This window comes from Trichogramma pretiosum, unplaced genomic scaffold, assembly GCF_000599845.2.
Source record: "Trichogramma pretiosum strain Unisexual culture from Peru unplaced genomic scaffold, Tpre_2.0 scaffold64, whole genome shotgun sequence".
Taxonomy (NCBI): domain Eukaryota; kingdom Metazoa; phylum Arthropoda; class Insecta; order Hymenoptera; family Trichogrammatidae; genus Trichogramma; species Trichogramma pretiosum.
This window is the reverse complement of record NW_019641692.1, coordinates 294,002-811,303: the sequence shown is the minus strand read 5'-3', so window position 1 is coordinate 811,303 and position 517,302 is coordinate 294,002. Positions and strand designations below refer to the sequence as shown.

At 41.2% G+C, this 517,302-nt stretch overlaps 8 protein-coding genes across 17 annotated transcripts; 4 read left to right on the top strand and 4 right to left on the bottom strand.

The window, feature by feature from the left end:
• Nucleotides 1-42,550: 42,550 nt before the first annotated feature.
• LOC106656141 lies at nt 42,551-44,214 on the top strand. The gene is made up of 2 exons (XM_014376831.2): nt 42,551-43,734; nt 43,857-44,214. Exon 1 carries the CDS (start codon nt 42,982-42,984, stop codon nt 43,723-43,725), a length of 744 nt encoding a protein of 247 aa, XP_014232317.1. The 5' UTR covers nt 42,551-42,981; the 3' UTR covers nt 43,726-43,734; nt 43,857-44,214.
• Nucleotides 44,215-90,423: 46,209 nt separating this feature from the next.
• On the bottom strand, nt 90,424-92,659 carry LOC106656137. The gene is made up of 3 exons (XM_014376826.2): nt 91,924-92,659; nt 91,275-91,865; nt 90,424-91,212 (listed from the first exon to the last, which is right to left on the bottom strand). The coding sequence occupies exons 1-3, from the start codon at nt 92,496-92,498 to the stop codon at nt 90,774-90,776; spliced, it is 1,605 nt and encodes a 534-aa protein (XP_014232312.1). The 5' UTR covers nt 92,499-92,659; the 3' UTR covers nt 90,424-90,773.
• Nucleotides 92,660-139,242: 46,583 nt separating this feature from the next.
• On the top strand, nt 139,243-142,881 carry LOC106655943 (ankyrin-1-like). Its single transcript, XM_014376552.2, has one exon. It carries the CDS (start codon nt 139,243-139,245, stop codon nt 142,879-142,881), a length of 3,639 nt encoding a protein of 1,212 aa, XP_014232038.2.
• Nucleotides 142,882-147,521: 4,640 nt separating this feature from the next.
• On the bottom strand, nt 147,522-148,910 carry LOC106655942. The gene is made up of 2 exons (XM_014376551.2): nt 148,148-148,910; nt 147,522-148,074 (listed from the first exon to the last, which is right to left on the bottom strand). The coding sequence occupies exons 1-2, from the start codon at nt 148,165-148,167 to the stop codon at nt 147,522-147,524; spliced, it is 573 nt and encodes a 190-aa protein (XP_014232037.1). The 5' UTR covers nt 148,168-148,910.
• Nucleotides 148,911-158,867: 9,957 nt separating this feature from the next.
• LOC106656217 (myb-like protein AA) lies at nt 158,868-431,044 on the top strand. 8 transcript variants are annotated; one of them, XM_023461899.1, is made up of 9 exons: nt 158,868-158,951; nt 212,754-213,537; nt 214,159-214,446; nt 409,105-409,275; nt 410,391-410,471; nt 411,832-412,017; nt 423,592-423,729; nt 425,327-425,368; nt 425,769-431,044. In XM_023461899.1, exons 3-9 carry the CDS (start codon nt 214,261-214,263, stop codon nt 427,170-427,172), a joined length of 2,208 nt encoding a protein of 735 aa, XP_023317667.1. In that variant the 5' UTR covers nt 158,868-158,951; nt 212,754-213,537; nt 214,159-214,260; the 3' UTR covers nt 427,173-431,044. The 8 variants fall into 8 exon arrangements, with proteins under 8 accessions (XP_023317667.1, XP_023317669.1, XP_023317668.1 ...); XM_023461900.1 differs by lacking the exon at nt 158,868-158,951 and adding an exon at nt 170,959-172,685 and having other exon boundaries at nt 423,592-423,711; XM_023461898.1 differs by lacking the exon at nt 158,868-158,951 and adding an exon at nt 170,959-172,685.
• Nucleotides 431,045-442,435: 11,391 nt separating this feature from the next.
• Nucleotides 442,436-447,935, bottom strand: LOC106656100 (uncharacterized protein KIAA0513). Of its 3 annotated transcripts, none has more exons than XM_014376769.2 (10): nt 447,836-447,935; nt 446,999-447,298; nt 446,642-446,925; nt 446,417-446,458; nt 443,880-443,978; nt 443,648-443,808; nt 443,386-443,572; nt 442,986-443,208; nt 442,806-442,900; nt 442,436-442,742 (listed from the first exon to the last, which is right to left on the bottom strand). In XM_014376769.2, exons 2-10 carry the CDS (start codon nt 447,289-447,291, stop codon nt 442,678-442,680), a joined length of 1,449 nt encoding a protein of 482 aa, XP_014232255.1. In that variant the 5' UTR covers nt 447,292-447,298; nt 447,836-447,935; the 3' UTR covers nt 442,436-442,677. The 3 variants fall into 3 exon arrangements, with proteins under 3 accessions (XP_014232255.1, XP_014232256.1, XP_014232257.1); XM_014376770.2 differs by having other exon boundaries at nt 443,886-443,978; XM_014376771.2 differs by lacking the exon at nt 446,417-446,458.
• A 14,248-nt stretch (nt 447,936-462,183) lies between these two features.
• LOC106656174 lies at nt 462,184-462,660 on the bottom strand. The gene is made up of 3 exons (XM_014376877.2): nt 462,602-462,660; nt 462,395-462,538; nt 462,184-462,288 (listed from the first exon to the last, which is right to left on the bottom strand). Exons 1-3 carry the CDS (start codon nt 462,636-462,638, stop codon nt 462,251-462,253), a joined length of 219 nt encoding a protein of 72 aa, XP_014232363.1. The 5' UTR covers nt 462,639-462,660; the 3' UTR covers nt 462,184-462,250.
• An 11,605-nt stretch (nt 462,661-474,265) lies between these two features.
• Nucleotides 474,266-500,800, top strand: LOC106655941 (sex peptide receptor). Its single transcript, XM_014376549.2, has 2 exons — nt 474,266-475,642; nt 500,254-500,800. The coding sequence occupies exons 1-2, from the start codon at nt 474,625-474,627 to the stop codon at nt 500,457-500,459; spliced, it is 1,224 nt and encodes a 407-aa protein (XP_014232035.1). The 5' UTR covers nt 474,266-474,624; the 3' UTR covers nt 500,460-500,800.
• Nucleotides 500,801-517,302: the final 16,502 nt, after the last annotated feature.

Below are 517,302 nucleotides of genomic sequence, written 5' to 3'. Positions count from 1 at the left end.
GTGAGCGCGCGCCGCGCGAGAATCCTAATTGAGACGAAGTTTCTGGGCGGAAAATTGCGCGCGCGCGCGCGCGTTTGTGTGTTTGTGCAGCCAGCAGTCGAGTCGAGAGCGCGCGCAGCGCGGGAGAGAAAAGAGCATGGGTATATGTATACGCTTACGCACACGCACGACAATAAGGGAAATTTAGTGGTGGAACGCCACTTTAGCTTATACATAAATTATGCGTGCACGCGGGAGAGCGCAAAGAGAGAGATAGGGAGAGAGACAGAGAAAGCTGGCAACGATTACCTAAGGGGAGGTACGCACGCGGAGTCTCGAGTCGTCGCGACTGCAGGCCTCGCGCCCAAGTTTCTTCGGTTTTGCGCGCCTTACGTTATAAACCCTTCCGCGCTTGCATCCGTGTGCCACGACTGCGCGTGTGTGTGTACTCAACCGAATTCAAGTGTGTGCACGCGTGGGATGTATACGCACACTCACGTATACTGTCATCTTTGTGAGATGCGGTGCGCGCGTCTGCAAATGCGGCTCGTTTTTAAGTGCATTTACACAAGCTTATAGCGCGCGCGCTTATGTGTACGCTCGCTCTGTGTACGAGCAGCGATGGAGTGCGTGAGCCACTGCCTTGTTTGTCTGTAAACACACACTCGCGGGCCACAATGACGCCAAAATTACATTAGCTCGTGCCTCTTTGTAGCTTTAATCTTTGTTACTTTTATATTTTATCAAAAAACGCGTCAAAAGCACGATGCAACATCGTCGGCTGGCAAGAGCTAAAATCTCTGTAAACAATTATTTTCGTGTCAAACATTTCGTTGCGGGTGGCTGATGAATTTTTTCAGTTTTAATTTTCCAAATTTTTTATGAAAATAAAGTTCGGTTGAATTATTTACTTTGCTTGCAACGTATGGCTTCACCACTAGATGGCGCGTACTTTATTTTGTACACCTGCAAATGGCAAAGTAAGAAAATTTGTATAAGTCAAAGACCGGTTTTGAAATTTAAATGGAAATGATGAAAGTTGGGTGACTGAAATTTGATATAAGAAAATATTAAAATATGTAAAAAAAGCCAAAATATCTTGGGAGATTCTGATATCACCCACAACATAGATAGATTTTTCTATCACCGGTTACGTCCTCATCTCTTGCTCTAAAGATGATCTAATTATTATTGATAATTACAAAAAAGATACATACCCGGACTGTTAACTCTTAAAGTATATCGCTATCCAATAAATCGCTATATGATACGATTCGATACAATTGAATATTTAATTCATAAAAAAATATTTGTAACTTTTCAACTATATCAAAATTGATCCATCGCTTTAATTTTCATCGCACTCGCTAATGAGCTTTGAAAATGACGATATTTTCCTCTCCCTTTGGCGCGCGACGGTGGGCACGTGTAAGTAAGTCGTGTACGCGTCGTAACTTATCGTAATTTCGCGAATTGTGTAATGTTGCTATGTCACACAGAAAGTTATAAGCTGCGCAGCTTTTCATGGGCTTAACTTGACTTTACTTAGCTCATTACACGCCACTACTGCTGCTACTACTGGCTGTGTGTACTGCATTGCGCTCGGCGGCCATTACCGCGCGCGCGTCGAGGCGCGCACAGCACGCGGAAATACTGCTCGTCTCTCTCTCTCTCTAGCGTCCGTATAAGATTTTCGTGATGCAGCTTTTAGCCCTCTTAATTCGAGAGAGAGAGAGAGGAAGAGAGTGAGGCAGCAAACGTGTAAAAAAAAGGCAAGGAAGAAAGCTGCGTACTTTCTATGAGCTATGTTATGTCCTCCATAAACACGATAAGCACCGAGGATGTCGCAAGAGTTTGCGCGTCTATGCGTGTGGGTGTATCCCACCTTTGTAGATACATCTATAGCATGTAACCGAGGTGCGTGGCTTTAAGGCAGGCAGGCACAACACACAGTCTATATCTCTCTGTATACGTGTGTACGCACCGCAAAGCAGACTGGAAAAGCTCTCGACACCCTTGATTAGGTCCTTTTACGACTCTCCTTCGTCTCTATTTTTCGTCTTGTTTCCCGTCTTTTATGCGCCTCGCTCTCTCTCTCTCTCTCTTTCTTTCTCTCCGCTCATGTATATATTCGTCTTTCATACGCCGTGAGTGCGGTAAAATGTATTATATACGAATATAGCAGCCCAGGCAGGCAGTAATGTTAGACCTTTCTAACATCGTAATTTTTCGTTTGCTTTGTGGAGATGTACTTGCGAACGTTTCTCCGAGTGCACTAATTTGCTTTATATACGAATACATGAGTATCATAGAAATATTATACGTATTCGTCGGGTTTTTTCATTTATATTTTTGCTTTTTCGCGTAGCTTTTTTTTATTAATAACATCATGCTCGAATTTGAAAATATTCTTGGTTAAAGTTTCTCAAGAAAAACCGTAAAACAAGTTGAACAAAAAGAAGAAAACAAATGTCAAGATTTCATCAACGAAAACTTTCAAGTTAACAAGATGGACATATTCATTATGGCAATCCAAAAATAATTTAAAAATCGAGTACAGCACGCAAACATAATATTTTAATCCATTAACACTCGATTCAGAAACGTACGCGCAAGATTTCTCGTTCCGATAGTCAGGCCTGCTGCTGCTGCTGCAATTCTGGCACATTGCAAGGGAGCCGCAGCGAACTCATAGCTCGCAGAGATCAGCTATGAGCTCCGCATTGCACACGGCGGCGGGATGTACACGCCGGGTAATGATTCGAAACTTCAAATATATCCCAGCGCGCGGAGCGGAGTATATATAGCGGGCAGACAAACGAGGCGCGCGGCATATATTCGCTATTTTCAGTAGTACACGCCAAGTCTAATGAAACTCAAGTCTCGGCGCGCCGAGCTTCGGCTGAGTTTATATCCAACTGCTGCTGGCTGGTTCTAGCTTGGCGCACATCGTATATATAGCAGTGTACTACTGCATACTTCGTACATATATGTCTGTATGTGTGTATCAGCGCATCTTGACTCGAGCTCCTCGCGAGCGCGAGCGTGGAGGCATAAAGGCGTCGATCGAGGGTACGCTTTGTTCCTCTCTCTCTCTCTCTCTCTTCTCCCTTTCTATAGTTGAAGTTGCGTGCACCTTGAAAACTGAGAAGTTTCGTATAGTTGTGGAGTTATCTCCATACCATCTTGGTATGTGTGTGTGTGCGTGTGTGTGTATGCGTGTGTTATAGGCTAGCTGCTATATAGGCGCGTCGCACGAGACAGAGAGAGAGAGAGAGGCAAAATGGCTCAGACACACTATTATACGCCGCCCCCGCCTCCGCCTCACCGCTGCGCCGCGCAGCGGTTTGCTATAATGACGAGGTAAGATAACTAATTAGTCATACTTCACCCTTAAGTCTGACAAATTGTTCCAACTTTGCTGATGAAAGACGCGAGGAGAGAGAGACTGCGAGGCGTGTTTAATATGGACCATACGCGCTCTCGAGCTCTTCCGACTACCATATACAGAGCAAGTAGTACAGCATAGGCAGCTTACGACACTGCGGCGCGATATATTACTCGACCCGTGCCCGTATATAAACGAGAGAGATATTATATTGCTCCGAATTGGGCGCCGTGTGCTCACGCACGCGATGGCCTTCGACGCACGGCGGCAACTCGGTCGACGCTGCTCGCTGCGTATAGTTATCTCGAAGCAGCTGCACCACGAGAGAGGAACGTCTTCCTTCGTTCGCGTACTGAGCGCTATCGAGTCGCGTGAACGGATTTTTACCAGTTGTGCGTATATTCGCACTAATGTACAGCTCTGTGTACCTGTGTCCTTGACGTCGTGTCTCGCCGACGATGATATCTTTCGTTGTAAAAAATTAGGGATTTTCCTGAGCTAATCCAATTATAGTTGAACGCTCGAACCCACGTATTTCTGATTTATGCGTTTTATTTATTTTATTTTATTTCTTTTATTTCGCTAAAGTGAAGCTTCATTAAAACTTCATCCTACCTTTTTTTACGATTTTATTATGTTCTTCTTGACTGCTGTAGTCTGCATTGAATTGCGTTCATTTAAAAGGCGACGAAAAAGTTATACGTTAAGTCAAGGAATGCAGACAGTAAATAAATATCGATACTAGTTTTATGTTTATTCATGTACGTAGTTGGCGCGCTTGACGCTTGAGATATAAATAGCTTCAAAAAACTATGATTTTAATGAGTTACAATTATCATACGAATTTTCGAACGATTCAGTCACTGTTAAAATTTGATGAGAATGATATTCTGACCGCTAGATGGTGAGTACCTTTATTGGTAAACCTGCAAGTGGCAAAGTGAAAATAATTATATACTAGTGGCAACTCCAGTTGCAGAATGCTGAGCGATACGTTTGTTGATACATTTATGCTGTTGTTTTTTTTGTTGTTTTTTTGTTGTTTTGTTGTTGTTGATAATGTTTACAAAAATAACACAAACAAACGATTAATTTATGTGTAACTAAATTTTATTTATACATACATTTATTTATTTATACATTTTAATAATGTACTATTTATAAAAGTTGCCTCCTTAGTTGATGTATTACAGTATTGGTTTGGATGTACGCCTCCACTTCTCCACTCTGTACGTTGAAACGTTTGGAGAAAGAAATTATTTCCAATTGCATTCCCACCTGAAACAATTAATAAGTTAACGATTAGAGAAATTGTATATAAAATAATAAATATAAAATAATAAATAATAAAATAAATAAATGATGAGTTTTTTAAAAATGTACATTAATTATTTACACAATTTTTTATTTTCCTACTTTTTTTTTCTAAAAAAGTCTATTCGATATCTAATTGAAGCTCTTATACTCATGGAAACAATTGGCTGATAAAGCTCCTGCACATTTATGGATGTACTTTATTGCGCATAGTTCGCGGGAGAAATGTCGCTGTCGTTAATTGAAACGAATCGGTTAAAACGGGAGCGCAATGCTCATATCTGCACTAATGATTAATTTTAACGAGGTGAAATATGATAGATTTGTTACTGCCACTGCCGCGCGAATGTATATAATATATCGTTTGTGCTGCTGCTGCTGCATCGTATTACCGCAGTGATCTTATTATTATTCTCAAGAGATAAGAATCAAAACAGCTCGCGCGCAAAGCTCACACACGAGTTCGTTGCGGGCGGGGAATGGCACCCAAACACACACACACACACACACACACACACACACATACACGAACTTTCGTATCCCCAAGCATACATCTATCGTCATGTTAGCGCAAAACTGCTCACCCGATTCGCATACGTACATATGTTATATACATAAACTTGTAACTTTCGCCGGCAATAGCCTCGAGGCTGCGTCATAGTAGTCCTCCTCGCTTGGTCCATTCACGGTATATCCCTGATCCGAATGCGTAAGAGTATGCATGCGTGTATGTGTGTGGGCGCTATCTTTCGTTGTTCTCCTCGTCCTCCTTCGACTCTATCGTTCCGTTAGCTCCGGTCGTGTCTCTTTATTGCGCCACTGCTGTTGCTGCTGCTGCGGCGGCTGCCGGTGAGCTAGCTGGCCTCTGAATTCAATTCAATGCATAGGAAATGGATGCCATTGCCGTGAGCAGCAGCAGCGGTACTGTGCTGGATCGCATTTTCGAAGGGTCGAATAAAAGTGCACAGATAAAAGTTGTAGGCAATGTAAAGAAAAGAGGAGACGCGTGGAACGATCCGACGAAGGGAGCTGCTGCTGCTGCGAGCTGGAAGTCGTTGGGGCAACCAAGAGAGGAGCGAGCATACCGTGGAAGCGCTTTAAAAATGCAACCAATATGTTGTCGGAACTCCCGGGCTGATCGTGCTTTGGCCATTGCTCGTGCGCTACTATAAGCTTACAGCTTTTTAGCTTTTTTGCGACACACAAACTGGCAGGCCGCGCGCTGCGACTTTTTTATTTTTTGATACACGATCTTGACTTTACACGTCCTGGATGTGAAGAACAAATCTTTGACGCGCTCGTTCTTAACGCAGTGGTCAACTGCAGTAAGCTCGATACCGCATTATTCAATTTTCTGGGCTGTTTATTGTTCGAGGCCTCTTTTTTTTTATCACCTCAAAACTGAAGTCTGAGAATAAATTATTCAAAAGCTTTGCGACATTTCGGTGTTTGTTCGCATATTGAAAATTATTCACTGTAACGCGAGCTATCGTTTCTATAAAGATATGACGACACAAACAGAAAAAAAAAATTGAAGCAACAAGAATCGACAGTTGAATTTCTCGAGCGTATATACATGCATATGTAAGTATTAGCGCGTGCATGGGGTGCGCTAGGGTGTGCGCACACCTATAGCTCGTAATGTCATACACTCACACGGTCGTCTTTGCACACCGGCACAGAGCCACCCTGTACAACCCCCGTTATATTACCGGGGCTCCTCCACGTTCGAGTCATCGGTCGCTTTAAAGGCTGTATATGTGTGTGCTTGTGTGTGTGTGAGACTCGGCACAACTCCAGGACTTTGGCTCGACTGCTGCGAAGACGGCGTGGTAGCGACTGTACGAGACGTGAATTCTTATAAACGTTTCGCTCGTGAACTACGAAATGTTTACGTATTCGCTTCTTCGCGTTCCGATCGTGCCGCGTACGCCGCGTCGACGCGACGAGTCGATGTATAACGTGTATGCGTGAGTGTGTGTGTGTGTGTGTGCATACGCGCGAACGGACGCCGGTGACAAAAAAATGAAAATAAAAAATTCCGAATTTTCGAGTCAATCGACATGTACACGCCCGAACGTAAGGTTATATACTGTCAGGGTGGGCGCTTCTCTTTCTCACCTTCGGAGCTCGTCCGGATCACGCATTCGAATCGCGACTAGCAACTATAAAATATATTTTTTTCATTGAATATTTCTGAGGAAAGTTTCCAAACGTATAAAAATGGATTGATTAAAAGTGCCCTTTGAATTTTTTCAAGTAGTATTTAATTATTATCCCCTAAAAACTATTACTTAATTTGTGAAAAGCCCAGATCCGCGTTAGTGCGGGTTGCTCCTTCAAACGATACACGCATATTATGTATACATACGCAAATCTTTACATATTTATATTTATAATACGTATTAATACGTGTACTAAAAGTATATTTCACTGCATGAACTTTTCAAAATATTATGTACATGAAATTTTGTTGAAGTTTCACAGCTACTCATAACTACTTATTTATTCTGAAACTGAGACATATTTTTATACGAAAATGTTAGATTTAATATTCCATAATCCATTCTGTATTGTAAAAAGATATATTGTAATCGAAGGTTTTTATATTTAACGATTACGAGCTTATCGATTCCATCGACAGATGGAACATTGTAAATCCGCAAGTGGCAAACGAATTCTCGAAAATAAATACTTGGTCGACGTTTCGCTGAACAACTATCGGTCGTCCTCGGTGTCGCATACGCACAAATTCAATTCTATAACCTGCCCACGAAATTTGTGTCTGTATGTAGCGTTAACAGTTCCCCTCGAACATCTTCCACTGTATAGCGGGCAAAAAAAATCCTCATTAGCTCAGCTCGCATACGCACCGAAGATGTATCATCCGCGTAGCCAAAATATCTCCCGAGAATACGACTGCGAATCGAGCAGCAGCTCCGCACGGATATAAGAAGAATAAAGTTAGCTCGTACGTATTATACCGAGCGTGGAGGGAGGTCAGATGGTAGTCTCGGGTATATACATCACACAACGACGGAATATCTCAGTTGGCTGACCGTAGCCGTAGCCCGAGTCTCTCGAGCTTGCACGCGTTTCCACACAAATATATATGTACATATAATATAATGCCCGAGCCAAGATAATATACACGTCATACTTGCGTAAACGCGAATCGCTGTTAGGGGAAGACAGGGAACGCGCTGATTCGAGCTTTCTTTGCGTTTGCGAGTATATATAAGACGTAACGAGCCACACCGTGACAACTATATGTACGCGGTGCGGCCTCTGCGATTTGGATTTACGCACGTATCCTGCGCACCCACAAACACACGCACACACTCGCAAACGCCGCAGCCGCACGCAGCTAACATAGTAGCTCTGACGGCAAAATTACTTGCTATATCACAATCACCGGCTTGTATGCACATACTTATATAATATATGTATATACTTGGCAGAGTCGGATTTCGCCGCCGAGGATCCATTTACCACCCCTCGCGCGTCGTGAAAGCTCGAGCGGCGCTCGCGAATGACCTATAACTCGATGCCTTATCCCCTAAATTAGTCCTTGCTCACGTATACGTTTTCTTCAGCTATACTCTCTCTCTCTCTTACTCTCTCTTTCTTGCGAGCTCTTTTAGAGATACTTTGCTAGTTAACTATCTTGCGAGCTTGCAGAGAGAATGAAGATAAAGCTTCGGAAAAGTTAAAAATGTCCAAGTTGTACTCAAGCGCGCGCCCGGCGTAAAAGTGTTTATTTATTTAGGCAGCTTTAGGTGCGACAAACTACTGGATTCCTACTTTTATTTGAAATGTTGATCGAAATGAATATTTATGGAATTAGTGCTATAGTTGTTGATACAGATATTAAGTTTGAATTGTACCAACAGCTACACGGATAAAAATACCCGTTTTTGGAAAAAAACGGCATTCTTATCAGTGTACATTATTCAATTAAAAATCTTAAATTTCACGCAAATTCGATTTAGTGAAGTCTAATACTAAAATAAAAGTACCAACATTGAATTTTACTTAGAATACTTGTACATTAAATCTTCGTTGAAAGTTGATGTACAAGTACTGATTTATTCTTTCAAATAAATTACAAAAATGCAGGAATTTAATTTTAATATTTTTAATCATAAAATAAAATACAATTTCATTCTATATTTGCAAATTTGAATATTTTGTTTACTTTTCGTCAGTTAACTATAGAAAAAATTAAATCAATATCAAAGCCAACCTTCACCACTACAGGTCGAATATCTTCATTGATAAATCTGCATGTGGTAAAGTAAAAATGATTGTGTAAGACAAAGGGGAAGCATAGTTTTATAACAATTCCGGAGAAAATTCGAAAATTTTTATATGAAATTATATCCAGCCGGCAGCTGACGACTAGATAACGAGCATCTTTAACAGTAAATCTGCAAGTGTTAAAGTAAAAATGATGGTATAAGACAAAGCATAGTTTCCATCGTAATCCACATTTATTTCCTTTACATTTTATAAGTCGAAAATTCAAAGTAACTACTTGAAAATTAATTCAAGAGTTGAAAAATTTTTTTTTATAATGCATATGAATCCACTTTTGAATTTGATAAATTTTCTAGGGGATTTAACGTGTGTTCAAGTTTAATAATTCGTGATAAAATATTTTCAACTCAATTCAAATGATAATAAATTAGAAGAATATTTATATAGAGCATGAAAATATTTAAACAATAACCGAGCTTGAAGAAACAGAAAGCTTTTCGCAATAAGGGAAAAAGAAAGGCAAAAGCAAAAATCTATACAGCTCAAGGGTGAAATAAAAGTGAATATAAGTAGTAAAAAAAAAGATACAAAGACTCTCTCGGCAGAGAGCAAAACGAGTAAATAAGAGAAAAGAAAGTATTGAGCGCGTTATGTGTGCGCGGGGGGTGGCTGCCTGAACAGTACCCGAGATGGACCAGGGCGTATCGTCGCTGTGTATATATAGTAGCTTAGCGCGAGTGCGCGAAAGCAACACTGCGGCTTTATTCGCGCCTTAGCGTATACTTCTATCTGCCAGTATACATGTGAGTATAGCCGCTGTTGCTGCACACAGACTCTGTCGCTCTCTCGCACACTTGCTCTTTCTCTTATTTCGCGCTGTACAGAAGGGGATCTTATGTGTACACTCAATGTCACTTTTGTCGTGGCATACGTAGATATATATGGGTCAAAATAATACTTTTTTACAAAACCGTGCGCACGTATGTCACCGATCTTGACGCGCTTTTGGTATGTTATAGTACATGGTAAAAAGGTCCCAAAAAAAAATTTTTAGACCCCCTCCCCCCTCCTACCCCCCACTTCCGGTATAAACGTCCATTTTCGATCTATATTTTTTCTGAGGACATGAAGCAAGTAAAAAATCTGAAAAAATTCATAAAAATACTTTTCCACAATCCAAACAACCTTGAATTTTTTCAGATTTTTTGAGTGCTTCAGGCCTTCAGATAAAATCATTGAAAATTTCAAAAATCGAGATACGGCGGTATGAGCCGATGTAGTACTCGGAAATTTTTTCAGTTATTTTTCGCATTAAAAAACATAACCTCAATTTTTTTCAGATTTTTTCAGATTACCTAACGCACCTTTTGAAGCCAAAAACCGATTTTTTTGACGAAAATAATTTTTTTAGGACAGTACGGAGCCTCGAAAAATCTGAAAAAAATTTTTTCTTGTTTTTTTCATCAAAATACGTAATCTCAAATTTTTTCAGATTTTTTAATTGAAGGCGATAGCTTCTAGGGCCGAAAAATGCTATTTTTAACAAAAAATGGTTCCTAGAACCCGATGGTTCCGGTGAAAAAATTTGAAAATATTTTTTTTGAATTCCTTGTCAAATTTTAATAAATTTTGACCGTTTCAAAAGTTCGATTGAAGCTTCCTAGCTCATTTTAGAGCAGGACAAAGATTAGTGCAAAATATCTGAAGACGTTTCTGAAGACATTAAGGAATGATAAAACTCGTTTGATGCTCTAAAATGAGCTAGGAAGCTTCAATCGAACTTTTGAAACGGTCAAAATTTATTAAAATTTGACAAGGAATTCAAAAAAAATATTTTCAAATTTTTTCACCGGAACCATCGGGTTCTAGGAACCATTTTTTGTTAAAAATAGCATTTTTCGGCCCTAGAAGCTATCGCCTTCAATTAAAAAATCTGAAAAAATTTGAGATTACGTATTTTGATGAAAAAAACAAGAAAAAATTTTTTTCAGATTTTTCGAGGCTCCGTACTGTCCTAAAAAAATTATTTTCGTCAAAAAAATCGGTTTTTGGCTTCAAAAGGTGCGTTAGGTAATCTGAAAAAATCTGAAAAAAATTGAGGTTATGTTTTTTAATGCGAAAAATAACTGAAAAAATTTCCGAGTACTACATCGGCTCATACCGCCGTATCTCGATTTTTGAAATTTTCAATAATTTTTTCTGAAGGCCTGAAGCACTCAAAAAATCTGAAAAAATTCAAGGTTGTTTGGATTGTGGAAAAGTATTTTTATGAATTTTTTCAGATTTTTTACTTGCTTCATGTCCTCAGAAAAAATATAGATCGAAAATGGACGTTTATACCGGAAGTGGGGGGTAGGAGGGGGGAGGGGGTCTAAAAATTTTTTTTTGGGACCTTTTTTCCATGTACTATAACATACCAAAAGCGCGTCAAGATCGGTGACATACGTGCGCACGGTTTTGTAAAAAAGTATTATTTTGACCCATATACGTTTACACGTGATCCGCCGGTATGTATATACACGTATACGTCGTACTTTTATATCACTTTGTTTGACCCTGCGCCTTCTCTTCCTTTTCTTTTTTGTCGTCCTTATTACTCGAGGTCGAGCTCGCCACCCTCGGCACAACGTCACGCACGCCGTGATATATATAATAAGTTAGTAAGTGCAAAAAAAAAAAAAAATGAAATTTCTGCGTTACATGTGACCGTATTATAGCTTGCAAGCTCATAATAAGCGCAAACAAGTATTGCGATATCCGGCATTAGTTTCGATGCGTGGTTTATTATTATACGCCCAACGTAGTTTCAAACGCTGTACGATGTTAACTTACGCGAATCGATATTGTTTCACGATCCTTGAGACCGAAGCTTGGCGAGTAAAATGTTGAAATTAAAAAAAAAAGGTAAGAAATATACGTACCGAGTGACAAGAAAGTATTAGGTTTTGTGAAAAAATGAGATGCTTCAAAGAAAAGGAAATGCATCATTAGAAAAAGTTGGCGTACGTTCAAGTAATAACAACCGTGAATTTAGATATACGTGCATTTTTTTCTTTTTTTTTTTGAATATTAGAGGTGAACAATCTTTTTTTTTGACACGAACCTCACGATGACACATCCAATTCTAGTATTGGGGGGAAGCATCAAGATGACATTCTTTTATATTAAATGCCGGGCCACACATAGATCGGTATAATACAGATGAAAAGTTTTCATTTCAATAAATCGTTCCATTTCTTCTCCATGCACGCGTGTACGATAAACGATAGAAGAAACGGAAAATAAGTATGATGTATACCACATCTACTCCATGGTTAGATCGCGTACGGGGAAAGAGATATTAATATTGACCCGAATAATGTACAGAAAAGAATGATCGTGAAAGCCAGTCTGGAGCGGATAAATTTTCGTCAAAACCGATTACCGGAAGCAAAGCAAACTTTAATAACAATCCAAGTCATAAAACTCGGCTATACTCTCTCTCTCTCTTTTTCTGCAAACATACCGTACGTTTGCGTCTGAGCATGTGTGCATGTGAGCTTTGGTACACCCACACACACAAAGTGCGCCAATCCATCTCTCCGTACGAGCTCGGCTTCTTGAATGGTGTATGTGCAAACAGCAGCAGTAGCAGCAGTGCACGTAAATGCCGCACGTTCACATGAGTGTCATCAGAGAGCTGGAGCTCTCGCATCTTCTGCGCTATTGATCTTCCCCCTTTGAAGCCAACTATGACTTCCTCTTTATCTCTCTCGGTTTCTCTCTCTCTCTCTTTTTCTTCTTATCTGAAACCAGACAATATAAAGCTAACTTACGGTTAGCGTTATTTTACGCGTAAGAGCATCGTGGGAAGGGGGGGGGGGGTGGAGTTGAAAAAGCGCCGCGACCCGCCGGCATCGGTATTTTCTATAAAAGCTTCGTTTTAAAGCGATATATTTACTCTTGCTGAGCGCGCCAGCGTGGTATCGCCTGGGCCCTCTTCTTATTTACACAATATAATCTTCGCAACGCGCGAGGACGTCCGGTAAGATATATCCAGAGAGAGAGAGAGAGAGAGAGAGAGAGAGAGACGAAAAGCCGAGGTCATTACGCTTTTATGCGTTGCGCGCGCCCGCCCCATCATGATGTTCCTCTCTGTGCAAGAGCTTAAATAAAAGCCACCCTTTTCCGCGTGCCCGCGCGAAACGGCTAACGGCGCGCGTATGGCGTACACGGCAGCACGGGATATTTTTAAGATTTTTAACGAGCAGTTGTTGCTTGACTGCGCAATGCTACTGCTGCTGCTCGCCGTGCACGTGCTTGTTACCTCCCTACGTACATACACACATACCCACACAGGAGCAGCAAGGCGAGGTACAAGTGTAATATCGCTATCCCGGGCTAATAATGCGACACTTTTCAACGATGCTCGAGTACACGGAATGCGGAATGAAGATATGCTCTTTAGCACCTCCGGTTTAATGCGCACCTCGTGTACGCGCGCTATTATGTGGGCCGAATTATTAGATTCGCTCCCGTCCCTCTCTTACCCCATGCAGCCTGAATGATTATCACTTCCGAAAACGAACTTCTCGACGGTTTTTACGGCTTTTTATTGCTGGAAGAATTTGAATTCGGGTGTCAAAGCGGCAATTTGTAAAGGGTGCCAGATGTAAATGATTCGAGTTCCAAACTCCGCGCCGCACGTCGGTGACTCGAAAATACCGCAGTGGCTCGGGCATGTAACGGCTATTATAAAAAGCTTCTCTGAAAAACTGGGTCATCCGATATTCGCTAAATATGTTTGAATCGTTTTTCACAGCGAGTATGAAAAAAAAAAATTCGCGATAATGGCCGGCTAAGGACTTCGAAATATGTATGCATAACGCATTCGTGCATGCGATATAACGTTAAATTTACGGTGGCGTTTGTACTTTGTCTCCATTTTGACTACATCGAAGTAGCCATAAAAAAACTGATTAGATCGAACGTACATATGAGCAATTATATAAAAAAAATCCTTAAAATTTAAAACTGAACCATAAACAATTTAATAAGTATTTTTGCCATTCATTGGTATTTTCGAGTTCCTTAAGACGAAGTCGCGCTTTTCCATAAATACGATCATTCACTTTTTTGTTTGTTTTGAAACTGTTTACTATAAGTCAACCCCAGGTGGCGTCGGCTTTAAGGAGTCGTACTCGAAGGTACAAAAATTAGTCTCCACCCATATATTACAACGTTTATGACTCTTGAGCGAGCGTGTAAGTAGTAAAGGATTGTAAATGCAGTTAATACTGCGTAACATCCAGGTTGAAATTACAGCTTTCATAAATTTTGACTTGCTTCCTTACCTTTTCTATTAAACAGCCAAAAGCGAGATTTAGCATACCACTTAACACTCTTCCAGGAGACAATCTCAAAGGTCCAAGATAAGAATCTGCAGTTTTATTGTCGTTCTCTATTTGATATAAATAATTATTTTTTATAATTAAACTATTTGGAAATTGTATATAATAGGCATCGGAGCATAAAACGCTCTAAGTATCTCGATCAATGAATTTTAACATTAAAATACAAATTTTGAATAGAAAAAAAAAAAAAGTTGTTTACCCATTTAACAGAAAAAAGAAAATAACTTGTTAGAGAAAGAGAGTTGTGTAGAAAGTCTGTAATTTGTAAGTAATATCTATTGTAATTATCGTGTAAGTCATATTCATATATGGCTTATTTCACGTCAAGAGTAATGTGTCAAAAAAATGACTCAGAAGAATTTATAAAGAGTAGAATACTGAAGAACCATGAGTGATGAAAAAAAACACTTTCACTCTTAAGCAATTAACCGGAACCATACGATGTTGACCGTCGTGGTTTGTCTTAACTTTCCAAAAATCCTCAACAATTAATTAAAAGCATCAGCAAAGCATGAAAACACTTGTAGGACCTTTAAAAAAACACTTTCACTTTTAGGCCTTTAGCTGGAAACATACGTTGTTAACTGCTCAGCTTGGTCTTGAATTTCCAAAAGGCCTCGACCATGAGCTGCAAGCATCAGCAAGGCATATAGACACTCGTCGTACCTGTAAAAAAACACTTTCACTTTTAAGTACTTAGCCCGAAGCATACGTTGTTGACCGTCGTGGTTTGTCTTCATTTTCCAGTGGTCCTCGACCATGAGCTGCAGGCCTGAGCAATTTTGAAATTACGTGTGCAACCTGCAAAAAAAAACCTTCACTTTTAAGCACTTAGCCGGAACCATACGATGTTGACGGTCGTTGTTTATCTACATTTTCCAGAAGGCCTCGACGATGAGTTGCAGGCATAAGCAATTTTGAAATCGCGTGTGAGACCTGCAAAAAAACACTTTCACTTCAAAACACTGAGCCGAAACCATACGATCTTGACCGTCATGGTTTGTCTTAACTTTCCAAAAGTCCTTAACGAAAAGCTGCCAGCAATAGCAAGGCATAAAGACACTCGTAGGACCCATCAAAAAACACTTTCACTTTTAAGCACTTGGCCGAAACCTTACGATTTCGACCGTCACAGTTTGACTTCATTTTTGAAAAGGCCTTAACGAGCAGCTGCCAGCATTAGCACAGCATTGAGTCTCTTTTAAGACTCGTTAAAAAACACTTTCACTTTTGAGCCCTTAGCCGGAAGCATACGTTGTTGACCGTCGTGGTTTGTCTACATTTTCCAAAAGGCTATGACGATGAGCTCCAGGCATTAGCAATTTTTAAATCACGTGTGCAACCTGCAAAAAAAAACTTTCACTTTAAAGCACTGAACCGAAACCATACGATCTTGACCGTCACGGTTTGACTTCATTTTCCGGAAGGCCTTAATAATGAGCTGCCAGCAGTAGCGTAAGGCGTAAACAAACAAGTAAGACCCTTAAAAAAACACTATAACTTTTAAGCACTGAGCCGAAACCATACGATGTTGACCGTCGTGGTTTTTTTTCACTTTCGAGAAGGCCTCGACGATGAGCAGCAGGCATTAGCAATTATGAAATAACGTGTGAAACCTGCAAAAAACACTTTTACTTTTGAGCACTCAGCCGAAACCGTACGATCTTGACTGTCACGGTTTGACTTCATTTTTGAGAAGGCCTTAACGATGAGCTGCAAGCATCAGCCAGCAATGAGTCTCTTTTGAGACTCGTTAAAAAACACTTTCACTTTTGAGCACTCAGCCGGAACCATACGATGTTGACCGTCGTTGTTTGTCTTTATTTTTCAGACAGCCTTAACGATAAGCTGCCAGCATTAGCAAGGCAGTAAGACACTAGTAAGATACGTTAAAAAACACTATCACTTTTAAGCACTGAGCCGGAACCATACGATGTTGACCGTCGTTGTTTGTCTTCATTTTTCAGACAGCCTTAACGATAAGCGGCCAGCGGTAGCGCAAGGCATAAAGACATTAGTAAGACCCTTTAAAAAACACTATAACTTTTGAGCACTGAGCCGGAACTATACGATGCTGACCGTCGTGGTTTGTTTTCTCTTTCGAGGAGGCCTTAACGATGAGCAGCAGGCATGAGCAATTATAAAATCACGTGTGCGACCTGCAAAAAACACTTTCACTTTCGAGCACTCAGCTGGAACTACCCGATCTTGACCTTTACGGTTTGTCTTCATTTTTCAAAAGGCCTTAACGAGCAGCTGCCAGCATTAGCAGAGCAATGAGTCTCTTTTGAGACTCGTAAAAAAACACTTTCACTTTTGAGCACTCAGCCGGAACCGTACGATCTTGACCGTTGCGGTTTGTTTCCATTTTTCAGAAGGCCTCGAGGATAAGCTGCCAGCATTAGCAAGGCATTAAGACACTAGTAGGACCTGGAAAAAAGCACTATAACTTTTAAGCACTGAGCCGGAACCATACGATGTTGACCGTCGCGGTTCGTTTTCACTTTCGAGAAGGCCTCGACGATGAGCAGCCGGCATTAGCAATTATGAAATCACGTGTGCGACCTATAAAAAACACTTTCACTTTCGAGCACTCAGCTGGAACTACCCGATCTTGACCTTCACGGTTTGTCTTCATTTTTCAGAAGGCCTTAACGAGCAGCTGCCAGCATTAGCAGAGCAATGAGTCTCTTTTGAGACTCGTAAAAAAACACTTTCACTTTTAAGCACTGAGCTGGAACCATACGATGTTGACCGTCGTGGTTTGTTTTCACTTTCGAGAAGGCCTCGACGATGAGCAGCAAGCATCAGCCAGCAATGAGTCTCTTTTGAGACTCGTAAAAAAACACTATAACTTTTAAGCACTTAGCCGGAAGCATACGTTGTTGACCGTCGTGGTTTGTCTCCATTTTCCAGAAGGCCTTAATGATGAGCTGCCAGCAGTAGCGTAAGGCGTAAACACACTAGTAAGACCCTTTAAAAAACACTATAACTTTCAAGCACTGAGCCGGAACCATATGATGTTGACCGTCGTGGTTTGTTTTCACTTTCGAGAAGGCCTCGACGATGAGCAGCAGGCATTAGCAATTATGAAATCACGTGTGCGACCTGCAAAAAACACTTTCACTTTTGAGCACTCGGCCGAAACCGCACGATCTTGAAGCCGACGGTTTGACTTCATTTTTCAGCAGGGCTCGACGATTAGCTGCCTGCAACAGCACAGCATTGGGTCTCTTTCGAGACTCGTAAAAAAACACTTTCACTTTCAAGCACTGAGCTAAAACCATACGATGTTGACCGTCGTGGTTTGTTTTCACTTTCGAGAAGGCCTCGACGATGAGCAGCATGCATTAGCCAGCAATGAGTCTCTTTTGAGACTCGTTAAAAAACTTTTTCACTTTTGAGCACTCAGCCGGAACCGTACGATCTTGACCGTCGCGGTTTGTCTCCATTTTTCAGAAGGCCTCGAGGATAAGCTGCCAGCATTAGCAAGTCATTAAGACACTAGTAGGACCTGGAAAAAATCACTATAACTTTTAAGCACTGAGCCGGAACCATACGATGTTGACCGTCGTGGTTTGTTTTCACTTTCGAGAAGGCCTCGACGATGAGCAGCAGGCATTAGCAATTATGAAATCACGTGTGCGACCTGCAAAAAACACTTTCACTTTCGAGCACTCAGCTGGAACTACCCGATCTTGACCTTCACGGTTTGTCTTCATTTTTCAGAAGGCCTTAACGAGCAGCTGCCAGCATTAGCAGAGCAATGAGTCTCTTTTGAGACTCGTAAAAAAACACTTTCACTTTTAAGCACTGAGCTGGAACCATACGATGTTGACCGTCGCGGTTTGTTTTCACTTTCGAGAAGGCCTCGACGATGAGCAGCATGCATTAGCCAGCAATGAGTCTCTTTTGAGACTCGTTAAAAAACTTTTTCACTTTTGAGCACTCAGCCGGAACCGTACGATCTTGACCGTCGCGGTTTGTCTCCATTTTTCAGAAGGCCTCGAGGATAAGCTGCCAGCATTAGCAAGTCATTAAGACACTCGTAGGACCTGGAAAAAATCACTTTAACTTTTAAGCACTGAGCCGGAACCATACGATGTTGACCGTCGTGGTTTATCTCCATTTTCCAGAAGGCCTTAATGATGAGCTGCCAGCAGTAGCGTAAGGCGTAAACACACTAGTAAGACCCTTTAAAAAACACTATAACTTTTAAGCACTGAGCCGGAACCATACGATGTTGACCGTCGTTGTTTGTCTTCATTTTTCAGACAGCCTTAACGATAAGCGGCCAGCGGTAGCGCAAGGCATAAAGACATTAGTAAGACCCTTTAAAAAACACTATAACTTTTAAGCACTGAGCCGGAACCATACGATGCTGACCGTCGTGGTTTGTTTTCTCTTTCGAGAAGGCCTCGACGATGAGCAGCAGGCATTAGCAATTATGAAATCACGTGTGCGACCTGCAAAAAACACTTTCACTTTCGAGCACTCGCTGGAACTACCCGATCTTGACCTTCACGGTTTGTCTTCATTTTTCAGAAGGCCTTAACGAGCAGCTGCCAGCATTAGCAGAGCAATGAGTCTCTTTTGAGACTCGTAAAAAGACACTTTCACTTTTAAGCACTGAGCTGGAACCATACGATGTTGACCGTCGTGGTTTGTTTTCACTTTCGAGAAGGCCTCGACGATGAGCAGCATGCATTAGCCAGCAATGAGTCTCTTTTGAGACTCGTTAAAAAACTTTTTCACTTTTGAGCACTCAGCCGGAACCGTACGATCTTGACCGTCGCGGTTTGTCTCCATTTTTCAGAAGGCCTCGAGGATAAGCTGCCAGCATTAGCAAGGCATTAAGACACTAGTAGGACCTGGAAAAAATCACTATAACTTTTAAGCACTGAGCCGGAACCATACGATGTTGACCGTCGTGGTTTGTTTTCACTTCCGAGAATGCCTCGACGATGAGCAGCAAGCATCAGCCAGCAATGAGTCTCTTTTGAGACTCGTAAAAAAACACTATAACTTTTAAGCACTTAGCCGGAAGCATACGTTGTTGACCGTCGTGGTTTGTCTCCATTTTCCAGAAGGCCTTAATGATGAGCTGCCAGCAGTAGCGTAAGGCGTAAACACACCAGTAAGACCCTTTTAAAAACACTATAACTTTTAAGCACTGAGCCGGAACCATACGATGTTGACCGTCGTTGTTTGTCTTCATTTTTCAGACAGCCTTAACGATAAGCGGCCAGCGGTAGCGCAAGGCATAAAGACATTAGTAAGACCCTTCAAAAAACACTATAACTTTTAAGCACTGAGCCGGAACCATACGATGCTGACCGTCGTGGTTTGTTTTCTCTTTCGAGAAGGCCTCGACGATGAGCAGCAGGCATTAGCAATTATGAAATCACGTGTGCGACCTGCAAAAAACACTTTCACTTTCGAGCACTCAGCTGGAACTACCCGATCTTGACCTTTACGGTTTGTCTTCATTTTTCAGAAGGCCTTAACGAGCAGCTGCCGGCATTAGCAGAGCAATGAGTCTCTTTTGAGACTGGTAAAAAAACACTTTCACTTTTTCAGTTCTTAGCCAGAACCATACGATGTTGACCGTCGTTGTTTGTCTTCATTTTTCAGACAGCCTTAACGATAAGCTGCCAGCAGTAGCGCAACGCATAAAGACACTAGTAAGACACGTTAAAAAACACTATCACTTTTAAGCACTGAGCCGGAACCATACGATGTTGACCGTCGTGGTTTGTTTTCACTTTCCAGAAGGCCTCGACGATGAGCAGCAGGCATTCGAAATTATAAAATCACGTGTGCGACCTGCAAAAAACACTTTTACTTTTGAGCACTTCGCCGGAACCGTACGATCTTGACTGTCACGGTTTGACTTCATTTTTGAGAAGGCCTTAACGATGAGCCTTAACGTGTCTCTTTTTGTAGCAGATTGCGACATTGTAGCTCAGTTGGAATTCTAAAATTGGGTTCAATAGTGGCTTGTAAGTGGGCCACATCTAATTTCTGTGAATTTGATAATAATTTGATGACGTGTCTGAGAATCTGCGATTACATGCTGCAGACGTTTTTGCTCGATACCCAGGAGATGTTGTGTAAGACACCACTGCACTTATCCGGCTTGACTTATGATGATTGAAAATTTTATGAGAAGAGGAGTGAATATAAATTTAACTCACTAAGAAGGAACTTTACCCCTGGACATCTTTTGTAAAATAGCAACTGATGTGCATTATATACAATCAATTTATTTAGAGTCTGTGACGACGTTTACACGCTTTACACGTCGATGTTCGAGATAAGTTCGAGCTGACACTCCTTTATTGGGCTTTGGTATTTAGCTTGCCACTTGTTGTCGATATACTCATGGATTATGGCGCCCATCTGCGGTACTTCATCATTTAATTTTCAATACATTACGACGAGCAATTGAAACCAAGGCTAGACTAAAACAGGAATAGCTTCAGGTTGAGACTAGTAAAAATGCTTTGGCCATGGTTAAAAGTCTTGATGGGAAAGAAATTGCAAGAACATGACAAACTGAATGTAAATAATATTTATAGAATTACATATATTTTGTCAACTATGTAGTCAATCTAAATTTTTTTTTATTTCTATAACTACAGTAAATAGTTTCTGGTACGATACTGAAATGATAATTTTACCCTCGCTGTGTTACGGCCCTACTCTACGCCGTACCAAAAAGTGTCCCCTATGTCACGAGTATCGTACAACATTTTATAGCACTGTGCTAAGTTCACATTTATGCCCCCTTATACGATGCATAAGTCCACTGTGAAGCCATCGAAAAGCGTGCCATAAATGTGAACTTATGCCACGCAGTGCTATAAAAAATTTTTCGGGCCATTCGACTTGACAGAGAATCGGCCATATATTGTTTTTGTTTCCACACCACCACAGGGGTAAAAAACTCGGCGCGTTTTTTTTTTAGTGGTATCCCCGCAATATTAATGTTATAATTAATATTACAGGCCTAATCCACTAATAGGGTATTTGCATAAAAAAAAGTAATGATATTTTTCAAATTAAGGTATATGAATTATCAATGAATATTTTTTTTTTTAATTTTTCATTGCATTTTTACTTAAAAATTTATCGTTTCAAAAAATAAAACTTTTCAAACGGCCGAAAACGCGCCGAAAGCGCCCGAAGCCGTGCGAGCGGACCGTGACGTCATACTTATCAGTAGACGCATATATATAGGTATAAAAATTACATACAGCAGCCCACTTAGGTTATAAGTATGACGTCACAGTTATGCGGACCAATCAAAATCGTTTGTGGAGTTCAAAATAATTTTCGAATTTTTTTGATTTTTATTCTCGTATTAAAAATTACCTGACTGTTCAAAATTGTTTATTTTTTTACTCCCACATTCTTTGATACGTATATTTTACTATAACGTAATTATTTCAATGATTTTTTTTTCATGCAAATACCCTATTGCAAAATTATCAACGCCTATTATACTCATTAAGTGACAGAAGTTTGTAATCGCGATTTCAGTCTCGAATTTTACGAATATTTTTTTTATAGAATTGCTCATATACGAATGTTATCGTCCTGAAACTTGGCCGGCCGCTGTACATTATTCACGTACAATCGAAACGTAAAATTGCAACTATATACAGCAACTTTTTGTAATTTTTACTATTATTGTAAATTTCTTCACGCTATACTTACGTACGATTACTCGAGTTCGCTCGCGATACGACGAAGCGAGACGTTTTGGCCTGATATATGTAGGGCAGTAGCAGTAGCACGCGCTCGATATTAAAAATATTTAGAACTCTAACGATCATCCTCCGCTAGCATGTTTGAAATTGCAATAGTTTCCTGCGGGTATGGGAGGGGGGGGGGGGCGAGAGAGCGAGGTGCAGAAAATTCTAATAAACGTATAGTAGTGGCGGCCGCCGACGCCGCCAAATGCTGTTGCTGCAAGCTCGCTCCGGTTCGCGAGGCGGCCGCCCTGAATTCCCGACGACAGCTTGCGGTGTGAAAAAATACGTATACGCTAATGCGCGTCGCAGAGTGTATAACGACGAGTTGATGCGCGTATACACTCTTACACATATACGTCAAAGGCGAAAAAGTTCGTCCCGGCCCATGTGGGCTCTCGATGGATCTTGGTGCTTGTGCATGTGTTCATACGTGCGAGTGCAAGAGTTTGCAGTCCAGCGCTTAACCGCACGATGGTGTGAGTACGAAAGTATCCGTGACAGCATCAAACGAGCTGCATACATGTACGTGTTATGCGAATCGTGTCGCGCGAGAAAAGTCATTGGCAAATTTAATGGCTCACCCGCAACTGCAATACTAATTTAGAACGCACACACGCACACCCAAACGCCTATAAAAGAGGATCCTCGTCGTTGGGCAAGTAATGTATGTATACGTTCGCTTCGAACGGCCGCGTTTTCCATGCGACGTCCAACGTCAAAACCACGATGATCCGTGTATGTGCGCGCTTACGAGCAAATTCCTTGCAACTACTTCCGTCCTCTCTCGTTTTGTCGTAACATTAACGTAACTTCCTTTCTCTTACTTTCGTCTCTCTCTCTCTCTCTCTCTACCCGACTCGAGCTCTGCCACTTTTCTTTTGGGAAGGGGCTCGTCTCTTGTCTCTTCTGCTGTGTTACACGCCAGTCTCTTTTTTTGCTCGTTTCGTGGGTAGGCCAGCTAGCCTTTCTTGTCCTACTTTATTTTCAGCTGTGACTCTTTGTCGCAATGAATATTTCTTTTTCTTCCTTTTTTTTATCTTCTAAAGAGCTATCCAATTTTTGGTGAGCAAAAAAAGATTTCACAGGCAATTTGGGTAATGATTATCTGGAAAAAGAAATGTATTAAATTTTTTCTCGGCGTATAAAAAGAAAATCAGTCGCTACTACTGACAAAAGAAATCCGCACCCTTTCTTAATCAGACCAAAGTTTAAACGCACACGGAGAGCGCGCACAAAAATGTACGGGATAGCTCGAGAGCTCGTAGGATCTAAATGAACCGCATAGTTTGTTCGCATTTGCATCAACTGCGATAATCACCGTCAGTACAGTAACAGCGTAGCGGTCCTCGTTTTAAGCATTTACCGTGTTCCAAGGTAAATTCCCTTATGCTATGTATATGGTAAGAGTCTGGCCAAAGTCTCGTATAGTTCTCAAGGAGCTGTGAGCTTGCTGTTTATCAAGGATGCTTATTCGAGATATAAACTTGTCCGTTGCACACACAGGTTGCTTGACTCGGCAGCTGCACTCTTGAAAAAATTTTAAATGCAGATTTAATGTAAAATTACACATGAAAATTAAAGTAACCCATGCTGAACTTTATTAAAGATACTTTTGCATGAAATCTTCGATAAAAATAAATAAACGAGGAAAAGGAAACAATAAAGGCTCAATTCTACTATTACCAAAAAAATTGAAGAAAATTCAATAATTATAAATTCCAACTTCCACCTCTATAGATAAGGAGTACCTTCATCAGTAAATCTATAAGTGGTAAACTTCAAATAATTGGTTAAGTCAAAGCAATTGAAATGTCAAGTTTCATTTATACTGGGTGACAGAGAGTCCGAGTCTTCCTAATTCCTATCGATTTTTAACAGTATATATCATACGAAATTTTTCAAAAAATAAAAAAGGAACTGAGAGAACTTATGACACATGCAATTAGACTTTTGGTTATGTCATTATCAAGCATATTAGTTTAGATTATTGAGTATTAAACGAATTCATTGTCAAGTTAAATTCTGCTTCAGTGAAATCATACTCGAATGATAATTTTTCGCATGTCTCGAACTACGGCTTCATAACTTTCATACTTAAAACAACTAGCATATCTTAAATCCAGACAAACATTAAGAAATTAAGAGGCATATTAGGGGCAGAAATATGAAAAATAGCGTCTTACAAGCATGAGACGCCGAGAAGAAAAAGTTTCGGCCCGAGTCAAAGATATGTACAGGCGTACCCGTACGCAGAAAACATGGTACGCAGGCACAGGCCCATTGCCTTGGTAGGAGAGGGATACTTACAGCAAGATATACACGGCATACTATGCACGAAGGTGAAACACAAGCGATGTATTTACGACACGAGCTCGCACGTATAATACGTAGGGAAATAAATTTGCCAAACCAGACTAAAGTTTGGTACTTACAGCAAAGACTTTATTGCGCGAAATACTATTTAGAAAAATAATGTCGCTAACTTTCACAGCCACTTCTGACGCTGGTGCTGCTGCTCGTACCAACCAGCTATCCGCCTGTCCGGCCGGGCGTGATTGCAGTAACTTTTTAGGGGATGCGAGAAAGAGAAAGGAGAGAGAGAGAGAGAGAGGCAAAACTCAGAAATAGGTGTCGATAATTTGTCATAACACCGGGATTTTACATCTGGCAATAAAAATCCAGGAAACATCGCAATTCCGTTTGAATGAACATTGTGGAAGTAATAACGATGTACAAATTCAAATTCTTTTTTTGGTGTTTTATACTCTTACGATAATTATGATATTTTTGTTTCAATCTTTCTGATAAGAAAAAATGAAAATGGGTTCATAAAAACAAAAATTAGATTTAATTCATGAATTGGTGTAAAATATTGTGTGGAATGTAATATCGATTCAAAAATTTTGATGGTTTTGCAGTGAATATTTTTAGGCGCGTTGACTATGAAAAGTTAACTAAAAACAAAAATTATAGGTAATATTGTCTATTCATGTTGACAGAGTTTTGCTGTGGCGCCTGCCATTTGGTGCTCATGCCTTCTGCAGCATCGTATACGTGGCATTTCACGAAAACTCTCCCAGTGCCGCGCGACGTGGCAGAATCAAGTCAAATCTCTGAATTTGTAAATCGCTGTAAAAGAACTAAAATGCACCTTAAGAAAAGAACAGATGCACGATTTCGATAGGAAATCGCCTCAGCTTTACGATAAAGGAATCAGATTTTCCGAAATTTTCCGCTTTACCCGAAAAAATCGATGAGACAACTTTAAAATCGATTATCTCGAAAACTTCATTTTTAAGATTTTTTGAGATAGTCTAGATCGAAAGATTAGGAAATTTTCAATCGGTTTAAAAGTTTTCTAGACAAGCGTGATTAGATTTTGGCGAGATATAGCAGAAGAAGGAAGAAAAAACGTGGATAAAAGAACGCGTGTACGGCCGGACGCGAAAAAACCACGTTTTATCTTCTTTCACTTGCTATATCTAAAATCAGAAAATACTTGTCTAGAAAAAATCTATTTCGATGAAAAATTTCCTGATCTTTCGATCTTAAATATTTGAAAAAAACTTAAAAATCAAGTTTTTTGAGATAACGAACTTTAAAAATTTCCCATAAATTTTCTCGGATAAAGCGGAAAATTTCAAAAAACAGGACCTCACCAAAGGAAAGCTAAAGCAATTTTCCATCAGAATAATACATTCGTTTTTTTCTTTAGGTGCAATAAAGTACTTTTACAACGATTTACAAATTTCTCATTTACTACAAATACACTCTGCATTAATACATAAAATCCTTATGCTCTGAATTAAGCTTTTGAACTGCAATCATAATATTTAAAAACAGTCTTATGATTTCAAGATGATGATGTATTGTAAAATAAATTCATAAAAGTGGACAAACCATTTCGTCTTTGATATTTATCACAATTACTTTCATTATAATGTAACGAGAATAATTTTAGCACCATTCGTCTACGATAATTCTCAGAATTTGTTTAGCTCAAATCCAAGGATCATACCTCTGACAACTTTATAAAATTTTGGTCTCCTAGAATTATAAATATTCGAGAATAATTCTCGGGTTAATTCATAAATGTATAAAAGAATCATTGGTATCCTGCTTCGTATATCTCAACATAAAACTCTTAAAATCCATGCAATCGAAATGCTTACAATATGTATTTATGCTATAACAGCTAAACGAACTGAAAAATTACGGCAATGAGGCTTAAGAAAACCGCTGCCAATGTATTGGCAAGTAGCTTCCTCATACTTTTTTTTTAACTTAAAAATAATTTGAAAATATTAATATCATCTTTCTAATTACGAAAGCGAAACGAAAGCGCCTCTCAGCTTTATCGGGTATCTCAAACAAACAATGCAAAAAAATAAAAATTTTTTTCTTAAATAGAAAAAAAAACGTTACGTTTATCGATAAATGAATTTTTCTGGCTTCGTCCCTATGTCATAACGAAAGAAATAAGCCCTCCCCCGTCACGATACGTGCTACCGTTATCAAGGAATCACTCTACACAGCCATACAGCCGCATACACCCACATACATTCCAAAATGTGTCAAAAATTCGATCTAGTATATAGAAATATCATTAAATATATCCTACGATAATTATATACGAAAGCCTAAATGTATCCCATCACAAAACTTCCTATATGACGGAGCAAAAGAAAGAAAACGACAATTTCCCGCAAAAAAAATTTTTCCCGTAAAAAAAAATTTTTAAAAATCGAAAAAAAAATTTTTTTTCTTCGTTTATCGCTAAATACAATTTTCTGGCTTCATCCTTACATCATAACGAACAAAAAAAGCCCTCCCCCGTCACGATACGTGCTACCGTTATCGAGGAATCACTCTACACAGACATAAAAAAATTTCCAAAAATTTTTAAAAATCGAAAAAAAATTTTTTTTTCTTCCTTTATCGCTAAATACAATTTTCTGGCTTCATCCTTACATAATAACGAACAAAATAAGCCAAACCCCGTCACGATACGTGCTACCGTTATCGAGGAATCACTCTACACAGACATACAGCCACACACACACACACACACACACACACACACACACACACACACACATACATACCAACATGTGTCAGAAATTCGATCTAGTATATAGAAATATCATTAAATATACCCTACGATTACTCTATAAAAAAGCCGAAATGGAGCCCATCACAAAGCTTCCTCTATGAGGAAGCAATACAGTATATTTTGTTATGTATGTTTGACGAAATTTTCCTGAATAAAAAAGGATATTAATAAAAACATATATTTGCAAGTGTACCTGATTACGTTTCACTTTATTCTTAGTCCTCCAAAGAATGTCAACGATCATGATTTTCATTATAGGTGTACCTTTTTAAATTTAATTCTATTCGAACTCTAAAAAAAAAATCTAATGCACAGGCCTATGTTGCAAGAAAAGAAAGCCCCAGAGCACGTGTTTATCAGCTTCGGCTTCTCGTCGGTCACTAATTTCACGTACTCTGGGACTTTTTTGGTGTTGCGCGACGACTTTTTACTCTCACTCCAACAATCTTTGTGGCTCGTGCGCGCCGGGTAATGACATTCACTCTTAATTTTGCGTTATTACTGCAATGAAAATATTGAAAAATTGTCTTATGATTTACAGATTATAATTCATTGTAAAAAAATGTATGATAAAAGTACGAACCATTCGTCTACAATAATTGTCAGGTTAATTCCTGTAAGAAAAAAGTTATTAATAAAAAAATAGATTTGCTGCTTCTGTTAGGTTCGAGCGAACGTCTCGCTCACTAATTAGTTTGTCGAAGAAATTGTACTTCTAAACTCCCACTCTAACAATTTTTGTCGCTTGTGCGCGCCGTAAAATGATATTCACTAATTCAGCGTTATTACTCCTATGAAAATATTAAAAAATTGTCTTATGATTTACAGATGATAATTTATTGTAAAAAAATGTATGATAAAAGTACGAACCTCTGACTTTCATAAAAGACGTTACGATACCTTTGACAACTTTATAAACTTTTGGTCTCCTAAAATAATAAATGTTTGAAAATAATTCTCGGGTTAATTCATAAATGTATAAAAGAATCATTGGATTCCGGCTTTGCATAACTCTATTTTGATTTGATTCAAACAATCCCTTAAGAGAAAAGATATTAATAAAAAAATAGATTTGCTGTTTCTGTTAGGTTCGAGCGAACGTCTCTCTCACTGATTAGTTTGTCGAAGAAATTGTACTTCTAAACTCCCACTCTAACAATTTTTGTCGCTTGTGCGCGCCGTAAAATGATATTCACTAATTCAGCGTTATTACTCCTATGAAAATATTAAAAAATTGTCTTATGATTTACAGATGATAATTTATTGTAAAAAAATGTATGATAAAAGTACGAACCTCTGACCTTTATAAAAGACGTTACGATACCTCTGACAACTTTATAAACTTTTGGTCTCCTAAAATTATAAATATTTGAGAATAATTCTCGGGTTAATTCATAAATGTATAAATAATCATTGGATTCCGGCTTTGCATATCTCTATTTTGATTTGTTTCAAACGCTTCCTGTAAGAGAAAAGATATTAATAAAAACATATATTTGCAAGTGTACCTGATTACGTTTCACTTTATTCTAAGTCCTCCAAAGAATGTCAACCATCATGATTTTCATTAGAGGTGTACCTTTTTGAATTTGATTCTATTCGAACTCTTAAAAAAAAAATCTAATGCACAGGCCTATGCTGCGAGAAAAGAAAGCCCCAGAGCACGTGTTTATCAGCTTCGGCTTCTCGTCGGCCACTAATTACACGTACTCTGGGACTTTTCTGTTTTTCGCGGCCCGGGGCAGTAATATACTATTTCTTCTTTTTTGACTGTGTCGCCATTTCACATTTATTTCGCAGCAGAGTCCTTCAAAAAAGAAGTGAATCTCTTTACTTACGTTTGCTAAACATTATCTGCTTAGCTCTTGAGGTCACGCGGAAGGCAAGTTTGGAACTGATTCTAACAGAGACGTTTGCCTCTATTTATACTCGCAAACGTATGTCGCGCGATCACTTTTCATGCCCACTCCACTAATCTTACAGTCGCCCCGATTTATGCACAAAAAATGTATGATAAAAGTACGAACCATTCGTCTACAATAATTGTCAGGTTAATTCCTGTAAGACAAAAGTTATTAATAAAAAAATAGATTTGCTGTTTCTGTTAGGTTCGAGCGAACGTCTCGCTCACTGATTAGTTTGTCGAAAAAATTGTACTTCTAAACTCCCACTCTAACAATTTTTGTCGCTTGTGCGCGCCGTAAAATGATATTCACTAATTCAGCGTTATTACTCCTATGAAAATATTAAAAAATTGTCTTATGATTTACAGATGATAATTTATTGTAAAAAAATGTATGATAAAAGTACGAACCTCTGACCTTTATAAAAGACGTTACGATACCTCTGACAACTTTATAAACTTTTGGTCTCCTAAAATTATAAATATTTGAGAATAATTCTCGGGTTAATTCATAAATGTATAAATAATCATTGGATTCCGGCTTTGCATATCTCTATTTTGATTTGTTTCAAACGCTTCCTGTAAGAGAAAAGATATTAATAAAAACATATATTTGCAAGTGTACCTGATTACGTTTCACTTTATTCTAAGTCCTCCAAAGAATGTCAACCATCATGATTTTCATTAGAGGTGTACCTTTTTGAATTTGATTCTATTCGAACTCTTAAAAAAAAAATCTAATGCACAGGCCTATGCTGCGAGAAAAGAAAGCCCCAGAGCACGTGTTTATCAGCTTCGGCTTCTCGTCGGCCACTAATTACACGTACTCTGGGACTTTTCTGTTTTTCGCGGCCCGGGGCAGTAATATACTATTTCTTCTTTTCTGACTGTGTCGCCATTTCACATTTATCTCGCAGCAGAGTCCTTCAAAAAAGAAGTAAATCTCTTTACTTACGTTTGCTAAACATTATCTGCTTAGCTCTTGAGGTCGCGCGGAAGGCAAGATTGGGACTGACTCTAACAGAGACGTTTGCTTCTATTTATACTCGCAAACGTATGTCGCGCGATCACTTTTCATCCCCACTCCACTAATCTTACAGTCACGCCGAACTATGCACAATACTTACTAAAGCCCCGTCACAACTAAACACAAGCGTAATGTAATGGCATTGGGCACATAATATTCGAAAATTATCTCATGATTCGACTATGATAATATATTGTAAAAAAAAATTGCATGACAACAATACGCACCATTCGTCTACGATAATTCTTAGAATTTCTTTAGCTCAAATCCAAGGAGCATACCTCTGACAACTTTATAGACTTTTGGTGGTTATGGGTGAACGTCGAATTCGGATTAAGTTCGTTTGCCTACGAACGGTGGCCCTGAGAAGGCTTAAAACCGAAAGGAGTTTTAAGAGTTTACACTCTTGTTACTGCCAAGACGGTTTGAATTTAACTTTTGCAAAAGTTCGTCAGCTTTCGAACGGTAGCCTTGAAAAGGCTGGAAACTGAAAAGAATTGCAGAGTTCGCACTCTGCAATTGACAAGTCGGTTAGCCTCGATCTTTAGCAAAAGTTCGAGGTCTTTCGAAATCCTACGTGAGATGGTTCTGAAAAGGACCGGGGCCGAGTTGGCGTGTACAAGTTCCAAATTGTTTAGTTCGAATTGGCGCTGTCTTTTATACCGCTGGCCGCACGGCGCGCGAGCCGGCAGCGGCCAAGTGGTGGAGTGGGGATACGCACGCAGGAGTCTCGTGTCGTTGGCGTATATCATGGTCTCCTAAAATTATAAATATTTGATAATAATTCTCGGGTTAATTCATAAATGTATAAAGGAATCATTGGTTTCCTGCTTCGTATATCTCAGCATAAAACTCTTAACGTCCATCCAATCGAAATGCTTACAATATGTATTTATGCTATAACAGCTAAACGAACTGAAAAATTACGGCCATGAGGCTCAAAAGATACAGTATATTCTGTTTTGTATGTTTGACGAACTTTTCCTGAATAAGAAAGGATATTAATAAAAACGTATAGTTGCAAGCGTACCTGATTCCTTTTTACTTCATTCTTAGTCCATCAAAGGAAGGTCAACCATTATGATCATTATCGGAGTATTAAAGGACCCCGGAAGATTAACATGGGACCTTGGGTCCCAGTCAAATGCAATGAAAATTTTTACACTCATAGATTTTGACCTCCTGAACAATAATAATCATATAAGTTACCCTTGAAAATGAGCCGTTTACAAGAAAAAAATTATTTAAGTTTCATATTTTCATAGCCGCTTAACGTAACCTCTGTTTGCTTGCTATAGACATAAACAAGGGTAACGCGAGGAAGTGAATTACGAAATCCTTGGCAAAACCCTTTTCTGTGGCCGATACCGAACGGTTCCCATGTTTGTCGTTATTAAAAGTTTTGTCTCAGTCATGATCAGGTGAATATTGCAAATATTCGAAAAGCTTAGAATTACCGATAAACTAAGTCGATGAGTATTCATTTTGAAAAATTATGCAAGTGATAAAGAGCGAAAAAATTTTTATCTTTGACTTGCATTGATTCCGAGAACAATTATCTAATAATCAGACGCGTGCTTTGCCCCTATCTCATTGCAAAATCAACGTGAGTCAGTTATTGTAATATTTTAAACTTTCAATCCTCGCCATGGGCTCATTTTCTAAAAAACATAATAGCAGAATATATTGAGGATCTTATAAGGCCACAAAGGTCGGATATTCTTTATAATAAATTAACGCTTGAATATTTTGACTTATATTGGCTTTTTGTCATTTACACTTGACTTTTTTTTCAAAAAAACACAAAAGCAGGAAATATATAAGATCTTACGAGGCCATATTGGTCCAATATTCTTCATAGTAAACCTACGTGAGTATGTTTAGACTTCTTTCGGATTTTTATCACTCAAACTTGAGTTTTTTTTCGAAAAAACATGAAATAGAATACATTCAGGATCTCAGAAGGCCACAGAAGTTTGATATTCTTCGTAATAAATCAACGCTAGTATATTTTGACTTATTTTGGATTTTCATTATAACACTAGACTTTATTTTTTTTTATTTTGAACATGAAAGCAGAGCATATATTCATTGCGAAATGATAAGTTTATCAATGTATATATCTAGAAAATCGACGCGAGCTAATCATTAAATTATATATTTTTGCATCGCCACAAAAATCTTTTCATCGTGAAAAACATGAAAGCAGAACATTTTCAGGTCGTTAGAATGCAAACTTGCAATGACTTTCGTTTTGTACTAATTATCTTGTCTACCTGTCATATTTTTGAGCGGAGGTATAACATCGATTTTTTCGACTTTTTTGCCAATAAAATAGTCTTTTCATAATGTTATACATAAAAGTAGACCCTATTTGAATCTTGAAAATGCAAAATGGTCTCTGATTTATCAATACAAATACTCATCAACTTAGTTTACCGGTAATTCTAAGCTTTTCGAATATTTGCAATATTCACCCAATCATGACTAGGACTAAACTTTTAATAACGACAAACATGGAAACAGTTCATTATCGGCCACAAAAAAGGGTTTTGCCAAGGATTTCATAATTCACTTCCTCGCGTTAGCCTTGTTTCTGTCTATAGCAAGCAAACAGAGGTTACGTTGAGCGGCTATAAAAATATGCAACTTAAATAATTTTTTTCCTGTAAACGGCTCATTTTCAAGGGTAACTTATATGTTTATTATTGTTCAGGAGGTCAGAATCTATGAGTGAAAAAATTTTCATTGCTTTTGACTGGGACCCAAGGTCCCATGTTAATCTTCCGGGGTCCTTTGCCAAACAAACTTGAACCTTAACCCGTAACTGCATATTCAAAAGAGTAAGAGAGGGAGAGAGGGGGAAATTTAAAATGAATAATAAATTATAGAACAAACCGTATCCGTAGACTTTAAAAAAATATACAAAAATTTGGTGAAAAAAATCGAATTTCAAAATTTTTTTAATACAAAAATAATGATACCAAATCATGTAATTTTTTACCCCTAAGGTTTATTAAACATTAAATAGAATGTGTAAGTGTAAATATATTTCATCATTTCTTATAAATATTTTACATTAAATTTCTGTACGTCCCTCAGGTTATAATATCTTTTTGCCATGGTACTTCTCCTTCAGGACTATTGAAATATGTTTTTAGGGTATCTCTCATTATATATGCGCTTTCAATATGTGAATCTTCCGAAGGAGGAAGAAAATTCCGGTCAACACTAGCTTCTTGCCTCCATTGCCCTTCCACAATACGTCCATTTATACTTGTATAGTTGTATCGACAATATTATCTGGACAGTATGTTTGCCTGGCACTTTTTTGAGTGCATGCCGTTAAAAAATTGTGTAGACGAACACAGGCCGTTGCGATATTCGAATGGTCATCTAGGCTAAAAGGTAGTGGTTTACTTCCAAACATATGGAACCAACCATCACCTAGCTTTTAAAATCCCAAAAGAATTTTCAATGCACCTACGAGCTCTTGACAATCGGTTATTGAAAATCTTTTTGTCCTCTTCGAGATGCCTTCCAGGAAACGTGCGCATGATGTTATTATTGAGCCCAAAAGCTGCATTTTCAACGATGTAATATGACGATTTCATCGTGTTATTGGGAAAATTATTGAGCTCTTTTTGAATATTTAATTGTTTTTCAGCTAATGCTTTTCCCAGAAGACTACGATTCAAAATGTCACCATCACTTTCTGAGCCACAAGATCAATATGTGAACTCGTAACGATGATTGCATGTAGCTAATAGCACGATGCTGTTGAATTTCTTATGATTAAAAAAAGAAGAGCCACTATTAGCAGGAGCGACTACCGGTATATGAGGCGTTTCAGCCCCAGTGTCCTAGCCCGGCGGCTGCACGGCAGTATTAGACGAAATTACTTAATTTCTATCTCGCTGTAAGACCCCCTAAACGCACTTAAAAAAATATGTGACTTTGATTTCGATTGGAATTTTCTTCAGCTTTCCTTTTCCATTTTCAACGGAAAATTTTAAAAATAAACTTTTAGCATTAAGGGCTTTCTATACACACTCAGTCGGTAACGCCAGGCTACCATCCTATTTATGCTTAATTTGCAAAATTGGAAATGTTATTCGCAAATAATCGAGTTGACGCACATTTCTAATACACTCATTAACATTGTGGTTGAGTTTTATCCAATTCCATGGATTATTCAAGGAGAAAAACGAAAACTACGAATAATCATTACCTATTAAATAACATTGATCACAATTATTCGTAGTTTTCGTTTTTCTCCTTGAATAATGCATATGGATATGGATAAAACTCGACCACAATGATAATGAGCGTATTAGAAATGTGCGTCAACTCGATTATTTGCGAATAACATTTTCAATTTTTCAGACTGAACATAAATATAACTAGGTAGCTGGTGTTACCGACTGAGAATTTCGCATCGTGTAAAGAGGTCTCTTAAATATCTTTGTAACGTCCTACGACGAATAGCCTACGCCAAAGCAACCCGCCAATTCCGTGCTCCGACTTAACTCGCCTGCACACAACGATCCGGCCTGCAAGACGCATCGTTGAAATATTCAGACTAAAAAATATTTTAAAAATTTTCGATCTTCTTCTATATGTATTTTAATGAATAATATTTTAAGCTACACTGCCTAAACAAATTACCACACGATATTGTTATATGAACTATCACATTCTAATTGCTAAAACGAGTAAATCGGTACCAAACTCGACCCGATTCCTCAACAAGACTCACTGTAACAGCCGACTATAAGTCGCTGACTTATTACATTATAACTTTTGTTTAACTTTAGTTAACCACCATAACGTTAAAAGTAACACAATCACCGCTAAACATTAATGACGCATGAGCGTCGAAATAAATAAATAATGAAAACGTTATTTGTTACATCTCTGTCGCCGGTCGACAGAGCTACTCATTATTATCAATTAAACATTATATTAATTGATGTTAAACGAATTCGAACCACAGTTGTTCAATACATCAAATTTATATTCAACTTTACAATTGTACACTGTTGCATACGTATATTTAGTGTGACTAGAGTTAATTCTAAAATATAAATTGCTAACGATTAATATCAACTCATACCTTAATTATACAATTAATTATTGCTTGCATGATTAAGTATACGTGCGCAACAATTATATAAAATGTTAATGTCAATAATTGTCAACATAGCTAAGTATTTTCTCAAGCAACATTGTTACGAAGTATAGGAAAATTATTATTAACAATTATTTTGTATTTAACTATGTATCATGAGGTATCGTTGGAAAGGAAAATTTCCCTACAATCCTAATTTCCAACTCCCTTATTTTTACTAACTATAGTTTTCCAGCTTCTCCTACTTTCTCCATCCCACTCCAGCCAGGCCCGCCAATCGTATGAATACGGGGGTCCTGGAGAGTATCGACAGCTTTCATTCCCCAGCAGTATGCGCTCACCGAGCTCTCGCTCACTCGCTTGTCAGGCCTCGAACAGGTAACATATTTGTTCGGCCTGTAAGCAAACACATACATATTCGTAGCTATCGCTCTTGCTTAGAGCTACCTACTCTCTCACGTTCTATATACTTACCTGCTACCTACCTACCTACCTACAAACCAACGAACTCATAATTTTATTTATTAAAATAAAACTACCAAACTCAAATAATTAATAAATTCAGATAATTAATTGTTACTGTTATACCTTTGATAAAGGAAGACAGGGAGTTTATTTATTAATTACACTCACTTATTTATTAAGCAACACCTTTATTTGAATTAAATAAACAATCGAGCTTGTCTATCAAGCTTATCGAACTTAGTAACAAAAATATGTTGTATTAAACTTTGGAATCAAAAAGAAAAAAATGGCAGCGCGTGCGTTGCGTCGGTCGTGCGAAAACGAACTGATAGAGAGACGAGAGAGATCGCCGGCGGCTCGATCACGCTCCCTCCCTCCCTACGCGCACAGCACGCGTTCGGTCGGTAAGAGAGGTGATTGTCACGCCGATCTCAACATTAATAAACCTTCCTACGTCAATCTACCTACTTGACCTTCTTTTCCGATAACTCTATTCAGCAGTTAGCAACGCTTGTCATTGCGGACATAGAATAATTATTTTCCTTACCGATAGTTGTACTTGGGTTCCATCAATAATCATCATATAAGTTGCCAGTACACATACGGATCACCTTAAAACGCATTACCATTACAACGATTCACTCAACCCTCACCTTATAACCAAGATAATTTGAAAGTGATCTAAGAGGCTAGTGGTAAGTGGGCATTCCCTAGGCCATTAGATAAAGGGGTCCAACGACGCTATTACAATCTTAAAAAACGCATTTTTAACACTGCGTGCGCGAAATACGGGCTTTCTAACCTTAAATCGTCAGAAAACCCTAGTTTCTCGCAAGCAGAGTTAAAAAATATCGTTTGCAACTATTCCGCGAGGAAGTTGACTCACCCAGGAGTCTTTGCACCCTCGCTACGCTCGGGTGAAAACAACTCCTGGGTGAGTCAACTGCTTCGCGCACTTGTTACAAAATATACTATTTTAAGATTCTTTAAAGTAGTCTCATTCGAAAGCTGAGAAAATTTTCCATCGAAATACATATTTTCCAGAGAGTACATTTTATTTTTACTAGCTGGAATACAGCGATGAACGTGTAAAAACGCGACTTTTCGGCCCACGCGGCAGCTGTTTCGGTGGGCAGTACGTCGCGCGGTGCCAAATCTCACGTTTTTACACGTTCATCGCTGTATTCCAGCTAGTAAAAATAAAATGTACTCTCTGGAAAATATGTATTTCGATGGAAAATTTTCTCAGCTTTCGATTGAGACTACTTTGAAAAATCTTAAAAATGCGTTTTTTGAAATATTTAATGTTAAAAGTTTATTTTTAAAATTTTCCGTGAAAAATGGAAAAGAATGGAAAAGGAATTCCAGTGATAATACGATTCGGTGAAACTTCTGCAGCAGCAGCTGTAGCCGTGGTATTGAAACTGATGAGTAGGTGCAGAAATATACAATGCTCCGTCTCTCTCTCTCTCTCTCAGTTTCTGGCTCTGTACTTACAAGGCGAGCGTTAATACGGTTCGGTGGAACTTTTGCAGCAGCAGCTGTAGCCGTGGTATTGAAACTGATGAGTAGGTGCAGAAATATACAATGCTCCTTCCCTCTCTCTCAGTTTCTTGCTCCGTACTTACAAGGCGAGCAAATATACGGTTCGGTGGAACTTCTGCAGCAACAGTTGTAGTCGTGGTACTGAAACTGGTGAGTAAGTGCAGAAATATACAATGTTCCGTCTCTCTCTCAGTTTCTTGCTACGTACTTCTATCGGAAAGCCGAGGAAATTTCCAATCGAAATCATATGTCACATATTTTTTTAAGTGCGTTTAGGGGGTTTTACAGCGAGAAAGAAATTAAGCAATTTCGCATAAAAGTGCCGTGCGGCCGCCGTGCTAGGACACTTGGGCTGAAACGCCTCATATGCATCCAATCAATACCGCTGATACAGTTTGGCATATTCCAAAATGCTTGAAAACCTTTGGCGATATTTTTCCAAACAACATTTTTTGGAGTTTTCAAATATGCCAATACTGACAAGGAGAGCTTTTCAGGTCCAGGTCATGGAATTGCTCCAAAATTTTTTTGCTGTCTCCTGGCACCCAAAAAAGTTTGGTAAAGTTCTGTGACCCGGACCTGAAAAGCTCTCCTTATGAGATTATAGCTCAGTAAGTAGTTTTAATTATAATTAAAACACTTGTTTCGCTTATTCAGTGCTTCACAGCAATAGAAAAAATTTCATCACCTGTATAGCTAAATAGCTAAATAATTAAAGCTTAATTAAAATAAAGCTGTAATAGCTGAAAAATTATTCGATACATAAAGATGTCAAAAAACACAATTTTTAATGATAATTTTTGTAGTATAAATTTAATTTTACCTTAAGAGGGGAAAGGTACCTAAAATTTCAAAAAAAAATTTTTTTTCATTGACTTTTTTGATAGAATTTTTCCTCAGCTTTCCAGTGCCGTGATCGGAATTTTAAAATTTTAACTGTACCGTGATGTTAGTACCAATACTTTTACGATTATTTAGAAAAAATGAATGAAACAACTCAAAGATATATCGCTGCCATTCTCTCATGAATCTCGAGACTTTCATAAGTCGGTAGCGCCATCTATTGATACTAGTTTTATTCTTTGGTTAGAGTACATCTAGCAGAAATTTGTTTGTTTACATGGCATGTAACGCCACCACTCGCAGCACGTGGGTTTCGGCATATCGTCTGTCTCTCTCTGTTTCGTGCGCGAGCCCAGATCAAATGTCAATAACAGTCTGCTGATTGCTTCTTGATTTTCTAATGGCTAAAAATTACATTTTTTTGAAAGTGAAAAAAGTACATGTACAATGAAGTTATATCTTTGCAACTTGACATAGTGTTTCTTAATAAAGCTATGAAGATGTTTCAATAGCTTTTCATGAAAATGTGACATTTTTAGCAGTTTAAATTCAAGAAATACTGCAGTACATATGTAAATTGACATATATACATCAGTGTATATGTATGTCACTGTATTTTATGTATGTGTATATGACTGTATTATGTATATTATTGTATGTTGCACGTGATAAACAAGATTAGTGATAATTGACCAATTTTGAGTGATTTTATTTCCAACTATAGATCTAATGATTAATGTTTTATGAATGTGAGTGAATAGGTAGAGGACTGAGTTCAAGTTCTAATGTAAAATTGTGTATATTTGTGTGAAAAGTTGATTTGGACATAATCAACTTAGTTACCAGTTTCCACATAAACCCCATATTAGCGTATACTAACATTTTAGTAGAACTTATAAAATGTAGGGATGAAATTATCACATTTGGCTTTGTGTGTCTCTCTGGGATAATTTAACATTGTCCTTGGGGATCTAATATGTTAAAAATTCAAGTTGAATTACTGTTTTTTATTGTCCAAAAAGTTAAAAGCAGCCTCAATGACATGAGAGTATCATTATGACATAAATTGGTGTATTTTTGTTTTTTTTAACTCTTGGGCAGTTAAGCTTCATCTCAAAATTGCTTTGTTGCCGTAACTTTCCATGTGAACCGTTTGAGCAAATGAGCTGAAATTTTCAGGGATTGTTCTACATGAGAATGGCTACAAGCAAGCACTTTCAAAGGTATTGGGACAAATGAGCACTTTTTTCAGGCTATATTGTAGCATAATCTGTCATTTTATCATATATATTAATGAATAAATGTGTATATGTGGCTGGCAAATTGTGTATAACTAATAAAAAAATCTGAAAGTGCTTGCGTTTGTAACCACACATCTAATGATCAAAATGAGACCCCAATGGCCATGATTGATGACCTTGCTTCATCGAGGAGGGTTCTGTTATATCCAAAAAATCGATTCTCGTCACGCTGTTTCTCGACCTCGAGTTTTTCGATATAACGTCATTAAAAGGGGTAATAAAAGAATGATGTAATTTATGGGTTATCATACCACGCGCTAGTCACGGGATAGCTTACGCGAATTCGGGTAATCTTCCAATATCGCCCCACTGTAATTCGGGGTTCAACAATTATTATATATAGCGTGCATCTTTGTAATCTCGGGCGGTCGGCTCTCAGCTCTCGCAGACAGACGCACTAACATCTTGCGGTCTTCACGCGCTAACACCTTATCCTAGTTTTTTATAATTGAACTACAGCTGAGCCAATCGCGTGGTACATTATAACTGAAAGTGTAACGAAAAATATAATATCCATTTTATATGTGCAAACTCTATAATAAAAGTCTTGTGTCAAACCTTAAATGTGTATCTCAGATTTTGGTGCAGTTAGATTAAAATAAATGTTCGGGTATTATTTAACAAATAGCCCAGCCATAACAGTTCTATGGTGACTGGGACCTTAATTTACATTTTCCTGAGTAAAAAACTTTGGAAAAAGAGTGAAAAAAACAGAGTTTTCTCTGTATATTCCAAAAAAAATTTTTTCTTCATTTTTAATAAATTTTTTACAAATGTAGGTTTAAGGTACCTTTCCCCCTTTAAAGTTAAAAACAACCGTTCTTTAGGCGAGACATTATTCTTTCTATTTCTTAAAGGTCTAATAACAACTTTAACCAATGAAAATAAATATTCAAAAATTAATTTTTTTCCATTCTGGTACTTTTGAAGAATAGCTTCTCGTTATTTTGAAGTTCTTTAAAAGAAACATTAAAAATCCTTTTGAGGATCTGCCTTCGTAAAAAGGACGTACCAGCCACTTTTAGTTTATCCATTTTTAACTTTTTTGAAAACTATATGCATTAGATAATTGAGCTATCGCATCTTTTAATTCTTCTAAGCTTTTCAATAACTGAATTCTACCCATAATTAATTTTACTAGAACGACAAATGTGTTTTACTAACAAGGAGCCGTCAGAACTAACGGAAAACTGTTATAATAATACAAAGCGACACATAGCGGCACATAGCGACGCGTAGGGACGGCGCTATGCATTTTGAGGACGTTGGGGACCTTTGGGTCGAGTTGGGCCACGAAGTTGAAACTTCGGAATTTGATAGTTGATAACACTCATAATGTTCTACCGAAATTTTAGCATCAATTGTCGAATGAATTTTTGCATAAGTTAATTCCAAAAGTACATTTTTTAACATGGGAATCCTAGGAAAGAGCAGATTTTTCACACAATTTTAAGTGTAACTTTATGTCAAAATGGGAGATCGTGACCAAATTTCGCATAATGAAAGATGAAATCCTTACTTTTTAAATAGTATCAGTTATATTGTATATTCACGAGCATATTTCAAAGTAATTTTGTAAAAATAAAAAAATGTCGTCTTTATTTTACATGCAATCTAACTCGAGAGGTTAACAGCAGACAAAAATACGCGTGATAGCATGCGTATTGGCTTTGAGCCTATGATACCACCGACCCACCTAGTCAAATCAAGTATCTACCTTCCGCTGTTTTTTGACAGTTGCTGATTTGAACTCGGTTGCGTCCCCAACGTCCTTAAGTGTGCAGGCCTTAGGTTTTCTAAACCTTTCAATCGCTCCGCGAGTGACTCTATATATAGCGAAAAGAAGTTCATCGTGTGCTTTACAGACGTTACATTGGATAACACAAGTGCGCCACCTCGAGGTCAACTCATATCCCTAAGCCCTAACTTATGTGTGTTCTTATTATATAGTATAGTAATTCAAAGAGGGTGGAGGTGAGATGTAAAGGAAAGGGGTGGATGGAGTTGGGAAATGAAGAGGCGCTCAACGGGACAGAATTGCGAAGCGTGCAGAGCGGAAGATAGCGCGACAAGAGTCGGAAATAGTACTGTAGCACGAGGCTCGCGAAGAGAGAGAGAGACATTTATTGCCACGCTGTACACAACGACGACGACGACACGAGACAGTACTGCCACCACCAATGCCACACCATATATATACGTATATAACTCGCGGGCTTGCGCGAGAGTAAGAGAAAGACCGCGAGAGAGAGAGAGAGAGAGAGAGAGAGACAGACAGAGGCGTACATACAACTCAAAGTCGAGATGGCAGAGAGAGAGAGAAAGAGAGAAAGCTTGCGAGCGAGTAATGAACAAGTTGCAAGCACTCGGGGAGCAAGAGAGCGAGCGCGGCAGAAGAGAGCCTGCCGCTTCTGATGCTGCCCGTTAATTGTGAATGCCATGCATTTTCATAGCCCACGCGCGCGCACGCCCGATGTTTATAAGAAGATTTGGCAGTCAAGTGCTAAGTCAGCCGGAAGCTTTACCGCTGCTGCTGCTGCTTCATGGCAAACTGGCGAACTGTAGAGCTAGCTTCGAATGCTTTGGCACTTTGCGAGAGTCTGTGTTTTGCGAGAGAAAGAGAGAGAGAGAGAGAGAGAGAGAGCGAGACATGGTATATATAAGACCGCTCCTCGCTCGCGCGTTGAAGGGCATGAATCAACAACTCGTGCCAGGTAAATCCGAGGCGCGCATATGCAGCGCAACGTCTTATATTATATATCGTTCAGCGAAGTAGTGAGCGCGCGCCGTAACGACTACTGCCTGCGGCACTCGCAAGTTTTATGTGCCGGTGCAGTTTAGGCGTCCAATCGGGTGCTATATATATATTGCAGTCCAAGAGGGCTTTATTTTGCAGCGTGCGAGCTCTATTCACACATGCAGCAATTGCAAAGGCTTCTGTGTAAGATCCAATTGTGTGGTCCTCTGAACTTTTTGGTCTGATCGGACCAACGACCATTAGAGCTGCATAGACTTGTATCACGGTGAGATGACGTCGAGCGCGCTAGAATTCGCGGATTAATTGCGCAGCGTATAATATAAGGTGTGTGTAGTTGACACGAGGTACACGGTGACTAAAAATTCTCTCCCTCTTTTGTCTGTACGTGCCTATCAACGAGTAAACGCGCGTTCGATCGTGCTGCGTATCTTCCGATTTCTGTGGCTCGTAGTTTTGAACCGAAAGTTTTCTTTTTTTTTCGTGTCGTAAGCGCGTGATCGGCATCCGTCTGCTCTGCACTCGTGTTAAAAAATTTAATCGTAATGACTTTGACTTCTTAATCTATCGAGATCTGTGCCACATTCGTGCGTGTTATGTATACTTTGGTCGTCGAAGTATATAGCTGCCGACTGCCTCGTGTATTTGTTTTGATTTGAGTTCAGTGTTTCACGCGAGTTTTGCTTTTGTTCTACACTGAGCTGTGTATAATTCTGCCGAGACTTCGGACACTTGAAAACTTTACGTTGAAATCGACGTTATTCGAGCATTTAAAAATCGTGCCTGACTATAACCGCCGGCAACATGACGTTAGGCAGCGACGAGATTATCCCCGTACCCACGGATGTCACCGCCGAGATCAAGGCTCAGCTCGACTCCATCGTGGCGCAGGTGCACGCCATAAATCTGCGGTGCAAAAAGATCGAGGACTTGATCGCGGACGCCAACAAGAAGAACGACGACACTCGGAACGAGCTGGCCGCTACCAGGGCCGAAGTCGGGCAGCTCAAGGAGTACTTGCTCATACAGCCGAGTACCGAGTTGCGCGTGAACGGCTTACCCCTGTCCTTGCCTCACGATACAACCGAGGCCCTGAGCAATATCTTCAAGTCCATCCTGAAAGTGCTCGGCGCAGACAGATGTCACCAAGACGTGCTGCGGTACAAGTTCTGCAAGGGGGGCCCGGCGTCGGCTCCGCAGACTGACCACGATAAGCCGCTTAAGTCAGCGCCATCCACCACCTTCTCGTTCGTCGCTATCTTCACGCAGAACGTGTCGCGAGCTCACGTCGTGAAGCGCAAGCGCATCCACGGACCTCTGAAACTTTCCGAGATTGCTCCGGATCATGCTGGGCCCGATGTCCAGGTCGATCTCTGCGAGAACATGACGCCGTACATCTACAAGCTGTTTCGCGCGGCGAAGGCCCGTGCCAAGCAGCAAGGCTGGATCACCGTGTATCAACAAGATGGGCAGTTGTACGCGCTCAAGACCCGAGACAGCCAACCGATCGGGATTTTTAGTGAAATCGACCTGGCTTCCATCGTATAATAATTACGGGTAACTTATTTTATAAATTTTTTTTATGAACCTCACGATGTCAAACCTGTGGATGCGATAAAAATGTTTTTTAATCAATATGCATGTTTATAAATCATAGATATTTGAAAAATTGTTCACAGCACCACCCGATGTTTTCCAATTTGACGCAGTGTGCAGCTGCAATTTGAAGCACCGACCCATTCAGCTGTGGCGCTCGCGAAATATTTATAGACGTCTAGACGAGCCATTATGGCAGGGAAAAAAATTCATCGGGGGAATCGAAGAACGGTAGAATAAATGGTTTTCTCTCTAATGAGCTTTAGAGGCCATTCTTAATTTTCTTGCGCGTATTTTTTTGGAAATACTTTTCCAAAAAAACTAATCCAAAAAAACCGTTAAATACTAATTAATTGTAGTTTATAAAAACTGATAATACATAATTATTTGTTCCTTTCTTCTTTAATTTTGAAATACAGCTCTTTTGACTCAAACAGTGTAGAACCCTTTTGGATTTATTTTCGTCTCCTAAGCTCTTATTTCTTTGAATGAACAATGTTGTCAATAGCATCATTTCATAAACAATTCATCTACAGTATGCATTGAAAACTCAAGACAATTATACAACGAAGTTTCATAGCTTTGAGCACAATAGCTTTTACGTCGCAGAGGCCAAACAAGAAAAAAGCTACAAAAATTTGCCCTCACGTTGTCGCATCGTACACCATTCGAACTGTGTACATAGTAGTCCTTTGTGAGTAAGCAACGCTGGGCTGCCAAAGGTATATACACCAGCTTCGGGAACGCGTAAGCCATGGCCACATAAGTTCGTTAGGTCGTCGGTTGCAATTTTCGCGCGTTACGAAAATTTACGAGGTTGGTAAAAGCTCACGGAGATTATCTCGCAGACTCGCACCTGTGAAGCCTCGTGTGTGGGTAACCCGCTCTATCAATAAAACTCGAATATTTTCGGATCGATTTTTCGAATTAGGAAAATTATTAATGATTTTCTTCCACATGGTAAAGAAAAAAACGTTTTCTTTTTACTTTTGCTTCTGTATATTCGAGTAAACAAATTGACTAAAGGTGAAGCACAAATCATGATGTACATTATAAAGAAGAGAAATAAGAAGGAACATTTTCATCCGAAGGTCAATTTTACCGACCATCAAGCAGTGCAACGGGTCACAGTATCAAGAATACATAGAAGGACGTGCATAGGGCGCGCAGAGTCCGGTAGGTTGGAGCTGTCCATTGAACGCGAGCGAATAGTGCGTTGCACACGGACGGGTTAAAAAGCGATAGAAATCGCCCGAGAGCGCTACATGCAGAGTGGCTGCTGCAGAGAGAGAGAGAGGAGCTTCGTAAGCTCCCACCCTCCTCGTGCACGAGAATCGAGCGAGAGAGAGAGAACGAAGCGATAACCGCGCGCCCCGTAATCCCGAACGGTGACGATATATCGGCCGCGCGGCGCGTTTCAGTCCCGGACATATAAAGCCTCGTTCCATAATGTCGAGAGCTGCGAGCGCGGCACACGTACACACGCGCGCACACACACACAGACTGTTCGGAGGATCCGGCAGTGCAGCGCGCGATCTGCCGTACGTATATAGATATACACAGAGTTTGGACTGCCCAACGGGGCTCTGGCGGACGGCTTTTGCCCCCTTGTCGTCTGACAAAATGTTGTCATTTGCAGCTTATCTGGCGCTACTACGTACGCGCGCTCGCTATATAGCAATGATTGCCGATCTTGCGTTTCGACCACATCGCTCTCTCTCTCTCTCTCTCTACTCCATACTCTCGACGCTAATCGCCTCGCGAGCTCCGAGTAACACGAGTGATTATGCCGTTTGTTGCTTTGACAAGTGCCCCACGTGTTACGGCGCTGCTCGTATATATATACCTACATACAGTACGTGAGTCGAGCTGCGAGCGAAAAAAATATAAATTATCTTATAGCCTTTGGAGGGGCTCGTTTTTTTCTCTGCCCGACTTGTTTTTACAGTAACAACTTTTTTCCCTCTGCTCTGCTTGTGTGTACGCGTATACGTGTGTGTGTGTGTGTGTGTGTGTGTGTAATCTGTTACGTCGAATATACTAGTTTCTTTCTAATTTTTTTCTGAACAATGGACACAATTGCATGCATCGCGAGTAATAATTCACTACGTAAAAAAATTCGAAAACAACTTTCGAAAGTATTGTTTTTGCAAAATTTTATCTCGAACATTTCAAACATTGTTTGCCAAGAGTAAATAATAACAGTAATTACAAAACTAAATTGCGAACGAACAGTATACCATTGAACGTAAAATAGCACGAAAGTCCTGTGTTGTTTGTTGGAGCAGAATGGAAAACAAATTTTCCACATTTTTCCCCTTTCTCTCTCTCGCACGGTGACTTAAATACCTCAAAAAAACCAAATAAATTAAGAAAATTGCATCCCCCAGCGCCTTTTCTTTTCCAAGTAAGTGGAGCCACCTCTAGCGCGACGCATGAATATTTATTCAAAATTTTCTGCTACGCACGCGAGAGTGAGAGAGAGGCTGATCTTCCTCTTTTGCACAGGCTACATGCATATTTAGCACCCTTACTTAGAGTAGATGTTACGAGCCAAACTACAGTTTCCCTCGCCTCGCGCAGATGACCCTTTTCTGGAATAATGAAGGAGTAAATCTCGGAAATGGATTGTCAAACGCGCCTCTGCATTTTTTCGCCTTTCTCTCTCTCTCTCTTTCTCTTTTCAGTCATTTTTCATTAATTATTATCTGAAGATGCTGGGACTAATTAAAAGTTAAAATTCATAAAAAAATTAACGAGTTGTCTTCGAATGGTCTTAAATATGCGCAAAGGACGCTCGCGAAATGACGATTGTATATGCGACGCACGATGACGTAAAAATATGCATTAGTATTATTCAAGGGAATTGCGGAAAGATAAGAGTATATTTAAAAGCTCACTCGGAAAATTATTATCGTGCTCGGATTTTAGAAATGATATTTTCGCTCGTCGTTGGATAACGACGACGTCATCCGCGCATTTTGCAAAATACCAATTTTCTATATTCAGGGCAAAACGAGATTTGGCTTGTTACGAGCGAAGTAGTGGCGCGGAGTAGCGTGTTTATTACGAAGCACACACGACTGCGGATAACTTCATTATTCCAGAAATAATATTTCAGCTCTGATAAAAAGGGGCAACTCATCACAAAAACAAAGGAGCGTGTCGTCGTCGTCGTCGGGTGAAGTTGCAGCAGCAGCAGCAGCGCACATACATACATATGCGAAAGCTGCGAGTAAAATACTGCTGCAGCGAGTTGCCCGTAGTAGTATAAAGTCCCCCAGCTTATACAGCAGTTATATACGATCAGCAGGAGGATTTCGAGACAAAGTTGCATTTTGCTTTTGAAAAGCACTCACGAAGCGCTACTTGGCTCCGTACCAAGTGACATCTGTTTGACTCTCTCTCTCTCTCTCTCTCTCGCTCTTTCCACTGGCTCGAGTTGGCTGGCTGGCTGGCTAGGTCAGCTCGTGCAAGATTCCGCGTGCCGCTCCCACTGCTGCTGCTGCTGCTGCCGTTGCCGCTGCTGCTCGTTTGTCTGACCGAAATTATATAATCTGCCTCTCTATGCTGGTATGAACTTTATCGGCGAGACGGTCAGCTAATAACATACAGGTCGAGGCTTTAGGGTGTGTTGAGATGGTCAGCGTACATAACCAGTAACCTGTGGATGCTGCTGCTGCTGCTGCGCGCGTTACACGTGGGATATATTGTATGCTGCGGAGAGATAGTTTCGGAATGCAGAGAGGGTTTTCGGCGCGCCAGGCTCGAGTGTAAGTTTCTTTCCGCGCGTCTTTACGGCCAGGATAATTACATTTTATTGCGGAATAAAAGCTTCGGGGTTGGAATTTGAATTAGGAGTGACAGCGAAGACAATCGTAAGAATTATTTTTAAGTTCTCGATGTTTTTATTTATTGGACTGAGAATACATTTTTATTAAAGTACTTGGAGGACATTAAGTATTGAAATGGTATATTAACTTGGTTGAAATGCTCAAGATTAATTGAGGTCTTAGAATTATAGAAATATTACCATTTAAAATGTTGTAAAATACATTAACATTTATTTGGTTTGTTTTCGGCAATTATTCTGATGAAATCGTCGCTCCAGCACAGGAAGACATCTTTTTAAGCTCAGAGACAAAAAGGTAACTATATGTCCTATGCTATAACATAGCAACTTAGACAATTTTGCACCCGACTTTAATAAAATACCTTCCTGCGCTGGGGCGACGAAATTATGTAAAGAACATTAAATCCATTTTAAATGTTCTGAAAAATTACAATTTCATTGTTTCAAAAAATTCATATTAGTTATTTCAACTACTTTAAATATGATACAACTACTTTCTACCATTAGATGGCGAGTACCTTTATTTCAGTAAATCTGCAAGTGTCAAAGACAAAATAGCTGTATAATACAAGTCAAGTCAAGACTCTGGATGGTGTAAATTAAACTTTTCGCTCGTTAAACTATTTTTGTTTCTTCAACATTTCATTTAATCGAAAAATTACCGAAACAAATATATGTATATTATTGCATTGAAAATTTATTTTTCGAATAAAAAAAGTGATGCATGACATCTTCCTTGAATGTTCATATAACACGAATGAAGCTCAGTATTCACCTCGCAGATAAACGAACAAAACAAAGTCACCGGGATCATCAATAGATTCCAGACTCGTGTATCTCGAGAATGCTGATGCAAAATTATATACGCAGCGCGAGAACGATAGAAAGAGGGACGCGGAGCGAGAGAAAGAGTGTGTCTGCGCGAACGTGAAGAGGAGCAAAGAAAACGAGAGAAATGAGGAAGGATTCCTGCTCTCGCGTTAGGCGCGGCGCGCGGGATATATAAAGCAGTCGACTGACATCAGCAGCAGCAGCAGCAGCGAAAGACAGCGGCGCGCGGGGGTGAGTCGCAGTATGCTAGGCGGCTCGTGGGTACGCGTGAGACGTCAAGCGCTTCGGCTAGAGCGAAAACTTAACCCGACATCACAACAGCTCGTAAATTGCGTTGCGTTTACACGATTGCGTTCTATCTCTCTCTCTCTTGCTCTCGCCTCCACTCCTCCTCCACCTCCTCCACCCCAAGGGTATTAATACAATATTGTGGAAGCGTAAAAGCTAGCCCAACGATCTCTCCTCTCTTTCTCTCTTACTCAGCCCCTATTCACGCATACATACACGCAGGCACGCGCACACAGACACTCTGTACGCACCGTGCACGCTCAACAAAATAAATTGGATAGGTGGATTTTTAGATTTTCTTGCGTCCCGCCAGCAGCAATCCCATACATTTTCTCGGGATATAAAAAATACATGCCTCGTGTCCTCGCGCGCGTACAGAGCGAACGCGCAAAAAACTTTATGCATTCTTTGCAGCTTTGCAGGCAGGCACTTTTATAGGTGTCAGCGCGCGTGTGTGTGCATGCGAGCTTTTTTCCTGCGCGAGTTAAGCTCTCTGCACCCATGACAAAGCTATTTTAAGCTTTCCAAAGCCACTCCCAGCTGGGAAGAACCGATCGTGTGTGTTGCGCGTTACACCTGATTTCTAACTGCAGTACGGGAAACTAGTTGACTTTTACTCTAACTAATTGATGTTTCCGAGAAAATGTATTCCTCACGACGCGACGCTTTATTAGATGTAACACACTGGCACGCCCCTCATCTAGCTAGCCCCTCAGGTAGCTTTACGGAAATTTTTCGTATGAAGTATCGCCAAGGCCAAAACATATTCGCGTGTTTACGTATTTATGTACTCGCATGGCCATGCTAGCACTCAATTTAGTCCGTTAAATACAGACGTACTACATGGCTCGCTGCGCTATATACACGCGTGAGGTACAGCCCGTTCGTTTTGCGGAGTTCCTTTTTTTTAACAAGTCGTAGTCGTACTATTACTTTTACGAGCTGGTGCAGGGAAATTGCGATCTCCCGAGATCTCTTTCATTTTTCAACAGGTCCATATTGAACTGCAGTATTCACGAGTATTAGATTAATTTTCGGCACGCAGACGTCAACTCTCTCTCTCTCCCTCTCTTTCTCTCTCTCTCGCTTTCGTCCCTCTCTCTCGGTAAAAAATATTTTGATTTTTTCCATACGTTCGTATATGATCGTCACTTTATCGCAAGTTTTTCTCTATAGCTTTCGATATTTTTCTTTGGATGTATATATCTTACCAGCAAAAGTCGTTCAGATTTTAGGATATAATTATAATGACTATTAAAGTTAAGGTTTCGGTAATAGCCACAATAGCTGAAATAATTTCTCTATTACTAAAATAATGAATAAAATAGTTTCAATACTTTCTTAAGATAAATAATCAGTATTTGAGCAAGTTCGTCAAAATCTAACACTGCTGCATGTTTGATAAATTCAGACTTACATATCGTTACGTAAGGTTTTTCAAAAATCCAGTAGCCAAGTAAATTCTCGCCCTATTCGCACCTGCAAAAAATGCGTGAAATAAATCTGGACTGACAGTTGAATAAAAAGCTAAAAAAAGAGTGGTCAAAAAATATTAGTGGTACGTGAAATATAGTTCAAAAATAAAACATCACAACCACAGCTAACAAAGGTTTATACTGCATAATGATATTTAATATGAAATAAGACTCAACCATTTTGGCACAATTTTTATTAAAATTTCAGAAAAACACATCTACAAATATCTATACTTTTTTATAATTGTTCTTTGTGAACATTTTGGTTTTTGAGCGAATCTTTGCAATTTTTGTGGACTGTTTTTTCGTGAACAAGCAGATTCGCTTTTCGTCCAAATTTACTTTTGCACTTGTCACATGCGTAATCTTTGCGATTCTCATGGACTGTTGCTATGTGCAAACGCAAACGCAAAGTCGATTTTTTTCCAAATTTCTTCTCGCATTTCTCGCACCCATGATCTTTGCGACCTTCATGTACTGTCTTTTGGTGCAAAAGCAAATCTGATTTTTGTCCAAATTTCTTGTCGCATTTGTCACATACGTAATCTTTTCGAACTTCGTGGACTATTTTTTGGTGTCTAATAAGATTTCTTCGATCTCCAAATTTTTTCTCGCACTTGTCACATCCATAATCTTTGCGGCTCTCATGGACTGTTGCTATGTGCAAACACAAAGTCGATTTTTGTCCAAATTTCTTCTCGCACCTGTCACATGCGAAATCTTGGCGACCTTCATGAACTGTCTTTTGGTGCAAAAGCAAATGTGGTTTTTGTCCGAATTTTTTCCCGCAATTGTCACATAGGTAATCTTTGCGACTCTCATGGACTGTCCTTTGGTGGATAAGCAAATACTCTTTATACCCAAACTTTTTTTCGCACTTGTCACATGCAAAATCTTTTCGAACTTCGTGGACTATTTTTTGGTGTCTAATAAGATTTCTTCGATCTCCAAATTTCTTTTCGCACTTGGCGCATGCAAAATCTTTTCGAACTTCGTGGACTATTTTTTGGTGTCTAATAAGATTTCTTCGATCTCCAAATTTCTTTTCGCACTTGTCACATCCATAATCTTTGCGGCTCTCATGAACTGTTGCTATGTGCAAACACAAAGTCGATTTTTGTCCAAATTTCTTCTCGCACCTGTCACATGCGAAATCTTGGCGACCTTCATGAACTGTCTTTTGGTGCAAAAGCAAATGTGGTTTTTGTCCGAATTTTTTCCCGCAATTGTCACATAGGTAATCTTTGCGACTCTCATGGACTGTCCTTTGGTGGATAAGCAAATACTGTTTATACCCAAACTTTTTTTCGCACTTGTCACATCCATAATCTTTGCGGTTCTCATGGACTGTTGCTATGTGCAAAAGCAAATCTGATTTTTGTCCAAATTTCTTGTTACACTTGTCGCATCCGAAATCTCTATGACCTTCATGGACTGTTGTTATGTGTACGAGCAAATTTCGTTCATTTCTAAATTTCTTCCCGCAATTGTCACATGCGTAATCTTTACGACCTTCGTGTATTGTCTTTTGATGAGAGAGCAAAATCCATTTACATACAAATTTTTCCTCACACTCGTCGCAGCCGTAATCTTTGCGACTTTCATGGACTGCCGTTTGGTGTTTTATCAATAACGATTTTACTCCAAATTTCTTTTCGCACTTGTCGCACGGATAATCTTTCTGAATTTCGTGGGCTACCTTTTCGTGTCTGATCAAATGCGATTTTAATCCAAAAGTTAGCTGGCACTTGTTGCATACGTAATCTTCGCGATCCTCATGGACTGTAGTTATGTGCAGGAGCAAACTCCGTTTGTTTCCAAATCTCTTCGCACACTTTTCACACAAATAATCTTTGAAAACTTCGTGGAATATCTTATTGTGCTTGATTAAAGTTGATTTATTTTCAAAGTTTCTCTCGCACTTGTTACATGAAAAATCTTTGTGATTTTTGTGTACTAATTTTTGGTGCGTAATCAAACTTGATTTTTTCACAAATTTTTTCTCACATCTGTCACAATCAAAATCTTTTCGGCCTTTGTGTTCTGATATTTGGTGTCTATTCAAATGACTTCGGAACTCAAATATCTTCTCGCACTTTTCACAGACAAAACCTTTATTTCGAATATGAATTGTGTCTTGGTGTGTTATCATGCTTGATTCTTGAGTAAATGCATCCTGACAAATATCACAAATGTACTTTTTGTCGTCCAAAACGACGATGACATGTTCACTTAAATTATTTTCCGAGATGACCTCCTCGGATTTTTTCTTACTTGTATCCATTTCGGGGCCAAAATTAAACGATGTATCTTTATATTTAGTGTTACAAAAATTGAAAGAGTAAAATTTAACTTACGGTGTTATGTCTTGTAACGCATCGACGTTTGAACTAATTTATTTTCACTATAAACCCGATCAGAGTATCGAGGGATTGTATAATAATTGTTTATGATCATAATGTTTACAATTAAAGTACCAATTTATCTGTTTATACATTATTCTTACTTGATAACGATTCTTCCAGGAATTTCATGGACTTCTTCTTCTAAGTACTTTTAAACGAACTAAGATAATATTGAATATATAAATCCTCATAAACATCTAATAAAAAAATCTAATATTCATTTCAAAATTTTCTTTTGCACGCCATGGCGAGATTGGCTTGCTCCATATAAGCCGCAGTTCAGAAATTGCCCAAACTTTTATAGATAATTATCTCATAAAATCTTAGTCCATCCTGCTTTTGCCTTAATATTTTTGTTTCTTTTAATCCAACTTTCTTATTAAATTCTTCATGTAAAGATTATTTACGCCCCATTTCTTAGCAATCGAGCTCATTGTAATCCTCGTATTATGGATCGTATCGTGCACACGGAAATTTAAACGATCTTTTTGTAGGGCAATGAAACAGGTACATTTAGAAAGGTATCAAGTGAGGGGTTTTCAAAAAAAGCCTTTTTGTTTATTCCACTTCCGCCATGTCTTTTTTTTTTCTCTCTCTCTCTCTCTCTCTCTCGAAAATACAAAGGGATAGCGTTTAATCACTGCGTCGAGCTGCGTTGTTTACGTTCCGCGTAACTCGGGCTTCGCCTTTCGGGTTTTATGCAGTTCTTCGCGAGGGCAATAGAACATACTTACCGGGAAAAATGAACCTTGCGCTATACAGCAGCAGCAGCACAGCCCTGAAACTTTACTGTCGCGCACTTTATGTACACGAGAGCAGGCAGGCAAGCAGGCAAGCAAACGCGTGCAACGCGGAGAAAAGACGAATAACGTATAAGCTTCGCTGAACCTCTTTGAGAGGAGAGCTAAGGCGGACGAGGAGGAGGTAATTTTGACTGCGCTTTGAAGCATTTTCCGTTCTCTATGTGCGCTCACGCCACGCTGACTTTTATCGAGTTTCCTTAACGAAATATTTATGTTGCAGGAATATATCAAGCACGGCTAATTAATTCATTGGATGTATAATACTACTGCGAGACATATATTTTTGTGTAACGTTTTCGGTGTACGCCAATTGCGCCAAACGATTCAACTTGTGTATATAAGATAGGATATGTGTAAAGGATGCGTCATGCTATTTATCTGCCAGTCCAAAGATCAATATTGCAATTCACGACGTTATAATTCTGCAACTGCGTCTAGTGACTTTATACTCGCTGCGGCGAGTCGAGCCAAAACACGCGCTGCAACGAGATAGCTGCGGCTTTTTCTCGAGCTTTAGCTGCGTGTCCGTATAACTGCCGCGTGACTCCGTCTCTCGGTCTTTCTCGCCCCTCGCGCGCGCGCGCGCGCACCGACAACATTCAACTGCCAGTAAATTTTTCACGATAAAAGCTCCAATAAGAATGCGCCCGCGCGCGCTCTTCATAAGTGGAAAGAGGAAGGGAAACGAAGAAGAGCGATATTACGAGTGTGCCGCTGCTGCCTTTTGTACAAAGAGGAGAGCGGTATAAAGACAGAGCACGAGCGGGCGCGATGGAGACGCTGAATAAATCTTCTCGGGCTCTATTACGCAATGCGTTCGGGGATGGCGCGGAGGAAAATACGAGCAAGCCAGCAAGCGCGGAACTCCGGCAACGAAAGAGGATAAGAGCTCGTGAAATTGCATTCGAAAATATCGGTACGGGTAATGATGATATTTGGAGTTTTGCTTTTGTGCTGCGTCACGTTGTGTGCGAGAAACTCCAACCTATCAAATTTTAGGCTGAAAACGAGTCGAATTTTTTATTTTATTTGACATTTGTAACAAAACCTAGTCATTGCTTTTGAAGAATATTAAAATAATATGAAATTTTTCTGTCACATAATAAAATGACTAACAATACAGAATATTCATTTTAATATATGTTACATAGAAATATACTAAATTAGGAAATGAAAAAATCATAAGCAATACTAGTTTGCATTTAGTATAGTTCAGGATGTTCCTTAATGTCCATAAATATTTCTACACCTATATTAAACATTCAGGACTGAATTACTTGGTCACTAAGATTATAAGCATAGAAATCTTTCAGTAAACTACAATCAATCAACCAAGATATAAAAAAAAACAGAAAATACGTCTTGCAAGGCCAATCTGCGTATCCAATGTAACATTTTTCGTTTCCATATCTAGTTACATGCAACGCCTCAAACCAATCGAAAACCGTCATTTGATAGCTATCTGCAGGCTAAACATACGAGACACAAAATAAAATAAATAATAGTCCCAACACAAAATATAAACAAATAAATCCGTATCTTAATTGTAAGCTATATAGACATAAACAACACTTACATCGTTCTTAACTGAAAATTTATACAACCAAACAAATTAGTATGACTGATAAGTCTTTAGTGAAAAACCAGACAGTTTCAAAAGATAAATTTTGTTAATTAATTTTCTGTGGCTCTAATTGGAAGAATCAATCGTGTTTCACTATTACACGAAAATGGATGATGGTAAGAAGAAATTTGAAGAAGTTGATTCGGAAAATAATTCAAATGAACATGACATTGTTGTTTCAAACGACAAAAAATACGATTGGGACAATTTTCAAGAAGCATTTACTCAAGAATCAAGCATGATAACACATCGAGACTCCATTCACAATGAACAAAAAAATTACGAATGCGACCAGTGCAAAAAGAAATTTGATTTCCGAAGTCATTTGAGTAGACACCAAATATCAGAACACAAAGGCCGAAAAGATTTTGATTGTGACAGATGTGAGAAGAAATTTTTGAAAAAATCGAGTTTGCTTACGCACAAAAAATTAGTACACAAAGATCGTAAAGATTTCTCATGCAATAAGTGCGAGAGGAAGTTTGAAAATAAATTAACTTTACTCAAGCACAAAAAAATATTTCACGAAGCTTTCAAAGACTACTTGTGTGAAAGGTGTGCGAAGAGATTTAGAAATAAACGTAGTTTGCTATTGCACATAAAGACAGTACATGACGATCACAAAATATATACGTGTAACAAGAGTAAGAAAAAATTTGAACTGAAATCGAATTTAATTGAGCATCAAAAGACAGTACACGAAGATTCACTAGATAACGCATGCGAAATGTGCGGAGAGAAATTTAGAAATAAACGAAATTTGCTCGTGCACATAACAACAGCCCATGAAGGTAGCAAAGATTACGCATGCGACCAGTGCGATAGTAAATTTGGAATGAAATCGTATTTGCTCAAACACCAAAAGACAGTTCACGAGGGTCGCAAAGATTACGTTTGTGACAAATGCGAGAAGAAATTTGGACGTAAGTGGATTCTAATTCAACACCACAAGACAGTGCATGAAGGTCGCAAAGATTATGCATGCGACCAGTGTGATAGTAAATTTGGATTGAAACGGTCTTTGCTTATACACCAAAAGACAGTCCACGAGGGTCGCAAAGATTACTCATGCGACAAGTGCGAGAGGAAATTTGGACAAAAATCGACTTTGCGTGTGCACATAGCCACAGTCCATGAGAGTCGCAAAGATTACCCATGCGACAAGTGCGAGAAAAAATTCGGACAAAAACCACATTTGCTTTGCCACCAAAAGACAGTACATGAAGGTCGTAAAGATTATGGGCGCGATAAATGCGAGAAAAAATTTGGAGATCGAAGCAATTTGAGAAAACACCAAAAGACAGTTCATGAAGGTCACCAAGATTTCGCATGTGACAGGTGCAAGAAGAAATTTGGAAAAAAATCGACTTTGCGTTTGCACATAACAACAGTCCATGAGAATCGCAAAGATTTTGCATGTGTCAAGTGCGAAAAAAGGTTTGGGTATAAACAGATTTTGCTTATCCACCAAAGGACAGTCCATGAGAACCGCAAAGATTATGGATGTGACAAGTGCGAGAAAAAATTCGGACAAAAACCAAATTTGCTTTTGCATCAAAAGATAGTACACAAAAGTCGCAAAGATTATGCATGTGACAAGTGCGAAAAAAAGTTTGGGTATAAACAGTATTTGCTTATCCACCAAAGGACAGTCCATGAGAGTCGCAAAGATTACCCATGCGACAATTGCGAGAAAAAATTCGGACAAAAACCACATTTGCTTTTCCACCAAAAGACAGTACACGAAGGTCGCAAAGATTATGCATGTGACAAGTGCAAAAAAAAATTTGGAGATCGAAGCAATTTGAGAAGACACCAAAAAACAGTCCACGAGGTTCGCAAAGATTACGTATGTGACAAGTGCGACAAGAAATTTGGACAAAAATCAGATTTGCTTTTGCACATAGCAATAGTCCATGAGAATCGCAAAGATTACGCGTGCGACAAGTGTGAAAAGAAATTTGGAAATCGAGGAAATCTTATTAGACACCAAAAAACAGTCCACGAAAGTCAAAAAGATTACGCATGCGACAAGTGCGAAAAGAAATTTGGACAAAAAGCGCATCTGGTCGGTCACGAAAAAACAGTCCATAAAAATCGCAATGATTACGCAAGCGACAAGTGCGAGAAAAAATTTGGTCAAAATACGCATTCGCTCAAACACCAAAAAGTTCACAAAGAACAATTGTAAATAAGTATAGATATTTGTAGATGTGTTTTTCTAAAATTTTAATGAAAATTGTGCCAAAATGGTTGAGTCTTATTTTATATCAAATATCATTATAAACCTTTGTTCGCTGTCGTTGTGATGTTTTAGTTTTGAACTAGATTTCACGTACCACTAATATTTTTTGACCAATCATTTTTTAGCTTTTTATTCAGCTGTCAGTCCAGATTTTTTAACGTATTATTTGCAGTAACTGCTTCGGAAAACCTCCAAAACCATCTTATGAAAATTTAAAACTGGACAAAAAAATGGCGAATCAACATCAATGAAAAGAAATCGGAGCATATCACCTTCACCCTCCGAAAGGAAAACTGACAAAATGTTTACCTGAACGGTACCCCCTTTCACGAGAGCAATGCGGTAAAATACCGTGGCATCCATCTGGATAGACGGCTGACATGGCGGACCGATATGGGTAAAAACGCGAGTAATGCCCCAGCGCCGCTCGCGGGCAGCGAAAACGGCCGGATTGCTCAGTTTCCAACTTGCTCGCAAAGGGTTAAATAAAATTCAGAAATGGGTTTGAAGGTAAAACACGTTGTAACTTCCAGAGTTCAACTCCGATTGACTTTGTGAGCAGCTAGATAGAAAGATCTCGCGATTTTACATAAGCAATGACTCTAAAAAAAAGGGACTTTTTCGATTTCCTCGAAAGGTGAAGACGGAAAAGGTCGGATGTTTTCGAGCGCCGTGGCCTGTTTTTTCGCTACACTTTACGTTTCTTTATCTTTCACACATTAGGCTTTCGCCATAAAAATAAACAAATACATGATTTTTGTGTATTTTTTCCTCATCTTTCCAATGGCCCAATTAGTTTTTGGAAAAGTTGCTTTGTTTTGCGAATAATACGAAAATAATGAAACTATTATTCAAAAAAGTTAATTTATTTGTTAAAAAAGTAAATTTTCCAAAAACTGCTGCTGGTGAAGGTGACGAGAATCTTAGTAAGAAAGAAGGTGACAGGGATCAGACCAGATCAGATCAGGGAAAAGAAAACCATGACGAAGTCTGCGTCGTTGGTGTCGTATATGCAGATCTCCTATACTAAGATCACTTTTTTGTATTTTGTAAAATACTTTTATGCAATAGTATGACGAAAAATGTCTTTTTTCGCACATTTTTTAGTGCGCAAAAAGCGTTTTTGGACACTTGTGTGCGGTAAAATGCCCCATTTTGGACACGGGTGTGCGGTAAAACGCCTCATTTAAATGAACGTATTTTTCGCCTACTATTGCATAAAATTTTGTATGCAACACGTGCCCAGCTTTTTGCGCACAGTGTGCGGAAAAAACACCCACTCGTGCCGGCATAGCCGGCACTCGTGTCTTTTTCCGCACACTCGTGCCCAAAAACGCCTTTTGGGCACTTGTTACATAAATAACTATTACACGCTACATGAAGTTATATGACGATAATGATAATGTTCGTCAATCTTAGCTCACACGCCCGAGAGCCAAGTTCAGTAGCAGATAAGAAAGGATTCGGACGTTTGCTCCTGTACGAGACGAACCGTCGGTTAGTCGGCTTGGAGGAATTTCGCGAAGACTTCGTGGTGGTCGTACTGGCAGGCCACGTGGAGATGCATTATTTTCAGTTAGTTAGTTTATCGTGTTTGTGCCAGTTCGGTGATTGAATCATTCAAAATTTTTCCCCAAATTTTAAATGACTATAATTATTTTCTTAGAGACTTGAGACCTCTAAGAATATTAACTAATGTTTATAACAAGCGTCGAATCCAAAAGAAAATCGGACCATTTTTTAGAAAAACATTCGGTAGTTAAATCCTGGGATTGCTCATACAAGCACAGTGCAAAAGGAACTGAAGTACACTTTTAGAATAAAGGATAGATTGTGAAAATGTTGTGTTTAACAGTACATCTCAACTTTCTAATGGAATACATAATAATTTTATTGTTACATTTATCAATCGGAGTAGTACATTGATCATAGACAGATATGAAATATATTACCGCAGACTCGAGCACACGCACGCAGAGGTACGATATTGCGGTGCGGTGCAAAAAAGGGCGTAATGGAAAAATAAAAAAGATAAGTGTTCTGGGATATTCGAGCGCGTGAGAGAGTGAGAGAGAGAGAGAGAGAAATAGGCGAGCGTGAAAAAAATGAACATGACGAATGACGCGTGTGCGCGTAGAATTTACAAATTCATTGCCGCGCGTACTACCTACCGCCTGTAAAAAATATGAAGAAGAGCTACGAGAGGGTCGCTGATATATACGAAGCAGCTCGGTACGTACGTACAGCTATCGCGCAGAGAGACGCATCGAGCGATATAGTGAAAATATATACACGTACGCGTATGTAAGTGCAGATCCTTGCGAGCAAAGTTAACCTGAAAAAAAAAAAACAAGAAGAGAAAGGCGGAAGAAGTAGCGCGGCGACGAGCTTGCGAGAAGCTATTATACACGATGTCACGCATATGCGACGCGCGATGACTGCCACGACGACGACGACGTCGTCGCTGTCGCGAGGGAAAATTCGTCTGAGCTAGAGGGAAAAGGGCGAAACAAAGAGGACGAGAGAGAAAGAGAGCGCAGTGCTAAATTTTCTGCAAAGCAATAGCGAGATTATTAATTATGCTGCGTGTTCTGCATGGCTGCTCGCCCCGTATACATACACATTCTGCGCGCGGGGGAGGTAAAGTCGAGCTTTTGCCCCTTGCCAAGTAGCTTATATAAAACATTAGACACGAGTGGCCCGAACGAGCGCAATATATATACGCACAGATACAGCATGTATTATAAGGCGTGTGCGTACGTACGTATATTAACATGTTTCACCGTCGTCGTCGTCTTCGTCGTCGAGTTCTGTTGCTTTCTGGCCTTGGCTCACAGTGTGAACGTAGATATACATAAGCGCGCTTGCATACGTATACACGCGTATACTCGTTATTACTTTGACGAGTATGTAACAGGTAGATAAACGGAAATTACGTTTAAAGAGCCTAAATGGCTGCTGTCGCTTGCAACGAGTCGGCAAGTAGTAACATTACTGCGGGGGGGGGGGGGGGGNGGGGGGGGGGGGGGGGGGGAGAGAGGAATTGATTATATTATCAGCTGGAGCTAGGCTGTTGCAATATACAGCTCTGCAGTTTATCTTCGTGGATAATGCCAGAATTTCTATATCGGAAAAATAACCGCTGCTGCTCGTTCTGGAAATAAAACGGTCGATCCCATTCGTGCTTTCAGCTCTTTCGCGTTCGATCGATGACTATAGATATTCATTTCTTCATAAATTTTAAATCATAATCCATCGTTCTATTCGATTATCGATTTATGATGATGAACTTAAATCATGCAAGTATAATTATCGTAATTTAATGTACTGATTAAAGCACCGTAATGGAATACATAAATTATCGCTGTATAATGCGTTGGTTGTTTTAATATTAAATTCACGTCAGTCATTTCACATTTATAAAATGTTCTCTTTTTAGCTAATTCTTGAGTAAAAATGTCATATACGCGTTCCATTTACGATACTCGCAGAACATTTCCATTTTCCAAGTAAGTGGGCGAGCTATCAAACCCGGACAATCATAAATAACCGAAGGAACGGAATAAAATTTTACGCTTAATATCCCGAAAATGGGTTTTTAGATCTTATCGTAGAGCAGTGATTCCTTCTTCTTTTTCTTCTTCTTCTTCTTCTACTTTTTTTTTTCATTCTCACAATGCTCGTGTTCGGCTCGTGTATACATATTACACTCGTGTAAAAGTCGGCGCGCGCAAAGAGCCAAGTAAATAATGACCAGCATGGCTCGGCTCGAGGTACACACACACACACCTTATTCGATACGGGTCGTGAATTTTATGGCTGCTTCCAACGGCCGTGCAGTCAGCGGGCGTTAGTGTATACTTGCGCGATGATGTTCACGAGCTTGCGCGAGCCCACTTTGCGGAGAGCTTGCAGCGCAACACGTCGTTGTCGTCGTAGGAAGAAAGCACCACCGGTAGGTACGACATACTGCGTGCAAAGTGCCTATGCTACGTGTGTATAAAAATACGTTACATCGATGACTCCCAGCAGCAAAAATGAAAATCGATTTACATACACACACACACACACACAGTTTGATAAGGACGATTGAAACGCAATGGTGAATTTTTTAGCTATATACGCGCGGAGAACTTAATCTGTTTTAACACCCACGAGCGCTTATACACATCTATCTAAAGAGTAGCCGTGTGATAAGAGGCTTGCGATACTTTCTTCGGGAGCTTTTTTTATTTTCGCACGAGCAACCTGCGCGATCGCGAGAAAAGAGGGGTCGACCGAATGTTTTTTAAGTGAAAGGATTACGATTTCGCCTTCCTCCTATTTACGCGACGCGCGCCGTAGGAATAATAGCCGCCTCCACGTCGTGCAAACGCTTTCGCAGATAAGCGCGCAAACGTGTGCATATTATGTTTTATTGTTCGCGCGCGGCCCGGCAACGCTGCTCATGCACATACATACAGCTGTTGCCGAGGTGCGCTCGCTATCATTGAAATATTTCCCGATAAAACTCGAGCTAAATACCTTGGCTGAACAAGAGCATGGCGGCGACGACGACGACGACGTATATTCAAAATAAGATCGGGTTGTACGATATTTTTCCCAAGGTGGAGAAAATTATGATGATGCGAAGTACCATTAAAACGTGCATACAATCGTAATATTTCCATCCATTAATTTCGTTTACTCTTTGTGCGAAAACGTAATTTTGAACTGCGAAAAATAGAGCATAATAGCAGTCCAGTCCAGGAGCGAGTGTAGCGCCCACGCACACTTAAAACTAAAACTACGGTACATTGTTTTGGAATAAATTACATGAAAAAGTTGCTAGCCAGCGCCATTGTTAACTTCCAAAAACGAGTACATATGGAAGCGAAAGCTCGTCGGGTGCGTATACAAGAGCGAAGCTCGGTGAGTTTCGGCAGTGAAGCTCAGTGGAAAAAAAAACTTGGCAAGCACCGTCCGAAATATCATATATTGGAAAGACTTCATATGATGCAACGAAGTATTGCTGGATATAAACTCGCATATATACGAAGATATGTGCTTGTGCACGATTGTATACATGTGTGCAATGCCACATATAGGTATACGCGTACATATGGGCGCTTTATCTGAAGAAGGGCAGAAGTAGGGATGGTGGATTTACGCGATATCATCTGGTGCGGTTCCGCTGGATGTGCTGCTGCTGCTGCTGTGCTTGCGACGCACAGCTCGTTCAGCGGCGCGGCGGTTGCCTTATACTACTACTAGCTACTCTCTGTCTCTCTCTCGCTCTCCAATACGCCGGAGCCAGCCGCTAGTCCGGTCGGTTGCACGAGCATGCGGCAGTCAGGCAGCGGTTCACTTCTAAGAGGATTACCTCTGCGGTCCGTGAAATCCCGCCAGTTTTCGGCATCAAAGCAAAGCTTTTCACTAAAATTGTGCTGGCTGCCTATGCGCTTACAAATTCAAGGCGCCTTTTCCGCACTCCTCCGCGTACGCTAGATGTATGTACCTGTTTTGCAGGCGCGTCCGCACACCCACACACATACCCACTAACACCGACACGTATCATAGCGTAAGTTCGTGCGTATTCACCATTAAACAGTTATGATCCGTCATTAAGTTGAATACCTGTTTGGGTATGCGTATTGATTAAATTATGAAATTAAATATTTCAAGTCTTGGAAACGTTCACGCCGCTGCAGACTACGTCACTTATCCCGAGAAAAACTTGTGTTTTTACTTAAATAACAAACTTCAACATTCTTCGGCGAACAAACATTTGCCCTCGCATACCCATATGGTTGATAACAGTTTGAACGTGAAAAATTTTCCAGGCATTAACTGGTAAAATTCCGAGAGGTAGCTCCGAGGAACAGAAAAGTTTCCTCGCGAGGACGATAAAAACTCACGGCTTTCATAAAAAAAAAGTTGACTCGACGAACGGGTCAGGAAAAATCTACCATAGTTTCTCGACTCTCCGGCTAGGAACAGCGTAAATTATGTATGATTGGCCAAGAAGTGCAACTAGCCCAATCTTCTTTGATGTGATGGGTCAATAAATGTATGCAAAAAGAAGAAAATTAAACTATATTGCTCGGAACGTATAAAAATTTTCCGCGTCGAACTTAAATCTATATTTTAAGGTCCTTTCCTTTTATGTTATACTGTAAAATCGAAAAGTATAAAGTAGTAGACGTAAAAGCAAGTACACGAAGACTTATACAAGGTGACGACTCTCAAAGGCTTGGGCTCGAGGTGAAATCGTCATATCCATACGTGCTCGAAGAAGTAAGTAAAAAAGAGAGGGAGCGAATAAGCAACACCTTATTTCGTTGGAGAAAATGCAAAATAAGTTTGCACCCGAAATGAAAATTATGTTGGTCTGTGTGAGTCGCGCTGGAGAGAAAGCAGGAGAATGAAAGGAGGTACAACTGACGTTATACATGGGGAATTTCACGTCAACTATAAATAAGTCAAAAAATCAAATTGAGTACTGAACGTCAACGAAGTTAGCAAAAACAACCGATTTTCGCAATCTTTTAGACACTGAGATTTACATACCTCACTCAACCCCACAAAAAAACGTCTTAACGGCAGACAATATCAAAATAACGGAAAAAAGGGCATTGTAACGTGAGTTCATCTTCATTGATTCGTTTGAATAAACTAGATGTTTCAAACACGCTCCGCGCTTGTCAATTTTTTCATTCGTGTTTTGAGGTTACTTAAGTACTGTCTGTTGACAGTTAGCAGCGCAGACGCTCGTATCGAGTCGGCTCGCGTCGGGTGTCGTCGTCAGTGTCAGCAAAACAGAGGTCGTTTTACGCGGCTTCACTTTTCATTTTTCACTAGATAAATTGGAATATGTTAAAGATGCTGTTTGTCATAGATAGACTATTTCCAATTAAAGCGTCATTTAGTTTTATTGTGATATTGAGTAGGGTGTGTGAATCTCAATGTTTATAAAGAATAAGGCTGAGAAAATCGTATGTGATTAATAGTGAATACGATTTTTGTGTAAACAGTTTCGTGTATTTGCCACACATGCATTCTTCCTCTTACGCTCGCACATGCATACCCTCTTTTGCGTCCTCGCATGCACTCCCTCTCTAAAAATAGAAAGACGGATATAAAGAGCAAAAGAGAGAGAGAACCATTGTATCTCAGAGAGAAGTATTGAATGAATAAGAGCGATTTATAATGAAGAATATAATCCAATAAATATACATTTTTCAGCCAGACCGTTCCAGTATTACCCTCTAATATTTTTAATAATGGTTTATAGGATGATGTAAGCTATTATTTACTAGATATTCCGGCGACAAAAGAGTCTCTTACTATTGGACATTATAATACTCCTAAACATCTAATATTTTCTAAACATGGCTATTATTGTGGCTATACTTCTATCATAACTGAAGAGAGCCGTGTTATAATGAGTTTAGCAACGGACAATACTGTTGAAAAAGAGCATGGCAAACAATCGAAGAAGAATTTAGTCGTAACCAATTTTCAACGACCCCGAAGCAGTTAAGACGATTTTTTTACAACCATAAGGAACGTTTATTGGAGGATATTAATAAATCAACAGATCTTTCTGGTAAGAATGACGTCACACATTATATTTTCAGCTGTCTCTCTCTTTTCACAAACTAAGTAGAAAGCAAATTAAAAGATAACTATTTTTTCCTTATTCGGAGGCCAATCATTAGACGCTATACATCCTCGATACTTCCGAAAAATGTTGATGCATTTGGACTCGAAGTATTTTGAAAATAAATCTATTTATTTATTAACTCGATAACTATCGACTTTATGAAAAAAAGTTGTTAAACAGAAAGTGCTAAGAAGTGATCGACGAGTTAAAATCGACATTGCAGGAAAAAGTTTCTCAGGACAGTGCGTGCAATGCGATATCACTACATCGGTAAGAAATTTTTCTTTGACTAACAGTAACTTGATAACTTGATTGGTGGGGCAAAAGTTCATCTACACGGAGAGAAGACCGAAACGTAGTGGGGTGCTGGACAAGAAACCATGATTCAATGAAAATCTAGGTTTATTTACAACGCAAATTTTTGTAACCGTCATCCTTTTTACTGTAGCGTGATCGTGGCGTCAATTCCTGTGCATTACACGGCTTTTTCTATTATTTTCTGGTAAAAATGCGCCAAGGATTGTCCGACGAATTTCTGGACGCGCTCTTTCAACTTTCAAATCGTCAACATACGCACCTTATTATTAAAGAAGTGAGAGAGAAGCTTTGATAACTTTTTTGATGAAAATGCGCCAAGGTCTGCCCGACGATTGTCTCAGCGTCATTTTTCAATTATCAAATCGTTAGAATGCGTCAAACATAATAAAAGAAGTCAGGGAGTCACTGATGAGAAGATTTGTTCCGAAAAATATTGGACTACGAGCCTTTACTCGAGAGCAGTACATCGAGAGTCACGTAACAGCTTTTGCCAATCATTTGTACAATCCAAGACCAGAAGATTCAGTGGCAATAAATTATATCGACAATACGTACTCATGAACGGTTGACTTATATGTCCTGAGAACTTTGCTTTTTCTCTTTCGATTTCTGATAATTTTCTCATACGCCATCTAGTGGTCACTCAGGTACCAATTGGTGTTTAGATCAGAAATACGAGGCTCGCCGGCGTTGCTAAGGTTACACATATAAAACAATGTTAATTTGAGAATTATGATTATGATTATAATTTTGAAGGAGATTGGTTAACTTTTTGACCGTCTATGATAATAAAATGCTCGTAGGTTCATAAGGAATCGACACAGAGGGTTCAAATTTTGAGTTTTTTTTTCAGCGAATCACAAATGACGTGGAGTATTCCCTATACAGGCAGGCACGAGGCTATGCTGCTGCACGTGAGTTGCCGAGGAAGATTGAGAAGTGGTGAATGTATACGTATAGAGGCCAGAGGAAAGAAGTCGATGCGCCACTGTGCTAGGAACTGCCGCAGCGCTATGGAAGACTGCTACGCTTCGAAGGGGGTGAAAGAGGGTAGAAAAGGTAAGTATTCGTCGCGCGTCTTCCTGAATTATCGTGCAAGTATTCTCGGGGAAATACTAGTAAATCAACCCTCCTCCGCACTAGCGACGGTATACCTCTATAGCGTACTCGAGTGTTTTTCTCTTTGCTCTAGCTTTACTCGCCTCTTTCTCTCCTTCTCCTGTCTCTGCTCGCTCTCTCTGTCTCTCTCTCTCTTTCTCTTCTTTACTTATTTCCCGCTTATTTGCACTTCTTATTTCGCTACTTTCCAACTTCCGTCTGTCGCTGCTGCTGCTGCTCCTTTCGGTGCGTCACTGTGTTTTTTATCCGCCTTACGTGGACCTTTTTCCGGCAGTGCGTACAGCACGGACTGCGCACATGTATGCTTTTTTTTTTATATTCAAGATTAACCGTGTCCAAGCAGTCGTGGGGACAGCTGGAACAGTAACCACGTAAATAAACACTCCGAGAGATTTTGTCGCAGGCTGTGTAGGTGTGCTCGCAGAGACAAAAAAGAGAAAGAAGAATTTATCTCTCTCGGAATTCGACACGGCTTTCGCGAGTTATAGTTTTTGCCGGATATTTGACATCTTACAGTCCGTTGGCTTCTCGTCGTCGATTTGCATTTTGCGACATTCATTAGGTATAGGCACGAGTCCTCCACTTCACACTGGCTGGCCCTCTCAGTTAGAGCAAACACAAAATTACGATGAAAATAAAATATTCCATCGAAGCCTTTGCATCTTACAAACTTAACGGCCGCCTTGCAGCGCACGGTCCTCGCTCGAGCTGTACGAGTGTGCACGCTCAGTCTCGTGAAAAAGTCATCCCAAACGTGTGTATATATATACGCGAGCTCTATAATAGCGAGCTTGCGCGTGCAGACAACGCGCGCAGTCATTTTTTCAATAATCGTTCTTTCTCGTTTCTCTGCTGCGGGCTCGCAGCTTTGCGGCGCTCTCGGAGGAAAAATCAGGAAAAGTCCAGAGGCTCGATATATATAGGAGTCCCCCCCCCCCGCTTCGTTATGCGCCGCAGCTAGAGAAGAACGAGCAAAAATATGCATATAGTAAGAACGAGAGCGAGCGTGGCACGCGCGTCTCGCCACTACTTCGCTTCCTCTGCACACCTTTTCTGCGCTCTTTCCCGCTTTCAGCGCGCGTTCCTTCGTATTTCATTTCGAAGCCTTCTCGCGCGCGCGCGCCTTGCTTCGTGCGCTTATCTCGCCCTATGCTCTCTCTCTCTTTCTCTGCTCGTGTTTAGCTATGTATATACGCATCCAACTTTCTTCTTTTTTGCTCTTTCTCTCTCTCGCTCTCTACGCCACGTCTTTCTTTCTCTCCTACGTGAGAAGGGCGGATGCAAATACGCGCGCGGCAGTAGTACGAGAGAGAGAGAGAGCGAGCGAGCGAGAACGAGAGGGGCAAGATGGCAGCAGGCGCGTACGGGAGTCGTTTTCTTGAAATATCGTTCCTAAATAAATAACGAACTGGTGTAATATGCGAAATTACGAGCGGACCGCTGGGGGTTCCCCCGGAGCTAGCACGAGCTCGGGCTTCGCTACCTACACCCGGAGCACGCAAAACTTAACTCTCTCGTTACTTCCTTTTTTTTACTTCCTACTTTTTTTCGCCGCTGCTGCTGCTGCTGCTTCTGATGCCGTAACGCTCGCTGAGTTTGCTACTTGCCATCGGCCACTTTTTTTTCCCGCTTTGGTCTTTTTCTCGACTAACGCTATCACTGGGTTTCGTTCGTGAAAAAGTTGTTAAAACGAGGAATATGTGTCCATGTATCGAGGATCTTGAGGAAGGAGTTCTGTACTGCGGGAAAAATTTTGAAAACCAACCTTGCTCGGGTTTTTCAAAATTCAATTATGGACATCGACTGATTCGTCATGCAGATACTTGTAGTTATAAAATATTTAAACTGTTATGATTTAAGCGCGTTGAACGTAATATACGAACTTGCAAGCTCCGTGTACTTTACAACTTCGTGAAAGCGCAGTCATTTCAAGATCACTTCAAAGAGTGACATAAGCATCGGGCAGCAACATCGCACGTAGCGTAAGCTCGATAAATATTCAGACTTTCCTACAATCGTTTTTCTCGCTTTGCCTCGACAGACTCGCTGCTCGCGAGCACGTCGTTAATACATCTCATCCGAGGCGCCAGGCCGCCATTCGAACACGCTGTAAATCAATGTAATAACGCGCCGCGCCTTTTAGCAAAAACGTAATGGCACCGACAGTGGTATATAGCGCGAGCCTAGCAATGGCAATAGCGAATGGTAGAAAAAAATATGAATAAACAGAAAAAAATGAGGAAAACTCGAGTCTCAATGGAAAGAGAGAGAGAGAGAAAGAGGGACGACGAAGATAATGTACGTAAAGTCGCTCACCGCAGCTCGCGGTGTTCTCGGTGGCCAGACACGCGCGTCATTTGCCAAGACCTTGATATTGAGAAATATCTCATTTCAATTTAATTTACGTCTCGTTCACGACTTTTTTTTCGATTTCCACGCGGCGGATCGCTATCTGCTTGCTCATTTGGTACTGCTTTAAAGACGTACACGTTTCTCTGTACGTCCTCGGGGTAACTGCCAGTGGCAGTGCACTTTATTATTAAGCTAGCTATTCAGATCTTGAGTGAGATTATCTGATCAAACAGGCAATGATTTTGCGATAACTGAATATCTTGAATTCGTGGCAAGCATTTTCTTTAAGCTAATGAAGGGAAAATCTTCTGATTTTCTGGGTTCAATTTAAATATTAATGTACAGAGTTCTTTTTTGTACTAAAAATATTGAAATTCTACAAAAGCTTTTCGGAAATTGCGTGACAAAATTTTCAATTTTCATTATTTTTAGAGCAACATAAAAACTAAGGATAAGTATGAAATGGTATTCTGTGTGACTTAACCATCAAAAAGTTCTATAAAATTGTATGCGTTAATAAACAATGCATGAATATGTACGTAAATGAGTAAATATGAGAATCAGTACGCGGATGCCGAAGTATAAGCGAGAAAAGTATAAGAATGGCTTAATCCAAATGCCATTAGAAAATAAGGAAGTACGAATGAGGCACTGCAGTGTGTGTCGCTAAAGTGCAGATAAAAGAGGAGAAAGGAAAATTAAAGAGCGGAAAAAAGTAAGTAGGTTGGGATAAAGTAAGAAGAGAAAGAAAAGTAAAGAAGACTCTGCGGAAATAAAAGTAGCTCGGTGTGAGAGAAAAAATCTTAGAAATCGTGATGGAGAATAATAATCTAGAAATAGGTAAAACGAATTGCGAAAATTTTCTCTTTCGCAAGATCTGATAATCGCGGGTCAGAATTGAAAAATTCATTGACTTTTCGGTCATTTAGGTATGTATCATCACTTATTGAAGAATTGAACTTGCTTTGTGCAATTGAAAATGCACCAAACGTGCCAAAAAGTTGAAATAAAAATAAAAAATGATAAATTAGAGTATTTATCTGTATAAATAATGTGAGCTCGATGAAAATTGTGAACAATATTTAATAATACTGTTATTGCTTCTTTGGTGTAGTTTCATTGATACATGAGTATCTGCTATGTATCACAGAATACGTAACTATGTATGGCCGGTCGACTGTAGAGGGGGAAAGTATCGTAATTTTGGGTATGCTTGGCTAGTATACGCAGTAATGCGTTCAGTCGCTAAGCAAGGAGCTGAATTTCTGTTGTGAGCAAGTGTTTACAAATTGGTATTATCAAGGCACAGTGCTGGCCCCTCGAGGTGTTTAACCTCGAATTTTTTTTTAGTGTTTATTGTGAAAATTCGCTGAGTTTACGTCAAATTAAGTGAGTAATGGAAAGAACAGAGGGCATAGAAAGGTACATTTTTTTTTATTTATTTCATTATGATATTTTTTGAAGCGATTGGTTCATCAAATTTTGATTCTTCAGGGTGAAGGAAGAACCGAACTATACTTGGCCAGATTCAGGCAACGTTCATATTTTTGGTTCGGTGGATTCTTGTAAAACCGAAATAGTTGAAACCTTTACGTTTTATGAATCATCAGTAATTTAAATCTAATAATTTTTTTTCTGTTGATATAAAAAGCTATCTTTTGGAGACGTCATACATTTTTGAAAAAGTAATGCGGTCGACGACTCATTGTGTATCACATGAATTGATTATAATTTTTTTGTATCGCATCAAAGTTTTGAATTACAAAAGTCCTATAGTGCCACAGAAACTTAAAAGTTATGCACGTAAATACGCGTGTAAAGTACAGGTCTTGCGTCACTCTTACTCAAATGAAAACCGTGAAGTCGCTTAAACTCAATTATTAGTTATCTTAAATTTTTTTGCATTTATGTTTAAAAAAATTGGATATAATTTTACCATTACAATGATAAGAGTCTGAATTACAAAAAGGGTTCAACAAAAACCCCAAGAACGACAAAAATTTGTGTCTAAATACCTTTAAGAATTTTTCAAAAGGACCCGAAGTTGAAATTAAAGTAATTATTTTTCTAAAGTGGTCACATTACGTAAAAATTCAATGAAAAATAATTTTTGAATGTAATCAATTCGAAATCCATTCATTTTATTTAAGTAGCCTTTCAGTAACTATGTTAGTCTCTATTTTCGTCTAAATGTTTGAAACAATTTACGAAGTCTTTGTCATAAATTAACGTAGATGTTACTTAGCAAATTGAAACCAGTATCTTTGAATCATAAATTCATTACATAAAATTCAATATCTAAAGACTGTAAGCACATATGCGGAGAGAAAATATAGTAAACAAATTGTAAGATTTAATGCGACAATTATTTAGAAACAAACATACTAAAATGATAAATAATATCTCTAATGTCCTTTGAAAGATGGCGAAAGATGCACACAAACTAATTTAATGAAGTACTTCTGATCTACTTGGCAAAACGCCACTTGTCCACACTCTGACGCACTAAGAACTTGACTGGAAACATTAATAGCAGTATTTATTTTGTATTTTTACATATTTGGGAAAAACTATTTAAAAAAGTGAGTGTTTCTTTTTCTTTTAAGAGTACTGTTTTTTTTTACTTATAGAAGTGAAAATGATCGACTCTAGAGAATTCAATAATTCCGTGACAAAAATAACGTATGACACTTATACGTAGAGCAATTTTCTACCTAATAAGTAAAATTGCAGAACTAGGTTGAATTATAGTTTACTGTTTTAACTTGAGAGCAACTGTAGTATTTGATATATTCCTTTTAATTTTAGTCTGACTCGTAGAGTCAGGCAAATGAATAAGTGCATTTGAACAAGATGATGAAACACGACAGTCGTACTTAGCGCGAATACAAAATAAATTCCGAGCTAAATGCAATAAACGAGCAACACAATATACTCGATGATTCGAAAAGAGTCTGAATCGCAGTAGGCTTGTACAATTTGTGGCAATTAATAATATTCTAGCGATAATAATTACAAATTATGCGAGTTGCTGCACAGTCGAGGCTTACTTTGCCGAAGAATCCACTCGAGACCGCGTGGGTGCGACGAGCGCCCGAAGAGTGCAGCCTGCCGCTGCTGCTGCTGCAGTAGTTCTTTATAACTGCGAAACGCCATGCAAATCATTTGCCTCATTTTCTATTCGAAGCTCGTTATCCGTCACCGCTGTAGACCACTCACCAAAAGTTCAAACTCGTAGAAGCAGCAGTAGCAGCACGCGACAACCACGACATATCTAATGAACTTCTCTGCCCGGAACTTTCTTGCTCGCGCGCTTGTGTTACGCTTTTTTGTCCTTCTCCTTCTGCTAAGAACAACTTCAGAATAGAATTTCTCCTCTGCCTTTCGCATAATGCATAAGTTTGGGAAAGGGTGAGCTGCGGATAGGTTAATATATAAACCTGTTAGAATTTGAATTTTCCATCGGCACGTATAGATACCTGCTATTCAGCAAATTCAGCCTAAATGAATCCGACATGCCGAGGAATAGTGTGCTTGATCTTATTTCATTTTAGAATGGGATTTTTATAGTACCACAATTATAAGTCCAAATTACAATGAAATTTTGACTCATAATCCAATCGTCGTAATTCCGAATTGCTTAAAATACAAGTAAAGGTGAAACAATTTTCGAATTCTGAATACAGAAGTTTTTAGAAGAAAGAAGAAGGCGTTATACTTACTACGTAACTATTCATTTATCTAATTGATTCCTAATAAAAATTTTTTCCAAAATTGTCTAAAATTTGATACAGTTGTTCACAGGAACGATACAAAATTCTTCATAGAATTATAATGCAATGATGCAACATAGTGCCAAGTGTGGTGACATATGATAACAATATAGAGATTTCAGAGAGTGAAAATGGGGAGCTTGCGAGCAGAACGACAAATCGACGGTATATACCCTGTCTATCTCTTTCGCAACATCGAAGCGACGCAGTATATCTGCGATACGTTGCATCGGACAATAAACCGAACCGGAGCCGGTATAAGTAAGGGAGGATTTCCGCGGCCGTGTTTGAGTTGGTAATGAAGAGAGTGCGAGTGCGGGAGGAGCAAGCTGTGAGCGCGCATATAGGTGTACGTGCCAACACCCCCTCCCAAGCAGTATGTGGAACTAGAGCGCGTTCGGGAATCGGTTCGTTCTCTAATCCGGTTAGACGAACAGGAAATGCCCTGGTACAGCCACGCGTGTATTGTACTGCATTAAGAGAGGGAGGAGAGCAGCTGTTCGTAAACTGTTACTCATTGTCAGAGCTAATGGTGCACACTTCACAGCGAAAAGGAGTGAGAGAGAGACCAAAATACTCATTTACATAGAAATTTTAATAGTACATAAAACTTATTTTGTTTACTTATAAAGATTATGTCTTACAATACTTATTCATTTTAGTTAGACGAACTACATGCTTTTTTTCGCGTTGTACATCGAATTTTCTATCTTACCAACTTCCAACCAAAAAAAATACATAAGAAGGAGCCCAGTAGTCTCTCGCTCAGTACTACAGTGGAGGTGGATTATCCGGAGAGACGAGTCATTTGCAACCAAGCTTACTTTCTTTTTATTCTTCTCTATTGCTCTTTCTTTATATTTTAACTTAGTCTTGAATAAAACGAACTCAAAACATGCGCCTTTCTATACGTATATAAGCACGCCAACGCCAATCAGCTGCATGCCTACTTATTTATATTTAAGCTCTCCAATATGCATTCGTACTGCAATATTATTCGCTATGAGGCTCAAAATTTGTGGCTCGATTACATCTAAAAAACTAATTTTTGTTACCCTGATGTCAAGTAGTTGCTTCTTAAAATTTTGCTGGATAAAAGATGATCGGCAGAAGTGATGTGCCGACAAAGAAAAAAGTAATAAGATTAAAGTACTGCGGTACCACGAAAGCACATAAGCTTTCTCCGTTGCTGGTGAAAAATATTCATTCATCATAAGTTTTACCCATGCTGTTGGCACTACGAGCCGTACTAGAGATATGTTTCTTCTTGAATCCTTTTTTTTTTAAATAACCAACTTTAGTAAATAGCCGTTGTGTTTTCATTTATTTTTTCCAACGCGTGAATATACATTACAAATATCTTGGAACGAAACAGCCGTAAAAGCCACATAAAAACACTCTTGAACCTTGTATCTCTTTTTTTTTATACGTTTATACACTCATCTTTTGCCTCCCATAAAGCTGATAAAGTTCAATTTCCGTGGGTAAAAGACGAAAGGAAGAATCTTGCGTGGACTCAACAGTGCGAGAAAAAAACTATACATGGGAGTGCCTAATGTAGCTTCGAGAAGCACGAGAATAAAGCGAAAAAAGAGCACAGAAGACAGACAAAAGAAAAACAGAAAGATTTTCACGTGAAAAATGTACAGTACCGGTTACTCGCACCGAGTAAAATTACGCGCTCCATAGAAACACTGAGAGCTTAAGAGCGAAATTTTAAGTCAGTAATAGTGAAAGTATATAAGCTACCTTCGCTGCAACTTTACACACCTCGATTGGCTCCAAGTGTAGAGAAAGGCAATAGCAGAGTAAACGAAGTGTGCGACTGCCACGGTGATTAGCAAGCGCAAACACATTGGATGACTCTAATTTTATAATACTAAAAGTCTAAATGAGAGCCAACATCATGGTTATGCAATGTTGTTTATAAAAAAAGTTTGCTTCGTTCCAAAATATCTTGTTTATTAAAATTATTTAAGGCAAAATTCAATAAAAACTATACAAAAATTCTTATTGAAAATTATTCAAACTTGAATAAAAACATTCAATAACATTTTTCTTTGAAGATTTATGTGAAACATATTTAAAGAGCTTTAAAAACATTTTTTTTTTTTCAATAAATTTATGAAAGACTGTTAATGATGTGGAAAAATACTTATAAAATCAGGTTAAGGAAGCATGATAATTTTCAAGTTATAAATAAAATATTATTTTACTTCATATAAGAAAAAAATTTTTCTTTCTCATTTAGCCGAGAAACTCATTGAAATGAATATGAAAATGCAACTAGGTGTAGCGGATATCAGATAAAATGAAATTAGCTCTTCTCTCGCGGTGAGCAAAAGTTGTACTGGAAGGACCTGCAGTTTTTCACGTTAGGACTTTTTGCTTCTTCATATAGTTTCAAGCGAGAAAAAGGAGAGGAAAAGAAAAGACAGTCAAAAGCTCTCCGAGGAAAAACTGTACTGACTCACAGATATGCAAGGTGGCATTCGCACGCCATTGGATTAGGACACTCAAATTGCTATCGTCACAAGCTTTACTTTCTTTCCTTTTTTTTCTTCTTGTTAACTCTTATCACTTTTACTCGACTAAATTTTGGAGCGCCGTATTTTTCTTGCTTCCGTGGCGCACGAGATCGTCTTTTCAAGGATTATTATACGACTTGCGAGCTTTCGTTATGCATGGTATTTTTCTTCGCGCCTCGAGGACTCCGAGTGCATTAACATATAAAGCTTCGCGTGCGCGGGTACATATTTTCATGAACATTTAATTTGAAGTGACTCAAGATATGCGCTGTTTATTCGGTAGCTAAAGTAGGCTCTCTGGTACAATGCAGAAAGCTGCCCAAAGTATGTATTTTCAGAAGAACATGTATTTGCATGAAACATTCCAAATACCATCGTCTAGCTCTCTCTGTGCATCCAGCTATTCACTCTCTCGAGCGAAATAAATCAATCGTCGTGGCGCAAATCATCTTAACTCCGTGTTAATTTTGTCGGAGTCAAGAGGAGGATGAGGCGGGAAAAACGAAATCGTGCAGTTTACAAAAGGTAAATAATACATCCGTCTGAGTGCGTTTTCTTATAGTTTGAATTGCGCTTGTACTTGTGTTCGTCTGTGCCATATATACTATATATATCAAATCGTAAACTTTTCATAAAGCTCATACGAGCGGAAAATGAAAATATAGAATGCTTCGGATTCTGCGCGTCTAGAAACGGCAACTGTGTCCATATACGCGCGTACACTTGTATAGAGGAAGCAGAGAAGAGGGCAAGAAATAGAAAGGGAGGTTACCCTCCCCGTGTATGTGTACATGCCGTGTATAGAGTCAGTCGCGCGCCGCTGTAATATTGCCTAGAATGCAGCAGACAGTGGCAGCAGCAACAGCAGCTCGGGCGCAAGTAGTAGCAGCAACGGCAGCAGCAGCAGCAGCCTGCGCGCTCAAACTCGCAGATTAATCCGACTACGCGTTCCGTCGAGAGGAGCTGCTAGCTGCGTATGTTGTAGCAGTAGTAGTAGAGCGTATACTGCTCTCTCCCTCTCTCGCTCTGCGTGTTGCGCGCGTGTTGTCCTAACTCCGAAACATCGTTTTGTTCCTTTCTAGACTTTATACATATACACTATTATTTTGCCTCGTCCCTCTGCCAAGCTCTAGTCTCTCTATATACGGTATAGATGCGCGCACGCTGCACATAATATACAAACACAAGCTCGCACGCAGACTGTTTCTCTTTTTCCTTCTCTGTTTATCTTTTTTTTTTTTTTTTGCCGCGTTTGACACGATCTCTTCGCATGTGCGTGCACCAATTTCCCACCGTCAATTTCCGCATTTTTTTTTTCGAAAATTTGTCGCCTCTCACTTCCCAACGGGAATTTTTTGATTTCACAATTAACGCTCGCTCTTGCTTCATAAACTTTTTTTTCGTTATTAGAGCCTCTTCATCTTGGTCGTTCTTTTTTTGCAAGCACTGACTCTTTTAATCGTTATCTTTCTTGAACTGACTAAGACTATTATCTTTTATTTTCTAGCGACGCCTTTGCTTTATCTTGTAACCAGTTCTCTTTTTCCATCTCGAGTTCTTTGTCTTGCTGCTCTTTTTTATTTTTTTTTTTCTTTCACAGTCTTTAATTATACTTCTCAGTGCAGGAGCGATTCAACACTGCCGTGAAAACTTTATTTGCGTGCAATATATTTTCACGTCTCCTTCAAACCTAGCGTGTATATCTCTAAAAATGATATATTTCGTTGAAACGAGAACTCGTGAATATGTTCCACTCAGAGCTTACATTATTATTTTAACGTCAAACTTGATCATTCACAAGTAGGCTGCTGCTACTTGAAGATGAGAAATAATTATTCATCATCATTAAATTATACTCCATAATAATTGTTTGCTTTTCTTAATTTGCATTTTTTCACTTTGCGTATCATAAATTACTACTACCATACAATTTTGAGCCAACTTTTTCCGTGTATAGTATCTTCTTATTTGAACTCGTACATCTTTTTCCTTGTTTTGCCATAAAAGTTCAACGAAAGTAAAGGAGCAGCGGCAGCAAAAAAAAGAAAGAAAGGAAGAGCAAGAGGGGTATGAAAGAGACAGAGAGAGGTAATTTGGATATAGGATGGTAACGCGCGTGTGCCTCTAGTGCTTTGTATGTAAATCGAAAACATTTAACGTTCCTCAACGGTTATTTAGAAGCAAATACCCCGGCCGCTGAACCTCCTCTTCTTTCCACGGTCCTCTTGCCAGTTGGCTGCTTCTTTCTCGTTTTACGCCACCGTGTACCCGCACCCGCCCTTCTTTCTTTCTGCCGCTGCTGCTAACATCGTGCACGCAGCCGAGACGTTGGCGTGCTCGCACATACTAGGTCTGCAACAACAACAAAAAAAAAGAAAGAAAAAGAAAAACAAACTTCTAATTCGACCCAAGACCTAAAGCCCTTTCGTTTTCCAGCAAGCCCCGCGTGCGCCTGTATATAGTATGCACGAGCACTTTTATTCGGGCATGCACACACGTATACGTGTGCATGTAGTACGAGCGTGTGGAGTACGGAATACATTCAGAAACGCGCTCACGCGACGTGGCTCTGGTATGAAAACGAAAAATTTATTACATTTTTGGCGAACATTTTTATTTGCTCGCTGCAGTGTGCGTTGCGTGCGCGGCTATTTCCACTATATATAAGGTGTACACGTGCCGTAAACTAGATCCAGGCCTACGCGAGGGTGTCATTTTCGTTTTACTCTCGCGTTTTTATTCTTTTTGCTACTTTTACAGCATTAAACTTGCAATTATTTCAAAAATAAGAATAGCGAGCGAGCTCGCGCGTACGTTTCGGCTTATGAAAAAAAAAGGCTTGTTTGATTTCGTTACACTTTATGTACTTTAATTCTGGTTCGCCGTCACGCGAGTTGGCTATTATAAATATAAAGCTTGTTTTTCTTACGATAAAAGCAACAATATCAATCGTAATTACAATAATTAGGCATGCAAATTTTCGTGCGTCGTGCTTTTTTGCAGAAAATGTAAAAAAAATTACATGATTCTGATTTATGCATAATTTTCAAATTATAGTATTTTCTTAGGTACTAATACATGGTTTTTATACATTCAATAATTTCATAACTACCTTGCTACTGGAACTATGATCTTATTGAATAAACAAATACAAAAAAATGTTTTGAGAACCGGTTCAATTCTGAAATTTAATAAATCTAATTAAGTCTTACAATACAAATCCGCTACTGTCCGAGAAAAAGAAGAGTTGAGTCGTGCCAGCATTTGTTCATGCATTTAAATCAACTGTGAGTGTAAAATGATAATTTTAGAGTAAAATCGAAACTATAGTAATGTATACTTTTATGCTAAGCGTCCTTAGACGTAATTAGACAGTCAGATTGCTTACGTAAACGAAAGTTGTTTATTTTATCCAATTGATATTAATTTTTTTTAAATGATGCTTATCTTCGAAGTTATAAACTTTTTAAGCACATAATTGCAAACTTTTCGAATTCTTAAATTTATTCTGGAAATTAAAATTTGAAATTTCTAATAAAAATTATTTTATTATTCTACTCCAAACTATGGTATTCCTTACGATGCGATACGCTGCCGGCTGTCTTGCATGGGGGTTAAAGTGTATGTAAGGGGCAAAGCACTACTGCTTCTTTACTATTTTTTTACCCCAAGTTTTGAGCTAAATTTTCTCTGACTCGCTAATTGTTGATTCAGATGAGTGAATTACTTTTAACAAATATATAACTTGAATACGCGTCTACGACTTTGTCGCAAGTACAAAATTAAATTTTCTACTTGGATATGATACAATGTCATTTCTTCAACAAATTAATAAAGATAATCAAATCAAAAGAAAAGAAAACCTGCGCAAGTTGAATAAAATAGGAAAAAAGAATTGTGGCACCATGATTAGTAGAGAAGAGATCGTCTGAACCGTTCAGCGCAAGAAGAGAGAAGAAGGACTATAGTATGAAGTGAACAGCTGCTTTGAGTGGATTAAACCGAGGTAATCAACGCAAATTGATAATCCCACTCAGGTCTACGAACGTGCGTGGCTGTGAGCTTTTCTTACACCGTGAGGTTGCTCTTACCTCCGTAATGTTTCTTCCGGAATTCTGTATTCTGTATAGTGATAAAAAAAAGAAAAAGAGCAAAAAATGTCTTGAGAAAAGTCTATTACCAAATTATTTATATTAAGAAGTACTTGTTCAACTTGAAACCTATATAATTAGTTTTTGATTAGTATGTTAACATTATATTAATAACGTTTATCCATGAGATACTTATTTTGACGGTAGCAAATGCAGCTAAAAGTAACATACAACTCATACTAATTATGTAAGTATGAAAATACTTTGAAAGGAACCAAAAAGCCAAAATTTTCCTTCAAGAAATTCAAGAAATTCATTGTACTAGTTTGTATCTAGGTAACAGGGTTGCATTTAATTGATTAAAAATTTAATCAAATTGGCTGAAATTAAATAATTAAATCTAATGTTTAATTTTAACTAAACACTATTAATAATTCAAATTAATTTTAATTTAAAAACTTTCAAAATTATGAAACAATTTAAATTATTAACCCCCCGCGTAAAAATTGAAACAATGGGAGTTACATGGGCAATGACTGGGAGGATTTGATTGTCATTACATGGAAAAGATATTGGAAAAAACTTTTCCCATGTTTTACCCATAGTCCTACAAATGCGTATAATCTAATATTTTCCCCATTCATAATAAAAAAATTTTTATTGGATCATTTCGGCAATACTTGGGAGATATATTCAAAAAATAATTTTCCAATTTGTTGCCAATATAGTTCCCATATGTGTGCCACATACTGCTGCATTATACGTTAAAAAATAAAATGACAATTTTTCAATTTATTAAACTTTTATATTTTATTCGAATTCCACATTATTAACCCGCTCACAAATATAATAATTCTCTTCATCAAACTTCATTCTTACGCAAACATCTTTCAAATACTTTAGCTAGATAAGAGTAATATCGTTACATACTTCTACAGACTTATGCATATATTTTAATTCAACCCCAGAAATATTCACAGAAAAAGGTGTAACAGTGGTAATTTTTTTAACGCAGGCATAATTTTTTCCTCGTCACTCACAAAGTTTTTGGCACATACAATTAGTTACTCTAATGTAATGATCTACAAGTCCAATGCTTACAGTTTGACTTCGAGCAATTACAGATATTTTGAACAAAAATATCAAGAAGTTTGGTTATTTTTGCACAGCATATTCTATTGATGAAATGATGGTCAAGTACTATGGTAAATGTGTTCTAAAACAATTTATAAGGGGGAAACCAATTCGTTTTGGTATCAAGCTCTGGGCTCTATGTGGTAGTTCTGGTTAAAATATATAAATATATAAAATAAATATATAAAAAATAAAATATAATAAATTATAATAATATTATAATAATGATATTTTATTAATAAAAATAATTCATTAATAAATTTACTTCAATAAAAGTTGTGTTACTTCAATAAACAATTGTGGCGTAAATTATGTTTGTGAATGAGTTTCAAATTATCGATAGTACATTTATAAAATTTAAGGTAAGTACAGGGACTGGGATTCCTACTTTATTAATTACCAGTGGTCTAATGACTGGTCAATATGTAACTATTATTACGCGTTAGAACTAATACTGTCTTTGAATAATAGAGAGAGACCTCAGTCGATTACAGAAAGTCGGGCAGTGCGCGTGAATTAATCCAAATTTGCACAATGGAGCGAGGAACTCATTTCGCTGACCGAATTGTCTACAGGTAAGAAATTAATGATCTTAAAATACAATACGTGATAAATATGTGGCATTTTACACTAAAATTCCTATCGTTTCATTTCATTATTAAAATTTTCAGCAGTAGTTTAGATCGAAAAAAAAGATGATTTCGTAGAATCTATAATAACATTTCATAATACAGTACATTCGCATATCAGATCTAGTTGAAGGAAGCGATAACGATTTCACAGATACGCATTCTTGAAGCGTATTATAGCATATTAGCAGAGTAAACAACCTGCAGTGCCTCAAAATGAATAATCACTCTATTTTCCAGGTGTTTTAGAAGATTCCGAGGGAAGGTGGTATGTATATCACCCTTGCAAGAAGTATTTGAAGATCAAGCTCGAATTCGAGTGTTTTTTTTTTTATGTCATCAATGCCTCAGGACTTCAAATTCACCGTATTACTAACGCTTTGGACAAACTATTACTTAATGGTTAAACTTTACTTTTTCTCTTATAGTTTCCGAAAATTTGGCCATATGCCATCTAGTGGCAATCTATGAACTATTGCGTGCCTGTAAGAAATCATGAATTTTCAACACGCTTGCTTTAGCATAATATACGTTACTTTTAATAACCATATTGTATGATTATGTTTTATTAATGTACCAGCTCTTATAAGATAAAATGCTGTATTTTGTACTGTTCAATCAGTTACTTAGTTACCGTCGTTGTTTTGTTATTTTTTGTTATTGCTCCTTTTGCCAGCGCTAGACTATCACTTCAGCTAGAGCAGTTTCGATCCACCCATCAATAAACCTTTAAAAAATGCTAAAAATTTTATTCACAAAATGTACGGGACAACTTCCTGGAAGGAGAATCCCGCAACATGTACGACCCTTATTCTTTACACATATGATTATGCGCTTTGAACGCTGATGTGTGAATGAAATCTATAGTGTACATATATGCTTTTGAAAACATTGGAAAGGGGGGGAGGAATCTGCTTCACTTTTCTTCTCTCTCCAAGCATTTGATACTGGATGCAAAATAATTGTTTTTTTTTCTATGAATTAATTTTAACTCTTGTTTATCAAAGTAAATTAGTAGAACACGATAATACAAGTAAAAAATGATATTCTGGGATTGAAACAATCTACAAATTTTAGTTCATCTCTAACTTTACAGAACGGATAATTATCGAAAAATGAACGCATCACAAGGATATTTGTCAGGTAAATCGAGAAGTTGAAAATGTTAATCAACGCGCATAATCCCAACGCGCACTCGATGCCTCCCCGGAGAATCGGCCGCACTACGGTGGTGGTCGTTGGGCAGTCAGACAGGCAGGCAGGCAAATCGTATTAAAAAAGCTGCCCATATGAAAAAGCTGTTACGTATTCGCGTGGGAGCTTTACCGGTTCGGCGAGTCCTCTACCGTCTACGCGCACACACACACACACAAACACACACGCTCACACTTAGGATTTATAATTCGCGCACGTGTGCGGTTAAGAAGTAAATGAAGCATATGCACTTGAGAGTTATAAGAGATTATGCGCGCAAACGTATCCGCGCGTATCATCGCGCACATGATCACTAGTAGGGCTTGCAGTGGTATACTGCAGGACTCGAATTATTAAAAATTAACGCGCAGCTCGAGCGCGAAGTAAATTTATGCACTCGCAGTCCTGCAGTCGTGCGGAGAACGTAAAAACGCGCCACGAGTCCGGGCTAACGATTCGTTACAACGACCGAACTCGAGTCCATCGAATCCATCGTTAATACGGATCGTACTACGGTATAAAGTACGTATACGGATACAGTTTACAGTCTGTCGATAGTACAAGAGTAATATCAATAACGCGCGGAGCATTATATTTCACATCCGATTGGTTCACTGCTTTGGCACATGCGCTCGTTATATATAGTTTTAGCTTGCTCGTATACACTCGTTAACATGATTCGTTTTCTCTTTCTCTCTTTTACTCACTCTCGAGTCGAGCTGGACGACTGTCAATACATTTTGATTTAAAAATTCAGTAGTATAGGGTGGTGGCGGTGGTGGTGCAGGGCAGTAATCGTGGCGGTGGCCCGTTGCGTCGATTCGGTATGCGCGCCCCGAAGCAAAACCGTTGGGAGCTATATGGCGCAGTGTACGGGTACAGAGCTGGCCTGCAACGGCTCGTACATATATCGTACGATGGGCGAGAGAGGAAGAGAGAGCCGCTCCGCTAATTTCATTTTCACCTCGGTGTTTACGACGATGCTGCGCTAGCCGGCGAGGTCAGTCTGCACGCACATAGATGCATGTATGTATTAGTATATCTATATAGGTACGTGTATAATGCACGCACAGAGACAGTAGTGCCAGGGCTAGTTCGTCGAATATTCAGAATTTTATGAGCGCAGCCGAGTTCGAGCTTGACGCCCGAGCTTTGTGTCCGTGCTTGTGCGTGGTGTGCGCCTCCATCCCTTTGTTTCTCTCTTGCTTTCGCTCTCTGTCTCTGTCTCTCTTTTAACGCGTAGCCTATACACTATATACGTTACTGCGGTGGATGCAATGTGTGCGTCGATAATAGCTCGCACGTCGCTACAAGGTATATCGAGTTTGTGCATCGGCATGCCAGAAAATCATCTCTTTTCGCCCCCCCTCTCTCTCTCTCTCTCTCGCAATGCGACCAAAATTTATTGACACAACTTTCTGCTTTAGCTCCGAATGCGGCGCTCCTGTATATTATTCACAGTTTTGACTTGCATCGCGCTTGGAAATTCAAAGTTTTTATTTGCCGTTTTTTTCCCTCCCCGCGTATTCGAATTTTCGACGCTTCGAGGGACGAAAAAGCCTCGTCGCTGCCCGCAACATCATAAACGCCCGGGCAGAGGAAAATTGGAAAAAATTTTATAAAACCTGCGCGACCATAAATTGATTAAATACGTATCGGACAGCAGCAGCAGCAGCCGAGCCGCGTCGACGGCGTACAAAAATTACTCGCGTACGAGAGAAAGAGTGAGAGGGATCGAGCTTGTTTTCTTTGTTACAAAATGCATAATAAGCATCGTCGTGCGTTGTGCAAATCACTGCCATTGAAAATTGATTATTGTCACTTTATTATTACTTTTAGCTGGGAGCTCGCTTGGCCATGTGCGCCGCGCAGTCCCTAATGAACCTGTCGCTCAATTTCGAACGGTCTGCACGCGCACGAGGTTTCAATGAAAAAATAATTATTGCCCGTGTGAAAATCAAAAAGCCGTAAATTGTAACGTGTGTGCTGAGCGTGTTACATATAGCGAGCTCAAAGTCACACAAACGCGTGAAATTAATTTTGAGCGTATACAAAAAAAAATACGTTTTTTTCTTCATTTGCTAGTTCTAAATAATAAGATTTGAGCGACGAGAAAATGAGAAGTTCTTTCGCATGCCCACATGTGGTCTACGGCTCACGTATGGCTCTTGCGTTTATAGCCGCATTTAACCGCCTCTAGCTGACTTAACGTCTAAACGCGAGCGCATTAAATTCACTCCCGCGGGCTTTTTGTGATTGCAATAAGAATTAAATACCAGCGGACGATTCGGCTCAATTATGTTTGTACGCTCAGTTTCCGCAATTGGCATTAAAAATATATATCTATATACGAATTACCGTGCGATTGTAGAGAAAGAGCGAGAAAGCGCAATTTCGAATGGAAAATCGAATAAAATTGGAAATCAAACTTAATAAAAGGTACATCCAGATAAATGACAATGCAACGGCTTCATTTATAAATAAAATACGGTCATTATTGAGTGCCATCGAAATGTATAATTCAACTTTATTCGTCGAGCTGCGTGTGTGCGACTGTAGGATACGTGCGTTTCTGTATACGGCCGAAGCTCAACGAAACACATTCAAGCTCGAGCTTGCGAACAAAATAGCCGGTGCGTGTGCGTTGCGCAGCTGCCCCGACGACAGAATATATCTGCTTTATAAATTGAGCACACGTCGGTGTTATATGAACGCTAGCCCGAACATCGGAGCTTACTGCACAGGTCCGAGTGTGCGTGCGTGCGCGCGCGAATTCGTGCGAGCTTGCAGCGTGTTTGCGCACGTATGTGTCGTCATCGATCGAGAGCAACAACGGAGCGTGTACGCGTGTGTGTGTACTTGTAAAGAGACTGGCGCTCTGGGTCAGTTTGGATATTCCGGCTAATTAAAGCCAGCCATTTACGATTGCTCGCATTTCGCAATAAAGTCGAATAGTCGATCTTTCGGAATCTTACGGGCAGATCGATGTGTGAAGCTCGGTTTTTTTCTGCTAGTTACATACCAATATACCATGCGTAGGAAGTTTTTTGACTTCCTTTTTCGCATTAGAATTTCCAACAAAAGCGTATATATACAGAGCAGTCATCGTCGTCATCGTCCGGCAAACAATGGAAAGCGAGTAAATTAAATTGCGTGTACCAGGCAAAAGGTTCTGGGGACGCATAAATAGATAATTCGACGCGCCAAGTACAACGTATTGTGCGTGTACGCGCGGTACGAGCGAGTAATCGTGTACAAATATTATATATAGCTATATACAATATTCGTACGCACTCGGGTATAATATAAGAGACTGTAAGGGCAACCGCATGCACTTGATTAAACAAATATTGGTTGTAGAGTACTGCTATATAGCAAGCAGCAGCAGCCAAGAGAATCGAGCTTACGCGCGCGTATTATACACGCAGCAACATCGTAGCGCGCGATCGGAGAGAGAAAGCTTTAGGGTAAGGAGTTCGGGCTGCTATAACCCGTGCCTCGCGCTAGGCAGCCTATATACACCGCTACATAGCGTGTAGACAATATGTATATATATACGTATATAAGGGTATATAGCCAACGTGCCACTGACGCCGGTGCCGCCGTTAACTTATGCGGGGATTGAGTAGTTTCGCAAGCCAACCACGTGCATTTGATACTATTCCCGCAGCATCAATCACCCTTGAAATTACGTCAAATTCTCACTGTCTCGGCAGACTTATATACATAACACGCAGACATACACACACATACACGAGCTGTATACATGTAGGCTATATGTATGTATGCTATGCAGGTAAAGCTATCAGGCATCTTGACTTTGCCACGAGGCTGCTTCGTTCGCAGTAGCAGCAACGGTAGCAGCAGCAGCAGCCAACCACCACCGCATCGATCAATATGCATGTATTATCCTCGCGGCTGTGTATAATGCTTGTCTTATCGGGCTACATTGCCAGCTATATAGAGCGCGCGCCCCCCTCGTCCATCTAATTTACATCCCACGTCGATTGGGATGCGACGGGGCGCTTATACGCAAACTTTGCGTAATATAAGACTCGACCGGAGCGGCTCCTTATTTTCGTCGCGCGTATGTACGCGAACGTAACGAATCGTTTTGATTGTAATTACGATGATTCGAAACGGCACTTTGATGCCGAGGCCATCGAGCGTTATTGTTGGGATTTTTTGAAATTTTTCAACGAAAAATGTGCAATCATCGAGCGAAATTGCGTCACGACGAAAACACTCGAAATTTTCCTGCTACATACATCTCTACGTTGCGAGAGAGGGAGAGAGAGTCACGCACGATTTTTTTGAAGCCATCGATTTAAAACGAGGGCGCATACTTCACTTTTCAACAGCAACAAAGTGCCGGTCGAAAGTCCGCGCGTCATTATTTCTTTTTTTGTTTTGTTATTTTGTTGGGTTGCTGCTGCTGCCTTTGCCATCGTCCAAAACAAGCGCGAACCTGCTGCTGCCGTACATACGCGAGGCAGCCGAGTAGTAACTCGTTATTTTTCAACATTTCCTGCCACCCTCGCAACTGGCCTCTCTCTCTCTCTCTCTTTCGCGTCGCGCATCCATCATGACCCTCACTTACTCTCTGCGAGCGCTAGAGCAGCAGCAGCAGCAGCCTATATTTACAATTACCATTTGCCAACGCGCGCTGCGCCGTATATACGCGGCGGATAGTAAATAAATGAGTGTACCCCCGATTCGGGCGCGCGACACGAGAGCGCGGCTACGTGTGTGCGGCTTTGGCTGCCGGGCAGCCCCGCGCCGTTAAGTGCGTATGTGCATCGTGACAAAAAAAATGGATATACATCGTTCAACTAACCGGCGCATTCCGCTGTGTGTATGTATGTATGTATGCGTAAGTATGCTTTCACGCTCGGGTTCTCGCGTGAACGATGAAAAAATGATTAACGAAGTGGATGAAAAAATCTATATATTACGCGTTGAATGAGTCTCGCGCTAAAAGTTCTGGCCTCCCCAAAAAATCTGGAAAACCGATGACTAAAAAAAAAAATAAATTTATTATATATTTACAAGCTATATATATAATAAATACCTTGTATTTACAAGGTATGTACATTGTACAAGGTATATTCATTATATATATATCTGGTACAAGCCTTGTAAATACAAGGTATATGGGTAAGGCTCAGAATTTTTTAAATAAACCTGCGCTCGTATGTCACCGATCTTGACGCGCTTTTGGTATGTTATAGTACATGGTAAGAAAGACCCAAAACCAAAATTTTAGACCCCCTCCCCCCTCCTACCCCCCACTTCCGGTATAAACGTCCATTTTCTATCTATATTTTTTCTGAAGGCCTGAAGCAATTAAAAAATCTGAAAAATTCACAAAAATACTTTTTAACAATCCAAACAACCTTGAATTTTTTCAGATTTTTTGAGTGCTTCAGGCCTTCAGAAAAAATTATTGAAAATTTTGAAAATTCATATACGGCGCTACGATGCAATACAAAGCCCGATCTTTTTTTCCACTTATTTTTGACATCAAAATACATAACCTCAAATTTTTTCAGATTTTTTCAGCCAGAACGGGTTTTGAGCCGTAAAACGCCCTTTTTTTACGAAAATAATTTTTTTAGGGCGATATGAAGCTTTAAAAAATCTGGAAAAATTTTTTTCTTGTTTTTCAGATCAAAATACATAACCTTGATTTTTTTCAAATTTTTTAATTGAAGGCGATAGCATCTATGGCTAAAAAACGCTATTTTTATGAAAAACGGTTCCTGGAACCCAGAGGTTCCGGTAAAAAAATTTGAAAAAATTTTTTTCGAATTCCTTGTCAAATTTTAATAAATTTTGACCGTCGCAAAACTTCGATTGGAGCTTCCTAGCTCATTCTAGAGCATAACAAAGATTCGAGCGAAATTCTGAAGACGTTCATGACAATTACATTATTTTTCAAATTTCTTCAATGAAATTAATTCATGGATTGTATTTAAGTAAATTTTCGTTGAATCAATGAATTTTTTTTCTCAGTGTGGCATTATAAAACGTTAAATCATTTGAATAATATTACTAATATATACTACAAAATTTTTTAAATAAATTTTAAAAATTCAGAATGATGCACCTTCAGCACCCAAACAAATTTTTTTTCTTTATTTTGAACTCAGATATTTTTACATTTTTACAATCATTAAAATTTATAGTATCAATACATAACGAAAAATGAAAATTCATTGATTGTATAAAAACATTACTATTGAAATGTAAGTCACTTTTTGTAAGAGGAATTATTTATACCCAATACTCGATGAACTGATCTTTAAAATCTATAAAACAACTATATATAATTTAATTTAGTGCGACAATAATAATCAGTTTCGAAATAATGCAAAGAATAAAAGAAAATGAACATCATCGAAGCAAACATCTTCTCAAATATGCTGATCAGAGTAGACATGCAGTTATGAAAGTGCGTCACAGGTGGATTAGCGATGTTGCGGAATGAGAAGTTATGCTCGGTTGGTGTCTGAGAAAAATCAGACACATACATTTATGAACGATTCTATACGAAATGAGTTTCATAGATAATGTATGAAGAAATGTGTAAAATAAAGATAAAAAATCCAAGTCACAAATTTTCGAGTTTTTCAAACATGAAATGTTGAACATGTTGCAATTAAATGATAGCGAGAACTATGCAAAGACACAAGTTAATACATAAATTGAGAAATCGTTACCGTATAGCGATTTTTACGTAGTGTTGCTGCTCTTTGCACTTGTGCCATTTTACCTACACTGCGCCCATCGACGTTTATTCGCTGCCTTAGTTGCTGCTATATCGTGTGTCTGAATGGTCATGGCTGACTTGTACTTTTCTGTCTTTGGCATTGGGGCAACAATATATACCACTCCGCCACCGTCACCATCACAAGTCCAGAATGTCGTGTCATTACCGATTTCCGACAGGGACCTCATATAAGATGGAGACGAGAGTAAAAGTTCACAGATTTTTACAAGAATAAGTATAAATCGATCATGCTTACGAAGAATATCACTGTTCCAGTAAAGGACCTCATATTATAAGTCTATCATATAGCAATACAGTAGAAAATCCACAAAAAAACTGTTATTGATCAAAAACGCCTGCTGCATCGCGTGCTTTTCATCATTGGTTTTGTTATTATAAAATTAAGCGGATTTTCGTTTATAGCGAAGGGACATTGCGGCGCATTTCTTGCCAGTTTTCACGAACATAAATCGGTTCAAATCGGTTTGACGTCGCTATATGAGCCATGATTCGGATGAGATGGAAATTGAAGCACACAGTTCCTGCTTTCGAACATTCAAATTCACATTTATTTACATAAACAGTTATGTTATTCGATTGTGAGCTCTCTTATGAAAGTTTCCAGTATGACTAATTGACTGAGGACGAGTCGTCTATTACGTTTGTTTTTATTTGTTTATCTCCCGAAAATACCGATGTAGATCGACGAAACCGTCGAAAACATTTTAATTTTAATTCAAATACATACAAAAGTACGAAGAACAATGTGAAATTTCGAATGCACGAAAGTCAAGGCTCGATGTTCACACATGGCAACGACGAGCGAAAATTATACACGAGGCTCGGGAGTGGTCTATCTATTACATCTTGCCGTTGAATGCACATGACTATCGGTTCGTTGTAGGCCTCAATCATTGTGTGTGTTGTACATCTTGTAAATGTATATTGTCACTTGCAAAAGTCAATCGATCATATTAAGCGTTTATTACTACAAGTATCCTATCGTGGAGGCGGCACGGCAATTTTAGGCGAAATTGCTTAATTTCTAATTCGCCGAAAAACCCCCTGAACTCACTTAAAAAAATTATGTGACATATGGCTTCAATTGGAAATTTTCTCAGCTTTTCAATAGTGGAGTGAAATTTTCGAAAATTTTCCATTTTCTCCGGAATATAAGTGAACTTCAAATATTAAATATCTCAAAAAATGTATTTTTAAGATTTTGTGATATAGTTCGAAAGCTGAGAAGATTTCTAATCGAAATACATATTTTTCAGAGAGTACATGTTATTTCTATAATAATTAAAATACGTCGATAAACGTCTTAAAACATCCGATTTTGAACAACACAGGGTACTGCACGACGAAACAGCTATTACGCGGGTCGAAATGTCACCGAAATTTCGAAAATCTGACTTCTTGGAAAGCTGAGGAAATTATTGTCTGTTTGTTCGTGGGTGCAGTTGTCATGTCTACGCGTGTACATGTGTACCTTTCGTGAATGACGTAGCCATAATTGTAAATGAAACTTTATGACATTTTATTATATTTTTAATGATGATTCAGTGCAAATAGTTTACATAAATGGCGCAAAAATGTGGCATTAAGCGGTGCGTTAAACAACAAGGCATATTAATTCTTTTTATTGTACAAATTTATATTTTTTTTATCAATTTTCATAGAGCAATTGCAAATTGACGCATTTATTTAGAGTATTCACTTGAATGATTATTTCGATAATCATTCCCCGCTGAGGCCTCCAATTGAATGTAAAAAAAATATTTACCTTCAAGTGGTCGGAGTGTCACCTTTTGGGGTTGCTATAAGTTTATCACTAATCTTTTGAGATAAAAACCCCGACTTCCTGGAGTATAATTATCATAAAATGATTTATTGCATGCATAAATTAACGAGAATGTATTCAATTCAATTCTGCTGAAGCAAATTTCACTGCATTTTTAAAGGCTTCTTGTGATAAACCTGTACATAAAGAGGCACCAGCGGCTTCGATTTCTTCGTCCGTAAAAGCTCTTACATCTTCTTCCGATGAGAGTTCCTCTTGCTCCATTTCTTCCGATAGAGGAAAAAATGTAACATATATCTTATCACTATAGACTTCAATAATTTGTGCTGGCCAGAAATACGATTTGAACCTTTTCGCCAACACCACCTCATTGGGAGAGTAACGGGAAAGAAATCCCTGGTTTACCGGTATTAATACTCCTGAAGGAGAGTCAACATGTTCCAATGGCATATCTGAGATAGGTGGAAGGGTTTCCTCGTCGTCGGTGATCACATTTATTGGATGATCTTCGATTGCAGCCATCGGTTGATCAGCTTCAATAGCTTCATTACCTCTACTAAAAATTAAATAAAATTTTTAAGTACATAATTGTATATTATTTTTAACACATTTACGTACATCAATTGAATCGACGCATTTTTTATATATTCGATCTCTTCAGAATCAATATCGATATCTTGTAAATATAATCGAATCGTTTCCACATTTCTATTTCGATACTGAAAAAAAGTTCTAACCGATTTAGCTAAGGCTCCATTGACTTTATTTTCTTTAGGAATACCACAGAGTTTTTTATATAATGCGGTGGCCTTAGAGCGATCGCCGCCATAAATCTTTCTATACTCTTCATAATCTTGTCCAGGAAAAAGAACATATTCAACGCATACGACAATTAATATCCCACGATTTATTCGATAAAGATTAGTTACCGTTAAGTATTCGATTGTAAAATTTAGAATCGTTTTTTTAAACACTTCTAATTCTAATTTTGTAGGTGGATAGGTGACAAATTTTTTCATTCCCTCGCGCAGTATATCTATTAAATTTTTTTCGTTATCTAAATCTTCTTCTTTCACTTCTTTTTTCTCCAAATAATTTACCAAATTAATGAGAACTTCTGCGTTTCCTTTTTTTTGAAAATATTTTTGATTCATAATATATCTTGGCAATGGAACAGTGTGAATAGTTTTAAAAGTTTTCTTATTATTACTGGAAATTAAATTAAATTTTAATAATTGTAGCAGGCATTTTCAATAAATTGACTTACATAAATTGAATCGACGCATTCATTATGTAGTGCTTTTCTTCTGCATTAATGTCAACCGTTTTCAAATAATCTCTTATCGTCTCCAAGAATGTTTTTTTTTTCCAAAACAAGGTGCTCCTAAAAAAAGATCTAATTGATGTAACTATAATAGGATCGAGCTCATCTTCTGTTGTGAAACCACAATGTTCACCCAGTTTTTTATACACCTTCTTTGCCGTAAATTTGTCGCAATTATATATTTGTTTATATTTTTTATGATCTTTGTCAGGGTACAGGATATGTTCAACACAAGCAACGGCCAATATACCACGATTTATTCGGTATAGATTAGTTTTCTTCAATTCATCAATGTTAAAAAAGCGAAGAGTTTCTTTAAACGCATTAATATCTTTTGGCGGAAGGCGTTGTCTTACAGATTTACCCATTCCCTTACGTATTATATCATCCAAAATATCTTGATTATCTAAATGTTCTTGTGTAATTTTATTCTTATTCAAATAATCTACTAAAAGTATAATATGAACAGCAGCGGTTTTTTTACGAAAATATTCTATAGTCATTAATGTTGGTGGCATTTTTTTTGTCAAATGCTCTTATACTGAAGAAACTTAATTTTAAAACTATTGGACGTTGAATGGTTATTATAAATATTTAATTTTGAATAGATTAATTAATATTACAATCTGATGTGTAAGACGTTCGAGAATAATCGCTTTTCTGTTAATACTAACAGTCACATACATTTACGCTTTGCTCCAGATCAATATTGTGTTTTCTAGCTCACATTGGATATTAAACGGTAGAAGAATAAATATACCAAAACATAATTTTCACGTTCTTCTTTTCATATAAATAATTTTTATATATTAAGCAATTCCATTTATAACAACACTAGCAATTTTTCAGTAGGGTTTTTAAGAAAGTTACTATTTTGACCGTAGGTGTCACTTTATTGCATTTCGTCTCGAGGCATAAGTAACTCGACCAATCACAGGTTGAATAGATTGGCTTCACTTTCAGGTCCATCATTATTTTATGTGAGGATTTTTGATTAGCTGTATCGCACCTTTGTAATTCACAGTCAAAACACAGCGGACTGCCGATGCAAAAACCACATCATCCATCGGACCCAATGATACTAATTACATACCCGGTCTTAGACTTCTAACAGCGTTCAGGTGATCCGCGTAGTCAACATCTGAATAACATTATTATTTGCACTCACGCTGTACTCATGCTTAAAAACGATTATTGATCTGTATCGTGAACACTGCTCAGAGCTTTTTCGAATGCATTCGAAGAAACAAAACAAAACTCCAACCTTTTGTTAGAGAGCTAACCTTCAACACAACTTATTTTCTTTACAGGTTATTAAACAATTTTAATTTTTTTATTTTTTATTTATTTTTTTTTTTTTTTAATAACAAGAAAGAATTGAAATAAGTTACGTTGTGTAACATACTTCGGTCTTTAGCAGCGAAATGAATTTCATATGAATGTAAGCAGTTAAATCAATTAACATAACATAAACATATGAAGCTTCTAAGGTTGTTACAACAGGTAATACGCAAAGTCGTGCAAAATTGCGTTTATAAATTGCATTTGTTGTATTGACAGTCGCTTCAGGTGCAATCTCATGACTCCCAGGCAATATCTTAGTAATTACGCCGAGTAGGTATCGAGTACAACTGTTGACATCGTCGATAAGAATAACAACAGAATCTATTGTTAATTCTGCTGTTGACTCATGCCATTTTTGTCAAAAATCTTGTTTTGCTTTTGTAATAAAAGTGTAAGTGGATAGACGGTTATCTGAAACGGAAATAGAGGGTTTTTCTGGTAAGGTATTTAAATTTCGTTTGTTTAATAAACGGGATGAAGTGATCACGAGAGGATCATTTGTATGAGAGGTTTGGGCATATAGTGGCCGAGAATTGAGTACAGCTTCAATTTCAATTAAAAAAGTTTCCATTCGTTCATACGTGAGGGTGGGACCTTTTAAAACTCGTTTCAAATGGTTTTTAAATCTTTTTACGGGTGCCTTCCAAAGACCGCCAAAGTGTGGTGAAAGAGGCGGATTTAAATGCCAAACTATTTGTTTTGTCACAGCATAATTTCCTATGAATTGTCGAAATTCAGGAGAATTATGTAATTCGTAAATTTTTCGTAATTCCTTATCAGCTCCGACGAAATTGGTACCATTATCTGAGTACATATGCTCTGGTACACCTTAACGATTAGTAAATCTTTTCAAAGCTGATAAAAAACCTTCATCAGATAGGTCAATCGCTAACTCAACATGAACTGACCGAAAAAATCTACACCTATATGAGTGAAACCTGGCGGCTCGATAACACGTATCGAAGATAAATCGGGCATTTGAGAATAACTTTTGATTGGTTTTTGTCGAATACATTCAATGCAGTGCCGAATAGCAAGTGGCATCCCATCTACTGTAATTAAATTAAATGTAACCTCTGAAAGCGCCTACATACAGGCAGCCCACTGTACATACAGCGAGACACAAACTACTCGGGACTTCCCGAACGGCTCGCAGCGAAGACCAGAGAAATCTAACACCTTTTTACGACCGCCATGAAAATCGACGGTTACTTATTTTCTCTTTCGAAAGATGCCACATTCTACCGAATCGGTCGCAGATTAAGACCAACACAATCCGACTTCCACGGCATCACTTTTCCTTCATAAACGCCTCCCCTCGTTTCTCCAAATAAACGATAAGCTAATGAACAACCAAAGTTGCAATAAGCAGCCAATGTTAGTGTGAAGTATGGCAGGATAACCGAACAAGCAACGAACTGCTAGAAGGCGATTGAGACTTTGAACGAGTTTGACTTGAACTTTTTTGTACCTTTCTGTCCAACTCCAATTTCTTCAAGACAATCTTTGGATTATAATTGATAATGTCTTTGTCTGATTGCACATTACCAGTTGAACCAAATTCTTCTACTGAATCCATTAGCTTTCTTTTTTTGTAACTTGACGTAATCATAAGGTTGTTCATTCTTTGAGCAGATTTCAATAGTTTCGTTGATTTTTAAATAAATTAAATATGATTTATTTATGACAGAAAAATAATATATGGGTCAAAATAATACTTTTTTACAAAACCGTGCGCACGTATGTCACCGATCTTGACGCGCTTTTGGTATGTTATAGTACATGGTAAAAAGGTCCCAAAAAAAAATTTTTAGACCCCCTCCCCCCTCCTACCCCCCACTTCCGGTATAAACGTCCATTTTCGATCTATATTTTTTCTGAGGACATGAAGCAAGTAAAAAATCTGAAAAAATTCATAAAAATACTTTTCCACAATCCAAACAACCTTGAATTTTTTCAGATTTTTTGAGTGCTTCAGGCCTTCAGATAAAATCATTGAAAATTTCAAAAATCGAGATACGGCGGTATGAGCCGATGTAGTACTCGGAAATTTTTTCAGTTATTTTTCGCATTAAAAAACATAACCTCAATTTTTTTCAGATTTTTTCAGATTACCTAACGCACCTTTTGAAGCCAAAAACCGATTTTTTTGACGAAAATAATTTTTTTAGGACAGTACGGAGCCTCGAAAAATCTGAAAAAAATTTTTTCTTGTTTTTTTCATCAAAATACGTAATCTCAAATTTTTTCAGATTTTTTAATTGAAGGCGATAGCTTCTAGGGCCGAAAAATGCTATTTTTAACAAAAAATGGTTCCTAGAACCCGATGGTTCCGGTGAAAAAATTTGAAAATATTTTTTTTGAATTCCTTGTCAAATTTTAATAAATTTTGACCGTTTCAAAAGTTCGATTGAAGCTTCCTAGCTCATTTTAGAGCATCAAACGAGTTTTATCATTCCTTAATGTCTTCAGAAACGTCTTCAGATATTTTGCACTAATCTTTGTCCTGCTCTAAAATGAGCTAGGAAGCTTCAATCGAACTTTTGAAACGGTCAAAATTTATTAAAATTTGACAAGGAATTCAAAAAAAATATTTTCAAATTTTTTCACCGGAACCATCGGGTTCTAGGAACCATTTTTTGTTAAAAATAGCATTTTTCGGCCCTAGAAGCTATCGCCTTCAATTAAAAAATCTGAAAAAATTTGAGATTACGTATTTTGATGAAAAAAACAAGAAAAAATTTTTTTCAGATTTTTCGAGGCTCCGTACTGTCCTAAAAAAATTATTTTCGTCAAAAAAATCGGTTTTTGGCTTCAAAAGGTGCGTTAGGTAATCTGAAAAAATCTGAAAAAAATTGAGGTTATGTTTTTTAATGCGAAAAATAACTGAAAAAATTTCCGAGTACTACATCGGCTCATACCGCCGTATCTCGATTTTTGAAATTTTCAATGATTTTATCTGAAGGCCTGAAGCACTCAAAAAATCTGAAAAAATTCAAGGTTGTTTGGATTGTGGAAAAGTATTTTTATGAATTTTTTCAGATTTTTTACTTGCTTCATGTCCTCAGAAAAAATATAGATCGAAAATGGACGTTTATACCGGAAGTGGGGGGTAGGAGGGGGGAGGGGGTCTAAAAATTTTTTTTTGGGACCTTTTTACCATGTACTATAACATACCAAAAGCGCGTCAAGATCGGTGACATACGTGCGCACGGTTTTGTAAAAAAGTATTATTTTGACCCATATATATTTACTGAAATATTTTGGGTAACGAATATTATATATTATATCTTAATAAATTTCATTTTTCGGTTGCTAATATGTGTAGACAGTTGAGTTTTTTTGTGATAGTTAATGCATTAATACTAATAATAGAAATGAAATTAGGTTGAACCATGTTTGAAGCTTACTTCACAATAAAATAATTTTTTAACTGTACAAAGAAAATTTTTTTTGAAGTGGATTTACACATAATTTTTATTTAGTAAATTATTTTTATTATTAGATTATCAATTCATCAGTATCAATATCAATTTCAATTAATTTTTAAAGGTCTATTTTTCATGTATATTACGAAATATCTTATATCAATATTGATTGTTTAATGACTTGTTTAAAATTTTACATTTTTTCTTTTTGAAATGAAGTTATTGTTAGTCATTTTCCAAGTAATTTGTGCATTAGATCATTTTATATTTTAACTTTTCCCACTTCTGCACATCTATATATTACGCGTTGAATGAGTCTCGCGCTAAAAGTTCTGGCCTCCCCAACCAATCTGGAAAATCGATGACTAAAAAAAAAAAAATAAATTTATTATATATTTACAAGGTATATATATAATAAATACCTTGTATTTACAAGGTATCTATATCTGTGGTGGAAAGAACAAGATAACTCCATTTTTTTCGAAATCGAGTTTATGACCTGAATTACCTATATGTTATGTCTACTTTAAGGTACAAGTGTCACAAAAGCTGAAAAGAGCACCTATTGTTAAATATAACACCGTGCCTAACGAGATAAGTCCATTTCGCTGCAAACGATTCCCGGACAAACGAGATAAGTCCACCTTTTCGAGCTCCAAAATGCGATTAAGAGTCTAGATTGATTTGAAAATGGAAGAAAATGATATTCCAACATACAAATGGCTCTCACACTCTTCGAATTTTGTGAATTTCACTATACGGTTGGTACATTTGATACGCGAGGGACCATTTTCGCGATTTTCAGTGTGGCCTTTTTTCGTTGCAAGATTTGAGATCTGACACCAGTATAACGCTAAATGAACAATTTTATCAATGTGAATTCGTTAAATGAGGTTATGATGACAAACTGCGCGAAATTATCGATATTGAAAAAAGTGTGACCGCTAAAAGTGGACTTATCTGCTAAGCAGAGAAAGGGCTAACGAGATAAGTCCATATTTTTTGCTCCGTATCATCACTATGATGCGCCTTTCAATTTCACAAGTACATAGTTCAAAAGATACCTCATAATAGGTAAAAATATCATAGGTACAGATCTTTAGTCGTCCGCGTCTAGCTGGGCCTTCGTGCGCAACTTAAAACGCGTTTTTCTCGAAAACACGAAAAATGGAGTTATCTCGTTAGGCCTTTCCATCACAGATATAATAAATACCTTGTATTTACAAGGTATATATATAATAAATACCTTGTATTTACAAGGAATATATATAATAAATACCTTGTATTTACAAGGTATGTACATTCTATTTACGTGGTATATACCTTGTGGAAACCTATTTTATATTTCTTGCTTTCTCAAAAATGCTTACAAAACCCTGACTATACCGAGCGAGCGGGAGCGAGCGAGGTAATTCGCTAGTACATACATAACCGGCCGCAAGCTATATGGTAAAATTTTGACTCTCGCGAGCCATCGTGAGCGTGTGGTGCATGTATGTATAAGCGAAAATCTCGATGCAAGAAGATATAATACAAGCCGACGGTATTATAAAATTGAGACCTCAACGTATTTATACGCGAAACGCGATACCGGAGCGCATTAGAAATTCATTACGTTTCAAATCGTCCGAGTTAATGCGAATCTGGTCAGTCGTATTCTTACGCATTGCATACTTATAAGCGTATACATATGCCTTTTGTCGATTTGACTCTACATACGAGAAGTCCTTCGCTTCACGTGGTTGCGTGTTCACCTGCTGTGTTGCTCTACACACATACACACAACGACTGACTTTGCACTAGGGGGCGAGTAGAGGCAGCGGCAGCAATAGCTAGAAGACTCATCCATTCAGCTCAATGAATTTCTACAACAGAGAGAATAGTTTTGAATTTAAAGTGCCTCTTGCGGTGTCGAGTCGTGTGTCTGTTGACCTCTAGGCCTGCACCTCGTTTGCCGCGCGGCTCTCTTCGATTGTTCACTTTTTCTTGTCCCTATTCTTCCTTATAATATCTATATAATACTATAGTCGATCCGCTGCTCGGGCATCTCGTCTCTGTTTCTCTCTCGGCCTCTCTCTCTACGCATGACCGTGCAAATATCTGTTCAATACGATAATGCCTCGTGTAATCTTATACCGAACGCTGCATGAGCTTTTCCCCTTTCCAAGCGCTTATACACGCATACATAGGGCTTACTCGGACGGAAATAAGATGTGCGTTGTGTGTGTGTATGTGTGTATGTATTATGCGACGTGCTGCAGTCGAGTGTCGTGTATCTCGCTGAATAGATAGAATGACTTTTAATACACACGCAGACCTTGGGCGAATATGCAAATTGAGGCGTCACTTACAATGCAATAGATATATAGAAACGTTACTTTTGCGGCAGCGCAGCAAAACAAAAAATAAACAAGAAAAATTCGCAGATGTTTCAACTCTCTCGCAGCACGTAACAACGTCGCATCTCTGCGGCTCCATTCTCTGAAGAAAAAAGAAAATTTTTATTTCGATGAGTTCTTACAATAATGACGGACCAACGTATTCTCTCGCGTAATAATACTGTCGCGCGAGTTCGCAAACATCGTATAAGCAAACGCAATAACTCGGCTTTAAAAACAAAAAAGGTTCTTGCTAGCCAGATAGGATAATATAAGCGCTTGCGGCTCGGCGACATAGGGGGAAGGGGGGGGGGCCAAGGGGATGGTTAAGAGAGAAGCAGGAGAGCCGGCAAGAGACTCGAAATGTGGAATACGAGCGAGTAAAAAAAGCAGTTGACGTGGTCGAAAAAACTTCACGCTCTAATGTCTGTCTCTTGAGATGAAGTAACAGTACGTGAGTCGTCGTCGTCGTCGTCGTCACCGTCGACAACGTAATGCCGAGAAAAAGAAGAAGAAAATAAGAAAAATATATGTATAGAGCGAGAGGAAGAGACGAGTATGAGACGATTTTATGTACCTTGACATATATAAAAAAGACAATTGTCACGCGTTATGCGCGTTCGGCAAACAGTAGTTTTCGGAGTCGAGTGACCGACTTGACGAGAGAGAGAGAGCCCACACACATGGGAAATTTACAGCGCGCCACCGACGAGGCAGCAGAAGCCAACAAGAATTTATTTTCGCCTTGATGGCCTGCAATTTTTATGATCAGAATTTGGCAGCTTGTCCGAGCACCCTGTTTACGGATATACAATACAAATGTTTCGCTGCAGTTCTGTATTTTTTTTATTTTTATTTTCTCCAATTTATCACCGATATAGGCCAACTACTGAGGTATAGATCGATTCACGAAAATTGTTCCCATAAAGACGCATCGCGTGTAAAATAAGACGCAAATGAAATATTCAAAAGGTTACGTCTCTATATTCCTATTCGTTTACAATTTATTTCTTAATTTACTCGTTTCTGCCTGGGTGTCGAGCAAGTTGAGACAAAAAGAATTTTAATAAAACTTTACTTGCTTGAAATATTGGCCAACGCTTTGAAAAAAGATATGAGTTCATTGAAGAAATTTTCGAGGCAAAATCAGTGAAGATTCGGCAATAATTAATATGACTCTACGGTTAAGAGTATACCTAAAGGCAATACTCAAGTCCAATATAAAAAACAAAAAATTCAACTATCTGGTAAGATATTGAGAACAAACTTCGAAACTTTTTTGAACAAAAGTTCAATTCTGACCTCAAACTCCCGCCATGTTGGCGAAGCGCCCTCACAAAACGGCACAATACAGAATGAGTCGTTTCTATCTATACTTATACGTACGCTGTAATAATTATTCGTGAATTACAAGTATTTATAATAGACGTTTTTACCAGAATATTTAAGTAGGCATACATTAACGACCTCTTACATTATATTTGTAACAGTTACTCTTGAAAACCGGTGATGTTTATGTGGAAAATAAAGTAATGAATACTAAAAATAATTAAATGGTCCTAATATTAAAATAACTTAAATGTAGTTGCTACAATTTAAGCACATTTACTTAAACAACATGTGAATTTTGAAGTAAAGACTCGAAATAACTGCTCAACGAAAATTACAATAAATTACAATAGTGGAATTAAAAGTATTTCATTATGCTGGAAAATGACAAATATTAATGTATTGAAAACTAAGACAAGCTTGTTGAAAATTTCACGTATGTTGACTATTCTTTTCTCGTACGCAGTAGTCGTGTATCTTGCTGAACTCTCGGACTCTGACCAGAGCACACCGAGTGGTCACTCTCCAGCTCCAGTCGTCTCTCGGACTTCGAGTCGAACAAATTCCCGAGAGTGATGCCTTGGGAAATATTACGATTTCAATTGTGAACTAAGTCGAACGAAGCAACTAGACTTATCATTTTTTCACATTATCCATTTCTACTTCCGAAGCATCAAATCCTACCGCCAGGTGGCGCATCAACGGAAAAAAGTCGTACCCGTTAGAGAGACACATTTCTTCAGAATAAATTAAAAAGAATATCGAAGAAATTTGAGTAAGTCTGGAATATTAGCCATTAGAATTGTTAAAACATGACTTTTAATGTAAAATTTGATGAGGAACTCAAATTGTTATCCAAAATCATATTCATAAGCTTCTGCTCCATTAAAAGAAGAAAGTAGCGCAATAGTCCAAAAATAAACATGTTCGTATGCATCGATTAGGCCAATATTATAGTATGTTATTTGACTTATCCAAAAGTAGCTTTACCTAAATTTCGGTCATCGGCAAACAACAAGACTTCATTATTGAGCATGATATGAGTCAATAAACATGGTTTTTCTCTGAATTTTCTTTGATTCTTGACTCATATCATGCTCAATAATGAAGTCTGTTTGTCTGCCTATGACCAACATTTATCTATTTTTCATTTATTTATTTTTCACGTGATGATTTTCAACAGGATTGAAGTAGTTACTAGTACTGTAATACAACATCTAATAATCCAGCGCTCTCACGAGCAAAAAATCATGCACTCCTATTGATATTTAAAAAGAAAAGCTGCACACACTTCGCAAGCTGAAATTCGCGTGGGTGGCACAAGAGATTTCCACGCTAAATAAACGCGCGCTCCGCGGAAAAAATGTATCCAATTTCGCGGTCGCTGGTGATAGCTTATACAGCGCGATCGTGCGCGCACCTACCCCTATATATAATGCTCTCGTCGCGACGAGTATAGCGTGGCATATATAAAGATCGCATCCGATGAATTATTCATGTATAAAACTTGCACACGCGAGCAAGTAGACTGAGAGAGAGAGAGAGAGAGAGAGAGAGCCACTACTGTACGATGTATAAAGATTGCTCGGCGCAGCAGCTTGAACAAGCTAGCTGCCGAGAGACTTTCGAAGCCTATTTAGCGACTCTCGAGTGTATAGGTTTGTGTGTTTATACATGCAACACTCTTAATGCGCGAAGAGCCATATAATACGGGAGTTCGGGGGAAGGCGCAAGCTTCGTCAGGAGCTTTTGGGTTTGTGTAACTTACACACGCGACACTGCATGGCACACGATCGCCGCGGCCGATAGGACGTCAGGCATACCCGCGTGCCTGGCGCACACTCCTCTATACACACATACTCTATTTAAGCTCTCTCTCTCTCTCTCTTTCTCTACGATTGACTTTTCCAACGCTGTATATACGATATCCCGCGCTAGAATCTATAACGAGATCGCATTCGGAGGGTACGTGTCGATCAATCGCTCGAGTGCATTACGTCGTGCCGACAGAGAGAAAATAAAATATAATACACGCGATTTTACAAGGTCCAGTGGAAAGCTCCTTGGATCACGAGCTTGCGCGTGAAGCAAAGTATATATTGTATAGTACATGTGTGTGTGTGTGTGTGTGTGTGTGTGTGTGTGTGTGTGTGTGTGTGTGTGTGTGTTTGTAAGTTAGTGCGAGGGCGGCTCGAGTTTTTGTATTATATATAAACGGTATAATTCGGCGGAACAGGGCAAACAGACCGTCACCCCTTATGAGTCCTCGGGGGCCGGCAGCTCGTGTGGCGCAGCGAGCAGCTCTCTCTCTTCGTAACTTTCGTACTACTAATGATATAAATAAAAGATAGCGCAAGCGGGCGGGCGCGACGCCGTTTGAGGCTAACGATGTATCCAGTGCAACACACACGAGGCGGCCGCAGCGCACGATATATTTAACGTCCAACGTCGCAAGCTTCGGCGCAAGGAAGCGGCAACGAGTACACCTACTTCTCTTACGTCGACTGCTGTATGTATAGGTGTGGGTGTGTGCTATATACATGTATCTCAGCCCAACGGAAACTCATAGCCAAGCTCTGAAGTTTGACTATTTCTCCCGTCGCTTCGGTGCTGCGGCGTACTATTCTCTCTCTCTCTCTCGTTTTCGCTTACGCTCTCTATATATACGAGTCTTCAAAGGCACACGCGCGCACACACTCACATTCAGCCAAACATATATCCACTCACGTTTTGCCACTGTTCTAACTTTACGTGCACGCACATTCAAAGTTGCGTGACTCGGCTGCGACCCCATAGCACCTACTACACTCTTCTATCGCGCGGCAGTGTACTAGCTCTCTGACGTAACTCATTTATCCTTTGTCTGAAAAAGTAAATCTATTGTGTCAAGGAGGGAAAGAGAAAAAGAGAGAGAGATAGAGAGAGAGAGCGAGGGAGAAGGGAAGTCGAGAAAACGAATTTTCCAAGTGAAATAACAACTTTTGGTCAATGATTTAAAGGGAAAAAAGATCATAGCTCTTAAAGGTATCGCTAGATCCAGGACTGACTTTGAAAATAATAATAAAAAAGCAATCGTGCATATTATGCCGACTGCGTGTCTTGGATAATAAATCAGCGGTAAACTAAACTCGACGAAAGCCGAGAGTGTCGTTATAGCGATTCATCGTGTCCTTTATTATATACCATGTGGAAGTGCAAGTGCAAAGTGTATCCGAATCTCGCGAAAGGATTAAGCATTACGTGCATCGTGCACTGCAGTGGTAGCAGCTACCGTAAGGGCACGTAAAAAAATAAGAAAGAGAGAGGGTCCTACGGGGAAATCCGTAAAGAACTTGAGTCTTTCTCTCTCTCTTTCTCCAGAATCTATACATGTAGTCCCTACGTGTCCTTTTTATACATACGCTCGAGATGTGCATCTATTTCTCTCGCCCAACCTTCATTTTCCTCTCTCTCTCTCTCTCTCTCTCTCGCCGCGTACACACGGAATACGAAATTGCTGCGAAAATCAACGCCTCGGAGCTGCATGTATATAACGCGAGCACGCGCGTAAACCTGTACCAGACTTTTTCTTTTCTCTTTTTTTTTTTTTTGTTGCGAAGATTTTCTTTCTACGCGCGCCCGTCAGAGCTTTATATGTGTACACGGGGCGCGCGCGCACGGCACACCACGCCTTATGTTTTGGCTCCGACAATCATGATTGCTGAGACTGCTGCGCTGCCTGCTGCTGCTGCTGCTGCCTGACGTGCCAGTGCCCCGCCGCACCGTGACTCTCTTTCTCAGTCTCTCTGCCAACGAACGCGCCGCGCGTGTATCGCGTGCAAAATTTATTTACCCAACTTCAAAAATCCAAAATTTGCATTAATTTCAAACTTGTGTAATACAAAGGCCCTCGTAAATCTCGTAAGGAATATTGTAATAAATTCCATTTGAATAATAATGGGAAAATCGGATGAATTTCACAGGTATTTTGTAAATGCATTGTTGCTCCGTCTTTTACTACTCCACAGCAACAGAAAAAAACGGTTTCTTTTTGTGTTTCTAAATCAAGTTAATCGCTTCGTGTTTGTTTATGATTCCGCACTAAGAATTAAACTGGCCTACCTGCAGCACTTTAAAAAGAGCCTACCCATTATTATAACCCAATTTTTCATAATTGCATCAACTTCGAGAAAAAAAAAATTGCTGCCAGTCACGTACTATCGATCTTTATCTAACGGGTGTAGCAAAAAAAGAAAAAAAGAGAGAAGTAAATGCGGCGTCACAAATCATATACGCTAATGGCTAGGCTTGTTGGCTATCGAAACTTTTGCGTCTCTCTCTCTCTTGCTCTCTGCAATTCTCGCATTACTTTATGAGCCGCCGCGTTCATGTCGAAGCATATTAAGAGCATGGCAGCGCAGAGCGATTTTTATATCTATAGGTATAGGAGGAAAGAAATGAATACGAGGGGCTTAGAAACGCGAACGTCTCGGAATACAGTTTTTCGTGCCTCGTCGTATATATGTATAAGCTTGTATGTATTTCTACTTACGCATGCGCGTCTTGCACCTATAAATAAGTCCTTGATTTACGATGTCCTTCCACGTCGCCTAGACTTTCATGCACGGCCATTGCGCGGAAATGGGAAAATAAAGGCTACATAAGCAATACAAATCGAATATCGGGTTCTAACGTAATCTCGCGCACCGTCGATTTATCTTTTGCCAGAAAAATCCCTCGTCCGTGCGTACGTATGTATTTACGCGAGATTCGTGTGCACACGCTAATATTGCGAAAAGTTTTCTTTTTACCGAAATCACTAAATGAAATAAACCACAATTTGGAAAAAAATAACTAACATGTATTTAAAATATATTTATGATCTTTTTTCCCTGGTAAAAATACTCAACATGTTGTGACTAGTTTTTGTCCAACTAAAAAGTTATATGGATCTAAAAGGTCTATTAGAACCAAGCGAAAATGAATTAAAAGTGTAACACTTTCAACATCGTATGGACATATAATGTTACTACTTGTTAATGCTCATTTTCTGTCTGTATAAAATTTGTGCAAATCAGCTTTTAAACATACTTTCTATTTTAACGTCATAACATTTTCCGTACTTGGAAATAAGAATCACAAATTTTTCGTACTCAGACGAAAACAAGTAATGAGTAATTTGCCGTTGAAACCAGTATACGAACCCTTGACCATAGTACAAAAGGGTAAGTTATGTCCTAAATATTTTATTCAAAATTCATATTTTTTATCGTTTCTGGTGACCGCCGATTGTTCATACGAGACTTACAACCATTCCTTACCAGTCACTACTACTGGAAACTCAAAGTATCAATGTATTGATTGAGATAAAAAAACTTTTCAGGAAAATGGTGACATAATTAAAACAGAAGAATCGCAAAAACCTGATCGATTGTAATGTATTTAAAAACATTTTAAATTATCATTTTTTGGTCATTAGGCATTAATCATAGAGAATTTCTATCAGGGTAATTGCTCTTATTTTTGAGACAAACAAAAGAATGAAAAAAAAAATTTTTTAATAAAACAATCATTATTATAAAAAAATATTATTATTATTTACATTGATTCAAAATCTTCAATTTTTACATATGTTGGATATCCTACTATAGTTAGTTCAAAAATGGTGACCAACACCAAGACAAAAGGTATCAATTGACCTGGTTGAGGCGATTTTTCTAAAAATTGTTTAAAAAATATTAAGTGCACTTTAAATGACCTTAAAATGGCAATTTAATTGTTTCAAAAAATTCAGACCAGTTTTCAACTACGCTACTACTGACACTGTACTTTGAATATAATACTTACACTTTTTACCACTAGATGGCGAGTCTCTTTACATGTAAATCTACAAGTGGCAAAGTAAAAATAGTGATATAAGTGGTTGTATATATTATATACTGCTTTAGACAGAACCATTTTTTGCTATTCAGGTTAATATAAATGCATGAAATCTCGTGTAGTTAAAAAATATATTCTCGAAAACTCACTAAAGGTTCAAGAATAGCTAATTCAAACAATTTCTTTGACCTTTTTTCTCGATTTAGCTCATCATTTGCCGGCGTTAATTTATGCCGCATAATTGGAATAGCCACGCGCTCTTACGCGGAATCGAATGTCAATCATACGAATAATTTCCACAGCAGCACGCGTACGAGTAAAATTCATAATGAATTTAGGGAAGCTGCAGTTTGACCAGCTATACGAATATTATTATTTTCCATTCGTTGCGCGGGTTGGTCTACACGGCATCGACACAAACACACACACACTCGCGTAACCCACGGGTAATTAGAATATTAATCTATACGCGCGCCGCAACGAGAGCATTTAAATAATGTATTCACATTACGTGGTACGCGCGTGCCACGCGTGGCCAGGTATCAAAATTTCCCGAATATTACCCCGTATCGCGTCGGTGTCGAAGATATATATTATAAAATATGCAAGGTGCAAAAGCTTTTTACGCGTGCTAAATGGCTGAATAAATCATGGCGCACGAGTGAAGTTTCCGACTCGCGATATACCTACTGCTCGTTGTTAATTCAACCGAGTGCGCGCGCGCGCGCTCCTAAAACAAAACTGCACAGCGCCGAAGATTCGAAGGTGCTGCTGCACACGTAGTAACAGTGCGCACGAGAGCCGTAAGTATATATACAGGGCGCGACAATTAATGATGTAAGTCTGCGAGAGAGCCTCGAGTTGGCGCAAACGCCGAGGTGCATCGCTGCACAGCAGCAGCAGTAGCACGAGCTTCAAATATTTACGTTGAGATGCGCCCCTCGCTCGAACTTGGTGCGCGCAAGTTGAAGTTTTACGGTATCCTCGAGGACGTCGTTATATCTTCGCGTGCGTACGCACACACACATACAGTATTCAACTGCCTTTCTCTCGTGAGCATTATATAATTGGTTTATGCAGACTCGACCCGGCTATGATCGCCGCGCCGTATATATCCCTTTTATTACTGTAAACATCAATGCGAAAACATATAATGTACAAAAGCGAGCGAGCGAATTGCTATATTCTGGGGGGAGGTGGAAAATTTCATTCGCAAAATAAATATGGGTTGCCAAGTTTTCGCGTTAACCTTATTTATTCATCGAGTTTTCGGGATTACGTTAACAGCTCACTTTTAGCTTGCTGCCCTGCTGCTCTTGCTATACGTATATAGCGGATTAACGTCTTATAAATTAAACAACTCCAATACACTTACTCCTGTGTATCACATTCAATTGACGTGCATAATTTAACCCCGTGAATTGTTCTCATAAATGGCCTCGAAAATTCACTAAAAGGCGCGCAGCGAGAGCGAAACCAAATACAAGAAGTGCAAGAAGTGGAGGAGATGCCAAAATTACAGAGGATTGAATCCTTCTTTGCTCTCTCGCGCGCGCTTTTGTATCTCAACTGGCTGCTTTCATCGCGAGCTCGCAATGCTCTTAATTAATGTTATACCGAAACTCGGCGAGCTGCTGCGCGCTTTTACATTTTTACAACTGTGAATTGAGAACGCGGCACACATTTTATTTCCACGTTGAAATTTATATCTCCTGCCTGTGGTTTTGTTTTGCGGAAAATATCGTAAGCTACTTATGTAATAAATTTCCAAATGCTTTCATGTCGATATGATAAAGCTTCAAAGGACCAGTTATAAAAAATGATTTAAAAATAAAACACTTTTGTAAAATATCTCGAGTATTATTGATATAATACTCGATAACTAACAATCTGAATCACGATCACGAAATGCTAGAAAAAAGGTACAGTATTTCAGATATCCAATCGAGCACGACTTTGTGTGAATAAGCCACGTATTTTAATGAGTAGAGCGAAATTTTGGCAAAACGTTTAATCCGCATTGCGGTTCGACGTTCGTAATGCACACGCACATCGCTCTCCAGGCTACAGCATAAGATATAAATCGATGCCTAATGAATAGAAAAATGGTCTGATGAATTTTTCCATTGTATTAAATTTATCGGGTATTACGATAAGCTCGATCCACGCGCGCGTATGCAATCGCACGGATTCGCAGGGGAGGGAAAAAGTTTATTCGAGCGAATTTTCGACTCGGGATTAAGAGCTTGGATACGTATACACGATCCATATAAGAGCAGCTTCGAGCGCGACGTGTCTTTTTTTTTGCTGCCTATGTATACACGTACACACTCGAAAAAGTGCAGATATTATAAATGTGCGCGGAGCGATTGAATTTAAAGGTCGCGCATTTCCGTCGTTGGGGCCGCGTGTATTACGACGCGAAGATCGGCACGCGGCACTCTCGCGGTGTAATCCACCGATCGCGAAACTCATTCTCTCCTTCCACCCCTCTCCTCCAACAAAAAAAAGTAAGAAATAAATAAAGAAGACGGGAAGATATGATCCTCGGGCTGTGCGTGAGTATGTATATACTGCACGCTCATCTGACGAAGATAAAGTTCCACCTGACTTGGTTCGTTTTTTTTCTTCTTCTTTCTCTATCTCTCTCTCGCGCCGCGACGACTCCTATAGCCACCCCCCGCAGCGTAGATTCGAGAGAGCGCGTCTCTCTACTTCTCGCGTTTGGCTCACGTACAAGATATTATCGCGAGAGAGAGAGAGAGAGAGAGAGAGAGAGAAAGAGAGAAAGATGTAGTACGTAAGGCGGCGAAAAAAGCTCAACCTTGGCGCTCCTCGCGCTGCTGTATGAACTATAGGCATCGGCGCTCGAGTTTATATAATATAACACAGAAAAGATATGGCTCGAGCAAGCGGCGCATTACACCCGAAGCTCTCTCGTCTCACTTTGTCAAATGTAATGTACGTATACATATTCGCGTGGCTCCATGCAGTGTATGTGTGTGTATGAGCGGCTTGGCCCGAGTAAATAGCTGCTTATAACTGCTTACGCGCGCGCGCGCGGCACAGCTGGTGAGTTCGAGGCTGCTGGCATTACACTCTCTCGTTGGCGCTTCTCTCGCGCGTTAGCGATTTTTCTCTCTCTCTCTTCTCTTGGGCATATACTCCGACACCTATATATACAAGTACACACGGGGTGCTCGTGCTACATATTTCTCTCTAATGGAGAAAGCGAATTCGCGGCGGGGGATTATATCGTTTTGCTCGACGCGCTCGCGAACGTATATATAGTACAGCGTATACCCGGAACGTAGGTATAGGCGCGCTCGCGAGAGAGCGAGAGAGAGAGAGAACTGCTCGACACCGAACAGGAAAGTGAACAAAAATAAAACCAAAAAAAGAGAGAGAGAGAGAAGAGAGTGAAGGAACGAATGGAGCACGGAAACTTTGTTACGGAGCTCTGGGCAGTTTGCTCAACTGCTGCGGGAAACTGCTGCTGCGCTATCGCGCGTCGGGGCTACTATGCTACGTATAAGCGCGTGTACCTCTTCCCCGTACCTATTATATATACGAGCTGCGAGTAAGCGCGCGAGAGCAGCACTGCACCACCATCGCCACCACCGCATGCTGCAGCTCTCTATGTCTATATGTGTACAAGCTCGGAGCTCGAGCTGCAACTCGTGCCCGCTTCCAAAAAGTATAGCGAGAGAGAGAGAGAGAGAGAGAGAGAGAGAGAGAGAGAGAAAGATGAAAAGTCCCGAAAAGCTCTATAATCTTCGGACATTGAACTTTCGTTCTTTTTCTTTCTTTTCTTTTCCTTTTTTTTTTATTATCATCGACCCAGCGTAGCAGCACTTGGAACTTTCTTTTGTTTGGATGGAAATGCATCAAAATATATAAAAGTAACGTCGGACCGAGGTATAAGTCTTGCTACTACTACTGCAAGCTGCACCGCCGGCCATGTGTCACTGCGCGCGAGAAAGCTGCATCCGAGCCGCGCTTCGGAAATCGCAATCACGTATATAATCTAAAAATTTGCTACGGTCGAATCTCGACCTCGTTCGGTTCCCACATTCCATACCCTTGAGATTATTCCAAGCTTCAATTTTTCCTTCGTTAACGAGACTTTAGCCGCGCGCGCGTTAAGAGCAATTGAATATCGCCTCGATAAATAGGATGAATGACCAATAGACGATTATAGTCCCGGCCGTGGCCCTATACGCGTAACAATGCACAAACCTGTTTCCGCACCGGACTTTCGCCTATATGATGAATGTATAACATAAATCTACTCTAACCAATTAGACCTCCTAACACTTTGGGAACTTCGCGCGCGCGCGGGCACAAGCATGGCCAAGCCGGACGACCCCCTCTAACATTTAATTGCGTAATGTCCGAATTAAGGCGAAAGGCAATATAATATACGCGTATATACGCCGGCTCCAATGGGCTTTCGGCTTTAGGATTGTTGTTTCTTGTTACTTATTCATCAGTAATGAACAATGTCAAAGGAGCGAGGCTGCGTGCCGAGGCTCGTACGGTATACGCGCTTAACTTATTGGACTGTGCGAGCTGCTGCTGCGGCACAGTGTCTAGGAGAAACACCGCTTGACCGTTTCCTAAGCGCGGAGTCTAATTTTGTTTTCCAAGTCTTGGCGCTTAGCTCTCTCTCTCTCTCTCAAGAACGTTCTTGCCGCCGCAGTTTGTGCGCGAAGCACACGTAAAACCGATAAAATAATTTGACCAGGTTGTGCCGCGATGAGCCTTTACTGCGCCGCTGACGAGTTTTACGAGCTACGCCGAGCAAAGTATATAAGTCATTAGAAAATACAGCGATTTATATTTAAAGACTTCGGCGCTGTAGGTCGAAAGTAGGATACAGTGTACATACGCGATACACGGGCTGGAAGTACGAAAAAAAGAAAAAAAGCTAAAAAATTCAGTAGATGTACGCTGTCGGCTATACGTACATGGACACTATGCAGCAGCGGCGGCGGCGCGGTGGCAGGTAGGTAATTCCGAAATTCGGTAAAGCTCGGTGAGCTCATCAAGTTTTAACGACTCGACGCTGCTCTAATTGAGATTATGTTCTAGTTAACGCAAAATTGAAGTTTATGACTGGACATTTGGCTTTCGGGCTTTAATGACTCACCCACATGAACCAATTTCGTTCGGCAGCAGAGAAAAAAAAAAGTAAAAGGAAGAGCAGCTCGATTACTTTTTTATTAATGATTCGCGCGATCTCGCTGGCGACCAATGGCGCGCGCACACACACACACACGTATAATTTATCCGCGTAAATTTACGTCACGTATTTTCAGTATATATACGCGGGGTCGCACATCTAATCAGGCTAAGTTGAGGGCGATAAAGCAACGATGCGGTGGGTGTAAAAAGATTTAACGCTCGCTTTGGTTTTCCAAATTGCGTCTCGTGCGCTTCTACCCTCCCCTTCCCACCAAAAAAGAAAAAACAGAACGTCCGCTCAACCAATGAGACTCTGTCCTCGTTGAGCTTGCGTTTATTGAATAAATCGAGGCGCGAGTATTAGGTATACTTTCTCAATTCAGAAAGATGCAACTAAATAACTGTATAAAGTTAAAAGGATCAATCTGCGCGAGAAGAATTTCGCAAGATCACTCTGTTATTTTATATCTCGTACAAGTAATTAGCTTCGGCAGTTATAAGGACTTTAAGCGTCGCTTATATTACCAGCGAACAAATTGGCCTCGTATCATTCCGGCCATGCCCGCGCCGTAATATCTAATTTCGCCTAGCGCGCTGCGTCGTATTATATACCTATATAGCCCCTGCACCGAAGCTCGCATGCACACGTATAGATAGATAATGTATATAAAAGCTATATGCTGCAACGCACGCATGGAGAGCTTGGGTATCTCATCGCGCGCCGCGCGCGCATATATATAAGACGAATCGATATTTCAGAGCTAGCTCCGCGCGCAGAACGAAAATTGAAGTATATGTATATATACACGTAGGGGGTGGCTGTGTACGAGTGCAAACTGCGAGTATATAGATATAATAATAACGGAGCCTCGATCTCGAAACTCGTACAGCGCGAGCGAGCAAAGTGTGTGTACATAAGCATATTGCCTGTGAGCGCGCGCGCGCGACACGCTGCGACAGTTTTCGCGTCTATAAATCCCAACACACACGCTCATTATCTCGCGAGCTCTGCCTAAGTATATGTGCGCGCGAGGGCAAGTATGCGCATACGTATACGTCCATGTATGTGTGCACGTGTGTTCGTGTACGGGCGGGGGTGCCAGGAAATGAGGTAGATTCCTTCCTGCTCATGATTAATTCTCGAGAGCACGCCGCGCGCTGCCTCTCGCGTACATCTGGCACGTGTGTGTGTATATGTTATGTATGTATGTGAGCGTTGGCATACATATATCTATGTATCGCCCCGCTGGTGCGCGCTCATCTATGCTCGCCTATGTATGAGTTATGCAAGTGTATATAAAGGTACGTCGAGTCGACGACGACGAATCGTCGAGTCTGGAGCGCCACGGCGCCGTTCGCAGTAGCAGCAGCAGCAAAGAGCCTCCCAAAGGCCTCTCGCATACGCGTGCATAACGAGCTGCGAGCAGCAGCAGCAGCAGCATATAATACAGGTATATGTGTGTACGTGTATTCACCTTGCCTCACATGCACACACGCACACAGGTATATTGGCCGCTTCCGAGCTCTCGTGCACTCCGCTGCACATGCCACGGGCTGCACAACCATGTGTCTGCCTGCGAACGAACGCACACATTTACGTAACGAGGCTCCTTCATCGACACACATATGTAGGTATATGGGTGTGTGTGTGTGTAGAGCGCCGAGCCTCTTGGAGTAGTACGAGTTCGACCCCGTTTCTCTCTCTCTCTCTCTACGACTGTGCTCCTAGTGATATATAAGAATAATAGTACAGTGTGTCTGAGTGGGGTCTATATGAGAGCACTCCTCGAGCTCGTACACACATATATGTGCACACATACTGACATGCACGTGTACGAAAACACGCACACGCATATAGGCAGACTCGCGCAGCTAATATTATAGCCGTAAGGGGTTCGAGTGCTCAAAGGGTGACCGGAACTATCGCCGATGCTGTGTGGCGTCGTCGCCGCTGCTGCAGAGATCCTGGCTGCAGGAAAATGACCGGTTCTTTTGGGCCACGCGGTGCCGATACAACAACGCATACAGAGCGATGCTGCAGCGAGGCCATTGTCCTCGTCCTTTTTCTTCTTCTTCTTCTTGTTCTCTCTCTCTCTCTTTCTCGCATTCGCTACACACAACTCCCAATATGTTATTTTCCTTCTTGTTAGCTTAGAAAACGAAAAAGGGCTCAGGGTCACAGCGAGCTAAGCGTGAGAGACAAGACCTTTTACTTTTTTTTCCATGCGTACTGTGTACGTACGTACTCTATTTATTGCACGATCACCGGGGACAATGATTACCCCCAGCGGTCAGTTCATTCTTTTGCCTCCCTCTCGATTCTTCGCGTGTATACTAATCCGTACACGCTGCTTCTCTGCCTATACATGCTTATGAGCGAACTTAGCCCAACAAATGCTCGTACATTTTTGTATTTTCACGACTGCGTTTACAATTTTTTTTTTTTCGAAGTCACCCCCGAATACAAGATACTACTACGCGTACGTGTCCGCTCGGTGCAATTTTTCAGTTTCCTCTTTCCAGCGCTCGACTTCCATTCGCGTGTGTGCGTGCGGTTCCTTCTTTCTGCATGGCGGACGAGCGAATGGACGGCGCCAAACTCCCTGGACACTACTGTCTCGTTCGCTCGAGCGATATAGCTCGCTGCTGCCCGCTCCGGTACACGTCGCGTCGCAGGTATATACACGGCAGTAACGAGAGTAGCCTTTTTTCCTTTTTTTCATTCTCCTCCCATTTTTTCGCTTTTTTTTCGCCAACGTGTTCGCAGAGAGAGAGAGAGAGAGAGAGAGAAAGAGTTTTGTGCGTTTTCGGTATGAGTATTAAAGGGTAGATCAGGCGAGCGATGCCTGTGACAGAGCAGCAGCAGTATTATAGCGATGACAATGGCGAAAAGTTGCATTGTTTCAGACATTTTTTGCCCGTACAGCCTCCGCCGTGCTCTACGACGCGCTGTGTACGGTCCTCTAGTCGACACTGCGAAGGAAGATGAGGAGCAGCAGCTCTGGGTGGCTTTATTATTCGCCCTCCTAAACAATGCTTCGCCTTTCGACCCCACCTTATCCTCGACGCTCAAACCCTTATTTTCCTATTAAAAATGCGAATAAAGAGCGACGTATTATCTTGATGAGACCGCAGTGGCGAGGCAATGACGCGTGAATAATCATGCTAATTGATGCCCGAAACTTTAATTATGAATCGACACACGCTCGAGCCGCATTGAGTGAATTATTACCGCACGGTCGAGAGAGAGAGAGATAAGATTTTTGGGTTTTTAGACGTGGAAGTTTTGATTCTGAGGCAACGAAGCGTATTCCGCATTACATCGTTGATTAACCAACAGTCAAAGACCCTGCAAATGACCAATAGTTGCGACTATAATGAATTAGATTAGTCAAGTCTCTACAGAACACAGCTTGTGTCCAAGTTGACTTACTTTTTCTACATTTACGATGACTGCAGTGCGAAATACAAAAAATATTTTTTTCTGACTCTAACCTAAAATCAGCAACTTTTCCGCTAATTTTAAATTATCGTAGAGAAAAAATAGTATTATCGACGTTGAAAATTATACTAATTGTATGAGTGGCTTTCTTTAACAGTTAAGAATTATAGTATGAAAATTGACATCGTTTCAAGTGTTTTCATGACGGCCGAAATAGTTGTCATTTTTTAATTTATAAATGTATATCTAGATGGCGAAGTTACTAAAAACTGTAAACGCGAACGTAAGTTGTTTCTGAAATAGTTTAAGAATAAGTAGCAAATGAGTATGAGACGTTTTTTTATCTAACTTTTTAATGCTAGATGATAGATAAATCTTGCTGGAAGATGGTCCTTTTTTTCTTGAAATTGAGCACATTTTGTCCAATCGCCGGTGGTTATTGTTTTTCTTCTTATAAAATTTTCATAAGCATTCATTCTGCCCCTTATATATTCTGCAAATTTACAAGAATCTGAAGGTTTTTTCTACCTATTCTTGATGATTGAAATGCCATGTAACGTGCCATAAATTTTATAGTACCAGCGAGTTCGTGGTATTGGCGGATTTTAGCTTTACTTTTACTTTTCACCATTGTGGTTTGTGCTATGTTTTTAGATAATTCCACCATTGTGCCTCGAACTAAGGTATATGAAACTAAATTGATTGTTTCAATAGGTATAACACACAATCACTGCACAATAGGTGCACTTATCAAAAAGACAAATCAAAACTTTTCTCGAAATAGTAAGTGTCGAGAAATAGTATTATATCAAGTATAGTGTTTAACATTTTTTTATTCGAATTTTTCTATTAAATCGTTGTATATTGTGCATCGAATTTTCAAACCATCATTATTGTTGACGATAAATTTCCATACAGTAAAAGGTTTTTGTGTTTCTTTGTTGACGAAAGTTTCTACTGAAAGTAACAACAGGATCCTTTTTAATCAAATTGAAAATTATACCAAAAATACAAATGTGAAACAACAAGAATTGTATCTTTTCTAAGACATCATGGATTCAACTTCATCGCCTAAATAGAGTTTCCCGGAACCTTCCACAACTAAGTCTGGAACTACATCACCCTGTGTTGAAAAAGTCAGCTGATCCATGCTTCTCCATTTTAATGTACCCACTGTTTGTTGTCTTCCTTTCTTTTCGATGATGTCAGCAAATTTCATGGCCATATTACAGTAGAGAGTTACAATATTACTAATGCTCCTATTGGTTATGAACGAATTTGTTCCTCCACCAATTATCTGAAAGAAACTTGGCTTAAAATGACGAGTTTGTTGACCACTAAACGTCGGTATGCTGCAATTCTGAGATGATACGAAGTACGTGTCGGACAGCACTACCACTCGGTCTCAAACCTTGCATATTGTAAAGGTCGACGTGGTTATTATCATCCGAATCCGGAGACATTTTTCTACAATCTAATAAATGCGATCATGCAGCCGATTGCAGTTGTGGACGGGTATCATTGAAGCGAGTGATGCAAGTGTAAATAGTTTGAAAAAGCGCGAGAAAGGAAAAATAGCCACTTAATCTATTTCAGAAACAGTTTACATTTGGATTTTGAATATTACGCAAGTTCGCCATCTAGATGTTTGTTTATGAATTAAAAAATACAAAAAAGGGCTGCTGTCATGACAACGCTTCAATCTATATAGATCGTAGCAATATATATCAGAGCGCACAACGATCGCGTACCGTCGCTGGATACATACTTATACGTACACTTGTGTGCCTGTGTGAGTGTAAATGTGCGATGAGGGTAATTAAATATTTGTACTACGCGCGCGCGCGAGACACTATATGATACGTACGCGTGTGCGCGCAGTACAGTCTATAAAGAGCCAGAGCTTGTGTGTCGCGCGTCCTCGTATGTGCTCGTCGTCGCACATGGTGTACGCACACGCAGATATAGCTCAAGAGAGTATAGAGAACTGATGCTGCTCACCACGACGGGGCTTCGTGTTAATTAAAGCGGCAATTACGTTAATCGCGTTAAAAGCGCGTTCGTTAGACGCTCGCGGGCGCGCGAGCTCTCTGCCTATGTATAGCTGCTATGTACCCATCCGACGTACCTATTTATAATACCTCGACTGCGGATTCCGTCGCACCTCCCACGCGAGGTGTGCTCTTCCTTTTCTGCCTCTTCAAACGATCGCGCACGTACGCATGTCAAATTGAATGAAATCCCGATTCGCGAGGACGATGAATCTGTCTCTGATAGTTTTCTCGTTTGTTGCTCCTTTTTTTTCAACGCGAGCTGTCTGCCGAGTTGTGAGATAGTGATTTTTGCAAAAATAGACATCAAAATCCAAAGATCAATATTTTAGCTTTCAGTTATTTCGTTGTTACATCGTTCAAAAAGTTTTTTGGATATAAAGAGACCACTAGAGTTATCGATTCTTAGTACTTTTTCTATCATTTTTTTTCGTAGACTTTATTATACAGGTATTGAAATATATGACTTATACAATTATTTTGACTTTTTCATTTACAGAGTTACAGATCAAGGGGTAATCGCCATCTAGTGGAGGAAGCTTAAAGTGATATTATCGTATTGAAAGCTGTTGAAAATCAGTTCAAATTTTATGAAAATGTATTAAAATGCGATCAATATTCATAACATACTTTTAAAACAAAAAAATCATCAAAAAATTGACAATTAATACACTGCACTTCAAACATTTGAAATTGACGCTTTTTGTTCATTAAGCCATTAATATCGAGAACTTCTTGCAGGAATATCGCAATACGTTGCAAGCTCGCAAATATCGGTAACATAGGATAACTGGCACAACGCAGTAATCAATACTTCTTTGTCCCAGCTCACAGCGTGCAGACCCATCGTTTTTGTTATTTCGAGAGTGCGAAAATTCACGAAATAAATCGCTCGTTCAAAAAGGATCGCCCGAAACGTCTAATGGATTGACAAAAAGCAATATACGTAACAAAGAGAGAGAGAGAGAGTTGGTTTCGCTCAGCAATGCGGCGCAAACTTCTTCATACTCGAGTATAAATTCATAGTGAAAATCCTTGTATATGTGCCAACATTTCAGTGTATATATATAACAGACGCGCGCAGCACGCCAAAGTATATTTATATTCTGCATTATACGTGTACGGCTCTAATATAGGGCTTAGTTTCCACGTAACGAGCACAAACGGAAAGGAGCCAGGGCAGGTGGATCATGGATTAGTGCGAATACACACATACACGTATGCTATGTATATGGCGAAATCCAAGACTTGACATTTTTCACAAAAAAAAATTATTTTTTATTTTCTAGTAAAAGAACCTTTAAAGTTTTTTACATTAGCTGCACAAAAATGAATAAAAATTTAATAACATAATTTTAATAAAAAAATTCAAAAAATGGTTTAATTATATACTTAAATTTGAACGTTTTGATTGGAAATTAGTGTTTTAATATTGACTCGTCTTTAGCGTTAATTGCTCAAAAAATGTAAAAAAAATTCAATTATAATTGGTACCAGTCTTCGCCACTAGATGGCAAGTACCTTTATTTGTAAATCTGCAAGTGTCGAATTGAAAATAATTGTATAAATCAAATCATGAAAGACCATTATAACCATAATAGTCAGAAGACAATGAATAATAAGTCATCATGTCTGCGATGACATGATAACCAAGTTCAAGATATATACATGTAAATATTATAAATTTAAATAACAACAATTTTTTTATATTTGGGAAAAAGCTCGGAGGTACAAAACCCCCAAAATTTAATTTAATTAAAAATTAATGATTTTACATATGAATATAACATAATAAACGAATAGTAAATTGAAGTTAATTTATGTAGAAAACTCGTGGAAAAACAAATACTCAAAAAAATTCTCGGTTTGTAGAGAATCTACAACTCACTATAAAAGCGAGGACAAATCGTGGATCTGCCGATCGATTAGTATTTTTTATTATTTTTTATTTTTTACAAATATTATTTTTCAAGACCTTTTTTCTGAATAAAAATTTGATTCTAGGTTAAACAATTAAGAAAATAATAACGCAGCGAAATCAAAAATTACGTCTTACTCTGACGAGTTCGTAAAGATCAATGTCGATATCGGTTTTTCGCTACTTTATTTTTCTTTTAAAATACCTGAAGTTAGTCGTAGTTCGTATCGATTCAAACATACAGTTACCTCATTAAATATCGTATAGGAACCACCACCATCGTGCTAATTTTTCAACGGTTTGTATTCCTTGAATGAACATTAGCCTTCGTTCTTAGAACAAATACTCGCATTTCATTCTTGTTTATGATTAATTGTTTAAAGCTAAATAATCGCCTTTATCGGAAATTTTCGCAGTTATTTCAAAGTTTTTTACTCTTTCAAAGTTTCCTGGATTTTGTCATATATAACACGTTAAGTATAATATGCACTTTCGTGACCGTCCAGCAGCAACAGTAGGCACGCGCGTACAAAGGGGCAGCTACCTACTCGGTGTTAAAGGTTTCGCGTGATATAGCCAAAGAGTAAAAGATTAGCATCTGACCTGCTCGTTCAACTTTCTCTCTCTCTCTCTCTCTTTCCCATTATGCACTCTCTTTCCTCGACGAACCTTCGAGAGCTCTACCCTCGAGTGCTTGCGTGTGCGCGCGCGTGCGTCCGAACTTAAACGCGACTTTCGATGAAATGTAACGGGGAAAAAATCGTATCGTCGAAGAAAAACAGACAAAAGAATTTCGAGAAAGTTTACGATAAGCGGAAATGCAAAGTAAGGGACGATGTGTAAAACTCATTTATCCAGGAGTACGCGGGCCCTGAGTAAGCTCGAAAATCAAATGAAAGTGTCCGAATCGAGCGTCGAGCTTTTTTCTGTAGTGGTTTTTCTTACTTCTGTGACGTACAAGTAGAAATCAATGTAACAAGAAATGGGGCAATAAATCAAAACAAAGATACCAAAGAATGTAAATAAGAACTTATTCTTCATGATTATTCATACAATTTTTATTTTGCCGATAAAGCAATGAAAATCGTTCATCTGACCATTAATTAGAGTCGCTTGTCAACGCATAGTCACGAACGTACAGATGTTTGTAAAAAAATGTATTGTCTAGCCCAAAATCAAAAATATACAGGTCACTGATCCTACTACAAGAAAATTAGGGTAAACAACAGACACATCTGGGTGATTTTCCTTTATCGATTGATATGCATGCTATAACAAAACTTCTGTTTGAGTACAAATTTCATTTATACTAAGACTCTAAAATTGTAGTTATACCAAAAATTAAAAGGAAATGTTATTCAAGGAACATAATTTATTTCTTTCTCAATTATCATTTTCATATTTTCTTCAAAATTAATCACTATTCTTTCCATAATTATTAAATTTCAGTTTTCGTTCAACTTCAAACTGAACTCAGTGTATATAAACATTCTGTAAATAGTTTAAAAGTATCTTTAATTATTTTGTTAACCATCTGTTATAATAATATTATGAATAATATTATGAATAAATATTATGAATGAATAAGTATTGATTTATTTTAGTACCTAAACTGCACACAAATGCATAAAAAAGCAATAACATCAATTGATTTTAAGGCAAAAATAAAATAAGGATTAAATTCTATACTCAAACTTAAATATTTTGATTTAAATAATATTAAATAAACGTTTTAATAAGTTTTATTTCAAACACAATTAAAGTCAGCCTATACCGCTAGATGGCGAGTAACTTCATATGTAAATCTGCAAGTGGAAAAGTGAAAATAATTGTATATACAGGAGAAACTCGCTTACACAGTCACTTTTTTGTTATTATCATTTTCCCGTGACGCATTATACACGAATAGCAAGGTTCTCTTGTAACTTAAATTCCCGTCTGTAAAAATATGTTCCATCAATTAATATTTGACTTTAGCTTACCTCGTAGAACCCAAGACATTTTAGAACCTCGAAGCAGTCGTTTGAAAATAAATACCTATGTTGGTAATACATTATTGTTATTGATCGACTCACATTAAAATTATAAACAAAACAAACGATCAATTTTATGTAGCTTTCGAAAGAAAAAACAAAACAAACGATTACAGTCGCTGCACTTTTCTGTAACTGCGAACAATAGTTTTGAGAATATAACCATTGTAATTTTGAGAAAAATATTCAAATTTTCCATAAAAACGGGAAGAAAGAGAAAGAATTCTGTAAACTGAGAGTGGCATACCTTTTGTTTCTGCGTATATAGAGGAGGCCGCGTAAGCTAGTCTATATCCCTCTCTCTTTCACTCTTACTTGAAAAACAGCCATCGTCATCTTCTTCTTTCTCCAGTGCATTTACTAATTAAAGCCATTGAGGCGGAAGCTCGACGATGGTCAATCCCGGAGTTGTCGCAACAAGAGAAAGAAAGCAGGCAGGCAGGAACAGCAGCGGCAGCAGCAGCAGCAAGCAGACAGGCAAGCAGTAACATTGTACTCTATATCCAGCTCTATATCCAGTAGCATCCAGCGAATGCGAAGCTGCTGCTGCCACACGTACATAAAAAAACACCCAAGGCTTTCGGACTTGAGTAGCGCAAGCACATTCTCGTTTAAGCCCTTCTCAATTTCTAGTAAAGCTCTCACGAGTATACAGTACTGCCAGTCTGCCTGTGCGCAGAAGCTCGCACGCTCGAGCTCGGACTCTGTACGTACAAGTTGGAGCTTTACTCTGGCTGAAGTCATCTTTTCGATAGTATGTGTTTGTGTGTACATACACTGTAAATATCGCCTAGAAAACGTAATTTTCGAGCTTTTTCGAATGCTAGAGACGAAATGCACGTGCGCGCTGCGGCGGGGGTAGTGTGTATAGTAGTTCCAGTCCATCGATCTTCCAGATTGTCCGATGTCACCGGCAAGACATTCCTTAGCCCTTTTTTTTTCTCTCTCTCTCTCTCTTGCACTGCAAGCTCGGGAATATATACCACTCGAATAGAGATTTATAATGCCGCACTGGGTAGAAGGTCGTATATATACATATTGCTGCTGCTCGCTGCGGGCGATATGTTTAAAAAAAAAAAAGCACACACATACGAGGAGGTTTTAACCCACTTGGCACCTTTCGACTGCGCGCGCTCGATTGTCGCGTCGAGGAAAAAAAAGCTCGAGCTTTAAGTCTTCTCTCTCGCACCCGACGCGTATGACGAAAATCCATTTATTGCTCGAGTTTTGAAGACATTTTGAGCGCGATGTATATCTGTATGTGCGCTACATTTGTGCCCGAGAATACGGCGTGTACATAAACGAGCGTAGATCCGTGTAATCCTGCGGCTCGAGTCAAGCGAGCGAAAGTATCTTACTTGGTATATAATTAGTAGGCTCCATAATATCCTTTTAATCTAGCGTCATATATATATATATATATATAGAATGTATAGGTACACGCACACGACAACGTCTTAGAAGTTGTAGGCGTTCGCGATTTCCATTACCGAGCTTTCAAGGGTAACGCCAGCGGTCGATTGCGCTTCGTTACGTCACGTATATATATAAGAGCGTCGCAACTACTACTACGACGCTTACGTATATTATACATATATATATATATCTGTACGCGTGTGTACGCGATTATACCACCGGTATCGTCGTCGACGACGATGTGCTGCTGGTGCTGGTGGCATCTCGTGACTTTGGTAAACTGCTGTTCTCTGCAGGCTCTCTCGCACACTCGGCTCGTGAATACATAATACCAACTTCCCTTTCGCAGATCTCTCGCCGCGCGACTCCCTCTCGCTCTCTCCCTCGCGCGAGGAGATCGTGTCGCAGTTGCGTATATGTGTATATATTATAATGCGTATTTTCGCGTGGCCATGTTGCTTCACCTGCGTCATCGTCGTCGTCGTCGACGTCGTCGTCTACTGCTTATAATATACGTGTATATCTGTTGCGTGTGTATATACATACACCCGGCACGGCAGAAGGCCATAATAGCGTGGCGCACGCGGCGGCGGCGATAAGCAAGTTATAATGAGACTGGCTTATTCCGGCCGTCTTTATACGTGAGTGTCGAGCACCGACTATATATATACCATCTCTCTCGATTCGGACACACACTCTCTTTTTGTATATAATAATGGCCCTACGCAAGCTGAAAGCCATGCCATATGCGGCTATATGTACGTAAGGGTTGCGCGCGACAGAGAGAGGCGATAATCATGAGATAATTGACAGTACGGCTAGTGTGTTTTCTACGCGCGAGCAAGCGGCATATTAAAACGATATCGCGTATACGTACATAATATTGGACCCTCTGCATGCTTACATCGGGGGGTCATTATTTTCATGTGACTCGGATACGTACTCGGCGTTTTTCAACCTGAAACTGTAATATGTACCTACCACATATATTACGCGCCTAATCAAAATATCGAAGTATTTTGACATTCTGCTCGTATCCACGAGTATACGTATGCTCCTTCTGCCAAAAAATAACAGTAGCACGCGATATTTTTTGCGCGATATTGGCTTTGGCTGCGCACGTACAAACGCGTGTATACGGACCGAAGGACCAAAACCTGGGTTCGCGCGCGCGTAAACTCACGTGTGCGCGGCCCTATACGTAAAGGAGACTACGTAGCACGGTACGAGCTTATATAGCTCGCAGCTGATGCACGAATAAAAAGAAATATTGAAAAACAGATTACCCTTACGGGGGGAAGAAGGAGCCAGGAGCGTTTCCTTGCGCCGGAGCTTACGTAATATATACCATGTATACCGGTATCAGCATTGGATTTTAAAATCCAGCTCGTCGCAAAACGCAGATAAGACGTGTGCGCCGCTGCAGCACGCTCGGTACACGACGCGCACAATATTGAAAACAATAAAACGCGCAGCGTCAGGCATAAAATAAATATGAATACAGAATTAGAGGAGTGCGCGCGCGCGCGCGGAGTGCAGTCGACTGGCAAAAAGCTTCGATTCTTACGATCTTTGCGTGTAAGGGATATTTCAACGACACGAGTTTATATACAATATACATCGTATAACTTTGGATACGTCTTTGAATGGAAATGATTGGTGAAGTAAGAAAATTTCCACTCAGTCTTGATATAGTTGAAACTTCAAACGGTTAATATTTTTAATTTTGCAGATGAAAATTGCCTCTTTCGCGATGAACGATCGGTTCGCACAGTACAATAACTTCTCGCTTACACGCTTTTGCGCGAAATCTCGAATTAATTACACGCGAAAAATCCGAGAAGTATTCTAAATACCTTAAATGAGTAATTTCGAATCTAATCTGCGCAGGAGTCAAATTTCCATCATTGGAGTCGAGTTTCCTCCAAGAAATACCTACCGCTCTGTATAGAATTTCTTCCCCCTTTGGAACATAAATTATGCACATTCCGCGAGGCCGTTTCTCGAGAGAGAGAGAGAGAGAGAAAGAAATACGTATAGAACGCGCGATCTGCGGGAAAAGCTATTTTACATCCAAATCGACGCATTAGTTTCTTCTATTCTTACTTTTTTTTATAACCACGTCTATTGTGTGTATACGTCTCTTGCAATGGACCGATACAAATTAGAAATGTGTTCGATCGTAAAAAAAATTTCGAAGGGGTTGTACAACTCCCACGAAAATATAAGGCACAAGAAAAAAGAAAGAAAAAAAGGAAGAAATCTGCGCGCGGATTTTGCCGTCCGATTAAATTTCAGCCGAACGTCGCCTTTAAGCAGCAGCTTTTATTATCGTGAGACGCCTTACATGTGCTGCTCGCGAGAAAATAATTTATGCAGCTGCAGGTATACGGGTACACACACGCAAGTCTACTTGGGGGCTCGTGGATGTATGCTTCGTACATGGCCCTGTCGTTTACGTGACGTACATCGGTCCACTCATAAGTTAATAGCGCAAACAAGTTTTTTTTTCCTCGTCTTTCCGAGACTCGCCGAGATGGGAGTCGTGGTTGAAAACTAGTTACTCGCTCGGACGATATTCCAAGACGCTACCACTATTACTTTTCGCACAATAGTACAAGTGCTTTCGGTGCCGCTTATAATACACAAGTGCGCGCGATACAAGCGAAAATATATAATGTGCCAGCGCCAGCGCAATTTGAACGGAGGGGGAGAATATATAAACATATCTCTAGACGTTCTGCGGCGCAGGAGTCGCGAGGGAATGCCACAGCCTGTGTGTGCGTCTGCTTTTTTCGCTTGTGTATGTGTGTGCGTGCGATGGCCGCGGCTCGACCTTTGCCCTATTCGTTTTTTGCTTAGTCCTGCACAGCTCCGCGTACGTACCGCGTGCGTCTACGTATATTATACGGCACCGCACACAGCGTAGTACATGTATGTATAGCCGCAAAGGTGCGTAAGTATACATATCGCGTACCCTCGTACACACAGACACTTATACATAGAAACGATTCTCTTGCGAGTTGCGAAAGAGAGAGAGAGAGACTCATTCTATTAGCGGTCTTTTTTGCCGGCCCAGCAGGTTCTTCGACCGTAGCCCTTTTTTTCTTCCTTTCTCGCTATCCCCCGCGAGACCCCGACGCGTACACGCAGTCGACCAAGTGTGTGCGTGTGTGGGTTACCTGCGCGTGAGCGTATCCTAAATACAAGCGAGTACATATTAAAGCGTGTGTACGTACGTATAATACGTATATATATGTCATTCAGTCGTGCGGCTCTCTCTTATATTTCATTACCTAGACGGGCGTGCGCGCGAGACGCATAAGTTGCGAAAATTAGAAATATATTTACGTAAACGCGCGCGCACACGAGCTCTGTACTATATAGCTAGCTGTACAGTATCTCGGCCCGAGTAAGAGAGAAAAATGGCTGCTCTTGCCGTTTTTATCAGGCGCCGCAGAACTATGTTGATTTTTTCAACCCTCTGGGGTATTTGATTATAATTGTCAGAGAGGGGAAAAGGGGCGGCCGCGCGACGAAGCCGACTCTAAAGCAGGGATGAGGCCTATACGTTTCACAATGTTTGACATGCTTTTTCAGCCGGTGTATTACGTGTACACAAGCACACATACGCTGTGCGTATCTTAAGAGCTCGCGCGCGCGCTCGCGGTGAAGAAGGGTGCAAATTTTTTTTAATTTGCGACCAAAGTTTGTCGGGTAAACAAGGTGTGGTACACCACCCAAGTACCACACATGCTCACACACAAACTTACACACTCTCAAAACCGAGGTATATATTTCGGTAAATGATATATCAGCTGAGTGAAACGAAATGCCGTTTCCTTCTCTCTCTCTCTCTCTCTTTCTTTCTCCATCTTATGGTCAGTGTCTTCATGGATTATATGAAAAATTACCTTTTTCGTTTAAAAACCATGTGTTCGGTTCGTTTTTGTTGGCACGTCAAATTTTAGCAGAAAAAAATGACTCTAATTATCAGACTTCAAATTTAACGTAGACTCAATGCAAAATTAGACGATAACAAGTAACCCGATCCGATACTGAATTTTATTTAAAATATATTTTTACTTCAAGACTTCGTTATAAATTAATGTATCTGTACTAATTCAATTTTTTACATAACTGCAAAAAAAGTAATGAAATGTCATCTAACACAGTGTTTTTAATGCTATAGGCCTGGTGGCGACTTCTTTTTACTTCCTCTTTTCAATTTTTCATCATATGAACGGCCATGTAGTTCAGTGGCTAATGCTAACAATTTTATCCCCTGTTTCCATAAGTAAACGTGTTAGAATTAAAGATGCAAGCTTCAATTCTCATGTACCTGACCTATAATAATGAACCAAAATAATATAATTTTATACTAAAATTTAAACATTTTGATTGAAAATTAACTTATCAATGCTGATTTATTTATTGCGTTAATTGCTTAAAAATGTATGAAAATGTAATCAAAATTAATGTGAGTCTCTATCGCTAGATGGCGAGTACCTCTATCTAGAAACCTGCAAGTGACAAAGTAAAAATAATTGTATAAGTCAAAGTAAAAAGCTTACCTTTCATGTCGATGGTACTTATTTTAGGGTTATTTTTTTTCTATTATGGAGATAACATACAAAAGTTTGTGAAACATTCAGTTACAAGTAAGGTTGATGTCTTTAAAATAATTCTCAAAATATCCTTGGTAGAGTTTACATGAGGAGAGGAATTTGAGGTGTTCGATTAATAGTTACAATTTCAGAGTTAATTACTAAGTGCTTACATCAGTGAGTGCGGTAGCTACAAATGGTGTTGATTTTGGTACAATAGTCAAGAGCATAAGTTTCGTACATATCAATTACAAAAGAACATAAAAGTACAAAAATTATTTAGATGTTGAAAAGTCTACGTCGATTATGATGAATAGTTGATTCCCCTAGATAGCTCCGGATCGATGAGGTTGATGTTAAGGTTGAAGTAACGAAGATTTAAAACTGGATTGGTAACGATTTTCATGGTTGCTTTGTTTCTGGAGTTTTAATTTTTGAAATTGCTATGTCTTGTAGTGTCACATACTCCTTTTAGTTTTTATAGTTGATACGTAGGATATGTTTGTCGGTTCTCTGCAGTCATAAAATAGTTGATTTTCGTCGTCTGTTTCATAATTTGAGGTCGATAGTATGGTTCTGTGTGGTCCAAAGAGTATTTTACGTTATTATTCGCGCTCGCGTGTCCGAAAATCGATCATTTCTTTGAGATTGGCATCTTGTCCGCGCGTGCTTCCTTCCTGAGAAAGTTACAGCTGTCAAAAGGGAAAGATTCCTCTTTCGGTTATCTCTAACATAGTACAGGATGTTAAAAATGATCAATGTCCGTGTTCAAAGCATGAGTTAGCTCTGAACGTATTTTGTAAGAAAGTTATACGTTAAATTAGCAAGACGAGATTAAGACTTTTGTTATAGAAGAAAATTTATTTTTATTTAGCTTCCACATTTCCATTTGTTTTTACAATTTTTGGAATTTTGGACATTTGTATCACTTCATTACATATTTTACAAATATTACGATCGTCAATCATTTCTATATCGTGTGAACATTTTTTTATTTGTGAAATCTGTTTCCTTTCATTTCTTTTTCTCGCGTTTTCTCTCTGTGCATCCCTGCGGGCTGCTTCTTGTATTGATAGTTGAGATCTTTTTAATTTCGCGGCCGCTTCTTTGCGACGTTGGCAAATCAATTTATTTCTTTCGTGTGGCTGGAGAAGCGGAAGTCCACGAGATTTGTCAGCCTCAATTGCTGCGAGTTTCTTTTTAATTCGTGCTTCTCGCGATAGTTGCTTTTTCTTTTTACATTGGAATTCGTTAGCCCTGTACAGATATGAATATATGTTATTAACATAGTCACACGTAAGTGAATATAGCAGTATGTGTTCATGTTTTCTCTTTGTTGTGTCTCTCTTTACCGGGGCTTCTATTCGCGCCGAGTCCAGTCGGTATGTAAGTTATGTGCGTAAGTGTAAAATATTAAGGCGCGGTCGGTAAAACTTGGTTACGCCCGTGGGTATAACAGCGGGCACAGTCGGTAAGTTTAGCCACACCCACAAGTACGTTCGTGTATGCAGTCGGTAACATCGGCCACGCCCACGAGTGCGAGCGTGTGCGTGTCGCTACTAACGAGCGGAGAGAAAGCCGTTACTCGGGTGAGTATTGAATCCGTGAAAAATGTCTTCATGTCTTTTAAAATAGCGTCTCTTTCTTTAACGAAAATGGCACTAGTACGATTTGTAACAAAGAGAATTCGACTACTTGTAACTTTTCGTGAGAGAAATTTGTATTTTTGGGACCCGTTCTCGCGGACATATGATTTTAAAAAGTATATGCATTGGACTTATCTGATTTTTTTCGTTTTTTTTTTATTCTAATTCCGCGACTACTATACTCTTGAATTTTTAGCAAGGGCCACGACGTGAGCTTTGGTAGCTCGTATCTACTTTTTGTCTGTAGCTATCGTATATTGAAAAAAGTATAAAGGAAGAGAAAAGAGTGAAATTTTTAGCGTTAATTTTTAAGCTCCTGTGTGACAAGTCGACTTGCATGTGGCCATTGCGATTCAGCTTTAGGCTATCGAAAATCCTAGTAGCAAGATCGCCAGTTTTGTAATGTCCTGAAGGGACTTAGAGTTGCGAACAGACGGTTCGCGTGGCCTTGGATAACGATTCTAGCCTTTTCTCGTGCTACATCCACAAGGAGACGTAACACCGGAGGTCGGCTGAGGATCGGCGACTTGCGAACGACGTGTGTGTGTGAAGGAGGGTCACTTTTAGCCGGGCAGAACGGTTGCCCGTTCGGTGCCCGACGAGCAGCGATTACATTAGGATAATTAGTGTTTCGTATGGTATTGCATGTTTATAGGTGAATAGTAAGTAATTTAGAGTTTGAATTTATAGTACAGAAGAGAATTTATTTATGACATATTGTATTTAAACTTACATTGTTGTATCTTAGTGTGCAGCTGCGAACTGGTTTACCGGTGTGGAAACAGGAGGAGGACAGAGAGTACTGTACTTTTTCTTACTCTCGGAGCACGATTTAAAAGTGACTGCACTGGTGGACTGCTGTAGTACGAATAGGCAGAGTAGACTGAGTTTTTAGGTGACTCTGTCTCGCGCCGGCTTTCGGTGGCTGTGATTTTTATTGCTCTTTGAGAGCTGGAATTGGTCTAATTGTCTAACTACGGCGTAGTGCCGAGATTTTGTCTCTCTGTCCTTTTTCAATTTCGCAAACGACGTCCAAAGGTTCTCGAACATTGTACTTACATTAATGATTTTAATAAATTGTTGCAAATGATAGTTATTAATTGATTTGTTCATAGTTTTATTACATTATTGTTGTAAATGTTATACTTAGCTGTTGGTTGCTGGTTCGGATATCCTGTTGTATTTCACAGTAACATTGGATGTTTATTGTAACTTTAGTTGTTTATTAGCTTATTGTTTATTGGGAGAGGCGAAAGAAAGTGTTTTTGAAGGAAAAGAGATGCCGTAGAGGTCGACTTGTGTTGGTCTTAATCCGAGACCGATTTGGTTGAACATTAACTTATTAGTTTATTGGGAGCATTTCATATATTGGTTATGTTAAATAAACGTATTTGCCATGTGTTCTGCGTTCTCGAATGTTCGTTCGGTAGATCGTTCAATGTGGCATCTTTCGAGAGAGAAAATTAGTAACTGTTGATTTTTTATGGCGGTCGTAAAAAAAGGTGTTAGATTTCTCTGACTACGCTTCGAGTCGGCTGAGACGTCCCGAGTATCTCGCGGCTCGCTGTATGTATAGCAGACTGCCTGAGTGTGGGCGTTTTAGGCGGTCTTAAAAGTTTGAAATTTTGTAGCCTATCTGTAGGCGACATTACAATTGCCTACTGTGCTCTTAGGGTAAAATCTATACAGAAAAAAACGTTTTCTCACGTAATCTTGTGTGAAGAATCGAATTTCGTAGTTAATTTTGACCTAGGAATACGATAACATTGCAAAAAAATACGCTTTTTCGATATTTTTTTTATAAATTTCGCAAAGTTAAGTTTCGAGGGCGCGGCAATTGACCAGAAAAAATCTATAACATTTTTTTATACTGCCAAAATCTAGAATTTTTTCTGACAAATCCAATGGTATATATTATTATATACTTTAAAACTATTTTCATACCAAAAAATTCTGAAAAAAATCAGACGCGTTCTTTGATCAATTCTAAACCCTTTTTGTTCTATAATTTTTTCTCGTAATGTTGATGGTTATCGAGTTAAAAATTCTTCGGTTTCATTTTTGATGTTTGATTTTGGCTGAGAACGTTTTTGGAACGATTTTTGGATTTTTGAAAAAATGGTGTTATCCAGAAATCCAAAAATCGCTCCGAAAATTCTGAAAAAATTCAGGCATGTTCTTTGATCAATTCTAAATACTTTTTATTCCACAACTTTTTCTTGTAAAGTTGATGGTTATCGAGTTAAAAATTGTCGAAATCATTTTATGACATACAGGTTTTCGAGAGCCGAATTTATGATCGCCATTTTAAATTTCGTCATTATAACTACTTAAGGGCCTTCCATAAATTACGTAATGGTATTTTTTGATTTTTTCGATACACCCCCCTGCCATGTAATGGATAGTAAGATTCTACATACCCCCCCTCCCCCTCTCTGTAGTAATCGTAATGACCCCTTCCTGAAAAAAAAAACTGAAAAAACTGATGCATCAAAAAAAAAATCACAAAAACTGACGAGCAATATATTTTTTATAATTCAAACATTGAATTCTTTTTTTATTATTTATTTGTGTTCTAATTTCTAGATTTAACAATTTTTGGATCAATATTTGGTCTCTTGATTAATAAATTTTTGAACAAAAATAATTCTTACATTATAAAAATAATAATTTTTAATATAATTTTAAATTATTTTTAAGTAATTAATGTTTTAAGCGTCTTCAGTCCAATCACACTGAAGCCATTCTTGTATGGACTTTATGATGGGTAAATCATCTTCTGGTACAGGTTGCTCATTGGGAATTAATACATCCCTCGCAATAAGCTCCTCGATATCCCACCATTCAACGTCTTCTAAATCATTGTTTTTAACAATACATAAAGCTTCATTTTCGCGGCGCTTAATGACTTCAACAGAAATTTTTTTTTTTACTTTCTTAATTTTAGGATGAATAGCTTTTCTATGCGCTTCAACATTTTTCATACTCGCAAAATATATATCACAGTAGCGGCAAACTCTATCCATCAAATTATCGTGCATACTCTGGCAGTGGTAATCATAAGGCAAATCGCAAAAAGTATCATCCTCACAATGTATCTGTAAAGATAATCTCTGAAACAGTGGGGGAAAAAAGCCATCTTTGTTGTCCGATAATGGATCCGCCAAAGTAATACGCCCATTTTTCTGCCTTTTCAACAGCAAGGGTGGTGGAAAAAATCGGTCCTTCAGTAATAACTTTATATCGCTTCTAAAATCTGAGCAGCAATTTGGATCATCACATTTTACAATCTGCAATAGTACAAGTGAGTTGTTATCGAATTGGAAAACAAAGAAAATACAAATTCGTTTCATTTATTGATGTGTTTATTAAATAAACTTACTTGTAAAAAATACTGAGACTCCCTAATATGTTTTCTGTGCCAGTCCCAATCTGTTGCATTTACAGGGTGCAATATTTCGTCGTGTGGTATGTATTTTGCTGTAACGGGGTTATTATCGAACACCAATTGGGACCAAATCTCTTCCAGCACTTCTCCGGCTTTAGAAAAATTTTTTATTTCCAGTTCTAAATCTTTAGTTTCTTTTCTAGAATTTAAATGATCTCCATAAAAATTGTATGGCAGAATTACACCACTTAAAGCTTTACTCAATGGAGCCATACGCCTCTCCACCCTATTAAACGCCGAGCGTCCAGGTGCATTAGTCATTACAAATACTGCGTCCAGCGCAAATTCTTTGAAGTGTTTCGTAGCATAAGCTATTGTCTTATGATACCTTGACAAATAAAAATACACAATAAATATTTTATAAATTTTATGAATAATCAAAAATAATATTTATATTTTATAATACCTAGGATTCTCGTCTGGTCCTCCATCAACAGATATCACTAGTACTGGCTTAATTTGATTATCGTGGTCGTACATAATTGGTTTAAAACTTTCTAGTTCATACAACTTGCGAACATCATTTGAGTGACTTGCTGCTGTTGAACTTGAATGTTTACCACTTCTTATGGCTACATAAGTCGGGCCACTGTATGTCACGTTTTCTGGAGAGCCAGAAGAATTTTCCTTTATCTGGATCCCAGCATATACCGAAGGGATTAATGTGTGCTTACTTGCTATCACCCAGTCGTGATCAGGTAATTTCACTCGATAGTCCAAATGCATCAGTCTAGATGATTGCTTGTTTGCTGCGGTGAGTCCGATTTTGACCCGAGCCTTATCATCTTGAGATATGTAAGAAACTTGATTAGGTCCTAAAATTGAGGCCAACGTTTCTACATTTCTTATTGTTGCAGTACAAAACTTTCCGTCTGGGTGAATTTTATGAAGATCATTCTGTGGTTTACAGAGCTTAACCGGTACTGTTTTCACATGCCGCATACCCTCGAGTGTATTGCATCTTTTCGGAAGTAATCGGGTGTATACTGCACTTTGCGAGATTTTAAATCCTTTTTCATTTAATTTTTTGGTTAAGTCTTGCAAAATTGTGCACGTTCTGATTTCTTCGGTCTGACGACGTTCATCAGCTGCGCTATTAAAAATAGCTATCTCACAAATTGTTTTCAGAAGATCGGGGTATTCGACTTCTTTCCTTGGACGCCCCACCGGTAATAAATTTTCAACATCAGAGCTCACACACTCTTCAAGGGTCCCATTTTTGTTTGAAATCTTCTTTATTTTTTCTCTCCTACGAAATCTTTTTTGACTCTCGGCATTTTTCATTTTATTTTTCAATTCTGTTTCCTTTTTTGTCAGCTCAATTTTTGCTTTTTTCATTTCTAGGTTTATATTGCTTCCTCCAAGATTCGTATCTCGAATTAGTGAGAGAGAAGTCAATTGACTTTTTAAAGCCTGTATTTTTAATTTTGAATCATCTTGCGAGGGTGTTGGATATTTCCTCTTAAGATTTTGTTTTTCTATTTTTTCAACTATTGGTTGATCTACGGCCTGTTCAGCATCAACGCTCTCTTGAACAACACTTTCGCGATCGACACTCTTTTGATTTAGAGTTGATGTAGAGGGAACTGGCTGACTACCCGCAGAAAGTGTCGTATTTGTATTATTCGAATTCTGTAAATATTGAAATACATAGTCTAACCTCAAATTGATCTTATATAATAGTAAATAATATGATATAACCTCGATTGAATATATGTTTAAAATACCTTTCCAAAAAAGCCAAGCAATGATTTTTGCGTGTTCTTAGGAGTTTTTAAATTCAGCTCGTTGATTTTAGTTTTTATAAAGTTGATAAATTCCTCGGGATTCTTATAATCCTCTTTCGCCCTATTCCACGAAGTATAGGTGTTCTTTTGATTTTCTCCACGAGAATTTTGAGGGTAAGCTCTCAAATGAGCTTTGTAATACTCTTGATACAAATCTCCTTTTACAGATTTCATTGTAAACTCTATAACGAAAGCACTCAATAAGGAAGGTAACATGCGTCCAATCTGTTGTATCTTGATTACTGATGTACTAACCTACATTCGTTTAGCATTGAACGTTATAGTAATGGTAAGGCAGAAATGCAATTTGTCGACGGTTAACTGAACCATGTAACTCTAAAGCGATGATTGTGGACGGTAACGGCATCTATACTCACTAGTATTTTAAGGCGCAACAGCACTCGACTTTTCTGCTCTTACTCGATTCATTTAAAAATATTTATAATATATAGTAAAAAATGTGTGCTCACGCAGCGTGTGCACTAAAACATAGTTCTGATTCATAATACTATTGATGCGTATAATTTTATAAAAAAAATTTAATACGAATGTAATATTCGAATTACGTAATATTTTTGAAATACCCCCCTACCCCCCTACATAATTATTAGTAAGGAAATTCGCCAACCACCCCCCTCCCAAAGGTCATTACGTAATTAATGGAAGGCCCCTTTACAATAAAGTATACATGCCATTGACCAAATTTATATGCGTGAGACCCACGAGCGAACCTTCTTTCCGTGTTGAAATTTGAGTTGAACGAGATTTTTTTCTCGAAATTTCATGTTTTTTTTTTACAAAACTGTTTATAACTTTTTATTGAATGATTTTTTTTTAATTCTGACCCCGGATTCGAAAAGTACATTGAATTTTACGCGAGAAATCATGTCTGAAAAATTTTTTAAACAATTTTTAGTCGGTGTAATTCATCGCTATAAATGTTGTCCAAAAATGGTCACTTCGGGCGTTAAAGGGTTAAAAAGCCTTTATCCACCATGATAGCATCTACTCCTGTCTTCTATCTATCCATTAAATTTGACTTGTTGAAAATCATCTTATCTGACAGTCGACCACCATAAAATTTATTGACAAATGAGATCATCCTAGATAGTTCACACCTAACATGACATTCACCATGTGGCATAATTTTTAGTTGGAATACGTTTCAATTCTATACTTCAGACACTTACAAGGAGACTACATGAGATTCGGGTACCAAATGTCCTGAAATTTTTTTTCTGGTCTCTTGGTACCTAATAATTATGAAGCCTCCTATTCTTAGTTTGATTCAATGGGCCTTAGGGCCCATTTTAAAAATCATTTTCTAATTTATTGAAAAATCTTTGTGATTTTCTAACTCGTAACAGGACATCTTAAACGAAAAATTGCATAATGTACAGGTCTTGAAAATAGTCAAAAAATACATTTGAATTTTTTTAGAATTTTCGAGACCTGCTATCACCTATTTTCAAAGGTCTCTGAAATTCTGAAGAAAAACGTAAAAACGCGTCAAATTTGGGCCTTTGAAAATAGGTGTTAGCAGGTGTTTCGGTTTGAATTGTTATGTTAATGTTTCATGTTTTTTATTATAATAAATTTTAATTTTTAATCTAGGTTTGCCAATTTTTTCATTCTGCTAAATTTTCTCACCGTTAATAAATTAATCTTCGAGCCTCTTCGAACTACTTATGCCGTGCCCTGCCGGGAAGTCATCATTATTCGTTTTGGTGCATTAGTGCAAGGGCGAGTATGTTGTCGCTTATTAAACTATAGAAGTTTTAAGTGAAAGCTCGCCGCCGCGCTTTGACATTTGCACAATTTGGATGTCTTCGAAAGGGATTAATGTTCGCAAACTTCTGCGAAGGTAGAGCGTACGCATTATTTTAGCTTGGCCAACTCGGCAAGTAAAATAATGCAGCCATATGCATGAAAATAAGTCTAAAAGGGGCATATGGTACGCAGTTGCATCAGGGATAATTTCGGTCAATGATGCGACAAAGAGAGCTCGAAGATTGAATATTTAAATATGTTATGTTCGAATTAATGCAAAAGAAAAGAAGAATCGAGCGACGAAAATCTCCATGGCAACGAGAGGCGAGAGCGGTGCTGGTGACTAGGCCGGGCCAGACTTGATCGGTTGGAGCTTCACGAAAGACGCTTGAATAATTAAATAAAAAATCTCTTCACGAAACTATTGAGTTTTTAGTTTCATTTGATACAGCAGGTCTCGAAAATTCTGAAAAAATCCAAATGTATTCTTTGACTAATTTTGAGAATTGTATATTACGCAATTTTTCGTTTAAGATGTCCTGTTACGAGTTAGAAAATCCCAAAGATTTTTCAATAAATTAAAAAATGATTTTTTAAATGGGCCCTAAGACCCGTTGGATCAAACTAAGAATTGGGGGCTTCATTATTAGGTACCGAGAGACCAGAAAAAAAATTTCACGACATTTGTTACCCGAATCTCATATAGTCTCCTTGTTAGTTCTCTTTGTTACTATTTCAAAGCAATCCAATATAACTCTTGTGTCCGTATAATTTTCAAAAAATTGTGGCATACTTTGCAAAATTTCTTCTCTTCCAGGCCACTGCACTAATGTTATAAATACAGCATGTAATTCATGCTGTTCAGAAATTGCTTATTCCAAATAAAACACTTAGTGCTGAAAGTTATATTTTGTTTTATTTGAATGAACACTAGAACTATATTGTCTTTTATGGAAATACGTGTGTTGTTTTTGTAACTTTCTTTCAATTTCTTATAACAAGTTTCCAATGTTGTAAGAAAACTGTGAAATTTCAAATTAATGAATGTTATTAAATGTTCATCTGTTTTCAAAAGATATTCCAAAAGAAAACTTGATTGCACTTGCACACATTTATCCATTTTTATAACACGATTAGCCACTTTACTTTTATCACTACAATTATTAAAATACTCAATATTTTTCATATTATACCGAGTAGTGTTAGCTAGTGGTGGACGAGTTTCTGAGTTGTTAATGAAAACATTATTTTCCAAATTATCATCATTTGTTGCTGCTAAATTATTTAATAAATTTGACTGAACGTCTTGGTGCACCTCATTATTTTCATCATGTAATACACACTAGCGTCATTCCTCGCTCACTAACGTTCGCTCGGTTTTAGATTGTTTCAAAGAAATTATAAGAAATGTTGGAGGAATAAGAATATTATAAGGCATATTTATGAAATATTTAAATTTTAATTATAATTATTGTAAGGAATAGTATCATTATAATAATTATTATTGTCGCACGTAGAATCTCCTTTTTTAGAAGCCGAAATACAAATATTGGAAAATTTTGACATTTATCTCGAAATATATATTATAATATATGATGATATGTCTTATAATTAGGATGCAGGAAGAGCTAAGAAATACTGAAATTTTTGTGAAGCATTTATAAATAATTTATAAATACTGTTGTAAGTATTGTAGTGAGCCGTGTAGCCGCTAGGTGGCACAGAGTGAAAGTGAGGTTTAAGCGAATGAGTTTGTCGAGTCTGGGCGTTAAATAGACCCAAGAAAAGCTTGTAATTTCGAATTTCGGTGAAAGAGAGGTGAATAAATAAACTGAGTTCTTTGAAAAGGGGTCCTCGACTAATTCTTTCACCTCCCTCTCATTCACCATCCCCTCCCAGACGGGACCCCGGCGATTTGCAGCAGCGAAAGACGGGCTGACGACTCAGCAGCGATCCAGCGAGCAAGGAGCAATGAGAGTCGACCCGAGCGCTTCACCTACAGCAATACATATATAATTCAAAATATATTACAGGATTTTACACAGGATTAATTTATGAATCAATTACAGGATTATTTTATGAATCGATTTCTAGTTTACTCCCTGCATTTACACTAATCGAAATATTCCCTTGATAAAAAATAACGGAGCCATCAATGATTTTAATTTTATCGTTGTTGTCAAATTTTCGGATTTGGAAGTCCCAGAGTGTAGCAGTAATCTGAAAAAAAGAAAGTTTTCATAAGAAAATTATCGAAAAAAGTAGTGGGAGAATTATTCTTTATTTACCGTATCTCCGTTACCATCTTCGGCAAGGTATTTTTTGAATGAATTATGATTCGACACTTTTCCATCCTCTTACATTGAAATAATGCGACCTCTAAAGTCTGGAAAAATAATTTATAAATATACAATTTATATAAGTACTTAAGTAATGGAAATATCAATTGTAAAATAATATACATACTGCACGGCTTTTTATTCTCAATTGTCTTGATTTCCGCTATGGCATAGTATTTCAATTGAATAGCCGCAAAATCTGGGTTTGTTGAAGTGACATCTTCAACTGTTGTGTCATCAGTGAAGCCTAATTATGAATAATTATAAATATAAATAATTATAAATAATTATGAGCACTATTTCAATTTTTTGCATCGCGTAGTGTAATTAATTGGATTGTTAGTTTATATCCAACTCATAATGCTCGAAGGCGTATCTTTGAACCTTAAAAGTCCGAGCATATTATACAAAACTCACCAGAAGTTCAACGTCAAATATTTTTTCGTTTTATTTGGTTTATTTTATTTATTTATTATTTTAATTTTTTACCTTTGAATGTGACTTTAGTTATACATCTTGCAGTGCTTCTTTTTTTTTATTGTAAATTGATTTACTTGAATTTTTTAAATCGAATTACTCGAATTTTGTTTTGATTTAATTACTCGAATTATAGATAGAATTACTTGAATTGTTTAATGTTAAATTCTATTTTTAATATTCATAAAGACGTTAAACATCTTACAGCTGTTCTTATACAGCTGATTTTGTTTCCTATGTAATTTTAATCGATTTTAATAAAACTGATTTTTCGATTTATTCTGTAGTCAATACCTTCCGATTAATTGTGATTTCGTTTTTTTTTACATTTTTTTACTTTTTCCATGTAACTTTAATGAGCTTGAATTCATAGGGACTTCATCTCTCTAATTATAGGTAAACAAATGTAATAAAAAGTAAAAAAGTGTAGAAAAACGTATCACATGTCCGAAATCGTTAGTAATCTTACATTTTTTTACACTTTTCTACTTTTTATTACAGTTCACAACATTATTATGGACTTTATTCAAAAAAAAATTTCCGTTGGAGTATATTTTTTCTCTGTGTAGTGAGCGATGCTCAGCGCCCACTTTCTAACTGCCTAACTTTCACTTTCATCTTGAGAAGGCATCAAGCTTCAATATCTAATAGCAGCTAAGCAGTTCAACTCCGCGTGTCTAGTCGTTCAGATCGTGTTACGAATACATACCGTAAAAGAGGTCTCATCGCCACGTGTTTTTTAAATTAGTAAAAAAAATTGAAATTTGTAATTTTTTTTTTGTTGTTTGTGAGTGCGTATAAACATGTCCAAAAGCGAATCCAGTGTGAGCTATAATAATAAAAAAAAATTAGAAGTGTACGGATACTTGTCGAAAAATGTGAAGTGGGAGATTCAAGAGGATCGACGTGAATTTCTTTATCTACTCGATACCGTCGTCAAAAATTGGAAAGGTCAACTTCCAAATCTTCCAGACTTCTTCCAAAAAGAAGTGATTTATTGGCTTTTGATAGAGTCCGTCACAGACACAGACGAAGACGACATCGAGACACCGGGGAAACGATTCATAGATTTTGTGGCTCGCAGCGGCTACAAAGACGACCCCTACGCAGATAAAGACGGCGAGCCACTGTTGCGTCGCACCACGCCGGTGCATCATGCGGCTAAGCAGGGTACCAATTACGCCATAATCTCTGATCTCTTTAAAATCTACGACAAACTCGACGTAAATTACATGGACGAAGATGGATTAACGCATTTTCAAGTAGCCTGCTTGTATGGTCTCGACACCGTCGTCGAAAAATTCCTCGAACTCGGGCAAGATCCCAACGGCCTCTCTCGAGACACGGCAGCGAGATACGCTCACCCGCCGCTTTACTTGGCTCTAGACAACGGCCATGGGACGGTAGCCGAATCGCTGCTGAGAAGAGGCGCCGATCTGTCGAGAGCCAGTGCGGAAGGATCGACTCCCGTGCACTTGGTTTGCAACAACAATTACGACGATGCCTTCCTCGAGCTATTTTTCGAGATCTGCGAGGAGAAACATCTGACGCTGCAGGTCAACACCGTACACCCCGATGGTTATTTACCGTTGGATTATGCTCTGATGTTCAGAAACAAGAAACTGATGGAATTGCTGTTGAGACACGGCGCGAATCCGAATTTGTGCAACAAATACGGACAAACTGCGGTGCACTTCGTATGCGACAACGACGACAAGTACGACGGCGAGTATAAGTTCTTTGAGAAATTTTTCGCCATCAACGACGAACTCGGTAACACGATCCAGGTCAATGTTAAAAACGTACAGGGCGACACACCATTGATCTTGGCTATGAAGAGTGGCATGATAAATGCAGTCGAACAGTTGCTGAGAAGGGGTGCCGACCCTAACTTGTCCGATCGTGACGGATTTACCCCTCTGCACTTCGTTTCTACGTATGACATGGCGGAGACATTCTTCAAAATCAACAAAGAGTTAGATCAGACGTTGCAGATCAACGTCCGGAACAATTGGATCGAAACACCGTTGCATCGGGTATTGTACAGAAAGCTCAATAAAAGTGTGGCCGAACTGCTGCTGAGGTGGGGCGCCGATCCTCATCTAGTCAACGACGACGGAGAGACTTGTTTGCATATTATTTGCAGGAGCGACTGGAACGAAGAAAACATGGCGAAGATGTTATTTGAGGTCTGCGACGAGAAACATCTGACGGTCCAGGTCGATGTTCGGGACAACGAGGGTCAGACTGCGCTGCACGCGGCAATACACAAAGGCAGCGTAAACTTGGTAGAAATGCTGCTAAGAAGAGGCGCCGATCCTAATATTGCTGACGAGAAAGGATCGACTCCTTTGCACTATGGTTGCATGAGAGACGTCGATGACGATAACTTGGTGAAACGATTTTTCGAGATCGGTGAACAATTCGATAAACCGGTCCAGGTCGACGCTCGGGACAAGGATGGTAAGGCACCGTTGCACGTGGCGATACACAAAGGCAACGCAAACTTGGTCGAATTTTTGCTAAGAAGAGGCGCTCATCCGAATTCAGCCGATAATAAGAAAGTTACTCCTTTGCACGCAATATGCGAGAGAAAAAACGGCGACGATGGCTTGGCGAGGAGATTTTTCGAGATCAACGACGAATTGAATCAGCCGGTGGAGGTCGACGCCAAGAACGACGAGGGATCGACGCCGCTACACTTGGCTCTGTCCCACGGATGCAAGAAACTGAACGAACTGCTGTTGAGAAGACAGGCCGATCCAAATTCGGCCGCCGAGAACGGATTCACTCCTCTGCACGTCATATGTCAGAGAGAAGACGACGACGTTGACTTGGTGCAGAGATTTTTCGACATCAACGACGAGCTCGATCGGACGGTGCAGCTAGATGCCCGAGACAGCGAGGAGAACACACCGTTGCACTTGGCTTTGGATTGCGGTCACGAGCAAATAGCCGAATGGCTGCTGAGAAGAGGAGCGAGTCCAAATTTAGCCAACGCGCAAGGATCGACACCGCTGCACTCGATCAGCGCGGGAAAGAAGGACTACGCCGACTTGTTGAGGACGTTTTTCGAGATCAGCGACGAGCAGAATCGAGCGGTCGAGGTCGACGCCAGAAACAAGCGGGGTGAAACGCCGCTGCACGGCGCTATAAGACACGGACACAAGAAGGTGTTTGAATTACTGCTCAGAAAAGACGCCGATCCGAATCTGGCCGATAAGCTTGGATGGACAGCTCTGCACACGATTTGCATGGCCGACGTCGATAACGGCTGGGCGAAGATGTTGTTTGAAATCAGCGAGGAAAATAATCGAGAGGTGCAGATCGATGTTCAGTGCAAGCACAACTTCACGCCACTACACCTTGCACTGATGAAAGGGCGGAAGCTCAGGGCGGTGGCGGAATTGCTGCTGAGAAAGGGCGCCGCTACGAATTTAGTCGATTGGAAGAGGTCGACTCCTCTGCACACTGTTTGCAAGTCCGCCGATGACGAGGACCTCGTGAGGATGTTGATCGAGATCGGCAACGAAGAAAATAATCCGGTCGACATCGACGCCCGGGATATCTCAGGCCGGACGCCGCTACACTTGGCCCTGGCCGAAAGACACTGTAGGGTGGTCGAGTATCTGCTGAAATTAGGCGCCGACCCCGACTTGCCAGACGAGGACGACTTCTCACCGTTGCACGTTATCAGCAAGGATCTTTACGACGACGCTGAATTGCTCGAGCTGTTTTTCGACGCCAGCAAAGAGGCCGATCGGACGGTGCAAATCGATGTCCAAGACAAGAAGGGACGAACGCCTTTACAATGGGCCGTGGCGGATTTTTCCCTGGATAAGGTCGATGTATTCCTGGATCGGGGCGCTGATCTGTCCAGCTTCGTTTTTCCCAGTAAGGGCCATCTCATCGAGAGATTTCGATGGGTACGTGCGATAGAATTATCGCTGGCGTCGAAAATTGTGGCCGTCGTTGAGCGTCTCGAGAAAAGAGGATACGAATTTGACCGCAGCGACGCCCTGAATATCATGAATTTGTTCGCCGAGAACGGATTGTTCGAGAAGTCAGTGGATCTCGACGAATATTGGTACGACGACGAAGAATTTGTGAGCAAATCGAAAGAGATAATGGTGATTCCTAGTCTGTCGCTTCACGACCTTATTCGATTGAGACCGGAAGAGGCGGCGAAACAACTGGAACACGAGAATTATATCGAGTTGGCGCGTTCGGACAAATTGTCGGACCTTTCCGAAGGCCACAGGGAGCTTTGCGTTCGGCATCTCTGCGAAAAACTGTCGAGAGGATTTTTCTGGCCATGGGCACTAGATGCGTTGTATGAACTGCAAAGCTGCCAGTTACCGGTTCTCTGCTGTGAAATAATCATTGCGGAGCTAAAGAACGAGGATTTATATAATATTTGCTTGGCATGCATACTTGCATAGGCGATAGCTCGCGGCGACTTTTTTGTTATCGTAACTATGTAGATAACGAAAAATTATAAACGGTATCGAAAAATTGTAAATAATTGTAAAATTGTAACGGATTTCTTGAAATCAAAACCTTACAATAACATCGATTCATAAGTTTAGAAACAATAACAGTAATTAAACTCGTATGGATCTCAAAGGTCTCTTTGTTGGACAGTGAATATTACAATTATCCATGTAAATAAAAAGCAAATTGTAATAATAGTTATAAGTTTTCTCAATTCCTCGTGTAATTTTTTGTACATTTTTAAGATCAATAAAATTTAATGAATGAATAAAAAAATGAATTATGATTTTTTCATTGATTAATTCACAATTCTCGAATTGAAATCTTACATCATATAGCTATTAAATAACAAATACAACTAGACGTTTAAAACACGCTCCGCGCGTGTATTTTCTTTGTCTCTGTGTAAAATATAAATGAAAAAGAACATATAGGAGAGATGCAGTATATAAAATTCATGATTATAAAAAGTTATGCACACTTACAAAATTAATTTTTTGGCATTTCTCCCTTCTAATCGGCTCTTGCGTTTAGTGGCCAAATTTGCATCTCTTTTTACTTCAGTCAGAAGTTTTTAGTTTTTTCGCCACGATTGCGCATTCGGATTGGGTTAAAACTGTGGATCTGGTGGCATACAGACCGATACTAAAAGTTAGCGGCGTTGGTTCATCCAGATTCATCAGCTACTAAAACAGCTGATTGTAGCCGAAAATGTAAAAAAGGGTTTTGGTATTTTTTTACTTGGTAAGAATGGACTCTACAAAAAAATGTTATAGAACAAAAAGTGCTTAGAATTGATCAAGAAACACGCATGACTTTTTTCAGATTTTTTCGGATGATTCGGGATTTTTTTGGATATGGCTATTTTATAAAAATGGTAATGGTTAAACAATTATGTAAACAATTATGTAAAAACATAATGCTATGAAATTTTTGTTCAAATTTCATTTTTTAGTTGGCAATATAATGTAAACATTGCACGTGTATATTTGCCTTTACGCCGGCAAAATATCGGAGAATCAATGGCCAATATATTGCAAGTATAAATGGCTAGTATATGGCACTTATATTGCAAATTGTTTTGATTTTTACGTGGGACTGTAGCAACTTGCAATTTTAATTGAAAACTCCAGAGTAAGTCGTATTTATAAATCCTGGTCATTTCCGTGACTCGATGAGGAATGACTCGAACTCTGCGCTGAACTCGTATGTGTGCAATGGTTGCGCGGTGCTATACACTCGCACAAAAACACACGCACACATAAAATAATGGGTCCTGGCCATGCTATACGAGCGTTGCGATTCCAATGCTATATATAAACAGTAGTAGTGATACATCAGTCGCAGCAAAGTATGCAAATGTAATGGCTTTTGTATTACATACGTATAGGAGCTGAACGAGAGAGAAAGATAGAAATAGTATACAGGCCGTAGCGTAACGAGCGCCGCGCCTATTACAACACGGTCTCCGCTGTAAAAACAAATTCGACAACAAAGCGCAAAGTGCGCAGCGAACATCCTCCTATATGCATACACGCGTGTACGCACATCATACGTACAATATCGCGTATTGTCTCGAGGGGTTGTTTCGCGCAAGGAGCCTACTTATATAAAGCGAGCAGAGCGATGGCTATATGGTATCGTACGCGTGTATGCGTGTGCAGCACGATGTCGCGGGTGGCCAACCCCCCGCAGGTTTTCTAAGGAACCGCGCGCTTGCTCGGCGCAGCACACAGCGGCTGATATTGCTCATCCCTCGGCGGTATACATTTTTTCACATGTATACGTAAGCGCGCCACGATTCGATGATTGCGAGCAGAGAGAAAGAGCAAAAGAAGGGGAAGAGAATAGACGGATTCGGGCTTAGTCACGCGGGTAAGTTTCGCGAAGAGAATCGCTTGCCTCGTGTGCTGCTGCTGCAGTGAGTCACTCGTCGTAATACATCGGCAAGCGAGCAGCAACAGCAACTCTCGTACGTATTATAGTTACTGCTATACCATATACCAGCGGAGCTCCGAAATTGCGATCGATCGCACGCGCGCGAGCTCCGAGTCACCCTTTGATTGGGGCAAAGACCGCACTGCGACGATGCGTGAGTCGTCGTAGTCGTCGTAGTCGAGGTTGCTGCTTTTTGTCGCTGTATACACCAGGCACGCAGGCACGAGACAGCAGCTCTCCTTCCCCGTGCGCCCAGAGTACACACACATACATATAACGGCGCATGTGTATTATCGCAGACGCGCGCGGTTTGTATAGAAACATTTACGAGCGATCGCGACTGGCGTATTACCGAACGTTCGACGACGAAGACGACGATCGACGGTATACGAGCTTCGAACTAGCAAGAAAGTCCCTTGTACACATGACGTAACCGAGTTATACCGATCGCCGTGCGCAGCAGCGCAAACCCGGAGTCGCGAGTTTACCCTCCTCCTATAGCATCGTTTTGAGGATGCACGGCAATTTTATATATACTTGATATTCCAGCCACGGGTACATGCTCTATCGAATAAACCACGGGTACCAAAACTGACCAGAGATGAAAACCTCCACATACGTGGTATCGGACCCAAGACGGTTACGAGACACAATTTTGTTTGTTTTCGGGGGGGGGGGGGGCGCCGAAAGTCAAGTCTCGATAGACGATTGCTAACGTCCAATTCGTATGCCGACGTATTACATAAGTTTTTTGCGTTGCGCAACGCGTGGATCCTACATCCCGTGACCTTTTTAGTCTGTTCGAAAAATTCCTTCACACCCCCACGCTTGTAACTTTCCCTTGCAGGGCGTTTAGGCGCATGACCCGCGCTGCAGTTAGTCGCGCTGCGGAACTCGCGGCGCAGGATTACATTATAATACTCCGTTCGAGAAAGGAATGTGTCAGGCAAAGGATAACGTTGGCGCACCGGTTGAGGCATTACACGCGCGAGATGCGTACGTCTGATACTCACTTTATGGCTTATCGTAAATTATTTGCTAATCTGCCTCGCGAGATCTCTCGTCGTACTCGACTGTATAGCTGCTGCGTGGCGAGGCGACCGTATGTAAGTACGTGTACGTATACGTACGGTACGGTATACGGTACGGCCATGCGTTAGCCTAGCCGAGGCACAAGATGTTATTACCCCGCGTGCCGTAATGTGGGCCATACGATCGCAGCAGTGCTATATAGCATAGCTCCTCGAGACTGCTGTGCAATACGCACTTACTTTGATACATTACGTACCTTGTACATGCAGGAGGCGCACGAGCCGGGCCTTGAGATTCTCGCTCTCTCTCTCTGCCCGACGAGATAAAACTCGCATTTAGCCCGATAAACTGACGTATTTATGGCGACGAATGATTTGTTTTTATGAAATCGAAACACATACACATTCGCTCGTTCCCTTTCAGCCGCGCGCGTATACCGACTTTGTGCGTACGTATTACGGCTTCGTATTCATATAACCGACAAAATCCGTGTGCACGTGTGTATATATGTATCGGTAAGAATCCTCGACCAATGGATTTTCGTATATAAAGTATAGTTATACACCGTAGCGTATATCGAAGGTTATTTATTGGATGAGTCCTGCGGAGCAAGGCCACTTTTTTTCATTTTGCGCTGCGCGTACATGCGGATCGCGCACGAGCTGCCGAGCTTAAAACTCCACTTGTACCGCGTATAGAGCCGTTTTTCGGAATCGCGTTACGCGAGCTTGCGACGCGGTGCGGCTTAAATACGGATCCGATACGCGTATATGTAACGACTGATTTTCAGTGAAATCGAACGGACAAGAAAATTTTTTCTCGGCTGCGATGAAAAATTTGTTTTTAATTTCACACGTGTCTCGGAATTTTAATATAATAATTGGAACCTGCGATAACCCATTTTCATTAAAAATGTCCATATTATATAAGAATATCAGCGGAAACGATGTATTATACAGCTGCTCAAGTTTATCAGAGCAATAGATTATTTTATAAAACAATTTATAGCTGTACTGTGTACAAAAAATCAAGTGTTATCGAATACGTGATAGTGTGTTCATAGTTTTTTTTTTTTAATTTACTATACTTTAAAGAGGTGGGTGAAGCATGTAATTATAATAATTATATCGTGGAAAGATTTAAATCAAACCACATTTCGATGCTTATTTAATACACCGTGATATCTTTAATAAATACTAATTGCAACAATTCAAGATAAACCTCGATCATTTTACTATTTAAATTTAATCGCAAACGTTGAAACTATCTAATTATTGTATCTTCTGAGATGAGTTTCGAGAAGGTTCAAAAATTAAGAAAAAATCAAGCAATAATCGTTCCTCTGTTCAAAAGTTCTCTCAATTATAAATTACATACAAAGTAATAAAAACGATAATAGCAGTTCTTTATCTAATTATTAATCGTTATATGTACCCAATACGATAAACGATTTTAAAGTTATTTCATCAAGTAGCTTTTAAAAAAAAGTATTAAAAAATAAATAGGTTAATAAAAGCCATAAATTCATTCTAATTTTCAACAAATTGTGCATGTCGAAAACCATCAAATAATTTATTCAACAACTTAATACTAAAATTAACAAAAACTTATCATACTATTATACGTTTATAATAATTGGAAGCTTATCAAATGCGCTTATAAAGTCTTGTGGATGCAACGAACCAATATAAGCATGTAAATGAGACAATATGTCCCAGAATTTCGCGTTATTCCACGCTATTGGCCACTTTATATTCTTTGCGAGACGAAATATCATATAGGCATAATCATGACCCCCCACGGAATGTTGACGTAATTTAGTCAAAATATCATCGGTGTACTCAAAAAAAAGAAGTTTCAAGCGAATCTCGTTATTTATTATTTCTTCTTCACTCAAATTTTCTCGTGGTATGTATTCGAACATATCTTTTGGTTCAACGACATCTTTTGAGAGCTTGTAGTAGAGAATAGGCTGCTTTTCCGGTTGGTCCTCGTACTTATCAATCAATTCTTTATACAAATCTGATATCGAATCTATCCCCTGTACAATCGGGTAATCCTCACTGTTTTTATCAGAGAGCGCCTTATTTCTCCAATCAACCATCCTGTCCCAAACAGGAAAATAGAAGTTGGAGTCTGAGGCGACTAGTACGCAGGTGGCAAGCAAGAGACTACGATGTGACAAAATGCATTATTAACTCGTGCGAGATTCGAAATTTCGTTGTAAATTAAAAAAGTACTTACAAAACGGCGAAACTCTTCATAGTCCTATTAGTTCTGTGTCTCGAAAAAGAATGACCGATAGATGATTCAGGAAAGAGGTTTATATAGACAAATCGAAATCAAAAATCTCATTAGTCACACTCCCGTAAGTACAACAGTACCCAACATCCGTTGTCAATATTGACCATGAATCTAGTTATAGGGCCTTTCCGTCGGATAAGATATTTCACTTCCGATACTTTCTTGCTTAAAATTACTAATAATGTCTATAACTACTAGTATGGATATAATTTACTAGTAATATCTGCGTTGCGAGATCAATGAAACACCTAAACTTACCGGTCTTTTAAAAAAGTTTGTTATCGCTACATGTCTTGATGTGCACAGTAATTAAGAAGATATGAATGTATCACATTGAAAAAGAATACGATTCAAAAAATTTAGAGTCGCGATACAGACAGTTATATAAAAAAAAGGTGCAGACAATATGATAAACTCATTGAAAAAAACGATGAGTTACGTGCAAGACTCGTCAAATCGAATAAAAACGCACGACACGAATCGTGCGTATAAACGCGCGTTCAAAGTGAATTTTATCCTGCAATCGAAAATTCATTAGCAGGGAGAGGAGATAAAGAGATAGAACCGGAGATAGCTTCGGCTGAGCAAATCTAACTTAAATTTTGTGCACACAGAGGACTAAGACGACGACGAGGAATCGCGCAACGCTTACTACTACCTATTGCTGGGGGGGTTGAAGGAAAATCAAAGACTAAATAAACCACGGGCGATTGATCAAAAGCAATCTCTAGCTCGACTACGACTTGTTTTGCCGTCGGATTAGCCGTTTATATATATTATATACAATCTGTATACACGTAAGAAAGAAAAAGACGTGCGCGAGGAACGGTACAGCGCACAGATCGGCATCGTGGCATGTGTGCGTACATATACCATTGTACCGTAGTACACACAGACGCATACGCTACAATGTGACGTACGTCTATATATTGCGGGGCACGTGTCTCGCGATTGTGTGTGTATATATATAGCTGCGCTGCTTCTGCTGTCTCCGCATCAAGCCAACCCCCTCGAGCGCTCGAACTTACATATACGGACTAGATATCCACACACAAAGACGCTCATCCTGGCATCATAGACGCGAGCATAGAAAAAGACAAAAAAAATGCCAGCAGTCGTCACACGCAGTATAGTTGTGCGCGGGTGACAAAAAGTATTATAGTCGTATCTGGTGTCGCTCTGCACAGAGCAGCAGTATGCGACGAACGATAAATAAAAGTGCGAGCCGATGACGGGACGACGCGCGATCCCGCGACGAAAAAAAAAGGAACTGTAGCGACGAGAGAAAGGAATTAAAAGAATAGGAAGAAGCCGTGACTGCAGCAGCACGCGAGCGAGAAAAGCTGTCGCGCGCCACAACTATACGTATAAAGAGCTCGCTCGGCCGTATAGCACACACACTTTCATTATTATTCATGCATGCATGCGCGGCGTATATACGCCACCGTATAGAGCGCGGACGTCGTGTTCGCGCGTGCGAGCTCGAGTATATAAGCGAGCCCCGGCCCTATTACCAGCGCTGCTTCGCGAGTTCGCGAACACGACGCGACTTAATCATCGGACGCACACACACGACACGCGGCTCGTTTGTATATACATACTTTACGAGTACTCTTCGCGACCGAATGTGCCGTTATTGCTCGTTACAATGCGTGAGTGTGTGTGTGTGTGTGTGTGTGTGTGTGTGTGTGTGTGTGTGTGCAAGTACCGCACGGGAATGTGCGTGTGCACATTCGATGCTATATGTGTGTAAGTCGCGCGGGGATGCAGTCCGACTGCAGTGGTACATATAGTACATATATACGCGTACGCTATATACATTTGTCGCCAAACGAGCGTACGTATAGAGAAAGATGGCTTATCCTGCACTCACCTACGCTACGTACGGTATATAAAAATGCCGCGCATTCGCGTCGAGGCTCGCGTGTTTCGCGTCTGCCTCTTTTTTTGCCTCTTTCCTCTTTATATATACTTCTTTTTTATAACTGTCCGTGCCTCCGTGCGCTGCGTGTCGACGCTTAATCAGTCCGTATATGCAGAATACCTCCGCGTGCTTTTGCAGCTGCGATTTTTAAGAGCTGCCTACTGCTGTTGCTGCAGTATTATATATCGCGACGTTTTTTCTCCGAGTGCGTATGCACCGCGGAGACGCCAAACTGCCGCTTTTGAATGATATTCTTTTTCATTTTATTCGCTTCGCGCTAATGCACTTTGAATGCTTTTTCAGCGGGAAATATGAAGTATACCGAGATTCAAGATAAAGCTCGAGAATTATGCTGCATATGCTAATCTGCGCGCACGCGAATCATATTTACGCGTACGACCATCAATAGACATTTCAGATCTTGAGTGGATAATGGTTAACTTATACAGCTGAGTAGTTATATTCGTCCACAAAAAAGCTTCACATTTTATTACAGTTTCAGTCGTTTTGACTCATTTAGGCCCCGTTTAAAACGCAAAAAAAAGTCGCCAAATTATATTAAAAAAGTCTATTTCCACTTAGCTTTCTTCAAGTGCAAGAGCTTTCACAAATTAGAGTTCGATAGGATTAACAAAGGCATTAAGAAGCTGTTAAGAGCACGAGCTTGACCGATTCAACAATTTGCAGCTAGAGCTTTCGAAATCTGCATTATGTTTAATTTAGAAGAAGGAGTCTGAGCGCCGTAAATAATAGGAGCCACGCGCACCACTGCCACCGCGCTGTTGCTTCAGCGAAGCCACGAGGGTGAGCTCGCACACGCGCGTGCGTGTGTGTCTGTATAAAGCTCTGGAGTCGTTTGCAGCGTACCAGGTATATATACGGTGTGCGTGGGTGCAAAAATCTAGCTTGATAAATTATCAAACGCAATAACGCCACTGTATATATCTCGGTAGCGCGCCGCGGCGGTGCCACCTCTAAACACGCAGCAGCAGTGGCCAACCCGGAGTTTACGAGTCTGGGTGTTGCGCGTTGTACACCTATATATATGCTGCTGCTGCTGCTCGTTGGTTATAAGGTGTATATACCGTGTGTGCGCTGAAGTGAGCTCGAGAGCTAGCCACGCCGCGTGCGTATACCGCACATCGAGCTCGGGCGCCCGAGTGTGCGGCGCGGTGGTCGCTTCGCTCGCTCGCTCGGCCGCGAACGAATAATTTTCCGTGGTGCCTCTCGGTATATATACAGCGACTGCAACGGACTGTACTGGCTCTCTCTCACTCTCTCTCTCTATCTATATCTCTGGCTTCGCTCGCGGTGGTCTTGAGAGCGAGCAAAGTAGAGAGAAGATAGAAAGAGAGAGAGAGGAAGATCTTGCGGAAAAGCTAGGATATACACACGTATATAACGTGTATACGAAATTCAGCCAGGATACCGCACGCGTATACACACAGGAGGAATATTGCGGTCCACTCGGTCGAGTAAGTATACTCGCTTTTGCCCTCGCCGCCTCCCCCTTCTGCTCCGACGGGGGTAACTATACACCTATATAGTCTGTGTGTATAGTACGCCTCTCTATATTGCAGTGCGAGCAACAGCGTGGCTTGTTATCTCGTTCTTCTCTGCGCGTACGTATGTATGTGTGTGTGTGCGTGTACATATATATCGCACCCCCTGCGCTCCGCTGCCGCATCCACTCCATATACAGTCTCTACAACGCACACTACACATACACATAAATACAAATACAGGAACTGCGAGAGAGAGAGAGAGAGAGAAAGCAGGTTTTGGGCGAAAATAGCTGTGGAGCATTGCTGCCGTGCCGAAGGCATCGTGCGTAGTTCACGAGGCTCCGAGCCTCGATTCATCGGCTCATCTCGTATAGCTGCTTTTCTGATGCTTCCCTCCCTCTTTTCCCTTCGGATCGCGGCGATTCTCCTTCGTTTTACAAAGGATTCGAGCGTACAGGTCATCCTCGTACTCCCTGACTCTTTGAGTACAAGTATATGCGGGGGGGAATATGTATAACCTGTTCAGCGATCGTCTCATCCCCTGCGAACATTTATCTACGCGTCTTACGATACGTAAGTTTCGCTATAAGATAAAATCTCGGCAAGATTTTTCCGTACTCTGTGTGTACACTGGGGAAAGTATTAATATTAAAATTTATTTAAAAATAAATTTAATTTTCAAAAACCCGCTTCGAAGTTAATAGAGCTTTTAGAGATGTCTAATAATATCGAAACAAAAAAAATTTCAATTTCACAAACACGGATTCACTAGCCTACCCAACGAGCCATAAGACGTTACATACATCAAAAAATCACGGAATTATTCAGGATACTTTGAAGAAAAAATTATATACAATTATATTCACATTGTCACTTGCAGAATTATAGAAAAAAGGTACTCGCCATCTAGCGGTAGCAGGTGGCCTCAATCATAGTTGAATTTTTGTAAATTTTTGTACCATCAACGCCAAAAAATAAATCAGTATTCAAACATTAATTTCCGATCAAAAATGCTTTCATTTGGATTTAGAATTAATTTAGTTGGTATTATGATTAAAAATAATGTATTTGATTGCACATTCATGCCTTTTTCGTGCAGTTTATATAAAAAAATTAACCAGTACCGACACACTATTGGTCAATTCATTTCACGAAAGAAAGGTTTTTTACTTTTAATGTTTGATAATTTTCATTAAATTTGCATTAAATTTTAGATTTTTTTTAATCGTGTATGTTATCCGATGTTGTCCTTTATCTTCAAATAGTATATTTTGTAACAAGTGCGCGAAGCAGTTGACTCATCCAGGAGTTGTTTTCACCCGAGCGTAGCGAGGGTGCAAAGACTCCTGGATGAGTCAACTTCCTCGCGGACTAGTTGCAAACGATATTTTTTAACTCTGCTTGCGAGAAACTAGGGTTTTCTGACGCTTTAAGGTTAGAAAACCCGTGTTTTGCGCACGCAGTGTTAAAAATATATAAATTGAACGTCTTTTTAAGACTTTTTCAGATTCGGTTTTTACATCTTTTATCTTCAAACTTACGTTGGGCTTACTTTAAAGAAAATTCTCATGGACCTCTTCAATCAATTTTTTGCAATTGAATCTTCTCACAGAAACACAATCAGCATTCGTAGCAAGCAGGCGATGGTGCAGCCACGACGAACGAGCTCTGACATAATGTGCCTCGATGCAGCCGAATAAAGAGCCGCACGCGAACCAGATACATCGAACCTCGCGCGCCGATACCGGTATATCCGCACTATAAGCGCTTGCATTGGTATTATTAAATGCAACGAGTAAAAAAAATCGAGGCAACTTGTTCGTGTTCGCAAGCGTGTCCAAGGAATATAATTCAATCCGGTAGTGCGTGATTGTGACTCGCTCGGATGAAGCTGCAGAGTGACTTATCGATGGTCTTTATAGATGTATCTATGAATGCGAAAAGCAACAGGGCTAGACGCACAGCTCGAGGTGCAGCGAGTGGAGACGAATAACAATACCTGCGTACATATAGTCGTCGAGCGACTTTCTGCAAACGACAGAGACAGAGAGACGAGCTTCCAAGGAGCCGTGCAAGAAGATTCGCTACGGCATCATCCCATAGTACACGGCGAATGTGTATTATATATCTGCGCAAGGGATGTTCTGCAGAATCATCTTCTTTATGCTAATAGGTATAGACTTACCGTAGAGCCGAGAAGCCCCCTACCGGCGCTCAGGGGGCTATGACCTCTATACACTACATAGCGAAAAAACGCCACTTATTACACTTCTTGTTTACGTCTGTAGCCTATAGCTGTGCGCGGCTGCGGCTACAGGTGTACTTCCTCGCTCTCGTGTTATGATGCTCAGGCCTTTGCCGTGTATACAATTGTCGAGAAGAGTCTATGGGCTCGAACCGCTGCCTCTTGAGAAGCTGTCAGTGAACAATAAAGGAATTCGAATGTATTGATTTTCGGGGCAGTCCCGAGAAATTGTGCGTGCAGCCACCATCTGCTTAGAGTTTGTATTTGTGTCGTAATTACTTTCTTGTACTAGCTTTTCATTTATTTTTAATTGGATGTTTTGAACGAAGTTGTAAAAAATAAGTTAATATGCTTCGTTTCTTCTTGTACTACTCTTAAAACTTTATTTCCTATATAAATTTTTAGAAATGTTCAAATATGAACGCAGTTTATGGTAAAATTATTTTTGAAAACAAGTTTAGCAAAGTCCTCTATACAAATCCATTGGTCTTTGTTATATCTTCACCCCTGGCTATTGCCTTTTTTCACGAAAAATGAAGCACCCAAATACCGCAGCGCATTACATTATCGCACTACGAATCACGAGGACAACGCGTAATCTACGCGCACTTCGAATGAGGTCTCGCACATATACAAAACGCATACGCACACGTAATACACACGTATATATGACGACGACGACGAGGACGACGACGATGCACACCACGATATATAGATTGAGAGTCGCGTAGCGGCGGTGTATCTCGGCGCGCGAGCGGGCATGATAATCCGTTAATTAAACGAGAGGGCACTTTTCGGGCTTGACTCACTGTTGGCCGCCGCCGCCATGCCGTCGCTGTTGCGCAGGATATGCGCTCGTAGCAGTATAGGCGAGTTTCACTATACGTATCGCACGCGCGCGTCGGAGCCGCTATATAGGGTGCCGCGTATATAGAAACGAAAGTGTGCGCAGAGTTGGCGGGTGGCGCGCGCGCGCGTGGACTCGAAGCTCCGGCTTCTACAGCTAGCTCGTCGTGTAATTTTAGCATTTGCAGCAATTTGCCGCGCGATTAATTAACGTCAACGCGTATCAAGCCGCGCGCTACTTCTAGCCAAGTGCAAGCTGTGTAGGTGTATTATATGTGTGTGTGTCTCAGCGTCTGTCTCCACTATATATACCGTAAAGCCCGAGCACGCGTCATTCACTTTGTACGCGTAGTGGAACATCGCAAGCTCGCACTACACACACTACACACACAGTCAGCTATTCACTCGTACAGCATTCGTACATGCATCTAGATTCGTGTGTAAGGTCGGCTCGTGCCGTTGTCTGCGTGATTTCTTTTTAGCACCGCTGCCGCCGTCGCCGTCGCGCTTCAGCCAGGCAGAGGGCTTCAGGGTACTTGTGGATTCCTCGGGCGCAACTGGTACACTCGAGGCTGCTGCTGCTGCTTCTGCTGCTCGAGCTTAGAGCTGGTTGTAGCAAGCAATTACTTTCGCACTCGAAAGTATAAATGCGGCGCCGCGCGACTCTGCAGTTCTGTCTCTCTCTTTCTCTTTCTCTCTCCATGCTTCAGCAGCAGCAGCAGCAGAAGCATTGAGAGCGCCCCATTACAACGGAGACACAGACGAATATAAAATAATTACGCGCGCGCTCGCCGACTCGACTCGATGACATTTGGCCGGCGTTTAATCGAATTTAAACGAAGGGATGAATAAAAGTAATGCGTTTTATATATATACCTGATTAATTATCGCCTGGTGCGAGAAGTGGTGCATGTACATTGCACATACATACTACAGTATACTTATTTCGACAAAGAAAATTGAGCACTATATATAGGGGGGAAGAGAATTCATCCGCATGCAGAGCGAGAGAGGCGCCTCATCCTCGTACTGTAACAATATAAGAGCTAGAAAGCGAGCGAGAAAAATCACAGCGAAAACAACTGCGAGCGTCCACCCACACCGCAGTGCTCTCTATCTCTCTGCGTTATAGCCTGCAGACAGAAAAAAGAAAAGGGCCAGATATGCTTCGGGGATGGTGGTGTGCAAGTGCGGGACACATGAAAAGAGAAAAAGAGAGAGAGCGAGAAAGCACATATATTATATAAGTGCACACTTGCGGCAGTTGGGCAGCTCTCAAACCCGTAAATGGCTTGCTTGCTGCTGCTGGCCACTTGCAAGAGCGCACTGATGAAGTGCAACGTTGACCCGAGGCACTAACAGTGTTCGTTCTCCGCTTCTTCTTCCACCCGCAATGCTCTCTCTTTCTCTCTCGGTAAAGTCCGAGGAGTCGAGCATCTTTGGTGCTCGAGCGTCAACTTTTACTCTCCCCGAAATGTGTTTTTTTTTTACTGCTATATACCTTTTTCTCGCCTTGATGGCACTGTATCTCCGTAGAAGTGTATGTAGCAGCTCGAAAAGAGAGTTAGCGTCTGAAAGAGAGAGAGAGAGAGAGAAAAGCAAGCCCCGTGCTTAAAAGTTCGGCTACTTTTTCGTCTCTATATATAGATACCAATAGCACACGAGCGAGCATGGACGCGTTCGCACGACGACAACGGACCTAAAAAGCGCGCAAGCTCTGCGCTCGCGAGGAAAAAAATCGAGGGAGGACGAGTGTGGCCCAAGTTTCGTACTCATATTATACATGTATTTTGCTACTGATACATTTGCATCAAACAGTGCTTCCATTCGATTTTAGTTTATCAAGTTTTATCGAGGGAAAGGGGGAGAGGAATCAACTTTTTATGCCGCGGGACGCGCGAGGACAGAGATCTTATGAAGTTTTGGCCGGGCTGTAGGCCGTGTCGCGCAACAGCAAAATCGCTACCAAATCGACGCATTTTCTCTCTATATACGTGCCGAGCGCTTTTTCCGCGGGCTCGAGCTTTCCCTGTGGCGAAATTCCACGGCGCTTTTATTCATGCGATGATAAACACTACTATATGCATAGCTCGACGGTCGTGGATGATCCGCAAAGTGCTTATGTAGACGGCACGTCGATATAGGGGATAAAATCGCATATAATACGTATGTATATTATGACGAAAAATCGAGACGCGTCGTTGAGCCGTGAAAATGCGCCTAGTCATCAAGGTTTTCCGTACCAGCGGGCATATGCATAAACCGCGCGCGGCTCTCCGACATATAAATTTCGATTGGCACGTGTGCTCGGCTCGATCGTACAAAGAAACATGCAAAAAAAGCTCTGCTTAATTGAATTAAAGTTGAACTCGACTCGTTTCACCAAATACGGCAGTTGATCGTCGCGTGTATCGTAATACGTATCGGAGATGTTCAACCGATTGAAAGTTCAATCGAAAACTCACGCACATATGGTAAAATTCGTTGTATCGTGTATACGCGTGTATCATCTGAAAATATTTGATAATACGTCGCGGCCAATGTTGTTTAAGTATCATAAGCTCGGGCATTAAAACTCGTTATATTTTCGCGAAATAATGCAAAGTCACAAAAGTTATGCCCTACTTGAGTCGTGTTGCTGTGGCTGCTGCTACTGCTGCTGCTCTGCGTGACGGCACACGCAAAGATGAAATAATAATTAATTCGGAAAAGTAGCTTGTGCCAGAGTATATGCGGTATATATACGCGTGCGAGTGTGCATGCGGAGAAAGATACCGACTCTGGTATTGCTCAAGTTTCGAGGCGGTGGGAGGCAAAGTAGTTCGCAAAGCTCAAAATCATATAAATGCGAACGCAGAGAGTGCAATAAAATTTGTGCGTGACGCGAATAAACATATCTCTCTCTCTCTCTTTCTGTGTCTCGGGCTTGAAACTAAAAAAACATCAAATTTCGAATTGCCGTCGGTGTGCGGTAGGGTACTAGCGTCGTCTTGGTACGTGTGTGTGTGTCTGTGTATGTGTACGTTGCGGCACATCTCGCGCGCGCAATGCGGAGCTTCGTCCTTAGGTATGTATGTATGTATGCAAGCGTGTACACGCCGTACACACGCGACTGACTCTCGCGCGCGTTAATCGTAAATAAGGTGGAGAGGACACTTTACGACTTTTGCCTTCGGTCCCTCGCCTCGCCTTGCCGCTGCCGCGCGCACAAGAGACACACAACTATACGACGACGATGGACGGGGCGGTATCGTCGTCGTCGTCGTCGTCGTCGTCGCAGTACGACGCTTCGCCCCGGAGTTTACTAGGTGGAGAACGAAACAGACGACGTACGTCTCTGGAAGGACTTGGCTCTGTATGTGTATGTATAAATACGACTCTGTGCGGTCCTGTATACTGCAGTAGTACTACTACTACTACTACGCAACTGTACTACTGCACAATCCACCCCCCTCGGTCGCCGCCTGCCGCCGCGCAACTACTTTTACTTCTCGCGCGTGGAAGCCATTACATTGCGACTCGGCAGTTTTTGTTAAAAATTTATTCGCCTCTACTTCTGAGTAAGAGTAATGGGGTCTCCCTCCCCACCTTTTTCGATACAACAGTTTGCGTGTACGTATACGCGCACACTAATTTCATTCTGCTCCCATAAATACCGAAGCGCGTAAACTGAATAGATGCGACGCATTTTTTTGTTGCTACGCAAGTTTGACGATCGAGCATCGAATTCATTGAAAGCATGACGTAGTTTTTTTATTATTTCAGTAATTAGAGTATATCTTTATTTCTTTATTTCAGTATTAAACAGCTCTCTTAAACTATAATTGTACTTTTCATGCATGAAAAGAAATTTAATTAATTATTACCGACAATGATGGATGATCAAAATTATAAAAAATCAAACTAATTTTGCAAAGCTTAACACTTTTTCTTTATAGATCTACTGTTATTTTTTTAGGAGAGTTTGAAATTGCTTTTAATATTTAGTAACAGAGAAATGATGTGGACATTACAACAATATAATTTAATTATTCGCGCATAAACTTTAAACAGCTGATTTATTTTGAAGGAGAGGAGTTTGATGGGATTAATTTACATTGATGAGAAATCAAATCATCCATCGGACCTCTAGTCGTTGCTGCGAACTCGATTGAAACAGTGTGTTTATATTTGTTGTGTTCAGTGTGTGTTATGTGTTGATTGAAAATCAGGGAAAGGAGCAAGGTTAGAGCTATATTTATTATTTTAATTTTAAAAAAGACGATTCGTGACAAATAAATTGTCATTGATGTAATATTTAACACACACTTATTTCATGCAATAAAACTTTCCCAAAAATGTATGCAAACCATCATTATATATTAAAACAAAAATTAAATAAAGCGGATACAGTTTACCTCACACTGTTCAGTGTAATTGAAATTTATCTCACAGAATTTTGAGCTTAGCACACCATGCAATGATAGTTGCAACTAATTATTTGTTGAACTAAGAATAATCTAATCTTCATCCGATCACTCAATATAAAAGTTGTTGCGCGGGATTAGTATAGCTTGGATGGGTCGCCTGAGAATTTCTCGTAACATTGAATTTCATCTATTTTGATAATTTTGTCACCAAATTCTAAATTATTCAATACTTATGAAACATTCCGTTTAAAGTAAAAAACAAAAATAATTGTACATGACAAAATTTAAATACGACTCTTCGCAATTTCGTCAATCAGTTTAACTAGTAAAATGTTGGCATTTATTGACTCGTATGCGTTGACAAGCATAAGTAAACACAAAAGAATTTAATGTAGATAATCATAAGAAAACACGAGCAGGATTGTATATAAGCACACTATAATATTCAACATTCTGCATAATTACTACTATAATTATCATACTTATGAATTTAAATAATAAATGAGTACTATATTTATTATACTTACAAATGATGAATGCAGTCGGGTAGGCAAAACAAAGACGTGCATTGTTTTCACGACTCATCGATTAGTATATTATATTTGCATCGCGTGTCGCGCAACGTTACATGGCTCGTTAACTTGGAAATTATTCGAATACTCGTGCTGTGTACTCGCGCAGCGGGCACAAAGTCAGAGTATATAGCCTAACGAAGTAATGAACACCCCGAGATTTCCCAACCAATCCCTTATTTTATATTAAATTCTTAATCAGGTGTGCGCCGCACGGAAAGTCAAAAGGACATTATTGCATTCGTATGTGTTGTATATAAAGAGAAGCCGAAAATGGCATGAGCGCATATTGGAGTTGGAGCATATTATATCCGGTATACACCGCATGACCTCTAGAAAGCATGAATCTCTCTCTCTCTTTCTGCAGTTCACTACTTCTTGTTAACGATCATTAATGCAGAGCTATGCTTTGCATGTTCAAGCCTTGTTGCGTACAGCTCTTATTTTTTTTTTTTTTCATTTCGCTTGATGTTTCGAGTTCTTCACAATCAGTGAGCGGGAGAGTAAGAGCGAGAGAGAGAGAGAAAGAACGAGGCAGAGACCGTTGTCCAGTGTGCACAGCAGTCGAATTTAATGACCTTCGTTATAGTCGCTGTAGAGCAAAAGCTATATTTTTATACACATGCGCGCACGCGCGTATTTGTGTGTGTGTATGTAGATGTATGCATATGTAAGCACGCGCGAGCGTGTGTAAATTTGTTTTTATTTTTATTTTTGCATACATAACGCTGACTCAGTACGTTGGCTTTCCCATTAATTAAGTTCGAATAATTGCCGAGTGGATCTTGTGAACGGCGAAATTCGCGATTAATCTCTTTCTCATTTTCTGCTCTTTATCCTCGATTAATATAAAAGCCCATCCGCATTAAATACATCGCGCGACCAGGAAATAGTAAACTTTCGCTCCATGTCGAATAGAAATTATGCGTGCGCTTCGTTTCTGCTGCTACTTCCTTCTCTTTCGAACACACAGATATCCACGAGCACACGTGTATAAGCTAAAGAGCTGCGCGCAAACTCGAATTTTTCTGGACGCACTTGAATTCGTCGGGTAAAGGAGTATATATAAAATAGCGCATAAGCCTGGGCCGATCTTCCACGCTTGAATGTTTCAATACATATTAATCTCGATTAAAATCCACTCGATGCTCGCTTGCGCGGCAGAAGATAGAGAGAGAGATTTAAATCTCCGGGCGCTCTATCGTTCGTACATAAAGAGTTGATCTTGGCATCGATATATATCTTGCATTATACGCTGTACACGGCTTCTCATGCGGGGGCCGTAATACCCGCCCCTTTCCGTATATAGTATATGTACAACGACGCTTCATTTAATTCTATTCCGCATCTATGTTCTACGTCGCATTCCGTGGATAGCCGCTACTTATGTTGCTCTTTTTTCTGTTTTTTTTTCTCCTCGGTTATACATCGAAGCAACATCTTAAGTTTTTTCGACTTTTGGCGGTGTGGGGCGAGATACACACTGGCTTCTTTGGTTGCATCAGTTTTTATTCCTTTTTATCGATACTCTTAGCACGATCATTATTCATTAGAGGAAATTCTCCGTATGTTTGTTTGTGGCTGAAAGGAAGCAATAGGGACTTTGCTCAGGGAAAAAACGCGATACAGCGCTTTCCATCGCGCAAATCGTCCAACGATAAAAATGTCCCGTTGAAATAATTGTAAAGATTATCATGAGAATTATCTTGTCCGATCCATACGTTGAGCTCTCTATAGATTACACTTGGTTTTCACGTGCAGTTTACGTGGGTTCCACGTGGAGACTGTATACGTATTTAAAAAATATAGTACAACAACAAGAAATGAATGATTATTTTAAAAAGTATTGAAGAAAGTCGGTGAAATTTGACCTTTTGTCATTTTACATTTAAAAATTTTAATATAATGTTTTTAAGAACACAAAAATCTTTGGAGAATCGTCAAGTGGTTCCTGATTTGATTTGGATGCAGGCGTTTACTCCGTCGTAGTGCTAGACTATAATTTTCTTTGTTTGCTCGCACACACTGGTGATTTATGGAGCACTCCAATCACGTCATGACGGAAAGGAGGGTCAGATTTTGAAATGAATCTTAACAATTTTTAAAATCTTTTTAATTAGTGGTGTATAAAGATCTATTTATTCGATGTTTTTTGTGTTAACTTGAGTTTTTTTTGGAGTACTTGGTTCTAGAAAACCATAAATTCCTCAAAGGAGCTAAGTAAGAATATTAAATTCTTTCAAATATTATAAGGATAATGTATAAACAGATAAATCAGTAGCTTAATTGTAAACAATGTGATAATAAACAATTTTGACATCGGCTCTTAAACACTGATCATGTTTAGGGTAAAAACCAATCAGTTTGAATGTTGTCCTTGCCTACGAAACAAGCCATAACACCAAACAGATACATTTTACTCATTTAATTTGCGTAGAACTAAAAAGAAGGATCAATCGCTTGATTTAGATACCAAAATGGATAATAGTGAGAAAAAGTCCGAGGAAGTTAACTCCGAAAATAATTCAAGTGAACAAGACATTGTTGTTTTTGACAACAAACAAAACGTTAATGATATTTGTCAAGAAAAATTTACACTAGAATCAAGCTTGATAACACACCATCAAGACACGATTCAAAATGATCAGAAAAATTACGCATGCGACAAGTGCGAAAAAAAATTTGAGTTCCGAAGTCATTTGAGTAGACACCAAATATCAGAACACAAAGGCCGAAAAGATTTTAATTGTGACAGATGTGAGAAGAAATTTTTGAAAAAATCAAGTTTGCTTACGCACCAAAAATTAGTACACAAAGATCGCGAAGATTTCACATGCAAAAAGTGTGAGAGGAAATTTGAAAATAAATCAACTTTACTCAAGCACAATAAGATATTCCACGAAGTATACAAAGACTACTTGTGTGAAAGGTGTGCGAAGAGATTTGGAAACAAACGGAGTTTGCTCCTGCACATAACTACAGTCCATGAGGGTTGCGAAGATTACGTATGCAACAAGTGCGAGCTAACGTTTGGATTCAAATCGCATTTGATCAGACACGAAAAAATAGTCCACGAAATTCGGAAAGATTATCCATGCGACAAGTGCGAAAAGAAATTTGGAGTAAAATCGTTATTGATCAGACACCAAACAGCAGTTCATGAAAGTCGCAAAGATTACGCCTGCGACGAGTGTGAGGAAAAATTTGTATATAAATGGATTTTGCTCTCTCATCAAAAGAAAATACACGAAGGTCGCAAAGATTACGCATGCGACAAATGCGAGCAGAAGTTTGGACAAAAATCGATTTTACTTAGACACCAAAAGACAACACACGAAGGTCGTAAAGATTACGTATGCGACAAATGCTATGAGAAATTTGGACATAAGTCATCTTTACTATCACACCTAAAGACAGTTCATGAAGGTCACAAAGATTTCGCATGTGACAAGTGCGAAAGTAAATTTGGACGTAAAGGAAATTTGCTTTCCCACCAAAAGACAGTTCACGAAGGTCTGAAAGATAGCGTATGTGACCAATGCGAAAAAAAATTTGGGCAGCAAAGTGCTATGATTAGACATCGAAAGATAGTCCACGATGGTCGTAAAGATTACGCGTGCAACATGTGCGACAAGAAATTTGGACAAAAACACCATTTGTTCTACCACCAAAATATAGTACACGAAGGTCACAAAGATTTTGCATGCGACAACTGTGAGTCGAAATTCGGAGTAAAATCGCTATTGGATAGACATAAAAGGATAGTACACGAAGGTCGTAAAGATTATGCATGTGACTATTGCGAGAAAAAATTTGGATTTAAACATCATTTACTCCAACACCAAAAAATAGTCCACGAAGTTCGAAAAGATTACGTATGTGACAAATGCGGCAAGAAATTCGGACAAAAACCACATTTGCTTGCCCACCAAAGGACAGTTCATGAAGGTCGCAAAGATATCGCATGCAACTATTGCGAGAAAAAATTTGGAATGAAACAGCAGTTACTTATCCACCAAAGGGTAGTACACGAGGGTCGCAAAGATTACGCATGCGACAAGTGTAAGAAGAAATTTGGGGATCGAAGCAATTTGATAAAACACCAAAAATTAGTCCACGAAGGTCGCAGAGATTACGAATGTGTAAAGTGTGAGAAGAAATTTGGACTGAAACAAAATTTGCTCAAACACCAAAAGACAGTTCATGAAGATCGTAAAGGTCAGACATGATACACTTTCGAGAAGAATGAACAATTGATATGTATTGATATTCATACATATGTTTTTTCTAAAATTTCAATAAAAATTTTGTCTAAATGATTTTATTTTACCGGAACCTAGGTCGCTCAACTATTACTACAGCTTTGTACACTATCGTTGAGGTGTTTCATTTTTGAACAAAATTTCACGTACTACTAATTTCTACTTTCTGTTCAGTTTTTGGATACTTGATTTCCAGCTGTACATGCAGCGATCTGTCCAGATTTTTTTATGTCTTGTTCGAAACTATAAATGATGATATAAAAGTACGAATTAATCAAACATGCTTTAGTGAACGATTTTGATACATTAGCTGAAAGACTGATCATTTCTAATAAGAAAGACGTGATCGATAATGACAATAAGTTTTTACCAAAAAAAAACCAAAAAGGAAACCATATAGTAACATAATTTGAACCAAAAAACGTTTTCTACATTTTTTTAAAATGAGCAAGAGCTCTGATAATTGTTTTTTCTTTTCTTAGAACTTTTATCAATCTAAAATCTTATATAAACGTTTCTCAAAATTTTAGGGGGTTTACGACACAGAATTTCACATTACAAGATTAGTTCAATAATCTTCATTCGTCCCAACCGAAGTAGAGGCAACTTTTCAAAACCATTATCATCAAATGATGAAAGGCCGGCGTGAAGTGATTTATGTTATTACAAACAAGTGCTGCTTGGAAAGCTTATCAAAATTAGAATGAGATGCTCCTAAGAGTGCACTACAAAGAAAGGTTAGATAAAAGGCGGAAATCCCTAAGAAAAACGTTAAATCTGGGTCTCTGGAAGTAGGCGATAAACGGTATTAAAAATTTAAAAAAATTCAGACAGATTCTTTTAAAAATGTCAAGCCTTTTTTGTTCTTTGAATTTTTCGTTCAAGTACTTTTATCTCGAAATAAATAATTGCACAATTTTTTTGATAATATAGAAAGTACTCTGAAAAATGGCCTCTTATGGGAACTTCGTTATTAGATACCAGTAGACCCAAAAACATTTTTGAAACAAATCCATGACCCGGAGTTCAGATGATCTCCTTGTTACAATTTCATTTTCATTTTTCGGACAATCACGCAGTTAACGTGATATAGCCCATATACATATAATGCGGCGGCGGCAACGGTGCAAAATAGTGACCCGCAGCGCTATAACTCAGCGAGATGTGGTGCCTGTCCACCCGTATGCTCGCTGCTATTTCTCTCTTTCGTCTTTCGGAGCGCTCGATCGCTGCAAAGTGTATGTGTGTGTGTGTGCGGCTTATATGTGCAGCCCTGACCTGCATGTGCAGCACGAGTAAAAACCCACTCTCGTATACACACATGCAGAAAGTGAGACAGAGAGAGAGAAATCACGAGTGCGGTAAAGACCAGAGCGTCGAGACATGCACACACACACACATACGTATTTATAGAGAGAGAGAGAGCCAAAGACAGAGCAAATATAATCAAGCAACGAGAGGCAAGAGAACTCGGCGTCACGTGTTATCTGACCGATAGGTATTTGCATATACGCGCGCGCGCTATGAGTACACACGCACGCACATACACGCTCAGACGCACACACACACACATAGGAGCCACAGAAAGGGGATATTCGGCGACGAGTTGCGCTAAGAATTCTCAAGTGCCTTACGTTGGACCAAACGTATGCGAGCCTGGTATATTCACGTACGTATGTATACGAGCATCCGCACTCGCGCTCGTCTTTCGCAGTGTGCTCGATTTTCTCCTCGTCCTCTTGCCTCTCTCTCTCTCTCTCTCTCTCTCTTCCAGCACGTCCGCGATTTTTATTCCTGCCGTACAGCCGTCGATATATTTCATCTAGAAATTTCGGGTCGATATTTATATTAAAATTGCGAGATGAGAACGCGCGTATAATACGCGAACGAGGGGACTTGACCGGGAGCTATGCTACGTGCAATTTTGAAACTTACCAAATTTCATCAGCTGCATGGTTTTACGATCTGACGTTCTAAGACAAATCGTACTTTTCTATAATGCGGGAATAATTTGAAATTAACACTTGGTTATTTTAGAATTCGTTGTTAAACGAGTTATAATATACAATTCTAACGAGATAATGATGAATTTCTTTACCGCAATTTTTTAATTTTCACCAGTGAATCCTTAATAAAATTCAGATGTCATATCGTGCACATCTTAACATTCAATTACGCGTATTTTTCGGAGGGTAATTGACTTAATCAATGCTGGAGTAAAACTCGGTAAATAGATATAAAAGCTTAGCTTGATTGTTGGCGCAGGAGAGTTGGTCACCCACGCACATGTTAAACAAGAATCGCCAGCTCGAGTCCTTGACTCTTTCTCCCTTTTTCATTTCGTCTCTGTCTCTCTCTTTCTTTCTCTCCTTCGAAATACGTCTACGTATGTGTATTTGCGCGTCGCGAGTGTGTGTGTGTGTGTGCAAAAGAAGCTGCGCAAAAACCGGCTTGCACGAGTAAAGCGAGCACGTATACGAGAAAGAGAAAAAGAGAGAGAGAAAGAGAGAAGCAGTAACTGAAGAAGGAACGAGAGTGTAGAGGACAGAACCCGAAAAGAGAGAAAGACGCCGTTGATTTAAGTTTGCAAGGAGTGTATTCGCGAATACGAAAGGGGCAAAAAGGAAAAAATCGAGACGCGACGCGGACGAAAAGACGTTCCTCTCGAGGAACAAGGGGGTTGGAGTACTCGAACGATGGATGCGTGCCCGTGAAAGAGGAAAAAAGGAGAGAAGCAGAAAGAGAGAGAGAAGAGAGAGAGAAGGAAGGAGCGCGAAGCAGTGCATAAAGAACGAAAAAACCGATGATGGGAATGGAAAGAGTGAAAAAGAAGCGAAAAAAGAATCAAGTATAAAAATGTAAAGGAAAAGAGAGAGAGAGAATAGCCAAAGCGTAGTGAGCAAAGATGGATAAAAGGCTAAAAAAGTATACGAGTATATAAGAATTGTTATGTGGGCAAAAGATTTACTTATGTGTATGTGTGTGTATATAAAAAAAGCTAAACTTGTGGGAGATGAGGAGAAGTGGGGGGAGAAGTAAGAGGTAAAAAAAAATAGAAGAAGAACTAGTATACCGAGCGAAGTAATTGTATATTCATAAAGTCTCGAAAGGAGCCGCGTGTATAGGTGTTCATGCGTGTCCGTGTTTGTGTCTATGTGTGTGTGCTTGTATACATTTAGCTCGTATAATATGCATGCACGTTTATACAATACGCACGCGAAATGAGATAGAGACAGAATGAGAAAGAGAAAGAGAGAGAGAGAAGGTAAGGGGTCGACTTGTCTATATAATAAACGAAGTTTGAGCAGTTGAACGTCTTTGCCGAGGCCGGGCTCGAATTCGGCTTATCATTTTCTTTAACGCAGTTGTTGCGCTGCAGTATTAGTGTATATACCAAGGATATAACCCCACGCGAACCGCACAAATATATTCGCATAAACGTGTCTCCTCTACTTATACATATACTGCGAATACGTATGCGTGTATTTGTAAGGCTGACATCTTGCTGCATATACAGACATATACACACACAAAGATGTAGAGTATATCGAGCTGCGATATATAGGTACACACGCCGAGCCGAGCCGAGGGAGAGACTTTACTTGGGAGTCGAGGCCTTTTGCCTAAGTGATATCGAACACGCGCGCGGCTCGGGCTCGGGCTCTCGTCTCGTCGTTCTCTTATATACACATATACGTCTGTATCCTGTGTGAGTATCTGTATGTGTGTATATTCTGCACTCGCAAATATATATTATGCGCGTATATAGCCGACTCCTACCTCTCTTGTCCTTCTTGTCCTTCTTATGCCAATATACACGCACACGTATATTTTATCCGTTTGACTCTCTCTCTTTCTCTCTCTCCCTCGCCTCTTTCATGCGCACCGGAGGCGGAGAACGCGACGTCGTTTTGCATACATACACACACCCTCGCTTCTAGCTCTAGCTCTCTCTCTCTCTCCGGTTTATCTATATTGCATTGACCATGTTTATTTCAACGCGTTTCCTTCCTGGGAAAATTAACGACCGAATTGGCACTGGTCGAGTCTCCGACACTTTGATTCAGATGTATGTATAATATAAGCGCCAAAAGGACGCATAATAATCTTATACGCGCATATAGATCCACGAGACACACACGAGGCTTGTCGCACAAACTTTGACACGGACGGGAAAGAGGATAATCCTAATTGTTCGACGTCTCGTGCACGAGAGCGTGAGCTCGAAAGTCACGCAAGAAATCTCGATGTGCAGGACAAGATCCACTAGCTCGTACCACTAGTTCCGTCAAATTTTCGGAGCGTGTGTGTTATAGTGAGCACGAGTATGGTATAGAGACCAAGCCGCGAGCGTTTTTTTTCTTGCTGCTGCTGCTGCTGCTGCTCATCGACTTGGTTCATCGCGAGCAGGTTTTCGCAGCGCAGATACATGTATTATATATAAAATATAAAAGGGATCGTGTGCAGCCACACGCTCCGTGTGTATGCGTGTGTGTGCACGAGCTGCGGGCAGAGTATAGTGTATAATTTAAAAAGTTGTAAATACTTCGGAAAAGGCTCATCTGGGAATTGGTGCGGTGTAGACGCGGCGGAGCTTCTGCCGCGATCTTCGCTCGGCGGTGCAAGTACTACTACTACTACAAGTCCCTGCGGAACTTTTTCTTGCTCGGGCTCGCCTTAACTTATTCCTCGAGAGTCCGTCGCTGCGTAGCGCAAAGACGCCGATGACTCGTGGACGACCAAGATGGACAATATTACTCACATGTGACACGTACGGAGCGAGTCTCTCTCTCTCTCTCTGTCTCCCGTGCATACATTAACTTTTGTGCCTCGAAGTAGGTAACAAAAAGCAACGAGGCGACAAACGACGCCTTTGGCGCCCGCCGCGCACACGAGTGTGCTCGAGATCGCTAATCGTGTAATATTAGTTGCGAGAGATCGATCGGTATAGCTATACACATCGCATCCCCCGAAGCATCGCGGATATATATATCTAATGCGCGAATCTAACAATGCGAATTTCGCATGCCGTATAGATCGCGGCAAGTGGCTTGAAATTGGATCGAACGTCTCTAGCCTCGAACCAAGCCTCTCTCTGTCTCTGTACTGCATGTATAACAAATATACAGTCGAGCTTGACCGCTGACTGCGAACTCGTGTGTGTGTGTGCTCTATAAAGTTCCAGCAAAGAGAGCTTATATATATGTGTAGGCGCGGCGATCGCAATTAGCTGCTACCACGCGAGAGAGAGAGAGAGTAAATAAAGCGTATACCGTATAATGAATCGTTAATTGGCGCGCGAACTCGGCGCGCGAAGCGGCGGCTGTTGACACTCGCGCGAGCACTGATTTTGTATACAACGCGCCCGGAGCATGGGACCTTTGTTTATGTTTATAACGCGTCGCCGGATTCTCTCTCTCTCTCTCTCTCATAGACTCCGAAAGAGATTGCGGTAACATCTAAAAATCGGTTGCTTATTTTATTGTCATGCTCGCATAATACAGTCTATCAAACGTATAAACTAACGCAAAAACAGTGCAATGCGCACGAGTACATGAATACCATTTACAAGCGGAAAACGCAAAGAGCGAGCCCAACAAAAAAACACACACCCAGTAAAAGGCGAGCGCATTAAATTACGACAGCCTGAGTCTGCTCCTCGCAACGTGTCTGACTGTCTGTCTGCCCGTCTTTCTCTCTCTCTACCCTCGTGTTCCAAGTCGCTCTGTGCGTCTTCTAGTTTTGCACATTGCATGCATAGCGGCGGCGAGCGCCACACTCGCGGGGGGGCAAGATGGGCACTACCTAAACCTGTATATATATCTCTATACATCTATCTAGGCGCGCAACGTGAATAGAGAGTATAGCGTATATACAACATTTTATATAGGGTGGCTCTTCTCCTTAGACGCCTATATTATATAGGTATATATACTAGGGATGTGCTGTTTCGCTGCGCACGCATTATACCGACTACCCCCCTGTAGATAGTAGTAGTAGCAATAGTAGTAGTAGTGGCGCTGGCGTCGGTATAATCGCACCCCTTCGCCGCACAAGTAGCAGAGCGTATAGCGGCAGCAGCAGACTGCACGGCTGAGACAGGCCTCTACGTGTGTGTGTGTGTGTACAACATAGAGGTAGGCAAAAAAAAAAACAAGTTCGCGTCGGCCGGTGCATTTTAATAATTTTACAATTATCCCCATCCTTCCCCCCGTCTGTATACGAGGCCGTCCGCGTCAACGAGCATCGCCGAGCGCATCGTCTGTGTTACATAAACGACGCGCGGAATACTGTGAAAACTCGGTGCGTATACGAGTGTATAAGTGTGTGCGTGTAAGTGTACGTGTATCTGTGTGTGCGCACACGCCTCTGTCTGTGCCGCCGCATAGACACAGCACACAGCAGCAGCACAGGTGCCTTTGTGTTAGTGTCAGTGAGAACGACGCTGCTGCGCACGCCCACGCATGTCTATATACAGCCACTGCAGACGGCAACGAGACACGTCGCTTTCTCTCTCTCTCTCTCTGTGTATATGAATGTATATACACACGCGACTCCGAAAGCGGAATGAATTTCTCCAAAATATCATCGGCGACTGTCGTGCGTGTGTTGTGACGTTTGACGTCGGCTGTCAGAAAAATCAAAACAAGTGAATACAGTTCAGTCTACGTAAGCCGGCCTATACCAGTGACTCGTACAACGAACGTTAGCCTTACAGTTTTACAGTTCGATCGATCGATTTCTCCAGATTCGTTGAACAATCGTGCATAAACATCGAATTTTGCAAAGAGAATATTGTCGAAGAAAAAATGTCAAGCAACAATCAAATCATCGAAGAATCGGCGTCGTCGTTTGTTTCGAGCATCTAACGCGTGCTATATTTGAAAACAGCTGCGCCAGTAAATAGCAGCAGCAGCAGCAGACGGCATCGATACACCCACACAGCTGCAGGCGGATTTGCTCCGTACATAGTGCATACGATCTATCCTCGCATGCATGTGGAATTCCGCAAAAGCTCGGCGGCAGGCCTGTGACATACACACACACATACGCTAATCTAACAATACACACATGCACACGAGATTATGCGACGACGAGCATGAATCGGAGTCATAGCAGAGTTTCGCCGCACCACTACCACTGCATCGTAATAATCGCGCCGACGAGAACTGCGCTCTGCCCCCGCCGCTCCGACTCCGGCAATTTTAGCGCAGCTGAGACGATGAGTCCGCAAGTCCGAGAGATGGCGCGCGACTCGCTATAATTCGTCGACGCTCGCAGCTCGTGCGTGTGTTCGTGTCAGTGTGTCTGTGTGTGTGTGTGTGCGATACATGCGCAACACGCACACAACTATAGCACAGCAGTGAACAGCGCGCCAGTCGCCAGCAGCAGCACCGACACAAGGACCCTCCTCGTGTGTGCGTGTGTGTATATTATACCGTCGTCCTCGTTACATCGACTGCGCCGCCGCCACCGCCTCACCAAGCCGCCGACATTGCCGCCGCCGCCGCCGCCGTCGTTGTCTGGCTATAGCAGTGACGCGAGAACTTCCCTACTCTCCTCGCGCATGAACAGCAGCAGCAGCAGCAACAGAACTGCCCGCCGCACACGCTTAGTCAGTCCGCTTTTGCAGCCCGTGAACTGCGTGTCTTAGACAGCGCGCAGAAGAAGCTAGTCTTTCTTCGCTACTCACAACATACACACATATATATAACAACAACAATAAAAGAAAAAAAGCAAAGCAGTCTTTATCAAAAACAAATATATATATACGTAACATCCAACCCATTATATATATACTCCCAGCGCTTTCAGACGATCAGCAACTTACGATTATATATCGCAATATAGTCCGTATTGCCGGTCTTTTTCTCTATCTCTGTCTTTCTCGCTAACTTATCTCCTTGTATCTATCTATCTGTCTATCTATCTGCAGTCTGTGCGTTTTTTCCCCCAAGTTGTGTGCGAAGTATATATCTCCATCGAATAGCCATCGAGTGGGTTTATGTTTTTTTGTTTGGTGACATATGAAAATTATCGAGCCGCTTGGTTGAAAAAAGATAAAATACAAAGCGCCCAGTGTTCTCGTGCAATACGAATCCACTCCGATTTGAGAAAAGAGTAAAAGAAAAAATTCCACGCGAGTGTTTTTGTTGATGCGAAATATATAAATAATCATAATTTATATATTTATCAGTGGTGGCAACAACTGTGAGTTCTATAACCGTGTTTGATCAAAAGTTTTACGATTTGTTTGTCGTAAGAGTCTCTGCAGCGTCAAAAAAGTTAAATAACAAAAAAAGGAGTCTCCGAATTCGCAACAATCGACTCGCATAACCTTCTTTTGACGATAACGCACTTGCAGAGCTATATTATATCGAGTGGTGTTTTCTGTGTGTGTGTTTTGTAACTTCGTCGCTCCAACGCAATCGTCGTCGTCGCTCCGTCTCTCGCTTCGTAAGAAGAAGAAGAAGAACGACGAGCGCGAGAAATAAAAAAGTGTGTATTTCACTTCAGTGCGTGTGCTCGTATTATAATATAACGAGAAGAGAAGAAAAAACTTACGACGGTTCGTCGTACAGTCGAGAGAGAAAAGCAAGAAACTCGCTGCTCACCGTGTTGAGCGCGACAGGAGCATCATTGTCTGCGACAAAACTGCAACGCATCCTGCGATATACTACTTCGAGCTGCGGCCCACGAGTATTCGCTACAAAGGTACAAACAGTACACAATTTTGCATTTAATTATCAAAAAAGACAAAAACAAATAAAAACAACAGTTATACAGCACGATTCCCCCTCTTCTAACGTACATGTCAATGTTGTTATTATTATTATTATAGTGTAAAAAAATATATACAGACTTTGCGTACATTACACAAGTTTTATTACAAGCATATCCTCTCGATAATTTCAAGTTGAACGCATGTGTGCGCGTTTTATAGCTGTTGTCCAGAGTCGTTAATGTTTAACCTATCTTTTTAAACATTGAATTTGAATGTTCCTTTTTTTTCAATTTTTTTTTTATTCAACCGAAAATTTCTTGCTCAACGCGTGTATAAGTTCTCGTTGCTCCAACTTTTGACACTGCTCTCTTCTTGCACGTTACAATAACAATCCGTGAATTTGACTATTTATAAACATGTTCTCGATGTTGGTGTTATTCTTGTAATGTCTTAATAACCGCCACACAGTTGTACTTATACCGACGTTTTTTTTTAAATATATAACTACGCGCGATCGGGCACATTTATCAATGGCCTCTTCTCTCTGTCCGTGCTCGATAGGCTCGAGAGAGATAAAATTGAACGAAGCGGATTCAAAATTTTGAACGGACGTTGCTCCAAAAAAAAAAAAAAAATTCTCACTTTTGAGATCTCATAGCGTGTGATGTCATAGCTCGCGATCTACGTGTCGCCTGTAGCTCATTTTTTCGAATCTTATACACACACATGACTTTTTGGAAAAAGTGAAAAGGAGTCTATCTTCCCGGCGTAATAACCTCAAAAAAAGAACGATGTAATTGAAACTAAACTCGGTATAGTTTCGACCGTGCACCGCCTCATGCGTGCGCGCGTGTTTTATGCCACATTGTGCAGCAGTCGTCGAGTATAGAAGTCGTTATCGCGAGGCAACCATCGTGCAGTGTCGCGCACACATAGCAGCGCCTCGCATGCATAGCAGGCCTTAATACGAGTATACGTGTGCGCGAGTGTGTTTGTCTCCGTGTACGTGTATGCGTGTGCACTTGCATATTCGCTGTGCGGCGTATTATTTTTCGCTGCCGTCGTGGTAGTCGTCGTCAACGACTGCGATATATAAGTACGCACGCATACACGGGCGGGCGGGCGTGTATATACATTGCATGTGTGCAGCAGCAGCAGCGGCACGACACGCTCGACTGATTTTGCATATACATATACGCGCCAGCTGCGTATTTCGCATGTTCCAATATAACTCGGCATAAGCGTAGGTGTTCCCGCGCTCGCGATGTATAGCGTAGTAGAGGCTCTCTCTCACTCTTTGCGTGCTATGCATATTGTATATCGGTTCAGAACCTAAAGAATACTCGATCGCGCAACGCAACGCACGACGCGTGATTGTGTCCGTGTTCGTGTCCGTGTGTGTATATGTTATATAGCGTAATGCGAACTCGCGCGATGACATAATCAGGCGAGCAGCGACACACGATAACGACGTTACATACGGCCATTATTATGCCCGGCATGTTCGAGTCCGTGCGCGCGCGCGAGTGCGTGTCTCGATCGAGTAGAGAAAAAAAAACGAGAGAGAGAGAGAGAGAGAAACACAAGCACACACAGACATTCACATTTTACGGAGTATACATCGTTTGTACATGTGCCGTGGAGTATCAGCTGCTTGGATGTATAAAGATCGAACCTCTCGCCGGGATTTCGGAGTTATTTTCGTATACGCGCGTTTAATACACATGCGCCGCGTGCGAGTTTATATTTTTTCTCCTTGTTGCTCTTATGCTCATAATTTGAGAAATCACAGTCAGAGACCGCACACGGGTGTTTTGGGGATCCAAGTTGGAGAAAATAGATACAGTAATGTATTCGAGAAAAAATGATGCGCTTCGGGACGTGTATTATAATAGGCGTGAAATTCAAATCCATACTAATGAAGCACAGTTTTATTTCATACTATTACGAAAGTACGGATTTTTTACTTTTTCTCTCGGTGTATAATGTGCGTGCCGAGTTTTAGTATAGACTGCGTAAAGCGCTCGAAAAAAACACGTGCAGTACCGTATTGTCAACATTTGCTGTCATCCCTACCCCTTGTGTGTATTAAACTGTCAGTGTCGTTGTTTGCATGGATGGAAAATTATAATAATCTTTGATATTTATGTCTTTGCGCCTCAACACTACTTTATGCGCAATTGAATTTCTGTGAAACGATCGTCTCGTTGTGTGTGTGTGTGTGTTGTATGCGTAGCCGTTGTTTGTGTTTCTTAAAATAAATTCTGTGTGTATGTAGCACTTGCTCAGCTGAGAATTAAAATGAACGTAATATATTACAGTAGTTTTTATGGCATTACCTTTGCCAACCTACACAAACGCACGTTATATCTTATTTCATTAATTGCACCCGCAGAAGATATATTCGGCGAAGCATACACGCGCGTCTTTTTTGCTCTTATATTTTTCCTATTTTCCGAGCCAACATTAAACGAGAAAAGTCGTCCGTTATTCTGTCAGATACATGCATTGCACACATCGAATAACAGCAGCAGCAGCCTTTCTCTCTGTTTAACGCTCACTTTTTTATATTCTCGCGCGATAACACGCGCGTACTGAAAAGCCCCCGTCAAACGGCGCGTATCTTATCAATTAGCTGATAAACGCATTTTTCAACGCCATGTATTTATTCCGCGACTCGTCTATACACACTTGGTATGTTTTATAAGCTGTGTGCCTCGTGCGCATGGAGCTCGGTGGGATATATATTATAATACACAATTTACAGACTTCGAATGCGGACGTCGCAGCGAATCATTGATCTCGTATATTATAATCTATCAATGATTCAATGCCAGGCGCACGATCGGAGTGTTCCTTCCGAGGAGATGCACTCGCGACTCAAAGTTTATATACGTACCTACTCCGTGGCACACGAAATTCGTCCTGAAATTTCGTCCTATCGTCTCGAAATTGGGTAATTTTAAATTCTAATTTCGGTCTTGCCGTGGCACTGCCGCTGCGCGCTGTGCTTCTAATGCGAAAGCAGTCGAAAATTTGCACAGGATCGTGTCTCTGCCTGCTATATGTGTGTCTTGCGCGCGCCCTTGTTTAAAATTCTTCGCGACGACTCACTGTCTCTCCTTCACGAAGACAGAGCGAGAGAGTTCATTAGACGAGTTTGATAGAAATGAAAAAGAACAAAAAAAAAGAAGAAAACCATAAAAAAAAACTTCGGTGTTGCTTCTTGTTGCTCAGTCCACGTGCCGAGCCTGGACTCGGAAAGACTCGACTCTTCTTCGGTGCTTGCGAAATATTCATGGAAGCATCGAAGAGGAAAAACCCGAAATTATCAAGTGTCTTTGAAATTCATTGGTTAGAACGTTGTGTGTTGCCTTCCGCATGCTAATTCGTTTGCCTCGGCTAAACTATATAAAATATAACACACAAAAGCAAATTTTTCGTAATTATTGTATGGAGATTAAATTTTTTCTCTCAAATTTTTTTCCTTCTAAAAATTCACGCTAAACGCATAATATAGTATACGACACAGAAGCGTCAAAAAAACACCTTGCTCTATCTATATTATCCATTATTTTTTCGCTCTCTCTCTCTCTCTCTCTCCTACATTTAATGTGTTAATTTTAATCTGCTCTCGCACGCGGGTTAAACATGCCACATTATTGCGCAGAAATGATTATATATTAGCCGGTGTAAGTACATCCTTTTAAATTACACATTAAAAAAGCCCGTACGACGCGCGTATAAAATTGAATAAAAAAAAGGCGAGCTCCGAGTGAAATGCTGCGGCGCGCACGCGGCTTTGTAATACGAATAATACACATAAAAAAGTCGGTAATTTCAAACACGCAATATTATATCTACAAAAAATATACGTACAAGAGTATGCGTGTGATGTAACGGAGCAGTGTGTATATATGGTATACTGTTTAGCCGCTTACGGACACGCTGCGTTCGTTTTTTCTTCTTCATTATCTTTCGAGCACAATATTGATAAAATAATAGAAAGACCCGAGTCATTTTGCGATGGTTACGGTGCAGCAGTAGCGGCGACCAGGCGTTGAAATTTAAATTGCACCATCCATTATGACGAAGCCGTTGCGAGTTCGGTACCCAGATATAGTTTGTGCAATTGCACCATAGAGCTGCTGTATCAGAAGCATCGATTGATACATTCAGCGAGCCCGCGCGTTCAGCTACATGGAAGCGAGAACGAACCGCTGTCGCCGCCGCCGCTGAGCGCAGAGAGCGAGAGAGTCGCGTGGAAAAATGTTGAAAAAAAAAAAAATAAAAAAGGAAGAAAGAAATGGCGCAAAGTGTACCGCTTGATGCAATGCCGAGCGTGCATATAATCCAGTCTCCCCCATCTGCAGCCAGCAGCAGCAGTCGTGCTATATTTGACAGAAATCAAATACAGAAAACTTTATCCCGTCGCTCACATGGTCGAACGCAGAATATTTTTTCGGCGCGTCGTATCGTCGTTCTCTTCGTTTTACACTCGCACAAGCGCACGTCGTGTGTGTGTGTGTGTGTGTGTGTGTGTGTGTCTGCGATGTTATACACACATTCGCAGCTGCGAGAGCTCGACTTCCTCCTCTCCACAGGTTTACTCATACGCATATATGACTATTGTAGGCGCGATAAAAAAGTTGAAACGTTTGGCGCGCGAGGCACCGACGACGACGTGTGTGCGTCTCTCTTGTGCACACAAACGTATCGGCAACGTAGTGGCGGCAGCAGTGGCACACACATACACACATCTACACACATACTCGTGCGGCCCTGTACACAACGCTCGTAGTTGTTCATTCTATCTCGCCTTATCGCGTTATCTCGCATAATCCGCCGCCGTCGACTCCACAGGCCCGAGTCAGCTAGAGAGCTCTAGATTCCAATTGTATAAATGCCAGAGAGCGCGCGAGAGAGTATATAAGTATATTACACTTCTAACGCTGCTTTCGCTGCGTACATGTATATATAAGTCGCCGAGAGCTCGCCCGCACCTACCTATATCTATACACAATATAATGCAACGTGAACTGCACCGTACCCAACGTACGACACACGTTGACGCGCGCAATGCGAACACGAGTGCGGCATTCGTCTACCGCTGCACTGCCTCTTGATTATTATCGACTCATTTCAATTTCCCGCCGTCACTGTAAGGTGCAGGCAGGCAGGCTGCCGCTGTACTGCAGTGCCAGTGTATATGTATAACGTATAACCGCGCCCTGATTAATTTTCCGTTAAATCGGCGCGCGATCAACTTTCCATATTATAAGTTCGAGGCTTTTTTGCGTTTCGTTGAGTGCATTGCTGCTGCTACTGCCACTGCTGCAGCAATTGTACATTTGCAATAATGCACTGCTCTCCTGCTGCATTACGCTCGAGGCGGGCGCATAGCTGAAATATATTGCGCGATAAGGCTGATTTTCGCGTCGAGAGTTGTGCGGAGCATTATTATATGGCTCGCGCGCGCTCCCGAGCAGCGGATATTTCGATTTGACTCTCTCGACATATCAAAACGCACACACATATACACAGATTTTCGTTGTATTTTCCGCAGTAGTAGCCGAGCTAGCTTAAAGTGTACGTACAGCTGTCGAAATAATTTTACGTAATGAACTTATGTGGGCTTTTCCAATAACAACACAACACCAGTGCGAGCTCTCGGCCTCTCTGACAAATAAAAAATCCGTGCCACTGCTGCTGCTACGTATAATCCTGCAGCAGTTGGAATAATGTGCAACGAGTCAACGAGATTGGAATTTTCTCGCGTTGAAAATGCTCTTGTGCTCTCGTACACACACACACACACACACACTCGCACACGTATATAAATTAATATTTGCTCGAAAGTCACGCTCTCTCTCTTCTCTGAAGCAGCGTGCGGCAATGCCACGAGCAAAGATAAAAATACGCCTGCCTGCGGAGCATTTATCGAATTTTAAACGCGCACGAAATTGCCCGTCCGCGCGGTCCTCCTCTCTCTCTCTATGCACAATAATTCGGACGCAGTTCGCGTATTGCTTTGGCGCATGCACGCGCACGCTGGATAAACGCTCTCTGCTGTGTAGCTGCAGCAGTGCCAGCCGTTATATTTACCGATTACTTTTTTTTTTTGTTTTTTTCTTTCCCCATCATTTCTCGCGCGCGCGCGCGTGCTGCAGCTAGGAAAATTTTCCAGCTTGCTGCAACGTGCGAGTACGTGTACACTGACCGTGTGAACTCGATGGCAATTATGCTTATCATCGTCGCGCGCTCATCTACTGTACACTTGTGCTGGTGCATTTCTCTCTCTCTCTTGCACACATGCGCATAACTGCAAAGTCAAAGTGCGATGCGCAACTGCATGCAGCAGCAGCAGCGGTGGTGACCAACGCCGATAAACGCCTGCGAGTTACATACATATATATTTATAGTACACGTGCGTGTGCATCGAGTATAAATGTGTATGCACACAAAGCTCTGTACGTTCCAGCAGCAGCAGCGCTTCGTTGTTTGCCTCCGCTCTCGCGCTATATAGCGTTTGCGAAGCGAGCGTCGAGCCCGGCACAAAAGCTCACGAACGAGTCTTTTGGTTTGATTTATGGAGCTTCTCGCTCCATGCTGCTGCAGTGCTGCACGTTGTATGTTATATATATAATGTACACCCCCGCGCGTACACTTACATGTACACGCTACGCTACGTACTGTACGTGTACGTGTGTAAGTGCGCGTTTCGCCCATAATATGGAATTTCGATACGTTTATGGCGCGTCGCCACGCGACGCAGTATAATCCTCTACGGAATAAATCCCCCGTAGTTATATACCGTATACGTAGTACTCTTTTTTTCGCTTCTTTCTGTTTTTTTTTATCAACTTTTGGACTAGCCGTGCGCGATATATACGCTCGCGTGATTGCTGCACATTGCACCAGGAGCTACTCGTACCATAGCCCTACGTAGGCTACGATAATATGCACCACGCGCGCCCGTAGTCGCGGTGGCGGCAGTCAGGCAGGCGGGCCTCTCTCGTTCAAAAGTGTATGTATATTATACGAAGGACGTGATGCCGCTGCTGCTGCCGCCAGCGCCGCCGTGCGCATATTTTAATTCCTGTATGACGTTGAGTTCTGTGCACTTTGGAGCGAGTAACGATACTTTAACAAAGTTTCGTTATAATTATGAAGCTCTCTTATAAGAGAGACGAGAGAGTGAGAGAGAGAGAGAGAAGAGAAAGAGAGAAAAGTGAGCGTAATGTTTGCAGAACGTCACATAGATTAAAGCGATAAAGTTTTACAACGGTAACGTGCACCGCCGTCGCCGAGGCAAAATTAAATTTGGCATGCAGTGCAGTGTTACTGCTGCTACTGCTACTGCTGCTGCTGCGTGTGTATGTGTGTGTGTGTGTTATGAGAGCGCAAATTTCTGCTATTCCGCTGCGCAGCTTCTGGCCATTCTAGCCGCACGCTATATATTGCATGTATAAATGTGAATAAACTCTCCGCGGCGCAAATTCACACTGTGGAATGTAGGTCTGTGTGTATTTATTCAGCTGATATAAAACTCACTTTCGGTATGTGCGAATGTATTAATGAATTCGCCAGCTATCTCTCTTTCTCTCTCTGGCGTGTGCTGCTGCTGGCTGTGGATTTATGCAGTTAAGTGCGCGCGTACAACAAGTGCACGCGGCTAGAAAGAAAAAGAAAGAGCAGCTCGATGCACATTAACGGATCTTGGATAAATAACACGGCGTAGTATTGGTGGTGGCGCGTCATGGCCTCTGGCGCAATTTTATTCGCGCGTAAAAACGATACAATATAAAAAAAAAACACGCACAGAGCGAAGAGCATTAAAAAAATGGGGAAAGTGTAAAAATAAACCAATGCGTATAGAGGAGAGAGAGAGAGAGAGTGTGTTGCGGAGCACGTGCGAGCTCCGGTTGGCTCTTGCGCTCTTTAAGCTATATGGAGCTTGGCTTTTGTGCTGTAGCAGCATCAGCTCACTGAGCTAACATCGACGCGCATCAGTGCAATAATTAGCTGCAGCGAGAGAAAGAGCTGCTGCTGCTGCAACGACTGGAGCCTTTTGAACGTGGGCTGGCTCGCCGCCGCCGGGGCACTGTTGTATGTGCGTGCATGCGAACTAAGCGCGCGCGCACAGCGACGCACACATGCACACACAGACGCACACTATGCAGTATACGCGCGTTTTGTGCAGAGTAGCTCTTCTTCGTGAATGGCTGCGTCGCCGCGTAGTCGTATAGTCGTCGTTATCGCTCGCCACTCGCGCGACCTACTTTCAGCTCGCAGCAGTCGGGGGCTCTGCACACACATCTACTACTGCACTCACGCACGTATACTCGGAGCTATGCGACATTTATACGCGTACATGTGTGTGTGGGCATGTGCGTGCAGTGCTGCACCTCTATACAATGATACACGTACGCGCGTGTACAGAAATACTACACACGTCCACGCGCTGCAGGCAAAGACTATGGAGACTACCTGCTATGCGGTACGATCGGTACTATAGACAATACCGGCGCAATGAATCGAGCTCGCGTTGCCCATTGATCCCCGCGCGAGCCGAGAGCACGACTCACGTCATGCACTGCACGCATCGCGGCCTGATTGGCTGTAGCCGCTGTGTCCATAATGCAGAGGAGTCGTTCGAGACACAAGGCCACGCGTCGTCGTCTTAGCGCACGCCGCACGTATTATGTATAATAATAATGATATAATATAATATGCATGCGCGATGTCGCGCCAACGCCTCTCTTCGTACACAGCTTTCCTTGTCTCTTGCGTGCGTTATAGCTATAACTGTACGAAGTTTTGTCGGCAACGGTGCATAATATACAGAATCTTGTTCGCCGCACTCGTGGCCGAGCACACGCGCAAGGCGTCACGAATCTTCAATCTTTGACTCGACGACGACGAGATGAAAGGGATCGTCTCGTCGCGATAAAGAATTGCGATCCTTATCGCGTACCGCTCCCACAGTGTCGAGCGTTTATTATATAAAAAGCGTCAATAATGTCATTTATTCGCGCCGAACAGTAACTGCAGCAGCAGATAGCTATTAATAATTCTCATCGATTAAACAATAGACTACAAATCGCAGGTTTTACAGGCAAATATTTACTCGTTGCATATTCGCAAATGAGAAAACATCAACGGTGCAGCCGCTGCAGAATCAGTAGCCATCGCTCTAATGCATGCTACACATGGAGGAGGCAAACAAGTCCTCGATTGGGCCAAGCCTACATGTATATAACAAGCACAGCAATCGGTATGCCGGTCGAGTAATGCGCCTGCGAATGCGTGTCTGGCCACCCATGAGTCAACGATCGAGCTCTCTCTCGTCGCAGCACATAACGAGATTCGTCGAGCACTCCAAGATCATGCGTGCTGCGGTATACACATGCAGTCGAAAATGCAAGTACGTACGCGCGGCGCGGGCGGGCGACCCGTTGTCTCTCTGCACTTGCTGCTGCTGCTACTACCAAGGCATGCCTTTGGCGATACGCCCTCTGATGTACAAATCGCACTCTCTGCATACGCTGCATTCTTATACGTCGACAAAACTATGCGCGCACGAGAGCTCCGAGAGAGAGTGAGTGAGACAAACAACAACGACGACGACGACGACCTTTTTTTCTGCTTCTCGCATACATCTTTCTTCGCGTTCTCCACAATGCGTGCGTATATAATGCACTACTACATAGTACAGAAACACGCGTGCATTTACGCATGCACACAGGCACGCAGTTGCAGTGTACACGCGCTGCGTGCCACATAACAGACATACGGAGTTGACTGCATCGTGCTCAACACTGAGCTATTTCTCGTGATTGACTGGCAACGAGACGCTCGTTGTCGAGTTATACACATTCGCTCTTGTGCTTCTTTCTCCTTTGCATACGAGTACGTTTCCTGACCGAGCGCTACTACTTACGGGAGCTTGTACGACTCGACTGCGCTACTGTTGCGTCGACTTAGCTGAGAGAGTAACAAGTAGCAATATAAAAGACGAGCAAAGAATTACCGAGCTATGTACTTATACGTACTCGCCCTGCGTGGGTGGAGGAAGACGCGCGTTTATAAGTTCAGAGTGCGTGGTTTCGGCTCTCTGAAAATTGGTGGTTCTGAGCAGTGAGCTGTTGCTTTCTTCAGATACGCCTGAGCGCAACGAGCTTTCGCGTGCTTTATGCACACGCGTATATAAATGCTGCATACGATATCGGTGAAAATTCAATTCCACGTAGAGATGCGCAAAAGATGCATCCGTTATATATCTATGTATATCGCGAGCGGTACATAAACCTCGTGCCATTTCCGGCGCGCGCAGCAAAAAAGAAGAAATAACGAAGAAAAAAATTATTCCTCCCTGAAAATGAGAAGGTACTTATCTCATTTAAGTGTACTGAACAAGCGGCAGCGGCGCTCGAACGAGGAGAAGTATAACACCGCTGCAGTAGTGGCCCGGTATAGCTTGTATAGCTCGTGTATACGCGGCTAGCTCGGATCGTCGTGATTTGCATACAATTGGCTTTTTCGAGTATAAAAATTACTGGGTCGAAAAAGATGATACGTTTTTCTTCCCTGTATATTCATGCATATTGCCGCCGCCTTGACTGTCTATAGTATAGTACATGAGTCTTTTTCAGGAGCGATTCATTCGCATAAATATACAGTCGCTGCGTGCAGTAGACGCCGACGTGCGTCTGATATAGCTCGAACTCTTCGTGCTTTTTACGTTTCGAGGTGGTATACGCACTGTATATATCGCACACTATAGCCTTTGGTCGCTCTCCACGTCTGACCGCGGTCATTCGTATATTCTCCCTTTTCTCTCTCAAGCAGAACACTGCATACTGCCGCTACCGCTGCTGCTGCAGCGTAGCGCTGCACTAAACTGTCAATTGTCTAAACGACGTTCTGCTTTTTAACAACTGCTGCTGCTCGGCGCGCGCGTTACTACGTTCGTAATATAACGACTGCGCGCGGCAGCAGCAGTTTATATGCCGTATACGACGACGAGCTGGTTTGTTAAAGCTCTTATCGCGCGCTCGAATCGAAAAAGTGGACGCGGCGACGAAAATAGCCACGGAGAGCTTCCACATTATTATTAGCTCGCCGCGAGAGAGAGATTCGTCGTCGGTGAATTCGCAGCTTCCTCTACGACTCGACGTGCGTGAGTGTGTGTGTCATATCTATTTGCACACATTCCAGCGATCCGATGCGTTTTTTTAATATAAAAATTGCCATTAATGGAGTAATGATGCTGCGTACGGCTAGGAGTACGTTCCATACGCTCGTGCGCTGCATCTTTGCCTCGTGCTCGGGAATGTGGATTGGTTAGATGACGTAAACGCGTGCTCCACTGCGTGCCGTCGTCGTCGTCGACGTCTAATGCCAAGCAACGAACATCATCATCATCATCTAATACGCAGTGAATTGATCGTCTGCCCGTGTGCGTATTCCTTTGTCCATCCTTTTTGTTTTTATATACTGCAGCAGCGGCGACGGTGCATTGTCGCATGGGTGTGTCAGCCGAGGCTAGCGATCATAGACCACGGCTACGGCTACGCAACTCGAGTGCTTTTAATTCGCTGAACGCAACAACGTTATTGTATATCAAACAACACGGACGTGTGCAACGTGCGAGTATACATACACGCGAAAGCGTCGTCTCAACGACGACGACGAAGCACGATGGCCGTGCGCCGTACCGGAATAATTCATCGATCTTGCATCAATATTTAAAGCCCGAGCTCGAGTTTTCCGTGAATATCAGCACGCTTCCAAGATTTGCGTGCAGCGTGAATTTTAACTGGAGCTTTAAAATTATTATTCTATTTCTATATTAATGTTTCGAAGAGCGAACTATCGACCTGCTTGAGATAATATTATCTACGGTGGTAAAATTGAGATATAACAGTTCATGCAAGGATTCACACGTATAAAGTTGAATTAAATACTAGGTTATATGAATTTTGCCTCGGAAATTACGCGCTGCCTGCAACTGCTCCACCTTGATTCTCCTCCACACAAGCGCGCACACACACATCGCAGCGAGCAAATGTCGGACGAAGGGAAAACTTTCACTTTTAAATTGCGGTGCTGCAGCGGCGCGCATATAATCCTCCTCGTCGCTGCCTACATGCATAACGCGTGTGTATACGCATATAATGTATAAATATTCGCACTTACACACGTAGGAGCGAGCGAGGCGCAATGAGTTTGCGATATAAGCCGCGTGCGCACATATGTACTTTACGTACGCGCTATATATATATAGTTTAAAACGCGGCAGAAACAGATACCACAGAGCTGCAGCAGCAGCACAGCCTCGAGCGAATCTGAGATTTCATCCGACGGAGATCGGAGGTACACGCGCACATACACACATGCGCCCATATATTTCTCGGTACCTTATACGCGTGTGTGTGTGTGTGTGTGTGTGTGCGTAAAAGCAGCTCGAGATAGCAGCTCGGGTGTAAAAAAATATACGCATGCATATCAGGTACGGCATATATATTTATATGCACGCTCGGCTCGGCTCAGAGAAACTGCAACAGCAACGGCACGCAAGAAGCCAGATGACTTCACGCCGACGCTGTGCTGTGCTGTGCTGTGTGCTGCGCCGCGCCGGTGGCCTTACGTAACCCCGCGTCGAGCTCGTGCACTATTCACGTTTGTGCTCATAATAGTGAGTGCGTGCGTGTGTGTGTGCGTCGCAAAGCAAAGACATGCGAGCGAGTAATATGACTGGCGTACGCGAGTGTGTGTGTGTGTGTGTGTGTGTGTGTGTAAATGTACGCGTCGAGAGTCGCGACACACACCGCCTGCTGCATAATGGAAAGAATCGCGCGTCGAGCGAGCGAAAGACTGCGACTGAGAGAGAACTGGCCCCACTGCACAACAGTACAATATACAACGATTCGACCTTTAACACCGCCGCCACCGCCGAGTATGTAGCGAGCTCGGCGCAGGCCTTATACTGCATACACGATCGTGTACTACTCTTGTACTCGCTATGCGCGCCGTTCATTATTACCGTATTATACATAGAGGAATATGCCCTCCGGGCAACGAGGCATATATACCTACACAAATTCAACGGCGTGCCGAGCACACGGCTTTTTTCGCGGCTCGTTGCTTATTAAAGCCTCGTTTGTCGACATCGCTCTCGTTATACGTATAGGAGCTTGATATTACGTATAGTTGCCGCTTCGTGTACGCGGCAACACCGCCGTCGTCGTCTTGCTCGCCTTCGCTCCGCTTCTGCGTCTATTTGTGCGTGATATAAACACAACGTGCAACATCTTCCTCCGCGGTATAGATCCTGCGGTTGTAATTGTGGTTTTTCGATGCGCTAGCTGCCTATGCTCCAAAGCCATATAATACGAGCGAGCTATATAGATCTCGAGCGCGCGCGCGCACTTTTGCTTTTTCTGGGTTCCCAAGCTATATATACTACTACGTCGTCGCGTTTGAGGATAAACTCAAGGTTTTCGCTGTAATTTTGCGAACCGACGATATTTACCCGAGAATATTGTAGCTATGGCGAATTAGCGCGTTGGACCAAATATATCGTAACTGTAGATTGTATAGACTCGGAGTTTGTTTGAGTGACTCTCCATCGTGTTATGATGCTCGAGACGTTACACAGCATCTACGACGTCAAAGTGTCTACGCGAGGAATATTTTTCTCTGCGAACGTTCGAATCATGAGATCATCTCTCAAATACGAGTTTGCATCGGTGTAACTGTTTCAAACTCCTATACTTTACGAGTAAAATCATTCGACTTAGCGACTGGGTGTTTGATCGTATAGCTCGATCGTCACGCACCATCACCTACAGCCCTACTAATTATGACGTCGCAACAACGATTCGTCCACTCCACGCGACATCTACTCATCATATGCCATTAGCATATTCGCCCGCAGTGAAGCAGCAACGGCAACAGCCTCGGGTATTTAGGACGTATACTGCCACAGTTGCCTAACCACAGCCGCCTAGTGCGAAATAAGAAAAAAGAGTCGAGCTAAGGTGTGTGTAATTTGCACGTCGTCGAGTATACTCTACCGATAGGTAAATAGTAAAATACATCGGCGCGAGCGTTACAAATACACCACGACGATACGCCAGTTAGTACATAGGCGCGTATATACAAGCGCGGGCGTTGCGCAATTGTCGAGTCTCGCCTCAGTTGCAAATGGAATCAAAGCTCCTCTTTCTGCTTCTCGCGCGTTAATGCATGTGTGATATATATATCGTACATCCGATGACGCTCGCTCGAGCGCGGGCCGATGTAAACAAGTTAGAGGAATATATATGCTATACAGCTCGGACTCGCTACTGCTTTATACGTGTGCAGTCTACATAAAAGCAATTGAAGTTGATAAGCGGAGTCTCGAGCTGTATGAATAAAATATGTGCACACGCTTGGCGGCGGCGGGGGAAAAAAGAAAGAGGGAAAGAGTCACTGCTGCTCACGAGAGAATCAAGAGTCAGAATTACACTCGAAAGAATTACTTTGAAGAGTCGTGTATAGGCACGTAGGCAGCAGAGGCGGTGGCACTGCTGCTGCTGGTATCAGTTCACTGGAGCACATGCACACAAAGGAGTTTTGCGCGCGCTGCCTATATATGTATGCTTGATGCGGAGCCTATGTTGCTGCTGCTGCTGCACTTGTAACCTCTGGTCGCGCTCAGTGGCCTCGGCTACTGTTCCTGCCTCTCTGTGCTTATACACATATACGTATATAGTGCTGTGTACTGCCTCGGAGCTTGAATGGTGAGAAGCAATTAGTGCCGCCACACGGGAGTGCGTTACAAATCCAGCGGAAAAGGCACGAAGGCCGGTCCCCGCGCTACTGCACGCTGCACGCTGTGCTGTGCGTATACACGTACTGCGCCGTAGCACTGCCACTATTGCACCGTGCGGCTACTGCTCTTCTGCTGTTCCCTTCGCGTATACGCACGCATTTGGAGCATACATATGTATATAGAGGAGTCTCGACAATGTACAATAATTTTGTTGCGCGGAACGTTGCGTTGCATTGCGTGCGTGCTCGCGCACGTGTTTGTGTATGAGCGAATTCTCGGAAAGGACAGTCGAAGCCTAAATTCCGTTTGGCGAATTAAGCCGCGCGCTTCCCTCCTTGTACTTCTTTTTCGCTCTCAACTACCGCCGAGAGTACGCCGAGTTGAGTGGCAACAAAAAAGTTCGTTGTTCATCGGTGCGCTGCTGCACGCATATAAACACACGAGAGTGTATTGCTCATCGAGGAAGACGAGCAGCTAGCTATTTATTACAATTACCCCTTAATTCGCGAGGAAGTCTCGGCGCGGCAGATATGCGGCCTCCTCCTTCGTATAAACTTATTAGCCGGCATAACTCATACGACTACGACGACGACGACAGGGGCATTGCGAATTCGAGGGGGTAATTATCCGGTGATTCAGTAAATTTGAATGTATAATGTACAGCGTTACATTAGCATGTTCGAGTATATTACGCTTGAATAACACTGCATCGCTTCGGCGACAGATCGAGACCCCTCCTCGCCCCACCCAACCCGCCGCGTGTGTGCAGCGCACTAAAAATCTATGATATATCGCTTTGAAAATGCGAATCTAGAATTGCGCATCTAGTCCGAGTCGACACGACTGCCGGCAAAATAAATAGGCATCCATGCGAGCGCGAGAGAAATTAAATTGTTCATTAAACTTGTCTGCCTATGTATGTTCACACAGCATAGATGCACTTGTTATCTAATTGACTCGTCCTTGCTTTTTTAGCTGATGCTCTCTCTCGTCGTCGTCGCGCGACACGTATTTTATGTAACTCTGATTATCAGTAAGTGCTTAATACTATATATTATCCAGTCGCATTGAAATGAATTAACGAGGAGCGGAGAAGGCGGTGAGAGAGAGAGATAGTCTCGCAGCTCAGCTCGAGTGGAGAGAAAAAAAAAATTGTCCGCTTCTATTATTTGTAATTACCAACATTTCCCCCCGCACTTGAATGCGTATATACGTACCAACAGCAGCTACAGTACTGGCAGCATCCGACAGACAGACGAAATAAATTCTAATTTGCGATGCGCCGCGCTGTTCTTCGCTCGGCGCGCATACACAAACGGCGCATATATAGATAAAAGGGAAGTGCAAAAAAAGGCTACAGTGTGTGTACGTAGCGTGTGTGTGCGAGCTGTTTGCCGCATGTACATACACTGCGCGCTGATAGCTCGTGGAGAGCCGCTGAGCGGGAAAGGCCAATCAGGCTAAGTGTTTTCAAAAAGTGAACTTTCGAAAATTCGCCCAGGCACGCATGCATGCAGCAACAGCAGCCACCGCGAGAGTTAGCTAGTATCGGAGTATAGTCTACACATCCATATTATCCTCGTGATGTGATGCTGCTCCGAGCTGGTGCTGCTAGTGCCGCGCTCACGTACATCAGTGACGTAATTCACGATGAATCATTCGCGCACAGCGTGCGATAAAAGCAGCGCGTCGTCGACGTTTCGTAGCAGCGTAGCAGCAGCAGTTACAACCAGCTCAGCAGCAGCAGTAGCAGTTCGGAGCACATATAACGTACGGAGAGAGAGAGAGAGAGAGGAGAAAAATATACTGCTCGTTTGCTTGGGCGCGCGAGAGCTGCGAGCTGCGTCGGGCTCGCGCGGGCGTGACTGATGGTTTTTTTGCGCGCTCTCGGCAGTATATTGTATTAGATGTGTGCGTGTGTGTACGTACGTACGCGAGCAAAGTAACGTAATAAAAGCCGAGCTGCAGCAGCAGCAGCCGATGTTCCTCCTTGCGCGTATATGCGCGACTCCGAGCAAGGCGAGCACACAAGTCGCGCAAGTATAATATAAAAAAAATAAAGGATAGCCGAGGACTCGTTTTCTCGCTGCGAGAAGAACGAAAGAACGAGAGAGAGAGAAGTGCGTTCATGTATATTGCGCTCGTTTTATCTGTATGTGTTTATATGCGCTCGCGCGCGAACCATGTATACGCACCGGATGTAGCTAAGGGGAACTGCGCCTTAAAACTTTCACGCACGTGCCAAACTAGATTGGCCCTATGTGACGCATGTGTGTCTGTATATACATACTAGTGTGTATGTATTAGTATACGAGGTGGTGGTGGTGGCGGCGGCGGCGGCCCGTATAATAACACATACGCAGCAACAGCAGCAGCAGCAGCAGCAACACGCAACTTTCGGAAAGTTCGCAACACGCCCCTGATTTACGATTCGCCAACAATCATAACTTTCCCGATTTCGGACTAGCTCTTGCGAGCTGCTGTATACGCGTTATACTCTTCTGTACCGTACTCGCTTCTATAGCTCGTGTGCCTCGGCGATGTATATAGACGCATAGCACGCGGCAGTAGACACACATAGAGAGAGAGGCCTTTTTGCCTCGATATTGCCTTGTCAACTTCTGCTGAAGGTCTCCCCCCTTTCTCAACAAGCCAAGATTTCCGTATTTACTCTCAGTCGGTCGCTCCACGTATAACCGCGTGCAGCGACCGATAACCCGAGTGTGGAATGTGTGTGCTTTTGCGTTGTGCACCGAATCTTTCGACGCAGTTTCACGATTGCTGCTGCAAGTATATAGCTGACTGTACACGTGCTGCTCACCCCGCAGCATTTCGATGTATATAGTATATCGTTAAATCGCCCTTTTGCCAAGTTGCAAAGATGCTCCCGGGGCAACGAAACGTCTCTCTTTTGGTATTGAATCACCGCCGCAGTGACATCATGCGTCCGGAAACCCTCGAAGAGTAGTTCCAGCTCCGAATTTTCTCATGTAGTTTTGTTGCTTCGTTCCGCCGCCACCAGCATAACCTTAGTTGCCTTCGTCGTCGACGTCGTGCAGCTAATTTTATCGATTGAACGTACTGTTGATACAGTGCCGTAATTGAATTGATTGTATATTAACGTGGCACACATCGTGTTAATTTGGCCTGGAGATGCGAGAAAGAGGAGAGAAGCGGGAGTTACAACTGCTGCTGTTGCTGCTTTTGCCATCCAGACCAGCGGGCATTTTCCTCTTTACATAATGAATCAATCGTAATGTATCGCATTTACAGTGCGCGCGCGGGGCCACATTGATATTGCTCCGGTTTAATTGCCGGCGAATATCACTGGGTCGTTATACAGATGCGATATCACCCGCGCACAGCCACAGATTGCATTTACATTAACGTGTGTGTGAGAGCAACATGGACTCTCTTTCATATTCAATTAATGAATCAATCGAGGAAAAGAGCTCGCCCCGCCGACAATTAAATCAGCTGCACCGCGTTTGGCGCGGAGGAGACTTTTTAAATGAAATTAAATTGGTTTATACAATTTTCATTAGGCAGCTTGGAAAACAGCTCTCGAATGCATTATATTGTAACTCGGCTCGGCGTAGAGTCGTCGTCGCCGCCGCCGCCACCGCCGCGGACGAGTTGATTTGCAAATTTATATATTAAGCATTCAGAATAATTTTCTGCGTTTACATTTACGTAGGTATACAGGATTTCGATGCATGAAAAAGCTTTACAGAGAGAACGAGAAGAAAAGAGAGCGAGAGAGGACATAATGGTGTGCTCGGACGGAGTTAACCTACATATTTAATAATTGCTTTGGAGAGCTGTTACTGCTGCTGTTGCTGCACCTAAGCTGCGCTCCATATAGCTATGTATGCACACACAGCTCGACAATCATCTTGATTATCGGCCACGATAACGGCGCGCGCGAGCTTTCCATGACGCGCGCGACACCTTTAAATATACACTACTATACATCATGCAGTTATAGATGCGAAAAAGTCATCATTAGGAATTGCGAGTGTCGCGACGACGACGACGACGTTGCAGCTGTGTATAAATAAGAACGACGAGTTTTTAACTCTGCGCAGACACGCACACACATAAAAGCACACCATCTGTATACGCATTCAACGGATCGTTACATAAGGACGAGCTGCGATCGGAAAAGGCGGTGGTGGTGGCCGCAAAGAGCCAGCTTCGACTGCACCCTCGTGTTAATGCCCGACTCTCTCTATATACGTATTTAATATACCTATATAGCCAGTGGAAAATCGTCGTCGTGACTCAGTGACAGGGCTGCGAACAGCAGTAACAGCGGCAGCGGCAACGACGACGACGACGACGACGACGGCGCGATATAGCTTTAACGCTCGGTGTGGATCGATAAGTCGAGCCCTGCCGCCGCTGCCGCTGCTGCTACTGCTACCGCTGCTTTTGCTGCTGGCGTTGGCTGCACTATTATACGTATATAACGCGCTACGAAGATATATATACGGCAGCAGGCGCTACATGCATTTGCAATGCGCTCCCCCGGACTCTAAACTGTATACGTATATATGTATGTAAGGCTGGGTCTTCGATTTTTCGTTTCCATCCTTCCGTTATGCATACCGGCGCATAATGTATATCTATACACACACACATATTTTGCCAGGCTACCCGCTGCCAGCTCACACATACAAACGCACACACACACGAAAGTTGTGCTGCTGAGCTGTTTCGGAACGAATATCGAGCGTAGGACACGCCGCACTGTTTTCTAACATCGATTCAAGTCGCTGCTGCTGCTGCTACTGTATATAATGCGAGAACTGCAACTTATATGTACGCGAGTGTGGTGCTGTATATAAAGGGCAGGCAGTCACGCCATCGCCGCCTCGCCCAACAGCTTATACTAGCCGCTGCTGCATGTAATACTGCAACCAAGAGCTGTGCTTTGCCTTTGCGTGTGTCTGTGAGTGTGTAAATGCGCAGTGCAAAACGTTGCGCGCGTGCGAGTTTATACAAGACGACTGATACACATGCACATGCCCCTAGGAATATACGTAGATGCATTGGCAAAAAGTTTTTGTGAGGTGTGTGTGTGTTTGTAACAAAAGCCGAAGGGAACTTGCAAGTACTGCATTACGTGTATTGCGATACAAAAACACGCATTATACACTTCACCGGCACACACGGGCGTATAACTTTAATATATCGATGCTTTAAAAAATCCAGAGAATGGCTCGATCGGTCTTGTTGCGCGCATACAGCAGTACGCGCAGTGCGTTTTCTGACTAATAGCGCTCAATAATTTTCGTATTGTTCAAGGGTGCCATATCCCCATAGGATAGCTCGCAAGGTGTGTTGAAAAAACGAACACGAGCCCGATGGAAACGTGTGAATTTTACGCCCGCGTTTGGAACGCGAATAACTCGGTTTTCCACACATGTATCGTACACCTGTACATGTAATGCATAGTTGCGCAATATTATATGCACGCAGCGGCAGAGGTGTGAAATCCCAAGCTCAATGGCTCGGTTATAAACAATAGGGATTCTCTCTCTCTCTCTCTTTTTCGAATCGATATATGTATTCGACAATTGCGCAACGTACACGATACGTTAAAATGCCCTAATAATGATAAACGCGCGTATCGTTACGCGAGCATTGATAACGTAATAAACGCGCGCGCGCGACACGCACTTTACAGCTACGCAAATGAAATCGTCATTAATTTATGCGTGCAACACATTATGATATATACACACGGAATGCTGCAAGCTTTTAAGTGATTACGCGCGCGCCACGACACGCGATACAACTTATATCGTTCGACCGAGCGAGATACTTCGATCGCCTGTCATTTTGAAATTTCTCTGCAGAAGCTAGCAGTTATAGTAGCAGCAGCAGCAGCAGCAGCAGCAGCAGCAACGACAACATAATGTGCACATAGGTGTATACGAGAGAGTTGCTGCGGTGGAAAAAAAAATTGGGCGCGGAGATTGAAAGTAAAAATGTAAAATGAAGGAGAGAAAAAGAGGGAGAGAGCAGCAGTGGCCAAATGATGGGTGGAAACACGAAATTGAGGGGCCGTCGCAATCGCTAGAGAACCAGCAGCAGCAGCTATATGCAATGCTGAGCTGTATAAGAGCGTATACGTGCAAATGCACGCTGCGGCATGGACGAAAGGCAACACACAAAAAAATGCGAGCGAAATGCAGAAGCTAAACTCGACTTTGCGTATTCGAATACGCTTGCATGTGTGTGTGCCTGCCTGCAGTGCATGTGCAGCGGTGGCCAACTCGCCAGCTCCGAATTGCCCGAGAGAGTAAAAAGCAGAATGAGCAAACGAGAGAACGAGAGAGAGCGAGAAACGAAGGTAGGGGCTAGCGAGCTGTATGTGTATGCTGCTGCTGCTGCGCTTAGCCCGACGACGACACGCAATGCTCGGAGATGTATAAGAGCGTATACCTATACGTACACTTATAAGTACGTGTGTATGTGTGTGTGTGTATGCATAAACGAGCATTGGGGTTAAGAAGCAGCGACGAGGACAACGACTGCACAACGACGACGTCGAGAGAGAGAGCATATTACACGCTGTATAGAAGAGAGGCCTCGTGTGCGTTATGCATGTATATACAGCTCGAGAGCTGTATAGAAACGGTCAACCATGCGTGCAAGGTTAAACGTTGAGAAATGCGCTGTTGCTGCTGCTGCTGCTGTAGCCGAGCTGATATACGTTTGCCAGTCGTCGCTCATGTCGTCGTCGTCGTCGTCGGCTCACCTCGCATTATGCATCGCACACTACTGCTGCTGCTGCTGCTGCTGCTGCTGCTGTCGCTGCAGGGGTCAGCGACCGCTTGATGCGAGCTGCAAAGCGCAAAGATGACGACCGAACGCACACGTTAAGAAATAGGTGTCTTTCTCTCTTTCTCTCTTGTTGCAGCATGCAAACTACAAGACTCTTACGTCTTAATATTACGCGTACTACGGATTATATTTTTCAAGCCTTAAATACTTGCTAAGCGCCATTGATGGGAGTGTGTTGCAATATCACCGTACGCGACTTTTTTCGTCATTGCGTCGTCGTCGTCGACGTCTAAATTATCGAGGCCAACCATCGGGTGGGCTGGTAGTTGGCTGGAAATCGATCGTGCCGTCGGGACGCGCGGCTCTATATAGAAACAAAAATTCTTGACAAAGTCTGCCAAAGTTTCGGCTCGAGGTTCTGTATCGTTCACTGGAGCATGAAGCCCAACTACTACCACTACTACCGATATAATACCCAAAGCTATCTTTGCTGCTCTTCGTCGACACACACACACACACACACTCGCGTTATACAACAGCCCTCGCGCGGCGCATTACGAATTTGTCTCAACACGATTACTTATATACATACACCGTTCGCGATCGCGAAACAAAGTTCGAGGCCTATAATGCCGAGAGTGCAATTAATAATCGACGCTTCCATTTTATAGCCTCGGTTCGTGTATTATATAACGCATCATAATAAGTTCGCCCATATAGCGTCGATGAAAGTCTTGGGGCGGGGAAAGTTGTTGACCCGACGTGTCGTACACGTCGTCGACGACGACGACGCAACGATATACCACACACGTAACCTAGAAACGCCGAGGCTGCGACGACGACGACGACGACGAGGCAAAGGGCAATACATCACGACGTTGATCCGCGACTACGTTGATACTACTCCAGTCGAGCTCTCTGTACACGTAATACACGTGAGTTACTACACAGAAGCACGAGAGAGTGAGTGAGCGAGAGAGAGAGCTTTTGTCGCGTCTTTTCCGTTTTCTTGTTCCTCGCTTCCTGCCGCGCTCGCGTTTCGCCGTCATCGTCGCGTCGAGCGCGGCGCGGAGTCGACTCGACGACGACGACGACGGCAAATTTCATCTCTCAGCCGTTTTCCATTTTTTACATTCTCTATGCTATCTCTCTCGCGAACTGCGGAGCTCGGCCTCTCGGATAAAAGCTCTCACTCCGGGTTATATACTATATACTATATATATAAAATTCGTACAATAGAGAGAGAGAGAGTGAGAGAGAAGAGCGAGGCACCTGCATGCATGCACGTTCTATATACGTGCCTGCAATAGGATAAGGCATTGTCTATGAGGTGAGCTTGACGGGCTCGCGTATACGCGCCAGGCGTTGAATATTCATACAAAAGAAGAGAGAGAGCGAGAGCGAGAGCGAGAGAGGCAGGCACACACTGCACACGATTGCGCGCTATTCATATTTTCGAGTGTTAGACGCCAGCTCGCTCGCGAGCTCCATACATATAGCTAATATTTTTCATCGGCTCTCTGTGTATATCCCAAAGACCTTTTTCGTCGGCTTTTCACGTTCGGTGTTTTCAGCGGGGCGGGAGAGCATCAGCGAGAAGTATTACAGCAGGATACAGTGCGCCGATACTCGCCGTATTATATATAACACATCGTGCACACAGTATTATATTTACCAGAGTAAGAGAGAGAGTACGGTATGGTCCGTGATTCATCACTCTGATGGATGCGCGAAATTCCGTTTCGCCTTCCAGCCGAGAGCTTGCTTGGCGGCTCCTCGTGCCTCGCTCTGACGTAGCAGCAGCAGCAGCTTGCGCCACGGTGCAACATCGCTAAAAATAGCCCGCGCTCTCTCTCTCTCTCTCTCTCTCTCTCTCTCTCTCTTATCCGAATAACCCATGGCGCGCGCACAGAGTCGAGGCTATATATATACAACGTGAACACGTTTCCAAAGCAGGATAGAAATTTCCCTGCCGCTGCCGCTTTGTTTTATCTATATCTTGCGCGATGCCAACGCGCGAGAATCGCAGCAAATATATGCGAGTTCGGGCATATATATATTTGTTTATTAAGTACACTGGCGCCTTTATCCGATTAAAACGAGCTTCGCTCGAGATAAAACGTCTTATCGCGTTATACGTACGCTTTTATAAATAGACGAACTCGGCTGCAGCTGGAATATAAAACGTATACATTATATAGCGCGCTGCAGTGCGCGTACCGAGTTTTACGATAAGTGTGTCAAAAATTGCAGCAGCTCTAGCTTGGCTGCGTTGAGCGCGTTAAAGTCGTGTACGGCAAACGATTCTTCAATTGCCATCGCGCTGCAGTTCTCCGCTTCGTTTATATCGTCTAAGCAGTGGCACGAACTGCGCGAAAGCTCCTGCAAGCTGCAAGTCATAATTTCAGAATAACGTGTTTGTATGTGTGGATGAATTGGCGGCTGAAAAAGTAAATTTCGCTGCAATTCTAAATCCGTACTCGATCCTACATACATGTCTGTTTTTCGATGTGTTTACACCCATATACATAGTTTGGAACATATGTGTGTGTGTCGTATACGTATCGTTACGTATCATCCTGCCAGCGAGGAACAAATCAATGTAAAAGCACTGCCACCCGCTGGAGCGCGAGAAAGGATATTTTTGTCCGCGAAATGCCACGTGCGAGCGAGCGAGCGCGCGCCCGATTCGCAGCCAGAACAATGGGCAAACCCAATATCGCAATTTAGCATTTAACCCAGAAAAAAAAGTCTCTCGCCAAGCACCGAGCGAGAGAGAGCTTGCGTATATAAAAGTATATATATATATATACCGCAGTGCTTTTTTCTCTCTCTTTCTCGTTTTTCCCGCTTTATTTTTTCTCTGCACGCTCGTATTTATCGGCTTAATTGAGCCGCGGTATAACGCCTGCGCCGTAAAATCTGTATCGATCTGCCTGTCTGGCTGGCTAATACGCGCCGAGCACGCGCTTCTCTATATATATCGCGCGCACATACACACGCACACACATGCGCGCAAACTCGAGACACATGCACACACACCCACATCGACGTTTGGACGCGTGGATAGAATAAAAAAGTCGCAGTGTTGCTATACGAGAAAACACACACATACACATGTGAGAGAGTCGACGTGGTATACAGTTTCAAAGGCCAAGAGAGGGTGTGTACTCGCGAGTCGACTCGGCAACGGCGACGGCGTTGCTGGTGGTGGTAGTAGTCGAGTCGGAGGGAGCTCTCCGAGGAAAGAAGAAAAAAGTCGTAGATTACAACGACGTTTCCGTCCGTACAGAGCTCGCTCGGAAAATTGTCCGCCTTCGCGCATCGCATGCAACACACGCGCCGCACACTACACTACCGCCTGTGTGTGCTTTTAAGCACGAGCACACACACACATAGTGCACCACGCGCCTGTATATTCCTTTCTTTCTCCCTCGTTGTTGCGAGCACGTGTGCATGTGTGTATGTGTGTGCGCGAAAAGACATTTGGCGCTCTGCACGCTCTCGTGCACGTATACACAATATATATCTATATGTGATTGTATATATAACGTATATTGCCGTGTGCGAGGGAGGAGAAGGAGGAGGAGGAGGAGGAGAGAGATGGCTGCGAACTGTACAGAAGTTTGCCGATTTCTGGCAGAGTCGAAGGAAATTGCACGTTTCGCGGCACAGTTTCGGCAGACGTGTACACACAGACACACACACTCATATAAGCCCGGACGAATTCGCAGACGCTCGAGAGATAGTAGCACACGCGGAGCGACTGCAGTATTAGTCCATCTGTGTGTGTGCGGGGGTGTGCAAGTGCGCATAGCGCAGCAGCAGCAGCGAACTACCGTATATATGCACACACACACAAACCCACACTCTCAGTGGCGCAGGTTTATAACGGGCTCTAGGTAGCTCGATTCGCAACTAGCGTTTGTATACGTATACACATATAGCAGTCGCAGTAAGTAGTATTGCTCGACTCGAGCAATGCTAGACTACTGCTAGGCTACGAGGCTATATACAGCTTTGCGCTCGGCGTGCACAACCCCCGCCCCCTCCGCCCTGCTCGTCCAGAGCAGATAACTGTTAATAGCTCTTTACGTGCGCGGAGTCGAGCTTGGTGAGCAAATAAACTACCGCCACAGACTCGTTGCCGCCGCTTCTGCTGCTGCTGCTGCTCGAACGAGAGAGGGTAGCTCTCTGCTATTGGGGTACACGTAGCGCAGTAGCGGCGGTGCAGCTCTGCTGCCGTTGCTTTTCAATGTACATTATAACCATTTGAGAGTGCGAGCTAGAGCTCGCTTTCAATATATGTGTGCGAGTGTCTGTGTACACACAAACTCGTTTACGCGCATATATAACTACTTATATATAAATGTATGAGCTGGCTGCGTGTATGTACCGCCTATAGGAAGTATACGCGCAACACATGCACGTGGCAGGATCATTTTCGCGTGCGCTCTTCTACGCGCGTATTTATGCCTCGCGTTCGAGTTTTCGCGGAACCTGCTGCACTCGTGTGCATTCGTCGCTTCTTTATTCGATTCATCGCAGCTTTTCGGAGGTTACGATGATTCGGCCATTTGTGCCCTCGTTTCGACGTTTATAAATAAATATTCAAAGTTCTTTATGTACAAAAGCAATCTCCCACGCACGCACGGAAAATGATTGCGATAAAATAAATTCTGATCGACCTAACGGGGGTGAACCGACCTTGCGGACAAATCTATATGTGGCACCTGTGCCTTTTTGAATCAGCAAAACTGGCGCACATGAACGCAAAAATCGATATCGGAGCGCAGAGAGTCGAGGCCCGGACCAATAAACAAAGCAATGAACATCAGGAGAAATATAATTCGTAGCCCAGATATGCCCTTCTCGTGCAATGCTGTACACACATATCGCACTCGCAGTTAGTGCACTAGTTTTAAGCGCGCGACGACGTTTATTTAGTTTCTCTGTCGCGTGTCGGCGCAACAAAATAATAGTTTAACTTCGCCGCCGCCGCCGCGCGTCGATTACCGCGCGAGTATATTTCAACGTTTAATACTATGTAGCAGCTACACATAGAGCTCGGCGCCCCCGCTGCCGCAAGACGATAATTGTTGCGCGCGCGCCGAAAACTCGTTTGTAAATTGTAATCGCGTTCGAGCACGATATATTCTTCGCTTTAAACGTACACACATATATATACCACTGCGCGAAGTTGCTGCATTAGCGGGTCAATAACAACAACCAACAGCCAACAACAACGAAAACAACGACACGAGAGATCGAGCACGTCGAATCGCAATATTCGCCGTTATAATCTGTAATAAATATCTGCTCTGGGCGGCCCGTCAGTCGAGAAAGAGAGAGAGAGAGATATCGGCATGATCGTGTATTTATACTGCGCCGCGCGGCATATATACCTGCGTGCTGCGAGCTTGTTTATCTGTATATGAATTATATTTACCATCGCGCAGCACACATACACACACATATACCGCACCGACTCCGCACTCTCTTTCTCTCTGCAGCAGCAGCAGCAGCAGCAATAGCGGCCGAACGAGCGAATATACGCGAGCGATTGGCATTATTTATCGCGCCATCTCGCATGCGACGCGCAATCTATATAGACGAACAACACCTGAATATATACTAGCCTATACGTACGTATTTATTTGCCCTGGGATATTTACGGGCGCAGGCGATCGGGAGCAGCAGCGGCTAGAGCTCCCAATCACTTGTCAAAACTACATTTTTACCACGCGCGCACTAATCGATCGGTCATATTTATTCGAACGTCTGTCGTTCGGCTAATCGAAAGCTCGAGTCAGATAGCTTATGTTCCGAGAGAGAGAATATGTATACAAGAGACGAGGCGGATTATTAAAATATTATAGATATTTCGTCGAAACGATTGCAACGGTGCACGCAGCTAACTGCCTTCACGTCTCTCGTTTAAACAATGCTGAATTATTAGATGGCCAGAACGCGCGTATCAAGACAATGGCTACTGGCACATTATTATTCTTTCTCCTTGACCCCGGATCGTATACATGTGTGTGTTTATTGTTGTCATGCGAGCGCCACAGAGCAGCTCGATCGGCCGACTCGATCTACTACCACTTCGGTATACACCTATATATTATAATCTATTCGTGTTATTCCCATTATTTTATTTGCATCGACATTATCAACAAATGTTTGCGCATACCATTTATCTATCTAAGCGCGGCACGATTATTATATGCACACACGTCTACCACGTTTTGCCTAAGCAAAAATGTGTGTATGTATATAATATTATCCTCGATACCGCCAGTCCGCGAACTATGCTCGGAATATAATGCGGTGTGTCGATTCGCGCTCAGCATGTTGTTTTTGTTGTATAATATATAAAGTTAGTGAGGCCGCGTTCGCGCAGCTGTTGCGCTCGGACTGCAATATGTGTGTGTGTGTGTATACACGGCTTGTCCGAGATACGAACTTGTGTGTGTGTATTGCTGTGTGTATGTTTGGCTCGATAAAACAACCAAACGAACGGATCATCGGCGAAGCGTGAAATTCCCATCGTCTGGGCCATAAACTATGAATTCATTTTACGCATGAATGGGCCGTATAAATGCAATGCGCGCAATTCATTCGAGAGTCCGGATCGATTGCAACTCACTCTTTTCTCGCTCTTTCTCTCTATGTTACAAGGCTCGAGTGTGTGTGTATACGTGTATCGTTAATGAGATATACACCACTGCTACTATTGCTGCTACTTCGATTGTACTGCAAACTGACACCCGTCGTTGTAATTGTTACACAGTTGTCGCTCGCTCGAGGATCGATTTGACGCGTGATCGAGACTATTATACGCATACGGAGAGCTGCTGTGAAAAGGATGTGGACGTTAGTTGCGAATATTTCACGAATCGTTCCTATAAAATCCAGGCGGAGCTTATAAAGTCGTGATTTGCCAAACTGCATCCGTGGAGCGCCTATATAATCGCCGGAATATAAACGATGCGTCGCGTCGTTTTATTGGGAAAATTTCGAGCGCAATTTTTCATTCTATAGTCCGCAGTCCGCGTGTATTACATGCGCGTTAAGCTCGATCGTGTTTACACGACGTTGCGTTGCAGACACTACTAGAGCCTCGTGGATGATTAATGGGCGCTTGCGAGAAAATCATTCGAGATTCTTAATGTTTAATATAAAATGTTCGGCCTCGGGTTCATGACCTCGACGTATGATTTTCAGGCATAGACATAAACATTTACACACATGCGAAAATCGTAGCGATAATCCGTACCTATCCCCCTTTCGGCGTTTTCACTTTCGCGCTCGCATTGTTTTTCAATATATAAAAGAGCTGCTGCTGCCGCGTGAACGGCCGATCGCGCGCCTCTTATAGTCTCGAGCGAGCCGTGCGCGAATTAATCGATAAAGTCTCTATCTTTCTCTCCCTCTTCTTCCCTCCCTCTGTCTCTCATTCATAAGTTTGAAACAGCAGCACTCCGTGTATATATACGTTCGATAATTTGCCGACTTTGAACAAAGTCGCCATCGTTTGTACGTCGGGAGATTAATCGCTTCATAATTCATGCAAATTGAAGCTTACATTATGCAGAGCGTACACATACACACACACACACACGCAAAAGCAACAGCTACTTCAAATGGATTGTTTAAGGTTCAGTCAATCCTATCGATCGACATCCAACATCGAAAACAGATATTCCGAGTGTACACATTGAATTAGCCGATTGTAGAATCACACGCAGTATTAATTAGAACATAATACAAGAGTTAGGGTGCCACGAAAAAGCGTCGTGTAAATTTATCGCGAGCTTTTATCGTGCGAGGCCGGACTTTTCATCCTGCAGCGCATCATAGTTCGTTACATATAACGCAACAGTATGTACTCTGCTAAAACTACGTCTCGGACTAATGGTAACAAATTCGCATTTGTCTCGTACATCCTGCGACCCTATGTGTGTAGCAACGCCGGCAAAAGAAAATGAGAAAGAGAGAGAGAGAGAGAGAGATAACGGCGCCCGACGTGCACCACCAGGACGTATACAATATACGGCATATACGCAAAGCGATACGCGCGGGCCAGTGAATATAGCGAAAAAATCCGTATAGTTATACCAAATTAATGGAGCAAGGACTCGCGCACGGGGCACGCGTTATTTCCATCTTTTTTTTAGTTGTTTTCCTTTTTCATTTTGTTTTTTGTTCTCGTTTCATTTGCTCATTCGCAAACAAGCGTGCCTGCGTACTACACACACACACACATGTACATACGAAAAAAGCTCGTTGACTATTATTGTGTTTATCACGCGCAAAACCAACGGCTCTCGGCGCCGACTCTCGGAGCTTTGGAAAAAATAAAAAAAAATAATAATAGAAAACAAGCATTGGATTTTGATGAGAGCGAGCTATAGAGAAAGGGAGGGAGGGAGGAAAACGAGGAGAGTCGAGTCGCTGGTGTGGATTCAACGTGTATAACGATGAGCCGCGGGAAATTGGATGGCATCCTTTTTTTTTTACCTACCCCCCGCGCGCCCGCTTTTGCCCTCTGGTATTGTGCATGTGCACAGCGTATATTTGTATGTATGTACGCGAACGCGTCCGCGTGCGAATATACACCGGATACACAAATATAGCCGAAGAGTTTATTTATGTAATTTTGCACTGCTGCTGCTGCTGCTGAAAAGTCACCGGTGGTGTCAATATAAAAGCGCCGCTCCTGCATTTTCCTACACACACGCGAGCACAGCTTCGGGATTTCATACTTTATAATCCCTCGCGCGAGCGTGCGAATTGTTTATTTCGATCTCTCCTCCTCTTTTTGCTGCCGCGCGCGCGCGCCGTTATATTCAGCCAACAATCGGCTTTAAACTCGGGTAAAACAAAAGCGCTTAAAACTATCGCGTCGAAAATTTACAATCTAATTAGGTGCTGCGTACAGTATACCTGTTTGCACAAAAGTGCGATTAGCAAAACGAAAAAAAAGAGGAAATATATAGCTCGTATGTACTTGTACCAACGAGATGGTGGTGGTGTGTGGACCCGCTGCGCTCCTACGTATTACTATTTACGTAACGTTTGCGAACGATTTTTCCATCGTCGTAACTTTTACACGCGGGTCGACCTTGTTTAATAATTGAGTCGATTGCACAGAAAAAGAAAACAAAACGAAACAAAACTAAGATCAAGTACACAATATCACCACGACGATGACGATGATAATATATCATTACTTACGTACTCGAAGTAAAAAAATTGAAGTCAACTTTATGAGTATATACGACTTTCGAGGCATATTCGCTTAGTTTTTCCTCGCGCGCCGAGTGCACACACACACAGCTCGCGCTCGGCAGCGCGCAGTCTATTTCAGAGTTACTGCCTGCCAGACTACAATTGCTATTCTAATTACGTATCTACCGTGAGCTGCATTTGCCGTTGGCACTGCAGTGCCTATATATCTCTCTGCACACACACACGTACGTACATACATATTCGTATATACGGGGCTCGCTCGTTCGTCTAATATGACGCCTTACGCCGGCGCTCTCTCGTGTAAGTTCGTAATGATCGTGAGAAGGTCTTTGTTCCAGACTTGGCGCATGATGTTGCCGCTGCCTCCTACTCCTCTCGCGTACAATATACATATATCTTATGTGCAGCAGCAGCGACTCTCAGTTTGCGCTATGGCAACGTGTAGATGTAATTTTCACGAAGCAGCAGGAGCAGCAGCAGCTCGAGCGTGTACCATATAGCCTGCGATAAGGAGATTGATTCGACCGAGGCATGCTTCCCACTTTCCAATAATGCTACTTTTACCCAAACTTTTTGAGAGTGTCGGAGAGCACCGCAGCAAAGAGGATAGGAGTGAGAGAATCTTTTCTTTCTTATAATAGATCGCGTAGTACACGTTAGTTTGTGCACACACGCACACACATACACGAATTTCTATATACGCAAGCACGAGCACAACTGCGACGCATGTACGAGGTGTAGATCACATGCGGGCCTCGAGGTATAGAGAGTAACCCGCACATATTACCCTACATGAGAGCCGCCGCCACAACTCGCTCGATTCTTGGCGCGCGTTCAACATTTTCCCAATTTCGCCTTTTGTCTGGAAGCGGAAAATTTGACGTCATTTTACGAAAATATTTGGAACAGCTCGAACGCGAGAGAGAAAGTTGGAAACATATCGAAGGGTTTATGTATTATATCCTTGAACGCATAAGATCTTTATTAACTTTATATTCTTTCGGGCGTGCACAGCACGGCTTGTGTCAACAAATATACCAAGCGATTGCTGGTCGACTATACTATATACTCCTCCTCGGTTATAAAGTAAACAATTTTGAAAGATATGAAACGATCTGTGCTCGCGGTCGCATCTTCTCTCTCTCACCGCGGCACGTAAACACTGGAAAGCTTTTCGGAGAAAAATTTATTATTATATATATATGACACGTATCACAATCGAGAACTCGCGCAGTAGCAGACACGCGAAGCAATTCATTTTCATTCGTTGCAGTGGCAGCAGCAGCAGCAGCTCGCACACGATCAGGCCGAAGATTTATCGAGCTCTCGCAACTTGAATTTCAATGCTCCCGCGAGCTGCTCTTTCGAATAAATGGCGCGTTTGCATTTACTCGTTCATAAAATTAGTATTTCTCGCGAATCTGTCTAGAGAGAGAGAGAGGTGGCGGTGGCTGGCAGTGGAAAAATATTACGTCGCAGGCGCGCGTGCATTATATTTTCCGCCTGGCGCGCGCGCCGATGTATCGATTTTGCGCCGCGTTCTTAATTGCGTAATCGTGTCGACGTGCCACGCGCATACACAAATCGAGAGTTGAATAATTTCAGAAATCTTCGCGCAAAAAGCGCACAACACAACACAGACTCGCACACATTTAATAATTGGAAAGCGGCCAATAATTTTAACTAGATGTACACGAAGCAGAAGAAGAAGCTGTGTGGCGAGTTCCCGGCGTCACGTATATCCGCATTTAGCTCGAACTTTTTTTCTGTCTTTTTTTTCTCGTTGCGAAGAGTCTCTCGAAGTCTTCGCATTCTCTCGATTGTTCAAAATTTGTGACGTTTTTCGACTTTTTTTTTATAAATAGACGCGCGTAGCTCTCGTCTCGTCGGAGTATAAAGATGAGTCGACTTTTTTCAACGTTTATCGACGCGCAGCCAGCAGCAAATATACACGACACGATATACACACATAACGAGCTTGCGAGGAACGCATATAACACGCATCGCGCCGTGACTATTTGCACACGTGCTCGTTTGGGAGGATATAGCTGCGCGCGTTTTAAAAATAGATGTATGCGTGTATACGGTATGCGGGACTCGCGGCGAGTGTGGGTGGCATATATAGTGTACGGGTATACGTATGGGAGAGCAGAGCAAAGCAGCAGTAGCAGCAACAGCAGTGGCAGCGTCGCCTCGCGAGTAAAAGCGAGCCAGGAATTTCAGTAGCGGCCAACGTAATACACGCGTCGAGTAGCAAGCGCATACACAGCCAACTTATAAATTGCACTTATTTCGTGCGAAAGTGAATTTCTTTGCGCAATTTATGGCCTCATTGTATGAAGTAAACATCATAATATGCTAATCAGTGCGTTAAGTCGTAGAATATATATAAGAGAAAAAAGGGAAAAAAACGAGTAGAGAATTTTTTGCCTATACACACCGGTGAAATTATGCGAGTTATTTTTCCCCTCCATTCCGCGCTGCACTTTAATTCGCATATTCGGATGAGGGAGGAAAACAGTATACACGCCGAGAACTATATCTCTACTCCGATATAATTCAAAACAGCTCGAGTAGTACAGTGGGTATACGTATTTCGGCGTCGGTGCCTCGCGCGCGCATAGTATGCAGACGAGACGAGGCGAGCGCGCGCGCGGAAGAACTCTTAGCTCTCGACTCCGACTATATCTAGCTCCGTATAACGCGCTGCACGCGCCGGATTTCGTAAACTCCATTACAAAGTTAAGGTGCGGCCTCGCCGCCGACGAGCTGCTGCTCTCCTTCGCTCGCGCACGCAATAATGTAATGCCGAAAATTGAAACGAATCGCGCCCTCGCAGACTCGAGTTACTACTACCACCACCACCAGCACTATCTCTATAGCTAGGAGTATACATACGGATGTGCGGTTTTGACGGAGACGTGCACTTTCTTCTCTGAGTTACGCATGTATATACACGGGCTGATTTATGCCAAAAGCCGACAATTGTATTTACGTAGTCTATAGTGTACGCGTATATATAGCGCAGAGGTGATCTGCAATTTCAAACGGAGTCGAGTCAAACGAGTCAATTGGACGTTGTTTGTTTTTGTGTTTTTTTTTTTTTTTTTCGTCGACGAGCATAGCTGGCAACAAAGTCGTATCGTTACGCTGCCACGAAGAGACGACGCGCACTACAAACACCGCTGCTCTCGTTCAAAAATGTCAGTGCGCGCGATGTATAAAAGTCACGTGCAATGACATTGTATACAGTGCGAGACAAGGTGTACAGTTGAGTTCTCAGCAGCAGCAGCAATAGCGTATCAGTGCAGGCACATAGAGCTAGCTCCATATCCATGCAACACGTCCGTCATATGCAATACTACCAGCAGAGAGGCGCTCGTCGAAAGCGCAACTAGACCGTAAAGTCTGGCTATTGCAACGAGCGATTGAATCTCGGGTTCCGGCCCGAGTGAGCTCTCGCTGTGTGTGCTATAGGCTACCGCCAATGGTTCTGCATAAAAATCCATACGTACTGCGCACATGCACAAACGTGCTATATCATAGGAGAGCGAAAGACGCGATAATCCAGCTGCGGCGTATATACATTATTATCTTTTCGACTTGCCGACGCCGCCGCCGCCGCCGCCGCCGACGCCATCGGTGCGCGCCCCACACTGCAGCAACGGCAGCAGCTGATTTCGCGTGTGCAAAACCTGTCTTGGAGCTCCTTGTATGTGTGTGTGTGCGTGTAAGTATACGTGCACGAGGAGAGCTCGTGAACTCGCTTTTCGATCGGTCGTCAATTCTAATCGACTTTTATTCAACTGTAACGAACGGGCGATTCTCTTATTATATGCCCACTTGAAATATGTCTGGCGTGCCCAGTGCCAATGACTGTATGCATTGCACACACGTACGTACCTATGTATGTGCACGTGTATGTGCATTGGCTTGATCGGAGCACCGCAGCACTGCAGCACTACAGCAGCACCGCGGGGACTGCACCTTATAATCACATTGCGATTTATTGCGCAAATCGCCTCTTTCACTCACTCTCTTTGCTGAATAAATATTTATGTAGATAAGTTATATGTACGTGCGTTATAGCATGTAGCAGCAGCAGCGAGAGATCCATTTGCTCGGCAAGGCCCATTACGGGCAATTATTTTAATCGTTAGAATAATGCCGGATAAACCGTGTCTTTTGTTGTCGTTTTTCCTTACGAGAGAGAGACGCAGAAAGAGAATACATAAACGGCGCAGCGAAATTACGCGCACCCGTGTGCGCCTCGGTGTGCGATGCTTATATACGTATTTAGTACTGCACACACCACGTGGCGTAATCACGCGGCGCGCGTAAAATTTTTTCGAGTGAAATCAGCAGCATAGGCAGCTACTCGAGGCGAGCGAGCCGCTAAATCTTTCTACGACTGCGTATCGTTCGATTATATACTAACGCGCGGATTTTTTTTTTCTTCTTCGAGAATTCGATAATTATATATAGCGACCTCGCGAATTTCCGATTTATATACGATTGGCTCTCGTGGCTTCTAATTAAGCGACTTTTGCAAAGTAGATTCCATTTGGATGAGAAGATCGCGAGACGCGTCGTGTGTTTTTTTTTCTCGTTATAGTTGCGACGTCATCTCGCACAAAGTTGCTTTACGTTTAATAAACTTCACTTGCGTTATGTGTATCATAATAAAATACGTTTACAAACAGTGGATCGCACTTGGAAAAAGAGAGGAGAGGACTCGCTGATGCGTACCGGACGACGATCATGTTCGTGACCGTAACCGTATGCAACTCTCTCTTCTTTCTTTTTTATAATGCATATAAACCTCTCTCTCGGTCTCCGACTAGAGAGGGAGCAAAATGATTTTTAACCTTTCCGATCGGCTGCCCTCGATTATGCACAGCTCGATGGACGATGCACAGAGAGCATTATATACATAACACAACAATGGCATCGACCGCTGTCGATCGTCGCTCTTTCGCTCCTCAAACACACCCAATGCTGGCGTCTATATAGCATGTATTATATGTAGAGCCGTGTGTCGTTCTGCAGTGATCTGAATATTGTAGCAACTTAGTACTGTGGCATTTGAGCGCGAATCTTGACCGACTCGTTGAACTAGGCGGACTACCGACGCGCGTCTTGAGTCATCGATATCGATTATTACACTCGAGCCATTTTTCCGCTGCTTATTACACGCAGGTCGGGTTTATTAAATTTTACTCGCACAAACGGCAGAAGCTGTCAATCAGCTCGAATAAATAGGCGTCGAGTATTTTCTTTTTCGTTCGCGACTATATTGAAAAAAATAACAAGAACATATTTAGAATATACAATAGTATAACACTGTACTTCGCAAACAAACAGCGGAAAAAAGTATCAATTTTGCCTCCGAAGCAAGTTGCAAAAAAAGACCAAAACAGAAAGATTTGATACCATTGTAAAACTCTTCGAGGCGTGTACTGCTGCTCCTGCTGTAACGGAAAAACTGATGTTTTTCTCCGGCAAAAAGTCGCTCGCTTGTACACAAGCTCTCTCTCTCTCACACGTACTATGTACATTCCATATGCATGAATAATGGAAAATTTCAAATTTTGCCCAGCGCGTGAAAAATGAAATGTAATATCCGTTTTGAGAAAAAAAATATAATTTTCTGGATCGACCTGGGAGTGCAGAAAATGTATATATGTTCCAGCATAAAAAGTATAAACCGAATAAAATGCATATTGCATATTGGCGTTGCGCACAGGGGGGTGCACACGAGTGCGCATGTTATATACATCGGCACACGAGCAACTTTCAAAGCTGCCATTGTCATAACACATACACACACAGACATAGACGAAGCTCACTGCTCGCGCGCAAGCCTCGGCGGAATAAAACAAACTGACCAAAGCGCCCCATCACCTGTAAAACCGGATGAATGAATTCCGATATGTCGAGTAAAGGCCAGAGAATATGTACACAGAAGCTAGTTTGAAATGAGCTATACCGTGAATCAATTCGCGCCCCCCGTGTGTATAGAGACCTTTGCTATTTCCTCTTTCTCTCTCGCTCTCGCTCTCGTCTCTGTCTCTCGCGCTCGGGCGACGAGCTTAATTCGCATCGTGTGCAGCTTATATATAGTATATGTGCTCGATCTGCACTGCAGCGCTGCACGACGAAGCAGAGAGAAAGAGAGAGAAAAAGTGTCGACTGTGCCAAAAGATATCGAGCGAGAGACGCGAAAGCTTTTAGCTCTCTTTTTACGTTCGAAAATTGGCACCTTTAATGGTGTATGTGTGTGTGTGAGTGTGGGGGGCATCGCGTGGAAAAAACTGTAAGACGTAAATTGAAGAATCAGTTTTGTTCTCCTTTCGGATCCCAAAGTAAGCTCGGCAGCGATAAATAATTTCTCACTCTATTTATGCGGATACATTATTTGTCTGTAGTTCCTAGAGAGCTCGGAATTAGACTCGGCTCGTATATTTACTTCTGTATACCTATCATGGCTGCCGACATACGTCCATGCGCGCGCGAGAATGGCAAGTTTATATAGCCATAGCGGAAAGCGCACACAAGGCGAGGCCACTTGAGAGATGCTCTTGACGGCGCGGCGTGGTCGTCTTGTCACATAAGCGGCTTAGGTCGAGCCTCGAAGCAAAATTGCAGTGTAGTTATTTTCTTCTCTGTTTTTTTTCACGTATCTATCTTTTTCTGAAAAATCTTTTTGACGTGGAGCACAGATCCTGTTCAGTTGAAATTTTGAGTAAAATACCAAAAGTTTCTCTAAACCAAGTCGATGCGTCTTATTTTTACCGAGCTGTGTTTGCCATTTCAATCATACCCATATCTCCGTAAATCTCGAATACTTCTCCATTAACTCGGCTTATAAGAACGCGTTTTAGCGCGCCTCGTGTGCAACCTAATTTTCCGCCTTCGCGCGAAAACGAAATTTAAAATATAAAAATAATAATTTGTTTGCTTTAGAAAGCAACAACCACAAAAAATACGAGGTTAAAAAAAGTTTTCTGTAAGCACGCGGTTGAAGAAGGCGGCGGCGTCGACGTACGGCTGTGTGTAGTGGCAGCCGCAGAGCGTCAGCCGAGAGTATACCAATCCGAGCACGCACGAGTATTTAATTTCTAGCTTTTAATTTGCACTCGGCTGCGCACTTGTTCCACGAAGCCGCCGCCTAAAGTACACGTACAGTGCCCGAGGTGTTTGATAAATACACTCGCTACAGCTCGCACATACACATACACGCACATTATATATATGAACGAGCACAGAGAGAGAGAGAGAGAGAGAGACGTGCACACACATACAGCCTACATCCGCACAAACTAACTCCTTTATATGCAGCATCGTGTCAAGTATATATATAGTAAAAAGCTTAAACGTGCGTATAGAGAGCGAGTCTTGCTATAGCTGAGCAAGTGAGAGAGAGAGAGAGCGAAAGAGTTGAGCTGGAACTCTGCACACGAGCTATACACAGCTCGTAGCTAGCTTGCTGCATGGGGGTCTTTGTATTGGCTCATTCGAGCTCTCTCTCTCTGCAACACTTGTCTGGATTTTCTCGCGATTTCTAGCAAAGCGTGTCGTAGCTTTTAATAGAAGGGTGCTCCGCTCTCCGCGTGCAGTGCTCTGCGCGCAAAGGCCGAGAGCTCAAAAGTCCGCGCGTATATAACCCCGCCGCGCGCCCGAGTTACAACGAGCTAAGCGAGTTTCCTCCGCGTCTAGTTCTGCTCGCTATCTCTCTCTCTCTCTCTTTTCTCCTTCTCTCTCTTTCGCGTCTATACGTATTTACCCGTAGTAGTACTACGTCCAACCCTTGCAGAGATCGGAGTACACAGCGCGCACGCATAGGCCAACACACGTACGATACACAGAGACGTAAACACACAGCTCCGATGCGGCTGGGCGTACCTATCTCTATCGGCGGAGCGCGTTTTATGCCGTCGGTGAGATGAGTCTCGAGAAGCAGCGCCGGTGCACCGCGCGCTGCACAAGGCTCACTCGCTGCGGAGCATCGGTCTAGGCACGTACCTCGTACGACACGATACGATATTATTAAGCCCGATGCCCGCAGAAGCATCACTTCTGCACAGCGAGCGAGACACGAGACTTTGACTCGAGAGAGTAAAAGTCACGCTTTATCCATATAGGTACGTAGGTGTGCAAATCTCTGTTACAAATCAATCAAACTCAATTGTTTATTTTTTTCTTTTCATTTTATCTATTATTTGTTTGTCTTCGTTCCTGAGCAGGTATAATAATCATATTAATTTATATAAGAAAAATTATCACTAAAGCGACGTGTGTAACTTCGCCGTTTACGAAACGAGAGCAATAAAGGGTAGGTGACTTAAGACATGTATTAGCTTGCATAGAGAACATAACAACAGAGAGCGAAATCCATCGATTGGATTTTGTTACATATATATATCGCATTATATATATTCTGAATGAGATTGTATATCTTTTATAAGACGGTTGGTATTTCTCGAATGATTTGCAATGATTATTTGTAATATTGCTTTTATATACGCCTGCTTTGTCGCTTGCTGCTTCATATTCTGTTGCTACGTTCACTTTTCTCAAAGTATCTTAATAGTTATTCAGGTTGTGGTATTTGTATAATAAAACAATACAATAATAACAATCATAAAAAGAAAACAGCAATATAATAAAATAGCTACCGATAAATTACAATCATGATAATGATAATAATAATAATATAACAGCAACCCACACACATAACCGATAGCGAAGCGTGTTAGTTTTGAGAAAAACTAATCACAATAGCCAAGTCTCTAGTAGATGAGCAGCCTGCGAGAATGCAAAACTCGATCATTACTCCATAAATAGTTACTCGAAATAGAACAACACCAACATGTACAATTCGCTTCAATAGTAAAAAATACCTTTGCGTTGTACACACTTGAAGATATGAAACAGAAAATTTTGGTTGAGCAAAAAAAAAAAAAAAAAAGAAATATCCTTACCTGGACTACTACTCTGCTTGTGCACAATCAGCCGTATGATTATCTAGTTCCCCAATTTCATCCTACTCTTTCTCACCACTGAACAAAACAACAACAACACCAACATCAACAAAAATAAAAAAAAGATAAAAATAAATAAAAACCTGCCTGTAATTGCACTCGCCAGTAATGCAACAATTTTGCTTTTTCTATGTTTTCAGAATTCACCGAGAACAAGCTACTGATCGCTCCGCATCAATCTGAAGACACACACAAGGAATAGAGAGCATTCGCGTAGAATCTCTATGCATAAATGACGTAAAGAAGCAAAACACTTGCCAGCGCATCTTTTTTCTCTTTATCTCTCCTCCTTCTCTGCTCTTCCAGTGAGCAAAGCACACCCCTTGCTTTGAGCGGCGCTCCCCCAACCCAGTCAAATACCCTCGATATCCTCAGCCCAGCTTCTCGATCTTCGGTTTATTTACCACCTTTTCGTCGCTTCTGTATACTCTCCGACGAAAAAGCCACGATAGAGACCGGTGTATATATATTTTTATATACCTGTATATCTCTTGCTCTCCTTTATACCTCCAGCTTCCACACTTTATCCGAGTACTTCCAGAGAAGTCGACGACTGTGTGTTTAATTCTCGCTTTGTCTGTGTCAGTCAATCTGTCTCGCACGACATATACGCGCGCTCGCCTACACACGCCATTCTCGACGCGCATCAATGAGAAGCAGCTCGAGCACCGGCCAACCCCAGATACCAGACTTAGCAGAGCTTCAACCTGAAGAAGCCGTAGCATCGGCCACTACCAGAGGCGTACTTAGCTTGAGCGCTTAGACATAATCCTCGCCTCTTTCTCATTCTATCTCTCGCTCTCTCTCTGCGTACTATATCACTCGCTGCTACTTCTCTCCTCTCTCTTCATATCTCTCTCTCTCTATCCCGTTCCAACACGACCCCGAGGAAGAGCCGATCCAGACGTACGCCTAATACTCAAGGTGAGCACAACGTTCGGTCAAACCGGATGAAATTTTACCTACTCCTCCCCCCAACCCCCGGATTGTATGGGACTGACTTCGGTGAGTGTGTGACGTGACGCGCGCGCGCGCGGGTTGGACGTTGGTCGCGGCGTATTAACTATTTTATGATTCGAAAATGTCAAAATTTTTTCGGAGTTTCGTTAATCCGAAAGGTCATCGCGCGGAGTCAAGTTTCGGCTGTTGAATAATCGACGAAAGAACGAGAGCGCGTATATATAAACTGAAAAGTGTACGAATTTCGCGTTGAAGATGCTTAATTGCTTTTTGCTTTGCTAGCCCCACACCGAAGTAGAGAGATGGTAAATAAACTACGAATACGCTTTCAACGAATTTCGTATTAGTTACGGGTGGCGGCAAGTATCTTTGGAATTTCGCTCGCTCTCGACGACTCGAAAGAACGCGCGGATAATGCGTTAAAGTCGTTTGGCTCGCAGTAACTTACAATTTAACGTCGTCGATTTTCTTTCGCAACTTTACGATCGAACGAATGAGTCTTTCGCTCTCTCACTCCCTAAAAACCTCTGCCTGCAAGCAGTATAGACTAAAAACCTAACGAATTATTTTCAACCCCAATACCAGAAAGAAGTTCGAGAATCTAGAAGGAAAACGAGGACATCTGTAGAAGCAGTCAATTGAAAGACGCAAGCTTCTCAACCCCTACGAAGTTTCGCCCCCAAGAGAATGGCAATGGTCAACATGAATAATCTAATCAACGGAAAGGACTCGCGATGGCTGCAACTGGAGGTCTGCCGAGAGTTCCAGAGACAAAAATGCACCCGACCAGACACCGAGTGCAAATTCGCGCATCCGCCCGCCAACGTCGAGGTTCAGAACGGCCGCGTGACCGCCTGCTACGACAGTATCAAGGTACGTCTCTCTTTCGAAATGCTGCCCTTTGGTCTGACAATAGCGACGACCAACTTATACATTTTACATATAATGAATACATATAGATAATATACATTATACTTTTATAATTACACTCACTTTGTTTTTCTGAGTGCTTCTCACATTATTATTGTTAGTGGTATATTATTATCCATTATTGTCATTATACTTTCCTGGTTGTTGCCTTTCTTTTTTTGTTTGTTTTATCAATTTTTCTACTATATAAGACCTGAAGCTTCTATGCTCGGCTTCTATGCTTATCGCCCCAAAAGCTGTAATTGTGGTTTTAGGTATTATAATCCATACATTTATAATATATATTTTTCTATAAATACACACATAACTGAGCGCTAAGCTTATTAAAATAGGCCAAAACTAAAAAAAAGATTAATGTGCAAGAGAAAGTTCGCAGCGCACTTCAAGTTGAATATTGCAAGTGGGAGCTTACACTCTTACCCTGCCTGCTGCTAGGCGTGTTGCCAAGCTAGTGCAAATGAAATAAAAAAAAAAAGAACTTCCATCGCAAAGACATGTAATGGAATTATTGTTTTAACGAGCAATTCGTGACGATTGCAAAGTTTATACTCGATGATGAAACTTTGAATTCCTGCAGTTCCGAAACTTTTGCGCGTTCTCTCTGTATATTACTCTTCTTTTGATGTTTCTTCAATTCCGCCGCGCCTGACTGCCTCGTGCCCTGTGCGTGCAGCAGGGAACGTAACGTTTTCAACGCGCCGCCGCCGCGCTTATTTAACGTTTTACTCGCGCACGTTATCGCAGATTTGATCAAACTTTGTGATCTCGTGATATATTTTGAAAAGTAAATTAGGTCGTACAATGGTCGTGTATGAATTATAAAGTTGCGGCAGCGAGAAAAAGGGAGCTTACAGCAAAAAAGAAATTGATAGTGAGCTGCAGTGCTATTACGTCTATTTTTAATTTAGGTACACGTTCCTTTCATTCTTTCTTTTTTTTTTTTTGCTTCTTTCACTCGCGGAAATCTCAATTACATTTTCGCAGTCGTGTATATATACGAATACGTATCGTGCGCTATACTTTGCATAATTATGCAGCCTCGAAAAAAATCTTAAACTAGTTTATATGTACGTAGTGCAGGAGAGAGAGAAGGATTTTTTTTTCCTTTCCTCGTCGTACCATTTCATTACAAAGCTCGAGGCTGCGTATGTATACACAAGAGATTTTACAAATCGATAGGAGAGCTTTTATAAAAATAAAAGCTCGCGCGAGCTGAGAGTCGCGAGTGAGATCTCGAGGTGCACGTGTGCACGAACGGAAAGTGCACACCAGCGGACTTGTAACGCGCCGAGTGAAGTGCATATAAGCCATATCAAGAAAAAGCAGCGCCTATTGCGGTCGCTCGATTATTTTAACATGTAATTTCTAATCATTCAATCCGCCGTGGTGTACGTATGTATACGAACGACAGGCACAGTCAAATGTCTGCGGGGTATGTACGTGTGTTTTTGTGCATGTGCGAGCGAGATTACACGTGGCAAAGTCGAGCACACTCGCACAAGTGCGCGCATACACACACACGCTCACCACTACTTGGGCGTTATAGTTCTAGGTCTTATAAGCCTGCTGCATCGCCAGTATACATACAGAAAGGTTCGCCTTTTTTTCTCTCTTTTTCACTCACTCGCGTGTTCCCTACATTAGTCGGCCTACATCGACATGTGCTGGCAGCTCGAGAGAGAGCCAAAAGAGCGAGAACCAGGCCTGGATATCGTAATCGATCGATATTCCAAAAAGAACTTTGCGTCGAGCTACGTACACGTATATATTGGGTAAAGCACTGAGAGAGAGAGAGAGAAAGAGGAGAAACGATTATTGTCTTCGGCTGTACAGCTTCGAAACAAAAAAAAAAGTACGAAAAAAAGCGAACCAGTCCAGAGCTTATCTTCCTTCTACCGGCGCGTTTATAAATCAGGATGAAAAGGCAATGCATATAAAGCATTGACAATATATGTGTAGTATGTGTGTGTGTGCGTGTCTATATAGCTACACACTGCGCCAGATATATATATGTAGCGAGATGGTTCTCGCTCTTTGCTGACTCGCGCTCGTTGCTCTTCTTTCATTCTATATCCTTTCGTTGCGCCAAGGCAGCTGTTCTTGTCGTTTATACGCCTCGCCGCATTATATAAGTGAAGATTTTTTTTTCACCGCCGCCGTCGCTCTTTTATATATCCTTCGATACTCAAATTGCATAAAGTTGCTCTCTCGCTGCTCTTTCTCCCTCTCTCTGGGGGCTCTCTGCGAGACGCGCATGAAACATTGTTATCGCCCGGCGCGGATTAGACGAAAATTAATCGATACAAGCTCTGCAATGTTAGCTGGATTTCTGTGATAAAAGGCCGAGGCAGAGGAGAGGGCTCTCTCGCTCCGCGCGCGCGTTCATTCTGGTTTTTGGAGGAGCCCAGAGCTCTCTGCAAACTGCCTCTCTCTCTCTGAAAAGAGTCTGCGTCGGAAGCGTATATACGAGTACGTGAGTGAGGTCGCATACACACACACACACACACGCACTCACACACATACTCGCGTATACAGATAGAAAGAAGAGGAGAGGAGAAAAGCCAAGAGAAGGAATTGGAGGGCAGGCAGGCAGGCAGACCAAAATGCTGCAAGGCTGCTGCTGCTGCCTGTTTGTCGGGGACTCTCTTTTTGAGCTGCAGATAAGCTGGCAACGCTGCTCCGAGTTTTAGCGCGCTTATAGTATACTATACGGCGCGACGGTGGCAGCGGCGGTGGCGGGACTCTCACTTTTATCGGTGTGCTAGCAGCAGCAGCAGCAGTTCGGCTGACTGGCTGGTGGTGGCTCGCAAACGAAAAACAACGAACGCAGCAGCATCAGCAGCACGAGGGAGTTCAAAGTGGTTCGCGCAGTGTATATATCTACACGTGGCTACCCACTCTCCCTGCATAAGCTGCTGCTACTGCTTCTACAACTATAACACTATTCCACTGTATATACCGGCAGGACCACTATTCGCTCTCTCTCTCGATGAACTATACGGTCGTCCGATTTTTGCGAGAGAAGGGAATGAAAAAAAAGGAGTCGAAAAAAAAAGAGAAGAAGTAAAGAACGACGAAGAGAGCCGAGAACGAATATCGTTAATCGGAGCCATAAATTTCGCAGTCGCGTCCGTATAAGCGAGAAAAAAGAAGGCGATTAGGGCTTCGAGATATACTCTCTGCTCTGTGTTTCTCCTTTTCGACTCGATTCGCTGCCTCTCTTTTTTTTTATTCTTTTTCTTTCTCTCTCTCGCTCTCTCGTTCTCTCTGGCTGTATAGCCGGCTTCGATCGTTCGATTTTTTTCTTGCACGTCGCTGCAGTCAGTCCGCAACGGAGCGAGAAGTTTCCAACGAACGAACGAACGAAGGCGAGTCGCGTAATATAGCTCGCGAGCTCGCGAGACAGTAATATCCTCGAGACTCGTTACGAGCGTATTTGTCGCGCGTAGTACTACTCCACTATCTTGCGCTCGACTCGCCATGTAGAAGAGCCTCTTTGAGCCTGGCTCGAAGAAGCTTCGACTTCTATAGTGGATATATACAGTGTGCGTGTGTGCGCGCGCGGACGCGCCTAGTTTTTTTTCTTCTTCTTTCTTGTTCTTCTTTTTCTCTTCGTTCTCCTTCTACAGCTGCTCCTGCTGCTGCTACGTTTCGGACTCTTAAAACTTTCTTTCCGACGAGTCCGGAGCCTCGCTACAGGCTAGCTCTTTATTCTTGTTAACTCGTTTGCCGAATATAACGCCGCGCGCACGTACCAAGCGGCGGATATCGACGACGACGAGCACTACACGTGCACACAGTCAATAAGCTGTAGTACAGCGAACAAAGATGTACAAATTTTGCGAGCAAACTTTTACGCAGCTACACGACTAAACCGCGATCAAAAATTTTCATTGCCGAACGACGAAAATATCGTAACAGTTTTACGAAGTTTGCGCGCGTACATACAGATTAAGCTCGCGGAAATGCTCGTGAAATTTGCATAATTATCCCGTAGATGGGCGCCACAGCTCTCAAGTACCAAGCCTCGGATCATCAATTTTCCGCAAACCAATTGTCGATCGTCAACTGACAATAATTTCGCGCTGAATCAATCATAAAAAAGGAGTGGAGAGCCTCGTATAACGTTTTATAAGCCCATACACACGCGCGACGAGTCGATGGCACAAGAGACAGAGAGGAAAAAAAGAATTGCCCATGCGCGGTGCGGTCGAGCGTCATCCCACGTATGAATATTTATCACGCAGTCGCGGGGCATTAATTCGTTCGCGTCTCTCGATCGCATATACATATAGAGAGAGGGACGTGTATGTAACCTTGAATTAATCATTCCGTAAGATGGAAATTCCCTGGAACGCCAAGCATATAACAAACACACGCATACTCACGTACACATTCGATATTTACGCTAACCTATATTACACGTACGTGCGCTGCAAATGTTGAAGCTATTTATTATTGACGTGTTCGCGATGTATTAATAAATGATGATGTTTCCCACCTGAGCTCTCGCTGGAGTCTCTGGTATGTCGCGAGAGTTGCATGCATGCATGTGTGTGCAGCCAATAATATTGCACCGCAATCACACACACACACATGATACACACGTCAGAAGGCACAGAGATAGTATGAATGGGAACGCGCGAGTGGATCGCGTGCGAGCGTGTCAACCTCGTGACTTTTACTCTCGTTTCAGCATATAAGAGCTCCGTAATCGCTTGATGTATACGGCGATGTACGAGTAGGATATCTATCCAATAGGGGCCCCTTATTAGCGAAACGGCAAACTCACATATAACGTGCTATCGTGATTCTATTTCACCGACGATTGGGCAAAGATCGAAACCGATCTGCACGACATCGAAGGACTAAAGTTCAAAAGTATGAAAAAAATATCGTAGAAAAAGAAGTAAAAGTAAGATTTCGTTGTGAATATTTCAACGTTCTAATAAAAGTACAAGTCAGTCGGCGCTCGTACAGTGGCCTTTACGTGAACACAGTGACGCGCCGCGAGCGCGCCTAAATTGAATTATATCTGCTTTTATGGCTGACTGCAGGCGACGCATGAAAGCCGCGCGTGCAGCCGAATCTCGGGTCACGTAGTAATGTGTACACACGCATACACACAAAGGCTTTCGTTGCTCGTACACACATTATCCTTTTTTCACGTCCGTGTGCGTGTGCATGTGCGACGCGAGTTCGTGAAAAAGTCCGGAGCCGTTCTAATGCAGCGGTAGAAGCAACTCTCGCTCTCTCTCTCTCTCTCTCTCTCTCTCCTACGCAACTACTAGACGCAAAGAACAAAAAAAAAGTGACACAAGCTGCGGAGGGTCACTTTTTTAACGAATTCGTTTTCTCTCTCTCGCGCAGACGAACACTTTCGTGTCCTACGTAGTACACACAACTACATGGAACGCGTACGAGACTTTTGGCATTTTTATACCTTGAAATATGGAGGAAAAAAAGTTTTTTTGCTCTCTCTCTCTCTCTCTCTTTTTACGCGAGAGACGCTCGCTCGCTAGTTGCTGCCGCTGTTTGCGCTTTGCTCAGTTTTGTTATATTGTTAGGCTTTGCGTCTTCTCTCTCTCTCTCTCTCTCTCTCTCCGTGTATATATAAGGAAAGGAAAAAAAGTCAGAGCGCGAGTCAACGACGACGACGACTGTGGCGTTGAAAAGTACAGCAGCAACTCTTGAAAAACAGCCATAACTCGTGCTTCGCCGCGCGCTATATGGTATATAGTAGCTATATATATATAGGTGCACTTGTGCGTGCCCGCCTGCGCGCATCTTTGGACAAGATGATAAATATGTACGTTTGCCGTAGCAGCAGTATCTTTATATATAAGACGTGTGCGTAAGGCGTGGGTGTGCGATGCACGCATAGACGTAGACGACGCGGCGTATACTACGGTCACTCGAACGCAAATAATAGGGTAAAGTAGACGTAGACGAAGAAAACGACGAAGCACGCATGTATGTACGTACATCGTAGACGCGACGACAAAATAAACATCGCTTGCCTCACGAGCAGCAGAAGCAGCAGCGGCAGCAGCCGAGGTTCTCGCTCGTAAGTGGAGTCGCGTCGTGACGGAATATGCATACGAACTCATATGCATACGTAAAAAATGTGTACGTATGCTGCGTATATAAAAAATATATAGATATACACAAAGTGCACGCCTATATAGACCAGGCGTAGAGCACGTAGTTGTAACGGTGTAGCAGCAGCGGGGTAACGACGATACGCAATAATGCGATTACTTCGTGTGTCGCGTCGCAGTCGCGAGAAACTGAAAGGAAGCCCGGGGTAGTCGAGGCGAGCTCGCGCGCGCACACAACACGCTGCTGCTGCACAGAGCTCGAGAAATAACGAGGTTATGCGCCTCTCTCTCTCTCACTTTTTCTCTTTTGCACACAGCGCACGGCAGTGACTTCGTTCACTTGCCAGTTGCCAAGCTCGAGCGTATACAGAGTACATGTGCAGAAAGAGAGAGAGAACGAAAAAGAACGACACATCGCCACCACCAGGGTTGGTGCTCGCTTCTTTCTTTCGCGCGGAGCACCTACGAATATAGGTACTGTACCGCGTCTGTGTGCCATAACACACACACACACACGACTCGCGAGCGATCTGTTATATCCCACACACACGTGTGTAGAGAGACGCATACTAGACGAAAGAGAGCTTGGAGTATTATACACCTGCGCTGCAGCCACGAGCACGTTATTATCGCTCCGAACTTGCTCAGCTAGTGCGCACGCAAAAAATACAGAAGAAAGTCAGCCCTTGGCTGTGTATTTTTGTTTTTTTTTCTGCCGCACAACGCCACTCGAAGCAGTATGGGAGCTCGCTCGGGCGCGAACAGCAACCGCTGCACACGTGCACCTATAAGTAAGCTACGTACTCATCCGACGTGTTTGCCCTACTGTACACAACTCGTACGGTGCGGTGACGATTGTTTCCTTCGCCATGCGCGAGTTTCTTACTTATATCCTACATAATAATAATATCGAATAACGAGCGCCCCATCACGTCGTCGGCTTTTCTCTGCATCACAGTCGGGCCTGTTTATTCATTTTTTTTTCATTCGCGATCCGATGCAGGATTTATGTCGGAAATAAATGGGCCACCGAGCAATGCTCTCTCGCTCTCTGGCGCGTGTCTGTCTATACACACGCGCGTACCTACTACAAGACGAATGGCTTTTTAACGTCGTCGAGGCCCCGGCAAGTACATTTACGCATACATGTGGTGTACGCACTAGTTATATACCCCCAAACAAATAGGGACGTTTATTCGTAATTGATTCGATACGCGTTCTTGTACGTAATGATTCGCGCTGCGCCGTGTATGTATGTGTAATACTTTTACATGCTGTATACAAGCGATAGCGATACTTACCGGCACATAAATCAGTCGCGATTGTTCGGCTATACGTATGTGTGTGCGTTTTTCGGACTTTTTGTCCGCGATATCTCTCTCTCTGCGCACATAACATACATACAGATATGATGAATAGCGCTGTGGCGAGCCAAGCTGCATCGCTGCACCGGCTTTTCTCGCGCAGTATCGTGACCTCGTTATTAACGCAGCGATCAAAACACATATACATCGGAGCTCTTCTACGCACCGCTTCGAACGAGTATACACGATGTATACATATTTTCACTCATAAAGTAGAGTCTCCCTCCTGCGATCGGTACGGGCCCGTACTTCGTGTATAAAAGCACACCGTATTATATGTAACCCGGGCTGCTGCATGTGGGGTATAACGTTTCAATCGAGAGAAACACGCGATACACACACACACACACGTATCGAATTAACCGCGACTAGCATCGACGTTTAATGCAATTTGAAATTATGAAGTTGCGCCAAGCACACGAGCGCGCGCGCCAGCCTGCATATAATATATAGAGGATAAAATAATTACAAGGCTCGAGATCGAGCGTCCCATAAGGAAGGCGTGCATTTTTTCCAGCTCCTTTCATGTATATTTTATATATACGACGCCGAGGCCTTTTATATACCACGCGCGGGCTCACGTGCGCGCCCGCTCATCGTCGTCGTACATATATATAAAACACGTTGCGAGCCGCCGAGATTCGAGCTCGCGAGCTGCAATCATCGTCCCGTGAGACGATTATGATTCGGGTCAAAAACATTAATTATCATATGCACAAAGAAGAAGGTTCAAGCTTGTGCGAGAGAGACTCGTGTGCCTCGTGTGCTGCGCCGCATATGCGCACGAAAGTGCAGCAGCAGCGGCAGCGGCACGTGTGCGAGCGAGCGAGAGAGCAGGACACGATTTTTTTCATGCATATATAATACGTACACGAGACTTTCGTTTTTTTTTTCTTGCCAACGGCTCACGTTGGCTTTTTGTCTGCAGCCTTAGGCGTACATCAACTCGCTCGTTCGTTATATTATCCGAAGAAAAACTCGGTTATAATTTCGCCTGCGACCTCATTACTAGGACTAGGCTTTGGACCTTCTTTTTTTTTTACTTTTTTCCTCTTTTTCGTGTAGACTCATCATAGTAGTAGCAGCAGCATCGGAGAATAGTGCAGCCGTCAAGTTGATTCGACTGCGCAGTGCATGCCATTCGTTGCAATTGTCCGAAATTATAATTAGCGAGAGCCGAGCGAGCGAATTAGGAAAGTTGATATTGTACGAGTTGGTCATCTCTGTTAATTGAGCCTTCGAGAGTCATGTCGACGTTGGTACGCGCGCCAATTCGAGTTTCTCGTGTTTGAGGCATTAACGAACTCTTCTTCTTATGCTGTAAAACTGCAGCGCACAGATACCTATATACGTAACGCACACGATATTTCTAACGATTGCCATAAAATGAACCTCGCGTTGTTTTTACAGCTTTTATGCCGTATGTATGTCTGTATGTGTGTGTAAGCTCTGCGCGCTCCGGTTCATTTCTATACACGAAATATATAGCCATTACGCCGGATGTTCGTAGCAGGCGCACTGCGCTGCATTATACACATGCACACACTGCAGTAATATACATGTATATTTTTCTATAAATATTTCTGCTAATGTACAGCGCGCTCAGCGCGCACAAAAAGCCATATAGTTACTTGCGGCTATATTATCCTACGCGCGCGAGCTCTGCTCTTCACTTTCACGCGCAAAAAGCCGTGGGAGCTCTGCTGCTGCTGCTGCTGCGTTGCGGCTATTCAATGCGAAAAGTTATTAATGTCGAGCTGTGCACGCGGAGTCGAATCGCAGGGTCGACGCGAAGAGAAGTTGCACGCCTGTGCGTATAAACGTGCGCGCATGAGTTTTCGCGCGTACTTTTCCCGCACAAAATATGTTAGCTGCGCAAAAGAACTCGAGGATCGCGTACGTTACGACTTGCGCGGTGTGTACGTGTGCGATTCGCCGAAGGGCTACTTTTTTTTCGTACCTTTTTCACCGAAAACTTTTAAGACCGAGATCGGGCCGAACGAAGAAAAATGTCGAGAATTTCAACTGTGTACGCGCCGTTTGCGAGAATGAAATTTCGCCATGATTAAGCGCCGGCGTCTATAAAAAGACATTCGGCAGCAGGCAGCAGTGTGTGTGCTGCTGCTCGATCGTCGGCGCGGCGGCCGTCATGTATCTTCCTAGAAGGGCTTCCTAGTATAAAGGGATAAGATAGCGAGGCAGCTTGGCCTACCTATAAATTCGTTCCGGCCCATTCGGCATAGAAGATTGAAGCAATCGAGCAACTATATATATCGGGAGCAGCGGCGAGCGTAACATCGATCCATCGTGCGCGCATCGCATCGCAGAGCTTGCGATCGGCTCGCTCTGTGCGAAAGCTCTGGTGCAGGCAGCTACAAAAAAGCTCCTCTAAAGCTCTTTCGCGCGTGCCTGGCAGTTCGTCGAATTATAATCTATATGCGGTGCGCTGGTTACACGTGTAAAATCACTCTTGGCACGTATATATAGTTGTGCGCGAGTATATAAACGAGAAGCAGAAGCTCGTTCGAGCTTTCTATAGCCAGCGCAAGTCTCGCATGCGAGAATACGTCGAGCTGTCGTTGCCGCTGCATATAGCTGCTACTCTACCTCACTACCGATATACTGGACGACATTAAAGGAGTTATCGAGCTTAATCAACGTCAAACACACAAGTTATGTTAGCAGCGGTAGCAGTGGCAGCCGCCCGTGCATATTTAGCCGGCGGCTATATTTAGCCTCGTCGGGAGCTTGCAAGGCGTCGTCGTCGTCGTCGTTCGCGCGTCCAGCGATATACACACGTATACGTATAGAACCCATACGGCCTCGCGCGTGCACTACTACTACTACAGCACTGGGACAACTGCGCGGCAAGGGCTTTAACTATACACAGACGCAGACGATATATGCTATAGGCGTAATTTAACTATAAAATTTACTGTACCCAAGGGACTGTAAATAGTCTTCGTGTAGTACGGTACATATAGGCGCGGTACAACACACGCGGAGAATGCAATAATAATCGAGCTTCGGTCCGGCACACATCTATATACGAGCAGGTCGCTAGTGGCCTGTTGTACATTTTGCCGCTGCATGCCTCGGCCTATACGTTATTCAGCATATATTGCACCACCGAGTGCCACTCGTCGTCGCGCGCGCGGCACAACGTCTTTTGTCCTTCTCTCTTGGTCTGCACCTTGTTGCTCGTAGCTTATATACGACTCGCTATGCGGCTACCGCGGAGAGTTACGATCGAGACTGTACAGTACGTCTCGATCCTCCGGCAATATATATGTACCGGAGCTTGCAGGCGCGCGGGGGCGACGATGAGCTCCTTCGGCTGTTAGGGTCAAGACATCCGAGCTTTCTCTCTCTCTCGAGTGCGCCCAGGTGTATGTATGTCTCGCTCAATATTTAATGCCGAATTGCTACCACCCGAGCCCGAGAGAATATTTTGCCGCTTTCGTGCGCGGAAGACTGTTCTCTGTTTGAGCTACAGCGTGTACATACCGAACTATGTATAACAAGCACACATCTAGTCGGGTGCAAGCACAGACCGCGTGCTAGTAATATAAACGGGCGCGCGTGATTCGAAGAAATCATCGCGTACATTCTCGCTCTGACGTAATATTTGTTTTCGCATCGATCTCCACCCGAAGCAGCGGCAGCGGCTTGTCTCACTCACGTGCTAAATTTACCGTGTGCATTCTGCAATTTTCCCCTTTTGTACTCGAGCTGCAGCAGCGGCAGCAGCAACAGCCCCTCGCGCGCATTCTACACGCAGCCAATACGCGCAGCAAGAGCAAGCGAGCTGCAGCTTTCGCGGATGCGAAATGTTTAGTCGTTACGGGAACGTGACTGCACGTCTCGGCTACGTTATATATTATATATCCGTGTGTGCTTGTATGTGCTCTAGCTTTACAATTGTACGTATGTGTTCGTGCAATGGCCGTCGCGTAAAACGTTAAGCTTTCGCGAGGCGGCGGCAGTTATATTAAAGCGGGCATTTCAACGCGTCGTCGCTTCGCGTCGCGCTAATATTACGATATTTTTGGATCCTCGCGAGACCTGCATGTACGTGTGTTTATAATACGTGTGTGCCTGCAGTGCGTCTGTATTCTGCAAAGATTTACATCGTGCGCAGCAGCTTTTCGTGTCTCGCGCGCCTGCAAAAGTTTATAATAACAATAATGTACGTGTCTCTGCTTATTTCGCTTGTGTAAACAGCTCGCGCATACGACGACGACGACGACGACGACGACGGCTGCCCTTTCGCTTTGTTATAAAAGGCAAAATCAATTGCGCGTGTCGCGTGCGCAGCCAGGGAGATATTATTATTAACAAAACGTGAAAGGGCCGCCTCTCTCGCGATCAGAGAGCGAAAGCGAAAAAAAGAACGGGGGAAAAAAAATCGAACTCGAGCGTGTAGAGCGTAGAGCATATAACCGACGAAAAAATTCGAACGAAATTGGTTGTCTCGTTAATCCTTGTGGTACTTTTTCATTAACCAAGCCTCGCCCCGCGCTGTACTGTACTGTGCATGCGTGCGCGTGCGGCGCGCGCTCGACACAATACTCCGAAGCAAAGCGAACGAGCTCCATATATATCTATACAGCACACAACGGATAGAGAGGAAGAGAGAAAGACAATCGAGTGTGTCGCGCGCTTTTGATTCTTTAAAAAATGCAAACGCGTATACGGCAAAGAGCGAGAGAGAGGGAGACGCACACAGAGAGAGATATTCCAATGAACGTGGTTTTGTCAGCGTAGAGCGAATGCACGGCTATACCTGTGTGTTGTATGTGTGTGCAGGCTGGGCTACAGGTGGTAAGCCGTGTACACACACAGACAGACACGCGCACATGGAAAATCGACATCGAAATTGCCTTTTTTCCGCTCGCATCATCCTCGATTCTTCCGTTTCGTCAACGATATGCTGCTGCGCACCGAGCACACCCACACAGAGAGAGAAAGAGAGTGAGAGACGGAGATGATATATACGTAACACGTCGATTGCGATTATACTCTCGCGTCCACTTGTGTGTCGCTGCAGCGCGCCCGGCGAGCATTTCGATTAATTTCCGACTGACAAAGCGAAACCTACCTAGCTGGTACGGACCGAGCCCGTGTTATACACACAGCGCAGGTGATCATAGACTTTTGATTTTTCTCTTTTGCGCTCGAGCTGATTCGTTTCGCCTTGCTCTCTCTCGAGCTGCGGAGATCGTTTCTCGTTGCGCCCTCGACTTTTATATTATTCGAAGCCGAGTTCGACGCGCCACTTTGTATTGTATTATGAGTCGTCGATGGACGAGTATATACGAAGCAGAAGACTGTGTATTATTCGATCTGCGCCGACACAATGCGCGTATTATACTATGTGCCCTCTTCGTAGACGTCTGTAATATAAGGCGTGTGTTCCGTGCACCTATAGATCGATCGATCACTTAGCGTCCATTACGCGCCCGGCTGAAAATGTATATTATGGGACCTTTTCGCGCTTCTTTATACTTACGCGTACGCGTGGTTACAAGGTATTAAATTCCTGTAAACAGGAAAAGCCCGGCGCTACCCAACAGCTAGCTACATATACAGGGTCCGTAAATGCTGGAAAACAAGCTCTAACCGCACCTGCGTCTGGTGAGCTAGCGCGTCCGGCCAGTGTAACGCCCTACACAGTGCCTAGATACGTGTATGCGTAGCATCTATAAACGCGTAACGCATACGCGCAACATCCCTATTTGTGGAGGGCGCATGAAAACTTTTAATACGACTAAGCAGCAACTGCTTGAGAATATTGGAACGCGCGCGACCTGCTTCATGATTTACGCTTCTCGTCTATACGGACTTTTCCAGAGCTTTTGAGCGTGCGCTCGACATCCGCGATTGCAAGTTCGATTTGTCGTAACACAGTCCGTCTGCATGTAATTGAGTTGTTTCTGTTGATTATTTTGTTACAATGATTTTACTAAATATCAGACGCCTTTCAAATAACCCAAGAATAACAATGTAATTGTTTGAACAAATTTACACGACTTTTCAACGACTTTAAATACGATGATACAACTTTTCATCACTAGATGGCGAGTATCATTATTTGTAAATCTGCAAGTGGTAAATGTAGTTTTATGAGTAAAAGGACGATTTTGAAATTTTGAAAATATGTTTTAAGTATCAATGGTTAATTACTTCTAACGTAGTTATTAATAATGTCATTTAATTCAAATTGAAAAATTTAATTTAATTTATGTTTTTAGTATGTATGTGTCCAGTTCTAATTGCCCTGTAATGTCGAAGAAATTTTTTCGTTGGCCAAAAGCTGGCTCTAAAACGTTGAGCACTTCTACCAGCTGAGTAGCTCTTGTCTAATTTAGAATTGCGATAGAAGAAATCGCGCGACAGAAAACGGCGACTGCTGCGTGGCTTCGATTTTGTTCATCGCAGCCGAAGCGCCACAGAGATATTGGCTTATAACTATATACGGTTTCCAGTTGTTCCAACGTTTTATCGGGTACGTCACGGCCGAGCGAAGATTTTTGCCATTGTCGCGCGCTTTTTCATTTCCATTCGGCGCGCAGCTACGCTGCTGCGTTTGTGTGTACCCAATCGTCGCGGCCAATGCAGTCGCCGACTGCCGCCACCGCCACCGCTGCTTTGTTCTTTGCAATGCCGAGGTATATGCTCGCGCGCGGCCGCTTGGCCGAGACACGATAACGCACGAAATAACCGCTGCTGTGCGGGGTCGACGTTTTTCCGCTGAGCCGTGCGCTTTTTTGCACACACACACACACACACACACACACACACACACACACACGCGCGCGCGAGCGCGCGCGCAGATTTTCCAAGCGCGAGCTTGGCGCAACGTTTTTTTTACACACAGGTAAAGCTGCGCGACCAGTGCGGCCCTGCGTTATATAATTCACATGCTAACGTGGTTCGCTGCTCTCTCAGCAACGTTCGCTGGCTACGTTACGGGGTGCTCCATTTGTACACCAAACCCTGCACCAACCTATTTTTCCTTTTTTTTTTTCGCTGCCCTTCCCGAGGGACAAATTGTGTGTTTGCGTGTGCCATGTTGCAACGAGTTCGTACAGCGCTGACGGAATACGTATGTGTGTGTGCAGTATGCGCGATCGAGACCAGCGGAGCGTGTAACAGCGAATCCGTCTAATTGTGGAGTATACAGGAGAGTCCGCGACCACCGCTGCACTCGTATTTTACCCGGGTTTCTCTCTCTCTCTCTCTCTCTCTTTTGCTATGTACGTGCTTCTAATCGGTCAGTTTTAAAAATACTCCTGTCTGAGCAAATATTATGCGAAACGATTCGTCATGCGGTAGCTTGCCGTGGGCTTCTATAACAACGACAGCATATATTTTATAAATGCTATACACAGGGGCACAAAGCTAGTGCGGCCGCCAAAGAAACGGATCGCTCCGGACTCGGCGTGATGGCCAAATTCACCTCGGACACTTCATCTATGCATTTATGCACACGGAACACACATGCACGCAACGCATAGAGATAGACACGACCACGCGGGTCGCTGATTCTCACTCTCGTTACCCATCTCCGTGTCGTGCATCTCTCTATTTTCGCGCTCGCGGCGGCAGCAGCAGCAGCAGCAACGAGCGAAGCTTCGCACCGATGCTTTTTTGTTTGCGCCTCGTTTTCCACACACACACACACACACACACGTACACACCCACACATGCAGTTATATGAACGAATGTGTTCGTGTCCCTTGGGATATCGCGCGCAGAAATTTTTCAAACGAGTGGAAATCATTTTCGGAGCATTCATTGTTCGGAGGAGCAAAAAAAAATGAAAAAAGCCCGGATTGCAAGCGTAAAAAACGAGGCGAGGGGGAGACACGCGAGAGCGTTAAATTTGCGCGCGAATGTTCATGAATACACGCGCTCCGATAATGTTTATCCATTAGTTTTTTTAACGTCGAAAAACTGTTGGTCGACTTTTTCATGCTGCGCGTTGTTTTTTTCTTTCTCTCTTTTTTTTCCAACGTTCCATGCTCTTCTCTTCCTCCTAGCCTCCCTGCACACTCGTCGACGAGCATTGCGCGGCTCGACATTGTTCGCGCAACTATATATATGTGGGACTCGGGATTTCGAGGGCGAGAAAAATTCGTTCGAGCGCGGCATCGTTTCGTTTTTTTTCTTTCTTTTTTTTTTATTTTCCAAACCATGTGTTGCCGAAAATACATTTTTCCTATTCTTTTCGCGATTCCGAGTTGGACAAGTGTGCGTTCGCACGTCTATGTGTCTGTATTTGTTGTTTAGAGTTCCGCCATCGCGTTGTCGGCCTCGCGCGCGCTCGCGTGCAATCGCGTATCGAAACAAATTCGTCGATCGCGAGCCAGCCGAGCTATTTTCTCGCGATACAAGCCAAATTCTCGGACACTTGCTATAAAGCTCGGAAAAAGCACTCGACGCGTGAGGAATTATCTGCTGCTGTTATACATCTATATACACAATAAAATGTGCAAACACGCACATGCACACGAGAGAGGGAGAACTGAAAAGCACATATATCGAGGTATATAGCGCGGCCAATGAACATAAATATTAAGACGTACATGAATCTTCAATTTTAGCGAGCGACATAAGAACGCCATTACGTCAAGGTGCGTGTCAAAGGCAACTTCTCACTTGTTTTATATATATATTACACGTATGTAGGTCTGTGTGCTCTACTACGTGAGTTACCGTACGCTATATAGACACCCCGTGCCCAAGCAGTCTTCTTTATACCTATATACATGTACTCGCGCGAGTATAGTAGCGATCGACGGCAGCGGTGCGGTATATAAAAGGAAGGGAAGCAGCAGCAGCAGCTCGCGCGACTTTATTTTTACCTTACGACTATTACGCGTGACTAGTCCATTCATTGCGAAGATTTACGATCCTGTATAGGTACGAATGCCTGCGTACAAAAACAGTATACACTTGCACTAGGTGTGTGTGTGTGTGGCCGTGTGTGTATATATAGGAGCGCACTTGTTCTCTTCTGCGCTCTTCTATACACATTGGAGCGAGCTGCCGCGATACGCGCGCGCCACACCTCTTCTCTCACTCGACGAAGGGGCTCAAATATCCTTTTGATGTGCAGACTGGCGTAATAATTCTCCATGCGCGCGAGGCACATCGTACATATATACGTTTGTGCTATGTGTGTGTACAATATGTGTGTATAGGTAGACATACGGTGTGCCGCAGACGTGTGCAGCCACACGAGCGCACGACGAGTCGAGGTATTTGTATCGAATGCATGAGACCAATTAGGCCGGGTTAGAATAAGAGGGAAAACGTCCGCGTTTGAAAAAAAAGGCTAAATGAAAAATACGGTGCTCGTTCATAGCCGTCGTCGTCGTAGTCGCATATACAGACAATTGGCATGAGCTAGACCGACTGCCTCGGCGATTAGAACGAGACGAGATATATACTATCGCGAACGACGACGACGACGACGATGGCTTCGTAACAGCTGCTGCAGTATCAACCACACAGCACCTGTCGCCTGTCCCTCAAACGTCCGCCACGACCGAAATACAGAATGTAGTAGCGATTCTCTCCTTCGTCTCTCTCTCTTTGCTGGACGATGGAACACGATGTGGAAATGGCGCGCAGCTAGCTAGGCTAGCCCAGCACTGCAGCCGAGATGACGGGCTGGGCTCGTCGTCGTCGTCGACCGACTACGACGATGAATCGTTTCTTCTCTTCCGCGATCAACAGGCTATTCTTGAACTCGAGAGTATACGTCTGCTAGCGCATCGTCCTATGTATATAGGTACACGTCGAACTAATAATTCATAAAAGCCAGAGAAAAGCTCGACGACGACGATGTCGCCGCTGAAATTGCAATTTGGAATAAAACGTTTTTCATTTGGAAGTTGCTGAATCTGAAGAGTGATATGTATCAATAGAAAATACTTTTGCCGCTCGCGAGTTTACAATACGCCATCTGTTGATATAAATAAAAAGCTCATAATCAAATACGACACCTTTGATGGAAAACTGAGTCAAGTTTAAGAGTTCATCAGAAGCAATCGATTATGGATTATTCCAGATCGAACTGCAAGTCTGAGGCACGTGAAAAATTAACGACACTCGCATGTGCAAGGCGCCAGAGGCCAGTCCATTTTAATCTCGAAATAGCCCAGCTGCCGAATCATAAATTCATACCCTGAGCGCAGTAGTCGGTCTAAATCAAGCGTAGCGCGCGTACGCTGCATTATATTATATATAGGTATACATCGATTTCGCGCTTACATCAATAGGAAAAGTAAATTAATCACTATCGCGACGCGGCCCCACCTCGAGTGCGCCGCACGCGAGAGTCGAACAGTTACAAGGACCGATTATAATTCGCGTAAATCTTCGATCGCTCATAGCGCAGGCGTCAGCTAGCCGCGGTCACGTATACGTGTAATGGTGCAGCTGTTTGGCTCGAGCTCCAATTTAGGCTTACGCGACCGAGCACGCGATCGTGTGAGACTTTCGCGCGCGCGCCCATAATATAATATAACGCATGGCCGCAGCTACACGCATAATGGACTGCGCTGTGCATCGACGTCACCCGCGCGAATATGCGCTGAGTCGAGTCTTATGTATGCGCAATAATCGTAACGAGACCAACGACGATACGATACGGACGATAGCTGAACCGGCCGCAGACGGTTTATACCGGTATATATAATGGAGTACATATTGGTAAGGGGGATGCGCGTGCATGCCTCAAGCTGACTCGAGATCGGAGACAGCCCGGCCGATAAGGCTTCGAGATACATGTTATGGAGTATATAGTAGAGTGTATTACGCGACGAGAAGGCAGCGCAGCACGCAGGAATCGACGTATATTATACGCAGGATGATATTCCTGCGGTCTATGTACACGCCGCGAACGTCGAGCTATGCGAAAGACGTCGCGATATCGATTATCTGGTCCTGCGTACGCCACATGCGGATATGCCGCGCGTCTCGAGACTCGCCGCACGAGTGTATTTTGTACAGTATATGTATAATAATAATAATAAAGTACAGGGCGTTGTGTACGCACTGGTCGCTATGCGATATTACATTGGCGCATGTGGCTCGAGTAATCTTTCATCATATGCAGTAGTGCATTACGTAGTAAAAGAGAGACAGAGCGAGAGATCAGACGGACGAGAGTTCGGATCTAAAAGCAAAACATCTGAGCACGAGTCCACGTCCGAGATTCGACTTTACATATATCTAAGAGCTGTTGCGTAGGCATGCGGCACACATATCAGACATAAACTCCGGGAGCAAATTAATCGCCGCGGTGCATATTAGAGACGCGTCACGGCCTGCTCGTTTTTCAGCCCGAGTGTATCGGATCTCGCGCGCGAATTCGAGTAGTTCGCGCGAAACCTTTCAAACATCTGCTACTTGGACTTTGCCTACATACGTGCGTTGCATAGATGTGTACGCGTAGGCCGATTTCCTCGTGTAACAGCGGTTGAGTGTGCGCTCGAGAACCAATGATAATAATCCAATCAAGACGGAGAATCGGAGCAAAGTAAACAGAAGAACGATATAGCAAAACGAAATTGCTGCCTCCATCCATTACTCTTACATCTATTCTCCAAAGAGGCCACGAACCATGGCTGCAGTCGGTAGAGAATTTCGATGAATTAACTCGTTCGGTAACTGTTACATCGCTGGTACGGAATTTACAAAGTGCAAAGTGCATCGTACACACACACACGCACACATGTATTACTGGGATGGATCCTCTAGAGGGATCGGCGGGCCCGAATATATATCCCGCAGGCGCTTGTATATAATACGCTGCACTCGTAAATCACTCGCTTCTGCTGCTGCTGCTGCTGCTGCTGCTGCTGTGATCCCGCGTGCCCCCGGAATACACACACATGTATAGGATCTCGGTGTAATGGCGATATTTTATCGGGACGAGATTATGCATGTGCGCTAGCTATAGCTAGGTAAATTCCGCGTTCGGCGAGAGCACGTATAGCATATATAGAGAGCAGCTCGTGGCCCGTCCATCACTCTCGCGTGCGCCCAGCCAGATGCGAGTCTATTATAATTATTCCCCCCTTCCTCCGCGAGTACCTCGTGCGTATTTATTCGAAAATGCACGAGAACCAAAAAAACAAGTATTGTACCGAGCGCAATGTTTTTGTTTGCACGAGTGACCTCTTCCAGAAATCGTGCATTGTCCCTCTCTCGACCGTCGAGCTCTGATACGACGATGATAATCGTGTAGTATAACGAAACGTTGTTGGACTCGCGTCGACGACGACATCAAAACTAAATCATTTGTTTGTCAAATCGAGAACGTGATTACCCTCGCAGAAATGCATATATTTCAAAGCATAAAGAAGTTGAGTTCAATTTGAGACATCATAAATTATTCCCTTCGCTTATACACTACCACTTCTTACACACTATCACTTATACAATTATTTTTACTTTGCCACTTGCGGATTTACATCTAAAAGTACCCGCCATCTAGTGATAAAGAATTGAAGTAGGATTATGGTATTTGAAGTGGTTGAAAACTAGCTTAAATTTGTTTGTTATTTGTAAAAATGTTACAATCAATGATTCTGTTTTTTAGAATATTTTAATTTTAAATGGTAATTTTCGTGTAATAAGGCCATTATTATTATTGAGCATTTTTACCAGAGTAACGCACGAGCGAGAAAAACTCGAAATAAATCGGATATATTATACACACCTTTGGCATGTAGCAGTAGAACCTTGTATAATATAACATTGTATCGGTGAGTGCCACCGCCACCGCTGCTGTTTCAACAGATCAACAGTTTTTAGCTTAGCCTCGAGGCAACTTTCCACCTCGCTCAGCTTCCGTATCTTTCTCTCTGTCTACAGTATATATACGCGTAGTGTACCGCCCTCGTACTCGATTAGCGTCAGCGAGATAAGACCTGACGTCTCGCGTGCACGCCCGGCTTGTCACGTAATATCTGCGCGCCGCGGCAAAACTATAAATAATACACAATCCGACAGTGATGATTTCCTATGAGACGACTGTGAGCTGCGATTCAATCGAATACATCGATATCGAGCATCTCTTCTTGTATACACCTACGTACGTGTCGCTCTCTGGACTGTACATATACGTATATAAATATCGTTCGCTCGTGCGCGCGCGATTCATATTTGCAGCAGTCCACACGCTAGAATAAAAATTCAATCGTCCGGAAATTTGAAAATTATTCTATGCAGTTTAGCGGACACATTATAACGCGAGCCGTGGTACGCGGCAGCGGCTTCGGCTTTGTAATTTATGCCACCGTTATAAAAATTCATGCATCGATCGTCGCACCTCGACACCGAGCTGCTACACGCTTATATACGCTGTCCGTGCATTATTTCTCGTGTATAATAATGCTCGTCCCAACGAGGAGAGCAGCAGCAGCAGCACTATAGATCTTGGCCCGCGCACATGGCGCGCTCGCTATATAAACCCGTATAGCAGCGGCCACTACTACAACGTTTCCGCAAAATTTAACTCTACTACATAGCCCGCACCGCCGCCGCCTCTTAAGCTCTATTTTTCTTAAGGGCCATTCCGGGATTTATGAGCCCCAAGTTACATATTTCGGAGCTGAAAATAGAGAATGCAGCTAGAGAGCCGTGCGCTCCGCTAGAGAAAGAGAGAGAAAGATGGACTACCTATATACCGCACCGCACGACGCAGCAATTAAACGTTTTCTTTTACCAAGCGCGATGTTCCATGAAAATTTGCGTATTACACGTAAGAATGCAAGTGGAAGCGCAAAAAAAATACACCCAACGATATTATGCGGTAGGCGGACAGCGAAACCGCAGTAATGCCAAAACTTTGCACCACTGCAGGATCGTGTGCATGCGCGCGCTCGAATACGCGCGTTTATATGTTCATTTTTTAGCGCGTGTAAGCTTTTTCACTTTTCAGCCGATATATTTATGGCAGATTAACGACGTACATTCATTACCCCTCGCTCTATACACATACGGGTTATATGCAGCAACCTGCTGGCACATATATAACGAGCATACAATACATCCGTACATACGTACGTGTAAAGGTACTCGTTGCGCGCCTACACCACACGAGTGCTGTGTTGGTATTCGTAGGCAGCGCAATGAACGCGCGAGCACGCCGTACTGCAGCAGTGAAGAAGGGGAAGCGCGAGGGGGAAGAGAGAGAGTAGTACTTGACGCGCGAACTTGGGTTCTCGAATTACGTCGAAGCAGATTACCCTCTGTTTATGTGTATGCGTGTGCGTATGCGCCCGGATATACATTCTATATACACAAGCGCACACTGGATGAAATTTAAAGCTCTGCGGTATTTTGCGATTTGCATCGGATGTGCATCGCGCGCACAGGTGTATGTGTGCACATATATAAACGAAAATTGTTGGCGCGTTGTTCGAAGCTCGAGCTCGAGCTCGAGTGTCGGGTGTTTATCCTGTTTTATGTACGTTTGTGGCGCTGGCGCGATGCTGCTATTGCTGCGGGAAGGTGAAAACGCAACGATGGAACGCAAGAGCCGTGAAAATAACAAACGCTGCATATCAACCTTTTGCGAACGGAGAGAAAGAAAGCTCGAATGCTCGAAAAAATAGTTAAAGATTTTCTCGAATGTGTGTGTGTGTGCTTCTACCACCGAGGAAAGGGTGAAAGCGAAAGCTTCAGCAGCTTCTGGTATAAATTATATCCGAGTGGCAAGTGTGCATATGTGCAGCGAAGCTGCAGTGCTAATTACTCACTGATCTACATATAATGCTCATTGTGATGCAGTTGCTAGCTTCGTGTACTTTAGACTTTCATTCGACTTCGCTCTGCTGGCTTATTTTTTCCCTCCCTCTCAATTGGTTATTTGTTTTTTCGTTCACTCATTGCGTACCTGTGCTTGTACGCATTCTGTTTTTCATCAATCGAATTACACAAGCAAGTCGCGTATATCCAAGCAAGCGATCGCGCAATTCGTAATATTATAAAACCCGTGTAGCGTATCGACGTTCGCCCGAGCGAATTGTAATTTTATCGAGAATCGGTTTAATGTATCCTGCAAAGATCCGCAATAAATTTGAGCTTGCACACGTACGCGCATGGAACAGCAGCAGCGGCAGCAGCATACACAGTATAGTTGGCAAGCATTACTCATGAGAATATCCTCATCGAACGCCTACATCTCTCTCCAGTATATTATCGCTGGAGCAGAGCACAATGGCCGCGGCGCAGCGTAGTAATAGTAGTTCTCGTCTGCACACCACCCCTTCAGCTGTACATATCGCACACACACATACATACGCATACTCGCGTTCAATCGGATTGATTAAATAAAACCTAATCAATCGTAACGTAGCTCTCGTATAGGATACGTATTGTATATGCTACATATGCTATTGAGAGAGAGAGAGAGCTGCGCTTAGCGTCAGCGCGTGGGGGGCGCGGCAACGGCAGCATCACTACCATCCCGCCATATATGTATACGTTTGCGCAAAAAGCCCTCGTTATTCTGGCGTGCATAATGTAAAGTGCAGCGATAATAATTACAACAACATACGTATAGGCAGCTCTGCCGAGGACCGTTGATTTAATTGAATCGCTAGGCTATTGTACATCCCTGCGTACACACACGTACGTATATTGTACTCGCGTCGGTGGCTGACTGAGCGATTTAAAAGCCCAGAGGTAGCATTGGTCGTCGGAGCGAATCCGCGCGTTTTACCCGAGTCTCTCGCTCCAGCTTTAGCTTTAACTGCAGTACGTGCGCAAGCTCGCTTGATCCAAAGAAGCAGCTTTAGTATAAGAGAGGGAGGAATATTGAGAAAGCAGCGCATGAATTGGCACTGCATTAGAATAGGCCAAGGATCGCGACACATTACATCGAGCTGCTGCTACATATCTACGCACACAGATACACACACACGTGAACGTGATTGTATATAGGAGAGCCGATCGAAAGGTCGTTTCACGGAAGAACGATTTAGCCCGAAAATCGACCACCGCAGTACGAGCTGTGGAGGACTGCTCCGCGGGCCATTTTAATTCAGTCGGAGAAAGAGAGAAAGGGATGGGAAGGATAGCGGTTTCCAGAGATCACGGAAACGAATCGCGACGTACAATCGTCGTCTATACGTTCCAGACAGTTTTCCGAAAGGTGCTGTACGTAAACGTCCACGTATATATATATCCTGCTACTATACGTGTAGATACGACGCGAAGAAAGAGCAGATATACACACGCACACACAGACACAAACGTACATATACCTGCTGAGCACGAAGCGAAACTTAATTATCTTTCGGAATTGTCGAACGCTACTACTGCACACTGGCGCGCTTCGCTTCAGGGATTATTCGCAAATGTATTGCCAGCGACATCAGCCAGATACGATAGTGTTATATAGAGCTTCTGCTGCTGCTGCTGCTGCTGCTCGGCCAGGCAGGGAGGCAGGCAGCAGCAGTAGCAGCCACCCACCGTTTCGTTATCGACGATTGATGTAAGCGCGCCGTAGCTGCTGCTGCGAGCTCCTTCGTAAAATGTAAAATAGATCGAGAGCAAAGCTCCAAAATTAGCTCGGCTATTCGCTGCTGCTGCTCTTCGAGCTCGTGCAAGCTCTCACTCACTCACTCACTCACTCTCTTCTCATACCAAACGTTATATACATACGCGCGCGCGCACCGCCTGCGGATTAGAGGCTTTATTCTCTTAGAATCTTTTTTGTGCCGAGCCACGAGCTTTCTTACCTTTTTGCCTGTCTTTTCTCTTTTCTCTTTGCTGCTGCTGCCGCGCCACTATACTTCGCCAACTCATACTTCGGAGCTATACGAAAGCGGGAAGAAAATTTATCGATTTTGCCGCTCGCTCGCCTGTGCGATGTGCGAGAAGCAGCAGCAGCAGCTCGACGAGCAACGAGAACGTGAGAGGCCTTCCAAGAGTCTGAATTTGTGGCGTCCGAACTCGCAGAGCCTCGAGCTCGCGCGTCTCTCTTTCTTTCTCTCCTGCTTTTGCCCATTACTTCCCATTGCGTTTATGAAAAAATTCTTGGCCTCACCAAGCTGCAGAAGCAGCAGCAGTAGAAGTCTTTTTCTCTGTGTGTGCCCGAAGAATCCTAGAAGCGATAATAAACGAGAGGGGACGATCCCATCGGCACGACCGAGGGAAAATTTATTTATCGCGTGTAGTATAGAGCTCGAGTCGAGCTTTCGTCATTTTCGACAAAGGCTGCGGTTATTAAGTCGATATGCGCGTCGTGATCGTCGCGCTACATTGAATAATTGGGCCATTGCGCGAATTACTGCATTCATGTATATTATATATAGAGAGAAGAGAGAGGCGCCTCGTGACAATGGCCATTCATTCGCGCTTACATCGTCGTCAGGAGAAAATCGTCGCGATGAGAAGAACTTTCGAGACATGCCTAAGCGTTTGAGCGTCTCGTCGAGCGAAATTATTGTGCTTTAAGAAAACGACTTTCGCGAGCTTTTTGCTATATAATAGTTATACAAGCTGTATATCGAGCGATGAATTCCACGTGTCGCGCGCTTAAGAGCTCCTGTACTGCAAAAGAAGAAAACTGCAATGGCAAATGCGACGAAGCCTGACTAGTAGTGGCTGTCTAAATATTTCCCCCCGTAATTTTCCAGTTCGATGGAATTTGTTAGCTCGTATAATAACGACGGCGCGGGCACTAAAGCTCGAGAGTGTAACATTTATGAAGTTAGCGGCGCAAGTTCTCGCGGGGCGCCCGTTCCCTATAGCTCTCGTTGAGTAGTTCAACTGTTGGACTTATATAACGTATATATAACGCTGTTTATGCGAATACTTCATGCATAATCTGCCTCGAGGGCCTGTGCTGCTGCTGCTACTGTGCTGAGCTTCGAGCGTCTAGAGCAATGACTGCACGAACAACGCGCCGTGCTATATAGCTGATCGGACCAGAAGCGATCGCTTTTGTTCAAGTTTGAGCGCGTAATGAAAAAAGGAAGGAGGAAAAAAGTTTTCCCATACCTGCCTCTTGCTCTAGAGCCGACTATACAGATATTCTCGGACCTCGCGCATACGTACATCTAGGCGAGTTATTCGGGATAAAATTAATAATTCGATTAAACAATTCCCGTTGGGTGTGACGCGCATATTTTGCCGAGGCTATATATATTTATTATTGCTCTGGCTGCGCATTATATTATCGTTTTGTCTTATCTGATAAAGTTTGCTCGCGCGCGCAGCTCAGAGCTATATAATGCAATGCTGCTGCTAACTCTCGCCTACGAGCGGCGGCGCGACGGCCACCTTATCGCCGACAGATCTCCACGCGCCAAACGCGAAAGCGCTCGATCTTTTCTCTCTCTCTCTCTCTCTCTGCAGCGAGCATTTTCTCGCTGAGCTTTATAATTGCACGTCGTAAATAAAATACACACAGATCCGCCGGAGCGTTAGCGCGGAGCTGAGGCTGTAAAATGGCAAACGCACTTTCTAACGAGGCAAAAGATAGAGAAACGGAGAAACAAAAAAAAAAATGTACCAACGAGAGAAAGAGAGAGAAGCTGAATCAAAACGTCGCGAAGCAAGAGAAGAATAAAACTTGGTTGCGGAGTTGCGACACGCACGCGAAGAAAAATTTTTTCTTCTCACTCGGCTAGATATAAAAAAGAAGTAAAAAAAAAAAAAAAAGAGAGAAGCGAAGAAAAGGGCCGTAGCTTGCGCGTTAGCACGTGCTGTGCACTGGGAAAAACAGCGGTAAGTACCATGTGCAAGCGCGTCAAAGAGCGTGTCGTGCGGCTTGTTCTCGCTGTCTTTCACATGCACATACACACGATATATGCGGACACACACACACACACACACACACACACACACACACACACAGCGAAAAGATGCTAGTCATATACTGCTACTCGGGCTCTATATAATATATATGTAAGTGTGCAAGGTGCAGCTTGAAGATGAGGAGAGATGTGCGAGGCCACGCGCGCGCGCTCGTCGATGTTCGTGATGATGCTCTTTTGTTTTATCCCCGCGCGCGCGCGCGAGAGCACAGAAGAGGCTTCGTTTGCGGCTGCGGCGCGAGAATTTTTTGTCGTCGAGAGCTGCTCTGCTGCATTTACCACGACGACGCGCGTACTATATATATAATGCTGCCAGTAGTGTAGAGCGGCAAGCGCTCGACTCCTCGACTACGCTAGCTGCTGCGAGTCTCGTGGCAGCTATACATCGTATGTGTGCCACCCAAGTTTTCCAAGAGAGCAGAAGGAAAGAAAGAAAGAAAGAAAGAAGGAAGGAAAAAAAAGAGGCGAACGAGAAAAATTGAACGACGAATTACCGCGAAAATTCCGCGCGTACTTTCCTTCTTTTTTTTTCTTACCCTCTTTCCCCCGGCTTCTGTAGCAGCAGCAGCTACCCCACTCGTATACTTATTTGTTGTTGTTTGGTTTTTGCGAGTCGTTAGAGTGAGAAATTTACGTTTTAAAACTTTTGCCGGGATAGCTGCTGCTGCTGCGCTGCTGTTCGAGCCAAACGCGTATATTCGTACACACGCTCGGTGCACCGAGCACACGAATTTACACACACGCGCGCGAGCACACACAAACGCGTTCGTATACACTGGCAAAAGGTAAATCTCGCGTGGTACGCGTGGATAAAACAATTTATGAGCCGAATAATCTTGAAGTTGGCGGGTTGCGCGCGCTGCGCTGTTCGAGTGCCGTAAATCTTCGCCGAGGCACACCAGCAGCTCCTTCGAGCAAATGAGAAGAAGAGCGAAATAAGCTTTTACGCAATCTTTCAACGTATTAATTCTGCGTGCGCGAGCCCTCGGCCTTTTTAGCTCCTTCCTTTTTTTTTTTTTTTTGCTTTTACCTTTTGCTTCAACGATCCAACGACTTATGTACTCGCGAAGAGCGAGGAAATAATTTTTAATTACATTCGTCAAGGAGTTCAACTTATTCCTGTGAAAGTAACGACACAACTTGGGAACGTAATTTTCATATTTTCGACCATTTCGTACTCGAACCAACGCGAAAATCACGTCTCGGCGTTGCGGTCAATGCAGAGAGAGAAAAATACTCGAATCCTAATATCGTCTCGCTCTCTCTCTCCGCACGATCAATCTTCCTTTTCGGGGTCAGGCCTTTCCCCGCAATATATAAATACGCTCGCACATTGTCGGATAATCATTTAGCGTCGAGGATTAAGAATTGAGTCGGTTGATTTACCCCGGAGTACGTGTTTTATATCTATATACTTACGCTGCTATGTATAGCGGCTACTACTACTGCTGCTGCGTAATATGCGCGCAAGCTTTAACGAACACAGGCTTCGCATCAGAGCTCAGCACATAGTCCCCCCCATAGGGCAGCAAAATAATGTCAGGGAGAGTAAATTGTGATGTCAGCGGGTATATACGCGTAATATTGGAATTTCTATCGCTTCTGTCAGATAGATTACAATGAACGATGTTTCGTCGTAATTACTATCTTTTTTATACATTTTTTCGTCATCGTAGTCTCGACTAATTTTCCAAAATTGTATTATACAAACTCGCTTGTAGACTTATCAGTTATTTTATTCCGTTTTACGATTAGGCGTTTGTACAAGCGTGATGTACCTCATAACGTTTGGGTGTACTGGATTTGACTGGCGTCGAACCTCAGCAGTACTAGGAGCAGCAGCAGCATCTCGAGAATCTCGGGGCACGCAATTTGTTAAGCTCTCGCGTTCTCTGTTCTCTCATTCGTGTGGCTCGCGTCCGCTTGAATTATTTCCTTGATTGCCTTTCGGGTGCGTTGTGATGCTCTTTCTGCTGTGCGCTACGATATATACTGTGCCGAGAGCATATAGACGTACAGCGTCGTGCAGCCGTTCGTCGTCGTCGTTTCGGGGCTCTCTACATACCAAGAAGGCATGGAAGTAGCGTGCAAGAGCGTTAGAAACCGAGAATGAGAGAGAGATAGATAGACGCAGAGATATAGCCGAGGGCCCCAAGAGCTCCGAATCTTGAATACTTTTTATTTTTTATTTTTTGTCCTCTCTCTCTCTCTCTCTCTCTCTCTCTCCCGAGATTTAGCTCTTAGCTCCTTTTTTTCTGAAGCTGTGTAAGCAGCTACGTACTATATACGTGGCACACAAGCGTTGCGATCGGTGCTGCTGGTGGCTTGTCTCTCTTTTTTTTTCTCAACTCTCGCTCGCTCGCGGAGCTTCTCATAAATCAGAGATATTTGAAAGAAAAATTTTGGTCATAAAGCGTTGCGCGCACGGGGAGAGCAGCCATCGCCAAGCACACTCACATATTATATCTATGTATTATATACCGACGCCATCAAGCGTTTGCGCAGAAAAACGAGAGAGAGAGAAAGATGTACTAATCAACGTAAAAAGCGTCGGCCGATTCCCTTTTGGCTGCGTGCAAAAAAAAACCCGCGCAATGGCATTACACGCAAAGGGTCCGGGGCAAAAAAAAGGAGGAGAAAGAGAGAACCAAAAACCACTTCGAATTGAAATTTTTCCTTTGGAAGCGATGCGTAAATGGGTATATTTCATCCTGTATTAAAAAAAAAAATCTGTGTTTTTACCTGTTTATGCCCAAATCAAGTAGCCGCGTGCGCGGTGAGTTTGTTTGCCTGGTTCATTTGTGCGTTATATACAGTACTGCAGCGTTGGAATACATACCTATACCAAAGAGAATATATACCACGAGAGGAGAAAAAGTTTCGCAAGCTTGTGTGTGTATGTGTGCTGCTGCTGCTGCAGAGAGCCCCCGAAGTACAAAAACCCGTTTCTCACTGATGGTCAAAATTAAAGATTCAGCGATAAGGCTTTGATAAATGCAATTTACAAAAAGAGCTGTTTCTCGCCTTCGTGCACGCGCATATTGCGAAACGGCCCCTCCCCTCCTCCTCTCTTTTCCTCGACTCGCAAAGCGAGGCTGCAACAATCATTATACATACAAAATAAAATATATTTACGATAGAATCTTATCTATGTGTATGCTCGACTTTTCTCTCTCTCTCTCACTGACTGCGCAGTTCTTCGATGCTATTTTATATCGTACACAAGCGGAAAACTCTTTTACATTTGGCCACGAGCTATAGGGTAACGCACGTATATCGCGCTTTCGCTCGAGCGCGCGGCGGCGGCAATATTATTTTATGATACAGGAATCGTTCGGGCTCGCGCGTAAAAACGATATAATAGCTGCCACGCGCGTTGCGATGTTAGTATATATAATTATCAAAGCGTTTGTGTATCCACTCGAAAAAATTATAACGTGATTAAACGTGGCCTGAATATAATACCACGCGCGCGCGCACGTATACATTATAGATTCGGATAAAGAAGCAAAAATGAGTGTGCTCTCGAGCTCGAACAGCTCTCCTTTTTCGCGCACACATGCACCGCGCGTGCACAGAGGGCAATTCCAACGCGGCGGGAACTTTGACTATCTTCCAATAATCCGGCCTCTACCTCTCTCTCGGAGGTGCACGTACAAATATTTCCGGAGAAAGGCGAAAAGCCTGCAGCAGCAGCAAAGGGAAAATGAAGCTCGCAAAGGAACGAGTGCGAGCAGCAGCGGCAGCTCGTGCTAGAAAACTAACACTCGCGTAATATACGCGACGCGTGTGCACCTATATACGTATAACTACTGTGCAGCTTATATATATCTATATGTGTGCTTTTGCTATACGCGCGTACGCGTGGCAAAGTCTAATGAAAACGGCGACGTCGAGGCGCGGTCATCGTCTACGAGAAGACAATTCGTTCTCGTTCTTTATCATTTCTCTCTTACTCTTTCTCGCTCGGCTTTTGCTCGCGCACTGGCATCGATGTCAAAGCACACACACACACACACACACACACACACACACACATAATACAGCCTCGCGACTGCACAACGACGCGCGGTCATTAGTCTCGGCCGCCTCCGCAGCTCGCGTGTGCGGAATATCTGTATCGTCTCTCTATTTGTATCGATCGCTCGAGCAGAGTGTATATCGTATAACGGCCGCCACCGCATCGCCTCGTAATTACCGAATAGCTGAGAGCCGACGATAAAAGGCAGTGGTGTCGCGCGTTATATGCGCACATAATGCACGAATCGCACCAGGCTACACAATATCTACTCTTGCACGCCGCGGTTTTTAACTTTTTTATTATATCGTTCGCTGCTCCTCGTGCATCATAGTCTATAGCGTGCGTGTGCGCGCCGCTCGATCTTTTATTTTTCCGCGCAAAGTAGGAGAATAAGCTCTCGAGAGCTCCCGCCGCGTGTAATATGCAGCGAGCATGCCAGAAGCAGCTCGGAGCGATCATCTCGTGCACACTGCAGCAGCAGCAGCAGCACACGCAAAGCCTCGAGCTTGAGACACAAAGGCGCGTTCCGCATAGCCTAGTTATGCATGCCAAAATGAGAATTGCCGAGCTCGAGCTACTGCTGCTGATGCTGCTGCTGCTGCCTACAATTTCCGCCTCTATCAATGGACGAACAAGAAGATGAAGAAGGAGAAGAAGAAGAAGAAGAAGATGAGCAAGCTGGATTCTCCGTTGAGCAACGCGATAATGGCTCCTCACGACATGGCTTTTAAAAACGCCTAACATAATACTTTTGGCCCCCGTGTGACGGCGCATAACGTCCGATATAATTAATCCCGCTCGTACTTCGAGTTATGCTACGTACGTATTAAATACGCGTCGCCCGGGTATTTATACGATATATTGTAAGAGGTGAGGATTGCTGCATACAACACACATGCTCGCTAATGCGCGCACGAGCGAATAGCACATGTAGTACGTATACACGCATTCGATTCAAAGAAATAATTGTGAGCGTAAACTAGGCGCGCAACGAGTACAAAGAGGACAAGCTGCGACGACGGTGGCGGCGTCGGCGGCGGCGCGGGCTCGACGTGTTATAATGTACGCGTGATAAATAGCAGCAACGGGGCAAATATAGGTAGCTCAGTGCGACGCGTCAAGAATAAAAGGCCCGGAGCAACACAGCAGCAGCTCTCTTATATGCTAGCATGCCAAATGAAAGAGAGATATACGCGCCTCGGCTCTCGAGCCCTTATATATTACGCGTACACGGCCGATTATGCGCTGTACCCGCACATTCAGTAGATGCGCGCGTGTGTATAAATATGCCAAAAGCATACACGAGGCGTAGGAAAGTAGACGCGTTTCTTGTTTTCTTCCTACTTCTTTTTTTTTTTTTTTTTTNCTTTTTTTTTTTTTTTTTTTTTTGCTGCTGTAGAGTTGCGGCTCCCGAGAAAGGTGCGAGCGAATGAGCGATATACACGTGTGCGAAAACAAAGGAGTCATAAACGAAAGGGTGTTGAAGAGAAGAGGGTGGAGGATAGGAAAAAAAAGGTGCGCGCGCGAGAAGATACGAGCGCCAAGTACGTCAGCCGACGACGAGTCGACGACTTTAGAGACTGTAATATAGGCTCGAAACGCGCCTCTATCCTGCGCGTGTTACAAGCGTACCGTATATAGCCGCGCTTATTATAATACGAGCAGCTTGCGACGGCGGCTGCGGAACACAGTGTAATCAGAGCATTGTTTCATCGCCAAAGTCACTGCGAGCTGCGTCGTGCTCTCTGCAACTCTCTCTCATTGTTGCTCCATATAACACACAGAGCTCATAACCTACACTGCATTTGTAGCATATCTGAATTCGTACTTTGTGCACGCGACAATACCGTGTTGTTATGTACGTGTACCGTATATGGTACGTGTCGCGCTCGCTATTACGAGTTTTTTTTCTCTCGCTCTATCTCTCGCGCTCGCGCGTTTACATAATGCACACATGTACACGCGGGTTCGTATCATTGCCTGTAACGCGTGCAACGCGCGACGAACAATTTAAGCCTCGTCGTTCTACACGGACGAACTTGAAAATTGCCGCGGCAAAGAAAATGTACAACCCGTGCTACGCGAGCGTTTACATCTTTTGAATTAGCATTTTTCGCGTCGCACATCTCGCGGATTTTGTCTCGATCTAGTTAAGGCGAAAACGGCATTATACGTACGTGTACGGCGCGCTATAATCATCTCACTGCCACTTAAATACGTGCGCGCCCCTAACGAAGTGCCATCGTCGCGGCGCGATCGTGATGTGCACTGTGCAGGGAAGAAGAAGCACTGGGAAGGGAACGGAAGGGAACGTCGTCGTTGAAATCGTCCAAGTGACGAGCGCGCGCCGCAAGCAATTAAAATTACATCGAGGGAACTTGACTCGGAGAGCTGCTGCTGCTGCTGCTGCTGCTCATGGCCCTATACTACGGGTTGAGCGCGTTATAAAACTGTTCCACTGTGACGAGGTAAGATGACGAGTCGTACGTGAGTTCACGAAATACAATGAGGGCCGAGGTACATTTATATAAGAGAGGAGGAGGAGGAGGAAAAAAGAGTCTCTTAAAGTGAGAGAATGAGTGAAGACGCTCGGCCGAGTAGTATATATAAACCTACGTCAAAATTGCAACTGGCGACGGCGGCGACGACTCGACCAGAGAGAGAGACTCGCGCAGCAGATGAGAAGAAGAAGAAGTAGAAGAAGACGAAGAATTAGACAAAAAAGCGCACGAGAAAATAACGAGGGCATTCTCGAATAAAGTGTTCCACTCGCAAGCAATGAAGCCCGGTGACGCTTGCTGCTGCTGCTGCTGCTGCTGCTGCTGCTGCTTTTATATACCCCAATGCAGTGGCCGCGGCGCGCGCCTCGCTCAAGAGCGCCAAGCAAGAAGAAGTGGAAGAAGTAAAAGAAGAAGAAGAAGAAGAAATAGAAACGGAGAATCGTATACGCGCGCGGCTTGTAGCGCATATAACTATGTGTGTAGGTGTATAAGCTCGAGCAGCAGAGTCGCGCAATTATCGGAGAAAGTGGAAACAGTATGAAGTATGTATACACATCACTCATCAGCGCGCGGTATATATATACTACGATATATATATACGGCGCAGTCGAGCAGTTCGATTCAATCATAAGCTCTCTGCCGAGGCAGTGTTGGGGCTCTGTCTATGTCTGTGTGTACGTTCTACGCTTGACTCGAGCTATAAGGTAAAAAGAGGTCACGAGGTACTTAAGAAAACTACTACTACCAGCACATAGCTTTTGGTTTATTAGCAGCGGATCGCTGCACTCTCTTATATATTATATATATAACTACGCGAGCTCGGCGCGATTATCAAAGATTCGGCCGCGTACTATACGTTTACCGCGTATATTAATACGCGCCCGATGTGCGTAAATTGACTTTTATTGCCGCGCATACATATGCATTAAATACGCATCGCGCGCAGTTATATATGCGGTAGATCGCTCGCTTTCCGAGGAGCTTTAGCGGCGCGCAGTGTGCAAATCGTCAAATCGGATTAACGTTCTGTATGTGTATTATAAGCGACTGCACGAAGTGCGTATGTGCCACTGTGTGTGCGTGCGTGTGTGTCTGTCTGCGCACATAAGATATCGACTCGCGTTCCTTGGGAGGAAGAAGGGAGTAGTAGCTGCGATAGCGCAGCGAGCTGCTGCGGCCGGGTTTGCTCATATTCGCGAGCGATTACGCAATAACTCTCCGGCATAAGCTTTCCAATTAGAGGGGGTCCCATACACACGCACACACACACAGACACACGACGTATTAAATTCCAATATATACGTATATATTACCTGCGCGTTTCGCGAGCTACTACCTATATATGCAGCACGATATTATGCCGCTGCAGCCATTGCTCGAATCTGAGCGCACGCAGCCGCACGTGCATTCGTGCATGCCTCCGTGCATCGATATACATGTATATTTTTTTTTTTTTTTTTTTTTTANTTTTTTTTTTTTTTTTTATATTAAAGTGTTTAGGCCTCATGCGAGACATTTACACTGACTTTATTGAGAAAAATTACATAAATTTACATGAATGGATTATATTAAAATTACCTGAAAAAACTGCACTGAGATTACATGAAAAAATTACATTGAGGTTACATGAATAATTATATTAAAATTACAAGGAAAAGTTACATTATTATTACATTATGAGTCTTGAGTTATTACGTCTTACGATCTCTATCTCTCTCACATACATGGCCTATACTCGCACGTCGCACATATTCAGATATTCGACGATAATCAAACAGGCTTCGATGTTGGGGCCTGCTATTACACTCTCAATATTGTACGGCGGAAACAGTCCTGCCTTTTTGAGGTTCTCTATCATGTCCCCTCTCTGAGCATTGTATCTGTCGCAGCTCCAGACGACGTGATTTATACATGTATATATCTGGCATGGTCTCGCACCAGCACACACACGCGCACACACACACACAGCACCAGCGTTGCGCTACACACAGACGCTACTTAGCGCAATGTTGCATTGTTACGCGATTATTATTATATACATCTACCGTGCACATTTGATATGCTTGCTTGAGTTCGCTCTTTCTCTCTATCTCGCGTGCACGCATATTATTACGATCAGTATGTGTGTGTGTGTACACTGTGCACTGCTGCAGCTCACGGAGGGAATTTTTCGATGCTTATCGGCATTATTAGTGCGTTTAGCTAAAGTGTATACACACATACACACATAAGATAGCCGAAGCTCGACGTACTATCGGCACGCCTATATAATTTCTCAACTCTCAATTTGGAGCAAAAAAAGCAGCGCCGAGCGGCGCAACACTTCCTCCATAAGCCGCGCAATAATAAAGTCTCTCTCCCTCGCGCGTCCGTTCGAACAAATCTATAGACTATTAAATATATGCACACATAAAGCACAGTCTAACACACACACAAACGATTACGATCCATCAATCATTAAGTGTGTGTATATAAAGTGCACATTATGAAAGTGCAGAAAAAGAATAATATGACGTCATCGAGGCAGCGTTGGTCGATAAACTCGGCCAGCCCGAGAGTCGCATGTATATTCATACGGGGTAAAATAGTGACTGCGTAGTGCAGCGAGCGAGCGGGCGAGCTTCGGAACGAGCAAAGAGGATGAGAAAATTATTAATTAGTAAGCTCTCGCACGAGATAGAAGTGAGAGAGAGAGAGAGAGAGAGTGAGGGAGTGTGGGGCGCGCCGTGCAATTTCGGCGATTAGTAATGAATCACGCGAGATTCGAGGCAGTTAATATACGTATATGTATAATTTATATAGGTAAAGCTCCGGGATGGAAAGTGAGTGAGACAAGTAGCGAACTGGATCGCATCTTTCAAGCCATATTATCGTGGCCTTGCCTTTCTCGTTCTCTACTATCTCTCTCGCTTACTCTTCCTCCAGTTTCTGCTGCGGCCCTGTCGAGCTTTGGAACGCGCCTAGCCTACAACTTTGTCATACGGATCATGCATACACATAGACGTACATACTTGCCGTACATATACAGAGAAGTAAGAGCCGAGTATAACGCGCGCGTGAGAGTTTCCCAACGAGCCCCCCAACTACATATAGGTGTTCATCGATAGGAAGTTTCCCGCATTGCCATATAGCTTCGCTCTCCCGCAGAAATGCCATCGGCGGCGGAGAGTATTACGTTTGTCGCTAGCAGCTTTCGACCTCTAATACGTGTGTGTGTGTGTGTGTGTGTGTGTGTGTGCGTGCTTGTATGCGAGATTGCGTTACTGCCCCCGCTGCAAATATCAAGCGATGTACCGTACCAGAATTTTCGATCAAGTATGTATGAGCATTGCAGTTTTGCTGTTTTTTCCTGACGTTCTAATTAATGAGGCAGTAGGTCCTAGCTTGCGATATCAGCCCCAGCAAGAAGCTTTTTCGAATCAACGTTTTGATTACAACTGCGATTAAATTTTTTTTTTAATTTCCATCGTCTTCAGCGATATTGTGGTAGATGAATTTCTTTTTTTAACAATTTACATAATCCATTATATTAAAAATATTTTTTTCTCTTTGTTGCAGGTGAGTGTTGTTAATGAATTCGAGCGTACTCTTTACAACGTCGACGCGTAAGTTTATTTCGTATCTATAATATTTCAATTAGAACTGACAAGAATATAAATGATGGCACACGCAGCGCGACATGATCATAACTCGTCAACGTCATGTATTAATAATGAACCTCCCCCGCGTGCATGGCATCGATGTGCCGTCGATATTGCAGGACGAGTTTATTTGTCTATGCGATCTCGAATAGTTCAATTGTATTCCCCCCCTCGTCGCCGCCGTATACGCCATGCGATTCCGAGTCGAGCTGATCCGAACTCCGGGAGAGCTTGCGGTGAATTCCAAATGAGCCTTGCGTATATATATATATATATATCGATCAACATTCATTATACTGCGCTTCAAAAATAGTATAGAAACCACACCGAGAGAGATCGAGTCGCATATATATAGTGCAGCGCAAGTCGTTAAAATCAAGACGTGCATTGCTAGCGTGACGCACAGTCCTGGCTCCATACCGTACACAGCATCTTATTACACCGAAGGCAGCAGCTATAGTTGTAGAAAAAAAAAAGGAATAACTTGAGCGCGAGCTACTCTTAAACGTTATACGTCGACGCAACGATAGGAAATGTATCACGTGCAGCCGAGCGATCAAAGAGCGCGTCTGAGCCGCCTATAGCTCTTGCGATTTTGCTTTAATCATCCTTTACACTCGAAAAGCGCGCGCCCATATACCGTCTCGTCATCGTGTGTGCATGCATCGAGCCCGGCGCACCACGTACGAGCTATTATATCGTCTACGCATCATCGCATCAAGTGTCTTCGGCATAAAGTTTGAAAACCCTTTAAACTCGACGTGCGGCTTTAGAATCATGAATTTCATATATACCGCTTGTCCTCGCGCGGGTATTATACATATAGGCACGTGTGTGCAAGTCTTGACAGCTATAGCACAACCCCGCGTGCACCGCACTGCTTGCCTATTCCAGAACTCTTATACATACACGTACACAATGCCTTGCGAGCCCTCGTGTGTGTGTGCGTGTGCGTGCGTGTGTGCTGTACGCTAAAAAATCCGTAATCGAGCGTACAGAGCCACTCTCGCGCGCCCTACTCGAGGTTAAATTAACTTTGAGGTGAGGGAGGGGCCCACCGTCGCCGCCCTGACGAATAAACGCGCGAAAGTGGAAAGCTCCTGAGCACACACACGCGCGCGCCATGCTATATACGTACGTACTACGTTGGAAAATAATTAATGCCATGACAAGGCGATATATTATACAGGCAGCGTTAGCAGCAACAGCGGCAGCCTCTTTTCGACCCTTTGTCGTTCAAAGAGATACGCGAACGCGCGCGCGCGCAATGGCATGTGCACTTCAGGAGCACGATGTATCGTGCGTGCGCGGTATACGTTAGAAAACACCCGAGCTTTTGGAAATTACAGCACACACCGTCGTCGTCGTTTTAATAGCGACGCAACGAGTAGGTACACACGCGCGCATTATATACGTACCAGCGTCGTGTGCGACGTGTAGGTACTTGTTTGTAAAGTATCCCTTTTGGGCTCGCGAATACACCTACGAGCTTTACGACGTAATGCTCCGATCTGACTTTGGTATTAGCGTATGTGTGCGAGCTGATCGCTAAAGCATGCGTGTGCGGACGTACTCGATTCGGTCTTAATGGACATGACTTTTATGATGCTCGAAAAATTGAATCGATGCACGAGACGACGACGGTGTACGCTATGTGGCTGTATTATCCAGGGGATATAAGCGACGAGGAGGCAAAAGAGCCGCGTGCGGATTTGCCGAAGTACGTCAAAAATTGCTGAGCGGAAATCTGTGTTCTGTCGAGTGGTTTCGTCGATCGGCTGCTGCATGAATACAGCCGGTGACTAGGCGCAAATCACACCGCACAACGTCGCTGTATATACTCTTTCTCTCTCTTTCTCTCTCTCTCTCTCTCTCGAGCCGTGGCAGCAGCAGCAGCCGAATGCAGATGGAAGCGGCGAGGAAACCGCATTTCCCGCGTTATATACTCTTATACAGCCGCTATTGGCCAGTTTTCTGCTGACGGAAATCTCCAATGGGAATGGGAATGGAATAAAACATGGTAAGACCCCCGCCGGCATTGAGCCGTGGCCGTCCTCTCTCGTTCTGTCTGGAGAGTGAGAGAGAGAGGCTTCGCAAAACTTGACTTTTTCTCTCTCTCTCTCGTTCTCGCTTTATACTCGCTTCACACTCTCTGTCCGACGTGCATATATATATATATACCTATACTCGATGCGTTGCGCTTCACGCTCCGCAACACTACAGACGACTCTCGCTTTGCTCTGAAGTACCCATTTATGGTTTATCCTCTTTTTTTCTCTCCTCTTTTTTTTTGTTCTCCAGACGCGCTTCATTAACGTACGGTTGTCTCGACGCATTTGGAGCAGCAGCGGCGGCGGCGGCGGTATCAGCGTTCGCCTGTTAAAAAACGCTTTTGCCTTGAAATTTCGAATAAAGTCGTCAAGTCACTCGTTTTAATCGTTTTAAATTTACACAATATAACGAGGGATCGTGCATACATATAGCTTCGTAGAGATGTATATGACTTGCGCGTGCGATGGCGTTTTCTCTTACAGTCGCGTTAAGCAAAACCACAGTTTTATATGAACGGGAGATGAAGAGAGCGCGCGAGTGAGATAGAGGATGCGACCGGTGAAATCGAAAGTTAGATGGTCTGTGATTAGTCGATCCCGCGATCCTCTACTGCAACTAGTGTGTTATGGCTTAGGAACTTTGTGTGCCGAGGTGGTGTACACTCCAATTATGGTTGCCAGTTCGCTTCTATCTCTCTCTCTCTCTCTCTTTCCCTTCCAATACACCAATTCCAATCAACTCGTGCCTGCCAGCTCTTTCTCTCTCTCTCGCTCGAGATATATGTATACGTGTATACAACGGCGGTCGCAAGCCCAAAGGGAAAGAGAGGCGAAGCAAGTTACCGTGTAAGTGCGATCAGCTACGTATAGATTTTTGGACCTTTGTGCACATCCTGCATTCGTTACTTCTAGTTCGCGTATTATATATAACGGTAGAAGATTTGCCCGCGAGAAGTATTATATACAGAGATTTGTGACTTATCGATGTGCTTCCATTTACTCAGCTTTGTTTCTATGTTTATATCGACGTAGTGCAAATTGAGCGAAATCGAAGATGCACTCGGCTAAATCCGAAAGGCCCGACGAGCGAGAGTACATAAGTATACGTACACGACTGCAGCTTCAATCGCGACGGGTTTTGATTTACACTTAATCTTACGATTACACCCGAGATCGACTCGTCGGAGAGTTTTTTCCATTGATTGCATTGACGCAAATGTTCTTTGAATTAGCCGAGCGCGCGCGCGCGCGTTTAATTGCCTACCAAACACTCGTAACCTGCTGCAGCATTATAAGAACTCGCGTAGCTACTGCTGCAATGAAATTTTCCCGTAATTGATTGTTAATCAGCAAAAGGAGAGAGATAGAGAGAGAGTTTCCAGTCAACGATCATTGGCGCGTTGCTTTTCCATTTCCGATGCAATCCTAAAGCAGCAGCTCGAGAGAACGAGAAACACAGATAGAGAATAAGTTCTCCGTTCTGATTAATCAGCTCCTACTAGCTCAGCTTGCGAATTATTCCCGCGAGTTCTTCTTTTATATTATTTTCTTTCCGTTTCAGGGACTGCTCTTCCTACGCACGGAAAAGTAACTGGTATTTGTTACATTTTGCTCGTTCTTTTCTCGGCATTCATAGAGCCGTACATGGCGGCATACATACGGTAGCGCAGCAGCAGCAGCATGTGCGAAGCTTCGTATGCAAATTTATGCGAATAGGATTTATGAATCACTGATCATATGGGCTCGAGAACGATTCGGGTCAATGTACACAAGCGGCGCAAGTGTGTGCCTGCCGCCGCTACGATAATACGTTATATTTGCCAAAGCGAAAAGAATCAATGATTCACGCTTGGATTTCGGAAACGTTTGCGGTGCTCGCTGCAGATCGGCTATTATGTGCTTTCTATGTATCTTTTACATAATATGCAAAAACCAGTAATCCGCGACGATATCATTTTTCGCTTCTTTTCTTTTCTGCCTTTTTTTTCCTTCGCCTGACCGTTCGAGAAATTTTTTCTCTTTTTTTTTTTTTGTATATTCAAACGACACAATCAGCGACTTCGATCAAATACATCATATTGCTATTGCAACTGTGGCTCGAATTGTGTTTCTGCTTGAGAAGTGTATCGTTGTCTTGCGCGCGAAGTGTAATTTATGCGATATTCTCATATGAATGAGACGCACGGTCGTGTTGCGCGTCGCAATCCGCGGTGGGTCAATGATATTTAGATTTATTCAGACGCAGACGTGCACGGAGCGACTCGACGCGGCTGTTATTTTCTCGACTTATCGGCGTAAATGTAAAAAATGGAAAAATAGAAAAAAAGTATACAAACGAAAGGAATAATATTCGAGCCTCTCCTGCGCGGATATAGTCGTCATCGTGAAATCCTGAACACGATACACGAGATGCATACAGCAGAATTCATTTATGTACCGGAAGCATGAGAGTTTCCAGCGAAAACAAATGATTACGAGAGAGCTCGAGAGTCTCGGCGTTGGAAACAGCTGCCGCTGCATCTGCAATCGAGTGGGTAAACTGAATCGAGAATCTAGCTTCTCGATACGGATGGTCCTCTTAAGTGTCGAGGCTGCAATTAAGATTATACCAGTTTTCTTTCGCCCGATTTTCTTCTTCTTTTATTTATTTTCAGCTTATGCATTTACGTCGTCCTTGTCATCGCGTACGGCTGGTGAAGTATACGAGTGCACGTATACGCCACTGTCGCGCAAGGAAGAGCTATTTCATACTTCTTTGCATATTTTCTCTGTCTCTGTCTCTCTCTCTCTTGCGCAAATGATGGATAATCCTGCGCTCGAGTAGCTTCGTACAGCATCAACGGGAGCTCTCTACCTCTCGGCAAAGCTCTACTCTCTTTTCTCTCTCTAATGGATTATTTACGATGTCCGTGTGCTGTGTGTGCAACAATCCTCCTGAACGCGCCGACGCTACTCTCCTCGCTGTCTTATCTCGGCTGCATGTGGCTCTACTCCCATATATATACAGCATCAACGCATCAGCAGCAACATGTCGCGCAGCAGCAGCTCGAGATTATATTGGGATGATATATCTGCAGTGGCGCGCGTTATTATATGCACTCTCTTTCGAGGCGTGTGCTGCGCACTACGTTAAAGCGCATAGTAGACGCTCTGAATTCACGTGTGTGTGCGTGATGCGCGCGAGCCTTTTTTTCACTCCCATACCGTATAATACGTCGTTCAATATTCATCAAGCCCGCAGCATTAGGTGTGCAGCACACGTGTGCACACATGCATGTGTAGCCACACGAGTGTACATCATTCACACACATACACACGCACACACTCGTGCGCAGTACACGGTTTGCGGTGATTGTGAAAGCTCACGCTTGTGTATATATGCATGCTGATTTGAAGAGTACCGCCACTCGCTATATCTCTCTTTTTGAAGTGCTAGCTTTGTGTTGTGTTCGTCTCTTTTGGTTGCTAAAAAAGAAGAAAGAAAGAACGAAAAAAAAGGGAGAGAGGGAGAAATCAATTGAATCATCATCTACGAGGCTGTTGAATATCCGTTAGTCGACTCGAAAATTTGTCGCTTTAACTCATCGCTCGGGTATAAAGACCTTACTATCTGCCGTCGCAGCGCCACTCTTTCTCTGTGTTAGCCAATGACGTGGTCGCGTATTATTCTTCTAGTTTTTTGCTGCCAGCACAGCACAGCACAGCGAGCGCATCGAGCGAATAATTTGTTTGGCTGAGAAATAAATTCTCGTCACGATTCGTCGTTTTTCCTGAATCGACGCTCTGCTACTGCTGCTAGAAAGCTTGGCTTCGCAGTACAAAGCTTACGAGGCGGGCCCGTCGTCGTCGTCGTCGATTCAATATATGAATCGTGCAAAAATAGCACAATTCGCCGCACACGAAAGACGTTTCATTTGCTATGCACATTGTCGGAAAGGCGGACTCTGGCAAAATAAAAAGATTCGAAAAAAAAGGCGAAATTGTCCCTTTGATTCGCATCGGCGCGTGTACACTGCCTGTCGCTATATACTGCGCTAGTCTCTCTCTCTCTATAGTCCCTCGCTACATCTCTCTATATATAGGACGCGTAGCAGCAGCTCGAACTCGCTTCGCTACTCGTTCGCGTACAGCTCGACGTTCTTATAATGTAACAGAATGACCCTTGCTCTCTTTCTCTCGTTTTTTTCCTCTCTCTCTCTCTCTCTCTCTCTCGCTGTGCCCCGCATTTCACGCAGCTACCGAAGCTCCGAGTCCTACATAGAGCGCGACGCAGATAGGCGAGGACTTTTCAATTTTCCCTCGATTTACCGTGTTTTCCAACTGTGCGCAGCCGTTGTTGTAATCCTGCTATTTTTGCTTTCCGATCTCTCTCTACTACTGCCGAAGGTAAACTCCAATCATTCGAGCCAAAGCGCATACACATAGAGAGAGAGAGAGATAGAGGTATATAGAGAAAGATGGAGGAAAAGCCGTGTAAACACAAAGCCGCTCGCCGAGTAAATGTATATGTATACGCCCCGCGTGCAGCATATAGCATAGAGACGACGGCGAGTCAAGCCAAACGCGCACGTTTTCCTTTGCGTCTCTCTCTCTCTCTCTCTCTCTCTTGGTCTTTGCATCGTTTTTTATACGATGCACATAGTGCGCCCTTTGCCTATATATTAGTTTATAAATAAAACCATCGATGCGAAAGGTATATGAAACAATTTTTTGGGCTTTTGATCAATTTATTTATTTATACGGCATAAATCCCATTTTCATAGTTCGATTTTGAATGGATTTTCATATTTTTCATATTGCAAATGCAATTTCGTCCATGTATTGCGTTACACAAAAATGCAGTTGTGCTTGATCTAGATCTTATTTTCGGAAGAAAAAATCGATATATAAATTGAAATATTTCACGAATCTATGTTATACGTCTCGCTCGTTTCGTTTTCAGTTAAATCGCATCAGTTAATTAAATATGCAGATTTATTTTCAAATGGCAGCAACAAAAAAGCGTTGTCTTCGTGCTTATAGCGCGTAAAGCTAAATTACGCTCATAAAGCATAGCGCAGAGCTTTCAAAATCAAGATGGATTGTTATTTTGCGCGCAGCGGCACCATCACCGTGGGGCATATACACACGCTCTCGCGCGCAGTTTTCGCACCTCTAAGCTCGCTCTCTCTCTCTTGCTCTGGTTATACAAACATGTTTTGCTATTAGAACGCACCAAAACCGCAAGAGCTTCCATATACACACGAACTTGCGTACGAGTCGTCGGAGGAAAGGATTTATCTCTAAGCGAGTTAGCTTTTCCGTAGCTCTCGCTGCTGCTGCTGCCACACGAGCGTGACATTTTTTCAAAAGCTCCCGCGCAAGCTCGATAAATAAGCCCCGTCCGTGACAGCTGTATTAATTTAGAATTTGTCAGTTAGCTCCGAGTATTTAGCGCGCAATCAAGTAATCTGCAACAGCTGCAACAGTTTTCTGCTTGCCAATAGAGTTGCAGTTGACTCGATGCGTAGCTTTCTCTCTTTCTCTGCATTTATACGTCAGTAAAGTGGGCGCGCAAGTCGAAGATATTCGTAGTTTGCACTCCACGCGCGGTTGATTCTATTTACAGACCTGTGCACAAGTTGGCCTGTGCTACAGCATAATATATTTCGCAGAAGCATACATTTCTTCTTCGCCTTTTCTTAGTTGAGTGGCGTGCTTACGAATGCGATGCAGCGTCGCAAGCTCACCTTATATCCTGCAGATTTCCGCGGCAGATTGTATAATGAGCGCAAACATTGTATTATGAAGCGAGCTGTACACAGCTCGGTAGAGACGCATGCGGAGCTTGCAAGCATCGAGCTTGTGTCACTGAAATAACAACTTGTGGCGTGCCTTGTGTACGTGTATGCGTACCAGCCATCGAGGCACTTTCCAAGCAACTTTCCAGCGAGAAATTTGTACATACGTTCTTGATGCTTGATTACTATTATCATTGTTAATCTCTTTACCGTACGATTCCTACGCAGAATATAACCACATGCCCTCGCATCTGTATATAAATATGCACCAGCTCGAGTGCGAGTACGTTAAATCCATTTGGCTTTTCGCGATGTTTTGGCGTTTACGCCTTGCGTGCATAAGCTTGCACTATACGAAGCAGAAGCAGCAGCAGCAGCAGTCACCGTTGCGTATACGCATTATAATATATAAATCGATGCATATAAACAAGCGAAACATGGTCTTGCGTAATCCGATGATCCGCGCGGCATAATGCGTGCAAGCACACATAGTCCACGCGTCGATACGACGTGGATGCAAAAAAGCAGAACACATTATCTTTTCTCTCTCTGATCTCCTTATTTCTGCATGGACTTCGTGATGCCAGAAAAAAAGCAGTAATTGTGTTACGTGCAGAATGTAGAGCAAGAAACGCCAAGTATCGAACGCGTGTACACAGCACGACAGCAACAACAAAAAAAGCAAAAATCAAAATTGCTCTTCTGGCGCGTCTTGTGCGACGTCACGCGCGCCTGCTCCTTGTAATCCAAAATATTGTCTTCTTTCTCTGCTGCTCCTGTGCGTTTGGTATAATGTCGTTGCCGTCGCGAAAAATTATTCGGTCCAGAATGTCGTCCGCGCGTTCCGTTGGCGTGCGCTACGCGAGCTTTTCGTGCGCAATTGTCGCTCGTAATTCCATCCTTTATTCCTCCTTGCCTGCTGCACGCTAGTCCTTATTTCTCTCTTTTTTTCTACAGCGTCTATACGGATGGCTACGGCTCTGTGACGTAGCTCTCTTTCTTTCTCTCTTCAGCTCTTGCTTTTCATCAGCTTTATACTTTTTTTCCTCTCTCTCAGAGAAATATCGGATTAAAACGTCGACTTATAAACGTTCCTCCACGCCCGAGTTTCTCGTTTCGCTTTACTTTTTTTTTTTTGCAGTCGCCGTATATAACGCAAACGACGACGACGACTGCGTGCAGAACGTTTGAGATTTGACAGCGAAGGCGCAGTTGAAAATTAAATAGCTAAAGCATCGCACGATCATTCGCGCATAAATATGATAAACAATATCGTTGAGTATTCATAAAGGAAATCTGATCGAGTTAATGAACGAGCTGCGCGACGACTGCGACGACTACGACGCGCGCTTTGTAATTCAATGCGCGACGATCATCATCATGAGAGCAAACATTGTATGCGTTGAAATTTGCATCCAATTGCGTGGCATTACGCATCGTTCTCGATGCTTTTTTTTCTTTTCGTCAAATCAAATATTTGCCGTTCTCTAGGCTCTTAACTTTGAAAAATGCACGACAGCGGGCTATACTATATAAAAATAAGTTGCGCACACTCAACACACATACACACACCTGCAGTAGACTTAATACTCTGGAATCACGCGAAAGCGTATAATGCATCACATGCCATATAAATGTGTGTCAGTGCAACGCGCACTAGCTCTTGTAATACACCGGTACATCAGTGCAAAATGCTAAAGTTTCGACCGCTTGAAATACGATCGACCGACTCACCGTGAACACGAGAAACCCTCCTTGTATGTCTCTGTGTGTGTATGTGTGTTGCTGCAATCTGTCCCATGCAAGTTCCATCTCTCTTACATTGCAGCGAGTGCCAAGTGGGAATGTACGACTTTGGTTATCGTGCATATGCGCAGGTGCATTCCCTGTATTCAGGCCGAGAGAATTCGTAAGAGAAATTATCCGTTACTATCGAAATTATTCGACTCAACAAAGAGAGAGTCGTTATACCTTTTTTTATTTATTTGGAAAATCTCCGCGTACACTTTTATGGTACATCGGTACGAGCTTTAATAGCTTTTTAGGGTGACTTTCTTTGATTTCGCGAGCATGCTTATTTCGCTCGCGCGATTATTATTATCCCACCAAATAACGACACCGTGAGAGCCACGAGCAACGATATTGCACTACGCGCGAGGGAGACATGAATTTTCTTTTCTTTTTTTTTAAGCTCGAGTGCGATATAAAGAGATACGTACGCACGCGCACACGCAGCGCAAAAGTATATAAATGATGGTTCGGGGTTGAAAAAGCTGCTGCTACTGCTGCTGCTCGAAGTTATTTTCGGGCCATTAATTTCGAGAATTCGAGATCGAGAGCGAATGAAAAGATTTAACGCGTTTGCGCGCGCGTTTATGCCGGTACTCGGCCATTATAAATTTTCTCTCGCACGAAAGGATACCTCGAGAGTTTCGACTTTTATTTGTCTTTATAGGGCGGAACGCGCGCGTGTATGTGTACAAACCGCATTCGTACGTGTAGGTGCTGCTCGCGTAGTAAAGGGCTTTGCACGTATAGATATAGATGCGTATTTATTTATGGCTAAGGACTTGCGGGTCCTTCGTAGCCCATATACGAAATTACATTTGAGCTTTACGCGAGCTGCGTGTGTCGCCCTGTACACATACTGTACATACGCGTCGGAATTGGATATGAGGATGAAGCGTGACGTTCGCTAATTGATACATTAACCATCATCGAATTGCACACGTAGTGGCTCGAACGTATTTTGCACTTACTTTATACATATTCAATGATTCGTGCACACGCACACGCACACACACCCGCAAGCACGTAACGGGGAATACGACACGTTTCGATTGAAAGATCTGCTCTTGGATCTGGCTCGTTTTCGCGATATACATTAGCGAGTATATGAGTCACTAGTCGAGTAAAAAGTATACGTAGGAAATTAGTAACACTTGCCGTGCATTATGAAGGCTAGATAGGAAAATTATGACGAAGGTCAAAGGGCTTGTTGCTGGTGCACATAGGCTAGGCGTGTACTAAAACTAGTTTGGCGCATTAAAAGCCCTTTTGCACTCTAGGTAAATTTCTCGCTCGAAGTAATGTGCTGTCGACGTAGCAACAAAAACAACAACAACAACAATAGCGGCGGCAACGAGTTGAGCTTTTATTTTTCATCAGCTGCCAGGTGCGGTTTTATCGCTGCGTCAAGTCTCGAGTGCTAGCTCCCGTATACAATTCGGCTCGTCTTGCAGCTTTTGCGCTAACATCACACGCATACACACACACACACGTACACACTGGGCGCTCCGCTGCACGTATACAGTTTCTCAAATAGCTTTTGTTACAGACGCTTTGCGTTTTATACACTATTTTGTGGTATTATTTCGCGGGAAAAGCGTCGTCGTCGTCGCTTCGCTCGCTCGCTCGAGCACGATCCGTGTGCAGCCGCTGGCGCATGAGAGAGTTTGTCCTCGCAGTCACCATGCAACAGCAGCAGTAGCAGCAGCTCATCGAAACGAAATAATTCACGCTTGCGCAGTGCACAGCAGCAGCAGCAACAGCAGGACGCTCTGAAATGCATCGCGTGCACAAAGTTTTGGTTCTCTGTTGTTACACATACATACACGAGCTCGAACCAACGCGGGAGTTATATACGTACAAGCATGTGTGTACGGCAAAGAAGAGAGAGAGAAAGCGAGTTTGCGTTATAACGAGTGCAGGATGTGCGAGTCGCGCGTGGCTGTGGAGATGCACGAGAGAGAGAGAAAGAGCATATAGGATACTCCACTTCTGGTCGTACAATTACAAATTCTACTATCCCCGTTGTCCACATTCCGCCATTCCATTTACATAGTTCGTATGAATTTTCAGCGCTATCCGAGAGCTTCTTGTGCTCTGATACATATACGCGCATACATACTACACGTATGTGTACGTACGAGAGAGTAGGTGTATGAAAACATATATAAATACACACGAGAACGCACCGTCGCGTGCATGGACTTTTCAGGGGGGGCCGGGTGCTCGCAAGCTCGCGCGTTAACGTTAACTTTTCACGCTGGCGCGACAATGATCATCTAATATTATCTTTTTGCTTCTCTCGTCGTGTATTATTATTATATACAGCAGCAGCAGCTCTGCTCCTCGCTAAAAACATGTTCGTGTACCAGCCCGCGTGCAGAGCATTATGCGCGCGCGCGAGCTCGCTCCTTTATTATAACGTGAACTCGCTCTCTGCTGCTGTTGCTGCGAAAATTTTCCTACTACATTCTGCGAATACTCGCGCATGGCGCATACCTGAGAGCTAGTAGAAATGGTATAGCTTTTGAGCTGCTGCTGCTGCTGCTACTACTGCTGCGCGTACGAGACTCTTTGATAACGCGCTATAAACGAGCATCGCATTATACGCTTATATACTCGCGGGGGTCGCGTTAAAACGATGATTGACCATTCGTTCCGCGAGAGTGTGTGTGTGTGTGTGTAGTCTAGGCTTGCACCTCTCTCGTGCTCGCTGACCAGAAAAGCGTGTAGAAATGAAATCCTCGTAATCCTCGTCATCGTCCGAGCGAGAGAGAGAGACAGAGAAAGCAGCTCGCGCACAACCGCGACGTTATAAATCTAGCCGCGCTGCTAGCAGGCAGTGTTATTAAGGGATTCGCGCATACCGTGGAGAGTGAGATAGAAAGTGACGGAGGTGAAAAGTTTTCGCAGAGAAAGCTCTCGAGCAGCTATAAGCTCGTCTTGTTTTTGAAAACCATAGTGCGATAGTAGTAGTAGCAGCAGCAGCAGCAGTAGTAGTGGTAGTACGAGGCGAAAACAAACGACGAGCGAATTTACGAAAGTGCGCGGATCGCGCGTACGCCGAGTCCCGCGAGCTTGTAGCTTATTATACGGACGCACATACGCCGTGTGCTTTTGCAGAGCTTTATTTTGATCGCAGCTCGCGCAACTTTATACATTCGTATGTAACTCGGATGTGGTGCACGCGCGGCTGCAATGAATCAATTTTGCTTACTTTAGCGCGCGAATGAGCCAACTCGTCGCCCCGCGAGCTCGCGCGCGAGAAAAATATCCATTTAATTACAAAAATATCAAGATGGATACGTTCGAGGTATATATCCGTGCCATGCACAAGCTGGCAACGGTAGTGCGGGGTGCGAGTATATACGTTATAGTTCACGAGGACAATTAATTATTATACGAGAAAGTCTCCAGATGAATATAGCTTATTAGGTTATTGTACGACTGCGTACGAGAGGGCATGGTAGGAGGTACGCGCGCGAACGTGTACGCGTATGTGTCGTATTACTGCGTAGTACGTACGTATTATATGTACGCGCGCGGGGTTTTAATTAAGTTATGGAGTACATTTCATGGGTACTAAATTTTGAAACTGAGCGCCGCCGCCGTTGCCGCTCGTACTTCATTATAATGAATCTCGTTCGCTAGTTAGTGCGTCGAGCGCGGTGAGGCCCTTTCGCGCCCGGACTATATAATACCCACGCGTCCTTTAAAAACTCAGGCGAAAAATTTGACTTCTGATGAAATATATAACCCGTAAATCATCGAAAGATTTAAGCATTCTGCTTTTTTTTTGTCAAGGCTATTTCACCCAATGCATATGCACGCACTGGTACGATACTAGCACGCGACTCGACCGACAGCAGTGCACGAGCGGAGTTCGCGAACTTTGCAAAATATAATTATAATGATAATAATTAATACCCGCGAGCCCGCGTGCATTTGAATTATTTGCCCGAGCTATTTTAGCAAAGTCAAAATAATACACGTTTGCCGTTAGCCCATCTTGCTCGACCGAGTTTGTGTGCTTGCAGCGGTAGTAAAAAAGTTAAAAATAAACGGCACTAGCTTTCATGCGCGGATCGCGTTTGCCGACCCGGCATGTATACTCATACGTGTGTGTGTGTATGATTTATATTTTGCAAAATAATGCGCTCGTATACTTTGATCTTGTACGTGCTCCTCCTTGCACTTTTCGCAGTGCAATAGTCGCGTTATCTGTAACCGTGTACCTCTCGTATTATGAGTATAGTCTTCCTTGGGCTCTCCCCCAACAAATGATTTGATTAGAGAACAATGGGTTTCCATTAACAAGTCGCTCTTTCGCGCTCTTGCCTTTTCCCCCCTCCGTATCCGTCGTCGACTCCCGGTATATGCTCTACCACCGGAGCTGCTGCTGCTACTAGGTTGCCCGCGCTGCTACATAAGCAGCTTTTCTCTCTGTCTGCCTCTCTCTCTCTCTCTCTCTCTTTCAAGCCATTTGGAGCTGTCCATCAGCTGACTTCTCCTATCCGCGTTTAACTGCCATCTAGCCTGTATGCTGTCATTTAACATGCAGCGCGCTACAATGAACTCGTTGCTCGTTGCCGTCGGAGAGAGAGAGCTCCCCCCCGGTTGTTGTTTTCTGCAGCGCATGAGACGGTCGCTACTGCATGCACACGCGCACTCTATGTGTACACGGTGCGCCGAGCTTTTCAAGTTAAATCGAATGTAGTTATATGCTACATGGTAAAAAGAGGCGCGTTGATTAACGGAATATTGTTCTCCGCGAGAGAGGGAGAGAAGAGAGAACACGATCAAGTTTTTTAGACCACTCAAGAGATAAAATAAATTGATAGCTTGACCAGGAACATCAGCAGCAAAAAAAGGGATCAACCAATCATAATCGTGAGAAATTTACGCTTTGAGAGGTATCCGTTGAGTAGTAGGACATTAGAGAGAAATATGTGCCAGAGTATGTAGTGGCGATGTGTACTGGATAAAAGCATCGTCGCCCGCGCGATGACAACTGATTGATACCAAAAGTGCGCGCCGCGGAAATTTTAATGCATTTCGTGCTGCACACTCGATGCCGTATGCTCCCTTGGAGAGCAAGCGAACAGCAGCTAGTGGTAAAGCGCAGAAAGAAGAATATCGCAGCTTTCGTCGCGTGGCTTCGACTCGCTGCCCCGTGTAGAGGAAATAGGTTATCGATCGCCGATATACATTATACAAGTTGGAAGCTCCGCGTGCCTTCGATAGTCGCACCATCGAAACTGTCTCTCCCTCTCTCTCTCTGTTTAACGCGCGCACGTAAGTCTTCTCTCTCGCGTTGTTTTCTGTGACTATACCACTGCGATCGGTCGCTACGTCGAATGCCCCTGCGTTGATTTCGTTTTAATGGAAATACCCTCTTCAGTTGAGAGAGAAAAAAGTTCCGGCTGCCTCCCACGCTTTTTCTCTTCTGCAGCGTACCGTGTGCAGTGCAGCCGGAGAGAATAGCGCGCGTGAAAGCTCTGCTGTCCGTTTTTTTTTCGACCCACGTAATTTTCAATGAAAAATGAATGCGTCCGCTGCAAGCTGCACTTCCGCCGTGCGGTCAAGATTTTCACGCGGGGCTGGATTAAATCCAGCCACTTTTTTCTTTTCTTCCTTTTTTTTTCATCATCGAGTCGCCAATGCAGATTTTTTATTGTAATTGTTAGTCAATTAAAACTTTCTTATTTTTAAAGTAATTTTCATTAATTTAAGACAACTAAAAAAAACATCTGCAATTATTTAACACAGCTAGCAAAATATTTTTGTATTTAACATGCTTATAAAGTGGGTAAAACAAATTTATATATGGAGGAATTATAAGTGCCAGTAAAAACTTGCTTGTTATCATATCATCGAGCTGCAGCAGAGCACACACGTGCGCAACTAACAACTGAAATTCAACTCACGCGGATGAAAGCAAATATAACAGGATGAAACGAAGTTATAAGCGTGCACGAGGCGAGCGGCGTAGTGGTTCATTTTTTCAAAATATAGAACTCGCCTTGCGCTCATACGCATTCGTCTGTGTTTGTGTGAATGTGTGCGTGTGTGCAGCTCACGGAAAATAAAATTTAAAAGATACACACACGGCGAACTCATTACAATGTCAGCCATGCAACGCAGAGAACCTGCAAATTTCTATAAAGCTCGCTCGCTCGCGTTGCCGCTGCCGCTGCTGTCTCTCTTGTGCAAATTAAGCGCGTGTGCAAATTATGCGGCGAAAGCTCGGACTCTCATTTTGAAAGGTTTGTGCGCCCGAAACTTTCCGTGCAAGCCATGAGAGCTGCCACCGCCGCCTTCTGTATGCATAGCTTATACGAAAATCTGTTGACCGATGTTCCAGTTTTATCGGCGAGCTTGCGCGTCTGAATTTCCACCATAATGTGCGCGCACAAGATTTTCCTAACTCGGGCCAGTGGGGCTGGTCGATATCGCGTACTCATCGACTCGCTCAGATCGGATTATAGCAGCAGGAGTACTGGTAGTATTCGAAGTAACAAGCGGAGTGCAGCAACTCCCAGCGCATTCGCGGTCGATTTGAAGATTTATTTATAGAGTTTAAACTACCAATATATCGAGACGACGACGACGACCGAGTGCACCGAGAGTAGTTCTATCTCTCGCAGCGAAACTACGCGTATACGTATATTCACGCAGAGCTATACAGCGCGCATAGACAAGTTGCATCACAACTCAATCTCGGGCATCGATCGGTTACACGCGGATAGAGAGAGAGAGAGCCAAAGAGCCAAAGTAGTCGGTGGCGCAGCAGGACCGATACCGAATAGATATATAGCTAAAACCTCAGCGCGCACGTATAGATATAATATACGCACGCGACGATCTGCTGTATAGAGATAGAAACACGTACACGCATACAGATCTAAAAGTTGTAGCTCAGGCGGCGGGGGGGCGCGCGAGAGAGCGCATACATAAATCGATGAAACCAATTTCCGAAGGGACGCTGCGGAGCGCGCGCGCGATGATGTTGTCTGCTCGCTGCTTGCGCGCTGGGGGCTTTAAGTCGAGAGTTCGGACTGCACACCGTAGCAACTCTAAACATCGTCATCGTCGTCGTCTCTCTCTCTATCTCTATCGCTCTGTTTTGTGTATATACAAAATGCAGAGAGATGCTTATAGCGCGGGGGTGAGCCAGCTCGACTGCGCAAAAGTGGAGAGTGTGGGATATTCGGTGTGGCAACGATATTGTCGGACGATTTCACGCTGATACACTACAGCGATTGTCGTTCATCGCCAAGTGTGAGTAGGAGAGAGAAAGAGAGAGAGAGAGAGAGAGAGCATGAGTGAGTGAGAGGCTCGTAGATATAGCAGCAGTTTGACGCATCCGACAATGTGAATAATTCAGAGCTCAATTACGCAAATTACCGCGCGAGAGCGAGCGAGCCCCCGGATTGCCGGAGAGCTGCTTGGCCCCTGCGCATATATATACTCTGCTCTATCCGCTTTTGAAAACTATATGTACCGAGAGCGGAGAGCAGAGAGCAGAGAGAGAGAGCGAGAGAGCCCCCTCAAACCCCCTGCGACGCGGGGCCGCGTATAGATATATAATGCGCGCGTCATGAGCACCGCCGCCGCCGACTCGATCGACTCGAAAAAGCGTTTAACATGTCGCAGCGGCAATTCTCGGCCGCGCGCGTTGACTGTCACGAGGCTGCTGATCGCTAGCCCATGCGCGCACTATATATCGTATCGTTTGCCCAGATGCTGGCTTTTTCGCGTCGACAGAGAAAAAGAGAGAGAGAAAGAAAGAGAACGGAGGTGGCATCACTCGCAGCTATCTTTTTAATAACCAGTTTTCGAGCCTGCGACCCGACGATTGAGGCCTGCTTTTTTTATATTTAATACATTTCACGACGGAAAGCTTTTAAGCTCGGGGAATATCGTCTATGCGTGCGCGACCATATGGACTCTGTGGATCGCTGCGAATTAGTATATAAGGCATTATATTCGAGAGAGAGAGAGTGAGTGCCCCCGAGTAATGTATACTGCTGATCACGAAGCGACGGATAGAGAAAAGTTTTGCGCTAACTGTCAAAACTTTTTTTCTCCCTGGCCATGAACGTACTCCAGCAGTCGGGCGAGACAATGGCAGGGCCGAGGGTGCAGTTTTACCTTAGGGCTTGGTCGCTTGATTCTCGATGGTAAATTAGTGCTCGCGTTCGTAAGTATATATTGAGTTGCTTCGATGCAGTTTTAAACAAACATCGAGTATACGTATGAATTTTCGCTATATTGTACGCGAACGCGCGCGCGCGCGTGCAGGTAACGCTAAAAAGTGACTTTTCGCGTTTGTGCTACGTCGAGGTTGTTGTTGTTGCTTCTCGCTCGCTCGCGCTCGTTCTTAACTCCATAAGCACACATTCGCTAAGCAGTTTGAAAACTAAATCGCAATTCTAAAGTGTGTGCGCGCCGCGGCGGCCCGTAGAGGATGCAGCCGAGAGATCCTAACAGCGCCCAATTAGCGCTTACATTCGTTTAGGCTCAATTAAACAAGCTAGACACGAGGCATAATCGTGAAAAATAACGATGCACTTGCCTCGCGCGCGCGCGCGCAAGCGTCTCTAAGCGGCATTAGCAGAACTGTAACAGTAGCGGCGGCATTGGTGTTGGCTCCCATTTTCAGACGTGCAACGTTTCGCATCATTATAAGCATTATTATAAGCAAATGCGGCAGCAGCAGCCGCGAGTCATGCGAAATCTATTTGTAAATTTGATGCGCTTGTGTACGTGTGCGTATGTGTGTGTGCATAAACACTCGCGCTACAGCTTCATGCCTTTACACGTACATATCGCATACAATGCACAAACAGCCGCACACTTACCTTGGCTGCTCTAAGTTACGCTAATGAAATTTGCTAAACGCGTATACTAGTAGTAGTAGAAAAGCTATTGCGAGCTGCGTGCTATATCGTAACATTACTGCAGTACATATATTTAGGTATAGTACCGCTGCTCAAGGTGCGCACAAAAGCTTACAGAGCTCGAAAGAGAGGAAGAGAGGCTGCGCGTTCTCTCTCGCTCATTCATCTAACGCACTAATTTGAGCCTCCTCTCCTAGGCGTGCTCGGATACCTTTTCGACTTTTTAGCGTGCTCCCACCAACCGCTCGCATTCACGCAGCATCTGCAATCGCTATACATCATAGACTCTAGGTTCGTTGCACATTTTCCGCGAGACTTAAACATGCTGAATTTTCTTGCCTTCGAAGAAGTCGTGCATGTAATGTACATTTCTGCACGCATGTGCTAACGCTTCGTATCTTGAACTCGATGTGGAAGACCCGTGCACTCCTAAAGCCGTAAGTGTACATCCAGTAGTTACATCTAGCTTTAATCGCGTATGTATACGCGCGTGCTACAATCGAGAGAGATGTAGTTTAGTTTGCGATATTCGGCAGGGGAGTTATCTCGCCCACTCCATTTCATCTCTCTCTATCCAAATTTTGTGTCTTTGTCGAGCTGCTTGTGCTACTGCCTTACGCCGCGTTAGTACGTATTTGAATATGATGTACACGCGCGATCGGAGCCTGTTTCGGACGCGTAGCAGATCTCTCTCTCTCTCTCTCTCTCTCTCTCTGCGCTGTGTAGTACGACCCGCCCCCGCGAGAGACACTTTTCCCTGTGATCATGAACGGATTACTGGGCACGAATGTACGCGCTCGCGATGTTCTCTCTCTCTCTCTTTCGTGCTTCCCTTTTGTCGTTCGAGCGTCTATTCTATATACACACACATATAATACATACACATACCCTCGAATTCATCTCTTCTTTACCCTCGCTCGCCATGGCGCGCTGCCTATAGGCATCGATGCAATCGACGCGAGGTGAACACGCGTGTGCCTGCTGCTTTCCCTCGAGGCTCGAGCTCGTACAGCATCAGCGTATCTGTTGACTTTGTGCACCCTTTCCAGCTGTTTTGTTTAGGCCAGAAATAAATTATACACCTTGTCTGTGTGGCGGACGTACGCATATATACAGACACATACGTGATCCGAGCCGCCACCGCTGCGCACCCCCTACGCTGCTGCAAGCTCGTTATGCTTCTTTTATTTCTTCTTTTTTTCTATTTCATTTGTAGCTTTATACCCAAGTAATTTGAAAATAATCACTGCTCTCGGACGCGTTACTCCTCTCGTTCATTCGGTTCTTTATGCCTGGTCGCTTCGCCGAGGCACACATATACACGCATACGTGCACGGGCACCACAGAGAGAGAGATCGTTAGCCGTGAATAGAGAGCAAAAATAAACAAGCCTCTGCTGCGCTGATGCTGCTACTGCTGCCGCTACATGCACGAGCATAAATTACCAAAGTTAAGTTATTAACGCGCGTTAATTTTGCGCGACTCCGACACATATCGAGCGCCTACTCGTGTATATTCATGGTCTGATTCGGATCAACTTGTGTGTACGTTTTGTTACGCACCGCGAGCTTTTAGCCCGCGACGCGCATCAGTCCGGTATTATTATATTATTATGTATAGCCTCGCGTGTGTCCTAGTCGTCGTTTGCCCATTGCCCCGGAAAATGCCATCATGACTGCGCTGATTGTGCGTGATTTTGGCTGAGGCAACGAAAACACACATACACAGTCGTACTTGTGCTGGTGGCCGCGTCAGAACCCACCCACATGCGTCCAAAGTTTATTGCGTGCATCGCGAACTGCTGTACGCTACTACTGCCGCTTATTCTGCTGCATGATCGAAAGAATGTGTCACGCGTCTCTTGCGGATAGTGCAGCACATAAACACAATAAAAAGGGAAGAAAAAAGGAAAAAAAAGGATAAATTCGAAGATGTACTCGGTCGTTTTTTCCTCCTCGTCTCACGAACTGTAACTCCATATATACATGTACGTTGGGACAGAAGAAAGATCGCTTGGACGACGGTCGATGCTCTCTTCTCTCCTTATACTCGGGGTCCTGCGGGGGTCGACGAAGCTAAGGTCCGCCGCGCGCGCACATACACATACACGCGCTGCATAGCCAGTAGTAATTCACTCGAGGTATACTGCGCTGCAGCCGCTGCCGCCGCTGCTTTACTTATACGAAAACGTGCTAAATGTCTCAGGCATTTCCGGGGGCTAGGCGTCCTCCTCCGCGAGACCTGGACGTGCGAGATTTATAGTTTCCCTTGCGTTTTTCAGCTCCACGAGTTTCTTTCTTCTTTTTTTTATTTTTTTGTATATATATTTTTGTCGATGCATTTTTCATTCCTCGTAATAAAATCACGTATTTGATGTTTTATTAGATTTATATTTTAGAGCGTATAAGCGAGTTTTTACCTTTTTTTGCTTGGTTTCGTGTTTTTTTTCTCTCTTTCTCTGTCGAACGTGCAGTACGCGTTCAAACGCAACGATTTTCAGCGGGAAAAATTTATGGTTCTACTCTTCTTCGGAATGATAATAAATATAAGCAATTCGAAATATGTATCGGTTTTTTTTTCTCTCCAAAATGCGTCACGTTATACGCGTGGAACATTTTTACTTTGAATTATTATGATTCGTCGAGGCAAAAAGTCTAACAGCAATACCGATTACATCATATACGATTCGAGCTTTTATATTCCGCCATCAAATTTGGCAGCGCACGACCTGTTAGTGCATAATAAGCCAACTAAATTCCAAATTGCCCCGCGCGCAGTATCGAGTCAGGCGCGCTTATCAATCGTACACGAGAAATTGTCTGCGACTCCAAGACGAGAGTACGTGGCCGATCGAGCATATAATAAATAAAAAATAAAAGCCGAGCTTGCGACGCGTCGAGCCAAGTTGTTCACGCGCCCGTTAAACACACTTTCGTGTACGATATATAACACCCACACACATACACTGGCTTGAATGCGTGTGGATGTGTAGAGAGTCAAGCGGGGGGTTATGTATCGGCCGTTATACGCGAACTACTAGTACTGCCGCCGCCAACGCCGAGAATTGGAGAGCTATTTCGCATCGGGTGGCGTTTTTATTCGGCATATATACGCTGTTGCGTCGCGCCGTTTTCCCCGCACATAAACACTAGATTCGCGCGCCGCGATTAATGGGCCAATCGTGAAAAACCCTGCGTACCTCTATAATGGTATAAGCAGCAGCAGCAGTAGCGGTAGCAGCGGCAGTAGAAGATATAGCACAACGCAGTGGCAGAAGCGTCGGCGCGGCTACGCGTTATTACCATCCTCAAATTGTCCATGAGGCCCGAGCGAGCTCGTGTTTTCTCTCTCTCGCTCTCTGTCTTGCCTGTCTTGCTAGCCTTTTAACGGCTTCGGTGAGCAGCTCGAGCTTGGCATATTGCTGCTGCTCCGACCACTCGGAATAAGACGTTATGGCGCGCTCGCGAAGAATATATACCCACACCCCCCTTGCTCCGACTGCCACCGAGCCCTTTACGCTGGAGACGTTCATCATTTTTACGGTTTCGTACATATACGTGCGTTGCCCATTGTCGAGGTTGTTTCTTCTGCCGTAGTGTACATTATATACGTTTGTGTGTGCGGAGCTCGTGTGGATTGGTCGAGTTGTGTGTACTAGCTTTGTGCCACTACTGCTGATGCCGGTGCTGCTCTTTTTTATCCGCCCTCGTCTTTATAATACAACAACACTCGTACGCTTGCTGCTCGCTCGGATGACTTACCCTTCTTCTTCTGTATCTTGGCTCTTGGCTGTGTGCGAGGCAACCCAAGATGAGCATGCGTCACTCGCTTTAAGCGGCATTCCGAAACACATAGATACCCCTACTTGTATATTATAGCGTAACGTAAATATGGAAGCTTAATGCCAAGAATCGTCGAGTATGATGTATTTCATTGGCAATTCATAGTCCTCTAAATTTCAAGCGGCTGCGCGCAACGGGATACGAGAGCGAGAGTAAAAAAATAAAGTATACAGAGCCGATCGCATCGCGCATAATGAGGCAAATAAAAAAACGAGACGCAGAGGAACATAACGTATACAAGTCGTACAGTTCGGGCAATTTCGTGGTAATAAGGGCTGATTTAACTTGCGCCTTGTGGCGGGCGCGCGTGCTCAGCCTTGCGACGAAAACAATCTCTTGAACCTAATATAAAAACGTAAAAAAGTATATGGGTTTAATGCATGACAGCTCGCGCGGGTAAATATAAGGGGCGGCGGCGGCGGGGCGACCAAGCAGGGCGTGGTCTAGTAGCTCGTCGACGACGTTGCGCACTTTTGAATTGATACAAACGACGAAAAGCGATTAGCACGACAAAGTTTTTGTGCGTAGGATCGTGAGTCACGACAGCAGCGAAAGCTCCGCTGTACCGGGGCTACTGCTCGACGCCAACGCGTTGCCGCACGCGCGGGGCTGAAAATAAATAAAGCAGTATAAATTCGAGCAGCGCCGCTACTCACCCTTAACGGCTCGTGCCACACGAGTGAATTTGTACCGAGCGAGAGACTATGAGGCACAGCAGGCGGAAGAGGTGGTTGCTTCGGCGCAAGTATATATACGTAGCTGGATCTGAGCGCTAGGCTCCTGCGGAAGGACGTGGAAGATGCTAGGTGAGATTTAGGGGTTGACAGCAGTTGACGTTATTTCCCTTGGCCTGAGAGGATGATATCTTCGCAATGGTCGAGGAGGAGTTTGAGCCGGCGAGCTTTTTTGGGATGACGCTGCACGCTCGGTCGCACACGCGCTCGCACACACACACACACACACACACATATATACATAGAACCTGTAGCAGCAGCAACAGCAGCAGCTCGCCTGCGGGATTTTATAAGTGACATTTATGAGAATGTATTAGCAGACCGTGTAATTTTAATGTGCTCGCGTACCCGTGTACCATTAGCCTTACGATTTTCTGACTCGAGCCTGCAAAATGGAGAGCTTAACTTGCCTTTCGAGAAAAGCAAACGATCGAATTAAAGCCCATCCTCCCTTCCCTTCCTCCTCGTGTGTCTCTTGCGCGATTACAATTGCCGTACATAGGATACCTCTAGAAGGCAGCGATTTATGCCGCTGGTATGTTTTTCCGTTGCGCGTGGGTGCGAGAAAAACGTCTCTCTAACTGGCTTTTCAACGAGCCCTTTTAATTGAAACGAAAAAACCTTCTGTATAATTGATCCATTTGAAATTTAGCGCATAAACAGAAACTGCTGCTGTCGGAGATGCTTTAACGATCGCAAAAAAAATCGATTGCCCGGGTTTAACGATACGAGCTTTTAAATTTAAGCTTTCAGCTGCGCTGAAAAGCTTCCGTATTTTACGCGATCGCAAAAGCTCGATGTAGTTATACTCGAGACATCGATTGAAAGTAAGCTGACAGTTTCACAACTCTCTCAGCTCCGAGGCACTTTTACTAGAGTTGCATTTTTTTTCTATGCACCTTGGGTAAAATGACCAATGTTCACTATATAGCGAAGCAACAATTTTGCTCTATTTTTCTATTATGTTACTTTTGAAATTTAATCGCTATCGAAAATACATTTTTCATATTCATTTTCTTTCTGTGTTTCAGGTAAGCATCGTTGATTTATATCAATAATCCTTTGACCGGCAGAGTCGTAAGTAAGATTATTTAAGATAATTATTGAATACTATAATTGATACATTCGCAACAAAGAAACAAAAAAAAATTAATGACCATCCGAATGATATTTGAAACGCGATGGGAAGAATGAACTTTGGCGACGAAAAAAAGAATGAGAAAAAAAATGAAAAATAGCTATCTGGGGAAAAAAAGATGGCCGGGGCTAAAGTTTCGGGACAAGTCTCGCGGAAGAACAAGGTTTTAAAAGTGGCCACGAAATTCTTGACGGTCTCGACGGCTCTCTCGCCTCGCCTTGTCGAGAGTCAGGGCCGAGGCTGCTGCTGCTGCTTGCTTGGCAGTGGCAGTGTTGGTAGTAGTGTTGGAAGCGGTGGTGGATAGGTACTTATTCGGAGAAGCAATAAGGAATTATTGCGGGTCGATCGACAAACGGCAACTACGTGGCTGTTTTACTTGAAGACGCGCCCTCCTCTCTCTCTCTCTCTCTCTCTCTCACTGGCACCCTAGCGAACGGACGCTTGCGCGCTCACTCGTGTGCACGATCCTCCTTCTTCGGCTCTTTTCTTCTTTTTTTTTCTCTATTTTTTTTTTCCTCTAACGCTGCACGTACGTGTTGTACTGTACATGTGTTATATGCATGCGTGTGTATATGTGCACGGCGGCGACTCAGCACTCCGCACACGCATTCTCGATTCTGCTATTGCGCGCGCGCTGATCGTCGTTGTCTTGTCGTCGCTATTTCTCTTACGTGCCCGCTCGCAAGCTCGCGCCCTCCTTGTTTTCTCGTAACTTGCTGTTTTTCGTCAATATATAATGCTTCGCTACACGCTCACGCCATCCTTTTTCTCGATAACTTCTCTCTTTTTCTTTTCCCCCTCCTCGACCACCGAGTAGTCGAGCTTCTGCAATAGACGACGCGCGGGGTTTGTTGCTGCTGCATGTACAATTTTCTGAGCTCTCGAGCATTGGCGCGCTATTTTATGATGGCTACGGCAAAATGCGTATAACGCGCCGAATATATGTATGTACGCGTATGTATGCTCGAGGCGCGTGCACGCATCGTACGGGAATTTTCCTGCTCAGCAATGCGCGAGCGCAGATTTTCCTTGCCGAAGATTCGTTTGAAATTTTTAAGATACGTGAGTAAGGCGAAAAGTGAGCTTGCAACAGCAGCCGTAGCTCGACAATAGACTGCGCGCACAACGCAGCGCGCGTTGTGGCTCCCCTTTTCCTCGCCAAGGCCCCTTGGTTATCGTTCTCGCAGAAGCCGGTTTTCGCTGCTGCTGATGTTGAACTTGCGAGCTTGCGCGTGAGGCTTATTAATAAAACGCATACGCTCCGCCGAGCAACAACGCGCAAAGGATATTTATGAAAAGAAACTTGGCGCGCCCGCGTCGTCGTCGTCGCCGTCGTTAGCGAGATCCGATCTCGTGCGCTCGAGCTTGACATTTTTTAAATTCATTTTGTCGATACGCGAGGCGTACACTATAATGCGGTGAGGTTTTATAATTTTTCGAAAACCAATTCCACGCTAGAGCGCCTAGTTTTAATTCTCAATTCGGAAGGTATACGATATTTCGATGCTCACGAGAGAGAAGCTTCTTTCCACTTTCATTTCTCTTGTGTAATCAAACTCGAGATACACCATTGGAATACCACCTTTGCTCTCTCTCTATGTCTGTCTTTCTCTATCATTCTTCAGTGCGTATACTTCTCGCATTATATTGATGCGCTCCGCACGATTTCTGCGCGCACTTTTCCACGTCGACGGACTCGTCCCAGGCGCACCTTGAGGCTTTCGTCAAGGCTACGTGTACTACTGCTACACGCAGGAAGGCACCTCCTCCCGCGCTAGCAAAACAATGGAGTTATCTCATCAAGGCAAGATCTGTCTCGTCATACCTTTGATACGGCCGTCACGTACCTCGCTAGTACTACTACCACTATCACTATTACTACGAGCTACTACAACTGCTTCTGCGAAAGCTCCTTGCGATCTGCGGGAGTAGCGTCAAGATCCGAACCCCTGGTGTATTGCGCGCTGCTTGCTCAAAGCGATTAAACTTACGAGTCCGTGACGAGCTTTTCTTTATACCTCGTGTCTAAGGCACAGCGCTTCCATCGTGTAATACCCCTCCGCGTGATTCTGCCTCGATTTGACTTGCCGGTTGGAATTCGAATGTCGATTTGCGTGTTTTTCACTACCATACCGCAGCGCGATCGTCTCTCCCTGCCGCACGAATTCGAAATTGCATTATAGATCCGCAACAATGATAAATACACGACGGCGAGCTTTTTGCTGCTTCACGTACGCGCGTCCTCTCGCAGGCGAAAAAAAGGTCTTCTCTTCGGGGTGTACGCGGGATATAAAAAGACGCGGTGGCGACCCTGCACGTTCACGTATTTCCTGCCCGATTGGAAAACCTATCCTCTTTACTATCTCGACGAAGAAAAGTCCAAGAAACTCATCGGTGCAGGTCCACGCGCGTCTGTGTGTGTGTGTGTGTGTGAGCGCGCGTGAAAAAAGAGTAAGGATAGGAGAGAAAAACGATAGCAAGCCGCAGTCTCGGAATAACGAAACTCTTTCCAAGGACCATGGTATTCGATCGGAAATTCGTTGGGCCACAGAAAATAGTCCATCGAGCGAAAACAGAGATATCAAATTGAACATTTTTCATTCGTTTTTTTTTCCGAGTGAAGAGGAGGGGATGCAGGGGTAGTTTTTGAAGTGAGATTTCCTTAGATGTGTTTTTTAGGCCGAAACTTTTGAGTTCTAAGAGTCTGCTCGATCGCTTCTGGTACACGTGAGACTACTGTTCGGCGCTCATACTTATAAGCGCTCATATAATATTCATTCTTAGCGCTCTCTATCTACCTTGCGCTCATTGCTTTGTGTATTAGTACGTACATTTTGATAAATTCATGAAAATACACTTGAACAATAGTATATTTCTATAAAAAATTATTAATCGTTTTTCGTAGAATTTTATTGAATTTCATTAATTACAAAGCAACTCATTAGTTTAAAAAATGATTTGTACATTTATTGGAAAATGTAAGCAATACTACTCTAAAATTTGTTTCGAGATAGTGAACTTTTCGATTTTGTCAACAGATGGACTATCACAAATTCGCAAGTAGTATTTTCGTACGATGTATATAAAACAAACTCTTTTGGATTTTAAACTTTGCAATCTAGAAATTGCGTATAGTGTTAGTATTTTTGACAAGAAAAAAAATTGTTAAACTTGAATGTAATTACATTGGCAAAGGCAAAAGAGAATCATTTTTTCTTCGTCTCACGAAACAACACATAAATCATTGAAATAAAGTCAAGCGAAATAAGCTGTTGGGTGAAAATCTGGCACAGGAAAGCAGCTGCGTCACAGCAGCAGTAGCAACAGCTAAGCAACATAGTTTTATACATACACATATCCAGAGTTTACGAAGAAAGAGAAAAGGGAGAGAAAGACTTTATCGCAGTATACACGCGACACACTCACACACACAGACGTGCGCACTCCTAAATCCACCTCGATCGTGCTTGGTTTTCTTTTGTGCATGCTTAACTCTTAGGCGCAAGAGGGGATAGGGGGCATATATGAAAAAACTTGGCGAAACACGGATTAAAACGTCTGCGGTGGGTATATACCCCTGCGCGCGCGCGAGCCCGAGCCCGAGCAAACGAGTCGAGAGAAAGGACATTTTTCCAAGCTTTGGAGTCAAGCAGCTGGGGTAGTTTAAAGCTCTCTTTTTCGCTCTCTCTCCAAGTCACAGGAAAATTATCCCTTCCCCTTCCCTCAAAAAGAAGTTGCGCAATGCGTATAGCTCGCTCCACTGTTTATGTACAGTATACACGCGGCTACAGTCTTTACGAGTGCGATAATGTATGTAAGCTAGCTTTGCGTCAGCGGAGAAGACATTTACAAGTCGAGCTGGTAATTTCGTCTCGCGCAGCAGGACGATGAATCAAATTTAGCGTCGAAGAAGGAAAAGCAAAGCTCGCAAGCTCGCTTTTTCTTATAGACGTATAATATGCACGAGCTTGCAGATAAATTGCCGAGTCAAGGCTCTCTTTCTCTCTTTCGCATACGCATTGACCCGGCAATGGACTATTTCGTGCGACATTTCGCTCTCTCTCTCTCTCTCTCTCTCTCGAGCTAGCTATATATAGTCGAGCGAGTGATCGAAGGAATCGAACGTGCTGCAGAGGGTGACTATCCCGCGAAATCACTCCCAGGCATCTCTCTCTCTCTCTCTCGCGTCTAAAGTATTTTCGTGCTTACTTTAAAAAAAGCTCCGTATATAGTGAGTGTACCGCCGCCGCTGTCGATAAGTAGCAGCAGCAGCTCAAACGGATATTCAATATATATGTAAGCGCCATGACGTTGCCATGCAGACGAGATTATCCGGCCTTTTGCATCGAGCGAGCTTTTCAGCTCCGGCTATGTGCCGTTGTTGCTTGCTGTAAGGCTCGACTTATCTCTTGACATTACTGTACATATAGTACATAGCAGGCACTTTGTAACGGCTACGGCATGCCAGCGATCGAAGCCGGCTTTCCTCGACATTCGGGCAAATGATATTAATAATGGATAATATTCTCGTGTGTGTATCGGCAGCTGCGAAACAAATTCGATGAACATACAAGTATGTATAGCGGAGTGAATAAATTACGTTTCTTTTTGCACGCGGACATCTCACTCAAATCTATATTCGACAGCTAAATTTAACCTTTTGCCGTTTATTCGACTTGCTTTTTTACTCATTTTTTCTGTGTGTCGTCGCTTCGTATGTATACTACTGAGACAGCGCTGCACGATGTAAATTTTAAAGCGCCCAACGCCGTGCTCCACGCAGCGTCACAAACCTCTCCGCAAGCATTTTTTTTATCTGCGGATGCGTACGTTGACAAAACTTTTACAAAGCTCCGCATTCTCTCGCCGTCTTCTTATACAGCGAGTTGCCATTGCCTGAAATCAGTTTATAAGTAGCAGCCGCGGTAACTTTACAAAAAAAAAAAAAGGAAGAAGGATGCTGCGGGAAAATTTCATAGAGAGTTATAGAAAAAAAATTTTTTTTTTCCTTCCCCTACTACTTTCATCCTGATACTGCAACAAAAATTTAAATCAGTCAGTTATCGAAGTTCCTTTTATAGCTGCTGGAGCTGACGCAAAGGAGCTCTCTCTCTGCATGCAACCAGCAGCTCCAGTCACTTTTCGCAGCTCGCGCTGCGCGTCTTATATATACTTTTTTTTATTTTTTTTTACCCTCTTTTCCCATAAAGTTGACGCATCGACAACGACTACGACGATCGAGATGCAAAAAGAGAGCTAGTGCTGTGCCGAGAGAGTATAAGGTGAGAAAATCGAGAATTTCGTCACGTGCTTCTCGTAAGTTTGCGCGGTGTCTTTGATGTGCTACTACTGGCGCGGCGTAGACTGCGAGCTGGCGTAATATATAAGAAGTATATACAAGAGACGCAGACTGGCTGCTGCCTTGGTGATCGACAGTAAGGCTTCTAAATGCAGTCTATGTACAGAGCGGCGGGAAGAGAGAGAGAGAGAGATTCGTAGAGGCGCGCGAAACCTCGAGTACTCGCGTCATACTTGTACAGACGCACAGCTAGCTCGGCACACAGACGCACACAGACAGACACCGACGGAGGGAGTAAGTCTACACGTATATAGCAGCTCGGAGAGACTTGACAAGCGAAGGAGAGATGGTGCTACCACTACTAGGGTCTAAGTATGCGTAGGTGTGGACCCGTCTGTGTGCATAAGCACGAACGAGAGAAGATACTGGCGGTGATGGTGGCGGTCAGGCGTGGTCGGCATACCAAATCCGCGGGGTATTCCGGTCATGTAGTCGAGCTCCATCGTCGTCGTCGTCGTCGTCATCCTCCTCCTCGTCACCTCCACCATAGCAGCAGCAGCAGCAGCCTACAAGAGGAGCTGGTATTAATTGGCTTACGAGGCGACACTCATTAGCACTTTGAGTGTAGGTGTGTACGCGCACGGCTATCGTATCTCTATATAGCACGCGCGCACGTCTATATGTGCTGTACGGCGTTGTGTGCCAGGGTTTTATATGTATATATCCGCTGCTATATACGTGCAGACGCGCAAAGAAGAAAAGAGAGAAGAGCAGCAGCGGCAGCTCGTTCAGCTCTGAAGAGGAGTAGTAGCTGAGCGCGCGCGCGAAGGCTGCTCCAAGAGTGTGAGTGCGGGAGAGAGAGAGAGAGAGCTGGAGCGCGCGAGAGAAAAAGAATCAACTCGTTCCATTTGGCAAGCTCGTTCTTGCTCTCTCTCTCGCGCTGGTGGTACTTTTTCTTCGTTATTCCACTTCCTCTCTGCGGGTTTTTTCTTCACCAGCTATTTTTTTCGCGGGGTTATATACGTGTGTGTGTGTGTGTACTCGAAGCTCGTTCATCGTTTTCGCGTTAGTTAATTTCCTCTAGCTGATGCTGCTGCTTCTGCTGCGTGGCTATCCGCACACCACGCTTTATTATTCTCGCGACGTATTATAAGATAGCTCGCCTTGCTAGCGCGAGAGAAGCACGTTGTAATGCGATCATCGATAACTGCGCTCGCTGCGGCCAACGGGGGAAAGGGAAAGGTTATATCTTCGAAAACGTATTATACGCGTAAGGTCGATCTCTCCGTGAAATCGAACGGCATGGAGAGAGAGAGAGTGAGGAACGACGATGTTTTTCGCATTGCAGCAGCCGTGTAGCAGAAGCTAGTCTGGCTGTAATTTTTGTTACGCACGCAGTTGTGAAAAATTACCGAACCGCACGCGATGCGTCTTACAAGAGTTTGAGAGTCGCAAGCTCGAGCGAGGAAAAAAGATATCTTACCTACTTGTACACGCGACACGCGCATGGTGTAAGCTGGAAATGAGGAAGAAAAAGAAAAAAAATGTACATATATCGACGCTGCGGGGGTGAAGCTTTAACGCGCACCGATGTAAAAGTGAACGAGTGGATCCTCTCCTCGGTATAGAATCGATTCAAGCCGGAGTTCGAGAGAGAGAGAGAGAGAGAGAGAGCTGAGCTGAGCACTCGGCAGCGAAGCTGGGAAGCTTCGAGGGCACATATTTGCGGTTGCGCTGCTCGCACTGACGCATGTGCACTCTCGATATATATGCGCGTGTATAAGCGCGCCGAGCAGCAGCTCCTTATGGGCTTCTCGCATGCGGAAACTCTCCGAGGATTCAATTCGATCAGCCGCCTGTACACACGCACGCGCACACACACACACGCACAGGCGTGTATACACACATTTACGAAAGGTACAACTGCCGATGGATGGATATATATACTCTGTGCACATGCGTGTATAAGAGAGACAGAGACTCGGGGTATGCACACACAGAGACACGTAAGGCGAGCACACACATACCCATGTATCGGAGAGGAGCTGGAGGAGGTGCGCATCTGCATTTACAGGGCGAGCTTCTGCGAAGGGCTACAAGCAGCACAATGGGCTCGATACAGCCACTCTGCAACTAGCTCTCCTCTCTCTCCTCTATACCTCTCCTTCTACCTCTCGTCGTCGTCGTCGTCTCTCTCTCTGGCCATCGAGTACACGAGGCCAGAAACGCGGACAACGTTGCCTCGATAAGCCATTGTGTATCGGCCGAGGCTCTAGCAACAACGTCCGTGTGTGCAGTATGTGTACGTTCTAGGCGACTAGTCGTCGCTGTAGCAGTAATAGCAGCAGAAGCTCCGTCACTTTCATGTAGCTGCTGCAGCTACACATACCTTCGGCTATATGCATGATGCAAAAGCACGTATAGATGCTATTTATCCGTGCACGCTTCGTTATAATGTTTAGCCATCTCCAAGCAGCAGCATCGGCTAGTTCAGGCATTATCCGCGCATATCCGCGTCCTGCCGAGTCTCGTGCGGCGTATTATGCCAAGTGGTAGCCGAGGTGGCTAACCCGAAACGTCGCGGCCCATTCGGCCGAAATCGCATTCGTTATTACGTCGTGCCAAGAGTCCGTGCATATAGGATATATGTACGCGTGCATACGGAGTATAAATGCTGCACCGTTACAATGGGGGAAATTACAGCGAGCGAGCAAGTGTGAATAGTAATGCGAGCAGCGAATCTCGACGCCCAATTGGCCGCGCGCACGCACGCACACACATACGTTGCATCAGCGCGCGCTAAGTGTGGCCGCGTATACATTGCACTCTATATGGAGATGGTGCACACCTTGAATCTCGAGCGCGAGCCGCTCTTTGAATATGCACACATAGGAGCGTGCCGCTCCATAGATCCAAATGGCTATTATATGACCGAACGATTTTTACCTGTAGCTTGCTACGTTTTGATTGCCATTTATGCCGCAGCTATATAATAAAATATATATAATATACATGCTGCTGGCCAATGACTCGTGCTGCTGAAGTCGCACGAGGCGTGAAGCAAGAGAGTACAGAGCCTTAGAGTCTCTATGAAGCTGCGATAATACCCTTTACACAATGTATTATAAAGTTTATACTGATCTAAATACCATGCAAACTCGGCTTTTTCTCTTGTGAGAAAGCGATGCGCCATCTAGCGGTCGGATGACGAGGCAATGATCATTTAAATATTAACCGCTTCGATGCAGTTAGTTTTTCTCGTGGAGAATCGCCATTACTGTGTGTCGCACCAGGTACATTATACATCGCCCTCGCACATACACATATTGTAGCTCTCTTTCGTCAGTATAAACTGGTTCTCGCGGGCTTGCACGAGTAATGGAGGATGAAATTTACAAGTTGTCTCGATTCACGATGATAAAGCGCATCCGTACGTTTGTTTCGTGCTCCAAAATCTTCTTTATGTCGCTGTTGCTGCGTTGCTTCTTTATAATGTATAAGCCGCCGTATAATACGGAAATCTGATTCGAGGTTGGTGGAAAAAAAAACTCGTACACGCACGCGGTCGCCGACTGAATAATTGGACTCTGGCGCGAGAAAGCACAGCGAGAAGAAAGGAGGGCACACGCAGGATAGATGATGCGCCACGCGCATGGCTTTCATGGCTTTTACGTGCGGCCTGGAGCGGAGGAGCTTAATGGTACCACGCGCGCGCGCGCGACCTCATCGCATTGACTTAGCTAAAGGTTATTTCGTCATACATTTTTAAATTCCTTCGGCTGAAACGCAAAAAACGTGGCTAATAATGTCATGCGAAATGAGATTACAGGCTAATGCGTATAACTGTTGGATTCTATAATCATAAATACTTGAGTATAATCCAAAAAGTCGTTTAATAATTTAAACTAAAAAGCTTTAAACTCGTTAAAATCGGATGAGAGGTTAGAGTTAACTTAAACCAACTCTTTAACGAATTATAACGATTTCTCGATTGAATGGTCAAATTTACTGGTTGGAATACCTCTTGTTTCGCTCAGATTCGTTCAAACGTCTTCTCCTAGTGCTTAATATCCAAAAGCTTATTAGTATAGTTATACGCGCTCATCCTCCACCCGACCGCACTCGCAATATATGATAAACGTTAGTCTTTCCGAAATGAGAACTAGGCTTAGGCAGTATCATCGTATAGAAACAGCAGAAGCAGCAGCAGCCGGTGCGTGCAAAGCGGTGGCCCTCGACCGAGGAATTATTTGACGTGAATTTGTATGGAAATTTGATGACGCTCACGCGCGCGCGCACATCTTTCCGCTGCGTATGGCAAGTTATATTGCCGCTGCCGGCAGTTTTGTGCTCGCGCGATGCTCGTCCTGATCGTCGTCGTCGTCGTCCTCGTAGAATACAGCTCGAGCTCGAATGAAAAAATTATTAAAACTTTAAGCCAAGAGAGCATTCTTTCTAAATTTGAATTCCACGCGATGACATATATCCTCGTGGCGCAGCACGGCACGAGAGAGCTATATAGATGCCCTCTCGCCTCTTCCTAGCCCGCTGTTCGGCCGTTGCTGCGCACGTTCGCATCCCACACGTGCAGCGATATATAGGTATGCACACACACGCACACGTGCATAAATGCTCGTGCAGTATACGTGTATAGCAATCGTGCGGCTTTCGCGCGAAACTGTAATAGGAAAGTAATAGCAGCGAGCAAAGCAGTTTAGCCGAAAATTTAGCTGAGCAGCGGCGGGTGGCGGCGGTGGAGGCTCAATGCAATTTGCTAAAACCCGCATTTAAGCCGTTTAACGTTTATATACACGTATATATATTCGTCGTATATATATAATGTAGGTAAAGCAGCTGAGGCGCGTAAAGCGAGCAAACGTCCTAATTATCGGAGAGCACGAGTACGGCTCTCTCACACTATGCGGTACAGGACTCGGGCGCACTGGAAAACCGGTTTCGAGGCTGCTACATACTCGGCTCTTCTCTCTCTCACATACACGCACTCTTTCGGGTCGAAAGAGCCCGGTAACTTTCTCGGGCTGAGAGAGACTCCCCGAAAAAAAAGGAGTCATGGTGGTAGAGAACCGATTTTTCTCGCAATTACAGCTCCGAGCCAAGCGCGTTTTGTCCTTTATACGCGCGGCGCGTAAGGAGGTGTGCGGCGGCTATACATACATCTAAAGCCATGTGACATTCTCATTTATGCGACAATCCTCTCTCTCGGCCATTGTTTCACGGCTCTCGTACGCACATATATACACACACGTTGTGCGTGTCAGGCAGTCATGTACACGCGTCGTCGTCGTCGTCTACGTGCCATATACCACTGCTGCTTCCTCCTTTTGCTCGCAAACAATCGTGACTGCTGCCCCTGGCTCTATACGTATAAGTATGTGCGTGCAAGCGTCGAGCTTCGCAAACCGCGACTCGCAAAATCTAATGTCGCAGTAGACGAATCTATTGTTTTGGTGTACCTCCTCGCGACCTTTTCTGCGAAATGAACTCTCGACCATCGCGTATTCACCTTTAAAATTACCGATGCGATGAATGTAAAGATTTGCTAGTGCACCGCAATGAAGGGACACCGCCCTTTACTATATATAATATAATGTGACTTATAACTACAAGTCGATCGTATACAATAATGGACTTGTAACTTTCATCGATTCGCACGTTCTTCTCTACGTTATTTTGCGCGCGCAAGTTCGTTATAACGTGTGTAGAACTGGCGTCTATACGTCAATGACGAAAAACCAGCGTAAGCTGCTTTGGAACTTTCCATGCTTCTAATTATACTGGAACGACGTGTTTGCGTAGTACGGGTATATTAATTACTGGTAATTTAAAGGGTTTTGGTTTGACAATATGATGTAACATTTTCCACAATCTGTATCACACTTTTATTGGAGCTTTTAATTTTCATCAAAATTCCGTTACAATTTCCTCAATTATAATAATTTTCATTTTTATGTTGCAGGTAAGCGGTTGAAAACTCTACTGAGTACAATTAAACGAAACATTGCGAGTAAGAAAGAATGAGTAAGTTAGAAAAAAAATGATAATAATTTCCCTCATCGGTATTCAATCCGGTAAAAATATACGGTAATATTCGAGTCGACTTTGTCATTTCACCCGTGACAAGGCATGCGATGTGATTCGTTTACAAAAGCTGCGTCGAGTATACACAGAAAAATTGAGCTATGCCAGCGCTAGAAAACCTATAGAATTATATATCTTTCAAAGCGGCATGTTACCCCTTAAAAAAAGAGAGGAGCAAGAGGGAGAATAAAGAAAACACAAAATATAGTAATAATGGAGTCTTCGGCATCGAGACGACTAGCCATTTTACTGGAAGAAAGTGACCATTTTAGTCAGGAGGGCGACAAGCAAGAGGAAAAGGATAAAACAGGCATGTATGCTATATACACGTTATTGTATTCCCAACGCGTGCTTATCGGCCGAAACTGATCGTTCCTAAAAGCTCGCTCAGCTTCTTCTCTTGACTTCTTCTTCTCTCTCGCACTCGACGTATGCGAGCTTGCGAGAGCCACAGCAGCAGCAGCAGCAGCAGCAGCAGCAGTATCAGTATCAGCTCGTATACCACACATGTGTGTATGTATCCATATATACCTATATATAGCTGGCGGGGCCGGCGTGGCAATGGTGGCAGTGGCGGCAGCAGTGTGACAAGAAAGAAACGAGACACGAAAGATCGCCCGCGGGAGCCCCGAGAATCGGGTTGTGAGACACTCACACATACACTGCCTGGCTGATGCTGGGTGGTGGTATACACGGCACAAGAATAGGCGACAATTTTGAAGGCGAGCGTGAAGCTTTTCACTTGCACTATTTTCCTCAATCTTGCGCACGCCGGCTGTGTGTTGTAGCTAGTGTAGTATGTAGTAGTAGTCGTAGTAGTAGTAGTAGTAGTAGAAGTAGTCTAACTGCTATACGGCGCTGCCGTTTATATCGCGATGCTATCGACCTTTTCTACTTCGGCTACTGACAAGCGCAAGTCGAGCTTGTCTCTTTTTCTGTCTCTCTTCTTTCTCTTGCTGCTGCTGCTCTTCCTTGTACCCACTCTCGCTCGCTCGCAATTCTCCGAGAGCTCCCTGAGGGCGATCGCGCAAGAGTTAAGCAGTTCCTTTTCTCCGAGCCTCGATGCAGCTTCTTCGATTTTCTTTCCCTTTTTTTCTTCACTCTTTCTTTCTCTCTCTTCTGCTGCTACTGCTGCTGTTCTCGCGTTTATATATACGTATGTATATTCCCTGCAACGTTAACAGATCGAGTACCGATGCTGTTGCTGACTCCTCGAAGCTGTGTGCGAAGAAAAAAAAGCTGTAGAAAAAGAAAAAAAAAGGAACAGAGCTGCGATAATAGGCAATATAATGCATATATACAAAAAGGTTGCGCGCGAGCGAGCAAGTAAATTCGTAGTTGCAAATCCTCTCAGAGTTAAACGACTCGAGTAATCGATGTGTCCTCGGCAGCTGCTGTGCTCTCTCTTTCTCTCTCTCTCTTTCCACACGGATTTCAGCTAATTTTGCAATAACACGGCTACTTTTGCGCGCAGTCATTGCACGGAATTGCATAGAGAACAGTAGAAAAAAAGCTTACGTTGACGTATGTATATGTAGTAGAGAACGTGGAATAAATGCCGTCGTACAACCCCAACCCAACGGATTCAATGAAAACTTTTCTAATTTCGACAAGTGCAACCATTTCTTTTAATAAGTTCTTAGTACAAACTTGTCTGAGAATCATTACACGCGAGCGTGGCGGTGGCGCCAGTGGTATAATAGCAGCTAGTAGTAGCAGCAGCAGCAGCAGCAGCCAGTAGTGTAATACTTTGCATATTCAGGCAGCTTGCCGTCGTGCGCGTCGTCGTCGGCACGTATACATATACTATCTACGAATACGAACGTGCAGTTAAACGTGCCTATATCCAACGAGAGACTGCTGGTACTGCTACTGGCTCCCTGCAAAATTTCATGCAATTAAATCGACACTCAGAAGTGGCTGTTATACCTTGCAGTTCAATTTCTCGGCGGATGTCGTCGTCGTCGTCGTCGTACTCGTTCTCGTCGTGCTCTCTCTCTTTCTCTCTTGCAAACTCCATCCCACGAGGAAATAAGATCCTTTTTCGTTAGCGATCGTCCTCGAGGAGTGAACGCGTGTGCACGAGGTTATGACCTCGTCGTCGTCGTTGTCGTCGTCGTATCCACCAAGCGAGCAGCCAGCCAGCAGCTTATCAATAATGACGCGAATATAAAAACTTTTGCACCATGTCTAGGTGGTGGCGCTGCTGTGCACCGGATAGTGATTCAATCGCCGTTGCTGCGTGTATCTTTCCCCGTTTTTACCCGTATAAATGACATTTTATTTATCTTTTTTTTTCGATTACGCAACGTGTTTTAGAAGAAAGTGCAGAAAGCTCGAAGCGTTATTTGTGTAAAGCGGGCCACCAAAACAAAAGCAGCTGTAGCAGCAGCAGTGGGGCGCGTGCAATATAATTAATCATCTTCAAAACAAACGCACGCATTTCCTCGGCGAGTTAGCGCGCCACAGAAGCAGCAAAACGCACTCAGCCGCCCTTAACGCGCTATATGCTGCTGCTGCCGTTGTTATACCTCGAGTAATTTATCCTTAACGATCCTCTTGAGGTGTAGAGGCGGGCCACTGCCCCTCTTTGTATATATAGCCAGTGTATACGCAATGTTTCCTCGCGCATAAAGAAAGCGCATTACGACGCGCGAGCGGGGCTGCTGCTGTTGCTGCCGGCCATGCGCTTGGCGCCATGTATATCGTGTACTAACCAACGCCAAACACTGGTCGCACTCTATATATACACGCACACACTGCAAAACGGCAGCGGAGAAAGCCTCACAAAGCTGCTACTTGAGATTCAAGCTAGCCATATAATCTAAGCTTGCTGTGTGTATGTGTATGTGCGAGTGGGTGTGGGTGCTATCAGTGCGCGCGGCACCGGTAATCACCTCCATTACTCAGCGGCCAAACCCTGCGCGCAGCAACTCGCTCGCCAGAGCTATATAGCCCCCGCCGTCGTCGTCGTCGTCGCCGTCTTATCGGGACCCGGGCCCTTCTTCGCTCGGCGTGCTTTATCGAGAGAGAATGAGAGCAAGAGAGAAAGAAAAAGAGCTGGGGACCTTCTATTTTCTCTTTACCTCGAGTTCTGCTCAGCGATCCTCGACTTGACTCCTTTTTTTCTTAGCTCTTCTTTACTTCTTTAATTTTAAATTCACGAAACCTGCTCGTCGCCAGCCAAGACGACGAGGATTTTTTCTTTTCTTCTCTCAAAACGTCGCAATTTGCAAAATACTCTACTATGCACGTGAAGTGAACGAGGATCAGGGTAGGGGTTGCCGCTAGCAGCAGCAGCAGCTTCACCAGCGAGCACCGCTTCGTTGATAAGTTTCCGAGCTTGCAAGAGCGTTAACCTGGTATTTTCGTGAATTATTAATGTATCGCGTATATGCATACACACACATACCGAACAAAAGACTTTGGGTCGCGCAGGCATATGAAAACGATATATACTTATATACACACAGACATGCACACGCGCTCGGCAGTGTACGTACATACATACGCATACGAATATATTAAATCTCCAGGGACACGGTGTAACAGTGCACGTAATCTCTAACGACCAGCAGAGCAATATATGAATGTACACACTCCCGTGTACACCCACACCCACACACACACGCACACATACACGCGTGTACGCATATACCGTCGAGGTATATACGCACGCACACAGGGAACCGAGGGCGCGAGAGAAGTTTACGATTTTTCGCGTCTCAATTTAGTACATGCGATAAATGTCGCGCGCGCGGCATAGGAGAAATATATAGGGCAAATTTGCGACTTGCCGCTCGCGTGCGCGCCTGCGCCCGAGGTATACGTACACGGTACGATAGCATATAGTATATATCTATACCACGGCAACATTACGCTGCGCCGAGGCCGAGACAAAAAAAAAATCGGAGCTGTCGTAAAAAATGTGCCTCTCACTCTGTTTCTCGGCTCGACCGAACCCCAAATGAACTCGAGCTGCATTCGTTCTATACAGGTAATATAAAAATGTACTCATAGGTGTTTCGTCGGAGGGGGAGAGAGAAAAAAAACCAAAGGTTCCGAAGAGGTGCGAAGCCGCGACGAAGATACGTAGCATAAGGCGTAGCACGAATGCTCGAGTCGTATAAATAGAAACGATCAAGGCGACGAACTGCTCGTGCTATATATATAATAATACTCACGGTAAAACGAAGGGAAATCCTTTCAATTCGTGGCGGCGGCGTGATTAATAGTGAATGGACCTTTTGTGCGAGCTGCGCCGGGCGTATTATTATTATATGTAACCGACGCCGCCTATATAGTAGGCCGCGCCATGCTCTCCGCTGCTGCTGCTGCTCGCGCGCGACAGAGAGAGAGAGAGAGAGAGAGAGAGAGGCATAATGTAGGACGTTTTTGCGCGTAAGGGAGCCCTCTTCTGGGCTCGCTCGCGCGTAATTTGCTTTCGCGCGCTCGGGCTAAGGCTCCTCTCCCGGTGTGCCCTCCTCGTATAATGCTCAAGTATTTACAGTACGTGCTTTATGGCCGTGGGCGGAGTCCCTTATTCAGAAACTATATATAACATCGCACACTTATCGATTTTAGCCCCAGTAATTAATAAATGACACCGGGGCACAGCTTGCGCCGAGTGCAGGTACATCCAGATATTATATATATACCGAGTTTCTGTGTCGTTTTCCTCGATCGACTCGGATGTTATACATATAAACGCGCGCGGCCCCTGATATAGAACGGCAAGAAGTCGACCGATATAGAAACAATTTGCATCGAGATTGAGATCGGAAAATATTCACCCTGTTCGTTTCCTTCTCTCCATCTCTGCATTCATAGATATAGACATCGATCCCTTTTTTTTTTTTTTACTTCAAACTTGTCGATATCCTCGCGACGCCCGAAGAGAAAATGAAAGAAGAGCTATTTATCTGTTTTGGAGAGCGAGGCTTGTGTATTATATATACAAAATATACAGCCGCCTACGGGGCACTATTTTTCCTTATTGAACTGCACCGCCGCGAAATACGTTTTTTAATCAAGTGCGTGCACGAGACAGATAATTTATCTCGAAGGCACAACTAGGAAAGAAATATATAGGAGTTTTTAATTTTTTCTCATGCCGTTGAACAAAAAAAGGTTTCATTTATTGTAATGGTATATACATCTATATATGGTATTTGTTATGATACGAAGTATATATCCAGTTAATTCCCGCTAATGGATCACCCCGGCTCGAATTAAAGTAATTTCTTGAATGTTTTCTTTCTTGCGCGCACGCGGCCCGAGTATATAAGCTACTAAAAATGACTTTTCAAAGTAAACAGAGCAGCAGCAGCAGCAGCAAAAATTGAGAAAACGGAAGGAAGAAAAAAAAATTGAAACTTATAAAGCCGCAGCTTTAATCAGTTACTTCGGTCTCAACGCGGCGCAGCACGGCTAATACTCTAGCTAGCTTTTCCACCCTACACCTTAGCTTCGCGCAGAACGCAGATCTCGAAATTTCTTTAAAGCTCCGCGTGTACCGCACCGCACCGCACCGCACGGGTTTTGTGCCTCTTAACGTTTTACTCGCTCGTGTGCAGGTGGTGATAAAATAGAATGATTAATTGTGAGTAACGCTCTCGTGCGCACCACCACCAGCGCCAGTTTGTTGTGTTGCACGCATGCGGGGAGGGCGCCGCAACATCTAATGAGCTGCGGATTTATAATACGTATATACCGCGGAGCCGCAGCGAAAAGTAAAGGAGAGAAAACTTTATGTTTCTTTCTCCTCGCCTGTTTTCATCCTCCTCCGGGCGCAGCAGCAGCTCTTTCACGCGCGCGCACGGGGCTAAGCAACAGCCGCAGCAGCAGCACAAAACGTGCGCGCATATACATACGATTACTCTCGGGAACGTGAGCAGCTTCTGCGGTTACAGAGAGCTCGAGAGCGCAGGCGTAATATACGACTCTCCGAGTAATAGGCGACTTTTTAATAAATCTGTCCTCTCTCTCTAGTTAGCTCGCTTATATGCATAATTAAGATCGATTCGTGTCTTGGCGTGATTCATATTGCATTTTTTTTTCTCTAAGTATAATACGTACGTAACTGCGGCGATATCCTGCATTATGCAACGTACTAGAAGCAGCGCTGCAGCTGCGCTTTTCTTTGCTCGAGATGCGCGTCTTTACTTTTACATAGGTATATCGAGACTCCGCGATGACTCCGCAATGCGAAAAGTTAAGCTCAAAAAGATACTCGTCGTTTAAAAATTTCAATCGAAGTTTTTTCCGCGTGGCGCGTTCAATTGAATTACGTTGGCAAGCTAACTAGTGCGCAGCATATACACAGCTGCGACACAAATCGTGTCCGTCCATATTATATACAAAATACTAGCTTTGCGGTTTGCATAATAAAACAATAAAATATCGTCTTGGCAAAGCAAAAACTCGAGCTTTTGCGTCGCGACAGATTACCTTTGCGTGCATGTAATATACGTATAACTATATTCTACTCGTCCTCGTGAAATAAAAGCAAATTTTAGTCTTGCCCCTCAGCCCCCTTCGCTGCTCCGTCTCTCGGTCACATACCTTTTTTTCAGATATATATAATATATCTTATCTGTCGCGACGACAGTCTGTCCCACCCACACTTTTTATCGTCTCGTGAGTGAGTGTCGTTGTATTTTTATCAATTCCTCGTGCCCTATACTCACACACACACATGCACACACTCACGTAGCTTGACGAACTAGCTCGACTGCACGTAAAAATATATCTATACACTGCTACAAGTGCTAGCAGCAGCAACGACGAGCTTCGTGACAGTGACCGAAGGCTTCTTGTCAATCTCTGACTTGATTAATTTGTTAGCCGAACGTATATCTATATAGACCAGTGCACACGCGCGTGCACAAAATACACACGTCCAAACTCAATTATTGCTCGCGACGTTGGGGAGAAAAAAGTTTCATTTTTTTTTCTCAAACTCGAACGCAACACACACGTTGGCGTACAAAGTAGAAGTTTTTAACGCGCGATTATATGCCAGGCATTTAACGAAATGAAGTTACAGCTGCTTGGTAATTTTTGCAATTAGGAGTAGTTATTAATAATTTAGCTGGAAAAATCAACAGTCGACGCGATCTCCTCTCAAACGAGCACACGATTCCGTGTATATGTATGCGCATAAACTTCGCAGTCTGTATCTCTCTCACTCTCTCACTCTCTTTGCTCGACTATTAGTGCGCTAGCTCTCTAGCAGGTGTAGTTTGGCTGGCAAATTAGCGTCGCCAGTGGAATTCCTTAATGGCCGTAAGCCGAACTCGAGAGAACCGGTCCGCAGGTCTTCCGCGCTTTAACTCTCTCGCAATTCGTGTGCACTATACTCGGCCGCGCAGAGTCTCAGCCGAATGGGAGCGGGAATACACACGTACACGAATGTATGTACGCCACCAACTACCATACACTTTGGTACAAGTGTATATACGCGCGTTTACGCTGCGCGAATACATACATAAGACGTCTTTACTTTAGCTGAAAGCGGCCACAGAGAGAGAGAGGCTAGCAAAAGTACATTTATATATATGTACGCAAGTCCATACGGGTTAGTCATATGAAAAGCCGATAAAAAAGTCTCTCATGAGAAAATACTCCACGAGCGCTGCTACCACTGCTGCTGTTCTCTGTCCGCGACGTACTGCAGCTCTCAATGTCCGTCATGTACTCGAGAGAGCGAGCAGATTATCTCTTACTCTCACGCGACACTTTATACATCTATATGAATTTATATGAGATGTGCGTGAGGTGCGCAATGCGCGCTATACAGGCATACGGGCTTGCGCGCACTTTGAGCTTTTTTCCATCTTTTCTGCGCTCGCGCGCGCGCGCCCACCTGTAGTTTCCTCGAGTTGTTTATGTCTGGAGGAAAAAGCCAACTTTTAAGAGAGAGAGAGAGCCGCTGTATACGTATAGGTATATACATGAGAATACTACAAGTAAAGTGCCATTTTATTCTACGCGCCTCATACTCTCTCTCGCGTACAGTAGGGTACTTCTTCTAGGCAATTAACGACTATAGCATTTTAATTTTACGGCCCGCTTGCGAGAGCAAAAATATAATTCATCTCTCGCTCTCTTCTTCTCTCTCGGGCCGAAAGCTACTTAAGATAATATAACATTTTCGGCGTCATTCGACGAGCGAGAGGATATAATCGCATTTGAGAAAACTTATTTTACGTGTGAGTGTGTGCGTATACGCTATACGTATAATAACGTTTATATACGCGACGTTTATCGCGCTACCGAATTCCAGTTCCGCGAATTTTATGCATTAAATCGATATTCGATCGTAATATACACGCGCAGTTTTATGTACGGCGAATATATAACAGGTATTTGAAGACACGTGTGTGCTTGGACGCGCCGAAGACGCGGTTAGGATGTCAGCGAACAAGGAGTAAAAAAAACACCATCGAGTACCTACGTAAAAGTGAGGCGAATGTTGAGAGAGTGAGAGAGAGAAGAGAATCGCAAAAGGAAGAAATCACGGCACACAGAGAAGCTTGAGAGCCCAAGCAACTTGAGCCGAGCCGAAAACTGGTCTTGACCAAGCCGCGTCCATGCACACGGGTCTTTATAATATCGCCATTTCACTCCCTCTCGCTCGACTCTCGCAGTTCTACCTCATTTGGATCGCAGCGATCCCTCTCTCTCTCTCTCTTTCTCTATCTCGTCTTGATCAGCGGGCGGCTGCATACATGCACACGCTGATTCGTTTCTCTCGCTTAACGAAACTCGACTTTGATTTCAATTCTCGTATCCAAGAGTGCTCGCTCGTCGTCGTCGTCGTCCGTCGATGCTTCGAATTTCCAAAAATCCTGCAACCTCATCCAACAGGTTTTGCACACGAGCGCGTGTACATCTCGTCTCGTCGCTTCTATCCCCCATCTCACACACACACACACACACACACACACACACACGTACATCGATGTTATACTACTACTATATATACATTATATGCATATAGCAGCAGCAGGAGCCACGGTGGCAGCAGAGTCGCGCGTGCACGAAGGTGCACAGGCGCTCGAGCGACAGATTGAATTTATTATCTCTCTCGTAATCCATTTCGCGTTTCACATACGCCCGTTTTATTTCGTGTGCGTCCGCGTCGCCGCCGCCGCTTCGTGGCTATATGTATATATGCGCACAGCTAGCTATATGGAATAGGTGTACTATACTACCAGCTCACCAGCACACCAGGGCCGGGCACCCAGCACCAGCCGCTGCAATTCATTTGAATAATGCATTTCGAAAAGCTGGAAATTCATCGTCGTAGCGCGCTCACTGCTGGGCTATTCGGGTCAACGCTTGCGCGCGCGCGCGGCGCACGTGTAAAATATATAGATGTATACATAGCGAGTGGGTGTGTGCACGCACGGCGCAAATCTTTCTGCCCCGAGCTTCGGGCGCTCGCGCGCGTACAGCCGAGAAATGAAAACTCGTCGACGCGTAATGGCCCAGGAGAGGATCGTCGAGCCATGAGAGGAAAAGAGTAAGAGAGAGAGAGAGAGAGGGAAAAGTGTCGCGTTACACGCTAGATTCTATCTTAGGAAAGAAAAGGAAAGTCATTTGTCGCGTGTATTCCATCTTTCGTATATAGCATCACCACCACCGACGTGCAGCATCGTATGAATTTTCCATTACGCTGAAAAAACGAAGTGGAATATATGTACGTGCAGTAGTGTGTATGTGTCTGTGTGTGGGTGTAGCCACGAAAGAGCGAGAGAGCGAGCGCAAGCTCTTCTTCTGCTTTTCTGCTAGCGTATACGTACGTCCCACGAGAGAATGTCTCTCGCTCGCTATGAAAAAACACATGGAATAGAGCGAAAAAAGACGCGCGAGCGAGCTATATACCGCAAGTTTTATCTTAGATTGATTTACGTCGCTCGTTACGCGCTTCGGTGGCAGAGAAAAATAAATTGATAGAGAGCGACGTAGATCGAGAGAGAGAGAGAGCAAGCGAGTGCGCGGGGGGATGCAGCGCGCAGATATATAAGAAATGACGTAGAGCTTTGCGCGAGGCAAGATAATCTCGAGGACGAGTTCTGATTGAAAATACGGCAGATTGTCTATGACTTTGTCTTTGTTCGTTCCACCTATAAACTTCGTATAAAATATATATGCCCCTTGCACGCGCGCGGATCGAAAATTGATGAGACGACTTTTAAGCTGTTTGATATATAAAAAAATATATAAAGTGCTTCACTGCCGGAGATTGAATAACCCGTCTTTATCTTACCTCATGTATACGTATACATAAACATGTAATTCGCTCATTCGCCTAATGATTCAAAAAGTCTGATCGAAGCTCGAGAGTGCAGAGCCCCGCGAAGAAGCAGCAGCAGCACAAAAAGAGTCTGAACTGACTCGGCGAGCGACGCAGCTGCAACACACACACAATGCCCCCGATGCGCGCAGACGTCGTCTTGGTAAAAGTCAATTTACCACCGATTTCTTTGTTCCCGGGACGTACATCCTTTAAACAACCGTTGTGGCGCTAGAGCTGCACACAAGGAGCAGTACCAGCAGTACTTTGCAGACGCGTCTGGAGTAAAAACAAAACGAATAAAAAAAAGTAAAAAGCAAAACACGAAATGAAAGGTTTAAGATAGAGATAACGCTGGCTCATCCTTTCAGGCACACAGCACAGTGAGAATTGAGAAGCGAGATCGCGCCGCGCAACGTCGTTTATCATGCAAGCTTCTTCCTCGGACGAGAGCCTCGACGCGCGCCGAGTCTCGACGTTCGCATGTCTGCCACGCTGCACAAACGATCCTTCAAGTAGTCGATGTTGATCGCCGTCAAATACTGCGCCGAGATAGCAAAATAGTCCAAGGCACATAGCTGCAACTCGAGCTCAATTCTTTTCGAAGCAAAATTGTCTGGCTTGTCCGAGTCGTATAATCGTTTGCTCATCTACCTTCTCATAATGGATCGACCGAATTCGGAGTTTTACTGTTCTTAAAAAATCATCGATTCGCCACTTGCATCGCCAGCGACATCCTACTGCAGCTTCTTATATTTATACTGAAAATCCAGAATAAATGTAAATTGAAAATAAACAATCGACAGTATCGCGTTGTAACTTGGCGACGCGTTTATATTGCAGCAGAAGACGTTAAACATCGTAAAAAGCGAGTAGGTATATACGGGGTATCGACACGCGCGCGGGAATAAGCCGCGGGTCACACGTCGTTTAAGCGGCTAAATTGAAAAATGTGGTATTAGAGCCCTATAAAAACGGATCCCCGATAGGCCATATCGGCGCCAGCTCGAGGCGCTAAGGCGAGCGGCGCCCTTTTTCCCGTTTTCTCGCGCTTATTACGCTCTTCGCTCGTATACTCCGATTTCCGGGGAGGCCTTTTCCTTTCTCTCTCTCTTGCTCTCTATCGCAGCGTATATACACCCAAACAACAACAAACATATAACGTGCCAAATCCTCGAGTCTTATGGCTTATACGCGCCGATGCCTTATATTCGTTTACTATACGCCGCTGCGTGTGAGCTGCTCCCGCAAACGTGTGAATGACTTTTCAACTCGGATTATACATATAGTGTACATAACGTGTGTGTGTGCTGCGACAAGCAGCGAAGGAGGTTTGTTTTCACGCCTTTTGCCGTCGTAATAGTCGCGCGCGCGTGCAATTGAATGAAGCAAGCGAGCGAGCAAAAAAAAAGTATATGCGCATATACGTTTCCTCAAGCGGGCTTTAAGACCTTAATGCGTTCAACCTTTCGTATTTATCGATTCTTGTATGTGTAACCGAATAGAAAAAAGGCCTCTCTTTTTAATGCATTTCGACGCCCGGGCTCCTTTCAGGTTTAGGTGAGAGTCGTTTCTGTCGCGCCTCGCTTGATTTTTCATTATGTTCGCGCGCTCGTGTGCGTCTTTGTCAACGCTCGACATTCAAATTCGGAGCGCACGCAGAATGGCTTCTGTTTTTTTCCTCCGTGCTAGTTCTCGTTATTGAATATATTTTTGTCGATCTCTTTCTGTGCACGCGGATCGAAAAAAGCCCTTTTTCGCCACACACAACAATCGCAACTCGTGCAGGCTCCAGTCAAGGACCTCTGTGTTCTTCATTAGAAACCAAAGACATTGGGCTGTGTGCACGTTTGTGCATTCATGACGCAGCAGCAGCAGCAGCAGCAGCAGCGGCGGCGTTGAGCCGAGCCAATGTCTAGGCCAAAGTAAAGGGTATATACCTACCTAGGCGAATACACGATCTGCCAGACACAATAGCTAGAGTAGAAGGTTCGGGCGCACAAAAACAAGCCAAAGTACTCGTTCGCTCTCCGACAAATAGAATCAACGAGTCAGACAAAAGGTCAGGAGGAAAAGAAAAAAGAAAGCAACAGCAGCAACAACAACAACAAAGACGGCAAGGACTATCAAATCCTTCGAATATTTTTCTGCGCGCAAGCATACATAAACGATCCCCGCGTAAAAATCGAAACACTTGGCGATGTATGTGCAATATATTGGCGATATATATGTGCCATATATCGCCGATATATCGCACATACATTCGCAAGTTTACATTCGCCAATGTATTGCTAATACATCGCAAATAAAAATTCGAAATTTGATCGCGTTATATCGCACATATATTGCATATTGAAATCGATAATGAATTGCAACTAGTTCGTTATTGAATAGTATCATTGATATTTTTATTATACAAACTTAACAATTATTTTTCAGTGAAAATCGATTTATTTTTTAAATAAAAACATTGTATAGATGGAACGATAAACCTTTGAATAGATCAAACAATAAATCTTAGAATAAGTAGAATAATAAAAATTGAATGTATTTTTTCTTTAAGTAGCATTATCTTCGAGGGTGCCTCACTGAAGCGATCATATTGTTAATCACGTTGGTGAAGTCTACAGGTTTAAGGTAGAGGGGATGACACTTGCTATTCACATAGACTGAATCAAGAAAAAAAGAGTAACTTTATATGCAGAACTTCAATGACTTAATCAATTTTTCAATAATTAGAAATAAATACTTGCATTCGACAGCATTTAATATTTCTTTTGGTATTCCTGTTCTGTTTGTTGTTGATCTACCACGCGCGCACATGTCGATCAGATTTCCTTCGCCAACAAGTTCTTTAATAAGGTGACGCGTGAGGGATCTAGGGTCATGAAGAAAGCGCTGAAAATACGTCAACCTTGCCTTGTCAATCCAGACGTTGTACGTTTTGGTCAATTGCACTCTACCGTTTCCTCCTTGACGGCACCGTATCAGCTGATCTGCATCTCCTCTCTGAAGTAAAGGAAAACATAATTTTTAGAATCTTTCATTTGGCGTCCGTATTGTATGTGCAAAGCACACTGCGATTGCAATAGAGTACACAAAGTAACATAATTATTGGTTATTTGTATCAAATATTGTATTTTATATAAAAATGTACACTTACATTTTCTCTGAGTGCTTGCAATGGATCTTGTACTTCTCGCTGTCGTTGGTCTACTCTCTCTCTCTCTCTTTCTTCAGCCAATTGCCTCTGCTGGTCCTCTCTCTCTCTTTCCTCAGCCAATTGCCTCTGCTGGTCCTCTCTCTCTCTTTCCTCAGCCAATTGCCTCTGTTGGTCCTCTCTCTCTCTTTCCTCAGCCAACTGCCTCCGCTGGTCTTCTCTCTCTCTATCGACTCTCTCTTGATCTCGTCGTTGTCGCTCTAATCTCTCTCTTTCTCTTTCTTCTCGCTCACGAACCTGAAGCTCAATTCTTTCTCTATCTTCTTCCTCGCGACCTGTCAGGTAATCGTCATTGTCTTCTTCAGAGGAAAAATTGTTTTCAATGATATCATCGTTAGAAACTGCTCCGTCATCTTTCTTTTTTTTCATAAATTCGAGATCCTCATCGCTGCTCTCAATCAGATGAGCGCGCTTGCGCTTTACAGACGAAACTTCAAAATTGTCTTCATCACTGTAATTACAAAAAAATATAATTAGTAAAAATGTCCTTTTATTAATTATTTTTAAAAAGCTTTTTTTTACCTATTTTCGCTGTCAGTGCCATAGCTTATCAAATCATTGAATATGCTCGGAAGTGCGGATACTTTCTGATTTGAAGCTTCCACCATTTTTTTCTTCTGCACTACTGAGCTTGTCGCCCCCGAATTTTTTTTTTGAGAAGCTTTTGAGGATTGGAGTCTCGACTTTTGAGGCAGAATTTTGCCGTCTGATCCGACATCAATCTTTCTCAGGTATTTTTCATCGTCTGAGAAAAAACAATAAAAATATAAAAAGGTTGAAATTAATCAATTCCAATCAAATTAATTTTGATACGAGAAAACTACTTACAGCTTTTTTTTACAACCAACGCCTCGTACATTTGACCATCAGAATATCTCACTGCTGTCTCTTTTCCTTCATCAACATTAGTTTGTAATTGATCGATTTTTACCACACTTACATCGCGAGTTTTTTTCCAAAAAACTAGAACGAACATTGCGAAGACTTTTCTGCTTTTATTTATTTTCAGCAGTGATTTGCCGAAAAAATGTCAAATTTTAATGGTTATGCGCTATCAATTATTGATTAATATTCTGATCGATAAAAAAACAATATCAAGACGTCAGCTGTCAAACGAAAAAACATTTCGTCTGCTATATATATGTTCATACGACACTTAACCAACGCAAATTTCGTTTATACGCAATTTTAGAACTACGATTTGGTTTAAAGATGCCTAAACGGCCTAGTGGATTTGAAGAGTGCTGCGAACACACAAAAAGACACTCAAAAAAATATTTTTATGATTCAAATGTACACATTTCTGGGGAGGATCAAGCGATACTCATAGATCTTGAGCAGTCTCAAGTAAGTGTTTAAACACATTTTGTCATCGAGAATATATTAAACTCATTCTCAACGAATTATTCTCAGGATGAGCTAGAATATGAACAGAACAGCTACCATTGCAGTCGATTTAATGCTGAAGATTGCCGATACGAGGAGACGACCACAGAAAATCTTTATAATGGCAAACATTTTAAAATTGTATATCTAGAAATTATATAATCACATATGCAATCATTGTAATGTTAATTTACAGATTCGTTTGATACTGATTTCGAGAGTGACGAAGAGAGCGAATTCTCGTATGATTTGAATCCATCAACAGAAAGCGAAAATTCGATTTTGAATGAACAACTGTACGACAACGCCTCTATGACACTTCGAGAATTCATCATGTGTGTTGGTGCTCTGAAATCAAGTAGTCATCTAACGGATACGCAGATTAAAGACACGTTAAAGTTATTTTCAATAGCTTTACCGAAGCCTAATAAATGCCCGGCCAGTCTTTATCAATTTAAAAAATACGTCCACGGTATCGGTAAACCTATTTTCGAAAAACATTTTTTCTGCGCAGATTGTGTTACACTTACTGAAAATACTGATGCTAGTATCGATAATGATATTTTATCAGAGGATGATAGACCAATCGAAATATTCGTTCCGTGTGAATGCAAAGACAAGAAAACTCATTTCATCGAAGTTCCGTTATTAAAACAATTAAAATCTTTATTTGCACGCCCGAACTTTTACGATAAACTTGTAAAAAGAGAAACAATGACAACGCAAGTAAAATCTAGTATCGAAGACATTTATGATGGTAGTGTCTATAGAAAATTTCTCAAAAATACCCCTCTAGATGGATTTTGGATTACGTTTATGTGGTACACCGACGGTATTAAAATTTTTAAATCATCAAAATATAACATTTGGGGTTTTTTTTTAATAATATTGGAATTGCCGTACCGCGATCGTTATAAAATAGAAAATATGATTCTAGTTCTGGTATGGTTTGGAGATAGTAAACCAGTACCAAATATTTTTCTAGAACCTTTATACAAAGCTTTAGAAAATTTACGAAAAGGAATTAAAATTTTTGTAAAGGATGTAGAAAAAGAAATTACGTTACATGGAGCTATTATATGTGGTACCGCAGATTTACCAGCTAAGGCACTATTTTTATGTATGAATCAATATAACGGGAGATTCGGGTGTCAAGTTTGTTTACAAGAAGGTCAAAATTATAACAACACACGTGTTTATCCTTTTGAAGAAAATGTAAATTTGCGCAATGAGAATGAAGTTTTGAAATCATCGATACAAGCGATTGAAATGGGTTTTGCTGTCTCTGGAGTGAAGGGTCCGGCAATCATGTCAAAAATATGTTTTAAATTTATATGCTCTGCATCTGTTGATGTTATGCACTGTTTTTTTTCTGGGGTAATAAAAAAACTAATAGAATTGTGGTTTGACAGCAAGCACTCCAAAGAAGATTTCAATATATCGCATCTTACAGATATAGTTGATGATAAACTCACCTCTATAAAGCCGCCATCTTATTTCAATAGACGGCCGCGATCAATAAAAAATCATTCAGCTTTCTGGAAATCTCTGGAGTACAAATACTGGTGCTTTTATTACTCCATACCTGTGTTAACAGATCTTTTACCCGAAAAATATTTGGATCATTATAAAAATATTGTTTTAGCAATTTATTTATTGTCACAAAGCCAAATCCCAAGAGAAAATTTGAGTATAGCTAATGAATTAATACACGAATTCACAAGTAAATTTGCTGAATTGTATGGTTTGAAATTTATGAGCCCAAATTTACATCATTTGCGTCATTTGCCTCTCGTAGTCTCTAGATTAGGACCCTTGTGGACAACTGCTTGTTATCCTTTAGAAGATATTAATGGCAAAATTAAAGCTCTTATAAATAGTAGTAAAAACCCGGAACTTCAATTAATATCAAATTTAGATTTGCATTTGAAAATTTATACGTTGCAATTTGATTGGTTGCAGAAAAACACAGAAGCATTTGAGTTTTGTCGCGATGTATCTTCTAAGAAAAAATATAATTTAAAAAAAATAGAAGACTCGATTTTTGCAGTTGGAAATATTAAAAAACTACCAGTTGTGAAAGCTGATAATTTCTTAGCTCATAATAATTTACATGGGACAAATGTATACATCTTTTCAAAAATGTTTAAAAATAATCGACTTTACACATCCGAAATGAGTCAAAAAAATCAGTTGAACGAATCAAATTACGTTACATTTTGTACTGATCAACGAATACACTTGGGTAGTATTTTACAATTTTATAAAATTACGAGCTGCGATTGTAATCAATTTTGCCAATGTAACGGGAAAAACTATGCGAATGTAAAAATATATAATGCAGTAAATCCTTTTTATGTAAATATTCGAAAATTACCGATAGATTACATACACGAATGCGCAGAAACTTCTTCAACTATATTGGTAGAATTAAAAGATATAAAAAATATTTGTATTAAAATGAGATTCGCAGATAAGACTTATTTTTGCGAACCTGTAAATAATATTGAAGTTGAATAAATATATATCTATAAAGTTAAAAAAAATTGAATCAATGTTTATAAACAAGCAGTTTTTCTAAAAACCATCGATTCGATGTAAAATTTTTTTTTTGCATTAAATCATGTGCGATATATGTGCGATATAACGCGATCAAATTTCGAATTTTTATTTGCGATGTATTAGCAATACATTGGCGAATGTAAACTTGCGAATGTATGTGCGATATATCGGCGATATATGGCACATATATATCGCCAATATATTGCACATACATCGCCAAGTGTTTCGATTTTTACGCGGGGAGCGTACACCGGTCGGGAGGTTATTGCACCGGCGCTTGTTCTGTATGTATGTGCATATTGCCTAGTGTATACATCGGTGCACAAAGCACAGCTACTCTCGCCAGCTATACATACATACAAGGTGTAATTCTCCTCCACACCATCAAAGGGAATTCCGAGTTTAGCCTGAGCATCTCTTTCTTGTACTCGGCTGCTGCTGCTGCTGTTGCGTTAGCGCCAAAAGACGGAGACTGTTTACAGCTTTGCGTGCCGCACCGTACACGTATACACGATAATATATAAATGTGATGTGCGTCGCGCACATGCCTATGCTAACACATGCACACACATGCGTGTGGAGTACGCGCGAGAAGCTTTTGTAAAGTACATACACGTAGAGTCAATTTGAATTCGGTCCGCACGTGAGCGTGTGAGCGCGACAGACCGGAATACAGAATTGCCGGCTATTCGGGATGATGACCGGGGCTCTCTCTCTCCCCCCACACACACAGTGCAGTGCAGCTATAGCCTCTCGTGTGTCTCCGCATCTACTCCGTGCGGTATTACGTCTATATAATGCAACGTCTCTGCTCTACGCGTCTGCAGTAAAAAGAAATTGGCCTTGTTGCGCATAATCTAGGCTGCTGATGCTGTTATGTATCGATCGATCGCGCAGGGCGAGTAAATTCGATCACGTGTGTCGTCTGGACCCGATGTCCTTTTTTTCCTCGTTGGCAAGGCTCCATACGTCGCACAGCGCTTAGCCCGTGTTAGTTGCAGCTGCAAAGTGCGCCTTCGATAATTCGTCGCGTATACATAACACAGCTCTCTCTCGACTGCGCCTCGCGTGTCTATATGGGATAAGCCTTGTAACGTATGTCCTAGCGATACAATGCACATACTAGCTCGGCATAAATAGCTCTTTAGTCTCGCGCGAGCCCGAGCTTATCCAGTCCGATGATCTGCTATATTTATGTCGTTCGCGCGCGAGCTCCCGATAACGCATACGTATACGCGTGTGTATACGTGTGTTTGGCGTCGTACGAGAAAACTATTTGACTGTAAGGAGGGCCCAGTATGTACAAGTTCACGAGCTATATAAGTTTCGCCCAAGTCTCTCCAGCTCTCGAGCTTATCTTACTCGAGCGACGTTCGATGGACGTTCGAGGGTTATAAAGTTATCACTCGATCGATTAACTCATAATATATCTCGTGCACTTTGTACTATCGCGCGTATCGACGATACAATTGTTTACTACTCCCGCTGATCAAGTTTTCACGAGCATAACAATTCGATCTGGTCAATTTGTTACGGAAAGTTACCAGGATTGTCCCATTCTTTTCTCGAGCTCAATTACACGGATTGAATAAAGCACATTTCGGTCGCAATTTTAGTTCTTCCCATGCCTTTTTTTTCATTTTTCACTACTGCGTGGAGATTTCGCCCGAGAGAAAAAGAAGAAAAAAAAAAAAAACGCCGAGCCGAGAGAATTTGGGAAAAGGGTCAAGATATATACTTAGTGTTTAAGCTACATACGCGAATGCGGGCCGAGCGGCGCTGGAACAGGTTTTTGACGAAGAATGAGGAATATAAGCCACACATACGCCGAAGGACGTGCAATATATAGAGAACCGAGCTCCGACGTGGACCGTACGCGACACGAGGCATTTTGCGTTTAGACGTGCACGTATATAGCCTTATAAGAATAGAGGCCTTGGCCCCGACATTGCCGCGCGCGCATGCGATGCTCGAGAATATTGTCGTGAATATTGCGGCGATAGCTTTAGCGGTAACACTCCCATCGGCCCGCACATTCGCGTGTGTGTGCGCGCATGTATTGGTACTTTTACAGTGGCGAGCGTGTACTACATGGAATAGTCGCCTTGTTGGTGGCCGACCGACGAACGGACGAACAGATCATATACGTATGCATGCTATACAGAGCGGCTATATTCTATACGCACACACATATAGAAGGGGGAGTGAACATTGGGAAGGAAACACAGAGAGTGAGAAAGGCGAGGGTCCAGTTCACTGCATTCAGTGCCGCGCGCTCTAACGCAGCGCGCATTTTCGAGGGTCTCTTGCGAAAATATATGCTGCTATGACTTTCCTCTTTCTCTCTCTCTCTCTCTCTCTCGCTCTCTCTCTACTCTCATGGCTCGTAAAAGCGAATGGCGAGTGCGAGCCATGTAGTGCGAGAGAAAGAGCGTATACGGAAAGCAGTTCACCCACACGCGAAATGAACGCTCTGTATACACGATGCACACATATACACGCACGCGATACGCGTATAAACGCGCCTTCATAAGTGCGTCCGAGCTCCTCTATATAGAGACATTTGCATTTCGCTTATTTCATCGCCTGCGTGCGTTGCCGCTGCCGCTGCTGTACGTTCGTCGCGCCAACCCACCCTGACCCTCCATATATACTGTCGGTCTGTCGCGCACCGAGCGCGCGTCATACTTAAACATCACTTGCCGAATATGACGTGGCCGAGAGTGAGTGTCCACTCATCTGTATGTATATTATACAGAGCTCGTGCCCTTTTTTATAATATATATAACGTAAGGCATTATGTTCGAGTTTTATTTCGCTCGACGCAGAAAAACTCATCGCGTCCGAGTGTCCGACGGCCTGTGAAAAATAATCCCGACGAGTGTTTTGAGAAACACTTGTTTAATGCCGTATCAGAAGCGAGACAATCGAGTTGATTCGTTGATTTTTTTATTTAATTTTTTTAATGCGATTACTCGTACTTATGATTACGGCTTAACATATAGCAAAATTTATAATGAAAAAAACTGTAAAATTTATACTGAACTAACTTTTTCTACTCTATTTTTCTGTTTTAGGTGAGTGTCGACTGAAAATGTGTTGTATATCCGAGTGGCAATTATTGCGGGTAAGATTGAATATGCTTTCCATCGATACAAAAGTACGTGTGCACGAGACCGTAGTACGCGCGCATGTACTTTGTAAGTACGGCCGGTGATATAATCTTCTGCAACTGCCGAGCGGAAGTCTATTGCTATTAATTCTCGGTATTAATTTCAACGCAAAAAGTCAATTAGGAATAGTAAACAAAGTTAGAAGAAAAACGTATTGTTCTAATCTCCGATCAATAAATTGCAAAGGCTATATATTTATTAATGAGTTGTTATACTCGGAATGATCGAGTTGTACGCGCGTTTCGTCGAAATTCACGTACTATACCTTATCTGTACGATGTATATACGAGAAAAAAAACGGAAAAATCGAAAAAACCAACATCGGTCTTGTCTAAAATCGTGGTGTGGCCTGCCAAATCCTGACAATTCTTCAAAGTTAAACGCTCGAGGGAGACGGAGAGTTAAGTTTTCGTCTCTTTGCACTCGGTTGCCGGAAGTGGCCTCGCGTGCGTGCATTTATTTATCGTGTTCACGTTCGTTCGTGTAGGTCAGATCGAAAAAGGGCATTGTTAGAAGCGGGGGAGGCAGCAGCAGCAGCGTACGGTGGTTTTCATCCAGCTATACCGTGTACAGCAGCTTCTAGCCGCACACACCACCCTCGGCACGTATATGTGCTGGCTGGGCATGGGGCGCAGGCGACAGCGCAGGGGGCTCTCGCTGGAGATCGAGCGAGTGGGCGCTACAAACGGGGAATCCCCATCGCAGAGACAGCTAATTATTTAGACACGCTCGGTCGCCACCCCATCGATCATTCCTTCGCTCTGCACATGTGTATCGTATATACGACTCGAGCACTACCTCCGATATTGTGTGTGAGTGTGTGGAGTACGCGTATGTGCGGTAAAGCGCTGCTGCTGATGCTACTACTGGGAACTACGCGTTGGCGCCTGCACTCGGCCTCTCGTTCTCTGCACGTACATATATATGTGTGTATGCACTGCACTTTCAAGTCTCTCCCCTGCCGAGCTGCACCTCGAGCCGGCCCGGTCGACCGGCGCACTTGTGCGAATGATTGCTGAAAAGTGAACATCGTCCGTAGTGCCATTGAATGTCCGCTGCACTGCCTCTGATGATGCGATTCTTGTGCACATACACGTCACTGTATACGTGGGTGTGTCTGTGTGTGCATGTGTGTGTGCTTCCACAGGTCATGGGGCTCGCATGTATACACGGTCTTGTTGCTCTTGCAGTGTGTCCGCGCGCGTGCACGAACGTTTGACGTTATTCTCCGAAGCGCATGAGACATTGCTGCATTTCAAAGGAATATAACCGATCGTTGATTTTCGTCGTCTCTTTTGAATGCTTTTCGTATAACTTTTCGTTTATAAATAATCGAATATTTCGGTTCCGTGATCATAGCTGCACTTTGAAACGATGCGACGCTCTTTTCCTTCTTCTTTTTTATCTAAATGTTATTAAACTTTTGAAAACGATTTTCCTCGGGGGGTCAGGATGTGTCTACTTAATTATTAGAGGGTACTTTATTGAGCCGATAATGAACGGGCTGTCATGCACAATAGGCCGTGCGTCCATGCTAATCTAATTATCACTTCGCACGGCGCATTGCTCGACCTACTTTCTTCTCTTTCGCGAGCGTTTGTGATTATTATAGACGTATTATATACGTATATAGCGCACCGAGATGGAGCAATATTTTATCGGCGCGTCACTTCTGCTGCCTCCTATCTATATGCGTTTGCGCATCCGCAGCCAGCTGCACCGCACGATACGTATAATTAAGTTCCCAAGTGCCCTTATGTGCTTGATAAAAAAAATATCAGATCTTTGCATATTCGAGGGGATCTTCACGTCGTTTCGAGTGAATCAGTGATATCGCAATTTTCTCATATTTCACATTTTTTTCACTGATATTCCCGTGGTTGATTTTTCGAGTATAACTCAAAAAAGAAAAAAGGAGGAAGAGAGGGAGAGGAGATTTTTTTCTTTTGTATAAAACTATGAAACGAAAAATAACTGCGGAAAAGCTCCGTGAAAAAAATTTTTATTTTAAACGAAAAAATATAGTTCTACGGAGGGTGAATATACAACAATCGGAAATCGATCCTGGCTAAGCAAAAAATATCATTCCCGCACGCGCGCACGCCGCCTTTGATACTACGTTACTTTTGGGTCGATTTCAATCTAGGAAATCTAGGGAGCGAGAGAAAGAGAGAGGCTGATAAATCTCAAGATTATCGAAGCCGCGTTGATAATCCCGAGGCAAAGAATCATTGAATCTTAACTCAGTGCTGCAGTCATTCACTCTCTTACGCGCTCAAGCCCCTATAATTAGGCGCCGTATTATATACGTGTACGCGGCGCGCAGCAAGCCATTAGTGAAAATCGCCGAGTTGCGGCCTTTCGAGCAATCGCTCGCATTTTTTCCCGATATATATACGGGGGAGGCTGCGGCGCAAGCTCCTTGTTTTTTTCTTCCTCTCTGCCTTTTTTTAGAGCCACTCGTTTATTGCCTGGAGAGAGAATCTAATTTCAGCTCCGTTGGCTTTTGCCGTATGATAAACTGTTCGATCGTCGTCGTCGCCTTGGATTTCCTACAGGGCATACGTATATATAAAACCTAAGTAAAACGAGACGCGGCTTGCGGCACCCACACTTACACACACGCACACACCCTCTTGGCCAAACGTGAGACCTTGAAGCCATTGGGTATTAAGGGATTTAGTGGCCAGCTCCTAGCTAGCCGATATAGAGACGTCTTAGGGATATATTTGCCGATATAATTGGTAGCGGAAGTGCTAATAAGTGGGTTTGTGCATCTTCGCTGTTAGTCGCGCTCCATTTGTTGAGACGCGTGCTCGTGACATACACCTCTCGTCTTATTACCTCATACAGATTTGTCTGACTGCGTATCCTTGGCATTCTGGCGCATTGAAATCTCAACTCCTTCGTCTAGGCTGTATACATCTCTTCTTGTTTTTTTTTCGTGTGTTTAGCTCGGTGCGGTCCCTTCTATTCGTGAACTCGCTTTTGTTTGCTCTCTTTCTCTCTCGCGGACGCACTCGAAGTACCTAGACTACAAATACGAGGGACCGCGCGCGGGTGCTGTACGGGTACGGAGAGTGGGGGGATCTCGTCTCTGCCCGCATATACATACACACATAATAGCAATCAATGAGTGTTTCATGTTCTCTCTCTCCCTCTCTCCAGTTATATTCGTTGAAATTCCGCGTCCATGTGGGAATCTAGTATGTAGAAGAGCGCAGGACTTTGCATTATGTAACGATGACGTGGCCACTACTACTGGTCATCGGAGGCGAGTTTATATTCACACACAACTTCAAAAAGGAGTACCTTTTTTTCGTCTCTCTCTCTCTCTTTTACCTCTTTACTATTCGTTTCTTAGGCAATGCATAGGAATGATTCTTTTCTTGATTCATTGCGGGGGTGACCGGTCTATTAACGTCCGTGCGCGTCTCTTGCCTACTTCTATAATTCGCCTTCGCCTTCGTAGTTCCACTTATATTGTTCTCGACAAGACTGGAAGTTTTTCTTGCGCTCTCGCGCGGAGATGAATTAAGTTTTTTTTTCTTCTCTCTGGCTTCGCTAGAAATTGATTACTCGCTAATGCGAGTATACATGGGAATACGTAAATTAAGCGTTTCTCAAGTTTCACTACTGGCCGGCTCGCTACCGCTGCCCACAATGGCCCTAAATCGACAGAAATTCGCAATATGAGCATGTACTATACACACCGGAATGGGAAAAGTCTCGCCGAAGAGTATCGTGTGCCGAGAAAAGTTTAGCAAGAGCCTTTATGAGTGCAGCCGAGACGGAGAAGAATAAAGAAAAGGAGACGAAGGAAAAGGGGAGGAGGAGGAGGAGTAGGAGTAGGAGGACCTTCATATATAGATAAAACGTGCAATGAAAGTGAAAGAAAAACTGTGTAACACTTGTATGAGCAAGAAAAGTTTATAAGCCAAATAATATATCGTATATCCGCGCGGCAGCAACAGCAGTTCTCGGGTCCGCACAGTCGGATATAATACCGTATGTACGCCGCGGTCGCTGCCACAGTGCAATTTGTGGGTACGAGCGCGCGCGTGTGTGTTTGTGTGTTTCACCGCAGATATATCCAGGCGCGCGCGATAAGAACTAAGAGTTAAGAAAGTTAACTAATGGCTAGAACAGCGCGAGAATTTCAGGCGCGCCATCGATCGATCGATCCCTCTCTTTCTCTCTCTCTCTCTCTCTCTCTCTCGATGCAAGCGTATAATTTCTCAATATGATTTTGTGTGCGAGTGCACGGCACAACGAGTCGTTAACGATCGAACTTAACGGCATAAATCGCCGATCGATCCCCGCGCGCGCGCTGCAATTTTATCTCGACTATTTGACTGCAGCGCGAGGCGCGTTTCGCGTTCCCGGGATTTTTGTACGCGCGGGCTTTCTCTCTCCAGTAACTTTCGTTCGCTCGCTGTTTGTCAATGCACTAATGGAACAATTTAATTTTCCTTCGGCTTTTCGCCAGGCGCCATAAATTTCAAAGCTCGCAAGCACATCAGGTGCAAACGAAGTTTATAAATTCATCGCTGGGTGGCGTGACCGGGTGGTGTGGCATACGTAAGTTTCGAAAATAATTTTATTGTTTTCGCACTTGAGAAATCGTCGCGTACGTAACATCGCGAGGGTCGCGCGGCTCGAGTTCGCGAAAATTCGCTTATATTTTCATAAAGCCATGCGAAGAGTCAGTGAACCTGTACTCAGTGCAAAGTGTGCAGATGTTCCAGTAGTCGATCTGAATCGAACGTGTAGTCGCATCTTTTCACGCTGATCCCGGGATAATACACACCCGCGTATATTTTCTCGTTCGTTGGCGCAAGCTTCGTCTTTTGTATATATAGCAAAGTCGCGAGAGCACGGGTAACATTGCTAACGACTTTCTGATGAGGCCGCGAGATGCAGTTCTCTTTCTCTCTCTCTCTCTCTCTCTCGCGAGCCGCAACTTCGCTCGTCGCTAATGGACCCTCTTTCTCACTCGGCGGCAAGAGTCGCGCTGCTGCTGCGAGAGCTTGATCTCTCTTGACTCGTGATACGCGTTAAAACCACCACCAACATCACGAAGGGCTATATAGATGCAGTGCATTTACGTGTGTACAGTGTTCCATACAACGCGCGCAATGCATAAATAAGTGCCCGTGTCTTATTCTTTTTCGGCTCGCTCGCACTTCGTTCCTGCCTTCGACGACGTCATGCATCGACTTCTTTACATCCAACTTCCGAATATCGTAATTTCGAGTGCTATTGAGACGGTTTGCGTTTTCTGCCGATGCGCCAATTTAGTTTTTTTCACGATACATTTAAGCTCTCTGAACTTTTCCAAGTTTTTTTTCCAATGTAAATTGTCGCATATACGTATATATTCGTGCGCTGATTGAGACCACTCGAAAGTCACAGTTCAGTGGAATTGCAACTGCTCTGCGCTATGGCACGTATAGCAGCAGCAGCAGCATACATTTATACAGGTACTCGTGGCGTGCAGGTGCTCGCTCTGTTATATCCTCATTAAGGCGCACTGACACTGATTCGTGCGCGACTCGGTTAGTCGCGTTAATTCATCTTTGTCTGCTTCCTATATCAACATTTAACGTATCGCGTTTTATTGTATGAATTAATTGCGCTTCTCGCGCGCCACGTACACTTCATAGATATATAGCTCGCGCAGGGGCGGGGTGCTACAGTGTAAAAGCGTTACTAGCGGGGTTCGAATTTATAATTACCGTGCATTTTTAATTGCACGTGCAGTTAAAATCTGCTGCTGCTGCTGAATATGAGCCGTACGCCGACGTTGCCGACGCCAATGGCATTTGCATTATCATTAACAAATAAAAATTAAATTTACGAGAGCCATGCGGTGGCCGGCGGTGGTAGTGGTGCTGCTGCATATTTTAAGCCTAATGCCATGTCAACTGGTGAGTAAGTGTCTGTGTGGCTATGTGTGTGTATGTGCGCTCAATGTATGCGTAAAGATGAGAAAATAGCAAATTCATTTATGCAGTGAACTTTCATAATTGGATACTCTGCCGCGTGCATTATACCATGCATGTTCGTGTGTGTCAGTTTGCATACACAGTGTGTGTGCACAGCGCATGCAGCGAGTAATAATGCGCTATAGAAATCAATCATGCGAGCTAAATTGAACAAACTGATGCTTGGTGCAGTACAGACTTTTCAATGGAAGCATGATGGCCTCGACTCTTTCTCTATCCTTTTGCTTTCTCTCTCTCTCTCTCTCTCGTCAGCGTTGCCGTCGATGCTGTTGCTGCTGCTGCTCTGGGCTCATAAATATTTTTCACTGTCATTCACGAGCCGGTGCATATATATGCGATCGGTACTGCACACACGTACGTATGCACACACTGCGCTCGCAGGTCGGCGCGACGCTACAGGCTATATACGATCGTATCCCTTCGTGCAGCCGACAATACCGACGTGTATTCGTAAACACAAAGCTCGAACCGAGTGCCTAAGCTCCTGTATGTATATAGGCGCCCGTTGCCACTGTTGTTGCTACCGTTGAACAAACCCTCGCGTCGCTCGAGCTAGATATATACATAGCAGCAGCAATAGCAGTACCTTTGCCACCCTCGCCCAGCCGTGAGCGACGCAGCTCGACCTATACTTATATCCTGTAGCCGCATAGAGGTACTACTATCGTACTGCACGCCCGAAATTAGAAAACTTTTTATGCGCGCCAATTTTTAAGCGCCTCTCTCTCTCTCTCTCTTCTACTTCGGTGCGGTAATTACTTTTTAAGCTTCTCCTTTGCATATTATCTCGACGAGCTCCTCGCGTCGACGTCGACGTCGCAGTAGACCTATCTTTCTCTCTGTCTCGCTTTATATCCTCCTGTACGTGCGGCGCAATTTGTAGCCGCGTGTGTATATGCCATGTGCGACAGCCGTCATAATGGCGCGCTAGTTTATAAGTCTGCCACACGATGGTAGCAGCAGTCAAATCTCCGCTAATATCTCGCATTATATTAAAGTATAGGCGCGTTTCTTTCTCGAGCCTCGAGTGCGCACGCAAAAGATCCTCGCGCTGTAAAACGGAATTACATTAGCCAACTTTTCGATGCGTTACGTGTGTTAAATCTGCAGCGTATTCAACAATCGCAGACGAGGCCCGAAGTATTTTACGAAAATTGGCTTGCTTACAACGTTTCGTGCTCCGCTCAAGCGGGGGGGAACTGTCTTCCCGACTTTATATGTACTACTACTATCCAGCGAGGCGATCCTCCTGAATGCGCCTCGCTGCTGCGCGCCATTGGGTGAAATGCCATTCGGCGTGATTAAATGCGCCGAGAGCGAGAAACGACGAGAAGCGAGAGGGAAAAAGGAGCTCTAGCAGCCTTCATAGCGTGGTCGAGGATCCTACCACTACTACTGCTGCTGCTGCTACGACTACTACAGTCTCGGGGTCTGCCGCTGCGAAAAAGTTTGATAGTTAAAGTTTTTTTTTTGTTTTTTTTTCTCTCATTTATATGATGAGGAGGAGGTGGGGGGCAGGATTTTCACTGTCGAGTTGCTGCTGCTGCTGCGCGAGAGTTTGTCTCGAGCGCACAAGAGAGATAGCTCGTTGCCGAGGTCTAGGTTTTTACCGAATGAAAAAGTCATTTTATCCCTACGCCAAATTTTACGTATTCAGAAAAAAAAAGAAAAATTGAAACTGATATGAACTTTCGTGACGAGGATGGTTTTGATTTTGTCCTTGAAGGTACGGGATGAAAATTTTCCATTCTTCTTTTTTCGAGATCACTTTTCAGGAATGACAAATAATATAACCACCGTGTAATGAAGTCGCAAGCTCATCTCAAACTAGCGAGTAATCGAATGCCTGATGTCGATCTATCGGTAAACTCATAAAAAAAACACAGACGCATGCGTGAACATTTTGGCGTAAATTTATTAATTGGAGTAATTAGCTCTTTGACTCAACGTCTTCGCCTGTAGATGTATTTTTCGCTTACACAAACGTATAGAATCCACGTAAATAGATGAACTAATTCGCCGTTGAATAAATCGAGACGAAGAATTGTGTCGACGTCATACAACAGTACCAGCCAGTCACTGTGAAACAAAATATGATTAGCGATGACTGACTTTTGCTCCTGCGAGGCTAGGTGTGCAGCCTTGTTCGTCTATACACATTTTGTAGGATGTTATACTCGACGACTTGAGCTCCAGCTCGTGTTATATAGGTGTACATATATATAGTTGCACTCGTTGTCCTGACGCGCCACGTTGTGTCTCGACTATAAACAAGAATTAATTCCCTGCGGGAGTCGCTCTCGCGCGACGCTACAAAATATATATCTATACGTACACGACACAGTTCACCTGGCGTCGTAGACGATAAGATGCCTTCGCGCGCGGCGTGCTCAGCTTGTATCAGGAGCTATATTACGACGCTTCAACGACGGTGCATTATACCGTGTCAAGCGCAGAGACTACGTATACGTACGGAATGGCTGCAACAGCTGCCTGCATTTATATACCTGTGTGCGCGAGTGTGCGCGCGTCTACATCACACAATTGTCGCCTCTCGTTGACAAATGTCTCGCACTGCGAGACTTATTACGTGCGCGCGGAAGCTTCGCGCTATATAGCTGTGCGCCGTAGCACCTGTTTTCCGAATTAATCGATCTCGAAGCGGCGCGGCTTTTCTATATTATGCCTCCGTATAGTCTCCTTTTTCTCCCTCCCTCTCTCGCTGAATCCGCGAACTGTTGCTCGGCCGCGCTGCTCTTTAGGCGTATATATGCACGTTTTTGTTACGACATCGCGCGTATAATATCGTTCAGCTTCTCGCGCGCAGGTGAAAAGAATCACCGAGCGAAATAGAGAGAAAGAAATACGAGGGAGAGAGAAAGCAGAAGCGAGAAACGGGGCGTACTACGCAATCGAGTAACTGAGACAATTGACGTAATTGAAACTTCGTTTGCGGCAGCAGTAGCACAGGCACTAGTCTTAACTTTGTATTGAACTTTCAATAAGTCTGCGCCGCACTGCTGCTGCTGCTGCTGCTGCTGCTGCTTCTACTATTGCTATTACTACTGCTGCTACTGCTGCCTCTTGCAGTCTGACTTTGGTTTCGAGACGTCTGCCGGCTTCCTCGGGCTTGGCTCACTTTCTTCTTCTTCTTAGTCTTCTTCCTCTGCTGTGCTGCGGCTACCTACTGCTTTTCTTCCGCTGCTGCTCTGTGCTCCCTAAGAAAGGAAGATGAATACTGAAACTTGTGTACTTGTCGAATCAATCCTCCGCGTGCTCGCGCGCATTAAATGTATGCTGCTATATATGTATAGCACGCTGTGTCTCTGTGCAGCGCTGCTGCTTGCTGCTGTTGGCCTCTCTTTTTCAGCTTTTGAGCACTCAATGAGGCGTCTTCCACTGCTCGAGTAAACGCTGCTGCCTGCTGCGCGCTCACGTTCCGCGCGATCGCAAGCTCTTCAAAGGGCAAGTTGGCAAGCGTTTATTTGCTTTTCGTTATGCTTGCTGACGAATCTTCGTCGACTAATCTGCAATTCCTTGCATTTCTCGGCGTATCGTCGCTTATTCGAAGTCTTGCTTACTTCGTGTATTTCTTTCCTGACACGGATAACGCGTGCATCGTTGATTAAACGAGAGAAAGAGAGCAGAGATGGCGAAATACGTATAAGCTAATTCTTTGCCGTAGAGCGAGAATCGAAAAGTCGATGCACAAGTACAGGCGAATAAATTAAAAAAAAAGGTAAAAAGGGAGAAAACTTCCTTTCTCGTACGGTGACAATTTTTCCGGTGAAATACCCCTTAAGCATTAACGCCAGCCAGATCGCGACTTTGCCTGCCCGCGCGCGTTAAAGCTCCACAGCGGTGCGCATTTCCAGGCTCGTATACGTATACGTAGCTGGATGCTGCTCACTTTCTCCCTCGCGCGCTCGCTCGCACATACGCATCTGCCTCCAGGCCGTCAGATAAGGTCTTCTCTCTGTTATACGGTAGCTGTGCGAGATTTATGCCCTTGCGCTCGGGGCTTCGTTCTGCGTAGTACGGACCGAACGTGCTAGCGAGAGAGGGAGTATAAGTAGAATATTTTTCTGCAAAACATCCCCGGCGTGCATATCTCACGTCAGATTGAAACATTTCGCGCGGCGGCGGCAGCGGCGTCGGCGGACCATGGAGAGAGACTCGACGCTACTGCTACTGCTGCGTGTGAAAGCTATATATACCGTAAGCCCGCCGCGTGCGAGATCTGCTGCTGCCGAGGGAAGTTGGGAAAAGAGCGTGAGTAGCTCCAGAATAAGAAAGAGAGAGAGAGAGAGAAGGTGAGAAGTCTTGAAAAATGTTTTATGCTCGGCGCGGCGCAAGCTTCGGCTTCCGATCGAAATGTCATTATTGCTGTCAGAGGAATGGATAAGTATAGGGCCTCGGCCAATAATGGCAAAGCCCCCGAGGCGCCCTGTGAACTCGTCGAGCCTATATGTACAGCATCTCCCGGCCCTATCGTGATGCTTTTACAGGAGCACTCTTTTCTGTTGTACACGCTCCAGCTACGCACATTTGTTATACAGCCGTATACAGAGTACAAGCTGCTTCCCCGGCTTCTAATTAATTTATTAACCGAGTCAATACAGAGGCTGTTCGCCAGGCGTGTGCCCGATCTCTATTGTGCATAGATTTGTCAATATTAGCATTTTTCCATTCGATTTCTTCCCTTAATGGACGAAAGCTCGAAATGGACCCTTTTTAAAACTATATATACAATCGCATTTCCCGAGCTTTTCCGCGGGTATATGCCCTTTTATGGAAATGTACATCGAGTCATTGTTTTCTCCGAGCTTTTACCATTTCGGCTGATGTTGCAAAAAAAAAACGACGAGTTATATACGAGAAAATCGCGCAAAGGAGTAGTAATAGAAAAAGGAGCTAACGTCGTATACGTACATATATACAGCGGAAAGAATTGAAATGTGGGAAAATGCGCGTTTCACGGCGGCGGCTATATAGGTACAAGAGGCGAAAGGAATACATTGTATATACACGCGCGCGCGAACGCGCAGAAAGAGTCGAAGTCGTTCTAAACATCGCACGGATAGTAGTGCGCATTTTTCACGAATTTCCAAATGAATGCCGATAAATTCCAATCGCGTGCTTCGCTTCTCTCGCTCTCCCTTATTCTCTGATCGTGGCGGCCGCCGCGTCTTCGAGATTCTGCAGTATACGGGACTTTATGTGAAACGCGCGCGCCTCGCTTATATAGGTATATATAACCCCGCCCGGTGTTGGTGGTGGTGGTGGCGCGCCTTCTCGATCTCGATGTACGTACGGTCGATTTTTTATTCTTTTGCGCCGGAGAAACGTTTGGCGGGCGCTTGTCACCTTGAGACTGCTCACCTTGTGTGCGGGGGGCTATATGTGTGCGCGCGCCCGCCATAGCTAAAGTATTATAGCAAATACTCTGTGGCTTTCCATCGACACATTTTTTTCGCTCTCTTCGTTTTTCCTTTCGACGTTTTTCTTTATTTTTGATACGATAAAGCTTTCCCCGTTATATAGCTCTCATACACACACACACATACGCACACTCGCGCTATACGCAGGTTTATACATCTCGCACGACGCACGTCGTCGTCCGCAAGCGCTTTTGGTCTTTTAAGCTCTCCTTTTTGCGTTCTCTCTCGCGTGCCTTTATTTTATTCTTAAGGGAGGTTTTGCGCGCAGCTAGCCTTTGACAAGCGTTGGAAAAAAATTCTGAGCTTTCACGTATACATATATCCGGACGTGTGGGATCAGTCGCTTCGTCCACCCACGATACAGCGTAGCGTATATGTACCCGATGAAATTGCGCGTGTCAAATTCTATTTGACTTATTGAAAAGTTGCTTCGTATACGCGAGATTTGATCGTGCCTCGAGTGGGATGGAGCCGCTGTTCAGCAGTAACTCGCCTACAGAAGTGGAACGATCCTATATATTTTCTCTCATTAACCGGGGGCCGTGGCACGTTCCGCACATTCTGGAGTTGAAGCAATAAAATTGCATAGAATTTCTGAGACTGCATATATTACGATATATTATATATAACCACGTATATAGTCGATTCGAGCACGCGGCCGCGGTCCATTGAAACACAGTGTGTCAAAACCGCAAAAAGCCAAAGTGCACTATGGAGTACAATACGGTGTGACCCAAGGCCGTGGCATTATATCGAAAATTTATACACTCGACGCGGTGTAGTAGTGGCTGCTAGAATAGAACGGGCTATATACATTCACACATACAGGTACACACACGTTCTGGGGCCGACGCGCCGAGCGCAAGACGCGCGGCCAGTTCGGAGTAATAAAACAACGTTTGAAGTCCGGTGAATCATAAATCTCTAAAGTCCTTTGAGGGCTGAGCCAAGAGTATACTGCGCGCGGGCTCGCATATACCTTTATGTATCCCCGACGCGCTCATGCAATTTCGATTTTCATTTCGCACACATAACAGGCACCTATGCGTACACATACAAGTGTACAGGGCAAGGCTTATATACTGCCAGGCTGCGCAGCACGTACACACGCACACTGGCAAATGTCACTTGAGCTAGGCAAAATGAGATTTTCCGGTGTTGAATTCTCATACCGCCCGATGTGGGAAAAGTTCTCGCTTCGACTCAGAAAATACATATACTGGAAAAAAACCTAATTCTTCTCCCAGACTCTGCGCGGGCGAGATGTACAAACTTCGCTTTGCCAAGGAGTTTCTATAATCTATCTACTCTCCCTCCGACTCTTGGCATTTTTCAACCTTTATCTGTTGCTCTTTTACTTGTGAAAAAAAATATATATACGACTTGATCTGTCATATAATTCGAATATTTATATATGAATTCCGACTGCCCATGTGACACGACAATTTAATCTTGATAATCCGTCTTCTTAAGCGCGCATAAATAGCTTAAAGGAATAAACATCCCTGCCCTGGTAAGATATTTACGGAAAATTCAAGGCAAACTCGTCCAACGTAAGTGACTTTTGCTTCATTACAAGCATAAGATTTGCTAAATTGCTGCCGGCTTGTCGTAAATTACATCCTTACCTTGAATAATGTCCTTAAAATGATGACATTTTCAGAAATTTATTTTTAAACCTGCTCGAGTTGTTTCCGTCGCTTTCACGCGCGTAAATTTATGATGCATTTTCTCCACTGCGCCGTTTTTAAATTATCATCGCACTTGCGCCTGCACGTATGCATTCCGACTGGGCTATTAAATTCAAATTTTGATCTCAGCTATCGAGCAAATAATTATTAATGCATTTTAAATATACCAAACTGATACCCAGTTCCATGGGTATTTGGTTCAAAACGCCGAAAAAGTATTCGAACACCAAACGTGGCGTGTCTTTAAACGGGAGCTTTTTACTTTTCCCCCAAATCAAACTGTCACGCATGTGAAATGTGCAAAATATATTAATCGATCGTTAACATCCCGAACATGAAAGGCATTTCGAATTTCTCTTATGATTTATGATTTCTTTTGAAAAATAATCCTTGCAGATGAAAAATTTCGATTCTTAATCCACATGACAACTTGATTAAAATATTAATTCAACAATTGTTTCCTTTAAATATTACCTCAAAAACTAATAATATTAAAACTGGTAGAAAGTTAATTTTCTCTGCAATAACATTTGCAGTTTGTAACTAAAAAAATCTCTTACTTTTTGACTTTTGACGTTCCACTTCAACCCTCTTCTATTATTACCCCAACGCGCGCGCAGTATCTCTAATTAAAACGTTATTATATTGGTGAATCTCTTTCGAGCTCTATACTTCCGAAGAAGTTTTGTTTCGCGCAGAGCTCTCACTGCTCTTCTCCAATCATTTTGAGCGAAATAAAGGAAATACGCGCAATCGTAAGGCTGGTATCGCAATAAAATGAAGAGTTGCATGAATAAGTTGAAATTTCTCATTCAAATATCAGAATAAGCGCAGATGTGATAGCAGTATATATATGAGAAAGAGAGAGAAAAAAAGGCTAAAAATATGAAAATATTTTCGTTTTTATATGCTTCTGAAAGATAATAAAGTCACCCAAGTCGTAGACTTTCGGTAAAGGATTGAATAAATTGAAAGTTTTTTTACACCACTGTATCGGTGCGACGGGGCTGTATTATAGCGCCAAGTTTGCTAAAGTACTTGATTTATACAGAAATATTCCTTACGGCTCGCAGCTATGAGAAAGAGAGAAAGAGCACAGACAGATGTATATACCCCTTCGTTTTTAAAAATACACGCGTGGATTGATTCTTCTTGCGAAGTCGTACAACTTTGAAAAGTTGAGCTTATGAAAATCGGTACGATCATTTTTTCACAGTTATAGTATTCACACGCAGACAGACAGACACACACACACATGCGATGGGGAAAAGGCAAAATCGTCTTCGAAAGAGCTGTGCATCGAAGCCATTGAGCTGCTGCGTCTCCAGTCACTGCAAATATACATGTGCCATCGCGATAAATGTTTCTTCGCGTGCGCTGCAAGTGGCTTCGAGTAAGAGAAAGAGGAAGAGCCTCGCCGCGAGGGGGAGGGGGGGGGGGGCAAATATCGCGCAGCTCTTCATGCAAATGAGTTCCGCGAAGAATCGATTCTGCTTGACGTATAATGTAGTATCGTACACAGGCAGTGCAGCGAGCAACCACCTTTTGGCCCTTATTTTTTTCTGCTTGCGTAGTGGAACGAATGCAAATCCGCAAACGATAGTGAATTTTGCGCTCTCCGCATATTTGTGTGTATGTGAATGTGTATGTGTGTATGCGCCAGCGGCAGCTTCAGCCGCTATCTCTCTAGCTTATATAGATACACGAAGAGCGCGCACATAACTCGTATCATGCGTGACATTTACTAAAATAGAACGATGCAAAATTCAAACGTACTTCGACGAGCTTTATATGCTATATGTGTATACAAACCGTGCACTGCTGTGTTTGTGTGTATGTGGCATTGCATAAAACTTCCGAGTCATGTCCAACACTATCGATTTAATTTCGTCAAAGTGGTCTGCTAGTACACAACTGCCTGTACATTCGAATTTTCGAAATGTGTATACGTGTGTCCTCGTCTAATCTGATTTAGGACAGGGTGCATAGCTGCAACAGGGAGCGACTTAAAAAAATATCGCCACGTAGTGCAATGTCGAAAAATATATTGTTTGACATTTTGTCGAAAACTTTTGAAACAAACGTATACGGCATTTCAAGTGCTCCATTGGCAGATGAGAGAAAGAGTGAAGAGCTTTAAGCATGATCGGTGAGCTGCGAGCGGCTAATCTACTGGCGTGAATCCATTCTGGCCGAAAGAAAAATGGCTGGTATCCGACAGCCCGTTCAATCCAGATTGGTGCAAATATCAATCACCAATATCACTCTGAATTGAGCTATGGTGCAGCACACATAAACGTGCATACTCACACGTGTATAATGCATATCACATACACTTTGCGCTCGCTTGCGAGATCAACAAAAAAAGGAAGGAAGAAGAGGAGGAAGAGGATATCAACAGATGTGCTGCTATGTGCAGCGCAGTGTGACAGCTGATCTACCCCTCGGAGAAACATGGAGAGGGAGTGAGAGAGAGAGCAAACGCATAGTAGCGTACGAAAAACGTTGGGGCGTGCGGATGGACTTGCGCGACAGAGAGGGAGAGAGAAAGAGAGAGAAAAAGTAGCTTCTCGACGGCGAGTTGAAAGAGACGAAGGGTGAGAGCAGCCAAGTAAATGATCGTCCATTAAAGTGACTTTCTCTGACACACAAATACACGCGCGAACGGTGGAGCTTTACGCGCCACGTCGGAGGCCGGTCAGAGAAGTGTGAAAAGGGAGAAAAGGGAGCCGAAGAATATAGGTGTCGTTCAATTGACAAATGGTTCGCGAGATTTGCATTCAATTCGAGCAAAAGTCGAGCTTCTCCGAGGCCCCGTTAGATTGTGCGAGATCTGCCTCGTTGTAGGTATGTCTTCGTGTGCTTGTGTGCGTGTGTAAATGTGTAAGTGAGTATATATACATACCTTCCTCTCATAATGCGAAACGGTATACGCTGTGAGAGCAAAAGCGTCTTTAGCGTCAATTAGCGTCTGTCCAGGAAGCTCGCCTTAATCTCAGACCAAATTAGTTCAAGTCGATATTTAAGGGAGAGCTGCTCTATGTAAGGAGCTTTCCTGTCAGCGCTTATACAATCGCCTCGACGCGATCTATTTTTCCTTACTCCCTCCTCCCTTCGCATTTCACCTCATCAGAAATTCCTTTTCGTAGATCATAATTTCGAACGAACTCGTTTTATTTTTCCTGTAAATTAATTACGAAGATAGTTTGCTGCGGCATTAGCTCGGATTGTTTGCTTCATTTATCATTATAAATTTTCCAACTTTTCATCTTTCCTACTTTTACGCGCGCTCGAGCTCGAAATGCGTCTATCAAAAGTGAAAATTGTAATGAGCACTTTGTAATTTAGTCATCCGGGAACTACCCTCGTGGAAATGCTTAACATTTTATGACTATTTTTTGTTAAAAGAAATTTTTTTTATCAAACGATGATTTTTTAATCATTAGACCATTATTAATGCTGACCATTTCTACCACGGTACGTGAAAATGCATTTGCTTGAAAGAGTTAATATTTTCGTCAAGTTATGTAGAAACGAGATCAAAAATGTACATAATAAATTTTACAATTTTTCCTTCAAAAAGTTTGAAAGACGTATAAAAAATATTACATCCTCGACTCTCGATCGATATGGTAGACGGGAAAAGTTACCCGGGGAAAACTGAACTATTCCTCATATATGTATAATTCAAAAAGATATTTTTCCTTGCGTTCCTTCTTTTTTTCGAGCAGCAGTAGCGAATATCCTCGAGTGCAACACTAATTTAAAAATATTACGCGAACCCGCCTCGACTTTAAAATCGCAGCAGCAGCTAGCTCGCTTCCGTGCCCCTTGTTTTATGAATGTTCTTTTTCGCACGCAGCTTCGGAAAAGCTACAGAGATAGAGAAGGAAAGAGAGAAAAAGAGAGGGAGGTCGACTATCCTCAATATTCACCTCACACGCTCATTTTTTTCTCTTCTCGCGGCATAAAGTGCACTTTTACGAAGACGTGTCTAAAAATGTGTTGCGGCGTCGTCGTCGTCCCCCGTCATTATCTCCGCCTCTTTCTTGCTCCTAACCAAAAGCTCATGCTCGAGAGAGAGAAAGAGAGAGAGAAAGATAGAGAGAGAAAGCTCGCAAGCTGTGTTAGGTTGCGCGAGAAGGGAGTGCTACTGCTGCTGCTGTGCGGCGCGCGGCAAAAACTTCGGCGAGCGAAATTCCGCGTTAGCGGTGAAGAAGTGTGGGCGCGCACACGGCTGGTTCGTTTAAAACTCTCAAGCGCAAAGTTGGCAAGTTTCGACGGCAATACTAATGAGAAGCCCAGGAAGATGCCAATAGCATCGCTCTGTATACGCTTGGTCCCTCTATATATACAAAAATACACGTTCGGCGTCCGCCGCGCGTCCGAGGCGAACGTCGTTATATGTTTGTTTACGAAATGTGTTGGAGTATGGCAAGAAATGAACAAAAAAAAGAAACGAAGAAAGTCGCAAGTTCGATGAGTGCTCGAGCACGCGAAACGGACTCGGAGCAGTACCAGTTTTCTTTATCTATATGTATATGCTGCTGCTTCTGTGTACGTGTGCATAAAAAACGTTCAGCGAGTTTAGCCGAGAGGGTGTACTGCGTATATAGTTCTGGCGATAAATTTCGCTCGTGCTTAGACCTCACAGTCGTATAGTCGTAGTCGTGGCACTCCGTCGCGTTACTAGTTTTCTGCTGCTGCTACTGCTACTGAGCAAGAGAGAGAAAAGAAAGGAGAGTTTTTAACTCTCGTAACTTTGTTATTTATGTGCGGCACGTGAAGAAATAGATTTTTCAAACTGACTCTCCGGGTCCTGCAGTCGCGCGCGCAAAAGCTGTAGCTGTCTCACTCTCTCTCTCTCTCTCTCTCTCTCTCTCTCTCTCTCTCTCTCTCTCTCTCTCTCTGTACACTTTTCTGCACTGACCGAGCTGTTTTCCTTTTTTTCTCACTCAGCCCTTTGCCTTAATTTCAGTCTTTGTAATGCTGCACCCAGCTACGCGGACATAAGCCTTAAATGTCTCGCACTCTTTGTGAGATACTTTAATTCTTTGTCGATTATCCAGATTTTTTTCCTACTCTGCCACTTTAACACTCTGCACGCGAAACTATAAATTTGTTTTTCGACTCGCTCGACTCGAGTATTTCAAGTCGCAGTTTCTCGTCGTCGTTCGATGACTGCAGGGACTTATAAGAGAACGCTACGTTTAATTATTCTAATTAACTACTTGAAAAGCAAATCTTCTTAAGTAATGCAATCCGATTCGCCACGTAAATAGACGACTTGCCCTTCCTCGCTCTTTTTCTCGTAAGCGCTGTAAAGCAGACGCGCATCTATGACATTTGTCGGAAAATGCACACAGTAAGTGTCAAGTAAATTCGCTTATTCACACACACACACACACACACGCACACACGCGCACACCCATAGAGAAAAAATAAAGTATACGCATACGAGATAAAGGACAAAAAAAGTGTACATTGCAAAGTGAGACGAGCAAGTTACGCGCTGTTTTATTATTCGCTTATCGTTAATGCTGCCATGCTGCATACGCGCGCCTTCGAACTCCGGGGGCTCATGCCTGCAGAGTCGAGCTGCTCGCGCGCGGGCTCGAGCTTATGCAAACTCCGAGCGCGCACACTTGCTGCAGATACCCCGAAGCGTCAAGAAGACGTACAGGTGTGTGCGTGTGTACGTGTGAGTGCGCATATAACGGAGACAGGTTGAAAAAAAGGATTTACTTCTTGCGACGCTCTAGTTTTATTTTTTTATACTTTTCTGTTTTTTTTTTATTCTGCTCTTCTTATGTATCTTCTTCGTTCCTATACCTCTTCTCACAGCTGCTGTTGATGCTGCCATCTGTACATGTTTGCGTATTTGTGCACGCATGCCGTAGCATTATCGAACAAAAGCTCGAGAGTTTTCTCGTTGACTGGAGGTACTGCCGCTGCACACACATGCCACAGCAAATATATACGTATACAAAGCTCACAGCTAGATCGCGTTATGTAGCACGATGTAACGTACATTCGTGAGCTGCGATAAAGCCGCTTCCGCGTACACGTATACATACGCATCGTGTAACATATAGATATATCGCCAGCAGCGATCTATCTTTTTTGATGCACGACGCGTCGATTTTTCAAAATCTTGCTGAAACTTTCATGATTAGCTGCTGTGCGAGGGAGAAAGGAGAAGAAAAAGAAGAAGCAGAAAAAAGAGAGGAAAAAGAAAAAGGTGGAAAATCGAGAAATAGCTGCGCTCTCGCAGTGCCGAGGGCGTGCCTTCGCAAGCTCCCTCTCGCCATCCTCGAGCGAGTCGAGATCTTAACTCTGGGTTAAAAATGTCGCTGAATTATGTTTCGGGCGTTTTTCAGTCCAGGCACTGCTTTCTCTTTTTTTTTCTCTTCCTCGTTCCCATGTCGACTTATACATAGCAAGAGTCAAATTCCTCTCGCTAAGCTTGGCGGATAAATGGAGAAGGCTGTGCGCGCAGCACACGGCCACGAAATAATTCAGAGGCCAACAAATGATCGATACGTGAGTTCTCCTACGTAAGCTCGATCTGTGCATTTCGCGCGTTTATATACATAATACTGCGTACGTGTGGGAGTCTCTGAGCTAGTTGCGTGTGCAGCATGTACTGTGTGTATAGACGCGCTATCGGGAGACGTAAATTTTTCCATATTTATCAGTCTGTATCCGTGACTTTCTCATGAATAACATTAGACGCTAGAAAGAACACCTGTCAAAAACAGATCACGGAGGCACAATAATGTTGCCATACCCGCCCGCCGACGACGACCGCCATTCCTTGCCCTTGTACTCGTCTGTAGCATTATTGTGCATGTGTGTCGTGCACATAAACATGCCGTACACACGTACTAGTGCCATTTCACGCGCTCGTGTGTGCGTGCCTCATATAAGAGCAACGGCAGTAGCAGCAGCAGCTCTAGTAGCTTGAGAGCACATATAATGTGCGCTGCGTTCGCGTTGCCAACATTACTATTCAGCTCGGGCTATATGTATGTATTCGTGCAGTACTCGCATGCATGTACGTGCCCTGTTCACCATCGTCTCTCTCCCTCTCTCTCTCTCTCTCTCTCTCTCTTTTGCGCTCTCTCGGTCCATCATCTCAATGGTATTGGAATTTTTTTCTAATTTACTTTGAGTCTGCGGGGGTCGCGTAGCACCAACATTGCTCAATGTTTAATATCTGCTGCTGATACTTTGGCTGCGCGATCGCTGCTACACAGCAGCAGCAGCAAATTTGCATTATGCCACGCGCGCAGATAGGCGATATAGATCAGAGATAACGGTAAACGATATTCAATATCAATATCTGAGCGAAGTGCGGTATGTGTGTGTTTGCACGTGTGCGCAAGAGATGCTTCTAGAAGGGTACGATATGTGTCATCCTGATTGGAGTCAAATCGATTGTATACTGTACAAGCGAATCGCGTGAGTAACGCATTTGGTCGCGTATACGTATTTTACGTCTGTATCTTCGTTTTCTTTTTTTGAGGGGGCATTTGATAGACCGGAAGGCATGCAGCTTAACGTATTTCTTTATCAGTGCAAAACCAACTAGTGGCGCTGACTATCGCTTGGTACGCTTCATCAGTAAATTTTACTGAAAAATCAGTAGAACCAGCTCATTTCTTTCTCACTACATATGTATAGCAAAACTTCCTATTTTCGCATTCTAATCTCGATTATGCGTAGTAATGCGAGCCCAACGAAAAAACATCTCTTGACGGACTAGTGTATACGTACACATATTATGTATTATAACATGCACAGCCGTTACGGTATCGCATATATTTCAAGCATTTCAAACTCGCGCAGCCGACGTATTATATACTATACCCATACACATACTGCGCGCAGCATATATATCGAGCTTGATATTACGTACGAGAGGAGCTTCGGCGCATGGAAGTAAAATCTTTAGGGCTCAAAAAGCTTATGAATTCGAGCTTTTGGTGCAGAGGATAGCTGTATATAGCCTCGCTGAACTAGTAGTAGTAGTATCAGCTATATACAAGAGGAGTATAGCAGCTCGAGACTAGCTGAGAGTGTCATAAAACGCAAGTGTTCGTCGAGTTTAGTGGAGGCAGCAGCAGCAGCGAGAGCATGCGAGCAGCAGCCGGGCTTCTTCCTCCTTCTTTACTTTGCCTCTCTCTCTCTCTCTCTCTCTCTCTCTCTCTCTCTCTCTCTCTCTCTCTCTTGGCTGTTTTCCGTGAGCTCGAAGCGGCCGCAAGAAGCCGCCGCGCTGCAGCCGGTTTTATTCCTGCTAGATGTGTATGTGTGTGTGTGTGTGTGTGTGTGTGTGTGTGTGCGTGTGTAGATATGAGCTGGCGCGTCTCGTGCACACATGTGCCGCTGTTCTCGTCGTCGGGCTGCGAGCCAACGCGTCGTCGTCGACGTCCGCCCCGGACCAACCGCGACCAACAATAATGAAATCCATAAATCCGCCAAGAGTGCTCACCACCGCTATAGTGGCTACACATATATACAATATGAGAGCGCTTACAATACGTGAGATTATATGTGCGCAGACACTTTGAGTGCTGATACCAGAACTAGCTCGGTCACTGTCTTGAGTTGCTGCTGCTTTTGGTGCACATGTGTGCACATACGTGCCCCTCGCAGCTTGGAAACTTTTATCGTGTTTTATTAGATTTTTATTATAGGACTACGGGCCACATGCGCTTAGGTGGATAACAGGTTAAATTATTTGAACTAATCACACAGGTACATCGCGTTATTTTTTTAAATTTACGCATGAAATTTATATTAAGAAGTCGAATACGGAGTATAACCGATAACAGAAAAAAATATATACATCTTAGATGGTTTGCACGTTTTGGAAGCAAAGCATTTTGGTTCGACACACACGCGAAGTCTGTGAAATAATGGGATACGCTTGGCTCGGCAAAAGTTAATCACACACATGTATATAACGCACGGTGGTCACGATATCTGGTGCCTGTCAAGGAGGTGCTGCATGTGTGCACCGGCATATTGTCGGCGTGGGTGTATACACAGTAGGCAACAAGCAATAACAGACCTTGGAGAATCGATTCACCGGCAGCCACCCCCGCGCACACAACGTCGTGGAGTATAGTAGAAGTCAGGAGCTCCCGGAGCAACAGCAGCAGAAGCAGTGGAGGTTTGTCACCACGCCGAGTAAAAGTTTGCTTCCCCTCTTTTCTTCGAGTTTCTACCAAGAGTGCCTGGTGCGCGCCGTGGCAGCTATATAGCAACAGCAGCAACGGCAGAGGTGGAGGCAAAGAAAAAAGAAACCAGAAGAAAGGAACGTTGCTCGCGCGTATCAAAGAATATGGGACACGTTTGAAGTTGTTTTGTCGAGTCGCGCGTCTATACCACCACCCCGCACACAAGTTTTTGTTGTGTGTTTTTTTTCTTCTTCCTCGAGAAAATTTAACTGCCGCCGAATGTATGTAGATGTGGGAAAATTCGTGTATATTCGCGTGCGATGCTTTTGGTTGTTGCGCGCAGTGCATTCGAGTATTATATACATTTGTGCTACATCCATTCGTACGTATACGCGCGCGGACAATGAAATTTCAAATTTGATGCCGTGTACATAGAATACTGACTGTAGGAGCAAAGTAGCAGGCAATAGCTTGCAATGTGTACGTGGAGCTATACACGTACGTCGAAGGAAGCGCGCGAAACAATAATAATAAATGGATATGCACGCGATGGGCTTGAACGCATACATACATTGGCTTGGTGCGGGAGTATGTATATAAATATAAATTCGCTCGCTTTATTCAAAGTACGGAAACTCATTGCGTTTGTATAAGCTATACGTGGAGTGAGCGCGCGTTAGCAGTGAGTGCAGCGTTGCAGCAGCCAAGTAATCGAGACCGAAAAATAATAGTTGCGCGAAGCGTATCGACGAGTAACGGTCTGCTTTACCGACCCTTTAACGAAGTTTTTCCAATCCACTCGGAAATTTATACCTTCCCATAGTACGTCATTTCGCTCGTGGTGGTGGTGGTGGTTGTATACACTGCACTTTTTTGCTATTATGGATATAGGTCGACAGTAGTTAACTAAAGCTCACAAAAGCTCAAAAAGAGAAAGATCGAAGACGCACGCAAAAAAAAACGAAACATAAATAAAACGATTTCTTGAACGACGGAAGAACGCGACTGGTTAGCATACAGCGCAGCTAGTTCTATACTTTTCTATGCGATGCTCGTGTGGCTGAGCTCGGCGCGGGAAAAAGGAACCGCGCATAAATATTCCCAACATTAGATCTTACGGTAGAGTGTAAGTCTGAGGCAAGGCAAATGGACCTCGTAACTCTCGAAATTTTGTCTCTCTCCCTACGAAGTTTCTTCGTGTTCCAAGGCGTTCCATTCGATGCAGTTACCTATACACTCACATATATACACGAGTACGGGGGTGTATACGCAGATATTTGCAAGCCATATAGTCCTTCGTAGTAATTTGTTAGTAAAGACCATGCGCTGTGTAAGTTCACCCTTTCTCTTCGTACTCCTCTCTCTTTCTCTATCTCTCACTCTCTCTGTCTCGCACCCGCCTGGTGTGGTCTATATATGTGTGTGTGTGCGCATGGCTTGTATTCCATATGCGAGCGCGTTGGTGGCATAGTTATATATCCTACGCATAGCGTGTGCGGTTTATGCTTGGCTGATTACGTAGTTCGCCGTTAACAGTGGTATGCAAGCAAGTTAGAGAGATGTGCATATAGTGTGTGCGTGTGTGTGTATAAGTGTATGAGTGTACTCGTTCCCACACTCATCTAACACTCGAGCTCTACCGGGACTGCTTGTGTGCGTGCGTGCATTAAGAAACAAATACAATTTGAATGAATTAGCAGTAAAGTGAAAATAGTCAACTTTGGTCTTAGCCGAGATCGGGTCTTGTACGCAGCGTTGCGCGTCTTGCTGTGTTTGCAGAGACATGAATATCCGATTGTAAGCTAACTTACGTAAAAAAGAGCTACCAAGCTAAATGGCTATGGGGCTCAGCAATCATACCTTTCTGTTAAATTTGCTTATTTTGTAACTTTTCGTCTCTTACTCGAGAGCTTCCAATCTTTCAACGAAATTTTGTCCTGAGGATTTCACAGAAACCAAACAGAATGGCTTGGCCCTTTTTCTTATCCTGTATTCATTTCAAGCACAATTTCAGCGTTATTCACCTTTTTACCGTACGTTTCACCTAATTTTTTCGCGAGGCACTTGAATAAAATAAACTTGGTCGAATTTCGTTAACTCGGTTATTTTTATTTTATTTTTTTCCCCTCATACATACAGAGATGCAGTTTTCTGATATATCTCATAGCATTTGCTACATCTATGTGCAGAAATAGCTCGTGCACACTTTTAAATTGAAAAATTCGAGCATTCATGCGCTATCGTAGCGTTTGAAGAATGTTTCTACTCAGCTCGCACTGGCATATACGCGGTGCGATAGTTCAGCGGCATGATCTTCAACGCGTCGTTTTTTGGTCGTTATTCAAGGATGTTATACAAAAGTGCAGTGGTACACGGGATTGCACGTATCAAGAGTGTGTGTCAACGCGCATGCCTCTACAGCTGTGGTGTATTAGAGCAAAAAGTGCGTGCATGAAAAGAAAAAAGACTTTTAAAAATGTATGCTATACGACAGAAAAAAGCGGGGATGCAGCTCGAGGAGAAAAAAATTTTCAAAACTCGTCTGGAACAACAGTAAGCTTCGTACCTCATACGCATCGAGTCTCGTGGGTAATGAGAATGTCACGCGTATCGATGCGTACATCACATCATGTCGAGTCGTACATCCTCACAAAACTGACGTACCCGTGTTGTAAAACAATAAGATGATCACGCTCGCATTACTTCACCTCTGTGCGTCACATTTCTCCGTCTCTTTTCCTTTTATTTGGTTTTCCATTCTTTTTCTCTCATATTCTGCTTTACAATTTATTCCCCATCATAGCCGCGCTAGTAGCGCTTAGCAATATTGCACCTACAGACGTCAAATATATATGTTGTAAAATGCTTTTCTATGCTACTCGTGCTCAATGCTCTACATATACACGCTGCACGTATATTTACACCTTTTGTCAATGCTCTGCAAAAAGGGCGATATTGTTATATTTCTGCGCTTCAAATGCTAAATAAATATTTATGGACGTACGTATTGGATGATCCAGTTAACTAAATACTCCCTTACATTCCCTTTTTACCAATGTTTTTTTTATTTTCTGATCGTGTATTACTGTTATTACCCACTTTCTCTTTTTTTCTGATTTTGTATTGATTCTTCGATGAAAATTGCCCTGTTCCGATATAATTTCACTTAATACAAATATATCAACGCTGTGGACCCAATCACTTCTAGTCATGCGGTATAAGAGCTTTTCTGTGTAATTTTACGTACGAGATGAGCAAAAAGTTGGAATTCCCCAGCGTTAAGCCATCTCATTTGTTTTTACGCGAGCGTTGAGCGCGAGACCATACTACTGTGCACTGTATGTGTTTGTGAGTATAAGTCAGGGCGTTGCCAAATACTGCTAAAATGAAGCGCACATTTATAGCGGCCAAGAGGACATTTTAAATTTACTGAGCTCGAAGGGATGCGAACTGAGAGAGAGAGAGAGAGAGAGAAAGAGAAAGTAGAGAACTGGGAGGGGGATCGAGTAAGACCTAATGGCAGCCACGAGCTAGTCTCTCATCGTTGCCTTTCTATTCCGGCGTCTCAGATTTATATAGCAACTACGTTCGAAGTGTCTCTCTCACTCTCTCTTCCCCTTTTTGCAGTCTCATAGTTTAGCTCAAGAGGCTTTGCTTGCCCTATCGACTGCGGCGAGATGACACGTCTTCGTCGACACCGTATGCGCTATATTAAAAGTATATATAGATATATAGATATGTGAGCTAGTCGTGATGTAAGCAGCGACGGTTTTCGTCCGAGATAATTGAAAGGCAGTTCAGCCATGACAATTAATCGCGCCTAGTTTCCAAGGTGTATGGTTTTGTGGAAAGATGAGCTCTAAAGCTCGATCCCATGGAAGATAGGCAAGCAAGCTGCAAGCTTGCGCCCTACGTCTTAACCGTAGCTGTAATTACCTATAGCCTTCTGTGGCCGGGATGCTCGGCTTAAACTTTTCATGCGTGGGGCAGCGTATGTAAAAGTTTACTGCAGTTTAAGTATAAATATAATATTTGTGTGGTCTCAATTCGAGTTTCATATTTCCTATAATGATGATTTCAAAAGCAAGCGCATAGAAATTCACATTGTAAAGGCCACACGCACACACAAGCCATCTGCATTGACCAGTGCAATCACAAATTTGAGTGAATAGAAGCAGGGTAATCAAAGAGCCGCTTAACGATTTCGATCGTGAACGCGAACGCGGTATATACAGGGTGAGTTTAGCCACAGGTTCGTTGCAGCGAGAGAGATAGAGATATAGCGATAAATGGATCTTTATTACCTTTCTCGATGACAACTGATCAAAAGTACATCATATATCATGGAAGGGTTATATAGCTGTACGCGACGATTGATTACTCTTCGACGTAGTACAGAGAATCCTATGCCACTCTTCATTCAGTCTAAAGCTAGCTGGTCTTATACGTTTCGATAAATATTATCCCGGATCATAAACCAAAAACTATTCAGCCCCACGTTGGGCGCCAGATTGAGCTCTATAATGTAAACTGTGAATTTTAATTGTAAATAGATACGCGGTCGGGCGTGTAATATAATACATTATCAATTGCATTGAATCGTGGGGACAATGACGCGTAATATACATAAGTAACAAGGACACGTAATTGCATTGGTTTTGTTGCTGTACTCATGGACAAAGCCCATTAGGAGTATAAGATAAGCCACAGCGAGCATTTATGCGCTACATAGCGTGCCGCGAAGGGTCATCGTCGTCGTTGTTGTTGTTGGTCATGAACGTAGAAACTCTATACTCTGTAACGTAGTGTACTGCAGCCGTCGTATCAGAAACTGTGCGCGCGGCAAAGTTCCGGATTTTAGCCATGAGGCGCGCGCAACGATGTATCATCGAGTGACGGCGAATATAACGTAAACGCGTCCTCGAACCGGGGCCGCACAGTCGCTCGACACAAAGCGCAAACGCACACATATGCCCTAGTCGAGGTATAGAGAGAGAGGGAGAAAGGGAGAGAGAGCAAGCAAGCTACAACTGGCTCACAAATCACGATCTCTCTGGCAGGCTCTAGTCCTCTCTCGATGCATAGCTCATATTCGAGCGACCTCCTCCCGCTGCTGTTGCCTTTCAGCGCGCGACGCATTGTATGCGCGTGTATATAGTCTGCTGCAACGTGCAGCTCCTCTCCCTTTTCAGCCTATATATGTACATATAAATACTCCAAGCTGCGGCATTGGTCAAACTCGCTTATATGTATATGGACGACAAGTGCGACCGTGACTCTTCGTGTGCTGCTGCTGCTGGGTACCGCACACACATGCATACGAATATGTACTTCGCGGTTCTCCATATGCCATGGAGTTCGTGTGCGTACTGTACTTTCAACTCCCATTGCAGCTACACATGCGCATGCAGTACATTGTCTATTTTGCGGCACTGTATGCGCACAAAAAAACACTCAAAAATGCTTGTGGTTAAGCGCGCTTAAGCCTCCAAATTACACCGAGCCGGTTGTTCCCAAAATGTAATGCCTTCGAGTTTGACCATTTTTATTTTTTACGACACAGGGTAGAGGGTAGGTGTAAGTTTGTTACATGCGGAAATTGCTTTCGATCAGTTTTTTTTTATAGTACGTAGTAGCGAAAGCGTTTATCACCTTCGTATACTCATAAATATGTTTCATTTCTGTTGCAGGTGAGTTTTGTCAAAATAACGAAATTTAAGTCTAACATCCGATTTGTTTGAGGTAATGTAAAATAAATATACTTGAGTACTACATTTTTGATAGAGATTCTCAGCAGTAATAATGCTAACACATTATAGCTATATTATCAACTTTGGTTACTCACCCTATTAAATGCCTCGGGGCTTGCAGAATAAAAAAAGCTTTACGCAAGTGAAGCTCTTCTCATCACTCTCCAGCAAGACAAGCTTTTTGGAAAGGCGGAAAAGTACCCACATATACGCACGTTGATATAGCATGCTTGGCTTTGCGTGAAATCAAAGTTTTAGCTGGTTTATATGATGTGCAGGCCAGGCAACAGCAGCAGCGGATCATATACGCTAGATAGATAGGTGCGCGTATGGTGGTAGTTCGACGTGTCACCCGCACAGGTTATAAGCGAGGAGTGTCAATCGAGGCGTCACATGATTAATGCATCCGCGAATTTTCCGAGACTGATGCTGCTGCGCGCTGATACTCCTGTTGCTGCCGCTCCACCATGGTTTTGCTGTTATTTACGTGCGTGCGCGCGAATCCGCATTTTAATTACTCGTCGTACAGGCGTGCGAGCTTGCAACTGCCTCGCGTGTATACAGGACCGATATTTGGTGGACAATAATTTCTGACGCCCCATTTTGTTATCGTTTCAATCGGTCAATCGTCGAGCTGTCTCTTTTTTCTGCTGGATACCTTGTGCGTGCGATTTTGCAACGTTTGCCCTCGTGTAATTCGATGATTTCATTAATCGTTATCGATGAAATCTGCATTTGGATTTACAATCGTACAAGCTTTGTTCAACGGTAGCAAACTCTCCAATAAGGAATGAACGAAAACTGATTCATTTTTTTATTCAATACGCATATCTAGTCTCAGACTGGTCAATCAGGGCAACTTATAAAACGACTCGCATTTTGGACCATCATTGCTTGAGAAGTAGACATTTCGCTCTTATGGCGTTTTTTAATGATATTAACAATGGAACAATGGAATTATAAAGCTTTCCTGGTGTTTATGAAACTTCGAATAATACGAGGGGGACACTCACATCATAACGAGAGCGAAATTGATCGGTCATGAATATGGAACGTGAAATGGTAATTCAATCATCGGAGTTCGGGTACATATAGCGCCTATATTCGCAGAATGTTGAATTTATATATATGGGTCAAAATAATACTTTTTTACAAAACCGTGCGCACGTATGTCACCGATCTTGACGCGCTTTTGGTATGTTATAGTACATGGTAAAAAGGTCCCAAAAAAAAATTTTTAGACCCCCTCCCCCCTCCTACCCCCCACTTCCGGTATAAACGTCCATTTTCGATCTATATTTTTTCTGAGGACATGAAGCAAGTAAAAAATCTGAAAAAATTCATAAAAATACTTTTCCACAATCCAAACAACCTTGAATTTTTTCAGATTTTTTGAGTGCTTCAGGCCTTCAGATAAAATCATTGAAAATTTCAAAAATCGAGATACGGCGGTATGAGCCGATGTAGTACTCGGAAATTTTTTCAGTTATTTTTCGCATTAAAAAACATAACCTCAATTTTTTTCAGATTTTTTCAGATTACCTAACGCACCTTTTGAAGCCAAAAACCGATTTTTTTGACGAAAATAATTTTTTTAGGACAGTACGGAGCCTCGAAAAATCTGAAAAAAATTTTTTCTTGTTTTTTTCATCAAAATACGTAATCTCAAATTTTTTCAGATTTTTTAATTGAAGGCGATAGCTTCTAGGGCCGAAAAATGCTATTTTTAACAAAAAATGGTTCCTAGAACCCGATGGTTCCGGTGAAAAAATTTGAAAATATTTTTTTTGAATTCCTTGTCAAATTTTAATAAATTTTGACCGTTTCAAAAGTTCGATTGAAGCTTCCTAGCTCATTTTAGAGCAGGACAAAGATTAGTGCAAAATATCTGAAGACGTTTCTGAAGACATTAAGGAATGATAAAACTCGTTTGATGCTCTAAAATGAGCTAGGAAGCTTCAATCGAACTTTTGAAACGGTCAAAATTTATTAAAATTTGACAAGGAATTCAAAAAAAATATTTTCAAATTTTTTCACCGGAACCATCGGGTTCTAGGAACCATTTTTTGTTAAAAATAGCATTTTTCGGCCCTAGAAGCTATCGCCTTCAATTAAAAAATCTGAAAAAATTTGAGATTACGTATTTTGATGAAAAAAACAAGAAAAAATTTTTTTCAGATTTTTCGAGGCTCCGTACTGTCCTAAAAAAATTATTTTCGTCAAAAAAATCGGTTTTTGGCTTCAAAAGGTGCGTTAGGTAATCTGAAAAAATCTGAAAAAAATTGAGGTTATGTTTTTTAATGCGAAAAATAACTGAAAAAATTTCCGAGTACTACATCGGCTCATACCGCTGTATCTCGATTTTTGAAATTTTCAATGATTTTATCTGAAGGCCTGAAGCACTCAAAAAATCTGAAAAAATTCAAGGTTGTTTGGATTGTGAAAAAGTATTTTTGTGAATTTTTTCAGATTTTTTACTTGCTTCATGTTCGCAGAAAAAATATAGATCGAAAATGGACGTTTATACCGGAAGTGGGGGGTAGGAGGGGGGAGGGGGTCTAAAAATTTTTTTTTGGGACCTTTTTACCATGTACTATAACATACCAAAAGCGTGTCAAGATCGGTGACATACGTGCGCACGGTTTTGTAAAAAAGTATTATTTTGACCCATATATATATATATATAAATAAATATTTATATATACTCAGTGATCTAGATTCCTGAAATGAATCTTGATAGCATATATTATTCGTTATATTTAATGAAACGCGCTGATGTGATTTTACGCGCAGCTGCAAGCTTGGACCATTATGAAATAACATATATTCGCGTTCGCCCTCCTCCTTCGCTGAGAGTTCTATATATACGACGAATTGCCAGACCAATCGTACCATAGCTGACCGTTGAATCGTAAAATTTTTCCAAGTATATCAATCGTGTGCATTTCGAGTTTGCGTGACATCTCGGATCAATCGATCTCCCAGCGCATCGTAACGATCTCTCTGGATGCGCGAGTATCATATACCTGTATATAATGCGCATTGGCCGCAAGTATAATTGCGTTGTTGGTTGCGTCATTAAGGCGCACTGCAGAGTGCCCTGCAAAACCGAGCGACAGACAGATAGAGAGCGTATTTAATCGTTGACGGGTTCGCGAGTTCAATCACGAGTTTATATATGTATAATACATATAAACGTGGGGCACCAGAGCGAATTGCTCTAGTGGCTTGTAACTGTGAATATATCCCTATCAAGTTGTCTGACGCTACGCCAAGGAAGTCTAGTAAAATTAATCGATTGTATTTTCAATTAAGTCTATAGCCCTCCCATAAACATGTTTATACTCACACATGCTTTAGTAAGCGTGGATAATGATATTTATTATTTCACGTAGAAATGCGCGACGTTGTCAACGCGCTTCATGATTTATTCAGCGCCGAGTAAACGACTGCAATTTTGAGGCTAGTTACAAGAGTGCCATTAAAGCGCGTATACGCGCGCTCGGCTGTTAGCGCGACTATAAGCAGGGCGCAACTAGGTTCACGCGGGCGCGCTAATAGTGGCATGTGTTAGTTTCCACTTGATAGTCACTTCTCTCTCTCTCTCACTCTCTACCTCACGAGCGTGAACGTACAAATACCTGTAGAGAGACGAGCGCTAGAGCTATATTCTCTGCCGTATGTATATGTCTATGTATTAAAAGCAGTTTGTGCTCGTAATATTGTTCGGTAATTACGCGCTATTGCAAAGAACACGTACACAGACACGCTCACACATGCACTTGGACATCATACACGTGTGCTCGCCGCGTTCAAGGGTCCCTGCGACTCAACAATAATAATAAACCCATTGTGTGTATTGGAAAAGCTGTCATGATTCCTGTCTGCTACGTATATTTCTCCGCTAATAAATATGCATAAGTGTAATATTACATTAGCTACTGATGTTGCCGTGTGGATGTGTGTAAGCGTGTGACGCATGTGCGCAGTGCACGTCATCATAGACACAAAATATCAACTAAGGTGTCAGGTAATTTTATTGGAATCATATAAGTAGTATACAGCCATGATATACACCATGGGTATTGAACTGAACTGTGTGTGCAGCCATCTGTCGACAACCACGCGACTTATTCGGTATATGGTAGTACCTAATACTGTATTACTGGCCACGACCATCTTTTTCGTTCTCGCGTAAGTTCATTTGAAGCGCCGCTAAAATTTTTACCTCTAGATGGTTTGTTAAAATTCTTAAGTTTAAGAATAATTAATAAGAATTAATTGGTTGATATAAACCCGTGTGAAAGTCTCGGCGTTGATTGTCTTGCAATCAAGTCGTTTGTTCGATCGCACCGCTTTCATAATCATAGCTTTATCTCCAACAAATATCTCTTGCATTCATAGACTCATGCATCTCCTAGCAGCTGCCGATGCAACCCACATTCACAATGCTATGCAATTAATCGTTCATACCGAGTTGTACGAGCGCCCGAGAATATACAAAAATCAACAAAGTATCTGCGCGCATATTGCATTATATTCTCACCACGAGGTACATCGTCTTCGTCGTCGTTACTCGCAGAGGAGCAAAGTTGATTGTATAGCTTGTTTCTCGCGCTCCGAAACATCTTCGACGCGCAACAGTAGCAGCAGGCCTATAATATTAAGCCCCCGAATGGCAGTCGTGACACCCTTCGCCTCGTCAAGCTCGCTCTCATTATAATAGTTGTTGCCTGCCATCGCTTACTTAATAGACTGCTGCTGTTGCTGGTGTGCCACCACCACCGCCGCCGCCTGTGCGTCAAACCGACATTTACCCTTGTTCTTTGTGGGTGTGTTCCCATAAGTTGGGCTAAGTAATGCGCTGTGCTGCTCATAAACGTTATAACTCCATAGTCGAATGTATATATAGGCACGTTACGCATGAATTCCTGTTATATTACGCCTGTTCATTAGACTTCCTGAAGCTGCAGAATTTAGTTTTCTCTTTCCAGTTTAAGCATAGTACCTTATTCGTTATTTTACCTGTTGACGCTGTGCCACTTTGCATCGGAGGAAAGTTCAAATATATTTGCGGTTATAATTTGCACTTATCAACGCCTACGATTGCAAATTGCATAGTTTCATCAAAGCACAATAAACACCGCCGTACGAAATGCGGTAATGTCTGCTATTATCGGTAAAATCGAAATTACGATGGTTATATAAATATGATAATTACAAAACCGTAAACAAGACGCTATGTATAGTCACAATGCCATTGACATTTTGTCCTTTTATTTCTTACGCGGGCGACTTGTCCGTAAATATAACAATTCATCATGCTTTATCCTCCTCCTTTAATTTTACCCGAGCCCTTTAAAAAACGCCAGCTATATACGCGCATTCAAGACGTAGTAGCGCGCGGCATTTGTCGACCGCAATTTTCATTTTCACAAGCACTGCGCGAGCTGGATAATCTCTCTCTCTCTCTCCCTCTATCTCTCTCTTTCCTCCCATTCGCTGTAGGATAGTCTTCCTCCGTGTAGTCTCCTTCTCTCAATTCGTTGGACACGCTGCTCCTGGCTTCGCGTAACCACACTTGTATTATTAAATTATTAAAATTACGCTTCGCGTTTTCATGGCTACGCACGAGCGTTGCATTATTTATTTCGCCTTTAAAATTTGCGCGTACACACCTTATTTACATGCAAACGGTGTTCAAGACGATCCCATGTTTCATTTTGTATCTATTAAAGCTGATTGCGACCAATGATTTTCGCCACTCGGTAGTTTTTCCATCATCTTGAGATTTCAGACATTTGTGGATTGGAGTTCTTACGCAACAGCAAACACGAAAGAGCAAGTGCAATCGAGAAGGCCATTGTGGCCTCGAAAGAGAGTTCTGGGAAGCCTTGGCTCCTTGACCTTTTGCACGATCGCTATCACCCCTGAATATTGCAGCCTGATCTCTTGGAAATTTTCGCGTCGATTCACTTATAATTACATCGTTTCTTCATGTATTCCTAAATTGACTTCAGTTTTATTACATTAAAATTCAATACTTATCCACCAAGAAAATTAGAATATTTTTCAACCGAATAATCCCAGTAATACCGTAAAAGCTATAACAAATTTAGCCTTTGCAAACCCATAAATGCACGCACGTACAAGCGTATTTGTAAGCGGTCACAGCTGTTCCGAAAATTTCCCGGGAAAACCGTGCAGAATTGTACAAAGCGCTTATTTGTCAACCAACCGTGTGCACATTTCATAGAAAAGTTCAACTTCCAACGCACGGGTTTTTTTTGTTCCATTCATAAATCTGGACACGAGATAAACTTTTTTTCTTTTGTTTACCTTCGGAAAACGCACATAGACACATGCCGTTTCGATTTTTCGCTTCTAACAATTCTATTATCGATTTGAAATAAAAATGATAATAGAAATACATTTCCCAAATTTGTATTTATCGTTTTCCAAACATTAGCTATATTAGACAATAGTTTTGGTATTATCAGCACGTTCGCGAAATAAACTCTCGCAAGGGCTCTTGAGAAAACTTTTCGAAAATAGGTCGAGCAGATCTAATTCCATTATTTCTTTTATGCTTTTTTTTCCTGATATCAAAATTCGTCCGAATAATTCTTTAATCCCAACGTCATTTATCGCAAAGATCTTTTTCAAAATCTTACGTGAGATGGAAATTGTAATTAATTTTAATTAATACTTTATTCATAAGCTAGCGCTATCTTTACGTTACATTTTCTGTAGGTACTTACAAGAACCTAGAAAAAATTTGAAAAGCTTCTCGTTTCGAGTATCCACCATGCGAACGCGTATCGTTGATAGATGAAAAACACAGATACCGCGAGGTAGAAACGAGAGATAGTCAGCTGGGCGTCGATGTAGTGTATATGCAGAAGTTTATGTATAGATACTCTAGGCATATATGCCTAGGGAGTGGTTGAACGACTGTGTCCACGGATCTATGCTCCGCTGACTACCACGACGTTGAAAATGGTTGGCCCACATATTTATAATGCACTCGTGGAGCAGCTTTTTCTTCCTGGCATATTACAGTTTTCCACGTGCGCCTTCTGCTTCGTCGCTCTCCCTCCCCGTCCAACTTTTTGTTTTATCGTGCCTTTTTTTCCTTCGTTTAGCTTCAGAGCAGCTCTTTCTCTTTCTCTCTTCGTCTTCTCATTTTAATGCTGGTACTGCTTATCCATTTCCTTCTTGTTTAGCTTTTTAATTTGTAGTTCGGGTAGCCGTGAAACTTGCTCCAGAAAATTAAAAATCTTGCAAGTCGTGAGGGTTTCAGAGTTGGCGGTGATTTACTTCCGGAGCTGAAACATACCACCGCCGCTGCCGCTCTTACAGCTGCCGTTGTTGCCTGCTATAATACTGCAGCCCCGGATGGATGCACTTGGCGGAAGTTCTTGTCGAGTAATGGCTTTTGTTTTTTAACAAATGTCTCTGAAATATAATTCGGTGCATTTCAACGGGTGCAGATTTATTTCGCGTTTAATTTATAGCTAACAGAGAGAAAAAAATTACTCCTCATTTAATTATGTACCTGCGACGTGCTGCTGCTGATTGTGTGTGTGTGTGGGTGGGTGTTTTTATCGATCGAGCTTGAATGCGACTTGAAAAACGAAGGGTTAAGTGTCAGTGAGATAAAACCAAACCCAATAACTCAATTTACTCAATTACTCAATCATCGAATCAATTTGCTGCGTTGAAAAGTAATCCGGTGTAGCGACGGCGGCATAAAAAGCAGCTGAAGTTTCGAAAAAAGTGTGCCGGACGTTTCGCCCAACAGAAACATATAGATTATATACATAGACGTATATTTTTTTGTGGGTGGGTTTATGTGTGTGCGTATGTGCAGGAAGGGGAAGAGGCTGCGCTTGCGGGGTATAAGAGGAAGAGAGAAAGAGAGGCAGAGAGGGTGGCGGCACAAAAGAAACTCAGTCTCTATAGCCTCGCGAGCAAAGTCAATTTTTTTCCTCTCAATTGAATGACAGGGACCATCACACATACAGGGGGCGTTTAAAAAAGTTCGCGTGTGCTTCAGCGAAATGATTGTTCAGCTCTCGAGAGTTGTAATACAAAAGATACAGCCAATCCGCGCTGCCTACATAAAGCCGCTGCCACACTGCAGCGCAGCTCACGGCTCGTGTTGACGTTAATAATTCGGCTATAGACTCGCTCTAGCACTCGTGTGCAGTGTATATGTGTTGGGCGTGGGTGTGTGGTGTCTGCGCGCACTTGTGTATGCGTATGTGTGCATACGTCAACGTGTATTGTGTTCACGAGAGCACCGAAGCCACCACCGCCCGCCGTCGCCCTGATGAGCCGTTCAAATAATTCATTATTCAGGCGGACGGGATTAGAGTATATGCCGTGGATGCGGTGGTTCTTTCTCTCCTGCCTCTCGACTCGTGCTGCACGAAGCGCCGCGCGCATAGCAGCAGCAGCAGCAGCCGCGTTGGAAATCACACACATACACGCGCAGCAGTGCGTAGCATGGCGCTCTTCCGTGCGATTGCTTTTGTCAACGTGATATTACCGAAAATTGCTGGAAGCAGCGTTTACATTACTTTCTCCGTGGGGCTTTTGTCATTTGTCAACAAAAAACACACGTTTTAATTAGTGCACAATTTTGCATTTAAACGAATTTGCTCACCCGATTAATTTGCATTAATTATTATGCCCTGAGTAGTTAATACGCTTTCGGAGGTAACATCTGCTATGTATAAAATTTGGTCAAAAAAAGTTTCGCTTAAATTTTTCTACCTATCCCACCCAAATTGGCTGAAATTCAAATAATGTATAAAACGTTGTCCGCTGTATGCGCCTAGTACACGCTGGCGTACTCTTGGATAAATTTTATTTGATGACCAGTATTTTTTATCCCATACGCGCGATACCATCTTCTCCGATTACGAGTTAAGGGACATTTTTCATCTCATTTTTTCTCTTTCGTGTCAGCTTTTCTTTTTACTAGCGCTGCCATGCTCGTGCACTAATTCTGCCGGCTATATAATTAAATTTATACACACTCGCACACACGCACATACATTTATTTAATCGGAAACCCAGCCAACTTGTATTATATGTATATTTACGCGCATAAGAAGGAATTCAGGCGCGTGGCTGCTGCCTTGAGCCACGTTGGTGTAATTAAAAGCGCATCTCAAGCCCGCCCGCGCAACAGGGGAAAACAATGTGCTCACTCATTAAGCATGCAGGCAACGCCAGGCAGAGAGTAGAGCTCTCGTATAGCTGCCAACCGATTTTCAACCTAGCGCGATATAATTACCTTCGCCTCTTTGTGGTTTTTCTTCCCCGACTATAGTGTGCGCCGCATATAACCCCGTGAATGCTCGCATTATATTCGCGCTGCCCTGTTTCTTTTTCTCCTTTCTGTATACTCATACTCTGCCGAGTATAACGAGCTTTATCCATCATCAATCCAGAAGTAAGCGGGATATGCTCAGGTTTTTTGATCTATTTCAAGTGAACGTGTGTGCGCGTATACTCGGAAAACTTACTCTTTGGCTTTCTCGTTGGATAAAATATGTCTGGGATCATTCTTTACTTCACGTCATTGAATTTTTCTACGATAGCTTGATCTTTTCTTTTTTTGACATAAATGCATGACAGGCTCATCGGTATTCCTCTAGACTCTTTTTTTTTCGGACATTGCGTGCTACATGTTTTGCGACTTTTCATTTTAAAACTTTATCCGTGTTTTTGATTTTATTTGTAAAAAAAAAAAGAATCCCAACGCATAGACTTGATACTTTTGTAACAAGAAAGCACTATTTCTTCGAGTAAGCTGCTTAACCGTCCAGTCGGCTGGAGATTTTAAGCTTGACTAGAATCATAGATACATGAGACAATGTTCCAGTTCGAATACTACTAAATCAACTTGTAGAGTATTGAAATAGTTATTCATAAGTATTAAAACATCACTTTTAAATAATTTTAAAAGCCGACAATAGTGCTTTGAACCATCGAATTATGAGTTTCATTTCATACATTACGTATTAATTACTAAGTAGTATAACCACATGTTATGTCAGACAGTATATATTTTACACGTCAGGTGTTTTGTTTGTCAGAAGCCATCTCGCTTTTTATGATAATTCATGTCTTAAATGAATAAAAATAATTTAAAGAAGTTGAATAATTTAAAATTTATCAATTAACATAATCTTAATTGATTATTTAATTTAAACTTTTTTTTTATAAATTCAATTTTAATCAAATTTTTTTACTAGTTTTCCATGGGCAAAATTCTCGTTTAATTAAAGCTAGTTTAAAATTATTTACAAAATCTTAATTTCTTCTTAGAAACTAACAAAAAAATTTGCATCCGAATTTTTTCCATTGACTTTATCGCTTAGGTAATATTGCAGAACTTTTTTCATTCGCATCTTCATTATCATACTTATTGAACAGTTCCTCTTAGTCTTTTTCACTCTTAGAAATAGGAAAAATTCTACTATGTTCCTTTGGCTTGAAATTCAAAAAAAAATCCCTTTTTCACATTTCACTCGTCGCCCGCGCGCTCGCGTAGGCCTTTTAACGACGTTAATTTCACATCTAAATACAGCCTCATCGATCCGCCAGCTATACTTATGGTAGGCTATATACTAGGCGAGGAGAAGAAGAAGAAAAAGAAAAAGAAAAAAAGATGAATGAGAACTGCGCGATATAGGGTATACCGTATTTTACAGCGCGAGGTCGGAAAAATCACGCGCTGCTTTCTTCGGGCGACAATCGGCGCGTGTTCAATTATCTCCTTTGCGTTTGCGCGGCGAGGCGTGAAACGCTCGCGTATACAATCATACGTGCCCTTTTATCTGAAGTATCTCTCGCTCTCAACATGCCGCAGTAAATGATCTTTCTCCTCTTTTAGCTTTTTCTTTTCTTGCGATAGACGCGCTCGGCGTCGTATATATTATATAGACAAGGAAAAAGAGCGAGAAAGATTGAGCGCAGAAGGGAGAGAAGAAGAAACGAGCAGCGAAGAAATGAAAGAGAGAGTGAGGAAACAACGCGCGACCGAGAAACGAAGAATCGCGAAGTGTCCGGGGACTACACGCTGCTGCAGGAGGCGTAACGTAATGAGATTGGAATACCTCCGTCGTTGTGTATACATATATTTATGTATATTTGAGAGTGCAGAAGAAGAAAATGGAGGAAACAAAGAGAGACATAAGAAAGCGTTAAGAAAACTCGCTCAGCTAGCAAGCAGAAAGAAAGAGACGGAGAGAGAGAGAGAGAGAGAGAGAGTCACAGAAAGCAAGGAGATAAACGATCTAGAAATGCGCGCAGAGCAAAGTTGCCCGTGAGAGAATGCAAAAAGGGAAAGAGAGAATCGGTTGCGCGCACGAGAAAGATAGAGAGAGAAAGAGAAAGAGAGGAAAAAAGTCGCAACCAATAGCTCTGACGCGAATACGGCGCGCAACATATACACATGTACGTTGGGTGCGCTGCTACACACAGAGAGAGATAGGCAAGAGAGCTAGCTCGGAAAGGAAAAAAGAACTGGGAGAATGGGAGGCCAAAGGTCTGGCGGTCGCAAAGACACTCTCGAGAGATTGAGCTTGAATTCAATAAGGGATGAATAAAATATAAAGCGGAGGCAGAACTGTAGAGAAAAGCGGCGGCGGCGGCAGCGTAGCAGCCTTATCGCGACCCTGTCTCGCTTTACTCTCTCTCTCTCTCTCTCTCCATTCGTGTGTGTGCGTAGCAAGGCGAAGGTAGTGCTTATTGCACGGTGAGCGCGCACCCGACTTGGTCCTCTCTCCGCTTCTCTTTCTGTGATATAAATGAAAAAGCGCCTGCTCGGCGATTTTGATGCTTGGCAACGTTGATCTTAATGAAATTATGGCAACCTTGATTTATCCTGATCCAATCATATACATTATATACACACACATACATACACTGAGAAAGAGAAAGAGAGAGAGAAAGAGTGAGAGGGCCGAGGAGCAATCTTGATTCGTGTAGCGTGTGTACGTACAAAGCTCTAGGGAGTGCGCCGGAAAGCCAAAGAGAACGAATGGGACTTTTCAATTATAGATGTCGCACTTGACATCCTTCTGAGTGGGTGGCTCGTCGCCGCGCTGCTACTGCTGTCGCTGCTGCTGCTGCTTGTTAAGAGAGCCAAAGCCATAATTGATGGGAGGGCGTCAAAAGTAGTCTCGCACAGCCAACCTCACACACACAGACACTATGTACGGACTATAAACTCACTAGTTGCTGCAAACGTCGTCGTCGTATATACCGTGGCCTAGCTGTGCCGCCTTCTATACTCTCTCTCTCTTTCCTTTACTTCGGCTCTTCTGCTTTTTCGTTTTTGTTCGCAATTCCGAGGTGCATAATTTAAATCGGCATTTCAAACATTTCTCCGCCTGCACTTTGCCTCCCCCGCAACTGCATAATGGCATATATGTCGTATACGATCCTTTATTACAATTTAAAGTAATTGCCAGTCGTAAACTTAATTGTTGCGCCCTAAAAAGTCAAAGATGCATATCTTGAATATTAAAGGAATGCGGACGAGTACAACTCGGACATTTGGGACATTCGAACTTTCCTCGGGTGGATTTTTCATTATTGCACAATTGAACGCGACGTACTTCGAAATGTTAAAATATTCTCTCTCTCTTTTCTCCGTTTGAATAACGACTGAATTTTGCGGAAAACATCTTTTCTGCCTCTGTTATTGACAAATGCGTCGAACACAAGGGCGAGGCTTAAAAAGAGATGCTCATTGTTTCCATATACTAATTGGTTTCTCTGCGTTTCCGCACGCTTTATCGGTAGATAATCATTTTTTCCTCGGCATGTTTTTTTTGCTCGCTCGTCGCTGAAAATTTGTCGGTGTCACGGGGTATTGGGTCATTCCGAGCCCATGCGGACTGTATAAGTCGTTTTAGAGTTCGATCGTTAATTGTTGAAACGATCACTCCAGAAATAATTGGATGACGTAATGGGAGGAAAGACGTCCTTGGAATTCAATTGAAAGACGCGAACGAGTCGAGCGGAAATCACGACGCCCCAGGAAGAATTACCAATCCTTGAGGCTAAGGCTGAGAATAGAGAGAGAAAGAGAAAAGAGGTTGGTACTCGAAAGAATAGCTACTAGCTGTTTCAAATTGTATAAAGTTTACTATAATTGAACGGATGACGATAAAATGTTACCTCAAACTTCGGAAATTCCCCACGAATGAAAGGCCTCTCTGTATGGTCGATCGGAAAGATTGTGTCGGAAATGAAATTGCTTCAAAATTATAACTATCATTATTATATTATTATTCTTACATCATCATTCGCAAGTAGTCGCGAAGGCAATATCCTAAATGCGAAACACGAACCGATGACTTGCCCGAGTCGCGTCAGTGTCTCATACTTTGTATATTACAAGACTCGCAGGCTAATATTCATAACTGCCGCGAGCACGCGGTGTCTACGTTGTCGTCGTCTGCGCCAGAAGCAACAGCAACTACGGCAGCAGCAGCAGCAACGGCTGTGCAAGCAGGCAATAGCAAATAAGACGGCACATTGTAGGACATAAATTGTGCGACGCGCCGGTTTGGTTCTCAATTAAGTATATCCGCGCGTCGTCGAAATTACTCTCTGCTGCGCGTAAACAGCTCGCACAAGCAAGTAGTAAGAGCTTATGCTCGTTGCGCGTTGCGCTGCTGCATTTCTTCTCTCCAGCAACGCACGCTCCGCTGTGTGTATACCTCGATATTTCGTGTCCATGGCTATATAAGCCTCTCTCGACTAACCGCCTCGTTAGAAAGTTGCTCTTCTACTCGTTGAGAGTAGAGGCTGCCTCTCTCTCTCTCTCTCGTTTATTCCCCTTTCTTCTCCTATTTCTCCCTTCCGACGGATCCGGCGCGTCGGACTCTCGACTTGCAGCACACGGGCACTGCTTTGGATCCCCGAGTCTCGTTACTCCCTCCCCTGTCCGCGCGCGTACCTTGACTCTCTCTCACTAAATCATAACTTGAGAAATTCGCGTGCCTGTGCTCTGCGTGCATATACGTATATTTCTATACGTATATATAGCCTGGGACACTTTTAAGACCTTCGTCGTAGGCGGAAACTTGCTCATCGAGGATGCGAGCGAGCTAGCTGGGGTGAGAGAGAGAGCGCGCGGGAGAAACTCTCCACAGCTTCTAGCTCTTGCTGCTACTAACGTCTTATGTACGGCGAGTCGACTCGGAGCTGCCCTTGCAATTTTACCTTGGAGCGAGGACCCGAGCATAACTAGCTGGTACTTTGAAAACCTTGAGCTTTGCCTGGCGTAGCTGTAGCTGTTGCTGCTGCTTCTGTCATAGTTTTCTCCTTTAGCGGTAATGATGATTTTCTCCCAAGTCTAGCCGGTCTGCTTTACGCGTAGCACTGATCACTCGGAAAATTGTTTAATATGTTTTGTGGGAAGGTTGTGTGTTAATCAACAACTAGTTCAGGACTATATTTATGCCTTCAAACAATAACACGATAAAGAAATTGTTTTTAGAATTGGCATAGTCTTAATTAGACTATTTATAAACTTTAAGTTAATTGTATAAAACTTACAAATTATTTACTTTATCGATAATTTGGCTATTAAAATCAAAGTGCCAGACGGTGTTTTACCTATTTAGTCACTTACTCGAACTGTTGACGCTCTAATAAAATTAATGAATTTGGTTTAAATATTTAAAGGATAACCTTTAATGAATTATTTATAGAAATTGAAGTAAGTTACATTTTTTAAATTCATTTTTAAACGATTTTTGCGATTATTAATTTCACGGTCCACATATTTCAAATTAATAATGTACGAATTTCCTGGAAAATACGTTATGATATTCTGTCCTCAATTTTGACGTAATCTTTTTCCCTGAGAAATCCATTCGCTTCGCACAAAGCCCGTTAGGTCGTGCAAAAAGAGAGAGAGAGTCGCCTTTATCAAATAACAGCCAGCGATTTATTCATTAGATCGCTTGGGCCAAGTTAGACCCAAGTTTCTTTCGAGAATCGAATCTCATTTCAATACAGTATGAAAAAAATGTGTTTCAGTTTCTTCGCCGCGCACAAACACGCACAGAGAGAAAGAGAGAGAGAGAGAGAGAGAGAAGGAAAAAAAATAGGATCGCGCTGCGAGAAGGGTAGCTTTATGTGAAAAATCTTGTCGGAAAGACTCGAAAATTCGCAAGTAGTTGCGAATGCCTCAGCTACTTAATATTCTTCGAGCGAGCCACGGGGTAAAAAAGAACAGACGACGCACGTGGCCCCGGGATGACGCATATCTCGTTCGTCGTCTGTATAAGTCTGTGTGCGTGTGTGTGTATACGCGAGGCTGCCGTCTACACCGACGCTGCCGTATGTACGGACTCGGGAGAAAAGATGATTCGTCTCGAAATGAGATTCGCAATAGAGAGAGAGAGAAAGAGAGTTTGACAGAGCGTACACTGTAAATAGTTTTACCAACTTTGGATCGCATCTTGTTACTGCACAAATTTTTCGATAAATATTTGCGATCTTGTCTACCGCGACTACGTAACTTTTCTCTTTCGTAGTAGATATAATAATATGTGAGTGGCAAGTTTTGTAAACTTCGATAGGTTTAACGTGGATATAACAAAAAAAAAATCGATCACTTTCGAATGTTTATTCATCGAGCGATGTTTAATTCATTATACGAAAGCGTATCGCAGCGTCACGTCGCCGCACGCCAGAACATTTCCATGCAACACGACCGACGTGTCTAGGTGTTTTTGCAAATTAGATGTAATTAATGCTCCTACTCGAAATGTCTCCGAGACGTTGATTATGCCTTCGGTAGACCGCATATTGATGGGATTTACGGTGCTCGCAATATCGCAGTCCGCTGCTGCTGCTGCTGCTGCTACTGGCCCAGGTGGAGCTGCTATACGTAATTCCTCGGATAGCTGTACGATAGAGAGAGAGAGAGAGAGAGAAAGCGGACAGCAGCGGTGGCACTGGTGGCTGCGATGGTCGTAAGGCCATCGGGCAATCAGAACGCCACCTGATACACTGCACACACGCAGACATATACATACATATATACACGCACATCTGCGCATATACGAAAGGCCAAGAGTGTCTCGTTAATTATGCGCGTACATACGCACACATGTATATGCTGGCGTGCATACGCAGGAACGTATAACGCGCGCGCGCCGAGTATAAGTACTGGTATAAGGTCGGCGCATGCAGCATACATGCGACGACTCAATTTTCTGCTCCGACTCGGAACGTATGCGCCGCGTATTACGAGGCTACCATACGTATGCACGATGTGCGTATGTGTGCTACAATGTCGAGTACGTGTGCGTGCGTGAGTGTGTCGCCAGAGTCCGGCACTCTCTGGCAGGCAGGCGCAAAAGCCGCTGCTGCTGCTGCCTCCCATGCCAGTTGCACACGAGTGTGTCCGTGCGCGCGCGTGTGTATATATACCGTATGTATGCCAAAGAGTTACGTTAGCGAGGGCACTCGGCGCGCAGCGTCGGCAACGGCCGGCTATTGAAAACTTCATGAATATTCACGTGAGACTAAAGCACGAAAATACCGCATCCCAGAGAGGGAGAGAGAGAGAGAAAACTGCGTCCCTCTCTCTCGCTTCGCTCTTCATTCGCCTTATATGTAGTTGACTTTCAGCAGCAGCAGCTCTTTCTCTTTCTCCTCGCTGCTGCTGCTGCTGCACGCCAGCTTAGCGATCCTTTGTCGACACGCGACTATTTTTTTTCTCTCTTTTTTTTGCTTGCTTGCTAGCTAGCTCGCTCGCTCGCAAGCTTTTTTTGTTGCAGCCTCGTGTGCTGCGCCGCGCTCGGCGGCCGCTCTGTGCTTTGTATTATTCTCTTTCTTTCCTTTTCTTTCCTGTTGCTCGTACCACTATGCGAACTCGTATAATGTAGTCGTCGTCGTCGTCGTCGTCGAATATGCACGACCTCGTGCATATTAAAAGTCAATAAAACTAATTAGTAGCTGGCTTGCTTTATTAGCTGCGTACATAGGACTCGGAAAAGAGCGAGAAAGAGAGCCTTTCATGTGTAGCAGCGCGTCAGGTAATGCTTTTTGTGGCTTCTTTTTAAGTGGTGAATTAAGTAGATTATACTCGCTCTCTCAAGTCGAGTTTCTGCTTTACACAATGCTATTAAATACTTTGCCCAGAACGACTTGTTATTTAAAAATATAAACGATGCGCTAGAACGAATTTCGCAAGCTCGCTTACAAGACCATGTAGAATCTCATTTTGTTCATATGGATCCTACATCATGCACTTTCTATCGAAATATTCAATACCAGAGAGAGAAAAAAAATTTACGATCTCAAAAGCTTTTCTTTGCGATTGCACAATTGCGCGCGGTGGTATATACTTCTTTTTCGAGGGTAAATTATCAAGAGCTCGATCTATTTGTAGAGACTGCCCGATGATGCAAGAGAAAGAAGTAGCAGCTAGCATTGATCGAACTGTTAATGCGCTCTGAGGCTAGTTTGTACACTGCAATATCGCGGAGCCCATCATTTTCGCTGCGTTAAGATTATATCGACGAGACGTGGTCGATCGAAAGAAGAGCGATGTTGCAGTGAGTATTGCATCGCTCCGAGGAAAATAATAGAGGGTTAAGAGAAAGAGGAAGAGGGCTTACGGGAGAGAGAGAAAAAGCAGCTGTGTATAACGCAGTGGTATATACACTGGCACAGTGGAAGAGAGAATAAGAGAGAGAGAGAGAGAGAGAGAGAGACGTAGCAGGTTGGATTCAATTACTAAGGGGACAATACTGCTACAACGTCATTGTTTGCTCGAACGCCCGGTTGAGCTTTCCCCGGTTGTGCTGCCAAGAGATAGATACTCTTTGCTTTTGCCGCTACTGTTATAGCTGCTTATACTGCGCATACACACGTATACAGCCCGACTATAATGTATATGCTTAGAATGGATACATTACTCTCTATGCGCGTAACATTCCACTTACCATTGTGTAGTTAGAAACCGTTACCGAATGCACTTGGTAGAGGCTTGATTTGTTTTTGATTTTTCGGACCGAAGTCCGACCTTTTTTATTAATATTTTACCTCTCGAATCTTATGAATTCAACCAGTGTCTTAATCAAATCATTTAGAAACAATTTTCTTGAAATGTTTGAGAAAAAGCAAAACACGTTTTATTCATGAAATTCGGAAGGAAAAAAGTTTCGACGTATACAACGAGCACAGCACAACAGAAAGGGGAAAAAAAGTATCGTGTGCACGTGTGCTGCCGCTGCTGTGCGGGATGATTTTTTGAGGACAAATAATCCAATAGATAGAAATAAGCCAAAAACACGAGGGATTTGCGCCGTGTCGGCAACAAAGCGCAATAAAATCTCGGTCCATAATAAATTCAATAAGTACGCAACACAAGACAAGAAGCGACTACGTCGAAGAGTCAAGCCAAGAGAGAGAGAGAGAGACTACGACCGCTACTACTTTCGTTTCTGCCTGCGCGTCTGAATCGTACTCGAGAGTCGTGTCGGGCCGGCGGGGCGCGCGTATATATCGGCGAAATTGGAGAGCGTGAATAATTCGCAGCGCAGCTATTCCCTGCTGGCCACTGCCCGCGCGCTCGCTCCACACCGCTTCCCTTTATAGGCGAGCGGGAGGTTGCCAAAAAGTCGCTTAGAAAGGGGACATACCGACCACGGAGAGGGGAGTGGCTAAACGACATGATTCCTTACGTATTTTTCGTCGCTGAATCCGAATATGAAATTTATTTTACTCTAAAATTTCAGCGTCATGGAGAAAAACGCGATTTTCATGAAAATCGCGGTATAATGAATTTCTCATTTTTTCGAGTTCAACTCGCTGTAACTTTTTTTGTAGTAAATATTTTTTGATGAAATTTTAACAGCATATTCTAGCACTCAAAAGGAAGAAAATAGCGTCAAGCAGGTGTCGAAAAGTTTATTAGAACCGAAGATATGATTTTTTGAACATAAAAAACGCGAATTCATGAATTCTTAACTTCGGATTAAAAAGTTGAGTGACGAAATTTCGAAATTCAAAATATAAACTTCACAGCACTAAAATATATAGTATAAGGAAGTTTTTGGTAAAATTTGAGATCAAAATATCAATTAGGGAAGAAATGGCAAGAGTTTCAATATTAGCGCACCGAGCGCGCGCTCGCCGCGCGTGCAGCGCAGCAGCCGCCTCGCCGGCTAGCGTTGCGCGTTGGCCCGTGTAATGGTGCATACAGTTTAATAATTAATATATGAAATCCATTTAATTGTTTTTATTGAACATATGGTCAAATCTCAAAATAAAATTCCGTTTCGTTAACAAAAAAAGGTGAAATTTTTTTTTGCGTGCCCAGTGGCCCGGACCCCCGCAAATTCTTCATAGGACCTCCAGGAGTGAAAAAAAACGCGTGAACATGAAATTTGTAAATAGTTAGTTTTTTTTGGGTCACTTTTGTGTTTTAGATGCCGAAAAGCCATCTTTTCACGCAAATACGACTTATTGCTCGATTTCCAAGTCGTTGAAAAAGTATAAAAAATCATCTAAAAATTTTAACTGACCACTGTATTCGATAGGAAATTTCCTCAGCTTTCCGATGGTACTATTTGATTTTCCGAAATATCCAAATTTCACCACGAAAATCGCCATCAAACATTGAGGGCTAAATATGTCGAAAAATGTAGTACGGAAAAAGTGCTTTCTATGGCTTATTTTTGATTTTTCCTTGGGAAAATGAAATTAATCGGAAAATCCAACTGCACCATGAGAAAGCTGAGGAAATTTCCTATCGAATACAGTGGTCAGTTAAAATTTTTAGATGATTTTTTATACTTTTTCAACGACTTGGAAATCGAGCAATAAGTCGTATTTGCGTGAAAAGATGGCTTTTCGGCATCTAAAACACAAAAGTGACCCAAAAAAAACTAACTATTTACAAATTTCATGTTCACGCGTTTTTTTTCACTCCTGGAGGTCCTATGAAGAATTTGCGGGGGTCCGGGCCACTGGGCACGCAAAAAAAAATTTCACCTTTTTTTGTTAACGAAACGGAATTTTATTTTGAGATTTGACCATATGTTCAATAAAAACAATTAAATGGATTTCATATATTAATTATTAAACTGTATGCACCATTACACGGGCCAACGCGCAACGCTAGCCGGCGAGGCGGCTGCTGCGCTGCACGCGCGGCGAGCGCGCGCTCGGTGCGCTAATATTGAAACTCTTGCCATTTCTTCCCTAATTGATATTTTGATCTCAAATTTTACCAAAAACTTCCTTATACTATATATTTTAGTGCTGTGAAGTTTATATTTTGAATTTCGAAATTTCGTCACTCAACTTTTTAATCCGAAGTTAAGAATTCATGAATTCGCGTTTTTTATGTTCAAAAAATCATATCTTCGGTTCTAATAAACTTTTCGACACCTGCTTGACGCTATTTTCTTCCTTTTGAGTGCTAGAATATGCTGTTAAAATTTCATCAAAAAATATTTACTACAAAAAAAGTTACAGCGAGTTGAACTCGAAAAAATGAGAAATTCATTATACCGCGATTTTCATGAAAATCGCGTTTTTCTCCATGACGCTGAAATTTTAGAGTAAAATAAATTTCATATTCGGATTCAGCGACGAAAAATACGTAAGGAATCATGTCGTTTAGCCACTCCCCTCTCCGTGGTCGGTCAACCTTGTTTTTTGGGTAACCTCCCGCTCGCCTATTACCTCGTTTCTCTCTTTCTTTCTCTTTCTCGCTCTCTCTCTCTCTCTCTTCCTCTCAACCCGCTGATCCCTCTCGCTCTATACGCGTATATATCTCCCTCTGGCGCTTTTTTTTCTTCTATCTCGCCCCTTCCCCGCTCCCTTTATTTTTTTCTTCTTCCTCTTTTTTTTGCTGCTGCTGCTGCCTCCTGCCCATCTGAAGACCGAAAAGCGAGCGAGAGGAAGGAGACAAGCGGAACAGAGAGTTCGTCGGGGTGTGAGATGCAATGGCTCTGCGGTCACATGAATATTTAACTATTGAACTTTTCTGCGTTCACGTGTCTCGTTCCTTTTCTCACTTTCTCTTCCTTATTCTCATTCCGTTTATGTATACGGAAAGAGAGGCACGGCAGCTTGAGCGTGGCAGTAGTAGTAGTAGTGGCTGTAGTAGTGGTAGTGGTAGCAGTAGTGGCAGTGGTAGAGACTGTGGAAGAGGCTATGAGATGGCAGTCAGCGCGAGAGAGAGAGAGAGAGAGACAGCAAAAGCGAGAGATAGAGGCGCGCGGGCAAAGAGTTTTGCGGTGCGCGCGAGAGAAAATGAGAGAAGCAAGAAGCGAACTTTAAGACGACTCTTAGGTGAGACGATAGGCAGCAGTAGCGGCAGCGTTGGCGGTAGCAGCCACCTGCCGAGAAGGAGGATGGGCAGATAATGAATAATTCCGGAGGCGGTTCCGCTTAAAACAGCGCACTTGGCCGCAATGGCCTCTCCACCGTGCGCGCCACCGCGTCGTCGTTCTAGTTCGCCTTCGGAATGACGCCGGGGAAGTATTATATAGCATGTGCCGCGCCTCGTTTCACCTTCTTCTGGACTTTTTTGGACAATTTTTTTCCACTCTTCGCTCGTTTTCTTTACGATTCTTCTTCTTCTTTTTCTTCGTCGTTTTTTTTCGAATTTAATATACTTTTGACTCGATCATCCTGATCTTGTTTTCATGTCGATATCGTTTGCAAGCTCGCTGAGTTGAGAACGATGCAGCACGCTCGCGGTGCTTTTCGATACGAATGGGAAATATTTCTAATTTCTTTCAGCATTGAAATAATCTCGTTTTACACCGGGTATAAAGGAGGGAATATTCAAAACGGCTAGGCAAAAAGTACTTTTTACGAGATACAGTGATTCAAGTTTTTCTAACGCTTCAGTTTATTTCAATACAAAAGCAGTTTTACTGTAATTACAAGTTCAATTAATTGCGGATGTTCAAAGTAAATGAAGCATTAATCTATCCTTTGTTCCAACCTAATCAAAATAAGCCCAAGAGATGAAGAGTACGAGAACGAGAGTGAGGGAGCGAGCTAGTGAGAGAGAGAAAGAGTCGGTCGTTTGATCTGTCAGTTCAGCAGAATGTTTTGAAAGGATTCCCCTTTCCCGTGATTGCAGCGCAGTAGCGTGTGACCCGCGGCGACGCGCCGGGTGGCGACGTCCGTGCGGCCAACTGCGGCTATGCGGGCCCTACCCACCCACCTACCTACCTACCTACCTCTGCACAGTAAAAATAGTTTTCTGTACGGCAGTTGAAGTTTCCTCGGAGCCATAAGTAGTTAAGTCTGCGTCCAGTCCGGGAATAAAGGCGACGACGACGTTGCGGCTACATATATGTAGCTCTGATTCACTGGGAAATAAAGCCGCTGTAGCTGCTAGGCTGCTCTGGCTGAGAGACAGAGGGCGGGAGAAAGTAGAGACATATGTGTGCTAAATCTTAGAATGAGGGTGCGAAAATGAAAATAAAGAGCCAACCACCTCGGGATATGAAGTTCTGGACAGTGCAAATTAATTGTCGGATTCCTTCATTGTCTCATAAAACTGATAAGATTAAAAGGCCTATCTATAAAGCTGCCTGACCGTTAACTTTTCTAATCCTATTTTCTGCCATTTTTTTCCTCTTCAAATCTCGCGCACCCATACGCTATATCTACGCCACAATTAAATCTATTTCTAACAATACATTTAAATTATGTATGATTTATTTTTGCGTGCCTATATTATGTATTTTCAAACGTTTCTCATCTATTTAATTCAAATATTTTATTGTATTATCGTCTAGAACAATTTTGAGAAAAATAAAATTAAAGGACTGTAAGATGAGATGAGGACGTAGTTTTTTTTATACGGTTGTTTGATTTTCACTTGTTTTTGGGTAATAAAAAAGGCGGAATTATATGGTTACGGTTGATCGACCCGGAGTATACTTTTATGTTCATCTTAATTGAAAGTTTAAGGCGTCGTAAAGTCAGGGATAACTATTGTTACGGCCAATGACCTTAACTGCGTGTGAGAAAAAAAAACTATACAGACACGCAATACGGAAGAGAAAAGCCAATGTTTTGATAGTTGGTTTTAAAAAAGGCCGCTTAAAGTTTGATATTTTGGCGCGAATGAATGCGAATTTGTAGTTTCATGAACACACTGTGCTGCTGCTGCGCGCGAGATGCACACACTCGCACCCACAAGCGCACACACACACGCTCGTATATGCATTTTAAGGAGCGAAGTTTCCGAAACTTCCAACTGGAGCGTGCTCGATTTACCAGTTTAATTTTCGAAAGAGCTCTATAATACTATTAGGCAGGGCGGGCGGGCAGTAACGTAAGGTGGTGTGGTTGAATCTCAAAGTTATTTTTCGAGCAAAATCACATCGTTCGTAGCCTTATATACCGAGAGAGAAGCTGTTGTACATTCTAGCGTGTAATAAATAGCACAAACTTTTCGACCTCTTACCTTTCTCTCCCTCTCTTTAATTTTACTCCAAGCGCCACTTATCAGGCGCGCTCGATCTTTGTTTGTCCTTTTCTTTCATGCGAAATATCGATGTTACTCTCCATATGAATTACTTTGGAAAACCAAATCTCTTGAACTCTTCAAGAATTAGTCTAGAGTTCGTGCTTTTTCTTCTCTCTTTCTCCCTTTTACACCTTCACGTGTACGCCACATTGCGCAAGATATACCGTGCACGGAGAACGACGTAAGCCCATCTAATTTCGTTCAATTCTACGAAGGGTCGTGTAATTCACGCGTGTGCACTCTAACATTCTACGGCAATAATTCGCCTTCCCTCTCGGGTACGAAAAGGGAGCAGACTATTTACACGTAAGGATTGTTTGGTAGAAGGAATCGCGCGTAAAAATATGAAGAGGAAAGTGGAAAAAAAAATGAAGCCGAAATACTCTCGATTCGATATTTTCTTCCTTGAACCCGCATCGAGTAGCTTGATTTTTTGTCGATTTTCAAAGGAGCTGGATGCAAAACTTAAGTATCGTGAAATCAATATTGTTCAAAGCCTCGGTACGCCAGCTAGCTCTCGTTCGCTGTTCGCCAAGGCTACGTTGTAAGACCCGAGGAGTCGAGAAAGGGAAAGAAGGTGCGAAGCTTCAAAATGTCTGAGAAGCAAAGAAAAAGCCCTTCTCTTTTCCTGTCTCAAACACCCTTTTTCCCACTGTAATCGAGCTCGAGTATACGTGCGGCGGAGAAAGAGAGAGAGAGAAAGAGAGAGAAAGCAGGGAATATCTTGGTAGGGTGTTGAAAGCTACATCTCTCTGTTTTTTTCGTTCTTTTTTTTTACTCAGCTTGAGATATCTTTTTCGCTGCTCGCTCTTTCTGTTCCATCCGAGAGATTCGTGGCTTTGGTCGTGCTTAATGGACGAATTATCGGATCTCTCGCTTTCTCTCTCTCTCTCTCTCTTGCTCCCTTGCTCGCCTTTACCTCGACTCAAGGAGTTTCCTAGCAAATTCTCGTAAAATAATGAGCACGTTACTCATGCCCCGCGTCTTGGAGGTAGCCCAAATACGTATAATTTAAAGAATGCAATGGCACATAAGTAAGAGCGTGAGAGAGAGGTGGGATTTATTGTTTTATGAGTACGACTCTGCCTTTTTCGTCCAACTCTTTTTACGTACGTTTTGATGGTTTGCACTTATCGAGAATGAGTCTAGTCGTTAAATACTTTGTGACTATGTATTTGATTGAGTATTGACTGTTTTTCACTCAGCTGAAAGCTAAATTATTATGTGACTTCTTTACATATTTACACTGTAAATGTTTTTAAAGTTTATCAACAAATAATTTGCTAATTTATGATTTGTTTTTTTCATTACAGGTGAGACTCATATCTGTTGTTTAACTATCTGTTGCCTGAGTGAGTATAGTTACCTTAGAATTATTAAATGTATGTCCGACCATAACTAGTTTTTACTACTGAAAATGTTATCGATTATGACCGCTTGAAAAGTTATATGATATTTACGATCAACCAATAATTTTCAATCCATTGTAAGATAATTTGGAAAAAGATGATTTGTAAAAGTTGAAAAGTAAAATAAATCCGAAAAATACTTTTTATCAAACCTACGAGAGCTTCCACTTTTGCAATGCTTGCGGGACTTAAGGTGTGGCATCAGAGTAATCGGTATTACGCTCGTAATGTACTATCGACAAAGGAACTTAATCTTTTTCGCTGGTTTAGCTTCGACCAAATGCTTGCAGCCGTACAAGCGTTTAATGGCGTTTTATATTTTTTTCCTTATTGTGGCTTTTTCCTCGTAGTTTTTCCTACTCCATTGTCGATGGTGACCCTTTCTTAAAAAATATCTGGAGCTCTGCTTGAAAGTTCGAAATAAAAAAAATTAATTTTAATATAATAGCTTGGGCATTTTTCTCATAACTACAAAGTATTTAAATATTCATTGTCCGGAAAATCTTGGCAAGAAGTTGACTGCCTTATTACAATGACTTTTCTTTTAGCACGGACTTTTGCGGGATTCAAATAATCTTCTTATAAGTGAACGGTATTTTTGGGAGATGGACATTTTGTCCATGAATTATTAAAACTTGAAGAAAGTTTCATTGAAGTCGGTAATTGTTATCATTTTTTTTTGCTGTTCATAAAGTAATAAGAAAATAGTTATCTTTTTTCTTGACACGACTTTTTTAAATCAATGAATCAAACGGTTGATATCTGTGATTCTAACACACCCTGGTTATTTTACCCATCAACGGGTGGGTCTCTTTTATCAAAATGCGTTGTGTTTCACCATTAAGTTTCGCTTTTGGGATCATTGTCTTCGTGAATGAGCCTGCATACACGGATCTCTCTCTCTCTCTCTCTCTCTTCGCTGAACCGCATACAATATTTTGACACCCGAAATACCTCGCAGTAGAGGAGGCATAGAAGTTTGCTCTAGAATTCGGTGGAAGGTTGCTTGCCTCGGTGTCAAAGTCTGGCTGACGTTGAACGACGTCGTTGTGGCACGAGAACGAGAGAGTTGGCACTACGTTTCGCGATCGAAGCATGAACAATGGTTTGTTTCAGGCACAAGCAACTTGTAAGTTGTAGCCTATATACAACTGACACAAAAACAAGACAAATAAACCGATCCGTTAATACTTGATAATACAAACTTAAAAAAACATTCTCGTTCTTATACAATTATTTGTACTGTACCACTTGTAGATTTACAGTTAAAGATATTCGCCATCTAGCGGTGGAGGCTGGTATTAATTAATATTGAACTTTCATCGATTTTATGAGCAATCCTCTTTTAAAAACGAGATTTAACGTAAAGAGTAAATCAGTATTAAAACATTACTTTTTAATTAAAGTATTTATTTTTGAGTTTAAAATCGATATTCATTCCTTTTTTAGTATTTAATTTTCTTTTGAGTTAAAGATTGTATCGCCGTCTTTTTGCTGTTCGTATTTCATTTCGTTATTCGCCGCTTCTCATCCTCCGGTAGTTTTATAAAACAATATGCTGAGGTATTGTGGCACTATTTCGTTTCGTGAGTGCATTATAATTTTCGACCGAGGTGTAATCGATGAAAAAAAATTTTTAACGGGTGCCGATCTGTCTTTCGATTTTCAAAACTAAAATACAACAGCTATTCTTCATCGTGTACAACCCTCTTTTTTATGTATAGATTATATCGGCTGTAATGATAGCAAGTAAGTATAGTAGCCAATTTTGATCAAGTTTAATAGAAACAATTGCGGCGGGGGTAATTGCCATAGGATTCCTGGAAGCTCGTCTTGAAATACAGGTGTGCTTTTGTAAATACACGATGTATACCCTGTAGGTACTATATGCATGGACGTGTATACAGCAAATAGAGGACAGTCGGGGCGCGAAGTGCTATTAAATACCGCGTTCGGAGCTAAGTCATCAAGCCTCGTGTGATACACCCTCGTGCATGTATATAACATATATTCACGTAGCTCGCGCGAGCACCGCCGCTTTAACTTCCCTATCTTTCTTTCTTTTTCGCTCTCTTTCTCCTTTTATCCATTGTTTCGGCTTTTTATTCTTTGCGTATTATACAGGTATATACGTATACATATTTACGCGAACGTTGGGCGAGTCTCGTAAGGCATGTTTAAAATAGAAAGAGATAAAAAATATAACTCCCTTCCACTCGATAAGCCAACGTAATTTTAACGTATCGTGCACGCGCATATGTGTGGGAGTATGAGTGTGTGTGTGTGTATGTACACGCGTATAAGATATGCTCGAAAATTACTTCCGAGCGAAAGCAATATAGAATGAGAGACTAGGGGGAAAAGAAATAGGGTTAAACTGCCTGCCTGCAGCCGATAGCTGAATAGGGTTCACGTGAGCGAAGTACTAATTTTACGTTAATGTAAGCTGCACAGAGAGAAAAAAAAACCAAGATTTGAAGGAAATTTAAACTTAATAAGAGGTTGAATAAGGTGTAGCTAGCAACTAACTACTGTTATGGAAAATTCAAGGCAAAGAACGAAATTAAAACTCCGCGTAGCCGTGTATGTCTATACTTTCGGCCTACTTTGTATACGAGGACTGTTGGGAATTTCATGAGAGTATAATGCATACAGTAAATCTTCTAAATGAATTTCATACAAAAAAATAGAGTAACATCTCTCATTATTATTATTTTTACTATTTTTTATATTATGCAGTGTCATGTGCAACTGTCAACTTGAAAGAACTTTTTTCTCTTTTTTTTTCAAAGAAGGATTTAACTCGAAAAGTAGCTTTGCTATATACCCGGACTCGAGAGTACAACCTACAAAAAAAATCAAAAGAACTTAATTCGAAAAGGAAGTGAAACAAAATGGCCTGTTGGAGCGAGTGTTGTATATCACGAAACATATTAGTCTTTAATGACACGTGCGTAAAGCTTTTCGTTTTTCCTCTTTGCGCTTTGGCTTTATATACGCGCGTGTGTGTGTGCGAGGCATGAGCTCAGCATTCTGAGAGAGAGAGAGAGAGTGAGTTTCTCCTACGGCGCTGCTCCTAGAGCTATTCTTCCCTTGCCTTTTTTGAGCTTTGAACTTCTTGACTTTCTTTATGCCGCCGCGGTGGAGCTTTTACCATTGGCAGCGAACACGCGGTCTTAGTGCCCCCGTAATAGAAGTTTTAGTTTATGTTGCGGCTGCTGCTGCTGCTGCAGCGCGCGCACGCAGAGAGAGAGAGAGAGAGAAACTTTTACTCTAATAAATTTTCCCCGCGCGCGCGCACGGCTGCCGCTATTTGATTCATGGGATGTTTATAATTGTAATTGATAAGTTTCTCGAGGAAAAGTCAACTGTCGAATCATAATAAAATAATACGAAGCCTCTGGAGTAGAGCGTAGCCGCTGAGATAACAGTGTATTATTGACTTTGCCTTGAATCTTATTTCCGCGAGTAATTGAAAAGAAAACAACGGCTCGATTTATCTCCCGAGGATCTGTGAATCGTCGGTAGGAAATAAGGGCAATGATTTTAAGATAAATGAAGCGGACGAAGCCACCGAGAAGCTGCAAACTATACAATAATACTTTTGTCATCGGATTACAAATTAAATGGAAGATAATATAATTACTCTTAGCTCGAGCAAAGGTAAAAAGAAATAAATGTTCAGGATGAATCATTCTAAAAGTACAGCGTGCGATTTTTATGTTAAAATGGTCAAGGGTAATATTCATAGATTTCTTTTTTCTGACAAGATCGCTATTAGCGTAACTTTTCTCCTCGAATGGGCTAACACGTATGAACCTTATTTTATCCAAATTATCTTCGGAAAAATTGAAGCATGAAATTTTATGGCCGTAATATGATACAAATTTTGCAGTACGGGTATAGAAAAGAAAATTCCATATCCTGTTGCACGGTAGGAAAAAAAAGCTGATATATAAGTACGTGCGTGCGCATATGTATGTAAGTATCTCTGGCTCACTTTACGCATCGAAAATCCCGGCTTAAATTTTCCTCCTAAACGCTGTTCGCCTTCGTGTCGTCTTCGTGCAGGAGAAAAGCTCTCGATTCTTGTTACAATTTTGGGCATATCGGAGAATATTTTTTTTCGGTAAGAAAGCGATGAACTCATGCGTGTTTCGGGCACAATTTTCATCTCGCGCATTGAAAAAAAACTTACCGAATAAGTCACCATTTGCGCTCTAGTCGAGTCGTCATGAAAATTTTAATAATTTTATTTTCCGCCTCAATTTAAGGTTATCCGAGGAACTTGGTTTTCTCAATAAGCAATGGCTTTGGAATGTATGAAAAATTAAAATCGTATATTTTTAGATAGAATAAAGTAAAAAATTAATGTAGCGTGAAACGATTGACCCTCGCACGTGGATTCGGTCTACATGATACACACAAAAGCGAAATAAATATCATCGAGCTGGTGTGCAAGCTCCTGTGAAATACATTTTCCTGCATTGTTTCGCTTGCGCCGTTTCGTATATATCTCTTCCTTTCTCTTTCGTGGGTACACGAGCGATTCTTAGCGGTGCGGGCTCTGTGTGTAGGTCGCGCCGCTCGTATCCGCAGCATATATGCACGTCTGCTGCCTATATTATAACCTTTGACTTTTCATATCTATACATCTCTTCGCTCGATACTTCTGTTTTGTCTCCTCCCTCTTCTCCGAGAGTATGTTGGTATAGTAGTTCGGGCTGCTGCACCGGGTTCTCTCTTCTTACTCTCTCTTGGCTGGAGGCAACTGAGTGACTTTATTGAGAGCTATTACTTACTTGCTTGTGTAGAGCCTGCTACACGCGCCCGAATCCTCTTATTGCTGCATGAGTTCCGGATTATACACTGTGCTGCAACTATAATCGGGTAATCCGGCATTATCGCGTATCCCTGAGACTCGCTGTTTCTCTCTCTCTTTGTTTTCTCGTGCCATGATAATCGATATGGCTTGGTGTTCAGGAGAAAGGGGGAAGGGTCTACAGAGAGAGAGCTTCAAAATGTGTGGATTATTTTCACATTGGATCAAACCTTGTCGACCAAGATTAAGCCGGCGATGTAGTCGAAGCTGCTGGGCTGCAGCTTTTTTGCACACTTCCAGCCGGTCTGTGTGTGTTTGCGCGTGTGCCGTGTTACGCTTCGGCAACGACCAATTCCGCGCGCGCAGCAAGTTCCTAGCGCCGATGCGTGAGAGCAGCATGCTGCTGCTGCTGCTGCTGCGTCGAGTTATAACGCGGAGCTTACGCGCAGATTGAGCCTCGTTAATTTTTCACGTGCTAGAGAGTCTTCGTGAGATGGATCCCGATTCACTGCTGTGCAAAGAGATTATCGACTCAAATGATTTGGTTAAAATAATCGGATCAATATAAATTGTTATCGGGCCTTTGCCCTGCACTCTTAATTGATTTTACGTTGAGAGGAAAGGGAGATAGTAGTTCATATCTTGTAGCAACTCTTTCCACTAATATGATTGCCCCGATTCAGTGGACGTAACTTTGCTCGTCGAGATGTGCGTACGAATTATATTATTATACGTATACCTTTGCGTGTTTGTAGCTTGTGTGTGTGCCGTTTGAGAAACTCGAATTGTGTGTGCCGAACTTGTGCCGCGCGCTGAGCTCTTGCCCACGTTAATATATTATATAGTCCAGCTCCGCGACATCGCACGAATGTATACGATCCTTTCGAGCGTATGATTCAATTTATAAAAGCCCGCCAACTTATCTAAACACGTGTATATAAATTACAATTACGCACGACTAAAGCCTCGTTTGCGTGTTTGCGTTTGATCTTGCGAGCTCCTCAAAAGTTCCTCTTTTTTTGCCTCTCTTTCTTTCTTGCGGGCACGCCGAATTTTCCAGCCGGATACATGTCTCAACTTGACAAAGCTCTCTCTCTCTCACTCTCACACTCTCACTCTATGTACCTCGAGCGCAATCTACGCTAGTGCCGCGCGGCGCGTGCGTTTCCTTTCTCTTTTGCGACTGACGATGACTAGCCTGCGCGCTGCTACGGTATATACAAGCGCGCGCGCGGCAGAGCGACAGTAGTACGTAGTGGAATACTTTGCTACTGGCCATTCTCTAACAGCTCGGCAAACGAGATCCCTAACTTTCGTTAGAGCTCGCAGCAAATTTATTATTCTACGTGTGCACGCATTCTCACATGAGTGTGTGTGTGGTATATACGTGCGGAGAAAGACGCAGAGAGAGAGAAGGGTGGGTTTACGGAAACCCTTGTCCACTTTAACACGATTACTAAATAGAAAGAGAGAGAGAGAAAGTGAGGAGCGACTGTTTTGCAGAGGAAGCCAACGTCGAGGGCTTTCTCGATCTACTTACCATATACTAGAACAACTCTCTTTCGGGGGGCTATAGCTCTCCACGTACATGCAGCGCGTATACGTACATGCACACGTGTTTACCAAGCGTGAATCTTTTCTTAATTCAAAGACTCCTCTAAACGAAATTGCGGTTAGTTTATTCGTTCGTACTACTCGTCGAGGAGATTTCGCCACTCCGAGCAACTTTAACCCCTCGTCCTCCCCCCCAGTGGCAAATAATAGCGATTAGAAACGAAATCAGATCAATTACCGAGCTAATTTTCCATCGCGAGTATATCACCGTCGCCGCCGCCACCGCCCTCGCCGTTGGTTTCAGCTGTACTCATATACCTCGAAGCTGGCTTTTCATTTATTACAGCCCCTTGTCTTTTTTATGCTTACAAGCAGTCATCGTTTATCCTGATATACGATTTCTTGATATTTCTGTATGTGTGTGTCTGTGTGCAACGCGCAAAGGTCGAGGCCTGCGAAAGTATGTATTCCCGCGGGAGATCATGCTCGCGCGCACCGTCCTCATTTATCACCGGCGCGCACCTACCATACGTAACATATGGAAGAAGCGTACATACACACACATTTGGAGCGCGTACTGTGCGCGAGGAATTTTCACTGAGCTCGTTTTTATACCCTCCTAAGTTCCCTCTCTCTCTCTTTTTTCTTACCGCGAATTATCTATATGTGATTGAAAAGAAATATCTTTTTATCTTGGGGCGAAGGGAAAAAGAGAAAAAAAATTGTAGCACGCATTTTTATTATAGAAACTTATGTTTCGGCGCGCTCGTAAATGTTGAAACTTTTTATTACGACGAAGTAATAATTTAAGCTCTTAAAGTATATTATACAGGCACCGATCGGCGTGCATATGCTAGAAGATGAAATGCGCAGCTCTTGATATATTCATTTTAGATTTTTTAAATTTATTGGATACTTGTTATAATATGGCTTGTACGCATGCGGGCACTGCATTACACGGTACGACGACGAAATTTCACCGATCGTAAAGTGCGCTGCATTGCGTTAAGACGCTCACGCCAGGCTGCACTATTGAATAATAGCTAGCTGCAAAGCTCTCCTGTGGTTACGTTTTAGCTCGTGACGAGCTGTCTTCGAGCTCTCGAAGGAAGCTTTAAATAGTTGCAGCAGTTTTTACGTCAAAATATCATTGAAGTAAAAAAAACTCGTCTGCCTCGAAAACAACAACTGAAGAATGGCATAATATTTTCTTTTATTTTCGCGACGGAACAGTGTTGAGGAAAAAATCTGCGCGGTCGAGGTATGACAGTGAATGATACGCAAGCCCAGCCAAACGTGACTTTTAGGGCTTTACCTCGGAGGAAAAATCCCACTGTTTTGAATGTGTTGCTGCGCCGCTGGTATCACTCGCAACGCTCGCATACACGTACACACATATGCATGTACTCCTGCAAGCAGCTGTGTAGGAAGATAGCTGGCTGGCTGAGCTCAATTTCTCTTCTTCCTATTGCAGCGCGGCAGCACCTACTCCATCTACTTTTGCCAGCTCTTATTCTGTTCGATATCCTCGTTCTTCTTCCTCTGCGAGCTTCTCTACTAGTTCTTCTTCTTTGCCGCGCGCTCTCGCGTCTCTGCATTATACCGTTCTAAATCCTTGGAAGCTCCTCTTATTTTGAAGGTCTTTATCCGCGGCGAAGTATATAAGGAGCCGAGAGCGAAGCAAGCGTCGCAAGGAGACGCTGCTACAGGATAGTATAGCGCATATATATTTATCCTGTGGTTGTAACTTTTTGTGCAGAGGATTACTCGCGATACCGCAGTGCTCCGCGCTTCATCTTGCTGTATATATTTACGGACTGGCTCAGAAAAAAACACTAAACTATTAGCAGTACAATGGCGTAAGAGACGTGCTCTATGCGTATAACCGAGGGCCCGCACAATAGGAAACTATAATTTTATTGAAGAATGTCAATCGATTTGCGCCCTCTCGTCACTTTTGCAACTCCTCGAAATTCTTCGAATCGTGAAGCGCTATATACATAGAGCTACAGCTCTCTATTTGCCTCATCTTAGTTGCAAAGCTCTCAGTCTGCGATACGCACACGGCATATGGGATCGCTCTGTGTGCATATACGTATGCGCGTGAATATGTGCGCGCCATTGTGTGCGTGGAGCGATGCGTGCATGCGTACATATCAGCGCGAGCTGAAATGTGCCACACACGCTACGGAGCATTGTGAGATTCAATATTGAAAAGTTTCTTTTCAATCTTCGTCTGACGCGCGCGCGCCTAGCATGAAGAAGCCGTGCGTGCAGCACTACATACATATACGCGCGCGTGCAGTTGGAACCTCGTGGGAAGAGGTGGAGGAGAAGGTAGAGCTGATAGGAAAAAACGTTTTACGTACTTTCAGAAGGAGCAAGTGAGAGAAAGAGAGAGAGAAAGCAGCGTGTGCAATTTTTTATGTATCGAGCCAGTGAACTCGGTCGATGTAGTGTTAAAGTTTTTTTCCAACTTGCGCTAGGTTCGGATTTGGAAACATTTTTCTTCGAGAAGACGCGAAGCATGTAAAACTCGTACTTATTTAAAGCTGGAATATATAGTTCACGCGCCTCATATCCGCGATTTTTCCGACGTGCGTGTAATCAACTCATCGCTTATGAAAACACAAAGCTAGGAATTTGAGTGGACGTGCTAACATAATTGGGCGCCAGCTACGTGGGGCTATCGCAGTATACTGCATTATAGCAATGAAAGCCACAGCGATGTGAGTATAGGAGGTATCAGGACGCGCGCAAAACAAACCACAAGTTTGAAGAAAAGCAAGTAATAAAAATCGTCTGTGTATATGTGTGGGAGGGGGGTCAAAACGTAAGACGTTACGTAGCATACACCATATACACAATTCAGTCGCGCAGTCGGTTTCAATCCACGACGCTCGTGTACTTCGAACTTGCAAGTTCGCGCTCGTGCGCTCGTCGTGGGCTATATACGTACGACACGAATTCGATCAGGCATATACGCCTCGTCGCACAGCCGCGCGACTAGAAGTTAATCAAAACTCGAAAGCTTGTGTCGCAGCAGAAGCGGCGTCGGCGTCGGCGGCAGCAAAAGCAGTATAGTAGTCCGTTTTCCCTCTCGCTCTCTCTCTCTCCCCCCGCACTCGCACACACATTTTGCTCCTGCCGCCGCCGACGCAAAGTTATACGACACATACAGCAGCAGCAGCAGCAGCTTCTTGTCCTGCCGCGCACTGCAAAGTACAAGGAAAAGGGAAGGAGAGATACAGAGAGAGAGTGAGAGCGCAGTAAGCATCTGGTGCTAAAGTGGATTCGCTCTCGCACACACGCACACATATTTATACGTAGACGCTATATACGTAACTCCGACTAGAATTTCAACGTGTTGCGGCACACACACAGACATACGCACGCGCGTTTGTATTGTATTTTGAGCGCCAACGTGTGTGCTGCGTCTAGTACACACATTTATACGACACTACACACACCTATCCCGCGTCGTCGCCGAAAGAAACATCTGCAGCTGCAGGAACTTTCCCGGTCAGTACTTAGCTGTTTCGCTGTCTCAAATTGATTTTAGCCCTTTTACTTTTTTTTCTCTCTTTCTTTCTCTTTCCCTCCTATAGTCTGCCAGCTCCTCCTCACCCTTTTGAGCATAATGTGCGGCTACGTGATATTTTCTGGGTGTGTATGTGTGCGGCTATTGCAGCGCGTGGTGCGACTACGAGCTGTGCATAACTTTTTTAATAATTCCCTTATAAAGTTCTTTCGTTTCCTTCACTCACTCCCGCGCGTTTCTTCGTTCCTTCCTTCTTCTTCTTTTTTTTCTCTGATAAATAATTTAACTCTATACAATGAGATAGAGCGCGCGCAAGCGCGAGGAGAGAGAGAGAGTGGGATACGCGACTCAAAAGCTGCGCTGCGAAAGTCAGGCCAAGTTTGCTTATACAAAATTAAATCACTCGAGCCACTATAGCTCATAAGCGTTAAGTATTTACTCTTGTAGTTTAAATTTGATTGCCCCCTGTAAGTCTTTTGAAGTATTTCATACGTTATAAGGGAGTAAAAAAAGAAACAAGTAAAAGAGCTATATACGGCAGCTGACGCAACGACTCGACACGCTGCTCTACCTGTGTAATTTCACTGGCAATCCCCGGTTGACTCGATTGACTCGCGCGTGTGCAGCGGCGCACAGCAGTTCGAACTTTCCGATCGCAAAGAGCTTCTTTCTCGTGTAAATGTACGCGCGCGGCGGAAGCGAAAAGTCCGTGTGAAAGAGTTGCCGTTCGAGTAGTCGAGGCGAAAATCAATCGACATTCGCGCTTTCTTGCGCAGCATGTGTGTGCATGTGTGTGTGTGTGAGTGTTTGCGTGTTGTTTGTGTCCCGCGTTCGCATCTTCACTCCTATTATTGTCGCTATACGGCGCAGCATCCATTCGATTATTCTCTCCTCTTCCATGGCGAAACTAGAAAGCGTAAGACGCTTGCGCAAGCTCTAGCTCTCGCGTACTTTTCCTCCTTCACTTAATCTATCTCTTTCTCTCTTTCGTCTATCTGTGGGGACAATCAATTTAAGAGTGATAATTTAATCCAGCCTTGTAAGAAACGACTTTAAAACGCGCGTGCACGAAACTTTTTCACGCGGCTATGTGTGTATAAGACTGTGCTGTTCTTTTGTCGAGGAAATTCCGCGCACAAACACACGCTCCAAGTCTCGCATGTGTACTACTCGAGCGCTCAAGAAACAGGCAAACTCTTGTCGCTGACTTTTTCAGTAGCACTCTCCAAGAATGCTGCGTCACACGTTTCAAAAAAATAAAGCTCCGTACAACGGTGTACAGAGCTTCCATCGCGAATCGAGTCCTCCGCGAAGAATATAAAGCTCGGATGATTTCCACAAAGGCGAAGCTGTATTGTACAATAATATTTGCTGGCATGCACATACGTTCAAATGTGCGCAGCACGTCATATATCTATGTAGCAAACTCAATAAATTTTTTCCCATCATTTTATCTCGATTGAATAATCTAAATCGTAATGCTATCAAAGCAATTCGGGCGTGAATACATGGCGGGGACAATTTTTTTTCTTTCTCTTTCCGTATTTTTCATCAATACATACGCGCGCGCACAGCCAAGAACATCCTCTCCTCTTTTGCAGAGGAACAGAAAAACAAACCTCCTTTTTTGCTTGGAGTGGTTCCAGGTAATGGGAAAAATACGACAATGTGGGGCAAAAGGCACGTTGCTAGAAGAAAATCACAATATACAGCGTGACTAGAGCGCAGCAAAGAGATGCAGGAGAGAGAGAGAGACTCTGGGCATTCTTTCGCTTTTCTTACTTTACAACCGAATCCGATTCTTTTGCTGTTTTTCCTCGTTTTTTACTTCTCTTTTTTTCTTCTTCCTTTCCCTTCCCTAATGTACATACATTGTGAATCTTGTATTGTACGCGCAGTCAAAGAAGGGGCTCCTTTCTGTACGCAGTTGGCCGTACAATTATGTGTGCGAGTTCGGAGTGCCGCACACACATACACGGGCGCAAGCTATATACCTGCAGTTGCAGCAGCAGCGGCAGCGTGCAGCACGTGACCCGGATTCTCAATTTTTTTTCTTCGGACCCCGACCTCCTCCTGTCTTTAATCTAAATTCAAGAGAAATGCAGCTGACAAGGTGCACGTGTATAGGTAGTACACACACACACGTATAGAAATTGAATGAACGAACGAACGAACGAGCAAACGAGTTGCGTGTTTTCGCTCGAATTGCGCAGTGTATATAATTATATGCATATATGTATGTGCGCGACCTCGTGCTTATGATTAGCCAAGTGTGTAAAATGAGCTGCTTATATACGTAGGCTTATAATGTGTATAAAAGTAGCATGTGCGCCGCCCCCCGAAAAGAGGGTTTGAGATCGGGTTTGCGTCATGAATTTGTTATATATTTTGTAAATTGAGGCAACGCGTTGCGAATAATACTATATATCCGCCGCGTTGTAAGCCTCGACGGAGTGGAAGCAAACAAGAACAAGATGATTGGCGTCGCTAATGAAACAGTATTACCTGACGGAGAAAGAGAGAGAGAGAGGGAGAGAGGCTCCACTGTACTTCTCGAGTGTTTATAGATACGCAAACTCGGTTCGACGGCGTGGCGCGCTGTTGCGCCCCAGGGCCGTAAATTTAAGTTTTCAGTTCATAAATTATAGAACAATCAGATTAATAAAAGATACTTTTGCGTGCGGAGCGTCGCTTTGTGCCCACTTATATGCATACGCGAGTTTAGCTATCTATATATAGGTAGATAAAAGACAGAGCTAGAGCGCCGCGCGATCTCCTAAGCTGGATCGAAAGATAGGAAAAGGGCGTTTCCGCCGGCTAAAGTCAAAACTACCGAGCGCAAAGACTGTGAAATAGACACTCTCGTCGTACTCGTCTATTCCTCCTCCTCCTCCTCCTCCTCCCTGAAGCAGAAGCAGCAGCAGCAGGACGTGTTCTCTCTTTCTGTCGGATTCTAAAATGCGTTGGACATAGTGCTTGCGAGGGAAAATGAGAGAAAGCGAAGTAGAGAGAGAGAGAAACCTTCCCATTCCTAATCTCTTCTCGAGACAATCGTCCCGCCGTGATAATTTAATCCCAAAAGTTACGGAATGAAAAGTTTTCTTCAGCCGTAGTAACTATGTACAAAAGCTCGCAGTTCTGCCTCACTGCTACGTTGCCGCGGCTGCTGCCGCTGTGTACTTCTACTGCTATTTCTCGCTCTCTCTCTCTATTTCTCCGGTGCCAGTTTATTTCTTTCTCTAAATACGAACGTGTTTGTAGGTACATTTCCTCTGCTGCTTTGCAGAGGTGGGCGGGGGTGTATACGATCCTCTTTGTGTATATGAGCTTCATACTCGAGCCCGAGAAAGAGGCTCGATTAATAAATCCATTCGCGTAGTGTAACTTAGCGCGCTACTCAGGCAGAATTGAAACGAACGTTTAGAGTTGCGAACCTTATGCTCTCTTCCTTTTTGGCTCTTCTGCAGTGGCTATATTTAAGCCGTGAAATTTAGCGAGAGTATCGGAATTGCTTATTCATCGTAAACGTGTTGGCTTGATTTTCCTCTACTTTTCCGGATTTATATAATATTAAGAAAATCTCTGGTGAAGCATGCAAAAATATGTATATGCGCGCGCTCTCGCAAGGGAATGCATAGAGAGAGATAGCAGAAAGGAGTAGGGGGCGCTGCGAAGAACCGACTGTTATTAATTAAGGTGTATTCTGCTGTGACAGAAAGAATCTTCGCGTTGCTCTTCAAGTTAGTGTAGTACTCCTCGGGTTCGAGCAACGAGTCATAAACGGAAGAAGTACCGGTTAATTACTCGCGTTTTCCCCCAGAAATCTTGTAGTTTTCTTAGAGCGAGCTTGCGCGCCGCTTGCTCTCTCTCGCTCTCTCGTCCTTTACCTCTCTTTTGCTCTCTTCGAGTTTAATTAATATTTACACAGAATTCGAGACACACGTAAATTCACGGCTATGCATTTTTAGCCGTGGAAATCTGCCTCGCTCTCGGCTCCGTTATACAACTTTATGTATTCGTTTTATTTTGCGTTTTCTCTTTTCATATAAATAATAATAATAGTAATAATAATAATTGTAATCAAGCATAAAAATTTGTTTTTCAAGCACATATTACGAAGTATTATATATTCAATCAACATAAATCCTATAAAATCAAGGCTACAGTTAATTAATCAATATACATGGTTTTTAAATTAACGACCCAAAGATCGTATCGCGGTAAAAAAAAGAGTTACCTTATGAAAAAAATTACCCGAGTTAACTAGTTTACATCGTTTGGCTTCCAAGGATGCGCGCCTTATCTTCGTTTGACTGTATAAAAAAAGAGTGCCAGAGCATAAAGTATATTAGCACAACGCGCGCGCAGTAAAAGAGGGGTTCGCAGAAAAGGCTTGAAACTGCTCTTTTTATGCGGAAGGAACGGCAATCAAGACTTTGTATCCATTATCCCGTAATACTTCTAAAAGATACGCGGGGAGACCTTCCAAATTTTTTGCTCCCTAAATATGCACTGATTAACTGGGATTTAACGCGAACTCGAAATAATTTAAAATTTTGATGCATTAATTAACACATAGAGCCGCGATATCAATTTGAAACCGAAGCATTGGGTTTGGTTTGCGCACACATTGTGCTGTATACATACACGAGTACGATACGCATCACGTGCACAGAACCAAGTCTATACGAGCATTAACGTTTGAAGTTCTTGTTAATTTCATCCTCGCATAATTAGTATCCAGGGCGAGAAGAACACAGGAGAGTTTGTTTGCACACGTTTGACTCGGATTATGTTTTCATCTGGCCGACTATGTACGTGTATACAGCGCGTAAACACACAGAGGTAACGTAGCGACGCGTCGAAGATTCAAATTTTCGGTGTAGGTGACGGTGCTCGCGTTCGAGCAAGCAGGACAATTACCAAGTTAGTGAGCCGCGAGCCTTTAATCAGACTCGTTCGCCTCCTGATTGGCTTGTGACGCTACCGCTGCCGCCATGGCTGCTTGACGTATTTGTGTAAATATACCAAGCCCTCATTATGGATGAGCTCGATGCTTCGCGGGTGAATCTAAGATTATCGTGAATCTAGACACACCTAAGAACATTACATGCATAAGGTAGATATTGCTAAAGAGTTGAATTTAGGAACATCCATTTGTAAAAGGGTACATTCCACTATATCGTGCATTTGATTTTTTACAATAACCGACTTTCTGGTGCGCTTTGAGCGCATCATGTCTATTCGGGAAAATAATTTGATATTGGACTCGGCAACGTTGCAACCATAAGGGAATATTTGAAGCGGCGATATACACAGACCGCTCCGAGTGGCTCGAACGTCACTAGAAGACGTAAGCAATAATATTGGCAATGCGCGCGACGACGCCTCTGTGTCAGGAGGGGGAGGGGGGCAGCAGCCCATGCCACCTGTCTTCGTTCACGCGCGCGCGCTGCAAACAATATTGTAGGAAACGTCGCAGCGGCAGCACCTGCGGGGCGCGCGCAAAGACGAATGAGAAATCGATTGTACGCGAGCGCGTGCGGCAGCGAGCTTCGAAGCACTGAAAAAAAAAGGGTGAGGTGAGAGAGGCGAGAGGTGGCGGCGGGGGGGTGGCGGACGAGCAAGTGAGTGCGAACAAGCGCCCGCCTGCCTGCCTGCCGAGCAATCCGCGTTAAGGGACTTGGCATTTGGCAATCCTTCCGCTCGTTCGCCAACTTGCAAGATGAGAATCGTGAGTAGACTCGAGATCAGGATCATCGATGCGCGCTGCGACGCGGCTACACACATATATCCCCCGGCTTTCTATAGGTATATACGTTGTTCCGCAGCTGCACAGACAGAGGCTATGCGTCAATTTCAACCGGCAACCTGACGAGTTTTCATTTTATCATTTACCCCGGTTACATAGCTCGAGTGGTAGTAATTTTCTAATTTCCGTGACGTACTATATCTGTCTGCATTATAATGTTCATGGATAAGGTGTAATTCGATTATAATGTTACAAAAATAGATGCAAATTACACGAAAGGATGTCAAGTTTATTAATAAATATTGAAACTAGAGTTCAAATCTATTATTTCCCTGTTGACCCAAGCATTTACTTTACACAAGTTTATTTTCACCAGCTACTGCATAAATCGTGAGAAAATTAAAATGTTTTCAAACGTACGCAGAGCATATGGAAAAAATTGCATGCGGTCTTCTATACTACTAAAAAAAAATAAATATCAAAAAATATTTTTCATATAAATGGTCTAAATCTAATAATGAAAATTTTTTTCCAGGTAAATACGATTTTCGCTTTCATTACATTTCTGGTATCGCATTACTTCGTGTTGGGTAAGTCGAGATTTGAATTTATTTCGACATTTTTCATAGTTACACACGCAACTGGTTTTCTCCGCATGTTGTTCAAATTGTAGTAGATGCGGTTATGAAAAAAAAATCCTTTATCATTGAATAATTTTAATGAAAATAGAGAAATACCCCGTGCGGTAGTGGATACTAAATAAATCTTAACTGAATGAGTTTTTATATCGAACGAAAAAACAATAACACATGCTCATGCAGTACATAATAAAGCGTGTAGGAATAGCCCTTCAATTTCAACGTAAAAGAGAGAGAGAGAGAAAGCATGGAGCTCTTGCTTATAGCTATCCCACACACACACGTACGCACCATACCCGTCCGGTGGTTAATTAAAGTAGCGTAGAAAAATAGAAGGGTTTCGTTCCGCTCGAGGGATTACGCGCGCGCGCGCGCGGACTCGCGCCAAGGGGTTGCAAAAGCAATTTCTTTGCGCAGCAGCAGCAGCAGCGAGCGAACGAGAAAAGAAGAGAAAGAAAGAGAGCCGAGCGAGCGAGAGCCAGTCGCAGCCGACTCCGGGGCAACTTTCGGAATTTCACGTGAAGCCTCTATGTCGCAATATATATAGCTGCTGCTTCTGCTGTTGCTGTAACGTGCACTTTTTTGCCGAGCGTCACACACTTTTCAATAATAAATAGCTCTGCGTGTCGACCATATGCGGGCTACGAAGCGTACTTGGAACGCGCTCAAAAATGCTCGACGAAAAACTACTGCCGCCACTGCCGCTGTTGCTGCGCTCCGAGCCTATTTCCTCGATTATCAGGTTGCGCAGGGGTCTACATTCGCATTTTTCACAAATCGACTGCTTGGCAGCTGTGTGTGCACACGCGCCGTCAAGAGAGCTTTCGTTTGAGTGACAGCGATGAGGAAAAACTAGACTACTGTATATAAAGTGAGGCATTTTACCAAAAACGTTCGGATCTCAATCGACTCAACAAAAATTCAGCTAGATTGATTGTATATACACATTTAATCGGTGTAGGTGATAAAAATACGGTCTTATTTACTTATCGAAGTTTGAAGCCTCGGTTTGAACGGAAAAAAATTCAATAAACGAAAAGGGAACGGGGTAGAGATTAAAAAAAAGCAGGTGAAGATATTTAATCTAATGAGTTTGAAAAGAGTTAATTTCAACAGCAAACGGGGGTAAAGGAGTAATTATTAATAAAGAAAAGTGGCAGGCCGCGTCTGTTGAAGCGTTGAATATTTGCGTGTGATATTTCGAAGAAGTTTTGCAAGAAGCAGGCGCGCGTGGGTAGTATCTGCGACTGCGATGTATAAGTAGCGAGAGAAAACGAGACGACGCAGAAGAAGAAGAAGAAGAAAAAAAGGGGGGAGAGAGAGAAAGAGAGAAATAGAGAGTCGAGCCATAGTAAGATAGGATAAGGATGTCGAGAGAAAGAGAAAGAAGGGTGGCCGGGTTATAGTACGATTTTCTCGGACGAGGACACGCGCCGCGCAGAGCAGAGTAGTAACAGGCGGCAGCGGCAGTAAGGGACACAGAAAGTTATGCGAACAGGTAACTTTTGATCTGAAAAGAGCTGTCAGACTATGGTGGTGGTGCTGCTGCTCTGTGTGTGTATGTGTGCGCGCGGGGAATATCCTTGGCTCCGGAGCTCTAGCCATGCTGGCCTGCTCGGCTCGACTTGAATGGCCAAGTACCTCGAGGGCTGTTGGATGCATTTTTCATGTCCCAACCTCTCTCTACCTCTCTCTCTAGCGCAAGCTCGGGCTTTGTACATACGTAGATTGTATCCATAAGTGTGTAGATATATGTACGTGTGCGCATACGCTATTTCCATGGTGCCGGAATAGAGGGAGAGAGAGAGAGCAGTATAGCATACTAAAGCCAGCTGGTATCTTGCAAAGCATTAGTGCGAGACGTATCGCACCGTAGGCATTGCATATACTGTATCCAGTGAACACCAAATTAATTGGCGTCGAATTATTGTGGCTCAGCATCTTGGATCATATTTTAACGACGCAGCAGACTGCGTATTATATTTTTCTGGTTACAATATTTTCTCGAGGATCTGCACATCATCGTTGGATTTTATGAAGCGATGTAACGTTGTGAAATATATTATAGGCTCGCAGCGGATTACCGAATTGGTGCACGATAACGACTGAGTGGCTCGTACTTTTTGATGCCCGCTATACTTCCTCATTCTCTAATTCCGTCGGAATGGAGGAGGCGTTACGCACAGGTCAGTGCTTAGTGTACACACGGCATATAGACTCGAGGCATCGCCCACACCGAAGCAAAAAAAAATCAAGCGAAAAAATCTGTCTATCTGTTTTTGGAAGAAATGATAAAACGAGAGCTGGCTGCTGCTGCTTCGATGTGCAAGAAAATCATAAGGGGAAACTTTCGGGGAATGCTGAGGCGTACACGGCACGGCGGACACAAAAAAAATAAATAAAATAACCGAGACGAAGGAAAAAAAATGTACAAGGTTCGAAGACAGGGGCTACGCAGTGGTACGAGACTGTAGCAGCAGCAGCAGTAGCAAAGACGTGAGAGAAACGAAAGATGCAGAGGTCATGAGATGTGCCTGTTTAAGCTTTCGGCACGCGTACCACGGGGCGCTCTTCTTATGCTCCACCTTCGTTCGTTCGTTCGTTCTCCTCGATGCTTCGTTCGCGTTTTTTAACGCAAAATCCTCTTTTCTCTATCTCTCGCTTTTTGCCGCTACTGCCGCTGCTGCTGCTGTTGCTGTTGTGTGTATCTATATACGTGGCTGTTCACGTCGGCAACGACAACACATATATATTTAGCTTTTTTCCAGCTAACGCAAATCGAATTTGCTGGTCGATGAAATTCTCCGTTCCGGTGATATGGATAGAAAATGCGGGGGCAACAAAAAAAGAGTCGAATGATTCGATGAAGCTATCTACTTCCGATGAGCAGCTAATGAATGCGTAGGTGATATAAATTGATAGATAGGTGCAGAGAGCGAGAAAAAAATACGCTACCCATACGAAACCGAACTAGATACGAAAGCGAACGAGCGTAAAAAGGTTTTTTTCGTTGTTGGATACACAAAGATTCGTAGTACAGAGCTGACAGGTTTCACGTTAGCCGCTGCTGTATGTACGTGACCAACGCGTGTGTGCTTGCGGTGAGAGCGAATTAGAAACTTAATGAAATCATGCGCAATTTTTTCTGCTATCCGTCACTCTTCATCAACGTGTATACACACGCGCCGATCGTATATGCTACATATATGGCTAAAAATACGAAAAATGGGCAAATGATCAATTGAATAGTTTCAGCTATAAAATTCAGATTTTTTCCCCTCTTTAAACCGTATGATATCAACGAAATAAATACCTTCGCTGGCTCGGTAAAGGTAGAGCTAAAAAAAAGTAGAGCTTTCGTTGGATGAAAAAAAAAACGGTTACGCGAACGAGAACAAAAAGCGGATGAGCCGTGCGCTCGCTAGCTGCTGCGAGAAAAATGGAGGCGTGAAAAAATACGAACTGCTCCTCATTTGCAATGCGCCTCACAGCTCTCTATCTATGTTAATCACCGGCGAGACTCGAGTAAATCACAATCATTTTGCACACAGGTACCTTGGAGACCCAACGGAGAGAACAAACGACAGAGCTCGAGCTTTATATAATAGCGCTCTGCACAAGAATGATATTGCTCAACTATATAGCAGGGTAGTAGTGGATCTCTCTCTTTCTCTCTCTAGCCCGCTGGGATAAAGCAGCAGCAGCAGCAGTGGCGGTGGCGGCAGTAGCAGCAGCGTCCCGTAATTAATTACGCAATTATTCCGACGATGAGTGAGACAAGGATGAAGACCAGAAAAGGCCTCTTCAGAGATAAAAACCGTATTTTTCGCTTCGATGCAGATTACACGGCTATACCCCGACAGTGGCGTGGCTTCTTCTCTTCTTCTTGCTTGCTGCTGCTGCTGCTTCTGCCGCTGTTCTCGCTTGGGGAATTGCGCGCGCGCGTCCTGTAATATGCTTGCCAAGCTCGTTTTCTGTTATTTCTTTTCTTTTTTTTTGCTTCGTCTCCATTGACACGCGCGTGCACGTGTTGAAAAGCGCATATATACGTAGATACGTATTTATATTTTGCACGATATGACGTATTGTTCGGCATTAATTTGTGATTAATTCATAAATGAAATTTGTTCGATTGCAGCGAATACGAGAATATCAAAATGCATAACATTTATATTTACACCCGAGCCATTGCCTCGATCGTCAATATTCCGACATAATCCGTTATCAATAGCAAATCTGGCAAACGTCGAATGACGTACCAAAAATATTTACACTCGAGAGCTTTGAAAGCCTTAAAAACCAGATTATGAGAGGCCTTCACCTGAATTCCTATTAAATAAAATATCCCGACGATATTTGTTTTTATTTTCAAAACGAATTACATTTCGAGTGTGTGCGTGTGTGTGTGTGTGTGTGTGTGTTCGCGCAGAAATTGTTTTTCTGCTCAATTTGGGCGAGTTTGGCATTTCTATCCCGTCCTATATGGCACGTGGGCTCTCGAACCTCGAGTTAATTTGAGGGAAAACGTTTTAATCGACGATGTAGCATTCCGCTGCAGGCTTCCCTTCATTTTTCAAATTAATAACACGTTTGGAACTGCGGCTATACGTACCATAGCCATATAGACGAGTAAGGGCGAAGAAGAAAAAAAAAATAATACACACGAGCCAAAAAAGGTCGAGCTGGCAACGTGCTGTTAATTGACAACGGTCAAGCGAGAACACACACGCGCGCGCGCTCGCAAGCACACACAAGTTGCTGCCTGCGGAATAAGTCTTGGGCCGCGCCGAGTAATCTTCGATCCCTCGCACGTATTCCCATCGGAATGACTACTAGAGCCAACTAGCTTCTCGTTTTTCAGTGGATATCTCATGGGAAAATGTAGCAGAAGCAGCAGCAGCAGTCAGTAGTAGTAGTCGTAGCAGTAGTAGCACCACCTCCGCACGCCGCAGCAGCAGAGAGCCCGGTCATACGTGAATCGAAGCTCTTACGAGCTACCGCTGCTCTCGTCAGCCCTGATTTTTGATTTCTGCCGAGCGCAGCAGATTTCCTTAAACGCGGCCGTATCCGAACGTATCGATCGTTTCCGTTTCCGGCCAGGTAATCAGTCGCTTTATACATTTTTTTTATTCTGCGCTTCGATCCCCATGCCCGATGGTCGAGGAAAAATTTGATAAACAGACGCGCAGACGATCATTGCGAATGATATAATAGCAGCAGCGGGTTCGAGCTCGTATTATAGCAGTGTAGTACTGCAAGCCGAGCGAACGCGCGGCTGGGGATTGCAATTTATGTTCGAGAAACCGATTGGTTGGTTGGCCAGTGATATAAGCCCTGTGTATACACACAATGATTTCGATAATTATCCACGTGATGAGCTGAATTCTCATGTGTACGCAGCTCGTGATTCGATCGTTTTATACATAGGTGGGCCGAGAGCTGTGTTATACCTATCTACTACTACTATTACCGCTGCGTACTCCAATTCCGCACGGATCAGCTCCAGCTAGTTTATTTATGCCGAATTCAAATTCTATTTGTCAAAGTCAAGGGGGGTAAGTAGAGAAATGTATGTATAAGGTAAAAAGTTTTCCGCCGAAAATACGTGCCAGTGAAATGCCAACGTTGGAAAACGGCAAAGAGGACATCAGAGAAAATGGGAAGGGGCGCGCGCTTGAGCGCGGCGCGTAAGGGCGCGCGTGGGGCGAGAGCTGAACGAGTGACTCTTCTCTCTCTCTCTCTCTTTTGCCATATAGTGCTTCTCTCTACGCGATGTAAAAGTACGTATATAACACAGGGATGCTCGTCATGAATCTTTCATCGATTGATCTCGCGATCCTCTCACGAAATTTCCTCGAAAAGAACGAGAAAGAAAAAAAGGAGCAGAAAAGATGAATGTCCACGATTATCCCCGGCCACCCCCTTCGCGTCGCTCTGAAATGGTTTTCTCGAACTTCTTTTGCACATGTTAATAACGATGCAAAATGGAGAGAGAGACCGAGAATGGTAAAGGGAACAAGAGACGCGCTCGACTTTTCCTATTTTTCTTCTTGCTTATTCTTCTGATTTCGATCTATTATCGATAATTTGAAAAACGTCTTTTATCTTCTCGGAGAGATATGCACTCTGCCGACGTATTGAAGCATTCGCATGCAAATATGGAATAATAAATCCTTCGCTCGCTCGCAACGGAAAATGGAATTCTTTGTATAAAAGCTCGCTCGAAGAAAGCACAAATAATTTACTCCATCAATCAAGTCTCATTTCGTATAAGGAATAATATATATCTAATTATCACTCATTCGGCCAATTATACGTGTATACAAGCTGAAAAGATTCGAATGAAAAGCTGAGCGGCGCACACGTGTGTGTAACCCCGTACCATTCTGCGTACATATATATACGCTCTGGCTTTGGTGTACATAGTCAACAATGAGCAGTAGCAGCCCTTGCTTACCAGCTCCCAGCCATTATTATATACATCTATGTACACTTATTCGAGTTATAACGTATTATCAGGCTGTCTGTCGCAGAAGTGATCCCACAACGTCGCTGCTGCTGCTGCTGGGCTGGCTCCCGCCCTCGGACAATGCGCAATCAGGTACACGCTACAGGGCACTGTACCCACTCTCTGTGTGTGTATAGAAGCAGCAGCAGCATAGTGGCCACTTGCCGAGGCTGTAATCTAACTCTTGTATCCACGTATACATACTCACACACACACGCACACAGAGTAACCCGTTTCTGTTATGTGTATGTGCGTGCGGTTATATAGATGCAGATCCTACAGATTGTCACCTGTCCTGAGTTACGTATTATACACGCGAATCATGTGTGCGTGTGTGTATGTGTGTGTGTGCGCCATATTATACGCGCCGCACACACCGTGGTATATACGATATAACTCGACGCGAGCTTGCTTGCGCGCGTGGAGGATCCAGTGAGGGCTCAAATATATAACTCCCTTGCCTCGGAATGCAATTCGAATTCACAAGGGGATGACTCTGCAACAGTAAACACTGTCTCTCTCTCTCTCTCTCCCTCTCTCACTCTGTCTGACTTTCTCTCTCTCTTACTCTCTCTGCCAGGCAAAGCTCATCGCTCATTCATGGGGCATTTACTCGCAAAGCCGCCGTCGAGCTCTCGCTCTCTCTTCTCTCTCTCTCTCTCTTCTTTTATTTTGTATCCTCGCGCGCGCCCCGTTATACGTCGTCTCTGCCTCTCCGCGAAATGGATCGGGATCAGCTCGGGCATATATGAATATAATATTCGTTGCGGCTTTATCCTTTACTAACTGACCTCGATGTAACTTTTGCCGCGTGTGCACAGGGCTGCGGTTGGAAAAAACTTACAGCCACGCGAAGAAAAAAGAAAAGTCGATATGAAAATTTCTTAGTCCATCACGTAGGATTCACGAGCAGCTTGCAGGAAGAAGAGGCTGCAAGACATCGGGTCGCACGGCGTTGCCTGCTGCTGCCTCACGCGAGAAATCACGCGTACGTGACGGGCTTGATGGTTTAGCTCCGCTGCTCTCTCTTACAACAGCACACGGGTGGTGCTCGAAAAAATCGCTGAAACGCGATGACAAATACATTATAGAAGCTTTATTTTGCCCTCGCTCTTTCTCTTATATGCCCCCGGACAAGCTCCAGAGCCTCGTGCTCCACGAATGAATGACGGAGATTCCCGTAGGTCTCTGTATTATTATAACGCTCGACTAGAAGAGAGTCATGAGAAATGCGCGCTGCGGCGGCGGGCGACTGGCAGCGCATGTATATATACGTACAACGTCTGGACAATATCATTAGTGACGTGGCAAGTTACCTCCTTCTGCGTACCGTATATATACTATGTGTGCAGTGGCCGCCGCCAACCACCACCACGACGCACCGCAAAGATTCCGCTTTTTCGCTTATAAGTAGAGGTGCAGAGGAGAATAATATCTCTCTCGCGCACAGCAGCAGCAGCAGCAGCAACAGCCCAAGCGAGACGACCGACCTTGCCTCTGCTATATACCTATATGCTGTGTGTATACGCTTGCGTATACGGAGCTCTCTCTCGCGCGCGCAAAGGGAGAGAAGAGATAAATTTCAGTTACGACGCGCGCAAGCCCTCGCCGCGATGTTGCCGCGCAGTACCACCACCACCGCCGCCGCTGCTGCTGCTGAGTAACAACGAGAATAATTAGATGCTAACGGTCTAATGTCTTAATTTATATAGGAGTATAAATAAAAGCGAAACGCTAGTTTTCTTGGACATAAAAATATGGCATCTTCATTACGGGCCACCCATATAAATGCGTGGAGGCCAATATGATACTATATAGAACAATGCGTAAGTGCATCATATACCAACGGTTCTTCATTTTTTTTTGCTTTCGAAAGAATGAGATAAAGACCTCACGTGACATTGATACAAGCACGGGTAGTTGCATTACAATTAATGCACGCACACCGAATTACGTGCATATTGTAATCTCTGTCACCGATCGCGTCGAAACTTGGTCCCAATGTCATGCTACGGTAACCGCGCGTACAATATACCAGGAATATGACGTGACAACTTTCACTTATAGCCGGGGTCGATAATATAATTATATTTGCGCCGTTATACAGCAACAGAAGAATCGCGCGACCGTAATAAGCATTTGCCAGCAGCAACAGCAGCAGTAGCGGCAACTGAGAGAAACACGATAACTACTACACCGCGGGGCAACCCGCGCGCGCGGCAGGCGTCAATATACACCCCCGCACGTTATATACGTATACTTGAATACCGTCATCGCGTGGATCAAAGGCAGATCAATCGAGCGAATCTGTTATATATGTGTGCTGTGTATGTATAGCCGCGTGCAGTCGAGCGTGCAGGTGCAGCCAGTAGTGTAGCAGTACGGCTACACACGGGGCTCATATGTATACATAGCGCACTCGAGTCATTAAACTCATTATTGGTGCGGCTCTCTCTCTCTCTCGGCAGCGTGGACTATAATTTCATCTAATATATGCGATTGGGGTGCTATGGTCTGTATGCACGCGTACACGTGCGTCTGTGTGTGTGCTTATATGATACATACGCTGCTGCGTCTGTATGCACGTTTCGAGTGTGTATGTGTGTACGCAGGTAGATTGGTTGCGGAGACAACCGCAAGTGACGCGTGCATGTAATCGCTCCCGGAGTCCGGCTCCCGGAGATAGAGAGAGAGAAAACGAGCACGTGGCATAGAGAGGGCTTTGGCGTTAGCCACGCGATCGCATATATAACGCAGCCGGTTGAGAGAATGCAGGTGGTAGTAGCAAGACGCGAGCTTTTCGTGCAATTAAATTGCATTGCGTATACATGAGCAGCAGTGGTAGTAGCAGTAGTAGCAACAACAACGAATCGTAACAGCTTCCTTCTCTCTTTCTTCTGCCTCGAGTCGAGCTACTCTACTGCTGCTGCCACTCCTGTTGTTGTGTGTGTAGGTGCGGCTGCTACGCTACATTGCTATTTCTGTCTCGGAATGAATGGCACTTTCGTCTGGCGGTTACACGCAGTTTACGACGCGACTCGCCGATATCCGTCTTGTCTTTGTTGACTTCTGAGGCGCATCTAGACGTAGCTAGCGAGAGAGAGAGAGAGAGAGAGAGTGAGTAAACTTCCTTAACTAAACGGACTGCTCAGTGGTGAGTTAACTCGAACTTAAATCACGACCAGAGATCTCGACCGCACTCGCGCTTACTGCTGCTCTGCTCCTCTAGCATTCTCTCTTTCTTCCTTTTTTTTACCTCTCTACGGCTAGCTCCTCTCCTGACATCCCGTTTGAAGAAACTTGCTGCTGCTGCTGCTGCGCCGACCCCGCATGCGAGCTTTGTATTTATGCGTGCGTCTATGGGCATTAAACTTGCAGCTTTAAGACGCGCAGCTGCCGTGAATTCTCAAAGGTGACTCGGAACGACGACTTTTGCAATTATACGCTAAAGAAGCTCTCCCTCTCTCTGGCGTCCGGTTTAAAGAGCGAAAATTCGCGAAAATTTCACGTATAGACGCACACACTTTGACGAGATAGACTATACACATCGAATTCTCGCGCTGTTTGACTGTAGAAACAAACAAAGTACGGTTTATCGTTGTTACCCCGAGTGTTTTTGTTTTACTTTGACTTACAGGCAACGGGCGGGAGTATATATTTCATTAAAACAGCGGAAACATTTGTAACTGGATAATACGAGTTTGCAAAACGCAGAAATCATCGATAACGAAATTCATAAACGAAGTTTGAACTAACATCCAATGATTTACTGTTGCCGAGGAGCTTGCGCAGCAATTTTACCAGAAATTTACATTGAATAATGAGGGCGTTCAACATCAATTTATTTTTACGAGCTTGTTCAAAAGTGTGTAGTCCAAGAATATTTTATTTATATTGATACTGCAGTTTATTACGAAATGTCTTCGGTGTCCGGTTATTTTTCTTCATTTAAACTTTGAGCCAACCCGAACCGTATATAAGTCATTTCGAAGCTTTGGAATAGCAGTTTTGCGAGAGAGTAATAAACGAAAAAAAGTCAATGATTACTCGAGTTAAGTCCTCATTTTTCCTTATTCGCGTCCTCTAATGAGACTTTCTCCCTCTCCCTCCCGCTCGCTCTCTAGCTATTTCTTGCTCGATGTACGGCGCCGAGCATCGAAGTGAAGAGTGAGCCTCACGTGACAAGATTTTCCAATGTCAATGCGTCGGTGTCAGCTCTCATCGCCTGTAGCGAAGTAGCGTGTGTTGTTATAACGGCGCTCGCTCGCACCCTCGAGGTATCGGGTCATCGCTCTTCTTCTCTGCTATACGTATACCCCATAAATAGCTCTACCTCCCTGTAATCCTCTGCCCCTCTCCCTCTCTCTCTCTCTCTCTCTCGTCTCGAGCGATATTCCTCTTTATTCCGGCACGCACGAGAACAACGCGTGGAGAAAGAGAGATAGTGCCTAGAACGAAGAGAACTGGCAAGCCATACACACACGCACACACACACATGGTAGTAGCGAAGCGCTACTAACGAACTGATACTTGCAGCCTCGAAAGGGCCATCGTGGTGGCTCGAGGGTGACCGATCCCATCGTGCACACGTCTCATCCTCGCCGCGTCCAGGATATATTCTCGGTACCGCAAGCTTTGTTAGACGATTATTACTTTCGCGCACGCACTACTCGCTCGTTCGCGCGCACCATATACCGCAGAGCAAATTCAACCCGTGGCACTTCTAGCTCTCTCTCACTCTCTCTCTCTCTCTCTCTCTCTCTTTCGCAGGCTCGCTGTCTGCTGCTGCGTCTCGTCTTTTGGCTTTTATTGAACTCCAATATTAACTCACTTGTGCACCTCCGGCGTGTATTTAATTCTTTGAGAATGCAGTGGCACCCGGTCGCCACGTCAAGATTTTTGTATGGAAAACCTCGAGTAATCGAGCATTTGATCATCGTTGCGGTATAATTTTTTTTTTTAGTTTTTATATATGTTTTTATTATGATGGTGTAATACATTTGCGTGCTCAGCACGACTTGAAGCAATGTACAAATTATTGCAGATAGTTGAGCAAATTACACAATAATACTATAATTACGAAACTTTATCATTTCACATTTGGAATCGATTATGACATCTAGCGGTCAAATCTGAAGCTTGTCGTAGATGAGCGAATTAATGCGTTTCTCTTGTTCCATAGATATTTGCTTTAAAATGTTTTTACAAGTTACAAATAGACGTTTCGAATAAAACTATGACGATTCTTACATAAACAAAAGTTAAATAAAAAATATTTATTCAAAAGTTTCAATTCAAAAATCTTGATAGAAGTCGATGTAATTAGGTAGACAAGGATCAGTTTGTGAAGGACATCAATACCCATGAGACTACTAAAAAAGCCGATGAGTACTCGTGGATGAGAAAATTTATCATACAATTCCATCCATGGTCAACAGTTGAGCCAATAAAGAAGAGATTCTCTAGCGCGACGATCGATTGTATCTGCATCATTCGAAGTTTCCCAGACAATTCGGCCTTTTACTATAGCTTTTTTCTCTTTCTCCCTCCCTCTCAAATACTCCGATCGAGGTTTAGAATCGCTCTGAGAATTTCTCCTTAGCGTGCGAAATTGAAAGGGCATACAAGAAGCGAAGAAGAGGGACGACAGACTTCGGACGTAAAGAAAAGGCGTAAATCGAGTTTTCTCAAACGTGATGCTGAACTGCCTATACACCGAGTCAGGGGAAGAGGGGGACTGAAAAAAAAGAAACGTGAGAAACATGAGGAAGAATATAAGCCAGTCAGGAAAAAGAGAGAGCGAGAGCTTGTGGTGAAACACGAAACACAAGGAGTAGTAACGTGCAGTCGAAAAAAATAAAATCAAGGGTTGATAGAGCAAGCGCGGGATGAAAAATAAACAAAGCAAAAAAAACAAAAAAAAATACTCGCCCATGGCCGCAGGCACCTGACGCTGGCACGCAACTATGCTACACCCATCAGCCGCTTCAAAGTCCGATATGCATTAACCGCACTCGCGCACCCTTTCGCATTTTTTTCTCTCCTCTCATATACTTGCGGCGGTTATACCATCTCCACCTCTTTGCTGCTGTTCCCGCACCAATGCCATGTCCATTTCGCCGTTTCTGGCAAAACTTTGAATCAAATTTTAATTAAACGGAGGAGATCGCGAAATGATTTCGAAGTGATCAGCCCGACCCCTCTGCTCTGCCGAGCTCGCGCTCATCCGAAACGGACTGTACACTATAGCGAAGAAAGTTTCATCTTCAACATTATATAGCACGAGAATAAAAAGAGCAAGAAACTAAAAAGAGATTTATCGTTTATAGTCGAGAGGGATATGGAGTACTAGCGGTATAGTAGTAGCGTAAAGTGCAGAGAGAAAGAGCAAGAAAGAAGAAAAAAAGTAGCCAAGACGAGCGGGAGAACAGGTGCAGGGCTCGAAATTAGTTCGAAATCTCGGAGACGACTTGCTGCTCTGCACTCTCGATTCAACTGCTGCTGCTGCTGCTGCTGTTACTGCGGTATATCGCGAGTGCACATCTGCTTTGTCTTATATTATTACTCTTGGCTCTTTTTCTTCTCTTACAGAAATTTTTTTTGCTCGGATTTTTGGCTTTAATAGCGCTGAACGGTGCTTTAGGAAAACTTGCCTCAAGTTCACGTATAACTGTTCCATATACAATCTCAATGTCATAATCATTTTTATTACCGAATTACGAATAATATTTTTTTCTTTCAAAATATCAAGGACAGTACAAAAGCAGACAATATCGTATGTATTTTATGCAGCGACAAAGCTTAAATATATCTGAAAGTAAGCACGACATGATTAGTATAATGGGACGAAAGGAGTAGAAACAAACACCCCCGGAATAAACCTAATATGATACCATACGTACGAACCCGGCCTCTCTTTCTCTGGCACTTATGAAATTATTTCGCATTACTAATTTATCGTTGTTTATCATGATTTCTCCTTTGTAACCCCTTTTGCGTGTAGACGCCATTTTCCCTCGCTTCCTGCCTGTGTCCGTGTATTGTATGTGTGCAGTTGTTCGAGCTCGAATTTGCGCCGTTGTTATTTTTTTTTTTTTTGCTTTTACACCCCCCCTCCAAGCGTTGCGCGCGTGCGGTTCGCACGTGGTTACGGCGGCGCGCACCCGACGACTGATCTGGCCGAAGCAAATAGACGCGCGTACCCTTATCAATTCTAATCTGCCCTACCTTTATTGGATTTTCATTCTTGACATTTTTGAGCCCTCAAGCCTGTGGATATAATGTAGACCCGGCGGGGTTGCGAGCTTTTTTTCGGATACAGAGACGAAATGTGATTGGTCGTAAAGTATACGGGTTTCAAAAACACGCAATCAGTCACACGCAATGATAATTTGAAATTGGTTTAAATAGTTGTTGAACTTTTCAAATAATATACGGCCAGCTGGTGTCATTTGATAATATGATGATTAAACTATGTAGCACGACTCAACTTCATTCATTAATTATTTGTTTTTTATCGTTTGTTACAGGTAAGAGAGAAACTCGAAGGCTCATGTTTACTTCCGAATCGTCGAAAATTTGGTGAGAGATCCAATGACCATATAATAATGCCAGCGATCGCGATCAAGTGAGAGAAACGAGCCAAAGCTGAGCTAGCCTTTATATAATATTCCCTCGTTTGCCATTTATCATTTTATGTATATTTAAGCATTTGTACACACACTCGCACACATTGCGCGAAAGCTCGTCGATCAGCAATTACAACGGATAAAAATTCAGCGCGCCGCACACTGGGTCGAAATTAACGCAAGAATCACGCGTATATAATAGCACGCTAGAACAATTATCGTTAATTATTGCTGCCGCTACCACGTACACGGGGCTCGGACCTGGCATACGTACGTACACTGGGAATCGCAGCGAAAATTGAGATTCCTATCGCGCGCGTGCACAATTCGTCAGGCTATATCAAGTGAAAACCAAAACAAAAGGAGCCGTGCTGCTGCTGCCTGATGTGCTATGCCAGCAGAAAAAGTTAATGCGTCCCTTGAGTTCGGCAAAACAAAAGCAGCGCAAGTTTGAAGCTGGAAGTTGTGTAGGTGCGGAGGAAAAAGGGAGGAAGGAAGGAAGCTTGGAGGGTGGTGCTGGCGGCCGAGCAGGAATACGTGAAAGCGAGGCAAAAGACAGTACTTTGGAAAAACACAAAGAAAAGAAGCTAAGGTATTAGTAAGGCGCTTTTAATCGAATGACTAGGTCGACGGTTCCCTCTCTGGCTCTTCCGCGCGCGATCGTAATGTTATTTTGCGACGTGCAGCGAAGCAGCTCTCGATCGACGATAAAATATAGGCTGCATTCATATAAATCGTTTGAGCGCGATAATAATAGTTATGCACTCGCTGAAATTCGATCTGAATGCGCCAAGAAACGATGACCCAGATGTTAATTAGTTCTGCCCTCGGTCGTTTGAATTATTTATGCTGCTTAAGGGCTGCATGTTAGTTTACTGTAACACAGCAGTCGCGTGTATATTTATACATTCGTGTGCATTAGCTGTCGACTAAATACTATTTGCAGACCATTAATTATGTCGCAGCAGCTCTCGAGCTTCTTGTACTACTACTGCGACACGTACTGCATCATCGTGTGGTAAAAGCTCGAGCTGCGCAACAGTAACGTCTTGGCTTTTGACGGGTTTTGCGCGCGCGGCCGCGAACTTGCTGCACTTACTTATATTTCGTTGCTTATATTTTTTTGTTTTGTTTTTCGTTGTCGTCCTCGTATCTTATGGCCCGAGACATTTTCAAATATATAAACGCGTTGGTTTACAATATGGTGCACGAAATTGTCCTCTGTTATTTCACTCCTTTTAGCTCTTCGCAACTTTCCTCGCTTCCTACGTGCTTTGTTGAAAAGCCCGAGAGAGAGAGAGAGCGAGAGAGATATGCGTATTTTTTTGCCTGCACAGGCGAGAGAACTTGCGGAACAGAAACACGTGCGTCGCCCGCGCGCTCTACTACTACTACTCAAACTAGGGTAAAATATGTTGCTGCGAATATCGTGCGTTCGCGCATTTATTGTCTTCTAGTTTACGCTGTTGGCGCTGCCGCTGCTGCTGCCGCTGCTACGTGTTAGACCCGTTGCGTGGCAACTTTACCTCTTTGCGTTTAAAAGTATTTTGGAATTTTTGAAAAATGCCTTTGAGAACGTTCGGGGAATTCTTATACGCGTTGCAGTTTACGAGTCGAATTGTTGCGCGCGCTGCACACGATCGCGACCCAGAAAAAAAAAGAAGAAAATAATGAGACTCGTTCTTCGCGTATAGCACCTCGCCAAGTATAAATAAGCGAACGAAAAAAAGTCGCACACATACAAGCCCTATAAATCACTTTCTTAATTACCAAAGTTACCCCAGAGATGATAAACGACTTTTGAATTTGACAAAGAAATTTGCGAGACGATGTTCGTTCGGTATCACGCGTGCGCGCGCATGAAAACACTCGGGCAGAATGGTTTTTAGAAAGATTTCAAAACAAATTGAAAACGTCATAAAGTAAGCTCGAAAAACATTGTTACTGCGAGGAAATAGCTGACGTCAGCGCTTGTCGACACGCATACATACACACACACACAGCGCACAAGTGTCCTAAATTCTTTCGCCCGAACTCGGCGGCGGTCGCTTTATCACGCAAGCCCCGATTTTCAAGCTTTGACAAACAATTTATTCGAACCAAAGTTCCTTGATGGGACCATAGTCATTTAGCCCATCCTTCGTCGCGGTAGTTAAGTGTCGCGCTCGGTACTTTTATGCATTCCCCTCACTTTCTCCTCCTCTGCCTCTTCTTTCAACGTCGAAAACAAGCTCGACGTCGCTCGCGCGCAATCTATATACATGTAAATATTCCGTGAGTGCATATCAAAAGCCGATGTTGCGCTGCTGCTGCTGTTCCTCTTTGAGACTCCCCGAGGTGTACATATCTCTGTATATACATATTCTCGGTCAGACCAACGGGACCTGGAAAACAAGTATACGTATTTACTTGCCGTAGCCGTACGCCGCGCTCCAGCGTATACGGGAAAGCAAAAGCCCTTGAGTTTAATAACGTAGCCTCGAAGTATGCAGCTATCCAGTGCATGTGCCGCGCGCGAGTCTGCCCCTCACGACGATGACGACACTGCCACCGCCGCAATAGCAGCAGCAGCAGCCTGCGACTCTCGTGCTCGCGCTATAAAACTCGAGAATGAATATATCTACATAGAGTCACTCGCGTATTATTATATATATACCGTGCTTGTGCCGCTTCTGCTCCATATTAACGTCGAGTCACTGCAGCTGAAAAGACGCTTGCGCGCAACCTACGTAGTACGCGCGCGGGGCAAAAGCTGCATGACGTTACAAGCCCGGCGCGTGACGTTATATCGGAACCAACTGCGGATAATAATATTCCGAGCTGGATTATCGAGGATGAAGCGTAAGATATCGATATTGCGCAAGGATATATTATATTTTTTACAAATTGTTTTGGTTCCGGAAAATCTTGGGCATCCACGATGATCCTTCGGCTTTGATTTCCTCGCGAAACTTTTACAGATTCAAGTATCCCATTATACGAGAACAAGATACAATCGCCAGTTGATATCTTCGTGTTCTTCGATCATATCCGAGATTATCGCGGAAATCGAACTCTTGATAATCTTCGATAGCCGCGCCAAAGTTGTTTTAACTCTCTCGCGATTGTCATTGAGAGGTCGTGTAATAAAACATCGATCATATTTGTTTGTACTGCTTATAAACCGATTATATCGATTAATTAATCTTTCGTTCTCCACCAACCTAAGAAGACAATAAATACCTAAGAAGACAATAAAATTTTCCCGATTAGTATATTAAAGCAGCCGTGAAAACCGATAAACGTCTCTTCCATCTCTTTTTATCCATTTTTTTCTCTCTTCCTTGGGGCTATTTGATTTTAGTAGGATTAATAACTTATCATTCGGATTTCTGCGACTATGCTGCGAATTATTCTATAGGGAAGCCTTACAAATAGCATTTATAAGTGCAGCATACGGTTAAGCTTTTTACGTGCGCATCTATTACCATTACGTTGCAGGAGGATATTATGAAAATGAATTATATCGAACTTTTTGAACGTGTATTGTGGTAAAATCAATGAATTAAACATAAAGTACCAGGCACGATGATCAATAATGTGAATTGAAATTTTGGTCTATAAATAATGCCGCATCAATCGATACGTCGTGGGTTCTCAATGCGCCAAGTTGTTAAAAGTAACCTATAGCTGTCTGCGGGGTGAAAAGTGATGGTCAATTAAGATGGTATCGCCTTGCGCGAATTGTTCAATGCCTATAAGTGCGCAGCAGCTATATTGCGATCTAATTAAAATCTCTGGGCACATCGTAAAATATACATCGTGTGACACGTGCACGTGTGTGTATGCGCGCATACATTTATATTATATCGTGCACAATAAATACATACACGAATTCGCGTCGGAAACATAAAACGAGCTTGTTTTACTTTGAATAGCGCCGTTTTCCCACTCTTTATCTCTATTGCCGGGAGGTCCTGTTTACGAGCCGCGCGCGGCATTTAATATATAATTCCGGCCCGCGTGCCACGTGGGAGTTAATATTGCGCGACCATTTACGAGGCCAGGGATACTAAGAATTGTGACCCTGGACTGCATTCGCATGTATAGTACGAGTTTGTGTGCATAAGCGCCTGCATTTATGAAAGTTTAGAGAAATAAATTAACTTATGTTGGATATTTGGCAATGCACCCGACGATTGCGAACGAGAATTGTAATATAATATTGGTAAAAAACATCAACGCTTCAAATGGTTCACGTATTATATATCTGATGAATTAGGATGATCATTTTTCAATTGTCTCATTTGACTTTGACGATTTTATAGTTCGCAAATTGTTGTTTCTCTTTTATTGTAGTTACTACTTGAGAAAAAAACAGAAAAAAACTGCGTATCTGCTTCTGTGGATACGTAACAACGGGCAATACACTCATGCATTTCTCAGCACACGATTGCACGCAAAGCCAATTAACTTTCCTCGTTGGATCGAAGATTTTGCGGCGCAACGCCCGGCCGCCCAATCACACACAGAGAGACTTCATGCTTCATGCCGCGCTGCACATGTCTACGGAAAAAAGATGGATGTAACCATTAAAACGTATTATGCATTTACACCGAGACCATATTTTAGCCGGGGCACGTCACTCGATTATATACCCGCGCTCGCACTCGCAACTTTCTTTCCTTTATCTCTCACTGCCAATCAAAAAATATGGCTTGCATTGTGTTTCTTTTCTACGTCACTTGTCTCTCTCGCGCGAGCCAGCACTAATATTGAATTTTACTGCGCGCGCGAACAAATTGATCGCGCTCTGCCGGACTACTATTGTGCTCATGAAAAACGGCAACTGCACCTCGTTTTCGAATTAAAAAAGTTGAAATGAAAATGCGCCCGTCCATGCGCCGCGCCAGTTGGAATGACGTCTATGATTCGTATGCCGAACTGCACTTGTCGTAATGGGGATATATCGTGCTAGATCGAATCTCAGACGTAGATAATATAATGTACAAGTTGAGTCGATTGTCTTTTGAGGCTTCGAGTTAATAGCGAGGCGCGAAAATGAAGAAATAGAAACACCCATTGTTTTATATAATATATCTTACGTACGACCGATGGGCGAAGAAGATTTTTTTTACGAAGAGGTACTGAATAATACTGGAGGAGACTAGTACGGAGACTCTGGAGCTCACGAGGTCGGGAAAACTATCCTATTCTTTTTCATTTTAACTCTCTTACGACTCCGAGGGTTTTGTTTCCACCTTTTCTAACTCGGCACAGCGGCAGACATTGCATACCGGTTTTCTTCGTTCTCTCTCAGCGAGAAATTTTCAATCAAATGTCCGGAATTCAGCCGCACGAAGCCCGCCGAGAGAGAGAGAGAGAGAGAGAGAGAGAGAGCATAGGGCCTTCTTCTCGCTCCTCTCTCTCTCTCTTTCTCCTGTGAATGCTACGACTTTGAATAATGCGCCTTCGTCGTGCCTTTCATTCATCTATTTATCTGATATGTTTCCTCTCTAGCTCTCGCGCTCTTTCTTCGTCTTCTCGCCCATTAGAGCTCGATCATCTAAATTCTTGTATAAATAATTCCACATTATTCGTTGATTATAATAAAGAAAATTATATTTGCACTCTGGATAGCTCGCTCACGCGCGCGCGTAATGAAATAATATCGTGGCGCTAGTGAAGCGTGCGAAGTATATAATTTATTAGGATACAAAAAAAAAAAAAAAAAAAGAAACAGAAAAGAAAAGATGAACTTTGATAAATTAATTGAATGGGTCCGAAAGTAGCGATTAATCAAAGGATAAAAGTAAATTAATTGGCCCCGGCGATAATGTCAAAGCGTTTCTGAAAAAGAAAGCGAGAGGGGAGCCCAGGCGAAAGAGAAATGTCCGTCGACTCTATCATAGGACTCGCTCTCGAGCAAAGCTGCACTGAAAAATAAGTCGACCCTACCCTTGCTGCTACCGCTGCTTGTACACGCGTGTGTGCTCAATAGTGCAAAAGACATGGCTGCGGTCGTGTACCGAGCTCTCTTGTACAGGCCACGTAATACGCCGTGTGCGGCCGCTCTTCCCGCTAAAGCGAACATCGAGGAATTATTTCTCATCCTGCGCGTTTCGCACCGTGCGTATATGTGTGTGCTGCGTCAAGAGACGATTCTCCGTTTCTGCAGCAGGGAGTGGTTTTTCTTTTTTCTCTTTTTTCGTACAGGATGTACGGTTTTGATAGCGAAAGTAGTCGCTGCAACACCTTCAACAGGTCAGGGTTTTGTAGAGAAACTTAAGCTGCAGTTCTTCAACAACCCATTAAATATTCAAAACGATCTATTCATTTTCGATTCATCACCCAACCACCTTAAAGGATAATCATTATAATTGTCCGTTGAAAATGGTGTCTTGTTCTTTAATTCGTATATTAAGTAAAGCAATGAATTGCACTCTCTCCATATTTATAACAATTTTTTCATTATTCCAAGTTTAGAATAAATTTTAAATTTTATAAATACAATCATGCCGAATTCAAATACATGTAATTCTACTTCTCCCTGTGCGAATAAAGCTCGTTCTAATTTGTAAAAAGCTGAAAAGTTTCAGTTCGTATGGTTTCGGGCATTGTTGCGCACGTACATAAATTTATCCACCGAGCAAAAAAGTGAAGCGTAGAAAAAGCAAAAAAAAATAACTGGTCTGTTCCATCCAGTAGGCGAGAAAGACAACAAATAAACGAAATGAAAAATAGAAATAAAGAAAAACAACGAAATGAAGTGGAGAGGCGCACGAGAGAGCGCCTAGGATAAATGAGAAAAAGGATATTAACCTGGTTGGACAGCGTCCAGAGCTTTCCACCAGCTGATCTACGCAAGCTTGGGCGGGTGCAAGTCGCGCAGGAAGGGTGAAAGGGAGTGCGCTGCACGGCGCGGCTATACGAGCTATATAGGAGGGACGACGAGCGGGGCCGCGCGGAGAGATTGATTGATAAAAAAATTTATTAACGCCCAGACGCGAAGCGCCGTAGGGCTCATTGGCTAGTACAATTATTTAGGAGACAATAATTATACATTTTTCAATAGTTGAAGATACAAAAAAAAATATTGGAGCACAAAAAAGCATCGAGTAATGTTATAATATATACATAGAGAAAAAAGAGAGAACGTGAACGAGGTTGCCGCCTGAGAGGCGCCGTGTTACCATCGCACACACACATACACACGTACGCGTGCGATGCACTCCCTCTTTTCTTCACCCGTTTGCGCACACATATACACATTCGCTATTCGCTCGTAAAGTCGAATTATTAGTCCGTATACGCGAAAACATCTCGTTAAATCACGCGCGCTGCGTTCTGGTCTGCGCGCGTCGTCGTGCATGACAAGCCACTGAAAAACTCGACGGGGTAAAAAGATCATTGTCAAAAAAAAAAAAGGGAGATTAAGATCGCTCGAGAGCTCACTTATACTGTATCTCTTTCTCTCTTTGCCGCCTGCTAGAGTCGCGTCGGGCGCGCGCAGGCGTCGCTCGAGAATCACTGCGTGTTTTTTAATCGCGACTAATCGTTAACCAGCTCGAATAAAACACAGCTCCATGTGCTGCTGCTACTGTTGTATCACTGGGCATGCACAAGCCCAGCGTGTCATACTTTTTTTTGCCCTCGCGCGTAACGAAAGCTTTTTTCTCGCCCGAGTGTCACTCGTGTGCGCGATGCTTCTCGCTGCTGCTGCTGCTGCTGCTTGGTGGACTGACACGCCTTTTTTTATCTTCTTCATTTTTTGCATCGCGTTCTCTCCCCGCGTTCACAGACGTCAAAAGCTCATTGTTATTTCGCGCGACCTGATCGCGTTATCACCGCCAGAGCGGGCTCATTGTCCTCGCGCATAAGTCCTCGGATATAGTAGCTCTCGTCGCCATGCTCTCGAAGTCGTAATAAAGAGCCCGCGCGAGCGCAATGGCATCGAATGGTCTCGAGTTTGTTAAAAATATATATCTTTATTACTCGACACCTTTTGTTCGATATGAATTTTTTTCCTCGTTTTCGTTTTTTATTACGATTTAAGCGCTGCATTGTTCACATTCTGACCCCAATAACGGCGTTATTGTATACACACACCCTTTGAGGTCTTTTTCGTTTCTGTCCGTACTGACCCATCAGCGTTGAATGCATTTTTTTTTCTCGTATAGCTCAATGATTGTAATTGCTCGTACGTAACGCCTGTTATCGAAGCAAAATCACAACCATATCCACCGGGGCTGGGGGGTCGGTCGTTCAAAGCGCAGAAAAGACGATGATTTTATTTATAAAAAATATTAGCTCGGCTGCAATCTCATTCGGTCTGAGGTAAGGGCCGAGTTTTCATTTCCGCGATCTTTCATCCTCCGCACGCTTCCTTCTCAAACAAACCTCGAGCCAGCAGCAGCAGCGGCGGCGGCAGCGAGTTGCGTCCTGCCTAGAGAAAGTACAGCCTCGAGCAAAGATAGCGTACGCTCAAAGCGGAAGCACGAAGCATCATCTTCTTTTTTTTTCTCTCTCTCTTCTCTGCCTTTACTCTTCGTAAGGAGCCCTCCTGTACGTCTGTGTGTGTATGCGTATACGAGAAAAAAGGCGCGCTAGTCGTTTATATACACACCTATAAGAAAACGAAAATGTCTGCAAAGTCGCATGCAGGTATCGCGTGGTCGGTAAATGAAAGCGTGCGCGCGCGCACATGACGTTAATAGCACATGCGCGCGTGTGTCCGATGTTATCTGTGGTTGTCATGGAGATCCTATTGATTGGCCAAAGCGCCGACAGACGTCACGGGAGTCGCAGGCAAGCGAGCGAGCTAAGCGCGCGCGGCGTCGCTGCGACTATTGCAGCATATACACACGCACATGCCACCCCCCTCCGAGTCCGATCCCTTCTTTATCCTGTGTATATACGTACACTACCTATAGAGAGAGCTATATATACGAACGTCAGCTGAGCAACTGGGTGTATGTGCTATATACGCGAGATATAATATACGCGTGCAGCGACTGTATGGCGACGCAGTGGCTCGTTCCCCAATATCAATTCCTGCCTTTCCGCTGGTATAATGCGCGCCTCCTGCGCTATCCAACCACTACTGCTGCTACTTGTGCTCCATCCGCGCACATGCACCCAATGTCGAGTGTGAGAGATTCTGTTGCACTATCATTATTCTTGACGTTACGCTACGTAATTTTCATAATTCTTTTTTAAATTGAATTTCGTCCCCCACGAAGTAAGATCGTCATATCTCTTACGATTTTTTCTGTACAATCTTTTGATTTTTGAATATTATACGCTTCGTCTGACGTAACGTTGACGTTTACTACTTGTCCGGAGATTACTCGAATTCTATGTATGTTTGATAAAATTCGATTCAAACGATACTATCTTTGAACATTCAATATTTACATCTTGAATATTTTCCATCAGTTTGTTTGCCGAAAAATTCAATAAAGTCAATTTTCTCTCTCTCTCTCTCTCTCTCTCTCTCTCTCTCTCATTCGCTCTTTTTCACTTTCTCAAATACGATTAAAGAATCACTACATTGAATGCATAAAAATCAGCTTTAACGTTTTACCGAGGAAAAGTTTTCTCTGCGTGTTCCTTATCTTTCTCTCTCTGTCTTTTTTCCTCTCTCTCTCTCTCTCTCTCTCTCTCTCTCTCTTTCCTGTGTGCACATGCCTTGCGGGGGCCAGACTAAAAGTTGACTGGAAAACGAGGTATTAGGAGCGTGCGGGGGCACGCGCGCGTACGGGCTTCATGCCAACATCGATGAAATGTCCTTCGTCAGCTGATGACCGTATAGCCCTGACGATTACGCCTCGACGGAGAAAACCCATTGCTCCATACGTTATCGTTTTTCGCTCGCAGCTCCCGCCCCCTTCGCCCCGCGTATATACGAACGAAACGTGCCGAGCGTGTTAAGGCGTGAGAACGAGAGCAAATATAGCCCCGAGAGTCATTTACCCGAGCGCGACTCCGCATAAGAATTCGAGGTTCTATGTTAATGAAGACAGCGGCAGCAGCAGCTCACGTGCAATGGAGAGGGTGGTAATCATTGGTCAGCTTTCCCAGAGCTGCTTGATAATATGTTTTTAAAGCGCCGTAATTGTTTGATTCTGCCCTTCTGCGTTCGTGATTCGAGAAACAATTTACATCTACTCTGTGTCTCTCCATCTCTATCTCTCTGGGTGGCCCTAACATTTATTCAAATTTTCAAAATAACGGTGCGAGCTATGTGTTGGTGGCAGTCGTTCTCCTAGGCATCCTGACAAGAGAAAATAAAAGCAGAAGTGCCCGAGACAGTGCGGATAGTCAGGGAACGAGCGCGCGCAAGGGAATAAGAACGAAGAGCGGCGCAGCACGAGACACGTCTTTAGTTGCCGGGCGAGAGAAATGAAACTAATTGCGGTCTATCTACAAATCTTTCCATAAGGAACGACTCAACTTTCATTTTTCCTCCGTGCATTTCTTCGGGGCTTTTTCATTCTTTTCTCGCGCGGCTATTCTCATCATCTTTTCATTATAACGTCGATACGTTGACTTGATAACAAGACAGCAGAACATTTCCATTTGAAGAAAAATATAATGAGGGGTCGGAAGTGTTACCTTTTTATCCTGGCGAAGGTTATCTTGCTCTCTGCTGCTATACCTGAGTCATTAATATTTCAAAGTTTTTAAAATATTATCAATTGCAAACTTTATATTATTTATGTATAAAATTATAAATTAAACCGTTTAAAGATTTCAAAAAAGAGCAGAAATCCAATCCTATTCCGAGATTAATTTTTAATAATTCCTTCCTTTTTTTCGAAGAATAAAAAAATCCTACAGCCAGAACGTGAAAAAATTCCGATAAGGGCGAGATTTTATTCGTAACATGTATACCCGTAGTGTATCGTATAGCAATGTTATTTTTCCTATTTGTACACAGATAAGAGAGAGCAAGTATGAGGAGTTAGGAAGGAGCAACTATAGCGCCGTATATTTCCCAGTATATGCTTAACATATATTTTGTTATGTGTGTGTGCGTGCGTGTGTTTATGCGAGTTCTCGTCTGCCTACGTGTGTGTGTGTGTATATGCGTACACATACCCACGCATATACAGCCCTGGCAGTGGCAGAAAATTTCAAATAAATCCGTTCGTAATCCAGCATCGTTCCTTTCAGCTCGGTCCGGATTTCTAGCAGTCGCTTTCACAGTAAAACTCGACTTTCTCTCTCTCTCTCTCTCTCTCTCTCTCTCTCTCTTTCTCTCCCTCTATTTCTGTAGGTATGGAAAGAGTAAAAATGCACGAAAAGCGAGTTCCTCTTGAATTTTCGTTTCGCTTTACTTTTTCATGTACATATCTCCACGCACTGTAGAGCACTTCGGAGTCATTTATTCATTGATGCGACTGCGAGCTTCATCTTGCGCCCGAAAAATTTCCCCCAGCCAAGAAATCTTAATCTTACGTAATAATGAAATATTGTTACATCAAAATACAATAATATCCTTCAGACTTTTTACGATCATTCGGAGCAATAAATTTGAAAATACTGCAAATTCCTCTACCTTTCTCTACGTAAACAGGGAAGATTGTTATCAATGGTTCTTATTAAAATATTTGCTCGAATTAAGATCGATATGATTTCACTAAAACTCCTTGGCGCACACGGCAATCAAATCATAAACGAGACATTAGCTGCTGCTGTCGCGCTGCTGGCCGTATATAGTTAGCATAAGGCCGACGACGTTCCAGATCAAGAACGTCTGAGTAAACATTCGCCCGAAGTTTCTGAACTGTACATAGCTTTTCGCATTAAGTTGAGTAGTAGCGGAGTCGTCCTCGTCGTCCTGCCGCTGCTTCTCCTCCTCCCTCATCAGAGTCCAAAGGGCTGTTTGAGTCTTAATCAAGCCGTTCGTCGCCTTAGTAGTCTGCGGTCTCTTTCTCGGGTGCGCTCGCCTCCCCGATAACGGGGTATAGCAGTGGTGGTGGGTGATGCCTCTAGCGTGCGACGCGCACGTGCACGTCTTAGATGCCACGCCGGCGTCGAGCGAGTACAGTCTTAGTCTTCCTGTCTCGACGACGACGACGACGAAGATGACGACAGGATGCCGGTATACTTAAGTGATGAGCCAGACTTGGGCATGTGTTTGCCGATTGAGCCTGACGCCGTCGCGCCACGTTGCGCGTCGCACAACCTGTGTACCACTCGCGCGCCTTCGTGCCTTCGATATCTCTATATAGCATCGCGCCGAGTCCGAACTTGATATCGATTTAATTAAGAGCTTAAGCTTTATAGACGATCTACTCGTGCGCCTGCGAGTTTATAGATGTACACGGACTCCGGAGAACTTCCTTCAGACTCGGATTTCTCTCCAAGTTATTTGGCTATATAGATACTCTATATTCGTACGCTTTATGAAGAATCGATTGATGTCTGTTCTTGCAAACATTACGCTTATGAGAAATACAAGCAACAGCGATGGATACACAAGTAAATATCATATGAGCAATTTTGAATAAAGGCAGTTTTGATAAGATTATGAGCTTGCAAGAAAAAAATGCCATCTTGCAAAATTATATGCAACAATAATGGTTTGATATCTCGAGAAATTTCACGTACGTTTTTTATGGAGTGACAAGGTTGTGAGAATGAACGAGAAGCATATGCGAATATATATCTAATGGGTACAAGGGTAGCGGGAAAATTACAATTTTTGCAGCCTATATGAAATTCAATTTCTCCTCGGCAAGGAAGTGTAGCAAGTCTAGAGTATTACCTGAGAGAGTCTAGCATTTCATTTTTAGCGGGTATTTTGTTCTCTCTCTTTTCTTCTTCCAAGGCGTATACACGAAATGAAGAAGTTGAAAAAAAGAAGAGTCGAAAATAGGTGTTTGCTAAGGCATATCTTTTAAGAAAAAAAAAAGAAGTAGAAGTAGAAGTAGAAGTGGAGAATGAAATGGTAAACGACTCCCAAGGGTTTGCCCCAATCAGCCGTTTAAACTGCTAGTACGAGCTTACAAATAAATGTGCTATTTTTCCACACCTATACGCATACAAACTCACTCGTAAACGTGAAAACACACACTTCTTAGACTCTCACATGTACTTGAATGCATATTGATTTCCCAATTTTGACTTTGAAATTCGTGCAAGCTTGATTAAAATTAGGAACCTCTATTTTATCAGCAAGCCATTAGAGATTAATTATTTTTTCCTGCCAGTAAAAAAAAGTAGATCTCATTATGGAATAGTTGCTCAAGCGTTAGGTTGGTCAAAAGTATAAAAATGCCTAATTTTATCTACTGCAAGTTTCATCCCAAAGTTTGCCTAAATTAAGGAGGAATAATTCAGCGTTTTTTTTTAACAACTTTCAACAACGTGCGTTTTCGAGAAAACGAAAAGCCGTAGGAATTTCGCCCGAACTAGCCATAGCTCATCTTCGCTCACCGTGGCCATTCGTAATAAGGCGAACGAATAGACGAGTACGAAGCCTAGGCCCGAGCAAATACACGCGGTATATACACCCCTGGGGAGTAATAGAGCGTGGAGCGATGTATGGTTATTGGCCGGTCGGTAGTGGTAGGTAGCGGCATCGATTCTCACGACGAGGGAGTCACAGATCACAGGTCAGGCAAACCGAAACTTGCTCTCTCTCTCATTCTCTTGCTCTCGCTTTCGTTTACTCGCACCCTGCGTACCTACCCGCATAGCACCGCGAAGCGAGCCGGAGAAAGAGAGAATATCTAGCTCGACGCAGAGACCTACCTACACGCACACCCCGCCCTATACCGCATCCGAACATTCGTGAGAGAGCCTGACTAAATACTTTATTAGAGAGTTACAGTTTTCCCTCGCGAGCGTCAAGTCTTTCGCCTCGGCCTATACGTATATATACGTATGTGTACTCTTCCTCCGCCAAGAAAATACATTACATTCGTATATGAGAGTGCGCGCCGCGCCTGTGCTATGTGCCTCGTGCTCTGCATGTCTGCCTGCGTGTCTTGCCTTCCGTCGTACTGTACGGGAATTTTGCCCAGTGGACTAATATTTAAGTCACTTGCGTATCTGCCGTGCTTATTCTCCGATAACGTTCGTAAAACAAGATATAAAAAGGTGCGCACGCCCAAAAAGTTCTTTCTTTCACTTCTCAAGTCAATTTATTCATAAATAGAAAACAGTACCAGTAAAAACTTTTTCATTCCTCAATAACTTATTTCAATGTTTATGTGTTCAACTTGCTTATTTCGTTGATGGGTAGTACATTTTTGTTCGTGAACCATCTAGCGGCTAAACGTCTAAGCTTCGGGTCCATCAGTACATACAAAAGATGCAGATCTCGACGAAGTCAAGAAAGGGTAAACGAGAAAGGGAGCTGTGAATTCCTCCGTAAGTCATCTGTCGAGAATTTGCGATTAGAAGCCTCTGCGCCCTGTGCTCTGGTGGCTTTTTGCAGCACAAAAGACGTTGTCAGTACGGCAAACTAGACAACTCTCTCTCTCTCTCTCTCTCTCTTCCATCGACCACTTGCATAAGGGAACGCACGCGTATGATGCACAAATTCACGACGAGCGATGGAATTCGAAACGTCGAGTCGAGTCCCGTGTGCTAAAGCTCGACCTGTAACTAGATTCTGCTCTCGATTTATGAGTTGCTGCAAGCTACATTTTGTCTCGCTCACTTCGTACGTCTGTAGAATGCAAATGTGTGGAATATTCTCCGGTGTAATTTGGCATATCATTGTCATCGATAACTTACACCTCGTACATCTTTATAATTATAAATTAGTTATAAACATTACTACGTACCTAAATTGAGCTAGAGATGTTACCTGCGAATTTTGGATTTGTCGCAAAGTCAAGAAAGTACAATATGAAAAGGCGAAAGTATTAGAAATAAATATCAAACCTTGTAAGAGTAACATGTGCGCGCACGTGGATGAAAATAAGTCCATGGCAAATTGTCAGCTGCCGCGTGAGAATATGACCCAAAGTGCAGAGAGCAAAAAGGGAAAAGGCCGAGGTAGCAAGATTCGATTTACTTTTCTCGATGAAAAAGAAGATAGAGAAATAAAAGTAGTGGGAGACCAAAAAACTTTTCTACTTTATGAAGTAATACGCGAACGACTTTTCTCTTTCTTCCTCCTCTTTTCTTACACCCCTGTTCTTTTGCTGCTGCTTTTTTTTCTTCTAAATCCTGCTTTTACCAAGTAAAGTATGTTTATCGTCCTCGTGCGAGCTCCAACTTCTCCTCACATATTTATACCTCTTTTTGTTTCTTTATGGTTACGCAAGCTTGATAAAATACATTAGCTTGATACATAAATACGTGGGTGATGCTAGCATTTTTCACTCAAAGATGTGTTTTATAAAAGTAAGGCAGTTGATGTTATTTTCTTTGTCATTCGTTTTTCCAAAACAAATTAATGGCTTCTTTTTGTGAAAGAATGTATTCACTTTATAATACATGAAACTTTATTTTTTCAATAAAAATACCTGTCATGTACACATTTCTTTGAAATGCATCCTTATTTATTATTTTTTACGGAAAAGAATTAAAGCATTAATGATATTTTAGGTGCAATTATAAAACTCGATAAAAACACAATTGCATTAAAAATGAAATACTCTGTATTCTTTTGATCATTCATTTTCATAATAACTTTTATAAAATAAATTAATTCATTCATTTTTTCGAGTACAAAAAATTAGTATAGTAAATGTTCCCGCGCAGAATAACTTCGAGGCATTCATTTTCACGTTGCAACTCTGCTACCTTGGAATTTGTACATTTTACTCGCAACCTGTTGCTACCTTTCTGCTTCTTCTTCCGTCAATTGCGGATGCTGCAGCTTTTTTTTCTTCTTCAGGACAGTCATTTGATTTTTGTCTCTGCTTACAATGATTGACATCTGATATTTCTGTGCACGTCACCATCCATCCATATGTTGGCATTTCTATGTATTTCAAGATCGATTAAACACTGGAATAGTTTTTAAATTGCCAGTTTTAAGTCATCTGCGTTGTCCTTAAAGAGGTTGTTAGTTTTCAAAGCATGTAAATCAGTATACCTCAACAAAAAGACACAAATGTTCATATACCGGAGCATATAAGCAGTAGTTTTCATACTTGTGTATAGGCGAAAGAGAATTTATTGTCTTTGTGTGGTTCCTCGTGCAGTGTCATTAATTAGAGCGACCTGTCGCATAGGTCGTCGTTTTGCCGGCATGACACTGCCACCGAGCGGTGCTGCTGTCTTCCACGAGTTTCCGTCGAGCTATATTTCCAAGTAACCTATGCTAAATAAGTAGATCCTGTGCATTCACCTCTACTGGGTATTTATGTGCGCACAAGGGGAGGATACACTTGCCAAACAGCAGGTGATCACGCACCTGGTAGGATAGTTAGTTGAAAATTCGCAAAACTTGTTCGCTCGCTTGCTTTGACGCGTGTCAACTGGTTGCCTGGTGATTCGGTGGCGCAAATATACACAGCCACATACTGGCATACATGAAACTTCGCTACTGTATAATTACGAGTTTCGACTTCAGCAAAATTTCGTGCAAAAATTTTAAGTTACGTCGAACAGAAACTTATTGAATCATTTTTATGAAATTTAGGAATAACGAAGTGTAAGCTCAAAATATTAATTTACTAATGAAATATTATATATTAAGCATATAGACAAAACTTTGTACATCGAAAATGACCAATGAATGTGCATAAAAAAATTTCAAATTGATGACGTTTGTACTTTTTTTTATGCCTTGCTGTAAAGCCGACACTTTTATGGCGGTACGTGCGTAACCGTAGAAATTACTCGTAACAGAACATTCTTTCTACATCTATATTTCATTTTACGTTTCTTGCATCAGTTATACTACACTCGGCAACAAAATTATCGCAACAAAAAAATTCATCGAAATTTTGTCGATTTTCAAATGCTTCTATCTTGGGCTAGTTTTATCGTATCGACACGCTTTTTTTTTTAATTTCTTGGAAATTTTGTCCTCTTTAAATCCATATAAATTAAGATAAGATTTGAGTCAATGTTGAGTTACCAGTAGTATTTGAGCGTGACCATAAAAATTACTGAAAAAAAATGACTGTTTGAACGTGTACCAGTACCACAGTGATTTTTTCATCGAAATCTAACATACACCATCGCAAAGTGCTCTTTTTAACGAGTAATTTAAAAAAAAAAAGACCTCTCTACGATTTTTTTAACGCCATGTAGGTCGATTTGAAGATACCATTTAAAGTACGTAAAATCCCCCGTTTACCTGAAATCAAGACGATTTTCTGGGCATTATGCGTACATAAACCGTACCTTCAAATCGACCTACATGGCGTTAAAAAAATCGTAGAGAGGTCTTTTTTTTTTTAAATTACTCGTTAAAAAGAGCACTTTGCGATGGTGTATGTTAGATTTCGATAAAAAAATCACTGTGGTACTGGTACACGTTCAAACAGTCTTTTTTTTTCAGTAATTTTTAGGGTCACGCTCAAATACTACTGGTAACTCAACATTGACTCAAATCTTATCTTAATTTATATGGATTTAAAGAGGACAAAATTTCCAAGAAATTAAAAAAAAAAGCGTGTCGATACGATAAATCTAGCCCAAGATAGAAGCATTTGAAAATCGACAAAATTTCGATGAATTTTTTTGTTGCGATAATTTTGTTGCCGAGTGTATAAGTTCCATTTTAATAATGTTCCTGGCAATACAAGTGGAGAGAATAGCTAAAAATGGGTCTATTCCATTGCATTTTTAATATTATTTGTTCTCTAGACAAGCACATTTATCTTGGAAAATGAACATTTTATTCAAATGTTTATTTATATTGTTAACTTTGTTGACAAGAATGTTGCAAGTATTTTCTTTCAGTTAAAAATTTTCAATCCTATAAAAGAAATCGAGTCTTTTGAAAGCACCGAAATTTACATTTGTATTTGCATGTTGTAATTTCGAAGTAGTGTACTAGGTTTATCCTTGATTTATGATCTAGTTTGGTCATAATAGAGGCTTGATATTCGAGCGAAAATAAACGATTGTCCAACTAACTGCAGCAATACATATCTGACATTTTAACTGTATTGCACGCACAGTAAAATACCTTTGGGATTCAAAACCTGAACTAACAGTTTCGCTGCACAATGTAGCGATTACGTTGCGGCGTTTAATATATAATAATACTATTTTGTAAACTATCATTTGAACAAGTCAAGTCGGTCATTTTGATTTGTTATTAATTAAGTTCTTTGAACTTTAATGAACAGCGATATTTACTATACTCGATAGAAAAATAATTGTTTTTAAAAGCGAAACATGAATGATTACAAGCAAGAAATTAATGATTGATTAATTTATTTACAGGGACGTTGCAACCGAGAGAAGCCCCCGTGCAAGTATTTTCATCCACCTCAACATCTGAAAGATCAGCTTCTGATTAATGGACGAAATCACCTGGCACTCAAGAACGCTATAATCCAACAAATGGGCCTGGGTCCTGGCCAACCATTAGTACCTGGTCAAGTGCCCACAGTGGTATGTACGACGTAGCAAGCTGACAGACAAATGGAAGCTTGTATAAATTACTATTACATACACGAGCGACTCTTTTTTTGTTTGTCGGTTTTACACATCTCACAATTTATCGTGGCTTTCAAATATTTATAGTATAAACTATAAAAATCACTATACTATCATTCCATACAAATGCCACGACTATTTTTTCGACTGTTACTTTTTCTATCATTACCACTATTATTACAATACTATTTCTGCTAACCCAATATCCACAGCCTCAATAAATTTACCGTTTATACTCCGTAATGACAATTAAACATTTGTAATTTAAAGTTTTTAAAATTTGCAACAATAATTAATCGATGTTCATTGTTACTTATTAACTATGGTAGATAGTTAAGATTGATTCTTTATAAATTATACAAAACGTTTGACCATGTAGTATTTGATGCAGTGGATAATTTGTAGTTGTTAATTATTCTATTTGAAAATCCACACCAATTGAAAAGTGATCATATACAGCATTAGAAATTGGTATGGATTTTTAAAAAGAAAAAAGTGTTGTAGTTAGCTATTTTAATGGATATTTGCATCTGTTGTTTTTGAAAATTTACTTTCTTTTATTTTTCTTACACGCAGTACATAATTGATTGTACCTTTGCTTCAAGTTCAGCTTTCTAAATCTGTTTTTCTGCATATCTTTAATATTTTTAGTTTAATAGAAAACCTCAAACAATCAATTAATAATGTTCCACAACTTCGGTAATTTATCAATACTGCAACGACGAAATTAATTTTGAGGAATAGCGAAATTTCGCGTGGTGCGTAAATAATAATTCATAATCATACTATCAATCGTTTATCATTGCTACCATTATCAACATTACCTAATTTCTATTTTTTATAAATGTAAACATAACTAATTCAAAGTACTTGCTCTCGTGTGGATAAAAATTAGTTTAATACTTTGAAATCGTGTTACGTGATAATACCGAGTTCATAACACTCGTACGACTTGCCTGTCTGTCTTTTATGTTTGATGCTGTGGTGCACTCGTTCGTGGTTGTGGTTGATTGTTGGTGTGCTCTTTCTCGCTATTGGCAATTACTCGTGATTGGCGGATGTAATAATAGGAGGCCCAACCTCCTGGGCCATCACATCAGCACCTTCAGCAGCAACTCCAGCAGCAACTGCTCGCTACCCACGCTCTTATGGTAACTTGTGGTTTTGGTTTGCCTTAACAGATTTTTTATTTATTTGTTTTTATTCGTATGAAAAGAATGCAATGACTTGTTAGCAAGTAGTAGTGTAGTTGTTTAATAGAAAAAATAGTTTTAAAGAGCTTTTGAGTCTGTGAAATCAAAAATTCGCTAAAAGAAAGTAACCAATATTCTAACAAGTCCTTGCATCGATAGTATACATATTTATTAATAATTAATTCGAGGATTATTTGCCTTTTTTGAAAAATTATTTTTTTGATTAAGCTCTAATTTTTTACAACTACAGTACATATTATTGAGCTCAAATACCAATTGCTATATTGATAATATATTTAGTAATTGATCAGAGTCCAGAGAATAGGCGCTATTTTTACAGTAACTTAATGGCTTTTATAGAAATTTTTTTAGAAATACCTATTTTCTGGCTGTATCGATCGATTACTGAGTAGATTACTTTTTGAAAAAGTATCCATGCTATTAATATGTTGCAATGTTTTTGTTATTAATGTTCAAGTTTTTTTATTGGTATTTTTTATAGAACAGTGGATAGAATTTAATTCATTGTATAATAATTTTTGAGCACCATTATCGATTCTGCTTAGAATTTACTCTTGTCAAAGGACATAATCTTTTTGAGCGTTAATAGTCGAGATCGTGCTTTTTGAGTTGAGTTGTTTGAAACAGTATGTTTTGTAGTTTTTAAAAAGTAACATGTGTCTTGACTATTAAAAGCATGTAACCAAATGGGATAAATAAAACACTTACAATTAAGATATTTATTAGATTTAAGCATGAATCAAAGAAAAACTTTTATTTTATTCCAACTTTTGCATAAACTTTCAGAAAATTTTAGAACAATGTTTTCTTCTAAAGTTTCCAATTTTTGCTTTCGTTGAATATGATTTCCAAATTCACAATTATAATTTAACAACATGAAATGTAAATGTAATAGAGACAGCTTTTATTTTTAATAATGACAATAAGGACAATAATCATTTTAGAACTCGATCGAGTACTAATTTTATGAACACTCGAAATAACTCGCAACAGAAAGAAATACATACTCTGATACATAATTAAGCATATAACTAAAAATTCACTCGAGTTTTGTAATAAAAATCATATGATTTTTGCTACGACTTCGATAGAATTTTTGATATCCTTATTTTTTTATCAGCGTTACAAACGTGAATATAAGCAATAAATATGATGTATTCGATAAAATTTCGATTAATTTGTATTGTAATATATTGAATATAACTAATAATGTAATGATTTTCCCCACCCCTACCGTCCTGTTCCCATCGATTGAATCTGCGTCCGATCGTCCATCTCCTTTGTTTCTGTGTTACAGGCGACGAACCCGTACCTAACCGGCATGCCGCAAGTTGGCAACACATACAGTCCATACTTCGCACCGAGCCCGATCATGCCCACAATCATGGGACCAGGAGATCCAACCGGCGTCGGCAGTCCCCTTGGCGTCGTCCAGCAGACGGTCGCGATGCCGCAGAAGATGCCGCGCACAGACCGGCTCGAGGTATGTCTACCAGCGAACTACATGCGTCAGGTGGCCGCGCACGGTCCACCTCGGGCCCCGGGTCCACCACAGCCAGCCCCACAGCCTCTCTATCAGGCGGCCGCCAACGGTGCGGTTAATCAAGCCCAAGGGCCCCAAAATCGCGTATCGCCCGTGTCGACGCTGCAGTCGCAGTGCACCCACCATAATCCGCAGTCGCCGTCGCCCACCGCGAGCGTCACCACCACCACGACCCTCGCGCCGCCGCCTCAGATGCAACCGACCAGCTCTTGCACCCAGGCGCTCACCTCGGTCTGCGCGCCCATCCACAATCCCGCCCATCCCGGCGCTCTCCACAGTCCCCTTCAGAATCTTGTCTATGTGCACGCCTATGCGTACGAGGGACCGTACGTACCTATTTACGTACGCACGTAGTGAAATAAATCGCTCTTATTATCTCCGTATTGCGCTTCTTTCGATATCAACCGGCAAACTTTTCCAAACTTGAGCTACTAAGGAACGATTTTCAGGACAGTTCAGTTGTTTCGATTCAGTAACTTCTATTGGTATGCTCGAGCACAAGACAATAAAAACAATTTTAATTGACGCTTCAAGTGTCAGACACTTAATTTTTCTAAAACGAAACAATAGTTACGATTTAAATAAACAGAATTTGAAAAATGGGATAAATTTAGCTGTCTTGAAGAAAAGTTGATGGTAAAGCTCAACGACGATTGAATTCATATCGAAAGAGGAATACGCTAAAGTTTATAAAACGATTTTTTCCTACTTTTTTGAAATTATATCTTATACTTGAATCGAGTTACATGATATGCATTATATGTTTTTTATATATATTGTGTGCCTGGATTAATGCGTGACGTTAAGTAACGTTTTGGCAAAACTAAATTTCAGAACAACGATTTCGTGACTATATATTATTTATCCTAAAAAATAAAAAAATTGAAAAAAAAATCTACGGATTGAAACGTGTCATATCGGGAGTTAGTAGAGAAAGCGGAGATTTAGTCAGACGTAGCCTGACAAGATAAAGGGGACCTGTACTATATACGATTCTACGTGAAAGCGGATTTATAACGATGCTCGAGGATAGTTTAATGTGACGGTCATACGTAAAGTCTATTTACATATAAAAGTTTAAAACGTACTTATAAATAATTAGGCATTTTGTAGTTATTACAATTTAGATTACTTGTCTATATATTGAAAAAAAAACGACGTCGGTGTAGGCGATATCGGTGATATGGCTAGTGAATGGCGAATAGAGAGGGAATTCGACGATCACTAAAATATTTTAATTTTAATGATCATCATATATACTAAATATAAATTGTTTAATCGTAACGTAAACTTTTCGGTGGAATACATTCCTTTACACTCGAATACTCGGTCGAGCGACGAAAGCGAACTTGAAGTAAAATTTATACTTATTAGGAAAAAGTAGCGGTAATAAGAATAGCGGATGAAACAAGAGTCGGGCAAAGGAAAATGAGAGTCTATTTTTTAATCGTAGGTTAGTCCATGTTTGTTCGCGACGCGATATACAATTACAACTAAGGTTCGCTCAGATTTTTATCCGGTTCGGTAGCAAGATTTTGTATCTCTTCGACGTACTCATACGCGTGTACATGGATACCTACAGGAAATCATGAGAATTTGTAGAGTTTTCTATAATCGGTAAAAAAAAAACATGTCGAAAATCGCATACGTGGTCCAATAATGATAATATTCTCAAGTTGTATGTAAAAATTGGTAAATAACGAACCGTTTTTCATGAGGCATCATTGATCTGCCACAATAGATTATGAAAAATAATAAAAATAATAATAAAGAAGAAAAAGAACTTAGCCTCGCACGTGCGCGCACAATGCCATAGATTGCAACCTTTTCTACTGACATTCCTGAAAAGCATGAATTATTTCCTTTTTCTGTTTTTACTTCGTAACCGAGATTAGTTAGATGTAGTTTTGAAAAAACAATAAACTTTGACTAAATTAGATGCAATAATATTTTATAAAGTTTTTTGTGTCATATACATCGATTTAACATTAAATTCTTCAATCGAAGTGAAAACAGAAAAACAAACGTGGTGGGCGATTGTGTTAAAGTATTTGTTTTGTAAATAAATTCTGCGATGCGTAGAAATTTCCAAAAATAACTATGAAAAAACGAAAAATAAAAATGTTGTCCCTATTCCCTTCCGATTGCCCAAAGTAAGAATTATGGCAAGCAAATAAATCGCATTTTCCCTAATATGTCTGAAAATTAATATGACACATGATTGATTTTCGAAAATGTTAGACATTTGCGAAAAAAAATTAATACTAAAAGGTTTATAATTAATGACTTAAAAAAATCAACATTCAAAGAATCAAATTACATGCAATCGACTTGAGTTGTTTATAAATGTTATCTCATTGACGTAAAAAGTCATTCGTTGAAAAAAAGTATTATTGTAATAAATAATTAGCCTCTTTATGACTTTCTTCTATTCCTATTATTATTTGAAATGATTAGGTCAGCGGCTATGTTATTATTATCGTTGCATTTTAAGATTAACATTCAATTTGCTTTTCTTAATAACTTTAGTACCTATAAAAATATATTTGAAAAAAATTAATGTGTTATATATAAATGTTAAATTTATAAAATTAAAATGATTTTTATTTGTTGCACAGTGATTGCACAATTTTTTGATTCAGTGAATAGTGTAACTTTTACTATCCATAGAATTATTAAATAAAAAAAAACGCGTCTGAACGTGTGTCCTCGTCTTTAATATGCATCCAAAAATACGGACATATGTATAGATGGTAGCTAGGTTAAACAAATTGATTGTTTATATTTTGTATTGACACTGAAATAATGGTCGTAGCAAAAATCAAAAATGTGCGATAAATATATATATCTTTACCAGTTTATGACTCGTTGAGTACAAACTTTGTTTGCATGCAACACATTCAAACTATATGATAATAATTTACAAACTCTATTACCTGAAAGATAAAAAAATCTACTAAACAACATTTTTGATATTTGCTACTAAAATATAATATCTAACGTTCGCAATTACCTTAATCTTTTAATCAATCACGATTGTTTTATACTTCGTTACTCTTCATTTCGATACGAAAGCAGGAAAAACTTATATCCTATTACTTTATTCATTTCACAATCCTTAAATTCCCATAACCTTATATGAATTTTCTCAGGACAATATTCCACAAATTCTATAAATTTATTATTACTGTCTGTCGTGATTCAATGTTTCTTTATTACTATATCGATAGTTAATATCGAACTCATATAATATTCAAACAATGGAATATAATAAAATCACGAGTCACAGTTGAAACATGAAAAGAGGAAACAATCGCGCGTATAGTACTACATGATATTGTCAACTGAAAATTCAAAAAGAAAACGTTTTTATAAGCAAGTATCGCAAGCAAAATGAAATTGACACGAATGATAGATTAATTATATTATATAATTATAATACTGAATAGGTCGATTGAATGACCGTTCAATTAATTAACACCATTTAAATTGATTCCATAAATAATTATTGATAATACTATATCAAGAATATCTTTCAATAACGACGAGGATGATCAATAAATAATCGTAATATAAAAATACTATTTGTGATTATGTAAAAGCAATGACTTGCATTCAGTTCGGGTCATGCGATACATTTGAAGTTGGAATTCAAATAAAACAAGTATAAATCAAATTGAAAAAAAACATAGACTATTTTATTGTTGTCTCATCAATTCTTGCTAAGTCTAAATGCTTTTCTCATTGCTAAATTACAACGCGGTCAAATTTAATTTAAAATTTTTATTATGATTTTGCTTGTGGAAAATATACAAATTAATTTGCTAAAATTTTTCTTCGACTGCATTGGAATCCGATTTTCATTCGATAATATTTCAAAGCGAAAGAAACTTTTTTTTCATAAATTATTTACAGTTTCTTACTATAAATCAATGTGGATTAGAAGGTTTTTTAAGTTCTTTTGTTAAGTTTTATTCATTTGGAAAATCTCTTAGCCTTTCCTTGCTGGTTCATAATTCCTTATTAGTTCCAAGTTCCACTCTCTCCTCTACTGTTAACAATAATAATAATTATAAAAACGTTTGACTTTTTTTTAAATGCTTGTTGCTTGTTTTGAGCGATATAAACATTACTTTTAAATTACACGTATTTGAGTGATGGTTTTTATCATTCTACTTAACGAGTCTTTTGTAGTCTAATTGTTTGAAATGCTTGAAGAGCTTCTGCTATCGAAAAAAATATTATAAACAAATAATGCATTTCATTCAACAAGATTAAGTATGAAAGGAGTGATATAATTTTATTACTGTAATACGTTAAATTAGTGAATGGCAATAGTAAATTTTAAATTAGTCACATTTTCGTTATAATGAGTTACATTTGCTTGATATATCTCTGTGTAAATTTTAATTTAAAGGTATTCAGTCTTGATATACTTTTCAAGATTGCTGTTTACATAGATTTTGGTTATTGAAAGTACATGAAATTCGATTTGAATAAATATCCTGTCACTCATTGACTCCGTGATCCTCTATATCAATCATCGATAAACTATTGGTTAATTCCTTACTGTACTTTCATATTGTGTATCTATATACCAAAAATTCCGATACCTCATCTATAATACTCCGTTAATTTTGCGAACGTGGAGATGCTATTTATAAAGTTGTGTTAATAACTTTTATATTAATTTTCAGCTAAACTGCTTGCATAATGTAATACGAGGAAACAATAAAATAGTACCTACTTTTTACATTAGTTAGGAAAATTGACTTTTTGTGTATGTGAGATTTTTTTTAATTTACAGCAATTCATGATTTATAGGCAGACTTTTAGCGCTCCGAGGAAGACTCATTTTGACACAAAATAAAAACACAAAAAGTCTATTTTCTTTTCATAGTGTATTAAGTAACTGATGCATTCTATTAATTATTGCAGTAGTAAAAAAATTATTTAAGTAAAACAAAAAAAAATTTATTGTCTCTTCTTATTAGCGGCAATGTTTATGATTTCAATTAGTATATATGTATTTACACACTAATTATTTTTTTTGTGACGAAAGTAACTTTGATATTTTTACAGCAATAGGAGATGGGGCTTTGAGCAAGCGCATGTGAATTATTTATGTGTAATTGTATATATATAATTTTTGTATTAGATAAAAAATTTCTACACTTAAAATTATACTTTAAATACTACATTCTGAAGCCTGCGCAAAGACAAAATTATAAAATGTATTTTTCCTTTTGAAAATGAATTTAATAATCGCAGGCTTTGGTAATTCTTGACACTAAAACAACTCTTACCTTAATTTTATATAATTTTAAATGCTACAAAAATCATAAATTAATAAATTAATTTTAGATTGTGGTATTTAACATACTGTATCATGTTCTTTTTTATTTGTTGAATAGCTGAAACTGAGATGTTTTGAAAGCATTAGATTGCTCGAATATTTTATGATTTTTTTTATCAGTTCTTGAAATTTCATATTGCATTTTTTGCTTATTGAAATATCTCGCAAACATATTAATTCGTGAATTTATTTGAATTTGCTATAGACTTGGTTCATATATGTGCTTTTGTATCGTTATGTTTTCTTCTATTTTCAATGATGAAAACATTGAGATAAATTAAACGAAATTTGGTATTATTAACTGATAAATATTTCGTATGAAAATAATTTATTCAATCTGTCATAGAAATAAACACCTTACACTTTTATTCAATATTAACGCTGTTTAACATGAAAAAATGTGTACACATAAAAGTATCGGTTTGTGTAAAATTGGATATAATTTGAGTAAAGATGTATGATATTATTTTTATCTATTGGATGGTAGTAAATATTGTTGAGTTGAAAACAATATAAAAACAATTTGTTTGTAAAGCCAATCTTAAAAATTTTGCATGCAAGCGCATTTACGCTACTTTACATCAAATTTGATATTGAATGTTGAATATTTTCCTTTGCATCCTCGAGTCATTACCTGATTGTGAAAAACAGCCTTTTGAAGTGTAGCTATTTTTTTTTTGAAAAATTTTCCATTTAGTTTCGATGTTTTTTGATAATTTTTTGTAAACTTTATTTTCGAAAATTATCGTTTTTTACAGTAATGAAAAATCATTAAAATATTTGTGTTCTGCAAAAAATAACTATCTTTATTTTCGTATTATTAGGGTACAATTAAAAGATAATCTTTCGTCTTGAAAAAAGTTTTGACATAGTAAATTTTTAGCAGTTTGAAATTTTCCGTTTAAATAAATGCTTCGTAAAAGGCAACCCAATATTCTTTGAATTCCTACAAACCCTGTAATTATAAATATAATTATTGGCGCGTGTGAAAACTATAAGCATTAACCTGTGTGTGATTTTTAATTATGGCTAAATTCATTGTGCTCAGCTGTAATATCATTTGAAAAATGTTGTTGCGATACTCAAAAGCTTGCAAATATAAACATATCATCAACGTTTCTGAAGTATATATTTTTGTATACAAGCAGTTCGTATTTACATGAAAAGTGCAAAACAAAATGAAAATTAACATCCCCTTACTCATAATATGCTAGATTTTTGTTTGCTTTCAACTGTCTTTCACTACATATTTTTATATTTTATAACCTCGTACTATTATACTACTAATACAAATTAAATAATCCGAAAAGGCATATACCTGCTGGTGTGAACTTTCTAACTCTTGGTAGGCTAGTGGCTGACCGTTAGCTCAATCTTTTATAATCTAAAACTATGAATTATTTGTCATCTTTCTTTTTCCCTAGCATTCCCAAAACACATCGCCTGAAACAAATGTAAAATTATGATAACTTAGAAGAAATCGAGTTTTTATTATGATCGATTAACTTAATTTTTGCTTAATATTTGTTGTTACTCTTAATAAAACTTTAAATGAAAAGTTGAAAATGTCTCGATCTCTCCTACGTCCAGCCAAAACTTCCTCTACTATTATGTATAAACTTCAAAACACGTTGGAAATTGTGTAGACTTGCCTGTTCACATTGTGCCAATGTTACAGTGCGAAAAACTGGCCGCTAAACACTTGCTAGTCGTAATCTCGACATTGGCTCGCTACCACGATTTTATTATGATAAAATAGAAAGTCATCGATTCGCGTAATAGGCGCTATAAATATCGTGGTAATTGCCAAGTCACCTCTCCGTAGGTTACAATTATACCTATTTTTTAACACACCATTGTCGCCTATATAAACTTAATACCTTATAATCTTTTGTATTTTGACCATTGTATTTTATCGTTTGTGCCAAGAGAATCATAATAAATAATAAAGTTTCAAAATCAGTTGCAAAAATAATCGCTTACGATTTCTAGTCGAGTTTTCGTACAAAAATGTGTGTACTTGATATTTACAAATTTCATTTTCTTGGTGCAAATTTGTTTTTGTAAAAAAAATTGATCGCCTCTAAAGTTTCAATAGTGAATCCATACTAGCATTGTTTTCTCCATTGAAAAAACGGAGGAATAAATAACTACTCCTATAGTATATAGTAGTCCATGCCATGCGTGTTCGCTCTTGCTGTAGGTATGTCGCGAGTTTCAACGCGGGGCGTGCAAACGCGGCGAGACGGAGTGCCGGTTTGCGCACCCCCTCGAGACGGTGCAGGCGAACGAAGACGGTTCTGTGACGGTCTGCATGGACGCTGTCAAGGGCCGATGCAATCGAGATCCCTGCCGCTATTTCCACCCCCCTCTGCACCTTCAAGCCCACATTAAGGCCACACAATCTCGGGCTAGCATTGCGGTAATGCATTCTGTCTGTCTCTATCTTTTTCTCTTTTTACTTTCTTATTTCTTTATCAACATTTTTTATTTGCTTTTTTTTCTATGATCCTCTGCCCAAAAACTCTGCACTCCGTAGATGTATTAAAAAAGTTTGACGAATTATTTTTAAATTTTAGTCAAGCTGTACTCATATTTTTTTTAAACTGGACATTACAGTGACTTAAACAATGAAACATTCTAAATCTATGTCATGAAAAATAATTGCTGAAGATGAAATTATTTTAATTATTTTTACTCGTATTTTTATTATTATTGTAAATTTGAACTTAAGACTAAACGCAGAGATCCATGATCCTATCCTATTTTTAAAAATTCTAATTTTCTTTTCATTAATTCATATTAACTCTAGATTTCATTTTCTTTGGGTTTGCTTTGATGAAATTTTCGCTGCTGCGCTGCTTTTTCCAATTTGCGGATACATTTCTGCTCTTGCATTCTGGACACGTAGTAAAATATTCATTATTAAGTGGTTTCGTTCGGCTCAATACACTCTCATCAGTAAAATTCGATTGGCGACAGTTTGATTATTGCGAATAAAAATTGGTCAACAGTTGCGCAGTGGTTAGTTCCAAAGTATCTGTATTTAATAATGGATGTTTCGTTCAATATTTTTTTTATCGTTGAAATCGAAATTCGATTATAATATGGATACTTAATTTCATCGAAGTTTTTATAATTACATGTATGTTTTAACTCTCGTATGATTTTTCCAACATCCAAATACCATTTACTTTCTTACTCTATAAACCAAAGTTTGTTGCTTTTGTGTTTGTTAATCTACATACCAATCCATTTGGCGTATTTATTCTTAGCTGTGAATGTAGTGTTGTAGCAAGTAGTACAAAAGCCAGTAACTTTTTATTGTCACCGTCACCATCTGTTCTATTTCTCTCTTTTCTAGCAGCCTATTGCAGCTATCCAGGTGCAAATAAACCCATAGACGCTCTCTTTATACACGATTCACAAGATTTACTGAAACCTAAATTAGCATTAAATAAAATAATATTAAAAATTGACGAACTCATAAATATACAGATCCGTTTACTTCTCTTCCACACGCAAAGTTTTTTTTTTATTGAAACATTCAAGCAACATGAATAATCAAAAAGAAAAGTAGTATTTTTAGATTTTGCATAAAAAGATTATGCCTGCCAACATGCGTGCGTAAATGAATGAAGCGGATAATGTATCAGATGTAAATAAAAGTAAAGTAGAATTGACATCATACATTCCATACACAAACACAAACTTGCTGACAAGCTGTGCTGCACGAATCCTGGCTATGTGAACCTTGCTGCTGTTTGCTGCTCTCCACACAAAGCCCTACACTTAAGACTTGAACGTCTATAATCTAAAATTGTTAGTGGAAAATATTGAATGTTTCGAACTCACAAATACGAATTTTATGGGTGTTGAACTAAATATTTTCATCGAGGAATTTATTATCAAATGTTTTGGAACACAATTATTATATCCATTTTTTCGCGTTACTGATTTTTTTTAACGGTAAAAATGAAGTTCATTGAAACGAATGCATTTTTATTTTTCCCTGTTTATTATTTTATTGCTCATTAAAATTTTGGACATTATCAAATAATTATATAAAAATCCAAATTTCTGTAAAGAAATCGGCTTTCATTTCTATTTATGATTTGTCACATTTTAAATTAATGAACAGATCGAATGATTTATTTATTATATTGTCAAAAAAAGATTAGTTGTTCGCAAAGAAAATGTTTAATTTGATAAAATAAAAAAGTATAAAAGATGCTTACTTCAAACGAAGGCTACTATAAATCGAGTTAAGGCAGAAGAAAACTCTTACTGGATCGTGTCACATCAGCTTGTTGGCAGGACGTTTCATTTTGTACAGTATTTTTCCATCCCAAGAGGGAATGATGCATCGTATTCGAACAATATTAATTCTCAAAACATCTTTCAAAAAAGTCGAATCGTGGATCAAATGAATACTCTTATGTCACAACAGTTTTTTCAAATTCTACCACATGAACAAATCATTAAAAATTATGGTAAGAGTGTGTATCTAATTTGAGAAAAAAATTATTTAATTGTTATCAAGAAACTTTTTAAAGACTTCTTGATATCTTATTCAGTAGAAATTGTACATTACTACGAAAAATCAATTAAAAATGTAAAAAGTTCTTGTACTTTTAAATTGTTTGCAACGATGAAAAAATGTTCAAATCACTGCGTATTATAAAAACGAAATATTCTATGAGATGTCACGTTATGCGCTCTATTTAAGCCCCATCTTCATGGCGTATAAAGCAAGATGAAAGTTAAAGAATCAGGAAAGCTCCAGACAGTGCTCGTTTCCGTTCCGGCGCTGCGTTCCGACATATACACACATTTCATATATCTATATACGTACAAGACTTTAATTTTGCCGAGAGCAATTTGCAGGTCTATACCGTAGCCAAGAAAGCCTGATGGAAGAGAGATGCGTCGCCGTCTTTGCCAAAGTCAGCTTCTACTTCAGCCAGTCGATGTCAGCGGTAGACAAGTGTACACGTTCTTTTTTCTTTTCTCCCCTCGTATTCTCTAACTCTTAGTGGTTTAATATCACTGCAGTTTCCCAAGACCCATTATAAATCATTCATTTTGACGTATCTTAAAATTTAACTATTAGCAATATATATTCATTTTTCATGTAGGTTCGTTTCCTGTAATAAAAAGTTGACACAGCAATAAATAATGCAGATAGTTGGATGATCGAATGTTAAACAAATATTTAATTTAATCTTATTGAATGCAATGTATTGACTTTCTTTTCATTTCAGCTGGAGAATTTAAAAGTATTGAATAATTAGTTTTAATTTAAGTTGATTCTCATTTATTCTTAATTATTTTAACCTAATTTCCCACTAGATGTGTATGCACGTCCTATTGCGATGCGGGAGATCGACGCACGCGTCTTTATGAAAGTGAACTGCTGAAAAGTATTTTAGTATATTTTTCAAAAGTTTTTTTTATTTCATAAATTCAAATATTATTTGATAAACTCATAATTTCATGTATACTTATTACTGAATAAACTTAGTTATTAATTTTTTTATGTTCATTGAACTGAAAATAGTATAATATATATAACTATTACATAATTATTACATATTTGTTTATAGTAATAGATGTATAACACAATGTCTACTTAATTATAAATTTGGTCTTTGGCTTTACATTTGAATGAATACATTTTTATATCGAAAAAAAATGAATATAGCCTCAACTTGATTTTTTTTTCTTTTTTTGATTTTCTTCTTGCCTCTCGCCTGATGATGCTTCATGCTTGCTGAACAAACAATAAACCTCATGTGCTTCGCTACCTGCCAAATTAACGCCTGCCATCGAACTGTGCCCGGAAAACTGAAAAATTCTACAAAAACCATGACGAATGAACCGACAAAAATGCACGCTCACTCTGTCTCTGCCTCTCTCTCGGGGGATTAACGATGCCAAAAAAAAAAAACAAAATCACACACGCTCATGTAAAAATGCAATCTATCTTTGTCGTACGTAACACACGGCAAATGCATACGAATTATGTACTGCTGCTGATATTTGCCGCTACTGCATCGTTCACTTGATCGTGTGTGTCTGTTTTTGTGCGGGCTTGTATTTTGTTGTTGTTCGTGCGCGTGTGTCTCGGGCTCTCTCGTTCGATCACACACTCGCAGGGGTCAACAATTCCAATGCCCGGTGGCAACAACGTGCCTGGTGGACTCCAGAACGCTAATATGGCGGGCATCGAACTTGGCAAGAAACGGATGCGTGACTCCAATGACGAACTGCTAATGGTACCACGGCATTTGCATGTATAAAAGCTTTTACTTTTTTTATATATTTTTTTATAATTAGTCCATGAAAATTATCAAAGTAATTTCGAAAATAAATTATTTCTAGTGTGAGATGCTTTGACAATTTTTCATATAGAAGTTTATTTTCAAAAATTACGAAAGAACTGTGAATAATTCACTTTACTTATCCCATGAAAAAATTATTTTTAATTGCAGTTGAAAAGCTTCCATTTAATTATTCACAGTTCGCTTCCATGAGTTTATTTATATTTATTTTTATTTTAAATTGGCTTTATAAAAGATATAAAAAATAATTTTTTCGTTGTAAGATTCTACGCGATAAATACTGAGAACAAAATACTCATGCAAAGTTAATTTTTATTTAAAAAATTTCTACAAGCATATTTTGAAAAAATACTTTTAATTGCTTTGAAAATTCGATGTGCATAATTTTTTATCAGTTCAATAAAAATATATTATCATTATGGCTTTCGAAAATTAAAATGTAACTATAAGAGCTTGCGCCGATGATGCATGTAGCGCGAAAACGACCCTGAGGTGTTGGTTAAGTGACATCCCTTCTGAAAATAATTTAATGCTTATCCTCAAGTACACATTAATGAGATGAGCGATGTTAACGTTGCTATAAATTCTTAGTTTTATCCATGAAAATAAAATGTTGCTTATGACAAAACGTGTTTATCACCAGCACTGTAGATTGCTATCGTTCACTAGCTTTATAAACAATTTGTCTCACAAATATTCACAAATCAAAAAAATGTGTTTATAATAGGTAAAATCTTGATAAACTCTCGATTCGTTTAAATTTACCATTTAAATAGTTATATGTTTATCATGACCTTTTGTTTTTTTTTAAATAAACTGCCAATGTAGCTGTTACTACTCAAAACTCGTCATGGTCATGAGAGATTTGACAAAATTCAGCTTACAAGCTTTTGCACATTGTTGCAGCTTTATCAAACTATTTTTTCTTTTAAGTTACAATTGTATTTTGCTTTTATTTTTTCATGCAAATTAAATCAAGAATGGCTACACTATTACTTTTTTACGTTTTATTTCTCTATTGAAGTTCTTGTGTTATAATTACTTTTGCAATCGAATTTATTGCTTCTTATTCAGTATATCATATTCATTCATTAAAATTTATAGCTAATTATGAAATAAATAACTTTGTAAAAACTGTTAATGAACAAAACGATACTCTATGTACAATAATAATCGCGGACGTCGATCCCCGTATTATCAGTTTTTCAGAAAACTATTGAAAGTAAATCATGATCGTGAACTTTTCTTATGTGACACGAAAGAAAACGCGATTTATCATTACATTGACAAATTGCATCAAAAAGCCTTACAGTTTTATGTTAAGTGAAGGATACTTCGTCGTTCTGGGCAACGTCGCTGCAAGCTGCGTCATCGGCACAACTTAATAAACATCTCAGTTCCAAAGTTTTTTCCGAGCTATTAATTTTTTTTTGTTACTGTATAAAAATGTCGCGCACTAGCCAATCCAATTTTCATATAGGCAAAAATTAATGACTAACGTTTCGCCTTGCTTTTATGCAACTTGAACCCGATCCTGTGTTTGTTGCAGATGGACATGAAGTCTGTAGGATCGCTGTACTACGACAACTTTGTAAGTGAAGAACAAACTCAAATTGATTACGAGCCGGTCATTACAGCATTTGACAAACTTAAGCTTATTTTACTATTAACAAGTACATCTTTCGGTCTTACATATAAATTACAGAAATGATGATTTTTAGCATGACTTTATAAAGCAGCCAACCGCAACGTATCGAGTAAATAATATCTAATAAGATTTTTATGATCAATATAGCTTGCTCACGACGTTTTATATATAAATCAATGACTCACGGGACGGGCAACCAGAGGAAAAAATAATCGAGATTCAAAAAGAAAAAAAAAATACTTGAAAATCAATACACAATTATGCTTTAAGTCGATGTTTTTTTTTTTTTAATCGAGAAGAAGATTTAACGTAAGGGTATTCTCCCTTTTCTTTCTGTTCACAGACATTTCCAGGTATGGTCCCGTACAAGCGTCCCGCGGGCGACAAGTCCGGCGTGCCGGTGTACCAGCCAGCCGGCGCGACGACCTACCAGCAGCTGATGCAGCTACAGCAGCCCTTCGTGCCTGTGTCATGTGAGTACACTGGAACACCACCTCTCCCCGCCGCGAACTCGCAAGCCGCGTCGGGCGTCGGTGGCGCAAACTCGTTACAAAACCAATCTAACGCCACGAGTGCTGCCGATAGCGCCACGAGCAACGGCATACTCGTCGATCCTAATAATCCTCCGCCACCTCCGCCGTCAAACGCTAATAGCGAGAAAGCTCAGTCCGCCGGCTCGGTGGCCAATCACGAGTCCGAGGCGAGCTCGGCAGTAACTCAGAACTCTCACGATTTGAATCACGCGGCTCAGTCGGCAGTCCAGCAGGCACAAGCTGCCTCGCAACAAGCCCAGCAGCAACAGGCACAGCAGCAGCAGCAACAACAACAACAGCAACAACAGCAACAACAGCAACAGCAGCAACAGGCACAGCAACAGGCACAGCAACAGCATCAACAACAACAACAGCAGCAACAGCAGCACATTAACCAACAGATTCATCAGGCCGCTTTTAACGCCGCTGCGGCGCACAATGCCGCCGCAGCGGTCGCGGCCGCCACTTCCCACGCTGCTGGGCTGAATTCCATGCCGTCTATCATGAACTCCATCGCTATGTCGTCCATGTCGAGCATGCACTCCGTTGCGCCGACGAGCTACACCATGTCCAACATGTCCGGCCTCAATGTCCTCAGCGGCCTCAGCATGCCGTCCAGCATGTCGCTCGATCCCGCGGCCCTGGCCAAGGAGGTCGCCCAAAAGAATTACGCCAAAGCGATAAAGCAGCACCAGGCCGCGGCCGCCGCTGCCTCCGCCGCCTCCTTCGGCCTGCCTCATCTCAACGCTCTGAATTACACGGGCGTCGCTCTCAACAAGCAGACCCTGGCCGGCCTCGGCCAGCCCTCGCAGACGCCCGGTCTGCCCGCCGCGGCCACGGCTCCGCGCACCGTCATTCCCGGTCTCGGTGGTCTTCACGCTAGCGCCGGTCTTGCGAATCCTCTGTCCGCCCCGGGTCTGCTCGCGTATCGTCCGCCGGCCGCCGCGGCTCCCTCCCTCGGGGTCAATCCCTACTCGCTGATGCGCCATCAGTCGGTCCTGCCTACGGCCGGGCATTACGTGCCGCCGGGCGCCTCCGTGCAGGCCTCGCCCTACGTCCAAGCCTCGCCTTACGCCGTGTTATCCGGCATGCCGGGCATGCAACAGATTCCTACCGCCGGTCCGGCCACGATAGCCGCCCAGCCGCAGGTGACGATCCCTACCGCGAGCTCGGGTGTGATAATGCAACCATACAAAAAAATGAAGACTACCTAAGCCGCTCGACTCCCTGCAATTCTCGGGCTCCGAAGAATCCAATTCTTTCTTCGACTAAGTGTCGCCTAATAATGACACGATGTTTTTTACAGTTCCAAATACTACTTGCTTCGTTCTCTAGTCAGATGCGTCACTTTAAACAGTGCCTTATTATTCGAGAAAGAAGTGGACGATTATGATATGATGTACGAACAGATCTATTATTTTTTAAAACTTTCAGTAGGTGTAAAGTAAGCTGTGTAATTCGTTGACGTTGTTAATTCATTTCCACGACTATCACCCATCACACGACATCTCAGGCTTCGAGGCCGTTCCTCATTTTTCGAACGACTTTTACCAAAGTGTACTGCGTGATTTTTATCGAATGCTGCTGATTAACTTTTATCGATCCCATGGACCCATCATCTGGAAAGGATGAATAAAAAATTTTTATGGTTTTATATCTTTTAACCATACCCAGGTAAAATTGAAATAATGTGGGCAGGAATGCGGTTGTTATATTTTAAAATAGGTTTTATTTTAATCATACTGTTTTTTATGTGTGGATTTTTTTAGAGAGTCTTCAAATTCTTTACAAATTGATTCTTCTCAAGATTTTTTTCTTCAATTTCTTCTGTTTTTCTCCTTGTTGTAGACGATAAACGTATATTGTTTGTTTGAAATTGTTCTTATCTATCAACTATGAATTTCGTTTTATATACTATGTGTTACCTAATTTATCTCGTTATGAAGATTTCAATTTATATCTATCCATACAATAGTCTTATATTGTTAAATTTGATCTTGAGGCTCCATCTTTTTAGTGTTCCTAATTCAGGGCTTAGACAATGGAATACTTTTGTTTGTTGTTCACTTTCTTGTAATAAGTTGTTCAACTGTCCTCTTTCATAACTTGTTCTGAATCGTAGGTTTTTATTCAAATCTCGATTCGAGTTATCCTATTAGGCTTGTGTTCATGATTTTTAATGAATTTATCATTTAATTGATTCTTAATGAAATTCTCGCAGCTTTGTGCTCCTATCATGTCGTTGAAAATGAAAAATTTCTATTTGAAAGCAAGTTATAAATATTTTTCGTTTTACCTGTTACTGTTGATTCAACTGCTCGAATGATCCAGTCGTGAGAGTTTGGTTATGCTGAGTGCACCGAGTAGAGAATTTTTTTTCTAATCAGTAAAAATGGTTGCTCTACCTTATAAAACCTGGCCATTTAGAAAGGTCGTATATATATATACCGACTAATATTTCATGAATACTGGTTAATGAATTGATAGTAAAAAAAAAATTGTTGTAGTAGTTTTTATCACAAGTTAATTTTTTTTATTTACCACCTTATTATATGCATTTGGCATATGTTTTTTTATCTAGAACCGCATTGACCAGTGTTCATTGAAAATAGTGAGTACGAAAATTCAATGTTGTCATAGATCGTTATAACGTAAATACAATTATTTATTATACTACTATTTTGATAGCTGTGTATAAACAAACAACCATTGTACTTGTAATTGAATTTGTTTGAAGAGTAAAGTTATTTCTTATAGCACTTGAACGTGTGATAAAAATACTTGCCAGATAAAGAAACTAGAAGTAATGCGAGTATTGTAAGCGAGTCCTCGCACAAATATTTTACCAATGATAGCACAAAAAAATGGCGTCTCCTATAATATGCGTTTTAGAGTTATAATTCAAAGATTTTTTTCAATGAAAAGCTAAATCGTATGACGGCGGATGGTCAAAGAAGTGAAAACCAAAAACAATAGCACGAATCATGCTTATTAATTAATATAGCTTTAATTGAAATAAATTTGTTGAAATCAGCAATTTTTCCAGATTACAATTTGATTTTTTCACTTAAGCATAATTCGCGCCGTTGTCCTTGGTTTTAAATGGGACTTGAAAAAAAGTCGCGTTAAATCTAAAAGCGACTCTCTCAAAATCAAAAAAATTGAAAGCAGAAACGCACAACGTGTTACTACGTTTAAGATAACTATCAGAAACCGCAAGCCTCCGAAAACAGTTGGCCTAAACGCGACGGAACTAAAAAATTTATTTTGAAAAATGTTCGACGCCCATACAACGAGTAGTTCTTAACTGATAAATAAGCGGCTCTGTCTTCCAATGAACGAACACGAAAGTTTAATTAAAGTTTCATATTACTGAGAGAGTATATAATTTTTACATGTGGCTTTCTTTTATTTTGCGAGAAAGAGTCGTTTTTAAAATACCGTACGAAGAAATGAACTCAAGGCCCACTAAATTGTGATAGTGTAACGTATTTAATGTTAACGAAAACGCCTTAAGCGTCAAACTGTTGATAATTTAACAATAAACTGTGCATTCAAACTGAGCGAAATCGATTTTCTTTAAATCCAATCAATATTTCTAGAACTTCGATGTTGCATATAGCACAGTAAACTAATAATAATAGTATCGATTAAATTCAGATTTTTTTCAATTCACGCGTTCAGATATTTTAAGAAAAAATGGAAGATAATAATATAGATTACGCAAATTCAATAACAGTTTTATAAAGGAACGATTGTAGTGGTACGATTGTGTTTAACAATCATTCCTATTTTCCTGTGGAGCAGGATTCAAACGAAAAATCTGATGTGTTCCTGCAAAACCCGTTCGAAAAATAAGTTTCAAAGAGGGGTTTGTTAGGTTGCAAAAATGTCCAGAACCTTTATTTTGTCAAATTTGAAATTAAGTTTAATATTCGTGTCTGTTCCTAAGTATAGTTACTATCGCACATTAGTTTAATTTACATTTTTTTAATGTGTAACAGATAACGAAGATTTTATTGTAATTTTATTCAGTGTTTAAGATTTCTATTATGTTATTATAATTAAATTTCGATGCAATATTTGTTATGGTTAAATTAGTGTTTAACGTTTTTAATGATGCATAAACGTTGTTTTACTTTAACAACTTACTTTTCGATATTTTATGGTAATCAATTAAATGATTCGAATGAATTGAGTCATACAAGGTTTTGGGCATAAGTAAGTCACATTAATCGCATAAACGTTGCGAAAGTGCCTTCTCTTGCACTTAACTCTTCAAATTCACGTACACTTTTTTTGAACTAGTTTAATAGGTCGACAAACAAAAAGTATGATATTTAAATTTAAACCAGACGGTAAAGATGCAAAAAACTTATATCACAGATATATAAGTATTATATATATATTATAACTTTACATTATATACTTACGTTTGTATGTTATGGATATGCAATACTGATAAAGCTGCATCGGTCTCTTGCAACAATGAACTCTTGACGTATATCTAAATCTATGATTTAGTATAAAAAAATATATCTTTAATGTACCTATAATGGAGTGTATGATATAAGATGCAAAAATATAAGAGCATAATAATTTGTGGTATATAATTACGTAATTTAGATGCATAATCAAGTAGAATTTATCATTCTGTACTGTATCGTTTTTTTTCTTGAAATCTTCATGTAAATTGTTAATATTATACATGAAAATCTGATATAATCACACGTACATAACCCTGGCATATGTATAACGTCAACGTTTATATATCTATTCTCGAATATGCTACATTTATATTATTATATCTGCGGCCCCGAGGATGCAGATGCAAAATTGGGCGTATTCGATCTTTAAAAGTAATTTACATCCTATATATGCAATGTGCAGGAGAGGTTACTGCTCTTGAGTAATGAACTGTCTAACTGTGAGTTTTTTCTAGAACGAGCGCTACTTGCTTCCTACTTTGGTACGGTTTAATTGCGTGTGCTTTTTTTCCAAGATCGAATGCGTTTTTGCGCATGCACACTCATGGGGTTTGTAAGGAGTCACCCAGTATTTGTAATAATAATGCTTGAAAAATGCATGAATATTTGTTTTATTAATGCTTATTCTATTACATCTTTCTCTATGAAAGTATTCCTTGTTTACCTTCCTTAATTCCACTACCATCAGCTATTTGAAAAACTTTCACTAGTAAAAACTATGATATAATACTTTAATTGTATCTACACTGCGTTACAAAAGCCTTTGTTATATCATATCGCATAATTATTATAGCCTTAAAATATATATACATACATTTGATTATATATTTATATATATAAATACATCGAGCCATGATTCCTTGCTTAACAAACAATTAACTTGTACAACACGACAACTGACTTTGGACCTGGTGCTTGCCAAATCCCTCTTACCTTCTCAAAAATGAATACTACTTTACAAAGCTAAGAATTCAACAGCTGTAGACATGCGCATTAGCAACATTTTCATTTTCACATGCGGCCTCGCGATGTGTGTACTTCTGTATTGTTCTAGTCTTATATATCAAGCTCTTTGAATGGTTTTACACAGTTGGTTATATTATCACACGTAAATCTATAACTATTTAAAAATTTTCATGGTATTCATGGTATTTCAAACTGGCTAGTTTTTGCTCAGCCTTTTGTTTTTGTTTCTTATGGTTTTTTTTTTCAACGAATTTGCTATTACTTTCAAAGTTTTACTATCTTAAAAAATCTTCTATGTGTTAATCAGATGAATTGACGAATCAAGCACAAGGTCGCTTAACTTTTAATATCCGTAGTCGATAGTTGCTTTAACACAGACTCTTAATAGACGTTTTGACTAATTAGTGAACTAGCAGTAAATTCCCAGTTAATTTAATACCATCCTGATCCAATTCCTTTGCTTCCTTGCTTCGCCATGACAATGAAGATTTGAAATCGAGACAATCAAGAATTTATATAAAGTCCTGCGTCTTTTTTTGTTATCGAAACTTCATCACAATCATAACAACGCTTAACTGGAGTACAATATCTTCATTCAAAGTTCAATGAAGGACTAAAGGACACTCAAAAATTCAAGTAGAGATGCAGTAATTCAATTGTGGGAAGAAAAAATAGTACTTTGTGCATCGGGTGTTGATATGCTTTTTTTTGCAAAACGAGGGGTTACAGCAGGAGCTGAGGGCAAGTTTTATCCCAAGTTTTGTTGAAAAAGAATATTTACACAAGTTGCATACGATATTTTATAACGCAAAAGCCTAAAACTAGCAGCAAAGATGCGAAGTTGAGGTTACAGTGTTATAAAAAAAACAAATTAATCACTTTAATTTTTAGATTAATTTTTTCATAATTGACAATAAAAACTCTGCTTCAATTACATTTTCAGCTCTTTCGACTATTGGAAGCTATAATTTGCTTTTGCGTGAATTTTGTGTTTATATGCGTACACGAATTTTAGAATATATCGAACGAGTTGAATGAAATGTAGATTAGTTAACACTTTTACGCATTGGTATTCAAAAATACGGAGTGGCTAATTGTTACACATGGTGATGCGTCTATTACACAAATGAACGAGTCGAAAACAGAAGCACCAAAGTGTGTCACGATCTGGAAAAATACTGCCTTTTCAAATACTTTTTTTCATATAGTTTATTTTCAAATGCAAATTATCCAGGTCTTTATAAGATATTCGTGAGTTCTTTTATTTTCCAATCCTTATTCTTTCATTATTTATTCATAGAAAAAAATATATTTATGTAAAACTGCGTAGAAAAAATCTTCACAGTTGTTTCATTGCCATCAGCTTGCACTTTCGCATTGATACATTTATACAAGGTAATGTCAAATTTAATTTTTTTTTTTAGTTCAGAAAATAAAAAAGCCCTTTCACGTTATTATTGTTCATTTGAATACACATTTCCTAGTATTCTAGTATATTTTAAAATTATCCAAACGTATTTAGTTTGTTTTTATATTTATAGAAAATTATGAGTAAATGTTCTTATATTTACGCGTTCAATAACATGAAATGAAATTCAATTATTATTTTTTAACAATCTCGTATACGATGGAAATTAATATGATTTCTTCATATGATTTTTTATTATATTATAGTTGATTTTTTTAGAAAGAAGACTTTTAAGTTGTTCATCGACATAACAACTTATTTGAATTGTTTTCCTTCATTATTTTTTTTTTAATTTCTGTTTCATGCTTGCCTTCGACTGGACTTCGCATGATTCGATTTGAAACACTGTGAACATCGCAACTCTTGTGATGAAATCATCATTAATTTATTAATTCTGCATGAAATTATACATCTACAATAACTCTGAATGTTCCTAAATTGGTAATTTAACATTTTCCATCCCAATTTCACGAATCTGAACCTGGATAAATTTTTTTTTCATTTTCTATTTAATAATTAATAATATTTTTATGTTTCATTTTTACATTTGCTATTTTGAATAATGCCGATACTTTAATTTGCAATCTCATTTTTATATTTTATATTTTATTATTTTGGGATAAATTAATCGTTAACTTGTTTCACACGAATAAATTTACTTTTTTTGCCTAAACTTTCAACATACATTGTTATTAAACAACTTGATATGGTCGTGCACATGTAAAATTTGGTTTGTATTTATTTTTGTAATGTTTTATTTATGTGGGCACTGCTATTGCGAATTTACCATGTTTATTTGTCACTCGGAACTATGCATTCAATAATAACTTGAATTAAATACGTCTACCCCGGTACATGAATGTAAAATAATCTGCATTTTATTTTAATTTTGATCAAAATTTCAAAATTTTTTAACGTTGATTATTTTTCTTGCATAATTTAAAAATTAATTTCACCACAACTGGTGAAATTGCATTAAAGTTGAATCTTTAAATTTAAATCACTGTTTTGACTCTTTTTTGAATAAAAACTGGACATGTACCTGGGTGCTCCGAAGGCACATTAAATTTGTGCTGATTTGGTTTCCGGTGTATAATGAAATTCGACTGAATGGTAATGAATAAAAAAACCTCGAACACTGCCTCGTTTGCTGCATGTGGATCGCCTTAGCAGCCTTAGCCAGTGTTGGGGCCCAAGTGGTCCCTCAAAATGCTCACTGTGTCGTCTACACAGACAGCTGCGGACAGGTAGACTCATTATTGTAACCAGTTTTTAATTGATCTCAAACCTGCTTTGTAAAATGTTTTTTGGCATGCGAATCTTTAATCAAATAAAATTGTTATAAATTTCGTCAATGTAAATGATTCATTAAATTATTTTTTCGATTTTTCAATGAAAATGTATATGGTTTCGCATGTTTACAATGCAGGTCTGATATCATAATGCTGCTAACCTTCAAGTTTCAATAGAAAATACGTGGCTTTAATTAATTAATTTTGAAGTTACTTAAGAAACTGTTTTATCTGTAATAAATTGATTACATTATAATGATCAAATGAAATCAAGTTTTTTTGTGACCAATGGTGTTCTCTATGAAACTTGGCTAACACGTAGCTTCGGGGGAACTCCCTCACAATGCGACTGCTCACCGCAACTATAACTGCGAATAACCACTGCCTTATTTGGTGTTTGTTTTAGAGAACTAATTATTGTATACATATATATTTGTATATATATTTACATTTATAAAATGAATTTGTTATTATTTAGCTAATACTTTCTATTCTATCGCAGGTTTACACTTTATATTACTTTGTTGCATTGAAAAAATTAGCACACATTAAATCAATATGAACGATTATCGAGCTGTGTATCGGTTTAAAAATTCTTACAATTGCATTTTAGTACAACACAAACAGCTTTTTCTTTTCTCGTTGTCAGCAATTTTCACTCTAGTTGTAATAAAAATTCGTTTTATTGGGAACTTTTGATTTGAGCTGCTATTAGAAAATTACAAATTTATTTTTTCAAGCATTCCTGTGTAATTTTATTTTAAAAATCAAGCTTTCAACTTTGGCTGGTACATCGTCGGCTTAATGTAATTTTTTTTACGAGAAATGAAGATGAGCTTTAATTTTCAATCACACTACAGATTTGAGACATTTATTCGTTCAAGAGCTTTTTATTCGTTTTTTATTTATTATGTAAATTAGTCAAAGAGTGCGATCAACACAAAGATTTTAACTTGAAGCAATGGAACACACCAAAATATATTATTTGCACACCTTTCAAAATGCTTGTCATACTAATGAATGTGATTGTTATGGTTGCGGAGTCGCAGTGACTTTAGTGTTGAACTTATTTGCAGTAGAATTTAATAATTTATAAAGCTTCATAACTACCCTTTTAATAACCCCATGATTATATTGTAATTTCTTCATATGATTTAATTTATACATATTTGTTTGAAAGTCATCAGGTTAATTTATAATTAATCATAAATTTTTTATTCAATTACTTGAAAAGTATTGTAAATAAGCATTAAAAAGTTAATTTTTGATTTTGCCGATATCATATTAATAAAAATATTGCCCAATAAGAATTTGAAAGAAAGAAAGAATTTTACATTTTAAAACTCAATATCCATAGTTTTTAATGTAGCCATTACTATAAATTGACTTTTTGACTTTCACTTATATCGTGAACAATTTTGTTAAAGAAAAAAACATGTTTAGTCCAAAATTTTCAAGTAGATGCGAGCTTAAAGACAGATAATCTGAACGCTTAGTATTTTCTTCACAATAAACTCACTTTCAAGCAGACTTAGATTTTTCAAAAAAGTTAGATTTATGTAAAGTATGGACAATATTTTGAAACTTGACGTATTTTACATTTTGATCGTGAAAATGGTTCGTCATTCCAATGTAATTTTATTATATCAACTTTCATTCAAACTATTTTTTCGGCTAAAATTTGTTTCTAAACTGTATCATTAATAAATCAAAATATTGATCATTAATTTATTATCTTTAATGCTGTACATATTTCTGTGTTTTTACTCACTCAAGTAAACTTATTTTTTGCTTCATCGCTGGTGACGGCGTTTTATTGTTTACAAACTCAAAGTTAGAAGCTTCCACAAATTTAACATACCATTTGATTATTTATGTGCTCTTGTGCTTTATCAATTAGGTATACCCCATGAATTTGGTAAGAAATAAAGAATTTTCAAAAATTTATTGCGAAAAAAACAAGGATATGTACGAATTGAAAAATCTTAGCTGTTCGACGATTAAATAATAAAAAAATGTTAATGTTCTACTGCAAATTTTTAAAATATTAATAAGTAATAATAATATGCGAATACTCATTTTCGAGTTGAATGAATTGATTAATTCAAAGTCCAAAAATTTGAGTATTCGTATATCAATAGTGATAAGTTGTTTCATTTTTTATAATATCCAATTTTTGAGTATGAGTATAATGCCGTAAATATGCTCTAATAAACTGGAGAATAGTTTATAAAAAAATTTATGGATAACTCGAGTGGACCTGAATGATAATGATTGATCGTATGCATGAAAATGAACGAGTTAATTAATACAATTAGTTAATTTTTGGAGTACACTTTCTAGCAAGAAAATAATTCACTATTACTGTGCTTTTACAGTTACTGGACACCCTCCCGGTGTGCCAAGATTTTAATCGGCAACTTTGCAACCGTCCTGCCTGCAAGTTTATTCACTTACATGATGGTAAATCGAACAATAGTACTTTATCATTATATTATAACAAATTATTCACGACGAAATTCAATTTTTTTGCAGCAAACGTGGAGGTGATAGAAAATCGCGTCACAGTGTGCAGGGATGCAGTCAAGGGTACGTGCATACGACCTCAGTGTAAATATTATCACATACCGGTAGAATTGCCACCGGCACCTCTTATGGCCGTTGGTGGTTCTGTATCTCCTTAGCCAGCACTCTTCAAGCGACATCAAGCTCTCAAAGAGACGACACCGTATGACGAGACACTCTCTTCGAATCAGTTGAATGTAATCGAGAAGAAAATGAATGATGAAAAAACAGAGAAAGAGCAAGTGTGCGACAGTGATTCATTCGGCAATGATAACGTTTCTAGAGAAAGCGATTGTTCTCTTTTTCTGTCGGTATCAATCATATACGAATGATGTTCCTGATTATGTGGCTTCAAATAATCTTGCATTGTTATGCTAAAATTGAGAGCCGTAAAAATTAAAAAAAAAAGCAAACAATCTTCGCATCAGAAAAACTCAAACCCGTGTAATTTAAATCTCCATATCCTTATGAAATGACTAGCGCGAGCAAGACAACGATCATGATAGGGGCCTAAAATTAATTTATGTCGCTTAAAATTAAATTTATAAAGTAGTTAGAAAGTAAGCTAACTATAAAGAGAAAGAAAGAGAGCTGGTTGCTCAAAGGAATTGTTTGATTATGTAATTGTGATGCTTCTATTAATTTTATTTCATTTATCACATTTATTTTTACCTTACATTATATCATTTGTTACTTAGAAACAAAGTTTTGTCCATGTATTATAAAAATATAAATATTTTATGATTATGAAAATTTTAATTTTTACTTGAGATAAACTTAGTTAAAGTTGCCTGTAACATTGTTTCGAAGGCTTTGATGATTGTTGAGCGCAACAAGCGTGTAAATAAAAAATTTTAAATATAGTTAGAGTTTTGTAATTAGTTATTTTTCAAAATTTTTGTTATTAAATTATGTTATTTCGATTGGAGTGTCTGTTTTTATATTTATGTCAATGTTTTCTGATGTTCTACCTAGTACAGTACAATCTTAGATACATATTTATCGCAAATTATGATAAAATTATATAATCATAAGCTACAGATGATAGAGCTACAAATGACTCTTCCTCGTTATAAATGAAATAAAAAAAAATAGAATAAAATTCGAAGTATATTACGAACGTTTACAACATCTTTACTAGTGATAACTTTGAATGTAATTTATATTTACTTGCATACTTTTTTTATAGTTAAATCAGTTTTCAGTTATTCTCAAATTTGCAAGTAATAAAACATTTTTATTGAAAAATTAAAATGATAAATGTAAAAAAAATTAATAAAATTTTAAATAAAACTAAATCTATATTTTGAGCATTTCGTACTCCTTGAACAATATTATGGAACTGAAATAAATTAAAGTTCGTATTACTGATTTACTGAGAGAACAAAAGAAACTGTAAAGATAACATTTATGAATACGGTATTTCAGTAATCTGTTTTTATTTTATTATAAATTTCGAAACTCAACCGTCCATGACCAAAAAAATAAATAAATAATATGAAGAATTTATAAGTAAAGTAGATGATAAGTCATTCAAGTATTATTAAATACTAGCAAATTCCGGAAAAGTAACGACATAAATCTTTTTGATAATAATAAAATTGACCGTTTCAAATAAAATGGAAAGTTTTATGCACAGACTATAATCAATCTGCTCAGAAACTTTAATTTAATCAGAACAAAATAATCTGACTTTGTCAGCACATTTTCATAAGGAAATCTATCCTAAAATAAAATATGTTCCTGAGGTATAGTATTTAAGATATACATAACTTCATGTGACTCATTAAAACATACTTATTTAGTCTTTTATAATTTACTGTTTTGATTAAAAAGAACAAAATTGTATATACAACCCCTTCGAGTAATAAAATTTCACAAATGACAACTAAAAATATAGTGTGGAATATGTAATTGAAACTGCCATAATATTGTAGCAAGTTGTAAAATTACTTATTAAAAATAAGTAAAAAAAGGGTTTATATTGAAGTTATTGTTAATTACACAAAAAATAACAAGAAATAGTAGCTCATAAAAAATTTTTTCATTTTTTTTACAATCATAAAGTTATAAGCCTAAATTTTTATAATTTAGAATAATAATAAATAAAAGATTAATTTAATTGATCCGGAAAAGTAATTTCAGATGATTTTAATTTTGGATATGTATCATTTGTGAAAAAAAAAATCTAAAAATAATATAAATAATATTGAACTGAATTGTACTGTCTAGGTGAAATTTGTATTTTTTAATTTTATTAAATTTAATGACTAGATATGAAGGCAGACTAAAAATTTAACACGATAATTTGAAACAAATAATTGGGAAAATTTGAATAAAATTTTTTATATCAAAAACGTTTTAATTTTATGTATTTCTATTAATGTTATTTTATGTAAAATAAGATATCATTAGTCTTTTTAATCGACCTGTTTTAATCTTGATATATTACATTGTCTTTTACTAAAATCAAATGAAAAAAAAATTTTTGATCAGTGTCGAAAGAAAGTAGTGAATAAAACATTGTTAAGTGTGATATAAAAATGCATAATTACACATATAATAGAAAATCTTTAGAACTTTTAATACATGATGAAAATACTTATGAATTAAAAAATATTATCATCTAAAATAATTTAAGAAATAATTTGTCTTAGTATATCGGATTTGGTATACTCTTAAAACATGTGTGGTTTTTGGAATCAAATATTTACAAAAATTAAAAGACCTTAGATTCCTCTCCAACTACAATGTTTGAGAGCCTAACGCAATCGACAGTGATGTTAAATTTATTACGTAATTTTTTATATAATAATTTTTTGATGGTAGTTTCGTATTTAGTAATAATAATTTCATTATAATTGAAAGAAATTAAGATTTATATTCAAATAAATGCGAAAGGTTGATAAATTATGAGTTTACAGTACTATTTATATTGTTTGAATTTAATACTCTGAAATTGAAACACAATTTCCATCGTGAAAATAGATATAACGATGTACGTAGAATATAAATTCGGAAATTATGCAAAATAAATACGAAACTAATAAACCATCAACAGTTTGTGATATATTTAGTAAAACGTAATAAGAAAATGGTTGTTACTCAACACACAGAAAAAAGTGCCCGCAATTTGAAATTGATATTTGTATTTTAATTCTTGTAATTTCATTTCTGTATATTATATGGTTTTCTTCATCGTATATATTTTGATAATAACAAATAATAAAAAGGTATCTGAAAAAACTGATAAATATATTGATTAACTGAATGAATGATATTATGTAATGGATTAACTTGATGGATGTATAAATTCTTGACAATGAACATTTTAAGAATTGACAGATTTAAAAAACTAAAATGTAATCAGAAAACTTGAGAAATTGCAATATGATTTCCCTCTAAAATATGTCGAGGAATGAGAAAATAAAAAGCAAGAAAAAAGAGAATAATTAAAGTGAATGACTTACTTGTGCACTTAAAATCATTAGCACGAATAAAAACAAACACTACGTATAAATATACATATATATTGTATTATTTTTTGAATATAGAATCATAACGTAGATTATACGATATAAATATTATATATAAATAAATTATGAAGTAAACGGTTATTCCGCATAGCACTACTTGATAAATGCATTCAGTATATAGACGTTTATAAACACAAGATCTTTTCATAATGAGTGTTAAAGAATCGATAAAATGAGTAAACGGATTTCGTATTTTTTATGAATCTGTTAAAATTTACATCATTTTTAAATTACCATTTATATTCACACAATTATGGAAAATTAATGATATTTACTTTAAGTCATTCAGGTTGATAATATCTTTATTTTACTGATAAGTTTTGTATGATTCCAAAATCATCATGCTTAAAAGAAAAACCTAATTCATTGTGATTAAAATACAGCTTATCAAAAAGCTGTTCATTTGAAATAGTAATTGGGATCGTTGTTACTTGATAAAACTAAAAATATAGCTACTCTCATTGTTCATAAAAAAAAATATGTCCTGAAATATCAAAATACCATTGAACGTGAATGTGTAACCTACTCAGACTGCAAAACGGCGGTAATGCATTAGAATTGACTCTTGTTATGCACATATAGAGAATCGCTGTTAAATTGTAAGTACGAACAGATGATTGAATGTAAAATTGATTAAAACAAAAACAATCTGAATTTAGAAAAGAATAAAATAACACAAGTGTGAATGGTAATATGGATGAGTGCGTGAAAAATTTTCTTTAAAATACATATATAGGTAATGGACATTTTGCATATTTTTTCACTTTTAAATTCTTGAAAAATTGATGAAATAAGTCTTTTTGAACAGGCAATTTATTGTTAATTAAAGTGTTTTTTAATCAAAGTAACAGTATAGACTTAACTTTTTACTAGATATTATTTTAAAGAAACTTCCCTTTCCAAAAATGAAACTATAAATTTTTAAAGATCTTGATAATTGTTACTTGTGATATAGATATATTTATTTTATTTCCAAGTAAATAAGAATTATGTAAAACGTTTTACGGCTTATTCATATATGATAATAGATTTATATAACAATGGTATAATTTGAAACAAATTAATTAACTTAATAGTATTTAAGAAATAGAACATACAATTACACGAAATTATACTTTATATAAAAATGGAGTCAAACATAGCAAAAGTGATTTTGATTGAAAATTTTCCAATTGTATGTGTAATCAAAATATTATAATTTATCGTATTTTCTTTTAGACATTTTCATGAAGTTTCATAGGAAAAGGAAAACATAAAATCTTAAAAAGAACTTGATAAAACATAATAATGTGATGTCGAATATGTTTATTAAATTGAAGTCAAGGCCCACTGGTTGTGGCCTAATTTTTCTGAGTAAATAATTAATAAACAGTATGTATAAAAACATAGTTTTTTTTATTATTACCCAATTTTCCAATCCATTTTGATAAGAAGTAATACCTAGGTTAAATTAATATTCAATAAAAATATAAAAGCATATTAAATATATTATTATCTTAGTGATTTGTCATGCCAGCTGTTTCTAGGCCAAAAATATAATATTTTTTTAATTCTTAAAACAGTGAACTATAATAAGTTGCAAAGCTTTGAGTCACTGTAATACAAATTAAAACTAAAATTTATAATTGCACTTATTGAGCTTGCTATGGAATATTAATTTAAAAAATTGTATGGATTTCTATAAAACGACGAAATGTTGGTTTCCAAAAAGTTCTTTTAAGTTGTATCTAGAAAGCTCTCAAATGTGATTAAACATTTTAATTTTCACCATTACTTTAATCGTGAATTTGTAATCAGTTATGAGTTGGCATTACGGCCTGTATATTAATCAAGTACTTTTAGTCATTTTGAAACTTGAAAAGTGAATAGATAAAAATTTTTCAATAATTGATATTTGCTTAAAAATTTAATTTTAAACAATGAGTTCTAAAAATAGTTTTGCTTAGGAAATTTCACAAAGCGGTTCATTTTTGCTGACTGTTGTTCTATTAATGAAAATTCCAGTCTGTATAAATATATAATATTAAAAGCCATTTTTGAAAAAATATTTTATTTTCATCGAAAAATCTGCGCTTAAAATACATTATAAAATTTATCGCAAAAATTCCAATCGATGAATAATGAAAAAATTACATGATAAAATTTTTTTTACAAATGCTTCAACTTGCCTTAGTTTTTTTGCATAGCTTTAATATAATTTAAAGGGCAACTGATAATAATTTTTTATTAATACCTATTCTTAATGTTAAGTAAACCATATTTAAATTGACTCAAAAGTCAATTTTCATTGTTATTGAAAATTGTATGTCAATTTGTAAATTAACTTATTTTACTTAATTTTTTCGTTATATATACACAGTTCGTATAAAATGAATAGCATCAATACAGAGTTTGTTGATTTATAACTATCGCCAAGGCTCGGTTTCATCGAACATACGATCTATATTGTCTTTGAGCATTTTTTCTTGGTCTGTAACAAAGAAATTTACATAAAATAACTTCTTAATTAAATTTAGTAACAAATTTAAAATACCTGGAGTTAAATTGGCAATAATACATTGTTTCTTAAGAAATTCGAGACAGAGATTTCTAGGTAAACCGAAAGCATGCATATTGCACGTAAATGTCCTAGAAATTAAATAATGAGTGAGTCGTAAAAAGTGATAACTCATGAAAAAATAAATTCAGTGTAATCAATAATGCATAACAATACCCAAGTTGGCCGAAAACTATGTTGGCATGAAACCTTCTATCTTCTGCAGCAGCAACTTCCTGATCTATTGATTTGGGTTTAGGAGGCACAGGCTTGGCAGCTCTTTCACATTGAACAGCATCGAAAAATGCAGCAGTCCAAAATCGCATCGATGTCCATATAGGTTGTACTCTCAAGTTAGTATATAAATATTCTCGATATGGTTCTATTCCTGGCACTTCAACTATAATAAAAATATAAATATTTCAATTTCATTTGCGTATTCTAAAAAAGTTTTCGTTTTCTGATTAGGTACACAGCTTCACCAAAATTTAGTAGCAATATTTATTTAGCATTCAGCAATTAAAATGTATACGAAGCACGTAATAAAATTTAATAAAAAAATCAATTCGTTTCTTACTTTCGTGATAAAATGTGAAACACATGTTCATAAGATTTTTTGCCGGGCCAAAATCATCTGCTTCGTGACATTCAAAAAGTGCGACAGCGAAATGCTGTGCCAAAGAATAAAAAGATTCTTCTGAAATACAGGGACGTGCTCTTCTTGAGCTGACAACTCTCGCAAACCAAATCCGCCCAGGTTCTGTCTGTAAATAGCAAAATTAGTTTAATTCTAGTTTTTTCTATTTTTGTAAAATTTTTAAATTTAATGAATTACTTACTAAAACCATTTGTCCAAATTGAGCTTTCTGCTCTTGCTCTATCGTACATGGCGATTGAAACAGCATAGGTACAAACATTTTCATAAATTCAACTGCAGCTTCTTCTGATTGACTATCTGCCGATAAACTGGAAGTCCATGATTGAATAGAAGCAGATGAACCTACAGCAATTTTCGTTTAGTGAGTAGTTCATAAAGCAAAATTAATGATAGAATAATAATTGATTTATAACCATTACCAGATCTTTGCCAGTCTTTACGCCCGTCTCCAGAAGAATCTAAATGGGGTGCATAATCTGCATCACTCGCAGAACTACTACTCGAGGGCATTTCTAATAAAATAAAAAGTTTTTTTTTATGATTGTTTTAAAGTATTGTCAAATTTTACTTTCAATACATAATCATTAAGAATTATTCATAAAATTTTTTATTTTAGTTACATTTAAGTTCTATTGCTACCACGAATTAAATTAAATTGTAAAATAATGTTATTCTCTTGTTTTTATTCGAATAACATGCATTTTTACACAACATCTATTTAATAAAATATTTGCAAACTAACTACTAGCTTATTTAATACTACTGCAAAGACTAGTTAAAATCTTTAAGTAAATCATAAGAAAAATTAAACAACCCATTTTATTCCAATACTATGCTCAATAATTCAACTTTAGTATTCTACCTGACGAACCTTAGCAATACGTAAAAACACGAAGCATTTTCTTAACTAGCTTCACACTTGTGCAAATTATCTAAACTGTTTTTATAGGCCGCTTTATTTATTTTTTGTATGTACGTGCTATTGAAAATGCAATGAGGAAATACAATATGCTTAAACTGTGCTGTCACGTGCATAAACATGCGTCAAATTGTCCTTCAATGTTTTTTGTAAAGATGAAAAAATCATGCAATAATACTTCAAGCATTTTAGAAATTTTTTAAAAATATTAAGTACTGGAATAACTTCAAGCTAAAGATTAACATATCCGTCAAAATATAAAGTAAAAAAAAATCTGACTTGCGCTTGTGCCAAGAGCATAAATCATATTGTTTTTATTGTAGTTCAATAATAATGTTTCAATAAAAACTTGAACGAATTTCATTTTTGCAACTACTTTGTTTCTTGACCATATTTTTTGTGAAAAATAATATATGTACTGGTTATTGTATTGATAGATTGTACTAAACAATAAACACACTGGAGTAAACGTTTTGGAAAATAAATATGTGTCTTTTGTACATCAATTCTAATAAATTAAATACACATTAGGGTGTCCGTTATTTCCCAAACGTTAAAAATCCTTGCTCCAGAAGTTTAGATCACTTCTTTGTGATATAAAAACATGATTTGTACGGTTTATAACCCATAGGCACAGGTTAAAACCGTGCCTATAAATTAAAGTCGATATTTGCATTTAACCCATTAGCTCACAGAATGTAGGACTTTAAGGTGGGATTTTTTCCATGTTTTGAACTTTAGAAAAACTTTGCAAGTACATAATTTGATGTAGAATTTAATTCCCTTTCCAAATCTGGGCTCAGATTTAAAAACCAATGCGTAGTTCAAAAGTTATGATCGTTTAAACGAAAAATTCTGTGCAAAACATGACAAATTCATACGTTTTTCATGTTCAAACGAGCATAACTTTTGTACTATGCATTGGATCTTAAATCTGAGCCCGGATTTGGAAAGGGCATTAAATTTTACGCCAAATTATATATTTGCGAAGTTTTTCACAAACGCGAAACATGGTAAAAATCCTACTTCAAAGCAATGCGCGACAGTTGCTTCGTAGCGCAGTGTACCGCGCAGCCCAGAATTTTACGTTTTCACGCGTTCGTTGCTGTATTTCAATAAATAATAATCATTTTCACACTTTGAAAACTAGCATATCGATAGGAAATTTCCTCAGCTTTCAATTAAAACTATCTGAAAAAATCTTAAAAATACCGTTTTAGAGATATTCAACTTTGAAGGTTTTCCGACGATTTTTCCGAAGAAAGAGGAAAATTTTAGGAAATCTGACCTTACCATAGGAAAGCTGAGGTAATTTCCCATTGAAATGATATGTTACCTTTTTTCTTTTAGGTGCATTTAGGTGCTGTTACAGAGAGTTAGAAATTGAGCAATTTCGCCTCATAACGCCGTGCGGGCCTCGCGCTAGGAAACTTAACTCTGATACCTTAAATTTTTAGATAAGTTCAAAGCTTATCACCTAAGGATTTATACGATCCGAAAAAAGATCCAATGTTTTTATAGTAAAATTTAATGCCCTTTCCAAATCCGGGCTCAGATTTGAGATCCAATGCGTAGTTCAAAAGTTATGCTCGTTTGAACATAAAAAAACGTATGAATTTGTCATGTTTTGCACAGAATTTTTCGTTTAAACGATCATAACTTTTGAACTACGCATTGGTTTTTAAATCTGAGCCCAGATTTGGAAAGGGAATTAAATTCTACATCAAATTATGTTCTCGCAAAGTTTTTCTAAAGCTTAAAACATGGAAAAAATCCTATCTTAAAGTCCTACATTCTGTGAGTTAATGGGTTAAATGCAAATATCGACTTTAATTTATAGGCACGGTTTTAACCTGTGCCTATGGGTTATAAACCGTACAAATCATGTTTTTATATCACAAAGAAGTGATCTAAACTTCTGGAGCAAGGATTTTTAACGTTTGGGAAATAACGGACACCCTAATACACATTGATAACAAATATGCAATATATGCAGATATATACGTATATAATGCATCGGAAATGATTTACCTAAACGAAAAATCACGGACTGATAACGGTTTGGAGCCCTTGCTTTAAAGGCGTACACGTGGAAAAAGAAGACATTAAAACATTATTATATAGCATTTTTATGGAAAATATCAATTCAATTATAATAAATTATTTAAAATTGCAAGCTAAATAATTATAAGAATATTTGTATGTTAAAATGGTAAAAAATGAATTTTTATTATCAATGTTCAGAGTATAACTTACCAACTTTGCTGTTTAATTTTTCAAAACGCTCCTGTACAGGGGCTTTAATTTCTTTTGGTTGTTCCATATCGGCGCTTTCTATACTGTCTCTACCTGGACTAGCAGGATCTTCAACGTTCACTGGCTCTGATTGTTTTTGCGATGTTGATTTTGATGATGCTATCTCTTCATAAGACATACCTGGATATTTTCGACTTATTCGGGAACATCGAGCCATCTCTTGTTGTTCAAATTTTCTTCTTATCATCGCATCATAATCTTCGTACATTGATTCATTTTTATATCTATCAAATTGAGAATTATTGATAGGTAATCAAGATGAAACTGTTTTTATTAATAAAATTATTTTAAAATAACCTGGAAAATTGAAGTTTTTTCTGAAAATCAGCTTCTTTCTTGGAAGATGTTTCTTGCGCCAACTGTTTGACTGGTCGAGATTGTGAGGTTTGAGTTGAAGGTGAAGTCGTTGGATCACTTTCATCATGACTACTACTCAAAGCGGTGCCTAATCTAGTGCTTAGTCCTTGCAAGTACTCGCCACCACCACCGAGAACCGAACGCATAGAGCGCAAAGCTCCGCGAGTTCTTCTCATGAAACTGTCACCATCGCAATTAGACGTCGATGTTAAAACTGCTGTTGCATCAACCATCGTACCTCTGTCACGAAATTAATTCATAAATTAGCAACCAAATATAGTAGAATTTTTGTAAAAGCAATTGAAATTTAATGATTTCACTCCAATGTATATTGAGCACCGGATTGTTTTAACATAAGTTTTAGTTTAAGTTATTATACCAGATAAATGTATTTTATTACATTCATACTTGAAAGTACTATTTTTAAATTTCAATACAGAACTTTTTTTTCGAATTAATAATATTTTTAATTCAAGTGTTATATCTAATCTAACTTCCTTTTCCCTTTATATATACAATATTATCTTTTTTCAACCAACGCAATAAGTACAAGTTGCTATAATACATCCGCAATGCAGATAAACACATATTTTGAGTATTTTTATACACAGTGACAAGAAAATTAATCCACTTTTCTTGTATATTGCCATTTATTAACCATTAAAAATACAGATATTTATACATTAGATATAATTGTGGAAATTGAATTAGCTCAGCTATTTTAAATCAATAATTTTATGGACAATTCACTTTATTGAGTAATTTTTAACAACTCACGTATTATTTTACATTCATGTACCAACGATAATTAAAATCTAAAGAATTGTTTACACATTTTTATTCGTATTTTGTTAAAGATTTCAGCAGCACAAGTTAAGCAGATCGAATAAAGTTTAATACTGAAATCTAACACTACTAGCTTTAAGACACGTGATAGTTCAAGTACACATGCGCAGCGTTAAAAAATCAATACTATGAGTGAGCTTTACTGTACACTAAATTTCAGCCCGTTCACTCGAAGCTGCATTTGCAGATAACATTAACTAAGTGGTAACTTACCATCAGACAATAATATTGAATTTTTCTTTATTGCGAAACTTTTAAAATTTAAATTCAGTAAAAAGAAAATTAAACCTTACATAAAATTCATTTTTAAATGAAAATTATTTTAATAGAATTTAATAGTTTTCTTAAAACTAGTTAGTAGTAAAAAAAAACAATTTAAAATTTTAATCATTAGTAGGATTAAAATCACTTCTTTTTTATTAGTATATGTTTTATTCTTTGTTTTCATGAAATTCATATGCTTAGTCATTCGCGTTCTATCAAATGGTATCTATTGATTTCCACAGTATTCCACTTGGTGAATAGTTGTATTCCAGTCTTCAGAAGAACATACTTCAATATTGTCCAATTTGAGCTATACAAACCAGTTTATTTGTGTACTTTTTTGTAATTTTAGGCTATTTGATCATTTTTAAAACATATTGAGTACATCAATTCTTACATAAAAAACACGATTTAAAAATTTTTTTGCATGCACTCCAAAAAGCACAATAACAATAAAAAAATAAAAATTTAGCTTTGAGCCCCTGCAAATCTCTGTGGAATAAACCTAAAGAGCTGAAATTTTCAATACTTTCATTTTTCAATGTACTCTGCAAGAGTACATGTTTCGTTTGAAGTTCGTTTTCACAATATCGAGGAGCGCGTGTCGCGCTCCACCTGGCAAGTATGACAGAAACTAAGTGACGACACGCCGCTATATATATCTGTGGTGGAAAGGCATAACGACTTAAGTCCATTTTTATGGAAATCGATATTATGGTGAAAAACAACTATATGTAGTGCCTACTTTGATGTACAAGGGTCAGAATAGATGAATATAGCTTCTATCGTTAGTTTCAGCATCGTGCATAACGACTTAAGTCCATTTCATGAGAAACGAGGAAAGGCAAAACGACTTAAGTCCACCTTTGCGAGCTTTAAAATGCTATAGAGAGTCTACTTTGATTTGAAAATGAAAGAAAATGATACTCGTACATACAAATAACTCTCACACTCTTCGAATGTTGTGAATTTCACTATACGATTGGTACATTTAATACGCGATGGGCCATTTTCGCGATTTTCAGTTTGGCCTTTTTTCGTTGCAAGATTTGAGATCTGACACCAGTATAACGTTAAATGAGCAATTTTATCAATGTGAATTCGTTAAATGAGGTTATGATGACAAACTGCGCGAAATAATCGATATTGAAAAAAGTGTGACCGACAAAAGTGAACTTAAGTGCAAACCGTGGAAAGGCAAAACAACTTAAGTCCATATTTTTTGCTCGGTATCATCGCTATGATGCGCCTTTCAATTTCATAAGTACATAGTTGAAAAGCTACCTCATAGTAGCTTAAAACACCATAGGTTCAGATCTCGACTCGTCCGCGTTTAGTTAGGCTGGCCCAATCAACATAAAACGCGTTTTTCTCGAAATTACGAAAAATGGACTTAAGTCGTTATGCCTTTCCACCACAGATATATATATGAGCAATTCCAGAATTTAGTTTTAAATTTTTTGACTAAAAACGGAAAAATTTTTTTTCGTTGGACGCATACTTTGAACATTGGGTATTGTTCTTGAAGGTCTTTGAAAGCTAAAAACATGCGTGAACATGAAATTTAAAGATAGGTAATTTTTTTCTGGCCACTTTTGTGTTTTCGGGTCCGAAAAGTCATGTTTTCGCGTAAATAAGACAATTCACTCAATTTCTGAGTGGCTGAAAAAGTATCAAAACTCATTTCAGAAAAGTGTCTGACTATTCCGTTCGATAGGAAATTTTCTCAGCTTTCCGATGGTGATATCAGATTTTTCGATACATTGCAAATTCACTAAGAAATTCACCACCGAACATGCCGAGCTAAATATCTCGAAAAAATCAGTACGGAAAAAGTTCTTTTTATGGCTTATTTTTGATTTTTCCTTGTGAAAATGAAATTTATCAGAAAATCTAACTGCACCATGAGAAAGCTGAGGAAATTTCCTATCGAAAACATATCTTTATTTATTTTTTCCGTCGAATTATGAGCGAATTTTGATTGTAGCGAGCCGCACAACGCTGAAAACTTTGCGACAGCGATTAAACAGCTCGGGAACAGAAAACAGCAAACACAGTTACAGAAATTCGCTTGTATATCATTGTAATTCGACGGAAAAAATAAATAAATATAGGCTTTCGATCGGAAACTTCCTCAGCTTTACGATGGTAGTATCAAATTTTCCGAAATATTTAATTTTCATAAGAAAAAATCAAAAAGCAATCATAAAAAGCTATTTTTCCGTACTGATTTTTTCGAGATATTTAGCTCGGCATGTTTGGTGATGATTTTCTCAGTGAATATGCAATGTATCGGAATATCTGATATCGGAAAGCTGAGAAAATTTCCTATCGAATGCAATAGTCAGTCACTTTTCTGGAATGAGTTTTGATACTTTTTCAGCCACTCAGAAATTGAGTGAATTGTCTTATTTACGCGAAAACATGACTTTTTGAACCCGAAAACACAAAAGTGGCCAGAAAAAATTACCTATCTTTAAATTTCATGTTCACGCATGTTTTTAGCTTCCAAAGACCTTCAAGAACAATACCCAATGTTCAAAGTATGCGTCCAACGAAAAAAAATTTTTCCGTTTTTAGTCAAAAAATTTAAAACTAAATTCTGGAATTGCTCATATACTCATATACAGCGCATAACTTTCTGCCAACTTTCTTTTCGTTCTCATTTGAATTTGATAAGAGTTATCGAAAATCTGATAAGCTCATCAGATTCCTTGGAAAAAATCCTATCAATATGAGCTATTTAGATTTTCCAAAGGTCCACTATTTCCTACAGAAACGAAAATGAATATATGAGTCGCATGAAAAGTGTTATCACGCCAGTGTATACAAGTGTTCTCGCGCAACATACATAGACGTATAGTTTGTGTATGTGTATGTACATGCATCGGATTGAACAAGTGAAGACCCGTTCGTCCAACTAGATCAAAGTCCAGGTTCGACGATGACTTACTTCGAGAAGTCGTGATGTCCACGCACGGGAATACACCCGTGTAACCTGCTCGTTACATACACATAGAATCGAGGATTCTCTTCTTGTCGAAAATATTACAATACCCCGGTAGCCCACTCGATGCTCTATGTGTGGTGTTTTCGCTACTTTGTTCACCCGGGTGGCCTAGTCGGTGAAGTAAGTACAAATACACAGTCCTGGCGACGACTTTTTCCTATAAAGTCGAGGTTTTTTATATTCATAATTAAATCTCATTATAATAGACTTAAAATTCCAATTATAAAATTGGAAAATGGAAAATCTCATTTTTACCATTACAACAAGAACTTACAACTTCTTCTTGATACATGATAAGTTTTCATTGTAGAGATTTGAAAATTTACTAGCTTGTGTAAAGTAGTTTGTTGGACTTCATACTAAAATTTTATGATAATAGTGACAATTCTGGTCTAACTTTGAAAATGGAAAATTTGATTTTTTATCTTTACGAAAAGAAATTGTACTTTTTTTTGTTGAAAAATAAAATGTTTTCATCGTAAGAGTCTGAAATTTCATAAGCTTGTGTAGAGTGGTTTTTTGGAATTCATGCTAACATTTCATCATTATGGATTAAAAATTCTGGATTTCTTATAAAATAATCCAAAATTGTGGTAATTCTTTCATCAAAAGATTATGAAGCAGCAAGTATGACAGTCTGGTCCTTATAAATTGAGTCTTACTTCACAATTATTTGTTTTGATTATTTTTAAATCTGGTAATTTCAAAATGTCAATTATCAGTTACTTAGCTATGATGTTAATGAAATCAAATAAATTCCTTCAAGTATTCATGCAATCTTACAATTTTATATTTCAAACTGCTAGCTCACTAAAATATTGACAATAAAATAATTCAAAACTGTGTTAATACTTTTTTCAAAAGATTAAATAGGGGTAAGTATGACAGTCTGTATAATTTTACTCTAACTTTAAAATTCTCTCTCTCATTTATAAAACTTTTAATTTCAAATCGTCAATGATCAATTACTTTAGCTATGATAGTAATGAAATCCAATACTTTCCAACAAGTATTCAAGCAAACTAAAATTTGTTTCCCTTTAACCGTAACCGTAATATAAAGTTTGTGATAAAATAATTTAATAATTAATTATATGATTGTTAACATTAATTCAATAATCAATCACGTAGCTATGATATTATTTAATGCGGTGTGTAAAAAAAACCGTTCTTATGACTCCACTTGCCCGGCCGTCTTTATATGCGCAGTTCGTGTGTACCGTGGACCTTTATCTTCGGGAAAATTTCGTGGTCGATTAGGGGGTACTAATTATCTGACTCTTTATTCATTTTCATATTACTTTTGTATACCTGATTACCAATAATTTTTTGTTCAACGAAATTATGTTACATAGATCTTAAACCAGTTGTATGAAACTTTTGTCCTCTTCGTGTAGGTAATCTTTAGCTCCGTCCGTGGTGTGGCGATCTACCTCTAGATGTCGCAGTTTGCGAATGACAGTTCCCGCAAGCGGTAAGATAGAAGCGAGTGTATATATATACCGGCGTCTTTTATGAGTTCAAGGAATGCTTGGTCCCTAGTTCCTCCCTCATACTCTGCATTCCCAAGCATTCCCACGCGCAATAAATCATCAACTCTCCGGTCATCCAAAATAACGATCGTTTTACAATTGCTATTTTTTAATATCTTTGCCATTGCCCACAGGTAGGTTCCCTGTTCTCTTATCTCTTCGTTCGAGGTCCACCATAACCGCAGCTATGAAGCTGTACTTGATCCACTTGAACCCAACTTTTTTTTTATAATCAATCTCTTTGGGCGTGCATTATATCAATCCTCTGCAATTATCTCTGTTTCCGTGAACAATAAAAAGTATGGTTAGATTTCAATAGAAAATTAATGAAGATAATTTTACAAGACTCACCTCCTAAGCTACTGATGCATATTCCCGAAAAACTTTGTGATATTTCATCGTATAAATAATATTTACAACTCTCTACGACCCACAAGTATGGGAATAAAATTGTAATAGAGATAACATATGACAATAATGAAACTGTGTGCGTGTATTTAACAACAAAGTTGACTAATGCATTATTAAAAAGTAATGATTTGTTTACACAACTGAGTGATGCTGCATCTCATAATAAATTGTTTTGTAAACATTTGGGATCTGGCATTTTAAATTTTAATATTGTATAAAAAAATAAAAATATGATTGAAAATTTATAAATACATGTAATAAAAAATATAAGTAGTTGTCATGGGTAATAATAAAAAATAAATACCAGTCTCTGTTATGTATTGTAGTGGTATCACTATGGTCATTACTAAATTGGTGCTGAGTTGGTACCCTTGTTAGGTCCCAGCTTTGAGATGATAATTAAGTCTGTGACTCTCTCTGAATAATAGTTAGAGGAGAATCAGACAAAGAGGCAATATCCTCCTGATAATTTGAACCATCATCCTCTCGATAATTTGAATCATTATTCTCTTGCAAATTTCTTTCGTCATCATTGATGTTTTGAGAAGAAGACTCTCCGATATTGCTTTGCACCACGGAGATGATGCTTTCCGTATTTTCTGGCAATCTTGTCGAATTGTTTACTCTTACCCATCTACCATTATCAAGTTTTTTGAAGAACAATCCATGTGCATCGTCAATAATTCGTGGATCTTTGGATGGATTATTGCAGGTCAACTCGCTGCGTCATGATACTACATATTTTTAAAATAAATAATCCAACGGCTCAACAAGTAGCTTGGAAGAAAGATAACATGACCAGCACACGTTACATAGTAATAATTGTTATTCATGTTTCACATTGGGAATAGAAGCTTTTACCAAGAGTATCATGAAAGTATATAATATTAAGCTACCCATAAGTATTTTCATTTTGTTATAAATTAAATTTAGAAAAGTGCATTATACTTTCATGGTTTTATGGATGAAAAGGGCTATCCCAATCTGAAACTTGAATAATAATTATTATTATGTCACGTGTGCTGGTCAACTCGTTGAGTCATGATACTACATATTTTAAAACTAAATAATCCAATGGCTCAACGAGTAGTAGTTTGTAAAGAAGATTATTTGACCTGCACTTATTAAATATTAATAAATATTATTCAAGTTTAGGATTCAAAAAGAGGCTTTTCCCTACAGCATCATGAAGGTTCATTGCACACAAACATTAAAAATAAAGCCAAAATTTGTATTTTTTATGCAATACTATTATAAAAGTGCAATAAGTTTTCCTGATAATGCGAGTAAAAGCCTTCATTCTGAAGTGATGGCTTTGCGACTCTCACAACTCAGAGCATGTTTTCATCTGTCCAAGATACTGGTCAAATCCAAGATAATGCTTTTTTTAACATTTTCCACTGACTCATAAAACATTCTACTCATGTCTGAGACACGCTGCTGCAATTTGCTAGAGGCATAATCGATACCTCTCTGAGCCTTTGAGCGAATGGCATCGATGTAGAAATTCATCACCCAAAGCGTAACTGCATTCGTATCATCAATGGGATGTGCCATATTCGTTAGTCTCTTTTGCATCAAATCATAATTTCCATCGGATGTTGTCTTATATCCATGACCAGGTGGGCCTCTAGATATTTTTTCAATCAATTTTAACATCGATTTTTCAGCATTATGTAAATTTCTAAGAATAACAGCATCTGTATCATTTACTGGTTCACAAATATTTTGAATTTTCTTATTCATCGTGTCATAATTTCCATTTCGATCAAATTATACAATTGCCTCAATTTTATCATTAACTTTTTTTTCGAGAGCTTGAATTTCACGATGTGAAGTCTTGATATTACTTTGAAGTGTTCCCAGATCAATTGCATCAGTTTTTTCAATTGCTGGAGCAATATCGATCACGCGTTTATTATTAGCATTATTTTGTTCTATCTCATTAAGGGGAATTTTTTCAACCGATGCAGACGACATTTTGCTTCTAGGGGCAGGGGTGGGTGATTGTTTTTCCACAACTTCTTCCACCTCTTCATAAACTGTTTTACCAATTGGTCGTCCAAACACGTCGAATCTCATTTTGATACTGATGAACTTTGTCAAAATGTCTTAACTTATATACCCTACCTCGCGCAACTCCTCGATGATCGAATGAATTTCATTGCTGTGTGCGCCATTGCCAGCATTTTTTTCAGCTATCAATAGTTTTAATCTTTCGCACAGTTCATTAACTTTGTACTTGACAACGTTAGTAATTGATAACTTAATAATTTATTTGTTAATTTATGGATAGTAACTAATAAGTGAATCAACTACTTACCTGTTATTTATCTGGTAAATAATAACTAATTCAATCAGTTATGAGTTAATAATTCAGTAACTATTAATTGAATCATTAGTTATCAATTCTGTAATTATTAACTTATAACTGAATTATTCAGTTATCAGTTAACTATAATAAAGTTCAATTGAATAATCAATTAACTATCTTCAACACTGATCGGTTCCATAGTATACTTTGCTGATTTCTAATGTAATTGCCCGTAATCAGTGCTAATTTCATCCAGATTCGATGAAAACTGAAAAATTTATGACGATAAAACGGAATTTCGAAAATTGAAAATATTCCAAATTCGATAAAAAGTCATCAAAATCCGTGCTGGAGCCGCCAGTTAGAGGCCGAACGTAATTTTTTTTAGCTTAAATTGGCGGTTATTCGAATTTTTCCACTGGAAATTCGAAACGTATCTTGCCTATTTTAGTTTTTTTTCTGATTTTGAGTGTTTACTCGAATAAAACGAAGTACCTTCCGATTGGTCGTAGACTTAATTTTTATAAACAATTGACGGTAATTTTTTTCGACATATATTAATTTTTTTTTTTTGAATGCTTGTATTCTAACAATGTTCGGCAACGATCTTGAATCTTGCTGAACGCAGCACTTAAGCAGCATCTTACCAAATGACGCGCTGAAGTAGCATTTTTGCGAATAGAACATGATCCGGCATGATGTTGCTCGTCTCTTTGGACTGGCATATCACTTTCAGAAGGCATCCAAACGATCTATTGTGATCATGTGTATCCTCGAATTTTGGCATTTTCAAAAAATCTTAGAGTTATTATACTCTTCAACTGTTATTATTCAAGTTTTTATTGAAGTACATTCATGGTTCCATTCAACTATTTAAGAAAAAACCATGCACATGCTATTTTTTATTCAAATATATTTTTTATCAATCATTATTTCCTACAAATTTGATGATTTGTCAATTCCTGCGTAATTTACCCTAAAAGTAAAATGTTTAATATAAATATGAATTTTTATTCTATTGAAAATCAGCTTCAACAAGAAACAAACTTTAAAATTTTATAAGCTTTAATGAAATTTCAGATTTTCAACTTTCATAAAAGTATATAAAGGATTAAAAAAAATGATAAAAATCCATAAAAATATACAAGTATCCATAAGGTTTTAAAAGCTCATAAAAGTAGTAGCATGTTGATAGAAAAATTCAATTTTCGTAGGGAAACATATATAAAAAAATGTATATATCTTCAGTTTAGATGTATAAAGTCTCGTAATGTATTGTCCAAATTTCATAGAATTCTCGGAAACAGCACGTATATATATGGCCGATTCTCTGTGAAATCGAATGGCCAAAAAACTTTTTTTTCTGCAAATATGAAAAACTTGCTGTTCCCGATGTCAGAAATGTCCCCAAATTTTATTAGAATTTTTGGGACCGTCTATCACTCTTTTTCAGAGGCCCGAAGTTGGCCATTTTAGGGTTTTTTTGAAATTCATGAAAAATCACAAATATTCAAATAATTCCTGGATCAGGGTAGAATGATTCAAAAGTAAAAGTGCCCAGCAACTTTTTTGTTGGAAATTGTCCAAATTTTCAGAAAAAAAATATGCCAAAGTGATTGAAACAATCTAGGTAAGTGTAAAGCAAAAAAACTGCAAAAGGGACATAAATGTTGAAATCTAATCGAGTTCGAACCGGACTTACATTTCCTTAACTATGTAAAAAGCTTCCCAAAGATGTCAACTACTGCCTGATAAAGTTTTGTAATGGGTCTTAAAGTTTAACGCAATGTAGACTACAATAGGTGGCGAAAAACATGCAAAAAAGGTCAAAAATAGGCCCAAAATGCCTAAAATCACCAAAAACAGCCATTTTCAGCAATCATTCTACCCTGATCCAGGAATTATTTGAATATTTGTGATTTTTCATGAATTTCAAAAAAACCCTAAAATGGTCAACTTCGGGCCCCTGAAAAAGAGTGATAGATGGTCCCAAAAATTCTAATAAAATTTGGGGACATTTCTGACATCGGAAACAGCAAGTTTTTCATATTTGCAGAAAAAAAAATTTTTTGGCCATTCGATTTCACAGAGAATCGGCCATATATTGACAATATATGATTGATTTAAAAGCTAAAGCAAGACACGTTTTATATTGACTAACATAATTTTTGCGTGGACATGATTTTTTATTTCTCTACAATTTTTTTTATGTCTGCATAAATTTAATTAAAATAAATATTTTCTGGAATAAAACTTGCATGGATTCATTATTCAAATCGTACAGTAGAATAGACTCAAAAAATGTAGAGTTAGATTTATACATTTTTTTGAGTTTGCATTCATTTTTAATTCTGTCCAGATTTCAAAAACTCATTATTTACCATTCAACGGTTTCATTGCGAATGGATTCATTGAGCACATACCATCTTTGACTATGTGTATTTCTATAATAATAAATAATAATATTTTTAAAATAATCATTTAATCAAGTTTTAAGAAAAAAAAACACTTACGTCGATTATTGCACTCGTTGTAACACTTAACTGTACCCGGGCTAACATATGTTTTGTTGTTGCTCGCACAAACCGGAAAAAATTCAAGAGTAAGAGCGCATCGACAAAAACAAGGACGACGCCGAATAACTTTAATATCTATCGAAAATTTGAAAAATTTTATAAACTGCGGTTCCATGAGAAATAAAATTGAAATTTCGTTTGTGCTTACCTGTGTTGTTGCATATGTTATAACAATCGAGATCGTTTTCGTTGTAATATGTTTTTCCGTCACTTCCGCATACTGGGGCATTCGTGTCGCTTAGTTGGCAGTCACAATGAGCTTTATCATTTTCTCCTTTCACAGACGGCATAGAAATTTCTGAAAGAAATATCGATAAATTTTTTCGACGAGACAATTAGTTTTAACACCCAAACTAGAATAAAAAAATTAAGAGCTTAACAATGATCGTATAATTACCAAAACATAGAATTGACAAAGCTAGTATACAGAGAATTTTTTTTAAATTCATGGTTGAAAATGTTGAAATGGTTTTAAATTTGCAAAAGCACCAACTTGAAGTTCAGTGTTAGAATTATTTTAAATTTGCAAAAGTACTGGCTCTCACTATTTATTATATACTGCATCAAAATCGTTAAAGTATTTAGTTTTCGTTCATAGCATTATCGTTGAAAAGCTAGATAGCATAACTCATTCCATATGATATACATTCAAATTATTTTGAATATGATTGAGATATAGTTGAGCGTCTTGCGGAAGCATTAAATCTTACAGACATTTCGTATAATCTTAAAAATAAGACTATAAAAAATAAACTTTTGTACTTGACTATCCATTTATCCTTACAGTCCAAAAGCTATGAAACTGAATAATATGATATGTAACATCAAATGATAATGTGACCGACACATACAAAGTGTAAGCGAAATAACGCAGTAACGATTTTGGTAAAGTCAGGCAAGCAGAATATCTTTTTACATATGGGTATATACATGCATTATAATTGTTTTAACCAATAACTATAGTATTAAGCATAATAAAATTAAAATAATATTTAAGAACGGTGCGATCTAGCAAGGCGAGTGGACACACATGACGCAAGGACAAGCGCATGATCTCGCGAGAGAAAAGGCGGTACAGCCAAGATGTACTTTATGTTACGCGAGGCTGGTAGACATACTTCGGCGCACGTAGGCCCAACTGTCGCTTGAATGTATGGGTGAGTACGCCGACGCATTAGATTGGGCCCCCACATGTATGTCAACTCGCGCATGTATGCAAGCCGAATACAGAGAAAGCATGACACACGCGCGGGAGATTAAACCCGTGGCCTATTTCGAAATGACACGGAGGAAAAAAACATAGAGGAAAAAAACATAGAGGAAAAAAAACATAGCTGGCAAGTTCCCTAATAAAATTGAATATTTCGGAAAATCTGATATCACCATCGGAAAGCTCCTATCGAAATTTCCTATCGAAAGCATACCTTCATTTATTTTTTCAGTCTAATTACGAGCGAATTTCGCTTGTAGCGAGCCATGCAACGCTGAAAACCGCGCGACCTCGCTGAAAACAGCTCGAGATCAGAAAACAGCGAACACAGTAAAAGAAATTCACTTGTAAAACATTGTAATTCGACGAAAAAAATAAATGAAGATACGCTTTCGATAGGAAATTTCCTCAGCTTTCCAATGGTGATATCAGATTTTCCGAAATATTCAATTTTCATAAGAAAAAAATCAAAAATAAACCAAAAAGTTCACTTTTTCCGCACTGAATTTTTCGAGATATTTAGCCCTTAATATTTGATGGCGAATACTCGGTGAAAATTGGATATTTCAAAAAATCTAATAATACCATCGGAAAGCTGTGGAGTAGTCAGTTACTTTTTTTTAGATGAGTTTTGATACTTTTTTAACGACTTGGAAATCGAGTAATAAGTCCTATTCGCGTGAAAAGATGACTTTTCAACCTCCAAAACACAAAAGTGACATAAAAAAATTAACTATTTTCAAATTTCATGTTCACACGATTTTTCTCACTCCTAGGACCCCTAGGAACAATTTGCGAGGGTCCGAGCCGCTGGGCACGCAAAAAAAATATCACCTTTTTTTGTTGAAACGGCATTTTATTTTGGGATTTGACCATATACGCGTGCACTCGTATATACGCTTGTACTCGTGCATACACGTGTACTCGTATATACTAATCGGACCCGGCGATGACTTCTCCAGGAAGTCAGGATGTTTTCACACCAAAATCGACCCGGGTAGCTCGCTCGACGCACTAAGTCGGATTTCGGAATAAAGTGTCAAAGTTTCAAAGTGTCTTCACGCTCATTTTGATCCAAAAAAAGAGCCAAAAAGAAGTAAACCTCGCTATCAAGAAAGCCACCGACTAGTTAACATCGTGGCTTCTAACAATAACACCTGAAGCACATGGTGTACAAACAAACACTTTGGTTGAGACGTCACTTACACTAGTACCCCAAGGAATGATTTATTTCTTGGGGGTACTAATTGTTCGACGCTGCGCCACCTAGCAACCAAACTTGAAGCTTTGAATGGTAGAAGTGGAAATTAGCGAGAAGATGATATGGTTAGTAGTTTCGTTTGACTGAATTTATTATTGAAATCGCAATCGTCCCTAGGCCTCACTCTTAAATATTTGTTCGAATCGTCTGGGAGACAAATGTGCAGTGCGCTCCAGGTTACACTAACAAGGAAACCACATGAGTTGCGGGTCACCAAATGTCCTGAAAATTTTTTTCTGGTCTCTTGGTACCTGATAATGAAGCCCCTTATGCTTAATTTGATCCATTGGGCCTTAGGGCCCATTTTAAAAATCATTTTCTAATTTATGAAAAAATCATTGTGATTTTCTAACTCGTAATGGGACGTCTTAAACAAAAAATTGCAAAATGCACAAGTCTACGAATTAGTCAAAAAATACGTTTGAATTTTGTTAGAATTTTTGAAACCTGCTATCACCAGCTATTTTCAAAGGTCCCTGAAATTCTCAAGAAAAACGCAAAAACGCGTCAAATTTGGGCCTTTGAAAATAGGTGATAGCAGGTTTCAAAAATTCTAACAAAATTCAGACGTATTTTTTGGCTAATTCGTAAACTTGTGCATTTTGCAATTTTTCGTTTAAGACGTCCTATTACGAGTTAGAAAATCAGAATGATTTTTTAATTAATTAGAAAATAATTTTTAAAATGGTCCCTAATGCCCATTGAATCAAACTCAGCATAGGCGGTTTCATTATTTGGTACCAGGAGATCAGAAAAAAGTTTTCAGGACATTTGGTGACACGCATTTCATGTGGTCTCCTTGTAAGAGAAAACTGACAATGTGCTCCAGTAAGCTCGTAGAGTCGACTACTAAATATCGGCCAAAGGCTCTCTCTTATATGACTTTAGTTCTTTCTTCGAATTTGGGAGTAGTGTGTCCAATAAATGACCTTTAAAAATATTTTAGTGTCTTCCAAATTCTTGAGTAAATCGGTTATTAGTTGTGCTTGATCAATGGAGATTTCATTTAGTTATCTGTAATCAACGAAAAAACGGAGATTTCTTAGTCCTTACTATTGGTGATTTATACGGCGAATCACTTGGCAATAGAAAGAACGAGATCGATGTCCACGACGCACGAGTTTTCATCCTAAAATGCATGCAGACCAGCTCAGAGTAAAAGTGTGTGAAAAAGAAAAAAAACTATCTCTGCTGCAAACGTGAGCGAGGGAAATTTTATTGATAAATGACGAAGGTTAAATATATGCGTATTTCAAATGGTTGTATCCATGTCTTATGTATCCACTAATTGTATCCATGTCGATGAAAAAATATTTAATGTAAAAACACATTGCAAGTATAGAGTAAAACCAAGAATTGGCGACGAATTTTTCTTCCATTGAAATGTTTATAACCATCAACTTCGTTATAAAAAATTGGTGTATTTCTATTAATGACTATTAATTCACAAACTACAAAAACACCCTTAGACATGAATTTTTAACTGAGCGACAGCAATTTCAGTTTCATTTATTAACAATTTCAACGTTCTCATAAGTTAAATGAATTTCATGCAGGAATTGAAATCGAATGAAAGTAAACTAAACAAGTCTAAGGATAAGTTATACTAGTTGGTCAAAATCGAAATATAAATTTGACACATAAAATTATCAGTGACTATTTGGTATTGATATTTCGATGAACATCATGATAAGTTATGAGTTTATGTTATTATTTATTTATTGATAATACATTATTTATTTTAACAATAAAAAATCTCCTTCAAACATTCAGTGACAAGGTCCGTTGGGGTTAACGATCTTTACATCTAATAAAACAAAAAATGTATATGTAAAATGTAATATAGTTATGATCGATGTTTTTGTTACATTAAGAAAAATATTTTTGAGTCTATCGTTCTCAATGCCACTTACGGTCATCGGGATGGCACTGATTATGACATCTAACTTCTCCTTTATTGGCATATGTATTACCATCGCTACCGCAAACTGGCCAATACTCTTTGGTATTGTCGCAAACACAATCGTCTTCGCGACATGATACAAAGGTTACTGAAACTGAAGGCAAAAATAAAACGATTATTAACGAAAACTTCGCTTGTTTTTGTGATGATTTTTTACCAGTGCAAACTAATACGAAGATCAACATTGCTTTCATGGCGAATACTTTTTTGTTAACCTCAAATAGAGACTCTGCAGTCAACTTGTCGGTTACATTTATTTATACGATAATTTACTTTATTTTTAATGCGTCAATTGCGATAAAAATAACGTGTCATAAAAAATAAGTGAGCATGCGTTCATGATGGAGAATCGTCACCATTTTTATATTGAATATTGATAATAATTGTTAGTCAAAGTAGCTTTGTTTTGTTTTTTTCCTCTTGGTCGTTTTCAAATTGAGTTACTATCTTATGGAGTCACGGACAAACTGATACTAGAAAGTAGATCAACAAACAAGCTAACAATTAATTATAAGTTTCGATTCTTTCATAAAATGGCCAATTTAATTGTAATAAAAGTAGAAATGTAATGTTACATTATCATCTCTAATATGCAGTATTACATTAATATGCCTAATATGCAACAGTATGAAGTAATGTATTTTAATATAATTCATATTTATAAAATATATTTATAATTCAATCAATTAGGAGATTAAAAAGCTTGGAAATATTTAATTTGACAAGTAATTTTTACTCTTGCCGACTCTCAATTTTCTTCAAAATTTAAACTATCAAGGTGAATAAAAAGCATGACACATAAAGAAAGTTTATGACAATACAAAGAATTAAGAAGTAGAATTATTATCGAGTCTGTAGCTAAAAAATACATGAAATCAGTAGAAATAACAGCTTACAATTCGCTGCGTCATCTTTTGCAAACTTCGTTATTTTGTAAGAATCTTAAAGCGTTTTCGTTACCAACTAAAAGAAGTCTTTTTTACTCGATAAATCATTTAAACGAAGACCCAATCAATTACGAAAGAAGATTTTTTCCAATTTGAAAGCTTCATGTATTGTAATAATAAAATATGCGATGAACGTATGTAAAGCTGAATTTATCAAAACTTACAAACCACTTCTTTTTGTAAACCCCCTCTTTTGTAAACCTCTCTTTTTTTTCTTTCAAATAAAGCAATTGTAATGTATATTTTATATGATTTTTTTGATAAATTCATATGTTTCTATACAAACTACATGAATACATTTCATGTATATTTTTATTTTATTTCGGAAACATTTCTAGTGTGTTTTATATTCAATGTATATTTGCACGAACACATCTCATTATTATTAAGTCACGATTTTAAAAGAACACGTAACAGTTCCCTGCATTACGTTTAAAGAAATTCATAAAATTTGCAACTAAGCTTTATCCTGCCATTCAGCTCGAATCGGTGATGATACAGCAATTCAAACTATAGCAGTAAATAACGCAATTTGACATCATAAAGATTCGGTAATGTAAAGACTGATTTGCAACATTAGGAATTTGTGGTTGACTATTGATCGCTCATAGATTTACGAATAAAATTGCCACGCAATAAAGCCAGCTCGCATCGAATCAAACTCGATGACAACATATTACGCAGTTGTATTTTAATACCTTAAATTATTATACTTTCCACCCTTTACACGTGCATCTCTTTGTACACTACCGTGAATTCGCATAAAATCTTGCTTATTATTAAATGTGACCCTGTACGTTACGAGTGCGTGTATGCGAGGCAATAATTAGCCGAGAAAGTTTGAATATTTATGTAAGAACTGGCTTAGTGCGTGATATCTGGCTCATTTCATATTGTGAATATAAATGCTATCGATTCGAGGCAGAGGTCGAACGTGGATTTATCGATGGATGAAATAGCCTTGAACTGGCGATGGATAAAGTAGCAAGGTTTTGTGAGGGTAGAAAAGAAAAATTTATATTATTCATCAACATTTATGATGACCAAAAAAATATTAATAAAAAGTAAACAAAATTTTCTAGATCTGTGTCGATCGACTCTTTGATATTTGGTTTTGTTGAATTTTGAACTCAATAAATATTTCAATACGTAAATGCATACTTTTGCTAATTCTCAATTAGTGCAATCTGCGCTTATAATAATGATGTGCTAATGAGAAAAATAAAATTGCAATTCCTAAATACAGTTACATCGCGTGTAAACATTAACCAACAGCTACACATTATTCGAGAGTATAATATCAGCCTCGTGTGCGTGATTCCGTTTTTTTGAGTTGCAACGCGAACTTTTACGCGCGTGCAGTTTCAAAGTCATGCACTTACAGCGATACGTGTTAGACCTCATACATGCGTGCGAATGTTACATGCGTATATACACGGTAGCCATTCTTTTCATATGTCCCTGTTGAGCAGGCACGTATTTGTTCAGTCGTACTCGCTCTCGAATCCCTTTGGAGTACATAAGGATTTGGATGAGCTTTTTGTGCTGAATTTACCAGCGTGAGGATCGTGATTTTTTAGGTGGTCTACGTGCGTCAAACGTTTAGCTGCATGCCCGAAACGTAGCGGTTTTATCGAGGTAGCTTTATGTTGGTTTTCTTTGACAATGAAATCATACCTACAAGCGTGTATAGCGCATTAATTGATATGCCAAGCTATCGCTAAGTTTCTCTTCGTGATAGCTGCCAATTAATCCAAGCTCGAGAATCTATTCTATCTCGGCAATGTCATTTGTGTGGAATAATCACTTCAATGTATTATAAAGAAAAGCAAAAATAAAAGAAAAAGCAAAACAATGTGAGAACATAAAGTGCGCGATAACGAAAAAAAAGCAATAAAAAGAGAAACCACGGGATTGATAATTGTAAAAAGTGCGATATCGGTTGTTTCACGCCGTACGATAGTCAGCGCACGAGCCTAGGAGTTATTATCCATCGATAAAAAGAGAGTTACAGTTGCAACGAGAAATATCGGTATGCCGGAAACAAAGAATTTCTTCTGATCCGCATTGTTTTTGAAGAACTGAGCCTGCAAAGGTTTTTTTCACTCTTATACATATATATTTTAGTCGTATGCCGTAGCGACTGATTGTACAAATAGTGGCAATGAAAAAAATGTTTCTATTTTATGGAGTGTGTTTTCATGAAAAGAAAAACGAAGAAAAAACCAAAACCAACAAACAAGAAAGTAATAAACGATGCGTCCGTTTCAGAGCGGTATACGCATCTCTGACTGACCGTACTCGTACTTTTACTACTTGCCGTCATATGTATATACGAGAGTAAAAGTAGCACGCGGTATATAGTATAAAATGCGAGCGGGCGCACGCCGGAGCATACAGTCTTCAAATGGAATTGAAACGATGAAATCATTCCTGCGCTAGCTGCGACTGTTTTTTTTTTTTTGCTTCGGATCGAACGAGTGACTTTTTACTGTTTAGCTATTCAGTATATAGATATATATGGATTTTCCGCAAGCGATTTATTATTCAAACTGCTCGTTTTATTTCTTTCGAAAAGTCAAAACTATTCGAGGAAGAAATTGTAAAAGTAATTAAATAGTGCATGCGTGCGCGTGCTCGGAGTCGAACGCTTAATACTTGAAAGTCCCTTACTGCAGTGGTGAGCTCTGTGGCTCGTCTCTTGACTCTAATTATGCAGCCATTGCAAATTGAAATCGCCCACAACTCACAAGAATCTCGAAAGGGGCAAAAGTTTTGCAAAAAAGCCATCGCACATGATTTAAAATTTAATCCACGCTTGGTATTTCTTGGCTCGCTCTTTTCAGTCACTCGTTAGATCATCCGATCTTTATCATTCATAGCAGTGTTATACATCAGTTGAACACATTGAATTAGCCTGTGAACGGTTTTTTTCAAATGAGAAAGTATTTTCGTAAAGATAAAAAAAATTTTGAATTCAGTTGAAAGCACGATAAAAATAAAAATAAATTCTACATGAATTCACCATGCATGCATTCAGTTGAGCTAAATCAATGATCTTGTTCCCCTTACAACCGTTCAAATTTCAAAGAAAAGACTATTAATTGTAAAAAGAAAAATATATGCCCCTCCCCCGCTGCTGCAGCAATCATCATGGAATATCCAAATTGCACAACACGCACTCCTATGGTGGACCGCACATTACAATAATTTCATAGCTCTGCAATCTCTCTCGAGCTTGCCACGAACACGGTGCGTTGCGATGTTTGTTTTTGCGTACACATTATGCGTTTTAATTTCTTCAACCTTCCTCGTGCGCCCCACCCACGCAGCTGCATATACATCACGCGCCATACTGAGCGCCAGATTAATTCGACGTAATTCCGCAAGAGAAAAAGATGAAAGCTCGCGAGGAAGAGAAAGAGGAGGAGAGAGAGGGAGAGAGAGCAACTGTCTCTCTTTATTCACGATGCGGGTATTGTGCAGGCTCGTGCAGCTTTTTTATATTCCACAAGCGTATCCGTGTGAGGCACGCATGCACGTGTGAGCAACCCTTACAGGTGGACGCTTGCTCGGAAGGTATATGTGTTTGTGTATATAGCAATGGAAGCTTTCGCAACATCATGAGCTCTCTCTTTCTCTCTCGCGAAAGAAAAAGTCGCTTTGGAATTGCAAATTTGCGCGCTGCAACGAAATGCATACATACACACACACATACGTGCTCTTGCTCTCGCACCGTTGAACAAAACGGAGCTTGCAGTACGCATATCCATACGTTATAGCGCGTAGTTTTCTTCTTGCGCTCAAATCCCTTTTTAATACGCACGTTTTGAAACGTTACATACTGCAGCTGTATCGTATACATATATTACGCAGTGCGAGTGAAGCTAAGCTCAAAAAGTCACAATAGGACAGAGAAAGTAACGCATCGTATGGGCATTATGCATATTATGTCATAAATGATATAGTTGTTGAAAGCTGTACATCAAGAGTAATTCAAAAGGAAAATCACAAGGAAACCTCCTCACCTAAGATTTGTAGTTCCATTAATTTTTACGTGGATACCAGTACTTTTTTTGGGGTCTCCAACTGTTACCTATAGGTTATATTATAATATTGAAGCTCCCTGTATTCAATTCAATCCATTTGGCATTGAAATCAATTTTTAAATAATTTCCCTTTTTATAAAAAATCTTCGCAATTTTAATGAATTCAAGTGAAAAATGCAAAGAACAAAAAAGTCATAAAATCAGTCAAAGATTACCTATGGATTTTTTTTGCTTCCTTAAGGAACTCAATTTTTCGGATATCTCTAACAACTGCTTGTCTCTGTAAATATATATCAACTTTGGGCCTTTGGGAGTTTAATAGACGTTAAAGTCATTAAAGTGGTACACGTCATTCCTTTTCGAGGTAAATAATAATAGCTAATGTTTTTAAATAAAAAATAAATTTTAAAATAGTCCCTAATGTCTGTAGAATCCAACTAAGCATCGTGGGATTTTAAATCGGATATTAGTAAATATCGAAAAATTTTATCAGAATATGAGACTCAGAGATGAGAAGATTTCCTTATCAGTGTACGTTAGTTAGTGTTAGTTATATTAGATAGATTATACGATTAGACGATTGGACTATATTTAAGTAAAATCTTACATAAACGAGCCTATTTTCTTTATAATATTCGAAAATATTGTAAAAACTTTGTTATTTAAAAAAAAAAGATTGATAAAATATTGCAGTAAAATAGTCGTGATTTATTGTACTTATCAATATTATTTACAAAGGTAACAAAAATATCGCTTATCAGTTATGCCTAGTAACAACAGTGTGGCGATTTGTTTCAATGACTTTATAAGCATGAATATGTGTATCAAATGATACAGTTTCTAATAAGTTTACACGGAAAAAAATTAATTTATCCGTTTTGTATACATATATGTTATAGCCAGCCAGCTAATAAATAGTGCCATGCGTAGCCGTAATTGCTTTCGAGCGTTGGCTTTACGGTGGTTCTGACATGTGCATTGTCGATATCGCAATATACCGTCACGCGTGAAGCCAAATTCTTGTCACAGTGACAAATGATTCCCTTCAAAATATTAGTATACTGTTTTCTGTTCACTGTGTCATAAATAGTTGTTCATTTGATGAATATAAGATGTATTCACGCTGTAGAGATCTATTATCCAGTGCAAAATTTTTTCAGTATACTCGTGTTATTCTTCAAGCTTATATGCACCTGATCTGAGACAAAAAAAGCAAGGCTATTTCACAGAATGTATCGAAGGTTAGAGAACGAACTTCGATATATCACAGTGACGCGACATACGTGTTCGTGCGCGTGGTTAGTGGCGGTGTAGGGCACTTTTTTCACCCCTGATGAATCGATCCCTTTTTTTTTCATTCTCCTGTTTGAAGCATTAATTGCCAGATGGCAAAAGGTCGAAAAGCTCTTCAGACGATTCTGGAAAATTAGTATCCGCTATATTATATGGATACTTTTCTGTCTAGATACCGTTATTTACGACTGACATATAATAATAATGCGCCGCCGCAATAGTCACGCGAGTCGACGATCGCCTCGAGACTTCGCAGAACTTGAGTACTTTGAATGTGAGGTTTTTACCCACGTAAGCACATCATAATAAAGCGTCGTTCAACGTCGAGCGCGTAAAAAACAAGTCTTGAAAATTAAGCTCAGCGGTTTGTGAGCTTACAATGCAAACGTATAATAAAGAGTCAATTTCTCGCGGAGATGTGCATTCGAACTCGTAAAACTAAAATTATATCGGCAAATGTGCGTCATTTTCAGAATAAATAAGACTCTCTCATAATAATGTTGGATGATTATCAAATAAAGATACGTTCGATTTAATAGTAAATTTTATGGTTCATAAATTTCATTATCGATGATAGATTCGATTTTTGTTTTCAATAAAAATATTTATCTTATATTCACTGTGAAAATGAAACGAATTCACTATTTTTTTTTACATCGTCTCACATCGTCTTTTAATTATATGGAAGCACACACAGACACACACGGCCGTTACAGAACGCATTATAATGTATCCAATATAAACATAACATCTAGAACTCTCGTAGACGCAAACGGTATATAGTAAACGTACGGGCAAAAAAAGCCATTAATTTGGCCGCCGTAGCGATCGAAATCACTTCTACGTGAGCAGTTAACGTAATCAAGTGACGCGATCGGTTTTCGCTCAGTTGACGCTCGCGCGTGTAGCGTACAGCCGTGCTTTGTATATCCAAGTGTGTGTGTGTGTGTGTGTGTGCGTTTGTAACTGAGGACCGTGAACACTCCTCGTGCAGATACTCTTGACTCTTGCTGCGCTTGACTATTATACTCCTCGCATTAGTTTTCGCATATAAAATCAGCGCGTGCAGACTACGGGAAGGGCATCGAGCGAGTTCGATCGAATTGCACCCCCGAGTTCAGAAAAAAGTGACCGGTGCAATTTTAGATTTCAACTGCAACCTTTCTTATTGCTCGCTCGTGTGGGTTTCTTCTCGAGTTTCACTTTTAAATGTATAAGATTTCGTACGGAAAAGTCAGTGAATTTTGTATCTGTAGACTGAAACGTTTCATCGAAAAATATTTCAAATTGTTGACTACGAATATTATTTTACTTTACTGAAGCCACGATGCAATATTATTCGTACGAATGAAGGATCGAATCTCCCGTTTTCCCATTAATTTTATAAAAATAAAATAAACTAGAATATATTTTTAAAAATAAGAATTATCAAATTGTTAAGTACATTTTCACTGAAAAGCACGCATTTTCCAATATAATCGCCCTACAAAAGAAGTCGTGCATATAATAAAAAAAACTGTACTCAAGGTATATATTCTTTGACAGCTGTGACAGCTGCTCTCCCCCACTTTCAAATGTCACGTACGCCGGACAAGTTTTGTACCATTATAAGGCAAGTATGAAATGCGAGGCAACTCGTATTGCTAATATTTTTGGCCTCATTCGCGACTGGATGACCCGACGCGTAGACTAGGATAGTATCTACGACGACGACGAAGGAGAACAAAAAAAAAGAAAGGCGCGTGTGTCTTTCATCGCTAATGCGAAAATAGTTGCCTCTGTTATCGTCAGTATACAGACGTTTTTGCTCTCAAAATGATTTCGTTGTCATTTGATTCGTATCTCCACGTGTATTTTCCGAGAATAAACGATGAGTACCCAAAAATGTTTCAGTGATAAATATCTTTATTTTCGTGCAAGTCTGTTGCAAAAACATAATTATTATTGCGACTTTGCAATCGTCGACTGCATTACCTTATTTTTACTTTCTTTTTCAATTTTTCGATTCGAAAAAGTACCGCGTGACACTCAAAATGTAAAATTACAATATCCGATACACGCAGCTGTGTCGAAACTACACGTGCATACGAAAAATGTCACTGAGTGGCTTGAAAAGCTCGAGTCTTAAACTTTCATCCTGTCAGCTCCATCAAACACGTGGTGCACTCGATCACGTGAATTATTCGGAGACGGAATTATTTCTTGACTCGAGACTGCAAATAATTGAATAGGTGCGCGGATACGAATGGGTCAATAATTTATCGAAAATTCTTATCGAACAAAGAGTACGATCGACTTGTATGAAACAAAACCGCAAAATGTAATTTGATCTGTAAAAATTAATTAATCGCACAGTCGCAATTATAAATAACAGTACTCAATCCGATAACGTTTCTCTTGTAAGGCGACGTCGAAAACATACGCAGTCTCGCTTCATAAGGCTCCAGTTATCGAGCATGAAAAATTGTCTGGAGCTATTATTTCCCGCTAATTACTCGACGCGGCTGCATAACTGGTGCAGCAACGTCTCAGTCTCGTCACGTTGGACGTGGAACTTTGTCGCGGGGGAGGCACACGCGTTCGAGGCACAAGCTTTCGACGAAGCTGCCTCCTTCTAGCTTGTATAACACACCCGTAATACATTAAGTACGTATATAACTTATGGCAATAAACGGTCGCGCGAGGAATTTCGTTGAAAACTTTTTAATTAATTTAAATTGATACAAAAGCGTGCTGCAATCGGGCAAGGGCGGGAAGTTGTATTAAAGCGATTTTTCGCCCGACTGCGGACCCGATCGGCCGAGCAAATTCATTAACGAACGAGTACTCGATTTGTATGTGATTATTAATACGATAAGACTCGTTAGTCGAGTGGAAAAATAATTTCATCATGAGTGGTTTTTATGGTGACTCTCTTTTTCATCAAAATCGTATAATTACTTTTAGTCTTGGGGAATTACCTTTGTCAGCTGAAACAAGATTTCCAGGGTCGACGAGAGTAACCTCCTGCTATATATTATGTGGCCCAGCGCGAGCAGGTCCGTAAATTTAACGCATAAGTCGCGTCGCCGTAGGCGCATGCACGCATGCACGCATGCACACATGCACATTACACACATGCATCCGAAATAGGCGAATCGCAACGCGCACACCTCGGTCGGTCGGTTTTGACGTCGTAAAGTGGCTTTCCCAATGTACCGAGTCGTACCGTACACACTTTCAAACAAAATGATGCGATTATATAGTTCAGCCCTTGTGAAAGGGCTATTGTTCGACGAGTGTTTGTAAAGAGCAATAAAAGCCTTGAGGTATGTATAAAGGCTGGCAGTTGACGCGTACAGAGTATATAATAAAATTGCGGTCAATACAGCCTCGCCAACGGTTAATATATTGCATTTAGTAAAAAAAATAAAATTGAGCGGGATGCAATCAATCGACGATTCGTCGAGCGTTTTTATACGGTTTCCTGACGCGTATAAAAACAAAGTTCAAAATGAAAAAAATATTATTTTTCGCGCGAATTTTCAACAACTGCCAACTATCACAGATCCGATTTCCTATCGAAATTTTCCGCAGCCTCTGGATTCGTTGACCCTTGAACAAGTGAAATTTCCGGCAGTTTACCTTTTTTTTCGTCGTTTTCTCTTTCTTTCTTACAGTACGTCCATGTGCAGCTGTACTTAAACGAACGACGGAAAAAAAAGATCGAGGTCTCTGCACCTCACGCCATTGACACTCACCAAAACATCGTTTTCCACCACTGGTAAATTGCATTTTCTTTGCTTCCACACACGCTGCAATCTCAGGATCTATTTTACTATTTTTTTTTTTTTTGTTCGCTCTTCCACTTGTCACCACACATCGTGCGTGCAACTAGAAAATAGAGACAGCTTAGCCTTGCGATAGAAAATATACGCTCGTCTAGTACAGTATGTGCACACGCGGCGCATTGTCGGAAAGACAAAGAGAAACATGCACAGCTCGGATGAGAGTGAGAAATAAACTTGAAAAAGTGTCAAGAAACGAACGCAGAGATAAAAGAAAAGGTTTCAATCAATATATTTATACATAAATGCAAGGGAAAAAACTCTGAAATTGAGCCGTAAACGCGATATAAATTTATAAGAACGCGTGAGAGGCAGATTGTGACACTCGTCGACTCCTCTTTGTCGTTGTTATCATCGTCACCAACTTGATGCATAGCAAATACTCGATTTGTCGATCGCTGTACCCCCAAACTAGAAGTTGAAATTCAAGCGAGATAACGCATTGTTTTGCGCGAGAAAATCGAGCGATTCGATTCGACTTAAATTGAGTAAAATTACCTTTACGCGGGACGAGAAAATCTCAAGGCTGCGACGTCGTACTCTTCCTCTCTCGTAGAGAAAAATAAGAACTCACAACGGTTAAGATAGTTTCAATGATCGTAGAGAAGCTTCGTGGATAATAGTCGATTTTGCACAGCTTGCCCGGCTCGCTCGTAATGGTTTATTTAAAAATCGATTCGTTGCGGCTAATCAGCGAAAATTTCGTCGTAGCGAAACGACTCGCGCGCGCGCGCCTGACGATATACTTAAATAAAACTGCCTCGAAAGTCTTTTTATCGCGTCGTTTACGTTCGGATATATAAAGAGAGAGATCGAGTTTAAGCTCTGGATATAAAAGTGAATTCGCAGGTGTTGAATTTATAAATTGCCACCGCAAAATCGATACTCGAAGCAGATTGTTCAGAGATTCTCGATTCCGATACAATTTGTCTCATCTTTTCTTTCTTGAATAGTACAAAAAATGAAATTCCACTGTATCAGGGGCAGCGCAGTGAATCTATTACGATTATTCGTAATTTAGCCATACGCACGAGGCGTAGCAGGACAGTCATTACCAACACTCGAATATCTGTACGATAAATATATACAGCTCCGATATGTAAAGCCATCCTTGTTCGAGTGTATGCGTGGCTATACCAAAATCTGCGTATTCACCTCGTTAAGGTCGCACTTGGATCAACAACAGCACGTGGCTGACGTTGGCTGCCAATGTATACAGTTCACGCAACGAGCCACAGTACGCGTATACGTGTGCAAAAGCACGAGGGCTCGTGTACAGTCTTACAGGACATCGCCACCCTTGCCCAATACGTATAAATACACACACGCACATAGCAGTACACAAGCTCAGTGGCAGCAGCACAGAGACGGTATTGTTCATAAAGATATATACATGTACTACAGTGGGTGGCAGTCGAGAAAGCTTGCGAGAGTGGAAGCGGCGCCCGCGGCTGCGCCGTCCGCGTGGCTATATCGCGCGCGCTATATGTCAAAAGCACTGTAGTCGGCGGCGGCTGGCTAAAAGCTCTTTCTCAGCCGATCATTCGACGCCCGCGCGCGTCAAGGCTCGTTCGCACGGACCGTGCAGCCGCCGCCACTCCTCAGCTCGCTTCGAGCCCTTATCCAACGTTACGAATTTCTTCCAAGTTCGAGAGTAAAAATACTTCGTGTAGTTGCATCGCCAGTGGGCCGAACAGTCGGACGATCGCTGAGCTTTGATCGAACTTTCATCGGGATCGAGTGTTACTATCTTTGAAAGCTCTGGGGCGAGAGCACGATGCGCTGAAGATCGCAGCCGGTGAAAACAATGTTTCGTCGCGATGCCGATTGCGAACGTGGATACCGGCGGTGCAAGCTCTGGCCCATACTTTGAATGAAAAACGAAAATGACTACTTCGAATACTCGTCGTATTGTGCAGTGTATAGATCCGTGATTCAGTAGTCATCCATAATATAGTGATTGTGCTTTTATTCGTTCTGTGCCAGTTTATACCTATTGTTGTGTCAGTGTTTGTTGTCGGTTAAAAAAGTGCAAAGAAATATAAAAAAAAAAGAATTATAATAATGTGGTCAAGCAGTGCCAACAACACGACAGAGTACGCTTTCTGCGACAACGAGCTCGACGGCTTTCACACGGGCTACGTGGCCATACACGGCTGGGTGGCCCTCATCGTGTGCATCTTCGGCTCGATCGCCAACGGCCTGAACATCGCCGTGCTGACCCGGCGGGAGATGACGTCGCCGACCAACGCCATACTGACGGGCCTCGCGGTGGCCGACATGCTCGTGATGGTCGAGTACATACCCTACGCGTTTCACTCGTATCTCGACAAGCGGCCCAGGAGCGAGACCTTCACCTACAGCTGGGCCGTCTTCGTGCTGTTCCACTCGATCTTCGCCCAGGTCTTCCACACGATCTCGATCTGGCTGACGGTGATGCTGGCCATCTGGCGCTACATCGCCGTCATACACGCGCAGAAGAGCCGCGAGTGGTGCACCTACAAGCGCAGCATAATCGCCATCGTGGCGGCCTACGTCATCTGCCCGTTGATCTGCATACCGATCTACGTGACGACGGAGGTGCAGCATCGCAACGTCACCCTCAACAGTAGCAGTGACAACAACAGCAGCAGCAACGTCAGCGGCGGTAACGGTAGTAGCGCCGGCGACGCCAACACGACCATCTACTACGTCCAGATGACGGAGAGCGCGAAGCACAGCGCCGCGCAGGAGGTCAACTTCTGGATCTACAGCGTCGTGATCAAGCTCATACCGTGCGTGGCTCTGACGATACTCAGCCTGCCGCTCATCAGGGCCCTGATGGAGGCGAAGAAGCGACGCAAGAATCTGACGACCGCGACCATGCTCAAGATGGAGGAATCCATCAATCTGTCGGAGGGCAAGAAGCGCAAGAGGAAAGTGTCGCGCGCCATGGACAAGGAGCGACAGACCGACCGCACGACCAAGATGCTGCTGGCCGTGCTACTGCTGTTTCTCTTGACGGAGTTTCCGCAGGGCACGTTGGGCTTGTCCAGCGTCATATTCGGCAAGGTCTTCTTCAACAAGTGCTACGTCAAACTCGGTAATTACTGAACGCGGCGCAGGCAACCGCCTCGGCCATTGCTTTCTTTTTCTTCTTCCTTTTCTTTTCTCGCTTTTTTCTCTTTTTTTTTGGCGGGAGTGAGAGAGACAATCCAATTATGGTAGCTGTCCGGTACTATAGCTCGCACACCACCCTCCAAAGCTTGTATCACGGATATAGACCCGAGGCCGAAGGAATCGCGTCTTCCTTCCTTCTCCCTCTCTCTCTCTCCCTTTCTTTCTCTTTATTTCGAGACAATCGACGTTGCTGACCTCACACTCGATTCCGGAGGATAATTAAGCGCTCGGGGGAAAGTAGCAGGCGGCTGTATATACTAGAGCATGTATAACACAGCAGATGGCAATCGATGCGCGAAATTCACGAGAGCAATAGGTACTTAATTGGCCCATCGCAGCAGCAGCAGTAGCAGCGCAGGGATTCATATGTATACCAGCCGCACATTGTACAATTTTCCCTCACTCGCTCGCTGCTGCTCGTGCATAAGGCAGTGCACCGAAGTGTGCAAATATCTCCGCGGCCTTTATTACAAATTATTATTATTATGATTAGCGCATACGTAATAATGTATTCGCGAGGCACCACCGCTCGTATCTCGAAACCTCGAAAGATTAATTTTATATCATGCGCCGTAATCGTTAATTATTTCTCTATGCAGGTTGCAGTCGCGCGAGACTATATCACGGTGTTAAAGGGCACGGAATTTTGCGGGCACGATAAAGGACAATTAAATTTAGTACCCGAGCCAATGCGTCGTTGCGAAGAAAGAGCTGCGCAATGTTGATCTGGCCGCGAGCTTACAAAGTCAAATGTCTACTACGTATGTATGTAAAAGGGTAAATATTTATACGAATTACTGGGGGTTCGCGAGCGCAGCACTGAGACGTCGCAGCAGCGCGTTAGATGAGAGCCCGAGGCACACTAGAACATGCACACGCAGATACGTTCGTAATCAATTTAGCAGTGGTTAGAATGAAGATATATTTTCAAGAGTCGCTAGTTGTGGTACAGCTGTTGCAAACTGCGCGTGCAAAGTCTTAAATTTAGAATTTGCCTGGGCTGCTGCAGCTACTACCGCTGCGTTGATAAAGAAATGATTCTTCAAAGCGAGTCCGGCTAATTAACGCGAGATTTCTATTTGCAACAGCGTATACAATATTTTATCGAGCCACTATTTAAATGTATTTTTAACTCTATTATTCGAAAACGAGAAAAAGAAAAAGAGAGCTTTAAATTGAAAAATGGCTTACAAAGTGGACAATAAAAACAAAAGCCAATGAAAATAAATGCACCGATCGTTATACGGACGCGCCGCGCACACTTTTGCGCCCAGGCGCATTATATAGGCGTGTGCACGCGCGCGAAATTTTCTCTCCCTCCCTTGGGCTCCGCGTTAATATTTTCTAACTTTGAATATTGCGTATTTTCTTTTGGTATTACCGTACGAGCGGCTCGCGTGCACTAGACTCGGAGGCAGAGTGAGAGAGAGAGGGAGAGAGATTTATTTACCAGATTTTTCAAATTCCAATAACTCACCGATTTCTTCTTTTAATCGCACCCGTCTATACCTATATGTATCGTGCATTCTGAAATAATAGAATTCTCTCGCTCTCTCTCTTTATATATCTACGCACCATTGAAATCGCTATCGCACACAGACAAATGAGGAATTTGCGCGAGGAACTTGTAGCAACAAAGAGAGAGAGACCTGCTACTCGCCCAGTCATTGGCGTATGGCTATTTTCATTCATACGTAGCTGGCAGCTCTCGCTACGTACGATCGTTTTTCATTGTCCTCCTCTCTCGTGGTGAGTTGTGCGTGCCTAGGCTGCCGTGTGCGTATGTACGCGCGTGTCTGTGGATATATAGGAAAATATTATCGCAGCGCACTACTACTGGTGCTGCTGGCGTTGCTGCTCGCCCCGTCCAATTATACTTTTGACAGGCTAATGATCACTTATGTGCGCGAACGACGCACGTGTTTATCGAAAATCGATCGATACGCCTAGCGCGCCACCGAAAACACGGACTGCGGCGGCCGAGCGAATAATCAATCAATAATTAAAATCGTTTCGAATTGCCGTGACGATATTATAGGCGCGATTGCCAAGCGCACGGCATATTTCGAGCGCATGTATAAACGACCTCTGCCGTAAACATAAATCGTTGGTGCATGGCTCTTTTTTTCGTCGCATTAGCGTCGGAGTCTCTCGCGCGCCTGCGTATATACGGATAATCTTATCTTTTTGAATCTATTGCGCCTCGTATCGTCCTCTCGCGTGCGCGCAGCATCTTTACGATGTAGCGCAGAATCTTCGGAGAAAAAAACTTTTTCTCCCCGGAGTTATTCCCGTCGCCGTTTATGGGTGGCATTTTTCACGCAGCGAGCTTTTTCGAAAATTATTCGCCGCTTCTCCTCTACCTTTTCGCCCCCGCTCGCGCACCGTCGCCTAGCTCTAATTCATGCTCTACAACATAGACTCGACCCTGCGAGCTGCGTTTAACTGCCCAGCTAGAGGCTAGCGTACATACTTTATCATCGCGAATCTCGTACGATTATTTAATGCCTCGCTCTTCGATTCAGCCTCTCTTATACATATATTTTATAGCCTCTCTTCCACGGAGTTTAATTAATTAAGACGGTATATGCACGCGGCTAAGTTTAAGGAGCTCGTATACTGCGCGGAACAATAGCCCTGCTTCGTGCTAGAGCCGCTCACTCTAGCTCGTTGCCGCGGCCAAGTCATTCCACGAAAACCAAACTCTCCAATCAGATATGCCCCGGTGACAACTTTGAGCTCATGAGTCGTGTGTGTGTGTCGCATATTATTCACTGCCTTGCGAGAGCTTATCATTATCCCGAGCTTGCATAAGCGCTACATCAGCTCGACGTTGTAATTGGAAATCTCGTGTTTACACGTTGACATAGATGTATATATGAGAAATTCAAGCGCTATCTATCTCTGACTATGATCAACTATGATCATCTATATTTTGCCTAGCAGCTATTTTGTAATGTACCACAGGGTGACTATCATTTTCTGTATAATCACTCGAAATGTTTCGACCCTTCGCACTTCGTTTGGCACGCATATACGCACATATGCTATCGTGTACGTTTATGTATATAATCTGATGTCCGATGACATGTTGCTCGTGCGCTCCAGCCGTACTCGACACATCCATTGCCGCAAACGGTCATATAGAGGCAATTACGATCAACGACGTACCTATATGAGTAGGCGTTATTGACAAGTGACTCCGTAAGAAAAATAAGATGGCATATTTTCGGATTAATCAGATAACTCGACCGACTTTTAATGAGATTTCGTTGTGGAGGACGTACGCGTAGACGAGGCTTGTTTTCCTTTCGTCGGATGAAAATATCATAAGCTCGGGTAAAAATATTTTTTACCTACAAATGAAAAAGAGCAAAGAGACAACACGCAATTATTTATCAAGCTTGAAATATGGCGTCTTTTCTGTTATATTTTTCTTTACGCAAATCACAGTACATCTTTATGTCGGTTTTATGTAATTAGTTCAACTCATAATGAGTTCGCATGGCTGTAATGAAACGAGAGAGCGAAAGAAGCCGAGCCAGACGTGCAAGCTCGCTGCGTTATAGTATAAGTATAGAAAACGATCCCGAGCTCTCGGAACAAGTTAAAAGTTGATCCGATAAGTTTTAACCCGAAGCGAAGCGATCCTGCAGCTGTGCGTTATAATTACTGCACAAAAGTGCAACGTGCTCCGCGCGCCCGCCGCGATAAAAAAACTTATGGGCTCGCACCGGAGGGTCATCGTATTGCGCGTAAAAGTCCACAGTTATACATCAAATTGTATTTCTGCAATTGGTGTAGGCGCGCGTTCGCGGTGGATAAACTTAATGTGCGTGGCTGAGCCTCGAAGGAGGAAAAAGTATTACACAAGGACTCGAAGCTAAAATATGTACATTACTTTGTCTATTTGTGTTTCTACGGGAGCGCGCGCGAGCGAGGGTTGAATGAGAAGGAAGAAAAAGTTATACTGTACGGATCCAGGCTAGGAGCTTTGTGGGGGCTGCGTGGGGGGAAATTGTGCAGAGTCCAAGTACCGGATAGTTGTTGCCTCTCGACTGTTCAGTCCTTATTGCGTGGAAGTTGCGTAATCCATACCGTAAACCGCCGCTAAATTAAGAATAGTCGCGTCATCGTTTTTTCAACGACTCTCTGCCTCGATTCGTTGACATTTTTCTCTTTCAGTCTCTATAGATGTATTGCATATATTTTTTAATTAAAATATATAGAGTGTAATAAAGCACCGAAATATCTCTGCTGTACAAGTCATGATATATCTCCAATTCCACTCATCGCTTTACGTAAATACGAGCTTGCGCGAGCTGGCGAGCTCGTATATAGTCCTTGAGCTCTCTGATCACTGCCAATCGAGAGCATGCCAATCTCTCTTGTTTCTGTATCGCGTACGAGGATAAAAACTTTGAAAATGATTTACCGTTTTCTTGTGAGCGCCAGAAGAGCGAGAAGAGTTTATGGACTTTTCTCTCTCATTGCTCTCGGAGGATATTTGGTCTCCGTGATCGTTTTTCTCTGCCCTCGCGCGCAAGGAACGATATACTTCTCTGCACGCGATTCCAACTACCTTCTCGCTTCGCTCTGTTTTTTCTTTCTTTTCGATCTGCTCACTGGATCTGCTCAAAGGTATATACCACTTGATTTTCCAGTATTTTTTTTTTTATTTTGCAAAATTCCTCCGAGCGACGTCCGCGTCTCTTTCCCTGTTCTCAGTTTATACCCCTGTCCTCGGTTTTATAAATTGACGCCGAGGTCTTGAGCGATACATATTCAAAAGCGTATCGATCTCAACATTTGACTAAACAAATTCAGTCATCGCTGGAGTCTCGTGCGATTGGCAGAGAGCACATATAATTTTTATCGATTCCATATAAAATTTTTCCATCCTGTACATCTTGTTTTACTCCCCCCCGATTTGGGAGTAAGTCGACTCGAACTTCCAAAGGTTTCTTTTACTTTGTTCTTCGTATTTTTTCTATTTCTTTGTACTTTCCATACATCGATGTACATTCAAGATTTTATCGTATTTCGTCGAAAGCACATAAGCGAATTTCGAGCGCATGAAAGCCGAGTCCCCTCGGTTGTTTAAATAATAATGCACTACGAGCTGCTTTTCTTTCTGCGTTACAGTGGCACACGGCTCAATAAGCGTCAGAAATGTATTCGTATCATTTACAGTACTCTTATTATTATACGCGGACACGCCGTAAGCATCGCAGTAAATAACCATTCTAAACTGCATAAACTCCGGTACTTATAACTTGACTGAAAATAATATGAGTCTCGTATCTGCTATACAACAGCTTCTTTCACTACTAGTTATGCTTCTTGTACTCATTTTCCTTTTATTTATTTTCTTTCCTCCTCTGTTATTTGCGCGCTTGCATAGAAAACAAAAAGCGACGGCAGCGCCAGCGCATAAGCACGTATACACACACACACACGTAGATATATATGCATTACGCACCGACGCGGGACCTCTCGAATGACTCTCGCGAGGAATATCACACACTCACACAGATGAAGCTTGACGCATCGCAAGCGCTCGCACACACTCGGGCAATATAATCCGTATACTGGCGCGCACCTGCGTACTCGGGCGGGAGCGCGCGCGCGCCTCTTCCATTTTAATCTTTCCTTTTTTTCTCCCTACCTCTCTTGCGATACGTCTCGTCGCGCGCTTACATTATCTTATACCCAGAGCGCGCGGCGCCCGAGCTCAACTATAAATGTACAACTGAAAATGTAAGTTGCACATATTGCGAAATCGATCTTCCAGCAGCAGCCCCGGCGAGAGTTGCGGGTTAAAAATGAGGAGTAATAAGGACTGGGGAGGCTCTCAAAGGCTACTTGGAAAATTAGAGGAGCCGAGCGCGTTCGAGTGCGAGGCGATTACGACGTCGAAAATTTCCATTGGCACCGAGTGCTCGTTTCGCTATATATTATGTACGTTAGTGAGAGAGAAAGAGAGAGAGAAAGAGAGATGAAAATGTCCCCCCTATATACTCGGTAATACTGATGAAATGTTAGTGAGAGCGAGAAAGACCACTTGGCACTGTGCACATTTTTCGGATGCGACGCGCTGCTCAAGCACGAGAGGCGGCAGATATAGCAGCTGCTCTGTGCAAGAAGCACAGTGCGCCTGCCGAGTACCAACTTTTGCTTCCAAGTGGTGAAAATTAATTTCCTACCTTGGCGACAAGGAGTGGGCGACACAGTTTCGTTAATATATATACAGCGACGATTTTATGTAAAGTCATCCCTAATGGACCCCGAAACACTTTATTCCTTTTCGAATCGCTACGGCCGGGCTAAATGAATATTAATACGTGGAAAAATGACGCGTGTACGAATTTTTCGATAGATGCTCTTTGAATTTATTAGCGCAACCCCAATCTATGCATAGTATACAGCCAACCCCATCCATCATATTCAAGGCAGCCGCCGGTTTCATCGTTCTTCTTCTTTTTATTCTTCTGCTGCTACTGCTGCTACTGCTGCCGTTGCTGCTGCTCGCCACATATCGTGCGGTTGAAAAAACATACTTTTATCTTCCGATAGGAGACACACTGTTGTCCTCGCTCCTTTTCCCAAGCTTCCACTTCGTTTAACAGTCGAGAAGGCGTGTGCTGCTCCTTACTCCCCTCTATCGCACCTCGTGCACTTGATATCGACTTATTTTCTCGGGCTCCCTTTTTTTCGTGCTTTATTATACGTCTTCTTTTTTACGCGAAAAAAACATTAACTTTGCTTCCTTTTCTATCCTCTCGTCGTATTTTTTTTTTCGCTCGCTAAACTTATAAAGCGCGTGTATATATAACTTTGAGCTTTTTAAGGAGGTGAATTATTCGTGAAACTCGAAAATAAACGAGTGCATATAAGGAGCTCCGTGAAACATAAACTCAGCAAAGCTTTTAGATCTCTGCGAAGACTGCTAGGCGTAATGTGTACGTGACAAAAAATAGTTTGAAAAAAAAAGTACAGACAAAGCGTATCGATGAAAAAAGTGTATCGAGCATGAAAATAGCGTCTGATTTTTCAATGAGCAGAATAGACCGAACACGTTCAGCGGAAGTAGGCGGGAAGGTCGAGAAATAAGTTTCAAATATACTATTTGTACTTTTTATTTCTTTTGCGTAAAACTAAAGTTATGTGCACCCGCTTGAGGTGATTCAACATCAAAAGTATTAAGAATAAACTTGTATTTCAATATATTCAATAAGTATTTATTTGTCTGTTTCTACGTGTCAAATTTGATACGAACTTTTATTTTTCTTCTAACCAAGATCAATAAATGAAATACTCTTTATGCATACATTCATCCAATAATAAGAACAGGGTATTTTTATATTTTTTCTTACAAACGAGACTCTGCACAGCCATTTCACTTTTCGTTCACATCATCATCAGCATGCACATTCAAACGTGCGCCACAACTTTGAAACCATAAAATTTACGGTTATCACGCAAAAATTAAAGCGTAGGCACGATAAAGTGAGTCCACGTACAGCGACACTCGTCTAATTGCATTCTACTTCGTGTGGACTGCATTCGGCGCATTAACGCGCGCCAGAATGTCCGAGGCGCGTATAAGCAGCGTCAAGGAAGCCCATTCGCATGGAGAGTCAGCGAATACATTTACCCCGCTTGGGAAATTTTTCTCCTCGCGACGGGCGCTTACTCCACGCGCGTGCGAGACTGTATATATTTACACATTTTACGTGTGTGTATGTGGGTTAAAAGCGTGTTCGCGCGCGCCCCTGCGCCATCATCAATATTCTAGTCCGAAATGGACGCGACACGTCGCGCGACCGAATACCTTCGAGAGTACAATATCAAAACTGGATTCTGCATGGCCAGCATGCATCGCACGGACATAGGCAAACAGACTAAAGGTTTATTATTCTCGAGCATCGTCACTGTCAACAGATCCCAAAATCCCTTTGCAATCACAGAAAGCCAAGGAAAAGTGTATAAAGCCCGTCTTGCTCGAGACACGTACATATATCTGTATATATAAAGTTTTACGCGCATGAGAGAACTTGATTAATAACAGGGCGCTAGGCATCTTGGCCATGTTCGAAGCAAAGAAAGAAAAAAATCTTATAAAAGCGCGAGTCTGAGAAGCGAAAAAGAATATAAAAAAGGTATACAATGCACACAGGTTCACTTGTGTTCTTGCCATACGATAATATATATTTTAAAGGTTCAAGTCTCAAAAGTGTCTTTTTTTCTCTTTGTGTCGATTATAATGGGTACAGAGAATTACTTTTTTAATGTCTCTCAAAACCGTATTAAGTTACGATCTATCGACATTTGTTGACAATTTTGTTTTGATTGGAAAATTCATCAGTAAAGTCGAATCATTCCAAGCTATTCCACGATATCGAAAAAGCCTCGTAACATTTTCGGGATACAAATCGAATAAAAAATTTCATTTTGATTTATCTACTCAATAAATGTACACTACATTCAAAGTGATTTCTCGACAGCACTTTATTGGCCAAAAATTCCATTTCCAACTTTTTCAAATGAAATCGGTTCTTACGCTCGAAAAACATTCGATCGATCTTTTGGAATTTTCAAAAAGGAATTCAGAATCGTGGAGAAAAGCATCTGTACATTTTACGTTTCTTTTTAGACGCGCAGTTGCCTTATAGCTGCGCAAGCTAAAGGTAAATATACACACGTCCGCGTACGACATGAACGTCAAAATACACATCGTAATGTCGATCGCACAAATCCGCATTGCTAAGCATCGTATAACGGCGGTAGACATAATATGGATTTCCCTGAATTCAAGGTTAACGGGCGTCGATTGTTTTTTTCTCACTACTGCACATACAACGTATAATTTATAAAACTCAGATAACTTTTAATTCTACAATGTTTCTTGGGCCAAGATGAAAATTCCCGCATACAATCCATATTTTCCTTAAAAATTCTCGCGACATCATATTTTCTGTCAGAAACACTTATGCGCCCATCTTCGAGATCGGGAAATTCGCTGTTTGCTAAGCCCTCTTCGGAGCAGCAAGATGCATTTACCTCTCCCACCACCGACGCCGCCGCCAAATGATAATAAACTTAAAAGTTGCTGCACACACACACATACACACAGGAACACACGGACACGCTCGCGTGGGCGGACGAGCTCTCGGGAAGACGTTGAGCCTCTTTTACTCTCGGGCTGCTATATACACATAGATGAGTTCAAGAGCTTTTTGGGCTACGCCAATAGCATCTGTGCTCTCATGCGCTGTCTCTATGTCTATATATTATGCGAGCTTCACGAGCACAATGGCATGAAACTTTCATTTTCCAACGTTGCAACTCGGGGCAGCAACTGCGCGTTGTGCAGCTATCCGCGAAGAAAAGATTTCGTTGCATATATTTATTTGAAAATCTCTATACAGAGAATGGTATAAAAGTGTGCACGCGCGAACGACCTGAATTTTGAAGCTTCTCGCATACAACGAGTAATCAAACAGCACTAAAATTAATGATTTATTTTTACAACTGGAAATTATCCACTCTCGTCGTAAACACGACTGTAAACGCCTGCTGTATATTAAACGCGCGGATTACTGCGCGCAAGTATAATTAATGCCTGCGAAGGTTTCGGGAAAAGGGTTTCGCTGCATTGATAATGCGGGATGAAGTTTATTTTAACAACGTTATCTTCACCTGATATTAACATAAAACGATCGCGCGAGCTTGGAGGCGCGCACGTGTGCTAACGCACGACTCTCCCCGCTAAAGCACAAAAGTTCCCTGGTAATAAAGTTTCTATTCCGAACTTTGCAGCCGATAGTTTTACGTATAATTACGTTTCACTGGGAGGGCAAAACATTAATAATACATTCGAAGGTTGATTTTCTATGTCCAGTGGTAATATTTTGATACCATCGAGGCAGTTTCAACGCACACGGCGAAGCGCACAAACTAAAGTAGAAAATAATAAAAAGCTGCAAAAAATGTTAAAGAAAGGTACTTCATCAACGAGATTTTAAGCATTTTATCAGAAATTAATCAGCTTGCTCGTGATCTTTTTGAGCTGCTAATTTTTTCCTCGATATAATTATTGCAAGCTCGCAGCGCCCCATAATCACGCTTAATATATACGTAGTTGACGTAATAAGCATTAAATTTGCGAGAGAATAAACGCTTGCAGGGCATTTTATATCTCGTACAAAGCTCTCGCCGAGAGCCGTAAAAGTCCAATTACCCCCGTCGGCCCGTGCACGAGACGATATTCCTGCTATTTTGCGAAGAATCTCGAGCTTTACATCGGGGTCCGGCGCGTACATATACAACATTATGTACATGCAAATCTTTCGCGCTTGGCTACGTATAAACGCACACGTATGTATGAAGCAACAAGCCCAGAGCTCCGACGAAGCAGCAGCAGCGGCAGCTGTAGGAGCGACAGTAGCAGTAGCAGCAGCAGCATATAGTTGCAGCATTTCCGTGCCCGAGCACTTTACAGTTAGCGAGTGAGACAGACACGGACTAATAAGCTAATGGATGCGTGTAGCAGCAGCAGCAGCAGCAGCAGTACTGCACACAATGGCACATTGCAGTAGGTATACAGCCAAGCTCGGCGAAGATGTACGTATTATGTATATATGTACGCTATACAGACTGCGTGCATGTGATGCGGCAGAGGTAGACTGTATAATAATACGAGCGAGCTGGTGCGCATCTGCGCGCAAGATTTTATACGTTTCCGAGATGTACGCAATATACATGCAAACCTGGCCTGGGCGCTATACTCGCGTATGGCACGCGCATGTATGGGCCGGCCTGCGTATAAGGCGAATATAACTGTACGCGGGAAATTCGGCGAGCGAAAATGTGTTATAACCGCGCGTGTGCGGCTGAGTGCGCATGCATATATACGACTGTGTGGTGCAAGCACATTGCGCGCCCCCGCTGTTTATATACATTTACAGCCAACACGTGGTTTCGCTTCTTTCCTTTGAATCATTATACCTAGCCACCGCTCGAGCTCTGCGGATCGTTTGCGCAACTCGCAAATTTATTTTTTGTGCGGCTTCGCGAATTTTTTGTAAATTATACTTGCGCACCGGTGCAGAAGCAACTTGTATTATAGCTGCAGCACAGCTGGCTGCGAAGCTTATAGCTCGCGAACGCGCTTTTGCTCGACAGAAGCTTTATTCAAATTTACATTTCAAACGTAACCTTCGGAAAACTGTTGGGATTCCGTATACACAATATCGCAATGAAGACATCAATGCGCGTCGAGGGGGCGGACGCGAGCTTCTCGCGCGTCTACCGAAACGTACATGACTGCCTCCCGCGCTCCGAGTTATAATTATGCATTATATTTACCAGCCAGTCAGTCAGTCGAGTCGAAGTCTATACACAGTCGGTTAGCCTATCCACAAAACATCAAACGCGCGCCGGCTAACTTTCCCACCGTGCCAGTCGAGCCAATTTCAAGTTCTAAACTCGAGAGCTGCTTAATACATACGTACCTTGTATCGCTAAAGGTTGTGTGCCTGGTACAACATACAACCGGCAGTTTGTTCGCTTTCAGTCGTCACTCTCGCTCTATCTCTCGCGCTCGCTGCGCGCGAGTATTTGAACGAGTTATATGCGCGCGAGCGAGCTCGAGCTATATACGCACACAGTAGCTGCTACTCGCGAAACTTGAGCGCAACTCGATATAAAATTTCTATTATACGCGCAGCTGCACATAGCTGCACACACAGACGCGCGCCGCGACGCCCGGGCCCAACGAATAAGTGCAGCTACGAATGAGATCTTCGCGTGCGAATGTATGTACCACGCCACACTCCATACGTATACATACAAGGAACGTTTTTGGAAGGCACCGCGCGTATAATGTACTTCGTGTGCTACGCGAGGGATTATATTATTCCGCGAGTGCGCAGTAATTGACGCGCGAAACATTCTCGAGAACTTGAAACTCGCGCGTATACCTGCACACACGCACCAGCCCGCACGTATATACGAGCTGCAGCTATTATCCCGTTGGCCTGTTTACGCTTTTTACACGCGCCTTCGTGTTATAACAAACTTTGCTCGCGTTTTGGGGTTAAATAAAATTTACTCGTCTATTTTATTATACTCGAGACTTGATTTTACTTGACTGAATACGCTTACGAACGGCCGTGTATTTGTAAACGAGCGCGAAAAGTTTTCGAGAGCACCGAGAGATCAAATTATGCGAGAGCTGCTCGCATTGTGTTATATATAAAAAGTTGAGTCCGCCCACACGCGCAAAGTGAATTTATTTATGTAAAACGCATTTTTGCAAACACGTATAATATTTTCATGCGTCCGTTCGTTCGTGCTAACATCGGTTCGCCAGTTCTCTCTTTCGCTGCACACGTATGAGCGTCAGCTTTGAAAAAAAATAATGAAAAACACATCAAAAACACTTTTTTCACTTTAATGCCGGATTCGACCACGAAAGGAAAAACAAAACCGGAGAGTCTAGCTTTACCATCGACGCTTCGGTTCCGTCAAAATATGCCGTTTGTGCACGAGGCAGAAAGAGAGAGAGAGAGAGAGCGAAAGCTCGATCCTTGCCCAAACGTACACCCACCTCTAACGACGCGCATGTATCCCTGTAGAATATACACACGCGAAACAAGCGGACGGCTTGTAGTATCGCGGACTCGCATGAACAGACTATTTTTCATTTTTATTGGCCTTTAAACCTTAGCGCTACTGCTACTGACGCTCTCTCTCTCTCTCTTTTTCGCGTACAGACTCGACCAGCGTCGGTGGAATTTTTTTTTTTTTTTTTGCTCACTTGGCACGAGTACACACGCTAGCGAGCGAGCACAAGAAAAACGACAACAGCACGGAAGTACTTTTTGTCTCCGCAATGATAATGTATAAAAATGTGACCGCGAGAGAACAGGTTTGACTAAAAAAACATAAAATTCGATCCTCGAAAATGACTGCGTGAAAAAAGTGGTGTCGGATGGAATTGAAGCTGTATTTTGCATCGTGGTCGTTTTGTATCTTCAAAAGTAAAGTTCGTTCAGCAGCAGTTATTTCAAGATTCAACGAGGTACTGCATGTTTGGGCGAGCTTTCACGCAAGTCGATTACGGACATTCTCATGCTTTCTGCTTTTTAACGAGAGCTTTTAATTGATGTTGTAAAGCCTTAAATATTTGATACACTATCATAACTATTTTAATTGATACATTCATATATTTTAATATTTCAAGCGCGTTTTACATCAAATATTCTTTCGATAAAGGATCCTCATGAATAGATTCTAATGGACTCTTAGTGGAGCAATTTTCAGGGAGAAAATTTTCCTCTTTTTCGAATATTATCTGGCATTAAAGAGTCATAAAATAAAAATCGTAAAAGCTTTTGTACATCGCGAGAGATTCTTGCTCTCTTATGTGTGTATAAACATTTTTTCGCATCGTGCACTAATGGATATGAAAAACAAATAAACATTGTAATGCAATGACATTTTTTATGAGAAAAAAAATAATAACTCGAAGCATTAAGAGATACGGATTTCATTCGTGATAATGGCACCACGCGTTAACTCGAGAGATAACATTCCTTGATAAAAAAAAGCGAAGAAAAAAACAAACAGGATGCATGCCCGGAAATTGATTATAATGAAAAAAGATACCCTTTAATATAGAACGAGATTTATGGCACAATAGACATAGATTTATACAAGTAATATACATACGCGAGCAAAGCCTCGAGGTCGCCGACGAAAACTAAAATTAGCCTCTACACACGTACATATACTATCAATATAAGCTATACGAAAAAATTATGGAAGGCTCTCTGACCAATGCCTCTAATGCTTCAAACGCGACGCGATAAAATCTGTTACACAAAAAAATGAGACTTATGTTTCGCTATAAAGCAAAACGTATGTGCCGTGAAAATTTCTTTCGGGTTTGTTCCAAAAAAAGAAGGAGAAAAAAGCCACTTACGGGAATTTTTTTTTGTACCCGCGAGATTTTAAACTCGTCTATACCATGCATCGATGCTTATCTGCAACACGCGATTGTGAGGCTTTTTTTCTCTCCCGGCTATTCCGATAAAACGTATAATATTGAAAAGGCACAAAGTATAGAGGCGTGAGAAACGCCACTACGCCAAAATGACAAATTTCCATCGCGATTGCTATATTAACACACTTATACTGCTCCATTTTACGAATCGATTTATGAAATTGCTCGGACTGGAGAAGCTCATATGAGCTCGATGGAGTAAGGGGGGAGGAGGGAGGGGTTTCCAGTCGAAACTTAAACAAAAACTGGTCAGTCGAATGAAGCTGAAATTGCGTTTTTATTCGATTGGCTCAAAGAAAAAAACAAGGAACGCAAAAAGTATGTGTGTAAAAGTAAAAAAGTATATTTGGTCTTGAAAAATTTTTCAATAAAATTGGAGACAAAATATTTGATAAAAATAATTAATTAAAGTACTTTGAATTCAACGCTCGTTAAAAATTTCCAATTAATAAATTTTTACCCCAGTCTTTAGAGCTATTCATATTTCTGGAATAATATTGTCTCTAAAGTGACACACTTTGATGCTATTTTAGTGACAGCTTTCAAAAGCATATAAAAAATCATAGTACATGAAGCCATTTCACTCGTCGAATATTCGCTGAAAAAAAAGGATGGACAAGCGTTTCCGAAATAATATTCACTCGCAAAAAAGTACTATCCGACAATGTTGGCATATACGTATACCCTTTTTTTTTGCTTTGAAAATTGCATAGGATTTTTTGAGCACTTGCACGAATATTGCTCTTTGCCACATGGTCCGATATAGTAGGCACAACAAGTGAACAATGCGTCATGCGTGCGATATATCATTCGTTAAATTTAAATGTACGCAACTAGAAAAAATCAAAACGTCCTGTGACGTAAATCATGAAATCACAAGAGTGTGATGAAAAAGTACGCGATGGTCAAACAACAAGTTGCATAGCTATGAAATGTCATGCATTTTTTTATGATTTTTAAAATTTTATTTCGATCGTCTCTGTGTAAGAAACAAATCTTCTACTCTTGTCATTCCTCACTCTGACGTTCTCGGTAATAAATCTTTAAAATTATTTACTTGTGCGTCTCTCCAAGATAAAAGATCTACCTTTTCAACAGTACAAAACCTGTGATACATGTGTAGTATGCGTCTTGTACAACTATCTTCCATCTGAACGCATATTATTTATAAAGTTACGATTTAGTGATTATAGGTGTTTCAAGTTTGTATTGTATACCCTCAAGAGATAAATAAATTGTGCTAACGTAATTAGGGGAAGTCCGGAACTGTCTAGTATCTACATTGAATTTCGAAGTGATAAGTTGCTGATCGAATTTAGAGTTCATGACATTGCTCTGGCGGCTTATAAAATTACTTACTTAGATAGCAGTGCGGCAAGTAGGAGATAGATATACAGCACAGTTACGGTCGCTTGTATAGAAATGTCTTCGGAATGAAAATTCAGCCACGAACACTAACATGGTAAATTTTGACGAATGATTGTTGCAATTAAGCTCGAGCTTTAACGATTAAACTCGAGTCAAGGCGCTAAGTAACCATTCGTTACCTTCAATTCAACTGGTTGTACATTTCGCTCGAGAGAGTATGCGATCGCTGACGTTCAATTATGCTCAAAATTATACAGAATAATTTTCTTAACGAGTCGAGTAATCAATTCGAAACAACTCCAAAGTGATTGAATTAATTTTTGAACAATGAACGCACGATGGTCATCATGAAAAATACTGTACATCAGTCATAAACGACTACTTTTCGTATACGGTGATGGCTTTAATATTAGAAAGGTACAATTCAAAGCAAGAGAACTGCACATGATTTATTCATCGATTTGAAAGTGCACCCACTCAACACTAATTCCTTTCCCTTGCAAAGAAACTTTGTCAAACTTTACATTGCTTAAACTAAAATTTTCAGGCGAGTATATTGTTTAATAAAGGATAAATATCACGCCGAAAATATCATTTAAAATGAAATTCTTGAACCCATTATGAATTCAATGACAATTTTTTGTAAATTCGGAAGTAAATATGTGAATTCAAAAGTTTATTTTACAAGTGAGAAGTTTGAGAACTTATCTCTTCCCTTATGTCCCAGCATCAATCTTGATTGTGCTCTAAATTTGTATCCCACCTTGGTAAGCCTGGAAAGAAGTTTTTGATTGCTTAAAACTATACTGCTGGTGTAACGACAAAGCTTCTAGAAAATTAATCTTTTACAGAAAATTCGAATTAAATTACTTTTAAATCAGATTTTCGTAGGTGGATTATGATTTTTATAACAGAGGAATGGAACTTGAATATCTTAAAATAACAGTAATGAAAGATTCATGCATTATTCAAAATATCATACTTGCTATATTAAGACTAAGCATAAATTATTAACAAAATTTTCCAACATCTACTAGGTATTGTTCATTTAAATAATTTTTAAACAAAAGAATAATCGATATCAAAATCTTTGTCCGCGAGAAGTCATAAAATCATTTTATGTGCTCAAAATCAACTTTCATCTAATCAGACATTTGAATGAAATTCATATTATGTTTGAAAAAAATGAAAGCTGAGATTATCCAGAGTAAGCGAAAAAATCGTCTGGAATAAGTCATGTCATTGGGATAATATCCCGAGGGCCAACAAAAAATGCATTATATAATAAAGCTAGTGTGCGACTTTATCCCAAACTTTAAGACCATACAGCGTATAGCAAAGGTGTCGGACGACTGTCGAGCTCTATATAATGGATTATAGAGCAAGAGTTGAAGATGCTGGCGTCATCTTGTATTTGGAGAATCTCTTTACAACCAATTTCGCGCGAGAGATACGTATATGAGCGGGTTCACCCTCTCATATCCCATTCCTTCCCCCCTACTGTTACATAATGAATTTACGATGATAGAACGCAATGCAACGCGCACACGAGAAGAAAAAAAAATTTACCCCGTGTTTATACGTGCGTACGGCGCCGCGAGTGTGAGTGCGATATTTTACGAGCGTATACAAGACGTAGAATGAGATTTTATGTACGTAACGCATTGGTGTCGGTTTTATCGATGTTTTTCCAAAGCTTCATAAAACCAGCTCTGCTGGTTCGCTCGAGCGATTTTTCTTTATTTACTTTTGTATACGTGTGTAATACGCATTGTGTACACAGGAATGATGAGAGAGAGGTCCACGCTTGCACACGTTAAGAACTAAAAAAGAGATTCAATGTTACTGTCGTGTCTCTGTTTTTTTTTATTTTACACTGGACTCATGATTTTTGTATTGTCAGGATAAATCGCCTCCGAAACGATTTGTGCCTCGTTGCCTCGTCGTAAACAGTTGTGCATAGACAGTAATGCAACACGGACGCGACTACAAAAGTTGGAAATGTGCAAAATCATATTGCAGACTGACAATAACCTGATCTGGCGACACTCAGCCAACAATATGTCTTTTTTATTATTGCACAAAAAAAATTCATCATCTGAAGCATTGCTCAGATAGAACAGAAGGGGCGAGTTTTCAACGATTTTCATCGAAAAAAACCTTGAATAAAATGACTGCGTTTGACACGATCATTCCCATAATTTTGAATCACGATTCGTTTTTCCCTTTTTTTTCACTTTACGTCGGACTTCGCGTGACACGCTGCATGTACTAAGAGCTAGAGAGACATTTTTTTGGGGAAAAAATTCACTTGCACGAGCAGCTTGATACATTCCTGACTCAGCTGCTGGTGCTTTAGTACACCTTTTCCTGCGTGATTTAGCTCTTTTTACGTATGCAGAAAATAGTTGGGGAAAATAAACTTACCCCGACGCCGACGACACATAGAGCGTTCAAGCGTGCATTAACCTGTTTTTTTTTTCAATGATATTCCTGTTCTTTTTTTTCGCATGAAATTCTCTTTTAGTTTGAAATTAAATTTTTATCTCTAATGAAATCATAGCACCCGAGCTCCTCTAATAAAGTGAAAGGGTGAACAAAGAAAATGTTGAACATGTAAATACGCTCGAGTGCGAAGAACGCGTCAGATAAGGTACAAAATGTAACTCTATTATTCAAGCTGTGTAGCGTAATACATATAACACATCTTAATCAGCCAGCGACACTCGCGCTTGCGTTACAGCTCGTGGAAAAGGATCTAAGCGGAAATTACCTAATTCTCTATCATTTTCTCTCCTCCACCTCCCTCTCCCACGCATCACCATCATTAGTAAAGTCCTACATAATTTCATTTTGATGCACGCGCGCAGCAAGACATCATTTCATTACATACTCCGCTCGGTCAGAGTATATGATCTCGCGTCTAAACTGGCCCGCGCATTATTACTCGACCCTCTTCGATTTCCTCTGGCTTCGCTCCCCGGTGGTATAGCACACATATATACATGTAAAATCTATATACACAGTCGTTCCTCTCTCTAGCAGGATATATCCTCTTTAATGGAAATGGAATATCCGCGTGCTCTCTCACTCCTCCCTCTTGCTTGCTCGCTTCATATGGCTCACGGGAGTAGGATCGAGCATTAGCAGCAAAAAGGGAATTTCGGCTGGCTTGAGCTCTTCGGCGTTATATTATATAGTGTATCCATTGAAGCTGCGCTTAAATCGCGTCACATGCTCCTTCGGGCTGCGCGCAGCTGCTCTCGGGCAAGGCGGCGCCTATTATTCTGCAGAAACAGGAAAGCAGAAAGCTCCTCTCGCGCCTGACGTGGCATGATCGCTCATATACTAAATTGACTATATACAGGCGAGCGCGCGGCTTCGAGTACCTGCGCGACGCGGATCAATGGAAAACTTGACGTGCTTCGAAGGTCTTAAGCTTTGATTTAATGGCGCCTTGTACCGAAAGCACGCGCTCCATGTATCATTGTCTTATTAGCGATAGCTTTACGAGAAAAAATGAACCTTTCGTTTCGCCGCACTGACTTTTGTTGAACTTTAATCGATGAAGAGCAGTGAAAGTTAATCCTGTCAATTTATTTAACTACATAAATACACTGAAGCAATTTGATTAAAATGAATATTGAGTGCTCTCTCGACACTTGATGTATCCGTGGAATTCAGAAGTGTAAAAAATTTTTAAATTAAAACACTATTGATGCACTTGTGGCAGTATTTTTGTACCTCGTGTAATTACAAAAAGAAAAAGAAAGTAATAGTACCAAAGCACTAAAATTCAAATCAAAATTAAATGAATGAACTTTAATTAAATTTAACATAATATTTCACATTCGTTTCTGTAACGTGAAACTTTAACCATTTGAATACCTACATATGCACGAATAACGTATGCAAAATGTTGAAAGGTTATTTCTTTCTCTAGATTACTCATACAGCTTTTTGAATCTAAAAGCTTGTAATAATTTATAAAGCAAATATTTAATTCATTCGCAGTTCAAAATAATAATAATATTAATAATATTTACGATGAAAAATACATTGGAAAACATCACCCACGGTACACATTACAGTTGAAATTACAATTGGAACGCGTGTGTCTACAATGACGATTCATGTTAATTAATTGGGCATAAATATATATAAGAACCCTTTCACATTTATCATATACTTGTATGGCATTATACATTTTGGCAGAGAGATAAAATAGATGGAAATAAGAGCCAGGAATTAATGTTTCAACTTTAAAAGCGAAAGCAATTTACTGAGTGACACGCACGAGAGCTGTTGCTGGTGCCTGCACTGCCTGCCTGCCTACTTCTGGCATGCTGCAACCTGTGCTATCATTTATACACAAGAGATTGCAAAATTTAAATTTCCCAGAGAGCGTGAAGGACTGGAGTACATAATTTTTATCGACGCTGAACACATTTAAAACGTGACTTTATGCAACTATTGAAACACCGATACAAAAATACAGTCTTCTAATTGAAATAGCTCTCGGCGATAAAGCAATAACGCGCAACTCTTGTTTTTCCGCGTGCACAAATCGATTTTTTAATTCAAGCGGAATTTTCCTCTAAAATCAAATAATGGCCGCGTGAAAGTATAAAACGAAATTTGAAAAACGATCCAGCCGAATTGCACCGTCGTTTCCGAGACTGATCAAAATTCAGCCTTCGCCCCCATCACAAAGCAGAAATCTCGCTGGTTCTAGCCGAGATACCGTTTCGTATATAATATTCCAAACGAGCATGCATATCGATGTGTAAACCGCTTTGAGCGCCTAATTGCTTTATGCCGAGTAATTCGGCTTTATTCAAGATGTTAGCGATCACGCGAGCGAGCTTTTACAGTATTTCAAAATACCTCAAATTCGCTCGTGAATGTATCATCCTAATATGACGAGTTAGTCGAAATCTCCGAGAAAGTAAAATGAAAGAGCCATTGCCGATATACCCCGAGCGATTCTTGCCTCGAATTACTCGCGAGCTTTTGCTTTGACTGAGCAGCAAATATGCGCGCAATCGAATTTAAACGGCACACGCGCATCGTTGCTTTGTGTACGTATATAAGCTTCATGCGCGATGTAACGAGCACCAAGCGCTGATAAGCTTTCCCAAGCTTTGCATAAGCAATTCCGAATAAAGTATAATGGTGCGGAGGAGGAGGAGGAGGAGGAGGGGGGAGGGGGTGTGGCTCGGTCGGAGTACAACGCAGTGCGAGTACGGCGAGGATCTCTTTGGCATTATCTGTACACGTGTACAGGGAAAAGCGAGCGCGTAACACACTTTGAGCGTCCGAGCTAATATTGTGCGGTATAGCGGTGTACGCAATTGTGTGGCATTTCGGAGGCTAATTTCACATACAGCAGTTAACGAGCGATTAACCGATTTACTAATGGCCAAGACGTGAATTGCGAGTGTATATTTAGTCCGGCGCGGGCTATATGGTCTCTCTCTCTCTCTGTGCTGCTCTCGATATCGGTAACATACACTCGGCTCTGTGTATGTGTGTGCTGTAGCACCCTCGAGTATCAAAGTTGCGCTACCTTTTGGACTGCGCGATGGCAGTAATTCGACCAGCATCGTATTACACACATATATATTATTATTCCACTGATATAGGGGCATTATCTGTTCCGAGTTATGCCGTATAAATCTTGAACTTGCGCTCATACGTCTCACGGGTGCGCGCACACTTCGCCGTAAGAGAAACGTTGTACGCGTGTAATTTCAGGCAACGCGTTTATCTGTACAATTAATGCGCCGAATAAATAAGTCACTTTTTTTGCGGATAATCGTGCGAATGAAAATGTTTTTATTAAAACACATACGAGCCATCCACTTGTGGCATTGTTATGCAAATATGTTTATTTAAACAAGCCTCGTAGGCTCATAAAATGAGCGAGGAGGTTCGTTTTACGAGCTTACGAACGTGCAATGCTAGTGTGGACACGCGATGACATTTTCTTTTCTTTTTTGTCTATGGCGCACTTATAATTTTACGGTAAAGGAACTTTTTATGAAGCTGGACATTAATTTTATTTTTAATATTCGTTATTCGCGCTTCTTTCGAATAACAATTTACTTGATGGGTTATTAATTTTTTTATAGATCGAAGAACGACGTGACTGTTATATACTGAGATGAAATTCGTAACGAATTCGACATTAAATTTTTTGATGTATAAAATTAGCAACAAATACAGAATTAATAAAAGATCACCGAGTGACAAAGCGCAGAATTGTCAGGTTAATCAGGTGACAGTTATAAATAACGTCTATCGATTTGCAAAGCTTGTAAAATATGAAAAAAGCACGTTTGATGTATCTGATAATTTTTCCAGAAATAAAATATTTATCATTTACTTGGAATTGAAATTTGCAATGCAAACGATCGCTATAACGTGCACAGCTCGAATAAAACTGGGGTATTTATTTTAGACGCGAGAGAGAGAAAATCATTGATGAACAAATCTCGATATAAATAAGCGCGTTGTATTGAATTACACACGCGTACAGGATTACATTGATTGCGTCTCTGATCCTTTCTTTCACAATCGAATAATGCTCTTTATCACCCGAGTGACTTGCCTCTTGAGTTAGAGAAACAAAGAGAGGAAACATAATCTCATAGATAAATAAGCTGAAAATGTTTAAGATAAAACAAGTCTCGCGATGAATATTAATATACAAAGCTCGGGCCGACGAAAAGTAATGTTGGACAAAGCCCATTAAACAATCATGCACTTGTTCGTTGCGCCCGCGCGCGCGCCTGGAAATTAGCATTTAAATGAGAGCACAAGAGCAACAAACCTGAGGGGTAGGTACCGAGCGCATTCTTACGACCGCGACATTTCATATCCAGAGGGTCAGGGATGCTAATGGGAACGACCGACCGCCACCGAGCTCTCGTGCTTATTTGCCAACTTCATTCATCCGTTAACTCGGAGTATATTCATTAACATTAAATAAGATTGCTGAGTAGTTTGGGCTACGCGGCAGAGAGAGCAGCGATGTTCATGATATTTCATTTTAATAATGCTCCATCGGAGAGATGTTTAAATGGCTTAACTGGTCAAGATGCATTTCAATGGAGAAAAAAGTTAACGTGAATTTATAACGTACTTTTTGATGAAAAATAGAAAAATTGGCATGTTTCTCGAGACGAAGAGTACTCCTTTAATTATTCGTGTGTTTTTTATACCAATGGCTCGAAATTGCTATGTGCATTGAAAGTTTGAAATGATATATTAATCATGCCACGTATATAAAAATTTGTTTCTACGATACAGGTCTGATTGGCAAAGCTATTTAAAAAACATTTATTCATTTCCTCATTGATCGATATTTTATAATACCTAGTTTGCAATTACAATTGCATTAGCATTTGGAACGACGCGGTTGTATGAAAAAAAATTGTGAACCTTAATTTACTACCCGTTATTCATGCATGTTTTTAAAAAATTTTCAATCTACCGTGTGATTGATTTCACGAAATTTCGAATTAATTGAAATTGAAATGCTAGTTTATAAAATTATCGGGAAAAATTTTTTTGTTCATTATTTCAATCTAGAATAGTAAAAAAACGTAATTTCACGAAATCAAATAGCAAAATGAAAACCACAATACTTGTAACGATATTGGCCAAGGTTGGATTTATAGAGTTGAAGTGGAGACAATCGAGTTGAATATCTTTTGAATTATTGCCAAGAAATTAATTGGAGAGCAAAGTTTGATAATATAAGGCTTGGAATTAATTTTAATCATATGGTTACGAATATTTTTCAGCGATGAAAAATAAAATTGTCACTCTCAACAGAAGCTAATTTCTAAAAATAATGCCAGGCCTGCGGATTTCAGCTCGTCATAATTCTTTTCTCTGCAATGACAGTGATCCGACTCAACAATCTTTTTAGGTCGTTCGCTTGGTGCAGCTCTTAATTAGCTTACACAAGAGAGGAAGAGGGTGAGCTTGCGAGTTTGCTATTCTTCATCGTCAATCTGATACACTCCGGTGTCAGTAGGGGTATACATTTTCCGAGCCTAAGCTAGCTCCGACTGGAAAACTAATTTTATATTTGATGAATTCATTTAAAATTCGCCGAACTTTATACGCGATGAATTATATGACACACAACTTTGTGAAAGTAACATTTGAAGAAATTGCGTTTTATTCAGGGTCACAAGTAGCTCTCTCAGTTCCCCTAGCAATAAAATTATAAATTCAAATGTAGAAGTAGCAACATATAAAACTCTAAAAAAGTGAAATTAGTTCAAACACTTGTGTGGTGATGTTTGCACTAAGATGTATAGATTAAAACTCGTATATAAGGCTATTCCAATAGAAGTGCCACGTATAGTTAGTTTAACTTTTATAAAACCAAAAGTTGATACAATCAAGCTTAGCACGTGGGAGAGCCAAATTCCCAACTGATAGTTGTCGCTTAATACATAGCAATGTGCACAATCGGTTTGTCCGAGAAAAAAAGAAGAAGAAAGTTGCCATGAGATCGCGCGTCCAGTTATAAGTAGTCCCTCGATGGCAAATGCATTTTTACTTGCTCCGTACGTATATATACATGTTACTGCCGAGATCCTTTTCCCGTCCGCAGAGAGATGAAACTTTAAAGATGTTTAAAGCTCGTTACTGACTTAATGTACTACGTGTCTCACCTACTCTCCGGTCCGACTTTACAGAAATTTTCTGCGATCCTTTCTATATATACGCGGGCGAGAGTGCGTATGTCCGAACACGTCTAGCCCCGAACTCCTAAAGTTTGCTTCCTTTTTTATTGCCAACTCAATTTCAAAAGACTTTTTCCCCGAGATTCAAAGTTGAATTTAGATCGGCACTAGAAGAGAAAGAGAGAAGCTTAATCAAAGTCTACGAGTAAAAGTGTAACAAGATAATTGCTTCTGTAGTTTTCGAAATGGCTCTTCCGCCTCTCGCCTTGCAGATCGATTAAAATTAGAAAACAAGCTGGCACACCTATTATACACTATAATACTAAATAATCCTATACATCTAATGAAATCGCGAATTGAAGTTTTTTTGTTACTTTCACATTGCAGGCGAAGCCATGGACATCTTGGCGCTGATGAACTCGGCGATTAATTTCATCCTGTACTGCGCGATGAGCCGGCAGTTCCGCACGACCTTCCACAAGCTGTTCTGCCGCTGGAAGTTCTTGAATCGATGGCTGCCGGTGCCGCAGCAGGCGGAGAACAACAACGGTCACACGATGAACAACACGGTGACGCAGGTGACCCACGTGTAGCATCGAGACGCCCGTCGACGATTGTCCAGCCGCTGCTGCTGCTGCTGCAGAAGTCGCAGCAGCAGCCCCTGCTGATCTTTGTCGCCTCGCACGCACTTCGCAGCGGCTATCGCATCAGCTGTGAGATTTCATTATCGAATACATACGTATCCAAACGCGCACAAGTGTTCCTTCCTCGAAAGTCGAAAGCTCAGAAGAATAATAATTGCCAATCGAGAGCAGGACTTTTTATCGGGTATTTTTTTATGTACGTAGTGAGGAGTGAGTGTAAATGTATAATAATAGCACAGAAGATTGGCCCATTGTAATTATTATGAACGAAAAATCGGAGGAAATAGGATGACTGTATCAGTACTTATCTGCTTATACTCGAATCGTTATAACATTTGAACGAGTTTTAAAGTTATTATCTGAAAATAATATGCAAATTTTTGTTTATTAAAATGAATAATTTAATTGCAAGAGAAAACTAGAACCGAATACTAGACCTTAATTTCTTAACCAGTCGGTTATTGGTAAAGTCACTCTATTAGCTTGAGTTTAATGTAAGTCTGCTATTTGAGCAAGGGTGTATAATTCTTTTAACCTATTTTTATTTTGGTCGTTGAGCATCGAACATGACGAGTACACTCGTAGAGTAATATAATGTGCACACGAGCTAGCAACTTGTTAATTCCTTAACTCGACAGCTGTTGCGTATTACGTATAATTATGCTCGGAAAGAGACGAAAGAAAAAAAGCTTTCCGAGCTTTCGAATTTAATTACTGCTATGCTCGTGTTTTATACATAAGCACACGTTTTTGCGTAAATCGAATGAAAGTTTATATATTTTTTCAAAATGGGGCCGAGATCGAAAAGTCGGGACCGATTTAACTTTCTGCTCGGGCAATCATAATAATAACGTCGCGGCTTCATTAAAGCTCGACTGTGCATATTATACATGTTATATAGATGTGTGTCGTAGGTATATGCTACGTGAGCTTTCCGTTGGTCAAACTTTGGCTTGCGAGCGACGCGTGCTGATGCAGCCAAATGTAAACCGAGGAACTTTGATATGTGTGGCGGATCGTCGCGGGCGTGTTTTTTCTACTTTAACGATGATAATAAGGATAAGCTGTAATTATAAGGAATGAGCGTAGATCGTTGAGCGAGTGATAATAAATGAGATATTATTAGAAAAATGTGTGAAAAATTATAAGTAAAATAAGACAAGCGTCTTTTCCAACATTTATGTATCATATTTGCTGAAATGTTGAAAATATTTTTTCCATCGCGTTTTCGTATTTTTTTCGTCGATATTTCCTAGCGACGTGTAGTGAAGCCTCCAGGAACTTTATTCCACTCCATCGATGTATAGAGCACACCTATGATAAATCGAACACCCACACACACACGACAACAGCATGTTAAATATAATACAATACATTATCGTAAAAAGCGAATTTCGAAAATGATGAATTCTCTATGCGACTCTTGGCTGTCTTTTTTGCGGGATATTGTATAGGCGAACGCCGCAAGATAATTCGTCGGAATGATGTGCGAACGAGAGCTAGAATAGCTGTATAGGTGCGAATTGTGCACGTGCGCACGATGTTCACGGACCGGAAGCACCGAGGTTATATGCGCGTTGATCGAGTGTATTTTCAATTGAGTTTGATCGATATAACGTCACTCTTAATAAATATAATACGCGCAGGCCATGACGCGAGCTGCAACTCCCCGTCTATGTACATGTATATTACATTATAATGCCAAATCTGTATAATGTATAACACGGAGCACTATATGGTACGTGTAAATGTACTTTCATCATTCATCCATGAAAGGATCCGCGCTGGTAACGCGGACAAGCGGATTATTATTAAAGCTTAATTTTCGAGCTAGTCAATTCGATTAATATTTGCAATATTATACCAGTATTATACGATTTTTTTCGCTCGTTCTGCACCGACTCTAGTGCGAATTTAGCGAAAAAGGAAAGAGTAAAGATACAACGGAAAGATCCTTGATATATGTATAAAAATATATACACGAAGCCAAGTCGTAAGAGAGAACGAGCGAGAAGGCTTATATATGTGTATATGGAAGTGCAAAAGATCGCGTTATTCCCCGAGAAAACGAGAAGTCATACGCGCCAGAGGTTCATACAGCTTGCACGCATACACGAGCTCGATCCGAAAGAGTCTGAGAGAGAAAGAGACTGGGCGATAAAGAGAAAAGTAGCGGCAGCATCGGGGGCCGCAGCAGCGTATCCCGCAATGGGATCGTAAGGTGAAAAAAAACGAGTCTCCAGCGTGGTCAGGGCCAACCAAGCCTCGGCGCGCACAGCCTCTCGTATACTCGCGCCGCACATACACACGTTATATAGACGCAGCTGCGATAAGCCACGTAAAGTGAAAACGTACCAGAGCTTTTCGGAGGCATGGACAGTATATCGCTGCTCTTCTTTTTTCTTTTCTTTCTTTTTGCTTCATCCTACTCCTCCCTCTCTGTCTTTCTTTCTTTCTCTTTCTCTCGCGAGCCTGTACTTCAAGTTTTTATCAAGAGAGATGCTTCTCTCGCAAGCTCTCTGTGTATACACAGCTGCCACACGTGCAGCCCCGCACGCAATGCCCGCGAGAGTATATAAATGTTGTGTTTGCCGTTGGAATTTTTCACGGAGTACACGCGTGTATATAGCTCGCGAGGATTAACGGATTATCGGATTCGACTGAAATAATTGGCTGAGAGAGTAGCGGCCCCGGCTTCGTGTTTTATATCACACTCGCGCAGCAGCGCACGAGGAGTACGTTTTACTTCCACGCGAAATTGATCGATAGCCAATGATTCGAACTCCAGTTGTACGCTCGTGTTGGAAATTGGCCAGGTGACTGACCGACTTTTTCTTTTTCTTTTTTTTTTTTTCTACAATTGGTAGGAACGATTGGACCCTCGAAATTCCAAGTGGTCTATTTCCATGCTCGAGTTTTAAAATCGGGATCTCCCCTTTACTTTTCCGCTGAAACTTTTTTCAAACTGCACTCGCGGTGGCAGAGAGAGCTTTCGCACGAGGTTAGAATTACCGGAAAACCGCGCGTAATCCCCTGGGTACTTTAATATTTTGCCTCCGAAGGCACGCGAGCGCGTATGAAATTGAGAGATCCTTCGTAATCTCGGTGAGCTAGCGCTTCGTGCTTTGTTTTTTAGATTCGTCAACGTCGCGCGCACCCGCAAGTCCGTGTGACGAGAGGAACTAAGAGCGGCTTTAAATTTTTCACAAAAAAAAATTTACGAGTCATTTAAAGTATAATACACAACGCGCACTCGAGTTTTGGAAAATTTATCATTTTTCCGGTTTAAAAGGAGGTTTGCTTTATACGAATGAAGATAAATCAAGGCTTTATATTCATATTTTGACAATTTTCAATGTATAAATCAATAATATATACATGCACTTTTAAAACGAGCTGCAACAATGAAAAGGCCGCATTTTAAAAGCGGCGCAATATTGCGTATTATATTTAGGTGTTTCTAGCGCATGTGTTAATAAAACCATTGTGAATCGCCAAATTTTTCAGAATATAAAAAAAAAACGAACGATAAAGAAAAGGTTCGGAAGTGCTTGTTCGCTCGCACGCGATGCGCATTATTAACTCTTTATCTCATTCGGCATCGAGCGCTCGCACGCGTGTGAGGTGCGAGGAAAAACTTTGCCCCGCGCCCTCCGAGTTTCTGCATGTGCAGTAGTAGCTTCGCAGCCGATAAATCTGCGGCGAGAGACATTAAACGCATCGAAATATGCTGCAGTTTATGGGGCCACGGCAGTACGTATATATACTTTTGGGTTATATCTTAACGCGTAAGAAAGAGAGAAAAGCGAGAGAGAGGGGAAAAAAACCGGCCCGAGAGCTATTCGGCTTTCTTCGAGGGAGCTAGCTGCGCAAAGTTTCGAGTACTATTTACACGCGCTCGTGGCTATACTATGTACGCGGCTCAAAAGTTGGCTGCATGTGCGTTCGGTGGCTATCTTTCTCGCATACACATATACACATTATAAGCGGCAACTTTGCGCGAACTTCAGAGCCTGAATGCGCTGCATCAGCCGCGAGAGAAAGAGACAAGGAGAGATGCAGATGCTGCGATAACTATTGGTTTTTGCCTATTCGAAAACTCACACTGATATAAAAAGCTTCTTCTCTCAGCTCCACGTCAAGCTCTTTTCTTTCTTTCTTCTCTCTCTCTCTCTTTCTTTCTTTCTCTTTCACTCGTGGTATGTATATGCTGTCTGATAGGCAAAAAACTTCCTCATCCCTTCTCTCTTCGCAGACTCGTACGAATCGAGGAACCAAATGCTTTCGATTGATAAAAACAATAAATTCGCTAACCGATCTTAAAGTTGAGAAAATGCCACGATAATGACCCCCAAAATAAGAGGAGCAAAGAACTTAGAAAAACATTATAAGAAGTACATTTTATAAACACACAGTACTACGGAAGCGTTAGTTCATCTCAAAGCGATTATACATTACTATAACTGCGCTCGAGTTTTTGCAGCTTCACGCACTCGCCTACTTTAGTTTTTTTATAATTTCTGAACGAGCACATTTTATAGTCTGTTGAAATTTATCATGTTTTATCATATTCCTTTGCTAAATTGGAGAGTCTACTCGGTGTCCGTCGCGAACAAGTTTTTGTGTTTGTACTATCTATCCTAGATACATTGAGTTATGTTGCCTTGAGGCTTTTCAAACATACAGAAACTTGTTACCGACTAACTATATTGCACAGGAATATAATCCTGTACTGTTATTAATTATTTCAAAATCACGCGCACTTGCTCAACTTTTACAACAACTCGTGCTGGCTTCAACAGCAAAGTCGCAAAGAATCGTTGTACACGAAAAAAAAAAAAACTAGTATAATTTTCCAGGTTACTTTGAAACACGTCGATCAATCCAGAGATCGAGCCGCGGATGCACGACGCCGCGTTGATTTTTTTTGCATATATCTCATATGCAATACGGTTGATGCAGTTTTTTCTCATTTGAAAAAGAGGCTACTCGTAATCTACTTCATTAGCCAGTACAGTGTGGCGCTGCAAAACGAGCCACGAGCTTCATTGCACATGTCAGAGTTCGCGGCATGAAAAGTTGAAGTTTATTTCATCGCAGTTGCTGCAATGTTCATACACATCCCATTCGTGTTCGCGCACGGCTAATAATACAAAAGTTTGTATTGAATTACAATATCCAGCTAATGCGACATGTTTGCTACCAGCAATTCTTTTTCTCCCCCCATATTGGTACGCAGTGCCAGCCGGAGCCTTTGAAATGACATTTTTTTCACCTCGTTCGGTTTTTTTGCTCTCTTTCCGCTTTATCAAGTTGAAACTAAAGCCATATCTCACAAAATGTGTTCACCTTGTGCTCGAGCTCGAAATGGTCTTACATCATGCTCGTGTGTGAAGAATCACCGAGCAATAGAAAATCGCTTCTTTCTTTTGTCGATGTATCTTGATGAATGTAAAACAAGTTAAATACTTTTCCGTATAGATATTCAATATAACTTAGGCTGGAAACTTTTGGTCACGAGTCGAGGTAGGTAATTGATTACGTGTTCACGCGAGGCGGGCGTCCTTGACAACTATCGAGCAAAGGATATTACCCCCTCTTTGTTGGCTTCATAGACGCACTTGCTTGATATATCGGCAGCTCGTATGAGTATACGGGGAAGCAGCAAATTCTAATTATGTGACACAATTATTGGGAGTTGGCAATAGTACACGCGCACACACTCGCACAATGTGAGTCACACATACACACGCGTGCATACAACAGTGGTCCACGTGTAACATTTTAAATACATTATTGATATAGGCCAGTATATTACATCCATCAGGGTATATAATTTCAAAGCTATATCTGGCCTCGTGCGCACGCAGAGAGAGAGAGAGAGAGTTACAACGCTTTGCTCCGCTGGTATATAGCATCGCAGGGATAGTGCAACGCATGCACCCTATTACCGCTATATTACATAATCCGTGCTCGCGCGACAAAGCGTTAGATTCAGTGCACGCGCCGCAGTGCTGCTACACTATAACGCGAGAGATATTGGAAATGGCTATAATATGCTCAACGGCTAGAGTGTCGAGTATACTCGACGCAGCTCGCTCGAAGCGCTAGCTTATGCAACGCCAAACGCAATGGCTTACGTGTATTATTAACAAAAAAAATGCGAAGAGTAGAATTTTTCAAATAAGCAAAAAGCCGCGCGCAAAGAAGAGAATTCATAGAGTAGGCGAGAACGAGGGAGAGGGGAAAAACAGCAGCGGCGAATTAAATGTTGTTTTCATTAGGAACGCACCACGAGCGTCACGTCCGCACGCATGTATGCCGAGAGAGAGAGAGAGAGAGAGAGAGAGAGAATGGATTAGGACGGTAGATACGCGAGCTTGCATAACTCGTGTAACCCAATTCGACGCCTCTCTGTCAGGCTCCCGTAGCGCGTTCCGTTTCGTTTCACCGGGAAAATGAGATGGGCTCTTTACCGATATTAAAACATTTTTTTCTCCGACTCATCCGGCTTTCGTGATCGTAAATTCGCGCACTCGCTACGCCCGACCGAATTACTCAACGGACCAGTGCTATACGCCAAGCAAATACGTTGATACAGAGCAGAGAGACAGTTTTCTCATTCGTTTCGGCGTTCGAATGACGAAAAGAAAAGGAAATTAAAGCTGATGCTGGATTTGAACAGCGGCTGCTGTATGTATGTATACCGTACGCCGTACGTCGCGTTGAATTTTCCTCTCGTCACGGTCAACGTCACTTTCAAGAACCCGAAAACTCGTCCTGACGTAAGATTCGATATACTGCATATTATATACACGTAGCGACGTTCAACAAAAGTGTCAAGCTAGCGCGCGTTGCACGTGGATTTCTGAAGTGTTTGAAAATGCGCAAAAACAAAACCGGCGACGAGCATCTGTTTCCTCTGAAGTTATACGTATAGAAAAAAAAGTCAATTGTTTTCGTTGGAAATTTCTCACGGTCAGCGAGCGAAAACGGTTTTTGTGTACCTGAATTCGTCAGCAAACAGGGCACGAGAAAAAAATATATATAAAATTCACCGATGAAACAAAGAGAGCTCGAGTGCACGAGCACCAATTTGTTCAATAAAAGTTTTTTCTCTCGTCCAAACTTTATTATGTACATTTAATCTATATATATATCTGACGACAAAAAAAGTGGAGTGTGTACTCGTGTCACTCGAGGTTTTTTTTTCTCTCTTTCAAGTGGATGCGGTGCTGAGAAAGCTTGATAAAGTTGATGTTCGCGTGCATATAATTTCTCACTGACAAAACAGAATTCAGCCCAAAAACTAGCTCGACTCGTCGAGTGCACCCAAGAAAACGAATTACCGAAAAAAGTTTTGCAGTTTACCTATCTCTCTCTTTCTTTTTTTATAGCTTCTCGCTTGGCACTTATAGTCAAGTTAAAAATAAGAAACAAACTAACTTTCTCGATCGTATTTAGAGGATATATAATATACCTCGAAAATCATAAATTTCACCTTGGACGATGCTAAGCTAATAATATAAATTCGATCATCCAGGCCATCGAATATTTAAACGCAAAAAAGCTACGCAGAAAACGAGCAAACTCGAAAGGTCGAAATTTTCTGCTTATATTTCGAAAGACGCAGCGCGCTCCACACACACGCACGGGCGCGTATATATACGACGAATTTTCCTTATCATATTTGCCGCGTATAGGATAAGAAATGATCATGGCCGTGAGAAGCTTATCTACACCGCGCGACAATACCATTTGCAACGCAAGTACTTTTCTCGCTGCAGCAGATCCGCTCGTACTCGGGGCTCGAGAGAGATAAACGCGCTTCCCCTGCGCGTCTGTATGTGCGAGAAAAAGAAAAGAAGGAAAGTCAAACCGAAGAAGGAGCAACGACGAAGAAATCGGTCCCATAGCTCGAGCTTGTGTTTGCGCACACAAACTCGCATAGACACACACACGCGGCACGTATAGATGGAAAAGTTTATCGAATAGTCGTCGATGGAAGATGTATATGAAAAAAAAGAAGGGAACACACGAGTGTAGCGAGTAGAAAATACGAAATGTTTACCTATCTTATTTTATACTTCGCGCGGACTGTAACAGCATCCAGCATAGGGCATGTTTGCGTATGTTTGTGTGTGTGTGTGTGCGTGTGCACGTGGATGTGAGTAAACATGTCGGTATACGGGTATATATAATACGAGAATTGCGCGCGGCTTTCTTCGGAGTTGATACAGCGTGAAAATACACCGAAATGTATACACTGCACACGTCAACGACGAGGAGGAGCTATTGTCGAATTGAATTCAAAGGTGGCATGCGCGGGATATTTTCGGAATGTACGACGAAAAATAAAGGGACTCCACTCGTTGCCCCACCATGTGGCTTTTCCATTGTAAAATTCAATTTTAAAAGATGAAATTACTTTTTTCCTCTGCCCGCGTACGAACGCTCGAGCAGCTTTTCACATAAACTCGATAATTCCCCGTTCATATACACGCAATTTACTGCAACGCTATTTTTCTGACACGCGTACGCGCGCGCGAGACCGGGAGCCGCTACAGTGAAGCAACAAACGCAAAAAAAACCTTGCATCCATCACCGGAGCCATTAATCATCCGTACACACTTTTGCCAAACAACATCGGTTATCATTTTTTCCGAAAAAAAAAGTAGAAAGAAAAAAAATCGCTTCTGCGAGCGATCGAGCGTAAAGGATATCGACGCGTTACTAACAATCCTATCGTCTCTATTCCTAACTGCTTCACTCTCTCTCTCTCTCTCACTCTACTTTAATTCTCGAACTAATCTCACCCGTCACGTGGCTAACGACGCGTCGAAACTTGGCGACAGCGCTCCGGAAGGCACGTTGTGAATTTCAACGCGCGCGACAGCTTTCGCGCCGTACGTATATATAATACATATATGTACACCTATAAAGCCTCGGAGGACGTGGTTATCCTATATACCTATACATATGTATGAATCTGAAAGATGTAAAACAACCGACTTTTTTCCGGAGCTCTGATTTGCGAGAGAGGCAGAAAGTTTTTTATGTTCGTCCGAGCGGAAAACGTCAAGAGTGCGAGTTTTGAAAATATAACGCCCGATACGCATAACATATAAAACGTTTCGTTGATACTTTGACGCTTGTTGTTATTTTTTTTAGTTTTTTTTTTTTCATGTACTGAAGTTTAGATTTTTCTCTGTACTATGTTTTGTGATGTAAAGATCGATGAATTTTAAATTCCGATTTATATGGGTATAAACTTTGTTGATCGTATACGGTTGACTGGACATTGACTAGAACTACTTTAAAATATAATATTATTTTACCTTTATTTATTTATCTTCATCTATTCGATTGTAAAGTAAACCTTCCTGCTCAGACGGGCAAAAACAAAAGCAACCTAAGAAGAAAGTCGGAGTGGCAAATTAAGACAAGCATGGATAGCAGCTATATACACCCTATACATTCAGCCGTCGAAAGCGGAGACACTGACAAAGTGCATTGATTCTATACTTACACATATAGCTGAACCACGCGATCTCCGGCAACTTGTCGTTCTCTCTCTTTCTCTCTATCTGGCTTTTCGATTCCTCCGCGTCTCCACGCGCAGCTGCACACAATACCCACACATACCCACACACCCACACACACGTGGCACTCGGGGCTTACTTTTCGCACGTAGCAGCAGCAGCAGCAGCAGCAGCAGCAGCGACAGCAGCACTCGAATCAATCTTACAAACGGCAACTCCGTATATAAGACCGGATTGAATCCATTAGCCCACGGGTAGTAGGCGCTAACGAAGTCTTTGGGATTTAGAAGCTTCGGAAAATTGAGCGATATTTTATTCCCGTTGCATACGTAGGCGGCCGCGACAAAGAAGCATCTCGCGACGGGTTTTCTAGGCAATCACATCACGCATGCGTGCTGTCGTGTGAGAATTCGAATCGTGCACTGCTGCTGCGACTGCTTTGACGTCCATTATACCAATGACGAAATAATACACATACGTATACCAACATTAAACACGCGGGAATTTACGAGTCGACGTTTGTATCGAATCTACTGCTATATGATGACTGTGACATAAAACATCCCTCTTTTTTTCCTTCGACGAGCTTGAACTGTGCACTTGCGTCTGTAGGACATCAAATTTTGCCTCGGCACTCACATTTATACGAGACATCACCGAGTGCGGCACTTTCAACTGTTCAGTGGCAGCGACGGCTGCTTTTCAAAGAGCGAAACACACGTATCATTTATAAAAAGCAAAATGAAATTGATCCATCCAAGTCGAAGACCATTGCGTTTAATTTCGAAAAATTACCCCGATCGACCGACTTGATATATATTACACAAATTTGACGAGATAAATATTGACTTATCGATTTGCCACTATTGAGCGAGAAGCTAAACGAGTTGCAGTGTCGAATGTAACCGTAAAAAAAAAGAAAGTTTATCGCGGCTGTCAGAAAGAAGGACTTTCGATCGCGAACGATTCTATTTCACGCGACGACTAGCGATGAAACTTGGAAATTGCTTCATCGCGACGATTCGAGCGAACAGTCAGAGATCAAGGAAAACAATAGTGGATAATATTGGGCGAAAACTGCAGCAATGAACAAGCTAAATCAAAAAAAGAAAAAAAATTTAATGAGATATATACAGCAGTTAGGTCATTCGATCGAAAATTAAAGCGGTCGACTGCGCAATCAATTTCGCTACTACGGATGAGCGGAGCTCTTTTTCTCTCGTCAATCTATATACATCATAATTATCATTTAAATTCATTGAATCGACTCCCCGCGCGTCGTCTCCTCCCCGCCTTTGTTCGTGTTTGGTGCAGTGAGGAGGTGCTAGGTATTTATTTCTTGAATGACCTTTTATCTTCTCTTTGCATCATCGTTATCAAAGTATATAAAATGGAATTTTGCACGCCATCGCACATACCGATCGGCAAAACACTTGAATTTTTAAGTTGCAGAGCCTCCCTCTCCCTTGCTCTGCTGTTTTTTTTTTTTCTTTCCTGACTCGTGCCTTTCGCATCGACATTATTTTGCGCTTAGCAAGCAGTAAAATCGCACTCAGAGTCTCGTAAAAATGTGTTGATACGTTTATATCCATAATAATTACCGCGCGAAAAAATTCGAGAATTTCTCGAATAAATATTTTTTTTCCACATCGCCAACGCATAGCGGGTTATTATCTCTGCTTCGCAATCTTGCGAGGGTATGTAGTTTCAAAGGTTTCCGAAATTCAATCTCTAGCAGGCCCCGGCTGTGCGCGATATTTTCCAACCTCAAACGTATATGAGGCAAACTTTATATTTTTCTTCGGCGTGGGCAACGGCTCTTGAGTAAACTCGAGCTTATTTGTCGAAGCTTCATCATCCCGGGAAACACTAGGAATTACCTTGGGTCAAGTATGATAGGAAAGTTTTAATTAGACACAATTATGATGTAAGTTGAGATAGCAAAAAAAAATGTTATTATTATCAGAAAGTAAGTACATTGGTGTGTAACCTACTTTTTCCATTTAATGCGAACAATAACGAGTATTATCTCGGTATATAGTCAAAAATAAGGATTCCTTTTATACTGCTTCGTTATGCATGTAGCCAACATGATATAAAATGTTAAAGGTTTACTATCAACCGAAGGCAAAAAGTATATCGGTAAAACGCAACATTTCCTGAATTTAAACTTATTAAATATTAGTCTATGAATAATTCGTCATGGAAAAATGGTAGTCAAGTTCGTTCAATTTCATTACCGCAATAACAAAACTATTTTCGATGATATACCAATCTAATTAAAAGAAATATGAACTTTCAATCCCTTCAAAATATCTAAAAAACTTGCGTCATGGTACAACTGATGCTGCGTATACTTCTGATACTAAGCTGAAAATCGAAACGTCAAAATCTAACGCATATAGCGTGGGCAAGGTCGATCGGATACAACTATTCAAATGCACCAGTAACTTGATCGAATGAACGCGACAAGTGTACACGCGTTTAATACGGTTCACTTGCTGAAAAGGCTTGACTGACTTTGTGCAGAAATATCGTGTATTCGAATTGATGTAACTTGAATTAATTCTCAAAAGCTAGCGTATAATCTCTAATTATTTGTGGCTAAAACATTTTTTTAGATTAACGACGTCGATAGAAGATTTATATTTCAAATGAAGAAAATAACGTTTTTGTGCTATTCTTCGTTTCATTTTATCTTTATTGACGCTTAGATGACGCGTTCATAATCATAAATAGAATATAAATATGTGGAAAAATTGATGAGATATATGAGGTAATTTGTCTCTGTGATAAAAAAACGAGCTACTGGCTAAGACTTGAGTAAAAGATTGAGAATGAAATTCATATTATTAGCTTGCGTCCGAAGCATAAAAATATCGAAAGCAGTAACGGATCATTTTTTTTCATTCATTTGAACATTTCTCATCGTTCGTATGTTTTACGCACGCCATTCGATTTTACGATCACCTGCGCGTTCTCTTATATAAAATTTTAGTGCCAAAAATACAGTATCTCTTTATTATTATCGCAATCAACTGAAAAAAAAATGTCCCGTTGGTACGTTAATATCTATACGTTCGCCATAGTAAGCACTTACAAAGGTTTATATATATACAACCGTGTGAATGTAAAAAAAGCCCTCGGCAAGTTTTTGCTGGCATTCAACAGGTCCCCTCTTCAGCCAATGAATTTGGATAAAAGTTTTTAAAACGCGCTTTACGCTCGCTGCTTCTCCTGCCGCAGCTACTTATTATCTTGTTAGACACGAGCAGCTATATATTTCACCGATTAATTTCGTGGTTAACGATACTAAGTTCAACTCGTTGTGAGGGTGAGACTTTATTTTTTTAAGCGCTCTGAATATGTGCACGAAACAAAAATGGAATATGTGAGTGCCCGAGCTTTTTTACATTTTTCATAATTTATGCGTGTACAGATAATTTTCTGGCTCGTCCGAGTATCCACCGCAGAGAAATAAACGTGGGATGAAAAAAACCTACTTCTTTCCAACTCTATTCCTCGACTATCGTCAATGTTTATTCAGTGTAACTGCTTTGCTCAACTAAAGTAGAGCTCACGCACTTAAAACGAATGTAAATTATTATTTATTCATAATGATCAAAGGGGCCGATGTTTCCGGTATTAGTTGCTAAATTACTGTTTGTTGAGGATAAAAAAAATAAAATAAAAAAACATCGCAAGCGATCCTCGTTCTGTATACGTGCTAGACTGTATATTCAAACTTGGTACCGGCTATAGCTTTCTCTCTTTCTCTCTTCGTATAATTAATATTTTCTTGCTTTTACCACCCCAAGCGCAATCCATTAATTCTTGAGAAGAATAAAATATGTCTCAAAGCTATCTCGAGGCCATGAGTTCATTATTTCTATCGCAATTTGTACGTCAAATGTCGGATTGCATCGCGTTCAAACTCTGCATAAAAGTTTGTTACCCTTTCTCCCTCCCATCGTGTATAATATATACCTATCCTGTTACTTAGAAATGCAAATGTGTAAATATTTAAAAAAAGTCGAGCAAACGAGCTTGAATAAGTCGTTGCTACCCAAGTTAAGTTAACTCGATGATTAACGAACGAGACGAAAAGCGAAAGTACAACAAAAGTGAGATACGACTTTGTTCTCCCGCTCTCTAAGCTACGCACGGCGTCGAGTTAAAAACTATACACAATAAATGTTTCGCAAGTAAAGAAGAAAAAATGTACATTAAAAAAAGAAAGAGAACGGGCGGAAGAAAAGAAAATTATGACAGTCGCGCGTTTAATCTGAATAACCTGACTTTATTGCTGCTCTTAAAACGAAAAAAAAGTTTAAAAATTAAAAGGCTAGGGGGTAAGAAAAGAAATATGAATGTTGTGAGTAGCGTCCCGTGTACATATATACGAATATACATATATATAAAATGACTGTATAATAAAAAATAGTATGGAGCTCGGTTCAGTTGTGATTAATGTAAATAAAGTCAACGAGCTGAGATCTCGTTGACTGCGGTTAATAAAAATAAAAAAACGCGCTCCGGCTTTATACATGGCCAGATAACAGCGCGTAGCATGAAAGAAAGAGTGACTTTAGAATGTTATTTTTCGCGTTTATAATTTATTAAAAATAAAAAAACAGTAAAAAAATCGACGTAATAATTCAAAACGCATTTCGAGGAAACAATGAGAGAGTAAAAAAATTTACGCAAGAATCTCGAATGAAAAAGTGAAAACAGACAAGCCACGCGCGCGCGCCGTTGTAAATAGAAAAATACAGGCGTAACGAAGTTGGAGATGAACTCGAGCGGTTGTGCTTTTTTTAAGTAATTTGCGACAAAGAAACTTACCTTTACCTCTTTTTTTTATCACTTGAAACTCCCCGGAGATATTATTATGTAAGTACACATCCAAGTGTGAAAAGTTGCGTGCAAAGTTTTCGCGACGTTGATTGTAATAAATTGTGGCGTAGAATCCAAGAGTGAGTGAGAGAAAGAAAGAGACAAGAGGCGCGTATAAAACCAACGTGTGTAGACGAAAACAAGAAGCAACACATGTATTTTGCTTATATTTTTTTTCCTTCTTCTCATAGACAGCCGAAACGCATAGACAATTCATCACTTTTCCACAAAATCAGGGTAAATTTCACACACAGATTTAGAATATGTGTAATTTATAGACATATTGTTGTAAAACAAATGAATCATTAAAATAAAAATAAAAATGATGCTCTCAAATTGATATTTTTAACTTTGGTACCTAAACGATAATTTATGAAAGTTACATGGAGCATACGAGAAATAAAAATTGCAATATGAACATAATATTAATAATATTAAAGTTGATTAATGGTGTTATTGATACTGAATTAAAAATTTAAATATACATCTGTTGTTACGTCAGATTGTTGTTCATTCTATGGAAATGTAAGCTTGTATAGTTTATTCATCGAACGTTTCCTATTTCTGTTTTATTTATGAGACACAACAATGAAATATATAATAAAGAATTTATGTATAAAGTGTACATGCTTATAAGGTCTAATTCAACTAGAGTCCCTGAACCCGGGGCATGTAACCTAATAAATGGACGGGTTTATAGTAACGTTTAGTTATTTCGATGATTAATTCAATTATTTTGAAATATTTAATGATTATACACTTGTTTTATTTAATGTGAACCAACCATACATACCTTACTGTTATTTAAAAATATAGTTACAATCATTTGATACTTTAAAGTAATTGCAATGATCTTTTCAGTGACCAATCGTCCATTTACTGTAAAACCGTCTATCTATTGGAATATGGTTACCCGTAATGATCATTATATGGTATTATGAAGTAAAATAAAATTTTTAATGTTTTTGATAGAGTTTAATCAGATGGATCATCTGTATTATAGCTAAGACGTTTGTTTTACATTTATTTTTACAGTGCGTTAAATTAGAATGCTTAACAATGTAATTCATTTTGGCAAATTTCGAAGTACTGTATTATCGTCGAAAAAAAAATGTTTCATGATAAAAGGTCTAATTGCATAAATTTGTCGAGTATTATTTACATAATCGCTAGCGCTTCTATAAAATGTTAATTATACATCTTTTTCAAGTTTTTAACATTTTTTTCACTATTTACTGCAATGGAACTCATCGCTCACTTTTTGAATGGCATTGCAAATACGTTCACGTGTCTATTTGTAAAAAAATAAAAATTTAATTTTCAAAGACAAAATTGCATGACCTTCGGATAATTACGTAAAACGCCGCATCCGATCCATACGACATTATATACGTAGACGTAAAAAAACCTTGCGTGTAATATCGCGTGTGTGTGCGTTGTTTCTTTTTTGCGCATGAACAAGAGTGCATAAATTTATAGCGCACATTGTAATTAAATGAAAGTAAAAGGGCACGATCCGGTTTTACAAATTTTCGACTTCCTTGTTTAGAATGTTATCGCGATATAACGCCTATCGCTCGACAATAATATGTAAAAAAATCACTGAGCCAAGATTTTATAGCTGACTTTTTTCGATTTTTAATTAAGACTACGACGATGAAAATTATTTTTAAAAATGTGATATTTTTACGTCCTTGAATGTCAGGCCACTTGATTGACTTGTACTCCTTATTATAATGTACGCATAACGCACATGTTGGAAAACTAAACTGTTCATTTTAGTACAAGCTCCTCCAACGTTTGAAAATTGTTAACCTACAATTATCGCATCGTCAACATTATTATGGTTGAAAAAAGAAAATATCCACAAAATCGTTACCCTATGCAAGTAGAACAAGTCAGTCGATAATCCGACGTGTCATTCATTTTTTTCTCTTTCAACTTGTGTCGTAGCGTTCCAGCACAATCGATACTTCATAAAATCAGATACACCCAAGACCGAAGCAATAAACAGCGCGAGGTTAGGCTTTTCTCATTCAATTCGGTCACATCGAACTCGGAATAATTCACTTTTTCTCGCTCTTTTCCACTCGGAAGCGCTCATATAAGCGTATATATAGTAGGTTACGCGTGTGAGATGCGGCGGAGCTATACGCATGCCAAGTACGTAAACGGCGTTTACGTGCTCTTCGAGCGGACTCTATTACATTATGTATGATCGATAAATCGAGTTACATGCATGAGCATAAGAGCAGGCATGTATCTATTTGATGATTGGTGGGTTCGTAAAGAGAAGAGGATGAAACCATTTTTCTTTGATACAATCGATCACACGCACGAAATTCACTTCGGCA

Bases quoted from the DNA above. Each gene is read 5' to 3' on its own strand.
- LOC106655942 (XM_014376551.2), bottom strand. From the start codon at position 148,167: ATGAAGAGTTTCGCCGTTTT. The intron at 148,075-148,147 runs GTAAGTACTTTT...GTCACATCGTAG, and splicing joins ATGAAGAGTTTCGCCGTTTT to TCTCTTGCTTGCCACCTGCG.
- LOC106656174 (XM_014376877.2), bottom strand. From the start codon at position 462,638: ATGAAAGCAATGTTGATCTTCGTATTAGTTTGCACTG. The intron at 462,539-462,601 runs GTAAAAAATCAT...TTTTGCCTTCAG, and splicing joins CTTCGTATTAGTTTGCACTG to TTTCAGTAACCTTTGTATCA. The intron at 462,289-462,394 runs GTAAGTGGCATT...TTGTTTTATTAG, and splicing joins TCAGTGCCATCCCGATGACC to ATGTAAAGATCGTTAACCCC.
- LOC106656100 (XM_014376769.2), bottom strand. From the start codon at position 447,291: ATGGTTGATGCAACAGCAGTTTTAACATCGACGTCTAATTGCGATGGT. The intron at 443,809-443,879 runs GTTATAAATCAA...AAATTGCTGTAG, and splicing joins CTGGCAAAGATCTGGTAATG to GTTCATCTGCTTCTATTCAA. The intron at 442,743-442,805 runs GTATTTTAAATT...TCTTTGTTACAG, and splicing joins TATTGCCAATTTAACTCCAG to ACCAAGAAAAAATGCTCAAA.
- LOC106656217 (XM_023461899.1), top strand. From the start codon at position 214,261: ATGGCAATGGTCAACATGAATAATCTAATCAACGGAAAGGACTCGCGA. The intron at 214,447-409,104 runs GTACGTCTCTCT...ATTTATTTACAG, and splicing joins CCTGCTACGACAGTATCAAG to GGACGTTGCAACCGAGAGAA. The intron at 410,472-411,831 runs GTAACTTGTGGT...TCTGTGTTACAG, and splicing joins TCGCTACCCACGCTCTTATG to GCGACGAACCCGTACCTAAC.
- LOC106656137 (XM_014376826.2), bottom strand. From the start codon at position 92,498: ATGCCACCAACATTAATGACTATAGAATATTTTCGTAAAAAAACCGCT. The intron at 91,866-91,923 runs GTAAGTCAATTT...TTTAATTTCCAG, and splicing joins AATGCGTCGATTCAATTTAT to TAATAATAAGAAAACTTTTA. The intron at 91,213-91,274 runs GTACGTAAATGT...TTTAATTTTTAG, and splicing joins AATGCGTCGATTCAATTGAT to TAGAGGTAATGAAGCTATTG.
- LOC106655941 (XM_014376549.2), top strand. From the start codon at position 474,625: ATGTGGTCAAGCAGTGCCAACAACACGACAGAGTACGCTTTCTGCGAC. The intron at 475,643-500,253 runs GTAATTACTGAA...TTCACATTGCAG, and splicing joins CAAGTGCTACGTCAAACTCG to GCGAAGCCATGGACATCTTG.
- LOC106656141 (XM_014376831.2), top strand. From the start codon at position 42,982: ATGACGTTAGGCAGCGACGAGATTATCCCCGTACCCACGGATGTCACC.
- LOC106655943 (XM_014376552.2), top strand. From the start codon at position 139,243: ATGTCCAAAAGCGAATCCAGTGTGAGCTATAATAATAAAAAAAAATTA.